Source organism: Pogona vitticeps, chromosome 3, assembly GCF_051106095.1.
Source record: "Pogona vitticeps strain Pit_001003342236 chromosome 3, PviZW2.1, whole genome shotgun sequence".
NCBI lineage: Eukaryota > Metazoa > Chordata > Lepidosauria > Squamata > Agamidae > Pogona > Pogona vitticeps.
Genome location: NC_135785.1, coordinates 179363553 through 179940268, shown reverse-complemented (window position 1 = coordinate 179940268; position 576716 = coordinate 179363553). Strand labels below are relative to the sequence as shown.

At 40.7% G+C, this 576716-nt stretch overlaps 1 protein-coding gene, 2 long non-coding RNA genes and 1 other non-coding gene across 13 annotated transcripts; 2 read left to right on the top strand and 2 right to left on the bottom strand.

Moving 5' to 3' along the window:
* Window positions 1-221092: 221092 nt before the first annotated feature.
* Window positions 221093-266787, bottom strand: LOC144588156 (uncharacterized). 4 transcript variants are annotated; one of them, XR_013543528.1, is made up of 6 exons: window positions 266674-266787; window positions 265562-265630; window positions 235991-236043; window positions 234578-234860; window positions 231299-231425; window positions 221093-221774 (listed from the first exon to the last, which is right to left on the bottom strand). It is a non-coding gene; the product is annotated as an uncharacterized LOC144588156 (long non-coding RNA). The 4 variants fall into 4 exon arrangements; XR_013543530.1 differs by lacking the exon at window positions 231299-231425; XR_013543529.1 differs by lacking the exons at window positions 221093-221774; window positions 231299-231425 and adding an exon at window positions 232016-232956.
* A 316-nt stretch (window positions 266788-267103) lies between these two features.
* Window positions 267104-491024, top strand: NLGN4X (neuroligin 4 X-linked). 7 transcript variants are annotated; one of them, XM_078390361.1, is made up of 7 exons: window positions 267104-267219; window positions 325399-326288; window positions 383583-383642; window positions 387274-387426; window positions 469870-470055; window positions 474850-475639; window positions 487388-491024. In XM_078390361.1, the coding sequence occupies exons 2-7, from the start codon at window positions 325817-325819 to the stop codon at window positions 488226-488228; spliced, it is 2502 nt and encodes an 833-aa protein (XP_078246487.1). In that variant the 5' UTR covers window positions 267104-267219; window positions 325399-325816; the 3' UTR covers window positions 488229-491024. The 7 variants fall into 7 exon arrangements, with proteins under 7 accessions (XP_078246487.1, XP_078246488.1, XP_020642637.1 ...); XM_020786978.3 differs by lacking the exon at window positions 267104-267219 and adding an exon at window positions 267572-267703; XM_078390360.1 differs by lacking the exon at window positions 267104-267219 and adding an exon at window positions 267610-267707.
* Window positions 410310-438414, bottom strand: LOC144588157 (uncharacterized). The gene is made up of 2 exons (XR_013543531.1): window positions 423587-438414; window positions 410310-412934 (listed from the first exon to the last, which is right to left on the bottom strand). It is a non-coding gene; the product is annotated as an uncharacterized LOC144588157 (long non-coding RNA).
* Window positions 448527-448690, top strand: LOC140706306 (U1 spliceosomal RNA). Its single transcript, XR_012085946.2, has one exon. It is a non-coding gene; the product is annotated as a U1 spliceosomal RNA (small nuclear RNA).
* Window positions 491025-576716: the final 85692 nt, after the last annotated feature.

Sequence of the window (576716 nt, the reverse complement as noted above, 5' to 3'; positions counted from 1 at the left end):
AGCCAATCTATAGGCCGACATTGATTCTGATAGTGATGAAAGGAATACAGTGTAACTGGACATGGTGTCATCGGCAAATTTTAATGAGCAAAGAAAACAATGTTCTTATTTGAGGACAATCCTCTGTTTCTTTTGTCCCTTGTGTGTTGGTTAAGAATACTGACAGCATCTTCTCTTATAATTCCCCATGCCTCTGTATATCTCCTAGTAAGCCTAGTCACCTTTACCACCATGTCACTGTGTGTAGCAGATGTGCCTGATAGAAAGCAGAGGGTAGCAATAGTAGGATGACAGTACAAGAGGTCACCTGCGACAGAAGGGAGGCTGCGGTAGCTGGGTGGCTGAGTGGTTTAGGTATTTAGCTGTGGAGCCAGAGATTGGGAGTTTGATTTACAACTGCACCTCTTGCAAGAAGAGCCACCCTGTGTAGCCATAGGCAAGCGACACAGTCCCAGGGAACTGTACGCTATTTCTGAGTATCCTCTATGTGGAAAACCCTGAAAGAGGTTGCCATAAGTCAGAATAGTCTTGATGACTTATTATTATTATTGGGAAGACTGCAAAAATTTCACTTAGGAAAACACTGAATTTCCCATAATTCCCACTAAGGGACACCTCATGTTACTTGTTGGGAATTATAGCTTCTTCCTGCTTTAGGGAGGCCTGCATTCCTTTGGGACATTGGCAATTTGCACTGTACATCTCACTCACCTTGCAGACCTAAGCTGATCAACTGCAGCCTTATTCATCCAGTCAAAGACTTTGAAGGGATTGCATGGACGGGTGCAATATCCAATCCCTTCATCAATCTTCCGACATGTGTAGTAAAGTCTTAAGAGACTTATACTAATAGCCCTACCCAGTTGTTATGGAATCCAGCATTGTGAACACTATTAAATGGAAAGCCTAGTCACACCAATTCCAGCATCAGTTTCTTCACATGAGTACTGATGAGACTGAAGAGAGGTTCCAGCACATGTTGAGTTTCTACAGGTTAGCAAGAAGCTTAGAAAATCTGAATTCTTGGTCACACATAGTGCCTACAGCTAAGCAGTGGTTTAAGTAGCTGTTGTGGCATGTGGGGAATGGGGCGCCATGTCCCATCCACTCTGCCCTGACGTATAGGATGGAGTAGGATAGGTTGTGAAGACAGAGCGATCCTATTGTATATGTGGGTAGACTGCCCACAAGTGTCAGTCTTTCGGGATCCTATAATATACCTAATTTCTAAGACTACAAACCAAAGCATAAAAAGATATAATCTTTGTTAATACTGTCTGCCTTTATTGACGATCACCAATAGCTACTACACAAGGATATTATCTCCTTGCTTGTTGCATCGACAATACAGGCAACAACAGTAAGATGGAAATCTTTGAATGGACTTAGTATTGAAGCCTGGGTCAGCAGAGTCTGGCAAACAAGCCCTCATGGGGAATCTGTCATAGAAACTCAGAAGACAAAAAAGGACTTGAATGAATGGGTAAATTTATGATCATTTGGACTCCTTTTGTCCAATTTCTAATATACAGACCCCAATCTATGCATTTAGATTTTTTTGCAAAAGGTTTTAAGACTAGAACAACCTATGTGATTATGAGATCTTTTTGTCACGCTATTCTTTTCTATTTTTATGATGAGCATTTTGATTACATTTGCATGTGGGTTTTTAGTAAATATGGTTGGGAAAAAAAGATATGAGCAACTGAACAGTGTTGATTGAGGTCCAAAAGGTGGCAGCTGACATTGGAGCGAAGATGAGGCATCAAGTAAGCAGGCCTCCAAATGCTTAACAGATGCAGGAGACAGGAAGCAAGAGAGGTAAAGAGGATGCAAAACCAGTTGGAAAGCATCAACAGAGCATGTACTCACCCACCTACTCATTTCAGATATATGTTTATGGCCATATTCTTGCATCCTTTCCCAGCTTTTTAATGGCCATCTGTCCAGTTACAAGCCAATTTCGAAGTTATCCAACCATAGTCTAAGTCTGATAAACGGTCTAGGGAGTCTGAATTTCACTGCTCCCTTTCCCCCTGAACAGGAGTGTTCATTTTGTTGGTGGATTCTTATACTCAACATTCCAAGTAGAAGTTCTCAGATGCAAAGCCACACATCACAGCTGCAAAGAAAAGAGCAACAAACACCCACAGGACTTTACACATGAAAGATCAAATTGTTAGCCTGTTTGCAATGTTGCAGTAAAGCAAAAAATATTTCCTGTTTCTGGTTGTTGTGGGTTTTTTGGGTTCTTTGGCCATGTTCTGAAGGTTGTTCTTCCTGACGTTTCGACTGTCTCCGTGGCCGGCATCTTCAGAGGACTTGGAGTAGGAACTCTGTCCATGCTCTGTTGACTGGTGAAACATCAGGAAGAACAACCTCCAGAACACGGCCAAAGAGCCTGAAAAACCCACAACAACCATCAAATCCCAGCCATGAAAGCCTTCGAGGATACATTTCCTGCTTCTACTTGAGAGCACCTCCGGTTCTAATCCCAGTAGCGCCAGCAGTCCTGGGATCTCCTGGTAATAATTCCATCGGCTCCAGATTGTAACGATAACCAAATACAGCCTTTATTTCCCCAGATGGGCCCGCAGGAGCAGAAACGGAGGCTTCAACTCACTCGAGGGGCTGCTTGGGAGGGGTGTTGTTCCCTGCATGAACTCCCCAAGACTGGCCCCTGTTAACATCCCAGGGGTCCCTGAGCCTCCTGGCATTGTAAAACAGGAAGGGAGGATAAGTCCCAAACCTGGTCTGAGTACTTTTATCAACAGCTGGTAGAGGCAGGTGGTAGGCACTGGGGTCCCCTCCTTTGCTTCTCCCAGAGCCTCCTCTGTGTCTTCTTTGGCCTGCAGAAGAGGTTAGTGCCTACTTCTAACACCCAATAGCCAATGAATTAGGATTTCATTGTAGTTTCCTAACAAGGATATGTGGAAGCCCTCCAGCCTGCTGTGTTCCCAAATAAAGGGCATAGAGATCAGGGCCAAGCCACTCAGTACCCTTTTAGAGACATTCTGACCCATTCTGTCTCCACGTCCATGACATTGTCTGTCCATTTCCAGATCTCCTTTAAAAATTCTTGCAATTAATGGGGAACTCACACAGCTATCATCTTAGGACACTATACAGCACTCAGATTGTGTTGCCTATCCACTCAAAGCCCAGACAATAATCATCCTTCTGCAACCATACACATATTCAGTGCTAACACTGTAGTAATAGTGAAGCTCAATGAGCTGGGTATCTGGTTGCAGAGCCAGAGAAGTTCAATTCCACACTGTGCTTCTCATGGGAGAAGCCAGTCTATATAGCCTTGGGCTAGCTGCGCAGTTCCTAGAAGAATGGAATGATCAACCTCTTGGAAAGGGTAACAAAAGTGGGAGCTAAATTAGCAACATGCCATTTTACTGTTAAAATTTAATAAACTAAGCTGAGTGAAGGGTGGGAAAGGAGAAGAATATTCCAGAATATAAAATGGCATTCTAAATAGCAACGCACAGTATGTTTTTCACTTTAACCCACAGTTCTGAAAAATGGCTAGCAGCTGGCATCAAGGTGACATAAGAGAAAGGTGGCATAAAAATGTGATACATACATACACAATACAAAGATATATATCTACATACCAATGATCTGAATCTCAGCCCTCCTTATCATGTCAGCCTCTGGATCCGGCTGCTCAGGTGAGCGTTCAGCTGCCACTCACTTTCTCCTTTGTTACTAGTAGCTATTCTATTGCTTAGTGTTTCCCCCCATTCTCGGTTGTAATAGCTGACCATCATTTTAAATCTAGAAACGCTGAGTGGGATACAAAGGATCTGCTGTGGTGTTGCTTTGCCCAAGGGTGAATAGCAACTCCTTGCACTGCCCTGTTCTGGAACTGCCCTGTTCTGAAACAAATGTGCTCTGTTTTTGCACATGGGTCCAAAGACAGTGTACATGCCTGGTTCTTAAATGTTATTTTACTGTAGATATACATAGGAAGGCACTTCATGGCAACATAGTGCCATTTCTGTGGATTGGGGGTGGGAATCAACTTCTGGTGACTGAAACAAACAATTCTATATCTTCAAGAATGACAGCAGACTGTCTGAGCCTTGAAATCAAGCAAATGTTCGAAAATGAAGGCACCAGGCGCAACAGAGAGAACAGATGATCACTGGGTGTTGTAATCTCATTGTGGTGCTTAAAAATGTGTCTGCCACCACTGACAAAATGAGAAGAGGAGCAGCAGGAGCAGGAACAGGAGACAATGGTTTCTGTAACTGATTCACATTTCATTCTTTATTAATGCACTGCTGAGCTTGAAAATGCTTTTTCCCCTCAGAATTGCATAAATGCCATAAATTCCATCCAAATCAAGTGGGGTTGGGTTGGAGATGGATACAGCTTATTATCAAAGGAATAAATGAACTGCTGTAGAACTCAGGATGAAGCTTCCCTCTATGGTGGATCCAATATACATTTTGTTTTCTGTGCAAGACCCTGTAGTAGTAGATTCATAATTAGCATCAGGCAAGGGATCTGAGCAGTGCAGGAACCCGAGCTGGAGTTATTCTTAAAGCATGGTTCATGATAAGGCATTAGGGATATGTAGTAAACACTATATATGTTTTGATTCAGTCCAACTTGTTGGCTTTATGAATTGCAATCAATTGGCTTTGATTTGGATCTGTAGTCTATCCACTTCAATTTCTATCTAGATAACCCAACGTATTTTTCTGTATTTGTATATGTTCACATTGCAGGGAGGGAGGATGAAAATGGAAACAATAAGGGATTCTGAGGTAGGATGGATCTGTATGAGAAACTGAGTGCCATCAACTACTATTGGAACCTACCACACAGACAAAGCTCCCACCATTTTCCCTCCAGCTCCCACTGCTCACATCAAAGCCATGCAGTTTAGATAGCTCAGGTCCTGTTCCTAATGCAACTGTGAGCTGCTCTGTTCTAATCCTCTAATATGCTGCTCTTACAAAAAGGCTGTTGATCACATGGGAATTACCTCCCTCTGTCTGGGGTTTCCAGGAGAGTCTGGACTTTTATTGGTGTTTGAGCTATCAATCTCTTTCTGCATTGAGGTTTCCGGTTCTGTTTTGTTATTAGTTTTATTTTCTGAGTGAGTGCTTTTTCAAAAAATTATTTTCATATTTTAAAATTTCCAAGAACCAAAGCAATATTTGGGGCATTACAAGACAAAAGGGCATGAGCAGCTGGCTGTTGCTGGGGATTTGTTTCCTCACCATCCCTCCATCTTTCATCTTTCCTGAATCTGATGCTGTGACCATAGCATTTGAAGATTCAATCAATGGCTTTCTAGCAATAATGGCATAATGGTTGTTGCTCTTTGGCTGTGTTCTGAAGGTTATTCTTCCTAACGTTTCGCCAGTCTCTGTGGCCAGCATCTTCAGAGGACAGGAGTCAGAACTCTGTCTGTGCTGTGGTGCAGTTTGTTTGGATAGTTGAGTATTTATAGCTGTGGGATCAGTTTTTGTCCTTTTCAGGAGATGGGTGATTGCAGTGATCAGCGTGTTTTTTGTTGTGGATGTATTGTTGTGATAAGAGGGAGAGATTATCTGTCACTGTGATTGATGGGTGTCATTAGCTGGTCTTTTGTGTGCAATGATCACCGGTCCTTGTAGCTGTGCAGAGTTCATTGACCTTTTGCAGGCTGTATTTTCAGTGCTGGGAGCCAGGCTTTGTTGAGTTTTAAACTTTCTTCTTTTTTGTTGAAGCTCTGCTAGTGTTTGTGGATTTCAATGGCTTCCCTATGCAGTCTAACATAATGATTGCTGGTGTTGTCCAGTACTTAAGTATTTTGAAATAGAATTTCATGTCCAGCTTGTTTTAAGGCATATTCAACTACTGCTGATTTTTTCTGTTGTTTTAGTCTGCAGTGTCTCTCATGTTCTTTGATTCTGATGTGGATGCTGCATTTTGTCATTCCAATATATACCTGGCCACAACTGCAGAGTATCCAGTATACTCCTGCAGTGGTGAGAGAGTCCCTTTTGTCCTTTGCTGACCGTAACATTTGTTGTATTTTTGGGGTGGGCCTGAATACTATTTGTAGGTTGTGTTTTTTCAAAGGTTTCCCCACGTGGTCCGTGACCCCTTTGGTGTATGGCAGAAATAATTTATTTGTGGGTGGCTGTTTTTCCTCTTCAGTTTGGTGTTTTCTTGGTTTAATGGGTCTTGTGATTTCATTCTTGGAGTAGCCATTTGCCTGTAGGACCCAATTCAGATGGCTGAGTTTGGTGCTGAGAAATGAATGAGCTTCACAGTTCTGATTTGCACGGTCTACCAGTGTTTTGATTATGCCTCTTTTTGGCTGTAGCTGGTGGTTGGAGTTTTTGTGTAGATACTGGTCTGTGTGGGTGGGTTTTTTGTAGACCTTTTGCCCCAATCAGAGGTCAATTTTGCGTATGACCATGACATCTAAGAAAGGGAGTTGGCCCTCTATTTCTTTTTCCATGGTGAATTTTATATTTGGGTGGATGCTGTTGAGATGGTTGAGAAATTCTTCCAATTTTTCTTCATCAGATCCCAGCTGTGAAAGCCTTTGAGGATACAAGAATGGCATTCTCTCTCTCTCTGTCTGTCTGTCTGTCTGTCTGTCTGTCGGTCGGTCTGTCTGTTTGTTTATTAGATTTATATACCACCCGTCTAGAACGTGTCTACTCAGGGCAGTTTACATATAATATAAAAATAACCTAAGATAAAATCCAGATTAATCCAAGATGGAAAAGGAAAAATGAAAGGGGGGGAAGGAAAAAGAAGGTGGAGGAGGAGAAAAAAGAAAAAGAAGAAAAGAGGAGATAGGCTACATAATGGCTGTAGGGAAGGTCTGCCTGTATAGCCATGTCTTCAAATTAGTCTTGAAGGCCCTCAGGAAGGGAGCCAAGTGGATCTCAACAGGTAAGCTGTTCCAAAGCCGAGGGACCACTGCTGAGAAGGCCTGATTTCTGTTTTTTTTCCCACCTGGCCTCTCTTGGTGTTAGGTCCCTCTGCCACCCAGCCTGACTGGAATGGGTGATATGGGTAGAATTGGGCAGAAGAAGGCACTCTGCCAGGTATCAAGGTCCTAAACTGTTAAGGGCCTTATATGTAATGGTTAACACCTTGAAATCAATGCAGAAATGAATAGTTAGCCAGTGTGAGGTGGCCAAGGTGGGGGAAATATGGTGAAATCTTTTCACTTTTGTTAATAGTCTGACTGCCGTGTTCTGGACCATCTGAAGCTTCCACATCAGTCTCAAAGGAAACCCCACGTAGAGAGTGTTACAGTAGTCTATTCTTGAGACTACGAGTGCATGGACCAGCGTGGTGAGCACCCCCGTGTCTAGATAGGGACGCAGCTGGGCGATCCGCTGAAGATGTAAGTGGGCAGACCGAACCTCGGATGCTACCTGGGTCTCCATGGTACTTTCCTTCTTAATTGCCACCAACTCAGCTCCTTCCTTAATTTCTCTTTCTTTACCTTTCTTCTAATAACAGATTTCATACAGGAGTTTTACTATCCCATCAAAACCCCATCATTCTTTGCTCCACTCTGATTTGGTTCATATTTATATTTTCATCCAAAGATGACACACATCTCTAACTTAAATAAATACATGCACTATTTTCTTAGAAACCAATGATATTTAGATGTCCCCTTTTTCGTAGATCTCTAAACATGCAAATAATCTTATTATGTCAAAAATCAATCAAGGGACTATCAATATTTGTATCATGCTTTAAATAGCCTTCTTCAACCATTTTCTCTTACTCTTGTCAGATTCTATGCCTTCCAACTATTGGGAAAGACTTCCTTTATCATAGCTTTATTCTAAGTATAGCTGCACAGGATTGCAGCCTCAGAATAAAATTATGCGTGGTTTGCATCTATGTCATGATATATTTATATTTATATTTATATGTTATAAGTATAAGGATCTCCAATTGTTGCAGAGAGAATAGTGTGTGAGAAGGCATAATTTAACACTTCCCAATTAAATTCTTTCTTCCAATTAAATTTTTTCCTTCTTCATTGCCATGAGCCTTAAATAAGATCATATAGTAGGATGGAAATAATGTTAGCTAGGTTCATCATTCTTGTCAATTTAAGGAATCTTGACATGATGGAAGAACTTGATAAGGAATCTGGAAGCTCTACAGGATTTTTCATTTTCATTTATAAGTTAGGAAAGATCCTCTCCCCACCCCAACTCTCAGGATATTTGTATTTTGCACAAAATTCTCTGAGAATGTCTCTATTATTCATTTCTTTTGAGAAGGGAAACATATAGAGATGAAAAAGAAACACAGAATAAAAGGGATGATAAGAAAAATGCAAACAACCCATCAGGGGCTTTAGTCTTAAAGCTGCAGTCATCTATGGGATGATTCACACCATTAGAACAATTCTTGTAATTCCCATAATTGCATTGATTACACAACTTTGCACTATTGTACCATGGGACAAATTTTGTTGACCATGCGACTGGAGAGAGAAGCATTGAAAGTCCTGTGCTCCACACTTTAAATAAAACTGAGGTTTCTCTGCAATTAATTTTGAACCATTTTACATTTCTTGTCATATTTGCTAATAGCACATCATCTATGCTTAGTCCACAGGATGATGAAGGTTCAAATTATTTCTTTCCAGGAGTGGCTGATGAGATTTCCCTGGGGAGTCTCAATTGGGACATGAACATGAGAATTGTCTCCTGTTGTTTATGTTCTGTGTTCAGTACTCGGAGGAATTCCATCTCTGAATTGGGGGGATCAGGGAGGGGAAGAATAATGTTTCATTACTTCATTCATTTTCATTACTAGACATGTCATTCATTTCATAACTCATTAGAATTACAATTGTTTCATTACTTGTTGGGAACTAGTTCATTAGTTTCTGTAACTCACATTAGTTTTTGTTTGCCACAGACATCCGTGAGAGATGCAGTCAGTCTTCTGCTAACTGTGCATTGTTGTTTCTGTTCAAATGATATGGAATATTCAGACATTGTAATGTTCCTCAAACGAATCAGACCTGCCAAATTCTGGAAAGATGTGACAAAATAGAATTTCTTTCTTAAAACTCAGACCCATCAAGAGAAGGAAAAGCCCCACAAACGAATAAACTAGCGATACTCAATGATCACTGCCCTAGTAAGGCCTGCCTCCCAGCGGGGGCTTTAAGAACATACAGGTGATTACGGGTAGAGGAACATACGACGTTGGTACAGAAGAATGGTGAACAGATACCTGAAAGCTGTCCATTGTTATGGAGCTGTTACCACCTGCCAAGCTCTAAGTAGCCAGCTTCATCATCCCTCCACTCTAACTTTGGTACTTTTGAATGCCAGGTCTGTATCCAATATCTGTATCCAATAAAGCCCAGCTAATACAAGATCTTATTCTGAAAAAGGATGTACATCTGGCTTGCATAACTGAGATGTGGAGGGGGTATGCCCCTCTCTTGCCTGCCCCCCTGATTCTGCTATCCAGCACCTGGGTAGACCTGAGGGTTGGGGGGAGTTGCCATTGTTATAAGGATACCCTTGAAGTTGTCAGTTTCTCTGCTGCGGTGATGCTGGGCCTAGAGGCCATCCACCTGTCAATTGGGGCCAGGAATGGTATAGGGATCTTGCTGGCGTACTGTGCTCCCCGCAATCCAGCCACCTCCCTACTGGAGATAACCGACTTTGTCTCTGTGGCTCTGTTGTGATCCCTGAGACTGATTGTCTTAGGTGATTTAAACATCCATGCAGTGGTAGATATTACCGTTCCAGCTCTTGAGTTTTTTGAAACCACGGCTTCCTTGGACATATCCCAACATGTTAAGAGCCCCATGCACGTGTGTGGCCACACTTTTGACCTGGTTTTCTCCACTGAGCAGAGAGTGTGTGGCCCGATGGTGACTGACCTTCAGTTGTGCCCTTGTCATGGTCAGACCACCACCTGATAAAGTGCAATCTTACAGTGACCCTCCCTCTCCGTAGGGAGCAGAGACCTATTTTCATGGTCTGCCCTCACAGGCTTTTGGATCTTATTGGATTCCAGAATGTCATGTGTGGGATTCCAACTGACCTGGCTGGTGCTCCTGTCAAGGCACTGGTGGATGGCTGGTATGCCGCCGCTGCCGCCAGGGCTGTAGACACTATCACTCCTAAACACACTCTCTGCCGCAGAGCCCAACCAGTGCCTTGGTTTAACCGGCAGCTGTGGGCTATGAAGCAGAATAGGAGAAGGCTAGAGAGTGTCTGGAGGCTGAACCCAATGGAAAACAACTTAAAAGCTGCCAAAACTGCTAAGGTAGAGGCTCTTACCTACTTTGCTGTCCAGATAAGTAAAGCATCCAGTCAGCAGGTGGAACTTTTCCATATAGTATGTGACCTATCTGGACTTGGCCACTATGATCGGCCTCCATCTAGCATTTATTGTGACAAATTTGCAACATTTTAAAAATCAAAAGTGGAGGCCATCCTCTGGGATCTCACACCCTATTTGAAAACAGTGGATCAAGCTGAGACATCCAGCACAGCGCCTTGTCTGTTGAGAATTATTCAGTTCAACCTGTGAGATCTGCAGAGATGGACAAGGTCCTTGATCACTGTCAAGCCACTACCTCCTCCCTTGACCCTTGCCCGGCCTGGCTAATCAAAGCTGCCAGGCCGGTGATAACTGATTGGGCCACCAAAATAATAAATGGGTCTCTTTTTGAGGAAACACTCCTAAACCCATTGGGAAGAAACTGAGCTTGGCAGCGGACAACATTGGCAATTAAACGCCCGTCCCCAATGTTTCTTTCCTTAGCAAGGTAATTGGGAGGGTGGTGGCCGACTAGCTTCAGGCTCTCATGGATAAAACCAATGCCCTTGATCCAATTCAGTCGGGCTTCAGGCCACACCATGGCATGGAAATGACATTGATCGCCCTGCTGGATGACCTTGTTAGGGAGGTTGACAGGGGCAAAATGTCCCTGCTTGTCCTACTTGATATCTCAGCCACCTTTGATACTGTCAACCACGGTATCCTCCTGGAGAGTCTCTCTGAGTTGGGGATTGGTGGACTTGCTCTCACTTGGCTCTGGTCCTTCTTGGAGAGCCTTCCCCAGAGAGTTCAGCTTGGGGATAATGTATCAGCCCTGTGGTCCCTCAGTTGTGGGGTCCCACAGGGTTCTATCATCTCCCCACTGCTGTTTAACATCTATATAAGGCCGTTGGGAGAGGTCATCATGGGATGTGGAGCTTTGTGTCACCAATATGCTGATGACACCCAGCTCTACACCCAGCTCTCCATCTGCAGTGAGTGCTGTTCCATGCCCTGGGTGTTGCCTGGGGGCCGTTATGCAATGGATGAAGTTGAAAGGACTAAGGTTGAATCCAGACAAGATGGAGCTTCTGTGGTTGGATGGCCCCAATGTCAGTGGTTTCGGGAACTCCCTCTCTTTTAGGGGGGTGACTCTCACCACAAAGAATTCAATTCACAGTCTGGGGAGTCCATATTGACCTGGTGCTTACTATGGAGACCCAGATAGCATCCGTGGTTTGGTCTGCCCATTTACATCTTTGGCGAATCACCCAGCTGTGTCCCTATCTAGATGCAGAGGCGCTCACCACACTGGTCCATGCACTCGTAGTCTCAAGATTAGAGTACTGTAACACTCTCTACATGGGGCTTCCTTTGAGACTGATGCGGAAGCTCCAGATGGTCCAGAACATGGTGGCCAGGCTATTAACAAAAGTGAAAAGATTTCACCATATTTCCCCCACCTTGACCACCTTACACTGGCTACCTATCCACTTTCACATTGATTTCAAGGTATTAACCCTTACATACAAAGACCTTAATGGTTTAGGCCCTCGATACCTGGCAGAGTGCCTTCTTCCACCCAGTTCTACTGGTATCACCTGTTCCAGTCAGGCTGGGTGACTGAGGGGCCTAATGCCAAGAGAGGTCCAGTGGGAAAACTAAGAATCAGGCCCTCTTGGTAATGGTCCCTTGGCTTTGGAACAACCTACCTGTAGAGATCTGCCTGGCTCCCTCGCTCAGGTCCTTCAAGACTCACCTGAAGGCATGGCTATAGAGGCAGGCCTTCCCTACAGCTATTACATAGCCTATCTCCCCTTTTCTTTTTCTCTCTTTCTTCTTCTTCTTCTTCTCTCCCTTTCCCCATCTTCGAATCTGTGATTAATTTGGATTTTACCTTAGTTTATTTTTATGTTATATGTAAACCTCCCAGAGTAGACATGTTCTAAATGAGTAGCATATAAAGCTAATAAATAAATGAAAATAAATATAAATAGTAGTGTGGGCAACTATGGCATTCCAGATGTTGATTACACCTTCCTCTAGCTCTAGACAGCAGAATCAACAGTGAGAGGGATGCTGGGAAGTGCAAGTCAAGAATATCTGGGAAGCCACAGTCACCCATCCCTTATCTCTGAGATACGATGTGTCAGTTGAAACAACAAAGGAAGAGAAATTAGCACTAGCATGAGGAAAATAAAATGGGTGGCTTGAGCTCCCAACATTTTAAAATGTTCTAGAGCAGTGGTTCCCAACCTTGGGTCCCCTGATATTCTTGGAGTAAAACTCCCAGAAGCTTTAATCACTAACTGTGCCGGCCAGGATTTCTGGGAGTTGCAGTCTGAGAACGTATGGGAACTCAACATTGGGAACCACTGATCTAGAGGAATTTTTAGGTCGCTGTTTGGAATAGTTGAAATAAATGTTTCCATTAACAGGTGAGAATATAGCACAGCTTTCATTGTAGGTCCCATATGTATTGTTTCAGAAACAACAGATTTCAATTGGGCATTAAGATCTAACTGAATACAGATCTGTGTTTACCATCACTCAGCCTTTCAACTAAACGTACAGCTAGTCCAGGTGGGCCCAGGGCAAAAGCTTATTTGTGAAGTGAGAAATAATTGTTCAAATTGACAAGAGGTCCAAGTGACTTAACAACTGTATTCAATGTCTGAAGGGCTCTTTCCAATCTTAGAGATAGGGAGGAAGAGATGAAATTCTCATATCTCTTCATGGTTTATGTCACATAAATGTGTAGTCCAAGATAACAGAAATGGCCATGGTCCCTTAGAAACACTGGCCCACAAATGTTTTTATACCTTCTTAGAATCCATTTACGGGAGTTGCTGAAAATAGATTTGCCCTTTTCCACTGACAGATATAAAAGTGGGGAACAGGATTTCATTGCACGGAAGGGAAATCTTACACTTTCCTTTGTTTGTCAGCTCCACATTGTGCCTGATGACTCGGAGACATGACAACTCTGCATTTTATATCTACAGGATATCTTCTCCGTGAAGGGTGATTATTATGTAGCTTTTGTGGTGCTCATGACTTACTGAAGTCTTTCTCCAGAGTGAAAGAGAAATAATCATTACCCGTCACTGGAGATATTTTATTTGTTCTGTGAATGACTGTGTCTTCATGGGGAGGGAAAAAAAAATAGGGAAGAAGCCCACATCCTAAGTTTGAATTAGTAAGCACATCAACTTCAATCAGTCAAGTTTGATTTCATACCAACTACATCTGAAATGTGAATTCTGCAGCCTTTTATAAGAAGATTTACTTCTTTTAAATATGGAAAAGCTCAGTCAGGAAGTGAGCTAAAAGGAGCAGCTGAATGATACTTAGAGAAATTGAAAAGGTTTTAGATATTCTTATAACTGGCTGGATAGCTCAGTGGTGTAGGTATCTGGCTGAAGAGCATGAGCTTGTGAGTTCAATCTTCCACTTTGCTTCCTGGAAGAAGAACCAGCTTGTGTAGCCTTGGGCAAATTGCAGAATCTCAGGCCACCCCTAGAAGAAGGGAATGGTAAACCACCTCTGAGTATTCTTTACCTAGGAAACTCTGGAAAGGGTTGCCATAAGTCAGAATCAACTTCACAGTATACAATTATTATTATATATTGGTATAGTTATCCTGTTGTGCATTCAAACTCCTTTATAATGATATATCCCGTGGTTCTGTTAATAACTGTAAAGCACGAATGGCTCACTCAATCCCTCTTCAAAGTGTTCTTCCTGAAATATTCCACATTAAAGGAAGAAACTGATGGAGTTTTATTTACAAACTCATCTGCTTTCTGTAGTTTGAGTGACTGGGAGGGACATTTTGGACTGGGGTGACTCTATCTATCCAGCTCTAACCAATTATTCCATCCAGGTTTTGAAATTTAAAGACAGTCCTGCCTCTCAGTGGGGTACTCTGTCCTTCTCTTTCATCAGTTCATGGCAGTTTGTTTGCTCTTCTTCTGTTTAGTTGTTTGCTGGTATGTGTGCAGTAAAGAATGCAGTATTCTTTCTGTAGCCTGTAATTTCAAGTAAGTGTAAGTACAGAAACATCTTTTATTCTGTTTCCTACAAATGTCTCAAAGTGAGTAATTAAGATGTTAAGTGCCAGTTTATGAAAAAGGAGTAACCGCTGAGGAGCTTATAGGTATCCTTCTCAGAGAAGGATACCTAGAAATTTTTTGAATTTTCCAGAATTCAAAACACACAAACACACACAAACAGGTGTGCCCGTTATGTGACATCAAGAATTCAATTTACCAGAAATTCAAAACACACAAACACACACAAACAGGCGTGCCCGTTATGTGACATCAAGTCACTTCTGATGTGCGGTGACTGTATGGGTTAATAACCTCCAATTTGCAGAGGTCAAAGGTGACCTCTTGTGCTGTTTTCTTATCATTGGCACCCTCTGCCTTCCATCAGACATGTCTGCTACATCCGTCAATGCTTAGGTATATGACTTTTGATACTCGAGAACAGCAAATAAGATTGCAGGAGGAAGAGGGTTGCTACTAGACCAGTCCCATGTCATGAATGAAAATGTTAGGGGTGAACTGTAGAAGGTTATGCAAGTGCAGAGAGTTAAGACTGATGAATCAGGCAGGTGTTGTAATATATGGAATGCCCTGCTTTTTATTTAGGTCTTCATCTCAGCTTCCGCTGTGACTGAAAACAGGAATAGGGAAAATGTGCAGTTTTTAAAAGTAGCTTGCTGCAGTCATAATCAATGCTAGTCAAGTGCTTTGGAATCAAAAAATAAACTTTGTACTATCCTACAGGTGCCCACACTAATCAAGATTGGCTAATATAATACCAATTTTGACCACTAAAATATCAGTGTGGTCCAGTGAATAGAGTGATGCACATCTTTGAAGTTTTACCCCCGCTCTCATTTTCTCTGTGTTACCAAGCAATTCTATTACAAGATAGGTGGGTTGGCTGAAGTACCCATTTAACAACTACAGACTCTGACAGGAAAAAAGCTCTGCTAACATAGTATAAGGCCATCCTTAGCCACAAAGCAAAACAAACAAACAAAAAACACAGTCATTTCCTGATTTAAATGGGTCAGCTTCTGAATATTTGCTATGCATTTTTAAATACCTATTGTTCGCATTTTTGCAACCAGACAGAATCTCCTAGCAAGCATGAATCCTAAAAAGCCTGATTGGCCAGGAAGGAGTTAAAATTATTCTCCTAAGAGTCAGCTTATCAGGTCCTGAGTGAAAAGTTCAGATTGCCCCAAATATAGAGCTGATTTCCTCTTTAAAAACTTATGTCAGGAGACTGTTTGGTCTGAGATATCCTGAATGAATCTTTACTGAATGTGCTAGGACAAAAAAAAATAACTGTTATGTGCTTTTATAAATTTATTAAAGGTTGCATCTGTAAAATTTCACTTTAATGGTAATATGTTGAATATCCCATACAAAACTATGCACTTCCTGAAGAGACATGGCAAAGTGTAACTCCATTTCTTACTTTAAAGCATACCTGGGTTCTATTCCCCAGTCTTTTTCATATTGGCTGTGAATGGTAGTTGACCTGCAGTTCTCCCTACCCAGTAAAATATACTGTACCAAATAATGCACGTCTGTGATCAATTCAAGGGTGAGTTTACTCATGTCTGTGACTGATCATCTGGATGTATATGCCGCTGTCAATTTTTCTCCACCCTGAAGTAGAGGTTTCATTACAACACTTGATGATCAACTGTATTCTCCAAGCAATACATATCTAGAAAACATGTTGAAAAACAGTTCTGACAATTGCTTTGGGCTTGGGTGAGAAATGGTTAACTGAAAAAAAAAGAAGTCAGTTTCTGATATTGCACCCAGCTTTGTGTCTCTTTGTAAATGGCAGTGAGCACAAGAGGGTGTCCTGCAGACCATCTTGACTGATGACATGGTCATCAGTCAACATTCAAACTACCCTTTGCTATGCTCAATGCTGTCCTCAGTGCTGTCCTGTCCCAATGCTTTTCCTGTCCTCAATGCTGGCATGATATTGTGCAGCAATACTAGGCCATTTCATGGCATTTTAAGTTGTGGATAGAGAAACACAATATCCCACATTCATAAACTGGAGTTTTTAAAAATTGAACCAATCTTTAAGATACTGTGAGAAGACACTTTGATGTTTGTCACATTTTTGACATTTCCCTGCATTTTGGGGGAAATTACAGCTGCTTCGCCAAGTTTTTGTCATGGCCCATGCCTCTCACCTGGCATCTCCTGCATATTTTGAACTGGTGGTTGTTGATGCAAGTGGGTTCAGCCCTCATGTCTCCAACTGAGAGATTCAGAAATTATCTCCTTCAGAAGCATGAAAATATTATTCAATACATGAGAGACCCGAATAATTATATCACCAACAAGTGAATAAGAGATTTCCTGCCCTGTCATTTCTTTGGGTATTCTTTTCACCAATATTCATCTAAATGTTGAAGTAAGGGCTGAAAACCCACTGCATCTCTATCAGTTCTTCATAATTGTGGGAATTGTGGGTTCTAAACATTTTTTTTAAAATTTTGAACAGTAATAGTATTCTGTTATTTTGCTATGCACACAAAATAACATGAACTAAGTTTTGAAAGTCTTACCTTATGTCAGTGTTTCAGGTTGTGTGTGTACTTAAAAGACAGAAAACACAAAGAATAATAGAAGACTTAGACCTCATATGTGAAATAAAGAAGAATTTACAGATAATACTAACTAGACATGGGCACATTGTATTACTATCTAGGGCAATGAAATATGAACCATTTCCCATCCCCAAAACTAGCCAGCCCACTCACCAGGCTCCGTGTGGTGCTGGGGTCCTCCTTCGCTGGTGGTATGCCAATCCCAGCAGGATTGGCATACCACCTTTGCTGGCCAACCCTTCCCCACCTTCCCGCACAACCAACCACTCATCAAGTGAGCAGTGAGACTTCTTGTCCTACCTCTGCACCAAAATGGTAAGCTGTGTGGGGAGGTCAGAAAGGGCCATCCAGGGTCCTGCTTTGTTGACTAGGGCATGTTTTCTTTCTTTGTTTCAAATGCATTGTGTTTGTTTAAAAGAGAACAGAGATACTTTTTACTCAGTATTTTGATGAAAGAAAAGCACCCTATATATTTGCTGCAATAGACAGACTGAAGATATAAACCCTCTCTTTTTCCATCCTTGTAAGTAAGCATGAATGACAAATGTTTCATCCGTCTTGTCATCAACAGGAACAGGAAGGAATTTGAAGGTACTCGTGATGCTGTTCATGAGAACAATATTTTGTGCCAAATTCTCATTTTTTCACACATAATTATGCAATTTATCTCAGTTGCATGGTTTGCATAAATTGAATGATATACATAAAACTAGGGCAACTGCTGCTTTGTTGCATGGAACAAAGAATCTGGAGGATTGGGTGGATTGATTGTTTCTTTCTGAACAATCAGTCAGTTCTTTAATGGTTTCTTTCTGTCTGTCTGCCTGCCTGCCAACCTCTCTCCCTCCCATCATGTCTCTCTACATGTGTTTTGCTTATCCAAGAGACTAGTTTTGCACAGGTATATTTTGCACAAAAATGGCAATATTTACCAAACATGAAAATGAAAACATAAAAGTAAACAGTAGATCTTCGCCTGCAGTTACAGCTGAAGAGTCTCATGGGGTTTTCAGAGTTTAAACTGAGATGTCCCACTAAGTCAAGCTGAGGACTACAAGGAGAAAGACAGAGCAGAAACAAAACAAAACAAATTATTGATTAGTAAGCATTGTTGCACCCTTAAACGGGAGTTGCCATAGTTTGCATTTCCTACAGCGCATTCTATAGTACTTGTTAAATGTTAGTTATGAAGTCCTGTCTTTTTAACATTCATTAAGATCCTGTGCAACAATGACAAATAAAAAAAGTGCCATCAGCTTCTGCAGCTTATAATTATACATGCTTATACAGGACTGCTCACTGCAACAACTGCACAAGCAGCTATTCTAATTGTCAGCATGGAAACATGACTTCCACTTCAACTGTAAGGTCTTGGATGTTTCCAAACATAAGCACCATCACTGTGACACGTTTCGTGCTATCCATTATCCAACACTGAATACAGGCCAATATATTCCTGCAGCCATCAAAGACACCAAGTGTTTGAGCTGTTCACAAAATAAGCATTGCTTTCAAATGTGCTATAAAACAAAACAAATTATTCAGATTGGAAGCCTCACTCTATTATATGGTGCTACTTGAAATTGTCTAAGACTGTGATAGCCAGCACAATATAGTGAAGCGAACTTTACCCGCAAAAATGGGGTTTCAAATCATTGCTGTGGTATGAAGCACACTGGATAGAACACAGCTCTATTTGTGCATTCTAAAGAATATATATTGCATATCAATGCAAAGTGCACCACCTCTTGTGCACACCCACCTGCCCGGCACTTCTGAAACCAATGCACAAATTGAAACAGGAGGCTTGTCTACATGGGCTATTTTGTAGCAAGCTGGTGAGAGCTAAATAGGGTTGCTTGGCATTGAGTAAATATGCTATTTGATGTGATCCTTGCATCCAAATGGTATATCAGTGCTGAAGTGACCCTTGGTTCACCGCTTTTCAATGGGAATTTCCCATGTTGTAAAGTAGCTTAATAAGAGAGTGCCTACTTTTCTGAGCCCCTTGCTCAGAGAGTTCCAGGTGGGAACTCTCTGGGGATGGTTTGGTTCACTCCAGAGTTTCCAGTGATTGCTGGAAAAAGGAGCATTCCTGCAGCACATCAAACATTGGGCTAAATGACCTCCTGATCACACCCAGAGCTGTTCTTCATAATTCAAATGCTCCAAATTTTACAATGTCGGTTTCTAGTTTTTTTTAAAAAAAGATACAAATTATGTTATTTAAGGCAGTGGTCCCTGACCTTGGGCCTCCAGATGTTCTTGGACTACAACTCCCAGAAGCCTTCACCACCACCTCTGCTGGCCAGGATTTCTGGGAGATGAAGTCCAAGAATATCTGGATGCCCAAGTTTGGGCCCCCCTGATTTAAGGGACATGTGCTCAAATGCACATATTAGCAAAACTAAGAAAAAGGACTATATTAGGAGATTATATTGGGATACTGGTCACTATGTGTATATTGGACAAAAATGCACATTGGGAGAAAATGTGCATTGGGAGAAAGGTACAGTGGTGCCCCACATAACGAGTGATTCGTTTAATGACGAATCCGCATAGCGATGCATTTTTTGCGATTGCAAAAGCGATCGCATAACGATGTTTTAGATGGCCAAAAATCAGTTTGTGATGATCGGTAAGCGTTTTGCTTACTGATTTTTGCATAGCGATGTTTTTTCTAACAGCTGATTGGCGGTTCCAAAATGGCCACCGGGTAAAGAAAAGGGCTGCCTGCAGTGTTTTCGCGCCCTTTCCTCACTTACCGGGCAGTGAAAATGGCGTCCGCATGGAGGATTTCCGGATAACGGTGAGTTTTTTGCCCATAAGAATGCATTAAATATGTTTTAATGCGTTCCTATGGGCTTTTTTGCCCCGCATAGTGACGAATCTGGATAGCGATGATTTTTTTGGAACAGATTATTGTCGCTATGCGGGGCACCACTGTATATGGAAAAACATCCTTGATTTTTTGTGGGCCCCATTCAAAAGAAGAGTTTGCAAAAAGACACAGAAATGAAACAATGCAAACTTTAAGGCTGGGAAACAGAGAAAAGGAGGAAACAAAACCGACTGCTTCATCCCCTGTTCTCTTGCTTTGATTCTGGCTATTTTGAACTTCATTCAGAATATTTCCCAATGGGTCAGAAGCTGAAGCTAAAGTGACTACAGTTTATATGAAGTTTGGTAGCACCATCTGTTGTTAAAACCACACATTTTCTGGATGCTTGAACAACCTTCTCATCTTGGTTTCCAGGTTGTTTAAGTAGTATTTGCTTTCTCTCTTATGTTCTGATACATATATCCTGGCGTTTCTTACAGTATATTTCACTCTGTAGCTCTATGCCTAAAGCTACCACAGCTTTTTCAAATAATTCTGAATCATATCTGTTGCAAAATGATGTCATGGGAAGTAATATAACAAAAATCATTGATTCCTTCAGGGCAACCCAGTATGTACAGTTTTTAATGTCCCTTCAGATCACCAAATATATTATGGAATACTTTATACTGAACAATAGTACTCGGTAGAGGACATGTTGCTCTTCCCTCAAGCTACAGTACTTGGGTCTTAGTTTGATGGAAACTGATATGTCAGATATTGGTATTTAAAGGGAAAGGAGATAGAATAGAGGATGTTTTTGAACCCAATATCAATAAGCCCCGTTTGTCCATAAACAGAAGTGTAGCACCGTTTTCAAACTCAAATATAGAACAGATGTTTGCTCAGGATTGTGGTTTGGACAACACACTGATGTGTTTTCTGGAATGGTTCAGGCTCCAGTGTCCTCAGACTGCTTGGTTAATTAGGATTTACACAGCCTCAAGGTAAATTCTTGAATGCAGATTAATTTACACACACCCACACACACACATGCACACACCAGACACAATGCATACCAAGTTCAAAACATGGAGGGGGGAAAGCATGCATTTGAATTTATTATGGAAGGCATGCTCACAAGACTGCAATTGGAAACAAAGGTGGGCTGTTTTCTGTATGAAGGATGCCATCAAATGCCAATTTAGCTAAGATTTTGGATTCCTTTGGGCACAGTCAGAAGGAATTTATTATGTGGGACAATGAGACGTACAGGCAATTGTGAAGCAGCCTGACCCTTTTCTATGACTATCTGTACCTTTTTGGATCACTGACAGAGGCTACCGTTTTCTGTTTGTTTGTTTGTTTGTTTGTTTCAGCATGCGTAGGATTGCTTCTGTTCAGTTTCCAGCATGTGTGGTTGCTGACATAGAACCAAAGCAGCATTGGCAGATGGTTCATGTCACTGAGGTGGTAAGATCATCCATCCTTCATGAAGGTGGAGAGAGAACAGGATGCAGAGAGAGAGATAGGAGAGGATGCCAAGCATTATCTTTTAATCTCTTTTCTTTTTCTTTTTTCTTTTCTTTTTGAATCCAGCACTATGTTATTTGGGTGGCAAGTTAATGCAGTGATAGGCAGCTTCCCGAAAGAAGTGGAGGAGAAGGGCATATATAAAAATGCCATTTTCCTCCCCTTCTTTTGGGAAGCTGCATATCACTGCATTAGCTTGCCACCCAAATAACATAGTGCTCCTGTGGGAGGGAGTTCCAAAGTCTGGGAGCTGCAACAGAGAAGGCCCTCTCCTGTGTCCCCATCAGACACACCTGTAAGGGTGGTAGGGCTGAGAGAAAGGCCTCCCTGGTGCAATGTGGTTTCTTATACCAAAACCACCCAGGGCTTGCATGTGAAAACTAAGTTGAAGTGCTTCTGCAATAGCCAGAACAGATTAATGTCACTATTCTGGTTTTAGATAAAGCAGCATTTGGCAGGGGAGACAACAGAGAGATGTATCCAAAAGAGGTTGAGGAGTGAGATAACTTTGTTCTTATTTGAAGCTTATATTAGGGAGGTGGGAGTGTGTGCCACGATAGGCCTGCCCAACCTTTTAAATATTCTCCACATGCTGTTGTCACTGTCTTCATTATTTCAGCACCAAGTGTGAAGAGGAAAGGCCTCTGTTTCTGTCAGGTCTCTCCACACAAGCAAGATTAAGGAGCTTTTCCAGAGATTTTCCTTTGATTTAGAGCCCACACATGAGTAGGAACCTTTCCTCTCCGAACTTGTCATTCCATGCATAAGAAAAACCACAAGAGAAGAGAAGCAGCTAGCCTCAGACCAGTCGTGTCAGTTCTCTCTCTTGTAACCTGTGAGACTACACACCTTCTGTAGGGATTACAAAGATGGTTAACATGTGATAAAGGAGACAATGAGTGGGCTACAGGGGTATTTTAACATACAAACTAACCTCTCCATGGGTGATCAATCTGTATCACAATGCTGCCAGGTGTTTAACAATTACATGTGCTGACATCTTGGTGATGTGTTTGGGGTGGTGCAGGATGCTGTCCCATCAGGAAATCAGCAATTATGTTGGTTGTTCAAACTGTTTCCCTTTAAAAAAAAATGTGTAAATTGTTTGATTTTGGCGCTGCATCACATAGGCACTGGAGTCTTTCTGTCTGCAACATTGATGCAGTGCTGTGCCATTTAGAATAAAAAAGAGGAAAAAAATCAACTCCAGACAAGAGAGTTATGGAGAAGGACCAAGTCAGAACAGACCCATTAGTGGATCAAAGGCCATTTCAAGGGAAGTGTAGCCCCTGAACCGAATGAATTTGGTTTAATTGAGGCTGCCCCATGTCCTATGTCCTATGCTCTTTGTGTCACATGGGGGCAGTGACACAAAAAGCATAGGACATGAAATGATATAATAATACCCCGATCTAATTCTCAGATCATTTGGGCAATGCAGTCACACTCTTAAGTTTGTTTACTAGGATCTAGATGTTAAAGCTGTAGCTACAAAGCTTCTGCTCTCACCAATGTCTCTCCCCATTGCTGCCTCAAAGATAGGTTTTGTCTATCTTCAGGGAAAGCATTGGAGACTGATAGAGAGGATCAAGAGTGAGGTCACCTTTGCTTGGTATTTTTAACATGACTTCTAGAATAGAGCTCAGCAAAATTAACTCTTTTGAACTGCACCTCCCAAACTGCCCCAACAATGATGGCCAAAGATCGAAAGAATGACTTTTTGGAGTTCTGGTCCTCATGTACTCTGCACATAACTTGGGCAAGCAAAGGAAAAACAAGTTTGTTACACCAGAAGTTAGTGAGCTTTTTGATCTTTAGCTATAAATAATCAATATTTCTGGATAAAGAGCATATCCTGGTTTATCCTTGTGTGCTAAATGAGAAACCACACACACACACACACACACACACACACACACACACACACACACACAAACACACCTCATCATCATCATCATCATCATCTCAGTGGAAGGGTAATATTTTTTCCAGTGGTCCCAGAGAAAATTTGCAAGACCAAGATTTGCATAATTCCATAAAAATAAAATAAAACAACAATGTAGACCTTTTAAAAAGCAGAAACATTTGACAGATATTTTTCACCTTTGGGACTAATCTGATTGACCTTTTGTTCTTGCTGTGTCCGTTTGCCTAGTTTCAGAAAGAGAGAAAACAATGGAGACATTTTTAACAAATCTCACAAACTGTGATGGGAGGAGAGAAACATTTCCTGGGTATTTTGCTCCCAGCTAATGCACAAGAACACAAAATCACAGAAACATTTTCTTTTCTTTCTTCTGGTTTAGTCATAAGACAAGGGGAAACAATGTTAATAATTACTGGAAAGTTTGCTACATTGGAATATCATCACAAGTCAAGTAAAACAAAGTAGGTAGAGAACTAAAATATACTTGGGGATGTAGCTCTTTTCATATTTTCATGTACAAGAATGGATACAAGATGTTTATAAATTCTAAGTCCTTTAAATGTCCCTTATTAGTCGCTCACTCTATATTTTAGCTGAAAGTCTGCCGTACATTTTTGACACCTGGTATCTTCTTAAATATATTATGGGTCACCTTCTGGATGCTTATCTTACTTATCTAGTAAAAATTAATAGGAACAATGTACCAGAATTTGTCCAAGCATCAAAGAGAAAAGGTTAATAATCCAATCTGTCAGTTACTGTACTCCATGTACAAGCAATATATGCCATATTTTAAAGTCTCCTGGGGGGAACTCACAATTTTGATCTTCACTTTCCACGAAAGTAGTGGTAGATAGCACCACTGGTGATTTAAAGATGTTTAAACAACATTAACAAAAAATGAATGCATTGCTAATTCCAAAATTTGGAACTGGATCTGAGGAATCCAGTTGTGAAGGAGGAGACATTAGTGTGCCATCCTCACAGAAACATACCTCAGAGGAGAATCAAGGATGCGTGGAAGGCGTACTGGTAGAGATAGAGAGAGATGAGAGGGAGGAGAGGAAAGCTCTAGAAGTGTGCTTAGCCGATGACAAGGGGGAGGAGTTAGACCTCATAGAATGGGAGGAGGTTATAAAAGAGGAGAAAGAGGCGCAAGAATTCAGAATTATAACGGGCAAAACCGTGAGGCGTACAATGGATCATGCAGTACAGACCAGAGAAGGGGAAGTCTGATAGAGGAGTTCCCCAACCTAAAGACAGGTGGGGGTTTGCTCCCAGACCCTCCTTTAGCTAAGCCTAACGACGTAAAGACAGCACCGTTAGAATGGACTGTAGTGGTTTACCTGCGCAACCAGTATGGGGGGGGGAAGGTGATTCGCACCAGTCATTGTCTCAACAAGCCTCCACTCGAAGGGGACTGGCCGAGGCACCCTTGCTATGGAATGGTCTGTGCAATCAGGAGTACACCCTTGCGGGCGATGACTGATCGGGAGCATTTTGGCCCGGCCCTGATGTGAGGAGCGATATATTTACTCCAGAGGTGAAGGTGCAGAGTTATGACTTTACCGGAGTTGAGTTGCTTTGATCTGCTTGAGTTAGTTGGCGTTGCTGTTACTGAAAATAAAAAGGATTCTGTTCAATTTTTAAAATCGTCTCTGACTCTGACTCATTCCCACCCAAACAAGGGGACCGCCTCCGGTTTTAGAAGAACCTGATCACAGAGTTTCATGGTGAAAATTGTGACAGTGGCAAGCCAACTCAAACTTCCTTCTGAAATTTAGCTTCTCATTTGCTACACGGTGCAATCAGCTATCCAGACTTTCTTTCTGTTTCCCCTTTATGAAAACTGTGCAACTCAAGTTGCTGAAGAAGAGAAACTTGGATAACCATGAACAGGGAAAGTTTTGTCTTCCACTTCCCAATGTCAAAATGGAGGCTTCAGAGTATACTCCAGTTCTGGAGTTGCTTCTAAACATTCTCTGCAATGCCTCCATATTTCTAAAGCTAAAATAGCTAATTTTTAGCCATCTCTGGTTTAATGACAAAAGCTGTAATGGTTTATACTTGTGGCTGCTGCAGTTTTATAGTTTATGTATATATGTACAGTCGTACACTGCTTAACATTTACCCCACATTACGATGAATTCGCTTCATGACAATGTTTTTGCATCGCAATTGTGATCGCAAAACGATGATCTAAATGGAGTTTTTTCGCTTTGTGAAGATCGGTTCCCTGCTTCGGGAACCGACTCTTCTCATTACAGCGATCAAAAGAGCAGATCATCGGGTTTTCAAAATAGCCACCGGGTGCTCAAAATGGCTCCCTTAGAGCCATTAGAGACGGGTTCATCGCTATACAGGCACCGAAAATGGCCACCGTATGGAGGATCTTCGCTGGACAGTGAGTTTTTAGCCCATTGGAATGCATTAACCAGGTTTTAATACATTTCGATGGGTTTTTAATTTTCGCTTTACAAAGTTTTCTCTCTACAGTGATTTCGCTGGAACAAATTAATGTCGTTAAGCGAGGCACCACTGTATAAGGTTTTGACTGTTCAGAACTCAATAAAGGCTGCTTCTGCTGTGCTACTTTCTTGCTTTCTCAGGAAAAACCCAACCCCTATCCTATGACAACGCCCATAACATTCCTCAGAATTCTAGTTGGTTCTATGATTATGCCAAGTTCTGGGATCCCAGAAAGGGGACATTGTTATTTTTCAGAAGAATGGGATCAGCAACTCACAGGAGATGTCTTTTACCCCAAATTCTCCTTTGTAAGATAGAAAACTATGTCCCAGAAGTGAGTGCAGCTTAATTCTGGGCTAAAATTAATCATAGTCATCTGCATTTGACAAGCAGGTGCTCTAATTAGCTGCATTTGGAAGTAAGCCTTAGATAGGGAAGTTGAAGCTGATGGAATCTGCTGCATGTTATTTTTCAGTGAAAAGTGCTTTATAAGCAGACTTTGATGAGGAAATAGGTATACAAATGGAACATGTGGCAAAAAATTGAAAAAAAAATGGCAAACAGATTATTCTTACCCAGTCTTACTATTGGTTCTTCCAAGCATTATTCACAAGGTATCATCTCCTCAATAGATTATGTGTATTATTTTAACTGCTGGGTAGTTCAGTGGTATAGATCTCTGGCTGTGGAGCCAGAGGATGGAAGATTGATTCTCCACTGCGCTTCCTTGATAGGGGCTGGACTTGATTATCCATAGGACCCATTCCAGCTCTGCAGTTCTAAGATGACGATGACAATTAAATTACCAAGTGAAAGAAAGGTGCCGTGTTCCAATTTGGTTTTTAGTTTTTGGTTTTTAGTTCAGATCTAAAAGAAGTTTGGGCAAATATCAAATTGAATCAGGCTGATTTGGTTAGATACAGAAGATGTCTAAATCAAAGTAGGACTCCTCTCAAGCAGATCAAATCTAATTCTATGGAGTCCTGAAGATTTATTGGCAATTTGGTTTAGGACGGACACGGTTTGCCTCTGAAAATGAAAACACTTCAAAGTTGCGAGAATGGGAAAGGAGAAGAGGTATATGTTTGTAAGTCTGCCAGTGCCATCTTCTAATCCCTGGGAATGTTTTCCCCTCTCAAGATTTCTCCTATCATTGTGCTTTGCAGGAAAGACTTTGTAATAACATACCACAGCACTAATCCAGTATTCAGTGCACTTTGCTCTCAAAAGGAATGTTAAGTGTTTTGATGGCCTCTGTAGTCCAGGATAGCACTGAGTGTTCACTGTAATGTGCTCCACATCCATCATTCCCTCTTTTGTCCTACTGCACTCTTTGTGATTTCTGTGCCATTGGAGCAGAACAACATCTTGAGCTGCATTTTATTCATCATAATTCCCTTGCTCCATCACCATTACTTCTGAAGTTTCACAGGTTTCTATCCTCAGAATAAATCTAAATAAAATTGCTGGATAGCTCCCCCACTGAGGCAAATAAGGAAAAGTAAATAACTTCTTCCTAAATTGTATACAGTGGTGCCCCGCTAGACGATAACCTTGCTGAACGCCAAAACCGCAGGACAATGACTTTTTTGCAATCGCAAAATGATGTTTCCTATGGGGGATTTTTGCTTGACGTCGATTAGGTCCTTGCTTCGCGAACTGTTTGTTCGCAAAATGATGATTTTTCTGGCTCCGCAAAATGGCTTCCCTTCACAAAATGGATAGCTTCCCTTCGCAAAATGGGTGTTTTCCGGACAGAAGCTTTGCACGACAGCAATTTAAAACAGCTGATCGGCAGTTCTCTGTGGGCGATCTTTGCTGAACGACGAGGTATTTTCCCCATTGGAACACATTAAACGGTTTTCAATGCATTCCAATGGAATGGATTTTTTTTTCGCATGACGATGATTTCGCTGTACAGCAATTTTTCTGGAACGGATTATTGCTGTCATGTGGGGCACCACTGTATCTGATATTTCAAAGTTTTCTTAGTTACACAGCAGTTCTGTGGCAGAGTGGTAGACCAGTTTCCCAGCTGTGAATATAACTGGAACAGACAGAAGTAGTCCATGTACCTAACTAGCAAGCACATCGTACTTGGCACTATCACGCAGCTGAAGCTTCCAGACCATATTACAAGTATTAGTATACTCCACTTAGGTTGGTAAACTTGGAAGGGATCAGTTGCAAAAGTGAGCTGTTGGTTTGTAATTATAGCAACTAAAATGGGCAAGCCAGAAATCTAAAGTAATGTTCAACGTAATTGGTCCCATCATGTTGAGAATCCATGGTTTTCTATGTGTCAGAAAGCATTTCATAATAGCCTTCTTTGCATATTTTCCATGCTTGATTACATAGCCCTACATCTACAAAGAATATATTTTCTTCCTACTTACAATTTTCTTCAGACTTATAAAAGTTTCTTTGTTTTTACTTCTATGTAGGACACAATTTCATTTGAAGTACTTTATCTATAAAGACTAAATCATTGCTTCAGTTAAATGAGCTATAAATTGTAGCCTCAATTAAATAAAACCCTAGAACTGAAAACTTAATGTTGAATTATGTGCACCCATACATGGGTAGGCAATCGCTGAAGATATGATGAAAAGAAATTATATTTAAATCTCTGTGGAAACATTGCCGTGTATGACACTAATTTAACTAGCAGCCTAAAAGTAGACATTTTTCATTCTCTTTCCATCTCACTCTCTTCACCTCATGGTAAACTTGCCAGTCTGACATTTAAGAAAGGATATGGTTGAACAGCCCAGACATACACTTAACCTTCCGATTATCAGAATCACTCAGTGAACCCCACATTTTTAACAGTGCCTCCTATCCTATTGGGGAAGGTGTAATGATGACTTCCCATGACTTCAGAAAAAAACTAACTCAATATGCAGCTCTAAGTTAAAAGGCGATGAACTGCATAGGAGAGTGATGAATACTCATGAAATGCCTCATTTTCAACAATTTTCTACCTCTCCTGCTGAAATCTCACCTCCCCGTGCTCCAGTTATATCTTCCCCAGTTCTTCACGTTGGAAAAGCTAGTGTCTTTGCAAAGAGGGAGACCATCTCCCAATTACACCAAGCAGCAACTGCAGTGAGCAAGACAGAGGGAGCTACAGAGAAAGATCAGAAAGGGAATGAGCCCATAGCAGGAGGAAGGCCCCTCTCAGTTCGGGTGAGGAGTGGTGAAGCTTTCTGTTCTTCATATTGTCCTGTCCAAGCTGGCCACCAAACACTGTCTGCTAAAAAAGCATCATTGTTTCCATCCATCCATCCATCCATCCATCCATCCATCCATCCATCCATCCATCCATCCATCCATCCATCCATCCATCCATCCATCCATCCATCCATCCATCCATCCATCCATCCATCCATCCATTCGTTTGTTCAAAAAAAATGTTTGCACAGTGGGGCATAGTATAGCGCTCTTTGAACATTTCCATGAATGTCCAACTACCTGCACAACAGGAAACAGTGTGAGGACACAGTTAGAATTAGTTCTCTTTCTCTGGTATGCTTCAGAATCCCTGAACCATTATCAAAAGTTGTATTGCAGTATTATCAAAACACAGAACCCATACATCACCTAGAGAGAGTTCAGAAAACTTGAAGTACACTAACAATAGGCATTTTAACTAGACATGGGAATTAAAAAAAAAATAAAAACAAGGCTAGCCTTCCCTCTCTTCCTATGGTCGTCACTTTCTGCCCATGGGCCTGCTGATCAGCTGATCAGCAGGCAATAGGCAGCCAGCCAACCCCACAGCCGCCCACTCCCACAGCCTATCCCCACCCCCTTCCTCTCCCTACCTTAGCGCTGCCACCATCTGCCACTGTCCAACATCACCGTCATTCATCACCACCGCAGTCTCCAGCTGGCCTCTGCAGCCACAGCCTGCAGAAAGGGACACTGGCTGCCCTTTGCAAAGATGGTGGTTGTGGCTTCATTTAGGGTAGGGAAGCTGCAGCCCCCATCTTTCCAAAGGGCAGCCTGGATTCCCTTAGCCTGCCTTAAGAGCATCTGTACAATGTATGTACACAGAAGGGGCAGGATGACCGCCAAACTACCATCCAATGTTTCTATTTGTGTATGCCATCTTGAGGTGGAGATGGAAGCTACTTTGTTGAGGCTGATTGACAGTGATTCCTGCTATTTCAGCCACTTCTCCTATCATGGAATTGTTGCTTTTGAGATGGAAACTGATTGGTCTACTAGTTTCTTGTCCATGCTATGGTTTATATCCCTGAGCATCATCTTTACACTTGTACAGGGAAAAATGTAACCACCTGTTTCATGAAGCATATTTCCATTGGTGTGCACAAGACATCTTGGACTCAAATAACTTTGACACAACCTGGTTTCTCTTCATTACTTATATTAAGTTCCACAAAGACAAATATATCAATCTTCCTATCTCTCATGGAAATATATGAAAGGATATACTGGTCTGACTCCTCTTCAGACACTCCAGTTCTCATCATAACTGTAAAGTAAGATCTACGTAACATGGAAGGGTTTATACTCTCTAGAAATGTACATACATTGTGCAGTATTTGAACATAAAGTTATAGTTACCTCTCTCTTTCTCTCTCTCCTCCAAAACTCATTGTTATAATTTTATCCTAAAATTGTGTTTTGCATCAGGTGGTTAATATTCTAAATAAAACTATTTATTTAATTTTAAATAAAATTAAGATAAACACTTGGGTAACCTACACGGTTTCCAGAGAGCCCTCAAAAGAAAGGAATGTTGAACGATGCCTGAGAACTTCGTACAGTCGTGCCCCGCTGGACAATTACCCCGCTCTATGACGAATCCGCATTACGTTGACGTTTTTGCGATCGCTTTTGCGATCGCAAAATGATGGTTTAAATGGGGGAATTTTGCTTAGTGATGATTGATACCCTGCTTCGGGAACTGATTTTCGCTTTACGACGATCAGCAAACAACTGATTGTCGGGTTTCAAAATGGCCACCGGCTGAAGAAAATGGCCCCCCGCTGTTTTCTAGGATGGATTTCTCGCTTTACAGGCATCGGAAATGGCCACCGTATGGAGGATCTTTGCTGGACGAGCAGGTATTCAGCCCATTGGAACTCATTGAATGGTTTTCAATGCGTTTCAATTGGTTTTTTATTTCATTTGATGATGTTTTCGCTCTACAGCGATTTTGCTGGAACGAATTAACATTGTCAAGCGAGGCACCACTGTACCTAGAAAATACTGTAAAGGTCACCATATATCTGAATCAACTTGACAGAAAATTATTATTATTATACGTGCATGCCACTCATATGTCTTCTGTTCTACATGTTCAAATCCACCAGACTTGGAGCTCCACTGGTACTCCTTCAGCCTAAACCCCTCTTCATGCACAACAGCCAGATCCCATGTTTCCATATTGTCACAAAGGTCCGGCTTATAAACATGAAAGAATAACATTGCAACATCATTCATTACTTCAACGTGTGATTCCAATGTACAATGCATACAGCTGTATGAAATGCTAGGACAATTTGTGGCAGGAAGATAGCAGACTTGAAAAGCAGAAGTGCCTTGCACTCTGTATAGAATACCTTTCTATGTTATCTTTGTTTATCAATACCTTTTCTGCTGAGCTGTAGCCTTATAAACACAGCACAGACTTTTCTGGTTTTTCCTATTGATTCTCTTTAATTACTCTGCTGAGGGAAATAGGTTCCTTTTACATTTTCTACCCACGACCCCACAATTTGCAGCCATTTATTTGTACAAGAATAAGACCTGTTCAATTACATCCCATTTTTATGGACCATATCTTTCCTTGAAAAAGACAGCACAGATGTTTTTCAGATTCAAAATAATGTCAAGGAAAAATGTAAACACAACACGTCTTGTTATATTTGGTGCTGCTTTATGGCATAAAAGGATTTGTCCCCAAAGCAGCAAATCTATGCTACACGTTCTATTCAAGCAGATTATCTAATGTACATGATGGTGGAGGGGGAGCAATGTTAGGCTGCATTTTAGCGAAAACATCAAGGAGTCCTCTAGCAACTTAAAGACTAAGGCTAGAATCTTGCTGAAATATCTCTGCACACAATGATAATCATGCAAGCAATATCTGCCTTTCTTTAGGTTCTCTCTTGTGTTGAATTCTCTGCCAAACATAGACAGAGAAACATAAATACCCTTTAACCTCTCAGGTAAATTAATGTTGCCACGTGCTTTCTGCAGAATGCAAACTAGAAAGCTATCTTCCAATTTCCAAACCCATGCTCTACAAGCATGTTGCCAAAAAAATGACCTTTCTCCTTTTGAAATATAAAAGAGGGAGTGGGAGGAATGAGAATTAAAAAAGATTGGCACTTGAAACGAAGGCCAGAATCATCCATACTATGTAAAAGACGGACAGTGAAAAAGGACAAAGGGGGAGAAAAAAACCCAACTCATTTGAAATTTTGTGTTGGAGATGAGCCTTACAGATACCACAAACCACCAGAAGGGCAAATACGTTTGTGGTCACATCAAGTCTGAACTCTCACTAGAGCAGAAATGAGTAAACTGAAGCTATCCTGCCTTTTGCATATAATAAGAATACAGAACTGATTGGAAAAGGCCCCTGGTCTTAGAACTGACTGAAAGGGACCCTGCTCTCAGAAATCTTGAAAGAATGTTTACTGAAAGTGCTAGAATAAAACATAACTGCAATCCATTTTTCTAAGGGGAAATACTTTGAATATGCTTACAAAATTGTATGCTTATTCTCTGAAAATATATGGCAAAATGCCCCCCTTTCTTGAGAACCATCACACCATTACTTTCTTTAAAGTGAACTTTGTTTTACTATTTAAAGAAAATCTGTCATTTAACTGTTTCTGTAGACCTTTAGTTGCCCTAGAGCTCTCCAAATATCTCCCCTTTCCATCCATGAAGGTATATAATGTATCATTCTGAAAAGCTTTTGCTTGCAACTCTATACCACTCTTGATCACTGTTATAACAAACTCTCTTTTTCCCTTTTGAAAGACCATTTTTGAGGATCAATATTTCAGCCTCTGCAGCCTGGAGTCTTTCAAAATAAAAAAAGTGGATGAGACCAACAATTTATTTCAAGATAAGCAATCTTGATTTTTTTTCCAATTTATGTGATTAGTTTTATACCTGGGGTTATTTGAGGTTACCTATTTCAGAATGAGAGGTGTATGTAATAATTGTACTTTTAAAAAAACTTATAACTTGAAAGCTCTCTGTCCAAAGTTCCCCAATTTTATCATGGAGCAAGAACAGACCATCTGTTATACAGTAGCTGTGCCAAATTGGGTGCTGATCGGAAGCCCAGTTTCAAAATTATATTTTTGTATAAATATATTTTTCTGCTCTCATTTTTAGGATTGCCTTGTAGAATGTAGATTTGTTCTGCTGAAGAATTAGATGAGTTTTTGAGTTCTACAGAATTTTTCATCAGGCAAAGATTGTATAACATTTCAAATTAAGATTAACAATTCAAACATTGGGCTGGCCATAAACCATGATCGATAAACTCATAAAGCTAGCCTAGTAGCTTCAGGATGATGGAATCCTCACAGAAGTTCAGTTGCATGGCTAAACCTCTACTCATGGCAACACAATTCTTCCCAGATGGCCAATTCTCATCTTTTCTTGATTCATTTCTTGATTCAGTGTTTGAACTATTTGCCATAATCCTAAATTCTATACACCTTTGCCTGATGACAAGCACCAATGTTTATCTGTTTATTAAAGAAACAATGAGCAAGAGGAAGAGAGATGAGGAAATAGTTGCTTTTAAAATGAAATCAGTCATACAACCAACCACTAGTTAAGCAAGCATATCAAGGTTTAAGGAATAATTCACTGAAGCAGCTTTAAGAGAAGGAAGTGCTTGGGCCTCTGTAACAAATCTTTTAGACAGTCTTGCCTCTAGACTGTTTGTGAAATTTATGTAAACCCATTTTACAAACAAAGAGAAAACAACCTAATATGAAATTCTATTGATATGCAAGGTCTGAGCAGAGCTATTAATGACAGGATTTCTTTGAAGTCAGTAACTCATATAATAACTACACATCAGAAGTGACTTGATTGCACATAGCATTTTTGTAGGTTATTTTCCTTAATTACCAACAACTGTGTACTGATAAAATGGGTGAAATAACACCAAAGCTTTGCTAACATCTAATAAGACCATCTCTGGCCATAAAGCAAAACAAAAACAAAACAGTAATTTTGCAGCTTAAATGAATAAGTTTCTGAATATTTATCCTCTATTCTTGTTGAAGTATCTTTTTAAAATCCCTTTGTAATACATGTTCGGTCAGGAAGGAGTTAAAAAGTGTGCTTCTGAGAGTTACAGCTAATTGTGTCCTGATTGACAAGGTCAAAAATTCAGATCTCTCTTCTTGGCTCACAAGCTGCAACAATGTTTCTAACTTTGGAAGCTTTGCACTGGTAATCCTGATCCATTCAGTTTATAAGAAAGACACAGTGCTTTACCCTTTTGAAATAGCCTTTTTGTGGATCAGTATTTCACCACCTGCAGCCTCACCTCAATTAGTTCCAAATTTAAAAAAGTAGCTGGGACCAACAATTCTCTTTCAAGATAAGCAAGACTGGTCTTTTCAATTTATTTAATCTCCTTTAAACCTGCAAACAAAAAGTGTTGCCTGTTTCTGCACAGGCAGAAGTTTCACTCTTTTAAAAAATGATAACTCAAAAAGCCTTTGTCTAAACTTACCCAAATTTGGTGCAGTGCAAGAACAGACTATGTGCTACATTTCTTCCAAATTTGGTGCCCCAATTTTTAGAATTGCCTTGAACAATGCTGATTAGCTCTTCCACACAATATTGTTTGCTGCACTCCCATGCAACAGTAATTACTAATTGCCTATTCATAGCCATACAAATGTTTAATGCTTCTATCCTGTACAGATACTCACTTGTAGCTTCTATTGCATTAAATGACCCTAGTCCTGAGTAGACACATATAGGATTGCATCCTAAGTTGCTGGGTGTGTTTTGTATCTGTGCCTTTGCAAATAATGTTTCTGCTCATGAAAATTTTAAAGTCATTGTATTGCATTTTCTGCTCTGATTATAAATATGTTTTACATTGCAATGTTGTCTGTGGCTTTGAGGTACGGGTTGAAGATATTTTTTTAAGTGTGGGGGTAGGGTTAGTAGTTGGTGCCATAATTCAACTAACTTCTAATTGAAAACTGTTTTCCTTTTAGTTACTTGGTTCATTAAAAACTTCCAGGGTTGCCTCCTTTCGAGACTGATTTAGTGGTAATGAAATGTTCTACGCGTATATTTAGATATTTTTATAGGTTTTCATTTTTTATCTAAAAATTAAGTAAATGAAGCTCGGGCAGTGCATAAATTATACTATGAAAAGGATAAGAGCATGCTGCATGTTTTAAAAACAGAACCTAAGACATTAATTCTTTTTAAAATGTCATCTTTCACATTTAGATGTCTCTGTGGTGCAATGGAAAAGTAGTTGCATAAGGGTAGTATGGTTAAGGAAGGGAAACCACTTAGATGCGTATATTTTGTTTCTAGACCTTCATTACAAGTAGGTTCACAGATACCAGTGACCCAAACTACATTTTATATTAGCAGTATGGAACTCTGTGCTTATTCTTGATTAAAGGAAGCAATTGGAGGCCCAGTATATACCAGGACTATTGCAGATGGGTTCAGTCCTTCTCTCCTTCCAAGTGCTCCACTAAATCTCATCCTCCCAATATGGCAGAGAGAGAGAGAGATTGATGTTTCCCATACGATCTAGTGGTTAGGATTCCTAGTTTTCATCCAGGCAGCCAAGATTCAACTCCTGACATCAGAAAAATGGACATTTTAGGTAGCCTCCACTACATGTAACATGCAAATGGAGGCTTTTTTCTTTCTTTCTTTCTCTGCCATAGGAAGGCAATTGAGGGGTTGGAATGTAATTGGGAAAGGAAAGGGAAAGGATTATACTCTTCCTATCCACTCCAGATCTGATCTAAACTGGGACTCACAGTGACTTTTTTTTTTTACCATAAGCAGAAACGGAGTGCCATAGCACTTCAGTAACACAGCACAGGGGAACCTGAAGATCCCAAAATGTCCAGTTCCCAGCTACCCAGACAGCATGATCAATGACTGTTGTTGCTCAACATCATCAACCCTAACCTTATATTTATACCACCCGTTCTTTGACCCATGAGTAAAATTACAAATAAATGCTGAGTTCACAAGTCAGGGTCTTGCTACGTTACAAATACAACTCAATTATAAACTTATCAGCCAGAGATAAAGGTCACTTCTGTCTCTGTTTTTTTGTCCCTCAGATCTACTTTTCAAAAGTCTATATTCACAGAGAGACACTTCTTTACATGGACAGTTCTCTTTAGAGGTCTTGGCTAGTAACTGCTGATGTGTTAATCTTCTATTGATTCGTCTAAACCTCTTTTAAAACTTGTCTAAGCACACAGCCATCATCACAATGTGCCGGTAAATTATACAACAGGATTCTGTATAATGTAAAATTGTGCTTTCTTTTCTGTGACCAAATCTGGCAGCTCAAATGAAAGAGTGAAAAAAAATGGTCTATTCCCTCTAAGTTTTATAATCCCTTTCATATTTTTAACTGTTTTGTCCCCTTTGCCTTAGCTTTGCATGTCTCTCTTATGTGTGCAGGTTGGTACAATATGCCCATGTGTGAGTCTTTCTTTTCACTCACTCTTGCAAAATCATCATCATCATCATCATCATCATCATCATCATCATCATCATCATCATCATCATCATCATCATCATTCAAATAATTCAGGCTTTCCTTAATAGAAATGTGCCATAACCCTTTGAACTTTCCCTCCATGTGCAGGGAAAGCAGCTTTGAAGGTAGAAGCTTGTAAGCAGAGGAAGATTAGGACACATCCCTCTGCCTGTCAGCCATCCACCTCAAAACTCTAACTTCCTGCCATTGGCTTCCCTGGAATGGAGGGAGGGCTGACTCAGAAAAACAAGTTGAATGCAGCTATACTTTATTTCGTTGTGAAATTATATCAGACATCTCTAATACATATATATTACTTCAGATGACTTAGTCAACCGTCAAAACTACAACTTCATCCGTAGATAAAAATATCCAGAGCGGGCCACATGTATAATAGAAGAGACACAGACTCAGCAGGCAAAAGAAATGTGCCACCTCTGAGCTGATGCACATAAACTTATAGACAGAGATTTAATTCTACCCTTCTGGAGAAGGAAGCTGAACTATCAGTTATCTCACAACCTCCCTCATATAAAAAGGAGAACAAAATAGGGAGAGAACAAATGGTGTACTGAAGATGACAAGTGAGAAATAATGAGCTGTTACTGGTGAGTGGATGCAAGTGGACTACCTCATCAGGTTAGCTTTATAGCATACCTAGTGAACTGTTTTCCTTTTGTGTAACAAATGTGAATGTTAGCTACTCCTCTGCTCATTTTTGGGACATTTTAGGCTAGGGACAGTGTCAAGGAGCATGAAGCATTGGCTGAAATCCTGTTGAATAACTATGTTTCCACAGCTCAGTATTATACAAGCTGTAGTGTTCATTATGATAAGGTTGAAATGATACTAATAAACCACTTCTGCAGGTGAATTGCTCAATCAAACAAAACAGGAACTAAATAACCAATTGTACAGTTCAGTTGCACAATCCTCATTGTTCAGGTACGCATACAGAGGAGGGGTGGGATAGGTTCTCTCAATCATCCTAGAGTACAGGACACATAATAATGGGCTCAAGCTATAGGAAGACAGATTTAAGCTGAATATCAGGAAAAACTTCTTAACTGTTAGAGCAGTACAACAATGGAACCAAATACCTCGGTTAGTGGTAAGCACTCAACGCTGGAAGCATTCAAGGGAAAATTGGTCATTTGTCAGATCTGCTTTAATTTGGATTACTGCATTGAGCAGAGAGTTGGACATGATGGCCTTATAGGCCCCTTCCAACTGAATTATTCTATAATTCTATGTACACAGGTGTCACATTTTGTTGCTCCCAGACACTCAGGATTGCGACTATTGTTGCTCCAATGGCCTTCTTATCTTTTTCCGAAGGCAAAAAGCCAGCTAACACTTCGGCAAATTGCTGTGTCCCTTCAAGAATAACACCTGCAGCACTAGCATGACTCATTCAACACTGCTGAGGTGTGTGCAGATTTCTCTGTAACAATTGTCCGCACATCCCTATAACATATCCAGTATGTTTTATCACGGACGTGGGTGGGTGTTTAGCTTAGAGTCCTGATCCGGCAAACTATTTTAATTGAATAATTAAATAATTAAATTAAACACTTTTAATTTGATCATTGTTATCCATTGTAGTTTGTTAAAGACGTAGAAGTTGATAAACACAATAGGCATATGACACAAGAACCTTTTCTTTTGGATCCAGCCTTGTGATTACTGGGGCTCTGCACACAGGAGGAAATGAGCACGGCCTGAAACTCATCAGAACTACTTTGTTGTAAGCCGCCTAGAGTGTTCGAGACGAACAGATAGGCGGGGTATAAATGAATGAATGAATGAATGAATGAATGAATGAATGAATGAATGAATGAATGAATCAATCAATCAATCAATCAATCAATCAATCAATCAATCAATCAATCAATCAATCAATCAATCAATCAATTAATCAATCAATCAATCAATCAATCAATACTTTCCTCTGGCACTCTTGAAAAACTGTTCCAAAGTTCCACTCCATAAGAGTGTAGGCAGTGGCAGAAGGCATAGTGTGGGGCAGGAAGTGTGAGGTGGTGACATCCCCTATACTCATTCTTCTAACTTCTACTAGATTCAAGTTCTCTTCATGAATGGGAAGAGGAAAGCTTAGATCCAGCCTTGCATGAAAATGTGGTAAGTTTTTTTAAAAAATCTATATAAACGCAACCAAAATTTTGCTTTAAATTGCAAATCAGTGGATTAATGCAATTTCTTTTACCTGATGGAGAAATGAAAACTATGATATATATTCCTCAATATATTTATTGAGAATATGAACATATTGTGTAAATGGCAGGTTTTAAGTCATCTTTCACTTGCCTAATCGCTTCTCTTTCAGCTGTGTTTTTTCCTGATTTACAACACCAGTATAACCTAGCCTGGTTTCAGCATTGCTGTTTCTGTGTAACTTGTATTGTTAGGATATACAAGAAGGTCATAGACCACACTTTTGTAATTTATCACAGAAATTATATGTACACTTGGACAGGTGATGAATGAGCTGCAGAAAAGAATTGTCTGTGGATAATTCAAACACTTGTTTCAGCCGGATATCCAATCTAGTAATTATCTTCCTTAACAGTAAATTGATTACCCATACTTCCTATCTGACAAAGGTGAATAAGCTGACCTCTTACATAACCCCAGTATTATTGTGGATGAATCTGTCTTCAAGCAAGACAAAAGACACTAAAAAGCCAGTACAAAAGGATAGGTTATTGTTCTGTCTTCAGTTCAAAGTCCCAAATGACAAGGGATTGCAAAAGGAGAACAAAATGGCAAAATACAATGTAGCTTCTCTTCCCCAAAGACACACATTCTGAATCTAAAACATTTAATCATTACATTTGCCAGCATACTGAAAGATTAAAAATGTAAATGCCTGCACTGTAATCATGTTGGTAGTACAAGAAGAATAATCAGGAAAATATGACGGTAGAACAGATCTATAGCCCACATTTCTCAAGGAACACCATTCCAACTGTTTATCTCAAGAATCTGGATCCAGCAGGTATCATTTTACAGATGAGGACAATGTGTGTGAATTCCTACCCAAAGGAGAAAATTCTGCTCTTGACAGGGAAAGTAAAATTGGCTCAAAAATTAAAGAAACTCGAAAATGCCCCCAGGAAATTCCTCAAAGCCAATCCAGCACTAAGCCGATTACAAACGATTATACAAAGAAGTAACTGTTGTTTTTTTTCTTCTGCTTTTCTGTTTTTCTTGATGGGACTGGTCAAACTGTAATAAGAACAAGAAAAGGCAATATGTGAATTCTCATTGTCTCAAGTAATAGACCATCAGAACCACTAACTGTGTTGCTAAGATGTGATCTGGAAAACAGCTAACAGCAAGACACCATCAATCCCTATACAAAGCATAAGTCCAAACCTACAAATGCGTACTTAGAAGCATGTCCTACTGATTTCAAGAAGTCATAGGCAGTGTATGGGATTTTGTTTGTTTGTTTGTTTGTTTGTTTGTTTAACTTGTATTCTGCCCATCTAGACATAATCTACTCTGGGTGGCTCACAGAACACAAAGTAAAACAATAGAAATGAATTAGCAGTTAACAACACATAGATAGTAATTCAAGATGAAAGAGAATAAAAAGAGAATTAAATAGTGCCCGGAGGGAAGGCCTGTCTGAATAACCAGGTCTTAAGTTGGTTTTTAAAAATGACCAGCGAGGGGGCCAACTGGATCTCAGAGGGGAGTTTGTTCCAGAGACAGGGAGCCACAACTGAGAAGGCCCGGTGTCTCTTTCTTTCTTTCCGGATCTCCCTCGGCGTCAGGCTCCTCAGTCACCCCTCCTGACTAGAATGGGTGATACAAGTAGATCTAGGTGGGAGGAGGTGTTCCGCCAAGTATTGAGGTACTAAACCATTTAGGGCTTTGTATGTAATCATTAATACAGTACTTTGAAATCAACGCAGAACTGAACGGCCAGCCAGTGCAAGGCGGCCAGGATGGGAGTGATATGTTGGTGTTTCCTCACCCCACAAAAAAGCCTGGCTGCTGCATTCTGCACCATTTGCAGTTTTCACATCAATCTCAAAGGTAGCCCCACGTAGAGAGCATTACAGTGGTCTAATCTCGAGATTACGAGCGCATGGACCAGAGTGGTGAGTGACCCAACATCTAGATAGGGACACAGCTGGGCAATCCACCAAAGATGGAAATAGGCAGTGCGGACCACTGACGCCACCTGGGTTTACATGGTGAGTGCCTGGTCCAGCCTTAATATAACAGTTTAGCCTTAATATAACAAACAGCAACAACTTCTAGACCAGTGGTTACATGGCACATTTCAAAACCAGCTCCTCAGCATTTTCAGACAGCATTATCTCCAGGCACCAGTATAGAGATGTAGAATCCCTGTGAATAAAACATCACTAATTTTATATCATGGCCTTAATTTGCATTCCTCAGCCAATGGATCTGTCCCCAATTCCCACTTGCTTTACATTTGCTTTTAGGTTCTCATCTTACCTTCTCTAGTTTGAAGTGGCATTTGGGTCATTGTGACAGTGGGGAAGGGCTTCTAAATGAAATGATAAAACACATGCCTTCCATATAAATATGTTCTAGGTCGAGTACTGGGAAATAACTATGTTGTTTTATATCATTCCCATCTATTTCTCATTTTGTTCTCCCAGGAAACATGTGGATATATATGGGTGTTTGAGGGACTTCATTGTTCTGGATTCTTATATATATCAACCAAATCCACAGCTCTAAGACCAATGTGCAAATAAAAACATTTAATTTTTGGAGCTGAATTCCTTTTTTGCTGTGATTCATGACGGAATAAAGGTGCAGGGGGTTGTCATTTTTTAAGTCTTGTCTTTTTAAATGTAGATTGGTGTAGAAGTGCCTAAGGATGTCATTCCTTCCTTGTCTTATTCTTCCACAACAAAAATTACATTTGTTTCCTCCTTCCTTATGAACTAGTATTTCCACACTCAATCCTCACTGAAATGGCCAAAATATCACTGTATTCCTCCTGCCAGTACCGGTGCATTAGGAGAGGGCTTTCAGTGTTTTAGAGAGGGGAAAGCCCACACAATACTGGGTAACCACACAGCACTGTTATTCTGGGGAGAAAACATGGTCATCTGAGGCAGCTCAGAGGATTCAAATCAGGGACCAGCGGCTGTTGCCTTTCTCTTGGGCAAAAAGGCCTCACATCTGCCAAGCTCGCCTCATTGGCCAATGTCTCACTAGCATAGTGAGCTACGCATAGTGAGCTACAGCTGAAGAGGGTTCATAAATGCAAACTGAAACTTTGCATAGCAGAATTGAAACTTTGCATGGCATGATTATGTATTTTTGTGGTTCCATACTGTCTGTCCTCACATTCTGTTTGCTCTTTTCAAAAGTAGTGGTTTGTGGCATCAGAGGAACAGTTAACATTTTGCAAATCAACGGTGCTAGGCAACCTGCATTAATACTCCTTATTGCCTGGTAAAAAGCCACTTCTAAAATAAAACCATATTGATTTTGTTTACACATTAAAGAGCTGTGAGGGTATGTCTCTAGATTCCTGCAGATCTGGCAGTGTGAATTAGCAAAGAGGAACGAAAGACAGCTGTTGAAAAGACATGTGAGGCATTATAATACTTTTGAACAAGTGCGGAAGGAAGGAGTATATAGAAGTAAATAAGCAGAGTATTGGAACAAAATGAAGGTTTAAATAAGCAGAAACTTTTTAAAAATAGTATGTAAAATACTCATTTATGCATTCTTTATTGTATACGCAAATCTCATGACTAAACACACACTGTGGTGTTATTATTATTCTTGTGATCTATATATTTACCATGTAAGAAAGATATTACTGTGAAGCAGAGGGTGCATTTTTATATTTTTGCCTTGGGTGCAAAATTAAGCTAGTTTTATATTGCTGTGTACACCATATACATAACTCATGGAATCTTTTCTCTTTAATAATGTTTTTAATATTTTTTTCTTTCTTCTCTCCCTCTTCCTCTCCCTCTCCCTCTCCTTCTCCCTCTCCCTCTCCCTCTCTGTAACGGTCAGCCCTGCCCTCACCTGTCCGTCACAGCTGAGCAGTGGAAAAGGAGCCAATGAGGGAACGGAAGGTGGTGCTAAAGGGGGAGTGGCTGGGTTATAAAAGGGGTGTGTATGATGTATGAGTTCTGTGAGTTTGAGAGACAGTGTGCCAGAAAGTCAGTGAGAGTTAGAAGCTGTGTGTTCAGTGAGTGAGAGAAATTGATTATCAACTGGTGATTTACTTATTATATTTTACTAATCATATAAACAAGTTTAAGTTTTAAAGTAACACTGGTCTCTCTGAGTAATTGATATTGAAATTGAAATAGTGGTGGCAGCTACTAGAGAAGAGGAGTGAGCACTCTTAGAGGTCTGAGACAATAGAGGCTCAAGCGTGCTCGTTACACTCTCCCTCTCTCTCTCTCTCTCTCTCTCTCTCTTTTTTTTTTTTTTTTGTTAAAATGTTATATTTATAGGCAGCAACTGCTGGTCTGCATCCTCAAAGTCCATCTACTTTCCAAAAGACCAGTCATCAATGCCTGTGCATCAGGCCACAAAGTCTGGTGCAAGTAATTTGTCACCTTAAATGTAAGGGCCAGCCAGAAGCAGATCATCAGACAGTTCAGGATGCAAATCATTCTGAGGAGTCCAGGCAAGGCAAAGATGGGCATGACCAAGAGACTTTACTGTATGATCTCCCACAAACCAACTGTCAGCATTATGTCAATTTTTAGCTCTCCAGCTAGAGACCTCAAGACACTGACACCGCTTTGGCTTAAATCTTCTTAGCTGCTGCCTTTCTCTTGGGCACATGGACCCCATATCTGCCAAGCTCTCCTCATTATCCATGGTCTCACTGGCAAAACTGGCCTTAGCGCTTCTCTTCAAGGCTTCTCCGAGAATGCTGTTAATTGGTCTGCTGACTTCCTCTTCCTCGCTATTCTTCTCCAACTGCAAGATATCATCTTCCCCTTTGGATGATGACTCAGCAAGGTGTGGCATGGCATAAAAATGTATCATTTTATCATCGAACCAAAATATCAACAGTATACTTGACATGTCCCTGTTAGTACTTTCATCTACTTTTCAGATGCTGCACGAAACCTTGAGTTTGTTATTACTGGCCGCAGACAGACAAGGGATTAGCATAGTGTTAAATATGGTTTTCCCAAATGTGGACAACAGCAATAGAGGAACAGTTATTAGAATAATACAATTAATACAAAATCTGGGTCATGGAATTGTAATTTCCTCTCATAAGATATCTACTTCAGCCTTCCTGGGCCACTAATTAACAAGCTGAATTTCTGGAAGGGAATATTATCTTGTAGCTTGCAAAAACAATTCATTTATTGAGATGGCATCATGTTTGGAGAAATAACTTGAATAAAAGAGTTGTTTACTAAAACTTTGTTGTCACAAAAGGAGCAATTTACGATGCAAAGAAAAAGCAATTATTTATGGGCCCTTACTCCTTGTGTTAAAAAAAAAATCAGAACTACTGAATGGATGTGTGACCTATACAAAATGTTTGTTCCAAATGAGTCTAAAATATGTGTAGTATATTTGGCTCCATTTCAGGGTTCCGGATATCTAGGCATGTTAATTTAATATCAGTAATTGCCTGCTGAAGAGCAGAATCCTTTCCCCTGTCTCTTTGGAAATGGCACATGAGGCAAGATACATAGCAGGGGTCTTCTTGTTATCTCCTCAGGAAGAGAAACACTCTGCAAGCAGCCTTTTCCACCAACCGAAGAGAGTGAGAAAGCTCGTGTTCATGGGAGCTGTTGAATCAGGGCAGAGTGTGATAAGGATAGAAAAGATGGGATTGTGAAGGATTTTCCACACTGTGGAAAGAGCTGAAGACATAATAACATGAATAATAGCCATGAATAATAACAGGGTTTTACTGTACTTAACACATTATGGATATAGAACACTTCTCAAAACGCAGCCCTAATTGAATATACTTTGTACATATAAAATGCATTAGAATGGCATTATGTCTCATCCACTTTTGAAAAAGAAACAAATAAATACCACGTGAGGAAATACAGCCTACATTGCGATTTGCCTTGCCCGCTCAGCCCGGAATAAAGAGACGAGACACGTAACATGGGGTAACTGGGCCACAATTTTATTAACTTTTAAAACTTTAATTCCCCTTTCACAAGGGGGCCTACCGTAGTGCAATGCTGGTCTGTACCCATAGTCTAAAATGACTTTGGGTTCCAGACCTCTGTTCTGTGAGTTTCTAATCCGCAAGCGTGCTGTTCAACTGTGTAGCACGCCCTCGGGCATCAATTAGCAGGAGTACCCTGCTTCCCCTCCCCTCAGCTAACTTCTGCTAATTCCAACTTGAGAGGAGGAGTGGTCGGCACCCCCTAAATGCCCATTTTGAACTCACTTAAACCTATTCCCTTTGCACTACCTGGCACTGCAATGGGGTTACAACATATACCCCATGCCCCCCACCAAGCCGAAAATCTCAGCCCTAAGGCCCCCTTGCAGGCCCTCCAAGAAAATTTCTAATCTCATGTCAGACAAATGAACACCAGCAGGCTGATATAACTCTGGCCTAGATACTCTAATGTTCAAGTGTGATATAACTGAACCTAAACCTTGCCTAACTGCCCTATCAACTTCCCAGTTAACTCCTTTTCTTGCTTTATCTATAAGCTTAGGGTCACAACTACCCCGCCATACTAACTTAGGAATGATAGCTGATCAAACCCCTCAGGTTCCAGATCTTTGATTGAACTCATGACAATGTCTTTCCTCTGCAAAGAGGATAGGGAACGGTCTTTCCATGACATAGCCACTACAGTGGAACCTCTACTTATAAACGTCCCTACCTACGAACAATCCAACTTATGAACAGCTTCGGTCACAACTTTTTGCTTCGACTTGCGAATGGAACTTTCACTTATGAACACTTGTAGGGCTTGCATTTTCAGCCTCGCATGCTGAATAACTGAGGTAGTGGACACCATGAGTCCTAGTAACTTTTGCACCTGATGAGCTGTCATGTGGTGGAATGGGTGAAAGTGAAGAAATAGAGAGTGAATTATGAGAGTACGTTCCTGAGGGAGGAAGGCTCTTGCAGTATGGGAGTCCAGTATGGCACCTATGTAGCTTACTTTTTGTGAAAGTATCAGAATGGATTTCTTTAGATTGACTTTGAGTCCTAGATCTGCTAGAAGAGACAGAATAATGTCTGTATGTATGATTGCTTGATCCTTTGAATGGGATACTAGGAACCAGGCGTCAACATATGGCAATATTGAGATCCCACGTGTCCAAAGAAAGGCTGCCACTGGGGCCATGCATTTCGTAAAGACTCTTGCTGCCATTGAGAGACCAAATGGAAAAGTGTTGAATTCGAATGTGGTCCTTCAGAGAGAAAAACGGAGGAATTTGTGATGTCCAAATCTTATAGAGACGTGGAAATAGGCATCACTTATATCAATGAACGTAAACCAATCTCCATGCTGGATTAGTGGAAGGATGCGTTCCAATGTCACCATCTGAAAACGGTGCTGAATGATGAAAAAATGTAAGCCACACAGATCTAGAATGGGATGCAATGAATCATCTTTTTTGGGAACTAGAAAATAGCTGCAGAAAAACCCAGTGTTGAATGGATCTAGAGTTATGGATGAAATGGTTGATTTTCCCAACAAAATTCTTACTTTGGCTATGAGAGAGTCAGAAGAAGGAGTATAAACGATTCAAGGAGGTGGAGTAGAGATGAATTATATCACATACCCATGCATGATAATGGAGAGCACCCAGGTGTCTGTGGTGATATGGGCCCATATGGGGAAAAAGGGCACCAAACAGATAGTATGAGAGGTGGGTGGATGGAGGACGGGGGAGCCAGGAGAGTCAAAGACTCTCTTTGCTTTTCTTGTCAGGTTTCCTGTAGGACTGAGAAGAACGATGACACTGGTCTTGACGTCGCTGTTGATATGAGGTAGACTGCTGAGGAAAGTACCTTTGCCTTCCTACAAAGGGTTTGTATGATGGATACTGGTATTGACGCTTCCACTGATATCTCTATTGTTTGAAGTAAAGCTGCAGATTGTAAGAGCAAGCTATCTTTCTCATCTTCTGCAGGTTTTCCAAGATCTCATCCATTTTGGGGTCAAACAACCCAGAATCGACAAAAGGTAAGTCCTCAATCCTCCATTTTAGAGTTCTTGGAAATACTGGCAGATCATAACCAAGCATGCCTTCACACGGATATGCCTGTCATCAGATGTTTAGAAGCAGCCTCAATGATATGACAAGCAGTTACTCTTTCTTGTCTTATAAGAGCCATGGCCTCCTGATGAATGGAGAGACCACAGGGTTTAAGCTCTGCTGGAGCTGCCTGAAGAGATGGTAGTGCGCAGTTCCATAGATGTTTGTGGTAAGCTCCCATAGCTGCTATATAACTCGCAGGTCTGAGAATAAAGGAAGCGAGGGAATACACCCAACATCCAAGTATATCGAGTTTCCTGCCTTCCTTATTATTGGGAGTAGTGATGGATTTAGCATGGGATCGCATCTGAGTGGCATCAACCACAGCAGAGTTCGGAGGTGGGTGCTTCAGAAAAAACTCGGTATCAGCACTGTGAGTCTTGTAGAGGAATGGATGTGGACGATGGTTTGTCCCAGGCTTGCTTCAGAAGTCTAAACAATGATGGAATGAAAGCCATACGCATTGGGGGTATTTGGTCTTCTTCTATGTCCTGGTATACCTTGTCAGATTCAGCTTGCGCAGGTTGCTGAACAGTGAGATCTAAGGGGTAGGCAATTCTTTGAATCAGGTTGGAATATGAGGTGAAGTCCTCTGTCAGCGAAGGTGAATTTCTATCTTCGGTATCAGATTCTGGAGTAAGCATATTAGGTGGTGGCTCCTGAATTATAAAGACTTCTGAAGAATCGGAATCGAGAGACTGAGAAGAGGAGGATTCTGAAGTGTCAATTGAAGTGTCAGTTCAACATTTGACTTATAAGCCTTAGGTGTTTCAGCAGTGGATTCTGCAGTCCTTTTCCTGCTCTCAGTACCGTGCACAGTATCAGTAGTGCATTCAGTAACTGAGAGAGCCACTGTGCCTTTGGATGAAAGATTCCGATGCTTGGAATGTTTGTCTTTTGATTTTGAAGTAGGTACCAGAGGTGTCTTGTGAGTTGTTGGTACCGACCTGGCCACCTTCTTATGTTTCTTTGATACCGTGGGTAACTCTGTAGGTTCGTGATGTTGTATGGTACAGAGTAACGGTACCGGAGTGGAGGACGTATCGTCCTCAGAAGAGTCGGATTCAGAGCTTGAAGAGCATGTAGACTCAGAGGAATTCGGTGAAGATTGATACCCATAGAGCATCCTAGGATAATAAAGATGCTCTATACCATGTCATCGATATCGACGGTGGTGACGTTTTTGTCGGTACGTTACTCCATAAAATGGAGAGGGCTCATAGATCTTCATATGTTTGGGTCGATGCTTACAAACCCTGATCCCTTAGATATCTGAAGCCTCAAATGCTTCAGAGGCATATAAACCACAGTATCTGGCTACTCCGTATGATGGGTTTTTCTTTCTTCTTTCTGATTGTACTCGGGTCCAGAATGGAAGGGGACCACGAGATGGACAAAGACTGAGAGTCAGCCTTAGAGGTGAGGCTTAAAATGGCCGAATCATATACCATTTGTACCTCCGCCGAGGTATCTGCCCAGGGGACCGAACCTGTGGATAGGCTCTAAGCCATTGTTCCAGAACTGGAACCTTAATTGGACTAGGCCCCTTTGGTGCAGTAGCTGATACTGGGGGTGGCTTGTGACCACCCCCCAGCCTCTCTACCCACATTGCCACCTGGTCACCCTTTTGGACATTCTGAGGACACATGTGGGCCATTGCAGATAGAACATTGGTGCTTAAATCTACAAATCCCCTTTTGATCCAGGAAACTCCCCAATCAGCCAACGGGTAGAAACAAGCAGCTAGGAAGCTTGCTTGCAAGTCGTCGGCAGCCAGCAATAAGAGAAGCAACAATCAGCTATTCAGCGTTATTATCGGGTGAGATATATTTTTACAACTAATTGCTTATGATTACCCCTGGAAAAGACAATTCCTATATACAGAAAAAAGAATCTTCTATCAACCTCATCATTTGTAGAGCGGCAGAAAATTTGGAGAGAGGGATAGTTGATGCAAAGAAAATAAATTAAAGATTAATGGGACATTAATTACTCATTTAAATACATTTAAAATATATTTTAAGAATATTATAATTTGGCATTATAAATCTTAAGAAACTTTTCTCATAAGCTATTATCAGTCAAGCAGAAGTGTGGAGTTATCATCTTATGTTTTGTTTATTTGAAGTCTTTTGGCATAATGCCCAGAAAAGTGATCTTGAGCACTCTACTGCTGTTTAAAGCTTGGAAACCTGTTTTTTATTTCCTTTTGATTTTTTCATGCCTGGCTGGAACATAGACAAATTAACCATAAAGTGGATCTTTTAAAACTGTACTTTGGGAATCAGTATATTGGGCCAGAGTGAACTTTTTGGAACCACCTCCAGGGACTTGGAATTTCAGTTTTGGCCGGTGCAGAATTGCGGGAACTAGGCTACCAGTACATGGATACAAACACTGAATTCAACTGTGAAATTTGGGGGTTTGACCCTCGGTTTAAGCCTATTTGGCCAAAGTAGATCCTCTGAAACCACCCGGGGAGCTGGAAGTGTTTGTGTTTGACTGGCTGGCTGGTGTAAACCTGTGGAATTAGGCCATCAGGCCACGGATATAACCATTGCATTGTACCTTGGTACTTTGGGGGTTTAAATTTTGGTTCAGGTCTATTTAGCCAAAGCGGACTCTTTGAACTGCCTCTGGAGACTTGGAATATCTGTTTGGCTGGCATCAATTTGCCACAGATACAATCATCAAACTGGACTGTGATACTTGGGGGGTTACGAATCTTGGCTTAAGCCCTTGGGCAGCTGGAACAGAATGGCACAACAAGGACAATTTTGGGATGAAACAAAATCTACCCTTCAAACAATCTTATAAATAGTGAGATCCCACTACCAAGAGGCAAAATTATTCGATGAACATCTGAAGAAGTATAGTCAACAAGAGACAGGGAATAATGAAAAAAGAAATGAGAGTGTGCTGGATGATGTATGCCAATCAAAAGAGGAGCTGGATGAAATTAATAGGGAAAACCTAAGAGAAACAACTTCAATCTTGGATCCGAGGAGAGTATTAAGGGAAGACAAGGGGAGAAAATCAGCAAAATTGATTTTAAAAAGCCCGGAAGATCTATTGAAGATGGACCAAGTGCATAAAGATCTAGTGGAGATAAATCAGATGCACAAAATGGTTTCAGAGGGCATGAAAGATGGCAGAGTGCGTAGAGAGACAGAAACAAAAAGTGAAATAAGAGAAATAAGAGAGGGAATTACTTAGAAAGATGAAAAGGGGGAAAATAGGAAGGGGACCCTTAATGTTGAAAAGCATGTATATATCTAACTTCGGGAATTGTAAAGGAGCATATATTTTATATTAAAAAGGAGAATTAAATTGAAATAAGGGAGCACTAACCAGGGTAAAGACGTAATATGGTGGGTTTTCTTTTTAGGTAAATTAAACTAGATATAAGGTTGGGGCATGGATCTGGAACTACTTTTATTATGTTACTAGAAGATCTTGAGAATATTGTACACTATGAAAGTAATATTATGACAGTAGCCAATATTATATAGTAAAATACATACATTAATGGTTTGAATGTTTGAAAGATGTCTGGAATTTTGGGGGACAATTGGGAAGACACTGAGATGTAAAAAAACATAACTGTAAACAAATCATGTAACACGATGTTTGACAAGCACAAATTAAATGTAGATAGAGTGAAAAACTAATAAAATGTATTTTTTAAAAAAATCTACAAATCCTGTTACAAGATCCCTGGCATTGTATTCCCAGAAAAACAGGTGAGGTTGAACCACCTGACCCGCTGTCATGTGAGAATTGCTGACTTGTGCTTTTTGTACCAGATGACTGCTATCGAACCTATTGCCTAATACTGGGTGGGATGGGGTCATGAGCCAAAGCCACAGAGCACCATGCAGGATGTCCCAGCGCATACTGGGTGCAGTGCAGCCCACATATGGAACCCTTCATCATAAAGGAGCTAGGCGTGTCCCAGGAAATCCACATATGTCCTGTAGATCAGGTCCATATACGGGATTAACACCAGTGCTGACAGAGTTGCAGTATACCAGGTGTGCCAGGTGACACCAACAAGTAGAGTTTCCCAGACTTATGAAGTTACCAGGCAAGGAAACAGTATTGATAGCAGAAATAATTGTATTGAATCAAGTTATTTGCAGGATATATATACATACACATACAGCTTTGTCATTTCCAGTCCAGTGGTCTAACACTGCAATTCCAATAGAGTTCAGGCATAAATCACATCAAAGTCCTTGTAAATCAAATTCAGCAGTCAGAGTCCATACAATTCAGTCCAGCAGTCAGAGTCCTTCTCCGAGATTACTCTACGACAATACAGCACTTTTCACCATGACACCACAGAGTATGTGTGCTCGGTCTGCTTGCTTTATCCCAGGGTTAGCCAATCCTAGGTTTTCTTTCTCAGCTGATACGAGTCATGTATTACCCCAGCTGCATAAATTCTTACTTGGCTTACAATTCTTAGCGTGGATCCTTAGAATTACTTACAGTGTTTTTGCTCTTTTTACAATTGCTTAGCACAAAACTGTATTAACAATTCTTCCAGGTTTATGTCAAACCTGTCAAGTGCTCTCTGAGGATAAGCACGGACCATGGTTCCCGCGTATATGAAAAAGCCCAGTAGCCAATTGGCCCAACACCTGTCAGGTTAGCACCTGCGCAGATTCCCACGTTCCCTATCTTTTTCCTTATCCTTTTTCTTCTCTTCAATTTCTCTATTCAGTAAATCAAACATGTACACAAATTTTCCATTTCAATTTTTTTCTACCATGGCTGGCAGTAGGTGGTCCCCCAAAGGTAAGGACTGATCACCTTCAGGGAGGGCACACCTTGCAATTGAATTGTAACCTGTGTCTACCACCGCCGATACTACTGTCCCTCCTGTTCCAGTTCCCACACCAGCCATCTGTACATGAGGCTGGCTCGGGACTGCCCTTAAATTGAGACCCATGTGTGTGCAGTGTCCACACCCTGCTATCTGCATGGACAAGGCCAGAGAAACTGGCACCACCTGGCTCCCGGTTGCCCATGGCCAAACACACACAGACTGTGTCATGCCCAGTGTAATGGTACCCTCACCTGGTGACATCACTCCTGGCAGCACAGCGAGAGTGCTCATGGTTGCCAGTTCCTCCAGTACCACCAAGTCCGCCCTGTCTTCTCTGCTCTGCTCTGCTCCTGTTGTGTCATCAGGACCTCGGCCACTTCTGTCTGTCCTTCTTCCACCATCCCCTGTATCTGGGTACTGGAAGATGTAATCCGTGGCCCACTGCATTCAGCGCCACATGTTGTCTTTTGCTGCATCACCAGGGTACTGCCGGCTGAAGATGCACCTGATGGGCTGGAATGTTCTCCTTCTAAAATAGCAATGCGTGAAAGCATGAGCTCGCCCATGCTCTTAAATTCAGTCAATTTCTGAGATTTTGACTCCCTCCTGGACCTGCACACTGTTGGCCCACTGTCAGTAACACCCTTTTATTTATTATTTATTTATTTAACTTATATGCTGCCCATTCTACCCAAAGATCTCTGGGCGGCTTACAACAATTAAAATTCAATTAAAATACAATAAAAGATAATTTTTGCACCCGTTCCCTTTCTAACACACTAAGCTTTTCCCAAATCGTCCTATAATCGGGCTATTATGATATATTAATAATGTTGAAAAGACATATTGCTGAGGCATTTCAATTGAATAAATGGGAAATTTTCTTTGAAAGACTTTTAAAAACAATAGTGATTGAAATAAAATATTACTGATTCATCCTAGAGCAGAGCTGCTGTGTTGACATAGGTTTGGCCTGGAACTTTTGAAGAGTATGTTCTATTTCTTTTTGTCTGTTTCTCTGTTTTGACAATGGGGTAGAGCATCAGGACATCTTCTATGTGATATCAGAATAATAAGTGGCACCTGGGAAGCAATCAACATTTCCTCAGTGCACTCAAATATGTTAATAGTGGTGAGCCATAATTGACGGAAGAAGAAGAGATCCTGGAAGCCATCTGGATCTTGAAGAACCAACCCATCTCCCCTTTTCACCTTGTCTTATCAACATCCTATTCAAATATACAAGACAATTGCTATCCAGAAGACTAAAATGATTGAAATATCAGAATTTATATTGAGTTCCCATTGGTTCAATGGATTTTGTAGCAGGCCACTCTCAAGCCTTTACCCATCCAGGCCTCTAAGAGTGCTCACTACCTTTCACCAGAACTGCTGCCACCAACCTATCCTTAAAATCAAAAGGACAAGTGTTTCTTTCAAACAAATAAAAATGTTTATTGATTACACAAAAATAAAAGGAGTAAATCACATGTACGTATAAAATCAAGTTGTCAATCACTGTTTATAAGACACTAGCTCACACAGATTTTTTCCCTCACTGACAGGCTCTTTCTCACTCTCTCTATCAATCTCTCTAATCACTCATCTCTCAAACTGATCTGATCTCTTCTCACACATCACACACCTTATATAACCCAGCTCCTCCCACTTCTGCACCACCCTCCGTCCTCTCATTGGCTGAGGTTCCCCTGCCCAGCTATGACGGACAGGTGAGAGCAGAGCTGAACGCCACAGATGTATTCTAGTAAAGATTAAAAGTGGCATTTAGCTCTTAGATGTCTATGCCCTTGGTTAAAGCATTCCACTTTTTTTTGCCCAGGGAACTCCAAAATCTACCATTTACATTGGTGGAGCTCCTTGTACAAAGCCATGAAGGAGAGAGCACACTGAAAAAAGCTTCTGAATGACACAAAGCATTCTAAGTAGTTATAAATTAAAAGGTATGGAATTAGTTTTATCTCGCCATGAGACATTAGCGATGTTATATCTGGTCCTTCTGTGTCCAGCTGCAAAATTACAGTCAGTGCACCCTTCCCAACACCTCACACAGCAGGGCATGCTTCATCTTATTGCCATGCCTTCACGTGCTGCTCCCACTGCCCCTCCCTTTCTTCCCCACCCAGTCCCATCACCCTCCTCCCTCTGCAAAACAATGCTTTGTTCTGGAGCTTGCCACTGCAGGTGGGATCTCCACAGACATTTCCTGTACCACTGTGGAGGTGCTGTGATTCCAAAGAACAGCACACTGGCTGTTGCTCTATTGCTGCAGCAGGGAAGCAACTCATGTGTCTTGACAGAAACCACCAGATGCTCCACTCAGAACAACAAGGCTAACTGCTTCCTAGCCATGGCATTTACTCTGTTGAGAGCTAGGCCCTGCAGAGAGATGGCAGTGGGATCAAGGCTCTACAGAGTAGCAGTGTAGCTTGTGGCAGGTGGCTTCCTAGCAAAGGGGAGCTTTGACATCTTAATACTTCCCCACTGAGACATGTGTTCCACTCTACCTCCTGTAAAAGCCAATCTTGTGTTGCACGTACAGGCTTATTCAAAGCAGAACGGTTATGTGATTTTCCTTTGTTCCCTCCCTCCTGTCTGCTACTTTGCTTGACCATGATATCCCTGGCCAGATAAAGGATAATTTCCCCCACTGTTTCTCTTAGCGGGACCCAGCCTTCATTAATAGGAGAGTTGCCTTCTAAGGTCCTGTTTGTACACATTTAATCATGTGGAAGGGGAGCAAAGACACCTGCATGCTTAGCAGGGTGGATAAAAAATCAATGATTCTTTAAAAATCAAAATGATTTAAATCACAATTTAAAATTTTAAAACATTTAAATCATCAAAACAATACATTTTTAAAATTTACATCAATCAATCAAATTGATTTAAATCAAATCCACCCAGATGCCTAGCTTTGCCCAGAATCTCCATCCTTGTTGGCCCTATACATTTATAAATTTGCCATACAATTTGCAACAAAACAAATGAATGTTCAAAAATATCACACACAGAAAAAGGCCATTCAGGTACTGAGGCTGAAAGTCTGAAATAAAGAGAGAGACCATTTGGCTGAATGTACATAGAACCCATCCTGTGATCTTAATTCTTGATCAGGTAGAAGCAATTGGGATTCCCAATCTCATAGAGAATTATATACACACACAGCTGAACGCATGGAGGATCACTCATCGGACTCTCTGGCTTAGCATGCAAAGACTGCACATGGAACTAATGGAGGAAGAGCTGGAACAATCACCATGGAGCTGTTCCTCTTTCATGAATTATCTGAGCACAGGGAGCAAAACATCTGAAAGGATTGCAAACTTAGAAACCCTGTGTTTCCAAGAAAGAGCCTTCTTCCTTACACTCTAGTTTTCTATATGTATAGGTCACATTATTGATAGAGTACAGAACAGATCTGGAAATGAGGAATAGAAGGCATATGTTTGATTGATTCTCAGTTTGATTGAAAAACAAGAGAAAGAAGAAGCTGTGCACAGTGCAATAGTCATATCACACTTTGGAAATCGTTGGTTCTCTTATAGTGCTAACATCAGGATTGCTTAAGGCAGGGCAAATGCTTACCAGCAGTGATCAACCTGAGGTCCAACTTGTATAATCTCTTGCTTTAGCCTGACGTCACTGGACAGCTGACACATCAAATTTCTCCCACCAACTGGCCATTTGCCTGAAGCGACGCACACATACAAAATGCAGCTCATGAACAGACAGGCCATTTTTAAAAGTTTTTTCTCTCTCCTTTATTTTAAATCAGGTTTCCTTGGGTGACAGCAGTCTTTTAGAAGGCTGAAAATGAAAAACGGAGCACATCTTTTTCGGAGGCAGGTTGTACTTGCTTCCACTTTGCACTCTCAAGGAAACAAACAAACATCAAGGAAAAAGAAAACAGAAAACAAATGGTCACATTGACTTATTAAGGAACCTTGGCTTGAGCATGCATTGAATAAAATGAAAAACTGCCAAAATAATCCTAAACATTTTTGTAGGAATCTACAAATTATTTTGTTTGTGGACCTTTCACATTTTCTGCGTATAGTGTCACATTAACCATGGTTTCATTCTGCCATGGTTCCGTATTGATTTATGAAATTTTAAAAGCATTTCTCAAGATACAGTATGTACTTAGTATGTAAATTAGAGGTAGGTGTGACCTATTGAAGTTGGAGCTTCTGAGCTCTTGCAGTGTCTGTTGTTTGTTGTTTTGGCAACCAAACATTTATAATAGCTGAAATCCTGTTGCTTGGTGTAGTAAGTCACAATTAGTGTAGGCTTGTTAAATCTGTGAGGATTTGGTGAGTCAGCTCCTCCATTGATTCAAATGGGCCTACTCTAGTTGTGATTTATCACACTAAAGTTTGTTGCAACTAGAGTAGGCCCACCTGAATCAATTGAAGTCACAGAGAGGTTGACTCACCAAATCCTCATTGATTCAATGGACATATTCTAGCGCTTAGCGACAGGATTTCAGCCAATAATTATAACTGTATGCTGTTCAGTCGATTCTGACTTTCTATGGTTTTCTAGGAGTGAAATACTCAGAAGTGTACTTGACTTTTACTTCCTTCTTATGGGAGCCGCCCGAGGAATATAGAGGCTGCTCAAGACCATGCAGGCTGCCTACAAGGCACAGTAGGGATTTAAACCCGTAACCCCTGGCTCTTCAGCCACATGCTCCATCTCTCTGAGGGATGCAGCAGCACAACCAAAAACTTGGATACAGACTTAATTACACTCAGACACATTGACATCATTAGGACTTAACTTATTTATGACCAACAGAGGCTGAACTGATTAAATGGGGTTCTATGTCATGAGTTAAATTAGCTGCTACATTAAATGCACATGGTGAATCTGTAAACCATTTTCTTTTCTTTCCTCAGTAAGTGTGTGATTGCTCAATCTAGTTCAATCTCCCTACGCAGGGATACAGATATTTTAAACCTTCATCTAATGCTTTCTAACCCTTTCCCCTCCATAAGTGCCAATAACAAGCTATCAATGCTTTTCTTTTCAGTCTGGCTGTGGGCCTCTTTCCAAATATGCACATTCTTCTTTGTACATTTTGTGAACACGTGTCTTTTGTCTTGTAAAAAAAAACCACTGCAAATTCATAAATGTATGGATTTCCAGACACAAATGGGATTTCGGTCTATCTTCAAAAGGTGTGAATTGGGTAAACCCACGTTGTAATGGGAACTAAGCAGATTTCTCAACTGTCTCTAGCCCTAATCCAATCTTTTTTGGTCTTGTTCTTCCACACTGGTAGCAAATGACCAGGGTTGGCCTTGCCAAGCAGGTATGCTGCCATATTCAAGCAGCCCAACTTGTATCACCATCCACCTGTAAACAGAACTATTACAGTCTCACTGTCAAATATGAAGTGGGCAATCAAGTGGGCAATGCAATAGTAACTCAGATTCCAATTTTCTTTTCTTTTCTTTTTCTTGAGCTTGCAGAAGACCAATTCCAGCCCTCTACCTGTGTGGGTTTCCTCTGCCACCCAGTAGGTGACACATACACTCAAGTCAAGAAATTGGCATATCCTGTTTGTTTAAAATATGTAAAGCAGCACTGCGTTTGCTAGGGTATTATTGCATTTTCTGCAAATTGTATGAGAAACCCAGAAGCCACTGGTTTCCCACTGCCAATTAAAAATGAAGCATGAACCCATATTTCCTCTACCAAACATCTAGAGACGTCTACTGTTTTTTGTTAAACAGAAAATACATTTCGGTAAGCTCCTATCCTCCAGAGAGAAGGGGGAAAGCAGAATAAGTTTTACTTAATATATTAAACACAGTGAATCAGATTGTATATGACACCTATCCTGCGTGACAAATGGGTTTATAAAGTATTACTCACATAGCATAATGGTAATTTGTCTGCTAGGTAGCTGCAACATATGCATTACATTTTTTGCTTAACAGTTATAATTCATCATTCCAATACACAAAATATAGAGAAATTCCTTTTTTTCTCAACAGGGGATAAATAGGATGTCAACATGGAAGTTACAATGGTTTCCCAAAAGTGGCATCAGTAATTTATTCTTCCCCTTGCAAAAGAGATGGTAGCTGTGGGACTGCAATGTTTAGGAGTAATATATCAAGACCAGGATCTGAATCATCATTTTACAATATGGAGGCATCATGCTGATCGGAGCAGCTGTCACAGTTTGTGGAAATGTCATAAAATACACTCAACACACTTCTCGCAAAGGAAGAGGTAAACTTTTTGTCTAAATCTTGTCAATTAAAACAGATTACCAGTACTAGCAGCACGTTAAAACTAACATTATTAAAGTAGATATTTTGTCCCATTCCCTCCTCCACCCCAAATGATGGACCTTAAAAAAACCAACCTATTTTCCAAAAAGGTGATTTTACTTATCAACTTAAAGCTGATACCCAATCACACAAACAGGAAGTACAGTTTCAACAAGGTTAATGATCATACCACAAACCCAATATTGCCATAAGAGGCTATACAGATATATTGTAAGTAAAGACAAGGCATGAAAAGCTCTCCACTTAGTGCCTGTCATGACACAATCGAAGGGGGCACTACAGGAAGTGCCTTCTCATGGACAGCTATCCATCACATCTCAGTGTGTTTGGACACTCAAAGCAAGATATCAGATGATGATCATAAGGCACAGGCAGGAAAATACAGGAGGAGGGTGTCTTTCAGGTATTGTGACCCTATGTTATGAAAGGCTTCATAAGGTTAAACCAGTATGATTTAGAAAGTGAAGTGGAACTGAGACGAGATTATAACAATTCTGGAATAGTATGATCAAATGACTGGTTCCATTTGATACACTCAGTGCAACATTCTTCACTAAGTTAGCTGTTTAAAGTCTCTTCAAAGGCAGTCTCGCATACAAAGTATTACAACAATCTATTCAAAAGACTATCAGAACACAGTTCAATAGACACAACATTATCAACCTCTAGGCATGGTCAGTAGTAGATGGCAAGTCGTCCTAAGCTACTAGAAAGTACTTTGGATCACTGATGACTCTTGTGCCTCAAGTTACACTATATAAGCCACAAGCTATAAACCCGATCCTTCAGAGTGGTGAGTAGTCCTACCCAGAACTGTCTGAACATTATTGCCCATATATGAGACAGACACCAACATAACTTGTACTTTGTTTTCTTCAAGCCTCTATTTTTTTTTTTCAGATACACTTTATTGGCCCACATCATGCCTTGGAATTTATCAAGGACTTCCACCACTTCATTTGGCTCCAGTGAAAAAGAAGAGGAGATCTGACTGACATCACTATGCTGAAAAGACCACACTCTAAACCTCCAAATGACCTCATTCAGTGGTTTCAGGTGGATTCTTACCAAAGTGGTGTACAACATGGAAATCTGCAGAATCATAATCTTTAAATGAGAAGAATTCAAACAAAAAAGTAGTACTGCTGTTTGGAAGTTCTTCTCCAAATATTGTAATGTCATCCTACCCACTCTTGACTCAAATGATCCTCAGAAAGATACTATGAGAGATGGTTATGGATTATATTGAAATGCTCTCTGTTCAGAGCTGCAGTCCTTCTTCAGCGGTGATGCATCAACCATATCAATCCCGGCAGAAGCCCGACTGGCCCTTATCTGCCCCGGCCCCCATGCAGCTGAGAACTCATCAGTGGAAAGGGAAGACTCCCCATCCTGCCTCTGTATTAAAGTGGTTGGCTGAGTGAGGGTGGGTGGAGAAGGGCTGGACAGGCACCTGCCAGGATTGACACACCGCTGCTGAAGGAGCACCACAGTGTTATGTAGTGCCCAGTGAGTGGGCTGGCTGGTTCTGGGGATGGGAATTGGGCCCCCACAGCACCTGGTACTGCAGTTCATATTCATATCCCCAAGATGTGAATACAAAGTGCCCATCTCTATTCTGAAGCCTTAGAAAGAGATGCTATAGTCAGAGTGCAGCACTAATGAATAAAAAAATAAATAGATTGTGGAATTGTAAAATTATAGAATTGTACAACTGCAAAGGACTCCAGCTGTCACTGAATCAAAGACTCTGCAGAAGCAGGGTATTTACAGCTGACACACCCTTAATAAGTCACCATACAGCTTCAACAGAAGTCAAAGACAAATTCTATGATGATCTGGCGGGTAAAGGTAAAGGTTCCCTTGACATTTTAGTCAGTCATGTTCGACTCTAGGGGGCGGTACTCATCCCCGTTTCCAAGCCACAGAGCCAGCGTTTGTCCAAAGACAGTTTCCATTGTCACATGGCCAGCACAGCTATACATGGAACGCTGTTTACCTTCCCACCGAGGTGGTACCTATTTATCTACTCGCATTTACATGCTTTCAAACTGCTAGGTTGGCGAGGAGCTGGGACAAACCGACGGGAGGATTCGATCTTACGACTGCTGGTCTTCTGACCCTGCAGCACACAAAGGCTTCTGCGGTTAGCCCACAGCACCACCATGTCCCCTGGCAGCTGCTATCAAAAAAAAAAAAAAAATCCCTGAGAGCCACTGTTCATTCTCGGAAACGTTAACACTAGAGTTAGTGCTGATTACAATTCTTGGCCCACTTGTCTAGCCTGTTTTGGCATTGGGAAGATGAATGAAAATGGCCAACGCTTGCTGGAGTTTTGCTGTTACTATGGTCTTTGTGTCAGCAACATGTTCTTTAATACAAAGCTTCAACACAGAGTTTCCTGGAGACATCCAAGATTGAAGCATTTGCATAAGCTCGATTTGATCCTCACTAGACATTCTGGCCTTCCTAGTATTACGATCACATGCAGTTATCAGAGTGCTGATTGCGATACTGATCACTCCTGGTGTGTAGTAGAGTAAAACTGTGAACAAAGAGATTGTATCACACGAAAAAGGAAAGACCACGTATTGACATCAGCAAGACTCGCGATCAAAGAAAAGTAGAGGGATTTGTCCAAATGCTTGAGGAAATTCTTCCAAGCCCGGCTGATGCAAATGCACCTGAACGATGGGAACATTGAAAGAATGCTGTTTATAACACCGCCTTGTTCACATTTGGCACAAAGCCCCAAAAGACGGCAGACTGGTTTGAAGCCCATTAGGGGGAGCCGATGCCAGCCATCGAGCAAAAGAGGGGAGCTCTAGCAGCATACAAAGCCTGTCCTAGTGAGTAGAACTTGCAGGCTGTTCAGGTTGCTCGTAGCCAAGTCCAACAGGCTGCCAGGAGATGTTCTAATGATTATTGGCTTCAGCTCTGCTCTCAGATACAGATAGCAGTAGACATAGGTAACATCAAGGGAATGTAATATGATATAAAGTAGGCTTTAGGTCCAAAACAGATCTGCTACTTTGAAGTTTGCTATAAGCATGATCATCCAGGATCAAGCACAGCAAATGGAATGCTGGGTGCAGCACTACTCTGAGCTATATTCCAGAGAGAATGTAGTAACCAAAGATGCATTAAATAACATTGAATGCCTGCCTGTCTTGGAAGAGTTGGATAGCAAACCAACTTTAGGAGAAATAAAAGAGGCCTTGGAATCCCGCACCTCCAGCAAGGCACCTGGGAAGGATAACATCCCTGTTGAAGTGCTGTAAAGAGATCCTCACCACTGAGCTTTATGAAATCTTTTGTCTTTTCTGGAGGAAAGGGGGACATGAAGGATGCAAACATCATCACATTGTAGAAGAAAAAAGGAGACAGTGGCAACTGCAATAACTACCGTGGAATCTCTCTTCTCAGCTTTGTAGGGAAGCTGCTTGCTGGTGCTGTGCTGAAGAGACTCCAGATGCTTGCAGGCAGAGTCTATTCAGAATCACAGTGTGGATTTCAAGCTAATAGATCCACCACTGACATGGTATTTTCTCTCAGACAATTGCAAGAGAAATGTAGGGAACAGCGACAGCCAATCTTTGTGGCAGATCTTAGAAAGGCCTTTGAGTTGGTTAGCACGGACAGCCTTTTTAAAATACTTCTGAAGATTGGATGTCCAGATTGGCTCCTTAACATCATCAGGTCCTTTCATGAGGAAATGAAGGGCACTGTAGTTTTTGATGGCTCAATATCAAAACCCACTCAATGTCCGAAGCGGAGTGAAACAGGGCTGTGTCCTTGCACTGACCCTGTTTGGGATTTTTTTTTGCTGTCATGCTGGAGTAGGCCTTTAGAACTGCAACAGAAGGTGTCTATCTCCAGACTAGATCAGATGGAAAGCTCTTTAATCTCTCTAGCTTGAGAGCAAAGACCAAAGTCCATCTGAAATGCATGTGGGACTTCCTCTTCGCTGCTGATGCAGTTGTTGTTGCCCATTCTGCTCAAAACCTCCAACAACTGAATCATGAATCATTTTAGCAAGGCCTGCCAAGACTTTGGATTAACAATCCGCCTGAAGAAAACACAAGTCATGGGCCAGGGTGTGGACTCACCTCCCTCTATTACCATCTCTACACAAGAACTGGAAGTTGTTCATGATTTTGTGTACCTTGGCTCAATGATCTCTGACACACTCTCTCTAGATGTTGAGCTGGATAAATGCATTGGCCAAGCATCTACCATGTTCTGTAGACTCATAAAGAGAGTATGGCTTAATAAGAAGCTGACAGCATATAGCAAGATCCAGATCTATAGAGCCTGTGTCCTCAGCACACTCCTGTACTGCAGTGAGTCCTGGACCCTTTGTGCATGGCAGGAGAGGAAGCTGAACACCTTATGCATTGCCTCTGACACATTTTTGGTATCACCTGGCAGGACAACGTTCCAAATAAAGTAGTCCTAGAAGGAGCTGGAATTGTATTACTGAAACAGCGACATCTACATTGTCTCGGGCATGTCATGAGAATGGCTGGTGGTTGGATTCCAAAAGATCTCTTGTATAGAGAATTAGTGCAGGGAAATTGCTCCTGAGGGAGACCACAGCTGCGATACAAGGATATCTGCAAGCAGGATCTGAAGGCCTTAGGAATGGACCTCAACAGATTGGAAATGTTGACATCTGTGCATTCAGCCTGGAGGCAGGCAGTCCTTCATGGCCTCTCCAATTTTGAAGAGACACTTGTCCAGCAGGCTGAGGCAAAGAGGAAATCCGTTCCAGATTAACCCTCGCTGTGTGAAAGCATCGTTGAACAGGGCAGGAAAAGCCATTGGAACGCATTAAACATGGTTTAATGCGTTCCATTTGGGCTGAATACTCACCGTTTAGCAATGCTTCCCTATGGCCGGCAGCCATTTTCGCGCCCTCCCCTTGCTTAACGAGGGCGCGAAAACGCTGCACGTGGCCATTTTGGGGCTTCCGGCAGCCATTTTGTAGCCGCCAGACAGCTGATTGGCGGGTCGCAAAGCGAAGGTCGGTAAGCGAACTGCTTACCGACCTTCGCTCTGCGATTTTCGCCCAATGGGGGCCGTCGCTCTACGATCGCATTAGCGATTGAAAAAACATCCCCGTAGAGCGAATTCATCGCTCTACAGGGTGCTCGTTGTGTGAGGCACCACTGTATTACATTCTGTTGCATCCACCCAGTGTCCTTTGTTTATTTTCCCTTAAACACAAGTCCTCTGGATGTGTTTCCTCACTTCACGCTCCCACCAGGTATTATTCACTGAATACCAAATAGATATCTTAGACACGTGCTGCCAATACAACAGATTTATTGATATTACAGATGTTATGCAAATCACAGGAGAAAATCACAGATGTTTAGGAGTATTCATTAAATATCATTTGTTTTCACATTGGTTTGTATGTTTATATATGTTACAATATTCTTTGATGATCTATTTATTCTCTATACTTTTGAACTCTTTCCTATTCTCTCTAGCATTCCAACTTTCCAATCTCTGTCCTAACTTTCTCAATTCAATCTCCTAGCCCTCTCTCTTCAATTCCCTATCTCCAACCTCTTTTTTCCAACTCTCCTCTCTGTCTAACTGTCCTTTTTGTTCCGTCCCTCCTGTCCTCTCATAGGTTCCTGCCCTTGAGCTTCCCATGATGGACAGGCGTGGCGTGGGGGTTCCACCACACATTCCATTGCTGAATAGTTCTTATTTATTTATTTATTTATTTATTTTATTGGATTTTTACCCCGCCCCTCTAGACCATGTCTACTCGGGGCGGCTTACAAAATTATTGCCATAGAACTTCTTATTGCCTAGTCAAAATCTCTTTTTTCATAATTTGAAAAACCAGAGTATACTTTGAATCTATTGGTTTCAAGTCTTGCTCACAGAAGCAGCAAAAATCAAGTTATCTTACACGGTGATACACAGAACAGGGCACAGTATTCCATCTGAAGTCTAACAAAAGCAGAACAGTCTGGTACTATTGCTTCCCTTGATCTAGTCCTTCATTGCTCACCCAGCCATCTGCCAGTTTGACTCCATGGATGGAAGTCCCTGTTGTCTTTATCTGATGCAGCTACTGTTGCTGTGTCTCCTGCCTGTTTCTTGCTTCTTTGTGTCTTTTGCCTGGTACCCGGGCCTGTATATCACTGTCTCTTGATTCCCTATATTTATATTTTTCTCATTTGTTTATTTATTTATTTTTATTTATTTATTTGTTCGATTTATATCCCGCCCATCTGGTATATTCTACCACTCTGGGTGGTTTACTCTTTTCTTCAACTGTCAACAGCTGAGACCTGCTGGTGGAGCAGACATGAAGCTATGAAATCTCATGAAATTTCTATGAGAATTTACTCTGCAACCTTTTGCTCTCTCTTGTTAATTTGAAAAAGAAAGGTTGCCTCAATGCTTCCTGGGAATAAAAATTCTTTGGGAGGTGTCAAATTTATTTGGGTCATTCACATGATTGTCCAACCAGTGGGGGACCAGACCCTCCTCAAAGTCACTTGCAAAATGTTGAAGGCTGTGTCAAACAATACCATTTGTTCCCACATAGACCACAGGGAAGATATTATGATCATTAGCCAATGACTCTTGGCAAGCTCTATGTTATGTCCTGCATCTTCATATCTGGGTGAGAGAACACTTCCCAAGACAATCTGACAGAAACTGCCAACTCTGTTTTCCTTAGTAGGAAGTCTTCTGTCAGCACCACAGCTCTCTGACTCTAGCAGAGGCAGGAATTTGTCCATCTACAAAGCTTCCTCTATGCTTCTTGAAGCTTGTGACTGCTGTTGCTTTTCCAGTGGCCTAGAATCTTGTCTTTGTTGTGGTATCTAAGTCTCCTTGTCTATGGAGAAAGCATATCAATGGTATAGCTCCCAGGACACAGCATGTTGCCAGATAGGCTGCTTCTCTGCGCCACATTCTTCCAAGTGTTTGTTTCCTGCAGGGTCCACATCTTGGGGGTGCTCATGGATCCCAGTCTAACACTGGAAGCCCGAGTGGACTCGGTGGCCAGGGGCGCCTTCCTTCAGCTGTGGAAATTATACCAGCTACGGCCCTACCTGGATGAGTGGAGTCTCATGACACTTACACACACACTGCTAACATCTTGCATAGATTACTGCAATGCGCTCTATGTGGGGCTGCCTTTAAAGATGGTCCAGCAACTGCAGCTAGTCCAGAATCGAGCTGCGCGGCTGGTGAGTGGTGGGGCAGCCAGGGAACATATCAAGCCAATTCTGTTTAAGTTACATTGGCTACCAGTTGCTGCCTGAGCCCAATTCAAAGTGCTTGTTTTGACATACAAAGCCCTAAACGGCTTGGGCCATGGATACCTGAAGGACTGCCTCCTTCCATATGAACCGACCCAGCAGTTAAGATCTAGCCAGGGGGCCCTTTTGAAAGAGCCGTCCCTTAATGAGATAAGAGGGAGGGCTTGTAGAGAAAGGGCCTTTTCGGCAGCTGCTCCCAGACTATGGAATGCTTTCCCGACTGAGATTCGTCTGGCACCGACGCTGATGACGTTTCGGCACCAGGTCAAAACCTTCCTGTTCCAGAAGGCTTTTAATTGAAATAATATCAGCTGTGGGTCTGATGGCAATTTTTAGAGTATATATATTTAATTGCATTTTAATTATTTTGCCCTTTTATTTTGCCTTTTTATTATATTTTAAATGTTGCAAGCCACCCAGAGACCTTCGGGTAGTGTGGGCGGCATATAAGTTAAATAAAATAAAATAAAATAAAATAAATGTGCTCTCAGTGTTATTGCATTACAAGAGAAAGGGGTGTTTTTACTTGTTCAATTTTGATTATATAGCCACAGCAATAGACATGTTAGGGGGTGAAAAGCCTAAGTCTACTTATTCTTATCAGGGCATTCTTGATGGAAAACTGTTAGATCGGGGCAACTGGAAACTCTTATCCAAATTACTAAGCATAAATTTTGTTATATTTCCTATATCGGCTCATGACTTTGTAGTTATATCACCGCAGCTACAGGCACTGTAATGTTCTTATTAGAATTGTCTGTTTTGCAGGCTGAAATTTCTCTTTGTTCTACTCAGAGCTCCCAAGATACACACCATTTGTCTGTAATCTTGTGTTATGCCATCTCTATGTTGCAATTTTGGCATTTCACTTGCCACTGCAGTTTATTCCATAAAGCTTTCAAAGTCTTCTGCATTTTATTATTCTATCAGCTATAATCCTAGTTAAAATTAATAATTATAGAGACGCCTTTTAGCTGAAGGATGGCATTTACTGCACCTATTTCATCTATCCAAGCCTTTACTTATAAAACACAGGAGACCTTTCATTTACTGTGTAATCCTAACCCATAAATCTACATTTACTACTAAGAATGATGCTGATAACTCTCTGTATTACCCTGTAAACTACAAAGACAAACAGGTAAATCCTTAGCCATTATTTCCTTTCTTTAGAAGGTGTACTAATTAGTCGGCTGCAGGAAATTAATAACCTTTCCCTGTTCCCAGTCCTGTAACTAGCCATACATGAAAGATCTTTATAATTCTCTCACCCTAAGAGTCTGCTTAGTGGTAGCTTAATCTTTCCAAATTAGCCAAAAAATAAAATAAAACAAAATAAAACAATAATTTAGGGGCTGATGTGACTTAACAAGAATCTACTATTTAGTTGCCATATGTTTTAAAAGCAATATTTCAGCCATTACTTCCTAGAAGTTTAGGGTGAAATACATATTCCCAGGAACTAATAACAACTCGAGCAGAAGTACTTCAGAAAAGCTAGAGAAAGATAAAGATAAAAAGACATTTTATATACATATACATACACATATACATACATATGTTTGTTTGTTGTATTTACCACTCAAGGTGGCTCACAATATTAAAAGAGTAGAATATAAAACATAATAAGTTAAACAATGAAAGCAATTAAACTGTACACTAATTAAAATAAGACTGAATAATTAAAAGCAAGTAAACGTAAAAAATTAACTTTTAAAAGGTATTCATGGACTCGATCATGATGGTTAAAAGCCTGCCTGAAAAGACAATTGAAGCACAAAAGGGAGGAGGCAAGTCTGATCTCCTGATGGAGAGCATTCCATAACCTGAGAGCGGCCTACAGAAAAGGCCCTCTCTCGTGACCCCATCAGCCATGCCTGGGACCGATTGGAGGATCTCGTCCAATGATCTTAAGGACCAAAGAGGCTTATATGGGGAGATTGTTGCGAGCACGCTGAAGCCTCTACTAACTCAGGCCTCCAGGAGTGCTCACTCTTTTTCTTCGGTTGCTGCCACCAAATTTTATTCAATATTTTAAAAAAAGACAAGTGTTGTGTCAAAACAAAAACTTGTTTATTGGTTTAACAAAATAAAGTAAGTAAATCACAGGGTGTTAATCAAGGTCTCTCACTCACTGACACACACAGACTCTTCCCTCACTGACTATTTGGCTCACAGGCCCATAGACACACTCATCACCAACTCTCACAAAATCTCTCTCAAAATCCCCTCAAAATCTCCCTTCTCCCTCATCATACACCCCTTTTTATATTCCAGCTCCTCCCCCTTCTGCACCACCTTCCGTCCCCTCATTGGCTGATGTTGCACTGCCCCACTGTGACAGACAGGTGAGGGCAGGGCTGAATGCTACAGAGATAGCCTCACCAATTTTCTATCAGCCAGGGTTAAAATTCCAGGACTCCAACAACCAAACGACCTTCTCATACCCTTGTCATGTGGTTTTGGCAAAACAATGCCTCTTTCTCTCATTGCAGTGATAATTCATGGTGAAGGGGAGGTTACACTTTTCTATCAATCTCTTCTAAGAACATGAGAGTTGGAACTGGGATGCACGGCAAAAGGAAATGATGGGTAAGAATTGAGCAACATTAGGACCATATTGGAGAATACATATATATTGGAAAAATAAAGAAAAGGCTATCTATACATGTTCACAGGTCAATATGCCTTAAAGAGATGTGTATGGTACTTGGGGGGAGGGGAGACTTTCATTCCTGTCTCAATACCATAGTCTGTATTAACCTCAATAAATTAAACTAAATGCTGAACTGAATCTAAAAGGCAGAGTTCTGCTGTTACTTCCACATGTACATGTAATAAGTGGAGGGAGCTGAAATTAAACATATATTTGTGTGTCCTCAGCAGATTGTAAGCCCCATAGGCATCAGAATGCTTTATATCCTACTGTTTAGTTTGTTACGGTTGCAATCAGGACAAAGAATTGTTTTCAGTTTCAAATGTTTAATTTTTTTTCTATATTCAGAATGAAAGAAATTCAGACGGAAGGAAGGAAGGAAGGAAGGAAGGAAGGAAGGAAGGAAGGAAGGAAGGAAGGAAGGAAGGAAGGAAGGAAGGAAGGAAGGAAGGAAGGAAGGAAGGAAGGAAGGGCATGTTGTAGTAAGGGCAGGCAGGTACAACATGGTCATTTCCATGTTAGCAACAGCTGTGCCTATTGTTTGCATCAAATGGTAGCATGATTTTCTCATGTGGCTTGTGGCCATAGGTGTACTGATGAAATCCTTCCATCTTAGGGAGATGAATCTTTCATATTTTGCTTTTGGTGAGAAGTCAAGGAGGAGTGTTCTTTTCTCCTCACATCACAGTATGATTTCTTTGTGCAAGGTTTTGTTTTGTTTGGTTTGGTTTCTGTGAGAAATCTTGTAGAATTTCTCAGGTGTTTCATCATCTTTATTTTTTTCCCCCACTTTGCACAGAATTATTATAGTTTCTGTGGAAAATTGCATGTCTCCTGCACAGGTTTCTTGAGGAAGGGCATTGAGCTATGAAACAATGGCATTTTCTTGTGGCAGGTGAAAAGGGAAAGGGATAAGAAAAACAAGTGTGTGGTCTTGCTTTTGCAGGAAGTAAAAAAATCTTCTGTGTAGGAAGAATTATTGGCAAAAAGCCTCAGCCTGGCAATACTAGGAAAATAACCAAGAATGAGAACCTTTTTGAACATTCTTGAACACCCTACGCTACTCTCAAATCAACAGATAGAAGTGTCATAATTCTGTTCAGTCTCTGATGAAGCTCAGCTTACATAAGGAGGTAGACCATCATGTAGAAAGATTGCACTGACACCTCCCTTGGATATTCTTCTTCATCACACTGATGTGTGAGGCTCCCTATTTCCAGCAACATCCTGCCTGTCCTGCTGATTCTGTAACTGTGGCTAAATGAGGATAGAACCTGGTTAGGCGATTTAGCGCTGTGGGCTAAACCGCAGAAGCGTGTGCTGCAGGGTCAGAAGACCAAGCAGTCGTAAGATCGAATCCACGTGACGGATGAGTGCCCATGGCTTGTCCCAGCTCCCGCCAACCTAGCGGTTCGAAAGCATGCAAATGCGAGTAGATTAATAGGGACCATCTCGGTGGGAAGGTAACAGCGTTCCATGTCTAAGTCACACTGGCCATGTGACCACGGAAGATTGTCTTCGGACAAACGCTGGCTCTATGGCTTGGAAACAGGGATGAGCACCGCCCTCTACAGTCAAACACGACTGGACAAAAATTGTCAAGGGGAACCTTTACCTTTACCTTTAATATGCTGCACCCTTTGTACATCTCCTGAAGATGGTACATCCCAGATGGCCTCAGTCTTGTGGGGGTCTGCGTTTAGTCCGTTTGGTGCTAGTGTATGTCTAATACATGTTACCACTGTCAGTTTCAGTCACTTCTTTCCTGAGTTCAGTTTCCTAATTTTATCTCTACATTGCTGAGGACAGATCTGCAATTTCTTATCATGGCTTACCTCAGCCTCCACATCATCACATTCCTCACTGGTAAGGATTTCATCTGCTATTATTTTCACTCCAGGAAGCCCATTCAATGCCTAGGATAATCTCTTCTGAAACACTTCAGGAGCTGGACAAAGCCATATGTATTGACCAAAAGGTGTTGCAACTGTATTATTCACATCAAAAACTGTAAAAAGTATGGGTTTGGAAGTTTAGATACTGTTACCTAGGTGGTGGTTACCTTTTCTGCCCTTGCTTCAGCAGCTTTGTAATCAGCATGTGCAACTCTTTCCAAAGTTTTCTGGGTACAAAATACTAATAAGAGTTTGACATTCCCTTCTTTGGGAGGTGCTGTGAGAATGTGCAGCTTGCCCAAGGCTACAGCCAGTATAAATGCAAGGTTTGCCAGATGGCGGGGTGGCTAAAAATCAATGATTTCCTTTTTCTTTTTTTAATCTAATTATTTAAAATCACAATTTCAATTCAAATTGGATTTTTTATTTAAATTGTCAAAAAATCTAAGTTTTTAAAACTTAAATCATGATTTAAGTTAAATACACCCTGCCAGATGGGTTTAAAAAAAAAACACAACAACTAGCACAGTACCTACTCAGGAAGTACTGTTTTTCTGTTAGTGCCTGTTTCCTTGTATTTCCAGTTTTTCAAGTAAAGTTGGAAGCTGTTCCCTTAGAAACAGCTTCTGCTAGTGCCTAGAACATCACTTCAACTGATCAAGATAAATAGACAAGTGAAAATATCATTTCATTTTGTTTTTGAAGAAGCCACGAAAATTCTCAAACTAAAGATTTGGGAGAAAAAGACCTTGAGGTTTAAATAATTGAAGTGGAGGAGAAAGGAAATCTGTCTGAATTTCCCATTCCTACCTGCAAACGGTTTATGTACTATTTTCTGTCATTAAGCTCTACTGAACACAATAAGACTTATTGTTGTGTAAGTGTGCAAATAAGATCCTGCTGTAACTTGCTATCAGTTAAAGGCTTTCAGCAGATTCCAGAAAGAGCCTGTCTAAGAAAATGTTAGAGTGATCCTTACACAGTCACACACACACACACACAAACGTACAAACTAATTCCTTACACACATAGTTTATCCCCCTTTTCTACAACAAACAAGAGAACAATGATTTTAAGTATTTGAAAGAAGTGTCTGTAGCTGATTAAAACTCTATGGTGCTTTTCGTCTGCCCTTTTCCTTCTATGAAGTCTTCAGTTCAAAATAGACTATTCTAGCTGCATGTCCAGTGTGTTATAATTCACTGGGGAAAGGCCATCTCTGGCAGTATTTTATATATGCCCAAATTTCATGCTAAGTTACCAGTGGAAAATCAGCTTTCAGGATAAATGTTAGTCACCTGAACTGACTCTGGTTATGGGAACCAACATGCTCATGGTGTTTTGAATGAAACCCCTCAGCTCACTTGGTAACACTGAAACTTTTGCAATGAAAGGCGTTCTTTATTTATCCAGTACCTGAGATGAACAGTATATGCCTGGAAGAAGGATGGGGATAATGTACCTGTGCTGCCAGTTATTCTTCTTGTATTAGTCTGCTAATAAAAATAAGTATTTTGAGATATGCTAGGTCAGTGGTCCCCAACCTTGGGCCTCCTGATGTTCTTGGACTTCAACTCCCAGAAATCCTGGCCAGAAGAGGTGGTGGTGAAAACTTCTGAAAGCTGTATTTCAAGAACATCTGGAGACCCAAGGTTGGGGACCACTGTGCTAGGTGACTTTCATGTTTTATCACCACTTGTTCCGAGCAAGTGAGTTGGGGTGTGGGAGTGAGGAGAAGGAGAGAAGGTGCTACCACTTGTCTTACAATGCTGAAAGTTGTCCATGCAGACCCTTACTGCATGTCCAGTTTCATACTATCTCAATTGTAAATTCAAGATCATATTAAATCTCATCACAGATTACTAGCTAGGTATCTTTCTCTGCAGAACAGAATGACTCTTGAAACTATCATACATTGGCTCTAGGAGATGGCTGTAGGCATGCAGAGTTAGGTGTATTGCTACCTTTGCCGTCTTTTGTAATGTAATTTCTATAGTACTGACAGAGTTTTCAGTGTCATTAAAAAAGTTGTGCTAGGCAAAAAGACAGACAGATGCACAAACAAATTTGGGTAGACATATTTCTCTAAGAAAAAGAACAGGCAGGGGAGATTTGCAAATATCAGTCACACAAAGACACAGAGACAGAGAGACAGAAAGAGGTAGGCATATTTAAAATTACTCATGGCCAAATGTGTCAGCTGTTCTCAAGCCCCATTAAAAGGTAAGCAAGCAATAAACACCAACAAACTCAGTGAAGCTTGTTTCAAAAGAACAAAGCAAAACAGATGACGTTGGAAAGACAGAATCTCTATTTTTGGGATCAGAGATATGGCTTTATCTCCAGAATAGGAGATCTAGCCATGGATTCTACCCTCCCTGCACTGAAAAAAAAACTGTATTTGGGCTTATGTCCAATCTGGGAGGAGTGACTTGGAATGACATTGAACTATAAACCCTGTCACTGTTTTGTCTATGCTGAAAAGAAACAAAAGCGTTCTGACTTCCACATGCTGCATCTTTTCATGTTTTTCCATTGGTCTTTTCCCTCTCCAGATTAAAATAAAGATGGTTGTACATAGTAGAATCAGTTGACAGCCATATGCAAATTGGACACGTCCAGCTTCTCCTTTTGAATCAGATGACAGCACGAATTACTGGAGCAACCGAATGAGCAGCCTCAAGGTTCATAGGGAGGTTCACCTCCCAAACTGAAAATGAGATTGCATGCCTCCGTTTAGGCAATTGACCTCAGCTTCATGCCCAATCTGCTTCAAATTCCCCAAGCAATTGACTAATCAAGTGCCGGGCTGCATGCTGCTTTCTCCTTTCCCTCCGAAGAAATTCTCCCTCACCTTAAGGTGGTTGTACTCCTAGCTAAGCACACATTTTGCATTTCGCCAAAGGTTCTCTGTTCAGTGGTATCATCAAAAATCGGAGCCAGAACTGCTGCATCATAAAGAAAGGCAGTGAAATTGACTGAAGCCCAAGAGGTGCCAGCTTGTGCTTATAAAAACAGAGAGGGGCGTGGAGGAGGGATGTGAAGTACGTCCATATTATTTCTCTGCATGTGTGACATTCTCATCAATAACAATCAGCTGTTTTCCTCATGTGCAAGCTCTCCATGTAAGAAATGCAATGGGGACAAGCACACTAGCTCAGGTCTACTTTCTTAACACTGTGACAGAAGCAAAACACTCCTATTTATTCTTATTATTTTGCAGGCATTCTTTTACCATATTTATGGTACATTGATGGGCAGGAAGAATGGGTAATAAAACACTAAACATCAAAGGTCACCGTGAGAGCTCCTGAGGTGTAGTAGACCGAACTCACAACTAGGAACCAGGGGACCTTGGTTCAAATTCCTGCTTGGCATGAAAACTGACTGGGTGGGGTGGGGTGGCAACGGTATACAGTATTGGGGAAAATTGATAAAGAGGTTTTATATTAGGAATGTAACTATTTCTTTTGTCAGCAAAGCACAAGGCAGAGAAAACACAGAAGCACTGGGAGAGGTAAGCCCAGTCTCACAAGTCCACTCTTATCACACATGCTCAACTCTTTTGTAGTTTTTTTTTAAAAAATCAATAATCTGGATGAGTCTTGAGAAGAAAAAGTAACATTCACTCATAGTTATCTGCTATAGTTGCTATGAGAAGGATAAGGGTTAAAATGGTGTTTCTAGCTTGAAGGGAGCCCCTGGAGGCCAAGAAAGAAGAGAATAACGACTAAGGGAATCCAGATAAATAGGAAGAAGATGTTGACCCCAATGCTAGAAGTGGGGAAAAAAACCTTATCAACCAAATAAGTAGCAAAAGACAATCAGTTTGGCGGTGACCCCTCCCACTGATATACAGTATTATGCACGTAAGATCACTTTTTCCTCAACAAATCCCTTGCTGAACATTTCACATGTGTTGGAAACCCTACTAGGGTTGTCATAGATCACAAGTTGCTTGACAACACATAGCACCAGAAGTCATCACTAGCATGCCAAAAAGGCCACAGAAGGATAATCTATGACAGGTAGAGTCAGTAGGAGATGGCACATCATACTTGCAAGAGGACATGAGTAGTGAGGGATGCTAAATACTTAGTAATCATTATGAGGATCCTTCCTCTCATATTGACTACCTCAATGTCCTGTCAGTGGTGTACGTAGCTCTGGTTGAGAACTATTGCTTTAAACTATGTTCCCTCTTATATGAGCCATGCTAACCAGCTTTTCCTGTCTTAGAAGTAAAATGTACAGAACACAATGTTCTCTCTTGTTGCTATGCAATTACAGAATGCCCCACTGAAAGAACTCTATCTGAGGCCATCACTCTGTGGTTTTAATAGCATCATGAAAATATATTGATTTTGTCAGGTGGGGGACTGATATGTAGAATAGACTAGAGGTGTACAGGGTTCAATATATAGATTTGGGCTGTCCTGTGATCTGTTTTTACCTTGATTTGATTGTACTTCATTTTTAATTGCTGTGTGTTACGGGTTTCACCGCTTTAATTGTAAGCCACCTTAGATATTTGTTTGAAAAGTAGGTTATTGTTCAGATATTAGACTTTAAACATAAATCAATTGGTCTAAAGGAATATGCTAAAGTTTTTATCTGAATTTCCATTATTTCCCTGTCAAACCACTATTTCTTATCAATTACTGTCCTGTAAATTGTATCATGTAATGCTATCCCTTCTGGCAGTGTTTATCCTCAGATGAGAACTGAAAGTTGAAAATAATTACCACATTTTGAGTATCCTTCCTGGCCTATGACATCACAGTTTCCACACACCCTCATGACACTGTTGACTGCCATGGTGAGGGAGGGAACATGATGACTTCATGTTTGTATATTTCTCAATTAGGCATGAGGAAAATTGGAGGTGAAAGTGGCTCACCATGTACAGTGGCCACCATATGCTCATTGTCATATATAGTTCCAGACTTCGAGGATGTTCAATGTGATGAAATCCACATGGCTTCAACAAGTATATTTCTTCCAATTTGATCCTATGTATGTGATCTGAGGAGAGAGATTTGAGGGGAAAACATGAACAATATTCAAAAAGATGTCATCTTCATGTGTGAGAACTCTTGCATTTATGAAATAAACATAACACAATGGCAGGGGGTGGCATTGTAGCAGCAGGCTATGCTTCTATGGCTATGCATTTTGTTCCACATCTGTCACAATCCTTGATGCAGGTAGAGATCCAGGAAAGAATCTGCTAATCCTTGAATTACATAAAAGCTTTTGGAATGGTGGCAAGTTTTGCTCTAGACTCTGAAGTTTCCCATGGATTGTGAGAAAGCTTTCATTACCACTGAATAAAATAACGATTGGAAGGTAACACTTGATATACTACAAAGAAATTAACATTTTACATATGAAAATTATTTCCTACCACAGACAGCTGGGCACCCCTTTGAGAATTATTTGAAGTGAGCCATCTCCTTGCTTTACTTGATGTGAGGTGCCCATGAGCTGCCCTTGGTCCCTAATGTTAGTGATAAGAGACAGTACCCAGTGGGCTATATCATTGATGAGTTAGGGACAATCCTGTGGAAGCATAGTTCAGTCACTCTGAATGACCCTGGGGTGTTCTTCTTTGGAACTTGAGTCAGAAGATGAGTATCAAAACAAAGCAGAGATGGGGGGGGGAATACTTTTACACAGAGTTTTCCAGCCAGCTGACAGAAGGATCCTTGAAATTCTAGTCTGAAAAAGTAACTTCCCCAACTCTTGATTAAAAGGTACACTCTCAACACTCCTAGGTCTCACTTAAAGAAAAAGTGAGGAAAATGTGAGTCTCCATATATTGTTAGGCCATAAACCTCATGATGCCTCATCACTGGCTAGGACTGATGGGAATTCAAGTCTGTCCATGGGGGAATCACTCCAGCCCCAATCTAAAAAAGGAGTAACCATCCCATTGGTCCAGAAAGGTCCAGTTTGGCACAAACTGGGGCCAGGCTGGAGCACTATTGCCTGTATGTCATGTGATCACCAGGAAATAGCTTGAATCAGTGCAAAATGTGAGCCATATGCCTGTGTGAACACACCCTAACTTGGTACAGTATCTCAGTTGCAGCATCGCTGATACAGTCAGGTGTTGTCGTTTTTCTGAGTTTCTTCTTCCCTGTGCTTGCAAGCTAACATTAGTTCTTTAGAACCAAATGAGCTTTTGTTTCAGGATTTCTTGCTTAAGATTTCCCAATTTTTCAGTGGCAAGTCTGAAAAATCTCACAAGGAGCTCTTCCAAAGTGAACAAAGATTAGACATCACCCATGCAGATCTGCAGTGAGCGAGTCTCCTCTTACTCAGCTCTGATTAGCACTTATATTGTTTCACATCATTAGTTGCCTAGGATTTAGCGATCATTAGTCGGCCTGAAAATGGGCAAGACAAAGAGAAGCTTCTATTTTAGTTTTGAGAATGGTTTACTTGTTCTGGGCAGACAAAAGGATGTGTGATGTTGATCAAACTAGTTTACACATTATTTTGTTCTGGTATGAAGATTGCTGCAAGTTGACAGCAGATGTAGCTCTCGACGCTTGTCCTGTACTTCTTGCACTGCATGTTGTTGCAGTTTTGCAATTTTTAAAGATCAGTTATATCTTCCATACTAAAAAAAAAAAATTACCAGTAACTCAAGTTCTCATGGGAGACTGCATGTAAATTAGAATATATTAAGGATGCCACAGCTTTTGTAAAGAAGAGTGCAAAACTGGAAAGTAGTTGGGCATTAAGAAGACAAAAATAATGCCTACAGAAAAATAACATTAATGTTGACAATAAAAAAATGGAAATAGTTACAGGCTTGCAGTTGAATCATCAATCCAAATGGGGACTGCAGTGAAGAAATCAGAGCAAGATTGAGATAGAGACAGGGGCAGCTATGCAAGAACAGGAAATCATCTAAAGAGTCAGGATGTGTTCTTAAAGACTAAGAAAAAATTAACCCATAGAATGGTATTCCTCATAGCTATGTATGGATGTGAAAACTGGACAAGAATAAAAGCTGGCAGAGGAAAGGATCCATTTAAAATGTGATGTTGCAAGAAAGCTTTACAGATACCATGGACTGCTAGAAAGATGAACAAGTGGGTTCTAGATCAAAGCAAGCCTGAATTCTCTGTAGGGCCTAAAATGATTATACTAAGGTTGTCATAATTTGGACGTACTATGAAAAGAAAACATGTGTGCCCTGAAAACTAAACTTTGCCCAATTCTGGTGCAGAGAACAGGGACCTAGCTGGACCAATAGCAATGTCACTAGATAGGCAGAATATAAGTTGAATGAATGAATGAATGAATGAATGAATGAATGAATGAATGAATGAATGAATGAATGAATGAATGACCTGGCTCTGCACAAAGCAGTGCGGCAGGCAGCCTACACGTCACTCCTGTCAGTCAGTTTAGAGCTCTAGTGCAGGAGCCTATGACAGGACAGGAGGGGCGGAGTCAACAGAAATGTGTGTGACAGAGAGTCAGTTAGAGAGAAGACTGTGAAGTGTTTAGACAAGATATCGGACAGTTGGTTTGTTAGAGAATATTAAAAAGTAAAAAGGAATTAGAAATACATAGACAGAGAATATATTAAGACCTTGATTAAAGTAAATGAATACAAGCAAGCTTATAAGTAATCAAATACAAGTTTATTGAAGAAATGATAACAGAAAATCCATGATTTACTTACTACTCCATAAATAAACCTTGTTATATTTGGCGGGAAGAGTGTAAGATTCATAATTGATATAGTGAGGATAACATCCTCTGGTGGCAGCGAAAAAAGGGGTAAAGTACAAGTCGTGTCCAAAGGTGAACCTGGGTGAGGGGCAAAACACACAGGGGTCACTGGGGTGCGCAACAAGCAGCTTCTTAGTTTTCTAGGAAATACATTACATTCCTTCCTTGATCCCCAAGACAAATTTGTAAGAGGAAGAGGAAGAAGCAGCTTTAGCATTCTGCCACTAAGCCAAGGGTCAACAATAAGCAGCCCTCCAGACCTAAATGTAGCCCTTGGCACACCAGAGGCCCCACAGCACCCCCTTTTCCTGATTTTATTTTAAAAATACTGTTTCAAAAAACTCCTGGTGCCATCTTGAGCCATAGGAATTAAGTTTGCCATGGTAACCACCCGTGCCCCCCCCCAACCTGTATTTTTTTTACCATAACGAAGAATCCTAACCTCTGGCTCTACAGCCAGATACCTAAACCACTGACCTAGTCAGAATGAACCTGTAAATAATTTTTAAACTGAACGTTCATTCCTGCCAGGTTCCTTTTGCCTCCAAATTACAGACATGGTAAGTGCACAAAAACACAAACTTAGACAAACCTGCTTGGTTCATCCCATGTGACAGAACCTGGGAGGCCTATTTTGAATCACAGTTTAGCAGCTACTACCAGCTTGCTAAGATCCAGTCCTAAGTATGTTCCATTGAAACTGATATGACTAAGAGCACAGAAGCTGGTTACAGTGCAAGTAAATCTAAACACAGGCCAATGATTTTCTTTAGATATGGCTTCACAATGGGGATAGGTAAGTGTGACGATCGCCCTACGTCACTCCTGTTACTCATATTCAGGATCTCATTTGCATGAGCCTATGAGAGGAGTAGAGGGGCGGAATCAGCGGATATACAGTAAGAAGGTTTGGCAGAGAGAGATATAGAGGTTGCAGAGAGAGAGGAGAGAGAAGTTGCAGAGAGAGAGAGAGAGAGAGAGTCAGGGAGATAATGAGAGCATATACTAATAGAGATAAGCTGATCAAGGTTAATAGAAAGAGCAGGTGGTGATTGAGTATGTGAGAAAATCTATGATATTTTAATGATTTGATTGTATGCATTGAATAAAGCACATCTGTGATTCTGATTTAATTTAATACACTTTGATAAATAAGTTCTGTTGGCAGTAACCAGACAAGTGTCTGACTAAAGTCTTTTACATTGTGGATAAAGGAAATCCACTGGTGGCAGTGAGAAAAAGAGGGAACGTCACAATTGATATCTGCTGGTGGGGGGACATAGCGTGAGCTCCTTTGGTTTGGTGAAACTAGCAGGGGCCACGTGGTAAACGTCACAGTAAGAAATTCTTTTAGCTCATTTTTCCGCAAGACCTTTCCAAAAAACTACCTATTTCTTCATGGACCTGAGATTTTAAAAAGTCAGATGTGCATGAAGAGGAAACTGACAAGATTCACCCAGATTCACCCATCAGTTCAGAGTGGTTAACGTGCTGAACTTTCATCATGAACCCTAGGTATTTAACCATGTTGGTATAGATTAAATTACAGGTAGTTTTACCGTCTCTTTTTTTCCGCCTAACATCCTTTAGCAAATGCACCCAGGTCTTGTCCAGTCTGCAAATAGCTGTTTCTACTGAATGTGGCCAGTGCAGAATTTTGTTCAGTTTGTATTTAATGAGAACATAACAATACTTGTCTGTTATCAGGGAGGAAATAACTGCAGGTTATATATATCACAGCTGCAAGTCAGCCCTTTCCTAGGTTATCAGTGTTTTATTCCAATATATAGTATATATATATATATTGGAATAAAACACTGATAATGTAGGAAAGGGCTGACTTGCAGCTGTGAAGTTGCAGGAAATGAGAGGTGGAGAATCCATGCTTAACCCGACATTGCCTCTTGCAACTTTAGGTATTTTTTTTTAAAATTGATTTGCTTCCAGTTGCACTCCTGCACTGGCTGCTGTAGGTTAGCCTTTACATCTGCGTAAAGAAAAATCTGCTGTGGATTCCGTGTTATTGCTCATGAATAATGCATGCAAAAGACGAATATTTAAAACAGTAAAGCAAAAGGGAACTGACAAGCCTCGCTAGGCAACAGCACCCAAGCTTATCCTAATTAGAAGTAAAGCCTGATTGCACAAGATGAGGACAGGACTGTAGGGTGATTATATTCAACTGGTAGAGGATTGTAGCCTAACTGTTAATTCTCATCAGAAACCTGTACATCTTTGTCTACATTAGAGGGTTTGGGGGAGGAGTTAAGCAATTAAAAAAAAAATCTGGAAAGGCCACTTTGATTTCTTTTTCTTCACCTAGAGCTCCCTCAGTGCTGGCTGGGGGATTGTGGGGATTTTAGTCCCCAGAAGTTACTTTTCTGGTATAGATATTTATCTTTTTAAAATAATCTATTTATGGTACTTATATACTGTCCATCTAGCAGCAAGCCACTACTCTGGATGGTTTGCAACAGTTAAAACCTCTACTCATTCACCACAAGCAATAAATAAATAAAATTACATAAGACCTCCCCAGAGATGGCAGCAGACAAAATAAAATTTAAACATGATGGGTCTATCATGGGGGGAATCATAGTTTTAACCTGTTTCTTAAAGGACATTAGGGAGGATGCAAGACAGACATCAACAGTCAACATATTCCAAAGCATAATGACCAACACTGAAAAGGTCTGGTTCCTGATGGTTGATTTCTAGGCCTCCCGTGGACACAGCAATGTCTGAATAGAACAGGTGCCCCAGATAGACAATCTTAAGGAGAGATGCTCTCCTTCAGATTAACTGTCAAGGGCCTTATAAGTTAATATTAGTACTCTGAATTTGGCACAGAAGCAGACAGGAAGTTAATGCTAGCACATTAGATCATGGAGATACAAATGTATTTCAAGGCTCCCCAAACCAACCTGGCCACTACCCTGCTCACTGCTGTAGCTTCCATATTGCCTCCAAAGGCAGCCCCATGTACAGAACATTCCAGTAGCTGTTCCTTGAAATTACCAACCAGTGTAGTCAAATAGTGAGAGATGGACCATAAAGAAGGCTGACTGCCAGAGAATTGTTGCTTTTGAATTGTGGTGGTGGAGGAGACTCTTGAGAGTCCCCTGGACTGCAAAGAGATCAAACCTATCCATTTTGAAGGGAATCAACCCTGAGTGCTTACTGGAAGGACAGATCCTGAAGCTGAGGCTTCAATACAGTGGGGTCTCTACTTAAGAACGTCTCTACTTAAGAACAATCCAACTTAAGAACAGCTCCATTTGCTAAATTTTGCTTCTACTTGAGAACAGAAATCCAAGATAAGAACAGGAAAAAAAACCTTTCCTGCTCTTTTTTTAACCTTAGGTCATCTTAGGTTAAAAAAATTCTCCCCCTAGTGGTAGAGTACGTATTAACCAGCTTTGCATTAGTTCCTATGGGAACTAATGCTTCAATGTACGAACACACCTCTACATAACAAAAAAACAGCCAGAACGGATTAATTGGTTTTCAGTCCATTCCTATGGGAAATTTTGCTTCAACTTAAGAACGTTTCAACTTAAGAACACCATTCCAAAACGGATTAAGTTCTTAAGTAGAGGCTCCACTGTAGTTTCTATGGACGGAAAAGAGCAGATACAGATTAAATGGTTTTCAATGCATTCCTATGGGAAATGCAGATTCAACATAAGAACTTTTCAACTTGAGAACCACCTTCCAATACGGATTAAGTTCTTAAGTAGAGACCCCACTGTACTTTGGCCATCTGATGAGAAGAGAAGACTCCCTGGAAAAGACCCTGATGCTGGGAAAGTGTGAAGGAAAGAGGAGAAGGGGATGAAAGAGGATGAGATGGTTGGACAGTGTCATCAAAGCTACCAACATGAATTTGACTGAACTCTGGGAGGCAGTGGAAGACAGAAGGGCCTGGCGTGCTCTGGTCCATGGGATCACAAACAGTCAGACACGACTTAATGACTAAACAACAAGAAGTAGTCAAATATTTCTTGTCCACAACACTGCAGTCTGCCAAAAATGGAAAAAGACAGACCTGGCCATGGAAGAAATTTGCTTCTCCATAATGAGAAGCATATCCAAATTGGAGACTTGGTTCTTTATGGGAGGTGTAACCTGATAGGGGCCAGGCGAGGTCAAGAGTCCAACATGTTGAATATCATAGACTCTTGACACCATCCAAGCAGTACTGCATGCTGAAGAAAACATCCACTAGGTAATACTATTGATTTGACTTTGATCTCGCTAAAACTGAATATTGAACTAAATTTTAATCCCAACTCTCTGATGGAGGTTTGCCATATTGCTGCCTTACCTTCTCCCTGCCCCAGCCAACTAGAAACTTTCAATTTCAAAGGACAGTGAAGTGAGAGCAAGGTGGATGCAAATTGCTTGGTGGCTCTTTGTTTGAAGAGTTGGTTAATAAATTCCAAACTGCTGGTGAGCAGGAGTTTGAAACCACACCATCCACTCCCCCCCCCCATAAGATTGCAGACTGCATCTGAACACATATTAAGAAGGTAAGCCAGCCTGAAGAAAGGTCATGAAACTTTGGGACACTATATAATTTTCTGAATAACCACAAAATCCTGGCGCACAGCTTGAGGAAGATAAAATCATTGAAAGCCGGCTGTCGGCTCTTTGCTTGACTGTTTTAGTGGTCTAATAAAGGTATCATCTACTATTGCATTTGTATTGCTTTGGGGACCACACAGCCTTTTTCTGATTTTGTTTCTGAACTAGGAGAGATAGAGTTGCATATTATTAGCATATTGATGGCAGCAAACTCCAAATCTCAGAATGACTTCCATGAGCAGCCTCAAAACCATCTTAAAGAGCATTGGGGAGATGATCGACTCCTGTGGGACTCCGCAATGTAGAACCCAGGGAATCAAAACAGCATGCTCAATCTCCCTCCATCCAGACTTGCAAAAATCTCTGCAAATATGTCAAACAAATGTTGGAAATGCAAAAATCAGGAAGGAACTTATTACCATGCATGGTGGACATGTGACATAGCAAGAAAATATTGGATCAAAATTAATATGTGGATTAAGCAAATGTCCAAGCAAGAAATAGAATTCAAACCAGAAATGTTCCTGCTGGCATTATTACCAAATAATATAAATATGCAAAGCTACTACCTAATATCATACGTTCTGACAGCAGCCAGATTAGTATGGGCACAGGTCTGGAAGAAGGGAGATCCACCATAGGATGATATGATCATTTTAAAAAATATACTATAATGTGCTGAAATGGATAGACTAACAAAGAGATTAAAAGGACAAGAAAAATAAATTTGTTACCTTAACTGGAATTTATTATATGACTGGTAGAAAATAAAAGCTTTGTAATAAATAGAAAATAAAATGAACAATATGGAGAAGATCTTGCCGAAAGAAGTATATCAGTGAATAATATTGGTTGTAGGCTAAGCTTTATAATAAGTTATAATATGTCCCTCTCCTCCAATAAACCAGGAGACGTCTTTAAATCAGAACAAGTTTCTGTATTTATTAACTTCGGTAACTGTAAAGGAACATCATGAAGACTTGTGGTGAACTTCTCCTGAGGGAGCAACGGCTCAGACAGGGATAACAACATGTCAGTCTCAAACGGGTTCATAGATTTATGCTCCCACGGACCAGCCAGAATCCTTTCAGATTCTTGGAGCTCATCTTCACCCATCTCAGGTATTAGAAGGGGGAGGGTTTCCTCATCTCTGGACCACCCCCATATCGGCGATCCCTCCCCTGGATTGGAATCCCAAGGTCCAGGAAGCAGCCCAGTGTCTTCAGTTCCTCCAAATGCCATGCTCTTTTGGCTTTCTTTTCCCTCTCTGCTGTCTCCTTTTCTTCTCTCAGCCTCCGTCTCCACTCATGGATTTCGGACTCACCCCAGTAGGATGGACGCTGAGGGAGTTCCTTACTTCTCCGATTCTCTGGCTCATTTTTAGGAACCCAGACCTGCTCCCACCATCCGGTCCATGGATCTTGCATCCATATCTTCTCCCAGCCACCCAGGATGTTGTCCCCGTTCACCCTTATATCCCCCACTCCCGCCTCCACTACAGCCTGCCCCTTCTCCTCTTTTCCCGCCATTTCGGGGCTGGTCCGTGTGGCCACTGTTAACCCCTTCATTCCCTTTACTAAGTCCTGGGTGTCGACTCCTCGATGTGTCAGTCTAGGAGGAGTGGGTGGTGGAGTTGTCTGTGTCCCCCTTGATGCCTTGGGGAGAGACGGCACTCCTACTAGAACTTCCTGACTTGGGCTTCGGGCTCCACATACCCCCCCTTCCAAGAGTGCCGTCCTCTCTTCTTCGCTGGGGGACCAGGGTCCATGCCGAGAAAAATAATCAATATTAGCATGCTCAGGACCCTTTCTGTACCTAACTCTGAAGGAGAACGGCTGTAATGCTAAGTACCAGTGTGTAAGCCTAGGGTTGGTCTCTTTCATGCGTTCCAACCATTGTAAAGGGGCATGATCCGTTACCAGGCCAAAGGGAGCCCCTTGTAGATAGTATCGTAAGCTATGGGTGGCCTATTTTATGGCCAGAGCTTCTTTCTTGATCACTGCGTATTTCTGTTCTCTGGGGGTAAGTTTGTGGCTTAAGTATAGTACTGGGTATTCAACCCCTTCCTTTACCTGGGATAGTACTGCCCCTAACCCCCTATCCAAAGCATCCGTGAATAAGGTAAAGGGCACTTCAAAATCTGGTGTAAACCTGACCGGTAATTCACATATGATTGTTTTCAATGTGTTGAAGGTCTCCTCATGTTTCCTATTCCAGTCTACCTTAACGGGTGCTCGCTTTTTGGTTACATCAGTCGGGGGGGGGGTTATGGTGGCAAAGCGAGGTATAAACTGCCGATAATACTCCACCAAACCCAAGAACTGTTGGACTTCTCTTTTCATTCTTGGGCGATACCACTCTGAAATTTTGTTGACCTTCTCTTCCTGAGGTTGCATTTCTCCTTGCCCTACTTTAAAACCTAAGTACTCCACTTTTGGTAGTCCAATTCTACACTTTTTGGGGTTAACAGTTAATCCCGTGTTCTTTAGCTCTCCTAATACTTTCCTCAGGTGCTGCACATGTTCCTCCCAGGTATGACTAAACACTATGATGTCGTCAATATAGGCAGCAGCACATTCTTGTAATGGCTCTAATACCTGATCCACTAGGTGTTGGAACGTCGCTGCCACCCCAGGCAACCCAAGTGGCATTTTCACAAATTGATACAAGCCTTTTGGGGTTCAAAAAAATAATCTTTTCCCTATCTTGGGGTCTCACTGGAATTTGCCAGTAGCCCTTCATTAGGTTGATGAAACTAAGGTATTTGGCACTACCCAGTTTATCCAAGAGGGCCCCTATTCTGGGCATCGGGTATGCACTGAACTTAGAAACAGCATTCACTTTCCTAAAGTCCACGCAAAAACGTAAAGACCCATCGGGTTTGGGTACCATTACCGGGAAGCTTCTCCATAGCCCTTTTGCTGGTTCAATTACCCCCAAAGTAGCATCTCATCTACTTCTTGTTCAATTACTTTCATCAGATGTCTAGGCCAAATCCTACCACTGGCTCACACTACTACCCCTGGTAGGGTCTCAATTGCATGTTCTACCAGGTTAGTATGGCCAGGTATTTTAGAAAAACCTCTGGGAGCTCATTCTTAAGATTTAAGGCTTGCTCCTTCTGGACTGGGTTTAGCAATTCCCCAATAACCACATCCCCTCCTGCGGTTATCTCTTCACTCTCTGGATCCAAGTCTTCTTCGACTTCACTGCCATAAAGCCATTCTCTATCTACCCAGGCTTTTAATAAATTGACATGTAATATTTGTGTCTTTTTCTTTCTATCAGGGGTTTCAATTTCATAGTCTACATCATTCACCTTCTTCAATATTCTATAAGGCCCATGCCACTTGGCTAAGAATTTAGAGGTTTCAGTAGGCAGCAAAACCGACACTTTCTGCTCCAGTTCGAATTCTCTAGGGCACACTCTTTTATCGTAACCTGCTTTTTGTCTGACTTGTGCCTGTCCCAGGTTTTCTTTGGCCAGCTCCCATGCTACTTGTAGGTTGTTACGCATTTCTATTATTTGTTGCAATGCATTTTGAGAATGATCTTCACCTTCCTCCCACCTTTCTTTGATTAAGTCTAATATCTCCCTGGGATGTCTTCCATAGAGTACTGTAGTTCAAAAGGGGAAAACCCAGTAGATGATTGGGGAGCCTCCCTAATCGCAAACATAAGGGGGGATACATAGGTGTGCCACATTTTGGGCTATTCTAGTGCCAACTTCTGTAACATGCCCTTCAGGGTTCGGTTAAATCTTTCCACCAAGCCATTGGCTTGTGGATGATAGATGGACATCTTAAGTGGTTTGACCCCTAAAAGTTCCCACATTTATTTAAAAGTTAAACTCATAAAATTGGAACCCTGGTCCGTCAGCACTTCTCTGGGGAATCCTACCCTTGCAAAGACCCCCAATAGTTCCTTGGCTAAGACTCGGGCTGATGTGGACCTCAAGGGTATTGTTTCAGGGTAGCAGGTGGTGTAATCAATAATTGCCGGTATATACTGGTGACCACCCGCTGACTTTGTCAAGGACCCACTATATCCATAGCAATTCTATAAAAGGTTTGTCCACCAGAGGCATTGGGATAAGGTCAGCACTCTCTAGGTTGGAGGGTTTGTTCTTTACCACCCAGTTCCTTGGTCCACTGGTTAAAGCAGATATCAATTGCTCCATAATCACCATTTCTAACACCTGTTGTGCTTTTTTTCCCTTTGGCTGTATCCATCTGGTAGCATTAACCCTCATTTTCTGGGCTAGCATCCGTGGGTCTCAATTTCAGCTCTCTAAATCATCATCGGTATGCTTCTTTATTCCAGTTTAAGGTATTTAAGATGGCTGTCTTTACAGTCTTATAGCCTCCCACGTCTCCTCATAGATCATGGCACTATTTTTTCCCTCTTTGTAATTATTGCTACCTCTGGTTTGAACCTCAGATACCAGAGCCATTAGATATGCAAAATAAGGATGCTTCTATTTGCACAAGGGAGATGGGCGATTTAGGAATGTTCCAAGCATTAATTCATTTTAAAAGTGGCAATAAAGCTATAGGGTTTAATTTACAGGGAGATACCAGTTTCTTTACAGTGTGGTTGAATGAATGGTGGAGAGATCAACATTGTTGAGAATCTTCCATCAATGGATCATCCCTTTTTTCTCAGTATATCAGTTGTTTTGCTTAAGCACCATTGGAGATTCAACTAAATTGGGAAGTTTCTATGTGAAATCCACAAAGGACACCAATCCATTAGTACTTAGTTTAAAACTAAAAGGAAGCAAGAGTGTTGGCTTGCTTTGTTCAGGAGGTCTACAAATGATTGCTCAGTAATTGGAAGGCGTTACAGAAGAGTCTAGCATGCTGAGATTACTGTAGGGTACTTCTGTTTCTATATTAATATCATCAGTCTCCAGAGGTGAAACTGAAGCAGTTTGGGAGGCATGTTAATGTGCTGGCATTAATATATCTTTCCCCCCCTTGTCGTATAAGAAAGCATCTGCTTTAGATCTCAGTTGTCATGCAGTGTTTCCCCCTTTTCTTTTGCACTTCTGCAGTTGTATAATAAAAGGAAGATCCCAGGTACAGTTTTCTTTTTATAGGTGTCATCTTTCAGAATCTAACCGAGGTCAATTGCAGAAGTTTTAAGCTGATTATTCCCCTAAGCACTCAAAACGTTTCTTCTTATTACGAGGAATAAAACGTAAAAGATAATTCCGACCCTGATGAAACCTGTTAGCATGTAGCTTTGTCATTTGATCAATATGTGCGACTTGCTGAGAAGCAAGCTATTGAGGATTCACTGTGTAAGAGGGAAGGAGGGAGGGAAGTGAAGCTAATTATGAAAATGGATTGAATGAAATACGAATTTAGGCAGCTGAATGCTTCTTTGAGCTTTAGATCAAGAGCTACCCTGAACTTTACAGCTCACAATACCTAACTCGACTATTGGGGACGCACCAAAGCTTATAGCCCACTAGCAGTTCAATAAACCTCCATTTTTTGCTGTCAGCTTTCAGCTGTGCATATCAGGCAAAGGGAATTGTCAAGAAATAGCAGACCACCAGATCAGACCGGAAGGCTGCATCTCATTTGATGAGTCACAAGATGTGCAGGCCTGCTCTGTGGCATCATTGTGTATCCCTGTAAAAATGATTGCACATGGCTGCTAACTCAAATCAAATGGGAGGCAGGCATGAGGTAAGGACCTAAGAGGACTTTTCTGTTGCTGTGCAAAGGCTATAGAATACTTGGTTTAGAAGACCTGTGTGTCTCCCTCCTTGCCGAGGCTGGCTATTCCGGGGTGGTGGTGGTTTCTGACTGAATGTATGATTGCTGGATAGAGTTGGGAGAAGCAGATTGTTGGACTCCAGTGCTCAGAATCCCCCAGTTGACATAGTCATGCTGGCTGACGATTCTGGGAAATGTACTCCAACTTTCTAGCAAAACTTTTCTGCATTTACAATTCCCAGAATCCCACAAATGCTTTTGTCATTTTTCTAAATTAATGCTTTATTGACCTTATATCAGAGGAGGCTTTGTAGTGTTTAAAGTGAAGCAGAAAGCATTTGGTATACATTTTTATGCCACCAATAGCAGCAGCCTTCAAAGGAAATATTTTAATAGTCATGAGAATCATGAGAGTAATAGTCGTGATAATGATGATGGTAAACAACAGCAATAAATTTGCACTGTCTTGGGAGAACCCGAAAAACCCACAACAACCATTAGATCCCAGCTGTGATCCTTCGCGAATACATTGTTTATTTGTTTGTTTATTATTATTGTTATGGCACTTCTCAGTCCACGTATAGAAGGACACAAAAATGCTAGTTGAAATTTAATTCAATGATGATGATAGGAGAGCATCATCTGCCATGTTTGAGGTCAGTTAGCTAGTTCATGGCCAGCAGGGCATGCCATGCAGCACATAAAGCTCTCTCCTAGTGGTTCCCAACCATAGGTCCCAAATATTAATGGACTATATCTCACAGAAGTCCTGACCAGTATAGCTAGCGGTGAAGGCTTCTGGGAATTTTAGTCCAAGAACATCTGGGGACTGAAGGTTGAGAACTACTTCTTTAATCCCTATCAGTTCATTGTTGCTTCTTGCCACCATCAACTGCCACCTGAGGCACCAGCCTCGCTTTGACTAACATTACAGCCAGCCATGGCTATAGTTTCTTTCCAAACTTAGAATCCTAATACTTCATACTGATGTTTTATTATGCCAAAATCATTGAAGTTATTATTCACCAAGAGTAACTAGAGAATAAAGTTGATGAGTAGAAATGGTGTAATTAACATTTTAAGATCCAATGGAGTTTATGTGAACAAAAGCAAAATCATACTTCTTTCAGGATAGCAACCCTGAAATTACCACCTCTGATATGGGAAACAAGGAAAAGCAGTAGTAACAGAGCTGGTGACATGCCCTTTGAAGTAAGGGAGGCCAAAAATAACTTCTCTTAATTACTAGCCAGTATGATGTAATGATAAAATCCCTCTTATTTTTAACAGAATTTAGAAGACTTCTAGTCTTGGAGTTACATGGTGTAACTTCACACCATTGAGATGTATCCATGAAAGTTTAGTTTATAATTAATTCTTTAGCTTCATGAAAACTTAATTTGAGTTAAGGAGCAGAAGCCTGCCTGTGATAAAGGTTACCCACTTGTATTTAAGGACAATTTTCACTTCCTAATTTTACTTTGTACTGCATCATTATAATATGATATAGTGAGCAAAACCTTCTATTAAAGATCATGTTTGATGGGGACATATGCCACAATGCCTCTTCTGCAAATTTCCTTTCTAATTGTTGAGCAAGGTTCACTAATTAAATCCAAAGCACAGGATTCTGAATTTTTAATATGTTTATTAGAAGAAAAGGTTGGAAGATTGTACTATAGAATAGTTATCTATCGCCTTTTAATGTCAATTCGCCCTCTTTTTAAACAATCCAGAGGGCATCTAGGTGCTATTTTGAACCTGTAAGAAAGTTTGATTTGAGGATTCAATTGATTTTTTTTTGTCTTTGATTTTCTATAAATGACTACTAGTTGTGTGACCAGGAAAGTACCACTCATGTGAGGGCTTCCCAGTGCCTCAGCTTAGGAAGCCCTAGATAACTGCATCCTGGGCCAGTCTATCTGTTCCTGATCTGGGAGAGGGGAAGAGACACCCTTAACAGAAGATCTATTAATAATACTGTAGAAGTGGTTGGCATCTACCACTATATTCTTCATTCTTTCTGTCTGCTCTAGAACATCCACTGCATGGATCAGTGGCTGCTAGGCTTGCAGAGGGGTTATAGAATGTAAGCTGCAGGTGTGGAGCATTGTCCAATTTTCTTTTGAATGCCTCCAACTTTGGAGCACTCACCACCTCCCAAGGTAACTGGTCCCATTGTCATACTACTCTAAAAGTTAAGATGTTTTTCCTGATATTCAGTCTAAATCTTGGCTTCCTGTAGCTTGAGCCCATTGTTGTGTGTCCTGCATTCTGAGATGATTGAGTACAGATCCTGTCCCTCCTCTGTATGACTACCTATCAAGTATTTGAAAGGTGGTATTATATCTTCCCTCAGTCTTCTTTTCTCAAGACTAAACATGCCCAGTTCTTTCAGCCTTTACACACAGGGCTTGGTTTCCAGGCCCCTGATCATCTTTGCTTCCCTCCTCTGAACTTGCTCCAGTTTGTTGGCATCCTTCTTAAAGTGTGATGTCCAGAACAGGACACAGTACTCTAGATGAGGCTATTCTACCCAATAGTTTGATTTAAGTAGACGACTTCTGAGTAATCTGTACCAAGAAATCCCTGAAAAATGTGGCATAAGTCAGAACTGACATGATAGCACACTATTATTATTATTATTATTATTATTATTATTATTATTATTATTATTATTATTATTATTATTATTATTATTATTATTATTATTATTATTATTATTATTATTATTATTATTATTATTAAAAAATATCAAACGCATTCAATCAGAACCAAAGTTTTAACCTAAAACCTAAGGTTAAAACTTTGGCAGAGTCAACATTTGCTGTTAGCACTAACTCCTTGGATCTTAGCTTTCATCACATTGATTTGGAGTTCTTCTTCTTCTTCTTCTTCTTCTTCTTCTTCTTATTCTTATTCTTATTCTTATTCTTATTATTAAAAACACCAGGCACAGTCAATCAAAACTATAAAAAATTCACTAGTATTATATAACAGATACAAGCTTTAACAAAAAACCTAAGTATCTGCTAAATATTGGTGTAGTATGTATGCTGTTCCTAATATTGTCATTTTTTGTAGTTCTGCTTATAGTACTGTGTGAAATTTCTGGATATTGTTCCCAAAGCCCCTATGACTGAAGTGTGTTTCTTTCAGAGGTGAGATATTTCGATTGCCAGGTCTCTGTACTTTGTTAGTTTTTCTAATTCTTTATTTTCAATTCTGGCATCCCCCTAAATTGCTATGTCAATGATTCGTTCTCTTACTACTATGTCTGGTGTGTTATGTTCAAGGTGTCTGCCCATTTGGATCCAAAAATCCCACAAGATCTTGACTTCCTCATTTTCCGACACCTTCTCTACCTGATGTTCCCATAGGTTTTTGGATGCTGACAAGTTATAATTTTTTGCATAATGACCAATGCATTAACTTTGCCACTCTATCATGCCTAACTTTGTAATCTGTTTGTGCAACCTTTGGACATTCACAGATGAGGTGTGACACAGTTTCATCTTTTTCTTGGCAGAGTTGACATTTGCTGTTAGCACTAACTCCTTGGATCTTAGCTTTCATCACGTTGGTTTGGAGTGCTTGTTCTTGTGCAGCAAAAATCAAGCCTTCGGTTTCTTTCTTAAGGGTCCCCAGTTTTAGCCATGTTCATGTTGAATTATGATCATGCTTTCTCAGGTGTTGTCCATGTAGTGGTTTATTTTTCCAGCTGTTTTATTTTCAAATTGTTGTTTCTTACATTGAGCCCTTCTTTCTGTTGTTTTTAAAATATTCTCCATTTTCACTGCCTTAAGTAATTTTTCTCTACATACAGCACTGATGTTACCTGTCTGTCATGGGTTTGGAGGGAAAGTTCCATCCTATGGGGAGTGGAAGGCGGGACATCAGGAGGAGGGGCTGTACTGTATATATATGTGGAGCGTGTGTGGAGAGTTGAGGAGAAGAAGCAGCAGCTGGGAAGAAGAAGCTGGTGTGGGAGTCTGTGTGTCAGACAGGGTACTACTGTGTGTCAGTCAGTACCAACCTGATAGGTTCAGGTGTCTGTATGGTTAGCCAGAACTGATAGGTTCAGGGTCTGTGCTTCAAGTTAAGTGTTCTGTGTGAACCAAACTGTGTGCATGTATGAATGAGACTAAGCCACGTTACTATATCTTATTCAACTGATCATTTTATTTTCCCTGTGTGTTGTTTTAAATAAACCTTATTCTTTTATTTGTTTAAAAATCCATCCCTGGTCTGTGTGACTTCTTATAGGGAATGGTTGGTGGCAGCTTAGTGAAACTGTGGCATATCCCAGTAGGTCTGGGTATGTCACATTGATTGGTGTCCAGCGTGTGGGATACGACTGGTCCAGTTGTCCAGCGGTCCAGCAAAGCCTTGGCAAGTGTGCCCAGAGCAAGGGGGGTCTAGTCAGGGACAATCTGAGAGCGCATAGGTAATCTTCTAGGCTTACCTCACGGGGGGGTAAGCTAGTAGAAGAACGTGTAACCTCAGATTGGGGGCTAGATTAGGGAGCTCTGAGGCAGCCTGTTTTGGCGGGAAAAAGCTGAGGCAAAACTGTAAAGTAGAAGTGATTTAGCCTGCCTGCTGAGAGGCCTAGCAGAGGGGGGTAGACTCTAGCTCGCAACTGTTGCAAGTTAGTGCTGAAGGACAGCAGCAATCTATAGAGAAAGCTGGTTCTGAGGCAAAAAGAAAAAAAAAGTGGTCGCTTTATTTTGAGGCTTGACTTTTGAAAGCAGCCTGTTCTGGGGGGGGGATTATGCCCTTGACTCGAAGCCAAATGGCAGAAATGGGTGAAGTGAAAGACCCCCAGGTAGACCAAGGTTCTGAGGATGAATTTGGCTCAGTGCAGGGTGACAGCACGGGAGAACAGAACCCAGAACTCAGAAAATTGCTCATAGCCCAACAGCATGAACTGAGGGTGAGGGAAATGGAGGAAAGATTAGAGAGAGAGAGAATGGAAAAAGAAGAAAGATTAGAGAGACAGAGAATGGAAATGGAGAGGGAGAGAGAGAAAATTGCTCTGGAAAAAGAAAGAATGGCGTTTGAGTTAAGAAAACTAGAACTGATGAATCAGAACAATAATAACAATAGGGATTCTGAGGGAGGCCAATTGTCTAAAGCTGACCTGAAGAAATTCCCTGTGTACCACAAGGGAGATTGTCCTGAGGTGTTCTTTTCCTTAGTGGAAAGAGCGTTTGTGGACTTCTCAGTAAGGGAAACTGAGAAGATGACCATCATGCGATCTTTAATCAGTGGTAGCCTTGCTGAAGTTTATTCAGAGATGCCACAGGAACTGATGAAAGATTTCGCAGAGTTTAAAAAACTGGTGTTTGCCAGACATGGGATAAATGCGGAACAGCTGAGGCAAAGATTCAGGTCAATCACCAAGAAACCAGAGCAGACTTTTACCCAAGTGGGGGCCCAATTGGTGAGGCTGCTAGAGAAATGGCTATCTCAGGAGGGGACAGAGACCTTTCAGCAGCTCAAAGACTTGATAGCGCTGGAACAGTTCTATTCAGTCCTGCATGGGGAACTGAAATTCCAGGTGAGGGAAAGGAAACCGAAATCTGTGGCAGAAGCAGCCGAGATCGCAGATTATATTTCCCAAATAAGAAAGCCCTTGGGTGAGGGGAAAGCGATGGGGAAACCTAAAGAAACCTACAGCAAGTACTCTCAGGGACCAGGGAAAAGCCAGCAAGGGGGAGGGGCCCATGGTGAAGGGAAGCCCTCAGACATGAAACTAAGACCTCAGATTTTGGAGGGAAAACCAAATCAAAATGAGAAAGACTCAAAATATAGCAGAAAATGTTATTTCTGTCAGGGAAAGGGCCATCTAATCTCAGAGTGTGAGAAATTAAAGCAGCTAAAAGGAATTGTGCCTCAGGATTCGAGTGGAACCAAGCCAAAAGCTGTGTTCTGTGTCCAGAAAGAGCAAGGCTCATTGTCACTGAGGGAGCCTGTTGCCATGGCTACTCAATCTGGAACAGCTACATCTGCTGATCAGGCTGAGGAAAATGGTCCTCTTGTAGAGGTCAGGCGCTGCCTACTGGTGAGAACAGATTCTCAGTTGTTTGAAACAGCACTGGTGAGAACAGATTCTCAGTTGTTTGAAACAGCAGGGGTGGACGTAGGAATACTTGACCATCAGTATCGGGGGCTGCGGGACACTTGTTCTCAGGTGACCCTGTGCCATCCAGATATTATTCCTAGGGAGTATATAATCCCAAATGAGAGCATGAAGGTGGCAGGGATTGAGGGGCAGGTGATCTCACTGCCAGTAGCGGAGGTACCTGTGAACTTTCAAGGCTGGAGGGGAGTTTGGCGGCTAGCGATTTCATCGACTCTGCCAGCAGCCGTGCTCGTGGGAAATGACCTGGCTGAACATGTGAAACGGGTGCTAGTGATTACACGTTCACAAGCCACCACGGGGACAGTTCAGGGGGGTACTGATGAGCCAGAGACGGAAGCAGAGGGGAGTTCAGAAGCTGTGGTGGAAACCTTAACCACAGGCAGCCGATTTGGCCAAGAGCAAAAGGCAGACGCCACTCTCCAAAAGTGTTTTGAACAGGTGACTGACGCCCAGCTAACACCTGAAACCCCAGTGAGATTTCTAGAGAAAAAGGGGATTTTGTATAGAGAGACCCGGAGGAATATCTCAAAAGGGGGAGATGGGATCCGAAGTCAGCTAGTGGTACCTGCAAAGTATCGCCCCATGATCTTACAAAGGGGGCACTCTGACATGTTTGCTGCACACTTAGGGGTGAACAAAACACAGCAGAGAATCACACAGAATTTTTACTGGCCTGACATTGGGAAGCAGATCAGGGAGTTCTGTAAACAATGTGATGTGTGTCAAAGGCAGGGGAATAGCCGCGACAGGACCAAAGCAAAGTTGTGCCCTTTGCCTGTGATTGACACTCCGTTCAAATGCATAGGGGTGGATATTGTGGGACCTTTGCCCAAGGCCACAAAGAGGGGGAACAGGTTCATTCTCACCATTGTGGACCATGCCACGAGGTACCCTGAAGCCATACCCTTGACTAACATTGAAACTAACACAGTGGCAGATGCCTTGGTGGGGTATATGTCCAGGATGGGATTTGCCTCAGAAATAATCACAGATTTGGGCGCATCGTTCACATCAAAGCTCATGAAACGCTTATGGCAAATCTGTGGAATTAAGCACAAGGAAACCACTGCCTATCACCCTGAAAGTAATGGGTTAACTGAGAAGTTCAATGGGACTCTAATGCGCATGATTAGGGCTTACTTGGCAGAGAATCCAAACAATTGGGACCAGAAGCTGCAATCCCTTTTGTTTGCTTATCGATCAGTGCCACAAGCCAGTACCGGGTTCAGTCCATTTGAACTTTTATTTGGGAGAAGGGTGAAAGGGCCCCTTGATTTGATCAAACAAAATTGGGAGCAGATCACCCAGGATGACCCACAAGACGTGACATACATAGACACCTTGATGAATGACCTAAAGAGAAACCTAGAGCTGGCAGCAGAAAACCTGCAAGCTCAGAAGGTCAGACAGAAAACATGGTATGACCACAAAGCTAGAGAGAGGCACTTTGACCCAGGGGAGGAAGTGCTTTGGCTTAGGCCCTGCAGAGAGAACAAACTGCAGCTCAAATGGGCAGGACCATATAGGGTCATTTCCAAGATGTCAGACCTGAACTACCTTATAGAGCAGGAGGAGAACCAAGCAAGGAGGGTGGTTCATGTGAATGCCCTAAAACCCTACTACAGAGGGGAACAGAGGGTTTTATTTGCGATAAAAGCAGCTGAGAGTGAGGAAGCTGAATTACCCTTCTGGGAGGGTAGAGGGGAAGTAAAATACAACCCAGAGGAGGTAAAGATCAGTCCTGCACTCACCCAAGACCAGCAGCAAGACCTAAAAATGCTGCTCATTAAATATCAACAGGTGTTTTCCAACAAGCCGGGGATAGTGAAGGGAGTGATGCATCGGATCCACACAGGGGATGCACCCCCGCAGGCAGTATCCCCATACCGAGTGACGGGACCCTATAGGGACAAGGTGCGGAAGGAGCTGGACGAGATGCTTAGGGAGAACATAATCGTCCCCTCTTCTAGTCCTTGGTCCTCTCCGATAGTCCTAGTGGACAAGCCTGATGGGAGCATTAGGTTTTGTGTTGATTACAGGAAATTAAACCGCGTAACCACTCCTGATGCCTACCCAATGCCCAGGCTAGACAACCTGATTGAAACCATAGGGGGTTGTCGGTTCATCTCATCATTGGACCTGGTAAAAGGATATTGGCAATTAAGAATTGATCCCAGGGATCAAGAAAAGACCGCCTTTTGCAGCCCTTTTGGTCTCTATGAGTTTCGAGTCCTGAGCTTTGGTCTCAGAAATGCACCAGCCACATTCCAAAGGCTGATGGACCAGACCTTGGCAGGGCTCAGTGACTTTACAGTGGCCTACATTGACGACATAGGGATCTTCAGTAATACCTGGGAAGATCACCTGATACACCTGGAGTTAGTGCTGCAGAGGTTAAGTGCAGCAGGGCTAACAGTAAAGGCCAGCAAGTGTCAGCTGGGTAGCCCAGAAATAAAATACTTGGGTCACATGGTAGGGGGAGGAGTGATAAAACCCCTAGAGGCCAAAATAGAAGCAGTTCGTGATTGGCCTAGACCCAACACCAAGAAAAAGGTCAAATCATTTCTTGGGTTGGTGGGCTACTACAGAAAGTTCATACCGAGGTTTAGCGAGATTGCGGCTCCGCTGACCGATCTGACGAGGAAGAAGGCTGATGACCGCATCCCGTGGACCAGCGACTGTGAGGAGGCGTTCCAGAGGTTGAAGCAGGCGCTCATCAATTATCCAGTGCTGCGTGCTCCAGACTTCGACCGGGAGTTCATCATCTACACCGATGCGTCTAACAGCGGGGTAGGAGCAGTTCTTTGCCAGGAGGATGAGAATGGTGACCAGCATCCAGTGTCCTACCTGAGTAGGAAACTCCAGAAAGGTGAGAGACATTTGGCAACCGTGGAAAAGGAGTGCCTGGCCACAGTCTACGCGATCCAGAAGGCCAAGCCTTACATCTGGGGAAGACATTTTATTCTGTGCACTGACCATTCACCACTGCAATGGTTAAAGACAATGAAAACCCACAATAGCAAACTTATGAGGTGGGCTTTAAACTTACAAGACTATGACTTTGAAGTGAAGGTGGTCAGAGGGTCAGTGAACTGTGTTGCTGACGCCTTGTCAAGAAGACCTGAAGAATGAAGACGGCGAAAGAAACATGGACTATGTATATATTTTGGTGACCAAAGGTTAAATGTACCTGGTTTTTTTGAATTTGGTTTGTATGAATAAAGGTAAATTGATGTATTGAAAATGGTAAATGTTTAACTTAGAGTGTAAGTATAAGCAAGTATGATATTGTATGTATAACTGTTTTTGTGTGTTTTATCCAGGTTGTTTTTTGGTGAAAAGCACCTTAGCTTTCCCCCTACAAAACAACTTATAAAGAGGGGAGGTGTTACATACAGCACTGATGTTACCTGTCTGTCATGGGTTTGGAGGGAAAGTTCCATCCTATGGGGAGTGGAAGGCGGGACATCAGGAGGAGGGGCTGTACTGTATATATATGTGGAGCGTGTGTGGAGAGTTGAGGAGAAGAAGCAGCAGCTGGGAAGAAGAAGCTGGTGTGGGAGTCTGTGTGTCAGACAGGGTACTACTGTGTGTCAGTCAGTACCAACCTGATAGGTTCAGGTGTCTGTATGGTTAGCCAGAACTGATAGGTTCAGGGTCTGTGCTTCAAGTTAAGTGTTCTGTGTGAACCAAACTGTGTGCATGTATGAATGAGACTAAGCCACGTTACTATATCTTATTCAACTGATCATTTTATTTTCCCTGTGTGTTGTTTTAAATAAACCTTATTCTTTTATTTGTTTAAAAATCCATCCCTGGTCTGTGTGACTTCTTATAGGGAATGGTTGGTGGCAGCTTAGTGAAACTGTGGCATATCCCAGTAGGTCTGGGTATGTCACAGTACTGATATAATCATTTAGGCTTCTTTTTTCCTCCTCTACTACCTCCTGTATTTACAGTACTCCACAGCCACCAATTTTTGTGGTAAATTTAACCTGTCCACATTGATGACGATGATGATTACGCCTTAGATAATACTGCCAGCATCACTTTTAGAAACATTTTTAAAAATCACACTCCCCCCCCATATCTTCATGTTTCCTGAGCCATGGTCAAGTAGCTAGTTTGGGTGTTTTATATGGTCACTGCCTCCAGGAAATTAATTATACGTTTGTTATATAGATTAAGAAATGTTTGTTATATTTTACAAAAACACACATTGTTTGCTGAACATGATATGCGCAACCAATATCTTACACTGTTTTCTCAACCACCACGTATGTTCCATTTTAAGTTCTTTTTATAACAGATTACACAATAAAAGGGTTGGAATAATAATAATAAAAGCAGGTTAAAGATATTTTATGCAGCCTCTCAACTATGAAAGTCATCATCTAACTTTTCACAAACTTATCAAATTCCAGCTCTCTCTCTTTCCCCATTTCACTTTGTCATGATCTATTCGTCAGAGCTCTCATCTACCACAGCTCATATCATTTCATATCACATCTCCCCCTAACCAAAACCCTACCTCTAATCTTTTCTCATTGCCATCTATTCCTATCCAAGTCTTCAGAATCGTATTTGACATCCTAAACGCTCACAGAGTCTTATATGTACTCTTTCCCATCCCACTGCAATTGGGTGGAAATAGCTAATCAAAACAAAGTTCTATGGAAGCAGTTTCCTCTTCACCCCCAACTGTCATAACTGTCCTATCTGTCAATCATTCAGTGCACCTTTATGACTGTTGGATGACAATCTTCAGATTATTTACAAGGTCAATTTATGTGTGTGTATCTGTGTTTGCGTGTGTTGTTCATCTTCTTATGAAAACCACGGAGTAACACTTTCAGTGTTTCCTGTATGAAATCGATTTGTTTCTTCCCTATTTGCAATTAAAACTGTCAGGCCTCGGCAATATTTTATGTAGATTCATTAGCATAACGAACAGTCAGTTCCTGCCACTTTATGCTAACTAGACGAGGCACTTGTAAGTTGTACAAGCTGATCTGTTCTGCCTTTGATATTCACTGCAAGAAAGATGCTCTAACAGAATATATGCTCTGAACAAATGTTAAACATAATTGGAATTCAGCCAATTTTCAAATGAAAGAGAAAAGAATGCAACCAACAGAGGACTTTCTGGGGAAAATGTAAAGCTTTTTGTAATGTTTTACTATACTGGTATAGTTTCTGAATGATCTACTAGTTTCCATCCACCTATAAGTATGTTTTGTTATAGTGCTGGGCATGTGTTTTTCATGACATGTGCAGCCCATGTGACTTATCTTAACACCCTTCTCTCAACCACCATGTATGTTCCATTTCAAGTTCAATCTAGGACTACAAGTTCATGTTGCCATGAAGGCCTTCTGATTCCTTTTCTTCTTTCTTCAGCTTCCTTCTTCTTTCTCTCCCAACTGATTATGCAAATTTCTTCACCACCTCTGCTGGCTAAAATAGCTCAAGAAATCCCATTCCATGCAGTCAGTTCCCACCATTATGTACTTACTAGTAGCAAAATCTTATTTAGTAGGAATGCCATATCCACAGGGGATTGGCTCCATGATCTACCATGGATGCCTAAAACCACAAATATGAGGCAATCTTATATACCGTATTTTTCCATGTATAAGACTATACTTTTGTCTAAAATCTTTAGACTAAAAATTGGGTGTCATCTTATACACGGAAGTAAGCTGAGGCGCGAACAAAAACAAGTGGGAGGAAAGCAGGGATCAAAGCAATCCTGCGGCACTTTGATCCCTTTCCCCCTACACTTGCTAAGCCCCACTTATTTTTCTTAATTTTGGATTTAAAAAGTGGGGGGTGTCTCATACATGGGGATGTCTTATACATGGTACAATATACAGCAGGGAGGGACAAAGGCTACAAGGGGGCACCCTTGCATGTTATGTATAGGGTTGCCTTGTATCTGTGGTTAAACTGTGGATAAGTGAAACCGCAAATCCCGATCCCACAGATATCGGGGTCCTACTGTATTTTTTCTAGCTTGCAGTTTGTTCCTGCTTCCTGGAGAAGCCAAAGACAGAAGAGAATGAAACACCACCTGTTCCTCCCAAGGAGGACCCAGTCCCTCCAGGAGACAACAACTTGGTGGATGAAGAAGCTGTCACTAGTGAATCTGGATATTAGAACAAAGGAAAAATAAAGAAGGCAGTTTGGGTATTTTTTAGGCCAACTACTTGCACTAAATATGTGGAGCTAAGCAAAAGCAGGGATGGGGCCCCATGCCATAGCTATATAATTTCCAGACTGCCAGGTTGGGAGAAGGGAAGATATATAACAATTTTACTTTTTGCTGTATCTGTTCTTGCATTACATGCACAGCCTGAACCCCCTGTTTATCAATTTGGACTGTTGACAACCTGTTTCCGTTTGCACTCTCATAGCCCAGTTAATATGCAGAGGACTTTCGGTTCTGTGTCCATCCTTGCATGGGCTTGGAAACCCTGCTCTGACTTCTCTCTGGTTGACCTAGATTGGCTGAGAACTCACTATTGGTCCTGTTTATGGACCTTTGCTGCCTCTGAACATGACAGGTAAGCAAAAGAATGATCTTCTGAAATCCTTGTCTAAAGAAAACTTCATTTCTATTACACAGAGTGAGAAGGAACGAAACTAGGGATAGGATTTTTTTTAATTTGGGGGGTTCCTACTCCCAGCATCCACCTGAAATCCCCAAGGCAGAATTCTGTGATATGTCTTCTCAAACCAGAAAGCTATCTGGGAATTACGAGGCATAATGAGTGGGGTAGTGTCCATCCCAGTATAGGAGGCCTCCTATGCAACCACTCATGAAGCCTAGAGACCCCCAGGGAGTTTTTTTAAAAAAAAAACAACACAAAGATTCAGAAATGTACAGACAATTTGATGGGCACAGCGAAAAAGCAGATCAGAAGATCTAGGATGCAGGGTGGGTAGACATCTGCACATACTATATACTATCAGGAATATAGGTTAAATTCCCTTCCGTAGCTGTTGTCAGGTGACTAATAGAAGGGCTCCAAGCAAGGTGACCACCGAGACAGGTGTAATCTTTGAGGGATGTTTTTGCTTCATCCGTGCAGGAGCCCAAGCTTATTTCATGTTTCAATTATATTTGAGTTTCATCCAATTTTTTCCCCTTAGCATCCTTCAATCTCATTTCTAGCATATAGCTGGGACGTGAATCTGATAAAGAAAGAAGTGCAACACTTTTTCTTTCTCCACAGGCATTAGTCCATCTAGTAATCGCTTCAACATGTTTCTTGCTTTCGATGCCTCCAGCCACAGAGAGACTCAAGTTGGTGCTCAGCTTGAATAGCGCCACCTCCTTCTCAGCCTATCCTCATGTAGGTTTCTAGTTTTTATTCATACTAGACCACACCGAAGTATTTGGAATTAGTTTATATCTGTAGACAAATAATGACAATGGGTTTCATAAATCCTTGCTCAAAATGCCTGCACTGGAAATAGTGTATTCAAAACATCTATTTGTTGATCTTTATATTAACCAGGGTAGAAAAATCCCAGGAACTGTAAGATACACAGACCAGGACAACCTGGAATCATTTTATCTCTCTTGCATAATACTCAGATTATATCTAATGTCAGTTCTACTTAAGTAGACTTATTGACATAAATGGGACCAACAGATTCCAACACTCGTGGCTGTCAGGGCCTTCCTGAAGGCAAGCAAGCAAATGCTCCTGGTAGCTCCAGACCCTTGAATGAAAGCTATTATTTGAGATTAAACTATGAAAGAAAATGTAAGCCCTAAAAGGCCCCCAAAAGGCCCTAGGGGTTTTCAAGGCCAGCCCATATTATTTCATTGCCTGAGACAAATGACAAGAGGGCACATTTATTTCATGTACAGAAGCTGATTGGATGGGAGTTTAATCTGTAGCAAACTAGTGAAGTGGGCCTAGGGTGGGTCACATGGTTCTGTCTTCCAGTAAAGGGCTATAATGGATGGAGGAGACAAAGAGGAATGGATGCTGCCAGTGCTGCCACCATGCTGCATTCACAAGCACCTTTTGCCTCTGGCAGCTGCCTAACGGTATCCCCTCCCTTTCAGAAGATAACTGCAAATTACAGGAATATATAGCAATTCTGTGTTCTTTCTATTGTTTCTAAAGATGTAATTACACTAGCTTGATCTACAGCCTCTTTTGCAACTCCATTCAGTTTAGGTTACCACACGAAGACCCCATGTTGTTTCAGTACTAATGTCCACACTAGACCCTCAATCCTATGCAGTTTGATCTCCTACCACAACCCATCTTCCTTTGATACTACCTTCCTGCTGAACTCCAGGTCTCCTTTTATGGTCATGCCACCAGGACTGTTTAAAGGATGGCACAGTGGTAGAGAAAAGGGGATAGATTTCCAAATTCTCCATACATGGACCAACATACATACATACCCTGGAAACATTGCCGAAGGTCATCACACTTGTTTTGATTTTATATCAGTTTATATATCTATCTATCTCTTTTTTGCTTGTGTAGAGGTGATTTAGCATGAAACTGATGTAGAAATGCAGTGATAAGGTAATGTAGTGCTAGGCTCAATTGTTAGTTACAAAATTAAAAAAAATACTTCAGGGTGACTAGGGAGAAAGATTGTGGAGGGTGTTCCTGCTGTCCCAGATAATCCCACCCCAATGTACTGCATCACCAGGGAACCACCCCAAAGTCATGCCACCCAGTCCTTTTGTAGAACAAAACAGTCACACAAGCAAAACTCTGTTCAGATTTTTGCAGTCAGAAAAAAAGTAGAAGCCCTTACTGCAGGGAGAAAATGCATAGATTGAGAGGAAAAATGGATAGGCTGATTCACATTGAATCATTCATCATAGGCATCTTTCAATCTTGAGAAACTATAGCAACGTGCTCTGTATGGAGGACTTGGAACAGCGTCTGGTGTTTTGACGCGGTACACAAAGCTGGAGTGTCAAAACACTAGATATGGAGGATAGGCTGTTACCCAACCAGCAAATCCCCCCTCTCCACGTCACTGAAATAGTCCAATGGAGAGGCAAGAGCCAATACAACTGGTTTCAGCGACGTTGCAGGAGTTGACAGAATGACACAAACTGCGTCCGGGACTCCGGCTCCAGATTTTGCCTCGAGGTTAACTCCTGAAGCCTTTTCCATCAATGGATATAGCCACAAGGCAGTGGAGGTTTGAAATCAGAGTTTTCCTTCTCCTAGATGGGCTGCCTTCCAGGGCTGAATGAGTCCCACCTACCCGGCATTGAATAATTAAGAATACTTTAAATACACCCGTGTCAATCTGCAAAGTATTTCCAGTGTGGCCCCACACAAAATCAGTTTATAATGAATTTAGGGTGCAATCTAAACTGTTACATCTGTCAGATCCACATCTTGTTTGCCTATCTTCTTTTAACCAGGTTTAAAAGAGGACAATCATTTGGAGCTGGATTGCAACAATGAAAGTGGTCAGGATGGACTATAGACAAAAGATGGGCAGGGGGATAGGAATGCAGAAGTAAATCCATTCCCCCCACACACACAAATGTTTCCAGAATGAGCCATCACTTACTGATAAATGGAAGCCATCGATGTTCCATTGCAAGAGCATGTGATTGTATTGTCAGTTGCAAGACAAAACAACAAAAGCAATTTTAAAAAACAAAACAGCACCAAGAGCAAGAATAACAAGAACAAAGATATCTCGTGTGTGTGTGTGTGTGTGCAGTCTGTACAGCCAGAATAATTTTGCAGTACAAAATTGTTGTTGCAATTATTTACTTGATATATATATTGCACCTTTCTTCGTGTAGTCAAAGTGCTTTTAAGTCCTCAGAAAATTGCAGCAGGAGGGAAACTTGAGTCCATGCAGGCCTTTAAGGGAGCAGTCTGTTTAAGGTCTCGGATCCTACCAGGAAAAAGGAATAAATCCTGGAAATCCACATATCAGGACTTTCCACAGTATTTCATTATCAGTTTTTGAAACTTCCAAAGTAAAGTTGGTGATTGCTCTTATTTTATCATAAGAGCTGGTTCCTCCTTGCACTAATGCACACATCCTTTTTAGCTCCCACCAATTATTTGCAATATGTACCTGTCAGCTTGTATTTTTAGTGATAACCCAATTAAGGAACACATTGCTCTTCTTTAATTGCAGCCTTTTCCTTAGGAAATGCTGACTAGTGAATTTGGCGTCCATGGCTTGAACAGAAAAAAAAAGCCATAGTTGTCACTGTTGATTAGGGGGAGAAAACACAGGTAAGGCCTAATATACATTGCTGTGACTCTCACAGTAATGACCTAAATTCTTTCTAAAGTGATACATTAATCCAGTAATGCTGTTTTATACGCCCTCCTGTCATGAGGAAGACATTGCAAAGGAAGAAAAAAGGGTAAGTGTCGCACAGTGATCCAGCGAACTAATTGGATTACCGAGGATAAGGAAATCTAATACTTGTTCTTTCGGCTTATCCAACTGCACACAAGCAAGCACCTTGCCTGCTTGTACGGCTGGACATACTGCTGTGAGAAAATACTCTGGCTTTGAGACACAATTAAGAAAAGCAGCTCAAGAGCATAGGAATGTTCACCCACATGCAGATTAAGAACATTAGAGGAGCCTTACTTGTCTGTCTAGCCTAGTACTGCCTATATTGACAAACAATCGGTTCAACAGATCTCTCCCATTAACTGCAGTCTGATTTTTAATGGGAAGTACTAGCCAAAGGTGGAATCTGGGTCATCTGTAGGTAGACATGTAATTGCCTGCAGTTGATAGAGCAATACAGTAGTGAAGCTTGGGAAAGAAAGAAGGAAAACAAAATCTAAGTCAAGATTCTTAGTCAAGACAGTCCTGGAAGTCTGCATCATCCTTGGCTACAGATAACAGAAAAATATGTTGGAAGAGTGTTTCAGAAGTATGTTGATCAATCTTAGGAGATTCCTCCATGTGTCACTGGGACTATGACCAGCTATAAATGGTTGTTTGCTACCTTTTCCATCTGACAATAAGGATGGTGTCTCCCCGGGCAATGCAGGGCTGATCACACCTGGCTTTGTTGCTTCTTTTTCCATATCCTACACTGAGGGTACCTGCCTTACCCCCCCTTCATAGTAGGTCAGGCCTTGTTTGGGATGGCCGCGTAGTAGACATACTCTCCAGATTGTTGCTACGCCACTATGGTATCACTGGAAACTTTAAGAAAACAACCTATATTTTCATGATAGGCACAACATAAGAGATTTATCCAGCTAACATATGGTTGTTTGATGTGATCTCCACAGTATGTACTACAAGAGTTAATAAAAATTAGGATTGCTTTTAAAAAGGTATTGTATGGCTACTGGTTTTAATTTGCATGGAAATATATATATATATATTGAACAAAATGTGTGTTTCTATGAAATCTGGTAAAAAGTAGCTCTTGTACTTTGAATACAGAAGATCAACTGGTCTTATCCCTAGGCATATGTACCAAAGATGTCATACATTTATACCTCTTCCCAGGTGGCATCATCCTTGCGGCAACCACCATGGTGGTTGTGTTTCCTTTCATGTTACCATTTTGTGTTATCCCAGTATGCTTCTGAAATATTGTCAGTTTCAATTTACATAGGTAAGAAGGCAAAAATCTTTCAGATGAATGAAAACAACTGATTTAAATATGGCCCTTAAAAGGGTGGGTGAGGGAAATGCAAACAGCTCTACAGATTTGTATGTGTGTATACTATTGAGATACTGAGAAAAGTTATCTTAGGGCCCAAAGAAAGATAGCTTTGGCTGTTATTTTTCATCTTTTGCATGCAGAAGAATTCTGTAACACATATGCACAAACTAAAATTACTGAACTGTTCTTACACTGAACATGGATAATAGAATGAGTTTATTCATGCTTAGTTCTGAGATCTGCCTGAAAGGAAAATAATGGTAGTTACCACTACTTCTACAAAGAAGCGCTAAGTGTTCAGAACAGAGGGACAATTGGTTCCTTTGCCTTTTGCAATGAAAACACCTTGCTGCAATTCAACATCTATTCAAAGTTGTAATTACACCGTGGTACAAAGAATGCACTAGGAACTCATTCAGTTTGTCTATTTTCTGGTCCTCTGTATCTTCTCAGTCATTCTGCCCTTTCTCTTATGTTTTGTCAGCCACAGATTGAGAACTTGTGACCATCCAGATATTGATGAATTGTGCCTCCCACCCTTGACTCTCTCCCTTGACTCTGCTGGGTAAGGCTAATCAAAACTGCAATTTGGTGACATCTAGAGTGCCACATGCTTCACCTTGGACCACTTAATTAAAACCAGAATACTTATTTCTCCGTTCTTATGACCCTTCCTAAGTCTTGATGAAACCTTCACTGCCAAGGGGGCTTAGACATCCTAACTCAGCCATATCAGCCATCTTCACCACTGTTGACATTGCTATTAGTATTACTGAATATATATTTTTGGAATAAGCGGGTCTATAGCAAAATGATCTCATTTCAACCAAAGGACCCAAGTTATAGTAATTAAAGTGTATGTGTGCTGTCATCATTAAAGATCAATAGTGGCCTTAATTGCTTAATTTATAAACAGAAAACATTAAAAGATTTTAAATGAATGTTAAGTAACAGAAATCAATCTAAATTAGCTTTGCTCATTCAAGGCAAGTGAGGCCATTTTTAATTACAAGTTTCCATAAAATGAGGAATACGCCATAAAATACTTTCCCCTTGCTTTCTTCTGAGGGTTGCCACTATTTTCCTTTTTCCTTCTTCTGAGGCTATCAGTACAGTGGTGCCTCGACTTATGACCATCCTGACATACAACCATTTTGAGTTGTGACCAGCTCTGGCCTCAAAATTTTGCTTCAACTTGCGACTGGAGCTTCGATTTTCAAACAGAAAAGTGGCAAGGAAAAAAGACAGGGAATTCAAATTAGAGTACTAATTAATTGTTGTAAGCCGCCCAGAGACCTCCGGGTAGTGTGGGCGGCATATAAATAAATAAATAAATAAATAAATAAATAAATAAATAAATAAATAAATAATAACCATTGGTCAGTGAAGAGTTTCTTTGTAGCTTTTTCACCCCTACGGTTAGATTCTGTGAGTTTACAGAGAGGCTTCAGACTGCCTGGTGCTGCTTTCTGCTTGTGGACGAGTACATTTACAGAGTTTTACAGGGTGGGCTTGGGCTGGGGGGTATGTTTCTGTGCTGTGATGTTTTTTGGTGTGTTTGGTGTGTGTTTTTTGTCCAGCCCCATCACATTCCGATGGCGCTTGTTCTGTTTGTTTGGTTTGGTTGGTTGGTTGGTTGTTTTCGGCCCCATCGCATTCCAATAGGGCTTCCTGTGCTGTTTATTTTTGGGTGTTTTTTTTTCTTTCAACCCCATCGCATTCCAGTGGGGCTTCCTGTGCCATTTATTTTTTTCTTTCAGCGCCATCGTGTTCCGATGGGGCTTCCTGTGTTGTTGTTGTTGTTGTTGCTGTTGTTGTTGTTGCTGTTGTTGTTGTTGTTTTGAGTTTTTTTTTTCAGCCTCATCACGTTCTGATGGGGCTTGCTGTGTGGTATTTTGTGGGGGGTTTTTGGAGGGAGGGTTAATTTTCCCCCCGACCAGAACGGATTAATGGGGTTTAAATGTATTTCTATGGGAAATGGTGCTTCAACCTATGGCCATGTCGAGTTACGCCCATCTTCTGGAATGTATTATAAGTCGAGGCACCACTATATCTGTAATTTCAAGGGACTACCCTTCAGACTGACAACAAGCAACATGTCTGGGACTTGGAATTTCTGAACTAAGACCTACTACCATGCAGGCCATACACTTAGTTACTAGCTCACATCTCCATATGTAAATCTTCTTCCTTCTGTAGAATCCATAGTCTAGTTAACCTGCAGTCTGTTCTGGAAAAACTAAGCAACACTGTCCTGACACCTTCAAGACTAACAGGATTTATTTGGTATTACATTTTATGAACTGCAGCTTTCCTATGCAGTGGCTCTAGTCACTGTACAGTTATAGCTGATGAGAGTTCCCCCCCGTTTGCTCCCCCTTAGAAGTGAACAACAGAGACTGCTTTTTAAAATTGCTGTTTTCACTAGTTTTAAAACTACACCCATGATTCCCCATGCTGCAGTTCTTCCTCTTAGTCCTGTCATATATATTTGATGTCTGGTGAGGTAGAGAAGAGAGGTAGGGGATTGAAAGGACCGAAGGACCACCGGTTGGAGAGAAATAAAGACCACCAAGTGGAAAAAAAGAATTGGGTAGGGGAGAGATGAGGGAGAAAACACTGGGGTAAAAGAGGATTAATGATTTTAAAGTTAGGCCTAGCTGGATCCTTTTGCTAGAAGATGTCTGCATATAGATATTCTGTTACTGAACATTTCCTCTACCTAAAGTTGCTTGATAAAAGCAGACTCTTGTGTCCCAACACTGACGTATATGTCTTCCTACATTTCAAAGGGAGAGAGAAATAGATGTAAAAACCTTCCATTTAAAGCTAAATGGTATATACCCAAAGAAACAAAATGCATACCGCAAGTCAACCACTTTCCACACTAACTCAAAACATGAGAACATGGAGGGACCCTACTTGTACCATAACTTCTACCCTCGGTAAACACAAGAAGTGTTTTTCAGTGGTTGATTCTATTACGAGAAATCTAAACTAAACTAAAATGCCTTAAACTGTGCTGAAAAAAAAAAAAGAAAACACATCTCAATCACGTATCACACTCATTTGCAAATATGCTGCTGTACTCAGTTCCCTGAACTCAAAAGATGTATCCAAGTCTCTGGATCATTACAACCTGATGCCAAAGAATTACTGTTGCTTCAAAACTGGACAAAGTATGATGATCTACATTCCATTATGCTTGGGTAGCATAATATGTAGCTCAGATTTCAATAGCCTTGCTGAATATGTGACTGACTCTCTCCACAACTGATGGTGCAATTTATCTGTGAATTACACATGCCAAAATCCTCTTGCTCAGTTACACTGGTATAATGCAAAAACAAGCAAGCAAACAAACAAACAAAAATCAAATGTCATAATTTTTAGAAGTGGATACTATCAAATTGAGAAATCTCCCTAGACATTAGCTGCTTTATATTGAGTTGTGTGAAATCATTGTCTAGTCGTTTAGTCGTGTCCAACTCTTCGTGACCCCATGGACCAGAGCATGCCAGGCCATCCTATCTTCCACTGCCTCCCGTAGTTGGGTCAAATTCATCTTGGTTGCTTCAATGACACTGTCCAACCATCTCATCCTCTGTCGTCCCCTTCTCCTCTTGCCTTCACACTTTCCCAACATCAAGGTCTTTTCCAAGGAGTCTTCTCTTCCCATGAGATGGCCAAAGTACTGGAGCCTCAGCTTCAGGATCTGTCCTTCCAGTGACCACTTTGGTTTGATTTCCTTTAGAATTGATAGGTTTGTTCTCCTTGCAGTCCAGGGGACTCTCAAGAGCCTCCTCCAGCACCACAATTCAAAGGCATCAATTCTTCGCCGGTCTGCTTTCTTTATGGTCCAGCTCTCACTTCCATACATCACTACAGGAAAAACCATAGCTTTGACTATTTGGACTTTTGTTGGCAAGGTGATGTCTCTGCTTTTTAAGATGCTGTCAAGGTTTGTCATCACTTTCCTCCCAAGAAGCAGGCGTCTTTTAATTTCATGGAACAGATAATATCTAAAAATATTTCTTAACTTGAGGTAATTCATCTCATAGAAATTATGCCTTTTATGTAGGTATACAAGAGGATTTTGGCCATAGTATTTACATGTAAAACACTATCCAAACTTGCTTATATAGGACTAAGTATATTAAATCCATTGACAATTCCTTTCCCCAGAATTGGATCATTTGGACTAAATTCATAAAGATGGCTAAATTATTAACAGGACTACACTGTCAACCTGTTTCTGGCTGTTGACCCTATCAAATCCAGTGTATTCTTTCAGCACTTCCACAGCAGCGGAGATGGGCTATGTAAGAAGCAGGACGGCTAGAAGGATTAAGGGTTACAGTTTTTAATTAGCATGGGTAGGAGGTTGATTTGTGATCCAGATTTGCTTACTTTAAAGCCATAATTTTGCTTATTTTAAAGCCAGCACTTTATGCTTTAGTTAAAGTTGTTTGCTTCCCTGTTTTGGAAGAAATATTCTCAACTAGGCCATAATTTTCCCATCAATGGTAGAACTGTGGAGGTTTCATTTTAACAATGAAAAACAATAGGCAACTGAAGCAGTCAGCGCTGAGTCAAACTCCAGTCCTATCCATCTTTTAAATCTGGATCATTCACCATACTGACAGATGTTGAATTTGTTCAATTTTAAAGCAATTATCGTGTGTTACTATTATAGACAGTATTTCACATTTTCAAATTAAATGAGTGTTAAAATGGCTTCTCTTTTACTCATAAGTGGAGCTTTAAACTGAACATTTGAATGATGCTTTAGAAGAATTGCCCTTTTTTCTGAGTTCTTCAAGAAGACACCTTAACTAAAGCATTGAAATATGTAGATTTATTTAACTTAAATCCACTGAGCCATTAAAGTTTTCATTTTCTTCTTCCACGGAACCTTCTAATGTCTAGCAGTCTCTATTTAAATCAATTTCTGTTTTGTAACCCAGTAAGTATTGCTCTGCAGTTTACTTCTGGTAACAAATGTGTAAGATAAACATTTATTTCCTATTTTCAACCTGTTTTCTATATGAATAATAAGGAAAGGGAAATCAGTTTTTGTATGATACCAATATAATGTTTTCTTCCTAAATCAGCAGATGAAGAGTCACTTGTGGTTTGTAACACAACTACAAGGTGAAGTTGAGACACTTTGTGCCACATCACAAAGAAATGAAGCCACTATTGCAATCTATGTTTTCATTTTTGCTGTTCAGAATGCTCTGACAGTGTTCTAAATTAAAGGCTTTTGAGAATCCAAACTAATAAGTAAAGATGGCCATCTGTTAGAAATTCTTGTGTCTGTAGGGTTTTATACAGTACTGCTGGGCATGCACTGTATTTAATAATAGTGAAATAAATTTTGTCATCATACATAATACTAATCTTTACTGATCTTCTGCTCTCTAACTGCTGGAGCTTATGCAGTCAGAGGAGCAACATCCCCAAAGATCTGGCTTGGAGAAGAATATTGACAAGATTGTTTTTCCAGGGTGGAAGGCAAAGCTGCAAAGTGGTATATTTGCATAATTTATAAGTATATTGTGTGCCATAGCAACACAGTGCCTCTTATCTGTAAAATAATAATAAATAATAAATTTAAATAATATTTATTTTTAATTATAGAAACAGCATTGCTTTGAATAATAAATAATAATTAATAACCATTTAAAATGATAAAGAATAGGACCTCCTTCCCCATTCACTTATGTGGTTGTGGAGGGGCTGTTGTGTGTTTTCTCTGCTCCAGCAGACTCTCCTTTGGGTGCACAATATGATACTAGTTGCTAAGTCAGGAGTGTGACCGGTTATATAAAAGAAGGGAACAGAGAAAAAAGGAAAACATTTTTGTGATTTACCTTCCATTGATTTTTGGCCCAAAGGGTAATTGATAACCTCAGAATTGCACAATAACGGCTTACTATATAGTGACTACAGAATGCTGGAGGGAAAATTTGGGAAGGGACAGAATGGAATCGTGTATATTGGGCCATTTTCCTGGCATCATGGAAACAGAGTATAATTTCCCACATTCATAAATTTGTTTTTGTTTATTCTTTTAATAATTGAATTGTCAGTAGCATGGTGGGCAGGGTAGGCCCACGCTGGTGAGGAACTATCATTTCTGAAAGAAACAGGATTTTTAAAAACCCTGATGCTTCATCAAATGGTGAGCTCCCATTCCTAAAAAAAAAAAAAAAAATTAAAAAAAAATAGACTTTTGTGGTAACACCCTATGATGTCAAAATCCCATTTTGTGCTGGAAGGCAACACAAGATTTATGAACTTGTGGGCACAATCTTTTGCACTGAACAAGTGTAGCTTATGGGCAATACTTTTGTCTGTTTCCAATTCACTTCTTTGGCTTTTGATCCCATTTCTTTACTCCTGTGGGAAATGCATGGGTGACATCATAACACAGATTCTACTGCTTGCTCTGTGTGGCTTCATTTAGGGTAGGGAAGCTGCAGCTGCCATCTTTGCAAAGGGCAGCCTGGATTCCCTTAAGGCAGGCTAAGGGAATCTAGGATGTCCTTTGCAAAGATGGCAGCTGCAGCTTCCCCACCCTAAATGAAGCTGCAGCTGACATCTTTGCAAAGGGCAGCCAGTCTCCATTTTTACATGTGTGGCTCTGAGGCAAGAAGACCTCGACAGCAGCGATTAAAGTAAGAGGGTGTCGGAGGGGGTGGGGTGGGGTGGGGTGGGGCCTAAAGTAGGGAAAGGTAGGGGTGGGGTGTAGCCTGTGGTATTGGGTGGCTGTGCGGGGTGGTGGCTGCTTTTCTGCCACCAATCAGTTGATCAGTGGCCAGTAGGCAGATTGGTGTTTTTTTGTTTGTTTGTTTTTTAATACAAAGGACGAATAAAAATGGATAAATATTCATCCCTTCATATTTGTGGGGATATCTGGAACCCACAAATACGGATAAACAAATATTTAACGAATCGGCTATATTCGTTGGGAAAAAGCAATCCGTTTTTATATTCGTCCCCATCTCTAGTTGTGTCCAATTCTTCGTGACCTCATGGAGGATTTTGAGCATAACCTTGCTAGCGTGTGAAATGAGTGCAATAGTACAGTAGCTGCAGAATTCTTTGGCACTGCCCTTCTTTGGGATTGGGATGTAGAATGATTTTTTCCAAACATGCTGGCATATTGAATGTAGTACCTTAATAGCATTACCTTTTAAGATTTTGAATAGTTTAAGTGGAATGCCATCAGCCTTGTTGCTAGCCATGCTTTCTAAGGCCCACTTGACTTCACTCTCCAGGATGTCTGGCTCAAGGTCAGCAACCACACTATCTGGGTTGTCCAGGATATGTAAATCTTTCTGGTATAACTCCTCTGTGTTTTCTTGCCACTACTTTTATTGATGTCTTCTGCTTCTGTGAAGTTCCTACCATTTTTGTCCTTTATCATGTCCATCTTTGCACAAAATGTTCCTTTAATAAATCCAATTTTCCTGAACAGATCTCAGGTTTTTCCTTTTCTATTATTTTCCTCTATATATTTGCACTGTTCATTTAAGAAGGCCCTCTTGTCTCTCCTTGCTATTCTTTGGAAGTCTGCGTTCAATTTTCTGTAACCTTCCCCATCTCCTTTCCATTTTGTTTCCCTGCTCTTCTCTACTATTTATAAGGCCTTGTTGGACAGCCACTTTGCTTTCTTGCATTTCCTTTTCTTTGGGATGGTTTTTGTTGATGCCCATGTGTAGAGTCACCTCTTGTGTTACTGGAAAAGAGTGTTTGGGATGATCAGCTTGCTCTCTTGACAAAACTCTATTATCCTTTGCCCTTACCTGTTCCTTTTATCTCTTGACTCCCAACTTTAGCATTCCAGTCCCCTATAATAACAAGCACCATCTTTCTTTGGTGTCAGTTCTAGAAGGTGTTGTAAGTCTTCACAGAATTAGTTAATTTCAGCATTGGTGGTTGGTGCATAAGCCTGGATTACTGTGATGTTGAAAGGTCTGCCTTGGATTTGTATTGAAATCATTCTATCATTTTTGAGATTCTATCCCAATACAGCTTTTCCCACTCTTCTTTTGACTATGAGGGCTACTCCATTTCTTCTATGGGATTCTTGCCCACAATAGTAGAATTGAACTTGCCAATTCCCTTCTGTTTTAGTTCACTAATGCCCAGGATGTCAATGTTTATTCTTGCCATCTCCTGTTTGACCACATCCAGCTTCCCAAGGTTCATAGATCTTACATTCCAGGTTCCTATGCAGTATTTTTCTTTGCAGTATCAGAATTTCCTTTCACTTCCAGGCACATCGCAGCTGAGCATCCTTTCTGCTTTGGCCCAACCACTTCATTAGCTCTGGAGCTACTTGTACTTATCCTCCGCTCTTCCTCAGTAGCATGTTGGATGCCTTCCGACCTGAGGGTCTCATCTTCCAGTGTCATATCTTTTAGCCTTTTGTTTCTGTCCATGGAATTTTCTTGGCAAAGATGCTGAAGTGGCTTGCCAGTGCCTGCTCCAGGTGGATCACGTTTAGTCCGAACTCTCCACTATGACCTGCCCGTCTTGGGTGTCCCTGCATGGCATAGTTCATAGCTTCTTAGAATTACTGAAGCCCCTTCGCCACAACAAGGCAGCATTCTGTGAAGGGGAAGAAGTTGAATAAACAGTTGCAAATGTTACCATGAATAATCAGATTTCTATTACTTGTGGCTGTTTTTTCTGCTTTCCCAAATTTGAAATGATTGCATATTGGGATCAGTAATAGAGGGATTTTTCAAGTGGAAAATTAGCCAATTTTGTTTTCTGGTTTAAAAAAACAAAATAAAACGCCAAACCACCCAAGCACAATTGAAAGCAGAGCAGAATTATTAAATGCAAAGCAGTGATATTCAAATGGTGGCCCACAGACCACAATCTGCAAGAAGGAGTGAAAGCAGAATTAGTGATAGGTGAGCTGACCCATTAACAATTTCAAATCTTACAGCCAAAGGACAAAACCTATGTCATACACTTGGACAAAAGCAGTCCTTGTTAACAATTTTTTCAAGCTGTTCTAAAGCTCTGAAGTTTTGCACACAAATTGCAAAGTAGTGCGTCTCATATGGCATGCTCTTTTCACTCAGTGGCCAGAATCCTGTTACTTTTGCCTGCCAGCATAACTGCAATACCATAATTTAGAGAGGCTTTTAATAATATACTCCTGCAAGGTAATTCATGACCCCATAATTTACATGATAGCAAATGGTTCACCGAATTTTGATTTGGTTTATTTTGGAGTAGGAGGTGGGGAGTGGGTGTGATCAATGTCCTTATACAGTGGTGCCTCGCTTAACGAGCACACTGTTTAACGACAAATCCGCATAGCGATCTAATTTTTTAGATTGCTAATGCGATCGCATTGCAATGTTTTAATGGGTAAAACATCGCATAGCAATGATCGGTAAGCGTTTTGCTTACCGATCTTCGCATTGTGATGTTTTTTTTAACAGCTGATTGGCGGTTCCAAAATGGCCGCCGGGTGCCCAAAATGGCCACCGCAAGTGTTTTCGCACCCTGTCCTCACTTACCGAGGGCGCAAAAATGGCGGCGCTATGGAGGAACTTCGCTGAACGGTGAGTTTGGGCCCCAAAGGAATGCATTAAACCAAGTTTAATGCGTTCCTATGGGTTTTTCAATCCGTTTAGCAATGTTTTTGCATAGCGACGATTAATCTGGAACGGATTAACGGCACTATGCAGGGCACCACTGTATTTTTTTGTAAACTGATCAGAGTGGTGGCTTTTGCCAAGTCAAGTGGTATAGAATTCTCACAAACAAACAAACAAACAAACAGCTTTCAGTGGCAAATTGCTACCAGTTAAGGAGTTTGTGTTCATTATTCCTCTCATGCAACATTCAAGCTCAGTTATTTGGGGTGTGTGTGAAAATAACAAGACATTCTCCATGTACTGCATAGTCTTGAGATGAATTCTTCACGTCTGTTCAGCCTAGTGGCTTTCTTGTCCCATGTTGTGGAGGGAACAGGGCATGCAAAGGCTGATATTGCTGGGCCACATGGCTTCAAGAATACTCCTGAGGGCTTCATGGAGTGTGCTTCAGCCACCTTCATTGGTTGAAGATGTAGCTCCCCAACCAAAATGGAAGTCCAATTAGGTTCCACCGAAATGCTCCAATCAGCATTTTGGCTAGAAATCTTAATATGTCCTGGGTGGTCATCCTCTCTGATATGTCTCCCTTCTCCTTAAAAGGAGAACCAACTTTGTATGGGTCAGATCCAAACTTTTCTTCTGATTGTTCCGACTGATCATGCACTCATTAATGTGCCCACCATATTTTTTTTTCTAATGTGCTCTTTTTTGGAGGGAGAAAAGAGGGAGAGAGGGAGGGGGAGGGAGGGGGGAAAGTAAGTCTGGAGAACAATGTTGCAAAAATCTGTGAAAGTGTGAATTTGTCCGGGTATGTGCAGCTCCAGTTAGTAAGGCCACCTTAGCCATCAAAATGGCATTTCTGTAGTAGCTTCTGTTTCATGTACTGTAGGTTGGAGAGCCAGTGGTTGTCCCAGGGCTCCCTGTGCTGTAAGAAGTTTGCCATGAAGAAGTTAAAGGTGATGTGATTGATACATCATTAAAGATATTACGTTAGAGCTTAAATTAGTTATTGAGCTTCCTGCAGGCTAATGCCATTTATTTAAAGGTAAACAGACAGAGAATGACAATTGCATAAATCCAGATATCACACCATAGATTTGGGTCAATAGTCCAAGTATATAGATGTGAATAATAATTAAGATGTAGCAAAAGTGGAAAATGTTTCTATTCTTGCAACTGAAAACAAGTGCTTCTTGGTAGGAAACTGTAAAAGGGGCTCCTGATGTCTCAGCTATATAGGAAATATAAGATCTTCATTGCTCATTACGTTATGTAGCATAAAAAGTTCATTTAAATAGGGAACACAGATACCTACTTTCTACTTCCTGCACTGACAGTTCAACCAGCAGATTGCACTTTAAGCATGCATATCTATGTTAACTAAGTATTTTGCATATTTTTCCCCTCTCAAACTGCTGATGTAAGGATGTAACTGAAGTTAAGTCTTGGTTGCTTAACAGTTGTGATAAAATATTTCATTAACAAGATACTTCATTGTTAAGAAGGAAATAATAGTAATTTAGTGATAGTGATTCAATAACATCCATAAGAAAATGTTGAGCATGAAGTTTATGGCATTCTTTATTACAAACAAGAATTATGATGCAGATTTTATCATCTATTAAGTATTTATAGGGCTATTTCTTATTGAATCATTAAATAATCACCAAAATGAGAGATAATTATCAAGGTAGTACATTTTCCCAATAATTTTAATCATGCCAGTTTAAAATTAATTTTAAAGTACATTTTGCATGCAAAAGAAAATTTCTGTTCTATTATATCCAAATGTTATGAAATATATTGTTACTTATTATCTGAGCTCAAATTTTAGGGTCATGTTATGTTTGAACTCATGCTTACATTTTATTTAAACTCCTCATGGGTCAAAGGCGCCTTCTTCTTGGGAGGAAAGCGATGACAAATCTTGACAGCATCTTGAAAAGCAGAGACATCACCTTGCCAACAAAAGTCCGAATAGTCAAAGCTATGGTTTTTCCTGTCGTGATGTATGGAAGTGAGAGCTGGACCATAAAGAAAGCAGACCGCCGAAGAATTGATGCCTTTGAATTGTGGTGCTGGAGGAGGCTCTTGAGAATCCCCTGGACTGCAAGGAGAACAAACCTATCAGTTCTAAAGGAAATCAACCCTGAATGCTCACTTGAAGGACAGATCCTGAAGCTGAGACTCCAGTACTTTGGCCATCTCATGAGAAGAAAAGAGTCCTTGGAAAAAACCTTGATGTTAGGAAGGTGTGATGGCAAGAGGAGAAGGGGACGACCAAGGATGAGATGGCTGGACAGTGTCTGCGAAGCAACCAACATGAACCTGACACAACTCCGGGAGGCAGTAGAAGACAGGAGGGCCTGGCGTGCTCTGGTCCATGGGGTCACGAAGAGTCGGACACGACTAAACGACTAAACACACACACACAGAGAAGATATTTAGTTACAAGCCCTCTGATCTACAAAAGTCAGCTTTCAGACATTTTGGTTCTTGATATTTTCAATGCGGAGTTATGGAAGCAGGGCTATGGTTGTTATTCATAGAGTGGATTTGTAACCAGCAGTTTTGTTTTTTCCTCTTTGATTCTTTAGTTACACGAAGTAATGAGATATGGTTGGAAGAAAGCAAGTGACTGGGATTAATTCTCACTAGTAGAGAAGGGCACGAAGCTAAGTACAAACCAGGAAGTTTTTTTTTTAAATCACTAATTTGTTGATTTGCATAACTTTGGGTTCATCCAAACCAACGGGAACTTTCTGAATCAACAAACTTTTGGGTGATGTAACAAATTTCCTGGTTTATCGCCCCTCATAGCCTGCGACCCACCCTCGTCTTGTTGCCCCCGTCAACTCCCTACCTTTTCCTGTTGCTATCTCTGCCACTGCTGCTGTCGCCATCTTGAGAGGCAGCCAGCTCCCACGGTCCAGTGGCCTTTGAAAATGTTATTATTTTTTATTAATGTTTAGACATGTTATTTTTAAAAGCCTTAATATCTTTATTGTTTTTTTAAAAAAACTTTAATAGTTTTAATGATGTATCAAACACATTATTTCGTTTTTTAGGCCGCTGGCTGCCACAGGCCAGCAGCTTCTGTGCATGTCTGCACCTCTCAGATGCTTCATTATCATCATCATCATCATCATCATCATCATCATCATCATCATCATCATCATCATCATCATCATCATCATCATCACCTCATCATCTACTACTACTACTACTACTACAGTAGCTAAATGGTGGGGACATATGTAGAGACTGCCAGCCTATGGGAGCTGGCTGACTAAAAAATAAAAAATAAAAGGCAAAGAAGGTGGCAGCAGTGGTGGCAGTAGCAGAGGCAGCAGCAGAACAAGGTAGGGAGGCGACAGGGGCAATGGGCAGGGGGCAGATAATTTACAGACAGTATAATTATTTACAGTTTTGTTGTTATATGCCATCAAGTCGGACCGTCACATAGCATCCCTAATAGGGCCTTCAAGGTAAGTGAGATATTTAGGGAGGGGCTTTACCGATTCCACTCCCCCAGTGAGCTTCCATGGCTGGAAGAAGATCTTAGCCCAGGCGTCCTGAATCCTAGTCCATCCATTACTTACAGACAATTCAGAAGGAAATATATGAGGAATCCTTTTTCTGCCAAAGAAAACTATTTGGGTTCTGCTAAGGGCTGAAGTGAAATCTATTTGTTTAAAAAAGCAAGATTACTTTGGCTGCTTTCACGTTCTAAGTTAAAGATCCTGAATATGCCTTAAAGCCAGCTTCCCTATATACATCTCATAAAACAAGCAGAAGCAAAAGCTTGAGGGCTCAACATAATTTAGGGGCCAAAAGTTTAAAAAGAAGGAGGAGGAGGAGAGAGAAAAGAGAGAGAAGAATATATACCCTGTTTCCCTGAAAATAAAACCTAACCTGGGATGCTCATAATATAAGGCCTACCCCAAAAATAAGCCCCAGTTAAGTGAATCCCTGCCCTCCACCATTGTGCAACAACCAGAAGATGGCATGACTGTATTTGAATAAATGTAGATTGTTGTACATGGGTGGAAAAATCCCCTGAAAATAGGTCCTACTGCTTTTTTTGGAGCAAAAATTAATATAAGACCCTGTCTTGTTTTTAGGAAAACATGGTATATAGTGGTGCTTTCAAAATTTGTCTTTTGCGATAAAAGCAGTAGAACATGCAGGAATACAGATAGGATTCTACCAGAAACAATGAGGCTGCAATTGTACTATTCTTACATTGTCCTCGCTATATTTAAAAATCACGGTTACTCATTTGCAGTCACAGTGGAATAAATTTTGGTTACTGTTGATCCAATGGATAAATAGCTAAAAAGGAACTCTTTCATTAAAAGAACAGTTTATGATGAGTTTTTAAGTTCTTCGGCTTCAGGGATACAATGAGCTTAAAGTTCCTAATACATTTTTGCACAACTGTCTTAATGAGAATAATTTCCAGAACTTTGAGGAGAAAGGGTGCATCATTTTAGAGTTTGCAAGCATTTTCCATCGGTCTGAATTGGTGGAGGGGTTTTTTCTTTCCAACAGAGCAATTAGAGGCTTTCAGTCCTGTTCTGTGGCTCCATAGTTCTGGCTGGGGATGTAGCTGGAGGCTGTGTCAAGGCAGAAAGCTGAGAAGTTGTTGTTTTTTCCCCTCCCCTCTCCTCTTGGGATTTATTTACTTCTATGAAACATTTTCCAGGCTGCCCTTCACGCTGAAAGATTCCAGGTCAAGTCAGTGTCCAGGAATAAACATATGATATAATATTTTTTTTAAAAAAACCAAGATATATTATCTTTTAAACAAAGTTAAAGCTGAGAAACAACAACACTTCACATCTAAAAAGAATACAGAGGCATTTTCAAGCCAGTTGAAAAGAATTGGGTAAACAAAACAAGAGCCACTGTGGTATAATGGATACCGTGTTGGACCTGGGTTCAAATCGCTGCTCATCAATGGAACCTTCTAGGGGTGGACTTCACACACATGGAAGATGTTGTTAAGGTTACCACAAATTGGACATAACTTGACAAATGAAAATATCTTGCCTTGACAATAAAAAAGGTGCAATGTTGGTACTGGTTGAATGTCTTTGCATTGAATATTTAAAACTCATGGCACCCTCACAGAAAAGCTATCCCACTTTTTTTATTTTTTAGAAATTCACAGTTCTAGTTATTTTCCCAGTATTTTTCCTCCCTCATAATGTCAGTGCACACTCTCTGGAGCTAGTTACGTTGTGTTGTGCTGTGTTGTGATGTTTTATTTCTGTGCTGTCTTTTTCCCTGGTATAGGTATAGGAAAATTAGCGGCTTAAAAAAAAATCTCTAGATGCAGCATGAAATGTCCTGGGGACCTACAGAGCAGAATTAGCTTCAAGTCTCCCCAAAGTAAACTCTAGACAAAACTCTATCAGTGGTTTCATGTATACATTGAACAACATAGGAGACAGAACTGAACATGAGGCCATTGGTCAGAATGTTGAACAAGATTCTCGCTGCACCACCTTCTGAGTTTGTGCCTCCAAGAGGGACTGGAGCCATTGTAAAACAATGCCCCCAAATCTCATCCCAGAGAAATGGCCCAGAAGGATACTCTTTTGCATGACATTAAGGTCAGGAAAAGGTCCAGCAGGACCAATAAGGACAAATTCTGCCTACTTCGTTTCCAGCATAAGTCACCCATCAGGTCTACCAAAGCTCTCTCCATCTCCATCTCTAGAACAGTCCTGAAGCTAACATGACTGAGTATTTACTTTTCTGTCAACACTCTCTAGAATCATCCAGAAACAATGTCATTGTATCATCATAGAGAATCCTGCAGTCCTCTGTTATCTGCCTACATTCAACATTGCATTTGAACAGTGACCGTATGTACAGTATATCACAGAAGTGAGTACACCCCCTCACATTTCATAAATATTTTAGTATATCTTTTCATGTGACAACAATGAAGAAATGACACTTGGCTACAATGTAAAGCAGTGAGTATACAGCTTGTATAAAAGTGTAAATGTGCTGTCCCCTCAAAATAACGCAACACACAACTATTAATGTCTAAACCGCTGAAATGTGAGGGGGTGTACTCACTTCTGTGATATACTGTATATATACATACTTGAAGAACACACTCAAATGAATTTGTGAAAGACAAAGGAAAATGGGAGAGAAAGGTGGTATGGCAAGTAGAGTTAAGAACGGTAGTTAAAAGAGGGAACCGAAAGGAAGAATCAGAAGAGTTAACAGTGATAATGAAAAAGAAGCAAATGAAAATTTTAGCAACCAAACAGCCAGCAGTTAGGAACCTATTTAGATGTTTCTGGTAGAGTTAACTTGAACATGTAAATGAACAAACCAGCATATCCATCCTTCTACTTTCATGCTGTTTTCATGTGGAGAAAAGTAGTATGCAAAATACTATTTATGTTATGTGTGGAGACTTTTATGGGGTCTGGATTCTGGAACTCTGAGAAATCATAGTTTCTATACATGTGGAGTAGTTATGTGTAGGGCACACTGTATCGTTCAGACTATCACTATGTCCGTGAAAAGACTGAAAAGGGGTAGGGCAGACTAGGCAGTTTCCTTTCTGCACTCATTAAGGTTAACCCTGTTTTGCCCATCAGAATAGGGTTATTTGTCATGTGCCATCATGTTGCAACCAACTTATTTAAGGAATGGTTTTATCATTGGCAAACCACCACTACCAGCCCCAGTAATTCCAATGGCCAAGCAGGGATATGCATCCAGGTCTCCTGAGTTCTAATTTGTCACTCTGTGTCCAGTACTTTGGCCATCTCGTGAGAAGAGAAGACTCCTTGGAAAAGACCTTGATGTTGGGAAAGTGTGAAGGCAAGAGGAGAAGGGGACGACAGAGGATGAGATGGTTGGACAGGGTCATCGAAGCTACCAGAATGACTCTGACCAAACTCCGGGAGGCAGTGGAAGACAGGAGGGCCTGGCATGCTCTGGTCCATGGGGTCACGAAGAGTCGGACACGACTAAACGACTAAACGACGACAACGTGCAACACCACACTGAGATATTCTGAGATATAAATGTAATTGCTGCCCTATTTAGAGCAGATACATTGGAATGGATGAGACTTGTGTATCTGAACTAAGTCTCCTTGCCTGAAATCCAACAGTAAGTCACAACCAGAGTAGGCCCATTGAATAAATAGAACTTGCAGAGAAGCTGACACATTAAGTCCTCAGTGATTCAATGGACCTACTCTAGTTGCATCTTATTACTAGATTTCAGCAGTCTACTCAAGTAGGGCTAAGATTGGTTTTAAATCTGTGTCTGTATGTGAGGTAGAGAAAAAAACTTTCTTATCGTTTTTTGAATGGCTTTGCTTGTTTTATGTCTGGTGCCATCAAGGCTGAACTCATAGTAACCCTAAGAAGGCTTTCTAGATACTTGAAATATTTTAGGAGTGGTTTTATCAGTTCTACTGGTTCAGTAAGTTTCCATGGCTGAGCAGGCATTCAAACTAGATGGATGCAATAGTTGTTTCAAGTACTTGATGTATTCTGCTCTGGGTGATTTCCAGGATAGTATATTTCATGCCATGTTCTTGCTTTTATATGCCCAGCCAAGCATATTTAACAAGAGTCTCACTGCTCTCCAGTTCAGTAGGTTGTGACAGCAATTTTCTTTGGATAGGTTTATCATGATTTTAGCCCCAGTGTACCGGCTTGGCACCTATTTACTCTGGTTTAGCCTGTAAGCTATAGGGATCAGGAACTTAGGTGGAATCACAGGGAAGCCATGACAAATTGGGAGGGGGGCTCCAGCCTGGGAAATATGTAACATTTTGGGCAGAAATAGGAGGCATGGCTCTTCTGCTCCTTCCATGTGGTGGGTGCATGTGTGCTATAGGTTTTTAAGCACAGCAATCTTATTCACGAAGGCTTTCATGGCTGGGATCTAATGGTTGTTGTGGGTTTTTCAGGCTCTTTGGCCTTGTTCTGAAGGTTGTTCTTCCTAACGTTTCGCCAGTCTCTGTGGCTGGCATCTTCAGAGGACGGAGTGCTGTCCTCTGAAGATGTCGGCCACAGAGACTGGCGAAACGTTAGGAAGAACAACCTTCAGAACAAGGCCAAAGAGCCCGAAAAACCCACAACAACCATAGCAATCCTGTTACTCACACTTCTTTTGTCCAGACCCTAACTAACTCATCATCACTTTGCCATGCAGTGTTCACATTTCCTTAACTTTAATGAACAAATCATCAAAACATCTAGTTTCCTAACAATAAAGAATATTGCATTATCATGCCCATTCAAATGTGACCCCAGGGAGCTGATCTCTGAGGTAAATAGTGCCATACTATTCACTTTCTCCTTTGTTGCATGCAACAATTGTGACCCTGTTTATTTATATATTTAAGATGGTGATTTCTTCCAATAGACAATGCATAAAATGAGATCTAATGGTTGAAATCTTGTTCTGCAGTTACTCAAACAGCATAAATTTTAAACATGAATTGACATTAGCAAAGAATTCTCCATAGCCGTTATCTGTTGCACACCAAGCCATGTGAGTCAGTATGGAATAGATCATATTTATGGAGATTTCTTAAGTTACATCAACTCAACTTGCTTCCAAAAGTTGCACTATTTCTGCAACTGCAAAACATGATTTCAGCCAACGATTACCTGAAATGAGATGCCATAGGCTTCCACGGTAATCACCTAAATGAGACACAATCTTCTTGTACTCTGTCCCATTCTTCTTATTGCTGGCAAGTAAAGAATAAAAGATGCTAAAGAAATTTGTTTACAGAAAGTGGCAGATAGTGATGATGTTGGAGCGCGTACCCACTAAAATTTCAGGGGAAAAGTGCTGCCTTAACTTAGAATTCCACTGATTCACTTCAGAAGCTGCCTTTAAAAAATACTGACAGAACACAGGGAAAAAATAATAATGCTTCTCGCAGCCAGCTCTCCATACTTATGCTCCTGGAAGCAAGGTTAAAGATATAAATAGTGATCTTTGCAGAATGCCAGTTCTATAAATATAGGAAAGGCGAGACAACGTTACATTTTCTCCTGTCAAGAATAGTTCTTAAATGGATGACAGTATATTAGGCAGATTTTTAAAATGCAACAGCAATATGCTTGAATGGGCAACAATTTCCCTATTCTTGGGGAGATATTGAACCAAGACCCAATTATGTCATCGCACAGTTAATAGCACCAGTGTTCTCAGACTGATGGGGTATCTGGAATTATCTTAAATGGGACAGATGATTGGTTTATTGTCCCATGCAGAGTGGCGTATTGCAGCACAATAACCATTCCAAAGGCTGTATCACAGAAGCATTTTCATAGCCTCTCGAAAATGGAACAAAGACTCAGTCATAGGAATTTGACCAGCTCACTGGCTAAACAGAGAACAAATTAAAGCCGGACATTATCAGTAAGGCATGGAATCCCAAGTATCTGAGAGTAGTTTGGATATAGTTTGCATAGCCCCTCCCAATTCAGCCATACTAGAATAGATTATTTGTGCAGTGGGTAGGAAGGTTTGGTCAATTTTGGTTTGGGCAATTTGTCCCAGCTAAAGTGATGGGGATGCATTTCAGTACTATATAGGTTCTCATCATCCTCCTGGCTGGAGTTCAGAGACAGGATTCCCCACATGATGTTGCTTTACTCTAATGACACATCCTGGTATAACATCTGTGGAATTCCTTGAGGAACTGTGAATAATTGTGAGGAAATTCTATGAGGGACCATGTCATAAAAAAAAAAAACACCAACAAGATCTGTAATTAGAAAGCAACTGAAAATGTCTGAAGTATTTAGATAATAGCCACAGAAAGATGTGGGATAGCAGTCTATTGTGGCTGTGTTTTATTTTGTCACAAATAGGGGCAGTGACTGGTGTGTCCCTTGGTTCTACTGAGGCTGTATTTCTCCTTCAGCAGCAGAATACAAGTGTATTTCTGGTGCTCATTGCAGCTCAGAGGGAAACAAGGTGGGGTGTGCAAGTTATTGCATTATACAATTGTTGGATCCCCTGCCCCCCTGGAGACAAGGGGGTCTGCTCTATCCCCTCCAACAGACAAATCAGCTTGGTCTTAGTATCAAAATAGTTCCCCAAGAGTGTTATGGTGTAGACTATCCATAAAACCACAATCCCTACTGAATATATACCACCAGCCTCAGAGTGAGTGGAGAAAAGACAGTTACATGGTTATATGCACAGTTATCTAAGAGCCATTTGGCCTCACCAACTCTGTGGAAGTAAACAACAAAATTAACCATCCATCTTAGGGTGTTTGATCCAGTAAGTGAAGGATCCTCCAGAAATTCTACTCCTTAAACCACCATAGTGGGCTACTGAATCATTAATAAGGCTGAAGCAAGTGACTTTCATTTTTATTTTACATAATATAAGCAAAGATTTCGGAATTATCTGGGGAAAATGTTCGGCAACAGATAAAATAATTATGTTGCAATGAAGCTGAAATTGTTGGCATATGTCTTACTTTATTTTTAAAATCTCCTCCTTTGATCCCATTAGTATAATTGGTTTGCATAATTTAAAAGGCATGTGATGTTCCATTTGCTTTTTTTTAAAAAAAATACTATTAATGGAAGTGTGATTAACATTTGTTTAAAAAGCTTCGCTATATTTTCTCCTTCTTCTTTTGAGCTCAGAGAAATATCTACAGTGCAGGCTGTTAAGGCCTCTGCTATCCCAACAACTTTTGCAAATAGTGGGTCAAAGGATCTGACTCTTTGTAGACAACACTTCTATGCCTTTTGTGCAACTGGGATTATTAACATTATTAACTGCTATGACATTCACACCTTTTCTTTGGACGTGCACCTTAAGGTGGTGAGGGAGCTTTAGTAGGTCAAGGAACCTGAAAGCAATACTGCCAGAAGGCTAGATTCTCTTACAAGTCTAGACTCCAAGGTGTGTCAAAACTGAGACACCAGAGCATCCGCCTTCTTCAGGCATTAAGAGCTGATTATTAATTCAAAATCTTGGCAGGCCTTGCTAGAACGATTCATATGTTGTCGGAGGTCTTCGGCAGAATGGGCAACAACAACAGCTGCATCATCGGCGAAGAGGAAGTTCCACATGCATTTCAGCTGGACTTTGATCTTTGCTCTCAATCTAGAGAGATTAAAGAGCCCTGTTTCACTTCACTTCGAATGTCAAAGGGATCTGATGTTGAGCCATCAAAAACTACAGTGCCCTTCATTTCCTCATGAAAGGACTTGATTATGTTAAGGAGCTGAGGTGGACATCCAATCTTGGGAAGGGTTTTAAAAAGGCAATTCCTGCTAACCAAATCAAAGGTCTTTCTAAGGTCTAAGAAGGCCACAAAGAGCTGTCGTTGTTCCCTACATTTCTTCTGCAACTGTCTGAGTGAAAAGTACCATGTCAATGGTGGATCTATTAGCTCGAAATCCACACTGTGATTCTGAATAGACTCTGTCTGCAAGCACCAGGAGTTTCTTCAGCACGACACAGACAAGCAGCTTCCCTGCAACACTGAGAAGAGAGATGCCACCATAGTTATTCCAGTCTCCCATGTTGCCTTTGTTCTTATACAATGTGACAATGTTTGCATCCTTCATGTACTGTGGTACTCCACTTTCCCTCTAGCAAAGACAAAAGATTTCATAAAGCTCAGTGGTGAGGATCTCTTTATAGCACTTCAGCACTTCTACAGGGATGTTACCCTTCCCAGGTGCCTTGCCAGAGGTGAGAGAATCCAAGGCCACATTTATTTCTGCTAAAGTTGGTTCGCTGTCTAACTCTTCCAAGACAGGCAGGCACTCAATGCCTCTTCAGTTACTACATTCTCTCTGAAATATAGCTCAGAGTAGTGCTGCACCCAGTGTTCCATATATTGTGCTCGGTCCTGGGTGATCATGCCTGTAGCAAACTTCAAAGGAGTAGATCTGTTTTGGACCTAAAGCCTACCTTATATCATCATACATTCCCTTGATGTTACCGATGTCCGCTGCTGTCTGTATCTGAGAGCAGAGCTGAAGCCAATAATCATTAGAACATCTCCTGGTAGTCTGTTGAACTTTGCTGCAAGCAACTCAAAAAACTTGCAAGTTGTACTCACTAGGACATAGGTCGGAGAACAGGGGTTAATTACCCCAAATGGTGTAAAAGTGAAAATCCTGGGGGTAATGAGCAGGCTGCTACCCCCTCCCTTCCACCCACCCCCACCCTCTGCAGCCAAAGCTTTAATTGTAAACCACCTCGCCCTGTTACTTCCCTCGTTGTAGCAGGGCACTTCTAAATGCTCCGTTTGTACAGAGATCGGGGAGATAAGCTTCCCTAATTGGTTGCAGCTGGGGATTAGCCCTGGGCAATCAGCCAATCCGGGGCTTCTGAATGACTTCTTCCTCTGGAAAAGACTGCAAAGAAGCAGCAGGAGGGAAAGGAGCAAGCAAGGGAAGGAGGGAAGAAAGAAAGGTACGAGGGACCAAGGACTTCATCAAGCTTATTTATATGTATAAAATGGAGGGTGGGTGGGTGGATGTGTGTGTGTGTGTGTGTGTGTGTGTGTGTGTGAGAGAGAGAGAGAGAGAGAGAGAGAGAGAGAGAGAGAGAGAGACTACTCAGAACTGAAAATGAACAGGCAAAAGAGAAACTGAATTAAGGGGGGGCAAGGGGGCTTTTTAAGGTGCTGTCTAGGTTTATCATTGCTTTCCTCCCAAGAGGCAGGCATCTTTGAATTTCGTGGCTGCTGTCTCCATCTGCAGTGATCATGAAGCCCAAGAAAGTGAAATCTGTCACTGCCTCCATCTCTTCCCCTTCTATTTGCCAGGAGGTGATGGGACCAGTGGCCATGATCTTCCTTTTTTTGATGTTGAGCTTCAGACCATTTTTTGCACTCTCCTCTTTCACCCTCATTAAGAGGTTCTTTAATTCCTCCTCACTTTCTGCCATGCTTTTGCATAGTCAATGAAGCAGAAGTAGATGTTTTTCTGGAACTCTCTGGCTTTCTCCATAATCTAGCGCATGTTAGCAATTTGGTCTCTAGTTCCTCTGCCCCTTTGAAATCCAGCTTGTACTTGTGGGAGTTCTTGGTCTAAACATCTGGGATGACACTATTGACATGCTGTTTTGTAAAAATGCGAAAATATCACTGTCTTTTTTAAAAAGTGAAAACCTGCAAAACTAAAACTTATGTATTGTGTCATGGCAACATAGAACCAGGAACAGTCTGCATGTTACTGAAATCAATGGGGCAGGTTAAGCACGACTTCATTCAAATACTATAACTTTCCATGGAAACAAGGCACAACAAACTTATTTATTTATTTATTTATTTATTTATTTATTTATTTATTTATTTATTTATTTATTTATTTATTTATTTATTGATTTGATTTGATTTGATTTGATTTGATTTGATTTGATTTGATTTGATTTGATTTGATTTGATTTATATCCCGCTCATCTGGTAAATCTATACCACTCTGAGCGGCTTAGTCTAAGTCAGTAAGTCTGCATTCAGCCCAATGTTGTTAGCCATTAGCTGCACAGTGGAGATGGCTTTTATCCCTGGCATCATGCTGTACACCAACAGAGCAAAGACTTATAACAGGTAACTGCTACTTCCTGTGTTATTTTGAAGCTGTATGCGAAGCTGGAGTATCTTCTCCAGAGCATGTGGCCTGAGTAAAATAATATGGAGGATAGGCTGTTACCCAAGCAACAAATCCCTCTTCTCCACGTCACTGAAATAGTCCAATGGAAAGGCAGAAGCCAATACAACTGGTTCCAGTGACATCACAGGAGTTGCCAGAGCATCACAAACTGCATCCAGGACTCTGGCTCTGGATTTTGCTTCAGAGTTTACTCCCAAAGCCTTTTCCATCAATGGATATAGCCACAAGGCAGTGGAGGTTTGAAATCAGAGTTTTCCTTCTCCTAGATGGGCTGACTTCCAAGGCTAATAAGCCCCATCTACCTGGGGCAGGAGAACAACACATAGAATTCTGTGCAAGCAATCATTTGTTTAAGACAAATATATGCTTTAGGGCTTCCCCAGCTATAGCACCCAGACTGTGGAATGCCCTCCCATTGGAGGCTTGATTGGCACCAACTCTGACAACATTTTGTCACCAGGTGCTCATTTATGAGAGCCTTTGGGGGCTGAGGATTTCAGCCTGTACAGGTTTTAATGCAAAGGTTTTAAAATTTTAGTATTTAATTTTACATGTTTTAAACTGTTCAATTTTAAACTGGTTTTAAAAATATTATTATGTTTTTAAACTACCTAATATGGCTCTGTAACCCACCCTGAGATCCTGTGGTATAGGGCAAGCTATAAATGGAAGGAAGGAAGGAAGGAAGGAAGGAAGGAAGGAAGGAAGGAAGGAAGGAAGGAAGGAAGGAAGCGGAAGGCAACTGAACAGATGATATTATGTATGAATGTCACCAGGTACGAAATAGAGAGACAAAACAGGCTGCACAATGGAAGCAGAAGGTTCTACTCTTTCTGAAGAACTAAGACCTAGAATGAACTGTGGTGCACACCACAAAGTGTTAATATCAAAAATTAGAGAACAGCTTGAGAAGAAAACAACCATAGAGCTAAAATATAATTTAAACAATAGTTCCGAAGAATTAAAAATAACATAAAGAATAGTGTTGCTTTACTGACCACAAAGAAGAACTTCAAACAGGGTTTCTCTCAATGGTGCCTAAGATATATTTTTTAATTGGTCTGCTGTGTTTTGTTGCTTTTAGAAGTGTTTTTATCGACTAGTCTTACTATTATATATGTTTAATTGTTTTTTTAAGCTTTAACACTATTCTTTTTTCAGCTTTAATACTATTTAATACGATTAATACTAAATCCAGCTTTTAATACTGGATTTAGAAAATGAAGAAACCCTGAAGATCATACTGCAAATATATGCAAGCTATTTGACCTTACTTAAGCTATAGATTATAGTAAGGTCTTTAAACGTGTGGCTCATGAAAAGCTATGAATCATGGTAAACTAAATTGTGCCACAATATTTGATCATCCTGATGTGTAGCATACACTCTGGACAAGTATCTGTATGGAGAATCAGAATGCTTTCCAATAGGAAAAGATGTCAAAGAAGGGCACATTTATATACAGAAGGTATCATTCAGAGAGCTGAATTCAACTCAGATGAAAGAGTAGTGAAAAATACTAGAGAAATATCAGTAATTTAAGTTATACAGATGACACCTTACTCCTAGCAGAAAATAGCAAGGATTGTGAGGACTGCAGAGAAAGGTTAAAGAAGAAAAAAGAAAAGAAAACAGGATTATAGTTGAACGTTATCTAAAGAAGTAGTCATGCTAGCCTCTCTCAACATGTTACAATACTTAGATATATCTGCAGGCTTTGTTGTATCAAAACCCACTCCTTCAGACACAAGGAATGCAAACGCGATGTCTGCTTGTACATATCCCCATGGTAGTTGTCTTCACAACCAGGTAAAGACACAGATAATAGACAAAGAGACAGTGGGTCATTAACACAGGTATAGAACTATCAGGCTGTTAATTACTTGAAGTTATAGACCCTACCCCAGTGATAAGCATGGGGTGGTAGTAGGGGAGCCTGGGTAAGATAGACATCTGTGCCTCCAGACACAGAAATTGTTATCTCCAGAAAGTCTTGTTTCTTGGCGGAAGGACTGCAATGGTAGTGTGCTCCCCTCCTCATGTTTATTTTCATTAGATTTATAAGGCTTCCTTATAAATCTGAATGTGGCTTCCTACATCTATCTGCCTGTCTTTGTATCTATGGTAGTGACCTGAGTTACATTGTTTCTGGGGGGGGGTAGGTTCTAGAGGACATGAGATGGTCTAAACATCTGGGATGACACTATTGACATGCTGTTTTGTAGAAATGCGAAAATATCACTGTCTTTTTTAAAAGTGAAAACCTGCAAAAATAAAACTTATGTATTGTGTCATGGCAACATAGAACCAGGAATAGTCTACATGTTACTGAAATCAATGGGGCAGGTTAAGCACGACTTCATTCAAATACTATAACTTTCCATGGAAACAAGGCACAACAAACTTAGTCTAAGTCAGTAAGTCTGCATTCAACCCACAGAATTCCTATTATCTCTGGACAAAACTACTTGTAAATACTTCCATGTCACAATAGGAAATGGAAATCACATACAATCAACATGAGCAGAACAATGTTGTTAGCCATTAGCTGCACAGTGGAGATGGCTTTTATCTAGATTATAGTTTAGGCAACAAGCACACATTTAGAAATATCTTTTTCTGTATTTTTCTACACTTTAACAAAACAGTCACCAAAAAAAGAGGCCAGAATCCTATTGGAAATTCACATGGGTGTAAGTGAAATTATGTAATACATAGCAGTGAACTGCCGCTGATTAATGAGGTGTTGGTGCATGCCTGGGCCTGAACCTGGCTCCACTATTTCGTGTGCATCAAGGAATGCAACCAACACTTCATTAATTGGCAGCAATTTGCTGTTATGGTTTTATTTACCCACATGCAAATTACCAATAGGATTTTGGCTATTATCACTATTTTTCTGTCTCTTCACTCATTTTCTTTCACTGTTGGTATTCATTAGAACTCCTGCTGTAATAACAAAAGTAATAATACAAGTGTTCATACAATAAATGCAATTATTATATTTCTGTAATCTTTGTTCTTATGACATGCTTCAAATCCAGAGATGGGAACATGTGGCCTTTCAGGTACTGTATTTTGGATTACAATACCCAACTTTGCTTGCTGAGGGGAATGATAGAAACTGATAGAAACTATAGGTCATAGCTTTCAGAAGGCCAATATTCCCCCACTACAATATAGATCTTCCCTTCAAAGTCCCATCTTCTTTCACTTCTTCCTCGTATCTACTGGGTTTCTGTTTGTATCACTTAATGCTGGCAGTTCCCCCCTTCCCTCAGTGTCCCACATAGCAAGACCCTTTCATCCCTAACGATCTTAAGACTTTTAACATGCTTTTTGTATAGACTTTTTTTAATGGCCTCCTTCTTTCTCATTTTCAGTGTCCCTCAGTTTGATCCTTTTCATTACTTAAACATTGTCTACCCAATCCAGGCAATCTGGACACTGACTTGTGAGAGATTGAAGGTATCCTGCCATGATCTAAAAAAAAAGTTTTTCCAATACCTAATGATTTGCTTGCGATATCATACCACCACTTGTTTATGCTTTTTTTGTGAATAAATAAAGTGATTCACAACTAATTTCTAGATTATAAACCTACTGTTTATGAATGTGCTTGTTTAGTTATCCTGTGTTCAGTCTATTACTGTGCTTGCTTTATAAATATATTAAACAATACTGCTTTAGGCAATCATCATCATCATCATAATGGATTAAATGTGATAATGATGCCTGCTAATGACATAGACTCTTGAATCCATTTAGTTATATGCATTTCATCTGAGCATGAATTTACCTGTCTAGCTTCTCCAATGAATCAAATCTGTCACACAAGCATGGCTCCACCTGTCCAGAGTCCTCGTCCAACTATTTCTAGCAACATGCCAACTCACCATAGTAACAAACCATCTGTCATATTGCTGATCCAACATCTTGCTCACAAAATCAAAGGCAAAATAATCTCAAAATCAGTTCTGCTGATACCTACCGGCTATCCTTAGGCTGCAATCCTATAACCCCTTCCCTAGCAAGTAAGAGCCACTGGATGTATTTCTGGCGGACATTATATAGTAAGATCGCATTATTAGTAAGCATATGCTTCCTAAAGTACTACCCTGCTCAATGCTTTCTATTCTTTATATATGCATATATTTTACCATTTATTTCAGAAAAACAAAACACAGGATAACACAATTTCCTAAAGAGAATTTACAATAGAAATATTGAATCTGGCTTCAGGAACATTTGGCATTTTGCTTAGCAGAACAAGATATCACCATAAATACTTGAAATAGATAAATAGCAATATATATATTTAGATACAGTGCTATCTTTATTCATGTTTCATGCCCTATAATTCTGTACATAATGATGGCCATAAACTAGCATTCAGTTATGTGAGATTAATTCTATGAATTTAAGGGAAACCACATACAGGAAAAAAATGAGTGTTATACATCAGCCCCAAAGTCTATAACTTTCTGGTTTTCACAGCTGATTTAATACTGTGGGCTGCTTATGTTTGACACTGTTTCCCAACACTGTGGTGCAAAACTGTTTTCGATTCTAATTCCCAATATAAATGCGAAATGAAAGAATCAAATAAATTAAAACTTGTGAGTGTATTATCTTGTAGAGAATTAGATTTTGTCTAAATCTGTATTAATTTCTGTACCTATATCTCCATCTCCGTTGACATCTAAAGCAACAGCAACATCTACATCCATATTGGTATCTATATAGCTATATGTTATGTATGGCTAGTCTTTTCCAACATGTGTCATGGGTTGCTGCACATGTTATGCTTGCCTAATATCTGTGTGCAGAGTAATTGATAAAATATGCACACCTACAGGATATACAGCTGTTCAGGTGTTAAGTCTGAAAGAAGGGATTTGCAAGAGTGGGAAGATGCCATTAAGTGGACACCGAGGGAAGCGCTCCCTCCCCTTGGGCAACTAGCTAGATCCTGGACTTCAGAGACAGGACTTATCTGCCCTTCAGTTGGTTCAAAGGCTTGGTCCACCTCCAACAGAGCCCGTCAGCAGGCTTAGTTCCCCTTGGAGTCAATGAGTCTGTTTCCCTCTGCTCTTGACTCTGTGGGCTTTCTCAACTTCTCTTCCTTTTCCCTCTCTTTTCCCCATCTGTACTTCTTGCCCCTCTTTCAGTCTCCCACTCTCACCCATATGCTCTGTCTTCCATTCCTTTCAGCCTTTTTCATCTCCTCAATCCTGTCACCAGACTGGCTGGATGTCATTCCTTGGTGCCACAGACGCCTCACACTCTGCCCAGCCCTCTCTGCTTAAAGTTATAACAGAGATACGGGTTCCATATTGTTCCTTTGCTATACTGAGAGTACAGAACTCAAATGGGTATCAGAAAAAGGTGCTGTTAGATTAGGCTAGGCAATAGGCCAGTTCTTCATCTCACACAAACACTGCAACACTAAGTAGCTCACGCCCACCAAAGCCTCATGCTACAGACAACAAAAGTTTCCATCATAATTCTTCAGTTTCAGCAGTACCATGAGCACTGTTATTCTTTATTTCCAATGCACTCTTCAATTTTCTTTTTCTTTAAATTGTAATTTTGACTGGTCTCATCAACTTATTTTGATCCTTTCCTGATAGGCAATTTGCTCAAAACACTTATGAAAAGTAAGGGCTTATTAAAATAATATTCCTGCTGGTATTCACCTGATGACACGTTATGGTATAAGCACTTGAAACAGTGTTCACTGATCTATCCTCTCTCTGGAAAGTAACACCGCAATGCTCATACCTGTTGTAGAACATTTCTGCAAGTTGTTTTAGCCAACACAGTGAGGGGGGGGGAGAGAGAACCGTATTGTAGGCCACATGGTTCTTTCAGTATTTGATGACATCCTTGTTATTTTTTCTCAAAGACAATCATCTCTCCCTGCAAGTCCAAAGCTAGCACCTGCACAATTGCCTCTGCTGCTTCAAATATTTTCTACATCACAGATAAAATATGTGGATACCACATTTGTGCGGGGCTTCCTTTCCTATTCATGGTAGGGATGGGTGAACACTTCATTTCAGTTTCTGAAAGACAGGATTCCTGTACATTTATCCCTGTTTTTTATATCTTGGGAGTGTGTCTACACAGCATACTTATACCAGCCTGATGCCACTTTAACCAAGTTGGCTACATCCTACCAGATCCAGGGGTTCATAGTTTGGCAATGTATTTACAGCACTCTTTTAATTCCCCTGACCTACAGCTCTAGATCTCTCAGAGGGCGAATTCTAAGAACAAATACCACAGTCCCATAGGTTGGAGCTATGGCTGTGCTGGAAGTATTGAACAACTGTAACTACTGTAACTACTATGTAACTAGTGATTTCACTCCATAAGATGCACCTCTCCATAAGAGGCACCAAATTTTTAGGAGAAGAAAACAGGAAAAAATAATCTGGGAATTTCAGCCTGCTGGGCCAGCGGGGTTGATGGTGGGGGGAGCCTCCAAAGGGTCTGGGAGTGCCTTCCAGGAGAGATCTATCTTATGGAACACACTCTAGGACCCTTTGGAGGCTCACCCAGCCCCCCTGGGGGCCAGAGGGGGCAAAATCGCCACCTTCGGGACTCTTCTGAAGCTTCCCGAGCCTCAAAAGAGTCCCAGAAAGTGACGATTTGGCCCCTGCTGGCCCTGTGGGGAGGTGGGGGGAGCCTCCCAAGGGTCCTGGAAGGCAGACTCAGACCCTTGGGAGGCGCCTCCACCCCCATGGGACCAGTGGGAGCAAAATCTCCAGCTTCCAGGACCCTTTTGAGGCTTTCCAAGCCTCAAAAGGGTCCTGGAAGCTGGCAATTTCACCCCTGCTGGCCCCATGGGGGTGGGGGGAGCCTCCCAAGGGTCCTGGAAGGCAGACTCAGACCCTTGGGAGGCTCCCCCTCCCCCCTTCCCACGGGGCCAGTGGGATTGAACTCGCCAGCTTCACTCCATAAGACGCACAGACTCCCCCCCTCACTTTTTTTGGGGAGAAGTGCATCTTATAGAGCGAAAATATGGTAAACCATTACTTTCTTTGCCCCCTTCTCCTGGCACAGGTCACTGGTAGCTGTTCAAAACCTTTGGACTGAACCCTACTGGTGATTCCTCCTTTGATGAAATTTCCTTCTCAATAAAATTTACAAAAGTGTTGCTAATAAGTTTTTAGCATTCATCAGTTGATTAGTTAGGTTTGTTATAGTTCAGACTGCTGCCTACATTTAGACCTTTAAGTTTATCCATCACTGACATTTATTATAGCATGGTGTGTGTGCAGGTTTCATGCCCGAAAAAACCAACCCCAAAATGCTTTGTATCCCTGCTTTAAATAAATTAGATGCTTTGTTCCCTCCATGTTGTATTTGTGTAGATCAATACCTGTCTTAATTTTAGAGAGCTTAGATAAAGATAACAGCTATACTTTGGATCCTTCTCATTTCATCGCTGCTCATCATTTCATGAAAGGTTCAGAGAATAAAACTTTCATTATACAAATTGTTCGAAATACAGAAAAAAATTCATGTTAGATTCAAATAGAAACATATTTACTATGTTGGAAAATAGGATGCAAATTAGTATCTTTAGCCTATAGCAAAAACATCTGATGGCAAAGAACTGTGGTGTGTGAAGGCAAGGAAATGAAGATTGAATTCTAAATTCTTCAAGCATGTAGAAAGCTATAATCAGACTGCAGTCTTATATGAATTTCCCTGCTAGTAAGTTTGGCTGAACTTAATCAGTGTTGTTTCAGAATAGATATGACAAGGGCTGCACTGTCAGTAACTTTAGCAGTGTGTTTCAATGGGTATTTCAGATGCAGGTCACATTTTCAGAGCCTGTCTTGACAATTTTTAATGTGCAACCACAGTTAATTCATAGAAGCTAAACTTAATCAGAGCTTTCACAACAAGTATAAGCATTTCTCAAATCAGCAGAAGGAACTTTTCCATATAGTCCGTGATCTATCTGGAATTGTCTAAGTGACAGGCCTCCTACTAGTATTTTACCTGACCAATTTGCAGCATTTTTTAAATCTAAAGTGGAGGACATCCGCCGGGAGCTCTCTCCTTTTTTGAACACAGTAGATTGAGCAGAGACGTCCAACACTCTGCCTTGCCTGATGAGACTCAATATCTTTCAGTCTGTGATGCCAGATATGGTGGACAAAGTGCTTGATCGCTGTCGTGCCACCACCTGCTCACCTGACCCTTGCCCGGCCTGGCTAATCAAAGCAGCCAGGCCTATAGCAACCAAATGGGCCACTGCAATAATTAATGGGTCTATCTGGGAGGCACTCATTAGGCCAATTAGGAAGAAACCAAGTCTGGCGGTGGACGACATTGGCAATTGTAGGGCCATTGCCAATGTTTCTTTCCTCAGCAAAGTGGTGGAGAGGGTGGTGGCTGACCAGCTCCCGGCCCTTTACGATGAAACCAATGCCCTGGTTCCATTTCAGTCAGGCTTCAGGCCGCACCACGGTATGGAAACAGCACTGGTCACACTGTTTGATGACCTGCTGAGGGAGGCGGACAGGGGCAAAATGTTTCTATTGGTCCTTCTTGATATCTCAGCCACCTTCAATACCGTCGACCATGGTATCCTCCTGGGGAAGCTCTCCTAGCTCAGAATAGGTGGTCTGGCACTAGCCTGGCTCCGATCCTTCTTGGAGAACCATTCCCAGAGAGTACAGCTTGGGGAGAGTGTATCGACTCTGTGCAATATTAATTGTGGGCTCCCTCAGGGCTCGATTATCTCCCCAATGCTGTTTAATATCTACATGAGGCCGCTGGGTCAGGTCATCAGGGGGTGTGGGGCTTTGTGTCATCAGTATGCTGATGATACCCAGCTCTACATCTCCTTTTCACCATCAACAGTGGATGCTGTTTCGTCCCTTCAGTGCTGTCTGGAAGCTGTACTGGGGTGGATGCAGGTGAATGGTCTGAGGCTGAACCCAGATAAGACGGAGGTCCTGAGGGTGGGTGGCCCTGACATCAGTGGTTTCGGGAACTCCCTCTCTTTTGGGGGGGGGGGTTATTCTCACCACAAAGAATTTGGTTCACAGTCTGGGGGTCCATCTTGACTCCGCGCTCACAATGGAGACACAGGTAGCGTCAGTGGTCCATACCACCTATTTTCATTTTTAGTGGATTGCCCAGCTGCATCCCTATCTTGATGTCGGGGCCCTTACCACTCTGGTCCATGTGCTTGTAGTCTCAAGATTAGACTACTGTAATGCGCTCTACTTGGGGCTACCTTTGAGAATGATGTGGAAGTTTCAAATGGTGCCAAACGCGCCAGTCAGACTTCTTACTGGGGTAAGAAAACACCAACATATCTCCCCTACTCTGGCTACTCTGCATTGGCTGCCTGTTCGTTTCCACATTGATTTGAAAGTACTAATGTTGACATGTAAAGCCCTAAATTGTTTAGGACCTCAATATCTGGTGGGACACCTCCTCCCACTTAGATCTACCCGAATCACTCGCTTTAGTCAAGATGGGCGGCTGAGGGAGGGCCAAAGAGAAAGAACAAGAAAATGGGCCTTTTCAGCAGTGGCCCCTCAACTCTGGAACAATCTCCCCCACCCCAATATGTCTGGCTCCCTCTCTGGGTGTTTTTAAGAGCTAACTCAAGACCTGGCTGTTTAGGCAGGCCTTCCCTCCTGCCAGTACTTGATTTATTGTTATTCTTTTGGTTTAAATGTTGTTGTGGCAAAATGCCAACACATGACGTTACTCCTGTCTGTCCATCATGCCACTGATAGGACAGGAGGGGCAGGGTCAAAAGGGACAGTTGAGTGAAAAATGACAGCAGTTAGAGAGAAGCAGAAGATAGATAGTGATTTGGAGAGGGAGAGTTAGGAGAGGGAATTGAAATGGTTAATACATAGATTGAACAGTTGGAATGATAAAGAGAATAGAGCAAGAGTTGTAAGTAACAGAGAATAGATAATTAGTCAGTAAAAGTATATTGTTGTTCTGAATAAAAGTACCATCAAACCAATGCATCCTATTTAATGAACTATACCGAACATCTGTGATTTACCCATTGTGATTTACATGACAATAAAAGAACATCTGTAATCTAAACCTCTGATTCTCAAACTCAAAAGTTCAATAAACCCGTTATACTTGGCAGCACATGTGTCTGAAATACATAATTGGTATTAGGTGAATAATACCTGGTGGCAGCGTGTAAAGTGGAAATGCATCCAGAAGGTGAACCTATGTTTAAGGGAGATTAAATAGGGGCACTGGGTGAATGCCACAAGTGGTGACAGCGAGAAGATAAAACAACGTGAGCCTTTGTGAGGGCAAAAGAAGCAGAGGACACAAGGGCGAACGCCACAGTTGTTTATTTTATTTTATTATTATTGTATGTTGTTAGCCACCCAGAGTAGACTTCAGTCTAGATAGCCAGGATATAAAATAAATAAATAAATAAATGAGTGCTAGGCGCGTTGAGGGCAGCACCCTAGTTTAATGTGTTTTAGAGCCAGGACACAGAGAACTAAAAAAAACCCCCAAAACCACTGATGTGATAGGAAAGCGAACGGTGGGGAAGGCCACCCTACTAAAGGGACCAAGCCCACTTAAGATTGCCATACTGGAGGCATGGCTGCATGATTATCCAAGGCAGGCCAATGCAGTTTACCTTTTTGAAGGTTTTAAGGATGGCTCTAGGATCCTTGCTGTGTGGGAGCGTGAAGAGTTTTTGCCAACACATGAAGTCTTTAAAGGGACAGAAGGTATAGTCCTGGACAAAACTGAGAAGGAAGTCAGGGAGGGTAGAGTGCTGGGTCCTTTTTCCGCATGCCCAGAAGAATAATTTGTGTGTTCTCCCACTGGGAGTGGTGCCCCCCAAAAATCAAGGTGAGTTTAGACTCAAACACACCTGTCATCATACGGAGGGAGAATCAGTAAATGACACCATTCCCCCAGAATTATGCATAGTGCACTATACCTCATTTGACGAGGCGGTGTCTATGGTATGCAGGTGTGGCATGGGGTGGAGCTTGCGAAATGTGACATTACCTCAGCATTTCGTATTTTTCTGTCCATCCACAGGATTTTAATTTATTGGGTTCTTTTTTTTCAAGGATTTTATTTTATTGATTGGACCCTGCCTATGGGTTGTTCCATCTCACACACTGCATTCGAGCGTTTCTTTTTGGAATGGAAACTCAGGTTGAGTAGAACTCAAGAGCATGGCTCATTACTTCAAGGATTATCTTTTTGTGGGGAGAGCAACATTGGGAGATGCATACTGGGCTTGCCTTGAGCGGATGAAAAGACTGAGGGATCACCCACCTCTATCACATTTTGGGGGATAGAAATCGAAGATCCAGGCTTCCAGATTACCAGACAATAAATTGAATGACCTCAAGGTTTGGCTCAGTCAGCTATTTTTTTTTAAGTGTGTCACTCAAGGAGCTGCAGGAGATTGTAGGACACCTAAATTGTGCACGTAGGGTAATGGTGCCTGGTCATGCCTTTTTGAGAAGATTATGTGATGCTACAAAGGGGCCCTGTCGCCCATTGTGTAGGACTAAAGTGACATCAGACATGAAGCAGGATTTGCAGGTTGGTAGCCAGTTTTTGGATGGATTTAATGGAGATCCGAGGCGAACCTCGGGGCCGATTTCCAGGTCCAGATGGATACTGCAGGCTCATCGAGCTTTGGAATTATTTTAAAAGTAGGTGGTGCCAGAGGAATGGCACCAGCAGAGGATCATCTCGGACCTTGCATTCTTGGATTTTTCCCCCTATAGTAGGTTCTTTGAAGCTGTGGGTGTGTGATTGGGCTAATTCAGTGGTGTGCTTCTGGTGTGAAAGCTTGGCAGTGGTTTACATCATAAACAACCTCACTTAGCAATCTGAAGGTGTGACAATGCTAGTGTGCGCATTTACATTGTGCCACGTAAGATTCAACGTTCTCGTTGAAACAAAGCATATCCCTGGCCTCAACAGCTGCTTAACTGATGTCCTATAGCTCCAACAGTTCGATCACTTTAGGGAATTAGATACGGGAGCCAACGACTATCCAGAGATACTCCCCCCAGAGGTTTGGCTAATCACCAGGATGATTCAGGAAGAGCGATAGATTTGGCCTTGGTCTCGAGGATGTGAAAAGGGTATGCGGTGGTGAGTATAGAATTCCAGGAGTTCAGAAACCTAGTAGGCTTGGAGCTAATATGGCCTGCTCCAGTTGAACACCTGCAGCAGTTTATAGTTTATTTGTACAGGAAAGGTTTGTCACCTGGATCCATTCAGGGTAGGACGTCCACATTAGTTTTTATGCCAGGGTTCAGGGATATCAGGATCATACCTCTGACTTCCGCTTTTGGAAGATGATTGATGGCTGGAGTAAGGAACGGGAGCGGGTCAAGGACACAGGGGCACTCATCTCCCTGGCATTAGGAGAAAAATTTGCCAACAATGGCATTTTTTTCTTTGTAAAGATGAGTACGAGGCAACATTATTTAAGGCTGCATCATTGCCAACATTTTTGGAGTGTTGAGGGTAAGCAAAGTAGTGGCTACAGGAAAGGGTGACCTGACTAAGGTAGCCTTACAGAGGCACAACGTAAGACTGGAGGATAATAAGGTTCAGATTTATATTCATTGATCCAAGGCCGATCAATGTGACAGAGGAGCCGATCTTATATTAGCTCCATGCTCCATAGTGGAGTCATTACCAGTAAAGAGTGATGGACAGCTAATTGGGAGTTAGAGGACAGGGACAAGATTACTTTGTTGTGCATGAAAATGGTTTCCCTTTAACAAAATACCTGTTCTGGGAAATGACAGACCAGGCATTGAACAAGGTGGCAATTTAAGACTTGAGGTTTGGCACACATTCCTTTAGGATTGGTGTGGTTTCAACTGCAGCTGCCCTGGGCTACCATCCTGAGGATATTAAGAGTTTGGGGCTGTGGTCATCGAACAATCACCATAGATATGTACAAACCCTTCCTCATGTCTAGGCAGGTGCCTGGCTCTTTCGTTGTAGGTATGGTAGTGGCAAAGAGGTGGTTGCACGTTATAATAATCAGCCACAGTTACATATTTGGGGGGCACAATATGCTGCTAATCCATCTTGTGGAAGCAATTGGGCCTTGGAGCCAGAGCCCAGATTGAATGGAAAGGGCTTCGAAGAATGCTATGGAGCCAACTTTGCAGAGTGGCAGCATTTGGCTCGCTGCCCCCAGATGTGTTGCTAATACATTTTGGTGGAAATGATATAGACAAGCAAAGTGGCAAGGCTTTGATATCAGACGTGATCAGATGGCTGAGGGTAGCATATTCCAATACTCGGATTGTGTGGTCCATGATTGTCCCACGACTTCTGTTGAAATAGGACTGCCATGCACAGCAGGTTAACACTGTGTGCAGGAGTGTTAACAGAGAAGTGTATCGGGCAGTATGCAATGGCCTTGGATCGGTGAACAGTCACCAGGAGATCCACATGGATAGGCTTGATTTCTTTTGGCAGGATGGAGCGCACCCCTTGGATAGAGGCTTGGATATATTCCTTAAGGTCATCAAGGGGGGGGGTCTGCTTCTGGAGCTGGATGGGATGGATGATGGGCATGGGACTTAGCATCGCTAGTCCCTATGCTATGGCAGGTAGTGTAGATAGAACAAATTTTGGTGAGTCACCTCGCAATCACAGGTAATGTATAGCTCATCTGACCTCCTAGCGCTGTGGATAGTGTGATTTCAGTGCTTCAGGGAGGAAGATGTGCTGGGGCCATACCCAGACAGATGGTCACCAAGGGGAAGCTGGCTCGAGGTTCAGGGGTGGTCAAATTTGGGCTGGCCGGGCTCTTGCTGTCTTCAGAACCACGAGATCTTGGGGCTAGGGACTCACCCATTTGTTTGGTAAGGGGTCTGTTGAGGCCCCTGTGCAATACCTGATTCTGCACTACAGCAGGACCCCCCTTTTATGGTGGGCAATAATCAATGTTCAATAAAGTGTGGCCCATGTTTATCCCATAATACTTGTCTCATGTCATTATTCTGGGGTAGGGGGGCAATGTAACCCATGCTCCTCAGTAGAGCATGATTGACACAACTACACAGGTATATAATCACATTGGCCAGAATCTTGTTTACTAAAATGGCCATGGTGATTGTGTATGTTGTTCCTTTCCTCCAGCAGGCTTTCTGTTGTACACCTGGGAGAAGAACACCACACGATTGCTTTATCTGCACATTTTTCACCAGTGGTATTTTGGCCACTATGTCTTCTCAGGCAGGATATTCCTAAATCCAGAGTCAAACTAGCAACTGATCACTACCACAGCAGGCCATCTCTTCCCTCTCTCCTCCTCCTCAGAATGGCTTTCATCAGCAGAATGATCCCACTGGATCCATGGCCTATAATTAACCCACTGGGTTGGAGTTGCAAATTGAGGAAGGCTAACTGTGAATGGGATTCGTGTTGAAACCACAAATTAGATGCATTTATTCTTAATGTTGAAACATCTGATACTGGATTTCTGCTTTTCCCTTTTGACTGTAGGGTTGTCTCGCTTCGAACTGAGCCCTTGATTTCCTTTTAAATAACCTCTTCATATCTGACATAATAGAAGGAGTCAGTTTAATATACCACCTAAAATCTTGTTTTTTAGCATAAGAAAATGTATAACTTTCATTCTGTTCCTAATGAGTCCTCACAGTGGTTCGTAGGGGCATGCACACATGTGCCAAGCCAATATGTACAAGCACCCCTGAGAATCACAGCAGGGAATCTTTATTTGCTGGTAGGAACAAATTTTATTTATTTATTTATTTATTTATTTATTTGTTTGTTTGTTTGTTTGTTTGTTTGTTTGTTTGTTTGTTTGTTTGTTTTATATCCCACCTATCTAGTCAGCTCAGGACTACTCTAGGCGGCTAAAAATTAAAACTAAACTAAAAAAAAACAAACTAAAAATTCATTCCTACCAGCAAATAAAAACATATACTAAATAATGGGATTTCAGTCACTATGTTGTAGCCTTTATAATACATTCAGTCCAATATAAACAAGACTATTTAATTTTTAAAGAATTATATGTAATTATTAGGAATTCTAAGCCCTCTCCTCCAATTAAAGTGTTGGTTTGATATAATTTATAAATTACAGGGTAGCTGTAGCTGTCTTAAACTCAAGCCTTATCCCCATTGCCTTAGGATGGCCAATTAATATTTCCTTGAACAACTTCATGCTCCCATTCCCTTCTGCTCCGCATTAAGCAGAAGCAGTCTGTAATAAGAATTTACAAACTAAAGAAGACTCTTAATCATGACTTGTAATTACCTCAGGTATTCTGTTATAATACATTCCAAAAATTAAATAGAAATGGAAACATTGTATGCAGCATTGTTCTCATGGGAGTCAAATGTGAATTAAAATATGTTGATACAACCCAGTTGTTTACAACGTAGCTTGCTGCAGCGGATGTAAATGTTGGGAAATATAACTGCACCAAAATAATTGGAATAGGAGGAAGTGTTAATAGTAGACTTCCTTTCAACCATGCCAGGAGCGCATGGAGTTGTCCATCCGTAATGAATTCTCAATTTATTTCACTGAGGATCACATGCCCACAAAGAAATATGATATATGACCAGTTGTAGATCTTCTACAACTCCCATACACTACAGTCCCCATTGTCAGATGTAAGTGGCCATGGCTGCTGCAGTCGAACCTCTGAAAGGCATCTGTGTGCCTTTCCTTGACTAAGTAGCCACAGTTCCCCTCCAGAGCTCTCATACTACTGATGACTAGCAGCTGTTTTCCTTGTTGAGTCTGATGAAAATACTAATAGGTGGGACGTTTGAAAAATAAAGGAAGATTCACTCTAGGAGCATAAAGCAGATTCTGCTGCTGATATTGATGTTGTTGTTGATTATGTTGATTAAATTTGCTGTAGATCAGAGATAGGGAACCTAACAGAGATGGGGACTCGAGTTGCAGGACTCACTGTAAAGTTGGATTTAAGTCGCACTGGTGATTCAACTTGGTGTTTTTTTTTAATGACTCAGACTTGTGACTCGGAACTCGTCCACCCACTCCCTTTTTTGGGGGGGGGGCTCATTTTAAAAAGGAACTTGGGACTTGGTACCAAAGACTTGCTAACATCCCTAGAACCTAGTGCACTCCAGATATTCTGAACTACAATTCCCATCAGCCCTAATCAGCTTCCCCAGTGGAAAGGGTTTGTGGATGTTGATGGAGGGTAAGTGTGCTACAGTACGAAAGTAACCTTAATTTGTGGATTCACCCATTTAAAACTTGAATGATTACCTGAGCATGATCCCTCCCTTCCTGTTTGCAAAGGAACCATGTCCACAGTTCTTTCTAACAAAATATGAACGCTTGTTTTTATTAGATAAAAACACTTGGGATATCAAAGGTGATAGATGTTCTCATTTTAGCTATGTAAGTTGGAGATATCTGGAGGCATGGGTGCTCCTTTTATCCCTAAAGAACAAAGACAATATGTCTTATGCTTGGAGAGACAAGAGTGAGGCATAAGGAGGAAAAAAGGAAGTGAAATCCACAAACCTAAGGTGGAAGGAAGGTCAGCACAAGTCAGAACACATGCTCTCTCTAGGAAGCCTGAGGAGGTCCTCTGTCTTTGCTCTTCCCCATGTAAAGACATGCATCTTTATGAGTGCAAACTGAGTTGTACCCAATCATCTCCAAAAGGAACAGAAGCCTCAAACACCTGGAGGACCAAAGTCTCCCTACCCCCTTCTGGACTTTGATTATCAGAGCTATCTTTTTTTTCCCCTGTTACTTTTTAATCCTCTTGTCTCTAACTGCAAAGTCTTTATCTCCCTGTAGCTCTTCCAGCCCTTATAGTGCCCTAGTGACCCATGACCACAACCAATTCTATTCAATTGAGTTTTACTGTATTATATCCGCAGGAAACCATAACACAGAAAGCCATCAACTGTAACAGCCATAAAAATAGAGTTTGGATACCATGAAAACATTTGTCTTTGCAGTTAAGCCTCATTGATAATGCACAAGGGAAAAAAAACTTTCTAGGCATGTAGAGTGGCAGTATTTTAAATCCAAGTGTACTTAAATATTTTTACATGATAAAATTGAGTTGGATTTTAAAAAAAAGATCATTTAATACTTTTATAACAACAAGGAGACGTGGCAACGTGAAGCAAAGACAGGCAATTTCTGAAAATCCAGACACCATGTTTGTTCTCCCCTGGACTTCTAGGACCTCACTTCTAAGCATGGGGTTTTTTGACTATAAATCCCATAATTATTTATTCTAAGAGTTCCACCTGGCAGACCATACCTGCAGATATCTAAAAGTATCTTATCTGGAGAAAATGACTTTCTGGGATGACTTTGTAACCTCTCCTAGGCCTTTTTCTGTGCAGAAAAGAAGCTCTAGCTAGTAGTGGGACATAGGAAGCTAGGGCAGAGCTGGGCCACAAAGCCTTCCCAGCTAGAACTGTTTTCCATGTGGGCCACATTTAGGTGTCTGCAGGTGTGGGTCTGGTGGAACTCCCAGAATGAAGAATTATATCTGCCATCCAAAAACATCTGAAAAACCCAAGCCTCCTCATCCCTACTTCCAACCCTAACCAAACCTGTACATTCTAATATGAACAGAGATGAGTCTCACAGAAGAGTGTATGTAGGCAAAGTAAGTGAACAAGATGGCTTGTTCTACTGCTATAATAAAGAAAATACATGATTACTTGAAATCAGGAAATAGCTAAGTTTCTTCTTGTTGTTGCTTTTAAAACATTATTCTCCAAGGTGGTGAGTTCTACTGATTTCCACCAGCCTTAACAAAAATGGAATTCCAGAAAAGACCAAGTTGTGAACTTTTCATTTTGATTTCAGAGCTAAACAATGTATAATAAAACAATTATTTCTTTTTTAAAGGCCTTCAGTCAAATATTTTTGGTAGTAAGTACAGGAAGGGTTGTCTCCACATGATCAACACAATGGATCTGAAATAATGCTGCCTTCCAGAGGCACTGAAGATGAAATGGTCGTCTGTGATAATGCTCACGTGGTTATCTGTTATGACTAGAGGCAAAAGAGTAATAGATTATCTCCTTAAGGCAAAGATAATGTATTCACTACTGTTGTCACCAAGACTGAGTGTTGCCCCTCTGTGGAGTGAAACAGTCTGTAAGAATTGCGACCTTCACCTTTTATGAATAATTTCCCCCTTGCCTTATATTTTTGGCAAAAGGTTTCTGGAAAAATTTACTGATTTAACAGATTTTTTCATCTGGGCTTTCCTTAGATGATATGGCAGGTAATATAGCCTTCTGCAGAAAGCTAAAGGTTTCACATAAATATAGACATACACTTGCAGAGAGCCATAAGTAGAACCATTTGAACTGTATCCATAGAGCTGCTGACCCACATGTTAGGGGAGATATCTGGCAGAAGGAAACAGGTGTACAGTCCTCGACATATTTGGAATGTACGTAGCAGCCTCTTAATGTATAAAGCAGGCCTTGTTTAAGTAGAACCAGCCTCTCCATAAAACCACTGGTTCATTCCTGCACTTCCTATCATTCAGTGTAGACTGAGGTAGGCAGACCAGGCTTATTTTATCAAAATCTGAATCTGCTAGAACCACATCTTATATATTTGCACATGATCAGACTAAAGTTGTAATAAAGGCTCACAAATGTCCTCATCCTTCAAAAAGAAAGAGAAAAATTTTCAGGAACAAAAATGTGAAAAACGTAGACAAATACATAATTTTGTCCAGCACACAGATTTTTTGACACATTCATTCATGCACGTGGGAGCCAAACACACTTTTAAAAATACTTCCGTTTTCAAAATACCTATACCATAAAAAGTATCAGCAATCTTAATCATCATCATCATCAATTTAAAATCTACTCTAGCTGGCAGAGAAAACTTATGCCAGCCCCCTTGTTCTTGATTTCCTTTTAATCTCATACCTAATTTATAGATAAGAATACATTTTCTTGGTTTAAGGATTGAGAAGGCAAGGGCTTTTGCAACTTAAACACCTCTTTGAAGCTTTTACTTTTAAATCAGAAATGTGAACTCATATACAAGTAGACTCAGCTGCAGTCTCTTGGATGCAAATATATCAGGTTATTTACCTAGCTCTCCATCTTGCTGTCAAAACCCAAATAGCATTCCCTCTGTCAACCTTTGAAAATCTTATTACACAAACTGAAGAAGAGAGCAAAGGGCTAACCACCAAGATTTATGCTTTATTAGTCAGTACCATATGTAAAAGCATTTTGGGTGCAAAACTAGTCTGGGGGGAAAAATCTTGGCTTTTTGATTGATAATGATAGTTGGTGTTCAGTTGCCTACGAGACTACCATCTCCTCAAACATCAGACAGCATAAGCTTAAATTGGTTGACATTGATATTTAACCCCTCTCAAATTTAGTTACATCAACCTAGAAGCAACGTTCTGGAGAGGTTATAGTATGCTTGGCTTTTAATTTACATGCAAGGTGCAATTGCTCATCAGTTTCCAAATTCAGAGTACAAGACTTTAAGGAAATGGAAAAGATCACTGAACAATTTATCTGTCTGTCCCCTTCCTTAGGTCTTCTCTCTCTTTCAGTCTCTCTCTGTCTCTGTCTTAGGATAATAGTCATTTAAATCAGAAACAGCTGATTCTGTTTACGTGCCTGGAAGCATGTCTAGAAATAGTTCACAATTGGAAGAGTGGCAAAAATCTGTCACCAAAGAAACAGAGAGGATATCTCTGGACTGTAGCACTGATGGAAAAATTAACATAATGAATCAAATACTCAAGAAATCCTCAAGCTTATGACTCATTCCTTTCTGCATGGTCCCCCTTAATAAGTTTTGTAAATGCTCACTTATACTTTCCACCCTCCTCTCAGGCATTTCTATGGAACAGTATGCTAATATCTTTCCTAATATGCTTTCATACACATTATTGGTTTTTGGAGTTTTTTTAAAATCTAACTCTTCTTTCTCTCCATAATTGGTAATCCAGTATCTGGAAATTTATTGTATATTTTTAAACAGACATGATAGTAGGGCTTTGCTAGATGGCCAATTTGGAGCAGGCCGGGTTGGGCTAAATAGGGTTGCTTAAAGTGGCATGAAGGCATGGTATGCTGATCAATGAGATCCTTGCATTCATGTGCTAGGATTGCACCAAATGGCTTATGCACCTCAAGTGAGCCTATTTGGCCCACATCCTTTTAAAAGGAAAGAAAAAGAAAGTAAAAAGAAACAAACCTCCTTATCCCCTCCTGTCTCCTCCCCGTTACAGGAGGAAGCTTTCAATATACTGTATTTTTCACTCCATAAGACACACTTCCCCCCCCCAAAAAAGTGGGGGGGAGTGTCTGAGCCTTATGGAGCGAATACTGTAAAAATGGTGCAAAACGTTCAAATTTCCTGCTTTCCCCGCCTTCCCCACGGTTCTTTTTCTGTTCGTAAGTCAAAGCTCCGTTCACAAGTCGAAGCAAAATTTTGTGACCAGAGCTGTTCGTAACTCGAAATGTTTGTAGATAGGGCTGTTTGTAAGTCAAGGCACCACTGTATTAATTGTTGTTGTTGTTGTTGGTAGTAGTAGTAGTAGTAGTAGTAGTAGTAGTAGTAGCAGCAGCAGCAGCAGCAGCAGCAGTAGTAGTAAACACCAGGCACAGTCAATCAAAAGTATAAAAACATTGACCTAAGTATAAAAACCATAAACCTAAGTATCTGTTAAATGTTGGTGTAGTATGTATGCTGTTCCTAATATTGTAGTTCTTTGTAACTCTGCTTACAGTACTGTGTGAAATTTCTTGATATTGTTCCCAAAGCCCCTATGACTATTGGCATCACTGAAGTGTGTTTCATCCATAAATGAAATGTTTCGATTGCCAGGTCTCTGTACTTTGTTAGTTTTTCTAATTCTTTATTTTCAACTTTGGAATCCCCTGGAATTGCAATGTCAATAATCCGGACATTTCTTTGTTCTATTACTACTGTGTCTGTTGTGTTATGTTCAAGGTCTCTATCCATTTGGATCCAGAAATCCCATAAGATGTTGACTTCCTCATTTTCTGACACCTTCTCTATCTGATGTTCCCATGGGTTTTTGGGGGCTGACAAGTTATACTTTTTGCATAATGACCAATGCATTAACTTTGCCACTCTATCATATCTAACTTTAATCTGTTTGTGCAGTCTTTGGACATTCACAAATAAGGTGTGACACAGTTTCATCTTTTTCTTGACAGATTTGACATTTGCTGTTAGCACTAACTCCTTTGATCTTAGCTTTCATTACATTGGTTTGGAGTGCTTGTTCTTGTGCAGCAAAAATCAACCCTTCAGTTTCTTTCTTAAGGGTCTCCAGGTTTAGCCATGCCCATGTTGAATTATGATCATGTTTTCCTTCAATATTTTTCAGGTGTTGTCCATGTAGTGGTTTATTTTTCCAGCTGTTTAATTTATGTTCAAATTGTTTTTTCTTATATTGAGCCTTTGTTCATGTTCTTTTCAAAATATTCCCCATTTTCATTGTCTTAAGTAATTTTTCTCTGCTTTTACTTATATAATAATCTAGGCTTCTGTTTTCCTCCTCTATTGCCTGCTGTATTTGCAGTAATCCATGGGCTCTGATTTTTTTTGTGATAAATATAATCTGTCATTTCAGATGGATGCTGGGAGGAGGTGTGAAACTTCTTTTGCCTTCCCAAAATTTTTGAGGAGAGGCCTAAAATTTATTGCATTTAAAGGAAAGCTTAAAAAGATGGCTTAGTTATGCTGATAGTAGGATACTATGCTCATTTCCTTTGCTGCTCTTTGGAAATGATCTGATCTATGCAGCCCTTTGTGTTGAAATATTAGATCTAGAAGTTAGCTTCCTTGTTTTTTGTGTATGTGTGGCCTCCTGCTTTTTCTCAGACTTGTCTCAAACTGCTTTTTGCCATTTTTTAAAATATATTTTGAATTGTTTTGTCTTAATAAAGAAATATAAGAAATCTTCTCCACAGTAAGGCCAGGTCATTGAGATGGGGATTTGTGGAGATTTGTGTCAAGAGCTTTACTCTTGACAACCTACAGGGAAAATTTTGCTTTGAAGTATGTGTGGTGGCAGTTACTACCTTGCAGGGCCAATATGCTAAGCAGAGTGTATGGTTTTGTGAGGTTTCTGGAAGAATGTAATGAATGTTACTGCCAGAATTCTCTGAGAAAGCTCATAAAACTATACACTCTGCTTAGCATATTGGCCCAGCAAGATAGAATATATACAGGTAGGCATCCTTCAGTCTCGAGAGACTATGGTATTGTGCCCTGTATGGAGGACTTGGAACAGCATCTAGTGTGGCTGAGAAGGCCAATTCGAGAGTGACAATCTCTTCCACACTGAAGACAAATCCAATCTGTCCCCTGTCCAGCTCCCTGGTTTTGCTGCTTTTGTGACTTCCTCTTTGCCTCGGCCTGCTGGACAAGGGTCTCTTCAAATTGGGAGAGGCCATGATGCAACGCCTGCCTCCAGGCTGAACGCTCAGATGCCAGAGTTTCCCATCTGTTGAGGTCTATTCCTTGCAATACAAGAACATCTGCAAGCGGGATCTGAAGGCCTTAGGAATAGAATATATACACACACATATGAACATATACATTTTCATATATTTGCTTGTTTGTGACCCAAGGTGGCTCACAAAAAATTAAAATTATAAAATTATCTCAATAAAAAACAGTATAAGAACTACAGTAAGATGGAAGTTGTGAATCTGGCTTCTTGAGGCAGCACATTCCAAAACCTGGGAGCAGCCAGTGGACCCTCGACTTACAGACTTTTCGAGTTACAGACTTCACTGGCCACAAAATTTAGGTTCAACTTGCAGCCGGAGAATCGACCTACAGACCAGAAAAAAACCAAAATGGAACCAAAATGGAACAAAAACGGCCGGTTACAGGATTAATTGGTTTTCGATGCATTGTTGGTCAATGGAGACTCGACCTACAGACTTTTCGACCTGCAGCCACCGTTCCAATATGGATTAATTCCGTAAGTAGGGGGTCCACTGTAACTTAGAATAACTCAGTGTAACAAAAGTTCTGTGTTTGTTATTACTTCTGGGAAGTCAAAGATGGAGAATCTTGGGAATTTAGTAATTATTTAACAACCAAAGAGGGGGGAAAAGGGAGAAGCCTTTTTTCTTCTGTTTGGGGGAGAAATTTTCCAAATTATGATTCCCACTGTTTGTGGTACCTGTAACTCAGCTTCCTTCCTTCCTCTCCTACATTTTTCATTTGCAAGGTGGCAGCAATAACTTTGTTCATATCGTGACTAGTAATTTGCTTGTTTGTTTTCTTCCATTTGTGTCACACCTCGCACTCTGGATTTTTAAAGTGTTGAAGAATGCTTTGGGTGTTTTGTTTTGGGTTTTTTTTAATTTTTAAAATTCTGCAAAGGAACCTCTTCTTTTTTGTTGTGGAGCTAGTGACAAACAGAAGAATATGTTTGGAACCCTAGTACGTACACAGAAGGATTCTGACATACGTAATTGCAATTTTATTTCTTTCAGTGGTATTATATTGAATGAAGTTATTTAAGAACAACAACTCACAATAAGTAATCAACCTAAAAGACATTTGTTCCATTTTCCCCCCTCTTTAATTTCTCTGCTGAGAGTACAGAGAAAGCTGTGTTCTGAATCATCTATGTGTTGTTGCTTGCTACCGAGAATAGAGACAATGGGAATATATTTGAAAACCCTTGAGAACTCTGGCGTGAAAAACTAATCCATGTCTGTACTTACATGCACATATTTTATAAAGTGCTGCTTTCCGTTGAGAGTTTTGGGTGCATTTTCATCTGAACAAATACCAGACCTTGGAAAAGTTACTCTTTTGGATGTCTTCTCCAAGAACTCCTGAGTCAGCACTGGCAATGGTTTGTAGTACAGTTTGTAATTTTTCTTAATTCTAATAGGTTTTACGTGACAATATGGTTATAAGTCTGCTCCCTGGGGCTGGACCTTCCACTCATATGTCCGGCAGCGGTGGTGGCCTCACTCATCCTTCCAATCCATTCCCAGAGCAATCACTCCCAATCACTCATCCTGCTCAACTAGACACTCCAGGCAAGAGGAGAGAGACAAGTGCCAAGCAGGAAGAGTGCGGGGCTCCAGGAGTGATTGGAAGAATGAGCGAACCTGCCACCAGATGCGCGAGTGGATGGTCCGGCCCCAGGGTGCAGGCCTTTGTTAGCTCCAGCTGCATGAGGATATTCATATTTGTATATTAATATGAATACCCCCATCTCTAGTCTGCATCTATGTTCCACTGGCACTCCATGGGTCCCTGTTAAGGATATTTGGTGGGCACAGGGTGGGTTCCTTCTCCAGGTTGTTGCCACAGAGTGAACTTTCCACTGGAACCAGGAGACTGGAGAGAGCCAGAGAAGCAGAAAAAAAAGAAATGCAAGAAGAAGCCTACCAAGAAAATCTGCTAGGAAATGGAGAATTTAAGACAAGTTGAAGAACTTAAAGCAGCTAGTGGGAAGGAGGAGGAAGAAAGCAAGGTGCATGAGAAGGTGGAGAGGGAAAGAGCCAGACTCCTCTATGTACATTAGCATTATGGCTTCAAAAGTTAGCCTTCCCTTGGATTCCTACTTTCTTGACTACCTGAAAGGACTCAGTGTGGAGGAGCATGAGGAGCCCAACAAAACTGAGATCAGACAGTGAGTCACCCCAGAGACCAAGAAAGATCCCGTCAAGTAGGACAACTTGAGCCCAACTCAGCAAAGTTGTTTCTGCCAGGAGTGGTAATTGGCGAAGGCCTGAAAGAAGAGTGAAAGTGACTGGACTGAACTACAGGCATTGACTGTAGTTTGGACTGTATGGGTGAGAGTGCAATGAAGTTAACCCTTCTCCCAGCCCTGAGAAGCAGACTATATCAACTATTACTAATTCCCTTTATGAATGCCTCATTAGACATAGTGTTCTTAGTCTGCAATAAATGTTAGTTTGTCATTTGACTCCTAACTCCTTCAATATGAAGGAGCTCTTCATATTGACCTCTTCAATATGATCAACACTAGGGGGGAATCATTATCTAAAGAAATAGGGGGAGATGATGATGATGATTTTACTTATGTAATGGCACAGTGTTTGAACTGAACCAGAAAGGTCCAAGGCAAAGTAGTGTATTTATAGATATAAATGAATGCAGTATCCACCCTCATGCCCCTTGCTTGACCGTCAAGCCTCAGAGCACACGAAGGCAAACAATCCCCTTTTTTACACTGCTGCCACCAGGTGATCACTAAATCACCATTGCTTCAGGAAGATTCAGGTCCACACTACAAGGTCTTTTAAATATAACTTTTATTTATTGATTACAGTTATTGATAGTGATTCATGGATGTCTTCTTTAAATCAATTTATTATTAACAACAGTCTTCTATCTGATAATACACTCCTAACTCTAATCACACCTCGGAATTCCCCAAACTCCACACTGTATCCCCTTCTCTCACATTCTACTCTTACTGACTCTGTTACGCTTACTGACTGACCCTGATTCTCTGACTCCGCCTCTTATAGCATCACTCTCAGCTCCACCTCTCAGCAACATGAATATGCATGAACCATTACATAACAAAACATGAACTATTGACCTAATAAATGGGGAAAGCTACAATGAATTCTGAGCATATACATCACAATGGGTACACATACATCAGAATGTGTAATCGATACAGTGAAACTTGATGGAACTGTATCTGGCAACTAAAAAAACCATCTTTCTTTCAACCGTTTACCAAAAATAGGAAGATGAGATGGTAGATAATGAGGGGAGGAGGAGTAACTTGTTAACAAATGGGCAGAGAAGATTCTAATTATGTACTATCTGTAGCCATTATCCATTTGCCATGAAGGCATTATCCTATGCTGCAAGAAAGTGCTGGCAATCACTGTGTTCTCAAAGAACATATGGTTGGTGCATTTCTCCTACAGTCTTCATGGCTCTCAGTCTCTACCAAAGCATGTCTTTCTGATCTGTATGTTAGCACAGCCTTACATATAAACTCAATAAAGTCCTCAGCCTGCAAAATGACTTATTAGTCCATTAAGAGCCTTAACACATAAACAGTTGTAGGGAAATGATTGCCTGCTTTTCCATGGACAACATGGAAATCGTTTTTATTTATTTGTTTATTTATTTGTTTTTAAAGAAAAAAATAATATTCTGTCAAATAGCCTAGTGGAGGAATGATAGAGTGATTCACCCCTCTTCACAGCCTCTTGTGTTTCCATCATCGTTAATGGCTGTACAGTCGTGCCCCGCTTTATGATTGCCCCGCATTACGACAAAACCGCATTATGACAATGCAAAAGCGATCGCAAAACAATGATCTGAATAGGCTTTTTTTGCTTTGCGATGATCGGTTCCCTGCTTCGGGAACCAATTCTTCGCAAAATGATGATTTTCCTACAGCTGATCGGCGGTTTCAAAATAGCCACCGGGTAAATAAAATGGCTCCCCGCTGTTTTCTGGGACGGATTCCTCGCAAGACAACCACTGAAAATGGCCGCCCTATGGAGAATCTTCGCTGGATGGTGAGTTTTTAGCCCACTGGAATGCATTAAATGGGTTTTAATGCGTCTCAATGGGTTTTTTTATTTTCGCATTACGACGTTTTCGTTCTACAGTGATTTTGCTGGAACGAATTAACGTCGTAATGCGAGGCACCACTGTACATCCTTTTCTTAGGCATATATTTCTGTGTACACTTTTGCATTCTCTAAAGCACTGGTTCTTAACCTTGGGTTACTCAGGAATTTTGGTCTGCAACTCCCAGAAGCCTTCACCACCAGCTGTCCTGACTGGGGTTTCTGGGAGTTTCAGTTCAAAAGCATCCGAGTAACAAAGGTTAAGAACCACTTCTCTAAAGCATGTATTTGTGAGCATCTTAAAATGTCTAAATTGTCTGGGGCACAGGTCTTTTCTCCACAACCCACTGCAAACCCTGCAGCTGTATGGAGTTTTCACGGCAAGATGCATTGCATGCCATTGGAAGTCATGGGCAGAGTGTGAAGGGTATAAGATTTGGTTATTCTAAATCTGAGTAACTTCTGCCTTATTGTCAGTTCTAGATGATACCTTCCTTAGTAACTGAAATACCATATGAGTTGTCCTATTTCACATATTTAGCTCCTGGCACAAAGGAAGTATCTTCCAGAATCAATAATAGAAACAATAAGTTGGCATGACTGATGCATCTCCAGCTGGTGACCCATTGTGAACCAGGGCCCTGATTCAACTTCTAGATCTTATGAATGATAATAAATATGCTAGCTGGATAATAAAAAGATTATCAGTGTGGGAGGATTAAAATTTCTCATGCTATCCATTTTATCTGATGAATATGCATGTTAATATGTAAAATATGTTTGTTATAGAACATATTTATGCAAAGATATCAGAATCAGGACTCAAATGTTCAGAGTTAGCTTCTACAAAGAAATCTGCCATGAACAATAAATCCTCGGTCCTTTCATTGCCGTATAATTTAAATATTATTGACACAGATGTTTGTATATATAATTGAAGCATTAATTTGGCTTTAGATTTCCCAGGAGAGTTTGTAGAAGGCTCAGACACTTGATAGAAGAAAAACTATTCTACAAAGTGATTACAAAGAAGCAGCACATGCAATTAAATGATCTGAAACTTTGTTAAATTGTTTGTGAGTTTTTTAGATCCTTAATTGATTCCTGGCTCATTTATTAAGCAGAGAAGTGTCGTTTTCATTTTGAACAGAGGTCCCCCAAAGATGTATCCGAATGGATCTCTCCTCACAAAAAAGGTGTACTTGAACTTGTGCTAACTTGACTGCCGTTCACTGTGTCTTCATAATCCTATTGGATTTATTGATATCGATTGGGTGTTGTTAGTCATGCACAACATTCTTTTGGTTTGCAACCACAGCCACGAATGCAAAACCAAGATCCCCTGCAAATTCATCCCTGGGTCATAGGAACAGTTCAAGCCATCTGAAGTAACTTTCATTACTTAAATTGTGTTCCTGTTTTACACAAGGAATGAACATATTGTATTGATGTTTTACAAAATGCACGCACAAAGGATAAGTACGTTCAGCTTCTCCATTTCAAACTACGTGGATTGGAATCAATCCATTTTCCCAATTAACTCCTTCATGGGGAGTGGGGAAATGAAGAAAGGAAAGAGAAAAATAGATCGAATTTTACTTGTGGAGGTTTATATGGTTCACATATTTCAACACATTTCCTGCAGAAAGAATTGAGCAGAGCTTCTCACTGCATGTCTAACTCCACAGGGTCCAGTACACCAATTAAACCGCTATACTGGATTAAGATGTCCAATGTACCATCTAGTCATGGTTTATTGAATCACTTTCAGTTCATCAGGCCTGAGGATATAGACAAGGCATTTGTACACTGTAAAGCTACTACCTCCTTTTCAATCCTTGCCCATCCTGGCTACTCAAATCTGCCAAGGATACGACAGTAGAAATGGCCAGCCATGTCATCAATACATCTCTTCAGGAAGACCATGTGCCCTCCTGTTCAAAAGAAATGGTAATAGGACCCATTCCTAAGCAAACTATTTGAGTGATGGATGATCTAAACAAATACAGACCTGTCACAAATATTCTGATTTTGGGCAACTTAATTGAGAAGGTGGTGGCTGCCTGGGAGTCTTTTTAAATAGAAAGGCAGGATAAAAAAACTTTAAATAAAATCAAGCAATCACTCAATCAGTCAATCAGTGGCTGGCATTCTTGGAATAAACTGATAGTCTGGATCCATTTAAATTGGGGTTTAGTTAGCAGGAGAGTACTGAACAGCACTGGTTGCCCTGCAAGACAATCTCCTAAGGGAGGGAGGCAGGGGGGTTGTAAATGTATTGATCCTCCTAGATCTTTTTTGTGGCCTTTGATGCCATCAACCGTGGTATCTTTATGAGAAATCAAGGACTCCATTCTCCACTAGTTCTGGTTCTTCACTGATAGCCAACCCCAGATAGTACATCTTGAGAAAGCTGTCTTCACCCCTGGAGACCTCTACTATGGAGTCCCGCAGGAGTCCACCATCTCCCCAATACCCTGTAACATCTATATGAAGCTATTGGGATATGTCATATGGAGCTCTGGAGTTCATTGTTACCAGTACACTGAGAATATGCAGGTCTATCTATCTTTCTTCTCATCTGTAGAGGATGCTGTACAGGTCCTTGAGCACTGCCTGGCATTGATAATGGACTGGACAAGGGCCAACAAATTGAAACTCAATTCAGATGACAGAGATCCTACTGTTAGGAGGATTTTCAGACTCATTAGAAGGAAACTTACCTGGCTTTGATGAGGTTACACTCCCCCCAAAGGAACGGGTCCACAGCTTGGGAGTACTCCTGGACCTGGCATTCCCTGAAGAGGCTCAAATATTATTCATGGTGCAGAGTGCCTTTTATCAACTTTGGTTTCTTGCCCATTTGTGCCGTTACCTGGATAAGAATTGCCTAGTAACAGTGGTTGATGCAATAAAAAAGCTGAATAGCTCAGCGGCTTAGGTCTCCGGCTGCAGAGCCAGAGGTTGGGAGTTCAGTTCCCCACTGTGCCTCCTTGACAAGGGCTGGACTTGATGATCCATAGGGTCCCTTCCAGCTGTGCAGTTCAAAGGTGGTTGTTGTTGTTTGGTTGTTTATTGGTAATCTTAAAAAAAATCATCTACTGTAATGCACTCTATGTAGCACTGCCCTTGAAAACTGTGCGAAAACTTCAGCACATCCAAAGTGTAATGGCCAGATTTATTTCTGGGATTGGTAAATTTGATCATCTATACCCAGGCTTCACTCACTTTCATTGGCTTCATGTCAGTTTCCATCCTCGATTCAAGGTGTTGGCTATGACCAGAAAGGCCTTAATGGTTTATGACTGTGACACTTGTTGGAACATCTCTCTCACAAACCAGCTATCTGATTCAATCCATGCTGCTAAAGCGGCTACATCAAGGGAGATCTAAAAAGGAGTGTGCTCAGCCTGCCCAAGACCACACACGCTGGTTCTTCTCCCAGGAATCAAACTCCCAACCTCTGGGTCTGTAGTCAGATCCCTAAACCACTGAGCTATTCGGCCAACTATTCAATATAAAGTGTTACATTTTTGAAAAGCCCAAATCAACCTGGTTAACATGTGACTATCTGTAGGACAGAAGAAAGGAGGATGGAAAGATGCTGTTGCACCTTGCCCCTGTAACTTAGAGTAAAAACACAGGACTTCTTTCCAAATTCACTGTGGTAGGAGATTTAGAGAAGATGCAGAGAACACACATCTTTTGCCCAATACACAACTGTATTAAATTTTACCCAGTTTCACAAAATTTTCAAAAAGTTGCTTGAGTTGCTAGATAATTCAGAATTTGACACTAAATTCTTTCTTCAGTACTAAATTGGATGCATGAGGGTGAGGGAGGGAAAAATACTTGAATACTTCCTCTACCTTTTAACTAGCTTGACAGTAAGTACGAAATGCTTATTTACACCATTTAATGCTAGAAATGAAGCCACACTTAAAATGACAAGGAGAATATCAAGATGTTTGCTTTACTTATTTTTGTTTTGATTGTGAATGTTTGTACTTCTCAAATACATTGTCTGCTTTAATTTTTACATAATGTATTCCCGAAAGATCTGCATTGGTTTGTAAGAATGACTGATGCTGAGGGAGAAGTGTTTTTATCAACTTTATTTGCCAGCCATTCAGGACTTTGCATGATGGAATTAATGAATTAATGAATCAGAAAGAACATTACCTTTCTGTGTCACGACTGGCATTTGAGTTTCTCAGGAGCAGAGCTTATTTTATTGTTCTCATCACACCCAATCAGGTAAGACTAAAGCATCTGAGCTTATTTTATTGTTCTCATCACAACCAATCAGGTAAGACTAAAGCATTCTTTAAAATGTTTATTTTTAAAAGGATAAAACCTCAGGTGCCAAGAACAGTATTTTAGCTAACTAGATGGCTGTTGCCATCCATGCATTTTGATGGGAAACTGGCAGCCTAGTCGCACATTTGACTAAATTCTGAACATCTCTCTCTCTCTCTCTCTCTGAATTTGGTTACATGAGGGGAAAAAAACAGGTTTAGCATGTTTTGAATTGATTTTTTAAAAAGTAACTTTGTGACACAAATAGAAACTTAGATTCCCCCCGCCCCCGGAATAATATATTTTACTAAGCGGCAAACGGGGAGGGTGGCAAAATGTTGCCTGGAGAGTGCTCTAAGCACTACCAGGTGGTATATGTCAAATCAGTCAATCAATCAATCAATCAATCAATCAATCAATCAATCAATCAATCAATCAATCAATCAATCCAAGGTTCCCAGAGACAGGGGTTTGGAAAGCAGCTTGTGGTCACAGATTTATATACGGACCTTTGGAGATTGGGAACAACAATGAAAGCTGGAAGCAGAGGTAGAACAACATGGCTGATGTTCACACAGTTTTCTGCTTCAAGCAGTGGGAGAACACAGGCCTCTCTGGTGAGAGGGTAAGATTAATATTAGTTCTGTGCTTGATTTCCACTTACTAAAACACTCATGACTTCCTTCTACCATCACCAAGTTCCTGTTGGTATTCTAGACTTCAGGTTTGCAGACCACCCTTAGATTCATTTATCCCTCTTTTCCTGATTTACACCCCTGAAAATAGGAAATCTAAGAAAAGCAGTAATCACATGTGTTAATTTGATCCTGCAGGGGAGCAGAGACTTGGCAGGGGAATTAAAATAATAGGATATTTTTGCAGAATAGGAAACTTAAGTATTTCTATCATGCCATGAGTAGAAAAAGAGAGAGAGAGAGAACGTTTCTGTAGTTACATTATTAATGTCAGCAATAAACCTGGTTGCAGTAGAAGAGGTTGTCAATATGGGCAGATGCTGCTTTTGTTTTAAAAAGTGATTCTTTTTTTAACCAGTTTCATTAAAAACATTAGTCGTTTAACTGCTACCTGTTTTGAATCGCATTGAGTGGTATAATGGACAGAGTGATGGACTCAGGAGAACAGGGTTCAAATTCCCATTTATTTTAAATTAGTAATTAAATAAATAAATACTGTAATAATAATTATAATTATAATAATATAATATAATATAATATAATATAATATAATATAATATAATATAATATAATATAATATAATATAAGGATCACATGTCTCTCTTTGTGTTTTTTTCAATAATTTTTTCAGGGACTCTGCCCTCAAGAGTAAGGCATTCAGGCACATAGAAAAGCAAGTCCCACTTCCCACACTACTTTTAAAGATGACCTTCAGTGTTGGTCACTTCAAAGAAAGATAACATTGCTGGTATTTTGAGTATGGTGGGCACCTTAAAAAAGGATAGATCTGTGCCTTTATTTGTTTGTTTGTTTGTTTATTTGTTTGTTTATTTCATTGTATGTGTATATACTTACAATGACAATACATTATTATTATTATTATTATTATTATTATTATTATTATTATTATTATTATTATTATTATTATTATTATTATTATTTATTTATTTATTTATTTATTTATTTATTTATTTATTTATTTATTTATTTATTTATTTATTTATTGGATGATACAGGTAGAATTTGGTGGGAGTAGGCATTCTGCCAAGTATCGAGGCCCTAAACCGTTTAGGTCTTTATACGTAAGCATTAAAACTTTGAAGTCAATGCAGAACCAAATGGGCAGCCAGTGCAAAGCGGCCAGAGTGGGAGAGATATGATGATATTTCCTCACTCCACTAAGGAGTCTGGCCACCGCATTCTGCACCATTTGGAGTTTCCGTATCAGCCTCAAAGGTAGCCCCACGTAGAGCACATTACATTCGTCTAATCTCAAGATTACAAGCGCATGTACCAAGGCGGTGAGTGCCCCGATATCAAGATAGGGACACAGCTGGGCTATCTGCCGAAGATGAAAAAAGGCGGTACGAACCACCAACATCACCTGAGTTTCCATGGTGAGCACCGGGTCCAGATGAATCCCCAAGCTGCCAACCTCACTCTTTGCAGTAAGAGTCACTTCCCCCCAATGAGAGAGAGTTTCCCAGATTGCTGATGATGGGGCCACCCACCCTCAGGACCTCCGTCTTGTCCGGCTTCAGCCTCAGCCCATTTTCCTGCATCCATTTCAGCACAGACTTCAAGCAGCGCTGAAGGGACAGAACGGCATCCACTGCAGTTGGGAAAAGGGAGATGTAGAGCTGAGTGTCATCACCCCACACAACCTGATGACCCCAACCAGCGGCCTCATGTAGATATTAAACAGCATTGGGGAGATGATCAAACCCTATGGAACCCCACAATTGAGGCTCCACGGGGCCGATACCCTCTCCCCAAGCTGTACTCTCTGAGGACGGTCCCCAAGGAAGGATCGGAGCCAGGCAAACACCTGGCCACCAATTCCCAACTCGGAGAGCCTCCTCAGGAGGATACCATGGTCGACGGTATCAAAGGCTGCCGAGATATCAAGGAGGACCAACAGAGACATCTTACCCTCGTCAGCCTCCCTCAATAGGTCATCATACAGGGCGACCAATGCCGTTTCTGTACCAGGGCGCGGTCTGAAACCCGACTGGGAAGGATCTAGGGCATCTGTTTCATCCAAATGAGCCTGAAGCTGATCGGCCACCATCCTCTCTACCACTTTGCTGATGAAAGAAACATTGGCAACGGGCCTATAATTGCCAGTTTCATCTGCAGCCAAACTAGTATTCTTCCTTATGGGCCTAATGAGTGTGTCCTTGAGGGCAGGAGATACCCTGCCCTCAATGAAAGACCCATTAAATTAAAAAATTTGCTGAAAAATGGTATATCTCCTCCTTGCCCGCTCATCTGCTACACCCTCAGACATTTTGCCACTGCATGCTAGGTGGTCACCAGGGACAGGGAGTCAAGTTGTGGGACTCACTGTCAAGTTGGATGTAAGTTGCACCAGTGACTCCACTCAGGTTCTCCCCCCCCCCAATAACTTGGGCTCAACTTGTTACTCAAAACTAGAGATGGGGATGACTCACCATTTTTGTGAGTCATCCTGCTTAGTGAGTCATCCCCATCTTTAGTTTTGAGTCATCAACTTTTGACGACTCACAAAACATGAAGCTGCCCCCATGAACCGACGAAGCACAAATTTATTCATTGCTTTGTGGGGGAATTACTAAAAGAAACCTGCCCCCCTGCCACTGCCCCACTGTGCTGCTGCCCCCCGTGCCCCCTGTGTCACCACTGCCCACAACCCCCCCAATGATGCCCCTCACCACCCCCACCGATGCCCCCCATCGTAATCGCTGACATTGCTGCTGTCTCCAGCTGGTATCCGCAGGCGCAGCCTGTAGAAAGGGACACTGGCTGCCCTTTGCAACGATGCCAGCTGCAGTTTCATTTAGAGTATGGAAGGTGCAGCTGCCATCGTTGCAAAGGGTAGCCTACACTCCCTTAAGGCAGACTAAAGGAATCTTAGGTGGTGGCTAAGGTAGGGAGAGGAAGGGGGCAGAGGATACACTGTGGGGGTGGCTGCCTGCTTATCGACCTGTCAAGCAGCTGATTGGTGGGCCGGTAGGCAGAATGGGAAAGCCATAGGAAGAGAGGAAAGGCTGGACTTCTTTTTCTTCATACGAGGGTTGAATAAAAATGGGTCAATATTCATCCTTTCGTATTCATCGGGGTCTCTGGAACCCACAAATATAAAGGTATGAATATTTAACAAATCAGCGATTTCTCACAAATATCACGATCCGTTTTTTAATTTGTCCGCATGTCTACTCAGAACCCATCCATTGCTTCCCATTTTTCTGGGGCGGGGGGGATCTTGTTTTCAATAGGGACTCAAACTTGGGGCTTAAGACTTGGGACTTGGTACCAATGACTCAGACTCAGACCCAAAAACTTGCTAACATCTTGAGTGGTAACCAAGAGCACCTAGTTTCTCTTCAGCAAGTAGATTTTGTTGCTGTTTCCAGCTCCAAAAATTGTGAAACATTACTTGTTGCTGATTCAGATGACAAGAGGTAAACCTGACTAGTAAGTTAGCTATCATCAAAGTGTTATCACTGCCCCAAGAGCATGCCAAAATCCCCTTTACCCTTAAAACTCTCATTTCCTGTATTTGTAGTCTTGCATAACGTCTTCACACTTAAAAGAAAGGCACCACACAGAGATCAGTGTCAAGCCCAGTTTCATTTAACATCTTTATTAATGAACTGGAAGGAAGGGTAACCAGCAGCATTTGCAAAGGATAATAAATTAGTATTCTGCAAAACACCAGTAAAGACAAATAACACTATTAAGATGAAGGGACCTAAAAGGTAATAAAAGCAGAAATTTAACCTGAAAAACAATGCCTGGTATCTAAATGGAGGGGGGGGGGACACATTTAGAAGGCAAATACCAAACCTACATCCTAACATATCAGTAACCAAAAACAACAACAAAAGGATCACTGACAATTTCAAATTATGTTGCCCTATCTCTGTCTATTTACTCAGAAGCAAGGGGCGCATCATTAATGGGACTGGTTTTTCTAAGAAGTTGGTTGTCTTAAGATACTTAAGAAAGGAAGATCCCCTGGGTGAATGACTGGCTATGAAGGTGGTGTCAATGAAATGGATTTGGTTTTTGGGACTACGGGCTAAGCTTCCTGGAAGAAGGACTGCTAGAAAGAGATGGCTTGCATCTAACAGGAACTGGGAAGAATGTGTTTGTCCACAGCATGAAGAACTTCATCAGGAGGGCTTTAAACTGAATTGGAAGGGGGAGGGAGATGCAAGCACAGAGTTAAAAGTAGATGAAGCCTTGCACACAATAAGAGGAATATACCAAACTGATCAAAGGGGCAACAATTATAACATTAACAATAATAATCATAATAATATTCATTAAAATGCACAAAGACAAACAGGCCACAAATCATGCAACCTCCAGTGTCTCTTTATGAATGCCAGGAAAATGGGAAACAAACAATAAGAACTGGAAATTTTAATTCAGGAGAATAAGTATGACTTGATAGGAATAACTGAAACTTGGTGGGATGACTCCCATGACTAAAATACAGCAATTGAGGGATATAAGCTGATCAAAAAGAACAGAGAGAATAAAAAGGGAGGTGTAGCAATATATGTCAGAAATACACATTCCTGCACAGAAATACAGGAGGAGAATATTGGCTGTCCCATTGAGAGCATCTGGATCAAGCTAGTTGGGTCAAAATAAATAAATAAATAAAAGGATCTTGGTAGTTGGAATCTACTACCAACCACCCAATCAAAGAGAGGAAGCGAACTAAACTTTTGTAAAACAAATTGCAGGGTTTTCGAAGAGACACAACATAAGAGTGATGGGAGATTTCAATTATCCAGATATATGTTGGGAGGCAAATTCTGCCACATATGGCCCTTCCATGAAATTCCTGGCTTGAGTGGGTGATAATTTTCTCCTACAAGAAGTGGAGAAAGAAACTTGAGGATTTGCTATCCCGACTTGATTCTGACCAACAGAGATGACTAGGTGGGGGAAGTGGCAGCAAGGGAAACGCTAGGCGACAGTGACCATGTCCTTCTTGATTTCCAAGAAAACAAAAGCAGAATGCAGCCACACACTTCTACTGGATTTTTTAAAAGGTAATTTTAATAATCTCAGAACAAGGATAAATAAGGTTCTATGGCAGGACATCCTAACAAGAAAAGGAGTCCAAGAAGGGTGGGAGCTTCTAAAAAAAGAGAAATTCTAAAGGCACAACTACAAATAATTTCAACAAGAAAAAAAATGGGGGAGGCGGCAAAAAAGGCCAGTGTGGCTTCACAAAAAGCTCATGGAGGACCTAAAAACCAAAAAGGATATGTACAAGAAGTGAAAAGAAGGCCAGGCCACCAAGAAAGAACACAGACAAGTAGTAAGGAAATGCAGGGATGGCATTAGGAGGGCAAAAGCTGAGAATGAGTGGAGGTTAGCTAGAGACACTAAAAGCAATAAAAAAAATCATTCTTCAAGTATGTGAGTAGCAAAAGACAAAAGACATAGTGGCGCAGCTCCGCAATAGAGATGGAAAAATGATAACAGGGAACAAAGAAAAGCAGAGGTGCTCAATTCTTTTGCCCAGCCAGCCCAGAAATAAAGAGATGACACAGTTTATTGGGTTAAAACTTGGACCACAACTTTACTAATTATTTAAACTACAGTAAATCCCCCATCCACAAGGGGGCCTAACATAGTGCAATATTTATCCAAATTCGGTGTAGCCTTTACCTCCAGACCATTCCAAAACAGGGCAAGTTCCTATTTCTGAATCATGCTGTCTTCTGTCAAGCACGTGTTCAAGTGCCCCATGATAAGGGTAGCCCCCACTGTCTCAGCCCACTGAGCCTCGTGACCCTAGTTGAACTGCTGCCCGGGAGGTCCCCTTAATAAAAGGCCACTTCCCCTCGGAGCCCCACTGGCACCACCAAACAGGGAGATGGGATGGTTTTTGCACCATATGTCCTCCAGGAACTCACCAAAGTCTTCCCCTCGCACTACCTGCCACAGCATGGGGCTATTTATATGCTCCAAGCCCACCACCACAGCCAAAATTTTGGACGCGAAGGCCACCTTTTACACTGAGGAGAAAATGTTCAGTCCTGCATAAGAGAAGTGAACTTTTGTCACTTCTGTTTAACTCTGGTTGGTGAACTCTTATGTCAGGATGCCTTATTACTGACCCCAGGCCAGCTCGCATTGCTCTGCTTACTTCCCAATTAACACCGCGATGTGCACTGTAAATGCACTTTGGGTCACAATCAGCCCACCATACCATCCTCGGTATAATGTTTAGCTTTGACACAGGAAACATGGCCTTAATGGCCTGCAAATCATTGATCGCCTGTAATATAATATAAGTGAGTTGCCCGTCCTTTGAGCTAAGTCATTTCCTCCCAGGTGAACAACCAATATATCAGGGAGTACATCTGGAGTACCCTGAGATGCCACTTCCAAGAACCCTCCCCAGAGCATACCTCTCCATCCCCTCCATTCCAACGTGGCCTGAGAGCCAAGGCCTAAATTATGGCCCCAGCTGGTCCACAAAGCATACTCCGCCGCCCAATGTATATAACTGTGACCGTACGAAACAACTCTCAACTGGGCTATAACCAACTTGACGCTTGAAAGAGAAAAACAAAAACCAGCATCTATTGTGGGAGAGAACATACGTAGGTCTTGAACCTGTAGGAAGACCACCTTCCCATCTTTTTTATCTGCTCCTCCCCATATCCTAAAGCTGTTGTGGATGCTGCACCTATGCGAAAGAGTGGGTGCCAAACTTCCACTCCACTATTCCCCCTTTTTGAGGCCCCCAGGGAGGTAACTGTCGAAAACTGATATTTAAATTCAATAAATAAATAAATAAATAAATTGTGAGGGGTGAGTAATCTCTGTGGCAAAATAGATCCCCTGCTGAGGTCTCACGTAATTCAGCCTATTTGGAAATGGCCCTAACTGGTTATAACTCCCCAACTGAACAACACCCCAAGCTTATAACTTGGCATTTTCCTAACTGATCTGTCTTAGACTGGCAAAGATGGAACAAAACCCTGTTTTCGGAGACCAATAAGTCATCCATCTGTAACGCCATCTTTGAATTGTCCACTTTTGATGCCCGTACTAACTCATTCACTCTAAACGGCCCAAAGAATGCACACAGGATTGCTGCCTTAAATAATTTGACCTTGTAATGGTTGCTGCACACAACAGCCCAAATATGACCCAATTGAACTAGGATTTTTGGGGACATATGAGTACGCCTATCTTCCTGGCGACCTCTTTTCTTGTTCCAACCCTTAATCATTTTTCTGATTTGGAAATCACTTGCTGGATCTGGACATACTTGCGCCTTGGCATAAAAAGCCAGAGCGGACATCCTCCCTTGAATCGTGCAAGGAGCTAAACCTTTGTGAAGACAACAAACTCTGAACTGTTGTAAATGATCCACTGTCCTAGGCCACGGTCTACCCAGACCTTCCTTGTTGCAAAATGTAAAACATTCTTCAGAAGCAGATGCATAGCTGCCCCTGGTGCTGGGAGTGATTGCTTAACTTCACTCTTCCAATGTTCCATAACTCCTGTGGCAATATCTCTGGTTGAGCCTGATCTCCTGGTTCCAACACCCTGAACCGGTCGATCTGTTGAAGGGACAGGGCAACAGCCAGCTCATTATTTACGCTATAGGCACATGGCGAGCTTGGGACACAATGTTACAACTGAAACAACACAGTGTGAATGCTCTCACCAATCTCATCACTCTCTGGAATGTTGGTGTAAGAGTATTTACCACATGGACCACTGCCATGTTGTCACACCAAAACGTGATGGCAGAATTGGCCCAAATGTCTGCCCATAGCCATAGTGCTCCAACTATTGAAAAAAACTCCAAGAGCGTTAGTCATGGATAACTTCAGAGTCACGCCATTCCATCAGCGATAGGCTGGCACTCCATCAGCATCTGAAGTAAATACCGTATCCTGTTGACACAGCAGCATCAGATTGGACTTGAAACTCTGCTCCTAGACGCACCTCATCCCTCCAAAATGGAATTCCGTTAAAACCATCTAAGAACTGTAATCAGATGTGCAAGTTCTCTTTCATCCCTGCTTAAAGTCACCATCTGTAGTGCGGTTTTGTTAACCCACTCATGGCTTCACACAGCCTCCTAAGAAAGGCCCTGCCTGGAGGAATCACTTTGATTGCAAATTTGAGGTGACCTATTACCTCTTGCACTGAGGAGGAATGTGGTGGCGCTGTGGGCTAAACCGCAGAAGCCTGTGCTGCAGAGTCAGAAGACCAGCAGTCGTAAGATCGAATCCACATGATGGAGTGAGTGCCCGTCACTTGTCCCAGCTCCCGCCAACCTAGCGGTTTGAAAGCATGCAAATGCAAGTAGATAAATAGGGACCACCTCAGTGGGAAGGTAACAGTGTTCCGTGTCTAAGTCGCACTGGCCATGTGACCACGGGAGATTGTCTTCGGACAAAACGTTGGCTCTATGGCTTGGAAACAGGGATGAGCACCGCCCCCTAGAGTCAAACACGACTGGACAAAAATTGTCAAGGGGAACTTTTACCTTTACCTTTTTATTACCTCTTACAGCTCCCTTAACGTAACTCTAGTTCATTGTAACAAGTCCTGAATTTCAATCCTGAGGTCCACTAACTTACTCTCTGGCTTGATTGCTGGATGGTATCTAATTCGATCCGTAAGAAAGTAATTACAGTACAGGGACCTTCTGTTTTTTCTTCAGCTAAAGGAACCCCGAGTTCTTTTGTTACTACCTGAAAAGTCCACATGAGGTGTTCACACTGGGTGGACCCTGGCTTCCCACAAAATAAAAAATCATCTAAATAGTGGACTGCCTGGGAAAGCCCTGCCCTGCTCTTAAGCATCCACTCCAAAAATGAGCTGAAGCTCTCAAACGCAACACAAGAAATGGAACACCCCATTGGCATTACCCTATCGATATAGTAAAACCCTTCGGATTGGAAACCTAGTAGCTCAAAGTCCTCTGGGTGAGCAAATAATAAACAAAATGCTGATTTAATGTCTCACTTTGTGAGTTCTGCCCCATTGCCACAGGATCTAACCAATCAAATGGCAGCATCAAATGAAGTATAACAGACCATGCATAGTTCCTGGGGGATCTTCTCGTTAACTGATTCCCCAGCTGGATAGGATAAATGATGGATGAGATGAAACTCACCCGGGACCTTTTAGGGGACCACTCCAAATGGAGAGACTCGCAAATTTGTTATAGTTGGCTCAGAAAAAGGTCCATCCACCAACCCTTCAGCAACCTCTTTCTTAATATTTTCTCTAACTACATTTTCCATACCATTCACTGATTTCAAATTGTTTGCTGTAGTAGCCACCCGAACACCCTGTACAGCAATCATAAGACCAAACATGAACCATGCTAACAAACTGAAACAAGTTCAGAGGAGGATGACAGGATGATCAGAGGGCTGGAAACCAAACATTATGAGGAAAGGCTGAAAGAACTGGGCAAAGAAGACTGAGGTATGATATGATAGCACTTTTCAAATATTTGAAAGGCTGTCATATAGAGGAGGGTCAGGATCTGTTCCCGATAATCCCAGAGTGCAGGACACACAAAAATGGGCTCAAGCTAAGGGAAGCCAGATTTTGGTTGAATGTCAAGTTGAATATCAAGAACAACTTCCTAACTGTTAGAGCAATATGATAGTGGAACCAGTTACCTAGGGAGTTGGTAAGTGCTCCAACAATGGAGGCATTCAAGAAAATCGGAATGAATCTCAGTTGCACAGTTGACTGAGAAGCGCCTCTGCATCAGAAGAGCACTATCCTATCTCCCCTCAGTCTTTTTTTCCCCTCAAGATTTCCCAGATCTGTCTGTCTTTCCTCAGAGGGCTTGGTTTCCAGCCCCGTAATTATCCTTGTTCTCCTCTGAATCTGTTCCTGTATATCAGACCTGGGCAAAGTGCAGTCCATGGGTCACATATGGCCCGAGAGCCACTCCAGTCCAGCCCGCCTGTCGCTGCTCCTGTCTGGCCCGCCCGTCACCACTGAGTGAGCCGGAGCTCTGGCTCCAGTCACCCAGCACGGCAATAAGCAAAAATCTCGAGATCCGATGCTGGGATCTCATGAGTTTTGACTGTTACTCTTGAACTGCAGGCTGCGTTGCCTGGGTCACAAGAAGCTGGAAGCGATCCTTGCACAGGCGACGTGATGATGCATCACGTCACCTGCGCGGGATAGAAGACAGTCAGAGAGGCACACTGCGGGGGAACGGAGGACAGGTGAGTTAGCTCAGTGTTGTTGTTGTTTTCTTCCCCCCCCCTGCGGTGAATGAATTACAACGCTCACATAGTAATCTCCCTAAAAAGTTTAGGGAGTTAACTATGTTAGCCTTGTAGTTCATTCACTGCAGGGCCTCACCCAATGGGGGCCTATTACTACCCACAAATTGGGGGCTTATTACTACCCACCCTTGAACACAGTTCAGATTTTTCATGTGGCCCCCTATAGAAATTAATTGCCCACCCCTGCTCTATATCTGCATTTTTCTAATAGTGCAGTGTTTAGAACTGGGCACAGTACTCAAGATGCAGCCTAATCACTGCTCCAAAATCATTGATAAATCGTCACTGCCAAAATTTTGTGATTCATTCTGTATTGTATTATCATAATCACAATAAATTCCAAGGCAATAGCATTTACCAACTGACTTTGGTCAGCCATGACAAAATCTAAGTAGGTGCACTGTCTCCTGAACTGTCAAGCTGAAGGTTCAATTTACATTTGCCGGTTAGGCCAAAAGAGAACAATTAATTTACAGGTTGGACCCCTTTCATTCACTGTTGACTGGAAAAATACAAGCTCTGTGTGTATTTGTGTGTGTGCGTGTGCATGCAAACATGTATGTTTATATCAGTATCCATTATCAGTAATCAGCACATGATAACTATAAGAATTTCTTTACTATTAGATTATACAGCCTCCTAGGTATTCAGTCCATTGATTAATATTTGGTTGTGATTCCTCAGAATTTCATGGCTCATGCACTGATATGGTCTGAAAGCCCTTAAGCCATTTGGAGAGGCTTGCACCGTTCTTCCCTTCCCTGTGCACTGCCTGAGGATGACAGCAAGACAAATGATATTTGTGTCATAAAGATGATAGTCTACTCCTGAGTGCTGAGTTGGTCATTAGGCAAAATGGGGACAGCATCTCAGCCAGGGAGTGTCAGGAGATGGCAACAAACTGTTGCTTGACTTTTAAAATCATTGTGTTTTTGTTGACAGCAAGAATGAGAGGCACTTTGGGGAGTTTCTGGCTCAGGTGCCAAAATAATGTTATTGACATTAGGTGCCATACACTTTGATAGGAGGGGCATTTGCTCCTCTGCCTCAGGCAGCAAATTCTTTTTGTGTGAATGTGAATGCTCAGATCTTCACTCAACGAGAAAGTATTTGAACTTACTAAATTGTTCTGATCTTCAAACCTTCAGCGGCATAGATTTCAGAGCCATAGACATAAGCAATATTATGTGCTAACCCAGCACATAAAAACTTATTCTTGAATATTTTTTGCTGTAGGCCAATAAAAATGCTAAACGTTTAGGTGTCACCCTGACAACTTGAGTTGCTTTGTTTAAGGATATGAACATCTGGAATGATAGCTTCTCCTCAGTATCTTTTGGTCACTTTCTCTAGCATGCATTGCCTTACATAAGTGATGTTGATTTGCTAGTCCTGACTTTAAATAATAACCTACTTAAAGCTATTTATTTTCAAATACCCAGAGACACATATGGCTTATAACATTGCAATGTATTTCTATTTTGCTGTGTTAGCATAATTAACATTTTAATAAAAGATCAATCAGAACAATCTGTCAGAGAAACACATGCTGATTTAATTTCAGCTAAATTCTCTTTGGTTTTCTAATGTGTGATTCTTGCAGTAAAGGACGTGTAGTAGGATACATGTTTGGGTTACAAGCTACATTACAGGGGAAACAAATACTATATGTTGTTTGATATAGCTGGCTGGAGAGTTCAGTGAGTTAGGTTTCTGGCTATGGAGCCAGAGGCATTGTATTCCCTACTCTTCATCACAGAAAAGCCTTCCTGTGTGACCTTGGGCAAGCTGCACAGCCCCAGGATGCCTGCCCCCAGAAGAAGGGAATGGTAAATCACTTCTGAGTACTCTCTACCAGAAAACCCTGAAAAGGGTCACCATAGTTCAGAAATCACTTGGTGGCACATTATTATTATTCATTAGAAAGTGCAATTGTGGGTATTATTAATGTTCACTTTCTTTATGTGGGCATGAGTCCCACAGAATTACCTAGATCTTCCTTCTGGATAAAGATGAATAGGCTGCAAAGAAAATCAACAAGTTTTTCTTCCAGGTAAAATGTCAGGACTAAGGCACCTTAGTCTATGTGGCATAATTCTTATGGTAGAGTACCTGCAACTTGATAGTTTCATATGTGTCACGGGACTCACCTCTACACAGCTTCAGGGGGTGGGATCATTGCATCAATATGGTGCAGAAGGTTCATGAAGAGAACATGGAGTATCCTTCACCAACCAAACATTTGGGTTGAGCCCCCCCCCCATACTGCCCATTATGTATTGGGATCAGTTGTACATTCATTGTATGAAAAGTGAGGATGCTGAGATGTTTAAAAGGCATTTCAAAGACTCAAATTAGTGGCCCTAAATTTGCTCAACTACCATCTTGCTTGCACATGAACTGAGAAACTGTCTGTAGAAATTGTCTGTAGATAGGCAATATGAGGCAATCCTGACAAGAACATGCCAACAAATAAAGAAAACAAAATAATTGCCCAAAGACTGGCAATGTTTGATATATCTTCCAGTTTCAAAGAAAGAAAAAAAATCCAAAGATGGTTGTTTCTATAGGACCACTGCATTCATTTTCCATGCAAGCAAAGTAAAACTCAGAATTTTGCAGCAAAGATTCGTTGAGTAAGTAGAGTAAGAAATTCTTGATATTCAAGCTGGATTCTAAAAAGGAACAGATACTAGAGGTCATATAGCAAATATACACTTGCTACTGTGGACATATATAAATTGCCACTAACTGTCTTCTAAAATTCTTTGGTGCAAACCAGTAGCCATTGTATATCTGGAATGCAATTTTTAGCATCCTCAAGAGTACACAAGTGTACATGACTTCACTTATATACCAACAAGATTCTGGCCATTATTATCCTAACCCAGTGTTCCCTTAACCCTGATATTTTGAACATCAGCTTCCATGATCACTTGCTACATCAGTTAAAATTACAGTCTAAAATATCTCCACAGCGTTATGTTGGAGAAAGATACAGTACATGTTCTCCTCAGATTCTAACAAACGTCACTTTTACAAATATAAAAGTTGACTCCTGACTCTTAGATTCACAAGTCTTAGCACTTGAAGATGCTGGCTAGCACCATTAATGATCCTGTGGGTGATTCCTCAAAAATGTAAATTCATTTAACTTAAAGTACACAGATTGCAGCTTAAAACAATGCCACCTTACCACAAAGACTGTTCTGTCTTTAATGATTAAGAGTCCAGGGGAAAAATTAGTAATGATATGCAGCCTTTGTTTTATTATCAGGAAGTCGGGCATGGGTTGGAGGTACATCCTACATTTTTCCATTTTTTTAAACCCTCGAAAATATTTTCCTCCATTTGACCAAAAAAAGAAAAAAGAAAAGAAAAGAAACCATGTATGGCCTTGCAATTATGAAACTACAAGTGCATTTGCTACAAGATATTTTGATTCATTAAACATGTCCAGTAATTAATGATTATTCTCTGAAGGGCTAACCTTTGAATGCATTCATTATTCCATTCTTCCATTCCAGTCTTTGCCCTTAGCTGCCCTAGCTTTTAGGGTTGGGCGTCCTTCAACTTTGGCTCTTCTGCTGCTTTCGCCCAAGAGGCTTTTCAGCAGTCATGCTTTGATTTCCTTCAGCTCTTTAAATCATCTGGTTTATAACCCATCTATCCTTCCCCTTTTGTTCATCTAAGAACTGATGGCCCTCTACCAAAGTGCTCAGTCCTGCAGAGAATTTTACTTCTGTTCCTCTGTAAATAAATTAATAAATACAATATACAACAGCAGGTGAGGTTTTCCTTTCTTTCTGAAGTAAGCTGGCAATGAATATTGCAAAAGGCTTGTAGGTTTGCATGCTCTTTCCTTTTGTAGTTTTTATTACAGATCTACAGATAATAGTTTTTGCGTGCTCTCTTGAAATACACCAAACCTCCACCCCCACTTTCATTTAATCTTCTCTGGAAGAAATGCCAATTGTTAAGAGGTTAAATTGTGTGGCTAAATTGTAACACAGCTGAAAAGGCTACAGTTCTGTTGTAATGTTTTATGGCTTTTGCCCCTTCTTATTGTACAAAATAATAAGTGAATTCTTCCCAGCTGACTTTTGGGTTTATTTGTTTTTTAAAAAAATAAATAGCATAAGTAGTAGTTGTAGTCAACTTTCCTCTTTCCCTCCAGGCATAAACTGATTAATGCTTAGAAACTTAGTCTTATGTGTGTGCAATGCTTCCAAAAAGTCTTTGTGTTTGTGTGTGTGTGTTTAGAGAGGTGCATTTGGTTTTCGAAATATTTGGAATTCACCAAATAAGGCCATATTTGGAAAGTACTGAATATATCTGAATCAGAATGTGATAGTTTCAGATGTCTGTAATTATAATTCCTAGTATTTGGAGTAATGTTTCCTCCCATGTGTATTTACAATCTCTACATCTCATTGTATATTGTTTATTTAATATAGCTAGGAATAAGATTTAGGATTACTAGATTAATAGATCATAAATCACCAGTGAAATATTGTATTAGGATTGGGCTCTTTGATGTATATCAGGCAGAGAGATAAATTTTTGTTATGTATAGACTGATTTATTAAGTTAATAGATCTTGTTCTCTGTGTGTGTGTGTGTCTGCCAAGATGGAGGCAAAATTGCCTCTGGTTCAAGGTGGGACAGATAGGTGTGACATATTCTAGCGACATCTTTGTGCAATCCAACCTGTGCAGCCACGGAAAGGGGCCAAAAAAGACTTTTTTTTCCCAAAGAGCTGATGTGCCAGAGAAGGGAAAGGCGTTCACTACTGATCCTGTTTTTCTACTATCTTTTTTATTCCACCTATCATCACCCCAATCTTTATGTTGCCTTTGTTGATTTTAAGGGCGCTTTCGATTCCATTAATTGAAGTCTATTATGGGAAAAGCTCTCCAAATGGGGAACAGACCCCCATCTTCTGTTTTTGCTTTGCCGTCTTCATACTTTAACTTCAGCCAAGTCCACCTCCCCAACGCAGATGTTCTATCTGATAGGATTCCTGTTTTAAATGGTGTACGCCAAGGATGTATCCTTGCCCCCTTGCTTTTCAACCTTTTTCTAGCTGATTTTCCTTCTTTTCTTTTAAACTCTGATAATTCTCCTCCAGCCCTTAACGGGGCTCCTTTTCCTGTCCTCCTTTATGCTGATGATATGGCCTTACTTTCTCTTACCAAATTAGGTTTACATTGTTCCCTTACCTATTTACAATACTGTTCGTTAAATAATCTTCAGACAAGACAAGAATTATGGTTTTCTCTAAACGTTGGTACCCCTTTCTCTGGTCAGTTGGCCCCCACTCCTACCATCAAGTACAAACCTTTAAATATTTAGGGATACTCCTACACTACAAATTAAACTGGTCTCTTCATAAAAAAGCTGTCATTTCATCCACATTTCAGAACCTGAAGGCAATTGCCAAGTTTCACTTTTCTGCCGGCAATCAATTTTTTCCAGCTGCTCTCCATATATTTCAAACTAAAATTCTCTCACAATTATTATATGGAGTTCCTGTTTGGATTGCATTGGCCCACTCTGACCTTGACCGCTTAGTGGCCTCCTTCTTTAGGGAGATACTTGGTCTCCCAAACTCCATCCAACTCACCTCTATTCTACTTGAATTAGGTACTCATCTCCCCTCAACTATGGCCTGGACTCTCACTTTTAAATATTGGCTTTACTTCTTTTTAACTAGATCCCCGGATTTGTTACTATATGCTATGTTAAAAGATCCCTACTCCATTAGATGGATACAACTTATCCATTCTAAATTGTTCTCTACTGATATCCCATTAGAATCACTCTTCGAATTATCTGTTGCCCACTCTCATATTATGGCCAAGCTATATCAATGGGAGTTTGAATACCTAAGAGATCTTCTTAATCCCTCTTGCTCTCCAAATTTTTTTGGTTTATCCCCTTCTTTAGAATATCCTTCAAATTATTTCAACCTACTGATTAATCCTATGCTATGGAGGGCTTTCATGCTAGCCCGGTTTAACATCTTTCTGTCGGCCATGCATTATGGCTGTTTCTCCAAAACCCCTAAAGGCAAAAAACTTTGCCTTTTTTGTGCCTTGCTGCCTGATACATTGGATCATATTCTATTCAGATGTCCAGCCTTTTAGATCATTGATTGATTCCCTTTTCGGACTTTTCCCCTTACCTTCTCCCAAAAAAATTTTTTTGAGTGATTGCTGTGCCCCCCCTCACCAAGGCAGTGGCAAATTATTTAGCTGTAATTATGAAACTCACTATTGTCTCATAATGTAGAACTTTTCTTTATCTCATTTCCCGGGTATTATGTCTTACCGCTTATTATTTTGTACTTCCTCATTTAATGTTGACTATGTTTATTTGCCTTGTGATTCTTCTCCCCTTGTGTATTACTTCCTTGTTCACACTGTTTTATGCCAATAAAGGTTTACTGTACTGTAAGTGCAAGGATTGCATCAGCACTCAGAGTGACACCATCAGCCTGGGCATCAGCAGTGCTTTTGTTTTTGTGGCTGGGAAAGAGATTGATGATGGGCAGCAGACATTGCCCTCCCTATCTATACCATGCAGCTCCTTCCTGTTCAAGGAAGGATTTACCCCCCCCCCCGGTCCCCATTCCAGCAAATCTCTCCTGCCCAAAGTAGCATTGTGGTCAGTGGGAGCTCCCCTTCAAGTACATGCACATCTGATCTGGGAGAGGAGGAGATTTAGGGGACTCGGGGGGCAGTGTTATTTCAGAAGCATGTGACCACAACATCACCCTTGTCCCTCCAGCTGCACTTGCCCCACCAACTGCTGAAACTAGTAGTGAGGACAAGCTAGCGATCCCTGTTAGGAGCAAGGAAGTTAATAATCTGGAAGCCTTTTCAACAGTGTGCAACAGCTGCTTGCATTGCTGAGTTCATACACTGCAAGAGGCATTCAAGTGTCAGCAGGACTTGGGCCACCTCTCCAACAGTAGCATGCTCAGCCACCCAAAGACTCTGCACAGGGCAATGCTGCTGGCAAATGAAGTGGGTACTGTGGGGGAAAGTGGCTTTCTTATTGTGAAGGATAAGAGTCATCAGAGGGCAGAGGTTAAGCCACCAGTCTAGGGAACCAGGGAAGTAGATGGGCAAATAGCAAGAGGTGGGAAGTAGCAAATGCCAGACTGACATGTCAAGAGCAAGTTCCAGGCTGCAGGACAAGACCTTCTGCAAACATAAAAATGTCAGGATTACTTGTTGCTATGGGGAGATGATGGCCACTCTCTTTGGGGAAGAAAACTGGTTTCTATAGCTTTGTCGCAGAACTGGCACTCCATTACCAATTGCTGTCCTGAATGATCCTTAACTGCAAAGTGATGCCAGATTTATATTGGGGTTCCAGGCCATTGGTACAGCAGCAGTTGGCCAGGGCTCCGGGGGCACATTAGACAAGTGACATCTGGAGCAGCCAAGGTACAACACATGCCTGTCTCTCCCTGCCAGGACATGGTGGGAGCTGGAGGCATCACATCTAGAGCAACACACAGGGGCAAGATACATGTGGGCCTTGTTGAATGGGGCTGTGATGGAGGGCAGCCACAAAGCTCACAACATTCAATAGCTTCTGAGGGACATACTGCACCAGTGGAGTCTAACTGCACAAAAGCAAGATCTGTTTGTTACAATGCCCTACTGCAGGATGGGAAGATGTGAGGGGTGTGGTGAATGGCCCACCCTCTCAACTAGTAGTTTGGGGTGCTTTGCAGGGTATGGAAGGCATAGGCATACCCACTATAATTGAGCTGGCCAGAAAGGTGGCAGGCAGTTTTCACCACAGTCTCTGGGCAGTGAGCTGTTCAAGAATGGGCAAGGAAAGATGGGATGACCACTGCACCAACTAATCCACCTAATGTGGCAAGTTAATAGAACTCCACTTTCTACCTGCTTTAATGAGTGCTGGAGCAGCAAAAGGGCACTCCATGATCTGGTACAGGAGACCTATTGACATAGTTGCTCTTCTGGGCAGAGAAGAATGGGATGTTATGGGTCAAGTGGTCTGTCCTCTGAAACTCTGAGGGCATCCCCTTAATGGGGAGACAGCCATCCAGGTGATCCCAATGTTCCAAGGCTTGGTTGGCATGATGGAGGGCATAATGAGGGGACAATGTAAGTGGACGAGTGATTTCATAGAGGGAGAACAGCATTTTTCTGGTCTGAAGTGATGGTTCAGGCCAGCAAGCTAAAGGACCTGCTCCGCTACAGATTTGACTCTTTGTGGAAGGAGTAGATTTTAGCAATTCTCTTAAATATCTGAATTAAACAGTGGACAATGGATATTAAGCAGGAGAAAGAGGGTGGGGGCAATGCCAACTAATGTTCCACCAGATGCTGCAGCAGCTAACAAAGAAGGTCCAGCTAACACTGAAGGGTTACACAGAGCAGGAAGAAACTAGCAATGTTCATAGCACCCCAAACAGCAGTACCAGCAATTATATTCTAGAGTCCAAGTCTTCACACCTGCAACAACAGGACAAGCTTTCTAGGATACTGTCTTGACAATTATGGCAAGGGCCTGTCCCTCAGAGATACCACTCCAGAGGAAATACATGGCAGTGATAGAAGCACACATGCTGGAGCCTTGCAAGCAAAAAGAGACCAATCCCTTGTTTTACTCAGCTGAGAAGGAGGTTATTTGGGGTGGTCTGGTAAAGGTAGCAATGGGACTACTGTCTTGCCCACCAGCCAGTTTGCCCAGTGAAAAAGCACTTACTCAGGCAGGGACACTGTCATTTCATACTGCTCACACCTGGAACCTGGATTTATAGAAAAAAATATTTTTCCTTAGGGTCAACCTACCATGGCAGGGCTTCCCTGACGTTCCCTCTAAGTAAGAGAGAATGGCATACTCTGCCCACACTACTGGGTATGCCATGCTTCAGTCTGCTGTCCCCTCCTTCTGCCACTTTTATTCTTCCAACTGCTACTCCAAGACTGTGCTCACTCTCTCAACTGTGCTGTGCACAATGTTTGTGTTTTTTAAAGGGGAAAATAATGAATAAATAGTGTTCATAGTGACTGTAATGGAGTTCTGAGTATCAAGAAATCCTGAATTTTTAGATTTCTGAATTCTGAATCTGAAGGGCTGATCACATTGCTAGTTTTTTTCTAAAAACCCCAATAAATTAAGTACTGGTTGTTGCTGATGATTATAATTTTCATGTATGGTTTATATTTTAAATGACTGGATAGCTGCTCCATCTGGGCTAACTAAATTCTCCCACAAGTGTTTCTCTCAGTCCAGAGCCAAGCGTGAAGAGTGACATTGCAGAAGAATGAATATGGTATGCTGAGTTATCCATAATTGAGCAGGTGTTGATTGATGCTCTGAGATCCAGAATATCATCATACCACTACTCTGGGGGTTTCAGCATGTCATTATAGTGTACCCATTCCTCTTAAAAGTCATTTCCCACATTCTGCTTTGAGGTGGAGCAGTAGAATCCTGCCAAGCAGCAGAGATGATTTTACCACATAGCTGGTTCTGTGGTAAATTGAAACGGTCATCTCTATCAACCCAAAGAATTTGTCTGTGGAGAGGGAGAAAATGGGCTACAATTCTGCTTTGTCCAAACTCTATTTTCTTACTGAATTTAGACTGCAATGAATCTTCACTACAGTCCTAATAGAAACTGTCCATCTCTATTCTTGCACACTGGCGTGCCCGTGATGCTACTCCAACATTGCATGTACTTCTGGAGTCATTTAAATTGGGAGGTTTCATTTTATTTTTGTTTCGAGGAAGCTTTTTTTTTTTCATTTTGTTTCTTTCCCCTCCCGTTCTTCCTCTCTTGACACCACTATGGGCATCTTCAAAAGGTAACTTTCCCTGTAGCAAATGGAATAATATCTCCCTCCCTCTCTCTCACTCTCTCTCACTCTCTCACTCACTCACTTTCTCTGTACTGTATGTCTCTTTCTCATTCTCTCAAGGTCAACTGGCTGTTGAAACTGCAAGACTAGCAGTGCACAGAGAGGAAGGCTTTAAATTTTCAAAGTGCTGGCTAAACCATAACTAATCCTTACCATGCCCAAGGGAAACAACTAAATTTTCTGGAGCAGATGGCATCTATTTCTCAGAGAAATATTAATTAATAAGGAGCAGGGCTTTTTTCTCCCTCCACCATCCTCCTTTTTAAAAAGAAGTACTAGACACTAATAAGCTTCCTGAAATTCAATGTTTGTGTACGCTTTCTAGGGAACTGCTGCTGTGGTGGGACTAGCCCTCTCATCCTCATGAGTGAAATCATGCTTGACTGAAGATATTCAAAAGACGGGGGAAAAGCAAAGGCGCAAATGCTTTGAAATGCTCTCGTAGCACAAACATGTGCTGGTTATTGAAGGAAGGAATCGCTCACTGTTGCAGATTGCTGCTACATTTTGTGTCAGGGCTTCTGAGCCTTAAATTAGGTGCCTTGGGGTATGGAACCACCAGAGTGAGCTACAGTGGACAGTATGCAGTGATGCCTTGTGGGTCCTCTTCAGGCAAAAAGGGACCAATGTTTTCCAATGTTAGCCTCTGTGACCAGTAGATATAATGACCAAAAGCACTTACAGCTCAGCATTTTGTTTCCCACAGTGACCAATTGAGTGCTCATAGGAAGTCTACAAGTGGGGCATGAAGACTGTAGCCATCTCCTTTCCCCCCCATTTTCCAGCAATTGCTAGCTGCTCAAGCTCCATGACAATGTAACAGCTTCCTGCTCCTTTTCTTCTGCATGGATTTCTTCCACCTGGAGACAAACAATCAGGCTGAGTCAGTACATACATGTTTTCATGTTCCCAGCAAAAAACTAAGACCCACCACCACAAACCTCTTAACATAATATTGTTATAAATGCAAAGGTGGCGAAAATCCTCTAATGAATATAAAAATTAAAACAAGCTAGCTGAAGAGGGAATGCAAATGAAAATAATTAAAGCCATGCCTTTGATATTATCATGTTGCTTCAGGGGATTCAAATTATCTGTGAATGCAAAACATGGAGCTTATTCCTTGGTGAAAACACATTTCCTTGTCCCCTCAGCTGCTATGAAAACATCAGTACATTTTTATTTGGTACTTGTGTGAGATGGCATTTCATAACATAGTTTTGTTGGAAATGGGGTCAATGCAGCCAGTAGCAAAGTAGAGATCCTCCCCTAACACTAAAGCAATGCACCAGTTCAGTTTGAAGTATGTACAACACCGCTATTCTCCTGAGTAATTAGAATTATTGTCTAATTACCTATTGTCCTTCTTTCTGCAGATTTATTAGCCTGACTCCTTAATAGAAGCTGCATGAATAATACTACTGAAATAGCCAAAAAAATTGGCATGCATACTTCTGACACGACACTGCTGTGCCAGAAATTATTCAAGAAGATGATTTATAGAATTATTCTACACATAGACACAGACACACATACACACACACACATCAACTTTCAGCAGGGTAAACATGGATATTGTTGGAAATGGGTTGTTCTAGAATCAACAATCAAAACACCAAACATTTTATGACCAGAGTAAAGGTTATCTCATGTTGACTCAAACTTCAAACAGCCAGGAAGCTGGAAGTTGTGGCTAAAGCCTTCACATGTGCCCTAGGTTTGGGAATGCTGAAATACAAGGTCACTAATGGTACAATTGTACAAGTTGCACAGATTGTTTGCAATCAACCCTTGGTGCACCCACACTTTTCCTTGGTCTTTCAAGCTGAAGTACAGAGAGGGGGCAGAAGATACCCCACATAGATTATGCCTTATGAACTGTCTAAGCAGCCATCTTAGACGTTCCAGGCCCAAATCCCAATGGGACAGCAAAGATGCCCCATTTAGTCCTAGCCTTGTATTGCCCTATGAAACATCTAAGTCTTGCCAGATGGCTTAGATTCTTCATGAGGCAATCCCCTAGCCTTTGCTGTAATGGTGGAAATTGATCCATGCCTATTTTTCATCTCTAAACAAAGTAAAAAAGGGAAAAGAAGAGGATGAAATCAGTAAATCAATTATTCATCTAGCCTCGTCTGTTGTTACACAAACTTTGGCTTGGATGCAGCTGTAGATCTCTCAGTCTGTCACTCTCCAACCTCAAAGCTGCTGCTGAATGACTGTCCTTTGACGACAGTTTGTTCCTCTACTAACTTCTCATACTCAGCAGCTCAGCATATGCTTTTCACTTATTTACTTCACTTCTCATATCTTCCACTCGTCTCTAGAACGACTTCATGTTTTTGTTTAATCGTTTAGTCGTGTCCGACTCTTCGTGACCCCATGGACCAGAGCATGCCAGGACGTCCTGTCTTCCACTGCCTCCCAGAGCTGGGCCAAATTCATGTTGGTCGCTTCAATGACACTGTCCAACCATCTCATCCTCTGTCGTCCCCTTCTCCTCTTGCCCTCACACTTTCCTAACATCAGGGTCTTTTCCAGGGAGTCTTCTCTTCCCATGAGATGGCCAAAGTATTGGAGACTCAGCTTCAGGATCTGTCCTTCCAGTGAGCACTCAGGCTTGATTTCCTTTAGAATGGATAGGTTTGTTCTCCTTGCAGTCCAGGGGACTCTCAAGAGTCTCCTCCAGGACCACAGTTCAAAAGCATCAATTCTTCGGCGGTCAGCCTTCTTTATGGTCCAGCTCTCACTTCCATACATCACTACAGGAAAAACCATAGCTTTGATTATTCAGACTTTTGTTGGCAAGGTGATGTCTCTGCTTTTTAAGATGCTGTCAAAGTTTGTAATTGCTTTCCTCCCAAGAAGAAGGTGTCTTTTAATTTCGGGGCTGCTGTCACCATCTGCAGTGATCATGGAGCCCAAGAAAGTGAAACGACTTCATATGTAAAAAATCTTCCTCAAAATCCTGTACAGGAACTCCCTGTGGATAAAAAAGGGTTGTGTTCCACACAATCTACAGGGGCTACATTTTACAGAGTTATATAAAATGATCGCAGCTGTATTCAAACATTTTAAAACTTAGTAGGAGGGAAAGGAGCATATTAAACCCATTTCTCTCCCTCAGAATTTCTGTCATCTTCCACATATGGAGAGAAACCGACAGACAGACCCTTCTGTGGCCATTACTTTAACCCTCCAAAGATAAAGGAGGTTTTGTCTTCCAACAGGTTGCCCTCCATGTGAGAAAGAGAACAGAACAGAGGGCGCTCCCCCCTCCTCATGTGTTTACAGGGCCAATTTTACAGTTCAAGGGGTTCATGTGGTTATCAATCCACACAGACTATAGTATGTTTGTTCATTCAGCCCAAGCATATCTGTATATTTGATTAAGAAGCACTCTTCCTTCTAGTACAAATCAGTTATAAACCCAGGCCGAGATATTCTCTCACCCAAAGTTTACATGCTGACTAGAGGATTCTGGAAGCTATAGTTCTAAGTGACTTTTGTAGGCACTGCTCACAACCATTTGAACAAGTGTACATACAATGTAGACAGATATGTACTTCACTATAGTGCTTGAAAATATTACATCCATGTCTTTCCATAGCAACTTCCTTCCCATCCATCTCTCCTATGCTTCCAGTGACCTTGATGCCAGAAGAGCAGGAAATAAGGATTCCTTATATGTACTATTGTTCATTCCTTGTAACTTCTTATTCCCTCTACTGTTCCAGAATTTAGTAGATATCTAGGACTGTGTCTATGTCACCCTATCATTTCAATAATTCCCCACCCATCCACCCATCCCAAATGGAGGAGAGAAAAGAATATCATTTTGTTACTGTTGCTGTTTTGAAGCCCCCAAAATTTTTAAGGTTTCTCTAAAGGGGTGGCTCAGAGTCTCAGCCATTTGGTGGGGTTGGAAGATGACAGTAAGAAGTTGAGCAGTAGCTGTCTTCTCTCTCCTTCATTGCCTTCAACTTTCTGTAACCCTGGCAGTCTTTTTTCAGTTTGCCATAGGGGATGACAGAGGATGAGATGGCTGGACAGTGTCTATGAAGCAACCAACATGAAATTGACACAACTACGGGAGGCAGTGGAAGATAGGAGGGCCTGGCGTGCTCTGGTCCATGGGGTCACGAAGAGTCGGACACGACTAAACGACAATGACCAAGTGGATCAAGAATGGTAGGTTTCAGGTTATTAACTGAAGATGTATGATTTTTAAAAGATACTGAATTTTAAGACTTCCACTGGTAGAACTTTTTTTTTGGCAGCTCAACTTAACTAGAGAAGCAATCCAATCCTTTCTTCTTTGCATTGCAAATACCAGTATTTCAACACTTTCTTATATATCACAGGCCTCATTCAGCTACCTATGAGCTAGCATTGCTATCTGCAGGGTGGCAGAGAAGATGTAAAGCTTGGTCTTCGATAGTCCTCCAGTGTGGTAAGATTTTTCTCCCTCTCTCCTATGTTCCCATGTGTATCTGTGATATCTGAACATCTTTTCTGGGAAAGGAACTACCATACTCCCTATTCAACACTCCAGCAGTGGGATGAAACTATTGGATTCAACCTAGTATGTGATGTGGGAAATTATGTAGGTATCTGTACATAGAACAGTTAAATGTCAGCTACTATCTGAGATCTGAACCAACCTTCCTTCCTTCCTTCTTATGACACATATTTCTAGCACAACCTGGTGCACACACCAGGTATTGAACATGCCCGAAGACAAGTACAGCAGACACAAGAATGTGTGATAGACGTATCAGTTGCATGAAGAAAGAGCTGTAAGTATAGTATCACTGGCTGTGATGGAACCATGATGATACGGGGGGGTGGATGATATGAACACAATACCATTTCCTCACAGGACAAGCTGGTAATGTCCTAGTAGCAGTATACCACTGGGATTTCAGCATATAACTCTCCAATTAATTCGGTTTAATACAAAGCACCGATTTACAAATTCTTAGTTGGTACTTAGAATAGAAGTGGCAGCTTTATCAATCAGGGCTGTGCTTTGATCTGCATTATAAATACTTAGCTAATTTAAGTAGGACTCCAAAACATCTCTTTCTCTAGTGGAGGAACACAAGGAGGTAGCTATTTAAAAAGACACTCGAACACCTGCTTTGAGACAAGCACTCTAAGATGACTCTGTATCTAGAAATCCAAACATAAAATAAGTACTTTTGAAAGTGATTTTCCCCCTCCTTCCCCTTTGCAGCAAACAGCAAAGTATGCTGTCATCCACAAACATTTCTATGGACTCTTTAATGTGTAGGTGTAGGGTACCAGCCAGCAGCACATCTCAACGCTCAGCAGTTGGTTTTGGTGAAGACAACTTTAGTAGCAATTATTTAGCCCTTGGGGCTATTTTTAAACCATGTTCTACTGAACTAATGTTTCAAAGGCTTCCTTTTAGGTCAGTTTATCATATACTACAGAGAGGGAGTAGCCCAGTTACCCAGCAGGATGTACATACCTGACCATTTGTCCTGCCTAACCTTCAAGGAAGAAACAACTACTTCATGGTGAATTCTTTCATTGAGCGTGATGAAAATGGTTCTTGGGATGAAATGCAAAAGCTACTGTAAGTTGAAGAGTGCTTGAAATTGTTTCATCTATATTAATTACCTTAATATCATAGATTACAGCTCTCCAGGTCTTGTTGGGCAGCACCTCTCAGCATTAATGATGCTGGTTAGGGCATGTGGTGGTTGCAATCCAACAACACAGGAAGACAGGAAATGCCTTATATTGAGTCAGATTCTTGAAACACCCGAACCAGTACAGTCTGCTTTGCCTGACACCAGCTGTCCTAGGTTTCAGGCTAATGACTTCCCAAGTCTTCTCAGGAAATGCCAGGGGACTGAACCTGGAGGCTTCTGCAGGCAAAACATGAGCTCTACAACTGAGGTGCAACCCTTCCCCAACCTCTGAAGGGGAGTACTTCCCCTCCCTAGTGTTATAAGCTCTGCATTGGACACAACTACATTTAGCATATCTGCTTTTCTGCTTCACATAGAAGTCTAATTATCTGACTCAAAAAGTAGATAAATTGTCCTGCAACATATGACAAAGATAGCCTTCTTGCCACCTGAAGGAGGGCTGGGCTCAGGGCCCTCATGACAGTCCACAGCCTATAGTGTTCCTCTCCTCTGTACACCCCGTAGATGTCTCCTGCCCAATGCTCCCAACGTTCAGGATTGAAAGTTGCAAGAGAATGCATGCATCCGTCAACACTTTGCTAAAGGGCTAACTGCCATTGCTCTGAGGAAAGCAAAAATCTGTACATTGGGTCAATTGTGCTTTCTGGGTAAAATTAAAGGGAAAGTAGCTCAAGACAATACACAAACAGAAAGAGGAAATGTGGCATGTTGGGCTATCTCATATTCTGACTTAAGGCCATGGCCCCTTGTTCCACCCTCCAGGGCAGCATATCCTCCAAAGCATCACACCCACAAGACTCTGTGTCCTCTGGACCTATTAATGGTCAGTCTGCCATGTTGTCCACCACCTATCAATGTCTTTTTCCATGTTTTGTTTTGTTTTTTGGTGGGAGAAGCAGGGACTCTTACATACAGCACTGATGTTACCTGTCTGTCATGGGTTTGGAGGGAAAGTTCCATCCTATGGGGAGTGGAAGGCGGGACATCAGGAGGAGGGGCTGTACTGTATATATATGTGGAGTTTGTGTGGAGAAGTTAGGAGAGCTGAAGGAAGAGCTGAGAGAAGAAGCTGGAGTGGGAGTCTGTGTGTCAGACAGGGTACTACTGTGTGTCAGTCAGTACCAACCTGATAGGTTCAGGTGTCTGTATGGTTAGCCAGAACTGATAGGTTCAGGGTCTGTGCTTTATTTAAAGGTGTTCTGTGTGAACCAAACTGGTGTATGGATGATTGAGACTAAGCCACGTTACTGTATCTTATTCACTTGATCATTTTATTTTCCCTGTGTGTTATTTAAATAAACCTTATTCCTTTGTTTGTTTAAAAATCCATTCCTGGTCTGTGTGACTGACTCCTTACAGGGAATGGTTGGTGGCAGCTTAGTGAAACTGTGGCATATCCCAGTAGGTCTGGGGTTGTTACATTGATTGGTGTCCAGCGTGTGGGATACGACTGGTCCAGTTGTCCAGCGATCCAGCAAAGCCTTGGCAAGTGTGCCCAGAGCAAGGGGGGTCTAGTCAGGGACAATCTGAGAGCGCGTAGGTAATCTTCTAGGCTTACCTCACGGGGAGGTAGGCTAGTGGAAGAACGTGTGACCTCAGATTGGTGGGACTAGATTAGGGAGCTCTGAGGCAACCCGTTTTGGCGGGAAAGGGCTGAGGCAAAGCTGAGGGAAGTAGCAGTGATCTAGCCTGTCTGCTGAGGGGCCTAGCAGAGGGGGGTAGACTCTGGCTGGCAACAGTTGCAAGTTAGTGCTGAAGAACAGCAGCAATCTATAGAAGGCTGGTTCTGAGGCAAAAGAAAAAAAAAGTGGTCGCTTTATTTTGAGGCTTGACTTTTGAAAGCAGCCTGTTCTGGGGGGGGATTATGCCCTTGACTCGAAGCCAAATGGCAGAAATGGGTGAAGTGAGGGAACCCCAGGTGGACCAAGGTTCTGAGGATGAATTTGGCTCAGTGCAGGATGAGAGCACGGGAGAACAGAACCCAGAACTCAGGAAAATGCTCATAGCCCAACAGCATGAACTGAGGATGAGGCAATTGGAAAGAGAAGAAAGAAGGGAGGAAAGGGAAAGGCAAAGACAATTCGAAATAGAGAGAATGGAAAGAGAAGAAAGATTGGAGAGAGAGAAAATGGCGTTTGAGTTAAGAAAATTGGAACTGATGAATCAGAACAATAATAACAATAGAGATTCTGAGGGGGGCCAATTGTCTAAGACTGACCTGAAGAAATTCCCTGTATACCACAAGGGAGATTGCCCTGAGGTGTTCTTTTCCCTCGTGGAAAGAGCGTTTGTGGACTTCTCAGTAAGGGAAACTGAGAAGATGACCATCATGCGATCTTTAATCAGTGGCAGCCTGGCAGAAGTCTATGCAGACATGCCAGAGGAGCTGTTAAAAGATTTTGCAGAGTTTAAAAAACTGGTGTTTGCCAGACATGGGATAAATGCGGAACAGCTGAGGCAGAGATTCAGGTCACTCACCAAGAAACCAGAGCAGACTTTTACCCAAGTGGGGGCCCAACTGGTGAGGCTGCTAGAGAAATGGCTGTCGCAGGAGGGAACAGAGACCTTCCAGCAGCTCAAAGACCTAATAGCGCTGGAACAGTTTTATTCAGTCCTGCATGGGGAACTGAAGTTCCAGGTGAGGGAAAGGAAACCGAAATCTGTGGCAGACGCGGCCGAGATCGCAGATTTTATTTACCAGATAAGAAAGCCCTTAGGTGAGGGGAAATCTGTAGGTAAACCTAAAGAAACCTACAGCAAGTACTCTCAGGGACCAGGGAAAAACCAGCAAGTGGGAGGGGCCCATGGTGAAGGGAAGCCCTCAGACATGAAACAAAGACCTCAGATTTTGGAGGGAAAACCAAAACCAGATGAGAAAGACTCCAAATACAGCAGAAAATGTTATTTCTGTCAAGGAAAGGGCCATCTAATCTCAGAGTGTGAGAAATTAAAGCAGCTAAAAGGAAATGTGCCTCATGATTTGAGTGGAACCAAGCCAAAAGCTGTGTTCTGTGTCCAGAAAGAGCAAAGCTCCTTGTCACTGAGGGAGCCTGTTGCCATGGCTACTCAATCTGGAACAGTTACATCTGCTGATCAGGCCGAGGAAAATGGTCCTCTTGTGGAGGTCAAGCGCTGCTTACTAGTGAGAACAGATTCGCAGTTGTTTGAAACCGCAGGGGTGGACGTAGGAATACTTGACCATCAGTATAGGGGGCTGAGGGATACTTGTTCCCAGGTGACCCTGTGCCATCCAGATATTATTCCTAGGGAGTATATAATCCCGAATGAGAGCATGAAGGTGGCAGGGATTGAGGGACAGGTGATCTCGCTACCAGTAGCTGAGGTACCTGTGAACTTTCAAGGCTGGAGGGGAGTTTGGCGGCTAGCGATTTCATCGACTCTGCCAGCAGCCGTGCTCGTGGGAAATGACCTGGCTGAACATGTGAAACGGGTGCTAGTGATTACACGCTCACAAGCTACCACGGGGACAGTTCAGGGGGGTACTGATGAGCCCGAGACGGAAGCAGAGGGGAGTTCAGAAGCTGTGGTGGAAACCTTAACCACAGACAGCCGATTTGGCCAAGAGCAAAAGGCCGACGCCACTCTCCAAAAGTGTTTTGAACAGGTGACAGACGCCCAGTTAACACCTGAAACCCCAGTGAGATTTCTAGAGAAAAAGGGGATTTTGTATAGAGAGACCCTGAGGAATATCTCAAAAGGGGGAGATGGGATCAGAAGTCAGCTGGTGGTACCTGAAAAGTATTGCCCCATGATCTTAAAAAGGGGGCACTCTGACATGTTTGCTGCGCACTTAGGGGTGAACAAAACACAACAGAGAATTACACAGAATTTTTACTGGCCTGAAATAGGGAAGCAGATCAAGGAGTTCTGTAAACAATGTGATGTGTGTCAGAGGCAGGGGAATAACCGTGACAGGACCAAAGCAAAGTTGTGCCCTTTGCCTGTGATTGACACTCCGTTCAAATGTATAGGGGTGGATATTGTGGGACCTTTGCCCAAGGCCACAAAGAGGGGGAACAGGTTCATTCTCACCATTGTGGACCATGCCACAAGGTACCCTGAAGCCATTCCCTTGTCTAACATTGAAACTAACACAGTTGCAGATGCCTTGGTGGGGTATATGTCCAGGATGGGATTTGCCTCAGAAATAATCACAGATTTGGGCGCATCGTTTACATCGAAGCTCATGAAACGGTTATGGCAAATCTGTGGAATTAGACACAAGGAAACCACTGCCTATCACCCTGAAAGTAATGGGTTAACGGAGAAGTTCAATGGGACTTTGATGCGCATGATTAGGGCTTACTTGGCAGAGAATCCAAACAATTGGGACCAGAAGCTGCAATCCCTTTTGTTTGCTTATCGATCAGTGCCACAAGCCAGTACCGGGTTCAGTCCATTTGAACTCTTGTTTGGGAGAAGGGTGAAAGGGCCACTTGATTTGATCAAACAAAATTGGGAGCAGATCACCCAGGATGACCCACAAGACGTTGTGACATATATAGACTCTTTAAGGAATGACCTAAAGAGAAACCTAGAGCTAGCAGCAGAGACCCTGCAAGCTCAAAAGGTCAGAAAGAAAGCTTGGGATGACCAGGAAGGCAGGGAGAGGCACTTTAACCCAGGGGAGGGAGTGCTTTGGCCCAGGCCCTGCAAAGAGAACAAACTGCAGCTGGGTAGCCCAGAAATAAAATATTTGGGTCACATAGTAGGGGGAGGAGTGATCAAACCCCTAGAGGCCAAAATAGAAGCAGTTCGTGATTGGCCTAGACCCAACACCAAGAAAAAGGTCAAATCATTTCTTGGGTTGGTGGGCTACTACAGAAAGTTCATCCCGAGGTTTAGCGAGATTGCGGCTCCGCTGACCGATTTGACGAGGAAGAAGACTGATGACCGCATCCCGTGGACCAGCGACTGTGAGGAGGCGTTCCAGAGGTTGAAGGAGGCCCTCATCAACTATCCAGTGCTGCGTGCTCCAGACTTCGACCGGGAGTTCATCATATACACCGATGCGTCTAACAGCGGGGTAGGAGCAGTTCTTTGCCAGGAGGATGAGAATGGTGACCAGCATCCAGTCTCCTACCTGAGTAGGAAACTCCAGAAAGGTGAGAGACATTTGGCAACCGTGGAAAAGGAGTGCCTGGCCATAGTCTACGCGATCCAGAAGGCCAAGCCTTACATCTGGGGAAGACATTTTGTTCTGTGCACTGACCATTCACCACTGCAATGGTTAAAGACAATGAAAACCCACAATAGTAAACTTATGAGGTGGGCTTTAAACCTGCAAGACTATGACTTTGAAGTGAAGGTGGTCAGAGGGTCAGTGAACTGTGTTGCTGACGCCTTGTCAAGAAGACCCGAAGAATGAAGACGGCGAAAGAAACATGGACTATGTATATATTTTGGTGACCAAAGGTTAAATGTACCTGTTGTTTATTAAATATGCCTGGTTTGTATGAATAAAGGTAACTTGATGTATTGTAAATGGTAAAAGTTTAAATGCCTAATTGATATGTTTATCCTAGAGTAAGTATGGTATTGTATGTTAATGTATAACTGTTTTTGTATGTTTTGGATCCAGGTTGTTTTTTGGTGAAAAGCACTTTAGCTTTTCCCCTACAAAACAACTTATAAAGAGGGGAGGTGTTACATACAGCACTGATGTTACCTGTCTGTCATGGGTTTGGAGGGAAAGTTCCATCCTATGGGGAGTGGAAGGCGGGACATCAGGAGGAGGGGCTGTACTGTATATATATGTGAAGCCTGTGTGGAGAAGTTAGGAGAGCTGAAGGAAGAGCTGAGAGAAGAAGCTGGAGTGGGAGTCTGTGTGTCAGACAGGGTACTACTGTGTGTCAGTCAGTACCAACCTGATAGGTTCAGGTGTCTGTATGGTTAGCCAGAACTGATAGGTTCAGGGTCTGTGCTTTATTTAAAGGTGTTCTGTGTGAACCAAACTGGTGTATGGATGATTGAGACTAAGCCACGTTACTGTATCTTATTCACTTGATCATTTTATTTTCCCTGTGTGTTATTTAAATAAACCTTATTCCTTTGTTTGTTTAAAAATCCATTCCTGGTCTGTGTGACTCCTTACAGGGAATGGTTGGTGGCAGCTTAGTGAAACTGTGGCATATCCCAGTAGGTCTGGGGTTGTTACAGGGACCACCCAGGTAAGTAGAACCCAAGGTTCCCAGACCTCTCCATCTCTTTGTTTCAGAAGTCATGTTTTGTCATTTTCTTGTCTTCTGATTAAATTAAATGACTTTCAAATATATGGGGGGGGGGGAGAGAAATCTACACACATACATATAGTGCCAAGCATTTCCCATCTGCTTGGTAAGTAACAAATTATTTCTAAGTCGTGAAGATAAACATAAAATTTCTGCAGTGCTTTGAGTTAACGTTTGTTCTAATCTCAGAATTAACCACTATCATTTTTAGTTGCTAATGCTATAAACCAAAAGATTATCTACAGTGTTATATTACAAAGTAAAAAACTGCCCTCAATTGCTCTAACAATGTTGGGAACAGATGCCAAATTTCACCTCACGCTAATTACAGAGTCAAAGGTACATAACTTTACATCATTTTCCTGCAAATATATTCAGGAAACTGAAGCTTTACCTTTTTAATAAAAATGATAAGAAAAATATGTCCTTATATTATTTAGAATAAGCAACAGTAATACAAAGTTGTCCAACCATGAACAGAAGAACTTCCTGCATTGGCTGACGGAACCGGGATTCAACCAGAAGTTCCTTGCTAAAGTAGGCCACGACAATTAATTTTGGATGATTCCTCTTTCCCTCAGCAATGCAAACTATCACCTTATATCTCTCTAGGAAGGTTCTATAGAAAACTGCAAAGAGGGAAAGGATTATTAAAAATATTCCATTCTGTTTCATCTGCAACATCATCTGCTGTGCATATCTAGTCCATGGTCTTCTCAATCCAGTTAGTCTACATATTCATGGAAGTGACTTTCCAACATATATCCCTAGGTTGCATAGTGAATTACTTACATATGAGATGAGTGGGGCCTTGCAGAGGCAGCTAGGTTGCTGTTTATGAAATAGAGCTCCATTTAGTCCCCAAGCCACTCCAATCTTCCTTCTCAACCATGCAGGATTTACAGGATCCCATATTTTAAACACAAATTTAGATGTACATTACATCAATTTAGTTCTTTATTAATGTAGTATTTACTTATTTACTATCCCACCTTTCTACTTTATAGTACCTGTGTTTCCCAATACGATTTTTTAAAAATTAAGTTTTACTTGTGTTTCCCAATATGATTTTTTAAAAATTAAGTTAAACACAATGGCTGAAATCCTGTAATGTAGAGTTATGCCATGTGACATCATCAGCCACAACTGTTGTTTTGGGGAATCAATATATTTCAATATATTACTTCCAACCACTTACCCAATGTTCTGAGGTTCCCTTGGGATCCCTTTCAACCTCAGGAAGTCTACGGAGTCTGTGAGATAGGGGAATGTATTTCATGTCTGACTGCTGGTCCTTGTCCTGGCATTTTTTTGAGCATTAAAGACACACACCCCCGGCATACCTTTCATCCTGGGGAAGCCTTTGGTGATCTTATAGTCACCAAAGGCCTCCCCAGGATGAAAGGTATGTCAAGGAAGCTTCACAACCTGTGCGGGGGAGGGTGGGACTGAAAACTTTAAATTCTCCAGAATGGACAGGCCTAATGATATATCATCAGAGTTGCCCTTGGAGGTTTCAAAGACTGGGAGCAGCCACCAAGAAGGCCTTTCTTGATGATTTCAAGACCTAGGCAAAGTTGTATGACATAAATAAAGGATAAAAGGAACACACTTTCTATACCCAGTTCCTAGCATAAGTCATCCCCCAAAGTGGCCAAAACTGCATCAGTCCACTAACTAGTTTTGGCGCCAGATTGAAATGGATTGAGTGATTTTCTTTCTGCAAAGTGGCATACAAATTGTTCACCACAAACTCTAGTCTCTTCTTATGGGCCTCAGCATGAAAGGCAGGGATAATGAATTAGACACCCCTGTTTAGCCCACAAAGGCCTTCAGCAAGGTTCATTTCCTAAAACGTCTGCCCCCTTCATTTGGGAGCCACATCTGAAGCTGAGATGTTGCTCAGCTCTCTCCTTTTTTGGCAGTGAAACCATTTCTCTCCCTCTAACTCTCTTTTTGTGTGTCTGTCTCTGTGTGTGATTAGCCTGAACAAACACTGCTTGCATGTTGCCCATAGCATACTTACCTGAAATACGTTTGTCCTTGGGAGTGAGAGAAGAGGAAAGAAAATTCTAGAATTCAGAACACACAGAGAGATCTTTATTCTTTCCTTCCTCTCTCTTGCACAAAATTGCCAATTCCTTTCTCTCTCGAGGAGCACAATAAGATCCAAGTGAAAAACTGCTGGGGATATCTATTGACTGATTTTTAAATTATATATCTGTTATACTTGCCCCAGTGTCAGTTCTTCCCATATCTTCTCAACCTTGATATCACCAATCTTTTTCATCTGAAGCCTGCTGATTTGCAACTCCCATATCTCAACAAATAATTCCTTTCTCTTTTCTCTCATGCACACAAATAACTGTTTGTAACACCACTTGGGTAATTCACTCATCGATACAAATCTATTTTAATTTTGAGAATCACTTATTGGAAAGCGAGAGAAATATTTATGTTTATTACTTTATAATAACATATCTTGGGCACAGTTAAAACAAACACCTGTCCACCAAACATGATGTAAGCAATTGCTGCAAACAGATTTGCTTTATTTTTAATAGTTGGGTGCTTTTGTAATAAATTACTTTGAGAAAATTCAGTAAATCATTTATAAGGCAATAAATAACCTTTAAAATATCAAATGAGTTTGTAGGGGGTTGTTAACTGGTGGTAGGTACTTAGTGAGCCATCCACAGTAAAAATAAATGTCAACATAAAAGTCGCATAAATATTAAATCTATGTTAATTTAGTAATCATTATAACAAATCAAATCCTGGAAACAAAACAGAAGACAAACAAACAGACTCAACAATTTATATAGACCTTTCTGCTGTTTAACTGACCTCTTAGTATTTCTCTATTGCTATTTCCACTCTATCTCCAATTTGTAAATATTGTTTCCTGCTGTTTGGGATCAGGGTTTTGCTATTAACAAGTGAGTTTTCCTGTCATTAAACAAAGATTTCTCCATAGCGAATGCACTTACTTGGGCAACAATGTTCTTTAGTGACACCAGTGCCTTTCCTAGCTGATTTGATTGAAAGAGTGGGGCTAGCTTGAGGTTGCTAATGAGTTGGTGAAAGGGGATGTGATTTTAACAACCCTGTAGTGTTCTTCCTAGGAAACAGCATTTTGTTGGATAAGTTTGCTGTTATTATCTCCCAGTCTGAAACACTCATTTTTTCAGACACTTAGCTCTCATCAGAGCTTGGAAATAACATGTTAGTTGTAACATGATACTTCACTAATGTATTACTTTTCATAATAAGGGAGTGGAACAGAATTACTTTGAGGACTATAACTGGTTGTAATTCACTTCTTGTTCAGTCTAATGAGAATATGTCTACCTCTGTTACTCATTACTTCCCTGGCTATACAGTGGAGGGCAGGCATTCTATAGGCAGGAATTTTATTTTGTTGGTGATGTTGTTTAATAATTTTCTTGACAATTTGACAATGTACAAACAGAACATAAAATAAAAAATGCACATGGCTTACTAAATAAACTTAACTAAATTTAGTGCACCCATCACTGGGACCAACAAAGGTATTTCCTTCAAACTGTTGATTATGATGACCCAAAAGGACATTATCTCTTGTTTGGATAAACAGCTTTCGCCTTTCAATAATAAAAAGTTCAAAAAGTCTTGCCATGTATCAACAAACTTATTATCCTTTAACAATCCCATTTTAAATTTTATATCACATGCCAACTTGTTGTTAACTGCTATTTCTCACACTTCATTATACCATTCATTTAACAGATACAGTATATTTATGTATTCTCGAAAGCTTTTATGGCCAGGATCCAATGGTTGTTGTAGGTTTTTTGGGCCGTCTGGCTGTGTTCTGGAGGTTTTTCTTCCTAAAGTTTCACCAGTCTTTGTGGCCAGCATCTTCAGAGGACAGGAGTTCCAACTCCTGTCCTCTGAAAATGCCAGCCACAGAGACTGGCAAAATGTTAGGAAGAAAAACCTCCAGAACACTGCCAAACAGCTCGAAAAACCTACAACAACCAACATATATTTATGTTTCCAATTTCTTGCACTCACCATCGATGAGTGAATTACCCAAGTGGCTACCATTACCAAATTCATAATTAGCTCTTTTTTTTTTTGCCCAATCCCACTGCTCTTCATCAAACATAAATAATAATGCTAGTTTTGGGGAAACAATGTTACCTTTACAATGTTTTCCATTTCTTTAAATATCACCTTCCAAAATTTCAATACTATTTCACACTCCCACCACATATGAAATGAGTACCTACATCCTATCCACATCTCTCACATACTCTGGAGTATTTAACAATCCTTTTTTTAAAAAAACCAGGTGTCAAATACTACCTCCAAATTAATTTGCAATAATTTTCTTTCATTCTCACTAACATGGATTTAATTTTTTCCCCATATACTCATTCACATGCTGGTCCTTATTTCCTTAGCCACAACTGTTTCTCATAACATTTTAAGAGCTTCTTGATGATATCCCCTCCCTGACAACATCTTATAATTTTTCCCACTGTCCCTTTCATTGCCTTGCCCTTTTCCTTCTCTCTTTGAATTATAATTTAGATACGAATTTTATAATGATTACAAATGGGCACCTGTTTACTGCCACAACAAGTATTCAGCAGTTTGGTGGTTTGGGGTCCCACCTCCATTGGTGGGTGCCCACTCAGAGGCAGTATTCTAGCTTCCCTGCCCCGCCTCCTTTGGGTGCTGCCTCTGAGTGGGCACCTGACAGTGGGGGTGTGACACTGAACCATTGAACATCTGTTGCAGTGATAAAGACCCAGGATGAACTGCCACATTGGTGGTCCATGCCCATTTCTAATTATGATTTTCAGTCATGTAATGGTGTGTGGTCGATCAAAAAGTGGGGGAATCCCTCCTGGGCCTAGAGGACACAGGGAGTCATAATCTTGTGTTAGCTATGCAGACAGTAGAGTGTGGTAAGTGTAATAACCTCTTCTTGGCCCAAAGTATTCAGTAAAAGAACAAGTGGCTTATACATTCCAAGCTCTGGGCCTCATGCATCAGGGACAATTTAGTTCCCCAAAAGTAGATCTATAACAAGTGCTCATCAGTTGTTGTTGTTCTGCTCCTGATGATTTTGACTTTACACCTGTCGGGATTTCAACCAATGATAGTTAATTAGATTGCCTGAGACCAGTAAGAATAGGTTAGACTTGCAACAACGAAGATGGGGGGGGGGGAACCGTTATTTTACATAGGCAAATCCAAGCACATTTTGCCTTCATTGTTGCTAGTCTAATCAATTCTTACTGGTCACACAATGGCCCGTATTGAGTAATGCGGAGGTAATCTGATTAACAATCATTGACTGAAATCCTGTTGCTTAGCATAGTAAGTGGCAGTAGAGGAGGCTGATTAAAACAGTGGGAAGTTGGTGAGTCAACTTCACTGTAAATTTCATTGATTCCAGTGGCTGTACTGTGAGTTACTTGGACATTTTACTGGCTGGGAAATCCTGGGGGTGGGGGTGCGGTAGAAAATCCAGTACCAAGAAGCATCTACTGTAGGTTCACATCTGTACTCCAGAGTCACACTTGCTGTAGAATTCATACGCAACTAGCCCTAGAGTGTAGGGATGCTGTAACATTGTCGGCTGGTATCTCATCTAACTTGTCAATCAGTGTAAGGATAGAAGAACCTGCTTGTTGCACTTCTCCCCATATTTGGATGTTTTAAGTCACAAATTCTTTCTATTTCAAATATACAGACATTTAAGAAATCCCTGCCAAAACCAAAGTGAAACACAATTCCCACCCACCCCTAGTGCAGCCCCTCCTTCTATTTTCAGCCCACAGTGAGGATCCAGATTGTCCATTCCTAAGGCCAACTCTGAACCTAGTACCAAAACCTGCTTTCTGTTTATTAGCATATATTGCATCCTGGAGTTCCCTCTCTAAAATGCCCTGTCTAGAGCTTTTGTTTTTTAGTTATGGAAATATATTTTCTTTAGAAAATATTCAGTCAATGATTGCTTGCCATTCACTTCAGAAAGAATATATTGCGAATTAGAAATTTGATAGTATTCTTCCATCATTTTTTTTTTTGCCATAAACACAGTGCTACATAGTCATTGTGTAAGCAAATGAACATGATTTAGGTTTTTCCTTCTGAGGGTAAAAATCATCAAGTAAAGATTTAGAAAACAAAGCACCATTAAGTGTGCTCATCTAAATGATAATAGAGCTGACTAGAACACATCCTTTCTTTTTAAGGGTTTGCCTCAAATTGGGTGCCAATTGTGACGAACCCAGACCTACTGGGATCTATCACACAGTTACTAAGCTGCCACCAACCATTCCCTATAATAAGTCACACAGACCAGGGATGGATTTTTAAACAACAAAAGAATAAGGTTTATTTTAAATACAAACAGGGTAAATAAAACAATCAGGTGAATAAAATAAAGTAACGTGGCTTATTCTCACACACACAAGCATACAGTTTGGTTCACCTAGAACCTTTAACTTAAAGCACAGACCCTGAACCCATCAGTTCTGGCTAACCCACAGACCCCTGAACCTTTCAGGTTGGTACTCCGACACACAGTAGTACCCTGTCAGACACCCAGACTCCCACAACAGCTTCTTCTTCCCCAGCTGCTGCTTCGTCCCTCCCAGTGTCTCACAGTCTGTCTCAGCATCTCCTCTTCACCACACAGGCATCACATATTTATACAGTACAGCCCCTCCTCCTGATGTCCCGCCTTCCACTCCCCATAGGATGGAACTTTCCCTCCAAACCCATGACAGACAGGTAACATCAGTGCTGTTATGTAACACCTCCCCTCTTTATAAGTTGTTTTGTAGGGGGAAAGCTAAGGTGCTTTTCACCAAAAAACAACCTGTATAAAACATACAACAACAGTTATACATACCCTATAATACTTACATATACTTACACTCCAAGTTAAACATAGCAAATAGGCATTTCAAACATTTACCATATGCATTACATCAATTTTACCTTTATTAATACAAACCAATTTAAAACCAGGTACATTTTAACTTTTTGTCTTCATTATATACATATAGTCCATGTTCTTTCGCCGTCTTCAGTCTTCAGGTCTTCTTGATAAGGCGTCAGCAACACAGTTCACTGACCCTCTGACCACCTTCACTTCATAGTCCTGTAAGTTCAAAGCCCACCTCATAAGTTTGCTATTGTGGGTTTTCATCGTCTTTAACCATTGCAATGGTGAATGGTCAGTACACAGAACAAAATGTCTTCCCCAGATGTAAGGCTTGGCCTTCTGGATCGCGTAGACTATGGCCAAACACTCCTTCTCCACGGTTGCCAAATGTCTCTCACCTTTTTGAAGTTTCCTACTCAGGTAGGACACTGGATGCTGGTCACCATTCTCATCCTCCTGGCACAGAACTGCTCCTACCCCGCTGTTAGACGCATCGGTGTAGATGATGAACTCCCGGTCGAAGTCTGGAGCACGCAGGACAGGATAGTTGATTAACGCCTCCTTCAACCTCTGGAACGCCGCCTCACAGTCGCTGGTCCACGGGATGCGGTCATCAGCCTTCTTCCTCGTCAGATCGGTCAGCGGAGCCGCAATCTCGCTAAACCTCGGGATGAACTTTCTGTAGTAGCCCACCAACCCAAGAAATGATTTGACTTTTCTCTTGGTGGTGGGTCTAGGCCAATCTCGAACAGCTTCTATTTTGGCCTCCAGGGGTTTTATCATTCCTCCCCCTACCATGTGACCTAAGTATTTTATTTCTGGGCTACCCAGCTGACACTTGCTGGCCTTTACTGTTAGCCCTGCTGCACTTAACCTCTGCAGCACTAACTCCAGGTGTATCAGGTGATCTTCCCAGGTATTACTGAAGATCCCTATGTCATCAATGTAGGCCACTGTAAAGTCACTGAGCCCTGCCAAGGTCTGGTCCATCAGCCTTTGGAATGTGGCTGGTGCATTTCTGAGACCAAAGCTCAGGACTCGAAACTCATAGAGACCAAAAGGGCTGCAAAAGGCAGTTTTTTCTTGATCCCTGGGATCAATTCTTAATTGCCAATTTCCCTTTACCAGGTCCAATGATGAGATGAACCGACAACCCCCTATGGTTTCAATCAGGTTGTCTAGCCTGGGCATTGGGTAGGCATCAGGAGTGGTTACACGGTTTAATTTCCTGTAATCAACACAAAACCTAATGCTCCCATCAGGCTTGTCCACAAGGACTATCGGAGAGGACCAAGGACTAGAAGAGGGGACGATTATGTTCTCCCTCAGCATCTCGTCCAGCTCCTTCCGCACCTTGTCCCTATAGGGTCCCGTTACTCGGTATGGGGATACTGCCTGCGGGGGTGCATCCCCTGTGTGGATCCGATGCATCACTCCCTTCACTATCCGCGGCTTGTTGGAAAACACCTGTTGATATTTGCTAAGCAGCATTTTTAGTTCTTGCTGCTGGTCTTGGGTGAGTGCAGGACTGATCTTTACCTCCTCTGGGTTGTATTTTACTTCCCCTCTACCCTCCCAGAAGGGTAATTCCGCTTCCTCACTCTCAGCTGCTTTTATCGCGAATAAAACCCTCTGTTCCCCTCTGTAGTAGGGTTTTATGGCATTCACATGAACCACCCTCCTTGCTTGGTTCTCCTCCTGCTCTATTAGGTAGTTCAGGTCTGACATCTTGGAAATGACCCTATATGGTCCTGCCCATTTGAGCTGCAGCTTATTCTCTCTGCAGGGCCTAAGCCAAAGCACTTCCTCCCCTGGGTCAAAGTGCCTCTCTCTAGCTTTGTGGTCATACCATGTTTTCTGTCTGACCTTCTGAGCTTGCAGGTTTTCTGCTGCCAGCTCTAGATTTCTCCTTAGGTCATTCATCAAGGTGTCTATGTATGTCACAACGTCTTGTGGGTCATCCTGGGTGATCTGCTCCCAATCTTGCTTGATCAAATCAAGGGGCCCTTTCACCCCTAAGTGTGCAGCAAACATGTCAGAGTGACCCCTTTGTAAGATCATGGGGCGATACTTTTCAGGTACCACCAGCTGACTTCGGATCCCATCTCCCCCTTTTGAGATATTCCTCAGGGTTTCTCTATATAAAATCCCCTTTTTCTCCAGAAATCTCACTGGGGTTTCAGGTGTTAGCTGGGCGTCAGTCACCTGTTCAAAACACCTTTGGAGAGTGGCGTCTGCCTTTTGCTCCTGTCCAAATCTGCTGTCTGTGGTTAAGGTTTCCACCACAGCTTCTGAACTCCCCTCTGCTTCCGTCTCTGGCTCATCATTACCCCCCTGAACTGTCCCTGTGGTGGCTTGTGAGCGTGTGGTCACTAGCACCCGTTTCACATGTTCAGCCAGGTCATTTCCCACGAGCACGGCTGCTGGCAGAGTCGATAAAATCGCTAGCCGCCAAACGCCCCTCCAGCCTCGAAAGTTGACAGGTACCTCTGCTACTGGCAGAGAGATTACCTGCCCCTCAATACCTGCTACCTTTATGCTCTCATTTGGGATTATAAACTCCCGGGGAATGATATCGGGATGGCACAGGGTTACCTGGGAACAAGTGTCCCGCAGCCCCCTATACTGACGGTCAAGTATTCCTACGTCCACCCCGGCTGTCTCAAACAACTGAGAATCTGTTTTTATCAGCAAGCAGCGCTTTACCTCCACAAGAGGACCATTTTCCTCAGCCTGCTCAGCATAGGTAGCTGTTCCAGACTGAGTAGCCATGGCAACAGGCTCCCTCTGTGACACTGAGCCTTGCTCTTGCTGGACACAGAACACAGCTTTTGGCTTGGTCCCACTAGAATTCTGAGGCACCATTCCTTTTAGCTGCTTCAATTTCTCACACTCTGAGATCAGATGACCCTTTCCCTGACAGAAATAGCATTTTCTGGTGTATTTTGATTCTCTCTCCTCTTGTTTGGGTTTTCCCTCCAAATTCTGAGGGCTTGGTTTCATGCCTGAGGGCTTCCCTTCACCATGGGCCCCTCCCCCTTGCTGGCTTTTCCCTGGTCCCTGAGAGTACTTGCTGTAGGTTTCTTTGGGTTTACCTACAGATTTCCCCTCACCCAAGGGCTTTCTTATTTGGGAGATAAAATCCGCGATTTCTGCGGCTGCTGCCACAGATTTCGGTTTCCTTTCCCTCACCTGGAATTTCAATTCCCCATGCAGAACTGAATAGAACTGTTCCAGGGCTATCAAGTCTTTAAGCTGTTCATAGGTCTCTGTTCCCTCCTGCGACAGCCATTTCTCAAGCAGCCTCACCAATTGGGCCCCCACTTGGGTAAAAGTCTGTTCTGGCTTCTTGGTGAGGGACCTGAACCTTTGTCTCAGCTGCTCTGCATTTATCCCATGTCTTGCAAACACCAGTTTTTTAAACTCTGCGAAATCTTTCATCCGTTCCTCAGGCATCTCGGCATAAACCTCAGCCAGGCTACCACTGATTAAAGACCGCATGATGGTCATCTTCTCAGTTTCCCTCACTGAGAAGTCCACCAACGCTCTTTCCACTAAGGAAAAGAACACCTCGGGACAATCTCCCTTGTGGTACACAGGGAATTTCTTCAGGTCAGCCTTAGACAGTTGGCCCCCCTCAGAATCCCTATTATTATTATTGTTCTGGTTCATCAGTTCCAATCTCTTTAATTCAAACGCCATTCTCTCTCTCTCTAATTCAAATTGCCGCTGTTTCTCTCTTTCCCTTTCCTCCATTTCCCTCACCCTCAGTTCATGCTGTTGGGCTATGAGTATTTTTCTGAGTTCTGGGTCTTGCTCTCCTGTGCTGTCACCTTGCACTGAGCCAAATTCATCCTCAGAACCTTGGTCAATCTGGGGGTCTTTCACTTCACTCATGTCTGCTATCTTGCTTCGAGTCAAGGGCATAATCCCCCCTCAGAACAGGCTGCTTTAAAAAGTCAAGCCTCAAAATAAAATGACCACTTTTTTCCTTCTTGCCTCAGAACCAGCTCTCCCTAGAGATTGCTGCTGTTCTTCAGCACTACTTGCAACAGTATCGAGTCAGAGCCTACCCCCCTCTGCTGGGCCTCTCAGCTGGCAAGCTAGCTCGCTGTTGCTACGCAGTTTTGCCTCAGCGTTTTCCCGCCAAAATCAGGCTGCCTCAGAGCACCTTAATCTAAGTCTCCCCAGTTGGCACGTTCTTCTACTAGCGCACCTCCCCGTGAGGTACACCTAGAAGATTACCTACGCGCCTCAGACTGTCCCTGACTAGACCCCCCTTGCTCTGGGCACACTTGCCAAGGCTTTGCTGGACCGCTGGACAACTGGACCAGACGTATCCCACACGCTGGACACCAATCAATGTGACAAACCCAGACCTACCGGGATATGTCACACTGTTACTAAGCTGCCACCAACCATTCCCTATAATAAGTCACACAGACCAGGGATGGATTTTTAAACAACAAAAGAATAAGGTTTATTTTAAATACAAACAGGGTAAATAAAACAATCAGGTGAATAAAATAAAGTAACGTGGCTTATTCTCACACACACAAGCATACAGTTTGGTTCACCTAGAACCTTTAACTTAAAGCACAGACCCTGAACCCATCAGTTCTGGCTAACCCACAGACCCCTGAACCTTTCAGGTTGGTACTCCGACACACAGTAGTACCCTGTCAGACACCCAGACTCCCACAACAGCTTCTTCTTCCCCAGCTGCTGCTTCGTCCCTCCCAGTGTCTCACAGTCTGTCTCAGCATCTCCTCTTCACCACACAGGCATCACATATTTATACAGTACAGCCCCTCCTCCTGATGTCCCGCCTTCCACTCCCCATAGGATGGAACTTTCCCTCCAAACCCATGACAGACAGGTAACATCAGTGCTGTTATGTAACACCAATTTCTCTGGATCTATAAATAAACCAATGGGAGATTTGAGAAAGAGAAGCAAATTTCAGATTGTATATTATTTTTAAAAGGAGAACCATGCAATTTATTTTCCATTTCCTTCTGAAAAATAGCCTGTGTGCTTTGGCCAAACCTTGTTCCTATCCTAAGGTCAGGTATTTAATAATAAATAAGTTGGCTAGATAGCTCAGTGAATTAGGTTTCTGGCTATGAAGCCTGAGGCTGGGAGTTCAGTTCCCCACTGGGCACCCCAGAAGAGCTAGTCTATGTGGCCTTGGGCAAGCTGCGCAGTACCTACAGTCAGATACTTAAGTGGGGAAAAAATAGCTTGGGTTTTCTGGACTGTCAGAATGTTGTACTTAGGCTAATTTAACACACCCAGAGGAGAATGGCTACAAAACAAGACGTCAAAGGACAAGATTCAGAAAAGTCCATAGATGACAAAATAAATTTTAAGAAACCTTTATATGATTGCTTTCCTTTTTTATATACCTCATAAGAACTATAATAACACTACCAGCTCACAGAAGGATGGTATGCATATCTACTACAGAGACCTATTTTATTGCTTATGACAATAAGTCACTGTTTATAGAAAGAAATGAATGGTGAATAAATATGAGAGGAGAAGGTAGCAGTAAATCAGTAATGAGATATCATCTCCTGATTTTCTTGCATGAGAAATAGGACTGCTGCAGCATAGTTCTGTATTTATTGGCTAAGAACTAAACCCTACTGTGTGTGAGGCATTCACTCTAGTATAGTTGTACGGGGATGATGGAAATTGTAATCCAATACATATGGAAAGTGGCAGCTACAATAGGGAAGGCTGCTGTAGCAACTGAGTATAGAGTTTCAGCCATGTAACACCATCCCAGCCTAGTCAGAATAAGTCCATTTCAGTAAACTGGGACTTATAAGCACTGCAACAGTAATATTTCTACTTCTTTTAAAAAATCAAAATCACAGTTGTTTCTTCCTTTAATCATCTGCTTTTCAAGGACTAAATTCAACTCTTACTCCCAAGAAATTCATGAGCGCTGTTACATCAATCCTTATGATAGATGCCATAGATTTTGTGCATTTACTCCAGTTGGGATCAACAAATGGACTGAGTCCTTTGTGTTTAATATAGTTTGTTTCTATTATTCCATTATTGTGGTAAACTACCTCTAGAGTTTTAAACCAAATAAAGGGTAGGATTTTAAACTTGCTTTAATTCTTTCCCTTACTTCTCAGAAACAGAGAGGTATGCAAAGGTTAAGACTTTATCGTATGTGAAACCCTTTCCCTCAAGCAGGCCCTGAATGCCTCATTTTACTGTCCATGAAACTAGTTTTTTTAAAAAGTAGTTTTTATTTTCTTAGGTATTTGATGGGAGATATGTTTTATACATCTAACCAGCCAACCAATCCCCCAGTCTTCTTTCACAATAGATCTCATTTATCATTACTTTTAAAAAATAAGATTATACAAGAGGAGGTCTACCAAGCCAATGGGATTTTAGTGAGTCAGCACTTACAGAAATTAAGTAGTTGATTCCCATTGTGGATAGAGTGATGGATGAGGACTCTGGCAATCAGAGTCTGAATCACCACTTGGCCATGGAAACTCACTGGCAGAGTTCAATTGGTAAACCACTCCTTAAATAGCTCACTTACCTTGAAAGCCCTATTTCAACTACAGTGGAACGTTGACTTATAAACTCCCTACTTATGAACATTTCAAGTTATGAACCTCCTTGTCCACAAAATTTTGCTTCGACTTGAGAATGGAGTTTCGACTTATGAACGAAAAAGTGCGGGGGAGGTGGGGAAAGCATGAAATCTGAACTTTCAGTTAACTGTTGGCCAGTCAAGAGGGTGCTTGTCTGCTTCCTTGCTCGTCCAAGCGGTTAGAGAGTAGATAGGGAGAGAGAGTCTTCAGACTGCCTGGTACTGTCTGGTATTGCCTGGTACTGTACTGTACCTACTGTATTTTTTTTGGCTTTTTTAAAAAATTAGATTTTTGGATTTTTGGATTTTGGATTTTTGGATTTTTTACTTTCTTTTTTAAAACAGAGAGACTGCCTATTCTGAGTGAGTACACTCTATTTGGTTGTTGTGGGTTTTTTGGGCTCTTTGGCCGCATTCTGGAGGTTGTTCTTCCTAACATTTCGCCAGTCTCTGTGGCCGGCATCTTCAGAGGACAGCACTCTGTATTTACTGTACATACAGGGTTTTTGCAGCTTGGTGGTGGGTAGGGCTAGATGGGGGGTTTATGTTTCTGTGATCTGATGGGTCTTGCAGTGTAAATTTTAGTTTTAAAATGTGTGTGGTTAAAATGTGGATCTAAAGTCTGTTTTAAAATCAGAAAATATTCTGTGAAGGGCTGTGGTGGTTGTTCAGGCAGGCAGGCCTTAAAGTGGAGTTTACTGTAGACTCAAGTCTCTACCCCCCTCCTCTCTCTCTGCTCTCTTTTTGTGATGAGGAGTTCTGTGCTGGAAGAATGGTTGCTGGTTGTTGGTGCAAGCAGGCTTTAAAATGCAGCTTAGACTCAAGTCTCTACCCCCCTCCCCGTATGCTCTCTTTTTGTGATGAGGAGTTCTATGCTGGAAAATGGTTGCTGTATTCTATGCCTTTTAGGGTTTGTGTACAGTGGTGTGCTGAACAGTACATAGTCATGGCTCCAAAGAAAGAACAAAGCAAAGGCAAAAAAGTCTCCATTGAAACAAAAAAGGACATCATCAAAAAACATGAAGATGGCGTGCGTGTCACTCAACTTGCTGCTGAATACAAGATGGCAATGTCAACCATTGACACCAAGAAGAAAGATGTTTTGAAACACATTGATGTAGCAAAAGGAGTCGCAATCCCAACAAAGAACAGGTTACCTCTGATGGAAGAAGTGGAAAAACTTTTACTGGTCTGGATCAATGAGAAACAGCTGGAAGGGGAGAGCATCAGTGAAGCCATGATCTGCGAAAAAGCGAGGAAGCTGCATTGTGATTTCCTGGAAAGAAAGCCCTCTGGAAGTGCAGCGCAAGAAGAATTCAGTGCCAGCAGGGGATGGTTTCAGAAGTTCCAAAAGAGAAGTGGCATCCACTGCATTACAAGACATGGGGAGGCTGCAAGTTCTGACCATGATGCTGCAGAAACCTTCAAGTTGGACATTGCCGAATTCATCAAGGAAGAAGACTACCTCCTCCAGCAAGTCTTCAACTGTGACGAGACAGGGCTGTTCTGGAATAAGATGCCCAGGAAAACCTACATCACTCAGGAGGAAGAGAAAATGCCAGGCCACAAACCCATGAAGGACAGATTGGCCCTTTTGTTCTGTGCCAACACCACTGGCAATCTGAAGATCAAGTCTCTGCTGGTGTACCACTCCCAGACTCCTCACCCATTCCAGCGAGAGAAAATTAACAAGGCCACACTGCCTGTCATCTGGAGGGCCAACTCAAGAGCCTGGATGACAAGGCAGCTGTTTATGGAATGGCTCTATGAAGTGTCTGCACCCGCTGTCAAGAAATATCTTTCTGACAACCAGCTTCCTGAGAGGTGCCTTCTTCTGATGGACAATGTCCCAGCACACCCCTCATCCTTGGTGGATTATATTGACAAGGATTTCATCAGGGTCAAGTTCCTTCCCCCCCCCCCAACAGAACACCTCTTCTGCAGCCCATGGACCAGCAAGTGATCAGCAACTTCAAGAAGCTGTACACAAAGGCACTCTTCATCAGGTGCTTCAATGTCACAGAGGAGACCTCCTTGACCCTGAGAGAGTTCTGGAAGACACATTTCAATGTCCTCTACAGCATCAGACTCATTGACAAAGCCTGGCAAGATGTCATAACTAGGATCTTGAACTCAGCCTGAAAGAAACAGTGGCCAGAATGTGTCACAGACAGTGGCACTGAGGGGACTGATTCACAGGTGGTGAAGGACATCATCTCCATGGGTGAAGGCATGCGTCTGGATGTCCACCAGTATGATGTAGAGGAGCTGATTGAAGAACACATAGAGGAGTTGACCACAGAAGAACTTGCAGAACTGCAAACCAAGTATCAGAAGGCTCTTGTGGAGGAGCTTTCCACTGAAGAAGAGGAAGAGGCACCGCAGATTAGCAGTGAGGAGATCAAATCCATCTGCAAGAAATGGACCGAATGCCAGGACTTCTTTGAGAGGCACCACCCAAACAGGACTGTGACAGGAAGAGTTTTGGACATGATGAATGACAACGTGGTCAGCCACGTCAGAAAGATTCTGCAGCGCAGGATGAAACAAACAAAACTGGACAGATTTTTCACCCAGATGGAGCCTGCAGCCAAGAGACAGTGACAGGGAACCCCTGGAGAAGATGACCCAGAGGAGGGAACCTCTACCTCACAGTGATGACCATCTCACCATCCTCCGTCCAGCCAGAAGTCACTGTGATGTCCTCCAGAAGACACCAAAAGCTAAGTGACCTCTCTTTTGTTTTAAAAGGTGTTGGTGGGTGGGTTTCCAAGTTGCTTGTTTCATGTTAAATGTTTTGTTTAAAAGTTGCTTAGTTTAAAAATGTTGTTGTTAGAATGGGTTAAAAATGTGTTTTAGCCTCCAAACTTTCTCTCCCCCCCCCCGTCTTCTCTCTCTCTGTCGTCTCTATTTTTGTGCTTAAAAGCACAAAGCTTTGTCTGAGGGGTCTGTGTGCCCCAGTGATGACCTTCTTTCTTTCCTCTTTCCCCTATTGTTCCCTCCCTTCCTCCTTTCCTGCCCTTTTTTAACCTAAAAAGTGCTTGGCTTGGTTGAAAAGGTGCTTTTCAAGGTATCCTGTTGTTTGAAAGGTGCTCTGTTTGAAAGGTGTTCCCATCCTTCCTCCCTCCTTTCCAGCTCTTTTTTATCCTAAAGGGTGCTTGGCTTGGTTTAAATGTGCTTGGTTTTAAAGGTGTTCTGTTTGGAAGGTCTTGGTTCCCCCCCTCTTTTCCTGCCATTTTTTGACCTAAGTTCATCTTAGGTTAAAAGAAAAGAAAAAGAAAAAAATCTCTCCCTAGTGGTAGAGTATGGATTAACCAGCTTTGCAATGCTTTGACATGCAAACGGTACTTCAACAAAAGGACAAAAAACAGCCAGAATGAATTAATCGATTTTCAATGCATTCCTATGGGAAATTTTGCTTCGATTTATGAACGTTTCGATGTATGAACACCATTCCAATATGGATTAAGTTCTTAAGCCGAGGTTCCACTGTATTAGGTTTATAAGTAGATTCTGACTTGACAGCACAGAACATACACAAAGAGAGTAGTTGTAATGAAACCTAAAACTAGATACATTGGATAATAAGTGTTTTGTAAGGCTAAGAAAGTAATATAGCACATAGGCTCAAAGTTACTTCATCATTGTAATGAGTACCATTTTCCCTGTTACATTCAAGGAACAGTTTAAGGCATTTTAAAATTGTTATTTTGATAGAACTTCTCTAAGTTTTATACCATTCCTTCGTCATCCCTTCAAGAATTTCCAAAACAACAAAAAGGTAATGGAAAGAAAGGAAATGTAGCAATCAGCACAATCAGCAACAGAATGTGTTATTTCTCCATCATTTAAAAAAGTAACAACAATAGTTTGCTTTTCAGACAAGGAATAACTGGGATGACTCATTTTTGAAAGTACATTTCCTAACTCTGCAGTTGGATTTAGAAGGAATGATCTAATCAAATGGTCCAGAAAGATACCACAGGAGTTGTCTCCTACTTATCCTTCTAATCATTTGATCAGCAGCCAACTGACAGATTTCACTCATAGTCGACCATGGTTTGTGTCAAGACGAGATCCCCCATATAAGCCTTCTTGCCCCAAAGATCTTCAGAGGAAAGAAGATTTCTGTTTTAGAACCTTTGAGACATTCAGCTTCCTGCTAGATGGATGGAGGCAGTCAATTTTGGGGGACCAGTATTTCCCATTTTCTTATCAGGAATTTTTAGGCCAAATTCAGCAGTGTCTTTTCAGTAAAAGTGATGGTATGAGACAGCTTGTAGTAATCACAGATTGGAGGGAGGGAGGAATGCTGATTCTTTCACCTCTGTGTGTATACAATAAATTAACATGCTTGATATTAAATGCTGGGCACTGAAAAAGAAATGAATAGAAAATTAATCCTCACAACAATAATCTTTGCTATAAGGACAGTAATTTTCTTTGGAAAGCATCAGCCTTGACAAGTGCAAAATATTTCACTGCAGTAGTTCATATACCACGTAAATGTAATTATGGCACAACCTATTCATTGTGGTAGCTGCTGTAAAATTCCTTTTATATCTATGTCTTTAATCAGTTCCTCTTTTGCTAGACATGACTTCCAGGAATACACGTAACTGTTCTAATTCTCTGAAGCCTCTACTGTTCTAATACTGGAGAGAGCAAAAAGAAATAAATTACTCATATATATATTCAATTACTGGTGCAGCTTTAATCTACAGCCAATATCCCTGCAGTTTAATGCTTAAAAGTCCTCATCTTTTCTTCATTATATTGCTGATATACAACATTATACCTGTTGAAATATTGTTTTCGAGCAGCAGAAGAGGGATTACTGATCTTTTCAATAGAAATGCTACCTTAGTTGCCCCTCTATTTCCTCAAATGCAGTTACTTTTATGAATAGCCATAGAGTTACTGCACATATTTCATGCTGTTGTGTGATCAGTAACTACTTCTTAGTTTTTAAAAGTTTTCAATGATAACTATTGCTGGGTCAAAATACTGGGCTGCTGAGTTACATGAGACAGTGCTGTTTCTGTAGGGACGCATCCATCATACAATTCCATCCCAAGGAAAGCCAGGTTGGCTCTGTGCCTGTGGATCTGCTGGGAATGGCCTTTGGTATTTAAAATAGAAGTGGCTGGATAGCTCAGTGTGTTAGGCACCTGACTGAGCAGCCAGAGGCTGGATGTTCAATTCCCCACTGTGCCTCCTGGGAGATCCAGCCTGTGTGGCCTTGGACAAACTGCACAGTCCCAGGGTGCATCAAGAAGAAGGGAATGGTAAATCACTTCTGAGTACGCTATACTTAGAAAACCCTGATAAAGGCTGTCATAAGTCAGAATTTACTTGATGGCATGTTGTTGTTGTTGTTGTTGTTGTTGTTGTTGTTGTTGTTGTTAAAAATTGACTTTTAAAATAAAGGTAAAGGTAAAGGTTCCCCTTGACAATTTTTGACCAGTCGTGTTCGATTCTAGGGGGCGGTGCTCATCCCCGTTTCCAAGCCATAGAGCCAGCATTTTGTCCGAAGACAATTTTCCGTGGTCACATGGCCAGTGCGACTTAGACACAGAATGCTGTTACCGTCCCACTGAGATGGTATCTCTTTATCTACTCGCATTTACAGTGATGCCTCGCTTAGCGATTGCCTCGTTTAACAATGTATTCGCTTAGCGATGAAGTTTTTGGAGTGATCTTGCACTCCGTTTAGTGATGTTTCCAATGGGGAAATTTCGTATAGCGATGTTCGGGACCTTGCTTCGCTTAGCGATGACAGTTTAGGTCCCCCTGTTTCACTTAGCGATGTCCGTTTTCACTATTTTAAGTGTGTCTTAAAATGTTCAAAAACTGTTTAAAATGCTTGTAATTGTTAGTGCACCCTGTAAAACCTTTGCAAACTTAATTTGGCTTTGTTCTGAGTCTTCGTTAATTTTTGGTGAATTCTTCCCCCCCCCATTGGAATGCATTGAACTGTAGGTTTGACAGTTCAATGCATTCCAATGGGGGGGGGGAAAGAATTTTAAACAGTTTTTGAACATTTTAAGACACTTTAAAAATAGTGAAAACGGACCTGTCAAAACCATTGAAATGCATTGAAACCTATTCAATGCATTCCAATGGGGGAACCGCGTTTCACTTAGCGATGTTTCCTATGGCGATTTTCACTTAAGGACAGTAATCCGTTCCCATTGGAACGGATTATCCGGTTTTCAATGCATTCCTATGGGAAATGGTTTTTCGCTTAGCAATGTTTTCCCATAGCGATGGTTTTTTTAACCAATTAACATTGTTAAGCGAGGCACCACTGTACATGCTTTCGAACCGCTAGGTTGGCGGGAGTTGGGACAAGCCATGGGCACTCACTCCGTCGCGTGGATTCAATCTTACGACCGCTGGTCTTCTGACCCTGCAGCACAGGCTTCTACGGTTTAGCCCGCAGCGCCACCACATCCCTGCTTTAAAATAAAACATACCTTTAAATAGATTTTTATCTGGTGAGCAATATATACACAAGACTTCTGTAATGAGTAAAACCACTGAGTTGTGCAGCCTGCCAATATAGTGATAGCCTGCTCAAAAATATAAGTCTAGGCACTGAAAATGTTAAAAAAAGAGGGCACTAAGAGCATAATAACTCTAGGAAAACAGAAAAAGATAATCAACAGAATTTGAGCAGTGTTTTGGAAGGGTTGTTAAATGCTGTATTTTCTGGGAAACTGATACATTGGCTCTGGGTTTGAATTCTGCATAGGACTGCTGCAATGTTGGTGCTTGCAGCATTTCTTTCCATTCTCTCAAATATTCTCCTTGGTGCTCTTGTTATAGTTCCATTTGATTCTGTTCAAGGAGACTGACAGTATTTATTGTGAAACCGGGTTACTTCTCTACAGATTTCTGAAAAAAAGTCTTTTCAAAAGCTTTTGTGCCTATTTTTGTGTTCGAGCCCTCGCCACTCCAGTTCTCCAGAGCTCCTGCTTGTTGGAGGTTTAGTGAGATTATTCTCGGGGGGGGGGAGGATTAAAATGAGAATAAAGCCATCACGTTCAGCAAACGGCAGCACAACATAGTGTTATGTAGTCTCCCCATACTGCCCTTTTCTGTCTCCACCCACCCCCAAATCCCAAAGACATTTTCTCCTGGAAACTGGGAAAGCTTCATCTCTGTGTTCTCTTCCTGTAATTTCATTTAAAACCAGAAGACTTCCATTCATTTGGTAATGTCTTGAAATCATTGGTTTACCTAATTGCTTATCTGGGGTTCCCTGCCATAGTTTAATTGCTTTATTGGTTTACAGTCCCAAAGGAGACTATTCCCCAGCTACTCAATACCAAATATGTGTTTGTACAGAGATTTAATTTAAACTGGTGTTAATTGTTATGCCTCTGAAGAGCTCTGCATATTCTAAGATAAAAATTGCCAGAGTATAAATATGTATCCATTTTGAATACTTTGCAAAAATGTGTATGTGCGTTTTGATAATAACCCCCATACACCTCCAAGAGATGAAGGCCTTGTGGAACAGGTTTGGGTTCAGAAAGGGAGATGTCCACTTTCACGATTAATTTGTTAAAAACAATTTTCTCTACCATGTTAAGAGTTCAGTTGTTTGGAAATGCACAATGGAAATGTAAGTTTAAAAGCTATGTTAAGACTGGGAAAAACATGCAACCTATTTGGAACGTTAATTATACAAGTAACGACAGGAATCCCAGTTTAGAGTGTGATCCAATAGTTGCAAAGATGTGGGCCTGCTTGCACCAGAAAAGGTTTTCCTTGCCAGCTGTAGAACAAGGAGGAGGCCAAGCTAGCCTCCCTTACAAAGGAGTTCCAGCTACCAAGAAAGCTCTTCCAAAGTTCATAGAATTATAAAATGATCAAGTTGGAGGGGGCCTATAAAACCATCAGTCCCATGCTCAGTGCAGGAATCCAAATCAAAGCAGATCTGACAAATGGTTGTCCAATTTTATCCTGAATGCCTGTAGTGTTGGACCACTCACCACCTCTCAAGAGAATTGGTTCCATTGCCGTACTCCTCTAACAGTTAAGAACTTTTTCCTGATATTGAGAAACACCATTTAACTACCTTTAGGGGGTAGTGTTCATTCTGTCGGTCTCATTTTCTGAGGTGGCTTTGGCACCATTAAAATGATTTTTATAGACCTAATCAGGCATTATGCCATGCTATGTGTAGTGCTAAATGGGTAGTAGTGTTGGGTAAGTACCCTTAAACCTCATTCATTAAATCTCACCTGGAAAGGTCTGTGAATGAGCTTTATAGGCATGTTAAAAACCTAAAGGTTACTTGATTTCCAATTATGGTGAGGCCATGGGTCTGGAGCTTACATGCATAGTCATATACCCATGCCCTATTCAGCCCTATATAATGCCTGAATATGGTTCTGATATATACTGTATGTGCATGGATCAAGATCATGACATAAACTCCATCTCATGAACTAGGTTCATGAACTGTCTGATCTTTTTGTGCCCACTTAGTGTATGTTGGACACTGATTTTGGAATCAGTACTTGCCCAGAACCTATAAAGACTAAAAGCCAAAGTATACATTATACAAAACCTGCTATTATTGCTGCAATCAGTTTAGTGTGCAAGAGACATGGCTGAGACAGTCTTATGTGTCAGAAATCAGACATACAAAGGAAGTACATGTTAGGAAGAACAACCTTCAGAACATGGCCAAAGAGCCCGAAAAACCCACAACAACCATCAAAGGAAGTACACACTTGTGGCCTGAAGACCAAACAGAAAACAAAGCAAAATCATTTTCAGATGACAAAAAGGGAGAAAAATGTCTGCTATGACTGTGACAATCATACACAATAATCTTTTAAAAGAATTTCTTCTTGACAGGTATAGGCACCCAGTGTGGTATATTGGATAGAGTGACAGAGTTGGATGCAGAGTAGAAACCTAGGTTCAGATTCTTGCCTGGCCATGAAAACTCTCTCTCTCTCTCTCTCTCTCTCTCTCTCTCTCTCTCTCTCTCTCTCTCTCTCTCTCTCTCTCTCTCTCTCTCGTGTGTGTGTGTGTGTGTGTGAGAGAGAGAGAGAGAGAGAGAACAACACAGAGAAGCATACATATTTAACAAACAAGAATGATTTAATAAGAAAAGAGTTCAAAACATTTGCACACATAATGAACATACAAATTTGCACACGTAAACTTTGTGCAACAGCACAAATTTATTTAACTTGTTAAAATTATATAGCTGAAAAAGTACATAAGGTTATATGTTTCCTTGATATTTTGTATTCTTATGGTTCATAAATAAACTCAGTTTCATCAATATATTGAGGATCCATCTTCACCTTTGGAGGAGAGACAACTTAATTTTAAAAAGCTATCACCCAGATAAGCTCTGATCTTTCCAGAACTAACTAACAAAGATTTAGAAGATTATCAGTTTAAAGCAATTAACTCTCTAATTGCTAGTTATGTGCAAGTAGCACATTTTAAATCTTCATTTATACTTTTTAAAAATTACCAATGTGAGTGCATTTGGAACCAAAGGAACATTGTAAGTAATCATGTCATGTTATTTCTTGCCAGAATAATGCTACCTGAGGGCAAGAACAAAAATCGTAGTCCAAGTCCTCTTAGTTACACCTACTGGTGCAACAAAATTGGCATATATCTCACTGGCAAATGCCAGAAGTTAGGAAGTCAGCCTAGACATTTTCTCATCAAAGAAGAATAAATGCCCACACTGAATTCTTTAAGGGCCTGTCCACACTATATAAAGGCCCTTATATATACATTTCTATATAGATTGAGCCATCCTTCCCCTTTAAGAGCTGTCATGCACCTTTCTGTCCAAGCAGTAGGGCATGCATTCTTTGTGACACACTCATTTAGTCTTGAGACAGCAGCCTCCAGTAGCCTCTGTCATCATGGCTGCAGATTCTTAGAAAGAGAAAGTGGCACATGTATAACATGCAGCAAGTGTGTGAGTGGGAAACTGAGTGTCAGTGATCTTTGCAGTAGTAACAGCAGTCAGGGACCATCTCTTCTGCCCTTTCCCTTTCCCTACCTGCCAGGTAGGTTCATATGGAAGGAGGCGGTCCTTCAGGTATCCAGATATGAAGCAAAATACCCAGTCTCTGTTTTGCCTCATTGATCTCTAAAGAAAGAACAATTCTGTGTGTTTAGCCAATGAGTGAATTCACCAGCAGTTTGATTGATAGGGTCTTTAAACAAATGGGGAGTTTGCAAGAGAACAAAAATACCTGTGCAAACCTGGATTTAAAAATCTATAATCTCAAGGTGCTATGGAGTATGCAATGGTTGCTGCAAGGAACTTGGTAGGGCAATATTATACAAAGTCTGAAGAAAATATCCTTTCTTATTGAGCAGCTATCATACTGACCATGAGATTCTGGGAGGTGTATAGCTGAACAAGAATATTTTCCGAGCTCTATTGTTATAAATCCTGCAGAAGCTGCATCCCCACACACCAAGTTGGATCTTATCTTCCATAAGCATCTAGGATCTTAGCTGGACACCAGCCTAAACAAAGGAAGAACAGGGAAAAACAATGCCACTTGTTTTTAACATAGATTCACCACAAACATGTGTGGCAACTTTACATGGTTCCCATCTCCCCTGAACTGTACAATCACCCTGGAAGGTAAGTTTTTGGTAGAAGATGCTGACTAGCCTAAGGGAACCAAATAGAGATTTGAACTGTGGTCTTCCTGTTCAAAATCCAGTTTTATGATGATTGCACTAAATTGACTCTCTCAAGCCAGTGCTTACTATAAAAAGGTACCAAGGATGAAGCCTACTGATAGAAATAAAACACCAACTATTAACGCATACATAGTCTGGTTTCCACTGAAATTTGGAATACCAGCCCCAAAGCATATGGCAGCTTGGGGGCTGTGAGACCTGCTTCCTTAGCAGATGATAAGGGGGCTATCCAATGGCTATAGCTTCGCTAAATACTATCAATCCATATAATTTCCCTTGTTTATGTATTGTGGGTGAGCACTTCATCTGGGCAATGAGCACCCACTTGCTGCACCTAGATACCTCAATTGCAACAAAAAAGTGTCTTTTTTTCTATCCCAGCTTTTTCTATGTGCATTTGCTTCTACTTTATCCATAGACTCTAGCACACCTTAGTATCAAGGCACAAACCATTATTTTCCAGATACCTCACTTTATTAATAACAAAAATCAAACAAAACCATTAATAAGCAAAACCATTAATAAGCAATATTATCATTCAGTACCCACGATGGAGTGCTGTCTTTCTAACAGCTTTTCAAGCCATGCATCCCTACATTGTGGGACTTTAATTAATGTTGGTTGGTTGTCATTTGCAATTCATAATACTGTTGGTTCTTTAAAGTTGTCAACTGCCATCTGATGAAGTGGAATTGTGCAACCACAGAAGTAGTTCTGAAGTTTAACTCTTTGACCCCTTGCTTTAGAAAATATATAATACCCCTTGATGATGCCCCACTGTCAACCAAGTTTTTAAATATTGTGCTGTGATATTTTGAATCAGCTTGACAGGGGAAATGATTGGCTCACTAGTACCTGCCTGTTTTGGAACTGGAATGGTAGCGACCTTTTTATAATCTCCAGAAAGTTCATGGCTGATACATAGCACACACACACACAATTCTTTTTCTCTGGCAGCAAAGGGAAAGGGGGATTAATAAGCACTGAAAACTAATATATTGTTGTGTCCATCACATGGAATCAAAACAGAATGATGGTATATGGAATCTATCATACTCCATGAGTGGGAAAGCACCTTCAAACATAGTAGAGGTGAAATATAAGCTTTGTCCTGATGTTCTCATTGTTTTGTTGATATTATCATAATTTTGATCACCAGGGAGAACATAATGCCACTTGACAGCATTTTAACTGATTATAAGCACACATGGTTCTAACACTAAATAGTGGTGACAGATACTGAGCATCAATAGGGATGCAGACACAAAGACAGCAATTAATGCAGTACTGGATGCCAGGAATTACTATATAATTTACTATTCTTTGCTTTTTCATTGTTGCTTTCATAAAATAAAATTTAAATTGCATCCGGCTTCTCTATTGATCCAAGATATGGGGGGCTGTTCTATTTTGCACTACTGAGGTATGCCAGGAATTGAGCATCTCTCTGATGTATCCACCTCGGTACATGAAACGACATCACACAAAGTGAAAGGGCAGGGTTGTTAGATTCTAGGGCTGCAAATCTTTGCTTGTTTAATTCCAGCAGTTGAGAAGGAAAATAAACAAACAAGGGATAAGACTATGACAAGTTTCTGAGAAAAAAGAATTGGAAGATTGTTTTGTGAAAATAGTTTTTGTACACACACATCCACATCCTTGATTTCTGACTTTAGTATTTTGCACAAAATATGCAGTGTGATATAGTGGATGGAGTGATGGCCTGGGTTCAAATCCCCACTGAGCCATGCAAGTTCACTGAGGAATAGAACTGGTGAAACCATTCCTTATGTATCACGGTTACCTCTACAGTTCTGATAGGGTTACTATACATCAGTTCCTACTTGACAGCACATTTTTCAAAAATGCATGTTTTTTAGTGAAAACTACAGGATCTTTTGTGCAAAATACAAGGGGTTTTCTTAGTGGAAAAACTCCCATCAGAAACAAGAAAAATTACCTCCTTATTGCAGTCTACAGGAATTCCATCTCTGTCTCCAGGTTATGTCAATCTGTTGAAAAACTTTGTCTGAATGGAAGTTGGTAAAGTCTGCACATAACTCAGCAAATTAGAAATACAAATGTGGATATGACTAGGGTCACATCACTGGAATGCAAATAAAAGCTGAAATGTGATGAGTAATTGACATGTGCAGGTGTATCTTGGGCAGGTATCTTAATACATAGGACACTGATCAAAAGCTAGATTTATAATTAGAGAGAAAAAAGAGCATCTCTCTCCACTATAGATTTGGATTATGAAATTTATGTGCCATCAAGTGGGAATCAACCTATGGCAACCTTAATAGGTTAAAGGTAAGTAATATATTTAATGAGTGTTTTTCCAATTCCACTCCCCCAGTAAGTTTCCATTGGCCGAGGAGGGAATTGAAACCTGAGTCCCTCACCCTATCTACTGGAACAGCCATTCTCAACAGGGGCATTGTGGCTCCCTGGGGTGCTGGCACATTTGAAGGGGACACAATTCTCAACACATACCGCCTTATAAGGTTTGTTATGAAACTTACACAATCCTGATTCAGCTTATACAGTATTTCTTTCATACTGTGTTTACAGTTGTGGCCAGAAAAAGTTTGAGAATGGCTGCACTACACCACACTTGTACTATGAAAATTGATGTGCATACTAAGGGGGCTCCTGAAGGTATGCATCTAGATGTTATTTTCAGATACATATTAATTAACTAAAATCTTGTTGTAACCTCTCAATATAGATTACCGAGTCACTAAGTGACAGACAACTCTCTCCTCAAGTATAGCGATCTCTCCAGGAGCAGGAAGGTACCAACTTCAGATTAAACATTTGCACGGAGTTTTAGGTGCGGCTAGAACTTGGCTGTTTAAGTTCTTCTTTCTCCCCTACTATGGCCACTTCCACAGGAATAATTCAGGGTCCTCTTCTTAGCTGCCTGATAAATCTTCCCTGTTCCTAATGCCAAGTATGGATGCATATATGTACCAATCAACCTGCCAATCTTTTTGTGATTTTTCATCTCTGCTTTAATTAGTCACTTATATCATGGATGTGCTGTTTCATATTTTTATTGTGGATTATTCTCATGTTGTTTACAGGTGCTTGACAAAAACCTAATAAAATTATTTTTGAGAGAGAGACAGAGACAGAGAAAAGTCTTGAGAGACTGGATGAGCAGAGGAGATGGAGAGACAGGAAAAACAGTGAGAAAGGTTCATTTTCCATACAGTACTGTCTGCCTGACTGAGTTTTACTTGAATGTTAGCCATACTCCGTTTATCTGACCCGCAGTCTTAGCTTTTATGTGAAAAGATGATAAAGGCATATGTATACTTTATATTCATATCACTTTCATGTCACTTCATTTACCAGGGCTCCATCCTTGGGGATCCTGGGTGCTGTAATTTGGTAAGCTGCATAGAAGGCACTGTGAAAAGATGGGGATAAATCAATTTAATTCTGTAATGCAGAGAGGCACCATGGTTATCTGAAGAATTCCATAAAATGGAGCCATGACAAATAAAGGAGAAGCTGTAGGGCACATACACCAGATGGCTTTTTCCTTTGCAGCCATCTGATTGCTGTTATGCCCAGTTGGTTTATGAGTTTGGCTTAGTCAAGGGTTTTTCCAGAGATTTAAATAACCAGGAGATGCAGATAGAGAAGGAAATCTGCTATTGCCTTTCAGTGTGTTTAGTCAATGAATAAAATCACAGTTGTGATTGACATCTTACTGTTGGACCTCATAGATATAAAACTGTAGAGTAACCCACTGATCTCGGCTAAATGTCATCATGTTTAAAATGACACCTGTCAGCTGTGAATTATAGAACAATATAATGAGTTACAGAAACGTGGCTTTTTAGCTTGAAACTGCATATTGCCTGGACTGTGAACAGGTAGAAGGTTAAAATTACTTTTCATAGTTACTTTGTCTCACAGGCTGCAATCCAGCCTGTATTTTCTTGCCAAGGAATAACTTAATGATATTTACTTCTGAATAGAAATCTATAGAATTGCAATATTAATTGATTTAAAAAGAGAGAGAGAGAGAGAGAACTTGGGTGGATATAGAACTGATGAGTTTTTAACCCCATTGAAACACAGTACATTTGCTTATTTTATCAAATCAATATTCAAAAATATGGGGTCAAGAAGTGAAAGGAGAAGTGGAATACATAAGGAGTTAATACGTGGCAACATGACTATCAAATCTCACATCAAGCTTTTTTCCGTATCTCTTCTTGATGTGAGTAAAGGAAGCAAAAATCATCAAGGTAAAGCCCTTGAGGAACAGCTTACATCATTCATCCTTCCTGTGAATCAGAGCATAGGCAGAATTTTAAGAAGGAAAACCCTGGTCTTAATAAACAACAAGAAAAGTGCATGGTTATCAAGTTACTTTTGCACTCATTATTATACCATAAGAATATAAAGGCCAGTGAAATGATGTAACATAAGAAAGCTATCTGTGGATGCAGGTCAGAAATCATAGCAAGGGACATCTGGAGGTCAGTTTTCACAGTGTCCTCTTTAGAGTACTTTAAACCAGCACCCACTTCAGCTTGATTATAGCCAACTGGTGCAGCGGACAGAGTGTCAGACTGAGGAGACCTGAGTCCAAATTCCTGTTCAGCTGTGGAAACCCACTAGGGGGTGACAATAAGAAAACCACTCCTTGAACATTTCACATATCTTGAACTTCTTACTTGGGTCCCCGTAGGTCAGGAGCAGCCTGATGGGACATAATAATGTATTAGCTTGAGTGAGATTGTGGCAGTATTATGGCAAACTGCCCAAGATTTGTTATGAGTAGAGAGGCATTAACGTGGTGGAAACTTGTTATAGATGAAACCAGTTTGCATCTGGGTTGTAAAGAGTATAGACGCAGTTCAGCTCAATCCAAAGATGGCAAGCATTGTAAAACAGGAAAGATCTTTCTACAAAGAAGTGAGACTGATATTATTTATATATCACTCTTATTTTAGGCTTCCGGGAAGTATTATTTGTTTTAATGAATAAAGCACATGCTAAATTAAGGCAAAACCTCTATAAACCACTAAATAAATAAATAAATAAATAAATAAATAAATAAATAAATAAATAAATAAATAAATAAAATAAAATAATGGTACTATATGCGAGCTTTTGTGGATCAGGACACTTTGTCTGGCATGTACTACCCTGTTTTCCCCAAAATAAGACCTAACGTGAAAATAAGTCCTAGTATGATTTTTTAGGATGCTCGTAATATAAGCCCTACCCCAAAAATAAGCTCCAGTTAAGTGAAACCCCGCCCCCCACCATTGTGCAGCATTGCACAACAACCAGAAGATGACATGATTATATTGAATGGATGTAGATGGTTGTATATGGAAAAAAATCCCCTGAAAATAAGCCCTAATGCGTTTTGTTTTGTTTTGTTTTGTTTTATGGAGCAAAACTTAATATAAGACCCTGTCTTATTTTTGAGAAAACACAGTACTGTAGTGTGAAGAACTTAAAGTCCAAAAGTTCATGTCAAGATGGATTTTGTCAGGAAAGGTACTCTTAGGTAAAAAGTCCAACAGTTCTTGTTGTTCTAAAATTACAGCTGAGGCTACTGTGGATTGGGTATCACACCCCAATGTGCCTCTTTGTTTGAAAAAAAGAGAGGCACAGGCTATGCACAAACACATCTTCCCATTTGGCTTTTCTCTCAGATGGACGTGGTGGCGCTGTGGGCTAAACCGCAGAAGCCTGTGCTGCAAGGACAGAAGACCAGCAGTCGTAAGATCGAATCCATGCAACGGAGTGAGCTCCCGTCGCTTTGTCCCAGCTCCTCGCCAACCTAGCAGTTCGAAAGCATGCAAATGTGAGTAGATAAATAGGTACCACCTCAGTGGGAAGGTAAAACAGCATTTCCCTAGTCGCACTGGCCACTTGACCATGGAAACTGTCTTCGGACAAGTGCTGGCTCTACGGCTTGAAAAACGGGATGAGCACCACCCCCTAAAGTCGGACACGACTGAACTGAAAATGTCAAGGGGAACCTTTACAGGAAAGATCTTTACCTTTACCTCAGATGGACATGTCCACAGCTGCTTCAGCTGTAACTTTAAACCAACAGCCCTAATTTAGCCTGCATCTTTCCTGATGTACATCAAAGACAGACGTTCTTGACGAAATCCATCTTGCCATGAACTTTTGAAGTTTTAGTCATTCACACTGGTACAAGACTGAAGTGGTCCTAATCCATGAAAGCTCACATACTGTATGGTTTTTTTTAGTGGTCTATAAAGGTATCACCTACTCTTGCATTTGTATTTTGTACTGACCACACAGTTCCCTTTTTATTTCAATTAAAAATAAGGGTTGCCATTAAAACAAACAAAGAAAAAGCAACTTACAGTGTGGTCAATACTGATTCAATTAATGGGAAAATATTGGATAATTCATGTTCATGTTATTTCATCTTTCATGACAGTGGAACCCGTTACCATACAAGAAAAACTTAAACAACCACCTAGCAGATGTCCTTTCATTTATATTCCTGCTCTGAGCAGGGGGTTGGACTGGATGGCCTTGTAGGCTCCTTCCAACTTCACTTTTCTATGATTCTATGATCTTTTAAAGACCAAAGCAGCTCTGTTCATGTCTTTCTCTCCACACAATTAAGATTGCATGGAGACAGACAGTATGGGAGCACCGTGACCCTGAAGTCCTAACCTGTAATGTTCCTTTAATGAAGGTGCCATTGAGCTGGGGAAAGGGCTCTTGCAGGGAGAAACCTACAAGTCATGCATAGGCTCTCCCTCTCAGTTGGAACACTGTGTGCCCAGAGTTCCAGCTGTATCCATGCTACAGGCTTTGCCTCTTTACATTTCCTTCTACCTGCTTTAAGAAATAAGTACCCATGCAATTTTTCACATCAGCTACTTTCTAATAGGAATGTATCAGGATCTCCAAATTTCTTCAGGTTCAAGGAACCCGAGATGAACCAAATGGAATATGAGAGAGGTCATCCATTGATGTCCATGGAGAAAATTAACAAGGTTCACAAATGTATTCATTATTTAGGAGGCAAAGGTTTAAAAACTTAGCATGCAGAAATACAAAGTAGACAGATTTCCCATTCGGGAAATACCTGCAGAATGCTCTTCTTAGCTTGCCGTATACACATGCTTAAGATTAAGTACCATTGAACACAGTGAGACTGCTGTGTAAGCATACAAAGGACTGTCCTGTTAATTATTTCCTGCCTTCCTGACCTAGGGATGGTTGATGGCTCTGGTTTTCCCATTGCTGATGCTTGTTTCAGCAGTAGTGAAAACCAAATCTCATTACAATGTTGCTTTATTCATTTTTAAATGCAAGGTTCCCCCCCCCCTCACATTTTCCTCTGTAACACATTTAGAACAAAAGGTCTGAACTGGATTTGGAATACATTTGTTTAGCAGGGTCATTGTTCTGGTAAAAAAAAAAAGGCAATGTTTTACTTGAGTCAACCTCAGAGGTATTTTCAGGGTCACCAGTGAATATCCCCTCAATGTAATGAGAATCTTAAAAAAGGAATGATTCACAGAGAAAAAACACTGCAACTTGTGGTGTTCTACTGTGATAGAAACATTGGAAATTTGAAATAAATCTAAAGGTTCTTTTTTTCCTAGAGGGTTTCAAGTAAATATATTCCATTTTATTCATTTATTTGAAGTACTGTATTTATAGGCTGGCTTTCAGGGGAAAGCCTTCACAAAGTGTTTCAATTACATAAACATAAAATAGCGAACCACAGCTTTACAAATATCTAAGTTTTTAGGAAGGACAGCATAAAAACCAGAATGGAGTCAATAATAACAAAATAGTTCTAAAGCAGCAAATACAGTTAAAAAGAATAGAAAAGAAATAAGTAAATAAATGCAACCAGTATGGTTTCATTAAAATCCTTAAAATAACTCAGCATCAAATCAACCAGCTGTAACATGCTACATTTCTAAAGAAAAAGTGACTCAGAATAAATGTTGTCTGGTAGGTCAATTTGAAAGCATAGTTGAGCCACTGATAAGCCAATCCTGCTCCCTCATGCCCAAGAAATCAAGTGACCACAGCAGCGGGCACAAGATAACCTTAAAACATGAACACATTGATATGGATACAGGCATGTAACATGGTCCCCTTTTGTTAGGTAGCTTTAAAGGGGGAATACATAGTATATGTCGAGGTCTATCTTAGGCCTCCCCAAGATTCAGCAACTTCAGGAACTTCCAGGAGAGGTTTTCTTCTTCACTGGACCTTCAACTATCAAGCTCCTTCTGTTCTGCCACTTTCTTCTTTTGTCACAGCAACTGGTACCAAGTATTTTTCCTCATATTTCCTCGTTTTTGATATGTGAAATACCAGAACAAAGATTAACAATTTGTAAGGGTTAAGGAATTGATCTGAAGATGATTTGAGGCTTCTTGAATTGCTCCGCATTTGCCCTGGTAAGATACAAATATCCTTCCTCCTCCTTGTTTTGATACCTTTTTTTCTGAAGCCAGTGCACATTTCTACTTTGAGGAAAAGAAGAGGACTGAACATGTGGTAGACAGGCTGCATAAAAGAAGCCACATTCTTTGGTTTCCAAGACCGGAGCAGGGCTGTTCAAAATAGAACCTTTTGGAGGTCACTAATTCATAAAGAAACAACTCAATGGCACATAACAAAAATAACATGCTGTCATGATACTGGCCACCACAGAGAGGATCCACTGACTACTGAGCCACACTACCCTTGTTTGTCCTGGAATGTGGGCACTTGTCAGAAGTGTCAATTACACTAGTAATTAGGAAAAACTTCCTGTTCAACCCTTCTCCCAACTGTACTGAATCTGTTTGCTCCTCTAGAGTTCCAGGGAGAGATAAAATATTCGAGGTTGTTGCTTGTAACTACAAACCAACTCTGCAAAGTAGGAATGCCAAAAACCCACAAAGTACTCAAAACCTCAGAGTGCAGGGTACTTTCTGCATTACCACCAAGTCCTTGATCTTTTGGAGTGATTGCACAGCTGTAAAATTTTATTATTGTGTTTCTAAAAGGCATACATGTTCAGAAGTAGATTTAGATCTTCTAAAAGTATCAAAATAATATGAAGCAGTTCCATAGTAAAAACAAATCAAAATAAAACTCATTCAGAGACACAGAAAATAATTAGCCACCTAGATCTATACTTACAAAGTAAGAAAGAAGTAGCATGTTTGCAGTACATAGGCAGAGTTCATCAGAGTGGTAGGCATAGATTATATTCTCCTGAGTGATGAAGTTAAGCAAGTATAGCTTGACATAAGCTTAACCTTGTATGTGCCATTCTTCTGCTCCTACTTGTACCCCATCATCCCCTCTCTGGATATTTCAAGTCTTTGGACCAATCAGAATGTGTTCTTTCTCAAACCTTCTAGTAAATAACTTCTGCAAAAGTAACTAATTGGACAAGGCAATTATCACTAATTAAGGTACCATGAGACACCAAGAAGAGGTGGGTCTCACAACATTCTTTCTGCCTTGAAATTTATAGATGAAACTCTTCACAGCCATGGTCAATACCTCCAATGGGAGATGCTCCCGCTTCTCCCATCCAGGCCAATTTCAGTTACCAAGCACATTCTCACAACTACGGAGAATGAATTAACCCTCTCCTTGCTAATTCCATGACACATGCAAATTTTCTGCATTTAACAATGAATGCATTTTGGCTTGTTGTTGTTGCTTGGTAATGCTTAAGCAGTTACTCCAAGTCTATTCTCACCACCATTGATGACCTCAGAACTTGCTAAGACACCTGTATGATTTGCTATTTGTGCTGTTAAGTTACAAAGCTCTGTTGAGGATTACTATTTTACCTCATATCTTTTTCCAGGTCCACAATTCATAGAAGAGGGTGGGTAGTTTTTAGATTTTTTAAAAAAACTTTTGAATATTTTGGTGGTGAATGCATAATATATAGAGATATATGATATTTACACAAAGCTCTGGTAATAGTGTGTTTATGAATCCCACTGGTCTGGTTTTTATTTTATTGTGTTTTTGGAAAGCCACTGAGAAAGACCAAAAGGTTCAAATGTGTGTGACATTCTTTCAAAACATATAGATGTAACTGTCAAATAGCATTGGCTGCCTCTTTTATCGCTGCATCTCATTCAAATTTCTTATTTGAGCTCATAATATACATGTCTACACATTGTGATTGTGTATTATAGTCATTATGCCATGCTTTAGATTTGGTTAACAAATGTAGAAGGTACTGGGATCAATCATTGGTTTGTAATTTATTTTTTATGTCAGGTTGGTGCAGATTCCAGATTGTGCATAATTTTTGTTTTGTTGGGGATTTATTTCCTTGTGGTTCCCTCACTGCCCACCTTTTGAAATCGATAGTTTAAAAGTTAATCTAGATTGGCAGGTTTTTCTTCTCTCCCCCTTCTCCACCCCCACCCCCCAGGATGGGATTGATACTCATAAAGAGGCTGACTAGAAGCGATTAAACAGGACCTTGACAGCAGGTGTTTGTTTTAAATTGTGCTCCCCTTTGCTGGGGAACACATGACAGCTGTGCCAATTGAGGGGGTCAATTCCTCATCTGAAGCCTCTGAAGCAAAAGTATTCTCTATCTCCAGAGGAGCAGTAGGAACTAATAGTTTCTCTTTTATGAGGTGTGTTGCATACCTACTGTGAGGTTTCTTCTGCAGAATAATCCGAGGCTATTATCTTTTGATACTTCTTCAACTACTGATCATGACCCGCCATTCTCAGATGTGTCATTATGAGAAATTGGAAAAAACAAAACACTGAAACTCCATCAACGACACACTATTTGGGATGTGTTGGTTATGAGAAAATTGGCGTATTACTTCCTAGATTAATGTAACAACTGCAGTGCCAGCTGGGCCCCTTCTATTTCCTTTTCTCTCCATTTTCTTTCTCTTATAGATACAGTCGTGCCTCCACTTACAAACCTCCCAATATATGACCATTTCAAGTTACAACCAGCTTCAGCCGCAAAATTTTGCTTCTACTTGCGACCAGAGCTTCAAGTTACAACCAGAAAAAGGCAGGGGGAAAAGGCGGGGAATTCAAATTGCTAACCATTGGTAGGCGAAGAAGCTGCTTCTTTGTAGCTCTTTCAACCCAGCGGTTAGAAAGTGTGCAAACAGAGGAGGCTTTGGACTGCCTGGTGAGGTGCTGCTTTCCAGATTTTAAAAACTATTCTGGGTGGGTTTTGCAGCGTGGTTTTGGGCTGGGTGGTGGGATTATGTTTCTATGCTGTGATGGGTCTTGCAGGGTCTGTTTGTTTTTTCGTTCCCCCCCCCCATTTCTGATGGGTCTTGCAGGGGTTGTTTGCTTTTTGCTTTGCTTTTTTGCATTTCCAAAGCGATTTGCACAGTTTGCTTTCTGTTTTGCTTTTTTTGCATTTCCAAAGGGTCATGCACGGTTTGTTTGTTTTTTGCTTTGCTTTTTGGCACTTCCAAAGGGTTTTATTTATTTTATTTTATTTATTTATTTATTTAATTTATATGCCGGCCACTCTACCCAAAGGTCTCTTTTGCATGGTTTGTTCACTTTTCTTCCCTCCCTTTGGCCCGAACGGATTAATCGTGTTTCCGATGGGTCTTGCAGGTTTTTTGAGGTGTGTGTGTGATTTTTTTCTTCAGCCAGAACGGATTCATTGTGTTTCAATGCATTCCTATGGGAAATGGTGCTTCAGCTTATGACCATTTTGAGTTATGACCAGAGTTCCGGAAACAATTAAGTTCCTAAGTTGAGGCACCACTGTATTTTCATTTCACAGCTTGTCATGTCGGCAACAATCCAAATCTTTAGAAATATGTTTGTAATGGAATATTCTTTGGGAATACGGCTGGAATGCATTACTATAAAAACAAAGCACCAGGTTGTCCGTGTGTATTGCAAGGGAAGATTTCCTCAGAATTCCACAATATTCAAGTTCTATGGCTTAGCATGAAGTTCTATATTACAAGAGACAAGGATCTGCCACTGATCAGAATTCCCTTTCATTTTCTTTCTTCTAACTTTTCTTGCTTGTTTTACATGTGAAAATTAGAAAGCTTTCCCCCCTTTCCCTTTCCCTTATAGCACCAATGAGTAGATGTGTGCCTTTTTTATATACTAGAAATGTCCAGGAGCTCCAATTCACAGGCCCACACCTGTAGACACCTTCATTTCACTCACCTGTGTGAGGCTGAGTCTTCCAAGGCTACATATTTTATTTATTATTATTTATTGGACTTATTTATTGGACTTATATACCGCCCCATAGCGCTACAAGCACTCTCCGGGCGGTTTACAATTTTTAATTATACAGGCTACACATTGCCCCCCCAGCAAGCATTCTAAACCTCATTTCCTGCTACACAATTAGTCTTGCTGTCCTTTAGACTATACAGAGGATACTTCCCAAAGAACAACTAAACCCAGGAAGTTTTGCAGCAGGAAGTTAGAAGTCTAAAGGAAAGAAAGGCAAGGAAGCAAGGAAAAGGTTGACACAAACCAAGGCAAACAACAGAAAACATTCCACCCCATTCTCTACCAAAATATACACCGTTATTAAAATGAACTCACAGTAATTTAACCAAATACAGTAATAAATTTATTATTAAAAAATCAAACCAAAAGAGAAAGCACTCCCCTCACACATACAAGGGGGAAATAGCAAAATGAAAACACACATATCCCAAACACCAGAAAAAGCAAGCAAATAAAGGCAAAAAAATACAACCAAAGCCCCACCTCAACCAAAGAAACTAGAAAAAGAGAATATTTCTCACCACCACCTTGATGCCTTTTCTAGTCATCTTTTCTTCGAGTCCAGCAGGTAGCAGCAGTAAGGTCATGCAGCGGCAGCAGAAAAATTATCTAAAGAAATGGAAAAAATACTTCTCCAAAATTTAAAAAATCGCAAAAATGGAAAGGATCCAGCACAGAGGTAGGCAAGCGACAGCCAGGCAGCACAATCCAAGATATATGATACTAGGAGTTCAGCAGCATACAGTAATCCCACCCACACTCCTTGTGGGTGGGATTACTGTGCACTCCTTGCGGGGTTCTAACCAATTCAGTCCCTTTTATCAATTCAAAATTGCTCCTTCTCCCTCATGATTTTTGACTGACTTGTAAAGAAGCCATTGCAATACATTTGGATGAAAAATCTCTTGGATGATTTGATAGAGACAGTGTAAAAGAAAAGTTAAATGAAAGAGGAAAACACAAAAGAATACTAAACTTTTATTTGCCCTTCTTTTGTTAATAGAAATCATTTGTGTTTTACAGGTTCTTTTTCAAGAAGCAGTGAAAGAACATGAAAATGCAAAAAACAAAAAACAAAAAAAGGCTCATGTGTGTGTGTGTTTCCTTTTCATGAAAATGTAAATGCTTGTGCCTACCTACACCAATTATAATTATTGACCACAACCCTATTGTGTTTGCATAATGTTTAACTTGCTGTGACTAATTGTTGCTAATTGATGAGGTACCAAGATATCTAAGTTGCACAATAGGACACATGACCAGACACATGACCGATTTGTACCCACACCCTCATTAGTTAGTCGCAGCAAGTTGGACAAAAGTGATATCTTTGCCCATTTTTGTTTGTTAAAAACATAAACATGAATTTTAAAACCAAATAATGCCAAAATGCATGTGTCCTATTAGTATGCAAGTTCTGCATGCATGAATTTCACAGTCTTGGACTAATAATGGATACATCCACAGATTTAGAAAGAGAAAAATAAAAAGAGAGATACTTTCACAACTCTTCTAGCCTTTTCCTTGCCAGTTAATTGCCACAGCAAGAGAAACATAGTATGTAAATCAATTTTGCTAGTACCTAAAATGCTACAACTGTCCTAGAGGTTTTTATATAAATCTCTCATAAGCTTGTCACTGGTTAAGTTAAAGCATTCAAATTAAGAGTGAAGACAGTCAAACACCTGTACTTGCTAGTACAGTATAACAAATTGTATTCAATTACCTTCACTGGTCTGCAATCGACAGCCTCTGTATTTTACCTTTTTCCCCACTCTGGACTTGGTTTAAAGCAGGTATATAATCACCATCACAGTCTCTTTTCACCATTCTTTAAAACTTGAAAGAATTACACTTAAGCACAGGCTTCGAGTAAACCACATTCAGACTGAAATTGATTTATTTTATCTAAACTATCCATTCTTCAGCAGGGAGCCTCTCTTATGTTCAGAAATGGCAGTACCAATGAACAATTTTTACCTGCATGGAGGTTACACAGATATGGGCATGGACAGCTGGAAGTCCAATAATCCAGTTGGTTCTTTGTGCTTATGAGTAAATTTGTTAGCAGCATGTACATCATCTCATGATAACTTTAGAATGTCATCTGTGAATGTGAATAATATTTCAATAGTGAACATGTGATATTTCTCTAATCCTTCCATCTACACACATGTTCTGGTGCAGTTAGCACTTCTCTTCCACAGGTATGTCTCCAGCAGAAATTCAACAGGCAAGCCTCCCTCATATCATAATGACAGGAAAGGTATGCCTGTTGCATTTCAGCTGTTTAAGGCAAAGGAATCCTAGGAGTTAAACTAAAAGTGCTGATCCCACTTTTTTGAAGGGCTAACAGCCCAATAAATAATTATTAGTTTCATTAAAGTCAGAACTGACTGGCTGGCACATTATTCTTATTCAGTTTAATTATTACATTGTATTCAGGTGCAGATCTTGTTGTTCAAGATTTCTAGAAGGTAGTAATCCCCTTTTCTTTCCTGGCCAACAGAATGGTAAAATCCTGAACTATTTCATTCATAAATAGGTGAGAGGAATTTACTACGAAGGAGACAAGAGGATAAACCATGAACTAGAAAATTATCTGTTTGTATTGTGACAACCCAAAACAGAACTGTTGTCCTTTCAGAGACTGTTATGAACTCCGTTCATCATGAATGTAGTAATACAGAAATGGTAATGGGATTGCAGAGTTAAAGAGATCTTTGAACTAGAGATGTGAAGTCAACTCCTTCAATTCTCCATTCTCATCACTTTAGGCTGTCTCAATGAGGTACCTTGATGAGGGGTTTTCAAGCTCTGTGAGATCTCATAGCTTCAGGCAAGAGGGAAAATTAGAAGAATCCCGCCCCCTCCCCGCCTCGTCAAGATCTCCATGATTTGCACAAACTCTCTGCAGTACACATGCTTTTTCCCCTCAAAAAGCAAAGTATGCTACTTATGTGCTGCCCCCCCCCCAAGCTGGATACTTAGTTTATCCTCCTTGGAAAGATGGAAGGCTGTCAAGCTTAAGCTGGCTATCTGAGTTTGGGATCACAAGCAAAGTTTTCACTACCATACTGCAGTTTAACCACTTTGCTGCAAGGCTCCATAGAAGCAGAGCACACACAAATAACTAGCATAGAATGACTGGCTGACTGTTTTAAAGACCATAAACAAGCCCTTTAGTGGTTCTGACTTCTGATCCTTAAAGGTCCATGCAGCAAGAGAAGCCATTGTAATGTTGAGTAATTTTTGTTATTTAAGCAGTCATTATTTATGCTGTTTGCACATGTGTGCTTAACATATGCAAAAAAATATATTTCTGCTCTCTTTTTCTTCAGAGCACCACAAAACACCTTTGGCCTCTTGTGAAGTACAGGGAGTAATTTTAGGGTTCCTCATCCTCACATGCACCGACTACAAAAATAAGAGTTCACATCCCTACTTTCAATAATCAAAAGACACAAAATACCAATGCTAAGCATTACTATTAAGGTTACACTTAACTTTCTCTCAGTTCAATAACTTGGAAGCTTGAAAGTCTTTCACATACAAGATGGGATGAATGTCAAAGTCTGTCTTTGGGGAAGCAAATTAGAATCCAGAGTAAAAAACAAACCATTGTTAGGTTCCAGAGGCTAGGAAAAAGGGATCAAAGGAAAGTGATTGTTGTAGGAAAAGCTTCATCTCCATTTCAGACCACCAGCTCAAGAAAGAAGTTCTGCAGCAGCATTAAGCTTACTTATTCTATACTTCTTACATTCATTGTTTCTTATTTCTTACAGTGTTTACTTCTTACCTCTTCACAAGGAAGCATGGGATGAGATACATGGTTTTACTTCAACAACAGCTTGTAAGGTACAGTAAATTAGACTCAGAGACAGCGACTGTTCTCATGGGTAAGTTCCAGGCTACTAGAAGTGATATGGGAAATTTAAATAAGATCTTCCATGCCATTGTTTTAAATCGATTAAAATCATGGACTTAGTCTGAATGAGACCAGTCTTGTGGTCCCACGGTCATATCCCTTACTGTTTTCCCAATTAAAATCACTCGCACGGTGAGGAGAATTTTTATGTATCTATTGTGTGACATCTGTGGTTTTGCTAAAAAAAAAAAAGTAGAGAAAGGATTTTAAAAAATTCTTCTCCTAATGTGTATGTGGGCACATAACCTACTAAGGCTAGGAAAAGTTACTTTTTGGTTTACAATTGCCAGAATTGTTCAGTCAGCATGCTCTCTCTTCCTACACATATGTATATGAAATATATTGGTCATGGATCTCATGTGTCTTGTCTAGTTTGGGAGGATACACACTGATAAAAGGTAACACTTGTATTCATTCAGATAATAGCTAGGAAAAGAAGTGCCCTTAAATTGTTTGCCCTTCCGAGAGGATAGCCCGATTAAGATAATAGCCAAGGTGCCCTTACTCTGTGCTATTTTCAATTACACATGAATTTAAAAAATGCTAAATCAATATGCCAATCTTGCTCTTCCAGCACCCTATAATAGTAAAAAGGGCTTTGAAGAATCCCCCCAAATGTCACCGATGCAGGAGATACACAGACTGTGCTAGGGCACACTCTGGCATCATCAGAGAGAGATGGTTGAGTCTCTTCACAGCCCTGGGATCATTTACAATGTTATTAAGACCTGTAGGGTCAATTCTGAGGGCCTTAGGAAGAAGACTGCTAATATATCTAGATGATATCTTAATAGCAGCTCCATCAGAGGAAGCTCCATTAGTTCACATAAAGGCCACAATTCATTTATTAAAAGCCTTGGGCTTTGTAATAAAGGAGTGGAAAAATCAATCTTTTCACTTCAAAAATCAATAGCCTACTTATGTGGGGAAGGGGAGGGGGTACACTCGAACCATGACAATAATGATACCTTGGAAAGGAAAAGAGTTAATAGGAATGGGGCTGGTGTGAGAGAAGTGTCTACAGAGGTAAAAGACATTCAGGCTGATTATGCAGTCAGACATGGTCTCACACCCATTTAAGGTATTTTCAGATTGAAGAAAGCAAAATCAGCTGGCCCTCAGAGGCCAGGGGAGGGATGATGTTTTAATGAGAGCCAAGGCTAGGTTCACTGTAAGCTGAGATATCTCACAATTATATGGTGGGTAATATAATAATCTAAAGATATGCATGTTTACACAGAAGTACATCCCGCTAAATTCAGTGATACTTATTCCTTGTAACTACATCTAGGACTGCAATCTGTGAACTGATTTGGCGTCTCTTGCCTTACCTTACTTGATGGATCCTGTATCCTTTCTGTTCAGTTTTGTTTATGAATTTAGTTGATTGGATGACATGATTCCAGGGGATGAATGGGAGCCCTTTCTTTCTTTCTTTCTTTCTTTCTTTCTTTCTTTCTTTCTTTCTTTCTTTCTTTCTTTCTTTCTTTCTTTCTTTCTTTCTTTCTTTCTTTCTTTCTTTCTTTCTTTCTTTCTTTCTTTTCTTTTCTTTTCTTTTCTTTTCTTTTCTTTATTTTCTTTCCTTCCTTCCTTCCTTTTTCAAATTTTAGATTCCTAGGAATGGGACATATGTAAGACAAGGTTGCCAACGTCTCAGGGCATTGACTTATATCTCAGGGAATTGCTAGGTTTCTCTGCGTCTCCAGATGAGGAGGCAAATATCATAATGGGTGGCACTGCAGGACAAAAAAGTCTGACTTTATTGTCTGTGGTGGCTTTAATGTGTGGACACCCAGGTTCCCCCAACTCCTAACTGGTGCCAGGACTTATTGGCGCAGCATGAATGTCTGTATGTCTGTTGTATGTATAATATTTGCTCAGAAGGTAGTGCAGGAAGTCCACCTTGTTTGCGCCACTCATGCTCCCGTGCATATGTATGTGCACATGTGTACACAGACACACATGGTTTTGCTACTGTTACAGAAGGACCCACATCCCATGATTTCTCACACACCCACACTTCTGCCTCTAATTTTGCTGCTGAATATTTGCAGAGTGGTTGTTACCAGTTCCATTCCCGCCCATGAGTTTCCATGGCCAGACAAGGATTTGAACCTCGGTCTCCTTGAGCCCTAGCCCATCACTCTGTTCACTACTCCACACTGTGTCCCAATCTAATTAAAGAATTAAGAAATAATTAACAAGAAACAGCCAAAAGCTAATCTAAATAGTTGAGTTAAATTCGTAAGAAATATTTAACGGGGTCAATGCAAGTGGTTTCTAAAATTTTCTTTGTGCTATATCAATTAGTTAGTGGTAGGATGCTAATTTGTACTTTTATCTATACCATTTGCATGCTAATGCTGTAAACCTGCTTCCAAATACTTACATGAAAGACACTGTCCAAATAGTATTTTTTTTCAAAAGTGATAAAAGTTAATTTTAATAATTTGAGAAACTGAGGGGAAAATAAAAGCCGTAGAGCCATTGCTAGTAGCAAAGTTATGGGTCAGATATTTCTTCCTCTCTCTTTTTCTAAGGAGATTAACAATTGGAAATGAAGGTATTCTATAATTCTTAATCACATGAACAAGTCAGACATTCCCTTCTTCCACCACCAATATAAAAGGTTATATCCTGAATTCCCAAGCATAAAATTCTAGTAATTTGTATGTTCCAACAGTATTTATCCCAGAGGCATGACCTTTTGAAGAAGTTGCTTCACTTCATGAGTCTTTACTTACGGTGATGTACGTGCGAGCACTTCATGATGCCAAGACTCTTGTTGACAGTGGCCCTGGGATAAGAACATAAGATTAGGCATTAAAAACCATTTATGGATGTTGTAATCCATTCTGCAAACTGGAAAGTCAATGCCTTATTTTTCACGAAGGCACAGAGCGATGCAGACCAAGAGTGTGTCTTCTGTTTGCTTTTCATTTCTGCACATTTAAAGCATTAAGAACATTCTTGTATATTTGATATAATAGAAAGGCATTGTAGGAAAGCAACCTACTGTTTGCTCACTGGAAACTCCTTCAGCTGTCAGGCCAGGTTTGAATGCAAACACTGACTTGGTGTATAAAATGTAAACACAGTGAGAGGTTTTCTTTCTCTTTCAGTTGAATGTGTTTCGGTAAAAGTGTCAGAGTGGATCATTGGGTACTATTCATGTCAAAATCAGAATGTGGCATTACGTGAAATTAACTGCAGAATGAGCTGAAAGTGATTTGTCCTCTTTCTTGAGTGTTAATAAAATACATGGAGCTTTTGTTTGGAATGCCAAAGCTATTACATAGATTGCAAAATATAACATATCCCCGTTGGAAAAGGTCATTCATATTTGCTAAGAATAGCCAATGAAAGATGTTTATTTGTCAAGCTAGAGTTCCCGAAACATTTAGCAGAGGATGTCATAAAAAGCCATTCAGAGTTGCCTAATTTTGCGATGGAGGATAGTTCAGCAATGACAGCTGAAAACATGCAACCAGTTAGTAGGATTCCACTAGTGACAATTGTGAATTTATCTCCATAAATGTGGCCTAGTTGATGCTTAAGATTAAGATACTAGTAGCCAATGCTAGAGCAAGAAAATAAGCAAATGCTATGATAATACCCCATGCAATAGATGAAAACGGCAGTTTATGGATACCTTTGTCATCAGGACGTTAGGCAGATGACAATGTGGTAAAATGTAGTGAACTAGCTATTAGTTCAAGGTGAACTAGCTATGAGTTCAGGATAAATGACAGGAAGTGATTCTAGATCCTTCTTCTGGAACCCTTTCTATAGTGTATTATGATGGCTGCTGACATAAACGGTACATTTATGGAGCACAAGACTAGCCCTGGACATTTTCCCAGAAAACTAGGAATAAAATTTCCATAATCAGGGACAGTATAATTTTGATTAGAGTCATTACATAGATATCAAGACATGAGTTTCACTGTACTGTTCTGCTGTTCAGTTTCAGGAGACCTAGAGAAATGTTTCAAAATAAATGCTGTACATTTCATGTACTTAATCAGGTACATGGGTGGGACAGATGATCCAACTTTAGCAGACTGTACAATTTAGTGTGGCCTAGGATGCATCCAGGTGGGCCTAGTCTAGGCCATGTCTCCCTTACTCTGAGATAAAAAAAATGATAAACCTATAGATCTTGCTTGAGACTATTAATAAATTTTTTTTAATGTACCTATGTATATCTTGCTGAGGTCTTGTGAGATATTCTGGAGCCAATCACATGCAGTGTTAGAGTAAATAACCCCCCTCACCAGGGAGCTGTTGGCTCAGGCCATTTTCTAGAACAGAGCCAGTGCTCCTTATGCAGTGAAACTTAAACCTGGAGCCTGAGAGAGCGATGTTCAGTTGTTAAGGAAGCATAAAGAGCCCATATATATTGAAGGGAACATGCTAGCTCTGCCCCTCTCTTCTCAAATTGAGCATAGAAATATGACTTTCTGAAGAATGGGATGTTTCTATATACAGGTGCCGTGCGTTGCCTTTCCCTGCCTTCCTGGTCAATGACCCACTCACCAGCTGGAGCATATGCCTGTCCTCCTCTCCAGCTGTTTGACCAGTCCCTGGTAGGGGCTTGGGGTTGCCACACATACGAACTGGCACAAACCTCTGAACTAAGGTCCATGCTCATCTCTAACCCGTTCTATGACCAGCCAGTTGTGTGAAGGACAGTCCTCCAGAGGAAGGAAAATTTTGTGCAATCGTCTTTGTATGCAGTTTTTTTTACAACAGGATTGGGACCTCAGATACTCAGTAGATTAAGAACAATTTTTAAAGCCAAAAATATTCAACATGACCCAAGGAAGATTTTTCAAATATAACGTGCCAGAAGACAGGATAAGGACAATCAGAAGAAACAAAAAGATTGGATATGAAAGGGAAAAATTAATTTCTATTTCAGGAGGGTAATAAGAAAGAGTTCATATTATTTATTATTTTTTTCTGGGCAAGAGAATATCCAATTGTCTCTCAGAGAAGGTCTGTGAAAGACTCAAGCAGGTAAGAAATACAGTCCAAATTGAAGTGCTGGTGATTATTTTTAAAACCCTAAATAACTTGGCATAAACTTATCTGAAGGACTACCTGTACCTATATGAATCTGCTCAGGCCAGAAGATGACTGCTAAGGGAGCGGTGCATATGTCCATCAAGTTCTATCAAGATGGTGGGCACAAAAAATACAGGCTTTTCCATGTTAGTTTTACCTTAACAAAATTCTCTCTTTGAAGGTATACCTGGTTCCTGACTTTCTTTCTTTTTTTTTTTAATAAATGGGCTTTAAAAAATCTGGCAGTTTCAGCTCACTTTTAAATTCTGTTGGCCCATATCCCACATATTTCATGTTGTCCTGAATCCCAAAAGGATTTAATCACTAAAACTGTACTGTTCTAGCATTGATTAACATAACATCAGCATTGAAATTTTAAAGCAAAACATTTCAGCTACAAACTTCTTCAGCTTCTCTGGTGAGATTCAAATCATACTGAAAAAAAATATGTTTAAGATACAAAATTCAATTTAAAAATAATTGGCTGAAATCTGTTGCTTAGCATAAGAAAAATCATTATTTTCAATTCACTCCTAGCTCACAAGAGTTCTTGCCATGATTCATAGAGGAGTGAATACACACTGGCTTAGTACATACCTGTAAGGTAAAGGTTCCCCTTGACAATTTTTGTCCAGTCGTATTCGACTCTAGGGGGGTGGTGCTCATCCCCGTTTCCAAGCCATAGAGCCAGCGTTTTTGTCCGAAGACAATCTTCCGTGGTCACATGGCCAGTGCGACTTAGACACAGAAGGCTGTTACTTTCCCACCGAGGTGGTCCCTATTTATCTACTTGCATTTGCATGCTTTCGAACCGCTAGGTTGGAGGGAGCTGGGACAAGTGACGAGCGCTCACTCCGTCGCGTGGATTCGATCTTACGACTGCTTGGTCTTCTGACCCTGCAGCACAGGCTTCTGTGGTTTAGCCTGCAGAGCCACCACGTCCCTGTAGGCTTCTGAAAATCATGAAAGGAACCTTTTATCTGCTAACTTGGAATAGACTGAAAGTTATGCCTTTTCTTATGCTGCACAACAGGATTTCAATCATATCCTCATCAGTAAGGTTTTTCATCACAGTGAAGTTGCATAGATTCACCTTTGTAATGGGAATGATGTCCATATCATTGGCAATTTGCCACTGATTTAAGTCCTCCTTTCTGATTTTTGGGGTGCACACAGCTTGCACACAATGAGACAAAGTAGTGCACACCCTGAAATAGAAAAAAGTACATATTTAATCAGTAGCAATCTGTTTTTAACAATGAAACCATACCCATTGCACAGTCAGAACCCACCCAACAGGATTTTAGCTAGGGTGCTGTAATCATTACAGTACTGGGCTAGATCCTGAGAGAACCAGGCTCAGATCCTTAATACACCATGAAATTCACTGGGTAACCTTAAACCAGTCGTTCCATCTCAGTCTGACCTATATCATAAGGTTGCTAGTATAAAGTAGGAAAGGGAAACCATGGATGCTATCTTGAGCTCACTGGAGAAAGGTAATAGATAAATATGACTAGAAAAAGTCAGAATAATGAGCTGCTTCATCCATGCATTGGACATTTAGGTTTTTCACAGTTTTTAGGTATAATAATATTTTAATAGTAACACTATAATTAATTGTGGTTTTAAATATGTATATTTTAGCTGTTGTACACCACCTTGAGGCTCTTCTACCTTGAGAGAAAAGTGGAATAAAGTAAGTAAGCAGTGAGCTTAAATCAATCCTTATACCTCTTCCATTCTCTTTGTCCCCACATGTATTTGTGCAGAACAGCCTTCCTGCTTTCTTATAGTTAAGAGCTCGAAAAACTTGCTTTTTTTTGAGAATAACTCCAAATGGAGCTGTAACTAGTCATATTGTTACCTAAAGTACCATTTCCCATGACCTCCCCTCCCTGAAGAAGGAGGGAGGGAAATGTGATGCTTCTCACAAAGGGAAAAAAACATTTATTTTCCTAACACTCACTAGTAGATTCATTTCATGATTTTGGTGCCCTTGGATAAAGTGCCATGCTCCACCTCAGATACAGCCCTCCTCCAAGAATCCTCTGTGATTCTTGCTATAGTTGGAAAATTAGCTTTTCCAAGCTGTTTTATCCCATAGTGTCCTTGATACTGGACGTGGAAAATAAGGGTCTGCAGGTCTGCAAGCCAGCACATTAAATCAGCCAAGTATGTGAATGAAGGGTAGAGTAAATTCTATTCTTTATGAACCATAGGAAGCACATATTTAAAGTTCTATGAGCTAGAAATATGGGTACTACAAATAAGGAATGGGGGTTTTAATTAAACAGTTTTCACCGTGCTCCTCCTTAAGAGGAACTCCATATAAGGTGATGTATAGATAATACATGAGCCCACAAATGACAGAGAATGTTTAAATACATTTTACATTATGGAACTCAGAGTTTTTGAAGATTTTAACACTTTGGTGATTTTAGGTATTTTTTGATATAATAATCTTAGCATGGATGCATTCTTTGGCTGAAATACGGTAGTTGCGTTGCAATTAAAGTAGGCCCATTGAATCAATGGAAGTTATGCTTAAGTTGGCAAACAAAATTCCCACTGATTCAGTGGGCCTACTCGTCACTTACTATACTATAGGATTTCAGTCATCATAGCTGCTTGTGGCTGTCCTTGTTAAATGCCTGAAATTAGCATTTTTACCTGTGATGAGATAACGGTGATTTAAAACTTCAGAAATTTCAAAGAAATTTCAAAAAACGCCAAAACAAAAACAAAACTACAACACACCAATACTATTTTATATTTTTTCCAGAAATGATTATTTGTATCACTGACTGAAATTTTAATCTTATAATAAAACTGAGTTAGGCTATATTCACCTAAAAAGCATTTTGAATTAAATTAAAATGACAGCAAACATCTCAGCACAACTCCAGCAGATTTGGGGTCTCAGAACCAAGGAAGAGAGAGACTATACATTTTCAACCTAATTCTTCAGATATATTAGAGAATTGACAAAGTGAGCTGAACAAACTCCAAGACACATATGGCTGGAACATTTCTGTGTCATTTGAAAAGATAAGTGAACATTTTGATATTTCATATAATACACGATAATGCTAGTGGCAATCTTGATAGTGTATCAATGTGGGTTTTCCCCCTCCCTTTAGAATTCTATTTGAGTGGAATTTATATCACATTATTCAAAGCAGTTATTCTCAAGTAGGCAGCACCTGGTGAAAATTAATAGTAAGCACCACTCACTTGGTATTAGCTAAATGTTTTTTTTTTTCAGATCTATTCTAATTTTAATTTTATTTTTAATACGGTTATTTCCCATTAAGCCTGCTTTGGTTGGCATTGTTACATCAAAAGCAATTTCACAGGTGTTTATGCATAATATATCTTTTCTGATTGAACTGTTGTTAATAGCGCAATTTCAAAATTCCTTTTGGTTCCTGTCTCAACTTTCTGCCCAGCACACTGCAAGTGAAACATAATGAACTACATTAATAAAAATTACTTTAAAATGAGGGGAACACATTAAAATTGAATTACAATAAGCACATAGGATTCACAGCCAGTCTATGAGCAAAAGATTCCCACAGGGATAAGCTTGCTTTCCTCATCTTGTATCTCTGTAATAATAATTGACCTTTATTTAATGAGGGTATATGTTTAGCCATTCTTTGTAATTTTTGTAACTGTACAGGCTCTGTGGGTTTTCTGAGGCATGACCTATGAACAGCAGTGTCCTTATTGCCTGGAAATCTAACATTTTCAAGCTGACTGCCCATTGCTGCATCACTGCCCCTTACTATACATTAACAAGAGAAGTATTGCAGATTCCCATATAGGAATATTTATCACCCCCACTGCCTCTTAAAGCTGTGCGTCCATGGACCGTAACTCCATTATTTCAAAGAACCAGAAAGGTGTAAGACGTAATTCAGAACTACAGAGGTTTAAATTTTAGAATAGCAGAATACAGGGAGCAGTTTGGGATGTCACAAAATAATAGGAAAATGTTAGTTGTTATTATTATTGTATCTTTATTGCCTAGGATGGACAGAGGTGATTTTGAGACCTGTTTTCCACATGTGCTAAAACAATGTACTTAGCTGCCTTTGGGACACCACAGACCTTGCCTTGAGTGGCTGGGAGATGTGATCTGGGGTGCCCACATATCTTGACCTGGCCCTGAATACAGGACGAACAGTTTTCAGGGTTTGGTCAGAGTTTCCTCCTGTTGTTTTGGAGGGAAGCTCCAAAGTTGTTATGAAAAGATGCTCAGAGACCACCAGATTGTGGAGAACAGGTCAATGAAGGAAGATTGTTTAGCAACTATGGCACTACTATACTGGCTGGCTGACCATTAAGCTGGCTATTGTTGTTCCATTTATTTCCCCACCTTTGTGAGCTTGCCTCTGCTCTCTTCCTCTCACATGTAAAAGCTGTACTAATGTGCACAGGGAAAATAAAAATAAAGGAAGCATTCCTGACACCACGGTTGATCTTTCAGTGGAAAGGGGTTTCTTTCTTTTTGAGGGAGAAAAGCAGACAGGAAAATTAACTAAGGGGGATGTGGGAAATTAATCTGAAAGACTCAATTGCTTGAAGGGAAATTGATTTAGGGGGTCTGAGTGGAAATTAATTGGGAGAAATAAACAGAAGGGGAACTGAACTGGAGTGAGAAATTAACTGGTTTGCTTTCTGCAACCTGGCTGCTTTGCTACAGCAGCAAATACGAGGCCGAAGCGATGGGTTGGTATTTTGGAATGCAGGCCGTCTCCCATTCTTGCCTTCAGTTTGTGGCCCTTCATCCAGCACAGCACTAATTGTGTCAACTTAAGATCCCCTGGGAAAATCATATTTGGGCAAGGGGGATGGGATGTTTCTTCCTGGCAAACCAGCAGTGTGTGACGGGAAGAAACGTTTTCTTCTTTCCTCATAACACAACTGAAGTGCTTACCACTGTCACATCTAGTTAAATATCGTATGTAGGGCACAGCTTGGAAAAGTTACTGTTTTGGAATGTAACCCCAAGAATCCTCTCTAAAGTAACTTTTTAAGGCTGTGGGAAGTGGGAATGGATTTGGAAGATCAGGGAGAGTACAGTGCAATTCTGTACTTGGATTGGTTCAGGAAAAAAATAGTCATGCTACTTTGGATTTTTTTTTTCAGAAGCAGAGTGGTATTCAAGACTCTGGTCACTGCATCTCACATGGCATTTCATAACCACTAGTCTTCAGATGAGACGACAACATCTGAACTGAGGTACTTCATCTTTTGACCACTGTACCACCATTTTGTTGGAAACCCTTGGTGCCTAAAAGAGACCTCATTCCTTGTCTCTATGGTGAGGAATCCTGCCTAATTCTCATAAGACATCTTGTCAGCCACCTTGCCTTAGATTCTTCAGCTTGGTAGGCAGCTGACATTGGTCTTGAAGACATATAAGCAGGTATTGAATGGATGAGTTGAGAGATAAGGTAGGGATGGGTTCTGCTTAGGTTTGCCCAGAACTCAGTTCAGGTTAATCCTTTGTTGGACAGCTAGTACATTGGACATTGCTCTTACACAGGCCTTGGTTGAGTCTGACCTAGGATGGCAAACACTTTGGCAGGATCAGGGTCTGAATAGCAATAGTCTAGAGTTGAATCATGCCCTTAGTTGTCACAAGCCTTGGCAGTATCAGAGCCTTGACTAAGCAAGATAGAGTTTATGATAGGCCCTGGTCCATTTCAAGATCTCTTGTCTTAATCTGGACTTGTCCATATTCTCAGAGAAGTCCAGCTGGAAGAACCCCCAAAATTAAATGTTCATTCTGCCTGGTTCAGGATTTAATTCCATAGGTACATTTTGCATGGTTTTCTACATATAGCTGCCAAAAGTTCATCCCCAGTTTTTCTGTTGGAAAATTGAACTGTAGCCCTACCTTTCTATCATCCCCCACCCCAACTCTCTGACTTCTTCTTCTCCTGCTTGATATCTGTGCTTTAAATAATTCTGACAACATCTCAGCTAGCTGCTCCACATTTGTATCTTCCACTAGAAGATACACTTTTCCAAGCCATCTTGAGTCAGGAAGAAATCACCCATATCTAGAAGAGACTGGTCCTCCAGGTTTCACTTTTTGACACACCAGGCTCTGTCTGGTAGATAGTCTCCATGACAGGGGGTGTTTTAGCTGGATATGTGGGACACGTAGCATCCCATTTTGGGAGGCACTAAGAACTGATGAATATGGTGTTTTAAATTGTGTTTTATACCCGTATTTTTCGCTCCATAAGACGCACCGGACGTTAAGACGCACTTAATTTTTAAATACCAAAAATTAAAATAAAATAAAAATATATAAACAGAGCAAGTCCCACACTGGGACTGCCAAAAAAAATCACCAAAAAACAAAGCAACATAGAAACATGCCCCCCAGCCCAAATCTACCCTCAAAAACCCACCCAGAACATTTTTTAAAAAGTAAAAAGCAGCAACTAATTTTTAAATACCAAAAAATAAAGTAAAAATAAATAAACAGAGCAAGTCCCACGCTGGGACTGCAAAAAAAAAAAATCACCAAAACACAAAGCAACATAGAAACATGCCCCCCAGCCCAAATCTACCCTCCAAAACCTACCCAGAACATTTTTTAAAAAGTAAAAAGCAGCAACTAATTTTTAAATACCAACAAATGAAGTAAAAATAAATAACAGAGCAAGTCCCATGCTGGGACTGCAAAAATATTAACAAAACACAAAGGAACATAGAAACATACCCCCAGCCCAAATCTACCCTCCAAAACCCACGCAGAACATTTTAAAAAAATTTTAAAAAGTAAAAAGCAGCACCTTATGGTCGAAAGCCTCCTGGAGGTCCTCAGAAGCCAGCGATGGTGGTGGTGGTGGACCCCCCACGGGGCCTGCTGAGGCCTCCGGAGGCCTGGGGAGCAAGCGATGGTCGCTGGGGGAGGCCCTCACGGGGCTTGCTGAGGCCTCCGGAGGCCTGGGCAGCAAGCGATGGTCGCTGGGGGAGGCCCTCACGGGGCCTGCTGAGGCCTCCGGAGGCCTGGGCAGCAAGCAATGGTCACTGGGGGAGGCCCCCACGGGGCCTGCTGACGACTCCGGAGGCCTGGGAAGCCAGCAATGGTGGCATGGAGGGGACAGTATTCGCTCCATAAGACGCATGCACGTTTCCCCCCAGTTTTTTTGGGAGAAAAAGTGCGTCTTATGGTGCAAAAAATACGGTAATTTTTCCAGTTATTTTGCTGCACACAAGTGCTTGAGATAGCTGTTAGGAACCATCCCCAGAAATCTTACAAGTAAGCAACTCTCATCTAATTTGTAGGAAGAATATGGGAGGAAGTGAGGCAGATTGAAGAAATCAGGGGAAAACACACACAATGTTTTCGCGAAGGCTTTCACGGCCAGGATCTAATGGTTGTTGTGGGTTTTTCGGGCTTCTTGGCCGTGTTCTAAAAGTGGTTCTTCCTAACGTTTCGCCAGTCTCTGTGGCCGGCATCTTCAGAGGAGCACAGTTTGCTGTCCTCTGAAGATGCCGGCCACAGAGACTGGCGAAACGTTAGGAAGAACCACTTTTAGAACACGGCCAAGAAGCCCGAAAAACCCACAACAACCAACACACAGTGTTATTTCCTTCACAGTACAGATTAAAGTACAGATCAGAAGACCAAGCAGTCATAAGATCGAATCCACACGACGGAGTGAGCGCCCGTCGCTTGTCCCAGCTCCCACCAACCCAGCGGTTCGAAAGCATGCAAATGCGAGTAGATAAATAGGGACCACCTCGGTGGGAAGGTAACAGCGTTCCGTGTCTAAGTCGCACTGGCCATGTGACCACGGAAGATTGTCTTCAGACAAAACGCTGGCTCTATGGCTTGGAAACGGGGATGAGCACCGCCTCCTAGAGTCGAACATGACTGGACAAAAATTGTCAAGGGGAACCTTTACCTTTACCTTTTACAGATTAAAGGTTTTATTATAAATAGAAAATAACCTAGATTAAATGTCTTTGTTATATTTGACTTTACCCAAACATGTGCATGTTCTACTGCCAATCTAATGTGTCACCGCCTTAATTTCCAGCCTCCATTATCTGCTGCAAATTGTTGTACTGCTATGGGCCTGTAAAGGGAGGGCTATGTTCCCTCTGTGCAAATGGAGATCCAAGAGGACACCCCAGGATCTTCCATCCTTTACTACAAGTCACAGAGTCAAAATTTAAGTAACAACCACAGCATTTACAGAGTAACAGTTTATATTATTATATCACTACAAAGCTATCCACATTAAGGCCATATTAGGGGAATTAGCTAAAGTCCAACACACTATTGGGGCTAACATACATTAAGCTTTCCTTCCCTGATGTCTTTTCCTTTCTTCCATAGTTATCAGAACTATAGCTCCCAGCACGAATGCCACAACTTTGTTTTGGGCAAAATCATCACAATCAATCTGATCCATCTGATCCCTTTCTTCAGTTCTTCTTGGGCAGCTCATAGCTTGTCCTTTTTTCTAAGGTCCTTGCAAACTCTTCCAAACTGAAGTTTTGGAGATAATCTGGGATGTAGTCATCCACTAAAGGAGGACCGCACTTGGACTCCACAAAACCAGCATAGATTTTAGAATCTGGCTCACCTCATCTCCACTCAGGGGCATCAGCTGAGTCTTCAGTACCACACTCCTGCTGATTGCTCCTAGCTTCTCCGGAGTCTCCTTTATATACTCTCCTCAACAAGAGCCTCTCTTGGTAAGCTTTTATCCCCTTTTCCTCCTTCCTTCAGGATACATGGGGATATTCTCTCCTTGGTAATGCCCAGCGGAAAGGAGCCACCCTCTCACAGCCGCATAGCTTTGACAGGGATCCCTGGAGGCCAGAGAGACATGAAGGTAGACCCCTCATGAGCTCCCAAACTCACCCCCAAGAAAGGAGTTTTATGGCAGAGCTTTTTGGATGATGCCCTCTGGATTTCCTCAGCCACAATACTTACTGACCATTTTAACTGAAGAATTCTTGGTGTTGTAGCCCACAAAATTCACTTGACCAATTTCTGATTCTGGAGAAGTACAAATATGTAAATTTCCTCTGTACATTTATTGAGGAGTAATAGCTTAGTGAGTTAGTTATCTGGCCGCTACCTCTGAGCAGAAAAGTCAACCTATATAGTCTTAGGCAAACTATTTCAGAATGCCTCCAGAGGGAGGGAATGGTAAACCACTTCTGAGTACTAAACCCCTGGAAAAGCTTTCCATAAGTTAGAACTGACTTGAAGGCACATAATTAGGCTTTGACGCCTAATTAGGCTTAGTTCCACTTAGCTTCTGCCCAGCTAGCATTAGGGCAGGAACAGGAAGCTTGAATGGAGCTAAGCCTCAAAGCCTTGCAGTTTAGGCCTTTCTCCCAGGTGAGCCATATGTAGGTGTTACTTCTGGAGCCCGGTATCTCAGCTTATTCTATTAAGTCAAGTCTTGAGCAATGATAATAAGCGGACAGTTTCTTGGAGGAAAAGGCAACAGGTTTAATCAGGTAAAACAAGTGCGCACTTGGTTGCCCAGCAGGGTGGGGACCCCAAGATCAACAGGGTTAAAGTTTTTATACAGTTCTAAAAAAGAAACTAAAGTATGCAGCAGTTCCTTGGTCCTTGAGGAATATAGTGGTGCCTCGCTTAACGAGCGATTCGTTTAACGACGAATCCGCATAGCAATTGAGTTTTTACGATTGCAAAAGCGACTGCATAACGATGTTTTAAATGGGAAAACATCGCTTTGCGGATTATCGCATAACGATGTTTTTCCAACAGCTGATCGGCGGTTCCAAAATGGCCACCGGGTAAAGAAAATGGCTGCCCGCTGTGTTTTCGTGCCCTTTCCTCGGTTACCGGGCAGCGAAAATGGCGGCCGCATGGAGGATTTCTGCATAACGGTGAGTTTTTTGCCCATAGGAATGCATTAAATGTGTTTTAATGCGTTTCTATGGGCTTTTTTGCCCTGCATAGCGACGAATCCACATAGTGACGATTTTTTCGGAATGGATTATCGTCGCTATGCAGGGCACCACTGTATATGCATTGGTTACAATTTCTCGCATCTCATCAGTTACCTATGCGAAGAGCAGCTTATCTCTAAGGGATGTTGAATCTTCCTTACAATGCATTTCTTCTTCTTCTTCTTTGGCATTTGCTCCCTTCTTACATAGGTGTCACCCAGAATGGAGATTTAAGGGATTTGGATTCCAAAAATCCAAACATTCCAGTACTATCATGGGCTACATATACCCACAATTGTGGCATACATTCATCAGTTTTGCATTTTATATCTCTAAGTTCTTGATAAACTGTAGATGGCTTCACTCATTGGCTAATCATTCAGAAAGCTTGTTTCTTGTAAAACAATTGGCTGAAGCAGTGACGGCATGTTTTGCTTTATATTTCTGGTTCTGTGAGCTGTAGAGACATACTTAAGATAAAAGTGAAAGTACAGAAGCCAGGCAAAAGGAAGGGATCACAGGGTATCAGTGGAATCTTTAAAGTCCAGGCAAAACTCAGGCAAATACGTAAAATGGGGGTCCTATCTTCATGCTACTGTCAATTTCCATAGCTTACTAAACTGGAGAGAAGAACTGCAGGGGAGATATTTTGAGAAATACTGCTTGGCAAGCACAGTGAGAGACATTGCTGCCAGGAATTAGTACATAAGAAAAACGAGAGAGGATGAACTCACAGACTATACATGGCTCGCAGAACCAGGACAAAAAGCCTGATCTGCTTTAAAGAATGTTGGGTTAAATATTTTTTTTCCATTTAAAAATTGGGTTTTAAAAAGTTTTATTTATCTAATAATGAGCAGCATTCTTATCTTTTTCTTATACATCACTTTCATGGCCCTCATGGGCTCAGAAGTTATAAATGCATGTTATCAATCAACTAATCGATACCAACTGTTGCAGGATTATGACATTTCTGCACCTACCCACCACGTGAAGCAACCCCCACAAATCCTATTCAAGATTGGGCTGGTGCTTTTATGATCTGTACAGCTGGTCTCATGGCCTGCCCTCTTTTTTTACCATTAAGTCCTGCAAACTTATAAAAAAAATCCCATTCAGTCTACCTTGTGCTTATAATGGATTGGAAGTAAAAACACAGGTAAACGTTATGATTCTGAGTGACACCATTTTGTTTTCTGCTCTTATGGCAGGAGATCTGTTATGCAAACAGTTTGAGGGATAGGGGCAACGAGAGCATAGGTAGAACGTAGGTAGAAATCCTGTTGATAAACCTCACAATTTATAAGATTTCTCTATTCTGCTAACAATGGAAGTGGTCTTAACTTAAAACGACGACGACGACGACGACGACGACGACAACAACAACAACAACAACAACAACAACAACAACAACAGGAAAGAATAGCCCTGAAACCTTCATGTAGTGCAGGTATATTGGTGGGGATCACAAAAATAAGACTTACATCACACCTAGTGAAACAATTTAGGTTTGAGTATGGTCAGTTTTATGCGAGTTTTCTTGAGGCCCAGAATTGAAAGATTAAATATGAAAAAACTGAACAAATGATTTTAAAAAATTACAAACAACGTCATTACAAAACCGCATTAGCATAAGTCTTACCACCCTAGTCCATTGAAAAGCCATAGATTTTCTGCACTGTAAAGGGATGTAATTTACGACTGTTAGCTGGTTTTGTTCATGAAATGATAAAACAAAATGGCAGATTCCTGCTCCCAGCCCCTCTCCCCTCCGGGGAAACTCGTCTTTCGCTGGCCTTTCCCAGTAGAGCCAAAGTCAGCAAACACATTCCATACCATCTATTTTTGGAATCAGGATAATGCCCAGTTAATATTTATTTATTTATTTTTATTTCAATTTGTATAGTGCCTCACAGTAAACACACACTCTGGGTAGTTCACAATACATTAAAAATCACATAAATGATACGAAATACTTAGATAGGAAACAACCATGAAATATTAGATCTATAGTTGGAACTAGAAAATAATCCTGTTTGAAGCTCTGAAGAGCCACTGCTCATTAGTGTTGATAATACTTGGATAGATGGGCCAAAGATGATGATTCATTTTAAAGCACCCTCTTATCTTTCTGTCGGAAAGGCCAATGTGAGGCATGCACGTTGTGTAGTGTTGTTGGTTCTGTGAGCAGTAGAGACCAGTTTTAAGCTACAGTCCTAACAAGTACTACAAACCCTACTACAGGGCATGGGTGCTCATTCCCAAGGAAAGGGCAATGGAAAGAGTGGCTACCTGAGAAGCATCACTTAATTTTCTATGAGTGCATTTGGTTAGAGGTTGGATTGGGCGTCACTAGTTTAGCCTTGCATAACCAGAGTTCTTTGGCTGCTCTGGCCACACACTCATACTCTAAGCCATCTTCTTAAATGATGGGGATGCTAGGGATCAGACACAGCTTCTGAGATGATCTTTAGTCATATATGAAGCTTCAGAGTTTGTGAGAAGACTGTTGAAAGTAGTTCGTATATGCTTGCTGTGGTGCTAGATTGTCCATTCTTTGGAGATTATTATATATCTACAATGCCAGACCCCTGAAGACCTTGTTCTGCATACTTCCTCATACATCCAGTCATAGAAAGGGCAGTTAAAAACCTCCAGTGTCAATGTAAGCATCCCAATATTTGTATCTGGGAAGAGAAGGACTTCGAAAACTTGGAGTCCCAGTTTGCATGTAGGGATGTAAAAGTATGGCTTATCACCTTGGACGGCACCCAGAAACCAAATGTCATCTGTTGAATGACTGGCAATGAGTGTCCTCTGTGGTAATAAGTGAAGATATTACAGTGTTTAATATGATCCAGTCACGACTCTTGACAGCCACATTCTGTATCAAGAATCTGTATCAGCTGCGAACCCATTCCAAAAGCAACACAACATATAAGAAGTATTGCAGTAATTCTTGTGACGGACACGGGTTCGAAAACACACGTGTACGCTTGGACAGAGAGCAATCAGGAGTTTGCACATGCTAAAATGAGCTGAAAGAGTCCAATTCAGCCAGCCATGCTACAACACTCCTTCTCACAAGTCTGCCCACATAAGAACACCCTGGTACTCTCAGATATTATTGTGAAAAGGTCAAGTGGGCTTTGTAGTCCTTAGACTTAACTTGCACCACTGACAGGACTCTAAGTAAGCTAGGCCGAGGCAGCACTCTCAGATGACCCTATGACAAGTGTACTGTTCAGGAAACCAAATGAGTTTTATAATCTTTATTTTATTAAAGAAAAAGCATGTTACTAGATATTCAAAGCCAAATTAAACCAAAACAAATAATCTAGCATTGTGCTGTTTAGTTACACAGATGTAGTGAGGCAAAGAAAACATGAAAAATAGAAAAATATTCAAAAAGCAAATAAGCCATTAAAATGAATAAAAACAATTCCAGTCCAGGAAATCATTAGTAAACAAAATAATCCAAGTTGGTTATAACAAGGCTATAGTCCTCAGTGATACTATAGAATAAAAATCCCTAAACAAAAGTAAAAATCCATTATATGTCCCATAGTCCTTAGAAAAGTAAAATCCAGTAAATATACCATAGTCCTTACAAAATTACAAGAGCATAGTCCATATGGAGTATTCCAAGAAAAGAAGTCCATAAAGAATATTTCATAGGTAACAGTCCATAGGAAATAGTTCATGCACAATCCTTAGGAAAATCCCATAAGTCCAAAAGTAATCCAGCAAAGCATAGAAACCAGTCCATGTAGGTAGGCCACCAAACTCTCTCTCAAGACATCAGGGTAAGTCCCATATGGCTGAAGTACAGGTCACGATACACTGAAAGGTCGGTCTTGGAAAGACAAAGTCCATAGGTAAAAAGTTCCTTTTTCAAGAGTAACTGGCAAGGGCCTAATGCACCTTCCCACGATGTCATCCAATCAGAGTTCGTTACTAGGCAAACAGTCCTGTTACATCACATGAATTCTTTCTCATACACACCAGATGTTATTTGGGTTACGGTGGTGTCTCAAAGAGTCACAACAAATTCCATCTATCTTATCACACAGAGTCCTTCTCAGGCCTTCAGAATAACATGCTCTCTGCTCGCCTAGAAAACAACTTGTCAGCATAGCACAGATATTATATACAAAGAAACAAAATGGAACCTCTCTGGCTTATTTCTTAATTACAAAACCCATATGCCTTTAAAAGATTTTAACTTAAAAACCCATCTCATCACAATTCTGTCTGGATGTTGCTAAGGCATAAACAACACTGGGTACACTATGTCTGAATTCTCCATGAAGGGATACAGTTGGTGGAGCCTAGCATGGTACAAAGCACTCTTAGCGACCATCTGTGACTCAAATGGCAAAGATGGGTACAGAAATATTACCAAGCATCTGATTCTTAAGAGTACATGCAACTTCATCCAAAACAGGTTGAATATTTAACTCATGATCAATATAGGAACAATAATTTAATTAATTTCCATTAAACTGATAATTAATGGCCAAAGTTGTGGAAAGAGATGGTATTCTCTTTTCCTTGGACATGGAAATATACAGTTGCAAAAGTATTGGATATATTATTCATTGCTGATTACCTGATACTTAAAATGTGGAGAAAATCTATCATGAAATGAACAGGTTAGAACAAGGACATGCATCCACTTTCTGAAATATTTCAGAATATGCTGGCCATATAAGGATGAGACAAAGGCAAAATGGAGCAGGCATCCCAGAGACCTTGGTGTTAAGAGTATCCCCTCCTCTTCCTCCTCTGCCATGTGGGACATTTTACTATGCAGCCAATTAAGGGTAAACAAAGAAATTCAAGGATTTTTTTTCCACAAAAGGGGCAACTGGTTCCCCTACAATACAGGACTCCGAGACTGGCCCATATCTGTTGGTTTCCTCTCTATACCTGACTGAAACAGACAGGCTACTTGGAGCCATGTCAATATTCTCAGATGAAGAAGAACCACCTTCCAAGAGCCCTGAGCAAAGCTACAGCGAATGAAGAGGCTCATTCTGATACTGATTATATTTGGGTGCGTAAATATACCGTACATTTATGCAATGGGTTCTAGAAAATGTAAATAGGTTGGCCACCGCCTATCATGTTTCCTTTATATCACTTCTTAGGGGGAAAAAACATTTCCCAACAGTCCTGAAATATGTGGTGGATTAAAATCATGCAAGCGTGCTTTAATGTCCTAAAAATCAGAAGATTTGGTAAGCCTATGGGACGTCTGTTTCACTTTGGATTGACTGAGCTTGTTGACTTAAATAGGAATATATCAATAAATAATCCTGCCTGAAACACTGATATGCCTCGTTTTCAGTTATATTTACGTAAGCTATCTTAGAAAAGCAGCAGGTGCAGCAAAGATTTGTCCCCCCCCCCCAATTTCTAGCTCTGTCATCGTCTGCAGTGCTTTTTATGGGTCTATTGACAAATGGTGTTTTTCAGTGGATTGACATTAAATAAGAATTTAATTTCATGCGGCTACTAGTCGACAGGAGTGCTGAGAATCCACCCGAAGGCCTGAGCTGATCTGGAATACTGTCATTTTTAGACAGGTGGGACAAGGAGGTGTTTCTTTTAAATATATAATTTATTGCAAATTGTATAATTGCTTCTCCACATGAGTGTAGCAAATACAGCTGTATAATGCACCATGCACCACTGTACTATGGTTACTTTGTCCTGATTAATAAATGTAGCTGAAGCAAAGCCCCCTCATACTGCCTCTGAACATCCTTCACTTGCACAGGGATCTTCCAGTAGCAATAGCAGTCTTCTTTCACAATTTCATAGAATCATGGAACAATTGGGTTGGACGGGGCCTAAAAGCCATTGAGTCAAACACCTTGCTCAAAGCAAAAATCCAAATCCAAATCAAAGAAGATCTGAGGAATGGTTTTCCAATTTTCTCTTTAAGGCTCACCACCTGCCAAGATAATTGGTTCCATTGTTGTACAGTGGTGCCTTGACTTACGAACTCCCCGACGTACGAACATTTTAAGAACAGCTCCATTCACAAAATTTTGCTTTGACTTGTGAACGGAGCTTTGATTTATGAACAAAAACATGGGGAAAGCAGGAAATGGGCTTTGGACTGCCTGGTACTGTAATTTTAAAATGTAAAAACTGGTTTAAAAGGTGTTGGGTTTGGTTTGAAGCTGCTTGGTTTTAAAGGTGTTCTGTTTAAAAGGTGTTCGTTCGCTCCCTCCCTCCTTTCCTGCCCTTTTTAAAAACCTAAGTCATCTCAAGTTAAAAAAATCTCCCCCTAGTGGTAGAGGATGGATTAACCGATTTTGACTTACAAATGGTGCCTCTACATACGAACAAAAAAACAGCCAGAATGGATTAATCGGTTTTCAGTGCATTCCTATGGGAAATGCTGATTTGACTTACAAACTTTTTGACTTATGAACATCTGGGACAGATTAAGTTCGTAAATTAAGGCACCACTGTACTGCTCTAACAGTTAAGACGTTTTCCCTGAGATGCAGTCCAAATCTGGCTTCCTGTAATCTGAGTCCATCACTCTGAGATGATCAAGAATAGATCCTGCCCCTGCTTTGTATGGTGCTTGGCTACCCTCCTATCTCCTCTACTCCACTGCCTCGGGGACTGAGGGGCTGAGTCACACTTTTGGCAGTTGGGCTGCTTTTAGGTTGTCAAGAAGTGTTGCTGCATTTTGGCTATAAAGTTAGAAAGCCTTTCTCAGAATGTCTGTGGTATGTTCCCCAGGTAGCCTAGCACCAGTTTCCTGTGCAAGTACTGTAGCATGACCATGAGGAAAATATACTTGAAATATGAGGTAAATGACGCAACAGTTCTGCTATGATCTGACAAGCTGTCACCAATGAAAACTGAGGATGAAATCACAGAATTGGAGGAAGAGATAAAAATCATAGAATTGTCGTAAGGTTGGAAGGGACCTTAAAGGTCTTCTAGTCCAACCCCCCTGCCTAAGGCAGGAAACCTCATACCTTCCTGGACCTCATACCATCCCGGAGAGATAGCTATCCAATTTTTTCTCGAAAACCTCCAGCAATGGAGCATGAGTCTCTAATCCTAAAATTTACAGATGGCTTTCATTTTTAATCTATTTTTGTCACTTTGCTCTAAGTTAGGGATGTCAAGATTTTCTCTCTCCTCATTCGTGAGAGGGTGAAATTTTCTCTTTCAGTCTTGAGAATGTCTGAATTTGTGGGAATGGATTTTTGACCAATTGTACAATGAAAACCCATAATAGCTGTTGCATGGACTTCTAAAAATCAGAAGCATGGATCAATCAGCTAGTCCAGTGGTTCCCAGCCTTTGGTAACCCAGGTATTCTTGGGCTGCCTCTCCTAATAGCCTTCACCAGCAGCTGTGCTGGCTGGGATTTTTGAGAGCGTCAGTCCAAAAACACCTGGTTTTACTCAAGGTTGGCAACAACCACTGAGCAAGTACTTCCGTATTTGCTGTGCATCTTTGCTGTGCTTCAGAAACAAAAAGTGACAAGTTTTGTTCAGACACATTTTGCACCAAATGCGTAAACCTTGACAAGGAGAAAAAGATTTTTTATTTTTTATTTTTGCACCAGAAAACTTTCTAGGGCTAGTGATTCTGATACAGTCTCCATGGGCTGAGATAGACAAGAACAAGAGATTTAGTCATTATTCTTTGCATCTCTACTCTCAGTTTGGTTCACACACACAAAAATTGTATGACTACAAAAAAAAAATGAACGCCCCCCAAAAAAGAAACCAAGCAACACATTTATAGCCTTGATAGTAATAATGGGAGTCCATCTGCACCCAACATGGTGCTAAAACTTATTCTTGGCAAGCGTCACGCTAACAAAAGGCATAGAAGCTACATCTGGCCTAGCAACATGCTCAGGATGTTAGAAGAGCTGAGAAGATAAATGGTTCACATTTTATCACTGGATTCTTTCGTCTCCAGAAGATTTGCCAATAAACATCCTCTCTCTGACTGAACGTTTTGATAAAGGTGGTGTTGGGTTATTCTCAAAGTGATGCTGTTATTTCACTTTCCGTTTTGTCCTCAACTCACCTGGGAGGAGATACGCAAACACTTCTGACACACAGAGTTCCTGATGGTTATCCTACACTCTGAACAAAAAGGAAAGGTGAGGAATTTTATACATCACTATCTTTATTTTAACCCCTTCTTGCCTCTGTTGCCATTATTTTTCATATGATGAGATATATTCATTTTTTTTTTGTAAATTCAGAGTATTCCTAGCCGTATAAAGTTATTCAATTCTTCAAATAAGCCTCTTGTTTATGAATGTGGGATATTCTGCTTCTGTCCACATGATTAAAAAAGTCAGGCAATAGCCCAATATTGCTACACATTACTCTTTTGTACCTGGGTTCCCAGCAGGAAAAAGGATGCCAAGCTTTCTATAGCAAATGGCAGCCTGAATGTTGACAACACCAATGGCAGCAGTCAAAATGGTCTACTACTCTATTGTACTCACTACCATTCAGAAAGTGATGTCACACAAGCCATAAATATACAGTATGAAGTATTTGGGACTGAGTGAAAAACTGATTTATTAGTCTGCTTATAATCTTTTTGGTAGCGAAGCATCTGTCTGATACCTTGGTGCATTACCAATATTAAGATAACATAATTCAATAACACATGATGTTTTAAAGCATATAGTATGACACGTTTAGTCGTTTAGTCGTGTCCGACTCTTCGTGACCCCATGGACCAGAGCACGCCAGGCCCTTCTATCTTCCACTGCCTCCCGGAGTTGTGTCAGATTCATGTTGGTTGCCTCGATGACACTGTCCAACCATCTCGTCCTCGGTCGTCCCCTTCTTCTCTTGCCTTCACATTTTCCCAACATCAAGGTCTTTTCCAGGGAGTCCTCTCTTCTCATGAGATGGCCAAAGTATTGGAGCTTCAGCTTCAGGATCTGTCCTTCCAGTGAGCACTCGGGGTTGATTTCCTTTACAATTGATAGGTTTGTTCTCTTTGCAGTCCAGGAGACTCTCAAGAGTCTCCTCCAGCACCACAATTCAAAGACATCAATTCTATGGCAGTCAGCTTTCTTTATGGTCTAGCTCTCACTTCCATACATCACTACAGGGAAAACCATAGCTTTGACTATTCGGACTTTTGTTGGCAAGGTGATATCTCTGCTTTTTAAGATGCTGTCAAGGTTTTTCATCACTTTCCTCCCAAGAAGCAGGCGTCTTTTAATTTTGTGGCTGCTGTCTCCATCTGCAGTGATTATGGAGCCCAAGAAAGTAAAATTTGTCACTGCCTCCATATCTTCCCCTTCTATTTCGCAGGAGGTGATGGGGCCAGTGGCCATGATCTTAGTTTTTTTGATGTTGAGTTTCAGACCGTTTTTTGCACTCTCCTCTTTCACCCTCATTACAAGGTTCTTTAGTTCCTCCTCACTTTCTGCCATCAGAGTGGTATCATCTGCATATCTGCAGATATGCAGATAGTATGACACACACACCCCCAATCTGCAGGATTAGTATCCACTTATTTATCTGCTGTCTGAAAATCCTAAATTAAAAAAACAAACAAACCAGAAATATTTACAGCGGTGCCTCCACTTTACAACACATTGACATTTACCATAAACTTTTACCAATAATTTCATGAACTTACACATGAATGTAGCACACAACAATGCAATTAATCCATTCCAGCTAAAGAAAAGAAATCAACCCCCCCCCAAAAAAAACCCAAAACAAAACACTGCAAGACTCATTAGAAACGTGATTAATTCATTCCGGCTGAAAGGAAAAAAAGAAAAGCAAACAAACCATGAAAGACCCATTGGAAATGCAAAAAAAAAAAACACAACAACAACAACCAAAGCAGAAAGCAAACAAACCATGCAAGACCCTTTGGAAATGTGAAAAAAGCAAAGCAGAAAGGAAACAAACTGTGCAAGACCCATTGGAAATGAGGAAAAACCCACAAAGAACAAACAAACCCTGCATGACCCATCAGAAATGGGGGGGAGGGAGAAGCAAAGCAGAAAGCAAACAAACCCTGCAAGACTCATCGGAAATGGGGGGGGACAAACAAACAAACAAACAAACAAACCCTGCAAGACCCATCAAAGCATAGAAACATAATCCCACCACCCAGCCCAAAATCACGCTGCAAAACCCATCCAGAACAATTTTTAAAAAGTAGAAAGCAGCACCTTACCTTGCCAGACAGTCCGAAGCCTCCTCCAATCGCACAATCTCTAACTGCTGAGGTGAAAGAGCTACAAAGAAGCAGCCTCTTCGCCACCAATGGTTAGCAATCTGAATTCCCCTCCTTTTTCCCCTGCCTTTTTCTGGTTGTAACTTGAAGCTCCGGTTGCAAGTCGAAGCAAAATTTTGCGGCTGGAGCTGGTCATAACTCGAAATGGTCCTATGTCGAGACATTTGTAAGTCGAGGCACCACTGTAGTTATACATATTTCCATGATGTATTTACTAGAACTGGCTACTAGATGGAGCCAGAGGCCACACAAGGTTTTTTTTTTTTTTTTTTTTTTTTTTTTTTTTTTGCGTCTGCAGGGAGGAAATTGGCTTGGGATTGATCTTACTGCATTTCAAAAGTGCTAACCACTTACCATGGTGAAAAAGATTATCATGGAAGGTAGTAGACTCCCCTTTGCTGGAGGTTTTTAAACAAAGGTAGCATGATCATCCACCAGAGATTCTTTATATATTTATTATTTATTCGGCTTTTATCCCACCCATCTAGATTCAAATGAATCTACTCTAGGTGGCTTAGAGTCCGAGCAATATAAAACAAGAATGCACTGTGCATTCTTGCTTTGGGGGCAAGGACTTGGACTACATGCAAACAAATGCAGAACTCTATACTTCACATTTGTTGCTGTACAATTGTAAATGTAGGGGAACAAGTGTGGTGTAGTGGATTGGGTGACCAATTAGGACTCAGGAAATATGTGTTCAAATCTCCGCTTGGCCATGAAAACTCATTGGCAGCGATGGCATTCTGTAAATATCTCACATGTCTGGAAAACCCTATAAAGCTTGTTAGAAGTCAGATATAACTTGATGGCATATACGAGGGGGTGGTGCTAGGTTTTGAGCCTTACCCACAAAAAATTGAGCTAGGAAGCTATAAATTGCAGGGTGTATTGGCCAATTTGTCTATACAGCGGTGCCTCGCATAACGAGTGCACCTTTTAATGACGAATCCGCATAGCGATCTATTTTTTGAGATCGCTAATGTGATCGCATTGTGATGTTTTAATGGGCAAAACATCGCATTGCGATGATTGGTAAGCGTTTCGCTTACCGATCTTCGTATTGTGATGTTTCTAAAACAGCTGATTGGCGGTTCCAAAATGGCCACCGGGTGCCCAAAATGGCCACCGCAACCATTTTCGCATGATTTCCTCACTTACCGAGGTGGCGAAAATGGCGGCGCTATGGAGGATCTTCGCATAATGGTGAGTTTTCGCCCCATAGGAACGCATGGTCTAGAGGGGCGGGGTAAAAATCAAATAAATAAAATAAAATAAAATAAAATAAAATAAAACGAAGTTTAATGTGTTTCTTTGGGGTTTTCCCACCCGCATTGCGATGTTTCTGGATAGCGATGATTAATCTGGAACGGATTAACGTCACTATGCGGGGCACCACTGTATTCAACCATGCAAAAATCAACTACCTATGATTTTAACTTAATTTTCATTTTCCAGTCCAAAGTGAACATGGCGGCACCTCCAGAAAAGTCCAGTGTGGAAGAGCTTAGGACCATAATTAAGTTCCTGTTTCTCCAAGGGACAGGTGGAAAGCAGATCCATGATGAAATGTCACAAACTATGGGTGACAGTGGCCCTTCATATGCAACAGTTAAACCTTGGATTGTCAATTTTTAAACTGGCCATTTTGGTGTTGAAAGTGAGAAACCCAGTGGAAGGCCTATTTCTGTCTCTGTGCCTGCAAATGTGAAAGCCATCCATGACATAATGGAGGACCGCCGAATATCAGCCAAAAGTATTGCTATATATCTGAGAATTTCACATGAGAGAGTTGGTGCTATTATCCACAATGACTTGGAAATGAGAAAGCTAGCAGCAAAGAGGATCCCCAAAACTTTGATAACCGAAGAAAAGAGGAAACGTGCGGAGTCATTGGTCGCTGTTTTGGAACATTTTGCAAGAAATGAGTCAGATTTCCTGGGCAAATTGCTAATTGGTGATGAGACATGGATCTACTGTTATGATCCGGAGACAAAGGAACTGTCTAAGGAGTGGAGGCACAGTGGTTCCCCAGGCCAAAGAAGTTCTGAGTGCAAAGGTTGGTGCAGAAGCAAATGGCAACAGGTTTTTTGTGTTTTTCTTTGTGTGGTTTTTTTTTTTATAAGAAGGGAGTCCTGCTGGTGGACTACCTCCAACAGGATTCAGCCATCAGTGCAAAATATTACTGTGCTTTATTGACGAAGTTGAGGCAAAACATCAAGAAAAACCATCGAGGAAACTCTCCAAAGGTGTCATCCTGTTGCATGACAACACCTTGTCACACACTGCAGATGAAACAATGACAAGACTGACCTCCTTACGCTTTCAAGTGATGCCCCATCCACCCTGTTCTCCTGACCTGGCTCCTTCTGACTATTACCTGTTCCCCAAACTCAAAAAACACCTAAAGGAGTGTAACGGGTAGCCATGACCTCACCTGTCCGTCACAGCTGGGCAGTGAATCATCAGCCAATGGTGTGACAGAGGGTGGAACTGAAGTGGAGGAGCTGGTATAAAAAGGGGGGTGAAGGTGTGTGTGAGGGAGTTTTGATAGAGTTAGAGAGTGAGATCTGGAGAGATCTAGTGTGTGGGAGAAAGAGGCCTGCGTGCCTGAGTGTCAGTGAGGGAAAGTCTGTGTGAGTTAGTGTTCTAGTAACAGTGATTGACAACTTGATTCTATACCAGTGATTTACTCCTTTTATTTTGTACAAATCAATAAACACTTTATTTTGTTTGAAGAAACACTTGTCCTTTTGATTTAAAGGAAAGGTTGGTGGCAGCAAGAGTGTGTAGTGGCGTGGTGGGCATTCTGAGAGGCCTGAGTAGGAGGTGACCTCAGAGTGGCTCAGCCACGTTACAAGGAGTGTTTTGATTTGGGAGTGTTCTGGAGGCAACTAATGCTGCAAATGAGTGGTTACACCAGCAGTCAGAAGAATTTTATTTGCAGGGACTTCAGAAGCTGCAGTACAGATGTCGCAAGTGCACTGACTTCCTGGGGAAATTTGTAGAATAGTGTGGCAGTTAGAGATTGCTAGCTCAATTTTTTCTGGGAAAGGCTCAATATCAGCACCCCCTCGTATATCGTAACAGAAATAATAAATATACACTTGAGGTCTCTTCTAATTGTACTCAGTGCTGGAATTCTATGAAATATTTTTAAAGGATGTTAGGACATATATTTGCAGAGCGATATAACAGTGTGGTGAATGGATATAACGCACCAAAATATATAGGAAAGTACATTTATAGTCACAATGACTGAAATCCTGTCACACAGCTTTTCTGTGCACACTGATGGTGATTAAAGGCTTCCTTTGCTGATTTCTGAGTGCATATAACTTCATTGCATTGTAAACAAGTCATGTGTGCCCTGAAATCACCTGTAATTGGCAGCACGTTGAAGAATTCTCTGGAAAACAGTAATGCAGATGTCAGGTGCATTTGGCTTATTGATTTTTATTTAAACAGTGACTCATTAACATGGTACTAACATAAAAAAGAAAAGACAATACAAAAATAGCCCCAAATCTCACAATATCTTCAAAATTACCTTCCCAAAGCAATAAATTTAGCAGTTGTCAGAAAAAGATTGCTTCTTACATACAAAAAGTGACAAAGTTGCTAGTTGCTCTGAAACAAGTAGCCAAGTTAGTCTGGCAACATCAAAAGGGCAAATAAAGCAGGGGGGGGAGGAGAAGGAGGACCAAATATTTCAGCATTTCAGAGAGTCACAAGTTTGTCTCAGTTAGCTGTTTTGAATCCAAACCCATCAGTTGATACATTATTATTAACTGGCTGTTATATTTCTTTAGCTGTTATTGCTATAATATTCTTTTAAAAAAGAGAATATTAATGTTACTATGCCTTTCATAAGTTAAAAAAAAAGCATGTTATAGATAACATCATTGCATGTAGCATCTTCTAAGTGGTGGTGCCTAACAAGCAAAAACTCAGCAGGTGACATTTTTACTATCAGTGGGTGTGCCTGATGGGGAAAGTTTCAGATCCAGACTTTCTCTTTTTCCTGCAGCTCTTACAAGCCTGACTATATGGTCCTGTTGGCAAAAAGAACAAAGACTCTTGAATTCAAGAACCACCATCAAAGTTAAGTGGGTATTGGCATCTCAGTATTGATGTCAAATATATTTGGGATGCTTGTATTCCATCTCCGATTTGCTGTTTCTTACGTTCTAGTTTGCTTCTGCAAGGCTCGTTTATTATTATTATTTGATCCCAAGACATACAGTATATCAAATTCAATTTCATACCCAACAGATTTGCCAGGTCAACAGCATCCCTTCCTCTAAGATTTCAGGGCCAAAACCTGTACCCAAAGGATGGAGCCCTTGTGATGTCGTAGCAGCAGAGCAGAAAGGACCAGAGAGTTCTTTCACTGCTGCTGCCAGGCCTTGGGAAACAAGAAGGCTCATGAGTCATGATACTGGTGGACCATTCCATGCTTTGGTCTAAAAGGTAGGAAGTGTTGAACATCTACACAACAAAAACCCAGGAGGGCCGGACACGGAATGCAACATGATGTTGACAGACATGTGCATTTGGGACTGTTGTGCCATTGTGAGCATCGTACAAACACACACATGCTGGCATCAACTGTGGATGGTTGGCAAGGGGTGCCCAGGTTTTAGAGACACAAGAATTTCTTAAGCCCCTGAGAACTGCCAACTGTAATTCACAACAGTCATGCTGTTGGATAATTAATTGTCTGCAATAAATAATAACTGGACAATGTTTGTAATCCGAGGGTGAACCATCCTGGCAAAAATAAAGCATGGAAAGAAAAGGAAAATTAAACTAAAAAGGCAAAATAATGTAGCACTTTAAAGACTAACAGATTTATTTCAGTGTGTGCTTTCAGGGATCAAAATCCTTTTCTTTAAACAGACAGTGGATTTTGATCCACGAGCATTCACATTGAAATAAATCTTTCATTAGTCTTTGAAGTCTTTAGAATTTCATTGTTGAAGTGTTGTAGTATTTTGCTTTTCCTTTTTGTTTTTTTCTTTCTTATCTTCACTAGCATGCCAAGACAGACTAACATGGCTACTTTAAAAATTGCAACCAAGGCAGACCAAACATGTTTCTCACATAAACCAGGTATTGACAGAAATCATAATTATGCTAATAAACCATGCCAAACCAAACAAAGAAGCCGACAAACAAAATAGGAGATGTTAAACAAACATAAAATAGCATTCCTTCTTAGTTTCATTATGTGTTGAGCTTCTAGTAACGGTCATAGAACAGAATTTGGGGCACAAAGGGACCATGAGGAGTGGCTTGGTCCAAATAAAACAAGAGTCAGCTCTCCCTCAACTGCATCGTCATCTGAAGTTGGTGGAAGAAGTATTATGTAGAGGAAAACACCGTGCCATTGAACTATTTCCACCACTAATTGCTGTTCTGTATCTTGGAGGGCTGCCCTTTCCTTTTTAATGTTTTACGACCCAGACAGATGGTCATGTATTCCAGCACCAAAAACTACAGAAGACTGTATGAAAGAGGGAAAATATATTGTTTTCTGATATTTATTCTGCTTATTTCTTTTCAGTTCCCAGTGAGTTGTCCAAATTGATGGGCAGTCCCAGACCTACCTTGGCAGAGTGGCAGGTAGGCCCAGCCTTTACTCGGAAAGAAATTGCTGCTGTATTTTTATTCTGCCTACGACCCCATGTTGTGCCACTGGTTATTTTTTACTACTGTTTTATTCTGTGTAATGTTGTGCAAGTTTATTTGTAATGAGACATTACAATTAAATCTTTTATTACCCTCCTTGAAGCATTTTCTGAAAAGGTAAGGTATAAATGTACTTAAATGAAGAAGAATATATAACACAGGCTAGAGTTTGGAAAGTTATATTTTGAACTAGGCAAGGGACTCTGGAAGCTACGGTAGGATTTTAAAAAGTAACTTTGTTGAGCATTTAGGCAGCTTTATGACCAACCCACACTATTTGTTTTTCTAGCCCAGTAATATTCCCTCTGACCGGCCCTGAGTTCATGGGATTTTCTACAAATATCAATCCAACCAAGTCTTCACCTTCTGCCTGACACGGGAACAGCAGACTCTGCTTTATGTTGGCCAAAATTCTCTTGCCTAGTTATGCTGGCATACACACATGGCATAAATTTTGGAGACAAATTGGCCCAAATAAAAAAAATACATCACCATGGATTTGAACTGTATGGCTCAGTGTGCAACTGATGATGTTTATGTTGATTTCGAAACCTGTGGCAGTTTGCCTCCCAAAGTTACGCCATTTGTGTAGCCATACAAGAGGATTTTGGCCACTGAGTCAAAACATCTAACCCAGTCCTCTCAATGCTGTATGGAAGCCCTCTCTAGGACTTCTTTTCTACCCTTAGCGGCAGACATTGGGGACAGAACTTCAGATCTTCTCGATCATGGAAGTGGCTCTCCTCTTGTTTCCCGACTGATTAGATGAAAGGTCCCTTTGGCCTTGCATTCCCACAGCAGCCAACCAAGATCCTTACTATAAGTCTACAAGCAGGATATCATGGAAGGAAGCACACTCTATGACATATATACATACTGTATGCCCACTTTCTGAGAGGAAGAGCATGTGGGTACAATTTGTATCATAACTTCAGAAATATGGGACATGATCTGTTCTTCCCCCATGGGCAATGTATCAAGATGGTCTGTGTACTGAATCAGTTGCACCTTTAAAAAAAAATCCTCACAGAGGGTCATCAACATCCTGTGCACTGGGGGCCTAGAAAGGAAGTAGAATGTCTTTATGTGAGACTCATAATGACCTTGTTTTCCTTGGCACTGCCAAGTGCAATGTGATGTGCTCTTAGCCACATGGAAGGTGATGCCAGCTACAGCTGCTTTTGCTCCCACACAAGGGAAAGAACATCCAAAGCCTTTCACTCAGGTGGTATTTTTGTAAGCAAACAAGATGAGCAACCACGCGAGCGGCAAACCTCTCAAGCAACCTGACGTACCTTGAGGGGCCATGAACCTCACAGCAAACTGCACAACCAGTTTCTGCCTTCCTCTTGTTAGCTCCCATCCTGTTCCAAGAAGAGTTGGTGTTGGAGGGGTTGGAGGGGAAAAAACAGAAGAGTTTCCAGACATCCAGGACTAAAGGACTCACCTACAGTAAAACCCATCTATTCAGAACAATATCAGACGGCTGCTTGATAAACTGGGGAAGACTAAGGGCCCTGTTTAGCCACCTTAGTCGCGGAAGCAGTACAGTATAAGTATATAACAGTATAACTGTATGAAGTATAACAGTAACAACAACTACACTTGTAACCCATTACCAGCCGAAGTGTTAAATAAGGGGAATTAATTAGTACAGTATAGGGCTTCTCCCCCCCTTAAAAGCGCACATGGAATCAGGATATTTTTCTGCATGAGAAAAGTATGGGGTAGAGTAGTGGATTCTAATCAATGGTCATATGAATAACTCCCCCCCCCACACACACATTATGATGATTCTTCTCCGACTCATGGTGACCCTATGAATGAGCACTCTCCAGCATGTCCTGTCTTCAAATGCTCTGCTCAGCTCTTGTAAACTCAAGCCTGTGGCTTCCTTTAGAGAGTTAGTCCACTTCGTATTTGGTCTTCCTCTTTTCTTGCCACCTTTCACCTTTCCCAGCATTATTGTTCAGGCTTGATAAGACCGGCCCACTTGTTTGTCTTTCTGATAGTCCGTCTCAGTCATATAAGGGGTGTGTGTCTATGAGTGAGTGAGTGAGTGAGTGAGTGAGAGAAATGGAGTGTCTGTGTGTGTGTGAGTGAGTGAGAGAGTGAATGAGTGAGTGAGTGACACAAAGAGAGAAATGGTGTGTGTGTGTGTACTTTACATATGGCCGACTTTATATATAAATTCCAGAAAGCTGACAGAAAAAAAGTTACTCCGTGGGGCTAAGTTTGTGAATCCCTGACAGCTACACCGGGATGCGATGGGAAAGGCGCTTGTCGAAAGAGCCGCGGGCGGGCAAGGTTTAATTCTCTCTCTCTCTCTCTCTCTCTCTGTGCGCGCGTGTGCGTGTGCGTGTGTCGAGGACGAGAGGCGCTAGATCCGAAAGAGGCAGGGACTTACCCGAGGTTGTGGCGAGGGGCGGAGGAAGGCGGGGGAGGCGGCTGGCGCGCGCGCGCGCCCCCGTCTTTCCTGCGCTGCCGCCTCTCGCATCCCTGCCGGTGTCCCGCGCCCACCACCTGTTCCCGCCCCCCCCCCCGCGCCCAGCCACCCGGGATCGCCCGCTTCCCGCGGGTTGGCCCTCGGCTGCGCGGCTCCTTCGCTCGGCTCGGCGGCGGCGGCGGCGGCGGAGACGCGGCTCCCGTAGCGATGGGACCGGCTGCGGAGATCTATTGGCTGCCGGCTTTGTAAATTCCATTCCGTTTGGTCCAATAGCAGGCGGAGAGCGAGAGCGAGAGAGCCTGGTAGAGCCCGGACGCCGCTGCCTCTTCAAGCTCGCCCCGGCTTGCCGATCAGTCGTCCGCCCGCCCGCCTGCCTGCCCGCGCTCGCCGTCGCTGTCACCCCGCAATAGGCAAATCCGAGCTTTTTCTCCCCCCCCACCCCCCCTCGCTCGATCGCCAACTCTCCGGCTTCTTCCCCTGGTCGTCGCGGTTTTTCTCCTCTTGAATGTAGGTCATTGATCACCGCAAGGCGCCGGGTTCGATCCCCACCGAGGGTGGCTGCCGGGGTGGGGTGTTTTCTCTCACCCTTTCTTCCCCCCCCCTCGTCATTTCGGTTTGTTTTGGTTGTTGGTGGTTTGGGGCGCTTGCCCGACAGGGCCCCCCTCCCCTTTTCCTCCTCCATTCCTGGCTGCTGGGTCAGTGTGTGATTTTTTTTATTACTATTATTTTTTTTGGAGGGGGGGGAGCTGTTGCATTCCTTTGGACCGGGAGCCGAACCGAACATTAAAAGAAGAATCGTGCTGGATTTCGCCCGACAAGAAGGCGAGGCGCTGGATTCTGGGAGACCTTGCTGTGTGATCGTGGTTTTTTTTCTGGGGGGGGCCCTCACCCCCGCCGCCCCTGCCGCCCCTTCTCCTCCTACATTTCGACGGGAAGACATCGGCTGGAAAGAAGCCCAGCCTGTCCCCAAGCTGCGGCTTGCCCAGCAAAGGTAGGTAAGGATCGAGAAGTCTTTCCTTCTCTCGTCCCCCAGCCCCCACCCCGCGGGGTTGGAGCTGGTACTCCGGAGAGGAACTGCTTTGCTGCAGTCATCCCTGCGCCGGGGGGGGGGGAGAGGGAGGAGGAGGAAGAAGAGATCGCTTCTCTTCCTCCCCCCCCCCCCACGCCGCGCAACATTACAGACTATTTCCCTTCCCATCAATAGATGTGCATAGAGACGCACAGAGGCAGGTCTCTCCTTCCCTCTCTCTTTGGACCAGTGCTGGAAATGGATTGAGGGGTGGCTTTTTTTTTGGGGAGGGGGGCGGGTGTGGGGGTAGTGGTGGAGACTTCGCTGCAGTCAGCTATTTCGAACAACTCCGGGGCTCTGTGTGAGATGTTTACAAAGTAGCTCTTTTGCCTGACGGACAAATAAACAGAAGAGTGTGGTGGATGGAGGGAGGGAGAGAGAGAGAGAGAGACCCTGGAGTTGTTTGGAGGGACGGAGGCCCGGGGGGGGGGGCTCTGAAATCTCTGCAGTAGTTTGGCGGGGGGGGGGGAGAAAGAGCGAGGGAGCGTTGCCATCGTTGCCCGCAAATCCGGCGGATCCGAATTTGGGCGAGAGGGCACGACCTCGTGGGCTGCGATTTTGGGAATTTGGGGGCGACGTGGAGAAAGGGTTGGCAAGATCGCGGCGCAGGCAGGTTCGAGGCGCCTGTCCCCCCTTCCTTTTCCCCTGGAAAGGAATTGTAAGGATCGAGTGGAGGGTTATTTATTTATTTATTTATTTATTTATTTATTTATTTATTTATTTATTTATTGTGGGAGCTCTCTGGAAGCACGACGCTTTTCTTCCCTGGCTTCTTTCCGGAGGCTGCCTGTTGTTGGGCGTTCAATCAAATTCATCATCGCCGGGTTAACGTGCGGGAGTGTTTTGAGAGGCGGGCGGGTTTGGATGGGAGCCGCTCTTGTTTATCCTCCTTTGCTCTGGGGGACCAAACGGCATCCAAGGGGGGAAAAGTGGGGTGGGCGAGTGGCGGGTAAGGCGATCGAGGCCGGACTCTGCTGGCCAGGGAAGGCAGCCGGATCCTGCCCTTTGGCAGGGGAGATGGGGCTGATCAGAGAAACCTCTACGCCTGTGTACGTCTCTCTGTGTGTGTGTGTGTGTGTGTGAGAGAGAGAGAGAGAGAGAGAGACTGTGTGTGTGTGTGTGTGTGTGTGTGTGTGTGTGTGAGAGAGAGAGAGAGAGAGAGAGAGAGAGAGGGAGTGAGTGTGTGTGTGTGTGTGTGTGTGTGTGTGAGAGAGAGAGAGAGATGGAAGATAGACCCCTCTGCTGCCTCGGGTGGCTTACCAAAGCTGCCAACATTTGGCTTCCCAGTGGAAAGTTAGGAAAGCGAGAACGGATCGTTTCTGGCCCCCTCGCAGCATCCCAGCATCCAGGGCTTGCCATGGATCCCTTCTTCCTCGCCCTCCGTCTCTGCACTGCAGCTGCCTTCATTTTCCTAGAACACCCCCCCCCCCTTTTACTCTGCAGGGCGTCGTGAATGATGATCTGTCCCTTCCGCAGCCACCCATGAAGGGGGTCACAAGCTCTGTGCCTAACTTGTTCGGCTCCTCTCTCCCACGTCTTTCTGCTTGCTGAGCTGCCGCCGCCGCCTTCTCCTCTTCCGCCTCTCCTCGCCCCCTCTTTACCAGCCTAGGGTGGGGTGGGGGGAGCTCTCTTTCTCTCTCACACACACACGTGTGAAATTTCAAGGAAAGAAGAGCCATGGGTGCATTGAAGTGGGGCGGGGGGGGGGGAGAGGGCGAAGGCAGATCTCCCTCCCTCTCCCCCATCACACCACTGCAGACGCTTGGAAGTTCTTGATGCAGACAGGTCTCCTCCACAGGCTTGCTCCTCCTTGGCAGGCACTCCAAGGGTTTTCGGCAGCAGCGACTCCCTCCCCCTTCCCAGGTCCAGCTTCTCGGATTAAACTCTCTGAGCTTCCCTTGTCAGCTGGCAAGCAATCCGGAACCTCCTTTGGCTGTTCTTTCAATGCCTCCACTTTGTGACCAAATGGTGGTGATGGTGGTTGAGCTCAGTTGCCTTTTCCAGTTGCTTCTTTCGACCCCCAGCCCCCTTTTGCCAGGTGATCAGGGCTGCCTCGACAGCAACTGTAACCCAGGAGTGTGGTGAAGTGGAGCCAGTAACTCCCCACTCCCCACCAGTTCCCTCTGCAGCAACAGTTAGTGGTCCTGTTAGATAGGCTATTGCCTCAGGGTTAAGTTGAGCCAGAAGACAAGAAGCCTGAGATGTAACCCTTATCCACTTCAGGCTGTTGGTTATCAGCTCAATATGGATAGTATGTTGAAAAGACCTGGATTTCTTATCCTTCACCATAATTTTTGTACCTAGCTTGTGGCCTGATTACTGGAGATTTACAGGCATTGGTTGGGTGGATTCCCTTGCGCTTGAAAGATCTTTTGGAGGGGAGAAGCAGTAGATCCTTAAGTCTGATCCTCTCTGTTCAGGACCATGAGAGTATTTTTTTTTAAAGGAGGGAAATAAATAAAGCCAAATCAGTCACCTCTCTTGCTGGCCTGTGTCGTGTTTTCATTCCGAAGACAAATAATAAACCAACTTTTCCTTTTCTGATGCTGTGGTAATTTTCATTCTACTAAATCAGGAAGCGGGGGTGGAATAACTTTTTTTTTATTTTAGTAGAAACAAGCAGGTGTTGTTCTTGCAAGAAGATTCCACAAGGTGGTACTGTGGACACTTCTTAATGATGTGTATTTTATTTATTTTGGGGGGGAGGTTTGGTCAATTGCTTGAATGGTTTTATTTCCATGTACTCCTCTCTGTATCTTAAAAGACCCATTGTATGCCTGTTTTGCAAATGACAAAAGCAGAATTGTTTTACAAATCATGGGGTATTCATGCGGGCCTGCTCTCCTACCCCTGACAGCATCTTTTTGAGAAGGAGAAGGGCTTATAGGAGATGACAAAGTTTATATCTGAGAAAAAGTGCAGGATTTGGCTTGTTTGAGACAAGCTAGAGGAGTGATGTCAAAGGACATACAAGAGAATAAAAAATGGAGCTTCAGCTCTTGCTTATATGAGAGAAATCAAGTGTTCCAGATTAAACTCTTGCAGGTCTGGTGATTCAATAACCAGAGGCAAAGACTGATGTAGCTTACACTGAGTGCATTACATTGGCTGGCTTAGATTTGGTTCTCAGTTCTTGCTTTATTGAATGTGTGTGTAGACAGGGTTGCAGACATATTGTCTGTAGTCATATTGTGCTGTAAAAGACCTTCTTCTGTCTGTGTCTGTGTGTGTTTGAAAATGCTTTCATGGTTTTATAAAAACTGTTAGAAATTAGTGAGGAGAGAGAATATTCTTGCTATAGCTTAACAGAAGGATGGCTGTTCCTGAAAACGGCATCGTTTGAACCTGTATACCGAAGGTATGGCATAAATATGGCAGCAGAGAGATTGCAGGATTTGAAAAGAGGGCAAAAGGGTATGTGATTGGCAGCAATTCCATATGGAAATCCCCTCAGATTGCTTCCTTCCTTTTTTTTTCAGGAATGATTACTACAAATCTGAAAAGCCAAAAAACAAAAAAAATAAAAATAAAAAAACCACTCATGAAAGGCCAGAAGTTTGTTTCTTGGTGATAGATGCAGAATTCTTGAGATGTATATTTCCTGTTTAGTAATGAAGCCCAAGATTAATTTTAAATGCACTTTTTTCTTTTTCCTTTCTGAATTTTTCACTGTACATATAGTTATTTCTCACAGAAGAGAAGCAGGGGCCCTGATCTCTTATACAGTATTAGTAAGAAGAATCATGTAACAATCATCATTGCTTGAAATACCTGTATAATTTATATATGTATCAATAATAAACATATACAGTCAGGTGTTATTATGACAACAATTGATAGCCTAGTATATTACAGTACAGCTAGAATGAATTCCGTTCAGATTTAGTTCTGGTTCAGTCCACTTCTCCTTTTCATTGCATCTGTGGGGTACAGATTAAAACTATTTTTTTAAATCATAATTTTGTCAAGGTTTTTTTTTGCTGCTGCTGCTGCTTCTTTCTAGTAGTTTCTCATTGCTTCTGGGATATTTGAAGCCCATCAAGTAATTTAGGCATATAAAGAAAATTGCTAGTCCATTGAGCTATAATAAATTCATGTTCTAAATATTATCTTTCAAAGTGAATCCTAAAAATAATTGGTAAATATAATGTAGTTGTTATTACTAATTTTTTTGCTGAAATTAGCTGCTTAATATTTAGGTTTGGCTATATCACTAAAAGATGCAGAAATCTCTACGTAATTAGCTTTGCTTCACAAATGCTCTCTTGAATCTGTCCAATAATTTCAGTGTTTTGAAATAACCTGTTTTGTCTTCAAAAGAGCAATGATAAGGGTTTGTCAAAAATTGCTGTTTTATTATGGACATGTTGGGCTAAATGTCATCAACAGACACTGAAACAAAGCTGAAAATCAGAAGGAAGAGCTGCTTGAAAGCCAATTCTAAACAGAAGTTGAATTTTAAATTAGTGACCATTCTTGCAACAGAGGGAGGGGGCAGGAAAGTGTGTGTTGCTGGTTTTGATAGGTTCTCAGTATGGCTTTTGAAGCAGAAGGTCTGGTTTTTGATGAGTTTGAATCACAAACTGTGTGGCACAGATCCATCTGTGTGGGACAACATATATATGCCTGTGCAGATGCTGCAGAAGGTTTTGTCATTTTGCCATTTTATAGTTTGCTGTGGAAAAAGAGGGAGATGATTCTTTCAGATGAGTAAAGTTCCTTATTGTTGGATACTCCTATATACCAAAGAAAGAAAGAAAGAGAGAGAGAGAGAAAGGAAGGAAGGAAGGAAGGAAGGAAGGAAGCTGACTGTAAACACAGAATTAATGTTCTCTTCAGGCATTCTGAGAAATACTGGGTCTCTTGCTTCAATAGTTTACTTTTTTTTGTTTTGTCACCATGCCTCACAGGTGCAGTTAAGCTATGTTTGTAAAGCATTTCTGTTGTGAGCCATTTTGATCCCTACATCTGACAGGGCTGTGTATTCAGCTCTCTTACCTTCTAATGGGCCTCATTCTGTTTGCTTTACTAGTCCCCTGACCTGAATTGCAATGGGAAAAATGCTTGTTGTCTGATGGAAATGAGATTTCATTGGCTGTGGTCCTGGAAATAATAGATAGTGGAAGCCTCCTCTGTATACCTGAAGATGAGGAAGAAAAAGAAGGGGCAGAACGTCAGCTGGGGAAATAGTGGGTGTGCAAGGTAATATTCATAGACGAACTTCTAAGATGATGTATATGCTTTGGAAATATTGAGGATAATAATCCTTGCATCCAGATGAATTTGTTTTGCAGGGGGGAGGGGTCTTCTTTCATTTCTGATCTTCACATCTATTCGTCTTTGTTTCTTTGATCACCTGTGCACAGCCACCTCTGATCTTTACCTCTGTATGGGCTAGGATATAAAAGAGGACTTACAAAGGAAGCATAGTGAGTCTCATGTGTGAGCAGGAATTTGAACTTACATTTTTTCCCTTTGGAGCCCAACATTTTGCCCAATGCATCACATGACACTAGAAGGGAAATTGTGAAGATTTTTTTTTTAAGCACCTAAGTGATGCTGGGAAGGTCAACAAAAATAAGATACATATTTTCACCTTTAAAATAATGTTTCAAAGAGTTGTTCATCCCTGAACTGAGCATTCCAGTTCCTGATTTGCATATCCAGAAGTCAAAAAAGGGGGAATTTTCAACTCCACAGCTTTGGATCTAAAAAGTTAAAAGGACAGTAGGTTGGAGAGAAAATAAAATAATACCCAGAGTGTTTTACCTAACTGGAGTTTGCAAAAATGCAATTTTTAAACATATAAGGAAAACATATGAGGTTTAGTATGATTCTTGATCTTTTGGGCCTTATCACATTATTTGATCAACATATGGCATAACGAAAACATAAACAGATGCCCTGTGGATATAACATTCACTGACATAAAATTCTTAGATATGTGATGAAACATTAAGGTGCACACCTATATACACATCACTTATAATTTACATTACTCAATAAACTGAAACATTATTCTTTTCTGTAAATACTATTGTATATAGCCTCTCTTTAGTGTGATTTAAAATGAATTGATAGATGCTTTAAGAGAGAGAAAAAAAGACCTAACCAAGTATATGGAATGCAATGTCTTCTTTATTGGTTTGGTTACTTCAAATTGATGTGGAATTCAGGTTCAGTACCAATATCTCTTCAACCTAATTGCAACTTTAGCCTTATTGCATTATATCTAAAGTTGCTGCTGCAATGGAACAGGCTAAGTTGGAGTTGGGAGACAGTGTGGAGCTGGTTTTGAGCAACACAAAGGAGGAAAGATAGGAGATGTGCTGTTGCATGAGTGATGTTGGGTGTAGCTTACCAGGCTCAGAGCTTCACAGTATTACTGTACATTTTTCTAAATGGTGATTTTTACAGTTTGTAATTTCTTTATTGAATTCCCACTGGCTCTGTTGTTTACAATCCCTGTCACAACAATGCATGTAAATCTGTTAGTCGAGGATAATATTTTATGTATCTAATGAAACAAGCTTTGTTCTTCAAAGTCCATGCCACGGTAAATGTACTAATCTTTGAGATACAGTACTTTAAGACTCTGTAACTTTCCTTCACTACTATCTCCCATTAGAAGTTTCATGGAAGGTGTGAGTACATAAGGTCCATGACCCCTCCAGTACTGTATTACGTAGTATGGAATAACATAAGCTGTAATATTAAAAGACACAGCTGATTCTGAAAGTATGCCCTGACAGTCCTCTGCCTTCTTGGAGGATTACAGCTTGGTTATATCATAATGCAGATAATAGGTTGTCTCTGACTGTGGTTTATGCCTCAAAGCCATGTATGTCTCTGCAAACCAGTGTTCTTGAATCATGTACTGATAAGACTGTTTACTCATAGGACTACAGGGACTATCCTATGGAATGCAGGGACTGCCCTATGTAAACATGATATAGTTCCAAAAAGTTGTTGACAAGTTCCTTACCATACATATAACTTGCAGTTGCCAGCAATTCCTATAGATTAGAAATTGGCTGAAGAACAGGAAGGAGAATGTGAATAAACTGCAAGTTCTCATCATAATGGAGAGAAGTACAGTTCCTCAAGGATCTCTATAGGGATGAAATGATGTGATGTCATATAACATATTTATTCATAATTTGAAATAAGGGCTGAATAGTGAGGTGACCATGTTTTTAGATGCATACATGTATTCAGAATGGTAAAATCTAAAGTCTGGAAGGATGTCTGCAAAGTGATGAACAGACAACGAAGTGGGAAATGAAATTCAGTGTAAGCAAAGTAACATCACTTGAAGCAAACATTTATTAAGTTCATAATTTGCTGACAGGATTGGTAGTTGTGGTAGACTGTTGATAAACATTATTGTGGCACTGTTCAGCTGTGGAAAAAGGTAAAATCAACAGGTTGGATCCAGTTGTATTATCTGGATTGTAATATCTCTGGGCAGAGAGAGATATTACAGATACCCTGTAATTTGAAGATGAAAATTTAAGGACTGATGGTCTGTGAGTGTGATTTCCTGGGGGGGGGGGAGGAGCTAGACTTCTGATAAATTTCATGTGAGTTTTCTCCCCTTTTCTTGTCCAGAAAAAAAAATGGACTTGACTTGGCAATGAATGAATCCATTACAAGGGGAAGAGTGCAGGGGGAGATGCTGGTATATAGGAGGGTTGAGCTGCAGGAACTTGCAGGGATGGAAAGTAAATATGAGGTCAGAAAAGGAGTCAGCAGAGTGACCTTTTGCCCATACAAAGACTATAGATTACTCTAGCATGATTTATATCCAGTGGGAACAGCGAAGCAGAATCACTTTCCTGAGAGAGACAGCTATGCCTCAGTATATCAGAGAACCTTCTTCTGAACCATACATGTGGTTACAAAGGAGTAACTGAATCTGTAGTTGCCTGCCAAAGAGTAAGGTGAGTGCTCTAGTGCCCCTGAGATTATGAGACATTTCTTTTATTTTCCTGTTACATCTTTGAGCAGTATCACATCCATTTTTACATGGCTTGTTCCATCCATAACAGCCAAGATCTTTCATGTGACTTATCTACAGTAATTTTTTAAAAAAAGACAACCCTTGAAATCATTGCAGTCTTTTCCTTAAACATTGTTTGGGGACATTCAGGAGAAAATCTGGACAGTGTTAACTTGTGTATTGACTTGAGAAGTGCAAATTAGGTTGTTTCACAACTTTATGGGAACCTTCTCTTTTCCAAAATTCTTTCCATTTATTTGTATAACTAGAGGGAGACAACACTGGCAGAATTGTACATGTGTACTCTGTATAATAGGAATGGGTAACTTGTACACCTTTAGTTGTTGGTAGCTGGTCTTCAGGGGACTGGGAACCTGACTGTGGACCCAGAGATTGGGAGTTTGATTCCCCACTGGAGAGGTCAGTGTAGCCTTGGGCAAGCTGCACAGTCCCAAAGCACCCCTAGAAGATAAGGGTAAAACACTTGAGAGTACTCTGCACATTGAAGGATCACTGAGCAGAGCCACTATAAGACAGAATCAACTGGATGTCACGTAATTATTAAGTTGTACTGCAACTCCAAGCTGGCCTAACTAGCACAGAAAATAGTAAGAGATAATGGGAGTTGTGTTCCACTAGCTGCCCATTCTTGTTATGAAAAACATCTCTTCTCCACAGTTGAGCTGGTCTATGCACTTTCGTTTTAATGCCTTAGAGTGCCGCTTCTGCTCTTAATGTAGCCAAATTAAGATGGCTTCATTTCAGTAATGTGGTAGCATGTTGAAAGTTCCTCTTCCTCTGCGTTATTTTGTGAACACCCTTCTGCTTGATGGAGGTGCTGAAACTTTTAAAGAGAGCCAGACCTTGAAAATTAATGGTGCTCTTATTAGAAACACATTATAGGAAATATCACAATGAAGTGATTAAATGACTAGGATGAGGGAAGAGGAAAAATGCACTCATTATTAAAATGACTTTAAAAAAAAAGAAGTGCCAATTTGTCTGTGGTTGGAATGGAACTATTTTGCTGGATTTTGGTAATAGCATAAGAAGGCCTTATTGGAGTGTGACTGACAGTAAATGGAAAATGGAGGATTTATAATGAGACTATCGGAAACTTGAGAAGTATAAAGCTACAGTATATATTACTAAATGTATGAGCCTGAGTGTGATATAAATGTGTAATTGTTCATTAGAAGTAATTTTATATCTTATCTAAAGTGGCTTCCATACTTTATTGCAGCAGTGTGTTAGCCTGTGGATAATTCTTCCATGTGGGCTCCTTATGAAGGAAAACTAATATAAAGGAATAATGTACATCCCTCAGTGGAAAAGCACACCATTTAATTGTGGTCACTTTTAGCTTACAAAACTCTGCCAGCAAATCTGGAAAATCTTCCTATTTAACGCCCCCTGATTGCTGTTGCCACCTAGAAGAGACATTCATCTAGGTAAATCAATGGCTCCATCCACGATGAAGTACAGTGGTGCCTCGACTTACGAACTTAATTGGTTCTGGAACTCCAGTCATAACTCAATATGGTCGCAACTCAAAGCACCATTTCCCATAGGAATGCATTGAAATGCAATTACCCAGTGGTGCCTCACTTAACGATTGCTTCGTACAACGAAAAATTCACTTAACGATGGCTTTTTTGGAGTGATCTTGTGCTTCACTTAACGATTTTCCCTATGGGCGATTTTCGCTTAACGATTTTGGGACCATGCTTCACTTAACGATGACAGTTTTAGGTCCCCTTGTTTCGATTAACGTTTTTTTTACAGCCCCGTTTTTGCTATTTTTAAAATATTCTAAAATGTTTAAAAATGTTTAAAATGCTTGGAATCGTTAGTGCACCTAATAAAACCTTCGTTAACTTAAGTCTTTTTGTATTTTTTGTGAATTTTTTTCCCCCATTGAAATAGGCTTCAATGCATTTCAATGGGTTTCGCTTAACGTTTTTTCCTATGGGGATTTTCACTTAAGGATGGTAATCCGTTCCAATTGGAACGGATTATCCGGTTTTCACTGCATCTCTATGGGAAATGGTGTTTCGCTTAACAATGTTTTCACATAGCGATGTTTTTTTTGGAACCAATTAAAATCATTAAGCGAGGCACCACTGTAATCTGTTCTGGCCGAAGGGGAAAATAATCACCAAAACACACACACACAATAACCCACTGCAATACCTATCGGAAACATGATTAATCCGTTCTGGCCGAAGGGAATAAAAGAAAAGAGAAAAGCAAACAAACCATGCAAGACTCTTCAGAAATGCAAAAAAAAAGCAAAGCAAAAAGCAAGCAAACCCTGCAAGACCCATCAAAGCATAGAAACATAATCCCACCACCCAGCCCATAACCATACTGCAATACCCACCCAGAAAAGTTTTTAAAAAGTAGAAAACAGCACCTTACCTTACCAGGCAGTCTGAAGCCTCTTCCGATTGCACAGTCTGTAACCGCTGGGGCGAAGGAGCTACAAAGAAGCAGACTCTTTGCCACAAACGGTTAGCAATTTGAATTCCTCGCCTTTTTCTGGTTGTATCTCGAAGCCCCGGTCGCAAGTAGAAGCAAAATTTTGCAGCCAGAGCTGGTCATAACTCGAAATGGTTGTATGTCAGGACGTTCGTAATGTATATTTTCTTCTACTGTATTGTTACATTTCTTTGTAGAGGAGGATTGATTAGTGGCAAAGTATGATAGACCTGTGGGTGGAGTGAATGATACGTATGTGGGAAAAGTCAATTAAGAAAGTTAAAAGAGAAGTCAAGAGTTGGGAGAGGGAAAAGTGGAGTAAAGGTTTGGTGGTTGCAATAGCTGTTAAGAAGATGAGTTTATGATTGTTAGAGTATTAAATGCTTGCTATCCTTTATTGTATGACTGTTGGCTTTGGCTGGCATTAATAAATATATTAATGCAGCACAATGTGATTTACTTCTCAGTAGAGCTGCATTTCGTTGTGCTTTAACTAATTTTTTTTAAACCCATAAATATAGTCTAGTCAGGGTGATAGTATGAGAGGGCCTTATTGGAGTGTGACTGACACTAAATGGAAAATAGAGGATGTGTAATGAGCCTAGATTTGCATATGTCACCTCACTTGCTGGCTTTGAATTACATAGCTAAATATGTAAATCAGTCAGAGATGGCAGCATGTTATTTTGAGAGGCCTCAAAGGAAGTCTAGATTCACTCGACAGGCTGCGTGATTTCCTTGATGATATAGGGGGCAGAGTCTTCTAGGGCAGTGGTTCTCAACCTTTGTTACTCGGATGCTTTTGAACTGCAACTCCCAGAAACCCCAGTCAGGACAGCTGGTGGTGAAGGCTTCTGGGAGTTGCAGTCCAAAACTCCTGAGTAACCCAAGGTTAAGAACCAGTGTTCTAGGGGACCCTGGAATGGCATGTAATAAGGCCTAATCAGCCCCCCAAAAAATCACCATGGATTACATTCTGTATATGGGGATGCAATAGTTTTTGGCCCTGGGGGAAGGTAGAGGGACTCATGCTAAAATGCTTCTCTCTAGCCATGAACCACCTGCATCTTCAGAGCCATATCCAGTTCGCATGTACATGCATATAGAAACTTATTCCACCACCTCCCCATCCCCGGGTGTACACTATTGCCACACAGGGCAGAGTGATCTGAACTCTTCTATGTGGTGAAATCTAAGGGATTAGTGGTAGTGAAGATAGGAAAAAAAGTAACATCCATCCTGCAGCAGCCACCACTGATTTTTTTCATCTACCATGACTAGCAATAGGGAAATAGCAACCTTGAAAGTGGAATTGGAAGAATTTGATGGAGGCTTTTTGTCTTTTTCAGCTTCCAGTGCTCTCTGTTAAGAGTGCTGTTTTCTGAATACTGCACTACAAACAGTGCACAGTTCAGTGGTTTTGGTCATGTCTTTTTTTTGGGGGGGGGCAAGAATAATGAATTAGTTGTCTGTCTGTCCCATCTTCTGTTGAGACTGCAATCATGACACTGAGCCTGCAAACCTATACCTGCTGAACTCTGTGAAACTTAACTTTTGAAAGAACATGTAAAGGATGTTGCTGCTTTTGTTGTTTTGTTTTAATTGAGACCTGGGGCGGAATGAAGGAACCTACTCAACAGGACTTAGAGTTAGCTACCTAATATATTTCTGTCCCACTTTAAATATATTCTGTCTTTGCATAAGATGCATTTTCATGAAATAACGTTTCCTAGGCCTGTCTCACAGTAAGATCTTCAGGGCTGCACAAGTTTATTTGCATCTTTATATCAGTGAGAGAATTCACTAGACATGGTGCAATCTGTGAAGTTTTGGATGTACTGTAATTTTTGCTGTTGGTCTCTTGTTGATGAATGCCAAAGATGAAACATACGATCTCCCTTGGAGTGCTGAATCAGTAGAACACGGTGTATATTACACACAGCTGGACAGAGAAGCTCCAGTGCTGGAGGTTGTAAATTAGAGAATTCAGCCTTCCCTGTGGTATGTCTGTTGCCCAAATTAGAAATGTTGGGTGGTGTATAGATGTTTATAGAGTAGGCAAGAAAACTAACAGGAGCTGCTGTTCTGCAGATCAGTAGTGACTTCATGTATGGGGCTTGATTTGCTGTTGAGGTAAAGGAATTTGTGCAAGAGAAGACAGTATAATTGTGGCATAGAGTTGAATAGGTGGTGTTGGTGAAATGTCAGATGGTAACATATACTATTATAAAACATTATTGTTGGATTTAATGGGTCTGTATTAACATCTTGTTGTATAATTTTATTGAATGCAAAGATGTGGCATCAGTGTAAATAAGATTGTTGAGTTTGATCTGGTTCAGACAAATAAAAACTTTCTCATGTAGTTAGTTGTGATATGTTAATATAAAGATGGTAGGGGCGGGAGTATGTCTGTATGTGGTATTTCAGTGACATAGGTAGTTGGGGCATGACGTTCAGGACCAGAGGAAAATAATTTCCTTTCCCCTAGTCATCCTCCATTATAAAAGTTTCTTACATATATGAGATTAGTGCTAAATAACCCTGTCACTTTATTGCTGGGTCATCAATATTACTATTTCCTATATTTACACCACTGTAAATTACCCATCAGATTGTTAGAGGTGGGGTCAGAGGGAGGAAGGAAAGAAAGAAGAGGAGGCTGTGGATTGGAATGCAAATCACATCACATTCAATATGAATAGTGAATTTCTAAATCAGTCCACAGCCCCTGCGTGACTACAAATCCAGACATAATGCAGGCTGCGAATCGAATTGCAGTAAAGCTGCACCCTCAGTTTGAGCAACAGAACTGAATAGAACTTCATGCCTGCACAAAAATCTATTTCTGCAGTCTGTCTTCACCTTAAGCAAGGTAATTTTGGACCAGGGAGTGCTTGCCTTTTTTTTTTTTTTTTTTTTTTTTTTGGCTATCATCATGTTGTCATTTGCAGTTGGAATCCAAAATCCTTGATGGTCTATTATAGCAAATCACCCCAAGACCTGCCAGTGGATAGAGAGTTTAGCATAGGACTTTCCTGTTTTGATGGAGTGATCTTAAACATGAAGGAGGCTGTCTTTCATGTACATTCATTTTCTTTTAGTAATTGCCAAAAGAGACCCTCTATGAATGGTTTGTTTTTATGAAAGAGGGATCTATGTAACTCTCTTGTTTTTTTCTGTGTTCCTTCTTTCCAAATGGTTCTTAACCTGCGGTTCGTGGGCCCCCAGGGGACTGTGATGTCCTCACAGGAGATCTGCGAAGGCTTGAAGAAATGTCATGATCTTTTGTAGTTAAGAAAGAAAGAAAGAAAGAAAAAGGAAACGTAGGACAAAATCTTTATTTCCCTTGCTTGTTTGTATAAAACATGGCTTTTCTAACCTACCACCAACATTAAAAACAAACACAAATAAAAATAAGTTGTGAAAATAATTGTTTGATAGCAAATAACTGATATTTCTGCACATGGTTGGAACATACAAGTGAATGATCCTGAATGACTGACAGACAGCATGTGACATTTCTTGCTGCTGAGCAGACAGTCAGAAGATGTGGGAAGAGAGAGTCAGTGTCTTCTTTGATTTCTGCTAATAAAACCATTTGGTTATTGTTGAGTAAAGTGACTTTTTGATATTATCACAATGAATTTCATAACAATATATTTTGGCTGAGCCTCAGAATGGATCACTGGCTGAATATGAAATGTAAAAGAATTGATGCTGTTGATGAGGGTGCATCTTCTTCAAAGCAAAGTGAAGCTTCTTCCAGTTATCTTAAAAAGCAAAAAATGTCTGTTGATGAGGCCCTTCATGAGAAATTTTAAATAAATATTTGATGCATTTTAGGGTTTTAAATCTTGAGTTAAGCCTTGGCAGTCTGTGGCAGCAAAAATACTTAAAGGGGGTCAGGGGTAAAGAAAAGATTAAGAACCACTGATCTACTGTTTTGTTTGCTTCTGTGGGTCGGTGTGGAACAAAGGGGTGGAAACAAGGAAGGAAAATCTAAAACGTTGTTTGTGCCTTGCTCGCATATAAACAAAAGACACCCACTGTATCATTATTAGGGAGCCCTTTGCAAAGAATTTGAATTTCTTCCTAGCTCAATTTCTGGATGTTATGATAATGAAGTGCCTCATCTTCTTTAGAGGGCAGTACCCATGCTTTAGTAATCTTCTGCTGGGTTTTGATTTTCAGATTTTTAAAGGTCACAGACATATGCAACTTATTGCAGCTTTGATTTCCTTTTACTTTTTCCTGTGTGTCTATGTTTGCCTTCCACTTGTAGATAATCTAGACAAGTGTACTCCGTAGTCTGGAATTTGCTGATTTATATGTATTTTACCATTTGCTGTTGGTGTTTTAGCCTTACAACAGTACAGTCAAGAGCGTTCAACTGGGTAACTGTGTCTTTCTCTAGGCAGGTGAGTGAAACACTTGAGAAGGCTCTGAATTAGGGAGAGGGAATAGATTCAGGCCTCAAGGGCAGGCATTTATCATCTGGGGGCAGCAGCTGAGGAATCCAGACATTATAGCTCAGTCTATCACTATTCAGCATTGAAGGCAGAAGCCCCATCAATCAAAAGAAGGTGACTACGTACTTGGTCTTCTGTAGCAGAGGGAGTTCCTTAGAATATACTGTACAGGCCTTTTGAAGCTGGCCAGGAACATTGGGTGGTTATTACTGAATCCGACCAGTGACTCTTCCAGGTCAGTAGTCTGCATTAAGTGGTTTGGACAGTATACTTTGGACATCGCTCACTCATAGGTTTGTCATAAGTCAAAAGTAACTTGACAGCACATAACAACAACAATCTAGGATTTCTGAAACAAGTTATTTCTATCTGTACAAGAGAAGGAGCCTGGAATCTTCTGTGTTTTCTCTCTCTCTCTCCACAGATTCTGATGAGTGTTGAACACTTAGTAATATTTATTTATTTAACATTTGGAAGTACATATTGAATTAAATAAGAAACATATTAAATTCTATAATCGTTTCTCCTTCTGGAGTAGGAATAATACACAGAAAGCCCTGCTTTAGGAAAATCATGATGCGTCATCAGCTACCACATTAATCTCGTTCAGTAAGGTGTAGGACACAGATAAAATTAACAGCTGTAAATAGTTTTATATCTCAGTTCTTCTCGTCCAGGATTTTTAAGATGGGGGATGATTTAATGTAGCAAGCAGAAGTAAACAGATACCAGTTTGGAGCCAGCCTCGTTAGTCTACAGGAAGATGTTGGGTACCTCACTTTACAAAATACAGACCTTCGTTTAAGGGTGATAGCAGGACATTGCTCTGTTTGAAGGTGTCCTCTGCTTGAAAGGATGCCTGGTCTGAGTCTGTTTAATGATGAAGGACGCTAAGAAAGGAAAGCAAGGGAATTTAACCCACCCCCATCAATAATTAGTTCCTGGACAAGAGATTGAGCAGGCCCAATGGTTAGTTCCCCACTTCCTTTTCTTTAATTGTATCAGAGCATTGCACAATTTAAAATTAGGGATGTATATGAATTATAGGTAAAATTTAAAACAAATTAAATTTTTAAAATGCTTAGATTATTTTTGATCACAATATACCATGACGTATTGTTATTTAAAGGTCGGACAAGCGCTGGCTCTATGGTTTGAAAACGGGATGAGCACCGCTCCCTAGAGTCGGACACGACTGGACTAAAAATGTCAAGGGGAACCTTTACCTTTACCTAATATATCTATATTTACATTCATTCATAGGGATGAGTATGCACAAATAATGCCAATCTTTTCCTCTTTTCATCGTTTGGGGATAGGTTCCTTTCCTTCACTTCTCCAAGATGATCAGTTACTTTCTCTTTCTTATGCACCTAGGAAGAGTCAGGCCACAGAGATCCTCCAGCCCTTTTCTTCAGATGTCCTAATTTGAAAGCTTCTAGCAGGATTGACCATGCTCCTGGGAAGCGTTCATATTTTACCTTGAAATCTGGGCACCAGGTGGGAGATGAAGCTTGTGTTTATACAGGTGTACATTACTTTTGGAAACTTTAATAACATGGGCTGTTTTTCCAGCAGTATTCCTGGGAGCTGCTGAACAAATATACCCAAACCAATCCCCTGGATCAACAAAGTTTGTATAACCTTTGACCGAGACACAATGGATTGATTAGGACAAATATTATTTTACTTCAAGCTATATAGTACCTAAATTATATAGTGAATAATATTTCATAAACGTTGCAGAGCATTTTCTAGCCATTGTTCTCTCAAGGTACATTTTCATTTTCACCAGAGTGAGAGTGAGAAGATTCTTATGAATTTTTCATCTTCAATTTCTGAGAATGATACTGATCTAATCTCTCCCATCAAAAAAATATCTGCCAACTATAACTTGCTGTCATTATTATAGTGTTATTTGGTGCAGCATAGCATTTTGCACTGAAGTTTCATGGTTATTTTAAAACTAAATAACCATGAAGCAGGTTAGTATTGAGAGTTCTGTAACAGAGATTAGATACGGACAGTGAATAGGTATGGCTATACTACTACGCCCATAAAAATGGGAGGAAGCCTAACTTTATATGAGCATGTAATGATTATGATGTGAAGCTGCACTACAAACTACACTTAAAACAAAGTAGTAAACATGTTTGTTCATGTGTAAGCCCCACTGAAACCATACAAATTCTGGAAACTGAATTTGGGTCATCTTACATGTAATCACTAACACTGCACCTGTATGAACACTGGTTGGAAAGAGGACACCTTGAACAACTTGGGAATTAAATCTGAATAAGCATGCATACAGTTTTGTCTTAAAATAGGCAGTATGATACTGTGGAGTTGTGATAGATAGATAGATAGATAGATAGATAGATAGATAGATAGATAGATAGATAGATAGATAGATAGATAGATAGATAGATAGATAGATAGATAGATAGATAGATAGATAGATAGATAGATAGATAGATAGATAGATATGAAATTAGAGATTTGAATTGCCGCTGTGAAAGCTTACTGTAGCAAATGAAAATCTTAGCTGTGACATATAGAAAAGAAACATACAGCTAGGAGAAAAATGTTATGACAATAGATGACTGGTCTAGAAAAAAAATCATAGCTAAACTAGCAGGAGAATCCCTCTAGGAATACAATAAGATTCAGATAGTAAATGCAAGCTAGGACAGTGTGGGGCTTCATTAGTGGTCCATGTTGTTCATCCCCAACCATCTGGATTTGGGCTTCAAAATCCACAGAATAGTAGGGATCCATGTATGGTAAGTAGGGGGCACACAGAGTCAATGATGTTGTGCACCATGATTATTGATCATGAGGAATATTAAAACTTCACTTTTTTCTATGAGGTTTCACAGGAATTTTTCTGCATTGTAGTATGTGAGAATGCAACACCCCATGCCTTTTGTGTTTAGGAGAACACACAGGTGCAAATGTGCATATACTGTATTGTTCCTTCAAGTCATTTTCAATTATATCTAGGGTCTTACCAGATGATGCAGATAGTATGTCAAAGAAACTGAGAGGGATCCCACAGAAATTTATGTGTGAGCAGTCAGACTTGCAAATGAATCCCAGGTTTGCCTCTCTGTTTATTTATTTATTTTTATTTATTAAATTTATACCTTGCCCATCTAGACACGTCTACTCTGGGCAGATAGACCACACAAAAGAAAGAAAGCTAATCTGTGTGATTCTGGGGGTTAGAATGCTCATGTTATAGCAAGCTATAATAAGTCACATTTTTCAGGATTAACAGTTTCCATTTCTCATAATATGCTATCTGTATTGTACAGTTTGAGACTTGGATGGCTACACAGAGTGTTTGCTAAAATATCATCCATCACACTGCCATGCTTCTTGTCTTTTATATGTTAAGCTTTTAATTGTAATTTATTGTACTGTATTTGTTTTTACTGCACTTTATGATATTTGATTTATGTCCCATTTGTATTATTATTATTTTGTATATGTATTATTTTGTTATTCTGTTGCTTGATTATCTGTTGTGAACTGCCCAGAGTGGCCCTGACTGCCAGATGGGCGGTATATAAATCAAATAAATAGTGATAATAATAACATAGCAAAAGAAAAACAAAACCTAGAATTTAACACCACCGATGCAGAACTCAACATACATACACAAATGTACACACATGCATCCTTGATCTTAGCTTCCAGTTTCTTGGCCTTGTGGAGCTTGAGGCATCATAATGTTTTTGGATCATTGAATCTGATTTTTGAAAGAAAAATGTATATTTATAAGGCTCTGGAAACTGACTCCCTCTGCGCCCATGCAATGTGAACACACATAAGTAATTAACTGGATAGATGTGTGCATATGAGGTAGGCTGTGGTCCGCACCGCCTATTTCCATCTTTGGCGGATTGCCCAGCTGTGTCCCTATCTAGATGTTGGGTCACTCACCACTCTGGTCCATGCGCTCGTAATCTCAAGATTAGACCACTGTAATGCTCTCCATGTGGGGCTACCTTTGAGATTGATGTGGAAACTCCAAATGGTGTAGAATGCAGCGGCCAGACTTCTTAGTGGGGTGAGGAAACATCAACATATCATTCCCACTCTGGCCACCTTACAGATAATTGGCATTAGATTTCTGTTAGAAGTTGAATAAGTATCATTCTTAGGGATGTGCCACTCAGATTTTCTGGATTTCAACTCTCAGAATTCTCCATTCTAGGAGTTCCACCTGACAGACTGACACCTAAATGTGGATCACCTGCAGAAAGGTCTAGTAGTTCGTGTCAGCTTCCCTTTTGAACGGGAAGCTTGTCCATGAATCCTTCCAGTTAGGGCTTTCTCCAGGTGATCCACATCTAGGTGTTTGTAGATTTCAATTTGTCAGGTGAAACAAACCCACACCTAAGTAAAAAAAATAAAAACCTCTGAATGACACATTCCTAGACAATAGGATTTGTGAAATGGGTTTTTGTTTATGTTTATGCAGTACATTACAACACAAATGGTACTACTCCCTGCCCTTTCAATAACAAAGCGTGATTATTTGGTTACTCATTTTAGTTTCACAAAGTACATCTGCACTTCTTATAAGAAACAGCTATGTATGGCAGAATATATCATTCACATGCTTTTATGACTACCCACATGTGGCTGAGGCACAGCAGTGTATGGCAAATAGTTATTTTGAGCTTGCTGAGTTAAGTGTTATGTCTAATGTGAAATAGTTGGGGAGCACATTGGTAAAACCAGGGTGAGGTCTATTAGAAATGGCTATAATGTATATGTTCTGGTACCATCACATTTCTTCATCTGCTAACAGGTTGTTTTTGGATGTGAAATGATAGGCAAAACCACCTGATTAGATTTAAAAATGGAATCTGATGTGTGTGTAGAGCTGCATGCTGTCCAGAAGGTAACAGACTGATGTAGTCATATCTGCTGTAAAGATTCAATACCCCAAGCAATTCCTGAGTCTCCACAATGGATTTTATCTCAGTAAGTTGGTAGAAAGCCCCTGTGGCTGAATTTTTAAAGGCATTTTAGGAAATAGTTCACACTGAAAATTAAATTTGAGCATATCCTTTCTCATATATCTTTAAAAAAAACTATTTTATGGGTTTTACAATACTTCAGTAACAATGTAATAATAACAATAATTACTTATAACAGCATACAAAAGGATGTAGCTTCTCTTGAAATGGCTGGAGGAGGAAGGCAATTGCCAACTCATGAGAAGAGCCTAGTGGAAATGCAATGAATTTGCCAGGAAAAGAGTACAGTAGAACCCCTGTATCAGTGGTATTGGTATCTCCAGTTTCACTTATCTGCAGTCTGAAAATATTAAAAGAAAAAAAAAAACCCTAGATATACACATTTTCGTGATTACCACAACTGGCCACTAGAAGGAGAAGAACTATGTGTTGAAGAACACATAGTATGGTCTCTGTTCCCTTCAGTGGCCAGTTCTGGTAATACATGGCAAAAATACTTTTTTTCCTGGATTTTGTTTTCTTTTACCATGCTATGTATAGCATTAACTATTATCCTTGGTTTTCAACATCCATGGGGTGGGGGTTGGAAGTAATCCCCTGTAGAGACACGGAGTCTGAGTGAAGCACTTTCAACAGCAATAGTAATTATAATGCTGTGCAGCTATGAAAGAAAGAGAAAACAAACCATATGCGTATCAAAATGTGCACTTCTGAGGCCTTTTTTTCTGTCTCCATGTAGGGATGAAATCATTCTGAACATTTAGGACTTGTGCTGAATTCACTGTTGGTTTTCTGAGCTGACTTATTAATTAATGGCATTCTGCTGGTTATGAGACATATTAAAATGTATGATTTGGGTTTTGTGGCTTTTTGATTTCTAGCACTGTAATCAAATGGATGATGGATTACATATTAATAAGCAGGAACCGCTGACAGCCAACATCCATGCTTGGTATTAGTCAAGCAATGTGTCCCAGCCAATGTACTAAATTGTTCAAATAATCTCTGAGTTGTTTTCCAACAACAGCACTAATTCTGAAAAGAGTCATGAGTTAGTTCTGTTAACGTACATTTGACATTCATTCAGCTAATACATAAGAATCTCCTCTGTCTGGTGTCAGTTTTGAGTCCTGTCACAGTCATATTTCCAAATTTTACAAAGATGGAAGAAACTGATGTGGAACTGATTTCAAAAGGAGCACTGAGTGTTGAATAATGGTTATAATAATGGTTATATTTCCTTTGGGTACCCAGTGTGGTGTAGTTGGAGGGAGTGATGGGCTAGGACTCAGGAGGCCTGGTTCAATTCCCCAACAATGCCATGGAAACTCAAGGGTGGTGGTAGAATGGAACTGGTAAAATAACCGCTTAAACAACTCAACTTGAAAACTGTTAGGGTCAGTGTAAGTTGTTTTTGACTTGAGGGCACATAACAACAAATATTTCCTACAACTTATTGTGGGAAAACATCATAAATTTGCTTCCTAGAGCTAAGAACTTCAATATGAAAACTTCTAAAGGGGTGCTTATATGGCTGCTTGAGACAGCTCCAGCAGTTATGTATCTGGCTCTGGAATCAAAGTTGGGATTTCAATTCTCCACTGTGCATTTCTGAAGAGCCAGCCTGTGTGGCTTTGGCCAGCTGCACAGCCCCAGGGTGCCCCCAGAAGAAGCAAATGAGTACTTCTGAGTACTCTACCGAGAAAACCCTGGAAAGGGTCACCATAAGTCAGCAGGGACTGGACGGTACACCACCACCACCACTTATTTTAAGCTCAAAAACTACAGTAGCATTCAGGTTTATGGGACATAAAATAACAGAAAAGACAGAGGATTCTTACATTGCAAAGGACGGTAATAGTGTGAGGGTTTTTCTTTTCCCCCAACTTACTTTTCAGTTGCTCTGCAGTGCTATAAGGTTGCAATATGTCACTGTCACTGTTCCCAAATGTAATCTCTGTTGAAGAAGAAAACATGGCCCCTAAGCTACTGGTTAGCTCAACTTTCTCTCAAGTTTTTCCCCCATAAAGGCTAAAAGACAAAATGTGTCTAACTAGCTTTGCCACTGAACTCAAGGTGAATTTGTAAGGTTTTATCCCAGGGAAACATGTTTAGAGGTAGTGAGAATTTTGGAACACAATAATGAGGACGGATGTTTTCCCAGGAGTCATTTCGAGGTTCCTACAGAGGCAAAACATCTGGAAATATATATTGTAGTAACCTCAAAATGACTCCTGGGAAAACGTCCGTCCGTCCGTCCGTCCCTCCCTCCCTCCATCTATCTATCTATCTATCTATCTATCTATCTATCTATCTATCTATCTATCTATCTATCTATCTATCTATCTATCTATCTATCTATCTATCTATCTATCTATCTATCTATCTATCTATCTATCTATCTATCTATCATCTATCTAAAAAATCATAAGAAGCAAACACAGTTTGAATGAGCCCAATGCAAATAATCAGGGCTTGTCTCCTCTCAAATCTACCTCTACATGTCACCCAAAGCACTGTTTCAAGCAGAGGTGGCTCATGGACTGAGGCAGAGGGTGTCTCCCCTGAAAATTGGTGTGGGCAGTACTCCCCTCATTAAAGTTCACAAATCACCCTTTATTTTAGATTATTTTGAAGAGGCATGTCTGAGTAAAGACTGGAAGACTGGGAGGCAAGTCTGGATGCTCCATTATCTAGCTTGTTTGCTAGGTGCTTCCATCAGGACCTGAGTATTTACGTTTGAGCTGGGAATACACTTTCAGTGTTGCATCCACTACTACTTTGGGTGCTTTGATGCTGCTAAGAGCAGAAATAGTGTTGGGTTGTGTGTGCACCATGAGCCCTGTTAAGTATGAACCTGGCCCCCATAAGGGGCAATAAGTGCCTCAGCCATACTGCCTGACCTGCTGCATTCATGCCTGAAAGGTCAGAGCCTCCAGAACAGGCTGCTGCTCTAGGCCAGATGAAAGTAAACAATGCATTGAATCTAGTCCTTGGTGAGGGGACTCTCATCCCAACCTTGAAATTACTGTACAACTCCTCTGTTTCTGTGTGGTTGGGTTATCCATAACTCTATTCCAGTGACTGAGTTGGGAATTGTACAGTGGGGTCTTGACTTAAGAACGGCTTGAGTTAAGAACATTTTGACTTAAGAACCACTCTCATAGGAAAATATTGACTTGACTTAAGTACTTCGATTTGAGTTAAGAACTGAAAAAAACCACGTGGGAGGCAGGGAAAGTGCAAAATTTGAACTTTCAGTTAACTGTTGGCCAGTGAAAAGGGTGCCTGTCTGCTTCCTCACTCCTCCCAGCGTTTAGAGAGTGGATTGGGAGACAGTCTTCAGACTGCCTGGTACTGTACTGCCTGGACTGTATTTTCCCTGCCTTCCCTGAACCTTTCTTGACCTAAGAAAAAAAGAAACAAAATATCCCCCTCTAGTGGTCGAAGACAGAATAGCAGCTTCCCATTAGTTTCTATGGATGGAAAAGAGCAGATACGGATCAAATGGTTTTCAATGCATTCCTATGGGAAATGCAGATTTGACTTCAGAACTTTTTGACTTGAGAACCGCCTTCCAATACGGATTAAGTTCTCAAGTCAAGACCCCACTGTAATGCTCTTGTATTTTACTGCAAAGACATCATATGACTGATTTATGGGAAAGGCAGAATAATGGTCACAGTCTGTTTACAAGGAGTAGAGATGAGGGTATTCATATACGAGTATCTCTGCACAGCTGGAGTTAAGAAGGGTCTGGCCCATGGGGCTGGACCGTCCACTCATTCTTCCAACAGCAGTGGTGGCCTCCTCATCCTTCCAATCACTCCCGGAGTGCCGCTGTCTTTTTGCTCGGATGGCTACTCCAGGCAAGGCTGCTGAGTAGTCAGACGAGCAGGAAGAGAGTGACACTCCAGGAGTGATTGGAAAGATGAGTGAGGCTGCAGCCATCGCTGGATACATGAGTGGATGGTCTGGCCCTAGGGGCCAAACCTTCATTAGTTCCAGCTGCGTGGGAATATTCGTATATGAATACAAATACCCCTATCTCTAACAAGGAGTCTCATGGGTAGTAGACATTACTGGTGAATAGTTGTGTTTCAGATAAATACATAATAGTTGAAGTACATTGTAGGTAATACTAACTTACATCTGACTTTTCATCTTTACTCCCTAAGTTTGGTCAATTAAAGGGATAATAAATTTCAGTCATTCTCTTCCTCCTCCTTTTTCTTCTTTTGGTAACTTGGGATTGAATAAATTGTTTAAATTCAACTGTTCCTTGGTTATTATTTGTTCACCATCTGTGTTAAAAACACTTTGCCATGTGAATGACGTTGTCATATTGGCCCTGTCCCAGGGATCGGGAAAGTCTGGGCCACAGGCCATTTTTGTCCTTCCAGCTTCTCTTTTCAGACAACCAAGTCTCTTATGCTCAGTCAATACATCACTGAAAAAAGGAGAAAGCCTAATTATAGTCTAGTCAAAGTTGAACACTCTGGAAATCCCATTAATAGGTGAAGTATTCTCACTGAGCATTGTTTGAACCCAACCCATGTTATACTTCATGTATCTTGTTGACATTGCTAGTGAGTGGACAAGATCGTGTTGCTTAGTTAAGCCTGCAGAAGGCAAATGACTTCTAATTGGCAGTTGACAATTGGTAAGGTGTGGATAAAGATCCACTGGTGGCAGTTGGTGAAAGGAGAAATAAGAAAGTCGTCTCCAAAGGTGGGCTTGGGTTTGAGAGAAAACAAACTAGGAACACTGGGGGTGCAGGACATGAATCAATAAATTTGAAGATTAGCCTTTTTCAGGAAAACAGCTTGGTCTCTTTAAAAATGTTAACAATGATCTCTTACCTGTAGGTATAAGATACCTTGTTATTTGTGTACTATTTAAAAAATTGATGAAGGTGAGTAAGGTAGCACACAACTGATGTTCTTTCTGATGACAGATGATCAAAGTTATATTTAATAGTGAAAAACAATAATCAAAGAGTACTTAATCTACCTATGTGTAAGCCACCATACATGAGTGGTTGGTTATGCTTTGCAACTCATGTCGATACCTAGATGCATACCTTGTAAAGTCAGTTTTAAATATTGAATATTTTAGATTGATTTTTTGCATCTGTTATTTAGCAAAATGGTGGTACTCTTCCCATCTGTTTGGTCATACTTGAAAGAATAGCATGGTAGTCTAAATAGGCCTTTGGTCAGTTCTGGCACAGTTCTTTTTATGTTCTTAGTGTACCTCCCTCTGTTCTCAAAATGCCAGTGTTAACTTATTAGATTCATCTTTTTTTATTAAATTATTGTTTCTTTGTCTGAAAAGCAGCATGTTACATGGTACTATTGATCTGCAGTCTAATGCCGATTATGGCTTTTTCTTAAAGGATTGTGTGCTGCAGCTGTTAATGTATATATAATAAAGCTGATGTGTAGGCAGGGAGCTGTCCAGTGTAGTACTGTAAGTCCTAGATACAGAAGAGGATTTTTCAATTTTTTTTTCTGGGTTGACTCTTCATTTGACCTTTGTAAAAGCAGACTTAGGTTAAAGTTCATTATCTTTCCAGAATCCCTGTGGTGACATATTTAGACTATTTTTGGAGGCTGGTGTGGACTTTTAAGTACTGTACTGTTTAAGCACTTTGTAATATCTTAAGCATGAAAAGTGTCTGACAAAATGGTCAGGATATTGCCAGTGCTTTTCAAGTACTTCAGGGCTGAAAAGTCTACCTCGTGTTGTGCACAGAATAGGTTCTTATGCATGTTTTTCTTGTTTGAGAGATGATTGAGATGATAGAAGTTAAAACTCATGCAGATTAAATCTAAAGAAGTACTGCAAATGGGCAGCACAGGTCAGTGGAGTTAAGGATGTATGAAAGCTAAAGAAAAGTAATGCTTTAAAAATACAAGCAAATAAACAAGAAGAGCTGGATAGACTCAGAAATAAGTAGAATGAGTATTGCAAACAGCAATAAACATTTTCATAATGTATCAGAAATGCTTCTCAAGTTATGGATGATGGATGGTGGATCTATAAAACTTGCTTGAAAAAAAGATGATAAATGTCATATAACACTATTGTTTGGTTGTTGTCCATGGCATTTTTTAAGATTAAGCAATATTCTGTAAGCAGATTAGCTTTGGAAATTTTGAAGCATAGAAGAGATGACAGCACTGAGTTATGGATAAATGACTTGCTGAAAATTGATACAAAGAGAAAAGAAGTCCAGTTTCAAAGTTCTAAATTTTTTTTGTTTTATATATATTCTTTTAGAACTGCTTTGTGAAAGGTGGTTTTCTCTGATGCACGATATGTATTGCTACACTCCAATGCAGCAATAGTGATTTAGAAGCCAGATTTTTCCAGTGGTATGGTTGAGCCTTGCCTGTCTTCCATCCTCTGTTATAAAGGCTGCATTCTGGGTTGTTCATGGTACAGTATTTAGATCATGCCACTCACTATCCAGTTTATCACTTAGAATTGCAATCAAATGGCTGAAATCCAGTAGTAAGTTGCAGCTAGAGTATGCCCATTGAATCAGTGAGCATTTGGTAAGTCAACACCTATGGAATTTGCATTGATTCAGCAAGCCTACTCGAGTTGCAGTTTACTACTGGATTTTAATCCATATTTCCTAATTCCAGACTAATGGGTAAACCTGCCCATTGACCCTGCAGCTGCCTTGTGGCACAGTAAGGGCAACAGATTGGTGTCTAGCTACACTGTGCCCTTTTCAAAACACCCCAACCTAATCTCTTCCTAGGTCTATGCTACTGCTTTCGCTTCCTGATCTCTGAGGAAGGAAAACCTTTTTCCTGAATGGGAAATGACAAATGGCTATAACTTGGGGGGAAGATACTTGCTATCATCAGATTTACGTCTGGCATACTTAATTTTGCACCTTTAGTTCAAAGAACGCAAACAAAAGAGAAGCTGGACACAGTTATTATGAACTTTAGCAGTGACAAAGAGAAAGATGAGACTAAAGTGGGGAGGTGCGAAGACGCTCTAGTGTCCTAAGATGACCCACACAAGAATGCAGGCATTCCTCTGCACACATGTGCACACTCAGTCCTAGTAGTGTAATTGTTGTTGTTGTTACGTGCCGTCAAGTCACCTCTCACTATGAATGAGCATTCTCTGAAAAGTCCTGCCCTCAACAGTGACTGGAGTGTTCAGGAGAGGTCTTGGGTTTCATTGCGGAGTGCAGATGTTTCTCTCTTCCTTTAATGCTGGCTCAGAATCTTCCTTGTAAGTTACTGGTCATTTTGCTTCCCCTTTCTCCACTTTTAATCTTATGGCATCTTGTTTATTTGAATATCTTTAGAAAACCACAAATGCTGAATGTAACAGGTGGATCTTCTTGTGTCCCTGCTGCTGTGTTCCATGAGTGTCCTAGTCTTTTTGTTTTACTCTGTGGTTGCTTCAGAAATGCATAAATGAACCTGATTTGGTTTGTACTTACACACTTGTCCAAAGTCATCCCTAGTGCTGGGCTGTATAGCTGAACTTCATAAGGAATACAGGAAAGTCTGTTTAATTAATATATTTGTCATCAACACTCTTTTTCTTTGTTTTCTCTCCTTTCTATTTTCCGTCTTTTCTGAAGTTTTACTTCTATACAGAGAGGTATTGAGAGAGAGAGAGAGAGAGACTGAAAATAAACCACACTTTAATCTCAGCTGCACAATATTTATAACTGCTTTCATCCTTAATCTTTTCCCCAGTGTTGTTTCAGTTTTTGCTTGTGCCTTCCTCTGACGGTTGACTCATGGTTCTGGATAGTTCCTTGACATTTATTTATTATGCGTTAAATTTTTAGATCTTGCTTTTATTTTAAAGCAGGGTCTCGGAGCGGGTTGCAGACATGACAACACTTACAGTAATAATTTAGAGGTGACATTTGACCTTCCTTGCTTGCCTTCTGGTCTGCCTTTTGAAGCAGTATCCTCTGATACGGATGCTGCTGCACTTGATTCTAATGCCCAGAAAACTGGAGAACAGAGCACAAACAGAATTCTCTTTATGCAGTATGCAAGAATAGCCCAAATTTAAAATATGTAACACCCATGGTGTTGAGATGAAGTTCAATGGGTTTAAACACATTTATTTGGATCCTGGGGGTGGGGGAAGCATTTATGGTAGGCCTGGTGAGGGCTAATGTTTCTGCTTCCTCACTATATCCAAAGCCTTCCTGTAAACATGTTATTCTTAATTGGGAAGAGGGGTCCACTTTCCACCCAGCCATCTTTTTTATAGTCTTTGACAATCAGCGTGGCCTTCCAACTTGGAGGACTACTTAGTCTGAAGTGCTTTTAATTCTGTGCTGCAGTCTGCCTGCCTCTGATGCCTAGCTGGAAAGCTAGAAGGTTAAAACAAAGCAAAGCAAAAATACCAGAGATGAATAGTGCCACCAAAGCTGAAAACTCTGAGGGTTCTAAATTAATTACATGCCGTCACATTGATTCTAGCCACTTCCAGGGCTGCAGAAGCTCTCCACTTTCGTATTCACTTTGTCTGGTAGAAGCCAGTTGGAAGTAGGGCTGGGGAGTGGAAAAAGACTGCAGAGGTTAAAATATAGAAGGACGTCTGTGACTGAGGATGCAACTGTATGATCATGGGATTTGACCGAGGATGCAGCTGCATGGTCAAATACCACAGGATTTGCTCTGTTTATAAAATGGGTGAATTTGATGTATTTTTTTACTGACCACATGACACCACGTCTGAATCAAATTGAGCCGGCCCTTTTGCACCCAGAGTGGCGTGTTTTTTTTTTAAAAAAACTTTGCTGCTGGGTGCTCTTTTACGCTTTCAAGACGGAATGACTTGAATGGCCTTTTTTCCCACGTGGTGAGTTTGTGATAAGTTCTTATAGAAAATGTTTCTGTCATATTTCAGCGATTTATGCACTTGAGGCATGTTGTTCAGAACTGGGGAATACATTTCCCACATTCTTTCCTCTCCCCAGATCATCATCTGAATTTTTATTTTTAAAAACTTAACATATATGAGAATAATGCTAGATCACCCTATCACTCTATCACTGGGTCATCCTTATTATTGTTTTCAATATTTACTTCCCTGATAGTTCTCTGTCAGATCTGCAGAGGTGGGACCAGAGGAAGGAATGATTGGTTGAAATAGTTCCAGAGGAAGGAAGGAAAAAAGTGGCCTGTGGACTGGAATGTGAATCCCATTGTGTCCAGTATCAATGGTGAATTGAATCAATCCCTGACTATGATTCCAAACATAATGCAGATTACAATTTGCAGCAAACCTGAATAGCTCTGATTCAGCGTTCCAGTGTAGTTGCACCCTGAGCTTTGAATAGGATTGCTCAGTCAATCAAATGCAAACAACAGTTCCTCATTCTTTTTTTTTTAATCTAAAGAGAATGAAACAGCATACAGTCTTGTTGTTGACTGGGAAGTATTTGGAAGGAGTGCATTTCTAAAAGGCCATGAAAGCTGATGCTGCAATAGTTTTTAGCTATTAGTGAGTCTGAGCAGGAGGATAGTGCTCGGGAAGTAAGGAAAAAGAGAGTATATGTGGGATGCACTTTTGTATATGGACAGAGAGAGAAATGAACTGAGCAGCAAAATAAGGGAGACCCTGAAAATGCTGTGGTGAACCTTCACCCCTCTTATTTTCAGTATTCTTGGGAAAGAAATAGAAAGTACCATTGCTGATACTACTGTATTCAGAATTAGAGAACAGATGTTCTCTTCAAAAACTGCTTTTCCTTGCCCTCTAATTTAGCTGCTGTGATTCAGTCTGTCTTTCAGATCTACAGTATGTTGTACATTCTTTTCGGTCTTGATATATACATATTGGTATACCAGACAGTGCCATAAAGGTAAGATTTGGAGGTACAGTGGGGTCTTGACTTGAGAACTTAATCCGTATTGGAAGGCGGTTCTCAAGTCAAAAAGTTCTCAGGTCAAATCTGCATTTCCCATAGGAATGCATTGAAAACCATTTGATTCGTATCTGCTCTTTTGGGAAGAAACTAATAGGAAGCTGCTATTTTGCCTTCGACCACTAGAGGGGGATATTTTGTTTCTTTTTTTCTTAGGTCAAGAAAGGTTCAGGGAAGGCAGGGAAAATACAGTCCAGGCAGTACAGTACCAGGCAGTCCGAAGACTGTCTCCCAATCCACTCTCTAAACGCTGGGAGGAGTGAGAAAGCAGACAGGCACCATTTTCACTGGCCAACAGTTAACTGAAAGTTCAAATTTTGCACTTTCCCTGCCTCCCACGTGGTTTTTTTCAGTTCTTAACTCAAATCTAAGTATGTAAGTCAAGTCAATATTTTCCTATGAGAGTGGTTCTTAAGTCAAAATGTTCTTAACTCAAGCCGTTCTTAAGTCAAGACCCCACTGTACAGTATATGTCCTGGGTTGTACTCAGCTAATTGCACAGGAGAGATCCTCCAGTCATACCAGGCCCAGCTTAGTGCAGTCCTGAAGATTACCATATAAAGAGACAGCCTATACAAGACTATTAAGACCAAAATCTAAATTTGCTTAACTGAATCACTTTGGTGGGGCCTACTGCTGTATAGTACAGTGCCATAAAGCTTGGCTCAAGTATATGTTGGTTTGTTGATGTGAGAGAAACTCTCAGTCTTTTAAAAATGCCTTTCATTTGTTCGTATTTCTGCCGAAAAGGAAAGGTTTTTAGTGGCTTTTAATAACCAGCTGTGCTTCCCTCAGAGATAAAAGTAAACAACATGTTAGCTTAGTTGAAGATATGCCCAGTTACAAAATGATCACTGACTGATTTTGGGGATGAAAATAAAAACAGCAGCTGGGGAATAAATCAATTTGATTTAATTTTTTTGTGCTGGCAGCCCCACAGCTGGAATAGGTCACAGTTGCTGCAATACCTAGGATTGTGTGGATCTTTCTCTCTTTTGACATTTTTGCTAATTTTATCAAAAATGGTTGTGAGTCATCATTCTCTATTCTTCTCTGCCAGTCTTGGAATCCGCCATTTGTTCGTTCCTTTTTGAAGCATCTTTCCGGAGGGTGGGATTAGCCTTCAGGAAGGAGATCCATTAGGCATTTATTATTTCATAAAATCATTTCCTCTGTTCATCTATGCTGCACATATACATGAATATCCTGTGAAACCAATCCACCTCCTTCAGGCTCTAGACTAAAGGGAAGTAAGCCACTGGCCACTTTTGTCACACCAAAATATCACATACTCTTATTTATACAGAGCATTATTTTAGTAGCAATTCTGACCTGCAAGTGACTGTAGGCAGCTCCTTTTTAAAACTGGGTAGTGGGGAAATGGCAGTTGTTCACAACATGGTTTGTGGAAATATCGGGGAAACATTAAATGAGCTTATTTCCAGAAATCTTGCTAGGGACTATCAGCACCTGAAGGATGCTTGGGCTGTCCTCACATTGGATCCAGCCTTTTATGAATAGCATATGGATCTGATAATACACTTCTTGAATTGCATGGGTCTGAGGGGCACAGTTTTGCTTATCCCTTACTTTTTTTATTATAAATAAGTGAATATTTTAATAAACAAATAAATACTCAATAAATACTGTGCCGCTATTCATCTCCAGGAAGTGGCCTAAGAAAGGTGGGTCTCAGCCCCTGTTGTTAGCAGTGTGATGGGCGCAGCCTGGCTAGCCTCCTCTTCTGGCAAGGTGACTCCATGTGGCAACTGGGCAGGGTTCTGGGGCCTGCCAGGAGACTGAGGCAGGTTGGAGTTCTGTAAGTTTGTGTATGAATCAACTATTTATGCTTTGCAGTTATGTTTTTGGGGGGCATAAATGTTATATACATATTTTGAACTACATCAGGTTCTAATGCCCCTAACCCCCAGCATTGTTGAAGGGAGAAGTGTATTGAGAGATCATATTCAGTAGCTGACAAAGTGTGTTTGATCTGCATACTAGATGGTGAAATGCAAGAGAACTGGATTCCTATTGCCTTCTTACTGGTGTGGACGTACAGGAGACAATCCCTTCTAGCTTTCAAGTGTGGCTTGTGTAAGGAGAGAGGTGTCATACCTTTATTGTTTTCTAATGGCTTCAGGGCTGTAAATTGTACCTGTATCTGAGAATTCCCAGGTGAACAAGAATTTCTAGGTAAACTTTGGTGTTCTTAATGTGTAATTTATGTGTGAGGAGAGGAGACTGTTAGCTTCACCAGCAATTCTGAATATGAGAACTTCTAAACCCATGGAGGCTCTTAACCGCAAGCAGAACTTGGGACAGTTAAGCTTCTTTCTCTTATGGAGAGCTTGCATGCATCAAGAAGTCTCTCCACTTTTTAATGTGAAAAGGTGATGTCATAAGGGTATCTAGTTGAAGTTTGTTTTTACAAAAATTGTACTACATCTAAAATGGCATCATGTTGCCTTCCACAGGTGTACAGTTTGAAGGCTTCTAAAACCACAACACTCTTGGTAAGTGGTTTCACAGGAGACTTCAGAGTAGACCCTATAATTTCGGTCTTAATCATATTTATTGCTTATGAGTTTAGACTGGGCAAGAGAATAGAGATCCATGCTCAGATTTATTGTCTGTTTAAATTTTGGTAAAAGGCAGCTATGCATGGAGGAAAAGTTGTCAGAATCTTGGTGTAGAGGAAGGGGATTTCTTGACATGTTTTGAAAAGAGAAAGACACCACTTTCTACAATTGTCATTGTATATTACATTGAAGATATTCTCATATACTATAGCACAGAAAGGTGAATATTATATGCATCTCTGGACTTGTATTGTTGATTCTGTCTGCCTCTACCAAGGATCCCTCTAAGGTGTGCGGGTGTACATGTGTGCGACTGCACCTCCATCCCTGCAGTTTTCCTCCTCCTCTGCACAGCCCCTTTGGCTCAGAACCCCGCGTGTGCGTAGAGGGGCAGAGTCACTCACACTGGAGAAAAGTCACACATGAGAGAGGTGTAGTGCTAAAATGAAAGGTACATTATTCTGTACCTTTAGATTGTAGCTGTCCACTTAGACATGTTTTTCAAGGACCATCCTGTCTCCTTGAATCAAACATTAGCTGAAATCTTGTTGCTTAGTGTAATACAGTGGATCTGAACTTTGGGTCCCCAGATGTCCTAGGACTACAACTCCCAGAAGTCCTGGCCAGCACAGCTAGTGGTGAAGGCTTCTGGGAGTTTTAATCCAAGAATATCTGGGGACCCAAGGTTGTGAACCCTTGCAATGTGCAATCAAAGTAGGCCCATTTGAATCAATGAGAAGTACAGAGAGGCAGACATACTAAATCCCCACTGATTCAGTGGATGTACTCTAGTGTGACTTACTATCCTAAGCAATAGGATTTCAGCCATAGTATTATGGAAGCAATGTAGTAATTGCAGGCTGGAATGCTGTATTGTTCCATGTCTGAATATCTACCAGACCTACTCCACACTTCAGAGTTTTTGCCTTATTTAAAGCATGACAATTATCAATTTTTGTTTTTTACCCCTCTTCTATTCCACTTCTGTTTTTTGATGTTATGTTTTTATTGATTATAAGATGCTACACATTGCTTTGGTCTTTCTATAAAGGAAAGATAATGCTGAAGTCCTATGCCTAACCTACTCAAAGCCAAACAAACTAAAAATAATAACTACGAGAATATTGGGAGTTAACATTTGGACATGATAGCCGTGGATAAAGCTTTTGATTTTGATAGGTCTCTGTGCTGATGACACAGATGGGAGTGATCTTTTGTGAGATGCTTCTGCTTTCATTGTAAGTGACAGGGTTTCCATTAATAGATGCAGTTGCTCAGAGGCTGTGAACATGAAATGCACTGATCCAAGCAGAAAAGAGAGTGGTGCAGTCTCAGGTGTCTGTTAAAAAATGTACAGTGGGTCAGTGGAATTCAAATAAATTGATTTTTAAAAAATATCACTGAATAAGTATAGGACAATGAATTCCTTAGGGCAAATTGCAACTATGAACTGAATGCTTCTGATTTGATGTTGACTCTGGTTGGTGTTGCTTCCTTAGGTTGTCAGTTAATGGCTGCCCAAGAGAACTTAAATGTAGTGAAAGTATGATGGGATCATCCACAGGAGGTGGGATGGATCTTTTACACTTTGTGAACTTGGTAGTGCTTTATCACCCTTTGTCCTGACAGTCTAAAACGTAGCATAAAATTGTCATGCCACCTAGTGGAATCTGAGACATTTAAGCTGAACCTCATCCTCCACTCCTTTTTACGCTCTGACCAAGGATGAGAAAGGTTGTGACTTTGGGGAGCAAATCACAAACAGAATAGGTCCATTTGAATCAGTTGAACTTCTGATAGACTTGTATTCGCGCAGGCTTTCATGGCCGGGATCTAATGATTGTTCTGGGTTTTTTGTGCTCTTTGGCCGTGTTCTGAAGGTTGGTCTTCCTAACGTTTGGCCAGTCTCTCTGGCCGGCATCTTCAGCGGACAGCACTCTGTGCTCTGGTGTAAGTTGGCTTGGGAGTTCCACTTCAAAGCCAACTACACCAGAGCACAGAGTGCTGTCCTCTGAAGATGCCGGCCACAGAGACTGGTGAAACGTCAGGAAGAACGACCTTCAGAACATGGCCAAAGAGCCTGAAAAACCCACAACAACCATTCTAATGGACTCCTCAGATCCCCACTGATTAAATGGGGCTACTCTACTGTGACTTACTATGCTAAGCAACAGGACATATTGAAATTGTGTATACAGTTATGTGGGTCCTATTTAATGTTACAGGTCTCAGAATGTTGGCTAAATTCTCAAGATATTGCAGTATTTCTCTGGCTCTCCAATTGGGAAGATAAATCTCATGGTGAGCATCAATAGAAAGGGAGATTTTTTGGGGGAGTCTTTAAAGCTCAAAAGAGCCCAAAATGCTGCAGCCATATTGTTAACTGGGGCGAGTTACATGGAACTGTTACAGCAGCTCCACTGGCTGTCAATCTGTTTCCAGGGACAGTTCAAGTCCAAATTCCAGAATGCACCAAGTAGCTTTTATATGTGGTAACAGAAAGCATCATAAATATGTAATTAATATTGGTCTTCCTTTCAGGTTCTTTTTCTGACATACAGTAACCATTTCCTGCATTTAGCCTGTCCAAAATGAAAATGACGGATAGAGTTTATCCGTGTCCTTAGCCTGTTTATTCAAAGGATAGGATGCCTGTGTTAATTGTACCCTGAGGTTACTTTATTACCCGCATGTCTTCACACTTCATAAGGAATGTCTGTTTTCCATAATACATTTAGCTAGCTATGCTAAAAGGTATAAGAAAGTACATTGGCTATTTTAATACTTTTATATAATTGCTAAATTTTAACATATAAGGTTATATCTCAAAAAGTTACAATGAAGAGGAATCTCCTCAACTCCAACCCTTGCCTACCTCCCTTCTGTGACATCACAGAAGTCTCCTCAGGAAATGGGACACGCTGACCTGTCAACCCTACTATTCATAAATGAGTGTGGACTTTGGCAGACCATCCAAATGGACCTTAAAGATCATCTGTTTGGGACTTATAGATGACCCCTGTTGGGGACTTGGATTATCCTCCAAGATCAGACAATGGTTAGGTAGCATCTATATGAGGACCTAGCAATAATACACAAAAGTCCACAGTTCAGGGTACAAGATGACTATAGGAATACTGAGGAATATTACCTCCATGTTGTAATACTACTGGCCAAACAGTTGCAAGTCAGTTACATATAATTAAAAATGATTCTTTCCACGTTTCACCACCCCCAGCCACAGTACGATGTTCAATTTTCAAAACAACACATTTGTCTTCTCTGAGGGTGGTGATGGTTGGAGGGGTAATGTGAGTAATCTGAAAATTGTTCAGTTTACTCCCGTTAAGTTCATAAACATTGATTTGTTACATCATGTATGACAAATTGTTCTTTGATCTCCAAACTTTGAGTGCTGCTAGAACAAAGTGGTGCAATAAAAGGATTTTAACTGATGAGACATAACTGCATCAGTCTATTTCCATGCCAAGTGTAAGCAATCCACCTCAATTATGCTAATCGGTGCCCTAAAAGAAAATGATACAGCTGTTGAGTGAATCAAGAAGGTAGATATAATTTCTTTTTCAGCAGAAAAGATTCCACAGTGTTCTTACCCGAAGGCAGGCATACTGCTGTATAAACATTTTAAAAAATCATATAATTTGGTAGTTTGACATCACAGTTCTCTGTGTTTGCTTGGTTAGATGTGTTTTCTCTTTCTGGTTAATCTGAAGGTCTTTATTCAGCCTTCTTGAAAGATTGTCCATCATCTATTTTGTCTCATTTGCCATAAGATGCTATATAGAAGGAAAAGATGGAAACTGTACTCAACACCAAGTTTCTTAACGTTGTTGTTGTTTACTGCTGTTATTATGATTCTTCCTGTTGTAGTTCTTCTAATGGAATTTTAGGTGGCTCTTTAGCCTAGGTTCTGAGACCACAAACAGATTATACAATAAAATGGAGAAAGGGGAACTAAAAATTAATGGAATCAGTGGTACAACATCAGTTGCCTGACATTAACAGAAGCAGGACTCAGTCCAGTTTAGTTAATAGGACTGCACCGTTATGCTTTTAAATAAATAAATGCAACAGAGCAATTAACCTATCTTAAAAAAAACCCATCACATCAGTGGATATTGACAAAAAGGACACTGTTGAGTTCTGTTAGCAGTGGTCTGACACAGTGGACCCAAGCTGTCTCTGGGGAGGCGAGGAATCACATCATTGGCCCTAGAGCAGTACATTGGCAGTAGAGCACAGTATTTTCATTGAGGCATCTTAGTTCCATTTTTTCCCATCCCAGTCTTTCAAACATGGGGTATAGAAATGTGATGTCTTATTTCTTCAAATAATACAGTGATATTCCTTATGGTTAATATACATTATCCATGATCTATCAGACAAACAAACCATTACATAGATACTGTATAAAGATATACAGTAAATTATATGTAAACTGTTTTCCTTTAAAAAAAGGTCTGACAATGGGATTATCATGGTATAATGATCACCCTTGATATGAATGCACCCTCAAGAAACTTAAGAGGAGACCTAACCAACAAAGGGTCCATGTGAGGATAAAAATGACTACAGAGACTATTTAAAAAAAAAAACAAACAGCCAAAGATGAGGATGGAATTTGGAAATTATCTAGCCTCCTTCCTGAATATAGGCTGGATGCAGCTTCAGCATCCCTGATGGATACTTGATCTTCAGTGAAAAATATCCCATCACCTTATGAAAGTCTGTCTTACTTTTGAACAGTTCTCACTATTAGAAAGTTTTCCTCACTGTTTATCCGAAATCTGCCCCTCCCCCGCTGTTTCCATGTCTTGGCTCTAATCTGCTTCCTGTAGCAACGGAGGGCAAATCTGCTCCCTCTTCTTTGTAACCGTTTTCAAGACAGAAGAACGCGGCCATCCATTCTGTTATTCTTTTCCTTTCCAGGGGATACATACACAGCTTTTTCATCTGTTCCTTAGGTTCTTCACTTATGATGGCTTGCTTGCGTTATTTAGATAGTGGACTTCATTTTTTTCCCCTAACCTTAAATTGTATAGGGAAGGCACACCCTCTGTGCCCAGCTCTGATGCCTTTGTGTTCCTGTGTTTCAGAAATGAGGGAAAGTCTACAAGGACACAATTTAAAGCAAGAACTTATAGTGAAAGCTATTTAAAGCTATACTTCCAAGAGCTGGCTGGATAGCTCAGTGGTTTAGCTATGTGGGTGCAGAGGCAAGGGCTGTGAGTTTTGAGTCCCCACTGTTCTCCTAGAGGAAGAACCAGTCAGTGTAGCCATGGGCAAGCTACACAATCCCAGGGTGCCCCAGAAGGAGGGAATGGTAAACCAATATATTCCTGGAAAACCCCGGAAAGGGTCCCCATAAGTCAGAATTGACTGGACAGTTTGCAGTTTTTACTTTATACTCACAAAACAAAGGACCACACATTTGACTTGTTGTCTTCATTCAAAACCTGCTTACGTTGATGCATCCTGCTTGGATTTTACTTTCTACCTTAGTGAACACTTAGAGAGCTCCACATTTTGATTCCAGGAAGAGAATACTCTACTTGATTTAGGACAAAGCTCATGAAACACAGTGGAACATTCCTCCTCCAAACACTGATCAACTGGACTGGACTAATAGGTTATGCAACTGTGGATAGGGGGTCTTCACTGTGGGTGGACAGAGGGTATGCACAGAGTGGAGTGGGTTGGTGTGGCTATGCTGTAGTGTTTACTTGCAGTGAAATATAAGAAAGACACTCAGGTTTTGTGAGAGTAGGGTCTTTGCTCTGTGCTCTGAATTTCTTTGCTTTTTGTGGATATAACTTCAACTACTCCTAGTTACTTAAGTGAGGGTCTTCTTCTTCTTCTTTGGGGATATTCTGCTTTATATTTATATACTTTAGAATATTTATATCCTGCTTTATAGCTTCCAGAGTTGCTCAAAGCATCTTACAGGGGATTCTAAAAATCGTTACCACTCTACAAACTGCTACGAGGGAAATGGATTATGTGGCATCCAGGTGAGGGCATGATTTCCTTCCCTTGTGTTTTTTCTTCTCCAAGTGGGTACGGACAGAAGCTCCATTAAAATCTTCTGAGGCAAGAGTTCTTGACTGAGCAACAGGAATTCACTTATACTATGCTGGAAACCATCTTTTTGTTGATGTTTCATTACATGAGTTATAAAGTGTGAGTGTGCACCCATACATGTATTAGTGAATTGAAGTACTTATTTCAGGGAATGTGTGTCATGGCCCATTTTATTTTTCCTGTCTTTTTCCCCTCTGTAATTGATGTGAATTATGCTGGGAGCTAAATCTGTCTCCCCCCCCCCCCCAAGTGCAGGACGTGAAAGAATGGGTAAAATGAAAAGGTCCCGGCTACTCAGAAGCTAAAATCTGAAGTGGAACTGGCTTTTCAGAAATTACATTTTATGGTTTTTCTATATAATTTAAGTTAGGTTGCACCTTAAGAATAGTTAATAGCTTTTCTTCATGCCTTGACAAAGAAAAACCCTATCTATTTTTGTAAAAAAAAAAGACAGTGGCTGAAATCCAATAATAAATTGCAATAAGAGTAGGCCCATTGGATCAGTGAGGACTTTATCAGTCAACAGCTCTGTAAGCCTTTTCTAGTTGCAACCTATTACTGGCTTTCATTTGACATTTTTCAATTCAAGGCCTTTTACAATATTATTTGCTAACCACACCTTTATTGACTGATTAAATATACTGTACTGGCATATCTGTTTATGGTTATTAAGTATATTTAATTTCTTTGTCTCTAATTTGCTTTGATTGTACCATAAAAAATATTGCCTTGGCATTCTGAGGATGGTAATTTGGGGAAAAGCTATCAGAACAATCAGTCTTTATTGCACTTATCTCTGTGGCTATATTGCTTTTATGAAATTGATTTGCATTCTGAATGAGTGATGCTTGACATCCCTGGTTTCTATCAGTTTCAGACAGGGATTGTTTTCAATCAGTTGTGTCTGGCACACAGCTGTCCCTCATAGATGTTTAATGGCATACTGTTAACATTAATGTACACATCATAATTTGTGCAAGTATTATAAATTGGACAGCCTTGGACTTAGGGGCTCTGAGTTCAAATTCACACAGCCTATTGAGTACCCGTGGACTAGTCTCAGTAAGTTTACAGTAAAGTAGTAATTGCCTTTCTTGAGGCACTGAACAACTTGGAAAACCTGTGATAAACATTCGAAACAAATTACCCACAAATAAAATATGAATACACACACTGAGCTCTTCTGCATAACATTTACCTTTTCTCTATCCAGGGCACATCTCTGTAATAACAACATATTTGCTGTAAATGATAATATAGGAAAGCTTGCACACATGGGGCTTCTTTATGTACATTTGCCCTCTTTGTATCAGAGCCATATTGTACCATTCATGCTCCTATGAGTCATGCACTTTGTTCATATCGGCTTTGGAGATTAATGTAAGTATTATTTTTGTCCAGTGCCTCATTTCAGCCAACTGCTACGGGCTAAAGGATTTTGTGACACTGAGCAATGAAGAAAATAAATACGATTGCCTACAGCACCTTGTTGGGGAGGGGGCAAGCTAAAGAAAAAGAAATGGGCAAACCTTTGTTAGATTGTAAACAATCCTGAAAGATACAGGGAAACTGTCAAGAAATAAAAACAGTATAGTATAAGAACAATGATCACAGATGCACACTGTGTAATTTATCTGTGACTCTGTGTGCATCTGCAAAATCTGTGGCCCTTCCAGTGAATGTCAGCACCAACCAGATTTTTTGGCAGACACCTTATTTGTGCTGGGCCAGGCAGACAATTAATGCAATATTGAATTGAGTCTCTAGTAAAATCTGACATAGATTCTGTCTGGTTTATTAGGTCTCAAAGTGGATGAAAAGACTTCTTAACAGTTCTATAAAGCTGGGATACCTGAGTCTTCATTTGTCCGGTTTAATGACTATAGATGGTGGTGTTGATTCCCAGGTGATTTTTTTTTAATTTTTTGATTTTTTTTCAAAATAAATAAATAAATAAAATTCATCCATAGTATGACAATGCAAGTTAGAATTGTGGTACAATACTATCAGATTACTTACACAGTCTATCAGCACATTATCTTTCTTTACACATCCAATAGTTCATATTTTAATATACTTAATTAATTCTTTTAAAATATTACATGCCAGCAATCCAAACCACTTCCCATTTCACATTCTTCTTTTCTTGAGCTAATTCCATATGTCAATAATGGTTGCCAGGTTTTACTTCCCCTCTATATATTTTAATTTGATTAGTCAACTGTTCCATCAGGACCATTTGCCAGATTCTGTTCTCAAATTTTTGTACTGAAAGATCTTGAACATTTATCCAATTTTGTGCAATTTCAGCTCTTGCTGCACCAATAAGATGTGCAATTAGGTCTTTATTATTTAATTTTTCATTTGCATATTGAAAATAATAATAGAGCTTCATTTTTAATTACTGTATTTTTATTCAACAATACTTCTATCCATGTAATTATTTCTCGCCGATATGCTTCCATTTTGAGGCAAGAGATCCACATGTGTTCTAGTGTGCCTTTACTCCCACAGTTTCTCCAGCATCTGTCTGAAATTTCTACATTAATTTTGTGGGGTGCCAGTAGCATCTGTGAACTATGTACCTTCAAAACATTTCTTTCGTTTTAACTGATATTGATTTATATGGATGTGTGGTCCATATTTCCATTCCCAGATGAAAAATGAGGGGCATAACTGTTTTAAAAAAGTAGGTATTACTGTATTTATTTAGGTTTTTATTTTTAAGTCATTATTTATGTAGGAATATGAAGACTACAGTTCCTTGTTTTTGTGGCTATCTAGACATTGTGGTGAGCTTGTTCCTGAATCTATGAGATCTCTTACTCCAAAAATGAAAGTGAATCAAGCTGCGCTTTTTTCTTCAGCAAGCTTTCTGCCATTTGTACATGAGATCTCTATGTAGTAGCATTCTTTGAGTATTCTTTCTCTTTAAGAAGGAAAATTCATGATAGTTAAAAAGATGTAAACAACCCATCCAGTGCTTCTGGTTCTTAAAAGGGAACACAGTAAAACAGCAGCAATTGCAGTTTTGATTAAATTGCACAAGCTGGGAAAATTACCGTAGATGCTTTGCAAAGATATTCAGTGTGGATTAAAAAATGTTGATTGTTCCAGAAAATAGCTTTTGTAGGGTGAGTGGGGGAAAAATCATAATTCCTCAGCCTTGCCTACAGGGTTGAGAGACACAAGGATTGACATTTCTATTTCCGTGATGTTTAAGTGCAAGAGAAATAAAATATTTCCAAAATAGCAAAAACTGGGACACGTAGACAAATTCTTTTCTTCACCCCACGGCCAATATGTTCAGTGTTTCAAAAATACAGCTGGTTCCAGAAAACTTTTGTTCTCAAATAATTTCAAAAGGGAGACAATTAGAGATTACTTTGGTTTTGGGATATTCCAGAAAGCCATATGTTCGTATCTGAAATTGGGTGACAGGGTGGGGGAAGCAACAAACTAATTGTCTCCTTTCAATTAGTTTCTCAGAATTAGTGAATGGGGCTGTTTGACTAATAAGAAGTACAAATGAGTATAGCTAATAATAGAAATATAGACAGATAGTGTTTCCCAGATACTTGCCTGACTGAAAAATAAAAGTACTTTGAAGTCTAAATAAACTTTTATTGCTAAAAAGAGCAGGCCCACTGAAATGAATGGAATTCATTTGTGAACACCCACCAGTAGACCCACTGAAACTTTAGTTGGGACTAAAAACTAGATATTATGCTAAACACTCTTTCCATATAGTAACATGAGTTTTGAGAACCGGGTGGTGGAGGTTGTGCCCATTGCATGAAATAGTTCTACCATTTTGTCAGGCCACAAAATTCATTCAGATATGTGTATCTAGAGGAGCATGTGGTTGCACCCAGAAGAGGCTCTTTTGCTAACCAGAGTGTGAATTAGCTTGTGTACTGTGCCGAGAATGATAACCCTAGATTTAGCTCATGGTTACAGATGAACACTTCTTTCTATGTTATGTGGTACTCTTTGAACTTCAGTGATGGCCTCTCATAGTCACCAGCTGTAAGTAAGTTGGTGTGGAGGTGATTATAGTTCCTCTTTCAAACAATGGTGAAACATATTCCCCTTGAAGCTACTGCCTAGGCAAAAAAACAACCTGGCCCTACATTCCTAGCGTAATAATGTTGTGCTGTGCTAGAAGTTGTGCTTGAGCAAAGATTAAAGTTAGAGATGGTGAAAGTGAAAGGATAACCCTGTGAAGTGAAAAATGACTTTGCTTCAGGGGAAATAGAATATAAAGTAAAGCTTTGAAAATAATACAAAGGTCTGACAGAGTCAGGGAAGTTAGCACCGAACATGAAAAATTGTAGCCTGCAGAGATTATTTAAAGGTCACAGGAAAAGATAGATTTTAGGGTGATCATTTTTCTGACCTGATCATTGGCTGCATTGTTTGGAGTACAATTTAGTGATCAAAGCATGTCCTGGTTTAAGACCAGGGTGAAGGCTTGTTCAAGCCCCATAAAGGCAGGAAATGGGAACCTATTGGAAGCTGAGGCCTTAACAGAAATGCCCTGCAATCAATAATGATGTCGTGCAACATCACACCTTGTGCTTATTTACAACTTATCCATCATGCACCCACACTTTTCCTCTGTCCCTCAGGCCCAGTTCTTGTTGGGAGACAAACAATAGGCATGGATCAGCTCACATATTTTCTTAAGACAACTCTGAACCAGGACGATGTGGGCCAATAGATGTTTCTTTCTCTGTCTATATTCAAATTGTCTTCTGAATAAGCCTGGACATGATTCTTTTTCCCCTGTCACTTTCATTAATTTGATAAGTAAAATGACACCTTTAGCTCTAAAAATATTTTTGTCTCCAAGACAGCATCCTGCTATCCCACCCCTATTAGGGTTGCCAGATACATGGGTACCAAAAGGAGGACATCGAGAGACAAAAAGAGGACAGAGGAGGATGTACTGAATGTTTCATTTGAATCATTCCGGATTAAACCCCAAATCAATACCATTTTATTACAATAGTTGCCATTAAATGTCTGTTCATGAACAAACCAAGAAACAGTCATGTTAAAAAATAAAAATAAATTCAATGGAGGCTTTTTTTCAAAATATCAAAAAAATTTATTTAAACAGCCAATTGTACCCAAACCCACTCTGGCCTGGCTGCGGGATCCCCTGGCTGCTTGCACTCTGCACAGGCTTAGAGGCAACCTTGCCAATCCGGATGCCCAAACAAGGCTCCGGCGCAGGCAGGGGGAAAGCGGCACTGGGCAAAACCGAATGAGGCAGCCTCCCCTCCCTCGAGGGTCATAAGTTCAAGGCTGGGGATTGTGGGAGTTGGAGTTCCTGAAAGGGACTTTGAACACACACAGTCCAGGCGCTTGCCTTCTCATTGATGCGCTTGGGCGCTGCTTGCTCCTGCCTGGCTCGGCAGGTGGCACTCCACTCGCGCTGCCTTTCTGGGCTCCATGTGTGCTGGGCGGGCATGGCGGATTGCCGAGCAGCCGCCGCCGGCACGGGAGGGGGCAAGGAAAGACATGGGGAGGGGGAGGTCCTTCCACCTGTCCCCTCCCATCCAAAATTATAACATAAAATATACAAAAGCCTGACATTTTAAAGGTTTTTATCTTTGCCTGATGGATGAAGGACATTAAGCTGAAAAGGAGGACATGTCCTCCTTTTGCCCGACATCTGGCAAACCTAACCCCAATGGGGTAGAGGACAGGGTTAATTTTATAGGTGTATGAAAATTGTCCACTTTATAGGCACTGTAGTGCCACAGAAATTCTAGACAGTACTGCTGCTGAGAAGAACAGTCCTCCATTTTTTGCAATCTCCTGGCAAATGTTATGAAGTGAGAGATTGTAAATCAGACCTGTCTTCCCATTAGGCTCCATGTTTAAAAAGGAGGTTGGTTTATGGAAAATTTCCATGTTTTACAACTGAAATCTTTACTGTTTTCTTTTTCAGATTTCCTTTCCTTGCTGGATATCCCCCTTCCCTCCTGACTTGACCTCTTGTCTGACTTCTTTGCCCCACCCCCCTCTCTTTAGTTTGCTTGGTTGCTTGCTGGTATCTCCCTTCTGACCTCTGCCATCTTTTGTCTTCTTTCTCCTACCTGTCCTGCTGTCAGCCTTGGTGCCAGTTACAATGGTTGTAGCAGTATGCCCTGGACACTGGGAGGGGGCATTAGATAAAACTGGAAAAGAAAAGGTTATGAAGTGAACTCTTGTAAGTTGGGAGTTCCTTGTAAATACAACAGGACACTTTCTGACTTAGTTCAGAGACCAGAATGTTCTGTTTCTATGATTCTCTTATCCTGAATAACAGATGTAATTCAAAGTTTCTTTTGCAGATGAGTGCGAGAATTTGTCTACACAATGCAAATGTTGGCACCAATGCGCTCAATGGGTGTACTTCCTACTTGGTTTGTAATTTTAGTCTTCTCGTTAGCCTGCCTCATCCAAGATTTCGAATCAGGGCATTTTACAGTGTGTATTCAATTAGCACTCACTGAAAACTTTTACCAAATGGAACAGTGTGGGTGTATACCATTCTAGAGGTGCTATATCCTTCTGAATCTTGTTTCCTGATTCCTCCTTCATCTTGAACAAAGATGCTGAATTGAGTTAAAATTGTGAAAGCCCATTGATGTGCAAAAATATAATTAAGCAGTGGATGACATTTTTAAATTTTACGTCTTTGGCTGGATGATAAGGGCTGTCAAGCAGATCATTTTAGCAGGTTTCGTTCTGTTATTACAGAAAAGCACTGAAACAGCACGTTTTCTTACCAGGGACTTGCCATGAATAATAAAATTCTGTCATCTTCTCTTATTATCTGTTTTCCTCTCCTGTGGGGAAATAAGACAGGATTTTAAGCCTCTGCTCATCTAATTAAATTGCATTTCTACTGTGTCCTCTTTTCTTCTATTTTGTATGGGAATGCCGTGTGTGTGTGTGTTTGTGTGTGTGTGTATGAGAAAGAAATATATTACTACTACTACTACTACCACAACTACTACTTCTACTACTACCACTACTACTACTACTACCACTACTCTCACCACCACCACCACCACCACCACCACCACCACCCCTTTTGCAATATTGGATTTCATTCAATGTTTGATCATTTTTTAAAAAATTATGTAGTCAAAATTTAAAAGGACAAATAATTGGATGTTGTACCAGTGCCTGAACAGACAATATAGTAAACTGTTTTTCTATTTTTATTTGAATAATAATATAGGAGCTGGGAAATCTGTCAACCTGTTTAATTTATTAATCTGAATCTACTGCTCAGATGGTACCGCAGTAGCAGATTACACAGAATCATGTAGTGTATAGGAAATTAATACCTGTAGCAAGAACCAATCAATTCCAATACTTTAGACCTCAAGAATATTTTCATCACAGAGATTACTGGACTTTCACTTTTATGAGCACTATTAGTTGTGGACCTCCTTAAGAAATTTAATGTGAATGCTTAGAATGTAGAAATCTCAGGTGCAGTTTCAGAATGTTGCCTTTTGTGAGCAGATGCAAAAAGAACAGTCTAACCCTTTGGTTTATACAGAATTTGGTATCTGCAAAATAATCCCAGTGATTATAGGATTATTACTTCACAGGAAATAATAATAATGACATTGTCTAGTCAGTTCTGACTAATGGCAACCTTTCCCAAGGTTTTCTAGGTATGAAGTACAGTATTTAGGAATGGTTTACTATTCCCTTCTTCTAGTGGCACTCTGGTGCCATGCAGTTTGCCCAAGGTCACATTGGCAGGTTCTTCTCCCAGGAGGCACAAACTGAAATAGGTTCACTGACTTGTACAGTATAGTGAAGATACCTTACCCTGGACTTCGACAGATGAAGGAAAGGGCAACAATCCAATACAGTTAGTGTCAGAGAGACTTGTGCATAGTAGTATATGATTTAGGTGGGAATTAATATTGGCACTTCAGTTTTGCATCTTTTACTTCAATTGGTATATGAGTAAATAGATAAAATTATACAAATAAAAATAAACCAAAGTGTGCTGCTTATATAGTACCCCGTAATGCTTAAAGCACTCTCTGGCACTCTTACTGACCTTGGAAGGATGGAAGGCTGAGTCAACCTTCAGCCCGCTACCTGAGCCCATTAAGTTCGAACTCAGATCATCAGCAGACTTTTGCCTGCTGCACTGCAGTTTTAACCGCAGTGCCACAAGGCTCTTCATGTAAGATAGAAGCAAATAGCAAGAGCAAGAATGGACTGATTTTTGTCAGAAATTATGGATGTGTAAAGCCCCCTGTAATTAAAAAAAAAAGGTATACAGATCAGGACAAACCAACTCTTTATCCTTCAGGAGACATTGTACCAATTTGGTCCATGGGTCTGTGACATTATCTGTATGTTTCTAGAAATGGTGGGGCAGAAGAAATATTCCCATTAATGGATGGGGAAATACAAATGGCTGTGACTGACAGGCTATGCAGTGCCCGAGGTTTGTGATCTATCCTGTTATATCTCATAGAACAGTACGTAATGCCTTCCAAATTACAAGCACATCCGCTATTGTTGTTATTTGCCCCAGGTTTGCCTCTGACTTACTAATAGGGTTTTTGAAGTATGTGAGATGTTTGAGGAGTGTGTTACCCCTGTTACCCTCCAGTGAGGTTCTGTTGCCAAGCAGGAGTTTGAACCCAGGTCTCCAAAGGCTTAATTGGACACTTCATACAATTTTAATAAAGAAAGCTGATTGAGAGAACAAAAAAAAATGATATTCCAGAATGCAAAAAGGCTGTCTAAACAGTCATCAAATTGTAGGGAACTGACACATCCAATAAAAAACCAAAGGATACAGGGAGAAACAGTCTCAGGATGTCTGAGGTAAATAACAATATATTGTGTCTTTATTAAATGGTGAAAAGCTTTGAAAACTTTCTTGCTTAACGCATTTCGGCAGGGCCTTCATCAGAAGCAAAATCTTTACATTTCTCTGATCTGTATCAGCTCCAAAGCTGATACAGATTCCTGATTAGCTTCGGAGCTGATACAGACCAGAGAAATATAAAGATTTTGCTTCTGATGAAGGCTGTGCCGAAACACGTTAGAAAGCAAGAAAGTTTTCAAAGCTTTTCATCACTTAATAAAGGCAAAACATATTGTTATTTACCTCAGACATCCTGAGACTGTTTCTCCCTGTATCCTTTGTCTAAATAGTCTAGCAAGTTTTTTCCCGTTTCCTTACAGCTCTGCAAAATGGCTGGCAGTGTCACATGATGTCTGATCACTCCCTACTGCCTTACTGGTTGGAGTATCAAGTGAAACACTTGGGATACCACTCCACATCTCATTTGGTGCCAACAGCTCTGTCTACTATATTTCTTCTGGTTTCCTCTTTCGTCAGTTCAAAGCACTGACCAGTTTTTAAACTCTGTGGCTGAAATTCAGTAGTCATTTGCAACCAGAGTAGCCCACTGAATCAGTGGGGATTTGGTGAGTCAACAGTTATTTAAATTGCATTGATTCAAGGGCCCTACTTTAGTTGTGACTTACTGGCAGATTTTAGCCTACGATTGCCAGATGGAATATAGAAATTTATTGCTCTACCTGTCCCTCCCACCACCCCAGTTAAACAGGAGCTCCTTCTTCCACTCCACATTTGCTTGGGAATTGCATAAATATCTCCGCTTTGCTCTGTTTTTGTACATTTGTCCAAAGACAGTGCCCATCCCTGGCAGACATTTTAAATGCACTATTAGTGTACAGGCAGATCACATGTTCAGAATGAGATGGAAAGACTTACTTCCAGACAGACTCCTAAAGGTTTGTAGCCTCGGCCACAAATTCTTGGCAGAAAGGGGGTGCCCTCTGCTCCAAATCCTATTTGTGGCATTCTCCAGACCAGTGGAGAATTCTGCAAAATTTATCGTAATTCTCTGCCAGCTCTGACTCTGCTTTCATCTGCAAGGTAATGACCTAATTTGTCCTTCAAAGTGGAAAGGAGGTAGCAGCTGGTAAAACACTGCTTGTGTGGGTAGAATTGCATCAGGGGCCTGCTTGAGGATGACTGCACCTGCCTTGATTCTGTTTGCAATAGCTTAAACAAAGGTGTGCACACAGCTGAGTAGCTCTGCTCAGATTCTTGTTGTTTTCCTCTGTTGACAGCATATCCATCCCAGCCAAATTCTTCATTCAAAACTAAGTGGAAACTGGCCATTTCCCTAGTGTAAAGAACACAGTGGGCTACATTTACAATTTGTAGGTGTTGCCTTTTTTCCTCTTCTGTTGCTTCTCAAGGAGTGAGGGTAGCAAGGACAAGCATAGGAGGCAAGATGGGTCCTAGCGATGTGAAAAATCTCTCACTAAAATCCTTGTGTTTGTTGATTTAGGCTCACTTGACACAACAAGACATCTCAGTGAAGAACATACAATTCCTGCAGGTTTCATTGCCTCCAGTGCAGGAATGAGACAATGAATGCTTTTTCCCTTGAGGTTCCTGCAGTAATGTACAAAATGTTTCTGCTTCTCCTGTCCACTAGTTTTTGCCAAATGTTGAATTCAAAAGCTTTTTTTTTTCCTGACTCAGGTATGTCCCAGATCAAATTGCTAACCTGCTGGGGACAGTCTCGGGATCTACCACAAAGATTCAGCATTCAAAAAGGACACTCACATAACATGTACAAGAAGTTCAGAAGGACTGGCTGATTAATCAAAAAGACCCAGACAACCCATTGGATGCTTCTGACTTTTAAAAGTTGATGCAACAATATAGCAGCTAGCACAGTTTTATTCTGTTTGCATTATTTGAAATGAATAAGGCTTGCTGGTTGATTTCAGTGGGTCTACTATTGGTGAAACTAACGCTAAATGCAATTTTCTAACTTCTAACCATGTGCCATCAACACAATTCTGATTTAGGGCAACCCTTTTCAGGGTTTCCTGGGCAGAATGTCCTCAGAACTGGTTCCCCATTCCCTTCTTCTGGGGACACTGGGAGTGTTCAGCTTGCCTATGGCCGCACAGGATGACTCTTCTCCCTGGAGGCACAGTGGGGATTCAAAATCTCAACCTTTGACTCCGCAGTCAGATACCTAAACCACTGAGCCTTCCTAGTTTTATTCATGAGAGGAACTTGTGTATAAGAATATGCTGCATTTTTTCACTAAGGTTAGACCTGCACTGAGAGTGACTGTAACTGACACCATGATTCTCACAAAGAGGCTCTAGTGTTTCTGTTTTCCTCTGAGTAAAAACAAAATTAAAAAAAATCCTTCAGTTACATACGCCATTGTTTCTTTCTTGTCAGCATACATAAAAATCATGGAGGAATTCCACACATTGGTCTGAGTCTCATTTTTGTGGAGAACTAAGTTAACGATGTAAGCAGTGTCCCATGATAAAAATAGGACATTTCCTCAGGGCAAACAAAGGATCTAGATCAACAGCGCTGGGTATTTATTTTCTTCAAAGAAATTTACAGAGATATCTCCATTTGGTTGAATATTTGAGACCTGATGTGGAAAATAATTTCATGATCAGGAACTTGCATGGGTGCTTCTGTGTTGTTGCCGGAATAATGTAGCCATGACAACATTATCTGATGTATCCCTCGCCATCAAGCAAATAATAAATCATATTGTTTTGCTTTGTTTTTAATGTAAGTGTTACATACAGCACTGATGTTACCTGTCTGTCATGGGTTTGGAGGGAAAGTTCCATCCTATGGGGAGTGGAAGGCGGGACATCAGGAGGAGGGGCTGTACTGTATAAATATGTGATGCCTGTGTGGTGAGAGGAGATGCTGGAGGAGACACTGAGAGATGCTGAGAGACACTGGGTTGTGACGAAGCAGCAGCTGGGAAGAAGAAGCTGTTGTGGGAGTCTGTGTGTCAGACAGGGTACTACTGTGTGTCAGAGTACCAACCTGATAGGTTCAGGTGTCTGTTGGTTAGCCAGAACTGATAGGTTCAGGGTCTGTGCTTTAAGTTAAGGTTCTGTGTGAACCAAACTGTATGCTTGTATGGGTGAAACCAAGCCACGTTACTTTATCTATTCACCTGATTGTTTTATTTACCCTGTTTGTATTTAAAATAAACCTTATTCTTTTTATTGTTTAAAAATCCATCCCTGGTCTGTGTGACTTCTTACAGGGAATGGTTGGTGGCAGCTTAGTGTAACTGTGTGACATATCCCGGTAGGTCTGGGTTTGTCACATTGATTGGTGTCCAGCGTGTGGGATACGACTGGTCCAGTTGTCCAGCGGTCCAGCAAAGCCTTGGCAAGTGTGCCCAGAGCAAGGGGGGTCTAGTCAGGGACAGTCTGAGGCGCGTAGGTAATCTTCTAGGTGTACCTCACGGGGAGGTGCGCTAGTAGAAGAACGTGCCAACTGGGGAGACTTAGATTAAGGTGCTCTGAGGCAGCCTAGTTTTGGCGGGAAAAAGCTGAGGCAAAACTGCGTAGTAACAGTGAGCTAGCTTGCCAGCTGAGAGGCCCAGCAGAGGGGGGTAGGCTCTGACTCGATACTGTTGCAAGTAGTGCTGAAGAACAGCAGCAATCTCTAGGGAGAGCTGGTTCTGAGGCAAGAAGGAAAAAAGTGGTCGTTTTATTTTGAGGCTTGACTTTTTAAAGCAGCCTGTTCTGAGGGGGGATTATGCCCTTGACTCGAAGCCAGATGGCCGATATGAGTGAAGTGAAAGACCCCCAGATTGACCAAGGTTCTGAGGATGAATTTGGCTCAGTGCAGGGTGACAGCACAGGAGAGCAGAACCCAGAACTTAGAAAATTGCTCATAGCCCAACAGCATGAACTGAGGATGAGGCAATTTGAAATGGAGGAAAGGGAAAGAGAGGAAAGGGAAAGAGAGAAACAGCGGCAATTTGAATTGGCATTGGAGAGAGAGAAAATGGCGTTTGAATTAAAAAAACTGGAGCTGATGAATCAGAACAATAATAATAATAGGGATTCTGAGGGAGGCCAACTGTCTAAGGCTGACCTGAAGAAATTCCCTGTGTACCACAAGGGAGATTGTCCTGAGGTGTTCTTTTCCTTAGTGGAAAGAGCGTTTGTGGACTTCTCAGTGAGGGAAACTGAGAAGATGACCATCATGCGATCTTTAATCAGTGGTAGCCTGGCTGAGGTTTATGCCGAGATGCCTGAGGAACTGATGAAAGATTTTGCAGAGTTTAAAAAACTGGTGTTTGCCAGACATGGGATAAATGCAGAGCAGCTGAGACAAAGATTCAGGTCCCTAACCAAGAAGCCAGAGCAGACTTTTACCCAAGTGGGGGCCCAATTGGTGAGGCTGCTTGAGAAATGGCTATCGCAGGAGGGGACAGAGACCTATGAACAGCTTAAAGATTTGATAGCGCTGGAACAGTTCTATTCAGTCCTGCATGGGGAATTGAAATTCCAGGTGAGGGAGAGGAAACCGAAATCTGTGGCAGCAGCCGCAGAGATCGCAGATTTTATTTCCCAAATAAGAAAGCCCTTGGGTGAGGGGAAATCTGTGGGTAAACCCAAAGAAACCTACAGCAAGTACTCTCAGGGACCAGGGAAAAACCAGCAAGGGGGAGGGGCCCATGGTGAAGGGAAGCCCTCAGACATGAAACAAAGACCTCAGATTTTGGAGGGAAAACCAAAACAAGATGAGAGAGAATCAAAATACACCAGAAAATGTTATTTCTGTCAGGGAAAGGGTCATCTAATCTCAGAGTGTGAGAAATTGAAGCAGCTAAAAGGAATGGTGCCTCAGGAGTCTAGTGGGACCAAGCCAAAAGCTGTGTTCTGTGTCCAGAAAGAGCAAGGCTCAGTGTCACAGAGGGAGCCTGTTGCCATGACTACTCAGTCTGGAACAGCTACCTCTGCTGATCAGGCTGAGGAAAATGGTCCTCTTATAGAGGTAAAGCGCTGCTTGCTGATAAAAACAGATTCTCAGTTGTTTGAGACAGCAGGAGTGGACGTAGGAATACTTGACCGTCAGTATAGGGGGCTGCGGGACACTTGTTCCCAGGTAACCCTGTGCCATCCAGATATTATTCCTCGGGAGTTTATAATCCCAAATGAGACCATGAAGGTGGCAGGGATTGAGGGGCAGGTAATCTCTCTGCCAGTAGCTGAGGTACCTGTCAATTTTCAAGGCTGGAGGGGCGTTTGGCGGCTAGCGATTTCATCGACTCTGCCAGCAGCCGTGCTCGTGGGAAATGACCTGGCTGAACATGTGAAACGGGTGCTAGTGATTACACGTTCACAAGCCACCACGGGGACAGTTCAGGGGGGTAATGATGAGCCAGAGACGGAAGCAGAGGGGAGTTCAGAAGCTGTGGTGGAAACCTTAACCACAGACAGCAGATTTGGACAGGAGCAAAAGGCAGACGCCACTCTCCAAAAGTGTTTTGAACAGGTGACTGACGCCCAGCTAACACCTGAAACCCCAGTGAAATTTCTGGAGAAAAAGGGGATTTTATATAGAGAGACCCTGAGGAATATCTCAAAAGGGGGAGATGGGATCAGAAGTCAGCTGGTGGTGCCTGAAAAGTATCGCCCCATGATCTTACAAAGGGGTCACTCTGACATGTCTGCTGCACACTTAGGGGTGAAAGGGCCCCTTGACTTGATCAAACAAAATTGGGAGCAGATCACCCAGGATGACCCACAAGACGTTGTGACTTACATAGACACCTTGATGAATGACCTAAGGAGAAATCTAGAGCTGGCAGCAGAAAACCTGCAAGCTCAGAAGGTCAGACAGAAAACATGGTATGACCACAAAGCTAGAGAGAGGCACTTTGACCCAGGGGAGGAAGTGCTTTGGCTTAGGCCCTGCAGAGAGAATAAACTGCAGCTCAAATGGGCAGGACCATATAGGGTCATTTCCAAGATGTCAGACCTGAACTACCTAATAGAGCAGGAGGAGAACCACGCAAGGAGGGTGGTTCATGTGAATGCCCTAAAACCCTACTACAGAGGGGAACAGAGGGTTTTATTCGCGATAAAAGCAGCTGAGAGTGAGGAAGCTGAATTACCCTTCTGGGAGGGTAGAGGGGAAGTAAAATACAACCCAGAGGAGGTAAAGATCAGTCCTGCACTCACCCAAGACCAGCAGCAAGAACTAAAAATGCTGCTTAGTAAATATCAACAGGTGTTTTCCAACAAGCCGGGGATAGTGAAGGGAGTGATGCATCGGATCCACACAGGGGATGCACCCCCGCAGGCAGTATCCCCATACCGAGTAACGGGACCCTATAGGGACAAGGTGCGGAAGGAGCTGGACGAAATGCTGAGGGAGAACATAATCGTCCCCTCTTCTAGTCCTTGGTCCTCTCCGATAGTCCTTGTGGACAAGCCTGATGGGAGCATTAGGTTTTGTGTCGATTACAGGAAATTAAACCGTGTAACCACTCCTGATGCCTACCCAATGCCCAGGCTAGACAACCTGATTGAAACCATAGGGGGTTGTCGGTTCATCTCATCATTGGACCTGGTAAAGGGATATTGGCAATTAAGAATTGATCCCAGGGATCAAGAAAAAACTGCCTTTTGCAGCCCTTTTGGTCTCTATGAGTTTCGAGTCCTGAGCTTTGGTCTCAGAAATGCACCAGCCACATTCCAAAGGCTGATGGACCAGACCTTGGCAGGGCTCAGTGACTTTACAGTGGCCTACATTGACGACATAGGGATCTTCAGTAATACCTGGGAAGATCACCTGATACACCTGGAGTTAGTGCTGCAGAGGTTAAGTGCAGCAGGGCTAACAGTAAAGGCCAGCAAGTGTCAGCTGGGTAGCCCAGAAATAAAATACTTGGGTCACATGGTAGGGGGAGGAATGATAAAACCCCTGGAGGCCAAAATAGAAGCTGTTCGTGATTGGCCTAGACCCAACACCAAGAAAAAGGTCAAATCATTTCTTGGGTTGGTGGGCTACTACAGAAAATTCATCCCGAGGTTTAGCGAGATTGCGGCTCCGCTGACCGATCTGACGAGGAAGAAGGCTGATGACCGCATCCCGTGGACCAGCGACTGTGAGGCGGCGTTCCAGAGGTTGAAGGAGGCGTTAATCAACTATCCTGTCCTGCGTGCTCCAGACTTCGACCGGGAGTTCATCATCTACACCGATGCGTCTAACAGCGGGGTAGGAGCAGTTCTGTGCCAGGAGGATGAGAATGGTGACCAGCATCCAGTGTCCTACCTGAGTAGGAAACTTCAAAAAGGTGAGAGACATTTGGCAACCGTGGAGAAGGAGTGTTTGGCCATAGTCTACGCGATCCAGAAGGCCAAGCCTTACATCTGGGGAAGACATTTTATTCTGTGTACTGACCATTCACCATTGCAATGGTTAAAGACAATGAAAACCCACAATAGCAAACTTATGAGGTGGGCTTTAAACCTACAGGACTATGACTTTGAAGTGAAGGTGGTCAGAGGGTCAGTGAACTGTGTTGCTGACGCCTTATCAAGAAGACCTGAAGATTGAAGACGGCGAAAGAACATGGACTATGTGTATATAATGATGAAAAAGTTAAATGTACCTGGTTTTGAATTTGGTTTGTATGAATAAAGGTAAATTGATGTAATGTATATGGTAAATGTTTAAATGCCTATTTGCTATGGTTTAACTTAGAATGTAAGTATAAGTAAGTATAATATGGTATGTATAACTGTTGTTGTGTAATTTTATTCAGGTTGTTTTTTGGTGAAAAGCACCTTAGCTTTCCCCCTACAAAACAACTTATAAAGAGGGGAGGTGTTACATACAGCACTGATGTTACCTGTCTGTCATGGGTTTGGAGGGAAAGTTCCATCCTATGGGGAGTGGAAGGCGGGACATCAGGAGGAGGGGCTGTACTGTATAAATATGTGATGCCTGTGTGGTGAGAGGAGATGCTGGAGGAGACACTGAGAGATGCTGAGAGACACTGGGTTGTGACGAAGCAGCAGCTGGGAAGAAGAAGCTGTTGTGGGAGTCTGTGTGTCAGACAGGGTACTACTGTGTGTCAGAGTACCAACCTGATAGGTTCAGGTGTCTGTTGGTTAGCCAGAACTGATAGGTTCAGGGTCTGTGCTTTAAGTTAAGGTTCTGTGTGAACCAAACTGTATGCTTGTATGGGTGAAACCAAGCCACGTTACTTTATCTATTCACCTGATTGTTTTATTTACCCTGTTTGTATTTAAAATAAACCTTATTCTTTTTATTGTTTAAAAATCCATCCCTGGTCTGTGTGACTTCTTACAGGGAATGGTTGGTGGCAGCTTAGTGTAACTGTGTGACATATCCCGGTAGGTCTGGGTTTGTCACAGTAAGTATCCATACTTTCCATTCCAAAAGGAAGTATATTGAAACATAACCCGTAAGAGAAGTCACTAGATGTTGGCTGAGGCTGTATTGGAGAACCGAAGATGTCTGTGTAAAAGGTCCTTGCAGTGTAAAAGAGCTCTGGCCAGTGTTAGCCTAGAATTCCCAACCAGATCTTTTTGATTTATGCCAGACTACAATTCCTATCACCCTATAGAAGTATTTCCAGTGGATAATAGGAAGTTCAGACATAGTTAGATAACAATGTAAGCAATGTTGTAATTAAAAATAGGATGCTTCTTGGAATGACAAATTGTGTTGGGTAACATCCAGATGGACGGATTTTAACTTGTGGTCTTTGACGTCTGGAGAATGTCAGATTGAAGAAGGGTGGTGTAAACCAAGGTCCCCAACCCCTGGTCTGTGGCCCGGTGCTGGTCCATGGGCTTTGCAGGACCGGATCGTGGAGACAGATCTCCCGCCATCCCCGCACACACACATGGTGGGTGTGGCGTGCTCACACACATGCACGTTTGCGGGTGGGCAGGTTGCATTCATGGGCAGGCGTGGTGTACTCGTGCACCTCACTCACCCACTAATGTTCCACACCCACCCATGAACATGCCATGCACCTCCCTGCACATGGACCCTACCCACCAAACGGTCCATGGTTCTGAAAAGGTTGGGGACCACCGGTGTAAACGATAGCAAATTAAATTATCCAGTGGGGGGGTGAAGTATAAGGCAGTTTTATGTGCTTGAGTTAACAAAAAAGACAGCAGGTAAGCTTTAGGAATGTATGCACTCTTTTTCCAGAAATACCCACTCTTCATTTAATTTTATTAGTTTAAAATATTTTTCACTCATTTTTGTCCTTAAAAGGACCCAAGTCAGGTAAACCTTCTAAACTCTTGAAAGAGAAACAAGCATGAGCTTGATGAATCATGGCAAGAAAGATGTAGTACATTTTCACCTATATCCATGTAACTACAAATGACCCAATAATATGCTGAAGAAAGCTTGTTTCAATATGTACAGTCTAACCAATGAGAGCCTTCTGTTTGCATGACACAGGCAGAAGAGAGAAGCATAGTGAACATGAGAGACAAAAGCAAGAAAAAGTCCAAGTGTGATGAAACAGGGAGATGAACAGGCATCAGGAGTAACTTGGATTCAGATTCTCCCTCAGCCATGAAACTACTTGACTAACCTTGTGTTAATTTTGTATAATTTAGACTACCTCAGAGTGTTGTGAATTTAAGTTGTGTGTGTGTGTCTGTGTGTGTCTGTGTTTGTGTCTGTGTGTGTTTGCGCGCGTGCATACATGCACATCTTTTCCCGAGCTTCTTACAGGCAGTGGTATAAATAAATAACACATTAGTGATCCTTCCGCTCAATTTCTTTGCAATTTTTCTTCAAGCAACTGAGTTTTTGAATTTTATTCCACACATGCACAGATGGCAGTCAGTTCTGAAGGAAATGTAAAGGTGCTGAGAAATGAAATATGCTGTGCTGCTGCCTGGTGAAGAGAGTAATTTCCATTTAGTGCCGTCTTACTGGAGCATGTTGTCTCTCCAGCATATCTGACACACTGATCGGTACGCGTGGCAGTTTTCTCTAACCTTATATGGATATACACTGTGCACCCTGCACTGTGATATTAATCTCACAGAAATGAAAAAATAATCATATTATTAATAATAAAAACAAGTTGGAAAACACGTTGAGAATGTAATCAGGTAGCACATGTGTGCTAAATCTCTTACTTTCTTTCACAGGTTTATCCACCATGTTGGAGCTAACTGGAAGGAGTCACCGTGCCAATATAGAAGTGTAAACACCAACCATCTTGCCATATCTTCTTCTTGGATATCGACAACAGTGTTAAAAGAGCAGCAGAGTTGAGGGATGGGCTTCATGCACAAGGACTCTCTTGCTTTTCGCATCTCTGGGATTGGTCTCTGGTCAGGCTGCTGAGGCACAAACCGCACTATTCGGGGCTTTTTCCCACCTGAGCAAGATCACCTTGTGCCCCTAATTCAATTCTACTTGGCAAATTACTCCTTTTCCCCTTCCCCTCTTTGCACCCACTTTCTCTTCGTGTCTGTGTGTGCATTTTCCTCACCTTCTTTCCCAGCTAATTTGATTTGGTATCTGAGTGGGGAAGACAGAGGCCTCCTAATGTCGATGTAAACCATGTCAAGGCCAATGGGACTCTTATGGCTGCCTTTGATCTTTACACCTGTTTGTGTCATGTTGAATTCTAATTTCCTCCTGTGGATAACTGCTCTAGCGATTCGGTTCACGCTGATCGATGGGCAAGCACAATATCCCGTTGTCACCACGAATTATGGCAAAATCCGTGGGGTTCGAACACCCTTGCCTAACGAAATCCTGGGTCCTGTGGAACAATACTTGGGAGTCCCTTATGCCTCTCCTCCAACAGGAGAGCGACGTTTCCAGCCTCCAGAGCCTCCTTCTTCTTGGACTGGAATACGGAATGCCACACAGTTTGCTGCTGTCTGCCCTCAATATCTGGATGAGAGATCGCTGCTCAATGACATGCTACCCGTTTGGTTTACTGCCAACTTGGATACTGTGATGACATATGTGCAAGATCAAAATGAAGACTGCCTTTACCTGAATATCTACGTGCCCACTGAGGATGGTAAGTATATTATTTGGCCTTGAGCTGGCCAACTAGCCTGCTTGCCAGAACGTAGTGAGACTAGGTATCTACTGTAGGCAATGGGACATCACCTTGTGTCAGGGTAGAGCAGTAAAAATTCTTCTTGGTTCTCAGTGATTAAAATGTGATTTAAAACAATATGGTTTTTGCATTAGGGCTATTGTGTAGCAGGAGATTTGCTACCAGAATCCATTTCTCTTTTCAGAGGGAGGCCATATTCACATTAATTCCCATTACAAGGATTGTTCATAGAGGAAAAGTCAACCAAACAGTCAACAAGGGAACAAACAACCCAAAGCTTTGAAACACCCAAATAATGAGAAACAATTTCATTTTACCATATTCAATTGTTCCAAATATGGGTGGACTTTATAGATCTTCCAACAGGAGTATGTATATATAATCTTATTCAGTGGAAGGTTTTCAAAAATTAATTAATTTTGTCAGAACCAGCTGTACTTTAACTTGCTTTTTAGATCTTTTAATATGCATTTTTGCAGCGCAAAAATCTTATGCTTTTTGGAATGGTCACTATTTAATTAATATTGTATGCCATTCTTCATCCTGGTGGTTAATTAATAGCAGTGACAAAGTAAACAAAAATTACCATCATTTGATTCCAATACAAATGTTCCCCTGTAATAGTTGCTCTGGCGATCTGTTCACACATTTTATTGCAATTTCTTGTTCTAGCAGCATGCCTTTTTCCAGTGTCCATAACATTTTAAATTATCTTTTTTCTGTAATATATTCATCTGGTGTTTTGCTCTGTTTTTCTCCATTGAGATATTGATTTCTGAACTGAAGATAATGTCTAATAAGGTAAATAACTTGATGGCTGTACTTCACAGAATAATGGAGAATTATACCCTGAATGATATTGGTGAATGACTCACAGCAGACTATTTTTGGTTAGCTTCTGATTAATAGAACATTCTAATCTGTCTCAGTCCAGATATATTATGTAGGCAAGCAAGACTGATGATCAGAAGTGCTTCGTTTTAAATGGCTAGGTGCTGAAATGTGGGGTAATCTGATTGCTTTTCCTTTTTGGGTTCAAGATACCATTGTTTACCATCTGCATTGTTGTTGGTTTACTAATTTCTCATTCCACATGTGGAAATTTAGTGTGGAAATTTAATAAATTAATAACAGCAGCAGTAACAACATAAAAGATATATACAAGACAGGTTGTGCTCCCTCACCATGCTGAAGTGGACAGTGCCATAATCTCCTCTGGGCTACCACCTCCTGTTTCTCCTGATGCACTGGAGAAACAGTTACAGTATTTGCTTAAAGAGGAGATCCTCCTTTAATTCATACACTCAATGGCTTACTCTTCCACAGCCCTTCTGCTTGCTCAGTTTCATTCTTTTTCTGGGAGCAACTTGTGTGCTAGGGAGCTTGTGATACCTGGACCACTGGTAACTTCAGGGCAATGTCAAGGAAAACTTTGGTTTAAAGTGAATGATCTGGCCATATTGGAGCAAGCCTCTCCAGATGTTGGACTGCATCTTCCATCAGACCTAGCCAACATGTCCAGTGGTGAAGGGTTACTGAAGTTGCAGTCCCAAAACAAGAGCAGGAGCCCCTGTTGTCCACAAATGCTGCACCATACTGAGTGCTGAAAGAGGTTTAGATATATAAATATTATTTTTAGAAAGGGTATCAACATATTTGGTCCTGTAGATTTTATTCTGAACTTAATACACCACAACTTCAAAACATTTTCTGTTTGGAAACCACATGATTTAGGTAAATGCCTTGTTATAACTCATAGCTGGCTCATCTCTATAGTGGTGTGTATGTGATGCTCTCCTTCAATTTAGGGGTGAGGTAACCACTGATTCAATATGTCTCATCGTGCCTATTTACAAAACAAGTGGTTTCTACTTGAATAGGAGCAAACATTAAGCCAGGAGAAGGAAAGATTTAAAAAGTGGTATTGAAAGTGATAAAACTGATATTTGGATACTTCTTCTTTTTTTCCATTTATTTGCCTTGCAATGGGTTGGTGAGAGATTTATTCATTCTTAGTAACTTGAGATCTCTGAGCTAAGCTCTTTTGAAAGGTAATAAACATGGCCTGCTATGCTTCCATTTTAAAGAGCTGCATGCTAATTCAAGAGATTAATTCAAATAACTACGGCATCAGTATACTGAAAGCATACAGTATAACACCAACCGCTTCTCTTTTTTGTGTGTACACCTATTCCTGATGAAAATGCCCTGAATTGCATAATTGCATAATGCTCTTCTAACTGAGTTAATAAAAATCTTTCCCCCCTCCCTTCCATATCATACTTTGAATGATGACTACATTGTTGGAATAATTGCATTTACTTAAGTAACCAACAGAGGGCTCTTAAAACGTGGATGTTCAGATAGTGCCTGGGAAATGTGGAAGGCTTTCTATGCCAATGATTTCCCAAATTGCAGTAGAAATCCCTTTCTTGTAGTTTGAGGTTGTAGTTCTCTTTCTTTGGCTAGGGCATGACAGAGACATTAATGGAAGGGGGGCTGCTGGCTATTTGCTTTGTGAGTTTCTTTGAACTGCTGACTAAGTTGTAATTCATTCTGTACCACATTCAGCACATATAGGGGGACAAGTGCTACTGGAGAAGCCTTAAGAATAAGACTTGTAGGAAGAGGATGAACTGCTGATAAGCAGATAAATGATGTAAAAGCTTTCAGTCTGGGCGTGTTTTGGACTAGGAACATGTCTTATGTACAGTACGCTACAGTTTAATTGCCTTTCTGCTGTGATTTATGCTTCCATGTCTTGCAATATTCTTGGAACACAAACGATATCCAATTTATTTCCTCCTTTATTTATTTATTAGCAGTGAAAATTTCTTTTGTTTCAGTCTGGGTAGATTAATATGAGATCAGTATGATTTTGGTTTTGATGTCCTTCTTGGCCTGTCTTGCCTAATTAAGTCTGATCTTTTAAGCCAGTGGTTCTCAAACATTTCGGACTCATGGCTCCCTTGATCAGCTGGCCACTGGCCACGGCTCCCATTGCTTGGAGGGGCCATCAGGGGTCTCACTTCCACCAGGGGGAGGATCTTGATACCCCTCCCCAGCCATGCCATCTTCCTGCTCTTGAATATCACTGAGGGGCCACCTCCTTCCAGGTTCTGACACAGGAAACTCATAAGCCCATATGCAAGCACCTCCACCAGGAACCATAGAGATGGGGCAAGGAGAGGCAGGCATATGGCCTTCACTTCTGGATCCTGTTTAACATAGAGTTATGACCAGTTCCTTTATATAGAGCTATGAACAGCTCATCTATCGCCTTCATGGGTCTATGTTGTGTCCCTTTCCCTGGCTCAGATCCCTGTTTTAAGCAATATCTGTGCATCTAGAAGCTATGATAGTCACATTCAGCTGGAATGCCCTCTTGAGAAGGATCTTTGAGATGTGGGGGAAGCCCATAAACAGAAGGGATAGTTAAGTACCTGGCATCAGATAATACATCCAAGACTTTGTGGCTCACGTTCAAGACCTTGCTCTACTATTTCTCTAAAATGAGAAATTAGGGAACTTCTGAGGAAGTAAACATGAAAAACAATTGCATCTCTTTCCAAATATACCACACGGGTACATCCAGCTAATAGCAAGAAATCAAACAACTTCTTAGCCTCATCAAAGTGAATGTGGAAGTTTCAGTGGAGTCATCTCTTCTTCAGCTGGTCTCAGACTATACTCTCTTCATCCTCTTTGTATATATATATTGTATTTAACAATAAAATGAAAACACACAAACACCCAAATCTGGTCTTTTGAACCAGCAGATTAAGAGCAAAGGTGACATTTGTGGGAGAAGACACTGGCATTGTTTTGTTCTTTATGTAGTCTACGTCTTTTGATTTTTGACATCTTCAGTTATTTTGGAATGTGTATCTCTTTTATCTTGCAATTAAGCACACAAAAACAGCAGATGTCTTTTCTGGGGATCAGTCATTCTGTATTGAAATGACATGGCCAGTTTTCCATTTCTATTTACAGTGTCTTGCTTTGGAGACTTGCCTGAGTTTCAGTTTATAAGGTGATGTCCTCTATATGTCACAGCTCAGTAGAACCCCCTCCCCTACTGTCATAATCTACTTTATCATTTTCACCTCAGTTGACTCAGGATTTAGTGTCCCTCTATGCCTAATTCTAGGCACCAAATGCTTAGTCACTGTACCCTGAAGCAGAATACAAGACAAATCATTTATGTTAACAATCTGGAGTATAAAAATACTAATAAAGTTCAAAATGGATTTTTTTTTTTTAAAAAAAAAAGAATAATACAAATAATTAACACATTTAGGATGCCCTGTCAAAAAGGTTGAGGGTTTGAAAGTGGAATGCATCAGCCATCAGCTTGTTAGGTTTATTTTGGTTTTTGGCTCTCGTGTTGCTAATGATTTCAGAGTAGTAGCTCATGTACTCTTCCTGTGACTTCAACCTTACTGCAGCTTGTGATAGGAAGTAACAACTTTGTGTTTGGAAGACCTGAGCCAGGAGTCTTTATGACAGGAATTTGTTCTGGAAGTCATCAGTTCATAGGGTCACGATGTCAGAAAGAACTTGATGGCCCATATGAGCGATAACAGATTGTAAGGTTTGTTGGGCTGAAAGATGGTTGTTCAGTTTCATGACATTGATGTAAAACTCGGAGGTGGGAGTGATCCCAACCTCCCCTCCTTTATTTTGCTGCAGTTCTGAGCAAGAAATCATAAGCTTTGTTTCTACTTTTAAACAAACCATGGTTCACATTATGAAAACACTTGTTGTTGTTGTTGTTGTTTAGTTGTTTAGTTGTGTCCGACTCTTCGTGACCCCATGGACCAGAGCACGCCAAGCCCTCCTGTCTTCCACTGCCTCCCGGAGTTGGGTCAAATTCATGTTGGTAGCTTTGATGACACTGTCCAACCATCCCATCCTCTGTCGTCCCCTTCTCCTCTTTCCGCCACATTTTCCCAACATCAGGGTCTTTTCCAGGGATTCTTCTCTTCTCATGAGATGGCCCAAGTATTGGAGCTTCAGCTTCAGGATTTCTCCTTCCAGTGAGCACTCAGGGTTGATTTCCTTTAGAATGGATAGGTTTGTTCTCTTTGCAGTCCAGGGGACTCTTGAGAGTCTCCTCCAGCACCACAATTGAAAAGCATCAATTCTTCAGCGGTCAGCCTTCTTTATGGTCCAGCTCTCACTTCCATATATCGCTACCGGAAAAACCACAGCTTTGACTATGTGGACCTTTGTCGGCAAGGTGATGTCTCTGCTTTTTAAGGTGCTGTCTAGGTTTGTCATTACTTTCCTCCCAAGAAGCAGGGATCTTTTAATTTTGTGGCTGATGTCACCATCTGCAGTGATCATGGAGCCCCAAAAAGTAAAATCTGCTTGTTCTGGGTTTTTCAGGCTCTTTGGCCGTGTTCTGAAGGTTGTTCTTCCTGACGTTTTGCCAGTCTCTGTGGCCGGCATCTTCAGAGGACAGCAACCTGTACTCTGGTGTAGTTGGCTTGGGAGTGCAGTATTTATTTATTTTATTTATTCATTAGATATATACCCCGCCAATCTAGACCAATTTATACCCCGCCAATCTAGACCCCTGTCCTTGTGGGTGGGATCCCCTTGTGACAGGGGATCACTACATACAAAACACCAGCTAATGACACCCGTCAACCACAGGAACAGATAATCTCTTCCCCTTAGCACAACAATACACCCACAACAATACACACTAATCACCCATCTACAGGAAAAGACAAAAGCCTATCTCACAGCCATAAATACTGCACTCCCAAGCCAACTACACCAGAGTACAGGTTGCTGTCCTCTGAAGATGCCGGCCACAGAGACTGGTGAAACATCAGGAAGAACAACCTTCAGAACACGGCCAAAGAGCCTGAAAAACCCAGAACAACCATTAGATCCCGGCCATGAAAGCCTTCGCGAATATAAAGTAAAATCTGTCATTGCCTCCATATCTTCCCCTTCTATTTGCTGGGAGGCGATGGTACCAGTGGCCATGATCTTAGTGTTTTTGATGCTGAGCTTCAGACCAATTTTTTGCACTATCCTCTTTCACCCTTATTAAGAGGTTCTTTAATTTCTCCTCACTTTCTGCCATCAGACTGGTATCATTTGCATATCTGAGGTTGTTGATATTTCTTCCGGCAATCTTAATTCCAGCTTGGCATTCCTCCAGTCCGGCCTTTCACATGATGTATTCTGCATATAAGTTAAATAAGCCGGGGGACAATATACAGCCTTGTCGTACTCCTTTCCCAATTTTGAACCAATCAGTTGTTCCATATCCAATTTTAACTGTTGCTTCCTGTCCCACGTATAAATTTCTCAGGAGATAGATAAGGTGGTCAGGCACTCCTGTTCCTTTAAGGGCTTGCCATAGTTTGAGGTGGTCCACACAGTCAATGCACAGTTTTGCATAGTCAATGAAGCAGAAGTAGATGTTTTTCTGGAACTCTCTGGCTTTCTCTATAATCCAGTGCATGTTAGCAATTTGGTCTCGAGTTCCTCTGACCCTTCAAAATCCAGCTTGTACTTCTGGGAGTTCTCGATTCACATACTGCTGAAGCCTGCCTTGGAGGATTTTGAGCATAACCTTGCTACCATGTGAAATGAGTGAAATTGTACAGTAGTTGGAGCATTCTTTGGCACTGCCCTTCTTTGGGACTGGGGTGTAGACTGATCTTTTCCAATCCTCTGGCCACTGTTGAGTTTTCCAAACTTTCTGGCGTATTGAATGTAGCACCTTAACAGCATCATCTTTTAAGATTTTAAATAGTTCCACTGGAATGCCATCACCTCCACTTGTTGTTAGACAAGCTTTCTAACGCCCACTTGGCTTCACTCTCCTGGACGTCTGGCTCAAAGTCAGCAACCACATTAGCTGGGTTGTCTGGGATATCCACATCTTTCTGATATAATTCCTTTGTGTATTCTTGCCACCTCTTCTTGAGGTCTTCTGCTTCTGTGAGGTCCCTACCATTTTTGTCCTTTATCATGTCCATCTTTGCACAAAATGTTCCTTTAATATTTCCAATTTTCCTGAAAACCAGATCTTTGGTTTTTCCTTTTCTATTATTTTCCTCAATTTCTTTGCATTGTTCATTTAAGAAGGCCCTCTTGTTTCTCCTTTGGAAGTCTGCATTCATTTTTTTGTAACTTTCCCTATCTCCCTTGCATTTCGTTTTCCTTCTCTGTTATTTGTAAGGCCTTGTTGGACAGCCATTTTGCTTTCTTGCATTTCCTTTTCTTTGGGATGGTTTTTGCTGCTGTCTCATGTACAATGTTACGAGCCTGTATCCAAAGTTCTTCAGGCACTCTGTCCACCAAATCAAGTTCCTTAAATCTGTTCTTTACTTCCACTGTGTATTCATAAGGGATTTGGTTTAGATTATGCCTGACTAGCCCAGTGGTTTTTCCTACTCTTTTCAGTCTACGCTTGAATTTTGCTATGAGAAGCTGATGATCAGAGCCACAATCAGCTCCAGGTCTTGTTTTTGCTGACTGTATAGAGCTTCTCCATCTTTGGCTGCAGAGAATATAATCAATCTGATTTCATCATTGCCCATCTGGTGATTTCCATGTGTAGAGTCTCCTCTTGTGCTGTTGGAAAAGAGTATTTGTAATTACCAGCTTGTTCTCTTGACAAAACTCTATTAGCCTTTGCCTTGCTTCACTTTGAACTCCAAGGCCAAACTTTCCTGTTGTTCCTTTTATCTCTCAACTTCCTACTTTAGCATTCCAATCCCCTAGAATGAGAAGAACATCTTGCTTTGGTGTCAGTTTGTAAAGCTTGTATATCTATGTAAATCTGTGGCATTAAAAAGATGTCACAAATTACATCTATAGTTTAGCTCCTTGATTAGCATTATCAGTAATATTTTCCTTGTTGTATTTTATTTGCAAGACTCCTACTGTATCACAAAGGTATACAGTACATAGTTTTAAAAGGTGATTCATTTCCCCAAGGCTCACAATATAGAATCAGCCAAAACAGATATATTAGTGAGTGTTGAACAAGAACAGTAGCATCAAGAATAATAAGAAAAGAAAGAAAGAAAGAAAGAAAAAGAAAAGGTAAATCGGGGGAAAAGAAAAGGAAATAAACAAAAGGAAAACATTTCGGGGGAGAGGGTTGGCGTTCTAAACCAAAACCTAGAAAAGTTCAGAACTGTATGGAAGATGCTATGCAGAATAGGCATGTTTTAAAAGCTTTGGGAGTTGGTAGGTAACGATCAGAAGAAAGATGGAATTTACATGAAGAAAGTTGTAAGGATAACAAATTACTATGATGAGACAGTTCCAAGAAACAAGAGGCCAAACAAGAAAATTAACATCAATAACATTACGAATAGCACACTTTTATCTTGCCTATATCAGTTTTTTAGTTTCAATCTTATGGGACACCAATATGCTTTCAGCTCCATGGGTCCTTTGTAATGTTTATTTATACCTTGTGTCATACCTCTGGAAGATGCATTAAAATAAGATTAACCGAAGTCAAATTTATTTCGGTATTCCTACTTGTGGTGTGGATGCAATGCAGAGATTTCATATTTGAAGGAGATAGTTCTGTGCAAGCTTTCAGGGATCCTAGATGAGAGTTGCTGGCATTCTGGTAAAGGCGGAGGAACATCTATCTTCTGCCCCACAGAGCCACCATACAGTAATCTTAAGTGCACTGCTTCTCTCCCTACTCTAGTTACGGCATATCCTGACTGTGAGAAGTAATTAAGATGAGCTTTGTCTGCCCTTATCCTTTAATACAAGGGTTAAAGCACAGGGTGGGGAATTCAGAGTTGTGAGTTATAATCCTGCTTTAGGTGAGCTTTTGCCATTTATTCTTTGTGGCTGGTAGACTTTCGAGGATTTGTGCATATATGCGTGTGCTTAAACTAAAATTGGCTGTATCCATTTATAATCATGGCTCAGTTTTGCTCTTCAGAAAAGGCTCCCAGTGAGAGACCTCTCAAAATTACTTGCATGACGGCAAAGCTAGTTCTGCAGCAAGCGCTGCCTAATTTGAAAATCTCCTAGAAATCCAAAATTAATTTCTGTGGCATCTCTTAACAGGCCTGGGAATACTACATTCTCGTTACTCTCCTTCTGGGTTTGGTAGCCATGTGCTTTTTCAGATGTGTGTAGGTGTAAGAAGGAGTGGGGTGTGTGAGAGAGGATATACTGTGCTTGCATGTAGTTGTGTATGTGTGCTCTACATTGGTCTTATCAAAGCAGTGCTTGCATACTAGGTCTATGTGGAGAAGGGCATGATGGAAGCCAAGGTTTCTTGTGTGTCGGCTCTGGAAAACTTTGCTACAAAGAATCCTACAGATTCTGTAAATAAATAAATAGATGCCGAGGAATCTAAAACAACCAATAATGCAGTAAAGAAAGGTCAACCAAGAAGATTGAGACCAATATATTTAAAAAATAGGATCCATCTACCATTTCTCAGTCTGTATGATGCAGTGGAAAGCAAGACTTCTCTCAGGCATCATCTCTCTTTTGCCCAGCTTGGTGATCCCTGTGGAGTACTTCATTGACCTCTATCCTACCATTTAAATCTGAGTGTTCACATGGGCCTTGTAGCAAATGTTCCCTCTAATTTTCAGCCCATTTCCATGGGAGCCTCACCCCATGCATACGTGGGGGGGGGGCATCCAAACCAGAACTAAATGGGCATCAACACTGGCTGCCAGTACACAGCCCCCAGCAGAGCTCTGCACACACATTCATGCATGTAACTTAGAGGGAACGTTGCTTGTGACAACTATTCTAGATCTCTGAGTGTCCAGTCTCAGCATCACGAACATTCTTGTGTTAAAGAAAGCATCCTTTTTGTCACTTTTTTCATTGGCAATATGAGATTAATAAGATATTTTACTGAGTTGCTTTAAGAAGAGACAGCAAAATAACATAACAACATCTACATCTAGGTATCCAAGATTTCAATCGTGTAATACTGTAATGGTGGGACGTGGCGGCACTGTGGGTTAAACTGCAAAACCCTCTGGTGGAAAGATCAGCAGTTCAAATCCATGCGATGGAGTGCGCTCCCATCGCTTGTCCCAGCTCCCGCCAACCTAGCAGTTCGAAAGCATGTAAAAATGCAAGTAGATAAATAGGTACCACTATGGTGGGAAGGTAATGGCGTTCCATCTCTAGTTGTGCCGGCCACGTGACCACGGAAAATGTCTATGGACAAACGCTGGCTTTATGGCTTGGAAACAGGGATGAGCACTGCCCCCTAGAGCTAGACACGACTGGACAAATTGCCAAGGGGAACCTTTACCTTTACTAATGCTTATTTGGGAATATGTCCCATGGAGCTGAATGGGATTTACTGGTCTGTACAAATGTATATGATTGCACTGTAAAACACTTCTCTTAAAACTATTCCCTTCTCTGGACTAAAACCATAATATATTTTGCTTTATAATTTCTATAAATGCAACTATACCGCTTCAGTTGTAACAGTTGCTTCAAAGAATGTTTTACTTCTATAACCCTCAATCTTTCTCTTATTAACCTTTCTTATGATAACTAAAAATTGATTTTTCCCTCAGCTGCCTCCTGTTTCACTATAACAATGTTAAGATACTTCTTAGTTACTTTGCAATTTAATGTATAGCAGAAGTGAGAATCACATAGTCCACAACCCATTTTTGCTCCCCCACATCCCTTTAGAATCCAACCTGCCAGTTTTTCTTTATTGTTCTATAATTTGGGCCTAAAAGGAAAGGTGATGACCCTAGATGCGGACCATTCTCTAAAAGACACCTGTCACTGATAACAAAATTCAGGGCTCTATTTCTGGAAGTCAGTTACAGGTTTCTAACAGTCTTTTCAACAAGTTCAACTTACAACCTGAACCAACAGAATTCTGGTATGTTTTTACATCATAACATAGTTATTGCACCATTCCAAAAAGCTGAACAATTTTAACTAACATACTAATTTATAATTCAACCAAAATTTTGTTGTAGCTTTCAGTGTGGGATCTCGATGTGAATGGGCATTCTGCTTCTAAGCAAATTAATTCTTCATGTGACTAGAAATGAACATAAATGACATTCACAGAGTGTTTACTTGCCACAGAGGACTGAAAAAACATAGAGTAAATTATATGGTTACCTGTCAGCATCACTTATCCATATCAAGAGGAAAATTTTATCTCAGGTACACGTGTGTGCTAACATTCTGTGCATGTTTGAGGGCACAGATTACATGGTCTCGGTATGATGGCAGGCCCACTGTTCTATTTTGCAACTCGGTTGTCTATATTCTTCCATTGGTTTCTCCTGCTTCTGACCTTGAGGTCCTTTTCTCTCACGTATCATTTATCTCATGACAAATGAGAACGTTGTTCAGTTTACACAAATGCCGAAATGCATTCTTCCACTATCTGTGTCCTATATGCACTTTTGATCAATTCTGTAGAAACCAAATAAATAAATAAATAAATAAATAAATAAATAAATAAATAAATAAATAAATAAATAAATAAATAAATAAATGTGCATGGGGATTTCCTTCAAAAACAATAATGGTAACAGTTATCTTCCTAGGAAGGTATGTTTAAATGGCCACTTTGCTGCTTCCCTTATCGTTGCTAGGCAGTATCTGATTTCCTCTTTCAGATGCAATAGTTTCTTGAATCTCACTTTGAACTGTGATGGAAGGAGAAACTATCTGGATGCCATGTTAAGATCTTTCCTCTGTGAGCGCTGCATTAATTTGCTAAGTTCTACATTACAGTGCCACCTAGTGACATATTACAGGCATTTCTGACTATAAGAGAAGCCAAAAAACCAGGGGCCAACCCATCTGTTCCCATTCAGAAATAAAGTACATCTAAAAATAGAATTTACAGATGCCTGCTCAGGTAATTAACCAAATTACATAACCCACATTGATTGTATAAACTCTTATAGACTAAAATTCATTTATGTCTCATATCTAATTCAGTTGTGGGTTTCCTCCTACCCCATGTATGCTCTATCAGTAAATAAAATCGTTTCAATAATCTTATATGAAAGATGTGTAAGATTATATGTAAGATTTTTCTTATAGCTTATATGTAACATTATTGCATATAAGACTGATTCTCCGTGTGGATGGATGAATTTATTTTTGGTAGCACTATTCCATTGTGCCTATTTAGCTCATACCCTAAGATATACCAGACTGTTCTTAAATAGCATTCTGTTGAATATTATAATATAGATTATACATGGACTCCTCTGTATTAGAATCATAGAACAATAGAGTTGGAAGGGGTCTATAAGACCATTGAGTCCAACCCTCTGGTCAATGCAGGAATCCAAGTCAAAATGTATCAGGCACATGGTTGTCTAATTTTCTCTTGTATGCCTCCAGCATGAGAGCACTCACCCCTCCTGAGGTAATTGGCCCCATTGTCTTACTGCTCTAACAGTTCCAACATTTTTTTCATGACATTCAATTGAAATCAGGCTTCTTGTAATTTGAGCCAATTATTTTGTACCCTACACTCTGGGCTGATTGAGAACAGGTTACAAAATATAGGAAGAAAGCTATGTGTATGTGTTTGTTTGTGTGTGTGTAAGAGACAGAGATATTTATCTCTATGATCTGGTGCTTGTAAATAAACTTTATTAAGATATTGTTTAACCATGATGAGGAGAGGGAGGTTCTACCCATGGTGACTGAATTATCCCCAAGTGATTTAAGGTCATTGGGTATCAGAATTGTCATAATACTTGGTAATTTAACCCTTTCTTTTTGTCCATTAGTAAATGTATGGACTGCTAAAACATGATAAATACAAAAATACATTACATTTTTTTTTAACCTGGTGTGTTGTCAGATCATGCCAAAGGTAAAATGCTGCGCATGTGTGTCCATGGAATCAGATTAAATACATTATGCTATATCATTTGACTCCTGGTTGGCAGCAATAAGTAATGTTGTTATGGAGACAGACCATGAAATTAGATTTGAAAGCGAGGTCTCTAAATGAGCAACTTTGTGTGAGCGAAATTCCCATTTGCCATTTCTATTCAAATACAGACCTCTTTTGCAATGTCTCTGAGTGAAAAAATGACTGTCACTCAATAATATAATGATATAACTTTGGAATCTCTGTCTCTCTCACACACACATTTTATGATGTTTTTCTCCATGGTCCCTAAGAAAACACTAACAGCCTTTCTTTGGTTTTGAATACTACATCGGCTTTCAGCTGTTTGCTTTAAAATGAACTGCCAAGAAGCTAATCAATTGTTGTGGAGCATTTCAGTCATATGTCATTGCCAATGCCTTTTCTCCTAGCTATAATTCTAGACTATCATTGGTACTGGTCTGGAACCTTAGCTGTGGATGGGAGCAGGGGGAACTGGACCGACCACATCTCATCTGAAAATGCACACATGCACCATAGGAGGCTACTCGTTTTCTTGCTTCTGTAATTCCAAAAATAAATTACATTTTCCACACATTATCTCTTTGCAACTGACTTCTGAGATGCCTGCTGATATTTATTATTATTCAAAGTGTTGTAAGAAACAAATAACTTATAAAGTGCATTTAATTTTATTTTTAAAATCCTGATTTAAAAATGTCACCCAGTCCAACTTGTTAATTCACATAAGGCCACATACTGCTGCATGTTCAGAAGCTCTCTCTCTCTCTCTCTCTCTCTCTCTGTGTGTGTGTGTGTGTGTGTGTGTGTGATTTCACAGTGACATGATGCATGAGCAGAGAACCAGTGGCCTTCTTCATTCCTTCATCTTTTCCATGAAGCCTGCTTGTGTGTGATGTAAAGAATTGACATTCAATGGCATCTAGAGGGCCACAGGTTTCCCACCCCTCTTCTAATGGGAAGTCTTATTGAATCTGGTCCACTTGTTCACATACACATCAATTCTCAGAAAGAAAACATAGGGAGTTTGGTAAGATTGGCTATTTGGCTTCTGCTGTCTAACACCGTGGGTCATAACCTTGGGTTCCCAAATATTCTTGGACTAAAATTCCCAGATGTTTTTACCACTATCTGTGCTGGCCAGGACTTCTGGGAATAGTAGTTCAAGTACATCTGAGGTTTTAGAAGTTTGCTAACATCTGCTATCGGAGATGGTTGCCTCCCTCTGTCTTATGATAGGAATGACTTTTTGTGTGGCTTTTCTTATCTGCATGATAAGATGCACCTTCAAATGTCTGTTCTTCCACAACAATACTGTGGAAGGGTTTTGATTTATCCCTGATTAATAATTATTCACTCCCTACTCTAATTTTCCAATTAGGAATTGTGGAACTCAGTGCTTCCAGGGTTATTTTTGAAAGGATGTATGGCAATTAATTCATTATGCTTGTGTTTGACACCTGATAACTCAAAGCCTGAGTATGATGCTATGGGAACTGATGCTTCTTGTCATCATCTTGATGGATGAATGGATTATTTTGCCCCACTTTTATCCCAATGACATGATTTTAAAAAGCACATAACATTGAAAACACAAATGAGTTACAACAGTAAAATATAATTAAACTGACTGTTAAGTTAAAAAGAAATTACCAATCCTCATGCTTCTATTCCAGATTTTAGAAAAACAATTTGCATTTCTTGCCAATTTTTGTTAAGGAGGCATGGACATTCATGTGTAAAATGGAATACAAGATTAAAGTAGCCTTTCATAAATACATTTCAGAGGAAATAAAAGCCAGGCACCTGGGCCAAAAACACCAGACCAAACACCTGAACAAACTCTAGCTGATTGGACTATGCATTATTTAATCTGAATGCCCTAAATTTACACAAAACCCACATAAAACTGGCCTGAAATGTACGAAGATACTAGTGCGCAAGTCGAACAATTTTGCTTTATTTACAGTATGTTGCTTAGTATAAAAAGTTTGGCATCATTATGAAGAAGTACATTGAGTAAGTCTATAATGCTATTAAGTCCTTACTTCAACATTCTGCCCCCCCCCCCAATTTACCAATCAAACAACTGTGCATTTAGCATGATGGTCTAAAGAGTAGCCTATACTGTACATACATTTGGTTGAACATGCACCACACATCCATGATGGAGGCCCTGCCTTATCAGGGCTCCTGTTCATGGTAGTGCTGCAGGCATGTTCAGCTGAATGTACTACAAGTGCCTCCTCAGAGCTGCACACTGAGTATGCAAAGTTCTAATTAACATCCAGGTGGAGGGGGCATTGGGGAACATGATTGCATGAGTCTCTACATCCCTATGATTGTCCTTCTTGCTTACAAGGCATATTTCCTGAATAGGGCTTTTTGACTTAAGAATATATAGGAATACAGCTTGGATAAGGTGTTTTATTTCCAGTCAGAGTTCCCAGAATCCTTCAGGCAGCACAGCCAGGGGAGCAATTCTAGGAATAGTAGCTTAAAGAAAGAACTTTCTAAATCTTTCTAAGAGATATTCTTACCCCACGCCATTTAGTCAACAGAGGAACAATTGCTTATTATAATGTGTGAGAGCCTGTGAATTAACAAAAGACCAAAGTCTACTTTATATCTTGACTAAAAAGCAGTAGCCCACAAATAGGGAAGACTATCAAGGAGAGAGTACAATGCATCTAAAATTATTCTGTTAGCCTATGTTACCAATAATAATTTCAAGGAAATATCAAGAGAATATAAGGACCTACTGAGGATACAGTTCTTTGCCATCCTGCCTAGAACTGTATGATTGCATCCGTGTGTCTCTTCCTCAGTGCGGACTTCCTTATAATATGTATAGAAACACCAAATTATTTCCATACTGATCACATCTAAAAACAAGAACACACTATATGGTGATTTTCTACAAGTAATTGGCAAAATCATTCCTAAGAATATGTGTTCTGTTTAAATCTTTTGAAATATAGTTCGGAAAAGAAACTGAAGTATTAAGTCTAGATTAGAGTTGTCATTAACAAACGTTTATTTTTAACTGCCTTTAGTCCATTCTTCAATTGCCTTGAAAAAAAATATAAAGAATAATCTGCATATGCCTTTGACTAAAGATACATATCCATAAAACAGATGACACCATCAAGGGAAAGTTATTTGCAAGTTGACTCCTGTGGAACTCAGTAGAACTTGGCAGTTACAACTCAGATTCAGCCTTCATGTTACATAAATGTATATTTACTTTCCGTGCACATTTGTGTATTTTTTTTTAAATTGGCAGTGGGATTGTAGTGAAGTAAAAGGGAGGTTTATTCTAAGGACTCATAATTCTTTTGTTTTTCTTTTTCTGATAAGAACTTTCTAAAATTCTCACACTTCTTCCTGTAGTTAAGGGGGAAAAACCGTCAAGGTTTGAACTAATAATAATAATACCTTAAATATTAAAAAAAAATATAAAATAGTTTATCAAACTTTCTTCTTGAATGCCTGACTTGGAAACCCTGTAGGTTTAATGGTGTTGTGGTGCCATCCTTTTTTTTGCTTTGCCCTTCACAGCTACATGGGAAGCAGGCATAACAGGATTCCTTTTGTATCAAGAATTCCTGTAGCAACAATTGAATTTGGACAGTACAGATGGGTGAGAGTTTTGTTTGGTCCATTTTGGATTAAGAATCTGCCAAATTCTCATTTGTTGTTGTTGTTTTAATGTGGTAGCAAGGACATAAGAATGTTCTAAAAAGTAAATGTGGAAAGAAATGAAACAGCAGAATCATCCCTCCCTATTTTAATCTCCAGCTTCACTCCATGATCCTAAGGATGATTTTCATTGTAACTGAGGTATGGTGGTTAAGGGCATATACCTGTACAGTGGTGCCTCGCTTGATGTTAATTCGTTCCAGCGAAATCGCTGTAGAGCAAAAACATCATCAAACGAAATTAAAAAACCATTGAAATGCATTGAAAACCGTTCAATGCATTCCAATGGGCTGAATACCTGTTCATCCAGTGAAGATCCTCCATGGGGCAGTCATTTTTGGTGCCTGTAGTGCAAAAAATCAGTCCTAAAACAGAGGGGGGGCATTTTCTTCAGCTGGTGGCCATTTTGAAACCGACAATCAGCTGTTTGCTGATCGTCCTAAAGCGAAAATCGGTTCCTGAAGCAGGGAACCGATCATCGCACAGTGAAAAACCCCATTTAAACCATAATTCTGCGATCGCAAAAACGTCAGCGTTAAGCGGATTCATCGTTAAATGGGGTAATCGTCCAGCGGGGCACAACTGTATCTTCTTTCCATCATTATTGCAGTTCTGAGCTGGACTGGGTATCTCGAATGCCTACAGTTTAAAAGTGTGGCCCTGCACATATGTATATGCAGACACACACACATACCATCAAATGGGAATGCACAATTGCTATAATATATCGTGTGCTTCAAAGGCCCATTTAATTGTGTTCAAAAGTAGCAATTATCATGCTTTGCCCATAAATTCCTTGTCTGTTGCACAAATGTATAAAAAAATGTACATCGTAATATACACAGTGTACATGAATGTAAGGCCTCATTAACACCTATGGCAGCTCTAGTTTCTGCGGAAGATGAGAGGCCTCCTATGGGAGACAACTCTTTCTCTGGAAGGTGCACATGAATGACACAGAAGGATGCTTCAAGGATGGCATGCTTATGGCCAGAAGATCCTGTGGCTGCAGCTGCAGTCCTCAGTATGTCCAGTTATAGCTTAACAAAATAATTCTGGATGAACTCGGAAGAGCTGCTGCCAGTTAAAGCTTGCCATCTAGTATAGGACTAGATGGACCACGAGTCTTGCTTCAGTAAGTGACTGCTTTCTGTCTCTTTTTGTTTCTACCTACCAAAAATAACATAGGTCTTACGCAAATCTACATCTGAATTATTGCCTTGTATAATTTAAGAAGAGGAAAATGTTTTACTGTTGCTATAGTTACACATAGTCAGAAACTCTTGCCTGTCAACTGCAAATTACCTATTAATCTACACAAATATCCTGATCTGTATTCTGCCACCCACCCCAGCACTGCATAACTGTAATGTACAGGCCAGTGCTTTATTTATGACCTTGTATGGGAGGCAGAGATTTAATGATACAGATTTGTTTTCTAAGATTGTGCATTTCTCTCTCCCTATTCTGTTTTCTCAAAAAGAATTATAATACTGCAAAGAGATCAGCTCTTGTGTATTCGTGTGTTATTTCAAAATGTGCCTTTCAATAATTTTTTTTTACCAATGGTCCTTTGTCTCCATAATTTGGTGAGCCATCACCTGTTGTGGTCTCGATAGGTACTACTACTTCTTTTTTCCTAACTTATTTTCCCTGTCAATTTTCTTCAGGGATCAACATAGTCTGTTTCATTTGTATTACTTTGCTCCTGGGCAGCAAGGCAGCACTGATACATTTATGTTCTTGATATTTCTTCTACTCTCTTTCCCAAACACCTTTATGATGATACATTCTAAGCATCTTTAACTAGTTTTCACAACTGAATTTCTATACTGCCCCCTTCTCCATATTTATGCCTGTACTGTTGCCGCTTTATTATTTTTTGGAATATCTTATTTATGCAGGCCATTATTATGTTCTGAAAGCACAAGGTTTTATTTATAGTTATTTTTGCATTCCTTCAGTGGGCCCTTTCTGACTCAGTTTCCTGTTGAGGAATCTTTTGAGTTGTTCCACAGAACTTCTCTGTCTGATAGTAAATAGGTCACAGCAGCAGGACTATACAAATATGATAAAAATTTCAGTAGCGGGTCCCCAAATGCATTTGTAGGTTAAAGATGAGTCCCAGTTCTTAAAAATTTAAGAGTAAGGTTCCAGTGTGTGTAGTCAGCGGCAGCGTTCAGAGCACTGACCAACCTTATGACACAGTTTCAAGCAGACGTGAAGAATGCATGGTTAAATAACACCAAACATTCTTGAAGTTATATGTAGCAGACATTGATCAGCGGTGAAGGCAGACTTTTCTTAAGAAAAGTTTGACTTCCATTACTCATATATTTGTGGTTCTTCGTGTCCCTGTTTGTGTCTTCCCTTAAATCTGAAAAAATGGAATATGGTTGCTATTTCTTTTCCAAATTCTAAAAGGAACCTGTTTACTTCATAAGACCACAAAAGAACAATTGGTAGTCCACACAAATAGTTATGATGCTCTGCAGTTTCAGAATGTGTTGAAATCTTCACTTGTTTCGTTCCTGAGAAGCAAATATTTCAAACATGTTCTTGCTGCTAAGTGAGATTATAATAGTTTTCGGGTTGTTTTACATTTCACATCTTTTCCGAAACATTCACAAAAGATGTATTTGTGCAATACCCCCCCCCATAGTTTTCTTCTTCAAACTCTGCATTTTATGCAAGATACATTTTCTATGCAAAGCAGAGGTTTTCTATACAGAATACAAGATTTGTTGTGCACAAAACTTTCTTCTTGTTCTTGATCCCAAAAATGATGTACAGGGTGTGAAAAATTGCACAGCAGATCTACTTTCAGTGAGTTGGCTTAATGAGCTGAGATGCTCTTTTTGTCAACAATAAGAAATATTGTGACTTATCATTATATCCTTGAAATGGTTAAGGGCCTCTGTTTGCCCACTCATTCTCTATATAATTTGATGAAGAGATGGTACACACACACACACACACACACACACACACACACACACACACACACACACACACACACACACACACACACACACACACACACACACACACACACACACTGCTCCATCAGTGCCGAGGCACTATTCTGAGTAGTTTACAAGTGTAGTTAAAACCAAACTCAACAAACAATAAATTACAACATAAATAGAAATAACATGACATAAAGATGTAAAACTCCGTGGCACCAAAACAGATTTCCATGATAAAGCAGAACAGCAGACTAGGCATTCATGCAGGGTCAAAGTGGAAGTCCTCTCTGAAAAGTAATGTTTTTAACTGGGTCCAAAATGAGTACAGTGAGGGGAAGGCAGACATAGCTCCTCTGGGAACTGGTTCCATAACCTTGGTGCCACCACAGAGAAGGCCATACCTCTAGCAGATGACTTTCAGGTGTTTCTTGGAGGGGCCACATGGAGGAGCTTGGCCTGAGAAGATCTGGTGGGTCGGGCACATGACACTGGGGAAAGACTCTCCGACAAGTAATGTGGTCGCAAACTGTGATGGGGCATTAGATCATTGAGACTGCTGAGATGAAAAAGTTACAAGGTTTTCTAGACTGACCTAGAATAAGTCAAACATGTTAACTGGTTGTCCCCTCTTTTTTTTGGACAAATGTTTTACAAGTAAACATAACAAAACAATGGCCTGAATCCAGTTGGTAGTCCCAGCTGGATTAAAAACCCCAGTGGGATTTGAAAAAATGTTGATTCACCACCCAGCAACTGATTCAATGACTCTACAACTCTTACTTGAGAGTTTCCATTGGATTTGGGCCAGTATCCTTCTTCTTCTTCTTCTTCTTCTTCTTCTTCTTCTTCTTCTTCTTCTTCTTCTTCTTCTTCTTCTTCTTCTTCTTCTTCTTCTTCTTCTTCTTCTTCTTCTTCTTCTTATTATTATTATTATTATTATTATTATTATTATTATTATTATTATTATTATTATTATTATTTTCCAACATAACATTTCCAGTATCCTTCTGTTTGCTGCTTAGGAAAATTGCAAATGCAGGAATCATGGATGGGTCTAGGCCTCCATTCAGCGGAGGATGTCTCCACCCCACAATGGTTGGGAACTTTCATCTATCTTTCCCCACAATTCATGTTGCTTCATTGCACATTTGTCAAGATTAGAACAGAATGAATGCAATCCTAATAACTTCATGGTTTCCTTATTTTTATTTTCTTATTTTTTTACATCATTAAATATTGTTCATAAAATTAGTTTGCAATATATCTGAATTCCAACCCCAAACATGCATAATTAATGCCTGGTAATTGAACAATGTTTACAATTTATAACATTTCTTTTTCATTCAGTGAAAGACTGACTGAATGAATGCATTCCTTCAGATTAATTGATTAAAGAATAGCTCAGTATGTAAATAATAATCCATCACATAAAATTCATTCATCAATTTGTGCTTCTAAATATTTATTCAACCTTCTTTTAATAAGGCAGCACCGCCAGAGAATCACAGGTGCATGATTCTCTGGTAGTTAAGAGTCCCTAAAACATAAGCCCTTCAATTAACAATTAAGACTTAAGAAAAGATTTAATCCTCTACAGTCGACATTCAAGATTTCTGGAGGAGAAATGCTGAAGAAACACCTGGAGATAAGGTGGTTGTTGAATTTTTCTTGCTTAAATTAACACTGGTAACAAACACATGCCAGGGATACTCACACCCTTTTATAGTTCAAGGAAATGGATCTGAATATCAACAGAGGCTAACACTTCAGTGCTCACACATTCCGCAAATTTCTAACCAACCACAGTCTCTGTATTTTGATGCAGTGTACAGTGGGGTCTTGACTTGAGAACTTAATCCGTATTGGAAGGCGGTTCTCAAGTCAAAAAGTCTGTAAGTCAAGTCTCCATTGACCTACAGTGCATTGAAAACCGATTAATCCCGTAACAGGCCGTTTTTGTTCCATTTTGGGTTTTTTTTGGTCTGTAAGTCAAAACTCAGTCAGCAAGTCAAACCTAAATTTTGTGGCCAGAGAAGTCTGTAACTCAAAAAGTCTGTAAGTCAAGCCGTTTGTAAGTCAAGGGTCCACTGTATACATATAGAAGGGACATGGTGCCACTGCAGGCTAAACCACAGAAGCCTGTGCTGCAGGGTCAGAAGACCAGCAGTCGTAAGATCGAATTCACACAACGGAGTGAGCTCCCGTCGCTTTGTCCCAGCTCCTTGCCAACCTAGCAGTTCGAAAGCATGTAAATGCGAGTAGATAAATAGGTACCACCTTGGTGGGAAGGTAAAATGGCATTCCCTAGTCACGCTGGCCATGTGACAACGGAAACTGCTTTTGGACAAGCGCTGGCTCTACGGCTGAAAAACGGGATGAGCACCGCCCCCTAGAGTTGGACACAACTGGACTAAAAATGTCAAGGGAAACCTTTACCTTTTATACATATGTAACAATTTGCCATGTTCTCTCTCTCCCTCCCTCCCTCCCTCTCTCTCTCTCTCTCTCTCTCTCTCTCTCTCTCTCTCTCTCTCTAATGTCTGAGGAAGTGGACTTGTCCATAAAAGCTGACATTAAAATATAAAAGTTAGTCTTTAAGGTGCCACAATGTTTTTTTCTTTTTATTTGTTCTTTTGTTGTTATTTTTCTTTTGTTTCTCCCTGTAATACTAGAGACAGAATTTTCTTACCGATATCTTGAGGCTTCTGTTCAGGGGCTTGCCAGATAACTTCTATAGCAAACTATATCTTCCTAAAGTTTATTTTTCTGTGGAGTAGTGGGATATAGGAAACCAGCAAAAAGAAAAAAAAAAGAAAAAGAAAGGAAAAAAGGAAAAAAGGAAAAGGAAAAGAAAGAAAGAAAAAGGGAAGGGCTTGAGAGACTGCATTGTCCAGAAGACCATATTTTGTTTTCTGGACATGTTTTGTTATAGTAAAGGAATGCAGTTGCAGCAGTAGTTTATAAAATCATGTCTTATCCATAATTGTGCTTTTTTGCATGATTTATTTGGGTGACAAATTGGAAAATTAATTTTGTTTACTTAATAGGCACAGTCCTTAAAACAGGTAATAGTCTTCAGAAGATATACAATTCTTCATATTTCCTTTGGTTAAACTTAATTTCCTTCCCTGTGACATTTTTCTTATTTCTGGCTTTTTCTAAGTGGATAACAAAAATGAGCATATATTTATAGGAATACAGTGGTACCTCGCAGGGTGATGACCCCGTTAAACGACAAATCCGCATAATGATGACTTTTTGTGATCACTATCGTGATTCGCAAAACAGTCATTCCAATGGGGAGTTTTCGCTTGATGACGATTTGGTCTGTGCTTCGCAAACTGTTTGTTCGCAAGACGACGATTTTTACAGCTGATCGTCAGCTTCGCAAAATGGCTGCCCTGTGTTTTCCGGACCCATGCTTCACAGGACAGCCATTTTTACAGTTGATTGGCACTCACAAAACGGCTTCCCTATGGGCGATCTTCCCTGGACGATGAGGTATTTTCCCCATTGGAATGCATTAAACTGATTTCAGTGCATTCCAATGGGGAAACGGATTTTGCATGACGACATTTCGCTAAACAGCGATTTCAATGAGACGGATTATCGTTGCCATGTGGCTCACCACTGTAGTCTTGTTCTTGAGAACAATGGATTTATAAGACTTGGCTCCAAGGTATCGGAAAGACCATTTTCTCCCATACAAGCCAACCTGAGCATTGAGATCTGCTAGAGCAGTGGTCCCCAACCTTGGGCCTCCAGATGTTCTTGGACTCCAACTCCCAGAAATCCTAGCCATCAGAGGTGGTGGTGAAGGCTTCTAGGAGTTGTAGTCCAAGAAAATCTGGAGGCCCAAGGTTGGGAACCGCTGTGCTAGAGAGTCCCTTTTCAGAGTCCCACCATTTTCAAAAGCCTGTTTGGTAGGGGATCTAAGGAGGGGGCCCTCTTGGTGGTCACATCCAGGCTGTGGAATTTTTCTCCCAAATAGTCTAAGTTTGCCCTCACCTGTACCACCCTGCTAGTGGCAGGCAAAGGCCTTTTTATTTAGTTAAAAGGTAAGGGTAAAGGTTCCCCTTGACAATTTTTGTCCAGTCGTGTTCGACTCTAGGGGGCGGTGCTCATCCCCGTTTCCAAGCCATAGAGCCAGCGTTTGTCCGAAGACAATCTTCCGTGGTCACATGGCCAGTGCGACTTAGACACGGAATGCTGTTACCTTCCCACCGAAGTGGTCCCTATTTATCTACTTGCATTTGCATGCTTTCAAACCGCTAGCTGGGACAAGCAACGGGAGCTCACTCCATTGCGTGGATTCGATCTTACGACTGCTTGGTCTTCTGACCCTGCAGCACAGGCTTCTGCGATTTAGCCAACAGCGCCACCACGTCCCTTTTTTATTTAGGTAGGCCTTCAGCAATTCAGCCAATGTTTCATGTTTTTCTTTTTTTAAAGCAAACCAGCATTAGTGTTTTTAATGAAATGATTTTAATTCTTATTTCATTTTAATAACATAATAGAATGGAGGTTTAGAAGAGGTAGCTGTGTTAGTCTGTGCAAGCCTATTAGGCAAAACTCAAAGAACAAGAATAAAGGGGAAACTGCTGAGATAAAATTTATTTGCATGATGGACATCCATATAAATGGACTGAATATAAGTCAAGGTTTCTTAAGTCATTACTAAATATAAGACATGTTCATTCCCGCTGAGGTGTCTTGTAAACAACTGATTGATGAGAACATTACTCAGTGAGTATTTTTCATATCCCTGTTACAATCTGTTTTCAGTCCCTTACAGTTCTGTCTGTTTTCAGTCATTTAGCCTTTTCCATCCAATTTCCTATTGGTCTGCAACTGTTTTAAAATGCACAAAGATTCACTTTCAGTCTCATATACTTTTTCAACTAAAATAAGCATCTTTCCCCTAATAAACATTTTCTGTATATTACATCTTTGGACACATTTGTAACCAAAAACTGCACAGCAAAATTCAGAGATATGTATATTCTGAAGGATAACTGTGTTGCATATCAGTCTGGAAAAGGTAAGATCATTATAATCATGATCACTTTAGAACTGCAGAGCTGGAAGGGACCCTATGGATCACCAGGTCTAGTCTCTGTCAGGGAGGCACAGTGGGGAAACAAACTCCCAATCTCTGGTTACGTAGTCAGATACCTAACCAATGAGCTATCCAGCAGTTCAATACTTTGCTTGAAAACAGACCAAACAAAACTCTCCTGCCTCCTTTTTGCTTGATCACATTCTAACTTTTGCCTGAGAAGAAGACATACATATCAATGTTTCATCGACTGTGTTCTTATTATCTCCCAATCGTTGCCTCCTATCTTGCTTGCACTGCAGTATAGACTCTTCTTTTAGTCCCCCAAATCTTTCTTTCTCTTCTGTCACTTCAGGATATTTGGTTTAAATCCAGCATGATGCTGGTGGTGCCTCCTGTAGGCCTTCAAGCTGCCTGAAAACCAGTGCTGCATATTTTGTAACTCTGAGGTGCTCCAGAGGGAAGAGGGTATTTGTACTACCTACACTTAAGCTGATTTCTGTTTTTTGTGTGAACAGAAGTCCAGCATGGGTTTGTTTGTTTGTTTGTCTGGTAAAATGGCTTCTCCAAGGCCCAGCCTGATAGATGCGATGAAACCTTAACATGACTTCTGCTTGCTAGGGAAGCTTTTGTTTTCATGCTTTCCTGACAAGTTGCATCCATAGATCTCCTGGACTATGGTACTCCTAAATAAACAGGGTTCTAAGTCAGATCCTGGTCATTCCATTAGCAGCAATCCACTTCGCGTTGTCTTCAAATTGTGACTGTGTGCTACCTCACCGTTATTCCCTTTTAGCCTTAATTATAGCCAACATCATCTTTTGTTCGCACTCTGCCATCATCTTCCCACTTGGAGTCTTGCTTACTCATCATGACAACTCAGTTTTTTTTTAACTGTCTGTTTGATCTTTCCTGGTTCCTAACCCCTACCTTTCCACCAATCATCCTCTCTTGGTTCTCCTATCTCCTTCCATGTCTTTGGCTTTGCTCACCTCCTGAAATTCTAATCAGAGGAGGTTTTTAGTCTGTTCCAGAGAAACAGCCATCAATCTTATGGCATGTTTTATGACGCCGGACACGACTTAACGACTAAACAACAACAATATGAGCTTTTTTGGACCATTAACCATTTTCTCAGATGCATGGAGTACAATATTTGCTATGCGTGTGCATGTGTGCATGTGACATATGTGAGTATATTCCCCATATTGCCTCTCTGCTCAAGCTCCATTTTTCATTCTCAAAAAAATCTATTTTCTATTAGAATTAGACTGAACTTTTTTAAAAGTTGCAATATGAATACTTGTGCTCGTTGCATTTCAGCATAGTGTACCAATTGTGTTTATGATTCCAGGTGAAATTTCATTCATGACCTATATTAATATCAGGGTTCACCGCAGTAGTAGTAGTAGTAGAAGAAAAAAAAAGCAAGGACTTTGCCTCTAGGTAAGGGCAGAAGTTGGTAGCTATAAATGGAGACACACATTGCCTTCACTCTTATGATAGATTAAATGAAAAACTTCAGTCAAAAGAGCTGTCAATGTGACATGTTTTAATGAGTTCTAAATACACTTAAAGCATTTTAAATCAGAAGAGCAGTTACCATAGCAGCCACTGTGTCATAGGAGAATTAAGGCACCTGTTAAGACTTTCTTTTCTTTGGCTAATTTGAGATGGGGAACATTTAACACAAAAAGCAATTTTCTTGGCTTGTCATTTTCCACAGACTCTTTACTTTGTAAGCTATCAAGGAGTGAATATTTGTTTCATTTCTTCCACATTCTGGTCTGTTTTATTAACAAATTGCACATAATGCTTTAAAAGCATAATAATAAGCGGATTGTCTAAATTTAGTTTCACTAGGAAGGGGGGAAAAGTAGAATCATCTGGGGGTGAGGGACGGTTGACTACTTTTCAGTGTAGGGACAATTGGCAAAGGTATTACAAAACTGCAGAACTATGATAGTTTTGCAGGCAAAGGTATTTATTACCCATGCAGATTTCTAAGTCTCCAGGCTGTTGGCTCAATTTAACAATAAATTTCATTCTCTCTACATAAATACCAGAGAGAGAGAGAAAAAAGTCCAAAGAAGTAAAATAAAATTCCATTTCCCCTTCTAATTATTTCTGGGTGTCCCCCCCAATATGTACCTTTTCACAAATAGATAAGGAATATATATTCTTCCCATTGAATATTTGAGGGAAAGGAGCAGGTGACGAAGTGGGATATAAGTCCACAAAAGCTTATGACAGATAAAATTTGTGGGTCTTTGAGGTACAGCATGACTCTTTAATGCTTTTGCAGACTAACAGGCTAACACAACTTTCTCCCTTTGAAATTGTGAGATTCAACCCCTTTGTTCCACTTTAAATCTCTTCAGCTCACAGATTTTTATCCCACTTTCCTTAATCTTTCAGACTTTTAAAAACCAGTCTTTCCCCATTTTTGAAGGCCGAGATCACCCTCTTTCTTAGACCCACCCACTTTGTCTAGTTATTTCCCTCTTATTTGCTTTTAAAAGACCCAGAATTGCCATCTAGAAAAAATGTCCCTGAAGTGCCTGTGTAACTGCAGAAGGCATCTCCCTGCAACACTGGAGTGGGGTGGGGTCCATCCATCGAGAGATGGATGAATCTTTCAATCTTAACTTTGTTGTATTTCTTGGAAATCCAGTTGCATTTTCTTTCTGTTCTTATTTTAGTACTGTGTTTTCAGACTGTTTTTAATTCCACATAGAAATTCACACGTATTTTGGGTTGCCATTTTTATTAATGTAGACCCTTTCCTGCATTTCTCCTTAATATACACATTTCTGTATGTATTTCCCCAATGAGTGAAGCATGTTTATGGGTATTTTTCAGAGGGATTAGATGGATATTCATCTCACTATGCAATGTTCTTCACTGTACTTTTTGATATTTATTGTGTTGACTATACAACATGAGTGTTAATTGTGAGTAGAACTGATCTTTTGGCATGAATATGTGGTATACCTTGTTTGGCTGGCAGGGCATATCTGTGTGTATATTAATTTTTGTTTTGTTTTGTAATGTTTCTGTTAGCTTTTTTTTGTTTTTGTTGGACTTGTTCAATCGCCTATATCAGTTATTTGGAGCAGTAGCTGGATATGGCCAACTGCTGTTACTTATTACGTACAGAATGGGACATAATGTTGGACGTCATATGCCTTTTACCTGACTTCTGCTTACAAAGGTAACACAATTTGTGACGTGTATTTTTTTAAAAACTCAGGTTTTGTGCTATAGCACAATGCTGGTGCAGCCGTATTTTGCATGCTTGTCATGTCTTGTTAGTTCAACACCATTTCACTTGCTAAAGATAAAAAAAATGAAGGGATATGAATACCAGAGAAAGGGTGGAGCAAAAAGATGGTGACAATTGCAGAGAAGAGTGTGAGGGAAGAAATCTTATGTGATATGTGGACATTTGAAATGCTCCTTCCTAAGATTATTAAACATTTCTGTGTGAAACACAGAAGCAGTTTAAATATCAAGGTGTGGTACAGAGAAATCTGCTTTAACTCAGGACGTAAGTCTGTGTTGTCATGAGCAAAGAAAAGCATTTTGAATAGGGTGTTCCTATTTATAATTCAAAAAGGGAAAAGAACAACAAGTGTATGCCATTTCCATCTAGCAACAGGAAAGCAAAAGATATACTGTATGTACAAGTTTGGGCAATAGCCTTTTAAAATAAATGCATGTTAAAAAGTTGTTAATATGATTTTTTTTTCATCTCAAGGATACACAGAGGAAAAAAAGTTAGCTCATTCAGAAAAGGGTCATAGCTTCCTACCCTTACTCCATAGGCATGGATGCCTATACAAGTTTTGCTTTGTGCCATGTTCAGATTATTAAAATCTTGGTTTCTTTCCGTCCTGTTTGTGAAGAAATTTGTCACTTTCAGTAAGTTAGCGATGATGATTGAAATTCCCAAGTATCTCCACTGGCTACATCTAAAGCTGTTCAGAGCACAAAGAGGACCATGTTGTACCAGCCTGCCATGTCATGTACCTGTCACCACAGAGAGGTGGCATGCCTTCACCACAACAAATTCACAAATATTCAAATTTGTGCTAAAACATACACAGACAAAGTTGTCTAGACAGTCAAATTGGTCCATTTTACTTTCTCCCATATGCTTAAAAAGAAAAGGGAAAAAAAGAGTTAATTATATTATGTATGAAAAAAAATGCAAACTGGGGAAAAAGTCTAATCAATGAGCTAAATAAATTCTTTCCAGAATCCTACTTTCTTTTGTTTTGCTTTGTGATGTCTAATTTGATGTCTCAATCTCTTTAGTTTTAGATATGTTTCCTCAAATACAAATATTATGTTGAAACGGTCCACTAGAAACGCTCAACACTGCTCTCATCTACAGATACATACTAGATTTTCCCCAGCCAAACTATCTCAGTTGCGTCTCAAGAGTAAATGCCTATACTTTCTATTCAGCAGTTATGTTTATTCCATAGTCCTGAAACTCTGCTGGTGGTTGTGGAGAACCATGGATAGTTGAACAGCACTGTCTTTTAGTTCCTTCCTTCCTTCCTTCCTTCCTTCCTTCCTTCCTTCCTTCCTTCCTTCCTTCCTTCCTTCCTTCCTTCCTTCCTTCCTTCCTTCCTTCCTTCCTTCCTTCCTTCCTCTTGCTCTCTCTCCCCCTCCCTCCCTCCCTTTTCTTTCTTTCTTTCTTTCTTTCTTTCTTTCTTTCTTTCTTTCTTTCTTTCTTTCTTTCTTTCTTTCTTTCTTTCTTTCTTTCTTTCTTTCTTTCTTTCTGTCTGTCTGTCTGTCTGGCTGGCTGGCTGGCTGGCTGGCTGGCTGGCTGGCTGGCTGGCTGGCTGGCTGGCTGGCTGGCTAGCTAGTTATCCATCCTGCCTTTCTCCTTAAAAAGGACCCAAGGTGGCTTACATCATTCAAAGACAATATTTAAAGTTAAAAACAACAAGTAAACAAATACTAAAAAGGTTTGAACAAATGCCGCAGTAAAAGATGGTAAACAGAAGCAACATGAAGACACGTTTGATGCAGTAAGGCATAAGAATCTATTTAAGAATCCCACTCAGGCAGCCAGTAATTACAGGAAAGCTTGCCTAGACAGAAAGATTTTTGCTTGGTTGTGGATGGACAACAAAGATGGGGCCATTCTGTGGGAGGGAGTTCCAGAGTCTGGGAGCAGCAGCAGAGAAATCTCTTTCCTGTGTCCCCAGCAAACACACCTGTGAAGGTGGTGGGACTGAAAGAAAAGCCTCTCCTAATGATCTTAACACCCAGGCAGGTTTACTGGGTGCTGATCTATTTCCAGACTAAATTCAAAGCACTGGTCCTAACTCGTAAAGCCTAAATTATCAAAATGATTATGATGGGAGATGTAGTCATTTAGATAATTTGGCCCATGTCATTTAGGGCTTTGTGAGTTAGGACCAGTACTTTGAATTCAGTCTGGAAATGGATCAGCAGCCAGTGGAACTGCCATAACAGGGGGGTTGTGTAATCCATATGACCAGCCCCAGTTAGCAAGCTGTCTTCCACATTTTGGACCCACTGATGTTTCCAAGCACAGTCCAGAGGCAACCCCACATACAGCTGTTCCAGTAATCCAACTGAGATGTAACTAAGACATATGTATCCATGGCCAGATCACACCACTCCAGGAATGCAGCTGGCACATTAGCTTTAATTGTGCCACAACACTCCTGGCCACTACTGCAACCTGGGCATTTGGTAGTTTTCAGTAGATATTCATTTAATACCATTTTGATCTTAATTTAGATTACAGTTTCAGTCAGTTAGCCTTCATGCAAGATAATATATATAATATAGAGATGAAGAAAGCATTATGAATGCTATTTTACCAGTGGAAAGATGAATATGGAAAGAGGAAAGTTAAGTGAGGCCAAATGTTTTTAAAGCCACAGGTGGAAAGGACCACAGGATTATCAACTGAAATTGCTTTTCTTGACTTCTATTCCCTTATGCTGTTAACTACACAGATAGCTTCTTCCTGTGCATTTTTATTTTCACACAAAATCACAGCAACTTCATTCTGATGAAGAAAAGTAATGACATTGTACTTAAGTCTGAAAAGAATTATTCATGCTGAAGATGCGTGCAGCATTTTTCAAATTTCTTTTTTTTTTTGTTTGTTTTAGAATTCTAAGTGTTCATTGCAAGAAAAAAAAAGACTTGTCTCCCCACAGCCAATCTCTCTGGTGAGGAGGCAGGAAGACACGTCTCTCCGCTTAGGTATTGAGTGGTCAGCTGAGGGGAGAGGTGGGGTAGCACCGGCGAGACGTCTACAGTTCGCTTCATGTCGCCACTGTCAGATGCATGTGCTGTGAGGAGCCCATTGAGTGGACCAGGCTGGCTGGGGGGGGGGCAGGAATGGACCACTGTGGCACCTCTGGTGCTGAGCTTCATGTTAATTTCCCTCAGGACACAAATACGAAGCTCCCATGTCCAGCCAGAATCATGATAGATACATAGATTTTATCTGGAGTGCTGAGTAAAGAATTTTGACCTGAGTGTGTGTAGTTTTGGTCAAATGTAGACACCAGCTCCTCAGTTTATATTAAGTTAAATCTGTAAGGATGCATCTAAACAAATTCTAAAGGAAGAGAGAGAAAAGAAGCCTGGCAAACACAGAGAGGAATTCTTCCATGGTGTGTGTGGGGGGGGAGGTTTCTCTGTGCTGGATGTACTTGGTATTTCCTAGGAATGATTAAAAATGCAGTGGGTGAGTTAGTACCACTACATTTTTCTTGCTTATACTAGAAGTTAATTACTAATAGATGCTGAGTTCATCTGTTTCATATATGAACAATGTAAGCAGCCTTGGACCTGATGATAATAAAGCATTATCTTTTCTTTTTATCTTTATCTAGCTTGGTCTTCAGACTTCTAAAGCTCCAAGAGCTTTAAAGAGCCTTGTGACGCAGTGGGTGAACGGCTGTGCTGCAGCCAAAACGGTGCTCATGACCTGGGGGTTCAATCCCAGGTAGCCGGTTTAAGGCTGACTCAGCCCTCTATCCTTCCAAGGCTAGTAAAATGAGTACCCAGCTCACTTGGGGGGGGGGGGGGCAATATGTAGCCTCTGTAATTAACTTGTAAACTATGCAGAGAGTGCTCGAAGCACTATGGGGCGATATATAAGCAGCACACTTTGCTTGGCTTTGCAAAGAGCATCTTTGAGTCTTTTGGGTTTGTTTGCAAACATAGGTCAGAGTGACAATCAAATGAGAAATCGAAAGTAGGAATTCTAACTTCTCAAGCAGCCCCCTTCTCTGAAAGTTCAGTGAACAGAAAAGATGGATTTTAAGCCAAACACAACCAAGCCCTGATGTATGACAGAGCCTTCAAAAGCAGACGCACATCTCCATGCGGTTTCTGGCCTATTTTGCCAGTGTTTCTAAGCAGAAGTACAACAAACCAATAGTTAAAATAAAAATATGGGCCACCTGGCTTGATGGACAGAAAGGTATTTCGAAGCACTGCATCATTCCACACCTCACTTTTGCACTCCTAGCTGTAAAGGTTATGGGAGTATCAGAGCTGAGGGGGGAAAATTCTGTAGAATTATAGTGATGCAGAAAAAAAAACCTTTCTTTTTGCGCACTGTGTTCTGTCTGCTACATTTTGACAGGCATGGGTGTTCTCTGTTAGTTAATGATCCTGTTGAACTGTGTGTGGAATTAATGCATTTTCTTCTCAAGAAGAAAAAAGAATCTACATCAAAAAAGTTGAAGTTAGTCAGTTATTTCCATCTTCTTCTCAGCACTTCCCCTCCTTCTTTCTCTAAGGACTCACCTTGATTGACATACGCTGCATTGTGTCTGATCTCTATGGTACAGCAACACTTATTCATATTCTGTACCTACTCTGTTCTGGCAATTCCAGAAGATGGCACAGTTTGTTCCTTCAGAGGCTTCTCATTTCCATGAGATAAAATGGGCTGAGGGAAAACCAGTTTCAAAATAACTAAATTTTGTGATATGATTGCTACCTCAAAGTGTGCACCAGGCCCTCTGCAAGCAATGTTTAACTGCAGCAAGGGTGAGAAGGTATACCTGTGAGAAAAAAACTTTAATGTTTATAAATAAACCATCTGATGTCCATTCAACCCTAGCATTGAGTTTATTTATTTATTTATTTATTTATTTATTTGATTTATTTGATTTATATCCCGCTCATCTGGTAAATCTATACCACTCTGAGCAGCTCCAATACTGGAGCATTCAAGATATATTTTGACAACTACCTGGCAGATATCCTTTGATTTGTATTCCTACATTGAGCAGGGGGTTGGACTCAATGTCCTTATAGGCCCCTTCCAACTTCATTATTCTTGGATTCTACGATTAGCAGAAGACCTCCTCACATTGATCCTTCCTACTTATCCACATTTCAGTTTCATCTGTTGAACTGTTTCCCAAGTATAAACCTATCCACCATGATGTTTGGGTATAATAGTGAGGTGATTTATCCAACCCAGCCTTAACATCTGGCCATTTTTGTGGCATCATAATTCTCTCCAAATACCTTACAGTCAACAATTGCCTGTGCTGCTTCATTTTAACTGCAAGTAGCTTTAGGGGGAATAAAACAGAATAAGGGAGGTTTGCTTGGTGTTTGAGTGTGGTGGCCATTCAAAATCTCCAATTTCAGTGTTCAGTCATTTACGGTACTTTTGGCTTCATCCCTTCTTTGCAGTCTTCTTCCATATCACGGCCCTATTTGGAATAATTTTCTTCCCATTTTTTTCAGCATGCCTGCTCAAGACACAAACAGATCTTTTGCACTCCCTCCCCCCCCCCCCGGAAGCTGATTAAGGAAAACCTGAACCAGGATGATGTGAAAGGGATTTCATGTTGAAAAAAGATATCTGTGGGGAAAAGAAAGAAATGCATGCAAGAATATTTTTTATTTTCATTTGAGCCTGACTTTGAAAACATTTATTTCCCATTCTGTGCTGGTTCTTACCAGGGTGGAGTGGGGGGAAAGACCCCGGGAGACTCAGGCTTATGGGGAATAGCGCTAGGCCAAAAGTCCTCCTCTGGGAAGGTGGGTACTGTTTAATGAGCATAAGAATGGTACTCTGTAAGTGTTCAGAGGTGCTACTACTATATTCTTGGCTAGACAAAACAAAACAAAGCTGATTACTAAGACATAAATTGTGAACACCCACATATCTGTTCTTAAATCATGACTCATGGGAAAAATGGATATGTATGTTTAAATGTGCAGCCATGTGTGGGTGGTGTAAGCCAAACTGCATTGACTTCCAATAGACTATGCTTTTGATGTGCCTTTACATTTAGATTGAGATGCTGTGAAGCACAAAGGGCTAGTGTGCCATCCTCAACAGAGGCAAGAAGAGACATCTGGATGTGTCGAGGGAGAACTCATAAAGATAGAGGAAGATGAAGTGAAGGGCGAGAGGGCGATAGAGGTATTCTTGGTGGAAGATAAGGAGGAAGACAAAGGGGAGGAGCAAGATCTGATATTATGAGAGGAGGTTATAAAAGGAGAGGGAGAAGAGCGGGAATTTAGAGTGGAAGTGGGCATGAAAGAAAGAAGCAGGAGAGACAGCGTGGTACAAACAGATAGTGCGGACGAACAAGATAGCAAGGTTTGTGATCTACTGAGGGAGTTTCCAAACTTCAAGATGGGAGGAGGATTGCTACCTCTCCCGGGGTAATGAGAATGCAGTGAAGTCATTAGAATGGATGGTCGTGGTCTACCCCCGCAACCAAAGTGGAGGGAGGAAGGTAATCCGTCCAGGTCACACATGCAAAACATCACCCCTAGAGGGGGATTGGGTGAGACATCTGTGCTGTGGGACGGTGTGTGCTGTGAGGAGCACCCTGATGTGATAGATGACAGACTGCGAGCGCTTTGGTCCAGCCCCAATGTGAGAGGTGGACTATGTACGTCACAGCCAAAGATACTGAGTTACGGAATGATTCCGGAGTTAAGCAGTTTTGGTCCGTTTAATCTTGCTAATCAAGAAGTTGATGAGAATAAAGTTAAGGTTGTTGAACAGTTCAAATCGCCTCCGTCTCTCATTCTCGCCCAAATGAAGGAACTGTCGCCAAACAATTTCAGAAGAACCCAATCACAGGTGCGCATTTGAAAGTTTGTCTGAATATACGACTCCATTAAAGCAATGCCACATAAATGTAACTTACCTGTAGTGGGATACGCATGCAGTCTATCCTTTGCTCCTCTGAACTGTACATAAAAAAGAGGACATGACAGTAAGTTATATTAGAAATAGTTATGTCAGACAGTAGGAAGGGACATCTAGGAAATAGAAATTGAGAAAGCTGATGTTGAATGATGTCACTGATATGAAAAAAAATGTGAACAAAGAGAAATCACAGATCAGCCTTGATGCTGTGGGTTAGGACTGGTGGAGAAAAGGGTGAGTAAATCAGATGTGATGCCTTTTTAATGTTCATAAATAACATATATATGAAAAAATAAGCATGGTGTAATTTCTGCGGATTCCTTCATTCAGTTTTATTCTAGCCATGCAAAGAAAGAGTCACGGTTTACTAGTATTTCTGTTCCAGCCACATGTGAATAACATGTTAAGTTTCATGATGCAGAAAAATGTGAGTGTGTGGTGTTTTGGAGTGGAAAAATCAGGTCATTCTATTGGCTTTGCTTTAATCATGCAGGACTAAATTCAGATGTTAATCCCAACTAGAGAAGATCCACTGAATGAATGGGACTTATTACAAAAGCACTTAGGGAAGTCACAATCAGTAGGCCTGCTTTAGTTGGAAGTAACAATTGGAGTTAGACCTTGATGTCTTTAATTTGAAAGTGAGCTGCTTTGGGGCCTCATATGGAGTTGAACAGCTTTATTCCAATTCCAGTTCTAGTCCTAATTCTAATAAATAATTATAAGTAGTATAAATAAATTGTCATTGCTTGTCTTTCCCATGTTTATCTTGAGATTTTGGTGAGATATCCAGCAGACATCAGGGAGAAACAGCCCACTGGTGATCAAGATTTTAAAATGTACAGGAGAGACTCCTCAGCAGGGAAATGACAGTGGGAGCCAGGAGGAAAAATAAATCATGTAGGAATGGGTGTGCAGAGGAAAGCAGAGAACCAAATACTCAGCCTTGTGGGGCTGCTAAAGGCAGATGGGAAGGCAAGGGCTGAGAAATCAAAAGAAAGCTTGTGCTTTGATGCAAGGCATTTGCCCAGACCAACAAATTATTGATAACTAAAGTATATATTTCTTTCTGCCTGATCCTATCTGTGCTTTTCTTTTAACTGCAAGTCCATTTACATCACATGCAGTACAAGAAAGCAATAGGTTCCCAGAATTTTAGCCATATATTTTTATTTTTATTTATTATTCGATTTCTACCCCGCCCCTCTAGACAGAGTCTGCTCGGGGCGGCTTACAAGCAGTTATAAAACATCATTAAAAGTCATCAAAGCAATCACATATACCATGTATATGCCATTTATATATAAATTTTAAAGTGTTGGGAGAATGTTGTATTAGATTTGTAATGAGGTATGTTTGAAATTTACAGAAATGATTTCCATTTTTAGAGAAACTAAATTTAAAATGGTGTAGTTTTTCAGTGATATGAAGAAGAAGAAGGAGAAGGAGAAGAAAGATGGTCAAAAATATATATATAAAAATTCTGATAAAAAGAAAATTGAGGAGTTGGGGCACTGACATGCCATCTTATTGATTGATGATTTGTAGCATTTATGTCTCATCTTTTTTCTAATGTGGAACTACTGAAAGATTTACTGAATGATACAAATGTAGTCATCAGAACAATCCCAACCAGCACACTAAAGGAAACAAGCCAGCTCATGTATAGCACAGCTACCATAATAACCATGGAACTTGGTTACAAGCTGCAAAAAGCCCATTTGGATTGCGTGGCAATCCAAAATGGAAAATTCCTCTGGAAAGAAAAATAAACAAATTATGTGCAGACATTAGCATCTTAAAACAGCTGAAAGGTTCAAAACTTAAAAATGAAACAGTAAAAGCCAGACTATGCAAAATAAATGGACTAGAAAGGAAAACAATAGTTGAAACTCTGGAAGAATTAAAACAGTGGGTAAAAGCTACAGCACAGATAACTGAAATATATGATGGATGCTTGAAACAATATAGAGAAAACACACAATTCTGAAATAACCAACGATCTGTACATCACTAGGAGAAAATGTAGAGCAAAAGAGATTAGGCCTATGTAAAGATGATGCTATAAAATTCTGGAAAGAAATATGGGAAAGCCCAACAGAACATAACAAAAACGCCTCATGAATTAAAGATATTTCTGTGCCCCTAGTAAAATGCTAGATTGCAACTTTCTAAGCAGTGACCAAACACAGTGTTTCTTCCTTCCTATAATCCAAACCTTCTACTAAAAAGTTTCTAGCACACCAAGATATAGCATTAGAAATTGAATTGTTGCTGTTCTGTGTTGTTGAGTATGGCAATGGTTTCTGAACTATGTGAGAGGTTCAAGAAGTGTTTTACCATTATAACTCTCAGTGAGTTTCCATGGCTGAGTGGGGGCAGTTGAAGCCAGGTCTCCTAATTTGTAGGCCAGCACTCCATGCTAGAGTTGGGAAAAACAGTTCTTCAGCTTTCAGCACTCAACATTTTAAAAACCTTCAGGTCTCTTTATACAGAATATGGAAAAATAGGGAAGTTTTGGTAAAGTCTTCAAAAACACTGCAACCACCTGCCCAGCACTGGATGGCCAAATTCAGTGTCATATATTGCCAACATGGAGAGGAACGCATTGCACATACTTGCCACATAGATATTAACAGTAATGAAACACTCAAAAAGTAGAGGTAGCTACGTACTCTCAGTCAGATCTACTGTTTCTTAATACATCGAGATTCAAATCCATACTTCCGGGAAGTGAATACTCTAGCTTCTAGATCTGGACAGACAGACCTTTACCATATATATATATATACACACACACTAAAAATAATAATAATCAGGATATTTTCATCCAAAATGTGATGAAATTTCCAAATTTTGGTAGTTTGCTTTTATTTTAATTTATTTTATTTTTGAAGAAAACAGTGCACTGAAGGGAAAATTCTAAACACCCCTAATCCAAAGTTCTAGTGATTTCTCCCCTACCAGGGACTCTTTTAGTACTATGCTTTAGTATCTTCAGTATCTCCTTTATGAACATTTTATGTTCACCTGAAGTGACTGAGTGCTCTGTTGAAAAGATTTTTAATGCTGCTAGTCTCTTGCGTGCTTCGCTGGTGCCACATGAGACTGATTCAGTTTTCCTGTGGTGACAATAATCTACGAAGACCTGCTTAAGCAGAGGAAATTACAAGCCTAGAGAATAATTCTTTCTGCTTCTTGAGGCACAAATGTAGTGGCATTGAGCTGTTTCTTTCTTTCTTATAAGGCAACAGTGGGTCATGCTCATTAAAAGTATATTATGTGCACACCTGAGGAGTGACCAGATACAGGCATTCAACATGTGCAACATTTGCAGTCTGGGCATTCAGAAATTTTCATCTTGGGCAAATTTCCAGTCCATGTATTTAGTGAATGAACATTGTTTTAAGGCAAAGATGAGCACTGCAGGCCATTGCTTTTGGCATATTGCCGCCCTAGAGAGTAAGATTTTGCTTTTCCAACTCGAAATACTTTTCCTGTCCGCTGCTCTAAGCTTCATTACAAATGTCTTTTGTGGGAGCTATGGGAACTCTGTTAAAAGTATGACACTGTTTGCCCTCCCACTTCAAGTTGTTTTAATCAGATGAAACTTTAGAATGGTCTTGGAGGCAAACAATCACCTTCTTTCTCCTTTGGTGCATTAACATTTTATTTTTAGCATTGACAATGGTTAGCATTGTGCCTTTACTAACATTCATGCTTATCGTGTTTAGGTACAGCAAAAGTTTGCAACCAGCTCCTAACTATGATAATCAAGTTGTGATTATGCAGGTATTGAATGCATGATACTGACCATGATTAACATTGAGAAGAAAATGTATACTAGATGAAACAGCAAGTACAGTATGTAGGTTTTAGCTTATGTATCTGCTTCCAGCCTCTTAGATATGGTTCAGAGCTCTGTTGTTTATAAGCTTCTTTGAAACTGCTGTTTGGAGGCATTCTTACATATTAATGGATGATCTCTGTATGTGCTTAATTATACAGATAGTAATAGTATGCTTATTCAACAAGTGTGTTTCTTTCTGTTGGTGGTAGAGTATCACTAGGATGGCAAAAGCAAATAAATATTTGGAGCTGTTATCTTATTATGAAAAAATAAACATTTTGTGTTGCTGTGGTTTAATAGCTGTTGACTGAAATCCTGTTGCAAAGTTATGAAAATAATGTAAGTTTGGGAAGCAAATTTCCGTAAAGTAAGAAAACTGCAGATATTATCAGATGCTTACTGAGTTGTGCAACTAAGGCGGATAAGGTCTATGGAATGGTCTTATAGTGATTCACCAATAATTGCAACAGGATTTCGATTGTTGCATTTTCCATTTTGATTGACCATTCTCTTATTGATGCAGGAGAGTTGTTTTAGGTATTCAAATAACACAATTAAAATTTTAAAGGATCTCATTTTCAATACTGAAATATCGTCTTCTTTCACTGACATAAATATACTTGTGAGAATACATTTCACTTTAAGAATGAATTCCCTAGGGACTGAACATTATTCCATCTTTCATTTGAAATTGCTTTATTCTGCTTTGTGATTATGGATGAATATGCAGCAGTGAAATAGTGTATATGAATGCATAAGTATTCATTTGCAATAACAAGTAGCTTTAGAGGGTAATGTTGATGTCCTTACTATTTTTTCGGGTGAACCTTTATAATTCCCAATGACCTCCTTCATTTTAATGCTTAAAATAGCTGACTAGGACAGCCACAGGCAGCCAACAACTGTAGCAACATTTTTCAAGCTGTCATGGCTGTGCCACTCATACTGGCCTCATAGACAACCTCCACATGGAGACTCCCATTCTCATAAGTAGTTGCAACCCCCCCCCCCCAACAACAAATAACTATGTGCATGTTTGGCATTGGAGTGGAAGGTTAGTGGATGGTAGAAGCCCATACGTGAATAACTTATCTACTTTTGTTGTTTAGTCGTTAAGTCGTGTCTGACTCTTTGTCACCCCATGGACCAGAGCACGAAAGACCCTCTTATCGTCCACTGCCTCCTGGAGTTGGGTCAAATTCATGTTGGTAGCTTTGATGACAGTGTCCAACCATCTCATCCTCTGTCGTCCCCTTCTCCTCTTGCCTTCACACTTTCCCATCATCAGGGTCTTTTCCAGGGAATCTTCTCTTCTCATGAGAGGGCCAAAATATTGGAGCTTCAGCTTCAGGATTTGTCCCTCCAGTGAGCACTCAGAGTTGATTTCCTTCAGAATGGAATCTACTAGCAAAACCATTTTTAAAGCTTGTTCCTAGCTGATTGGAAAACACAGGAGCTTGAAGGTTTCTTTTACCTCCCATTTGTCATAGGTAATTCACTTTTACTGTTTTATTAATATATGACTATTCTTCTTGCCAAAAGAAAGAAATCCTAGATGTATGACTGATGAAATTCTTAAAATTATAGACAGATAAGAAGCAAAAGTGAGAGATTACAGAAATAGGGTCAGAATCCTAAATGCAACTTTCCAGCCATGTAGAGACCAAAAAAGCTATTACAGTAAGTGCAAAGACATAGAAGAGAAACAGGAGAAACAGGATTTTTTCTTCTATAAACTCTAAGAAATCAAAGGGAAATTTAAACCTTAAATAGGGACGCTGAAAGAGCAAAAGGGGAATATATTATCTGACTAGGATGAAATAAAGAGAAGATGGAAACAATGTACTGAAAATATAAAGAGATGCAATTTTAATTCCTTTGAAAAACAGCCCTGTGATGGAGAACCTGCAGTTTTAGAAAGGTGCTCTCAAACACTCAAAGAACACCAGGATTAGATGGCATACCAATAGAATTATTGCAGACTATAGAGACTAAATATATCAAAATCCTAGCAAGGATATGCCAACAAATATGAAAGACAAAACAGTGCCCCACAGACTGGAAACACTCTGTGTATGTTCCTGTTCCTAAGAAAGGAGATGCCAAAATGTGCATTAGCCATTAATTTCTCAGGATATCAAAGGAATGCTCAAGTTTTTTTGCAGGAAAGACTTCTACCATACATGGAGCAAGAAATGCCAGTATGCAAGATGGATAAAAGCAGACCATATGGCAAATATACATAGAATACTACAATGTATCAAATAATTTCAAAAGATAATTACTTTGTGCTTCATAGATTATAGCAAAGTCTTTATGTGAATCACAAAATGCTTTGAAAGGAATGGGTGTGCCTCAACATTATAATGTATATCCTGGACAAGAAGCTACTGTTGGAAGAGAAAACGGAAACAGAATGGCAAAGGTGTCAGACAAGGGTATATTTAATCTCTCTTTCTGTTTGACCTATATGCAGAAAATACTTATGGAAAGTTGGACTGGATTTAGATGCATTTAGATCCCACCATTGTGGAAGAAATACTAATAAAGTATGCAGATGATACTATATTACTGGCAGAAAGCAGTAATTGCTTAAAGATGAAAGAAGAAAGTGCAAATTCCAAACAGTAGTTGAACATTAAGAAGATGAAAAAAAATAATTATGTCACTTGAAAATGCATGATTTGAAATTGTTAAAGATTTTTTCCATTTTAGTTCAACCGTCATTCTAACTGGAAAATGCAGCCAATAAATCGGAAGAAGACTGAGACCTGGTAGAGCATCTATAAAGGAACTAGAATACAGTCATGTGAAAAAGAAAGTAACCTGCTTAGAATACAGTCAAAGCCCAGACCTTCACCCGATAGAAATGCTGAGGCGGAACAAATGCTCACAAACATCAGTGACCTGAAGCACCATTGTAAAGAAGAGTGGGCCAAAATTCCTCCACAACAATGTGAGAGACTGATAAAATTCGTACAGAAAATGATTACTTCAAGTTATTTCTGCTAAAAGTGGTTCTACAAACTATTGAATCATTAGGTGTACAGTTTTTCACACATGACTTCACCATGTTGGCTTTATTTTTGCAAAATAAATGATGACACAGTGTAATATGTCACGTGTTGTTATCCATTTGGGACCTGCTAAGGACCAGATGATTTTTATTATGTCCTGATACATAAAAACCAGAATTCAAGAGTGTATATGTTCTTTTTCACGTGACTGTACATTCAAACCACCCAGCTGTACATACCTGTGTTTTATTATAAGAATGTTCTAGGAAGTGAGAAAGGGGCTAGTGATTATAGATGTTTTCAGGTTGAGGCTCAAATTTAATACTTAGTTTGCTGAGCCTTGCCTGCTCAACACTTTGGCCATTCTTGGGGCTGTAGTAACATAATATTCTGCTCAATTGAGAGTGCAATTGCACTGGAAACTACACTTTCCTGCAATTTTATTTGCAATCTATATCACATCAGGAATTGCAGTCAGCGCTCACAGAGGGGCTGCAGAATGATTCAGAAGTTCACAATTCATACTGGATGCAAATTGATCCACATTCCCAGTCCACAGCCTCCTTCCTTCCTTCCTTCCTTCCTTCCTTCCTTCCTTCCTTCCTTCCTTCCTTCCTTCCTTCCTTCCTTCCTTCCTTCCTTCCTTCCTTCCTTCCTTCCTTCCTTCCTTCCTTCCTTCGGTATTTGACTACACAGCGTATCCTGAATTGATGAAAGACCCAAATCAATAGCATTGCTACTATGTATTCAAGTCCATTTTACTAGTATCGATTTAATTCTACGTTGGCCCCAAAGAACTCAGACTGCATGCTTCCTCTCTTTTTATCTTCGTAACAACCCTGGAAAGGCTGACAGGAAGAGAGTTTTCCAACATTACGCAATGAGCTGTGCTGATGAGAGAGGATTTTGTCCTCCCTAACTTGTAGCACACTAGCCCTATGTATTAGATTTACCTTTTATAGTTAAACATGCAGTGGCTGATATTTTAAATCTGGGCAGATGAGAAAATGAGCTGCCCCATTGAAGGTAGAGATGTTGATTTGTAAGATCTCTGTGTTAGCTATACATAGAAGTGGGCAAAAGGGCATTTTGCTGTGTCTGTTAGTTTTCTTAATAATGTAATAACCTATAATCTGAGGAATATAATGGCTGCAATTAACTTTACAGTTTGTATTATCCCAGAGATTTGGATGAGTTGACAACAAAGTTGTTTGAACTCTTATCAAACTGTAAAGGGTGAACTGCATTGTGATGGATTCCATCACCTTCAATAACATGATGTAACCCAGTGCAGCATACTTTAAGCATTTATTTATTTATTTATTTATTTATTTATTTATTTATTTATTTATTTATTTATTTATTTATTTATTTATTTATTTATTTATTTAGTTATTTATTTATTTATATCCCGCCTATCTAGTCACTTAAGACCACTCTAGGCGGCTTACAACAAGCATGATACAATATAATTAAAACAATTTTTAAAAGGGGACAAACTTTGGACAAGATGGAACAGACACTAGGAGAGAGGGAAAAAGAGGGAAAATCAGGAATTGGTTGAGGGGAAGGCCTGCCGAAACATCAGTGTTTTTAATTGTTTTTTAAAAATACCCAGCGAGGGAGCCACGTGAATGTCAGGGGGAAGGTTATTCCAGAGGCGAGGAGCCACCGCCGAGAAGGCCCGATTTCTTGTCTTTTCTTTCCAGGCCTCCCTCGGCGTTAGGCTCCTCAGCCTCACCTCCTGACTCGTGCGAGTGACACGGGTAGAACTTGGTGGAAGTAGGCGTTCTGCCAAGTATCGAGGCCCAAAGCCGTTTAGGGCTTTATACGTGAGCATCAACACTTTGAAGTCGATGCGGAATCGGATGGGCAGCCAATGCAGTGCGGCCAGAGTGGGTGAAATATGTTGGAATTTTTTCACACCACTGAGGAGTCTGGCCGCAGCATTCTGCACCACCTGTAGTTTCCGCAGCAGCCTCAAAGGCAGCCCCACGTAGAGTGCATTACAGTGGTCTAATCTTGAGATTACGAACGCATGTACCAAGGTAGTGAGCCCCCCCACATCGAGATAGGGCCACAGCTGGGCTATCCGCCCAAGATGATAAAAGGTGGTTCGGACCACGGACGCCACCTGGGAATCCATAGTGAGCGCCGGGTCCAGATGGATCCCCAAACTGCGGACCCCATCCTTGGCGGGGAGGGTCACCCCCCAAAAGAGAGGGAGTTTCCCAAACCCCCCACTGTGGGGACACGCACCCTCAGCACCTCCGTTTTATCCAGGTTCAGCCTCAGCCCATTCTCCTGCATGCATTGCAGTACGGTCGTCAGGCAGCGCTGAAGGGACAGAACAGCATCTCCTGTAGTGGATGGAAAAGAGATGTAGAGCTGAGTATCATCAGCATACTGATGACATCGAGCTCCACACCCACACCCCTGGATGACCCCTCCCAGCGGCCTCATGTAGATGTTAAACAGCATTGGGGAGATAATCGACCCCTGTGGAACCCCACAATTGAGGCTCGACGGGGCCGAGAAACTCTCCCCAAGCTGTACTCTCTGGGGGCAAAGATGATGGGTGAGAATCGTATTTTTCCTATCTTTGCATATATTTTAATGGTTAGCTTGTGAGAGGAAGCTGGCATTTATTTATTTATTTATTTATTTATTTACTTACTTACTTACTTACTTACTTACTTACTTACTTACTTACTTACTTACTTACTTACTTACTTACTTACTGCCCATCTCGCCACCGCCACTCTGGACAGTTCACAACATGAAATAGTAAATAATAAGCAAAACATCTAACCCTACATAATAAACCAAAACATCAAAAAACCATCATAAAACAACAACAACAAAAAACCACAAATGCCACATAATAAAATACACAGCAGGTATGACACGCATAAGGCTGTAATCCGTTTGTAGCTCAGTCTGGTCTGCACAGTGGGGATTGTGGAAATACGTTCCTGCCCTCACATTCGGGGACTGAAGCAGGTGGAACTGATTTTGTTCTCATTTTGATAGCAGTGCCTCTAAATTAACAATTCATCATGCAGTCAAGTTAGCAGTGACTGCTTCTTACCAGTCAAAATGCCCTCTGGAGCACGTCCGACTGAGCTGAGCAAAATGCCCTCTGAAGCATGTCCGACTGAGCTGAGCAAAATGTGAGATCTGACATGACCATCTTAAACATGACCCGTATTATTTTTGATAGGATGCTGGACTGCAGCTTGGAAACGTTCCTTTTTGATAGCCCAGACCCCAGAATGTCTCAGTGAACATATTGGCCATATGGGCGGGGACTTTGGAGAACTGGAGATCCCTAACAACCTGTTTTCAGCTTCTGCTTTGGACATGTTAAAATTAACATGCATTCACTTTAAAAGCTGTTCATTTCTTGAATTAACTTTGTTTGGCCTCATTGCTGTATAGATTGTAGCCCTACTATTATTGCTCTTCTGTTTGAAGCCTTTTAAAATTTTGTGTGGGGTCTATCTAATGAGCCTATTCAGACCAGGGGGAAGTGAAACTGATGTGGAGGATATATCAGAGGCCTCCTACTGACTCTCCTCAGACTGAAGAAGCTACTTGGATGAGTAGTGAAATGTTTCAACCCAGTAAGAAGGAAGTCCAGTTGCCATGACTCAGCTTCCAGATATTTATATGGGGTTGTGCATATTTTCTATAGTGCTGCTGTTTGTCTGTTTAAACATCCTCGGTGCTGTGTCTGTAATGATTTTTTTAGCAGCATCTTTTTGTCTGTTGTAGAGAGAGTCAAAACAAGATAAGTGGAATCCACAGGGAAAAATTGCAGCAGTTAACACAGAGAATAATCAGATCATGACAAGAGGATTATGGTCAGAAGAATGTGTTTTAAATAGTAAAGATGAAACCTGTGACTTTGGCTTGTAGTCTCGTGTTGAGCATACCAAATTGAGTGCTGCAGTGAAATTGGAAACCTAGGACATAAAGGATAAAGAAATCACCAAGTGTGTAAAGCTGCTAGAAAATCAATAATGAGCAGGTAGAAGTATATTATGTAGTTATTTTTTTTCAATATTAGTATCTGTCTCAAAGACTCATCTAAAGTTAATAGCAGCAAAGCTATGTGGGATTAGAGATCTGACAGTTCATAATGAGATCTGGTTATTTGTTTCTGGTTATTTGTTTCTGTTACTATAAAACCATCACATAGTTTAACATAAGGAATTGTATGTATGTGCAAGAAGAACACAAATAGAATCTATGCAAATATAAAACATGCAGAAAAGTTTCCAAATTTCCTGGAGAAAATACAGCCTTCCATTTTTTTTAAAAAAAAAATCCCAGTTTTTAAGAAATGTATGCAAAACATGTAATTTATACAGAATTATATGAAACTTGAATACAAATGCCATCATCAACATTCTTAATCATTGTGAAAGAACACAGAAACTGCCTTCATATTTGTCCATCTGAAATCAATTATTGCAAACGGCAAATGTGCAGTCTTTGGAGAGATACACTTCTTTTCCCTACTAAGCTGATAGGTTACAACCTCATGGAAAAAAACTCCCTACCTACCCTGTTTCTCCTAATATAAGACCTAACCTGAAAATAAGCCCTAGTATGATTTTTCAGGATGCTCATAATATAAGCCCTACCCCAAACATAAGCCCTAGTTAAATGAAATCCCGTCTTCCGCCATTGTATGGCAATGACATGACTGTATTTGAATAAATGTAGATGGTTGTACATGAAAAATATAAAACATTCACTGAAAATAAGCCCTAATGCGTTTTTGGAACAAAAATTAATATAAGACCCTGTCTTATTTTCAGGGAAACATGGTATCTCTCAGCCAAGAGGTATGAGAAAGGATGAAAATTTGGGGTCCAACAGTGACACATTTCACTCTTTGAACAACAACAATGTAACATGTAAGATGGCTAATTCCATATTACGCCATGTCTTACCACACCTCAGCTTTTTGTGATGAAAAGAATGCTTTTTTTTATCCTGCAGCAAAAAAAGAGGGAAAGAATAAATTCCACACAGATCGTAATGAAAAACAAAACTTTTCTGTGTCAAATTAGTATTTAGTTTAGTTTTTGTCATTGTAGTTAACTGGGACATGCATTATAAACATTCCTTTCCAATGCAGTCCCAGTGCTAACATTTTATATCTTTATTTTTGTTGTTGTTAGTACACAGTTGTTTTATCTTTGCACTTTATTCACCATCCTTTTCTGCCCATTTCATGGGACTGTCAAAATAGGCTTTGCCTGGAAGTGGTTAAAGTCTGATTATTTCTTGCTAAGTTCCTAACATACATGAAAAAACGTTTTCCCCCACCAGGGATTGATTGCATGGAGCTTGATTGCATGCCGCCATTTGCAATGGTTTGATTGCTTCAAGGAACATTAATGTGGGTTGCTCTGTACACAATGCAACCTGCACAAGTCATCAGCCATTTTCATGAACAATACAATTTAAGAAAGTGTTGAAGTAGCTACTTCTTGCCTTGTCAACTGCAGATTAAGCTGGACAACAGGGAGCCTTGATATGGATGATGCCTTTAGGAAAGTCGTTTTTCAAAACATGGAAACAAAGACATGAAGGAAGTTACCATATTTTTCGCTCCATAAGACACATTTTTTCTCAATCTGCATTTATATATATAACACAGTGGTGCCTCGACTTACGAACTTAATCCATTCCAGAAGATGATTGTAACTTGAAATGGTCGTACGCTGAAGCAAAATTTCCCACTGAATTGCATTGAAACATGATTAATCCATTCCAGCTGTTTTTTGGTTGTACCCTGAGTCTCCAGTTGCAAGTCGAAGCATTCATTCCCATAGGAACGAATGCAAAAGTGGTTAATCCATCCACTACCACTAGGGGGAGAATTTTCTTCTTTTAACCTAAAATGATCTAGGTTAAAAAAGGGCAGGAAAGGAGGGAGGGAGAGAACAATGGGGAAAAGAGGGAAGAAAGATGGTCATCACTGGGGTACACAGACCCCTCAGACAACAGTTTGTGCTGTTAAGCACAAAAAGAGAGAAGACAGTTGGGGGGGCGGAGACTTCAGTCTAAACCACATTTTACATCATTCCAGCAACCAGAGCACCTCAGAGAAAATTTTCTGATTTGAAAACAAAAGACTTTGGAGTCTGAACCAGATTTTACACCATTCTAGCAACCAGAGCACCTCAGAGCAAGGTTTCTGATTTTAAAACAAAAAGTCTTTGGAGTCACACTTCAAACCCATACATTTTAAAACTAAAGAGAGGTCACAGTACAGGAGCCACAGAATGCAAAAATAAATCAGTCAATCCAGCAACTATTATTCTAGCAAACAGATCTCTCAGTCTAATTTTACATTTTTAAATTACAGTCTAATTTTCAAATTTTAAACCCACACTGCAAGACCCATCAGAGCACAGAAACATAACCCCCCCTGCCCAAAACCACACTGGAAAACCCACCCAGAATAGGCAGTTTTTAAAAAGCAGAAAGCAGCACTGTGATGCTCCATCCAGCGTTCCCTGTTTGTGTTCCCCAAACCAAGGTTCACTCTGGCAACATTTTCTCTTTCATTCACTGCCACCAGTGGATATCCCTTATCCACACTTGTCCAATATTTGAATCAGACACTTGCTGCCAACATAACTTGTTTATTTAGACTGAATTTGAATCACAGATGTTCTTTTTAATCATTGTATAGAATCACTCATTAAAACTTCTTATCTTTGGTTACATGTTCAATTCTTCATTTGTTTTACTGATTTATTCACTTTAACCAACATTAATAATATCAGTTCTCTCTAGTTCTCTGACTATCTATCTATCTTGACTATTCAATCTCTCTCCTCCACACTCTCATCCTCTCTTTTTCCTTCTTTCCTCCTAACTCCAGCTCTGTCTCTAACTCTCTGTCTCTCTGACTCTGCCCCTCCTGACCTCTTATAGGCTCCTGCACTTGAACAGCTATGATTGACAGGAGTGATGTGGGCATTCCGTCACAAGCACCTTACCTTTTCAGGCAATCTGAAGCCTCCCTGCAAACGCACACACTCTCACTCAGAAGCAGAATCCAGGCAGTCCAAAACCTCCTCCGATCCCACACTCTCTAACCACTGGGGCGAAAGAGCTACAAAGAATCAGCTTCTTCGCCACCAACAGTTAGCAGTTTGAATTCCCCACCTTTTTTCCTGCCTTTTTTCCAATCATAACTCAAAGCTCTGGTTGCAAGTCGAAGCAAAATTTTGCGGCCAGAGCTGGTCGTAACTCGAAATGGTTGTAAGTCGGGGTATTTGTAAGTCAAGGCACCACTGTTTTTGTATTTAAATAATGTTTCCGTAGCCTTTAATATGCCTTTCTTTCTCTAAGAGATGTAGGATGGGTCTTATAAAACATTTTCTGAGCTGAGAGCAGCATCATAACATTCAGGAAGTACAGAAACCAGTAGATAATTATGATATGGGCTCCATGTTGTCCAGGAGATACAGATCAAATTGATGTTCATCAGAGTATGCAGATTTCTTCTAGCATCTCCTGTAGTTAGGGAGGCAGCAATTCATGTTATAAGACATTAGAAATGGGCTGATGTATAGTTAGAAAGCCAAATAATGATGGGTCATATTGTAGATATTTTTTCTGGAATTTTTTTTAAAAAAAACTTTGCCCATCGTGTAGAAATTCTAAACTATAATCAACCCACTAAAGAAGCAAAAAACCTACAAAATGGAGACACAGATATCAGATGGCACTGTTACCCCCAAACTAAGATGGGGGGTCGGTACAGAAAAAGGAGAAAATAGATTTGGCAAGAAGTAAAGTGTCAAAAGTATATTAATAAAAGGATAACAAACTATTTTCAGGAAACATTTCTTTCCTTATAAAGTCAGCAACAGGTATCACAGCCTTTTATTTCAGTATTTGCCTTTATCAGAAGGCTGTGAAGACGACACTGTCAACCCAATAAACAGGTAGAATGTTCCTTAATAGGTTCAACACAGCCCCACAGTCGACACTCCCAGTACAGAATGGGGCACCCTTTCTACTGAGACCATGGACCATTATCGAATAGGGGTACTCCCCCATCTTTTATTTTTAAATTTAGTGCACTGCCCTATAGTAGAAATTCTCAGAGTTCTTCACATGAATGTTAGAAAAACCAGCAAGTCTTACCGTATTTGCCGCCGTACAAGGCGACTGGGAGTATTAGACGACCCCCCCAAAATCCACTCAAAATCCACTCTGCTGCAGTGCCGCCGGCGGCTGCCCGGGGCTTTGCCTAGGCCCACCCTAGAAGTTCATGGCCGGCGAGGATGAGGGCGAGAAGGAAAGGGCGAGAGGGCGGGTGGCAGAGGATGGGAAGGAGGAGCAACTCTCCAGTGGTGTGCAGGCAAGCGGGCGAGCTGGCTCAATTGCTAGGGCACAAGGAAAGGGAAGCAGGCAGCGGCGGCAGAAGGATGAGAAGGAGGAGCAGCTCTCCGGTGGCACGCAGGCGAGTGGGCGAGGTGGCTCAACTGCTAGGGCAGAAGGAAAGGGAAGCAGGTGGCGGCGGCAGAAGGAGGGGAAGGAGAAGCAGCTCTCTGGTGGTGCGTGGGCGAGCGGGCTCAGTGGCGCGGGGCGGTAGGCTCTGGCCACTCAGGCATGGCCGGCTCTGCTTCCCTCCATCCGGACCGACCGTCTGCCTGCCTGCCCGCCTGCCTGCCTGCCCGCCTGCCTTCCTGGCCCAAATGAAGTGCACCCGTCGTACAAGACGACCCCCCCACTTGGAGGCATGTTTTTGGGGCTAAAAAAGTCATCCTGTACGCCGGCAAATACGGTACTTGAGAATAATGCATTTTATTTGGCACGTCTTTATGTGAACACCGGCCTGTTTCATGAACACTTGTACCAAATAAAGCTTGTTAAGTCTCAAGATGCCATAAATATTTAAAGTTGCTTTTCCTGCAACAGATTAATACAGCTACCCCTTTAGAAACAAATGACTCAGTATTTTATATATATATTATTTCTACAGCAATTGTTATAAAAACAAGATCAACAATATTTTCATCCCTAATACTCATCTTTCATTCCTGAAACAGGACTGAAATGTGGGTGATGAATTCAACAGCTAAATACTTATAAATAGTAGTGCAGTCATAAATTTTGAAATGCAAGAAGTAATAATAACACCCCTGCAAAAGAGCAGCAGTATATATCACAGTGCTCAATTTTTTAGGATCAACTAAGGCTGTGAATCACTTGTTTTGCCTTCACACAAGAGAATGAGGAACCCATAATTTTATTTACTTTGTCCCAAATGAAGTGGTAGAATATACTAGATGGGCGGGATATAAATCAAATAAATAAATAAATAAATAAATAAATAAGGTGAGGTATTGTCACTGAGCCTAATTATGGTCCAGGGCTAAGATATCAAATACTGTACTCTCTCACACACACCCCCTATGTTGGGGAAAGAATGGCCACAGCTTTCTTGGTTGCATCTGTCAAGAGCTCCTGGCAGTAGCAGGAGCTACAGTTCCCCATCAGCCACCCCACCTGACAAGTGATGCTGACCAGGGAGACATGCTCAGGATCAATGTTCCCTCTAATTTTCTGTCCTGCTGCATGGGAGCCTCACTCTGTATGTGTGGGAGTGGCCAGGGCTTCATTCAGGAAGGGAGGTAAACAAACTGCCTGCCAGCTGTCCATGCATGGATCTGATGTAGCTCTGGGTGAGCACACATGTGCACAGCTTAGAGGAAATGTTGCTCAGGGTTAATCACTTGGCATAAGCAATTGCACAACAGCCTTCAAGCTGGGCATGTATGTGTTCCTTCGAGCCCGCCTCATAAATGGGTTCCCTTGGGAGGGAATCTCACACCTGTGGAGCCTCCCACTACCACCCAGATCTGTTATCTTGGTTCAAAAGCACTCTCAAACAAGAGCACTGACTGCAAAAATTGACAGAAGGTTGGGTGGGAGGAGCTCAAAAGCCAAATGAGCTCCAGAGCGGCTGGACACCATTTTTATGTTTCCCAGGTAGTACAGATTGGAGACTCTGGCCCTCTGTTCTGCCTGAGAACTGTTCTCATCAACCCGAGATGATAAACTTAGTCCATATGTGGAGAGGGGGTGGGCTGGCAAGCAGGAGCTGATCCTAAAACGGCACCCGCTACATCTTCTGGCCTAGGAGCCACTCTCCAAAAGATGTGTGGTTTTCTTTTCCCTTTTTTTGCACAAGTTAAACAAAGTTGCACAGATAATACTTTAAAGAAAATAATCTGAATTATCCAAAAAGACAGAATCTGTCAATCAAAGCACAATGTGAATTGCAGAATTCCTTTCGTCTAGATATCTGTGGATTGTTTGAGAACATATCTACTTAGTTACCAATGACTCTTACGTCTTCTACTACCTTCATTGTATTGTCACTGTGGAAAAAGTCAGGTGAGTGTTCTGTAAGTTACATTTGCTGCATGAGAAATGGTGCACACAAAAGTCAAAAGGCACCTTTATAAAGGTTCATAAAAAGGTTAAAAAGAATCACCTTTCACCTGTCTCATTTTTCCTCTTCTGAACTACTTTTTGTTCTTTAGAAATGTCAGAGCAAAGGAGAGCTGAAGGTCTTGGGGCAAGAACCATTTGATAACATCACAGAGTCTTGATCAGCAGGGTTCAAAGCATCTAGCTTAAATAGGACATTTTACTGCTTGTCAGAAAAGAATCTTCCATTTTGCTGTCCAAAATGACTTCTGTGTTTTAAACATATTTACTGTTATCAGACTTTAAGTCTCAGCTTCAGGAGGATAATGATAGACATGTGAAGCAATGTGTAACCTTGTTTGTGTTGTAGCAAAAGTGTGGGCATGACAGAAAAGGTTTAACACTGCATGATTAACATAAGCTGTGAAGCTGGCTCACGAGTCATCCCGTTGCCTCTATTTCAGATATGTTTGGATACTTATTTATTTGTTTGTTTTATTTATAGGCCCCCTTTCTCCTGATAAGGGGACCCAAGGCAGCTCATAATATTAAAGAATAGAATTAAAAACATAGTAAGTTAAACATTAAAAAACAAATAAACTATACACGAATTAAAATGCAATTGTATAATTAGAGGCAGTTAATATTAAAAGCTGTCTTCACTTAAAATGGCATTGAGGGACTTCAGTATGATTGTTAAAAGCCTTCCTGAAAAGATGGGTCTTCAGCTGAAGGGCAAACAGCAGAACCATCTAAAGGAGAACCTTCCAGAACCTTGGATCTGCCACAGAGAAGGCTCTCTCTTGTGTCCCCATCAGCTGGGCCTGTGCTGGCAATGAGAGCAAGAAAAGGTGAAGAAAGGTGATAGGGGAAATATGGTCCTTCAGATAGCCTGGATCCAGATCGTATAGGGCTTTATAGGTAATGACCAAAACTTTGAATTGGGCTCAGAAACAGACTGGCAGCCAGTTTAGTTGTTGTAGCAGGGGTGCTATATTCCATTATAACTGCCCTCAGTCAATAGTTTGGCTACTACATTTTGAATCAGCTGAAGTTTCTGAGCCATCTTCAAAGGCAGCCCCACATAAAGTAATCCAAGGAGGATGAAACTAAGGCATGCACCACTGTAGCCAAATCAGTCATCTCAGGGAACGGATGCAGCTAGTGCACCAATTTTAACTGTGAAAAAGCAGTCTTAGCCACCACTGAAATCTGGGCATCCAGGTTCAGAAATGAATCCAGGAGTACACCCAAGCTGTGAACCTGAGTTTTCAGTGGGAGTGTAACCCCATCCAGCACAGGATGTATCCCTTTTCTGTCATCTGCCTTCTGAATGATCAGAGCACTTCTGGCTTGCCTGGCTTAAGTTTCAGTTTTATTGCCCTCATTGGTTTAAACCAAGACAGCTTCCTTGGAATTAGATGGGAAGGAGAGAGAGAGAGAGAGTTGGGTGTTATGAGCATACTGGTAATGTGGAACGCCAACATTCCAAACAATCTCTCCGACCGGTTTCATGTAGATGTTAAAAAGTATGGGGGACAAAGCTAAACACTGATGGAGGTCACAGGCCAATGGCCAGGGCATTGAACAGACATTCCTCAGTGCCATGCTCAAGAGTTCTCTCTTACAAGAAGGACCAGAGTCACTGTTAAGCAGTGCCTTCAAGTCCCATCCTAGAGAAACAATACAGAAGGTGGTGATGATATTGAAAGTCACTGAAGGGTACAGCAGAAATAACAGGCACATGTGCCCCCCATCCAGTTCCTGGCATAGGCTACCACCAAGGCAACCAAAGCAGTCTCCGCCCCATAGCCAGGCCTAAAACCAGATTGGAATGGGTCTAGACAGCATTTCCTCCAGGAATCGTGGGAGCTGAGAAACCACCACATGTTCCAGTTCCTTGCCCATAAATGGAATATTTGAGACTGGCTGATAGTTATCCAATAAAATGGGATCCAAGGAGGACTAATAATGGTCTTATTACAGATATAAATACTGTTGCTTGTTGAGCCAAGTGAACATAAGACTGGATCACCCTGGCATTTGCTGAATTTATTGAGGAGGTAGACTGAGGAAAGGATGAATGGAATGGGATATTATGAAAAAAGGTAGTACTGACTTACAGGCATTATGAATGGAAGCCTGTCACACTGTCCAGCTGAAGTTCTCTCATACTGTATAGATTTCTATAAGGATATGGCTTCCAAGTCTCGGGGCACCAACCTAAGCCTCAGAGAACTGTTGTGTAGGAGACAAATCTCAAAAGCAGGTGACACTAGAGGAGAAAGGTTGACCTTTGTTTTTGAGATGGCTTTAAATCCAGGGTAATTCCTCTCAGATGGCACCAGCTTTCATCAGCTCAGTAGAAAGATGCTTATATGTGTGTTGTACATTCATTGACCTTCCCAAAAGGCAAGTGCAAGGGTTGGTACTAGAGGGACTGCAGGTGGGTGCATGTTCTTGAGCTCATTGTGTCTTATGGAGCAAGATAGAAACAAGAGTGGTAGCATCAGAACTTCTGATCCTTTTTTGTGCACACATTCTGGTAGCAGAGGCACCACAGGCTACCAGTGAGCCTGCTACAAGCCATTTGCAGCAGATTAGGCCCTGGGAAATCTCTCCATTTGTCATATGTTATGTAGGTAAAGCTATGGGAGATGGAAACCATTTGGAACATTAACAACCTTTGCATTCGTGGGTGCATTTTACTTCCTGCTTGGCCACCAAAATGCATTCCAACTCTTGGCTATCATATTGCCTGGTTAGTCATGTTTTACCCAGATTAGTTGGGTTGTACCCAGTTTTTTTTTTGTTTGTTTGTTTATTTATTAAATTTATACCCTGCCCCTCTAGACCATGTCTACTCGGGGCGGCTTACAACATAAAATATATCAATATAAAATATATATAATCATAAAAATACAATTACTATGTTAGATTCTGGGGCCATTTATGAGACTCCCTTTGCATCCATTTCCAAAGCTTGCAAAGAAATGTTCCTGGCTCCCTCTCCACTTTTGTGATCCTGCCTTGTGACATTGTAAGAACACATCTCCTGGTATCAGACTTTTTTGTCTTGAAATCTCAGAGAATGGGATCCTACTGATCTGGAAAATCTGAATAAAGGAGTTTACTAGGAAGAGGTACGCAGTGTGCAAGGAAGGTGCGGGAATTAGGAACTCATTAGGATTTGGAAAGGGGGCTTCAATCAAACCAGGAAACTGGAAGTATTGGAAATACATCTTCTACCCACTCTTTCTCTACCAGCATTCAAGCCTCTGCCATTTTAAAAAGACTTTCTTAAATGAAATCACACTGCAACATGAGGATGCCATAGATTTTCAGTGAGGAAAAACCTGGGCTTAGTTATGGTTTTCGTATAACACTGAGAAGTTTTAAAAGTATGTTTGAATAAATATGGTCCCTGTCATTTTGTAAGAGGAATGGAACAAAAGTAGCATAAATGTTCCCTGTGTTAGATAAGCATCACAGGCAAGCATTTTGTGTTAAAAACAGAAGGCAATTATTGACCCATCCACTCTCTCTGCTGTGTTCGTGGATATTCTGCTTTCTGTTTAGGAGACAGGCTTCCCCTTTTTTTTAAGGTAATGCCTCAACAGCCACCAGGCTCTTGACACACTTTTGGGATTGTGTTCTGATGTTTATTTTTGTATTAGTTTCATGTCTCCACCAATGGGGAAAAAAAGTTTCTAGTTCTGTTTTTGTTTCTTTTTCGGGGGCGGGGGTGTGATTTTCTTTTTCTTTTTTACATTTGCACAACAATCTCCGCATATAGAAAAATCACAACAACCTTCGAAGACTGTCGGAACCCACCCGCCCAGTGTGCAGAGAGCTGCATATGTGTTAGATAATTTTGATACTGGGGACCGCTACCTTTTGCCTCCCTCCCTGCTCAGGACTTGATTGCCCCGACAGATATTAGTGAATTAAGGTACACGCCTGTCTCAGTCCACAAAAGGCCCTACTTCTGTTTCAAGAATACAAGAGCTGTTTTGGTTTTGAGAAGAAAAAAATGTTTGAGAAGAAAAAGAAAAGAAAAAAAAACTTCCTTAATGCCCTCCCACCCCCATGGTAAGTAATATGCTGTGTATAATTACAGTTATGATCTTTTTGCAGTTGGATATATCATCTTTATGGAGGTCTGACTCTTTTATAACTCAGGTGGTCCTCAGTCTGAAAGTAGATACCTCAAGTACATTGTTAGATATAGTGGACATGTGGTTCTAACAAAGGCAAACGAAACCAAAATCACCCTCCCTTCTATTTAATGTTTAAAATGCTCATTATATGTTTGTGTTAATTATTTGCAATCATGAGAAATGAAATCTAAATATTGTAATGATTTTTTTTTCAAATAGCAGAAAGTAAGGAGTTATATGGGTGTACCTATTAGGTTTTTTTGACTTTTCCCCTTTGAACAAGCAAACTGAAATGCCATATCACAATCTACTGATGACATTTCCCTCAGTTCCAAAGGGAACAATCCTCTTGGGTCACACAGTAGGCATGGCATAATTCTGAGAAACAGAACGCCTATGGCTCTTTGGGATATGTAGAACTGGTTATAGTGATTTGTCAGGGTGGGAACACTCCATGCACACACTTCTGAAACTCTGTCTCTTCTGATTTTTTTAATCACTTGTTCCTAGTTTCTAGTGTCCTGCTGACAAAACCAAGGGGATCAATATTGTACTCAAAGAGTGCACCAGGTATTGAGCTATCACTGAATTTCACAAAATTGAAAAAATAATAATGTATACATGTTTTTTTCCCTTCCAATTTCAAATGCAATGTAAGCAACCATTTCTAATCAGATTAACTGCATTGTCACAACATTTTTTTTCCTACTGGATTTTTTTCCTTATTTGTTTTATTTATGTTAGCGTGCAGTTTGCATCCTTTATTTTTTAACAATTCGGATTTTGAATTTTTGTTCTTTTTCTCTTTTCAACTTTTTGGGAACGTTCTTTTTCTTTAAATTTTCGGGAACCTGCTGTTTTTGAATTCTCTTTTTTCCCTTTTATTCTCCTGCTCACTCTGACCACAGGAGCCAACACAAAGAAAAGCGCAGATGATATAACCAGTAATGATCGTGGGGAAGATGAAGGTATTTTTTGGTTTTTTCCCTCCCCCAAAGCTCAACCCTGGTTTGCATGAACATAAACTTTCCCCTCTTTCTTTATTTAATCACACACATTTCAGTGTGCTTCTTTATTTTCTTCTTACCTGGAATCAACTTTTCTTTCACCCCTTTTTAAAGAAACACACAAATTAGCATTTAGATGACTACAACCCCCTTTTGTGATAAAAGTACAGGTTATCTGTGAATCTATGTGAAGTGAATAACATGCATATTATTTACAACCAAGTGCTTCCTTATTCCCATCCCCAGCTATTGCCCAGGAAGAAATAAAAACGGAATTGAAACCTTGCATGTGTATCTTTTTCTTTGTCCTTCTAGTACCTTTTGTAACTTCACCTTCACATTATTTCCCTCGTTCTCTTCTCCATCTAGTGGATGCAGTTACTTCGTCTGCTGTCTTGTTTTTCTCTCCTCAGTGTTTGATTATTTCAAGAAAACTGAAGGAAGCTTTCCAGTTTGTTTGTTTTATACTTTCACACTTTCCTCCTTTGCATGTACCTGGGGCAATGTTTGCCACTATTTATTTTCCCTCCCCCAGTTCCCAGGAATATGTTTGTGTGTTTATATCACACATAACAGCAATACCTATTCCCTTGGGAGCTCCATTGCTTGCATGTTATTGTAAACATGCAAGGTAGTGTCACCACTTTTGGCCAAAGATATAAAAGAGGCATAGCTGTGTGTTTATAAGAAGCATTGACTGAAAATCCTGCTAATTACTCCTTGTTTGTTATCAAATGCAAGAGAATTGCAACTTTTCCTGTAAGGACAGTGAGGACCTGAAGGCAAGTACCTGATAATGTATCAGAGATATATTAGCTACTCTGATAATGTATCAAAGATTATCAATAAAACATTATCAGAGTACCTAATAAAGATCTAGCTCCTTTTCTGTTTTTGAACAGTCACAGAATTATATATGTATACAGTAAGAAGACACTACAGGGTTTTTTTTTTTTTGTTACATTAAAGTTAGTCTGCAGTCTCATCTGAACTGCCATGAAAATCTTAAATGACCCATGAAGTCCTTCTTTGATTCCACGTTCAGCAGCAGTTTTGAGGGCAATTTGTGTTCCAGAATGTCTGAAATAAAACTCAGCAGTCTCCAGATATTACCTGTCTTGCTGGCAAAGGTCAGCACAAGTCAACACCAGTGTGAAACTTTTCTCTGACTAAGGCTGCATGCCTTGTGGGGGATAGACTTTTGAGGGGTGCAGAGCAAACAGTGAGCCACAGCCAGAAATTAAAAGGGCTATGCTTGTTTGGTTTCTTTCTACCGTATCACTTCCCCCCCCCCCCGTTTCTCTCTCTTCCCACTCAGTATGGGACAAAAAAGGGACGAATCATTTTGGCCAGGCCTGTGAACTGCTCACTTGGAGAGGGGGGACCTTTTGATATGGTGGCCGAACCCCACGTGGAATTAGGACTTGTCGTGGCCTTACAGTAATGGGTTGTCCACCTCAGCATAGGATGATAAATTATTTGTTATGTTACTTTTTTGCAGTATAGATTTAGCCATATCTCTGTGGTGCTTGACCTTTCTTTAGCCTACTTCCCTTTCTCTTTTCTCTGTTTTGATGTCTGACACTATTTCAGCTAACAGAGTAACATTTGCCCCTTCCGTTCTTTTCGTAAATGTGAATAGTAATCTGAGGTCACCTCTTAATCTCCTTGTTTCTTCAGAGTTCAGAACGACTGTGGCTTTCTTGACCTTTCGGAGAACAGCTGCTAAGATCTCTGCTTCCTTGTTACTGCAGCCATTCAACCTTCCTCACCCCACCCCCGCAGTTCTCCACTGCCGGGATATTTCTCTCTAAATAAAGAAATTAGACTTACAGTATATTCTGCACTTACTATACAGATGCTATCACTTGATGACCCCAGTCAGAAACTAATTCCGCTGGAGGGCTACTTCGGGGGAAAAAAATCCCCATCCTCTTAAATGACAAGTTGTTTTTGTATATCAGTTGTTTCCCCCTTGCTGGAAAGTTATGTTTACATATCAAGAGCGAGAATACATTATCAGATGATCTATATTGCACAATTTATATGATTCCCACCCCTCTTCATTTTCCGCCTGGTTTCTGGGAAAAGAACTTATTGGAACAAGGCTACCAGTTGCCAACTGCGTGCTAGAACACAGCTTTTCAGTTTATGATAAGCAACCGATTAACTGATATTTTGGGTATTAGTACAAATGTGATACTATGAAATCTGGGTTTCCCCCCTCAACCAATGATATAAGAAAGTTCACCATTTGTTGTGATTTAAAAGCGTACAGTCAACAAGACAACAAAGCATAGCTCAGTGGTTTATGTATCTGCTCACAAAACCAAAGGTTGGGAGTTTGATTCCCCACTGTGCCTCCTTGACAGGGGCTGGATTCTATGACCCATTGGGTCTGTCCTAGCTCTGCAGTTCTGAAATGATGATGAAAGAGGAAACGGACCTTTTTACAACATAATGAACATGAACTACTCATATCATGTGCAAAGCAGCCATGGATGAGAACCTAAGAAAGATAGTGTTACATCATATGCTTCTATGCACGTATGTGCAAGAGAGGTTGTATTAGTTGGCCATAAATAGTAAGAAGTGAAGGAGACAAGACAAGTGTTATATTCCTGACATGTAGGTTACATGCTGGGATCGAAGCAGAGTACCTCAGCATCTGCCTGCCACACTATTAAGGTGCTGGAAACAAGAACAGAACAGCATGTTTTATGGCAGCGTGTTAGTATATTACCAAGTGTATCTTGTATCTCAGGTACTTAGTTGTGTTATACTCTCATTACAATTGTTGATTGCTGCCCAAAAGCCCTCCCTAGTGTCGGTGCTCTGAATGACTTCTTCAGTGCTTAAATGCTGGCAGAGTTTTGCAGTCCTAGTGTACAAATGATTTACAAGCCTGAATGAACTGATTGTGGATGGCAGCACATACAGGGAAGATTTTTTTAGGAGCAAAACAGCCAGCAAATCAAATTCCACCTGGCCCATGTTCAGTGTCACTACAAGCCTTAACAGCATATATAAATCATATATAAGCATATAAATACTTTCAGCTGGGTTTAGGTGAAGGTCAGCTGCAGGAATGTTTTTTTCTATGGAAATTCTATTTTCATCAAGGTCTGTGTATTCTGGAGAATGCTTTTGTTGTCAGTGGTCTGACAACGACATATCTTTGAGAACGGCTTTTTCCCCATTATGATTTAAAGCATACATTATACATTTCAAAAGACCTAATACTATGCCATGTTTTTCAAAGCAACATAGTTTTTATTCCATACTGTGAGACATGGTGATACTTGGCCAATGTTGCTTCTCACCCATTTCTATAAATTTTGTGGTCTTGCAGTAAGAAATACTCTGTGCCTAGGGCACTTTTGCCTCTTTCAGGGCATTTCTGGAAGCCCACTTTGCTTTTTTGCCCATGGTCATAACTGAGGAGAAACTAGTAAATAAGAAATCTAGATGAGCTGAGAAACTGGGCAGAGTCAGAAGTTTGATTTACACTTTGTGGAAACAAAATGCACAACAATTTTCCTTTAATATTTGTATTACTTTCATGTGTTTTCCTTACTTGTATTCTTTTCAGACATACATGATCAGAGCAGCAAGAAGCCAGTGATGGTCTATATCCATGGCGGATCATATATGGAAGGTACAGGGAATATAGTTGATGGCAGCATACTGGCAAGCTACGGAAATGTCATTGTTGTAACTATCAACTACAGGCTAGGGGTTCTAGGTAAGTTCTCTTCCTTTGTCTTCTTTGTCGTCTGTCTTGAATCAACAAGTTATAAATATGCTTCAAGAAACTTCTAATGGATATTTGTTCTACCCTGTCACTTGATTGATGCATTTTTGGTTCGGGAAACTTTACTATGTGATGGTTGGTGTGCTTTCTTATGGTGGAAACATGAAGCCTGATTTTGTGGGATACTTTCAGAGTGCATGACTCGAATCTGATGGAAGTATGCTTTATTATTAGCTATGCTCATCTCTTCAAAGAAGGAGATCTAACACCAAGCTTTTCATAGAACAAATTTGATTGCCTTTCTGTCAGCTCTTGTTAGGTTTGTTATTGTTTTCTGCATCTGCATGATAATGTCTCAGATCACCAGGGTAGCTTTCATTGGTGGTGATATTTTCTTCTTCCTTCTTGTGTCTGCTTGGATTGGCTGTGTTGTCATTATGGTACTGATTCATGTTGCTCAAAACAGGTGTTTTGTTTCTCACAGATGGAAATCTGTGGGGACTTCTTTTTTTTTTTTGTTACTTTTGAAGAACTCACACAATGTGAAGGAGAGCATAGATTAGTCTCCTGCAAGTCAATATAATTATAATTTTCTTCCATGTTTTTGACTGAATCGCATCTGATTCTAAAGTTTCTCATGAATGGTTCTGCTATGGAGACCAGGTTGTGTTTTTCTAGTCCTTTGCTGGCAGGCAAAGGTGTTTCTTTGCAGGGAAGCCTTTGGCATAGAATGTGGTCTGATGATGAGCAGGGTTTAAATTCCTTCCATTGCTTTTCTTGTTAGGTCTTTAATTGAATTTTAGTCAATTCATTTTCATATTAGAGGTTTAAAATATAGTTGTTTAAATTGCATTGTATTATTATGCACTGTGTGTGATTCCTGATGAAAGAAGAGATATCAGTTCAATTAATTAATCATGTGATGAAAACATACATAACAAAATTAGTTAGCCTTACTTACTTTACTCAGTATATCTATCTGTTGTCTGTCAATCTGTATTTCTTTCCATTAAAAATAAAATGCACAAGATTAGTTTCCTGAAGTTTATTTTCTTGCCCATTGACAGTACTGCTAAAGCACTGACCTTTATAGCAATAAATATATAAATATAAATATATATGTAACCTCCAGTTGCCTCTGGGAGTGGGAAGGCCTTGTTTTGTGTTGTCAGTGACTGTAAATTTATTGTAAATATGTGAAGATGGATCCTATTGCTGAAGCATTGATGTCAAAAGTTTAGATTCTGTATTTTAAACATGGTGTATCTTAGTAAGTAGGGGATGTGGTGGCGCTGTGGGTTAAACCGCAGAAGCCTCTGTGCTGCAAGGTCAGAAGACCAGCAGTCATAAGATCGAATCCACGTGACGGAGTGAGCTCCCGTCACTTGTCCCAGCTCCTGCCAACCTAGCAGTTAGAAAGCATGTAAAAATGTGAGTATATAAATAGGTACCACCATGGTAGGAAGGTAACAGCATTCCATGGCCATGTGACCACGCAAAACTGTCTTCGGACAAACGCTGGCGCTATGGCTTGGAAACGGGGATGAGCGTCACGTCGTAGAGTCGGATATGACTGGACTAGATGTCAAGGGGAACCTTTCCCTTTATCTTAGTAATGCTGCTGATCAGATGCAATTGGCTTGCCAGTTTTTGAAATTAAGCAGGCAAAAAATGCTGCCTCCAAACTTCCACTCATGCTGCCAGAGAAACAAGAGGGAGCAGTTACATAAGGGCAATGGTAGTGTCCAAGGATGCCTGCACTCTGAAACAGAGGACCTCAGAGGCTACCCTTCCCATCAACCCTTGGTTCTAGGTACGTTGCCCTGGAACCTACCTTCAAGAAAAGGAGCTAGTGCTGTGTAGATGGTAAAGCTCCCTGATCCAGGAAATGTGGCTGCTGTTTTTCCTGTTTCTCTGGCAGCACATGATGGAGGTTTGAATATATTTTTTTCTAGCCAATCAGGAAGTCAGGATGAGGAGTGGATAAGCAATGGGGGCATGGTGCTTTGCTTCCCACTATTAGTGATGAGTTAACATGAGTCAACATGGGCTGTATGGTTAGCGTTGCCTTGGGTCATGACCACAGGGCAGGACTGCCACCACACACTCTAAATTTGGTGCCTTGTAGCTTAACCCCCATTGACCTACAGTACTTGCAAAGCAGACACCAAAAGAAGTTATATGACTAACAAACTGTCTCCAAATTCACCCATATACGTTGTTTAAAGTAATTGTTTAATCAGATTTAGCTACCTGGCTGTGAAGCTAGAGGCTGGGAGTCCCAGCTCCTCACTATGGTTCCTGTGAGTAGAGCCAGCCTGTGCGGCCTTGAACCAGCTGTACAGTCCCAGGGCGCCCCCGGAAGAAGGGAAGGGTAAACCACTTCTGAGTACGCTGTACCTGGAAAAACCCTGAAAGGGTCGCCATGACTTGACAGCACATGATTATTATTTTTGCCACCATCTTTTTTAATTTTGGAAACAAACAGAATTTTGCTTTCATATTGCTGATTCACATGCAGTCCTATTTCTTCTATAGCCTTGGAATCTGACCAGTACCTGTCTGTCGCTTCTTTGTCTTTCTACTCCCAAAACCCTCTTTTATCCAGTAATGTGAGCAAGTCTACATTTAGCAAAAGAGATTGATGGAACTGCTTTAATTCTTAAGTAAAAAGGTGCAATCAATAACAGTCTAGATTCTCACAGCCTACACCTTTCTGGGAGGGAGGGGGGAAGCTTAGGCGGACTTCCCTTTTCAGAATCACAACACACGAGCAATGAAAGAAATAGCTTAAAGGCAAGAATCTAACTGGCTATCGGACTATCTGGGAATGAAAGAAAAAGATGACAGTAAACTGGATTTTAATTTCTCTTGCCTGGAAATGGAAAAAAAACCAAACGGAAAATGTTTGGGTTGTTTCTTTTTATTCCAGCTAATAACTGACAAGCCAGTAAGTTTGAAATCATATCCATGGCTTATTGGTTCGAAGCCCCGTTGTGGACACTGAAAAAACATGGATGTAGCAAATGCTATAGATAACATTGTCTTTAGCTCCCTCTAATGTCTACTTCTGGTAAATACACAGTGAAAATACGTATAAAGATAGATTTTTGTGGTTCTTTGCTTAATATTTTCAGGCAGCAAAAAAGTGAATCCACAGATGCTGATCAGTTAAGGAGATTCTCCTGTATTTTCTAAAAAATTTGAAGATCTAATGGCTTCTACATGATTCTATTCTTGTATGTAATTCTGAATATACAAACCATGTCATCATAATACAAAAGGAAATACACACACACACACACACACACATATCGCTTATTTATTTGCACATAGAGTGTAAATAAATAAGTGATACATGAATGTCTGTCATTCATACAGAAAGTAGAAGGTACTGTGTTTCCCCAAAAATAAGACAGGGTATTATATTATATTGCCCATGTGTTGTGAAAATAAGACAGGATCTTACATTAATTTTTGCTCCAAAAACACATTAGGGCTTATTTTCAGGGGATGTTTTAAATTTTTTCATGTACAGCAATCTACATTTATTTAAATACAGTCATGCCATCTTCTGGATGCTGCACAATGCTGCAAAATGGTAGGGGTGGGGTTTCACTGAACTGGGGCATATTTTTGGAGTAGGGCTTAAATTATGAGCATCCTGAAAAATCATACTAGGGCTTATTTTCAAGTTAGGTCTTATTTTGGGGGAAACAGGATATCTATCAGGATTTCTTGGCATAGTAAACCTGGATCCAGACAGTTCTTTGTTCACTTCCAGTTTATCATCCTGATTAACTTAAGTTCCACCTGTTGTACATGTCAGGCAAATAATAATGCTTTCTTGCTTTTATGGGTAGTAATTCTTGTTGATCAACTATAAAATCAGGTTTTATTTGCTAACTTGGTTGGGGTCCGTTTTAAAGAAAATTTAGACCGTGTTACGGTTCAGATGTTTGTGTTTGGAATTTAGGGATGTCAACCCAACTCCGAGGTTCTGTTTCCAAAACAGGAACTATAATTCCACGAATGCAGACAATTCTCCCTTCTTGTCCAATTTTCTCAGGTTGACTTCCCTTTGTATAGGGACGCTAGTTATTGAAAAACCCTTGTACCACCTGGCCTCGGGGATGAAAGTGTGTTTTTGTGTGCATGTTGAAAGAGAGCTTATTTTGTATCAGCATGAATATCTCACTTCAAGCAATGCATAGCACCCATTTGGGTAGATCAACAGATTCCCAACTAGTTTATATCTGCAAGTCTTAAATACAAGGTTGTCTTAGAAACTTTTGTGGATTTCTGTGGTTGTTCTAGATCATGGAATTGAAACCTAGGAAATGCTGCAGAAATAAATAAATAAGTTTCACACAAGCCTTTTCCAAAACACTACTAGGGAAACTTGCCTTTTGTTGCTTTCTGATTTCAGCATAATGAGCTGTACAGGCTTACTGAATGTGCCTTACTTTTAACTCCATGTTCTTAGAGCCGCACTCTTCTATTATGACCTCATCATACACTATTCCTATAAATTAGCTCATAACATACATTCCAATATCTATATTCCGGTATATATGTAATTGATTCTCTGCTTTGGATATTGAATGCCAAGGATGAAGGATGTATGCCATAAGAATGGAAGACTTACTGTATAAAAGGTAAGCGAAAGCTGCCCAAATCTCTCAGCATTTACAGTATATGCATATGCTTCATTGAGATGCTGCAACATTCAGCAGTTCTGACATGTATGAATTAATATCATAAAACTGCTGAGTGTCTGAAATAAGCAAGGGACTTACTAAAATATTAGTCTGCATTTGGCTATTTGACATTTTCTCTTTTCGTAGAATTATAGAATAATGGAGTTGGAAGGGGGCTATAAGGCCATCAAGTCTAACCCCCGGCTCAATTCAGGAATCAAAATCAAAGTATATCTGACAGATGGCTCTCATCTGTCATTTAACTTGAATGCCTCCAGTGTTGGAGTACTCACTACCTCTCAAGGTACAGTAATTGGTTCCATTGGCATACTGCTCTAACAGAGAAAAAGTTTTTTTGCTGATAATCAACCAAAACTTGGTTTCCTATAACGTGAGCCCATTATTATAACTTGTGCACAATGGGATGATTGAGAACAGATCCTGCCTCCTCTATGTGACAATCTGTCAAGTATTTTTAAAATGCCATTATATCTCAAGGCTAAACATGCCCAGTTCTTTCAGACTTTCCTCATAGGACTTGGCGCTCACTCATCTGATCATCCTTGTTGCCTCCTCTGAACTTGTTTCAGTTTGTCGGCATCCTTAAACTGTGGTGTCCAGAACTGGACACAGTACTCAAGATGAGGATGAGCCAGTGTTGAAAACTAGTACTTCATGGGATTTGGAGACTATACTTCTGTTAATGCAGCCTAAAATACCACTTGCCTTTCTGGCAGCCACATTGCACCAGGTTCATACTCAGCTTCTGATCTACAACGATTCTCAGCTCCTTCTCACCTGCAGTATTACTGAATCAGGTTTCCTCCATCTTGTAACTTTGTGTTTGGGTTTTTTTCCCCATTAGGTATAGAACTTTGCAGTTATCCCTGTTAAATTTCAGCCCAGTGTTCAAACTTGACAAAATCTTTTTGAATTTTCTTTCTGTTTCCAAGAGTAATAGCTATTCCACCCAATTTTGAGTTATCTGAGAATTTGATAAGCATTCCCTCCATCGCCTCATCCAAGTCATTAATAAAAATGTTGAAGAGTACTTGGCCCATGACTGAGCCTTGTGGAACCCCACTTTTACCTCCTCGTACTTTGAAAAGGAGCATTGATAAACACTATCTGAGCATGAGTCTGTACTCAATTGTGTATCCCCCTGACAGTTGTATTATCCAGCCAATATTTGTTAGTTTGCTAATCAGAATATCACGGGGCACTTTGTCAAAAGCTTTTCTGAAATCAATATATATCATATCCACAGCATTCCCACCAACTGCCAGGGAGTTTGTGAGCAGCCATAAACTATCATGAACCACCAGTTTTCCAGTTCATGCCAATGTCTAGTCTGTAGTTCCAGCTTCCTTTTTCCTTTTTTTTATTGCACTTTTTGAAGACAGGGACATTAGTCGTCCTTCAATCATCCGGCACTTTACCAAGCCTTCATGTTTTCCAGAAAATAATAGGCAGTGGTTCTGATTGTTATTCAGCCAGTTCCTTCAATATTCTTGGATACAATTCATTTGGCCCTCGACAATTGAACTTAAAGTAATAAGATACAGTGGTGCCTTGCTTAACTATTACCTCGTTAAACGACAAAACCGCTTGATGATGAAGTTTTTGCACTGAAAATGGCCGCCCCTATGGAGGATCTTCGCTGGACGCTGGGGTATTTAGCCCATTGGGATGCATTGAACCGGTTTTCAATGCATTTCAATGGGCATTTTCATTTCGCTTGACGAGGATTTTGCTTAACAGCGATTTCAATAGAACGAATTATCTTCGTCAAGCGAGGCACCACTGTATTACAATACTTGACTATTTGTTTCTCAATATCAAGCTGCAATCCTATCCCCTCTCTTTGTATTTCACATTTGGCTGGAGGAGTGTACACTTTCTTTCGGGAGAACAAGCTGAAGTAGGAATTGAGCATGTCTGCCTTTTCTTTGTCATTTCATATCATTTCTCCATCCTCATTAAGTAGCTGAGCCACTATTTCTTTTCTCTGTCTTTTGCTATGCATGTACATGAATAATGTTTTTTTGTTGTTGTTGCTTTTCATGTCTTTTGCTAATTTGAACTCATTCTCAGCTTTTGCCTTCCTAACACCAACCCTTCAATTCTTTGCTACTCATCTATACTCTTCCTTTTCGGCCTGGACTTCCTCCTACTTCCTATATGTGTCCTTTTGCTACATAACTGAAGAATGCTTTTTTGGTTGCGTTTGGCATCTCTTGCTCACCTTAGCTCATTCTCATTCAGGGGTTTGAGTGTATGTGTGTGCATGCGCGTGTGTATCTATGTGCGTATTTCCTCTCAGCACTTCCAGTTGCAAAAATCAACACACCCCAACCGTCCCCACTCATACAGTCCCCACATAGTCCAGAGACAGTTTAAATTCCTCTCCTGATAAATGTGCAAACTGCTAATAAAATTATCAGTAGAGTCATGCCTCATACATAAAGTGCTTCATGTTGTGAAAAGCAATTACCCAAAGCTCAAGACTCTACTTTGTTCTGCTTCCAGCCAAAGCTTTTCTGTGGAGACTCTAAATAGTAGTAGAACTTTAAATACAGTGGGAGAACTGTGGAAGGGATCTGTTGTGCTTGGGAGCCGAATCCTACACTCATTGCATGCATCAGTGATCTTCAGATGTTTGTGAAGCTTTTATCAGAGATAGAGGGAGGAAGCGTTGAAGAAGGTGAAGACTATGTGCTGAGAATAAAAGAGTCACCTCTAGCCTGGCTGTGCCCATTGGGAAATAATGCTTGCTCCAGTGGACAGTACAGATGAAAAGGGAATGTGCATTAACTTTTTTTGAAAAATTCATTTATTGATTATGTGGTCTGCAAACCTATTAACAAAATGTCTCCATAGCTTTCAGTTTCCCTTTGTCGGGAACTAACCAATACTATCACATTATTTTTTCCTTATTTTCTTTTTGAAGTGTATGGAGATAAATGCCTGGAAGTGAAAATGCATGTCTTTGGGACAATAAGAGACAAACATGTTTTGGTCAGTGCTAAAAATATATATAAAGGATAATGCTTTAAAAAGGCTTAGACATTCCAAAAAAAAGTATAATAAAATAAAATAAAAGGTAGTGAAATACAGTCAAATTTCATTTGGGACAAAATGATCAGTCTCACAACCTGAAAAGGACAGGGGGGGGAAATGGAAGTGGAATTCAGAAAAATGTGATAGCATCAAAACTGAGAGGTTTGCAAATGCCTAGTGAAAAATTTGAGGAATTGTAGATGTGGTCTTGAAATCTAGTACATGTTTCCTGCTTTTGGTGGGCTTTGGTTGGTAGAATGCAAGTTCAGTCTCATCCATATTAATGACTGTGAATACAAGACTGATTGGGTAATAGTTATTTTTTATTAAACCTTAATTTAGATTTATAATGTTCTCAGCATGTCAGGGATCCTTTCCTCCTCTATATAGAAAGTCATGCATTCTATAAAGGAAGCCACAGCCTTGAGTTTGCAAAAGCTGAGCTGGGCTGTTGAAGACAAGACAATCTGGAGATCGCTCATTCATAGGGTCACCATAAGCTAGAGATGACTTAACATCACACAAAAACAACAAAACATTCATTTAAAAAAATGCAACTCTGTATTTGCATTCAGTAGGTTTGTTTGTGAATAAGTGGGTTTAAGATTATATATTGTCTCGCTAATGTTTTGTTGACTGCTGGGATATCAGCTTTCTTCTCTGCCATCTGAAAAAGAAGAATCTTCATATTGTTGGTAAATCAGAAAATCAATGCTTTTGTTAGTTTCACCTTGAATTAATGCAGTTTTTAAATCCTTTTATACTAGGAACACGTAAAGTGGAAAAATCATTAAGTTATGGAGAATCGCTTCATTTAGCCCATTTAAAAACATTGGAATGTTGATCTTTCATTTGTCTCCCTGCTACTTCAACAAAGAGACATTAAGGAATACAAAACTGAACCATTTTCAGTGAAATAAGCTTACTGTCGTAAGGAAACACATGAGCTAAGAATAATGTGTGTGTGTGCGTGTGCGTGCGTGCGTGCACGCGTGTGTGTGTGTGCGTGTGTGTGTAACTTTACCGGTCCAAATTAATTTATATTTATATTTATATAAATTTATATATTTATATAAATTATATATTTATATTTATATTAAAAGGCAGCACCAGTTCATAGTGGGGATGTCAGCATTTCTTAGCGCAAATCGTGGTTTTAGCAGAGTGATTCGCAGTCCAGGCAGTCCAGAAATAACTCACACACAGCCCAGCAGCATTTCCTTCAGCAATGTGTACTTACAGCGGTATTTACAGCATTCTGGCAGCATAATGTGTAGAACTGATCTTCAAGCAGGAAGATACAACTGACTGTACAACTAACACTTATATACATATACAGAACCAATCAGAGTACATGTTGCATCATCCCTGAGTTGCATCATCCCTGAGTTGCATCAGCACTGCTGAGTCATCCTGACTCAGTTTTAACACACCTGATCATTATGGATTCTCATTAATACACTCCATTCTGCTCAGGCCTGTAATTTTCCTTGACAGGGGAGAACCTCATGGTCATAAATATCCATCATATGGAGAATGCAAATATATGTTTGCCTAGGTGAATATTCATTGTGATAACACAGTTGAAAATAAGCTTCCAGAGATCCCCCCTGAGCAAAACACACACTTTCGTTACTGTCACCGCTGTCAACATACCCTTAACATAACAGGGCTTCCTTCAACAGTGTATAGAATTACAGAGAACATATGGTATGAAAGAATGCGGTAGGAGTGTGTGGTGTACTGTATCTGAGATAACATTGGTTTCAATTTTAGCTCGAAATCATTCATGTCCTTGCTAATTATGTGTGTTTAAATCCTCCGGTAGTAATAGGTCAATATATTCTGCCCTGTATGGAATGCTATGCCATAATTAGGCATTTCCATGCATGGTTCTCATTGCGAATGTGGCATCAAAAGATAGGTGCAATTAACAATAGCTATCTGAAACCAAAATCCAGATAATTTATTTGCATGAATGCCTAGTCTGCATCTAACAAGAAGCTGTGAGGTTCAGACAATACTGAGTGATACCAAAATTGGCAGTTGGACTTCGTTTTTGCAACAGCGAAAGATCAAAACTCCTCACAGCTTTGTTTGCTGCCAGGAAAATTGTTGTGTACTACTGCAATTCAGCACCAGCAGTAGGTCACCTGAGAGAAACATATGAGTATCTGCTATCCTTCCATCTCCATCATCATTGGAGTAGGGTGGAGGCATGAAGGATTTAAGATTCGCTGCCCAGAAGCCACTGGTAATGGTGCGGCTAAAAATACTGTAAATAAATAAATAAACAAACTATATTCACATTAAGAGATATCTAGAGCCTCTTTAGTGAAGACGACAAAGGCAGTGATGTGAGTTACTTAGATTAACATCGGGAATCAACCTGGAGTGATCTGAAGACATAGCCTATTGAGGAGCACCATGTGATCAGCTTCAGAAGAAGAGGAGGTAACAAGCTGGAACTGAGAGCGCTGAGGGAAACATTCTGTTCGCTGACTCCTAACACAGCTCAGCAGAGGAATAAAACTAAAAGAAACCACATGGAGTGAGAGGCCAAAGCAAATGACTAGGGAAAGCAAACAGGGGTTTGGCAGGGGAGGCCAAGGGGCATGTTCCTAACAAATGTTTTGGTTTCTGTTTATAGGCATATATTAGTGTACAGCATCTTTCACGGCAGACAAGACAATGCAAAGGGCACTCATAGGCATAAAGAAGAAAATAAAAAGGTAATGGGAATTATGGAGGGAAGAGGCACTCCTGTTATGGTGACCTGCAAAGTGTGTGCAATCTTTGTAGTCATACCTGAGAACAACACAGCATACACATGCAGCAAGAGCACACTCTTTGCACTGCTGAAGGAAAAAGTGAGCGAACTGGAGTGGTGAGTGGCCACTCTTAAATAAGTAAGAGAAGGTGAGGAATGCATAGACAGAACTCTCAACAAGAAGCAGCCAAGAGAGGCATTAGAGGTGGAAGAACAGCAAAACAGAGCAGAGGAGGAGAATTCTTAGGAGAGAACAAACATAGTGAAGGAAGCGCTATGGAAAAAGAGTAACAGTTAGAAGGAAAAGACACTCTTCACCAGTAGAACTGCAAAACCGCTTTTAGTCTATTGAAGAACAATCTGACAGATAGCACTCAGAGGAAAACATAATGGAGACCCTGCAGGAGGGCATGAGAGAGGCTGAAGCTCAACCAAGCAGAATCACTGAACCCAAACCCTACCAGAGGAGGAAGAAGAAGAAGAAGAAGAAGAAGAAGAAGAAGAAGAAGAAGAAGAAGAAGAAGAAGAGCAGTTGTAGAAAGAGATTCCCTATTGAAACTGATATATGATAGGAAAATCCATGAACCTGCCAGATATGCTGTGTCTCTGGAGGATGGATGAGGGATGTGATAGAAGGATTGCCATCACTCATAAAACCCACAGATACATATCTCTTTTTTCTCATCCATGTGGGGGGAAAATGACACAGCCAAAGAAAGAAATCTCATTAGACTTGGAAGCTCTGGGAAGAAAAGGATTTGGGGCCCAGTAAGTCTTCTTGTCCATCCTATCAGTATTCAGGAGAAGAATAGAAAGAAAATGAAGAGTACTCTAGGTGAACAACTGGTTACAAAGCTCTTGTCAACATGGGAGATTTGGGTTTTCAGACTGTAAGCTACACTTCTTAGAAGATGCTGGCAAGTGATGGTTGCATTTCAGAAAGACTGGGAGGAGTGTGTTTAGCCTCAGCATGAAGAACTTTAAGAGGAGGGCTTTGAACTGAATTGAAAGGGGGAGGGACACACAAGCTCAGAGGTTAAGACAGATAAAGGGTTATGCATAACATGAGGACCAGAGCAAGCAGCTCTAATGAGACCCAATAATAATGTGTATAAAAGCATATGAAGGAAAGCAGGTCACAAATTAGACAATCTCCACTGTCTATATACAAAAGCCAGGAGTCTGAGAAACAAACAAGAACTGGAAATCTTAATTCAGGAGGGTAAATATGACTTGTTAGGGATAACTGAAACTTGATGGGATGAATATCCTCTACAAAAAGTAGAGGAAGAAGCTGGAGGATTCCTAGGTCCTAGACTTGATTCCAGTCAATAGAGATCATTTGATGGATAAAGTGGCAGTAAGGAGAACTGTGAGGAAAGTCACCATGTTACACCATGTTATATTTACTTATTTATTTATTTACTTACTTATTTGTTTGTTTGTTTGTTTATACCCCACACCATTTGGCAACCAGGCTACTCTGGGTGGCTAACAACAATATAAACAGTAATATTAAAACATGATAAAAAAATAAAATAATACACAGCCAACAGGATAAACAAAACAGATGGCAATGAAGGTGGTAAAAAGGGTGATGAAAAAGGATGGTAAAAGGGAGGTGGAGATCTTAATGCTCAAGGATAGCCTGGCAAAAGAGCGAAGTCTTCAATGCTTGTTATACCTGTGTGGAGTGTAGCCATATGTGTACACTGGGTTTTAGGAAAGCTAATTTTAATAAACTCTGAAAAATTATAAGTAAGTGTTCATGGCAGGAGATCTTAACATAAAAGGAGTCCAAGATGGGTGGGAATTTCCTAAAAGGGAAAGATGTACAACAAGGAAAAAATGAGTAACAGCAAAAAAGATTAATGTGACTTCACAAAATGCTACCTGAAAACGATAACAAAAAAAAGAGACACATATAAGAAGTGGAAGTAGGGCCAGATTAGAAAGAAAGAGTAAAGCAAGCAGCAAAGAAATGCAGGGATAGCATTAGGAAGGTAAGAGTGAGATAAAGTTAGGAAGAGATGCTACAAACAACAAAAAGCATTCTTTAGTTACATGTTCTTCTGATTAGCAAGCTAACTAGGTGTGTGCTGGACAGAACAACTGTCAGGTGCATACACAGCTGGTTACAGAATTTTACTCAGAGTGTGCTTGTCACTAGCTCCTTTTCATACTGGAAGGAGATAACAATTGAGCTGGACACCTCAGTTTAAGAAGGATGCTGACAAACTGGAACAGGTGCAGAGGAGGGCAACAAGAATGATCAGGGGACTGGAAGCCAAGCCCTATGAAGAAAGACTGAAAGAACTGGCCATGTTTAGCTTTGAGAATAGAAGATGAGAGGAGATATGATAACATTTTTCAAATATTTGAAAGATTGTCATAAAGAGGAAGCAGGATCTCTTCTCGATCATTCCATTGTGCGGGACATGTAATAATGGGCTCAAGTTATAGGAAACCAGGTCTGGGTTGACTACCAGGAACATCTTCCTATTTGTTAGAGCAGTACTACAATGGAACAAATTAGAAGGTAGTGAGTGCTCCAGTGCTGGAGGAATTCAAGAAAAAATATGACTATCTGTCCGATATACTGTACTTTGATTTGGATTCTTGCATTGAACAGGGAGTTGGACTTGATGTCCTTTTTAGGCCTTTTCCAGCTTCATTGTCCTATGATTCAAAGGTGAGCTGCAACAAACAAAGAAAGAAGTGAATGGCTCTGGCATTATAACCTCACAATTCTATCATGTGTAGAATTAATTCCTTTGGGACATTAGCCTAACAGATTGACATCCATGATTTACTTGATGAGGTCTGGAATTGCACCCAGTTTCAAACTGATAGGAGCAAACTTTGTTTGAGATAACCAAATCAACCTCACTTCTTCTTTGGCGATGTCTCTCTCCTTCCCACAGGATCCCCTACAAAGAGGTAGGTTCTGCTGGGAATGAATGAAATGACAAGAGACTAGAGCTAAACACATCTCTTCCTCAGTTCAGCCATTCCTGGACTGTGGTTGTCCAGTTCAAAAGGTCTGCCATTCCTCATTGTGTGGGTGAAAAATGGACCGGGGGCAATCTCGCAGTGAACTACATCAGTCCTATTCAGGCAATAGAAGATTTGTTGTCATGAACATACTTAAAGATAAGTGCCTAATCCCAAGCTCTCCATTACTTTCTTCGCATGATGACTTATGAGTCTGAAGAGGAAAGGTTCCTGCTCTCATAGAGACTGTATACACGAGCAAGAAGCCAGAAGTTGTGGAGTTTTGCTGTTTTGTAGAGCCTACACAAAAGTATGAAGTTTCTTCAGATGTCACTGCATACAGAAAGAGACCATGTAGGAGGCAGGGTTAGGTGCTTCCCTCCGAGCTTGGTGAAACCAAATTTTGTAATACCTGAATAAGGCTTCTAGGATAACTACTGACAAGTCCTGAAAAGCCCTTATCTGTACATCATCTTAGCCAACTAGCAATCCACTTTCTAGCCTTTTCTCTGCAGCATCAAAAATATGATGATTCCAACTGGGGAAAGAAAATTTAACATTTTTAATAACATTTAGCTCAGTTTTGAATATCTATCCAGTTTACTGTTGAGGCAGAAGCTGTTATTGCTGAACGTGAAATTATGGTACGTGTCATGAAGAACTTATTTTTGTTCTCTTATATTCTAATTATAAAACTTGCTTCTTGGAGAGAAATCCAGGGCTTTGCAGGGCAGCGGAGAGGATTAACTAGAAACCTGAGATGAAAAAGGGATTTGGGTACAATTGTTTTCTTTGAAGGGTTATGAGAAATTGGGTTTTCTTCCCAACTTGCAGCAATGAGTGAAATAATTATTTATCCAATTCCAACAGCTACTAAGTATTCTCAGATAAACCTTCTCTAAACTGCCAATAAGCCTGATAATGTGTATCAGTAATTCAGTATGAAATGTTGTTCAAAGCAGCTGTACTTATCACCTCCCAAAAGGCAGTGGATTAAATGCTGAAAATTTATACAGATAGGGAGTCATCCCTCTCTCAGCTTCAGTCTTTCTCTCTTTCTCTCTCCTCCACCTCTTCCAGGATCTAACAGTGTATTTTAGTTGGATTCTGTTACTTCTACCTGTGGAATGCAATGTTGTAAGCCACCCAGAGACCTTTGGGTAGCGTGGGCAGCGTATAAGTTAAATAAATTTTAAAAAGTGGGTGGGGATGGGCAAGACGGTATTCCTTCCTCCATTAGACCCCTTTGTTCTGTGAAAACCTGCTCCAAAAACCAGAATCTCTTCCAGAGCTAGGAGTTTGTTTGTTTGTTTATTTATTTATGTATTTATTGTGCCACAAGGGACTGCACTGAGGAGAGAAAATCAAAAGGTTAGATTCTGGCATACTTTCTCACTTCTCCATAGTGCTCTGTCGTTTAGGCGAGGGACGTAAAATGCAAAAATGAAGAGTTGCACTGTTTATTCCCCTCACCCCAGAAGAGGGTGAGATAATTTATGCTGCTGTTGATGTGACAAGGGAATAAGAGTGGATTTTTTTATAAGTTAAGAAAAAAAATGCAAATCACACATTTAACACAAATGATGCAGACTGTACAAAATCAGGTTGTTCCATCAACTTTTAAGGGTTAGACAAATCAGAGGGATAGTCTGTATTCTTTTAAATTATCAGCCAGTTCTGTGCTTGTTGTGTTTGTATAGGGGTGTGCTTTGCTTCTCAAAGAGAAGGGACACTAGTTCTGTGTAAAGACAATTTGTAGAAAGTAAGGAATTCTAAGGTTCTTCCTCATGCATCTTCAGATTCTCCTGTCACTGTGTGAACAAAGCAATAACAGCAGGAGGTAGAGCTAAATGTTTTGCTCTAACCATACTGATGAAATTCCTACACTTTGTGCAAATGTGGAGACTTTACACCTCCAGTCAAGAAGGTCAGAGGAAGAATACTAAACATTTCCACTGCTGCATCCCATATTACTTGGAGACTTAGCTAATATCCAGGTGTATTAAGTGGACATTAACTATATGAGTATGAGTTTTGGCAAGGCATAGTTCAGCTCACAAACCACACAGAAAAAAAATATTTTAGAATCGTGCAGTGTCTTTAACATGTATCTGTACACAGAAAATCTCAGCTGAGTTAACAGCCTTCTGCTTGCTTCCCAAAGCATATAGCTCAGGCACTAAAGCTGACAACTCAGAATATATTGGGAGGGACACCCAAGTATTTGATTTAATGATCCAAGGGCATAAATGTCTTCTGGCTGCAAACCCAACTGGCGTGTGATTGGCAAATGACATGTTATGCGCCATTTTCTATGGAGGAATCACAGCTTATATTTCAACCTGTGCTTCTTTGGTGGAGGCTGCTGTGTGTCCTTTGACAGGTTGTCCTTTGGGACCCTTTGATATTGGCTAGAGCATCTGCTGGCTTCTTGTCTATTTCCCTTGTACAATGCTGTGGGTCAGGGCATGGTCCTATCCATTAGGGTTGCAGATACAGAATAGATGCCTACTAGGAGTGTGGTGCAGCTTGACTAATACATTTTGCTTTAAGTTTTAATATTCATGACAAGATACACAAAAACTCTGTGCAATCCTGAGTTACAAACGTTAAAAGTTAAGGGGCCACAAGCAGGGCATGTGTCTATAGTTTTAGACCAAATGCACTTCAACCACCTATGCTTAGTCATCCTGAAGGTCAAGTACCATGTTGTCCGCACAAATCTATTTTCTAAAATACCTCCCAAGCTCAGTCATCATGTGGCTGTGTTTTGTACTTCTATTCACTTTGGTATTGGGGAAGCTTCCATCTTTTTCATTTGGCTCCGAAATGAGTGATGTAATCATTCAATTCTAAAATCTGAAGCTACTAGAACAGCTACATATGTAATGTCCCTTCTTTCTCTCCATTTGGTACATTGGACCAATAGTTGAGGAGACTTCTGTGATTCTCCTTTGCATGAATTCAGAGCAAATTACGGAAATTTTTTACCAGATACATCATTATCTTCAAAGGGCTTGCAGTCATAGTAAGACATACCATAATGCATGATGGCAGTGAATCAGTGAAGTACAAAGTGGAAATGATTATGATCGTGATCACAATGATGTAAATAAGGATGTAGAGTATCTAAGCTTTTTTTAAAATCCTATTTTAATCTTCCATATTGAGAAATAAATGAGAATTATGCTTGTCCTTTTCATCAGCATTTTTTTTAAAAAAAACTTGGAAGTGAAAATGTAGATACTGATTATTCATGCTTCCAAGAATGTTCTGGCCTGCTCTTCTGTGTCTCTCAAAAATGTAATCTTGCAGAAAAGAAAGACTTTATAAATTATCCAGCTGTCAATTTTCTTTTCACAGTTATCTAAGTCTGTGAAGACCAGAAGGCATTTAAGCAGGACTCTTGTAGCACAGGCACTTGTATTGACAATATTGCAGTGTGTGTGTGTGTGTGTGTGTGTGTGTGTTTCCTCCACAATATAATTATGACCTTGCTCTTCTTCAGAATATATCATAACCTAATTAAAGCATGAAGGATTGGAATTCTTCCCCTCTGCAATTTTAGCATGACTGGGAAAGCATAGCAGAGTACAAAGAAGATGGTGCATGCTACAAGGCATGTACAAGGAATTGCTTGTTGGAAGTGACAGGCAGCTCAAAGCAAATTTCATGTAAGCATATTTCCAGCTACAGTTTTTAAAGCCTAAGTGGCAGCTGTCAGTTTCTTAATAAACTTTTTTTTTTACTTTAATCAGAAGCTGCTGGAGGGGTACTGGGAATTTTCACTTTGCTGCACTGTGGCATGAAACGCGGTCAGCGAAAGGCATTTTGCTTGTTCCAAAAATAATTAAGGAGCTTTGAGGTTAGGTTTGCAAATGTCACCACCCAATCTGAGTTTGGAAAAATGTGACCTAGAATGAATGGTTTCTGCCCTAAAATCTGAAAGCAACTTGTATTGGCCTAGATTCAACATTGTACTGGCCCTGTATGATTGATCAACATGATCAAGCTCCCTTTCCCACCCCTCTCCTGATAGGCTTTTGTGCCACCTGCCACCCAAAGACTGCTTTGGTTGGTTTCATAGCTCTCTGGGGCAGATTTCTGGAACACAGGACAGGCTTCAGTGGGCAAATATTTGATGAACTGTTTCTTAATACTTTGTTTCATAGAACTGTCAGAGAAAGAGGCATGCTAGAGAAATATGGGAGTGGGTGAGAGAAAGAGTAATTTTCTATATAGGTTTCATTGGTATCAACGTGACCACAGGACGGCCTTCTTAATGGTGGCCTCTTACCTGTGGAATGTTCTCTCCAGGAAGGCTCACGAGAGGTGTAGTCTGGTAGAATTTCAATATTTGCTAAACACTTTCTGTTTTTCCAAGAATGTTATTTTGGGATTTTATGTAATGGTGGTATAGTGATATAATGCAAGTAGTGTGAACCACAAGCCAACATGTTTTAGTGGACTGGGGCTGGAGAAATCCTGACTCAGCCTTGAAGTTCTCTGCACATCTTTTGGATTCTTGCATATTTTTCATAGTCCTATTTTTCTAATTTACTTCAAAGATTTATTAGAAAAGGAGAAATAGGGAGATAGGCCAAGTTTACTCAGTTGAAATCCTTAGATGAAATACAAGAAATAGCGAATATAAGAATCAGGTTACCTTTGTGTCCAGTTGTGGAAGTGATGTGCTTATAGTCAAACACAATACTTAATCCTTTTTAGACTTCCATTAATCCAACAATACATGCATTGCATTCTTGGATGTTTGGCCCCAATCTTAATTTTAGCTGACATTTTACAATGAAAATTCAAATACAGCAAACTGTAGGAAAATGGTGTGACAATTTTTATCAACAAATAGAGATGTCCTACGTCTTCACTATAATGGTCCAGGATCTTGACCTCTTGTTCTTAGAAGCTGGGGTTCCTGAGTTAGCTGACAAGGGATAGGTTTCAATTACTGAGGGAGATTATATTTCCTTATCTTTAAAACCAAGCTCTCCAAGAAGACTGGAGCCCCCTGTGTCCCTGAGGAATCTTGTTTCTTGTATTGGATTTTGAAGTCTGGTGATGTGAAGGTACCATGTTTCTACAGCCCAGGTCCTTTAAAGAAGAAGGCGTTGACCCCCTCAGTCATTAGGGAGATGAAACTAATCATCTAGAAGAGGCCAAACTATATTTTAAACAGCCATCATACCTGCTGTTTGCTGGAGCAAGACGGGCAAATGTGTCTCACTTACAGCCTTTGTCTCTGGAGCTGTCCATGGTGCTGCCCTATTTTTTGTCAGTTTGGGAACAGTGATTCTTTCTTGGTCAGAATCCAATGAACTTGACATTCTCCAAGATCTTGGTGTGGGCCATATAATGGCTGATAATGTCACGCTCTCACAGCTTTAAGAGGGTTTTCAGACTGAAAGAAGCCACCGTAGTACTGATGCACATTGCATAAGTTGAGTAATACAATCTATATTCTGCAATACATATTCAGTTTGGCAGTTCATGCTGGTTCAGCTGATGGCTGCATAGCTGATCTACAGTTCAGAGGAAGCAGGGCAGGGAAGCCAGGGCACTGCTTTGGAAGGGGTGTCCATCAGAGGGGCTGGGACGCCAAAGTGTAGATCAGTTGTGCAGCTGTTGGCCAATCGGTCAGTTTCTGCATGACATGTTCCAGTGCTGGCAACAATTTAACATATGCCCTACTTTGCTTTTAAGATCAGAGATTCAGCACCTTGGCATAAGAGACTAGACAAGATCTATTTCCATAGGGATTGTGTTCTCTTGGGAGTCCTCAATGTCATGAAGAATATTGAATCCCATCTGTCTGGCCACGTACCAGTTGTGTCTTGCAGTAATCATTTCTGGCTTCCTCTGTTTCAGAAAGGGGTCTAGAAGGGGTCTTCAGCATATTCTCCCTGCCTATATTCCTTCAGTATTTAGCTACTGCTTTGGAAATAAGATTTAGGACTAAGGCCATTAAACTATCAAGTGACATATTATCCGATTCAGAGGAAAAATAGGACTTATAGGAATAATTCATCAGAAGGGCATACAGTCAAAGGAGGAGTCAGACAGTTAATTCCTAATTATTCCTGATCATGTGGTCATTTGATCCCAGGAGCTATAGAGGTTGGTATCTAAGACATAGCCTTCTTTAAAGAGAAAGTATTATTCAGGCCTAACAGTATTCATTGTTGGTCTCCAAGTATTGTTCAGGTATATTTACCTTAGTTTCTCCATCTGGTTGCAGCTGTATTAGGTTTGATCACAAGATGGTTTCACTTTGCTGCTCATTCTTTGTGTGTTCAAAAGAGAGGACCAGGTCCTCTCTGGAAATGAACACAGGGCAAAAAATCCTGTTGCCTAGAGTAGTAAATCTCCCTAAAGTAGGTGTATTGAATCAGTGGGGATTTTGTGGGTCAACCTCTTCATAAGTTCCATGGATTTTATTGGGCCGACTCTAACTTTCATGTAAGTAAATATGTAGCCGTTTGCTCCTTTAAATCTTGTTCCGAGTCTACAGGGCTCCAGCCTGCTTCAGGATAGCATGCCTGCCATACTTTCAAGTTTTAAGAGGGCTGATATGATTAGCGCTTGCTGAGGTGAGCCTGTCAGTTTTAACTTTGCCTCCATTAGGCAGGCTCTGATGCGGAATTGTTGGGCAGCAGCCTGGTTGCTCAGTGACTGGATATAGACTCTGTGCCAGGATCAAGCTGTACAGTATAAGCTGTAGTCAGTAAAGCTCTGTGGCCAATTTTACTGCAAAAGTTCTATGTGGTTATAGCATCCTCTGCCTCACTTCCCAATAAAATGAAATCCTCCATAGTTATTTAATAAGTAGCACAGAAGAGTATGTATTCAGGATATCTAGGTGGGACAGAAGGGAGACAGAAATGGGGATGCACATTCAAAGGTTTATCCTATTGAATGTGCAGTGAAGACACTTAGGAAACAGCCACACACCAATACGAATTGCAATGTGCATTTTATCTGGACATGTGTGCAATTTGCACTCATGGCTGCTGAAGCAGAAAGTTGTGCCCATGTGACAGGAAGCTCTTGGGTGTGGTTTTCCATAGCTACAGCACAGCAAATATAATTTGCAAGTTAACCTCCCTGCAGTTTCCCCAGTTTAATAGCTGAGAGGTCATATCTACTTCTAATTAAGATCACAGGATGAGGGAAAATGCTTAATATACAGGATACAATACACTCCTTACTGGATTATTGCTTGCATATTCCTATAGCAGAAGCTGACCTTGCAATTTCATCTGGAGAGCTGAGAAAGCCACAACTTGCCTAACAGAAGGCTGATTAGGTCTTCAATTTGGCGATGACACCCATGAGCGTAGTAACTTCCTGCTGAGCCTGCCTATTTAAATTACATTGTTTTATCAATGGCACATGCCACTAATCAATAGAATTAATCAAGAGTTTTCTCAGTAGAGTCATTCTCCTTATGGCCTAATGTCTGTTTGTGTTAGAACTAGAGTGCAGTTTCTCACTTCACCAAATGCAAGAGCATGATCAAGGACAGGAAAGAAGCAAAACAAGTGGAGCAGAGATAAGCCAGAGCTTCAAAAGTTGCTCTTAAAGAGCAGTTAGTTAGAAATATCTTTGAAGAACAGTCCTGAAAGTAGTTAGTTATCACCGTATTCACAATTTTTGAAAAACAGCAGTTTTATCTTCCCTCTCCCAAAAATAAGTAAAGGAGTTCCTTTAAAAACAAATGCCAGGATGGCACCAGCCACTGACATGTGTGAAAAACATACCTTGATGTCTTTATTCAAGGCAAAAGAAAAACACCCTGTTGAAATATGCACACATGGAGGACAGAATTGTGCATATGCAGTCACAGGACTGTATGTGGGAAGTTAGCACAGGAAGACATTTCACTAGAGCTGATTTCATAACAATGAATTCTTTGAAAATGAAAGAGTAGGCAGAGGCTTCTGCCTTGTTTCTTTGGGTTTTTTTAAAGTACAGTGGGAGGTGAACAACATTATACCTAACGCTGACTAGCCGTCCAGTGGAAATTTGGAACGAGGGGAGCAAGACTGATTTATTACATAGACCCCGCCTCTCTGATATCCACGACGTACAATCAAAATTAATATGCCAGTATATCCCTGTGGCCAGTGTTTTTCTTGACAGCATCTACGGAACTCTTTCTGAAGCAAAAGAGCGGTGACTAAGAATAGCCATGTCTTCTATTTCACAGTGGATAGTCCTCTGTTTGAAGAGCTGTCCAATTCAAGTCCAATTTAAACTAAAGACCACTATGAAGGAAGAGGACGTGTCTCAGAGTTACCAATCAGCAGTCAACAGCCAGATATCAGACTCAGCAAGCATACGAGGTTGTTTGGTCAAAGTCTTTCTTGCCTGGATGAGGAATGTGTTTCTATTTATATTATAATATTCCTTTGTAAAAGTGCATCCATGCAAATAAATTGCATACATGTTAAATATGCAAATATAATACAAAACTGGGTCCTCTTTTGTCATTCTTTCTGCTGATATCGACTCTTGCCTTCCCTTTCTTGGTGATGCTTAAGTGACCTTCCTAAATGCCGCATATATATGGAAAAGCTTTTCAGCTCAGTGTGTTATTAGCATAGTTCACTGGTGAGCTGAAATATTACTGCCACTTTACAGTTTACCGAGAGGAACGTTTAGAGGATTACAGCACAATCCTGTGCATGTCTGCTCATAAATAAGCCAAACTGAAGCCAAAAGTGCTTACTGCCAGGGAAGCATGTATCCCATAGGTCTAGTTTCCTGTGGCTTTCCTTGGGAGTCTTGGACATATGCCGTACCTGAAATATGGGACTGTTTAGTCTAAGGGTCTGAGAAATGTTGGCAAATAGAGACTTCAGTGTTGTGTGAAGTGTCATTAAGATATTGGTTGTTGTGGTTTTTTCGGGCTCTTTGGCCATGTTCTGAAGGTTGTTCTTCCTAATGTTTCACCAGTCTCTGTGGCCGGCATCTTCAGAGGACTGGAGTAGGAACTCTGAGCATGGACAGAGTTCCTACTCCAGTCCTCTGAAGATGCCGGCCACAGAGACTGGCGAAACGTCAGGAAGAACACGGCCAAAGAGCCCGAAAAACTCACAACAACCATTAGATCCTGGCTGTGAAAGCCTTCACGAATACATTGTTATTAAGATATTTTATTTTATTTATAGGCCGTCTTTCTCCCGATAAGGGGACCCAAGGCGAATATCCAGTATCTGTGGATACAATTCAGCATGGAATGCTGAGATACAAACATCATCATAAATTTCAAAATCACGCTGCAAAACAGCTACAAGATCTAAAGGAAGCAGTTCATTATGACAAAATAAGCCGAAGAGTTTTAAAAAACAATCACCCACCATACCTAACTGTGTATTTGTTGGGGAGCCCTTCCTAACTGAGGACATGATGTAGGACATAAACATTCATGAGCCTGGTGCTGTTGAGTTTCCTGACATGCCTTTTAAAATGTCTGCTATTTAGCCTACATTAGGTGAACCTCAGGGTGTCCTTGATTTCTCTTTCACTGAGTGCAGAACAACTCTGCTTCCTCACACAAGAAATAACCCAAACATGCTTCCCCCCACACACCCCCATATACTTGTATGTAGTGTGTGTTTCATATGCTGTCAAATAGCTTCTGTCTTACGGGATGCTACTAGGGTTTTCAAGCTATGTCAGATGTTCAAGGAGTAGTTTTATCATTGTTGCCCCACAGTAGGCTACCAAGGCATAGCCGGAATTTGAACCCAGGACCCATGAGTCCTAACCTGACATTCCATCCACTATATCACACTGGCTTTGATATCCTTGTATAGATTTTCTACAGTAGGTCTATAAACTCACCTCTCTGTATGGGCATGTAGGAGACTGGATGAAGACTAGAGTTCATTATGATGATGGTGGTAGTAAGAGTCATCATGAGTACTTCATGGTAACTGAGGCTATAACTAACCAACCCCCAGTCCCATAGGATGGCTTTTGGGGCAGGGGATTCCAGGCCATGTCAGCAAAGTGAGGGATGCAGACAGAGATCTTGACAGCTTTCTTTCTTTCTTTCTTTCTTTCTTTCTTTCTTTCTTTCTTTCTTTCTTTCTTTCTTTCTTTCTTTCTTTCTTTCTTTCTTTCTTTCTTTCTTTCTTTCTTTCTTTCTTTCTTTCTTTCTTTCTTTCTTTCTTTCTCTTGCCGATTCTCAAAACCAGCATTCATTGATCTCTATCTCCTGTGGTTTTTACTTAGTCACCAAGAGGCAATTATGTAGCTTTTTTCCTCCCTGAAGGAAAAGATATGATGAACCAGATTAACCAAATCAATATGGTAAATTAAGCCAAGTTAGACAATTGACACATTTCTGCACAACTGGCTGCCAGCTGTTCAAAACAAACAATGGATGAGACTGAGAGAAATGTTATCTCTTTTCTCTTTATTTGTAGGTGTTGTTGGGAAGTGTATTTCTGTGTTCAATGCTTGGCTATTGAGTTTTCACACAAGCCTTATTCAGGTGGCATATCTGATAGCTTGTATGGGGCTACAAGGGTGTTGGGGTCATGGAACACATAAAAATCCTATCCTGTATTCTCATCTAAAAGTCACTGGCATGTTTATATGAGGAACATGGGGCTCTGAAGCAGAGTGTATAAACACATTTTGCTAAATAGTCTCACAGTGCTCACATGATGGGGACTCTGCCTTACCAGAATTCCCAGTCACAATTCCCAGTCATAAGCACATTCAGCCAAACATAAATTCCATATTTTTCATGAGGGGGCCTCACATATCCAAGTGAGGATATGTCACATATCTAGTGAGGATATGAAGACTTTCTCCATCTCCACCGCTTTCTCCATCTCCACCACCATCTCACCTTAGCCTGAATATGGCTAAGGTGTCATAATTATTTCCAAAATACAGTAATGTGAGGGAATCCTATGGGCTATTTTGTACTTCTCCAGGCTGCTCTGGGTAGAGCATATTTACATTAGAAAGAAGACTTATTTTACTCTGTTCCAGGCTGCATCACAGACATGCCACATGGAGGCATGGATGTCTCATACCACTCTTCACTGTTTGTTAGCAGAGATTCTCATGCGAACCGAAAGGAAGGGGTTGAAAGAAGTTACATTTTGAGGGTGAAGTTACTGGACAAAGAACTTGAATCTGATTGGATCACATCATGTTGAGGGAACATGGATTTAAGATCTAGCAAGTAGCTGGGTACTAGCAAGCTGTTCATCTGTCTGTATGCTTCTGCTGATGGAATAGATGCAATAGGGTAGAGAATAGAGACGTCGAATTAGCTGAGCTATGATTCCTTAGATGTCAGTTAGTTGTTAGGCAGAATTAGTTGACTTTTATTATTTTATGGGGAATACTTTCATTTGGCTCATTTAATTATCTGAATATGCATTGCTTGTTGCCTTTGCATTGTTTTGAAATTCTACAACCTCCTTTTTGAATTCTTTATATTTTTAAAAATAATTTGAATAAACTTTTAAATATTTTACCCAAGTGTGATCCTTGGGAGAAAAAGGGATTTGAGTGTCTAAAGAAGATGCCATGGCCAGAGGCTGCATTCACTAATTTCATTGTTTTGGGTGGTTTGCCTTGTCTGGCTGGTGTGCTAAGTAGAAAGTGTCTTGGGTAAGGAGACGTGAAAATCTAGATTAGAAGTTTGCCCATAGTACTAATTCACTAACCCTCCAGATATCACCCAGCCTGGGGTTCAAAGGTTGGTATATATATAGTAACTAGAGTGGCTCCTTTGCCTAGTAAAATGCTCTGAGGGAGTTCCTTATAAATGTGAGCTAGAGCAGTGAGGAAGACTGGATCATATAGCCCTTACTTCCATGTTGTTAGAGCCCTATTCCGGTATTACTTACCTTGTTTTCTCTATCATGTGAGCAGCAAAGCACACTGGCCCTGTCTCCTTCTCCTTCAGTTTCTCCACATGGACGAGTCTGCAGAGAAGAGGTTTCTGTTCATGTGCAAGTTCTCCACATAAGAAATAGTCCTAACTCTTCAGAATTATTTTGAGGAGTCTGGAAGGTATTGCTGGGCCTTTGCAGTGACCTCAGAGTACTACATAAGTCGGACTGTCAACAAAATGGTAGATTGTTGTACTGCCTCTGGAACACCTAAAACAGATCTACCTCTATCTGTATCTCTGCCTCTGTCTCTTATCTTTACCAATACCTCTCTCTGCCTCTACCACTTCCCAACCTCTATCTCTATCATCTTATATTTTAAGCTCTTGAGCATACCATGGCAGCATCTCAAAAATTACATACTTCCCAGGGCTTTGCACAGTCCTGGAGTTTAGGGGATATAGTGTAGCACAATTTGATTAAAAAAATTAAAATGCAAATATGAACTCTCTGCACCAAATCTATTCCCATTTCCAAAGCCCAACATTTTATTAAAATTTTCCTCCATTACCCTCTCTGGATAACTCCTTTTTGTCACTCTTTGTGGCAAGTGATAAGTAAGTATACTGTAATTGGTTAAATTATTGTCATGCTGTTCCTTTGTATATAGTATTTATGATACTTGTTGACAGATAGCAGAAGACAAAGTGTTGATTTTGAACATCAGCTCACCTAAGGCCACCTGTGAGAACAAAACTGTATACAGTGGTGCCTCGCATAACGATTTTAATTGGTTCAAAAAAAAAACGTTATGTGAAACACCATTTCTCATAGGAATGCATTGGAAACTGGTTAATCCGTTCCAATAGGCACGGATTGCCATCCTTAAGCGAAAAAACCCATAGGAAACATCGTTAAACGATACAATGTTTCCTCCATTGGAATGTATTGAAGCTCACTCAATACATTTCAATGGCTTTGCGAAGTCAATTTTTGCAAATTTAAGTGTGTCATAAAAGGGTCAAAAATGGTTTTAAATGCTTGGATTAGCTTCTGCACCCTCTAAAATGGATGCAAAAGTTAATTTGGCTTTGATCTGACTTTTCGTTAATTTATGGTGAATTTTTTCCCCCCAACTTTTGACAGCTGTCAAAATCTGACAGCTCCATTGTTTCCTATGGGGGAAGAAAAAATTCACAAAAAATTAACGAAGACACAGCAACTGTTCTAAATGCTTGGGTTCATTAGAGGACCCCCTAAGTCATGTGCAAACCTGATTTGGCTTTGATCTGACCTTTCATTAATTTATGGTGAATTGTTTTCTCCCCCATAGGAAAGCATGGAGCTGTCAGATTTTGACAGGTCCATTGGTTCCTATGGGCCAAAAAGAAAAAATTCACCATAAATTAACGAAAAGTCAGATCAAAGCCAAATCAGGTTTGCACATGACTTAGGGGGTCCTCTAACGAATCCAAGCATTTAGAACCGTTTTTGACCCTTCTAAGAAACTTTTTAAATCGAAAAAAGAAACATCGTTAAGTGAAGCAGGGGACCTAAAATCGCATTCGTTATGCAAAGCATGGTCCCAAACTTCGCTAAGCGAAAATCGCCCATAGGAAACATCGTTATACGGTGCATATTATTTTCTAAAAAAACACATCGTTATGCGAATTCATCGCTAAATGAGGCACTCATTAAGCGAGGCACCACTGTATATACTTAATTTTGTCCGTAGTCTCATCATAATAATCTCTTCTGAACAAAACCTGTGGTAGGGAATCACCATCCTCATATGTAATACCGTAAATACTGTATAGCCACCAAGCACCTAATCAATTGATACAATATAAATCTCAGTCATATTTTTGACGTTTTTTAGGACGTGTGACAAATGTGTATTTTTGTAACAAACAAATGGGACAGGAGATTGGAATTAGCTATCCTTGACTAGATTCTAGTCAATAGTGATGATTTAGCAGATAATGTGGCAGTAAAAGAAACTCTGGGAGAACGTGACCATGCGATACTTTAGTTTTGTATTTCAAAGATGGCAACAGCTGAGCATAGCTGCACGTGTACTCTGGATTTTAGTTCTTGACACTGCACTTTGAAAAGGATGCTGACAAACTGAAACAAGTTCAATGCAGGGGAACAAGAATGATCAGAGGACTGGACACCAAGCCTCATGGGAAAAGACTGAAAGAACTGGGCATGCTTAGTCTTGAGAAAGGTAGACTGAGAAGAGCTATGATAACACTTTTCATATACTTGAAAGGTTGTCATATAAAGGCGAGGCAAGTTGTCAGTCATTCCAGAGTGCAGGACACATAATAATAGGCTTAAGTTAGAGGAAGCCAGATTTCAGTTGACTATCAGGAAAAACTTCTTAATTGTTAGATCAGTATAACAATTCACCCAAGTATCTCAGGAAATGGTGTGCTGTCCAAAACTGAAGGGATTCAAGAGAAAGATAGCCATCTGTGAGATATACTTTAACTTAGATTTTTGCATTGAGAATAGGGTTGGGCTCAATGACCTTATAGGTCCCTTCCAACTCCATTCGTCGTCGTTTAGTCGTGTCCGACTCTTCGTGACCCCATGGACCAGAGCACGCCAGGCCCTCCTATCTTCTACTGCCTCCCGGAGTTGTGTCAGGTTCATGTTGGTTGCTTTGCAGACACTGTCCAGCCATCTCATCCTCGGTCGTCCCCTTCTCCTCTTGCCATCACACTTTCCCAACATCAGGGTCTTTTCCAGGGAGTCTTTTCTTCTCATTAGATGGCCAAAGTACTGGAGCCTCAGCTTCAGGATCTGTCCTTCCAGTGAGCACTCAGGGTTGATTTCCTTTAGAATTGATAGGTTTGTTCTCCTTGCAGTCCAGGGGATTCTCAAGAGTCTCCTCCAGCACCACAATTCAAAGGCATCAATTCTTCGGCGGTCTGCTCTCCAACTCCATTATTCTATGCTATGATTCTATGATCACCATTCAAGGAGAAGCCAAAGGACACAATGATGGAACAATAGACTTCTGGCCCAGGATTTGGGGCTTGAACCACAGTCAACTTGTCATTTCAGATTCTTGGCCTATAGCAAATGCTGCAGGACAACAATATCCCCCAAACGATGCGAAAAAGGCACCAGTTGTTCCCCAAGGTACCCATGTCTGCAGCCTCATTCAATCTCAGACCCTGCCTATTCTAGTATCTCTGAAATTCTAATTGCCACTCTGTTCAACAGGGACTTTACTGATCTGTCAGTATTAGTCTTATTAGCTTACCTTTATATTGCACATTTACATTATTGATCATGATTTCCAATTTGTTAAACAAATCCTGTTATGTCTATAATTCTTGTAAAAATGGGGGAACTGATTAAGTGACTTACCCAGGCTTCCCTCCAGGGAACATACAGAAGTGTGTGAGCTGCTTCTGCACACAGCACGTGCTATCTTCTACAAAGGTACATTTGTGCATGTTATAGACATGTGTGCAGGGCAGATCATCAGAGGGGTTTGGTCCCTCACTGCAAGGTTTGCTTGTGGATTATCATTAGGGAAAGGTAACCGGCTTAGAGAGCATCTTAATGTAATTTTCCAGCAAATGTTATTGGACGTTTTTTGTCTTTTCTTTCTGTTGATTATATGCAGGGACCATCAGTGTGCTGTTTATGTGACAGATATGGTTATTTTCTTCAAACCAAACAAGTGGGGCCCTCAGGGTTAACTGCACACATATAGATCTTGATGCGAGAAAGAACTGGCTTTGCCCCCCCTCCTTCTCTCTGTCTTTGCTTCTCTTCAATGCCAGTGTATTTTGTTGTGTTTGAAGAAGTTTCTTGTGATTAAAAGTGTGTTAGGCCTCCCTTACTCCATATATGCTGCATATATGTTTTAGGGCTTAGTGTGTGGACTAAAGCATCTCAAGCAGAATGTAAAAAGTGTAACGATCATGCTTAATTATCTGGAATCCATTACTTGGCAAGGTACTTTAAATATTTCTTTTAGTTGGCAGTGCTGAGCACCAAAGAATAGTTCCGTCTACTTAATTTTGGGATTGCCAGCAGAGTGCATTTCCCCATTTGGCAGGTTTGGATGTTCATACTGGATTTTTGCTTTTTATTTAATGCGGAATGATCACAAGCAGCAACAATGTTTACATTTGCTTGCTTCCTTACCAAATGCAAAATTGTTTGTTCAAACGAATCAATTCAAATCCGATCCCCAAATTGGGGCAGAGTTGTGGAGTAGGGACCTGAAACATTACTCTATGCTACCTTTTTCTCCCCCCCATGTTTTTTTCCCCAGCACATAAATGCATTGGCAACAATATTTTCAACATATTGGTGTGAAACTGTTTTGTTTAGTGAGTTAGTTTCATTCCATTAAAACAAAACAAAAGCAGAGGTAAGTGAGGTTTGGGACCTTCCTGTTTTTCCCTGGCGGTGACAGGTGAAGAATGGAAACCACAGGCTGGGGAACAGGACCAAAATCAATCCAACGCCTCTGTAAGGCAGTAGCAATATAATGGGGGGGGGGGGGGAAGGGCCTTTCCTCCTTTGTCTTTTCCTCCCTTACCTCAGTCCCATCTGGATGATGGTGTGTGGCAGACTTTGAATGACTCCTGGAAGTGGGTGTTTCAAGATCCTGATCTTCAAAATATTTTCAGGCATCCGATGGTACCCATGTGATTTCAGCTATGTAAAGTCTGTGCCACTGAGTTCCGAACAAAAGCAGCAGATGTCCCCTCCTTCTAGTGAGAAATCTACCCACATCTGTTGCTCAGTGTGCATTCAGTTAAGTAACCATCTAAAATCCATCTAAGCCATTGTGCTGATTCAGCTCGCCTAGTATGCAGCACACAAGTTAACACAAAATTATCTCACCAGGAAACAATAGCTAAATCAGTTGAACCAGCTTTCAGAGAGGTAGCTGTTTCAGCAAAAACAAAAGCCTAAGTAATAGTGGCACCTTTAAAAGTTGTATGTATACAGTTATTTCAGTGTGGGCTTCCCTAGATCACTGGTTCCCTAGATCACTGGTTACTCTGCAACTCCCAGAAGCCTTCACCACCAACTGTGCTGGCTGAGGTTTCTGGGAGTTGCAGTTCAAAAACATCCGAGTAACAAAGGTTAAGAACCACTGCCCTAGATTGCAACCCACTTTTTGAACCCACTTCCCCAAAAGCCACAATTTATACTGCTTTATAAAGCAGCCTACATCATGTCAAGTTTCAAAAGTGTTTAAATTATTTAATATATTTCTGTCCTGTCTTTCTGACTAATTTTGGCTGTCAGTCATAAAATCACATAAAATGGTAGATGCAAGCCAGCAGAAAACTGCATGTTTAATCCCCAGACATAGGATGTAAGGGAATAGCTTTTGTCTGATGAGCATTTCTGTCTGTTGCCTTTATTAAAAATAGCTCTCTTATGGCAACCATAACAAATTGTACAGCAGCATCTTTGCCTGTGGAAGTTTCTCAATGCTCTTCAAGGGAAGTTTCATATACAGCACATTGCAGTAGTCTCATCTGGAAGTTCCTAAGCAAAGTGGTGGAGAGGGTGGTGTCAGACCAGCTACAGGCGCTTTTGGACGAAACCAGTGCCCTGGACCCGTGTCAGTAGGGCTTCAGGCCGCGCCATGGTACGGAAATAGCACTGGTCGCACTGTTGGATGACCTGTTGAGGGAGGCCGATAGGGGCAATATGTCCTTGTTGGTCCTCCTTGACATCTCAGCCGCCTTCGATACCGTCGACCACGGTATCCTCCTGGGGAGGCTCTCTGAGCTGGGAATCGGCGGCCTGGCGCTTGCCTGGCTCCGATCCTTCTTGGAGGACCGTCCCCAGAGAGTACAGCTTGAAGAGAATGTTTCGGCCCCATGGAGCCTCAATTGTGGGGTTCCGCAGGGTTTGATCATATCTCCAATGCTGTTTAACATCTACATGAGGCCACTGGGTGGGGTCATCAGGGGGGGTGGGGCATCGTGTCATCAGTATGCTGACGACACACAGCTCTACATCTCCTTTTCACCTACTTCAGTGGATGCCGTTCCATCCCTCCAGTGCACCCTGGAGACTGTACTGGAATGGATGCAGTCGAATGGGTTGAGGCTGAACCCAGACAAGACAGAGGTCTTGAGGGTGGGTGGTCCTTCCATCACCGGTTTGGGTGACTCCCTTTCTTTTGGGGAGTCGACCCTCGCCACAAAGAGCAAGGTTTGCAGCTTGAGGATACATCTGGACCCAGCGCTTACCATGGAAACCCAGGTGGTGTCCGTGGTCCGTTCCGCCTATTTTCACCTATGGCGGATTGCTCAGCTGCAACCATATCTTAATGGGAGGGCCCTCACTACTCTTGTCCATGCGCTCGTAATCTTGAGATAATACCATTGTAACACACTCTATGTGGGACTGCCTTTGGGATTGATGCAGAAACTTAAAATGGTGCAAAATGTGGCAGCCAGGCTCCTTAGTGGGGTGAGGAAATATCAGCATATCTCCCCCACCTTGGCTGGTTGCCCATTCGTTTCCACATTGGTTTCAAAGTTTTAATGATGACATATAAAGCCCTAAATGGTTTGGGACCTCGATACCTGGCAGATCGCCTTCTCCCACCCAGATCTACCCGAATCACTCGACAAAGCCAGCAGGGACGGTTGAGGGGCCTTACGCCAAGAGAGGCCCAGAAGGAAAGAACAAGAAACTAGGCCTTCTTGGCAGTGGCCCCTCGGTTGTGGAACACTCTCCCAATGGAAATCCGCCTGGCTCCCTCACTGGGCGTTTTTAAAAGCCATTAAAAAACATGGCTCTTTAGGCAGGCCTTCCCTCCAGTCAATTAATTGATCTTTGTTTCTCAATTATCTGATCTTGAAAATCTATATATGCATCTGTTAGTAGGTTTTATTATTATGTATATTATCGTATTGTATTTTATTGTATTTTATCACTCATGTAAGCTGCCCGAAGTAGACTTTGTCTAGAGGAGCGGGGTATAAGTCCAAATAAAGTAAAGTAAAAGTAAAGTTATATAGACCTATAATGTTATGGAGCTACCTTTCCCAGAGAGAGTAAAATCAAGGAACTGCATCAAGATCCAGATTGCAGTAAAACCGCTCTAAGATGATGCAGAGTAACAACCATCCCATTCTTTCTTCTTGAAGAAGTTCTCTGTGTATTAAACTGTGGTAGAATAAAACTGATTAATTATAACTTTTTCCTTTGGCTTGGTCACTTTCTCGAACAATAAAATAAATAGTGCCATGTAAAATTTTTATTTCTTCAATGATTGCTAACCCCACACCATATCCCTAGAAAAATTTCTTCCATGTGACGAATATGAACTGGATCATGACAATTGCTGAAAATTCTGGGAGAATGAGGATAGAACGACAAGCAAAACAGGCTTTCTCTAATGGAGGAAACATCCAAAGAATAGAAGAAAAGGCAGAGAAGGGGAGAGAAATCTCTAGACTCTGCATAGAATCCAGACAGATTGTGTTTGAAGGTCACTTCAAGCCAACAGCCAGTGGCTTGAAGTGGTCTTCCATTAGATGCCATCCGCGAACTTCATATTCCTCTACTGAGTCACAAGTAGTACACCACTGTTTGTTTAATGCACTGACGGGCTAACACAACGTTGCATGCAGCAAGCATCTTGTTTTGATTTAGCAATACTTCAGTAGATATAGTAGCTAAGTCTTATAGGTTTGTTTTGCTCCCATCTTCCTTTTCTGTCATGTTCTCTGTTGGTAGCTAAGTGCTGTAGTTCTAAAATGATTATGTTTTGTGAGTAACTTTGACTGCCATTGAGGTGATGCTAAAAAGACCTCTCTGCTGAGCCTCGTGGCACAGTGGAGAGCTTCATGGCACAGTGGTTAAACTGCTGTACTGCAGCCAAAACTCTGCTCATGACCTGGAGTTCTGTCCTAGCTAGCCACGTCAAGGTTCACTCAGCCCTCCATCTTTCTGAGCTTGGGAAATTGAGTAGCCAGCTTACTGGAGAGGCAATGTGTAGCCTGCATAATTAAACTGTATACCACCCAGAGGGTGCTTTAAGCGCTATGGGGCGGTATGTAAGCCACACACTTTGCTTTGCTTAACATGAGTTTAAAATAATTCAAGGCCAGCCCACAGATCAAAGGAACTTGGTTTTGCTACTCTTATATATTTAGGGTTAGAGATGGGCAATAATAGAAAAAAACCACAATTTGTCGTGATTCACAATTTGCCAAGGCCAATGAATCATGAATCAATTAATTTTTTTCTGATGAATGGATTTGTCTTGATTTTTAAAATCCTATATAAAGGCATCCCAGACACCTAGGTATACCAAAACCGCAGAGACACTTCTCCCTGACTCTTTTCTACAAGCCGTGAAAGTTTGGTGAAGTCTCAGATTTCTGAGGTACCCACAAAGAGGACACCCCAGGAAAGTTTCTCCCAGGCACCTAGAGACACCAACATTCAAGAGAAGCATCCCCTGACTCTTCTCTACAATGGTGAACATTGGGGTTTGGACATCCAAGGTGGGTCCCCTCTCAGGAAGGTGCCTTTTAGCACTTTGGAGAAAAATTAATCTTCACCAAACCTGGAGAGCTCATAGAGGAGAATCAGATATTGTGCTTACATACTCACAATTCAAATGCCAGGAAATGGTCTGATATCACTGCACAGTATGTGCCCACACTGCCAGCAGGAAAAAGGATGCCAAACTTTACATAGCAAAGGGCCGTCTGAGTGTTGACAACACCAATGGCAGCAGTCAAGATGGTCTACAGAACACCCTCTTGTACTCACTACCATTCACAAGGAGACACAAACAAGGGTAAATCCCAGGAGGTGATTCCCTTTTTCATCAGTTACTCATGTCTCATCCAAACACAAAGTAATTGTTGCAAGTAATTGAAGTTTCTCCCATTTAAAAGGCTTTTTAGGAGCAATAGTTCAGTCCCTACAACCTCATTTATTTTCAAATAAAAAAGTGGGTGAAGCTACAATGCTCTTTTAAGAAAACAAGACTTGTCCTTTCAATTTATATGAGCTATTTTAAATGTGGGGCAGCTTAGGATAGTCTATTTCTGAACTGTGGGGGCGGGTGTAAAATTGTTTTACTTTTTAAAAAAATTATAACTTGAAAACTCTTTATCCAAACTTCCCCATATTGGCACAGAGTAGGAGCTGGCAGTTTGCTACAACCATGCCAAATTTGGTGCTGATGCAAAGCCCAGTTTCAAAGTTATATTTTTTTGTTGGGGCTGCCTCCATTTTTAGAATTACCTTGTAGAAACTGCCTCACTCTGCTGCACAATATCAGAATTGCCATTTATCCATTATTAGCACCTCTGTTTTCCTGTAAGGTAAAGTTTAAAGGTTCCCCTTGACAATTTTTGTCCATTCGTGTTCAACTCTAAGGGGTGGTGCTCATCCCCGTTTTCCTGTGCACCAGTCTAATTTCCTACCTTTCTGGAAAAAACAAACCCCTGTCTCATTTTCTTAATTCCCCCTTCCCCCAGCTTCTTGCCTGTTTCTTTGTGTAAGAAACTGCTGAATAAAGTGCATCTCTAGGCACTTCCCAGAGAATCTTGCTCTGGAAAGATGTCATTTTGTACAGGAATTGTAATCCCACTGAGCAGATTTGCGTTTCTTCTGAAGACAAAAAAACAAAACATCCAAAAAATTGCATGAGGTATACTGTCAGAGTTCTTGGGGGAGGTGAACTCTTGCACACAGAGATTTTGTGGTGAGGAGAATGTTAGGATTCCCCTTTCTGCCAGGAGCAGGGTGTATAGTATTATATACTTTTTGTCAAACATGCATGGTATAGTGGATAGAGTGATGGACTAAGACTCTAGAGAATAGGGTTTGAGTCCCCACTCATCCATGGAAACTCACTAGAGGAGCAGAACTGGCAAAACCATTCATTTGAACCACTTACCTTGAAGGTTCTATTAAGGTTCCTATGAGATGGTTCTGATATGAGAGCACAGAACACACACACAGTCAACGGCACTCCGACATGGTGTGGGGCTGCCAGGGTGGTGATTCTTTGCCCAATCACCTGAACTCAGACAGGCAGGGAGGCTCACGAGAGGACGGGGAGGCCTGGCTCATTGTGAGCTTTTAAAGGAGCCCCCGTTGCCTGCTCCATCCTCTTCCCTGCCTGACGAGTGACCCACCATCCCACCCAGGGTAAGAATGAGAGCAGGTGGTCACTTTGGGGCTGGATGGGAATTTCTGACCTAAACCAAATAGGCTCTAGGCTGCAGGTGGGTTTTTGCCCGTCCCATTCTTATCCCTAGAGGGTGCCAGGGGACGCTGGGCTCTTGGAGTCTAGAGACCGGGGTAGAGGGCGGCCCCAGGTACTCCTGGGGTGTGTCGAGAGGGTGCTAGAAAGTACGGCAGTTCCCTCTCGGTGTAGGAACTCCCAGGGGTGTAGGTCTGGAATGGTTGGTCATGAATGAAGAGGGTCCCAGACTTGTTAGTACCATAGCTGGCCCCTTTGTAAAAAAGGGGTACTTTAAAATTTAAATAGTTAATAAAGTTGTGACCCTAGTTTTAACCCATATTCCTGTGTCTCGTCTCGTTATTTCGGGTTGTGCGGGCCAAGATGGCAAACTAGGTAATATGGCACCCCACAGAAAGGAAAATCTCAAATTGGGTGGGGGGGTTGTAGAGGTGGTAAAATGTGCCTTGCAACTGCAGAAGTAATACTGTCACATTATTATAAAATACACGGTACCAATTCGTACATTTTGTAGGTTCCGGCTTCATTGTTTCATGGATCTTCTTTTGCTGGTATGCACATACATGCACAGGCATATGCACACATACACCTTATCCATTAGCAGGAAATTTCCAGGGCAACAACTGCCTCATCTATTGGTCTGTAAAATTAAAAAAAAAAAAGATTTGAGATCTTGGGTGCTTTTTATAATATGAAGCAATTAAATGGTAAGTGTTTCTGAACAGATGGGACACAGGTGTGCATGGAGGCAGTGTTCCCATTTCAGACAGCATAAGCCACTAAAAACAACATATACCACCTCCTCACTCACTCTCCTGAAAAACAAATTGTTCATTAGTTCATAGTCCTGTTCATAGTTGCTGGAAAAAGAATAGAAGCGTCCCTAAAAACAGCTCTGAAATTCATTCTGAAGTCTGGCCATGCTCAAACTGGAGTGACTGGAGTCTTAATGGTAAATAATTAAAAAATGAAATAATTATGAATGCATAAATAGAAATATTAACAGCAATTTCTCACACATTTTCCTATAAATTCACCATTTTATAGTGCTCAGACAGTACAAGAACCTGACCACCTTGGGATATACTGTAGTCATGGAAGACACCTGGAACTGAGAGGTAAACATACCTGCTCCTTGGTTTCAAAAGTCCGGTGGCATTTGAAAGCCTAAAAAATTGTTCAGAATAATTCTTTCCAATCCGTTTCCTGATCCTATTAATTGGTGCCTTTTCTAAGGTTCATAATCATAGCTCTTCCATGATGTCCAAAAATGTGACAAGGAAATTATAATTCAGTATCAGTTTTGTTTTGTTTTTTCTACTAAGAAACCTTATAGAAGAAGAAGCTGGATTAGATTTAAGAGGAGTGCAAATTTGTGGAAGAAACAGCAGGTATTTAAGATACACAGATGCCACCATTCGTACTGGCAGAAAGCAAGAAGGACTTGAAACAATTGCTGAGAAGGTTACATTGCTACTGGGAAAAAAAACCATGGCTTTCACTTTGCGGACCTTTGTTGGCAAGGTGATGTTTCTGCTTTTTAGGATGCTGTCAAGGTTTGTCATCACTTTCCTCCCAAGAATCAGGAGTCTTTTAGTTTCGTGGCTGCTCTCACCATCTGCAGTGATCATGGAGCCCAGGAAAGTAAAATCTGTCACTGCCTCCATATCTTCCCCTTCTATTTGCCAGGAGGTGATGGGACCAGTGGCCATGATCTTAGTTTTTTTGATGTTGAGTTTCAGACTGTTTTTTGCACTCTCCTCTTTCACTCTCATTATGAGGTTCTTTAATTCCTCCTCACTTTCTGCCATCAGAGTGGTATTACCTGCATATCTGAAGTTGTTGATATTTCTTCCAGCAATCTTGATTCCGGCTCTTGATTCATCCAGTCCAGCCTTTCGCATGATGTATTCTGCATATAAGTTAAATAAGCAGGGAGACAACATACAGCCTTGTTGTACTCCTTTCCCAATTTTGAACCCATCAGTTGTTCCATATCAAGTTCTAACTATTGCTTCCTGTCTCACATATAGGTTTCTCAGGAGATAGATAAGGTGATCAGGCACTCCCATGTCTTTAAAAACTTGCCATAGTTTGCTGTGGTCCACACAGTCAAAGGCTTTTGTGTAGTCAGTGAAGCAGAAGTAGATGTTTTTCTGGAACTGTCTGGCTTTCTCCATAATCCAGCGCATGTTAGCAATTTGGTCTCTAGTTCCTCTTACCCTTCGAAATCCAGCTTGGACTTCTGGGATTTCTCAGTCCACATACTGCTGAAGCCTACCTTGAAGGATTTTGAGCATAACCTTGCTAGTGTGTGAAATGAGTGTGATAGTTGGAACATTCTTTGGCACTGCCGTTCTTTGGGATTGGGATGCAGACTGATCTTTCCAATCCTCTGGCCACTGCTGAGTTTTCCAAACTTTCTGGCATATTGAGTGTAGCACCTTAACAGCATCATCTTCTGGAGCTACTTGTACTTGTCCTCTGCTCTTCCTCAGTAACATGTTGGATGCCTTCTGACCTGAGGGGCTCATCTTCCAGTGCCATATCTTTTAGCCTTTTGTTTTTGTCCATGGAGTTTTCTTGGCAAAGATACTGGAGTGGCTTGCCAGTTCCTGCTCCAGGTGGATCGCGTTTAGTCAGAACTCTGCACTATGACCTGTCCGTCTTGGGTGTCCCTGCACGGCATAGCCCATAGCCTCTCTGAATTACTCAAGCCCCTTCGCCACGACAAGGCAGCAATCCCTGAAGGGACATTAAGATTTAGTTTTGTATATACTGTATATAGGGAATGTACCATATGTTCTGGATACCACAGTATCTATTCTTCCCAATAAAAGGTTGGATTTAAAGTTGGTCATACTTCAGTAATGAGTGGAACTTAAAGTTAGTCTGGATACAGCTCATAGCACTTGATAATTCTATGAGTTCTATTGCAGAGTAATAAGTGTGAAATGAAGATGACTTTCTCTATTTTATTTTGCGTGTGTTTATCATCTGTCCTTATACATATTCAGAAAGGAATTCATCTAACACTTATACATATTCAAATAGGAAGTGATTAATACATGATCTATACTGAGACCTTATTTCTATGCATAGTATTTTCATATCATAGAAGAGATTTAAAACAAGTTACTGATTGTCTGATTCATGACAATTACTCTTTGTCCTGATATGCATATTGAGTCTCTCCAAGCCTCCAGCAGGATGCAGGATGTTGTAGGCTTCTCTTCACTCTCTAATCATGGCATGGCTAGTTATCAAATATTTTTTTGTAATTGGGTCATCCAGTCTATTCAAGGATTTGGTTTTTTCCATAAAAGATTCTGCCCCCCAGTTTTAGTTGTTGTTGTTGTTGAGTTGTTAAGTCGTGTCTGACTCTTCGTGACCCTATGGACCAGCGCATGCCAAGCCCTCCTGTCTTGCACTCAGTTTTAGTACATGTACCTAATTCTGTTTTGAACAAAATACTAATGTATCAGGAAGCTGGTGTAAGCAGTGACATGAATCCACATGACCATGGCTAATTCAGAAGTAGCATGATCGCATTTTGAAACCCAATACAGATTTTAAACATTCAGTTGGGAAATACCAGGCATAAACCCAGAGGCTTGGGTTTGATTCACAGCTAAGGTGGCATCGTCTAATGAGAGGAATTTAGTTCATTTTCTTTACCTCAGTGCCTCTTCACTTGCTCCCCTACCCCATTATTTTTCCTTATTATTGCTTCTGTAAGGTTGCAACATCTTGGGACACATGGGAGTCTCTTAGCTCTGTCCTGACCGAAAGGACCTATGAAATACAGGAATCTCCAGGACCTGTTTATCAGAGATGGGAAATTTTGTCACTTTCACTTCCTATTGCATTTGAGTTTCAATCCTTTTAGTTCTTAATAGTGGTTCTGTGAATTTTGGTAAATTCTTCACAACCTAAATTTCTACCAATCACATTTTTACAGGTATGGTTTTTCCGTGGTACCTCAACTTGAGAATGTCCCTACATATGAATGATTCAAGTTAAGAACGGCTCCATTCGCAAAAAGTTGCTTCGACTTGAGAACAGAGCCTTGACTTAAGAACCAAAAAAGGGGGGGAAAACCCTTTCCTGCCCTTTTTATGACCTAAGTTCACCTTAGATCAAAAGAAGATTTAAAAAAAAAAAAAAAAAGTTCACCCCGTAGTGGTAGATATGTATTAACCATCTTTGCATTAGTTCCTATGGGAACTAATGCTTCGACTTAAGAACAGCGCCTCGACTTAAGAACGAAAAACAGCAGATACTGATTAAATGGTTTTCAGTGCATTCCTATGGAAAATGGTGCTTCAACTTAAGAACGTTTCAACTTAAGAATGCACATCCAATACGGATTAAGTTCTTAAGTCGAGGTACCACTGCATGCAGAGGACCGTGGTACAATTGCTTGCTTTCAACTGTTAACGCTGAGCCATCTCATCAACTGTTGTGGCAGCACTAATTCAGCACCACAAAAATGGCTTTTAGTCGTTAGGAGAATTGCTGAGGTAACAGAGATGACAACCCTAAATCTATGCTACTACAGCTGAATAAGGAGGATTCAAACCTAGACTTGGAAAAAGGAGGATGAATCTGATAAATTCATTGGTGGATCAATCTGTCAGTTTCAGTTGCTCCCACAAGTGAAAGTTTATATTTCACATTCTTTTAATCTTGAACATGGCTGTATAAACATTAGTACAGTCTTTGTTATTGCACAGGGAATGGAATTCTCACTCATTCCTAGGACTTGATACCAAAGTAGGAGTATATATGCTAAGTGGACTTGAGAATTTCAGATATTAAAGCAGATTTCTGGATTTTTTGGAACGTGTTCTTTTTAGGACCGGTACAAGTAATGTGCAGTAAAACTACTAACTATCATTCCCGTTTCTATTGTTCCTCATTTTCTATTTCAAGATCATGTACTTTCAACAAACACCACCATTTATTTTAAGCTAGAGACAGTTTTATTTAATGATGTGTTCAGAAGATAATTTGGTTCTGTTTCTCAAATCCAGGAAAAAAATAGAGCAATAAAAATGGTTGAGTCATAGGCAAAAGTAGGAGAGATAAAATCTTTTATAGAAACATGAATTAAAGGCAACATCTTACTGGTTGAAATTTAATGCTGTTGAGAAAAGAATGAATCTTATGCAGTAACCATATATTATTATGTGATGGATGTCCACATACAATCTTAAGATAAAGTAAGAACAGCTAAGAGCATTTTAAATTATTTTTGTCCTTTAGAACTGTGTGCTGCCTTTGATCCGTCAATTCAGTTTTCTCTACCTATACAATTGAAAAATTCCGCACAATTTAAGCAGGGAACAATTCTGTGTTTGTGTGTTTTTTAAATTATTTTTTTCCAATAAGGTTTGGCCTCAGTGAAGAAAAATGTACCTCAATTTAATTGTCTAAATTACCCCCTATGACACAAAACTGGATTAGACTGAGACAAGCCATTATTAAACGACCTAAAATGAATTTTAAGAACTGAAATTAAATTTAACCTAATCCCCAATGCCGCTTTCTTCTCTGTTCAGTGAAATCAACTTACACTGCCTGCCCCAACTCCATCTTGTTCAACCATGCCCTGACACAGAAATGGGATTGTACTGCCTGGTTTTAGGTTTAAATTGTCATGGAATCCCTCCCCCTTGTGAATTCAGGCATACATTGGTTCTCTTCACACATATATGTGTGATATATGAATTGGTTTGAATGAAAAATACCGTGAGGGAAATAAGGTGAGGGAATACCTGTTTCATTTTCTCAGATAACTGGTGACAACTAGTAGTCACTGAGTGCTGAATACAGTGGGGTCTTGACTTGAGAACTTAATCCGTATTGGAAGGCGGTTCTCAAGTCAAAAAGTCTGTAGGTCAAGTCTCCATTGACCTACAGTGCATTGAAAACCCATTAATCCCGTAACAGGCCGTTTTTGTTCCATTTTGGTTTTTTTCTGGTCTGTAAGTCAATTCTCAGGCTGCAAGTCAAACCTAAATTTTGTGGCCAGAGAAGTCTGTAACTCGAAAAGTCTGTAAGTCAAGCCGTCTGTAAGTCAAGGGTCCACTGTATGCCTATGTGGGCTCTTGGGATAGGCTCGCCATCAAGCAGCTCCACCACTCAGATACACACCACTTGAATGCCAAGAGGAATGTTATTTAAGGGCAGTTCATACATCTCAAAGATGACTTGAAATCTCAGAACATACACACAGAAAACCCTGCTGGTTCTGACAGACTCTTGTGTATCTCTTGGGGAATTTTGGTGCCAGCAAGTGACTGTGGGAAGTCTAGAATAGATGCTGGTCCCTCAGCAATTTATAGTTGCAGGTATGCATCCTCTGAAGTTTGTGGTTCTGATTAGACAGAATGGGTAAGCAGAAATGTATGCAGCTGCCTTACAGTGTATCCGATCCTTGATCTAATGCTATATTTTCCCCTTCCAAAATCATCTAAGACATTGTTGCACTATGTACAAGTCATGTACACCCCGAAATTGCAAAAGGAAGCCTGTTCAACTTGCATCAGTTGAAATCTGTTGCCACTGATTACATCATTCCCATTGAGTGGGTAGATCTGTATTACAGGGTTTCCAGCCAGCATATTTTAATTCCCCCAGACCTAATGGCGGTGTTTTGGTGCTTTATATTGAAAATCATTCTTTAACAAGAACTATGAACTGATGGACAATATGCTTAATGCTGAAAAAAGTATTACCTAGTAAGTGAGGAAACAGAAGGCTGTCCTGTCATTGTATGACTGATTTAATAAGTGACGTGTTTTCATCAAAGCAGTGGTCCACTCAGTTTAAACTATTCTGGTTGCATTGGAACACATTGCATGCGCACAGGATTCAAAGTTGTAGTGGTGCTCTAGAAATAAATGCCCTTTGTTTTCTCCATGCTGATTATCCACACGATTATTTTATTCCCATTGCAGTATGGTTTCTTCAAAGTGCGCATTATGAGATCTCTGTGAAAAGTGATTTTATGAATAAGTTCTGCTCTCCCCATTAATTACTGGGAAATCTGTTTTTTTTTTTTTTTAAATCATCCTGGTATTACACAGTGGAAAATAAAATTAGTCTAGTCTTTATATAGCACAGACTGAAGATTAGCTTGTTCCTATGTTATGGTGATCAAACTTTTCAGCAAGTGTATACAGTATGACCAGCGATTCCCAATCTTTTTGATGGGTGAACCCCTTTTATAATAGCCAGGTAATGTGAGACACTCCTGCCATGTTTCCATAAAAAGGCATTTTTAATGGTGTAAAGTTATCCTTTCTCAGAAAGTAGAGAGTTCTTTCTCTCCCCCAAAGAGCCTGTTTAATTAGGTCAAGGAAGAAACTATTTAACAAGGGTTACAATACAGCAGCAGGACTTATTAATTTTAATGTTTTAAGAATTATTTCAATATATGATATTTTATATTGTCTTTTAAAATGTTTTTAACTTTTAATGTTGTACGCCGCCCAGAAGCCACTGGTAATGGTGCGGCTAAAAAATATTGCAAATAAATAAATAAATATAAGGTGAGTCATGATCTCCCCCACCCCCCGGAAGACACTTCATGATTCCCTTGAGCATCAGGGACCCCCAGGTTGGGAATCATTGAGTTAGACAGAGTTTGCCTTGGGCAGTGGATAGTGTGGAGTGGAGGTGGAGGGAAATGAATTTTTTTAAAATATGTAATATATGGAAGAACAGATGTATCTCCTTTGGGGTGATGCCTGTGCCCCTTTACCCAGACTAGCACCTTTGAGAAGATACCATGCGATCAACTGAGATCCAACTGCTGAATTTGCTTCTGTACTTGAAATAGGAATGTGTCATTTTATCCCTTAGCTACAAAAGAAAAAGGCATTTGGTTATCCATGCAGGTGCATTACCGTGTACTTTGTGTTTTAGTTGGTGCTGCAAGTGTCACAGCATCAAGCAACATGACATATGCAGTGTAGTACAAATGCAGTGCAGCTGTTTTTCTTCACCTTTACAAAGATGAGGATCAGGCCTAGTGTTGCTGAGGAAAGTGGTAGTTCAAATGTGTTGGTGCCAGTCATTTTGGAGCACGTGTCCTCCTGCTCTTCTACAGTTTCGCACTTCCTATGCCACTTCAACCACCTGCTCCATAGTTTCAGTAATAACACTCGATATAGATCTTACTCTGAGTCACTCTGAAGAGAATGTTGAACTGGGTAGAGGCAGAGTCTCTTTCTTCCTGTGCCTGCATATCATGACACCGAAGGCTGAGCAAGTCTGAAACAAGCCTTGTGCTTTAGGACAAAAGATAAAACAATCAAACCTCAAATCCATCTGTGTGAACCAAAGTGGGAAAATGTCTGATAAGAAACTCAATTAAAGTACAAAGAATGACACACAGGTCCTGTTCATGGATTGTAAAAAATGTAAAGTAGGTCAATTTGAGTTAATTTTGTGGTGTAGATAAAGCAAACTTCCATTCACAAAAGCCTCAATCAAGAAAGGGGGAGAAGATATTGTAATGAGAATGTAAAATAAAAAAAGGAAAGAAAAAGAAAAAGGTGTAGAGATTGCTTGTTTCTATGTCACCAGTGTTGTTATATGTGCCAGAACATAGCTAAGCATGGAGCATTGCTGAAGACCTTCTTGACATTCTTTTCTTCCCTTGACCTCAGTCTTTCATCTCAGTGCTCATGAGCATGAGCTGATATATTTAATATTAAAAGCTGAGTACTGTATGATGGTGTAGCCTCAAGAGTTTGCAATTTTTTAGTTGTTATCTGCAGATGGAGTACAGGAAGAGTTAAACAGATATAACTATCAGATTAGAGTAGATTAGATTAGATTAATCTATACCATTATAGATTTAAATTGGGGTTCTGTTTGCTCTTTTGTTTAATTTCTTAATTTCTGTTGTTGATGCTCTTATTGTAAATTGCTCAGGGTAGTGGTCTGGCTATTAGAATGGTGGGATAAAAATTGAAACAAATAAATAAACAAATAAACAAACAAACAAACAAACAAATAATCAATCTAATTTGCCTCACCAACTGTAAAACAGATAGCAGGGTCCAGACCTACTGAGACAAAATCTCCACATGTTTTAAAATGGAAAATGTAACTGTTTCTGTATCCAGCCCTAATCAGAATGTACCATTCCCCTGAGAAGCAGAGAATAGACTTTAAAAAAAATAAATAAAAATAAACAACTTTAGAACAAGTTTCTTATTTCATAAATATTAGTGTTATCCACATTCACATTGAATCAGTGAGCAAACTAACACTTGTATGATGAAGAGATTAACTCCCCCCACCCCCAATTTCGTGGCTGCTGTGTTGCATAATATGTTGCTTGCATTCAAGACTGGAAGATTTCTTGTCTGGCCAAGAGGTTCTGTAAGATTTTCCCCAGGTAGGAAGAGAAAGAAGCATCCTCTGACAGGTCTACCAGGATTCTGTGGTTAGACAAGGTGTTGCTCATTGCAAGATAAGTCTACTCAGAGCTCATTAGGCATGCTTGCAGTTTCGATTGTGCTGCTGCTACCTTGTAAAAGAGGGGAGAAGCAGGCAAAGAATTCAGTGCTGCAATTATTTCCTCTTTTATGTTCACATTATCAATTACATTGCTTGCACCAGAAGCCAAAATTGCTAGTTCTGGCTTTTACTCATTATTCTATAAACAGTACATTTGAGGGAATATTTCAGGTATTTTAAGCATTGTTGAAGCTTGAGCATTTTAGGCAGTTTCTTTATGACTAGTAACAAATTGTATTACTCCAAAATATGACTGCTGCCACATCCAGTACTGCCATGATGACAAAAACCAATCCTCCCCCTCCTTTTTTATAACCCCAGCATAAGCCACATGGGGCACACACAGCGTCTTTGCAAGGAAACCTCTTGGAAGTGCTTATCAGGTTATCAATAAGTTGCATGAACTAGCTTTATGCCTTGTTCATAAACCTCCTAGGGTGTTATTAACTTCGTGAAAGAGCTACACATATCCTCTCTCCTAAAGAGGGTGATTTGTGAAAATTAAAAAAACAAACAAACAAAAAACAACCCAGTACAATACATTAATAATGTGTTAGTTTAGTCATTAGTCATTGGTAAACAGTAATGAGAAAAGGAACCAGCTACTGGCAAGCAATAAGTTCTTGTTGTGTGGTGTCATATCACCTCTGAACCTGTGAGCGATCTGCAAAATGTAGTTCCTTAACAGCACTGCTAACCTTCTATTAACGGCTTCCTCTGTGAATTCAATGTATCTCATACTTGGCCTTCCTCTCTAGTATTATTATACTCAACATGGGGGACGTGGTGGCACTGCGGGCTAAACCGCAGAAGCCTGTGCTGCAGGATCAAAAGACCAAGCAGTCATAAGATCGAATCCACGCGATGGAGTGAGCTCCCGTTGCTTGTCCCAGCTCCCGCCAACCTAGCGGTTCGAAAGCATGTAAATGCGAGTAGATCAATAGGAACCACTTCGGTGGGAAGGTAACAGCGTTCCGTGTCTAAGTTGCACTGGCCATGTGACCACGGAAGATTGTCTTGGGACAAAACGCTGGCTCTATGGCTTGGAAACGGAGATGAGCACTGCCCCCTAGAGTCGAACACGACTGGACAAAAATTGTCAAGGGGAACCTTTACCTATGATAATGGTACAAGTACAACATTTTTCATTCACACAGTTTCATCCTTTTTGCTTCTACATAGAGTTCAGACTTGATTTGATCTAGAACCTGTTCGTTTTCCTTGCAGTTGAGGGTGTCCATAACACTTCTCTAGCATCACATTTTAGACAAATCAGGGTTTATTTTTCCTGTCAGCTTTCTTCATTGTTCACCTTTTACACTCATACATAGTAAGAATACAATAACCTAGATAATCCTAGCCTTGGTTTCTGGTGATGTATCCTTACACTTAATGATAATTTCTAGTTCCTTCATTGCTACCCTTCCAAGTCTCAGTTGTTGTTTTTTTTGTTTGTTTGTTTTCTGATCTCTTAGCTGCAATCTCCATTTTGATTTATGCTTGAACCAGGGCATGCAAAGTCTTTAACAACTCCAGTTTCTTTATTGTCAACATTTTAGGTATGCAGTCTTTCTGTAATCATGATTTTTGCCTTCCAAATGTTTAGTTGCAGTCCTGCTTTTGCACTTTCTTCTTTCACCTTTATCAGGAGTGATTTCAAGTCATTGTTCTTTTTTCCAGGCACTGAATGAAGCACTGAATAACACATTGAAACTTCTAAGAAACATTTGCATGCTCTGACTGTCTCACCTCTCTGTCATGGCTTAAAGGTCTCCATTATTAGTATTAAGTAACATTCTACAAATTATGCAGAACAATTACAACTTTTTATGTATATTTCCCACATTTTGTTGATGGCAGAGATAAAAGAAAACATGCTGAATGCATATCACATTCACAAACTTTATGAAATTATGTCTCAGTTGTTTTTAAGCTTCCCAGCCACAAAATGTAATGTCATAACATGCCCTCTCCGTCCTTGATTGTTTCAAAGTTGATTCATGAACTTGAATGTACACTTTTAATTGTGTCCATGACTCCAGATATATAATCAAATCAGAGTAGATGAAGCTTTGAACTGCAATCACCACTGACATCAGCATTTATTTGTTTATTTGTTTATTTACACCATACCATACCATAACATACCATACTTATGGATGAGGACCACTCTGGGCAATTTACAACAAGCACAACAATACCATGATTAAAATACCAATTTGAAAGAACAGAAAATAAAAACAATAAAATAAAAATAAACAATCCAATCCAAAGCATTAAAATATATTTACAGATACTGGTCTTAATGCCACCAGAATTCCATTTATCTCACTATGGTGGAGTAATATTGGTGAATTCTGCAGTAATAATGATGCTACCTCTTTGTTGACAGTTCTGAATAATTTCCTTTTAATGAAACATCATAGAGCTCAGAAATCCAATAACGTGCACAGAATTGTACACTGTAGCCACTGCTCCTTCCAGTGTCAGTAGAAAAAGTCTCAGCTGGAAACATAATTGACTGTGGAAAGAATCAGAAGCCCTTGGAACATGTTAAGGATTATTTTGCCTATAAATATATGTTGCATTTTAATATACACAACTTATTTGCTGTGAATTTCCTAGTTTAGCTGACTTTGCATATCCAGGTCCTCCAGCTTATTTTCAAAGTTTTATTTCCTCTCTCCATTCCTTTAAAAAAATGGTTCTAAGAACTTGAAAAACCAAAAGATTGGAGCTGTCTCAAAAATAGTTGCTTTGCTATGCTGTTGTGTGGCAGCTTGACCTCTGTTGACAGAAGCAGATTTTGGACAGACATTTTCAGCTTAAAGAATCCCCCAACAGACTTGTCTCATTTAACCTCAAGTCTGGGGATTTGGGTAGGGAGTGCCCTTTTTCTTATATTATGAGAGAGACTCCTTACCTTTCCCAGGCTACAGATTTTTTTAAATAATCCTCTATGTTAGGTGCTGTAGCTCAGTAATTTTGCTGAGACTCACTTGCAGGCTTCTGAACCTTGCATCATTTCTCAAAGTAATTTCTCTGCTGTGAAAACAAAGAATGGCCATTAGAAGAATCTTCGCATGAAGCATTTCTGCATCATTTGTTGGATATCCGAAGGAGTGCTATAAGGGGTGTGTGTGTGTGTGTGTGTGTGTGTGTGTGTGTGTGTGTGTGTGTGTGTGTGTGTGTGTGTGTGTGTGTGTGTGTGTGTGTGTGTGTGTGTGTGTGTGAGAGAGAGAGAGAGAGAGAGAGAGAGAGTGTTTGTGTGTGTCTGTGTGTGTGTGTGAGAGAGAGAGAGAGAGAGAGGTGTGTGTGTGTGTGTGTGTGTGTGTGTGTGTGTGTGTGTGAGAGAGAGAGAGAGAGAGAGAGAGAACTTACCTGAAGAACCCAATTTATTATTTTAATGCACACCAGAATCATAACTAGCAATTTTGGCACTTGAGGCTTCATTGCTCTGATCTCACTAGAATCTTGGGTCACATGAGATCAGCATACAGTATGTGGGGAAAAGATGGGAAGAAAATCTGGGTCCAATGCATAATGGCATATAAATTCTGTGTTAAGCCCACCTCCTTTGTGTTTCTGTCTCTCTGGGAAGCAGCAGCTGGAGGTGGTAAGTGCACTAAAGGCAGGTGGCTTCACACCCTTCTATCAGCAAATATCTATGCCCATGAACTTGTTCCCCCAAGAACATTTTTCTGTACCTTCTACATTTGGACATCTGGAGTCAAAGCCCTGGTTTCATTACCCTACTTGCAGTTGTGATATATGTAGCTAGACAGTACTGTAGTGGCATATACTATGAGTTGAAATTAGACAAATGGACACAGCTTTTTCCCTCCTGCTCCCCTTACTGCAAACCATCCTTTTCAGCAGGATCCACCAACCTGCTATGGCGCATGTTCCATCAGGCAACCGAGAAGGTCCTCTCCCTTGTCTTCACCAGCTACACCTGTGAGGGAGATGGGACCGGGAGAAAGGGCTCCCTGATTACCTTAAAGCTCCTTTAGGGAGATGTGATCTATAGATGGCTTGGACCCAAGTTTTTTTTTTTAAGGCTTTATAGATTAAACCCTGCACTGTGGATTCTGGAAATAGAGCTGTTGTCACTGAAATTATATAATATCTATAACTAATCCGAGTTAGCACTCAGGCAACAACATTTTGTACCTGTTGAAATTTTTAAGCCCTTTCCAAAGGCATCCCCATGTACAGAATCTTATGGTAATCCAAATAAGATGTAACTAATGTAAGTCCCACTGTGGCCACAGCTTGAAGACCTTCTATGCATAGCAGTGGCTTTTCTCTTCATGCTGTCAGTCTCCATGACAACAGAAGGGATGGGATTGGCTACTACTACTATTCACATGCTCTGATTAATGTTTTTCTAGGTGCCTGAATGAGGTATTTTGTGTTTGATTTAGATTTATTAAAGTAAAGATAGAATACAAAACATTTTTTCATATCGAAATTGGACGGACGAAGTGTTCCAACTTGGCAACGTGCCAGTCACCTGCAAATGGACTATAGTTACTAAAGTTACTGATCTGTACCCTTAGAGCCACTCTGGAGTGCCAGAAATTATGTTTATTATTCGCAGGGTATTGAAAATACAATCAGTTGATCAGATTACCTTGAAAATAGTGTTGGAAGATGTGCTTGATGAGAATTCTTAAAACTCTCAATCAAAACTATAATTGAGGCAATTAATACCAAATGATTGGTGCCTGTTCTAAGGTGCAAATCTTGTGTACTGGAATAATCAAATAAAGAAGTACACCATCTGGATGTTCTTTCCATAAATACATTATACTGCAGTATTTGAAAGATTTTGTATTTAAGCTGTGTTCCGTGGAAAGTGCTGAGAAAGAGCCTGAATAAATACATTAAAACTGCTTTTATCTAAAAGAAACAAACTGTGCAATTACATCTCTCAGACAGTCAATTTCTACAGGAAGTCATAAATGCAAGTATAAGTGCATACCTTTGTATTTTAAATATGGGTATTCATACCAGAGATGTGAAGAATAAAAATTCCTCACTGGTTTTGGGTGGGTTGACTCACAAGGCACCTGAACACAAAACATTTAGAAAGCCTGTAAAATTCCTTGCTTTCAGCCAAGACCAAGTCAGAGAACTTTTGAGGGGTCCTCTTTAAGGTCTCCATAAGGAAACACACCAAGCACAGAAGGACAAACAGCCAAACGACCCACCCAAAACTTAAAACTGCCAAATCTTCATGAAGCAAAGCAGCCATTATCCCAGCTTGCTTTCTCTTACCACTCTACTGCTCTGTAGCATTGTCTGTTTCTTTTATTCTGCACAATAATAATCCTTTCAAAGCATTCTTTATATCAAATGTGTGTGTGGGGGATTTTAAGAATGGAATTAAATCTCACACCATCTTCACAATGAGATATATCAGAATTTATATCCTTACTATAGATACAGTGGTGCCTTGACTTACGAACTTAATACGTATCGGAATGATGTTTGTAAGTCAAAATGTTCATAGGTCAAAGCACCATTTCTCATTGAAATGCATGGGAACTGGATTAATCCATTCCAGCATTTCAAAAAAATACAAAAAATAAATAAATAAAAATAATAATAATAAAAAACAGAGCAAGTCCCACGCTGGGACTGGGGGAAAAACACAAATCCAAAAACAAAACAACAATAACGCCCCCCAGTCCAAACCCACCCTCCAAAACCTGTCCAGAACAGTTTTTTAAAAATGGAAAGGACCTTACCTCCTTTGTGTATTTATTGAGTATTTATTTGTGTATTTATTGAGGAAAATATGACAAAATTACAGTTGAATAGTTACAGTAACTATTGAAGAAAGCAGATATGGGGGGCAGTTTTTGTTTGTTTTTACACCTAGTAAGTGTTGTATCTCTTGTGGTATATAAGCAGGAAGAAACACCAATTTAAAACCAAAAATAACAAGAAATATTGTGGCACCACATTTGATTTGATATAAATTTTCATGGAGTATAATCCACTTAGGTGCAAGTGGGCCACAGTGCATTAAAGCTTATGCCAAATAAAGCTTGTTAGGCTTCCATCTTGGATCATTGTGTTTCTTAGTAATACATTTTCATTTTAAACTGTAAATTGCTATATGCTATGTTGTTACCTGCCCAGAGTAAGCTATATGACTAGATGGGTGGGCTATAAACATAATAAATAAAATAAATATAAATAATAAATAGAATCCTGTTGGGGGAAATGGCATGCACAAGGGAAATCTCACAAATGGTTACTCCTCCCCCCCATGGGCTGTTTTCACCTTATCAGTCAAATGACTGGTCACTCACTGAGTGCCCAACCAGTATGTGACTGGGAATGCAAAGGACAGCCCATCAGAAGGGAGCAATTCGTTGCATGGTTGCCCTTCCATTTTGCTTTTCCTCAGTAGAATCCTGGACTTAGTCCTTAAGATGCCACACGACTCCTTGTTGTTTCCGTTGTAGTAAAATTACAAGGTTACCCATCTGATTTTAACCTTCAGTTTAAATCATCAATAAGAATATATATTGGAAGAAGAAGGACTGCTACAGGGTGGGGGTCTCCTCAAGAACAAGAAACCTTGAAGTTTGATCCAAATTTTTGCAGTTCATTTCAGTTGGGGCTCTTCAGATCAGGCTACTTAAAGGTAAAGATTCCCCTTGACAATTTTTGTCCAGTCGTGTTCGACTCTAGGGGGCGGTGCTCATCCCCATTTCCAAACCACTAGGTTGGCGGGAGCTGGGACAAGCGACGGGCATTCACTCCGTCGCGTGGATTCGATCTTACGACTTCTGACCCTGCAGCACAGGCTTCTGTGGTTGAGCCCACAGCGCCACCACGTCCCTACTTACTTAACCTTTAAATTCTGGCCTGTCAGCCACCGGAACAACACAGCTTCTTCTGTGTAATCTTGTTGTCTGATTAATTTTCCTTCTCTCGTTGTGAAGCATGTGTGTATGTGTATTCAGGAAGAGATAATGAATTTGAAGTTCTGTTCCTTGTTTTGTGGTTGGCTGGAAATAGTGGGTGGAGGAATGTGATGAAAATGCATTTGAACATTGGGTGGAAGAGGAAAACCTATGGAAAGGAACGAAGTGTGATAGGTCCCATTGCCATATTAGCCATTTGGCTGGATTTTATCTGTATCCTAGCCATGGCATATGGTGCCCATTTACAATGTTTATGGCCCTGGTTTTCCAACAGTTATATTTTAACAAAAAATAATCTAAATCTGTAGAAACTGAGATAAAAGGCAAAACATGTAGTTATCGCTCTGTCCAATTGTTCTGCAAAACCCTCAAACCTTTTACACTGCCTCATTGTATTTAGCAATAACTAAAATGAGTGAAATTGTACCTGCAATTGATATCACACTGGGGGCGGGCATTAGAGTTTTAAAATTAAAGTGTTGTGCATTGATGCTGGGGTTGCCCTGCACTGCATGCCTACAGACTGTGTGTGCAGCCAAGCTAAGCACTATTGCTATTAAATGGATAAAGGGATGACTGTCAACCATGAATGCTAGGCAGTTCCATCTGAATGATTTAAGAGAAAATGATGAAATTCAGAGATTGGAAAAGTTTGTTTTAGGATTATGACTCCTGAGCACCTCCAGCCGCACAGTCTCTGGCCAAGCTTGCACTTATATTCTGAAAATTCTACTTGAATTAAAAAAGAGTTTGATCTCTGGCAAAACATGTTTACAATACTCTCATCCTTGGGTGGGCAGCAATTTTTCATATTTTGTAATTGCCTCTTTCATGTTCCTTGCACAGGCTGCAGGAAGGAGGCAGTTAAATGCTACTCATACAGTACAGGAAATTTGGAGGGGGAATGAGATATAGTTTGCAGGGTCACTTTGTCTTTTATGTCTATCTTATATCCACTACCCAACTGTAAGCCCCACAGAATTCAAAAAGTACTTTTGTGTGGGGAGGCAAAACTACAAAATCACTCTCTATGTCCCACAAGAGAGTGAGTTGTTTTGTGCGTTTCTGAGAAGAGAAGAGAATGAGAACCAACTTGTAAATGAAGAAAAATTCCATAAATTTTAATTGAAGTAGATAAATGCATTATTCGCCTTCAGACATTTTCAGTGAAACTCTCATTTCTGTCAATCAAGATTGAGAGGTTACATCTTTTATCCAGTGCACTCATGTAGTTTGATCTTTATAAAGAAGCTGATCTCACTAGAATATGTCATTTTTAAAAATAATCAGAAATTCGTTGCTGTCAAGTCACCCCTGACCTAACGCAATCCTGTGAATGAGCAATCTGCAAAATGTCATGTCCTCAACAGCCTTGCTCAGCCTCTGAAAACTTAAGCCTGTGTTTCCTTCAGAGTCAATTTATCTTATATTTGGTCTGCCTCTTTTCCTGCTGCCTTCCACCTTTCCCAGCACTACAGTCGTTTCCAGAGAATCCTATCTTCTCATGATGCACCCAAAGTAGAACAGAAATACTTATTCATAATATTTCAGGGAAGAGGGATTGGTTAGGTTCATTCAATGAGACAGCTCACATAAGTGAAAACTGGAGCTTAGTATTTATATTTTATTATTCCTCAGAGGGAATTCATGATGTTCCAGCCTAATGTCAAGCAACTTAGTCTAATATTTTCTGTGGATATTCTGTAATATTTTCTTAGTCTAATATGTTCTATGCACCAAGGATTAAAAATTGGTAGTTTTGTCACAAAGCTTCTTATTGAAAGTAAATCAGAGCAGAGGAAGTCTCGTTCCCCATTAAAAGGCAAGAGAAAGTAAAATCACTTCTTTTGAATATATTATTTTAAAAGCTTATAAAAATCTGGAAGTCAAATTACTGCAGCTAGGAATTACACTCAATTCAGCTCCACAAAGAACTCAAGTGGATTTTCGTGGTTCCACTTTAAGTGGTTTGATTACAGCCTACCAAGTTTTAGGAGGTTTAAACCTAGAAGACCCCTGGAATAGATTGCCATAAGTCTGAATTGACCTGACAACACACAATTAATTATTAAGTTCCAGTTTGGGATAGCCCATAAGCTGGCATTTAGGTAGGAAGTGACTTTTATATTCTCATGGTTCAAGAAGGCAGTAATAGCCGCCTAGAGTGGTCTTATAGGCCAGATGGGTGGGGTATAAATAAATAAATAAATAAATAAATAAATAAATAAATAAATAAATAAATAAATAAATAAATAAATAAATATTCACCAAACTGAAGTATCTCCTCTAGTTCAGATTAAGGGCTATAGGCATCTGTCCCATTTTTTTAAAAAAGGTGAGATTATTTTGTTATGAATGGGCAGTACAGTATTCCCCCCCCCCACAACAGTAGCAGTAAAAACAGGTATTATTTTTCTCAGGTTTTATTTTAAAATACTCCTCAAACTAAAGTGTGTGGGTGGTGCACACAAAAATCAGACATAAGGATGGATGAGTATTCATCTTCTTATGTGAAGCCTCTGAGACTTCCTCACTGCCAGCAAGATTTCCTGGTTTCTGCTGATAACAAGGCCCCATTCTCATTTTACCTACCTTTTATTTAGCTTCTCATCTGCTTATACTGCAGAGAAGACTGTCTAACCTTTTTTTTAGGGGAGAACCCCCTGTAGGATTCTGGGGAACTCTGTGCAGAAAAGAGGACATTTTGCACAGGTTTGACTTTAATTCTGCACAAATCGATGTCTCCTCTGAATATTTTTCCCCCAAAAAACTTTAGATAAATCCTGTGAGATTTTCAGCAACATTTCTCTGAGGGAAAAATCTCGCGGTGAGAAACCTTAGTGCTTGAAGAAAAGAGAGTTTTATTTTCTTTTTGACACCAAGAGTGAAAGGTTGTGAAATTCAGATCCCTGCCTCTTCAGAGCCTCATTTTCTATAGAATTACAATAATTATCGTGAAGACGATGAGCGTGAGGCCACCATCTTCATCCTCCTAACATCTGCATGTGGTGGGAAAAGTGTTAAGAATACAGCCTAATATATATAGATTCACAGATGATTTTGTTTCAGCTAATGTTTAGCTAATATTAAAACCACAGTAAATTCAGGTGCAGAGTATAGTTTTTAGTCACCATAGCTGACACCCTACTTAGCCCCATTCTAGTAGTCATAGTAGTCATCATAGTCATCCTTCAGTCTCGAGGGACTATGGTGACATGCTCTGCATCGAGGAATGTCCTCTCCAGAGCATGAAGCCTGGGTAAAGTAATATGGAGGATAGGCTGTTACCCAAGCAGCAGATCCCTCCTCTCCACTTTGCTGAAATGGTCCAATGGAAAGGCAAGAGCCAATATAACTGGTTCCAGCAACGTCGCAGGAGTTGGCAGAACAACACGAACTGCCTTCGGGACTCCAGCTCTAGTATTAATTATGTATGAAAATTGCACCAACCACCTTTGTCTGTTTGTAGTAAGCTACTCAAAGAAGCAGGGATGCTTCATGTCCAAGTCCCAAGTCCGAGACTTTGGTACCAAGCCCGAAGTCTGAATGCCTATTAAGTCTTTTCGTCCCAAGAAAAAAGGAAGAGGTGGGTAGGTTCCAAATTGTGAATCAAGTCCAAGTCATTTTTTTTTGGGGGGGGGAAGTCGAGTTGAGTCCAAATCAAGTTGCAACTTAAGTACGACTTGATTGCAGTTCCGGCAACTCAAGTCCCCATCCCTGCAAGGAAGGGACAAGTCAATCTACTTTCGATCCATGTCACCTTCAGCTTTCTTTACCCCAAAGCTATTGCACTCCCATTCCTGTATTAATATTAAAAAAAACATGCATCATGTGTTGCCCCCAGGTTCTCTTAGCGACAATTAAACCTCCTTCCTCCACCATTTCCATGCCTCAAATTGTCCCCGACCATAGTGGCTTTTCCCCAGTGTCTGAATTTAAATATGGGCATGTTTGTTAAGATGTGCTTACTCCTACAACACATTTTTCTGAACATATTTTTCTCCAAAAGTGTCAATTTAAAAACATTTTTTTAAAAAATCAGCAATTAAATCAAAACAACATTCAGGAAGGGGAAGTGCCACTGGGTGACTAAGTTTTAATTGACATTAATCCAAGAGGTACATCAGATCAGATCAGAATTTGCAGGACTTGAATTCCTCAGATATTCCTAGGTTACTTAAAGCCCAGCTTTTTTTTTAAGTCCAGGGAAATAGAACTAGCATTGATGATGGCTGGTCCATGGCCGGTAATCAAGATAGGTCAAACAAGGGGCAGGAGTGTTCCTGTGTAGGAGGAGACATGCGGGGAATGCCAAAGGCATCTCCAGTAGCGTGACAGAAGAGTGTTGTCTTGAATTCTGCTTAGCCATTGCCATCCAATGTAAAAATATTGATGTAAACTGTAGGAATAGCATGTGGCCTGGCACAGGGAAGCTCCTTACCAAAAATATCCCTGTCAAGATCACCTGGAAGATGTGTGGCTCTTGGGGTTACATCAGTGGTTCCCAACCTTGGGCCTCCAGATGTTCTTGGACGTCAACTCCCAGAAATATTGGCCAGCAGAGGTGGTGGTGAAGGTTTCTGGGAGTTGAAGTTCAAGAACATCTGGAGGCCGACTATTGAGGCGGGGCTTTGTTGCGGTGCTGCCAGCAACTCCAGAGAAGAGCTCTCTGGAAAAAACTGGAACCCTCCGGCCCGGGATCCCCCTTTTGAAATGGGGATCAAAGGAGAGTCTAGAAGAAGTCTCTCTGAAGCAGATGGTGAGCAGCAGAAGGAGAAGAAAGGGAGGCAGACCCGGACTTTTTTCTTCTGAAGAAATCACTGTGCACGGACTGGAGCAGCGCCATTTTTTGGCACTGAGCCATGAGGAACCCTTTACCGGGGGAGAGGAGAGCAATCAATATAAACTAATAATATATAACAAGTAAGTAAGCCGAAGCCTCTGATTTATGAAACAGCCTCATTAAGCTGAAATAAGAATGAAAATATTTGGCTGAAAGAATAAATGCAGCGGTGGGTTTATCTTATCAGTCTGACTCAAAAGCGAAACTAAGCTTCTCCAAGTGAACTCTTAAAACACCAGGCTGATTCTAAAGCCGAGAGTCTGAGATGGAAAAATAAATCTTATGTTTCTGGAGAAGGATCCCAGACAGCAACACCGTCTGACTGGATTTAAGAGACTTCGGTGGATGCAGTGTGGCTGGGATATGTTATTCTTTGCCTTCTCTGGACTTTGGGAACTATAAATAATAGAATCTGGTGGTTTTCGGGAGAAGGAGCTGATGTGGCCGACTGGACTAAGGAGCATTAAGGGGTTAATGAAGATCACAAGACGAGCTCCAAGGACAATCTACTGGACAGTTTGAGACTTTATGATTGTTGTTTTGTTTGTCGGACTGCAGACCACGTGTGTCTAATAACAGAAGTTTGCTGAACCCAGGAGAAGAAGAAATAACTGTGTCATGGTTCTATTTGATATTGTATTTGCTGGGCTAAAAGTTCATTTTTATATTACAATATTTGGATAAAGATTGGAGGGAGATCTAAGGGGAGGTTTATGATGAGGGGTTTGAATTGTTGATAAAATTGTGGAAACTGTGGAAGGATTTCTAGGGGGTGATTATTGTGGTATTTATACAAACCCCAAAGCCTGAGATGGACCCCAAAAATTCAAAAGAACAAATGAAGATTTGGTCTGTTCAATCCCAAAGTTCTGGAATAGTGGTGCAAGAAATAGAAAAGGAATGGCAGATTAATATACAAAGGCTAATATTAACAGGGTTCCAGCGAGTGAATGCAGGTCTTAGCAAAATAGAAGATTTGATGAAAGGGACGAAAGAGGGGACAGTAGATGCCAAACAAAACTTAAATGAAGTTGTACAAACTTTAGAATCGTCTGTATTAGACATGACACCAGGTAATATGAATGCAGTAGAGAGTTATCCAGTGACCCATGCAGCTTCCAAAATTAAAAAGCATTATGACAAAAATCTTAAGGAGGCAGAGATACTGAAACCAGACAATCTTATGGTGAAAATATGGGAAGTGAAAAAAATGGATATTCTGTCAGATGGGCTGAAAGACTGTTCAATTCAAAAAGAAACTGAACGATGGGATGTATTGTATAAATGGCAGCAGCTACCAGACAATGTTGGAATAACATAGAATAAAATTAAAATTAAATGATAAGATAAAAGCAGGAGGGTAATCAAGCTGTGAAAAAGCAAAAAGTTGATATGTATTAGTAATATGAATTGATTGGATGATGTTATACTTTATGCTCTCCTATCCTCCAAAACCATTTTTCCTTCTCTATCCCCTCTTTCTTTTTGTACCCTTTATCCCTGTTCCTAAATAAATATATAAAAAAATGGGGGAAAAAAATAAAAAAGAACATCTGGAGGCCCAAGGTTGGGGACCACTGGGTTACATAACCTGTCACCTGAGAGACCTTGGGCGAGCTATCACCAGCGAAAGAGATTGGAAAACCTCTTCTGAGTGTTTTATACCTATAATATGCTGGAAGGGATGTCATGCATCAGAATCAATGACATATAATCATTATCATAACAAGGAATACTGAACATATGACAAACCTGTAACCTAAAAAACTTGTGTGTGGCGTGTGTGTCTAATTTTCTTCAAATAATAATTTATTGTCATTGTAAGTATATACTGTACATGGTATACCATACAACGAAATTCACACAGGCACCCAGAGACCAGGCCCACATGCACACTGTGACGGCTGTGATGACGTCACCTGCCTATCATGGTTATGCTGGAACCCATCTGCCTATAGCAGAGCAGGAGGTGGGACTCCAGGAGGTGGAGCTGTGCATATAAGGGGGAGGGGAGTGAATGATGTGAGTCAGTTAGTTAAGAGTTTTGGAGTTAAGAGTCATGAAGAGTTAAGGTCTGAGTGATAGTGTGTATGAGGGGATACTTTATTATTACTGATTGCCTTTTTATTTTAATTATTAAAGAGCCTCGTGGCGCAGTGGTTAAAACGCTGTACTGCAGCTAAAACTGTGCTCACGACCTGGGGTTCAAATCCCAGGTAGCCGGCTCAAGGTTGACTCAGCCTTCCATCCTTCCGAGGTCGGTAAAATGAGTACCCAGCTTGCTGGGGGGGCAATGTGTAGCCTGTATAATTAAAATTGTAAACCGCCCGGAGAGTGCTTGTAGCGCTATAGGGCGGTATATAAGTCCAATAAATAAATAAATAAATAAATAGTGATTTACCATTCCTTTTGTTATTATCAATAAACTTAAGTTTTTATTTTAAAAATCATACTTTTGTCTGAAGAGTTTTATGAGGGAATGGTTGGTGGCAGCGTAAATAAAGTGTGAATGAGAGAGTGTCCTGACCATTGTGACGTGAAAGAGGAACGTCACACACACATATAAAAATCTTCCTCCTAAAATCAATTATGAGTTCTTTAGTTTTTTTATGTTAAGTGTAAGATTATTTTCTTTTCACCAGAGTATCAACCCTTGTACTTCCTTTCTATAAGCAGACTTCTTGTTTATGAGCCCCACCACTGTCATATCATCCACAAATTTAATAATTGTGTTGGTGTTATACAGTGGGGTGCAATCATGTGTGTACAGGCAATAGAGGAAGGGACTTAGCACACAGCCCTGGGGAGCTCCTGTACTTAGTACCAGGATAGAAGAATGGTGAGATCCCATCCTTATTGACTGTGGCCTATCTGTCAGAAAGTCCTTTACCCACATGCAAATCTTCTGAGGTAATCCCAGGTTGATCATTTCAAAAAACAACATATTGGGTAGAATGGTATTAAAAGCAGAACTATAACCCATAAACAACAGGCTCACATAAGTCTCCTGTTGTTCTAAGTGATTCGATACAGTATGTAGTAAAAAGGACATCATCATCAGTAGATCTGTTTCTCCTGTATGCAAATTGCCATGGGTCCAAAGAAAGTGGAAGACTAGCCTTAATGTAATCCAGCACCAATCTCTCAAAACATTTCATAATAACTTCTTCAGAGTCACATTAAAAATGGATGAACTGAGAACTTGGATGCAGCTGAAAATGTGTCTCCTTTAAGACTAGCTTTCATTTCCTTTCTTTGATGAACTGTAATGAAGTCTAGATATCCTTTAATCAAATGCCATATTATCAAAAACTGAGGGAGGATCTTAAACTGTTATATATTGTATATGCTAAATCTGTCAAAAACCTTTTTTTTTATTTTTTAGAAGAGCACCTAGAATTAGAAAAGAGGGGGTGGTGTTAAAGATGAAGCCTGTGAACCATTTACTTTAATTGGAATCCATTTATGCAGTAACTTCTTACAGGGGCTGTACCCCATTCCTATTAATCAGAATCATCACAAGAGGTCCCCAGAGAATGCGGCAAAAAGAAGAGACTGGTAACCGGCTCACTTTTAAGATCTATTTTTGGTTGCTCGTATTTTTTACCTGCAATTTTTTGACTTGCGATCATCAGTCTGACAAGATGGGGCTGACAACTGGTGTCAGTCAGCCCTTTCCATGAAGCCTCCTCAATGAGGCAAATGATGAAAATTGCACCATTTAAGCAATATGGCCCAGTTTGGGGATAAAGCAGGGCCATAATATGAAAGGATGGGCAGAAAGGGCTGAAAGGTGATATATAGGAAAAGGATTTCTGTATATGATCATGTACATTCTCATGAATAACAAGCAGCACATGGTCTCTTTTTGTGCATGTCTCTGTGTATATGGCAGCTCTGTTCTGCAGCCAGGGTGTGCACTAGAGGATTGTGGGAGGAACACCCAGCCCCTGATGGGAGTCCCGTGGGGCACCCCGAAACACTGAGGAGCTCTCTTGGCCTCTGGCAGGACTGGGGCTCTGCAGCCCTGCACTGAGCGGGAGGTGCAGCCAGGGGGCCACCATGCCTTGGGGGGCAGGGCACAGAAGAGGGCAGGAGGTGCAAGGGTCACTCCAACTCATACCTTTCAGGGGAAATACCATGGCCGTGGAAGTGGTTTTCCCAGGGTGAGGCTCATCCATTGCACTTCAGGTGTGCTGATCCCTGTGATTTCCCCAAATGTGGGGAACTCAACTGCATAATTTGTGGTAGTGGGGGATTGCATTTGTGCTTTCCCTGGTCTTTTAGAATCTCTTTACCCTTTGGTCCTTGGCTGTTTTCACCATCCCCTGCCATTTAAATTTGCAGCCATTGGCCTTGCTGGTTTTCTAGGAGGCAGATCCTGGAAAGCCAGCAGCTCAGATGGCAGAGCAGCAAGGTCCAATGCAGCTGCCACAGTGAGCAGCCTCTGGTGCTGGTTTGGAGGCCTTCTGGCACAGTGGTGGAACTGTGGGAGGCTTCTGGCTGGGGGTGGCTGAAGAGGTTTTGAACCAATTTTTCACAGTATTCACCCCATAAGACACTATGGAGTGAAAAATACGGTAATTATTGTGTTCCAAAGGGGGAAAAACCGTCTTGCGAAGCATCGGCCAAAAAAAAAAAAAAAAAAAGTCTTGGGAAGCATAGACCAAAAAATTGTCTTGCGAAAATCATCCATAGGAAAAACCGTCTTGCAAAGCGCCACAGCAATCGCAAAAAACCCATCATCTTTTGGATTAATCGTCCCCTGAGGCAATCGTCTTGCGAGGCACCACTGTATATGGAATGGTTGCAGTATTGTACAGATGCAGTATTGTATGTTCACATATTTCAGCCCAGTTTGGTGCCACTGCAGAAGAATGTTTTGATCAAGTTTTATTATGCTAAAAGTATAAGAAAGAACAAAACAGAGACGCACACACACATGAACTGGAAAGGACCCACAACAAACATAGAGGTACAATGAAATAACAGCAAGACTTATACATCTTCCAAAAGTCTGAAAATATATTCATACAAAGTTATTGTTTATACACTATGTATTGACAAAATTGCAAGGTTCATAATCCACTAAATCAAGGAGATGGGGGATATATCTTCCTAGTATTATGAGTGTTTTAGCCACTGTAAGAGTGTGGAGAAATCATTTTCGTTGACCAGTAGTTGAACACCAAGGACCAAGCAAATAATTTACAAGTGCATATGTATCAACAGAAGTCAGAGAATAGTCAAGTGCAGAATTAATGTAATTACTTTCCTGAGTCCAAAGAACATATGTCTCAATATAAACAGAGCATATATTTAAGAAATACATTAGATGAGTTGCAATGCCAGCAGTTACATTATTTACAGAGAGTGGTATCCAGTATATGCTAAACATGAATTTTAGCTGAATAAGATTCAGGTTAAGATTCAAGTATACAACCATTGTTGTTGTTTGATTGATTGTTTGTTTGTTTATTAATTATAACCCACTTTTCTCATTAAAAAGGGCCCAAGGCAGCTTACAGCAACTAAAAGGTAGCATTTAAATTAGCAACAATGGGTATACAATACTAAAAGGATCAATGGATACAATATCAAAACATACAAGCAACATCAAAATACATTCAATGCAATAAGGCACAACAATCCTTTAAAAAACATAAGCAAGACCAAAATATATTCAAAGCAATAAGGTATAACATTCTATGTTAAAATCCCCATTCAGCAGCCATTCACTCAGGGAAAGCTTGCCTGAAGAGAAAGGCATTTGCCTGCTTGTGAAAGGATAGTAAAGATGGGGCAATTCTAGCCTCCTGTAGGAGGGAGTTCCAGAGTCTGGGAGAAGCAACAGAGAAGGCCCTCTCCTGTGTCCCCATCAGAAACACCTGTGAAGGTGGTGGGACTAGGAGGAAGGCCTTTCCTGGTGATCTTAACACTTGAACAGGCTTGTAAAGGGAGAGGCGATCCTTGAGATAGCTTCGGCCTAAGTCATTTAGGGCTTTTTAGGTTAGAATCATTACTCAGAATTCTTCCCAGAAATGGACTGGCAGCCAGCGGAACTGCTGTAGCAGAGGGGTTATATGATCCCTGTGTACAGCCCCAGTTAGCAATCTAGCAGTATGGCCACCCTACGGCGTTTGAGTAGTGGGTGATTATAGCAATGGAATCCACTGCCCAGTGTCTAAACAAAATAGGGCAATCCAATTCCATCCATTCCTGAAACCCTTACTATCATATTTATAAATTGACAACAGATATATGTAAACAAATATTGTGGGTTCCTTTCCTGTATTGATTCAGTCAGTGAGCTTTTCTTAGAATGAGGGAGATTATGAGATATGTAATGCTGCAGGACCATATTTGAATACTAGCAAATCCTGCTGCAAGTGTAAATATTGCCGTTCTGCCAAGGCTGACAAATCATACCTATCCCTCGGTCTAGGAGATGACATAAATTCATCCTTCTAATGTATCAGAGTTATGGTTGAGCATTAGGTTTCATGCATGATCAGTGATGTGATGAGAGCTGGCCCAATGCCACAATACACACATCCATCGCTGGTTTTCCCCCCTCTGATAGGGAACAGCTGCAGTATGGATGTTATTTATGAATAATCACTTTAATAATATAAATAAACAGTTGCATATAAAATTGTTCTGATGTGATGCATGTTGGTTCAGACTTATGGCCATCCTAATAGGCCTTAGGGTTTGTGACAAGTGAGTAATTATGGCCAGCCCCCCCCAGTTGGGTTTCCATGGCTGAGTTGGGATATGAGCACAGGTCCTAAGTTCTGGTCTAACACTGTCCACCAACACCACACCCTCTACAAATGTAAAAATCATCAAGATAATCTTTTCACCTCTAGAACCTAAATGAGAAATCTGAGACCCCATCAGTGAGAACCAACATAAAATACATGGCCTTCACATGAACAATGTAAAGCACAAAGCAGTCAGAAGCGTATGTTCCTCCTACTCAGTTGTTATATGAGAAGACTTCATTTCCAATCGTATGCCAAAAGCCTTAGAACAGTGGTTCTTAACGTGGGCGATAATGCCCCCCAGGGGGCGATTTCATTTTTCAGGGGGGGGCGATAGAACGAAAAGGGGCGGCGTGGGGGCGCTGGAGCAGAAGGGGGGCGGTAGGGGGGCGCTAGAGCAAACCAAACCTGTGAAGATGGCTGCAGCCTTTTTACAGTGTGCATGAATATATATTTTCCTCCAATTTTAATTTAGTTTCAGAGTTTTTGTCTTGAAATTTTTAGTTCCTGCATTTGTTTTTATGCCCTTTTTATATTTCTTTTTGCGTCTTAAAATTCACTTGCAACTAAATCATTAAATGTTACTTTTTGGGGGGCATTTTATTTTCTTGGAATTTAATTTTGTTTTCAGGGGTCATTGGATTTAAGTGTCTTAAATAAATAAATAAATAAATAAATAAATAAATAAATAAATAAATAAATAAATAAATAAGATATCATCACCGCGGGGAGGGGGCGATGATAACTTCCTCAGTGGCTCAAGAGGTCGTTTCTTTCAAAAAGGTTAAGAACCACTGCCTTAGAAGATAAGCTATAGCAAGATATCCTTCATCTTTTGAAGCAACCAATGTTATTGTATAACATTCCACTACAGATATTTCCCTTTTATTTCTATATACTACAGATAATGTGATGCATGCTACTAATATCTGGTGATCTGAGCTGGCTTTGGCTGCACTGGAAGGCACGAGATTGTTCCTACAGAAAACAAGGAATTGGAGCACACAAATTACATTCTCCTTGTTGTGAAATGTGCAAAAATTAAAGACAAAAAGGACAATCTAGCCCGCAATCCTGTGCTTCAAATGAAACAAAGACACATCTGCATGTGATGAACAGCTCTTTCCCCTGGGTGATAAATGTCCAGGCAGAAAATTTCACTGCCCTCTTCCACACATTGTACAAATCCATACCCAACCTGCTCCATTCCTATGAATGTGGTTTTATGCAGCAATATAGCTAACAGTGCAATGTAAATACAAAGATGTTATAGGGAGTTAGGATTAGGTATGGAAATGTTTTGTTAAGCATAAATCACCGTAGAGATCTGCTGACGGGACAGTCTGCTACTACGTTGCCCCTCTGACTAAGACCTGTTGCCAGAAGATCCAGGGCGAGCACAAAGAAGAGGTGGCATGTTACAGCAAATCCAAATCTTCTCCAATCTAGAAGCACAAAGGACAAGGAACCACAGTAATTTCCAACATTCCTAAGCTAGGAGGCTTGGATTCAGCAATGTTATGCATTGGCCTTAAGGCTATTGTGCAATATAACTCAGCTGTTTACAAGACCGCAACAAGGGATAAAATTCCCAGCAGTGATAGCACTCTAGCGACCTGTAACCTTTGGTAAGGGGAGATGATCTTGAGCAGTTAAAGCAAGCCCCATGTGTTCTCTGGTTAATTCAGGGCAGATTCTCCTGGAGTCATTTGGCTGTGGGCCCTTCTTTTAAAAACAAAAACTTAATGCCTTACATTGCACACAACTGATACTAAGCATGTCAGATATTTCTTCCTTTCTTATTCACTTGATTTCCCTTTTTGCAATCCCAACTTTTACACTACTTAGCAATCCTAGTTGAGATAGGAGCCATTCCTTGTGCTGATCTTTGATATTGAGGTGTTCCAAATAGCATAGTACTGTCAGCAAACCAATCCTAAAATATTGTTCAGTTTATTTTTATACCATATTTTCTACAATACACAGTGTCCATAATGTTCACACAAGCATATAAATACAAAGTCAGTTATGGTACGTCGTAACATCACTACATCATAATACATAACGACATTACAATTTGTGTAAGCACTATGACACAAGAATAACACATACCAATAGGTCAATACTAACAATATCAAAAGTATATTGACATTAGCTCAGTGGTTTAGGCATCTGGCTACAGAGCCATGGATTAGGAGTTAGATTCCCCACTGTGCCTCTTTGACAGGGGCCAGGCTCAATGATCTATAGCAGTGGTCCCGAACCTTGGGCCTCCAGATGTTCTTGTACTTCAGCTCCCAGAAATCCTGGCCAGCAGAGTTGGTGGTGAAGCATTCTGGGAGTTGTAGTCCAAGGACATCTGGAGGCCCAAGGTTGGGGACCACTGACCTATAGGATCCCTTCCAGCTGTGCAGTTCTAGGATGATGATGAAATTCATTAAACAGTTCATATTAAGAGACTTGACAAAAAGAAAATACATACATAGGCATCCTTCAGTCTTGAGAGACTATGGTAACATGCTCTGCATTGAGGAGTGTCCTCTCCAGAGCATGAAGCCTGCGTAAAGTAATATGGAGGATAGGCTGTTACCCAAGCAGCAGATCCCCCTCTCCACGTTGCTGAAATGGTCCAGTGGAAAGGCAAGAGTCAATACGACTGGTTCCAGCAACATCGCAGGAGTTGGCAGAACAACACAAACTGCCTCCGTTACACCAGCTCCAGATTTTGGCTCTAGGTTAACTGCTGAAGCCTTTTCCATGAGTGGATATAGCCGCAAGGCAGTGGAGGTTTGAAATTGGAGTTTTCCTTCTAGATGGGCTGCCTTCCATGGCTGACGAGCCCCACCTACCCAGCCTGCTCTTTAATAGTGCGGAAGTAAGATCCAACCCTTAGAACTTTCCTGCCTCCCAGGTGTATGCAAATCTAATTGGCTTTCCTTTTTCCATATTAGGGCCAGAGATAGAATCAGAGAATTTGAGAATTTCGCGCGCCGTTATGAGAAAATATGCTCATTTTAAACAGCAACTCACCATGTATGAATGCTAACAGATAAATTCACAAAAGAACAATAAGTCATGTGACTACATTTATATGGAAATCATTTTTTTTCTCTTTCATTTTAACTAGTGTCTTCAGAACAGGTTTTCAAGTGACTGCAGAACAAGTAGACAGCTCTCCATCCTAGCAAGGTCACTGTACATAAACACTACACATCAAAAGGAATTATTTTAACAGCTGAAAGTCCAGCCATGAGAGAGAATTGAAGTCATTGAGGGCCTAATCATATAAACCATTTTAATAGTTTTTTTCTCCTCTGTTATATCGATATATTTGTACGTATAGTCACATATGTATACTGCTGGGCCTGTTCACATGGCTGTCAGTTCAATTGTTACATTTCTTGCTATTTGTACCACTTCTGTAGGCTACACATGCCCCCAGTGTGTACAAACTGATTCATCTTCCATCCTGCTTATGGGTCCCCGCTGCCCTAAAATTTTCTTTTAAAAAATCGTGATATATCGCTGTTTTCTTGTCACTTCCAACTCTTGGTTGATGTGCCACCTGGTGGGATGTGTCACTAGATAAATATAGGGCAGCATTTAAAGGGATTTAAGCCGTTGTTGAAAAGCTAGTGGGGAAAGTAACTATAAGCCACACAAACACAGGAACAAAAGTTGCAATAGGAAAAACGTTGGCTAAATGACACATAGGTAAACAGTTGTGCAGAAAAAAAATATAAAAGCAAAAATGAGTGATTTTTTCCCTAAGCATTTGTTAAAATGGTATAAGCACAGTGGCCATACAGTGGCCACAGCACCCAAAAACCTGACCTATTGCAAAGCAAATAAATTGACAGCAGTGTTCCCATGCACCAAAACGATAAGGATTGAAGTGATATAGAGACTGGATCATCTTAAAACACCATATCAGTGACGTGGGGAAAAACTGATTAGCCTGCCAAATGAATCAGTGTTACTCATGTGTCATGTGAATGGAACATTATAAAATTATTTTAATTACTGGCAGAATTGATATACCTGGATTTCCTTTGGCATATGTGATTGCACCCTGAAATAACTAGAATGTTCATTCAAGTGAGTCCAACAGTTCTAGCATGCAGAGCTCATATGATGTAATGGTTCCTTCAAAAATATTTTTTCCAAAATTTGGATGTCTTATCTGACCTTGCAATTATAATGAAACTGTAGCATGTAATTTTATGCAAACCTTAATTCAGTTGTACACTCTTAATGGACTCTTTCTCTCCTTCTTCATGGCTCATGTACCTGAGGCCCTTACTTCCTGCTCACATCTTCACCATCACAACTTGCTTATCAAATCAGCACCGTAGATTATTCCTGCATGTGTGTGTGTGTGAATGTGTGTAACATCAGCAGTTTCTGTTCCCATACAAGATAAGATTTACTAATGCTGCATATGTACTATCAACTAATCTTTTAACCTCAAAAAGAAAGCAGAGATGTTATTTGTGGGAGCAAATGTGCCAGACCAGAATGTCACAAACTGGGATCCGTATTGTTGTTTTAAGAATTCTAATTTGGATTAATTGATTGAGCAACATCTTTAAGAGCTTGAATTTTAGAGGAAAAAGGGTTATACTTGAAAGAGGAACTGTCCCATCAGAAGTCAGACCAATAATCAACTCTAGTTGAATGACAGCAGCTCTCCATGGGAGAGGAGTCTGCTTGGAGACTCTTTAGGTCGCACTAGAATCTTCCGCATGGAAAACATTGGTTCTGTCCTTGAGCACAGGCTGCAGCTGCTATTTTGCAGAAAGAGGTGTTCTTCTTGATAACATCTTTGGACTCTCCCCCAGAGTTAACTAAGAGTAATGTTTCCCTTAAATATAAAATTTGTTCTTTTGTTATTATCATGCTTCAACGAATGGTGACCCCAGTAGGGTTTTCCAGGTATGTGAGATGTTCAAGGAGCAGTTTAGCAATGCCGCACATAGAGTAGACATACACATCTCAGAGTTTCCATGGCCAGTCAAGGATTTGAACCTGAGCGTTCTAAATCCTAGTCTGACACTGACTACTACTCTACACTGGCTCTCAAATAAAATGCATACTTCAGCATTTTTTAAAAACCTGTTAAAAGAGTGAGGTTTCTGGTCAATTCTTGGTATCACAAGTTTTATTTTTCATTTTAAGCACCAGTTTTGCCAGCTGGCAGTCATTAATGTAATAACATTGCTTTTCTTCTACAATTAAGGTGCTTTTCACAAAAGAAACTTGCCATTTCGTAATATGATTAATCTTGCGTAATCCTTTAATTCAGAATACATTTTCCCTCCCTGAAGCTCATAATTAAACTTAAAACATTTTCACTGAGTTTTGAGCAATTGCTGCTTGTAGCAACTTAGTTATCTTCCTCAACCTTTCCTTTGACTCTTTTCCAAAGAAATTATTTACCAACAGTTTATTATATTACACCTGAGAAGTCTATTTAATCATATAAGGCTATCATTGCATGAATAGTTCCCCCCCCAAAAAAAAGTTGATAATACTGTACATATTTCTGCTTAAATGAATGGAACCTATATGTGCAGGGTGGCATGTCTGAAGATCACTGTGCTCTCTATAGGGACTCATCACATGAGTCATGATGCTTGCATATGGGAAGTTCAAACCAATATGGAGAGCCACCACGGTTGACTGTGCTCTCCATCTGCAGACTCATCACCCACCATAGATGCGGAAAGGACCCAAACACTTCCCTCTACTCATGTTTAACCTAAGCTACAGTCCCTGATAGGACTAGTTAACTGGGTAAGGATGTAATAAACGCTTACTAGTGTTCTTGTCTTCCATTTTAAAAAAAGAGTCTAAATTATCAACTGCTGCATTTTTTTAAAATCCTGTATGTAAACAAGATTCTCTCTCTCTCTCTCTCTCTGTGTGTGTGTGTGTGTGTGTGTGTGTGTGTGTGTCTTCCAAATGTGAAAAATGCACAAAAACCATCCTATCTAACTCAAGGGAGAGAAAGCAAACAAATAAAGCCATGTGATTCTTACACAATACAAAGCAAGGGCAGATGTTACCTTTAGTTAACCACTAAAAATGCTAGCTTTTGATATATGCCAGTCTTCATCAGGCTATGCAACAATATGTTTTGAATACTGTAGGGGGAAAATATATGAAAATCTACAGTAACTACCATATATTGGTGCACAGCATGATGAATATTGATGAGTGGAGAAAAAACTTGAAATCTTTCATTCTTACCCTAACAATGAAATACATGAAGATTTACATCCCTTGCTGTAGGGGACATAACACCCATAGTAAAACCATAAGGTTTATTTATTTGTTTTTCTTCTCTCCTAGTGCATATTTACATATACAGTATAATTAAAGAATTGATTCATGACTAGACAATTATATAAACAGGGAGGAGAGGAAAGAATGGATTGAAAAGGCTGGAAATAATAGAATTAATAATGGAGGTTGAAAATGCAGGTCAAGAGGAGCAGCCATGAAATGCATAAGAGGAATAGAGAATGAACTACCACAGGAGAAAATACTGTTATTAATACAAGTAGGAGATGTAAAAGGAGTGATAATATGGCATATTTAGTTTGTCAGGGTTCAGGACACTGGCTAAAGTCTCAGGGAACTGCTCTATTCCTGTTTCTATTGTCTATTCTACTACAGTATGTTGTGCTCTAGTCTATGACTCTACTATACTGGCTGAAAATGTAGATTGCCCCAGATCTAAAGCTGATTTTCCCTTTGAAGGCTTGTGCCAGGAGCCTAGTCTCAGATTTCCTGAGATAATGTTTACTGAAAGCCTTCAGGACTGGGATAAACACAATTGCTCTGTTATCTTGCAATGCAGAAATACTTTGAATATGCCTTTAAGAACTGTATGTTAATACTGTACCCTGGAGATAGATGGCAAAATATCCCTTTCTGGAGGACTGTCTCGGCATTGCTTTCAGTGATGCAAAACCTTCACTGCTTTTGACACTTCAGAGAAAATCAGCCTTTTGACTGTTTCTACGACCTTTCATTGCCCTCCAAACATCTCCCTTCCCAGGCCAGGAAGCTGCAAAAGTATATCTACTTTGGAATGCTCTTGCTGATAAGCCTGCTCCACACATGCTCAGTCTTTCAAAAACCTGGGTGTTTTGCCCTTTTGAAATGGCTTTTTCGAGGATCAATATTTCAGCCCCTGCAGCCTGGATTCTTTCCAAATTAAAAAATTGGGTGGGGCCAACCCTTCTGTTTCAAGATGAGCAAGATTTGTCTTTTCATTTTATTTGATCTGTTTTAAATTTGGGATGTTTAAGGTCACTTGTTTCTGGATGGGGGTTCAAATATTTTTACATAGCAGAACTCACAAGCCCCATGCCTAAATTTTTCCCTATTTGGCATAGTGCAGTAGCAGCCTGTCTGCTACATTTGTGACAAACTTGGTGCTGTAATGAAGTTCAGTTTCAAAATTAAATATTTTTGTTAAATTAAAATAAGGGCTGCCTTATCTTAAGAATTGCCTAGTAGAATTCCGATTTGATCTGCTTCACAATAACATAGATGCACTCTTGTGAAGTGATAATAGTAAAGAGCTGAATTCACCAATGAGAGAAGTGTTCCTGGTTTTGATTATGTGTTCTTGAGAGTAGAAAAACCAACACCTGCCATGTTTAATTTACCTGCTTTTAATACCAGCATATAGATTTTTTTGCTAACTTCTCTACTGTGACTCCAAAATCTGAATTTAAGAAACGGTGACATAAATGTCATTTTCTTTGAAGCACAGCTGCAATCTCAAGATTGAGATGGAGTGTTTGAACTACTGGGTCCTTTTGTTGATCCCCTTTTAGAACCATTTCCCTCCTCAAAACACTCACTCTTCACAGTCCTTCTTTTGACACTTTGATGTTTGCTAAATAGAATATTAAAATAGTTAAATATCTTCTGAGAGGACACTATGAAAGTTAGAAATCAATACTGCAAGAAAATGAAAACATACATACATGGATCCATTTGTGAGTCCTTGTTAGCTGTCTGTTGAATTGAATAGAAACAGAAAATCATTATACATTAGAATACAGTTATTTGCCCTAGTGAGAATGGATTAAAACGTTTTAAAATAAAAGTTCATATTTCAGAAGCTGCATCCTTACTGCATTCACAGCCATTGAATGTGGCTTGTACTTAGTGTAGGATGGTAGCATAAAAATGTTTGTATGAATCATTCCTGCTTCATTACAATATATGTCATTTAATCAAAATTCAGAGTCCAGGGGAATTTGGAGTATCGTTACAGCTGAAGGCCCCACTCATGTGTTCTCTTATATATTCTATTTGGAATCGCTGATCCTTCAATTATGTGTGTTCTCTCTCCCAGGACTCTACCACTTCCAGTCCTTTCGGGAAACTTTTGCTTAAAAAATAAAAGAAAATAACAGATGGCAACAAATTTCTGCAAATGTGGGAAGAGACATAAAAGCAGCAATACTCTGTCAGAAATATAGCAGTGAGTTTAAAGGAAGGCAAATTTAGACCAAAGCAAACTTGTTTATTTCTTCCTCGTCACTGATCAATATAACAGCAGGTTTTCTTAACTCTTTCACATGAGTTAATTCACATATTGCCTTCCTGTAAGGGACATATCCCAAACTTAATTCTAAAATGCTAATATTAGCTCAGAAGGATGATGATTTGGTGGGAGGCACAATTAAAAAATGAATTAGGTATGGCTTTAATGATTTACTATGAATAGGCAAGCTACAGGGACAGCTTTTCACAGTTTGGATTAGAGATGGGCATGGACTGAACTATGAACGGGGAGGGAAAATATGAACTTCATTTTGCCCTCCTCCTTCCCGCTGCCCCTGTTGCCTCCCTACCTGGTCCTGCCACCCTCTCCTTCTCCTCTTCCACTGCCGCTATCTTCAGAGACAGTGTTGTGTCACGGCAGGTGGGCCCCTCCACCACCAAGCATTAACCAAAAATTGAACAGTGAACGAGTTCAGTTTTCCAGCTGGTTTCTGGTGGTTCATGGTTCATGGACAACCACAAACCATCATTTTTCAGGTTCATGCCCATCTAGTTTTGATGTTATTATTTTTACTTCATAGATATTTTTACACCATGGATATTTTTACATATAGGTATTTTAGGTTCTTTAGGAGAAAATAAAATATATTTCAAATAATACTGTAAACATGAAGGGGATAAAACAAATATTGCACGGAAAGGGATTTTGTGTAGCTGTTGGAGGAGTTATGCTGCATTATATTTTAACTTTAGCCACTACATAGTTGTTACTGATTATTGTTATCTCCCCTTATAAAGTAATGGTTATCACATGTTCTCTTCCTTTCCTTTCCTTTCCTTTCCTTTCCTTCCCTCCCTCCCTCCCTCCCTTTTCAGAGGGGGTCAATCTTTTTGTTATAACTACAGTATTATTGTGCATTTCTGTCTCTCAATCCTGCCACTTTCTGAAAGCTTTAAGTCATTACTTTAAATGGACAATGTACCGTGAATTGCTTACTTGGGTAATTGTGGGTGAAATTTGTGCTTTTCTAGATCTCTTCTCCCAACTTGGGAGGGAAACTTTTGAGCATCACACCACCTTCTTATGAGGGTTGATTTGTAGGCAGAACCTTGTAGTATGCAGGACCTGTTTCTTTAAAAGAGAGGCTTAAATAGCAGCACCCTTTCCTTTGAAAGGGGGTGAGGTTTCCTTGAAGAGCCAATCTGACTTTTTTTGAGATAGAGGCTAGTAAGTCCAAAATACTAAAATACTAGCAGCTCTCATTTTGAGTTATTCGGAAGAGACAATTCGCTCTTTGGGATTTATGTAAATGTCCACTTACTGTTCAATAATTGAGCATTTGAATATTTCTGTTGGGAGTAGCAATAAGGATGCTGGCCAATATTTTTATCTTGGGTTTTTTTTTCCCCCAATGGCAGAGGTTCATTGGAATGGGTCTCTAAATATTTCAGAATTTATTCCCCAGATACCCCAGGCAGCATGGCCAATGCAAAGTCTGTTGTAGTAGTCTAAAAAATTGTGAGCAAAGTGGATAAAAATCTATGATTTAAAAAAAAGGACTGAAATCCTGATTTAAATTAAAATTGATTTTTATTTAAATCATAAAATAATCTGATTTATTTTAAAACAAATCAAATTAATCCATCAAATCAATTAGGGTGCATTTTGTTTAAATCAAATCCACCTTGATTGGGAGGATCAAAAATGTTGCATTGTTCTATAGGCTGGCTTTCCTTTCAATAATCAGTAGTTTAACTCATTTTCCTCTGTCTTCCAAAGTTTTATTTAATTTTTTCTTTCCAAAACTGTTCCTTGCTTTCACCTTTCCTGGAGGAAATTGTTCATTATGTTTAAGATATGTTTTTATCTGCATTAGAGGACAGGATCCTTTCAAAACCCAAATACTAGAAGTAAAGGACTGAAACAACCAAAATGTTAGCCAAGAGTAGGGTTGTCAGACATCTGGCAAAAGGAGGACATGTCCTACTTTTCAGGATCATGTCCTCTGTCCGGCAGGCAAGACTAAAAAACTTCAAAATGTCTGGCTTTTGTATCTCCACCCCCACCCCTCCCTCTCCTCCACCCCCTGCAGCCCAACCTCTCCCTGTTACTTCCTTGGTTGAGGCCCTTGTAAATCCTCCGTTCCTTCAGAGATCGGAGGGAGATAAGGTGGCTTGATTGTTTAGGGCTGACAGCCCTGGGTAATCAATCCCCGGCTTGTGGATGTCTTCTTCTGCCCGGGAGCTGAATAAGGCAGGAAGGTGCGGGAGAGATGGATGGATGGATGGAAATGGACAGGAGTGAAGTGAGTGTGCACTTGCTTGCCTGCTGGAGGGGAGGCTGGTCTGGGGTCTGGAGGGGGTGGCAGTTCAAAGCCAGGGAAATAGAGGCCAGTCTGGTCCCTCCTTCCTCCTAAAGCCGGGGAACAGGAGGCACTTTTATCCCCCCCTTCTGCCCTGACACACACACACACACACACACGACCCTGGGGCATGTGCAGAGTGTGTTTCCAGGTCCAGGAGCATATGCAGAGTGATCCCCTATGCTTGTGGGAGCTGGAACACACACATACACACACACAAGCGGATTTCTTTCAGCTTGAGAAATTGCAAAGGGTGGCGAAAATGGCTTTGTGTGTGTGTGTTTGTGTGTGTGTGTGTGTGTGTGCAAATCCATTTTCTCCACCCTTTGCATTTCTCAAGCTGAGAGAAATCTACACCTTCTGTTTTTTTCCTGGTTTTTATAAAGTGTTTCAAATCTGTCACACAGATTTTAAAACTTTTTATTTTACTTTCGTATACTTTTATTAAAATAAAAAAATCAATAAATAAAACAAGGGGGATGGGTCTCCATTAAAGGAAGGAATAGATTGTCTCCATTGGTCCTGGGAGCCCAGTAAGTGTATATGTAGATTTGTTTTGTTTTGTTTTTATTTTTAAACATTTTTAAAAGACAAAAACACAGTAGCCAGTGGATTCTGAGTTTTGTAGTCCAAAAAATGTAACATTCCCAGTCTTGACCTTTCAAGACTGAGTAGGTAGAATGGTTATGGTATTGCCCCATGATCAAAGAGCTATTCTCCCCAATACCTAATTCCAAAAGTGACATGCCCCCCACCCCATGCACAGAGCCCCCCCAATATGTCCTCCTTTGTCCTCCTTTTTGGCTTTCTATGTCCTCCTTTTCGTACACATGTATCTGGCAACCCTAGCCAAGAGGGGCTTCTTCTTGCCATTTTAGCAGGATGTGCTCCATAACCTCTGTTGGTCATCTCCACCAAACCATCTACCAACAGACATTTGCTGCTGAAAATCAGTGCCAGCATCACTGCAAGCCAGTGAGGGTTTGGGGGAATCTTCTCTTTCATTTCTGAGGGTGAAAGAGAAGCTCTGCCCTGCAGACTGGCGGCATTCTTTGATCTTACACTCTCCCGCTTTGTAAAGATCTGCCTCAGTTGTTAAAGAATTCTGGCAGCGGCTGCAGCTGTAGAAGGAACCATGTTTAGGAAACTTGACAAAAGTCACCAAATTTAGGCAGTGGTAACAAGTACATTGGAAGTATTTGGTAGATTCCTAGGGGTTCCAGGGGAGTTGTGAAGGGGAAGACCACATAAATGAGCTTATTCCTGCCCTAAGATGCAAACAGAAGCAGGTGCAGGTATATAGGTACATTGGGATAGTGCAGTGATGCTTGCCAGTAATCACCGAGGCTAAAGAACCTTTCCCAAAGGAGAATTGGCATTGTTAGAGAAGGTCTTCACATCACCATCAGTGCTGTGCAATCATGCCTTTATTGTCAAGAGATGCCGTCAGGCCTCCTATCTATTCCTTCAGCACCTGGAACATTTAACCTCAGAAGATGTATACGAAAATCATGATTCGGCAGGAGACTTTGAGTTTTTCCCCCTGCTAGAGGGGGGAAAGCATTGATTGTGTACTATAATGCTAAACTGGTTGCATTCTTTGTCATCATTTGGTATTCTAAAGGTTGAACTCATGGACGTTTTTGGCATCTTCTGTTCAATACAGGTTTTTGCTACTCTATTTTGTCTCTGTCTTGCTTTTAATGTTGAACTTTTGAAAGTGACTGTTAACACAGATAGCAGTGCTAACGGAAAGAACTGCAGATGGATTTGTGGCTTTTAACTCATTTGGGCTTCATAATATTATAAGGCAAAACTTGAGGGGGGAACACACACACACACCACAGAAAGCATGAGCATTGAAGAGTCAGAGCTGAATCTCTGCCAGACCTAAAATTGATTTGATAAAGAGTCAGCCCTTGGGCCAAAGTGTGAAGAAAAAGAATAGGTTCTTCTGCCATGATATAATTCTAGATAATTCTGTCTCAGAAATGGATAGCAGGATGGCCACAGTTCCTAGTTCCTGAAATAAATCATTTTAGAAAGAATGAGGATTAAAATGCATTCAGAAATGTTCCAGAAGTATTGGTTGCTGCTTTCAGAGAATGTGCTTTCTGCTTAGATTAAGGTTACCCTTGACACAAGCTTTCGTTTATCTTTTCCAGTGATTTCACAGCTTACACTTAAATTATCAATTCTGTCTTGCGTTAAGAAGTGATGGAAGGGATGAAAAATAGATTTAATAGTCCAGCACTTGCATCATGAGAAAACATGCCCACTGCCCTTCCTTTGAAGGGTTACCAGAGATCAATTCTCCTTTTGCACAAGAACAGTCCAAGTCTGATTTTAGGTTAAAGGAACCATCCGGAAGAAGTTGCGTAGGAGTCACAATATTCCCCATTCATAATATTCTGCACTCAAGTGAGATGCACTGGAATTGCTAACCTTGTCTCTGCAATATGTGCAAAATCATGCAAAGCAACATCCTCTCCCTCTCCCTCTCCCTCCCTTTCTCTCTCTCTCTCTCTCTTTTTATATAAATGGCCACCTTCATTATGTTGTGAGCAATGCTTAAAAGGACAGGTAAACAATGCGGACTGGAAAATATGACAGCTAAGTACTCATAGAAACAGGAAGCCAGATTTAGGCTGAATATCAGGGAAGACATCTTGACTGTTAAGAGCAGTATGACAATGAAATCAATTACAGTGGTGCCTCGCATTACGACGTTAATTCGTTGCAGCGAAATCGCAGTAAAACGAAAACATCGTAAAGCGATTTTAAAAAGCCCATAGAAACGCATTAAAACCCGATTAATGCGTTCCTAGGGGCTTGAAACTCACCGTCCAGCAAAGATCCTCCATAGCGTGGCCATTTTCACTGCCTGTGCAGCGAGGAATCCATGCCAGAAAAGAGCGGGCAGCCATTTTGTTTACTCAGTGGCCATTTTGAAACTGCCGATCAGCTGGCCGAAAATCATCACTTTGCGATGATTGGTTCCCGAAGTAGGGAACCGATCATCGCAAAGCGAAATTCCCCCATAGGGAACATCGTTTTGCGATCACAAAAACACTGATGTCTAGTGATTTCGGAGCGCCCGTTAAGCGAGGCACCACTGTATCTTGGGAGATGGTGAGCACTCCAACACTGGAGGCATTCCAGAGATATAGGCCCTTTCCAACTCGATTATTCTATGATTCTATGACACTTAGGTCTGACAGTTTCACAGTAGGGTATAACAAGAAAATAAACTTACAGTATATACATAGTTCCCCAGATTAAAATACATGTTTTAGAATCCTATGGCCTAGCATAAATAGTGTAGCTTGCAGCCAAACCTTGGTGCAAGTTATAAAGTCATTGTTCAAATTTGTTTTTGCCTACTGAATTGCACAATAAACAGTGCCTCCATAGACTTTGCAACTTGCAGCAATTTGTGGCCAAACATTACACCAATAGGATTTTGGTGAATATTTAAATTGTCCATGAAAAAAATGTTAGACTACAGATGGAAGTTTTAGGTAAGTTTCCAGTATATCATTATCAGTGCAATCCTAACTCAAAGATATGCAGATGTGTTATGTAGGGGGCCCCTACATAACACCCAGTTCAAATCTCCTGCAGCCCAAGATCACAAACACAATCCTGGCACAACATTAGGCCAAGAATTGGTAACCATAACCAATTTCTAATGTCCTTAGGAGTGGGTTTGAATTCAGCAAGCTTTGGCTGGATTTAAGCCATTCTGGTGACTTAGGACTGCACTCAAAAATGAAAAGTTATTGGAGCAGGTTGCATGCAGAGATTTAAGTTCTGTGTGTAACAAGTGCCACAGGATGCAGTGATCTCAGCTGAGCAACTTGCGGAACAGTTCTAGGGAATATGTGGCAAATTAAAAAAGACCTTAAAGCTAACCCACTGCATAGCCAGTGAAATTGCATTAAGAGCGGTGCAATGATAGGCCACCCCACTCCCAAGCAGCTCTGAAGGCCCAGTTGTAACCTGCAAATTCTAGGAAGTTAAAAATCTCAATATTCCATACTCTGAATGTTCACTCTCCCACTATTTTAAAGATACCTTATACTGCATTTTCTCTCTCTCTCTCTCTCTCTCTCTCTCTCTCTCTCTCTCTCTCACTCACTCACTCACTCACTCACTCACTCACTCTCTCTCTCTCTCTCTCACACACACACACACACACACACACACACACACACACACACACACACACACTTTCTATGGCATGGGAACATACTGCTGAAAGAAATTTAGTACGTAGCTAGTCACTTTCCCTCACCTGCCGCTAGTGCACTTTCAGTGGATTCATGCACTTTATAGAAATTATCGTTTTTTAAAGAACGAACAAAATGCTTATTCACCAATCAGATTTTTTAAAAATAGAAAACTTAGAAAAGCCACTGTGTATTGATACACCTGTGATTTTAATTGTATCCTTGTACCGTGTTTCCCCGAAAATAAGACAGGGTTTTATACTAATTTTTGCTCCAAAAAAAAACAAAAAACAAAAAAACACACACCACATATTAGGGCTTATTTTCAGGGGATGTTTTATTTACAGTCATATCATTTTTGGGTTGCTGCACAATGCTGCACAATGGTGGAGACACGGGGTTTCACTTAACTAGGGCTTATTTTTGGGGTAGGGCTTATATTATGAGCATCCTGAAAAATCATATTAGGGCTTATTTTCAAGTTAGGTCTTATTTTCGGGGAAATAGGGTAGTTGAGTCCTAAGCGGACTGGATAGTTTTGTGAATTAGGTATATTGGGGTGTTCGGTTCCAGACTATGTAGCACTGGGAATGTTGTGCAGTCCCAGTATGCCCCAAGAGGAAGGGAAAGACAAACCACTTCTGGTATTCTGTACCTAGAAAACCGTGGAAGGACTCACTATAAATCAGAATTAATCTAATGGCACATTGCTACTGTTGATCACTGTGTCCTGTTATTTCAAATCTTTTGCTCAACATATGAACACATCAGCTAACAACAAGGGGAGGGAAGCTTCCATCAGTCTGAGAGGAAAAAAATAAATGGCATATCAATGAATCCTCTGATTTTTTTTCTTCTTCTGTGATAAAAGACTCACTAGTGCATAATAATCCATATGTTGAAAATCTCAAGTGTTACATCTGTTACATACATTTTCTTCTCTTTTTTAACCTTAAAAAAATGACCATAACTCAGCACAGAAACAGACATGCAGAAATACATCTGCATTTGGTATTCAACTGGTTAATTATTCAGTGCAGACACTTGATGAATGGCACCGATACAGTGCAGGCACTTGATTTGTGGCACTCTGATAATAGTAAATATAGGAACTTCATTCCTTGAAGGATTGTGACTAATTCAAAAAATAAAGGAACTTCATTCCTTGAAGGATTGTGACTACCTGGAAAACCATTCAAAATGTCGCTATAACTCAGAATTTATTTGGCAGCACATGATTCCCAGTATGGTGTAGTGGATAGTGTGACAGACTAAGACTCTGGAGAACAGGGTTTGAATCCCCACTTGGCCATGGACGTTCATTGGGGGAGTGGAACTGGTAAAACCATTCCTTAAATATCTCACTTATCTTGAAAGCCTTTGTAGAGTTGCCATCAGTTGGTTCTGATTTCATGGCACAGAATACAAACAGTGAGACTACACGAGTGGAATAATTTTCAGACATTGGAAATGGTTGATGAACTTCTTTCCAATGATCTGTTATTTATGAATGTTGCTATTAAACTGCCATGAGCCCTTCGACAGGCATAAGCTTGCGCCCTCTCCCTGGTGTCCCTTCAAGAGACAACCAGTTCTTCTTTCTTTTTAGGCAGAATTTCAGTAATAACTAGAGAGAACAGCTGAGTTTTGCTGTGGAATGCTGTGCCTTTCATGTATTTGTGTGTTTTAAGTGTTTTTAAATTGCTTTTAAATTAGAAGTCTTTTAATATAGTTGTATGTTTAACTGCTGCTTAATGTTATACTTACTGTGTTTTTAATTGTGTGTTTGATTGTACCTGTAGTTTTAATCACCTGTGAATCACCTTAGTTCCTTTTGCTGCATAGGAATGAAATAAATAATAAAATGTTCAGGAGTTCAAGTAAATTCTTTCTATGGCATCCCCTGTTTTATCCCAATTGCTGGCAGCTTTGTAATTCAACGTCTCTAAAGAACAGTCAATTCAATAAATGACTAATCTCTATAGCTTCTGGCCGACAGCTTAATTTGCACTTGTCCTGATGATCATTTACAAATGGTAATGGCTGACACTTTTTCAACTTAGAACAGTTTGCTGCTTACAGATGTTTTAAGTGGGTGTTTTATATACTTAGATCTGCTTTCCTCCATTTCTTGTAAATACAACATCCCTAAGGGATTTGATAAGATAAGATCTGTACAGTAGAAAAAACTTGAAAGTGGACTTATCAAAGTGTTAAATTTGGGTGCGGTGTGGTATACAGAATCCAAATAGTTCTAGTCAATATAAAGTGATATAATGTTTCAGATGAACTGCTTATAGAAAGACAAATTGTATCAAGCTCAAATGTAGGGTGTTCCATTTCTAAAACGTGATCACCAAATAAAAGTACATAGGACAAAGAATGGAAATGGCAGTGCAGACTTTTGTACATCGTCAAAGAACTGAATCAGATTTGCCCTGTGAAGTCTTGATGTCCTGAACAAAATAGTTAAAGACTTTCCTTCTTTTCACAAAATTCCTTTGTACTGTTGAATTTAGTGTATTACCTTTGTGTGCCTGGGGGAATGAATTCATGATGCTTTCAAACACTGGTGCCACCAGGTTTCCTTTCTCAATAGACAAGTTTCCTTGCTTTTTTATAGGTACTTCTCAGCACATGTCTAGCAACAGAAGGAATTGCATCCAGTTTTACAATAAATGCTACAGGGAACTTGGACAAATTATTCTCTAGTTTCTCTATCCTTTATATTATTTAATCATATTAGAAAAAAATGAATTAATTAATTAATTAATTAACTTGATTAAAAAAATGCCAGTGGATCATAAACAAAAAATATGTGTAAAAATTAAATTAATGCGAAAAGATGACCGAGTTTCTAAATATATATCCATGCACAGTTGATACCTTTATGTCTCAGCCACATACCAACACTCTAGTTTTCATTCCAATAGGAAAACATTGTTCACAAATATTATGATTGCCTCATCTGCACATGTACAGACACACATAGAGAGAGTTTTGTATTGTGTGAGAAAATCATGTTAGTAAAAAAGAGGGAAAAGAAAAGATAGTAAATGTATGTATACTTTTTGTATCTGAAGTGCTGATTGGTGAATAACACAGCTTTGTGTCAGGTTAAATGACATCTGCATTATCATGGGAAAGATCTCCATGCTTTGAGGAAAATTGGTGTCCTCATTTTTTAAAAAGAACTTTTGCATGGGCATTCAAAATTCTATTACCTTTTTGCCTCTGATGTTTGCTTTTCAATGTTATTTGTAGCAAACCAAAGCACACTTTTAAAGGAATGCCTCAACTGCTTTTTAAAAATTGTGAGTTTATATGAAGACATAAGGTTCAGGATTCTCACATTTATCCCCCTATGACCTCCTACAAATGGAAAATAAAAGTTTATTTACAAAGATTTTGACACAGGGACTTAACTGGGGCCATCATCTTTCAAGCACTGGAAGAAAGGAGAAGGAAGAGTAAGAGTTTTGTGTATGTACATGCCGTTTGACATTAACAAATTATTTGACTGGTGAGCTAAAATTATCCTGTTCCATTCTTTCCACTTTTCAGGTTTTTTGAGTACTGGAGACCAAGCTGCAAAAGGCAACTACGGTTTGCTTGACCAAATCCAAGCTTTACGCTGGATTGAAGAAAACATTGGATCTTTTGGAGGAGACCCAAAAAGAGTCACCATTTTTGGATCAGGGGCAGGAGCATCCTGTGTTAGTCTACTGACACTGTCTCATTATTCAGAAGGTAATAATAGTCTTCTTAATTAACTGCAAGTAATTCTGAACATTAATAATGAATTGAAAAAGTCAGTGGCAGCTTCAAATAGCATACTTATGTCAAAATGGGCACCGTAAAGGCATATATTCTGCCTCATTATTGTTGTGCCATAATTGCCTCTCATTTAGACTACTATAACAGACTTTCCATGGGGCAGCCCTTGAATACTGTGTGGAAAGTGAATACAGTGAAAATTGCGATACTCTTTCATGATCTTTTGAGACCAGGTGATACCAGTGCCGCATAAATGTCATTGGCTTCCAGTTTGCTTCTGGTACCAGTTCAAAAGGCATACAGAGCTTCAAGCAAGGAGATCTGAAATACTGTACCAGCTGCTCCGAAATGAGCCTACAGGGAATTTTCAGTCTCTGATTACTTATTACAACATACATTCAATCATATAAATTGCAGCAGCGAATCACTGCTAGTTGACTGGTTGCGTGCCAGTCACTTAAGTTAGTGAGCAACAAGGAATGTAAGTGGATGCTGGTTAACAATAGCAACTCATGAGAAATATGTTTCCATTCATAGCTGGCATAATTAACCAATAGCATTCCAGCCAATATTGTTTAAGGCTATTTTGAATAATATTTTGTTTCTGTTTTTATTTGTTGTGACTTCACTTTATTTATTATTCCAAACTGCACATCTCTTTGGGGTGTGGGTAGAAAAACCATTTTATAAAGTGTGCTGCTTATATACCACCCCCTAGCACTTAAGGAACTCTCTGGGCAGTTTACAATTTAATTATGTAGGCTACACATTTCCCCTCCCCCCAGGAGCTGGGTACTCAATTTATCATCCTCAGAGGATGGAAGGCTGAGTGAACCTCAAGCTGGTTACCTAGGATTGAACCTAGGTTGCAAACAGAGTTTTGACTGCAGTATTGCAGGTTAAGCACTGCCCCATGAGGCTATTGAAAATACTGTTAGGCGTGGCAGTAGTATTAGTTTCAACTTAAATATTAATCTGCTGATTGCTGATTAAGATCTTGCTTTCAATGCAGCTAGGTATCTGGCAACCATGCCCATCTGAGAAGAGAACAAATAATTTGTAGATTATGGTCAAAAACAATTCAGAGCCAATTCTATTATGATTTGATTGCTAAGTTAAGAAAGGACTGATCTCAAGAGCTTAACTCCCTTCCTCCTCCCCATCTTTTCTGAAATGATGATGTAGCTTCTTCAAATGAGAAGTTACAAATTCATTTATTCATTCATTACATACATTTATATACTATCCAATTTCATGCAGGGTGGTTAACAACAAACATAAACAATGCATCCCGCAATTCCCAGCAACCAAAAAAAGCATTAACAGACACATAAATAAAAAAATAATAAGAAACCAGAATCTAAAAATAACCTGTATTATATTTATTACTCTTTCTTCTTGAATGGCTATGCTACACTTTAGTGAGGCAAACCCTCCTTAGACTGGTTCTGGGTTGCTTCACATCACTGGAGCATAGCAGAGACGTTTCACAGTGCCACTGAATCTGATCCCAAATTCCCATCTCCTGTAAGAGGATAAAAAGAGCGCAGTTACAGTCTAATTTATTGATCTAGTCAATGGTTGCCTGATCTATATAATGAGAAAGATATATATAATGAGATATATAATGAGCAAGATTTTACATAGGAAAAGTCCCAGAATTAGATTCCTTTTAGCCTAACATAGTTTTTTTGCAAATTAAATTATTCCCTCTTTCTGAGAAACAGGGAAAACAAATGTACGGTTTTCCTTTGGCAAGTCCTCCATACAAAGAGATGATTGTTTGCTGTTGTCATCCCTGTAAAGTCCTTGGTCACGAATCTCCAGACAGTGAAGTGACTTGTACATAGAGATGCTTGTGGAACTGACCAGTAAATGGCTTTAGTGCCTTGAAACACAGGTCTCTCTCTCTCTCTCTCTCTCTCTCTCTCCCTCTCTCTCTCTCTCTCTCTCTCTCCCTCTCTCTCTCTCTCTCTCTCTCTCTCCTTTTTTTAAAGTAACCATTCCTGGAAACAAATTCCTAGTTCTTCTCCCACACCCACAAACAACATCACCTGTCACCCAAAACAGACAATCAGCTTTTGAAAACCAAGGCAAGTTCCTTACACCAGCTGTGGGCATGCCGATCAGGCAAAGACAATGAGCAGTGAAGGAAATGAGAACTAGAGCAACTTCCAAAGAGCTGGGATGGAGAGGAAAGACTTGTCATTTTCTGCAAAAGGGCTTTGGTCCGATCAATGGTGGGGACAGTGTCAGATACCAGTAGTGTTTTTAAACCCATTTACTCCTCCATTCATGGAAACAGAATGATATGTTTTATCAACATGTCGATTAAAACAAGCTGTGGGAGGAAACAGTTCCTGCCAAAGTGAGTTTTTGCCCCAGCGTCATCTGCAGAGGGCCGCCTTTCTCACATGCTAACAATTGGGTGGAACCTGTCTACTCAGATGCTTTGACAGATCTTTACTGGCTTTCATACTAGCCACCGAACATCCAAAGATCATTGAGGACTGAAAATAAGTCTGGAGCATGGTTGGAAAATAGAAAGATTGGAGTTTTAGAAGAGGTAGCCGTGTTAGTCTGTGCAAGCTGATCAGGCAAAATGCAAAGAAACAAAACAAAAAGACAAAATCATGTGGCACCTTAAAGACTAACTATTATAACCCTTTTTGTGGGTTGAAATTACAGTTTTTACATAGACAGGACATAATTCAGTCAGCAGCACTAAGTCTGTTCTAGGTTTTGTTTTGTTTTCCCACCTAAGAACTAGACTCTTGGAATGGAAAGTGCTACAAATCATAGTGTCTGTGTTACAAGTTGTCACCTGGGGCCACCTTGTAAACAACAAAGATGGCTAGGAAATATGTTGATGACAAGCCGGAGGTCAACTTATAAGTGCAGTTTTCAGCAATGTGAAATGAAACAGAATTGTTCCCTCTTTCTAGTAGACTAGGGCTCATTAGGAAGGGCATGTGACTTGCTGGTTGATGCATTGTGGGGTGTATTGGTTTGTTATTTTTTCCAGTGACCACATGATGTAATCGCTAGAATGTACCAATTTGCCTCCAGAGTGCTCTAACCTTCACCTTTTTGAGTCCCTGAGAGGGGCTTTTGGTTTTTTGGTGTCAGTTGATGCATTCTAGTTTAGTTCATTCCCACTAGAAGTTATCAGAGCTAGCAAGCTTCTTCCACTGTCAGTTTCTAGTACTGTGAAGACTTAATAAATAAGTTGCTTCAAAATATCTGAAAAGTGAACACTTCCCATGCTCTTCTGTGGATAGGGTGGGAGAAGTGGTATTATTTTTTCATTTTGCAAGTTTATCACTGTTGCACTGAAGCACTTAGATTAAATTGGAAAAAAATCTTTGCCTTTGTTTGAAGTGCTGATATAAACCATGGCCGTGGGCAGTTTCTCAATTGACACTACACACAAAGCAAAATAATTGAATAAATCAAAGTGATTTAGTGCATCAACAATGATCTAGCACAGGCAATACTAATATTTTCACTTCCAATCTGATGGTTCTGTGAGGTATTGAACAATTGGATGCTTCTTCTTAGCATCTTCCTCCGACAGCTGTTGGAGCTGTTTGCCTGTTCCCACTTCGTGTATCACCTCACGGGCACAGACACACACAGGAGCACAGATAAGGAGGGGAGAATACACATGCCTCCTCTCACCTGAATGTTTTTATTCCCCTCCTCTCTCTCTCTCTCTCCTGTTGTCTCCCTCTCCTCCTTTTTCTGCTCACTTCTTCCTTTCCTGACACAGAAGGAAAGGGGGTGGCTCCTATTACAGGTCAAAACCTGTATCCTGATTTGGTCTCCAGGAAGGGATCAGGCAAGATGTAAACAGCTGAACCGAAGCCCAATTTTATTGAGAATAAGCAATGCAAGGTCAGCTGGGACTGCACTGTCTGGAGGAATGTGTGAGGAATGTGTATTCCATTTCCCTTATCTGTATGTTGCCTTCCTGGGCCTGCATGTATGGTCTTCAACCTCAGGCTCTCCTGCTGGTTTTATGTTGTGACTATCTCCTCCTGGCAACATTCCTAAGCCTGGCCTTCTGCTAATCAAAAATGAGTGTGCAGAAGGTGAGAAACAGGGAAACAAAAGGAACTTTATACTAGCAAAGCATACTTTTCTCTGGCTAAATTTGAGAGACCTATTTACCTCTAAAACTGTGTTTGAGCATATCCAGGTATCACTGCTTCACCGTGAGAATCATGTCAAATGGCATATTGCTCCACCCCCTGACCATGCCAGCCTGCACCAAAAAAAGCCTGTGAGGACAAGCCCTAAATTATTTTGATTATGTTTGAGAAAAATATGGACAGAAAATCCCAACCAATTGTAGGCCAATCTATAGATTTAATGCTGGCAGGGCTCGAAGTTCTGTCTCTTGTCTATATTGAAAACAGTGTTTAGTACAGTGTAGTGAATATTTGTGATGTCATGCTCAGTGCCGTTATGACGTACATTATAATGAATATTTGTGAAACATGTTCACACTTAGGCACTGGATTTTATGTATACCATATATATGAACATTACCTAGGAAGAATTTAGCTGGTAGATTAGCCAACAAGGAAAATCTAATGATGGGGGTAGGATCTGAAATTAAAACATTTTATTTTATTTTTGTACAAACAGCATTGCATTTACTTTTCACTAGAATGTACTTCCTCTGGAAAACATACAAAAGATTCTTCTTTTTAATCAATGCTACTTGTTCATGTATTTTAATTTTAACTTCTGCACCTGCAGGTCTGTTCCAAAAGGCAATCATACAGAGTGGAACAGCCCTGTCCAGCTGGGCAGTGAACTACCAGCCTGCCAAATATACTGCAATCTTGGCAGAAAAAGTGGGCTGCAACACGCTGGACACTACAGACTTAGTGGAATGTTTTCGGAACAAGAACTACAAAGAACTCATTCAACAAACGATCACGCCAGCTACATACCACATTGCCTTTGGGCCTGTGATTGACGGGGATGTAATTCCAGATGATCCTCAGATTCTGATGGAGCAGGGAGAATTCCTCAACTATGACATCATGCTAGGTGTAAACCAAGGGGAAGGATTAAAGTTTGTAGACGGCATTGTGGACAACGAAGAGGGTGTCTCTCCAAATGATTTTGATTTCTCCGTATCAAATTTTGTGGACAATCTCTACGGTTATCCAGAAGGGAAAGATACTCTGCGAGAAACCATTAAGTTTATGTACACGGACTGGGCAGACAAAGAGAATCCTGAAACTCGGAGAAAGACTCTGGTCGCTCTGTTCACTGATCACCAGTGGGTTGCGCCAGCTGTTGCCACTGCAGACCTGCATGCCCAGTATGGTTCTCCAACATATTTCTATGCATTTTATCACCACTGCCAGAGCGAAATGAAACCCAGCTGGGCTGACTCAGCCCATGGTGATGAAGTTCCTTATGTCTTCGGCATTCCTATGATTGGCCCTACGGAGCTGTTTAATTGCAACTTCTCAAAAAACGATGTCATGCTCAGTGCCGTTGTTATGACGTATTGGACAAACTTCGCCAAAACTGGGTAGGTTTGCCGCATAATGGCCTTTGCATGCACCATTCTTTAGAAATTCTGGAGCCGTCCCTTTGACCTTCTAATGATATGTGGCAAGTGCTGTTTCTGTGGGGGGAGGGGAGTGTCCTTGCTTCATAGAATATTTCTTGTGACAGAATTAAAACCATGTGTACACAATAATGTTACGCAAGGCCAAATTAAATGACTTTGTCGAGGGTGCTTGTCTGAGAGTGTAAGGAGGAATTTGTGAGCTGACATTCTCTGGTCCTGTAAATTCCTCTGGTATAAAACATATTTTATTGTTCTTTCCCTGGGCTGTCTATTTTCACTAGATGAGCCGACATGATGCTTGAAGGGCCTGGGGCAGCTCTGCCTGTGCTAAAGAAAGTTTTTTGAAGTCATCCATAGGAGGTGGTGATAGGGCAGTCAGCAACACTGAAGGGAGCAGTCAAAGAACCCCAGTGTCAGCTATGGTACAGGCTCATAAAGGAGGCTAAAACAGGCTAGCCCTCTCACTCTACTGAGAAGCTTGCCAGGAAGGGGAATCCTCATGCATTTGCGGGAAGCCCCGAGTGTCTGGGTTAATTAAAAAGATGGCCAAAAGGAACAGTGAATGCTCAGTAGTTAATGCCTGAAAAAGGCACCACTATGGACTTGAGCTCCAACCACTGACTATGCTGGCTGGAAAAGTCTGAGAACTGTAGCCCAGAAAAATAACTCACTGAAGGTCTTACTAAAGCATGATAGCCAGGAATAGTGATGGGCACAAACTGCGATTCAGTGATTCATCTGCATAGCTATTCTCTGGGTGGTCCGGCTTCCCTTGCCTCACCCCTCCAGTGGGCGCCCACTCAGAGGCAGTGGCAAGGCTTCCCAGCCCAACCTCCTCTGGTCACTGCCTCTGAAAGGGCACCTGCCAGAGGAAGAGGTGAGGAAAGGGAAGCTGGAGGTACCCGTAGAACAGCTAAACTGTATCAAACCACAGTTTGTGCACATCTCTAACCAGGAATCAATCTGGTGGACAGAGTGCCTGAAGAACTATAGATGGAGGCTTGTAACATTGTACAGGAGGCAGCAACAAAAACCATCCCGAAGAAAATGGAATGCAAGAAAGCAAAGTGGCTGTCCAACAAAGCCTTACAAATAGCAGAAAAGAGAAGGGAAACAAAAGGCAAGGGAGATAGGGAAAGTTACAGAAAATTGAATGCAGACTTCCAAAGAATAGCAAGGAGAGACAAGAGGGCTTTCTTAAATGAACAGTGGTAAAGAAATAGAGGAAAATAATAGAAAGGGGAAAACCAGAGATCTGTTCAAAAATAGGAGATATTAAAGGAACATTTGTGCAAAGATGGACATGATAAAGGACAAAAATGGTAGGGACCTCACAGAAGTCACCAAGAAGAGGTGGCAAGAATACACAGAGGTGGCAAGAATACAAGAATACACAAGAATACATGACCCCTCCAATTTGCTTTAGCCAATTAATGATTTAGTTCTTTCTTATGGCTATACTACACAACTACATTGCTATAAGTTGTCTGTGTACATAGAGGAAGTGACAGCAAAGATACAGTGATATCTAAGATTTATTTGTCATTTGGAAATTTCTTGGCACTGGGACCGTTTGGCAGATTTGGAGAGAATGAACATGAGTGGTCACATTGCCGTAGTAAATGAGCCACGTTGTACGAGCATTCAGCTAAGCAAAGTCTTTTTCTACACAATTAAAGCGTTTACTAAAGTTAACAGACAGTGCTTGTAAAATCAAGCATGTAGATATTAATATATGGGATATTAAAAACAAAAAACCTCCTGGGGTGTCGATAGTCTTCTATCTGCTTATTATTTATATTACTGCTGTTATTATTCCTGCAGAGTGCTAACAAGTCAGACTTCAGCATTTATCTAAGGATTACCAAAGCTCCCACATGATCCCATCTGTCAGTATTACTCATAATTTCAAGCTATTTTCCACGGCCTGGCTGCTCAAGTGCTAATTTCAGCAGGGTGTATATAGCCTCTTGGGTCTGGCTTTCTACCATACTTCCTAAAGACAGCACAAATGTTTAGGAAGGGTCATTAATCATTTTAGCATGCACCCAACTGATAAAATGATTACTTGGTAGAAATGAGATTGACTATAACAAATAGTCCTCTTCTGAATTCACCCTGATTTGACAATAAGTGCTTAGAGCTGTGTGACCTTGAAATCCCACCTGTTCAGAAGAAAACATCCAATTTTTTTGGTGAGCTCTCTCTCTCTCTCTTTCTCTCTCTCTCTCTCTCTCTGTGTGTGTGTGTGTGTGTGTGTGTGTGTGTGCGTGAGAGAGAGAGAGAGAGAGAGAGAGAGAGAGAGAGAGAGAGAGAGAGACTGTGATTATTAAAGGAAATTATTGCATGTATAGTTCCTGGGAAAATTAATTCAAAATTAGTACAATGTATGCCATGTTTCCTTTTTTTAAAAAAAGAAAGGGAAAATTACCTTCATGACAGAAAAAAATATGTCTGTATAAAATAAGGTCAAGGTCCTGCACCTACTGTTAGGGAAGTGAGGAGTTCTCATGTCTAAAATATATACCAACTAGAGAAAAGAATTCAGAAGAAAAGAACAGGCTATTTGTGGATTTCTGGGTCAGCTACAGGGTGATTCAGGAAGCCACAAGTCACCCTTGAGTTGTTTTTCAATCCCCTACAAATCCCAAAAATTTACTTCAGTAATTTCATGGGGTAAAATGCTGAAATTTGGGAAAGAACAAATCCAGAACAAATCTTAGTATTAGTTGTTGTAGAAAGAAGAAGACAAGACCAAAGCAGGAGATTGACAGCCAGGGCCTCAATCATCATCCCTGGATAGGATTAAGACAGAAAGTCCCACACTGGGTCCTTCACCAGAGTCTATGTATTTCCACACACCTGACTAAGCAGCCATTTCATATCCAGGCATAACAGAGGAACAGTTGTTTACATCAGTTACTAGACTGGTAATGTTCTAGATTTTCTTCACTACACTGTGTCTTTGCTATACAGTAATGCCCCGCTTAACAATTGCCTTGCTTAACGAGGAAATCACTTTACAATGAGGTTTTTGCGATCGCAAAACAATGTTTTAAATGGGTTTTTTTTTTTTTTGCTTTGCGATGATTGGTTCCCTGCTTCGGGAACCGATTCTTCACAAAATGATGTTTTTTGAACAGCTGATCGGTGGCTTCATAATGGCCGCCGGCTTTCAAAATGGCCCCCTGCTGTTTTCTAGGGATGGATTCCTTGCTTTACAGGCACCGAAAATGGCCGCCGTGTACATAGGACTGAATGCATGTGCAAGAATGTGGGGTGGATGACTAAGTAACTCTCTTGTGTGGGCTTTGATTGCATAAGTGAAAGTAGCAATAATACCCACCATCATGCATTGTTTCCCTCAAACCATCATCCTGCTATCACCCCCCCCTTTTAATTTTTTTTTTAAATGTTTTCTCTTTTCTGCACAGGAAACTGCCAAATGTTATGTGGCTTAATACCCTTCCCAGTGAATCCTTCACAGAAAAGAAGTAATTGTGCACAAGAATTGTTACAGTCCTGGCCAGCTGGGCATTTCTTCCAGAAAAAACTGACTTTAGAACATATGAGAACTCCCATGAAATTTCCCTTGAGATTTTTTTAGGCGTGTGGAGTTTTGCAGAGAGTGATTTTGTGTCTTGTTTCTCCCCCCCCCCCCGCCCCACTCCAAGAGCAGATTAGGAGAGTCACATGTATGCCTTTCAAACACAGAGAAGAGAAGAGATTTCATTTTAACCATTATGCTTGTTTGGCACATTGTCATTTGAGTATTCAAATCACAGAGGGCCTGTGTTGACTCTTCAGAGTCCACTATAGGTCACATCCCTGCCGAAAGCAGATTTATGCATCTAAGCAAAATTACAAATGATTGAAAGCTATCATTGCTCCGGACTAGACATGGGCTTTTCGTATTTGCATCTCTGGGTATGCAAATATGAATCGCGGTGCCACGGAGACCCATTTCTTCTGCCAAGAACTGGTCAGTCTACTCATTGGTTGCCACACGGCTCTCAGGAAGTAGCCCAACTGGCACTTCCCCACCTCCCCATGCAACTGACCACTTATCAGCTGAGTGGGGAGACTCCCTGTCCCACCTACTCGCTGGAGTGGTTGACTGCACAGGGAGGTGGGGAAGTGCCAGCTGGGTTCCTTCCCAGATTGGTGTGACAATGACAACAAAGGACCCAAGCACTGTGTTGCAACCAGTGAGCGGACAAGTTCTGGGGGGAGGGACTGGACCTCTGTGATCTACCCCTGACTATATTTTCTGCTGGAATGATGAAATACCATAGCCCTCTCCCTCTCTCACACACACACATCGGGTAAAGGTCTAATCCAATAACCTTACTGTTCCTACTGGCATTATTTATTTGCAGTCTTTTCCAGAACATCAAAGTCTCTTTAAGCCAGCAAGCAAGCAAAACTCTCACGCTGGATCCTCTCAACCACCTTCACGTAGGGCAGGAAAAGACCATTATTTGAGGCACTGGACAACTGCTGCCTAGTGAGAACAATGGACAACTGGTTGTGTAGTAGTCTGAGTATCTAAGGAACCAGATTCATATAATCATGTAGATCATGTTTCATTTTTTTAAAGCAAATCCTTCAGTAAGAATAAAGACTTGATATTAATGAAATTCTTCACCTATTCCTATTTTATAGAAATACCAACGAAAGTTCACCATGTTACAAGGGTTATTAACCCCTCAGCTCTCTCCCCTTACTTTTATTTCTGTTCTATCTCTTCTTTTCTCCCAACCCCCACATTTTCTTTCATACTGCTTTTTCACACATTTTCTTTCATACTGCTGTTTCTTAGAAGAAGGAAAACTCCGATTTCAAACCTCCACTGTCTTGTGGCTGTATCCACTCATGGAAAAGGCTTCAGGAGTTAACCTAGAAGCAAAATCCAGAGCCGGAGTCCCGAAGGCAGTTTATGTCGTTCTGCCAACTCCTGCAACATTGCTGGAACCAGTTGTATTGGCTCTTGCCTTTCCATTGGACCATTTCAGCAATGTGGAGAGGGGGGATCTGCTGCTTGGGTAACAGCCTATCCTCCATATTACTCTACCCAGGCTTCATGCTCTGGAGAGGACACTCCTAGATACAGAGCACATTACCATAGTCTCTCGAGACTGAAGGATGCCTATGCTATGCTGATTCTACCAGTGTTCATTCAGCCTTTTCCTCTGCTCACTTTCCTCCTCATCACCATCACCCAGCTGCAGAACCTATTTCCATCAAACTCTATGTTCACTGTTTGAAGAGTGGGAATAACCTGAAGAAGGAAGCAGTGTGGAACTCCCTAGAGGCCATTTGGAAATGAATATTGCAAGTCTGACACCAGCTTCCTCTCTACTGAGTAGGAAAAGTTAGAGATCTTTGCCATACACAAAATGGTACTAGAGGATTATTGCGATTTCTGTAGAGCAGTGTTTCCCAACCTGGGGTCATGACCCCCAAGGAGGTCACCTAATGCTATCTTTGGAGTCGGGGTCACCTTTTACATGTTGTAGCCCTTGTTAAATAATTTGTTCCTTGCTTTTCAGAGCCAGATATTAAAGTTAGTACAGTATGTGTTCTCCCTTTGGGGGAGAAAGAAGCCAGTACTTTTTGAGAAGGGATGGATTTATCCCATTAAAAATACCTTTGTATGCAAATATGGTGGGAGGGTCACAGTTTACAAAAGGGGGGGTATGACTCAAAAAAGGTTGAGAACCATTGCTGCAGAGTACAGTATGGTTTTCTTCCTGCACAGGGCAGAAGAAACACAAAACTGTACAGCATTTTTACACTTCCTATGCAGAACGGGACAGTTCCTGTTCAGGGTTCATGAGAAAGGGCATTACACTGCACATAATTTGACAGTTTCCTGCACTGAGTAGTGTGTGAGGAGAAAGGTAGGGAGATGAGACCAGTCTCCTTTTAACAAGAAGCTGGGAATCTCAGGGCCATGTTTGAAATCTCTGTGGGCAGTTTCAGCAAAGTGAAACTCAGAAAACTGGAAGAGGCAGAGGTTTTGCAAGTATTTGCCATATCCTCGGTGATAGCAAAACATGAAGGAATACAAATTGCTAAAAATTAAAAGCGGAGAAAACTGTCAGTTTCCATTCAGGTGCAAGTATCTTATCGTGTCCATTAAGAATTCACACTAATCAGTTAAGTAATAAATGAGAACAAACGAGCCCAATGAACAAACTGAATTCAGTGGAATTAAATTAACATTTAATCAGATAAAGTGAAGGCTTTGTGTGTCACCAGGGTCTGACTGTAGTACTTCAGAAAAGAGCTACAAGTTATAATACTTGCCTTATTTTCTTTCTGCAGTGCTGCACTTTGAATTTGTGTGGGTGGGCTCTTTGTTTATATTTTATAAATAGAAAATATTAAAAATGAAAAATCAACAGGACTCCCAAGCACTACATTGTACTGTACTCTAATACTCCAGGCCTTTAGTCCTTCCTTACTCAGATGTGCTAGCAAACATGTTCAACAATTACCTGTTGAGGAGGGTCAAAGTAACAAACATATACACAACAATCAATGATTTAAAAAAGGAAATGACAGCCGAGAAAAATACCTATTCACTAGAATCTATTTTTCTCATATGTCATGGCAGCATTTGGGCCCAAGATGACTAAGGTACAATAGGGACGGGTGAGAATTTCATTCACATATTTTTTAAAATAACTTCCCCAAATTGCCAAGTTTCTTCAAAATGTAGCAGAAAGAACCTGAGATTTTGAAGTGTTAGATGTGATGGAAAGCGAAGCAGACACATTCATCATACCAGCCATATGGCTGGGAAGCACATGGTCCTCGCTATGCTGAGAATCGTAGCTGTAGCTAGCAGATTATGCAACTATGATCTTCTCCTCAGTCCCTTGATGGGTAACTGTTGGCTTGGAATTCTGCAGGGTCTTCTGGCCACAGGATCTTGTCAAAATAACATCAGTTTGTTTGTTTGCTTTTTCAATCCAACCATGCTCTCTGAGATGCTCAGATCATTTTAAATGAAGAATATTCAGCTTGCCTCATTCGTTTTAGGTATGTGTCCTTACTTCCAGAGACAATAGATGCTTCTAACTGAACAGGGAGTAACCTCTTCAACAGGCTTGACTGATTTAAGATTTTCATAAATGAGCACAAACTGCAATTATCAGGGTTTTCTATTTTAAGTGTTCAGGTTGGAACTGAATTGTCACTAATTGCACTGAACTAATGATCTCACTGACCTTTCTTTGACACTGCCAAAGATTGCCTTGTAGTTGAAGTGCATTTGAAAAAGGTTTCTATTAGACTTCAAATCTCCCAATAATAACTGAGATGGCCATCTGTCTTAGAGAATAACAAACGACCATAGGATATTATCAGCATCTGTCAGCAACTTAAATAATAGTTTCTTCTTGTCTTTAGATCATTCCTCTTCTTATAGCCTTCTTTTGTATTTATATCCTTGCACACCTATATGCGTACACTTATATGGATCTGGAACAATTATTTATTTATTTATTTATTTATTTGTTTATTTATTTATTTATTTATTGGACTTATATACCACCCCATAGCGCTACAAGCACTCTCCGGGCGGTTTACAATTTTAATTATACAGGCTACACATTCCGCCCCCCCAGCAAGCTGGGTACTCATTTTACCGACCTCGGAAGGATGGAAGGCTGAGTCAACCTTGAGCTGGCTACCTGGGATTTGAACCCCAGGTCGTGAGCACAGTTTTAGCTGCAGTACAGTGTTTTAACCACTGCGCCAGGAGGCAGAATACAGTCTAAAGGAAATAAATTTCTTAGTCATGTTACTTCTGCATCTTCTACATGCCCTTTGTCTGCATGTTTTGACTCAACCTAAACTTGTTTGACCATCCACAGTACATAAGTTGGGCTCTGAAGATTTCGACCCTGTCACCAGAATTTAGCTTCTGAAATTCTGAAAATATTAATGTAAGCAGAATTCAGAATGGTTCTGAGAGAATGATTTTTTTAAAAAAATAGAGTAGAGTGGTACTACATATGCAAATATACTAGAACATTTCCTTTGTATTTTCTGTTGATGAGTCACTTAAATTAGAGTAATTTGATTAACAGGCTTTGGTTTGTTGGCATAGGCAAAGAACATGACTAGTCCTTGACCCTAAGAATGTAGTTTACAAGTTGCAGTAAGTGGTGTTGACCCTCCCACCAGGAATGAAGGCCCTGGAGACAGTGATGGGATTACAAATGGGCACAACTTGGTTGCATTCAATAATCCGCAGCAAGGAAGTTGGCCAAATGTACACAAACAGGGCAGGAGTCCTGAATTTCATGAAGAGGATTTTAACTGCAAGATCCAAATCATGATAGGCTGAGCACATCTGTAAAGCAGCTTGAAGCAAAGCCTTGATGTAACAGCTACCTGTGGGGTGGAACTGGCCATGCCTGGTTAGCCCCTAGACCCAATATACAGTCGCAAAGTGTGGTTTCATCATTTCAAACTGAAATGACTGACATGGCCGGTTGCTACGAGATGATGAGCCCGTTTTCTAACTCAGAGGAAGGCGTTCTAATCATCTTCATCCTTCCTCATCTGAAATCGGGAGGGCAGAAATGCTTCCTCTGCTGAGGCACATGAGTGTTAAACAGAGGTTCACTGTCTTCAAACTCCAATGAGAGTTTTAGGTGCTCATCTGCAATATAAGTTGTGCACTAAGCATCATAGCCTTCTAAGTCTCATTAGCTACCTGCAATTAGCTTTTAGATATTGATCCACTTTACATCCTCTGGTATGTTCATGGTGCAAACCTGGATGATCTGAACTGGAGAAAGGGTAGGAAACACATGGCTAGTATTATGTGTTAATAGGTTTGAGATGGTGTCTTAACTTCCTCCTCCATTTTCTTCTTCCAACAAGGCAAATATCATCTCTGCTTTTATTATGATGTTTCAATGGCCACCAGAAATCTAAACTTACGCTGATCAGAGAATCCTGCAAAATGCAGTCCAGATGTTTCCTATTTTTGATTGTGGAACAATCTGGCAGGATGTACACATCCCATATTTCATTGAAATAATGGAGTACAGAGATACTAGAGCATGGTCTGAAGGCATATGATGCAAACCCCTTGAGAAACCTAAATTGTAGTCACTCAATATCTGGATGGGACCAGTGACTACTTTACATGCATATATCATGTTTGTGTGTGTGTGAAATTATTACAATGGTTACCTTTCTGAATTTGTCAGATCTGCCTTGCCTTGCCTTAACTTGCCTCATCTTACCTTACTTTATATTCTTCATTTCTAAAACACCTAATATTATGGAATTATTCCCAAATGAAAATAAATACATTTTTAGCCAGTGTGTGTTGAGTTCCCACAAAATGATAACAGTCATGGATTCAAAATGCATAAAGCCACCTAAGATTTAGGTGAGTAGAAAAGCAATAATGGTATGAAATAAAATCATTTATTTAGAATTATGCTCACAGTTTTCACAAAATATAAAATTGCATGAGCTAATATTCTCACTATGGAAATCTAAAGAATTTAAATATATGTTGAATGGTAGTTTTTTTTTTAAATTTAAAAGGAACTGAAAATTTGGTGAACAGAAGGATGTTATTAAGGTTAAATAATAGTTTTACCTGATCTAACACGTAGCAGGCTTTTTGAACAGTGGAGAAATTTTAAGAGCATTTAAATGTGCCTATAGATATTTTAAAGGCTGCAGTGGGAGCAAAGACAAATGTTGGAACTAAAAAAAAATACTGGATCTCTGGCATCTAAATAATGAAAGAAATTTAAGAAGTGTAATTCAGCATTATGAATTATCTTCTTGGGTACAGTATTGAAAAGGAAGAAATGCATCAAAAGGAGCCAGAGGAAAAGCATGAAGTTCATAACAATAGAAAGAGTGCTGAGGAGAGACAGCTATTGCAATGCAACAACAATTCACACATTTGTCCTGAAGGAAGCCTTGATATTTTGTAAATACTATATTGTCGCCCTCCCTCCTCCACCACATTTTTTGGTTTTAAAAGCAGTGCGAGCATGAAGACATTTCTGCAGGCCTATACATAGTCATTTGATTAAACATAGGCCAGGATCCAGTTCATGGGACCATAAGATAAAGTTAAACTGGCATAACTTTTCCAGGTGTTACACCCAGGCAAGACAGATTGAAACATATGACTGTGCAGTCCATTGTGTGATTCCCTTTGCCACCAGTTGTGTAACGGGTCTGCAGAAGTGTTTTGATAGCAGTTACATGCTTAGCTCCAGGACATTGATGTGGCATATGTACCTTTGCCCTCCAACAAAGAGGGGAGCACATGAAGTACAATTGGGAGGTTCCTACTGTTATCTTCCAGCATCTACTGGCTAAGGCAGCTGCCTCACTTTGCCTAATGGTGGGGCCAGCCCTGTTTCAGATGCTCATGAAACTCCCACTGGTGGCTTTATCATTTCTACAGGCAATGGGCTGTTAGTGGGAATTGTATGTTCACCCTTAAATTTTCTTTGTAAAATCCACGCAACTCCCTTAAGGAAAACACTGGAATATTTTAATTCCCTACATTTATTAATGCCATTTGGTTGTAACTGAGGATAAACTCCCTGGCTTCCCCAAAAAATGAACTTTTCAAGTGCTAGCAGTGGATGCTTGAAAAATGCCTTTAGAATTTCCCCACTCCCTGTGGCATGTAATTTAAATAAATACTGGGGGTGGGGGTGGGGATCCAGTTTTCTCTCTTTTTTCCTATTGCCTTGCCCATCATAAGGCTTTTTGCAAAGAGAAATGGGTCAAGGGACTGCTTTCTAGAAAGAAATCTTTCTCCCAGGTCTTTTTGGCTGTTCAAAACTTTTCTGCTGTTATGAGCTGTCGGGTCACTTTCATAGGAAGTATCTTATGAATTAGTCCCCTCCAAAAGGTCCAGTCATTTACAGCTCTGCCCAGCTCTTGCAAACTCAAGGTCATGGCTTCCTTTATTGAGTCAATCAATCTTATGTCCATTTTTTCTCTTTTTCAGTTGCCATCAGCTTCTGTAGCTTTATTGTCTTTTCCAGTGTATCTTGTCTTCTCATGATGTGCCTAAAGCACAACAAATTCTGTTCCTTGTTTCCAGGGATTGTTTAGGCTTAATTTGATTCAGCATCCATAGCTGTCAAAACTCGGCCATCAAGGTCCATGATATTTGACAGGGAACTATGTTGTGCATGTAATTTGCTAGAGAGAATTCTCAGCTTTTTCCCCCCAGTGCAATGGAGGGCTATGCAATTTTTCTCTCCTCTTCCCTGAGTTAACATCTTTTTCTTTGACAGGGGTATGCGAGATGGACTGTAGAAAAGTTGCAGAAGTGTGGTATAAGAGTTGGTCTTAACTGTAAGAGGAATGGTTTGAAAGAAAATCATTATATGAAAGTGGGGGAAGGATTCCCCATACTTAGCAAGAACTCTTTATGTTGATGTACATCTCTCTGTGTGAACTAAGTTTTAGATTGAATCAAAATGATCTGTCATTTTGCCACCATATTTGTTGATAATAAAATACGTGGAACCCACGTTTTCCTTCTATTTCTAAACTTGCATTAACATTTAATTTTTATATCACCTAGGTTCTGACATGAGGCAAACATTGCTAGAGCTTGTTCTAGACTTGAACGTGTAATTCTTATGCAAATTTTTAACAGATACTATTTTGTTTGTCTATTTCCAGGGATCCCAACCAACCCGTTCCCCAGGATACAAAGTTTATCCATACAAAACCCAACCGTTTTGAAGAAGTGGCCTGGTCCAAATATAATCCAAAAGACCAACTTTATTTACACATTGGCTTGAAACCCAGAGTTCGAGATCATTACCGAGCAACAAAAGTCGCTTTCTGGCTAGAACTTGTACCACATCTGCACAACTTGAATGAAATATTTCAGTATGTCTCTACAACAACTAAGGTGCCACCTCCTGATATGACATCATTTCCCTATGGTACCAAGCGCTCTGGAAAATTTACCACCAAACGCCCATTAATGACACCAAGCAACAATCCGAAGCACTCAAAAGAAACACAGAAGACATCCCCAGAGGATACAAGTGTTCTGATAGAAAACAAGAGGGATTATTCCACAGAGTTGAGTGTTACCATTGCTGTGGGTGCATCATTATTGTTCCTCAACATCTTAGCATTTGCAGCACTGTATTATAAGAAAGATAAGCGTCGTCATGAGACGCACAGGCGCCCCAGTCCTCAACGGAACACAACCAATGATATCGCCCATATACAAAATGAAGAGATCATGTCACTGCAGATGAAACAGCTGGAGCACGACCATGAGTGTGAGTCCTTACAGGCACATGATACCCTGAGACTCACCTGCCCACCTGATTATACTCTCACTCTTCGAAGATCTCCAGATGACATTCCACTGATGACACCCAACACCATAACCATGATTCCAAATACATTAACAGGGATGCAGCCCTTGCATACTTTCAACACTTTCAGCGGAGGACAAAACAGTACTAATTTGCCCCATGGACATTCCACCACTAGGGTATAGCTCTATCATTTGCCCCACCCACCCCATGCCACCTGGAAGATTAAAAATAAGAAAAGGAAAGAAAATTATAAAAAAAAATTAAAATTAAAAAAAATCATGTTCTCCATCCAGCACTTGTCAAAATAGAAAGGTGAAAGAGAAAGGCAGATGTAATTTTCTTACAGCTCCTTTCCATAGGAACTCTGATATTCTAAACATCACCTTCTCAAACCCTGTGAAATGTGAAATGTGTACATTGCTATCAGGATACCGCTTTAATATCTCAACCACTTTGATTGAAAGTTAGTAGTTGAGGCCTGAGGAAAGTCACTTAGAAAAGGATATGTATTGAGTGTAACAAAAAAGGAGCAGAAACGTCTGAAATACAGAGCCAGTGACTGTACAGTTTTTTTAATAAATAAAATTTTAAAAAAATGTTCTATATGTGCCATACCGTGAATGGCCCTTGTTATACAAAAGACATCACCATGGGCTTTTACCCATCATAAGAAGCTGTAACCCAGAAGGGGGAAAATAAGATTTTATTATTAAAAAAAAAGTAGGACTGACTATGCAGTAAATACGTATAGTTCTGTGCAAAGAGATGACTTGCCAGCCTGAACTATATTTAAGAAACTTTGTAAAAAAAAAAAGTGTACATAGCTGTGAGTTTAAAAAGAAGAAGCTTTTATTGATGTTTTCAGTTTGAAAAGAGCTTTTAGAAAGATTGTGCTTTCAGTTGTGATCTATGTGTATAAACATTAGTCATATCACCTCTGTTTCCTGCCAGAACAAAAGGAGGACTTTCTTCTTAATTACTAGTGGTAAACCAAGACATGAGGTTTTTTTTCCTAATGTTTCATTTCTAGGAGGACGTGGTGTTCCATACAGAGGATACAGGTGACTGTGCGGCCTGCCAGCTTTTCCTTTACAGGTTACACATGTGCATGTTAAGGCATTCATAGGTAGGAAACAGGTTTCTTTTCTTGTGAGGGGAAAACACACACACCTCTTTTTCTCCCTTTTCTTTCAGATTTTTGTGTTAGCCTTCTTTGTATTGCTCCACAGAGACAAAATGGAAGAATTATAAAACGCTTATTCAATTGAGCTTAGAGTCCTACTTTGGCATTCCTGGTATTTGTTATGCCATGAAACATTGCTTCTGGATTGTGAGTTCCCTGATGCATTTTAAGAAACCCTGCCTTTTTTTGTAAATCTTTTTCTGAGGGAAATTAGTTCTGCCTGTACAAGGGATCTGCAGAAGAGGTTGAGTTAAAAAGACCATCGTGTGGAATAGGGGGAAGACACAGGTGGAAGATGAGCAAGAATTACTTCCAATTCCTATTGCCTCAATAAAGAGAAAGGAAAGATCTAGAATGACGGTTATATAACCCCTTTGACCCATCAGTTAGTTTTAACTGAGCCCACTATTTTTGGTGCTTAATTTTGTCACATCACAGAACAGATGGATGCCTCAGAGAACTAGGAAGAAACCATATCAAATGTACAATAGGTGAGTTGCCTTGAAGAAGCTGGATCATTCCACTGGTCTAAAACATTATTTATTTATTTTGGGGGCGTCCTCTAAACTTCATTCCCCTTAATAGGGAGTTTTGACATGAAATGCAGCTGGCCCAACAACACTGTTGGCCATTCTGTGTAATGTTTAAAAATGATTCCGCTACTATAAAGATAGAACCAAGTTATTGATAAGCAAAGAATGATCTATATTTTATCTTTAGTAAACTAAAGTTAAAGATGGTAACCAAAGATATTTGAACAGACTTGCTCTGCACAAGACCATATCTCTCCCAGGATGTATATTGCATTTTTCCTTCCTTGTGCTGAGAATGGCACAGCACTGCTGTCTTATCATCACCAGATATTCACATCTGACACAAGATGCCTTCTGCCTTTAAAATAGACAGCTTGTGACATTCTAGCTTATAGGTACCTTCACATCTCACTGGTTGTGTGTTACACACAGCTCTGTTGTGCTCCTTCTGGTAGAATAAGACGATCCTGACAGTAGCAAAACCTGGGTTAGCGACACAGTAAAATTGCTCATGTGACCCATACTGCAATCTTACTTGTTAGAAAATGAAATCAATATATGCTTCCCTTTTGCTTCCAGGTGAGATTTTTAAATGAGCTCCACTTTTCGCCCAATAATAAAAGGCAAACTTTTTGCCTTCACTGCTCTTTACCGTAACTATAATCTTGATTAAAGCTGGATCTATTCCGTGCCATCATCACAACCAACGCATTGCCTCCACTAAGACACAGCAATTCTTCATGACTCGGGGGGTTTAAAAAAAAAAAAGGAAAATGATGGCATCTTATTCAGTTGGGTATGTTTGTTATGTGAATTACAGTATTTGTTTAGTACTTCCAGTTGTCTACTGCTAGCAATATGTACAGTACTGTGTCAGGCTTGTGACATTTGGGTAAAACCGTTTCTGTAAGTGAATGATTTTAGCATTTAAAAAAGAAAAAAAAGACAATGATGTCACTTTAATAATTTAATACGTCTGGACAGATGTATGATTTATAAATGGAAATTTTTAGGCTCTTCATAGGATTCTATAATAATAACAACAACGTATACTTTGAAGAAAAGGGGGGACAAAAGGAACTATCCCAGACTTTTCTTCTTGACCTTAAGAGGCACGCAGGGTTTCTTTTGTTATTGTTTCTGCATTTTTCTTTCTTTTTGGTTTTGCCTTAAAGTAAGGACAGAAGATATATATGGCTGGACACATATGTATAAACTTTTCAGCAGCATTTTTAATAATAAAATATCACAGTATTTTCTAATGCTTTGTGCAAATAATTATGTGTTCATCTTTCTTTCAGTAAAGGGGGAAAATCATTTTAAACACCTTAAAATTTGCCTTAACTCTCAAGTCTACAAAGAGCCTGGCCATAAGACTACAAAGTGCTAAAACCGATTAACTGTGTGTGGGTTATTATTGTCATTTGCATTTCTATAAGTCTGTTGCTAATATGATGGAAGGAAGACCAGATGTTGACAATCTGAACTGCTAAACAGCAAGCATTATTTATTATTACCTACAAATTGTCACTTTTCTAAAATCTTAAGTGAACATTAAATGCTTGAAGCGTGTCACCAGCAAATTAAGATACTGTAGTAGTCTCTTACCTAAGTATTAGCATCTCAGTACTGTACTTTATATTACACTGTGTCAAGGAACATGTGAGGCATATTAAAAAATAGTGGGCTACCTAGCTGAATGCCATCTACCTCAGCTTTCCACAAGCTGGTGCCATCCAGATAAAATACAGCTCCTACCATCTTGGCCAGTAGTCATGAACTGTGGGAAATGTTATGCAAAATTTGTACTTTGGACAGGAACAGGTTGCAGAACCCTGATCTACAATGACTGACATTGGCTTTCTAGATTTCATGTTGTGGGTAGGTGGTCTATCTGAAAGTGCCAGCCAGTAAACGTGGAAGCTTCCTCTGATTTACAAGTCTGTGTTAGAAGCAATGGGACTCCATGCCAGGTACTGAAATCCTTGACTAGGATTCCCACAAAACAGACACTTGGTCCTAATTGCTAGGTTTTCAAATTAGAGACTATTCTGAGAAAGAAAAATTGTCCATTACTGTTACTGATAAATGCATAGAACTCTTAAAGTACAACTTTAATACATTCTTTGCAAGTTTTGATCAAAACTGGGTCCAGAGTAAATAGGTGACATTGATCCAGAGAACTGTTAAGAAAAAATAATCTATAAGTGAGTAATTAAATAAGTGAGAAAGCATTCTGTGTCCAACCCTTGTCTACGGAGTTCATCTATCCGCAGGTTTACAGTCCTCAGAGGTTAAGTGTGTGAATTAATGGTGCACACTTAATTTTTTTCCCCTGTGACTCAAGGTGTGAGTCCTATATTTTACATAGTTTCAGTATGAATTCCTTCAATAACTATGAAATGATGTTAAAGATATCTGATAGTAGATTCTGTGGTTGTAATCTATACATATTCACCTTTTGTGTAAACAGTAGTGTGACAAATACGTATACGTTGTCAGGAAGAAACACTCTTCTGTATGGTCTCAAGTATGAGGCTTCTGATGTTTAGGATATGCATGATTTAGTTTAGTTCAGATTTGATGCTTCCAAAAAGGGTCCATTTCAACTCAAAGTGATTCAGAAACAGCCTACTGTGACAGGTTCCAAACCTGAACTGAAATGAGGAAGCTGTATGCCTTCTGTTGACTGGAGCGGGAACAATCCAGAATTATCTTTTTTCATCCAGATCGGAAGAAATGATCTGGAATACACACAGTGGGTGCATGGTTTTTTTAATTTATTGTATGTCTTTCAATTTTGTTTTTTTTTTAAAGAACTAATAATAAACTGTTCTTTAATTTTTTATTTTTTATTTTTTTGCCAAAACTAGAAAAAATGATAGGACCATTATGAAGCAAACTTCTGATAAATAGGTGGTGAAATTTTTACACAAGAGCAGTCTTCATTTTATTTATTTTTTAAAAATAAAAAGGATGATGTTGCCTCCGTTTTATATCCTGGTTCTCGTTCTGAAAATGCCACCATCAAGAAGATTCTAACCATGATTCAGTTCTTCCAAAACTGGCATATTTCAGGTGACACTAGTCCCTTTTGGGGACTGTTTGTACAAAAAAGGGCACACAGGACAGGAAAGTCCTCAGATCAGAACGCTTCAGTTTCAGAATGAGAATTGAAGGTGCTAGAGAGTTATGATGCATGAAAAGGCATTTAAAATAGGGACATGGTAGATAATGGCAGTGTTGACTATCTCATTACCCCTTCTTTGCCCCCTGTAACATTCATTTATTCAAAAGCCCCCCATTAAAAGCATTCTAGATTCTGCCACACTCACTCACTCCCTATCTTTCCCATCCCACCCATTCTTACAGACTAGACGTACGAAACACAAACTCCAAATAAAGCTTCCACCAGGGTTCAATTTCAGTTCTTGTCATTTTGGAAGGAATACACAGAAATGGCGCAGACAGACTTCAGGCTTGCCTGAGCACAGTGAATATATCACTATGAGCAGCACTGGACTCCCTCTTTTATGTTTTTGTCTCACAGAGAAATATAAGCACTCTGTTATCAATAATACTTAGTCAGTTTTGTCCAGATTTTTCAGCTGAAAAATAACTGCTGGGTAGGTAGCCCAATGGTTTAAGTCTCTGACTATGGAACCAGAGACTGCAAGTTCAATTCCCCATTGTGCCTCGTCGACAGGCGCTGGACTCAGTGATCCATAGGGTCCCTTCCAGCTCTGCAGTTCTCAAAGGATGATGACAATGATAAAGACAAATTGAAAGCAAAAAATCATACTGCACATGTATTGCAATCAAAATATTACAAATTGCACTTGACACCATATTATCTAATAAAAAGACATATATGAGCTTGTGGAAGACAATAAAGTGCAAATATAATGTTCAGGAAATAAGCAGGAGGAAGAAACTTATTATGTGATGATGACCAAATGTTTTTAGATTAAATCAAAGTTTGAAAGTTGTGGCAACCCACTCCTAACAGTATGTTTTAAATTCAGTACTTTTGGGATAATATGCCTGTGAAAATAACAAAAATACTCTCCTTTTGCTTCTTATTTATTTATTGAATTTGTATCTCCGCACCATCTGGCAACCAGGCCACTCTGGGCGGCTAACAACAGTGTGAGCAACAATATTAAAAAGCGATAAAAAATAAATTAATACATAGCCAAATAGGGTAAATTAAAACAGATGGCAATGAAGGTGGTAAAAAGGATGATGGAGAGGATGGCAAAAAGGAGGGTGAAATTATGGATGTAACACAATAGACACGTGAAAGAAACACTGAAAACAAGCAAAACTAGAAAGATCTGTCTGTAGGTCAAGGTGAGGCTAATCAGGTCAAGTAATTACAGGCCTTTTGTTTTAAATATAATGTGAATATATAAGAAAAGAATATACTATTAAATAAAAAAAATCTGGCATGTAACTGGGCATTTCCACACCTGTAAATTTTCATCAAGTGTGGAATTCGGTGGGATTTCTCCTGACATCCAAACAGTGTTTTCCCCTGCTCTCACTATGCAGAGGTACGCACAGAGGTTTTTTTTGTTTGTGTTCCACACCTTTTCCCCTTTCTCCAACTCCTTGGTTTATTTTGCACCTCCTTGTGGCACTCTCCAATCTGAAGCTATTTATTTATTTATTTATTTATTTATTTATTTATTTATTTATTTATTTATTTATTTATTTATTTATTTTGTATTCACGAAGGCTTTCACGGCCGGGGTGTAATGGTTGTTGTGGGTTTTTTGGGCTCTTTGGCCATGTTCTGAAGGTTGTTCTTCCTAACGTTTCGCCACTCTCTGTGGCCGGCATCTTCAGAGGACAGCACTCTGTGCTCTGGTGTAGTTGGCTTGGGAGTGGGGATCACAACACACAAAAGACCAGCTAATGACACCCATTAACCACAGTGACAGATAATCTCTCCTTCTTATCACAACAATATACCCACAACAAGACACACTAATCGCCCATCTACAGAAAAAGACAAAAGCCCATCTCACAGCCATAAATACTCCACTCCCAAGCCATCTACCGGCCACAGAGACTGGCAAAATGTTAGGAAGAACAACCTTCAGAACACGGCCAAAGAGACCGAAAAACCCACAACTACTATTTATTTATTTATCTATCTATCCATCTGTTTTTCCCCTTTTAAAAGAAACCTACTGCCTACATCCAAAAGGTGAGAGAGAGTTTAGTGTGTGCTCAAGGTTGGAACTAGCAGCCCAAGAGAAATCCGATTTGTATTGAGAGAATGAGGGTCACACACAAGAGACTTTGAAGGATGTGCAGCTGCCCTTCCTGGCATGTTGTAATGGAGAAGCAGTTCACTGAAAGATCATCACAGGCAGGAGACATACCCAATAAATCCTGATAAAACCTATGAAGGTTTGTTTGCAAGTAACAGAGAAGGAAATGGAGGGGGGGGGGGAATAGCTCATTTGGAAGATGCTAAGCGTTCTGTCCTTATCATGAGAATTCATTTTGTATGGCAGAACATCTCCTAAGAGGCTGTTCCAGAAAAAAAAACACTCTCTACATTTATAGCCAATGTGCAATCGGAAAGTGTCAAGCTGTATTATTCACACTAGCAGCTTATGATATAATTGCTCCTAAAAGTCTGTCACAAAGAAAATATTGCATACATCTGACCTCTGTTTCTAGGAAGCACTAGGAATGACATTATAGTAAACTCTACAGTCCTTGCCCAGGTGCTCCGTTGCAGATTTGAGGACTTAAAGTGGGGTGAGGGACGGAAGGCCTGCAAATACTGCCACTGGCTGTTCTTAATGTTGTCTTAAACTACGATGTCCGAAGGGCAGTTCTGTTATTAGCATATCAGCAAGCAAGCTGCTTTATGGAGGAGGGTCTACCTTTGAGCATAAGTGGTAGTTCTGCTCCTGTTTAAGTGAACCCAAGCAGAAGCCTACTCTACAGCTTATTGCTTAATGTGGCAAGCTTGGTATGAGAGAGAGCAACTATAAACAAGTGGGGCTCTTATCCTCCTCCCCTGTTTAGCCCTTACATGTGCAGACCTAGCATCGAAACAGGGTTTGATTCCTATCAGCGAGAGGAAGCATGCACTGCTACTTTGATCAACTTAAGAGTGACAAGGAACTAGCCCCAATCAAGCAATGTTTAATATTTAAGGAAGGTTTTGGATAAAAGTAGGAAATCACACGGACAAACTGGGGTGGACAACATGTGGCCCCCAGTATGCCCATGCCACCCTCCAAAATATTATTTTAAAAATGAGGAGTTCAAAACTTCCCTTTGTGCTCCCTACGAAGTATGACAGCCAATTTTGCCATGTTTTGAGAAGTCCTCGTCCACCCCAATTGCAATGTTTTTTTAAAAAACATTTGGCCACTAGAAGACTGAAAAGGTCTCCCCCCCCCCTTAAAAATGATCATTTTTGTAAAAAGAGGGGAAACAACGAGGAGAAGGATTGATATGAGTGGATCAGAACACTGAATTGGAAAAACACTGAATTCGAAGAACACTGCTTATCTTTGTGAATCACAGGACAAGTAAGCTGCAGTTGGTCTGTGTATAGGTTAGAATCCAATGCTGTGGTTGCATGGAAATATTTCCTTCCATCAGTGCAATTGAGACAGGATGAGCCTTCTTCCTCATCCTCCCCTCACTAAACCACCCCAGAGGACTGGTAAACACTCTGCATGCAGTTCCCATGTGAAAAAGGAGACAGCATGGAGGGAGGTTCAAGCAGAAAGTTCAGCTATGCTTATCTAAAATAAGTGGTGCATGAACACAAAAAGAATGTTTTCATTGCTTTTGATAGAAAGATGAAGCTGAACCCAACTTTACAATGTGTCTGTGGGAACTGGGAACTTTAAATCCCTATTTACAGTCTGCAGTGCCTCTTCACATGGTCCAAATGGACCTCCTCTAATGCCAGGAAGACATTTGCAGTTGTTCCTTCCTCTGGTTATGATTACAAAATCCCAAAAGCAGTTAGCAGCACAAAGAACAGGGACATAAATCTTTAAATTAATTTTGTTTTCATTCAGGAGTTTTTTGTGAGTGATTGCATATATTTTTTTTTTGGAATTGACTAGCTGCAAATGTCTTTCTGAACACCTTGTGAATTATAAATCATGATGAGGTAAGATGTCACTTCTTGCAATACTCTGTGTGTGTGTGTGTGTGTGTGTGTGTGTGTGTGTGTGTAAAAAACAACACAAACACTGCATGACAGTTAAAAGGACCAAATGGTTAGTCACAAGAAAGACTTGACATATCAAGTATCTGAGGATTATTGCAAATATCAAAATATCAAAATTCTTCTCTGCAAAAGAATCATTGTTGTAGGATGCTAAGTTTATAAATACATGGGAATACAAATTATTGAATGATCCATAGCAATGGCCTACCTATTCCTGGGCTAAAAATTATTTCTAACCCTTGTTCTAAATTAAAGACTCACTGTCTGTGGGTCTCCTCTAGTAGTGTTTCTGAAATCTTCTGCCAGGTTTCTTCACAAATATTTGAATTCCATATCACTGGAAATTTTTACCCCAGCTCATGGTAGTTGCTGATATTCAGTGGCCAGAATCCCCTTTCTTAACTATGCTGGTACTAATCTCAGTGACAAATTGCTGCTAGTTATGGGATCGAGGCTTGTTTTCCTTGCTGCACACTAGTTAGTTGCATGACTTGGCATGCAATGAGGAATAAAAGTGGTTGATGCCTGATCTAGCAGCAATTCATCCACTGTGATTTACGCCATTGCACCTACATTGGCAGAGATAAATAATTGGGCTCTGGCCATAAAGTCAAAAGCCTGGAATAAAAAGAAGTTTTAGAAATGCAGAAAACAGAAAAATTCTCCTTTGCAAGAATGTTTGTTATGGGCTAATATGTGTGTGTGTTTGTGTATGTTGTTTTTATGCTGCATATTGGTGGATTCATAAGTGAGAGGGAAGATGAAAAAGGAGAAGGGAAATTGTATTTTTCAACTCCCTGAATGGGTTTTAATTTTTTGAAAATATTGCCTAAGAGTATTAGAAGAACTTTTTGATTAAATAATGTACAGTAAGACATCTCTGTCTTTGGCAGAGACCACTGGTAGCATAGTGAATAATTTTTAAAATGTCACAAACAAAAGCAGAAACCATTGTTTTGGCATAAAAACATTTCCACAATCCACAGTGAAGTGACAACTTTCTCATCCTTATCCTTTGGCATGCCATTAGGCCAACTAAAAAGGCATAGAAAAGTGTACAGGTTTTTGAGAACCCTGCTTCTTCATCAGGAAAGATGTTTACTTCACCATGTTGGTACAGTATTTTATTCTGTTCCCGGCAGCTTCTGTACATGAATGGGGGAAGAGGAATCATATTGAGGCAGCAGAATGCCACAGGCCTGTCCTGGCTGTAGAGGCCCTCTGTATGGTGCCAAAGTCTGAACTGGCATTTCTGTGATGTTCTTCAGAAACATAGCACTACCAGTAGGCTATGTGGAGGACAGTACAGCCCTGAAAGTACAGAAGGGGCTCTATCTGCTTCTGTGTCAAGACTGCTTCTTCAACCTTGTACAGTACCTCTCTTATCCACTATTCAGGACAGATTTCAGATCAATGCTTCAGAAGTGGTACTATGCTATCCTTGCTCCTATGTGTCATCATTCTCTTCACATAAACACTGACAGTCTAAAAAGAATATCTGGAATTGCACAGATCAGACCTCCTAATGACATGGAGAGGAGGATGCTCTCCTTTTTAGACAGTTACTCCCCAAATATGCAGAGTATTCCTGGAGCAGGTAAAACTAGTATGTTCTTCCTCAGGAATTGATTGTAACACTGTTCTGAACTGTTAAATGTATTTTTATGTACTATCAAATTGCTTCCGACGCAATGAACTAAGTGACCTCCTAAAGGCCCCAATTAACAACCATCCTCAGGTCTTTCAAAATAAAAGTCATAATATCCTTTACTGAGTCAATACGTTTTCATCCCCCACCCCCAAATCTTCCACTTTTACTAGCGTTACAGTGGTGCCTCGCAAGATGGGCACTCCGTTTAAAGACGAATCCGCATTACGACGAGGTTTTTGCAATCGCAAAAGCGATCACAAAATGACATTTTGAATGGGGGAATTTTGCTGCACGATGATCGGTTCCCTGTTTTGGGAACCGATTTTGGCTTCCCGACAATCAAAACAGCTGATCGTCGGATTTTCAAAATGGCCGCCGGGTGCTCAAAATGATTCCCCGCTGTGTTTAGGAGCCATTTTTCACTGCACAGGCACCCGAAAATGGCCACCCCTATGGGGGATCTTCACTGGATGGTGAGTTCTTAGCTGAATGGAACGCATTAACCGGGTTTTAATGCGTTTCAATGGCTTTTTTATTTTCGCTTTACGACATTTTCGTTCTACAGTGATTTCGCTGGAACGAATTAATGTCGTAATGCGAGGCACCACTGTATTGTCATTTCCAGTGACTCTTGCCTTCTCATGTCACATCCACAGCAAGGTAAGACTCAGTTCAGTCTTTCTTGCTTCCAATGAGAATTCAGACTTGATTTGGTCTAGAATCTATCTCTATATTTCTGGCAATCCATAGTAACTGTAAAGCAACCCCCCCCCATCATATTTCTAATGTGTTGTTGCTTTCCAGTCAGTCTTCTTCATTCTCCAGCTTTCATATCTGTATGTAGTAACTGAAAATACCACAGCGCAGATTATTTTGGTCATAGTCTCCAGTGACTATCCACAAACTTTTACTCCTCCTTCATGAGAGTCCAATACAGTATTGCATTCTGTATTTTATGTCCTATGCATAGATAACTAAATGGGGAGATAAAATGTGTCCTTGTCTTTCATCTTTTCCCTCTTGAGACCATTCTATTTCTCCATATTCAGTTATAACAATAGCCACTTGTCCATGAAAATCAAAGATTGCAGCACATCCATATATTATAGAATGATAGACAACTTTTCAAACTGTTTTCCAAACAGTCTAAGGCTTTATTGTAATCTATAAAGCAGAAACTGATTTTCTTCTGAAATTGTTCAGTGCATTCAAGCAGCCAGCACATATCTGCAATAGGTTCTCTAGTATCTCTTGCTTTTCTGAATCCAATCTGAACACCTGGTATTCCTTACTCCATATATGGTAAAAATCTTGGTTGTAAAATCTTAAGAATCATCTTACTTGAATTCCAGGTTAATATAATGGTCATATAGTTACAGCAGTCTTTCATTTCTTTTTTCTTGGGAACTGGGATGGACATTGGACCATGTCTGTGGGCCATTGTTTTGTTTTTGTCCGACTTTTCATGACCCCATGGACCATAGCACGCCAGGCCCTCCTGTCTTCCACTGCCTCCCGGAGTTGGGTCAAATTCATGTTGTTAGCTCAGATGACACTGTCCAACCATCTCATCTTCTGCTGTCCCCTTCTCCTCTTGCCTTCACACTTTCCCAACATCAGCATTTTTTCCAGGGAGTCTTCTCTTCTCATGAGATGGCCAAAGTACTGGAGCCTCAGCTTCAGGATCTGTCCTTCCAGTGAGCACTCAGGATTGATTTCCTTTAGAATTGATAGGTTTGTTCTTCTTGCAGTCCATGGGACTCTCAAGAGCCTCCTCCAACACCACAATTCAAAAGCATCAATTCTTCGGCGGTCAGTTTTCTTTATGGTCCAGCTCTCACTTCAGTACATCACTACAGAGAAAAACATAGTTTTGACTATTCGGACTTTTGTTGGCAAGGTGACGTCTCTGCTTTTTAAGATGCTATCAAGGTTTGTCATCACTTTCCTCCCAAGAGAAGACTGCTGTCACCATCAGCAGTGATCATGGAGTCCAAGAAAGTGAAATCTGTCACTACTTCCATATCTTCCACTTCGATTTGCCAGGAGGTGATGGGATCAGTGGCCATGATATTAGTTTTTTTGATGTTGAGCTTCAGACCATTTTTGCACTCTCCTCTTTCACCTTCATTACAAGGTTCTTTAATTCCTCCTCAGTTTCTGCCATCAGAGTGGTATCATCTGCATATTGGAGGTTGTTGATATTTCTTCCGGCAATTTTAATTCCGGCTTGGGATTCCTCCACTACGGCCTTTCGCATGATATATTCTGCATATAAGTTAAATAAGCAGGGGGACAATATATAGCCTTGTCGTATTCCTTTCCCAATATTGAACCTATCAGTGTTTACATATCCAGTTCTAACTGTTGCTTCCTGTCCCACATATAGGTTTCTCAGGAGGTAGATAAGGTGATCAGGCACTCCCATATCTTGAAGGACTTGTCATAGTTTGCTGTGGTCCACACAGTCAAAGGTTTTTGCATAGTCAATGAAGCAGAAGTAGATGTTTTTCTGGAACTCTCTGGCTTTCTCCATAATCCAGCGCATATTAGCAATTTGGTCCCTAGTTCCTCTGCCCCTTCGAAATCAAGGTTGTACTTCTGGGATTTCTCAGTCCACATACTGCTGAAGCCTACCTTGGAGGATTTTGAGCATAACCTCGCTAGTGTGGGAAATGAGTGTGATTGTACGGTAGTTGGAGCATTCTTTGATACTGCCCTTCTTTGGTATTGGGATGTAGAATGATCTTTTCCAGTCCTCTGGCCATTGTTGAGTTTTCCAAACTTGCTGGCATATTGAACGTAGCACTTTAATAGCATCATCTTTTAAGATTTTAAATAGTTCCACTGGAATGCCATCACCTCCACTGGCCGTGTTGTTAAACAATGTTTCTAAGACCCACTTGACTTCACTCTCCAGGATGTCTGGCTCTAGGTCAGCAACCACACTATCTGGGTTGTCCGGGATATCCAAATCTTTCTGGTATAGTTCCTCTGTGTATTATTGCCACCTCTTCTTGATGTCTTCTGCTTCTGTGAGGTCCCTACCATTTTTGTCCTTTGTCATGTTCATCTTTGCACAAAATGTTCCTTCAATATCTCCGATTTTCCTAAACAGATCTCTGGCTTTTCCTTTTCTATTCTTTTCCTCTATTTCTTTGCATTGTTCATTGAAGAATGCCCTCTTGTCTTTCCTTGCTATTCTTTGGAAGTTTGCATTTAATTTTCTGTAACTTTCCTTATCTCCCTTCCATTTTGTTTCCCTTCTCTGCTATTTGTAAGGGCTTGTTGGAGAGCCACTTTGCTTTCTTGCATTTCCTTTTCTTTCGGATGGTTTTTGTTGCTGCCTCCTGTACAATGTTACGAGCCTCTATCCAAAGTTCTTCTGGCACTCTGTCCACCAAATCTAGTTCCTTAAATCTGTTCTTCACTTCCACTGTGTATTCATAAGGGATTTGGTTTAGATTATGCCTGACTAGCCCAGTGGTTTTTCCTACTCTCTTCAGTTTAAGCTTGAATTTTGCTATGAGAAGCTGATGATCAGAGCCACAATCAGCTCCAGGTCTTGTTTTTGCTGACTGTATAGAGCTTCTCCATCTTTGGCTGCAGAGAATGTAGTCAATCTGATTACGGCATTGCCCGTCTGGTGATTTCCATATGTAGAGTCACTTCTTATACTGTTGGAAAAGAGTGTTTGTGATGACCAGCTTGTTCTCTTGACAAAACTCTATTAGCCTTTGCCCTGCTTCATTCTAAACTCCAAGGCCAAACTTTCCTGTTGTTCCTTTTATTTCTTGACTCCCTACTTTAGCATTCCAATCCCCTAGAATGAGAAGAACATCTTTCTTTGGTGTCAGTTTTAGAAGTTGTTGTAAGTCTTCATAGAATTGGTCAATTTCAGTCTCCTCAGCACTGGTGGTTGGTGCATAAACTTGGATTATTGTGATGTTGAAAGGTCTGCCTTGAATTTGTATTGACATCATTCTATCATTTTGAGATTATATCCCATTACAGTTTTTCCCACTCTTTTGTTGACTATGAGGGCTACTCCATTCCTTCTACGGGCTTCTTGCCCACAATAGTAGATATGATACTCATCTGAATTGCATTCGCCTATTCCTGTCCATTTTAGTTCACTGATGCCCAGGATGTCAATGTTTATTTTTGCAATCTCCTGTTTGACCACATCCAGCTTACCAAGGTTCATAGATCTTACATTCCAGGTTCCTATCTCTAACTGGAGTGTTTACATCATGCATCATGTCTGTGGGCAATTCAAATGATACCAACAATCCATAATAAAGCAAACAGTTATGGGGATCACCTCTTTTACTATCTAGAACAACATAGTATATAAGTCTTTGAGCCTGTTCTATGAATACAAACATTATATCAAAGTGGTGGCAAATGTTGTTGTTGTTGTTTAGTCGTTAAGTTGTGTCCGACTCTTTGTGACCCCATGGACCAGAGCACGTCAGGCCCTCCTGTCTTCCATTGCCTGCTGGCAGATTGGCAAATATACCTTATAGCAACCTGATAGCAGTTCCACAGTGCATATGGTCAAATATAGCAATTGTGGCCAAAGTCCTCTTAAGTAAAATCTGTGGACACCAGGGCAATCACACATTTTTTTCTGCCAGTTGGCTGCTCTTCACACATCACATTGCATATCTGTTTTTGCAACCAGTGCATGACAGATTGTGTGACACGCGACAGAGAGCCTGCTTGTGGGGCAGAATGTTTGCAAGGTAATATTTGCAACCACATAATCAATCAAATTCTGTCCATTGCAGTCAGTCATTCCAAGAATGAATCCTTTTTAAAAGGTACAATGACTTTTGGATATAACAACCATGTGCTGTCACATTGATTCCAATTTTAATGGCAAGCTTCCAAGGATTTTCTTGGGGTAAAGAACTCAGAAGTGGTTTGCCAGTCTGCCCTTCTGTTGGTGACCTGGGACTATGCAGCTTGCCCAAAATTAGAGAGGTGGCATGGCATGTAAACCCATCACACATGCTCTGGGTGAACACAGCTGGCACAGTGGGGCTTCAAGCCGCCAACTACTGGGACTTCAATTCACTGAGCTGTACCAACTCCTTCTTTGATATACACTTGTATTATCAGTGTCCTGAGACTCTCTTTCATGTTATGTCTTGTGTGCTTATATAACTTATCTCAAAATAGGTAGTCTTTTAGTCCTTTAGAACAAAAACAACATGATACTTGTGTGTACTTTTTAAGAAACAACAAGAACATGATCAAAAACTTGCTTTGCAGCCACTAGCAATTCTCTTGAGAGCCCTTGAAACGCTGAAAATATACATGAGGGTCTAAACTGCACCTGTGGCCTTTATGCTACACAGCAGTAGGTGTAGCAAAGTGTTTATTAACAAAATGCATGGAATTCTCTAAATGCAAAGTGTTTACAGAATGCATTTGACCAGGAGAATGTGATGAAGAACATCTTATCATTCATTTAGATTGGGAAATGTTTTATCTCAGTTTAATCCACACATGGAAATATGTACACTTATATGCTTTTTTCAAGAATTTCTACAATAAGAGAAAGAATTTTGGTAGCATGAAGGTACTCTTAATACAATGTCACCAAAGATGCCTCTAGGAATGAGATGCATCCATGCCTGTGATCTAATCAATCACCACCTTGGAAGGCAGAAAGATATTTCTTTGGATCAGTTTGAAATTATACTTTTCAATTTTGCATTCTCTGTCATCTGACAATAGCTCCTGTCTTGCTTTTTGCATCAACTTATTTGAAACAAGCACAGAGAGAGAAAGTGGGGGGGGGAGGATAGCAAAGACTTATTTTAGCTATTGGCAATGCTTTTCTTTAGTTTTATTTTCCTATTTGTTGATACCCATTGTCAATATTCAGTGGCATTGTGTTTGTTGTGGGATATCTGACTATATATTTTCCTTTTCTTAAGGCACATCCAGACAGGGGAAGTTGGAATGGTCTGGTTCATGCTCAGAAGGTTCTTATCTACTGGGTGATCTGATCTGCTCTCCCTTGAGCAATCTTTCTGTTCATACTGATGGACTTTTTTCTCCTGTAAGAAGGGTCTGGACAGACCTTGGATCATTCCAGTTTGGCCCCCTTTTGATTAATGACACTTCCTGTTTCACCTCTTTTCCCACCTTTTCCTGTAGCCATTATTCAGTGGGCTATGAACACTTCCCTTTTTGTTGTTGTTGTTGTTGTTAAATAAAGCAAGTATCATAGTGAAATAGCAATTTATCTATCTAGCATAGTTTACATAATATTGCCAATTTATCTTGCTTATCTAGAATTGTTGTTGTTGTTTAGTTGTGTGCAACTATTCATGACCCCATGGACCAGAGCACATCAGGCTCTCCTGTCTTCCACTGCCTCCCTCATCTAGAATAGTGCTGCATCAATAGGAAAATATTTTTTAAGATTTAAATGATAAAATAGACAAAATAGAAGGAAGTGGTTCTTCATTGTCTTCAGTGTCATAACCCACCAAATATTTCACAGGGTTGCCAGATCAAATAACACTCCCACAACTCTATTTTGGTGTGAACTAACCATCTGTATGGACTACAGAATGGAACAATTAGGAGCACTCCAAATTACACCCCCTCCCAAAAAAAACCCCACAAAAACCAACAACAACCCTGTAGCTATAGCATCGTGCCAGAAAGGAGCAAGACAGCTCTTAAAAGGGGCAGGATGGGTCACTCTAAGTCAAAACATATGTGTATACCATAATTAGATTCGAGCCAAACAGCACCACAAGTGGTCCAATCGGAAGCTATATGCTCACCTGGACATGCTCTTGTTTTTCTACATTGTGGTATATGTAATGCCATCTTCCCCTGAAATGTTTTCCCATTTTATGTGCATCTCAACTGCCTGAGCTACAGTATCTGTGATTATTTGCTTGTCAACTAGCCTTTGCAATGGGCCTCCTTCCGTTTGTGACACATGCTTAAGCATCATCTACAGAACAATCTACAGAATGCAGCAAGAAAACCTGACTCACCAGTTAGTAGCAAAAACGCAACCTGAGCAAGGATATGAAATATGAAGGGAAGTGGGGGAAGAGAAGGAGAACAGAAATCATTTTCAGCTAAGGTTTATGGATAAGCTGAATGGGCTACTGTCTTCTATGTAACTATCCAGGTTTTTTCCCTCCCCCCCCCTTCTAAGTGAGATGTTCAAGAGATGTTGTTCCTCAGACTGTGTTGCTCCAGGTATCTCTTGTTCCCCTTGCTATTTCTCACAGAAGCAGTTTCTCCCCTGTTCTTAACAATAGTCAAGGGAGGCAGAAATCAGTACCCAAGTCAGTGAAACAGCAGTCGTGGCACAGCATTTGACAGCTCCAGAACTGGTCTTTGGAAAGTCAATCACCTGTAGTCACTGAGTATATTTTTCAGCCCCTGCTGCAGTGCTTCTGGGGCTCCACCTAGCCTGTTAGTGTGACAGGTTTTGACTATTGGAGGGCTGTTATGCCACGGAGAGTCACCTGTGCAAGTTTCATGTCTTTCATCCTCTCTGTCTCTTCCTCCCTTTATCTTCTCCCCAAGGCCAGCAGTGACAGCATTGATCCACCTGCCTTTCCTCTTTAGATCCTGCCAGCCAGCAAACCTTATTAGCTGTCATCCCTGCCCCACTCCGTGCTACCTGTCCTTTGTCTTCTTTAGTGCCTTTAACTCCAAGATGCCCTGATGCACTTCCCCGGTGTCTCGCCTAGTGAACCCTGACCCCTTTCTTTATGGCAGTGAGTAACACTTGTAAATTTGTTCTTTTGTTACTCTTTGCTGGATGCCTCTGACACTTTGTGAATTCAGTTTGGAGTGAAATGAGGCTATACTAGAATAAGTAATTTCTGTTGGTGACAAAAGTTGAAAATGACACCCACTTGTTTTTAAGCTATTGCTTCATACATGGCAATCATGGCCAAGTACATCCTATAGAGAAAATAATTGCTAGCTCCTAAAGCTACTGCAGACTTTGGCTTTTGAACTCCCACAATATAAGGGGGAAAATGACAGTTCTCTGTTTTTATGGCAGGCTTTCATAGTCATGTTGCTTGTTGTTCTTTTTGTTGTCACTGTCCTAATTAAAAGGAAGATTCAAGGTACCCTGCTGAACCTGAGCGGACATTTACATGACATGTTGTCAGCACACAGGCATTTTGACATAAGGCTGCAAATGTCACACAACGGCACAAAAATAGCCTTATTCTTTGGATCCACATCCCCAGCATAATCATATTTCTCTCTCCTCAGAAGTAAAGGAGAATGCATTCCGTGAACTCAACCCTCAGGTAAGTGGGGTACAAGCTTACACTCTGTAGAATTTAATGAAAGCACTGAAAGAAAAGAAAAGCTGTTTGCATGAGAATTCTGATATAAATGGCTTCTGGTGGGATTCAAATGTGAAGAACACACAGAGGACAAGTGAAGTGTGTGTTTGTGTGTCCTATGGGCCATCAAGGCACATCTGACTCACAGTGGCCCTTAAGGTAAGTGAGATATTTAAGGAGTGGCTTTACCAGTGTCTCCACCACAATAAGACCTTCCCATAAATGTTCTGTTAAAGGGGTGGGGTGGGGGACCTGGCTTTCCTTGGTAACATAGAGTTATTATGTCTATCTTTTAGACCACTGGTTCTTAACCTTGGGTTACTCAGGAGTTTTGGACTGCAACTCCCAGAAGCCTTCACCACCAGCTGTGCTGACTGGGGTTTCTGGGAGTTGCAGTTCAAAAGCATCTGAGTAACAGAGGTTAAGAACCACTTTTTTAGACCTCTAATCTTAATTAATTTTCTGTCTTGTCAGAATTAATTAGGTTCTAATGAAATTCCTCTCACATTTTCACCTAAAGAGAAACATCCTCTTGAAGTGAAGAACATTATTTCAAAATTTCAGCATAGGAAAACCAGCAAACTGCAATCCCAGATCAGGTTTGTACAGAGGGTAGCCAACAGGCCGCAGGGTGCTCCTCTGAGGCATTTTTTTTCATCCTCCCCGAAGCCCCCTATACAAAAGTTTGAAAATGGATTTTAAAAAGGGTAGTTTGCTCCTCAAAGTCTACAAAAGTTACGGTATTTTACTTTAGAAGTTAAGAGATTCCTCCACCCACCCACCCCTAAAAACCCCAAAGTCAAAACTAGAAGTGGCTGTCTGTATTTCTGATTTTTTTTAAAAATCTGTTCCACTACATTTTTTGGTTACTTCCAAGTCTCAGGTCCATCAGCATTACCCTCCAATAAAGAAGAGAAGGAAGTACTATAGGTACCTGTCTCTACAGGGAATAAGAATACAGTATATTGATCTGAACACATTATCACAAGGGAAGAGTGCTGCAGGAGAAAAAGATCTGATGATTTCCTGTCTCAGGCTGTGACATTGACTCTGTTCAGTCATAGCTCTGTGATTTAGGTCTCTGGCTGCAGAGCCAAAGGTTGGGAGTTGGATTCCCCACTGTGCCTCCTTGACAGGGGCTGGCCTCGATGATCTAGAGGGTCACTTCCAGCTCTGCAGTTCTAAGGTTATTATTATTACCTGAGTATGTGAGGGGTCAGAATGATGGGACTGTGCACACAGCACCTGCTCCCAACATCACCTTGTATATCATTACCTTCCTCCTCAGTCTCTGATCTTATACCGTACCATACAAAGCAGAAAATTCTGAAGCAACATTTAGCTCATACTCACTTGAATGTGAGTAGAGCACACCACACATCTGGGAAACCTGGTTTATCTGATTCCCCTGCACAGGTTCAACTGAGCACGAGCAAAACACTATTTAAATCAGATCTCAATGCAACAAGAAACCACAGATGTGTCATGAACCTGTTATGCAGAACAACACTATTGGGACCATGGGTAATAGCAACAAAATTTTGGTTGACTTGTCTGTATTTCAGTCAACCACTTTGCTCAGTCATTTTGCTTGCCATTATGCCAGACAGACTAATAATACTCTATTTATGTAAATGCTTGCTACTCTGTCCAATAGGACTGGATTAATATGTCATGTCTAATCACTCAAGATGTAAGTTGGTCATGAATGATCCCTATACTGGCTGATGGAGCTGCAGGACTGATATCCCTAGATGTATTCTGTATTTGAAAGTAAAGTCCACTGGGAATGTATTGCATTAGGGGTATGCAGGTACCTCCCAACCCAATCAGTATCCAAATATTTGCCATAAAGATCAGGAGGTAGCTGCTCCAGGCTGTTTGGAAATCACAGGTTTCCATGAATAGATGCTTCTGAACTGGATCATCATTCAAACAAACAAACAAACCAACAAACAAAAAACACCAAAAACAAACCAGTGATGGGGGGGAAGAAGGAATATGACCTGGGATGGGGAGGAACACTATACAGCACCATCAGTTTGGGAATATGGTGAACCTCAAAGAGTTCAATGTGCTTTCAGTCATTAACTTTTTCAGGTATGGAGTAGAGCCAGGAAAGGCTAATTTACTAGACCATTGCAAATTGTACAAGCAGCAGCAGTGCTTAGCAGAGACTTCAGAGATAGACATGTTGTATAGATGAATCTCCCTATTAATAACCTATCTTCCAGAAATTATGCCCAACCAAGCCATCTAAAGGATTTTGTCCCCAGTGACAACTAATGCACCTAAGGTCTAAAATAAACAGAAAAAAATGAATACTCAACAGCAGCAGTGCATCAACAAAAAGAAAAAAAGAAGGGGAAAAGTAGAAAACAGAGGAGGTTTAATAATCTTTAACTCTATTATGGCCATCAAATCAAAGCTTGTGCAAGGAAGGAAATATTCATCTAACAACTTAATTTTTTTTTTGTTTGAGCTGCCCCCATTTGTAGAATTCCTTGTAGAATTTTGATTTGCTCTGCGGCATGATAACATAAAGCCATTATCATGCAGCTGTAGTACTACTAAAGTGTACTAGTGTGATCTGTTGTCGGGACCAAACCACACTGGGGACAGATAACAACATCCTGCTCCACCATGCCACTGGCCCCAAATGGAACAAATAGTCCTCATTAAGTCCATTTTGCCACCTTTCTCTAAAGACGGTGTGTGTCTCAATATTATATTGAGCTGAGATTATTCTGTTGCATAGTAGAAAATTAAAAAAAGAAATCATAATGCAGTAAAAATCAATTTATGATGGAAAGCATGTTTTTAAACCACATGAAACAGACTGTGAGAATATGAATAAAACCTGTCAATGGGGTGGGATGAAGCGGCATAGGGAAACACTATAACTCATTTTTATATTATGAATTGCCTAGAACTTGTTAATTTGGTTGTGAATGAAGCAAGATCAAAGGAATGTAATTAAGGAGTAAGTTCCATGTTTCATAGTCTTGTCATCTACCCAACCAAAATTTTATGATTAAAGTAATCAAAAGCACTATTTGCATAAATCTTTAGGGTTTCTTTTTAAAATGGCATTGGCAGCACTTAGACTGGCAGTGAACTGTCTGGTATATATGAGATATGAATTGTGTGACAACTGGATAAAGACTGGGTTATAATTCATGTATGGGATTTGTGCGTAAACAGAGCTGCATAAGCAAAAAAAATGTTAATGTTCAATTTATGCTGCATTATCATACTGGGAGCTACTTGTGACATATAAGGAAAAAAAGTACAACACTGTATGAAATCAAAGGACTATGTGACTACTTGGATGGTGGTTGCATTATAAAATGAATATTTCTTAATCCACTAACACTTTAATTGGAGGTTAGGCCACTGTAATTCCTTCTAAAAGGGGCTGATTTTGAAGACGGACTGAAAACTGCTGTGAATTCAAAACATGGCTGCTACACATCTTGTTGTTGTTGTTCTTCTTTACTCATTAAGTTGTGTCCAACTCTTCATGACCCCATGGACCAAAGCATGCCAGGCCCTCCTGTTTACCACTGTCTCCCGGAGTTTGGTCAAATTCCTGTTGGTAGCTTCGATGGCACTGTCCAAATATCTCGTCCTCTGTCGTCCCCTTCTCCTCTTGCCTTCACACTTGCTCAACATCAGGGGCTTTTCCAGGGAGTCTTCTCATGAGATGGCCAAAGTATTGGAGCCTTAGCTTCAGGGTCTTTCCTTCCAGTGAGCACTCAGGGTTGATTTCCTTCAGAATGGATACGTTTGATCTTCTTGCAGACCAGGGGACTCTCAAAAGTTTCCTCCAGCACCACAATTCCAAAGCATCAATTCTTCAGTGATCAGCCCCTCTTTATGATCCAGTTGTCACTTCCATACATCGCTACTGGAAGAACCATAGTTTTGACTATGCAGACCTTTGTCGGTAAGGTGATGCCCCTGCTTTTTAAGATGCTGCTCAGATTTGTCATCACTTTCCTTCCAAGAAGCAGGCATCTGTTGATTTCGTGGCTGCTCTCACCATCTGCAGTGATCATGGAGCCCAAGAAAGTAAAATCTGTCACTGCCTCTATATCTTCCACTTCAATTTGCCAGGAGGTGATGGGACCAGTGGCCATGTTCTTAGGGGGTTTTTTATGTTGAGCTTCAGACCATTTTGGTGCTCTCCTCTTTCACCCTCATTAAGAGGTTTTTTAAGTCCGCTTCAATTTCTGCCATCAGAGTGGTATCATCTGCATATTGGAGGTTGTTGATATTTCTTCCAGCAATTTTAATTCTGGCTTGGGATTCCTCCAGTCCTGCTCTTCGCATGATGTATTCTGCATATAAGTTAAATAAGCAGGGAGACAATATACAGCCTTGTCGTACTCCTTTCCCAATTTTGAAATAATCAGTTGTTCCATATCCAGTTCTAACTGTTGCTTCCTGTCCCACATATAGATTTTTCAGGAGATATATAAGGTAGTCAGGAACTCCCATTTCTTGAAGGACTTGCCATAGTTTGCTGTGGTCAACACAGTCAATGGCTTTTGTATAGTCAATGAAGCAGAAGTAGATGTTTTTCTGGAACTCTCTGGCTTTCTCCATAACCCAGCGCATGTTAGCAATTTTGTCTCTAGTTTCTCTGCCCCTTCGAAATTCAGCTTGTACTTCTGGGAGTTCTCGATCCACATACTGCTGAAGCCTACCATGGAGGATTTTGAGCATAACCTTGCTAGTGTGGGAAATGAGTGCAATTGTACGGTAGTTGAAGCATTCTTTGGCACTGCCCTTCTTTGGGATTGGGATGTAGATTGATCTTTTCCAGTCCTCTGGCCACTGTTGACTTTTCCCGACATTGCTCTGTATCCAGTTCTAACTGTTGCTTCCTGTCCCACATATAGATTTCTCAGGAGATAGATAACATGGTCAGGCACTTTATTTCTTTAAGAACTTGCCATAGCATCTTGCCAGTTCTTAAATAGATGCATTTCTGGGGGAAATTGAGGATATGGGTGCCTACCTTCAAATCCCATAAAATTTGCAATCAATGTAACCGAAAGATCCCCTAGCTATACATCAGGCTAGCTGTGCAACATCTTTAGGAAGCTCTACGCTTGTGTTCAGTTGAGAAGAAAATGAAGCAGGGGCGAGGAGGTCTAAATTTAATGGGAACCAGTCATATTTGTAGCTGGAAAAGTCTGGTAAAAGTGAACTCTTAATTCTTGTTCCAGACATTTGTCCATTTCACACATAAAAGGGTATCACACATAAAAAAAGGGTGGTGCAGCTAGATCTTTATTCTACCCAAGAGATGTGAAATTGTATGAGGTTTTTTTGTTTGTTTTTTTGGGTGCTCCCACTGATATTCACCTTAATAGGCATTGGGTAGATTGTTATTTCTTATGATTGCACATAAATCTTGAAGTCTCCCGAAGAGATTTTTGACTAGTCGGCAAAGCATGTTTTCCTTGTGACTTGCTGCCTCTCCTTCATTACCCAAGAAAGAGGTGCACCTTAAATTTTGTTTTCTTTTCAAGCCGAGTGTTTAGATTTGAATGAGATTATTTTGCTCCTGGGCATGCTGAAACAGGCCAACACATCTGTTGGGAACTGCCTTCTAGACCATGCTTGCCAGAACAGGTGACAAAACAGTACTTAATCCTTGAACGACATGCAGAGAAACAGCTTGCCCTACAACACCTCATGCTGTACCCATCCGAGGAGGCTAGACATCAATACCAGGTGCCTAGAAATGCTTGCCAGGCTCTCCTGCAATACCTTGAGTGAATAAACTGCCCCCCATAAATATTTTCTTCTGCAAAGGAAAAGGGAAGTGTACAGGCAGTAGCTAAGACTAATTTTATCATGTTTAAGGATACCTTTGCTATTGTACAGACATTATACAGGTGCCCAGTTCCCTGGGGGAAAGGACCATTGCTGGCACTGACTCAAGTCTTGGGAAGAGTCAAATAGTGAGGCAAACTCTGGCTGGGGAAAAAGTGGGGAATTGAGTGGCATTATTTGTAGGAGCTTGCAGGACTCAGTTAGCCAGGTAGCGCAGGAATGGTTGGTTACCTGTGTGGGTAGAAAGAGAAGTGCTTTGACCAACAGGCAGACATTTCTTTTCAAGAAGATCCAATGATGCTTGGCAGTCAGGAAAGGACTGCCCAACTCAGAAAGGGACATACCACCACCAGCAGCAGCTTTTGTTCCAGACAGTACCATGATGGGTGGGAGATGGCTCACTGGGACAGGGAAGGGAAGATGCTCTACCATTGAGACTGGTCAATACCCCTTGTGCCACCAAGATACAATAACTAGTAATACTTGGCTATCGATGGTGTTGGGGTATTGGCTTTGAGAGTTGCTATCCTTGCAGGAAATCTAATAATGAGTGCCAGCTGGGCATGCAAGGGGAAGATGAAAGGATAAAGAACTGGGCAACAGCTTGTAGTACCCAGCAGATGAGTGACAGGCAATATACCCTTGGATGTATCTTTCCTTTAGGAGGTCCTAGTGATGAGTGCCAAATGGGTAATCATGGACACAGAAGATCTGTGAAAAGGTGAGAGCTGGGCAATAGTTTTCAACAAGGGGGGGAGAGGGATAGCCTAGTATCACATTGCATGAGGGGGATCCATTCATGAGTGCTAGCTGGGCACTCGGTGAGGGAGGATTCAGGAAAGCATGACAGCTTCTGAGAAGGACTGCCCAGTTGCTCCTGGGTAAGTAAGTGGCACTGGCAGCAACTTTCCTAACACAGGTTCTTGGAAGTATGGGGGTCAGAGACGGGATACCCAATTCCTGTGTGGGTAAGGCCTTTGGAGGCTACCAGATTACTTACACAGAGGCCAGGGACTGAAGGAAACTGAGCACTAAAGCCACATCTCATTCTTCCTTTCCTGCTCCAAGAATGAATGTTACTTTGGAGATGGCTGGACTTCACATCTGCAAAAGTGTCTGCCTGTAATACAGGATACTAAACCCAGTATTTGAAGCATGCCATGTCCACAAAATTGATGGCCCTCGTGCTAGGTCTTATCCATTTCCATTCATGGGAACTTTTGTTTATTTGTTATTTTCCCCACAGAGATCTGGCAACACATAAATAACATCAATGACCCAGACAAGGATTGGGTTGGAGTGCTCCCCAAAGGACACAGGATAGGTCACCTCAATCTATGTGCCCTTTATTCAAGTAGAGAACAGGTCAGGGGCCCCAAGCACATAGTAGTCTGAATGAAATCTCAGGACTTTTTCTTCTGAAAAGCTTCATATTATTGATGATTTCCTGATAATGTTGCACATATACAGCGCAGCCAGGTTGATAAGGGAAAAAAAACCACATGCAATTCTTCATCCCTTATTTGTCCTTATATCTTTTAAAATCATCCTTGAGAGCCGTTTGCTGAATTCTTTCTGGTAAGAATTAAAATGCAACAGGAATTTATAATTTCATAGACTGACATCTTTCAAACAACACTGCTAGCAGTAATTGTTCCCTCCTCTTGGAATTTTGGGGGTCTGTTCCAGAACCTAGAAAGTTACATTTAAAAAGGAACTCATTGGTACTCATTACTTCCCAGCAGCTAAGTTGAAAACAGATTGCTGTTATTCTTGATGTTGCTGGTAATTCATTTCTTCATTCATTATTAATACATTGAGTGGTCCTTGCCAACAGGCCAGAAAAATATTCTCTAGTTTCCTCTCGTGGCCACTTTTGATATTACACTTCGGAAATTTAAAAGTCCAAGTTCCCTTGCCACTTTGGATTGATAAAAGAATGGCATAAAACCTGAAAAAGTCATCTCAAAATATCTCAGAATGTAATAAACTGCCATCAAATGTACCGTAACTTTTGAAACTGTTACTCCTTACACCTAAGTGCTCCTTGTTCCTAAAAAGTAGCCTGGTAACTACAAATCTCATTGCTCATTGCCCAAAAAATTAAGTAGCCACATAGGAAACTTGTAACTAGTTGTTTTCAAGCTCTGACCTGTGCCGGGACTGTCTGACTATAAAGACCTTTGGACAGGTTGCAGCAGAAACTTTTATTTTTGTTTGTTTGGGCATACATTATTGGTATCCCCACTCTTGCTGTGTTGCTTTTTGTGGTTTTACTTTTTTGAAATTGTTTTACCAATGCGCTTTAACTAAGATGCAATTGACAGCTTCAGCAGCTTTTAAGCAAAAGTAATAGGAACATTATAATCAACTAAAAAAAAAAACACCCCTAATTTGAACAGATGACATGTAGAATCAGAGTTTGGAAATGTGACTTTGGGGGACTACCAAAAAGTAACTTCCTCCACAAGGCTACAGAACTAAGGAACTTTGAGTTCCATCTCTCTATGGTGGCTTGTGATCTATGAAGCAGGAAGAAAATTTAAATGTATGTTATCATGTAAATGCATTTTTGTTTGTCCACACCCTAATTAAGTAAGATGTTTCAAGGCTGCACAAAGGTGATGCTGGCACATGTGTATAGGTAGAAAGTGGCAAATTAGTTTAAAATTAGGTGCCTGTTATTTATGTAGGAGAAAGTAATGCACTAGATCAGTGGTTCTTAACCTTTGTTACTCAGATGCTTTTGAACTGCAACTCCCAGAAACCCCAGTCAGGACAGCTGGTGGTGAAGGCTTCTGGGAGTTGCAGTTCAAAACTCCTGAGTAGCCCAAGGTTAAGAACCAGTGCACTAGACGAACTAGCCATCTGACTCAACAAAATAGTGATATTTGGATAGGACAGGAAGCATCACTGACCCATTGCAGGTGCTCACTTCTATCTCTTCAAAGCCAGGAAAAGCTGAAATGAAGTGATATCCCTTTTCAAGAGGAAAAGGAAAGGATTATTTCCTCTCTAAAGACAAATAAAAATCCCAAACATATGTGCAATGGACAACAGCATCTCTGTGTAATATGGAAAACAAAATCACGCTGGCCAGCCTCTCTTTTCTCTGTTAAAAAAAAGCATGTGCTAATTTCAGGTAGAAACGGAATTTCTTGCACAGGTTTTTCAAAAATTAGAAAGTTAACGAGGTGCTAATAGAGTTCCAATCAAGCACCTAAAGAGAAGTCTTTTCCCTGCTTAGGGAAGAAAATGCATAGGCGCTGTGCAGAGCCCGCATCTGTCAAAGAACCGAGCATCGTGCTGCCAGGACTACTACCAAAAAAAGGCAGCAGAGTGGAGTAGAAAAACCCTGCTCCTCACCTGCAAACAGCAGTAGCTGCAGCCTTTTATCAGATGCGTGAAGTGTACTGAGTTAAACATTAGAGCTCCAGGATGGTGACACAGAGGTAGTCTTTCAAAGGGGAAAAAAATGGCACTCGAGTTCTAACACACTGATTTTATCAATGCCCCAGAAAAAAAAAGTTCCTCCTTGGTGCTTCTTCTTCTTCTTCTTCTGTTCATAATTAGGCAAAGGTGCTGGCATTTTTGTTTCGCTCCCTTTCAGCTGCCGCTGTGAAATGAGCTGCCAAGTTCACATGCGTGGTGCCGTCTTCCTAAGGGATATGCACAATGAACCTCAGCTCTCTTTGTCTCCCTCCCCTTCCCCATGAATTTTCCATTTAAAAGGCAGCCAGTGGAAGCAAAAGAGGCAGGTGGACTTTGAAATTCTTCAGATGCTGAAGCTTGAGAGACTCTCCTGTGGAGAAATGTGCCGTCTCACTGGGCTCCTTGCTTTGGAAGAAGGGATCGCCTTTTCTCTTTCGCTTTTTTATTTTTATTTAAAGGCATCAAAAAGGGAAACCACCCAGAATCATCTCCTCAAACCAGTACGTATTTTGCTCCATCACCTGCTTATGGAGGAGAAGCTTCTCACTGAGTACTTGCTGCAGTGGTTACATCTTGCCTAGAGTATCACAGGCAATCCGGTCCCACTTGTGGGCTTTTGTCAAGGCTGACAGGAGCTTCTTTTGGATTTGGAGACAAAGAACAAACAAACGGAGGAGAGCCATAAAACCTCATTATAGGGAACAAGGCAGATCATATGAATGATAAAGCAGCAGAGTATTTAAAAAGATCAGCCTTACACACCTTCGGCTTGCTGGGAGCCCCTGAAAAGTAGGGATTGGGAGACCCCTGAACTCTATATTGTGTAGGAACTTTTGGTATCTTGTCCTGCAATGAGGCTCTCCAAGTTAAGTAACTTGACTAAAGATCACTTTCCTTGGAGGAGCTGCTTTTGGTGGTGGTGCTGGGGGCTATAACTCGGATGTCCCAAATTCAGTCTTTGCCAAACTTGGAGGGAGTTGGGAGGAGAGTCAGCTTAAGACTCATTGGGAGTTTGGCATCTCTAATTCATGAAGGGACCATTCTAACACTCCTGTAAGTCCTGAATCATACAACTCATGAAACAGTTTGTTTCATTGGAAAGTTCATGGTTCATGGTTCGTGAACAGTGATGAACCACAAACCATCATAAATTGTGGTTTTCCCAGTTCGTGCCCATCTCTAAGGGTTCAATTCCAGTTATATCAATTTGGTCATTATTTAGATTGTTTCATAATTTTCCATTCACACTATGCAGAGCCAACAGCAATTCATTTGCAATTGGTTTATTTCCACCTTGCTACGGAAGGTTGTTTTAAATTGTACTGACAATGTATCACTTCACTCCTTATCATTTTAGTATATGTGAATGTTGTTGTTGATTTATTTCCTTCATGGCCTCTGCACTTGTACCCTTAAAAAAAACAATTAAAGGGATATCGGCAAATTGCTGGTAGCAGCTTCTAGTGAAAACAGCATGAATACATTGCTCAGAAGGAGACAGCTTGAAGGAAACAGCCTTCCTCCCCCTCCCTTGGGTGAAAGAGGGCTTGAAAGAGAGACATTTCATGTTTTGAATTGTAAATAAAGGGGGTTAACATTAATTACAGTAATCTCTCTTTTTTAAAACCCTGCTCTTCACAATATCCTTCCTCCTCCCTATGCTGTGCAAAAGAGAAAATTAAAATGAAAGCCAAGAACTGTGTAGGGAAATAAAGAAAAGGGGACAATAAAGGAGGAAAAGAGAAAGGTTCATCCTGCTTTATTGCACTATCAATATTTGTTTGTTTGTTTGTTTGTTTGTTTATATCCCACCCATCTAGACTGGAGTCTACTCTGGGCGGCTAACAACACTGAAGAATAATAAAATAAAATAAAAGAACAACATTAATACAATGGAAAATAGTAAATAAATTAGTATTGACAGGAGGGAAGGCCTGCCTAAAGAGCCAGGTCTTGAGCTGGCTCTTAAAAACACCCAGCGAGGGAGCCAAACAAATTTCTGAGGGGAGATTGTTCCAGAGGCGAGGGGCCACTGCCGAGATGGTCCGCTTTCTTGTTCTTTTTCTTTGGGCCTCCCTCGGCATTAGGCCCTTCAGCCGCCCATCTTGACTAAAGCAAATGATCTGGGTAGATCTAGGTGGGAGAAGGTGTTCCGCTAGATGTTGAGGTCCTAAACCATTTAGGGCTTCATATGTCATCATTGGTACTTTGAAATCAATGCAAAAAAATGAAGGGGCAGCCAAAGCAGGGGAGCCAGAGTAGGGGAGATATGTTGATGTTTTCTCACCCCAGTAAGAAGTCTGGTTGCCACGTTCTGCACCATTTGAAGCTTCCACATCAATCTCAAAGGTAGCCCCACTTTGAGCGCATTACAGTAGTCTAATCTTGAGACTAAAAGCACATGGACCAGAGTGGTGAGGACACCCACATCAAGATAGGATTGCATCTCAGCAATCCACCAAAGAAGGAAATAGATGGAGTGGGCCACTGATGCTACCTGGGTCTCCATGGTAAGTGCCAGGTCAAGATGGACCTGCAGACTGCAAACTGAATTCTTTGTGGTGAGAGTCACCCCCCCAAGGGAGAGGGAGTTCCCCAAACCACTGACATTGGGGCCACCCACTCTCAGGATCTCTGTCTTGTCCGGGTTCAGCCTCAGACTGTTCACCTGCATCCATTTCAATACGGCCTCCAGACAGTGCTGAAGGGATGAAACGGCATCCACTGTTGTTGGAGAAAAGGAGATGTAGAGCTGGATGTCATCAACATACTGATGACATGAAGCCCCACACCCACTGATGACCTGGCCCAGTGGCTTCATGTAGATATTAAACAGCATTGAGGAGACAATAGAGCCCTATGGAACCTCACAATTAAGATTCCACAGAGCTGATACACTCTCCCCAAGCTGTACTCTCAGGTGACAGTCCTCTAAGAAGGATCGGAGCCAGGCTAATGCCAGACCACTGATTCCCAGTTTGGAGAGCCTCCCCAGGAGGATACCGTGGTTGACAGTATCGAAGGTGGCTGAGATATCGAGAAGGACCAACAGAGACATTTTGCCCCTGTCGGCCTTCCTCAAGAGGTCATTAGTCAGGGCGACTAATGCCAGTTCCATACTGTGGCACAGCCTGAAGCCTGACTGAAATGGATCCAGGGTGTTGGTTTCATCCAAAAGGGCCTGGAGCTGGTCAGCCACCACTCTCTCTACCACTTTGCTGAGGAAAGAAACATTGGCAATGCGCCTATAATTGCCAATGTTGTCTGCTGACAAACTTGCTTTCTTCCTAATGGGCCTAATGAGTGTCTCCTTGAGGAACCTTGCCCTCTCAGAGAGACCCATTAATTATTGCAGTGGCCCATTAAGTTCTTATAGGGCTGGCTGCTTTGATTAGCCAGGCTGGGCAAGGGTCAGGTGAGGAGGTGGTGGCATGACAGCAGTCAAACACTTTGCCCACCATATCTGGCATCACAGGCTGAAAGAGACTGAATCTCATTGGGCAAAGCGGAGCACTGGAAGTCTCTGCTCGATCTACTGTGTTCAAAAAAGGAGAGAGCTCCCAGCGGATGGTCTCCACTTTAGATTTTAAAAATATGCAATCTGGTAAGGTGAAATACTAGAAGAAGGCCTATCATTTAGACCAATTCCAATAGATCATGGCCTACATGGAAAAGATCTGCCTGCTGACTTGAAGCTTTGCTTATCCAGATAGCAAAGTAAGCTCAACTGGCAGCCCTCACCCTGGTAAGGTAAAGGTTAGTCATGATCCCAACAGCTTTTCAATTATAATCTGTTGGGTTACATCTCCACTTGCACTCTCGCCTTCTCCTACTTTGCTTCATAGCTCACAGCTGCTATTTCGACAGGAGCACCAGTCAGATCAGCTGAAATCCCTCTCATGAAGTCCTTGAATCCTGTAGGATCCATTAACCTTTGAGGGCAAACCATTAAAATAGTTCCTTGCTTCCTGTGGGGAGGGAGAGGCACTGAGAGGTTGCATTTAATTAGGCGGTGATTCGACCATGACAAGGGGACCGACACAAAGTCAGTCACCATTAGACCACACTCACTTCACTTGGGGGAAAACACCAAGTCTAACAGGTGACTGCCCATGTAGGTGGGGCCGTTGGCATGTTGGGACATGTCCAAGGAAGCCATGGTTTCCAAGAACTCAAGAGCCGGACTGGAAACCTCTGCCTCGACATGGATGTTGAAATCACTCAAGACCAAAAGCCTCGGAGATTCCAACAGTGCCACAGAGACGAAGTCCACCAGCTCTGGTAAGGAAATGGCTGAGTTGCAGGGAGCACGGTAACCCAGCAAGATCTCAATACTATTCCTGGCCCCAATCAACACGTGTAGGGCCTCAAGACTGGTGTCACTACCGTGGAGTGCCTAACAACCTCTAGAGTGGTTTTTATAGACAATGGCTACTCTCTCCCTGCCCCTCCAGTCTATCCTGGTGTTGGACTGCATTACCTGGAGGGCAGGCAAGGGTTAAGGGAATACCCCCTTCTCCACCCATCCAAGTCTCAGTTATGCACGCCAGGTCTGCATCCTCGTCTAGGATAAGTTTTTGGATAATCTGGGATTTGTTGGAGACAGACCTGGCATTCAGCAACACCAGATTTAGAGTGGAGGGATGGCTGGTCTGACTACCTCGAGTCTGATGGCTGGTCATAGTTCCAGAACAGTGAACAGCCTTCAAACATCTATTCACCTTTCTTCTGCAATGAGTAGGAACTGTGCCAACACCAAATCTCCCTCTACCTATGATGACCCTGATGTTCAGAGGACCCCTGCTGGGGGGGTAGGCCCTCCACTCCATGTCAAACAGAAAGAAGGAAAGAAAAGGGAAAGACCAAAAGATTACAAATTAATAAAACAAAAATACAAAAATAATCTAACAAAATTAATTAAACCATAACATAAAAATAGACATGTAATTTTAAATTAAACAATAACCAATAAAAAAATTTAAAAAATTAAAATATAGAAGAAAAAATAAAAATATATCACTTTTGTTTATTTAAAAGTACAAGAAACAGGAGAGAAAATGAATTGATACAAAATTAAAGACCAGTGTAGCCTGCTATAATGGTTCAAATAGAAAGAAATGGATGCAGTTAGAAACAATGCTGATATATGTATCACATGACTACTGGGGGGAATGTATTGGTACAACAGAGGGATGAAAAGAATCGGTATAACTGGGGTTCTTTCCTCACATGTGATTGAGCTCTGATATATATATATATATATATATATATATATATATATATATATATATATATATATATATATATATATATATATATATATATATATATATATATATATATATATATATATATATATATATATATATATATATATATATATATATATATATATATATATATATATATATATATATGTATGTATGTATATGTATATATATATATATGTATATATATATATATATATGTATATATATATATATATATATATATGTATATATATGTATATATATGTATATGTATGACATACAAGCAGTATGTACAACTTTACATTAAGTATCTCTAGATGCCAGCAATTCTTTTATAATAAAAAGATTTATTTAGCAAATCACAGTGCAAAATAAACAGTGCAAAATTATATGTGCAAAGTGCATTTGAGTAGCAAAAACAATAATAGCTATTGATAACATTTTTATTACCTAGAAAGGGGGAAAACTGAAATGAAATGAAATATTTTCAACCCAGGCTCTGTTTCTGGATGGAGGTAATAGTTGTTCCCTTGAAAATAATCATTTTCATACAACATCTTTCCAAATCTAAGCTGGTCTTGTAGGTGTCCCATGGAAGCAAGGTTTTTATTGATAAATATAAAAAAATCTATAAATTTGTTTCCTTTTTCTACTCTCATTTTGCAGACCTCCCCACCAAACAGGAATCTTTAATTTCACAAGCAGGTGTCATGGGGGTGGGCATATGCAGATTATTTAGCCTTTGTTTGAAAAGCAGTGGTTAAAACGCTGTACTGCAGCTAAAAACTGCTCACGACTGGGGTTCAAATCCCAGGTAGCTGGCTCAAGGTTGACTCAGCCTTCCATCCTTCCGAGGTCGGTAAAATGAGTACCCAGCTTGCTGGGGGGGGGCAATGTGTAGCCTGTATAATTAAAAATTGTAAACCGCCCGGAGAGTGCTTGTAGCGCTATGGCGCGGTATATAAGTCCAAATAAATAAATAAATAAATAAATAAATAAAAAATTCCAGCCAAATGCTACCAGAGATGAAGCTTGAAAGAACACTGCCCCCCCCCCAAGAAGGCTGTTTGCAGCCAGTGTTGAACTCACCTCTAAGAAGCAGACTGGATACAATCACTGGCCATGAAGTTTTGAGACTCTCATTTATAAATTTTTTCTGCACTATCCATAAGACATTGCTGAATGGCCTGAGGAAGTGGACCTGACCCACGAAAGCTCACTGTTTTTTCCACAGTTTTTTACTGGTCTAATAAAGGTACTGCTTGCTGTTGCATATGGACACACGTATATAGTAACAAAACTATTATTGATTGTTGTGGGTTTTTTGGGCTCTTTGGCCGTGTTCTGAAGGTTGTTCTTCCTGACGTTTTGCCAGTCTCTGTGGCTGGCGTCTTCAGAGGACTGTCAGATGCCAGCCACAGAGACTGGAGAAACGTCAGGAAGAACAACCTTCAGAACACGGCCAAAGAGCCCGAAAAACCCACAACAAACATTAGATCCGTGAAAGCCTTCGCAAAAACTATTATTGTTTTTGTGCTATGATTGCCGCAAAGATTTTAAGGTCCTGGTTAAGCAATGGGATAGGTCTATAGATAGAGTGTCAATTGGGTAGGATTCTCTCCTGGTTTCAGAATCTTCACAATCCTGGTTTGTTACCAACTGTTTGGTATAGGTCCCCCACACAGTATATCGTTGAATAAATATAGATGATGCAACATCAAATCAGTATTAAAGGTTTAATAGAATTCTGCTGGGATCCCGTCTCTTCCTGGAAATTTGTGTGTGTTTTTTTTAATTGCCTTCTTAATCTTTTCTGTTGTAACTATTGTGGAATTGTAGTTATCCCTTTTAGTTAGCAGAGTATGAGGTATTAAAAACAACACAGAAACGTGGAGAAATCAGTTCAGTCTCATCACTGGCCTCCTCCTTCTTGACCTCTGCCATTGGTGTTGTCAACATTCAGGTTGCCCTTTGCAGCCTAAAGCTGGCACTTTTTCCTTCTAGCAACATAGGCATGATATTGGGCAGCGATATTGGGCAATTTCCTGGGACTTTGAATTGTGAACACAGTAGCACAGTATCCCACATTCATAAAACATAGGGGTATTTTTGTTTTGTTTTTGGGAAGAATTGAATTGGTTTGTCAATATTTTGTGGCTATTGTTCAATGAATTTGAACTAACTGCTGATTGATTGCATTATTCTCCTGTCCACACATTTCTCATACTTCCAGTGTTGGATTGAGTAAGTGTTCCTCTTTTAGCTGCTTCTTCTGATCCTTATCCATGCTTCATATATCTTCGTTTAAGAGTTTAAATTGCAGATTTTGTAAGCTGACAATAAATGAGAGCTGCTCCTCTATTGGTATATCATCAAATACAGCTACTAAGGAATTTGCTTCTTCAGTTGTAACAAAGAACTCCTTTGTAGACACTGACAACTTCCTTGATGTTTTCATTTCGCAAATTATCAAAATGGTAACAGAGTGTCTCATTAGTTGGTAAAGTGGCAACAGAACCAAAGATCTAAGTGTAGATGCAATCCAGTGCTGTCCAGTTTTGAACTAGTTTCTACCATTTTCCAGTAGCTGGTTCTTTCCCAAGAAAGTAACCTCTGGTGGCTACCACTTTCTATCAATAGTCTAAGTCTGGGCACAGAGGGAATATTGATGTACCCCACATTAAACCTCTTCACCATGACAAAGGCCTTCTGCATGGACACTACAGTTTCTCAGGGGCAACTGTTGCGCACTGTGTAAATAGAATGCAGGACTAAATATGCCTTTGTTCTGATATGACATAATTTCATATGTAGTGCGATACAGTGTCATTATATAAAGATGGAGATGAACAATGTCAAGACAGTGCAATCTGCTTCTGTGTGGACACAGAGGGGACAATTAAGTATTGCTACAACAAAGTGTCAGAATTTAAGGAACATGAGCCTGGATGTCTGACACAAGGAATATCCATTATACACTCTGAATTAAATTGACTATTTCAAATAAAGCATTTAAGATAAGAGTGATGAAGAGGCTAGATAGCACACCCACAGTATATGATATCTCTCAGGGAATCTGAGTCAAGTCCTCCCCCTCCTCTTAAATGCTACACCTACATGGAACCAAACCCTTGTAACAGAAGGCTACTTCCCTCTCTGTAAACTCTAAGGCTACAGTCACACTAGAGAAATACCCTCCCCCCTTTTTCTCACGTCTCCTGCTTCCTGTATACACACATTATGGTCACAAGGCATATATCATGTGATAGTGGTTCATGTTTTTTAACTGTTCCACCTTTTTTTAAAAAGGGAAAATTAGATGTGGCACATTCATCTACACCCCTCAAGCAGAACATATCCCCTTCTTTTTCTGTGCATTTCTCTGCTTCCCTTCCCCATTTTTTTTTTAAAAAATATGTTGGTACATCAATGTTTCAGTAAATCGCCTGTGTTGCAAGAATACCTTGAAAGTGCATTATCTTCTTAACACCACCTGGTGGTAGCATGCTGTGGGTAACAGGTTAAGAAAACCATCCTCAAGTACTTCAAGCCATATTTGACTGAAGCATACCAATGAGCCAACATCCCCATTTGAAAATTATTTTTTTTTTAAAAAAACTGAGGGAGTCAAATGACAGCAGGTAGGGGAGGTGGGACCAAACACCAGATGCAAAAGAAATGAATTGATTCAGTACTACAGACTCAATGGAATGCTGGTTGAACTGTGTGATGAAATCTGGAACAAATATAGTAGTAGCCTCCCAGCCAGCTGGATTTGATGTGGAGATAGCACAGAGTGGAACAAAAGAATCGGTAATAACCATGTGTCATCTGAAACTGCTCCCCCTCCACAAAAATGCTCAACATTCACAAGGAGTAATTTGGAAACATTTTGCTGGTGTGACCACCGCCTAACAGAGTAAGACATACATGGATATACATGTAAAATATACATGTTATCCTTAATATTTCTTGAACTGTGAAATCTCAGGATTCTCTTCTGTTGCAAAGAGAAGTCATGGTGAACAGCCTTGTGCTTCTTTCCAATCAACACCAACACAATTATGTGCCATTAACCCCAGAACTGTTTCTATTGAGTACAATACCTGATAACATAGATAAGACAAAGGAGTATATAGTTATATACATAGTCACTGCAGCCAGAATTTTATATGCCAAAAATTGGAAAAGTCCGATGGTACCGAAACAAGAAGATCTTATAGAGAAGATTAGGGAAACAGCGGAAATGGACATTTTATCAGAAGTGATGAAGGACTGTCCTTTACAAAAGGCAACTGAAAGATGGGATTTATTCTATAAATGGTTTGGGTCAATAGACATCGTATGAAGAGCATACAGTGAAATGAGAACTTAAATCTGGAAGGCAGAAAAGAGTAAAAAGAGCAATTTGGAATTTTGATATGGCAATATGTATAGAATGGATGTTAGTATGTTATTGTTTCTCCCTTCCCCCCTTAACCTCAACTCCCTTTTTCCTTTCTGTCACACCTTGTTAAAAATAATTTTTTTAAAAAGGGAAAAAAAACCACCAACACAATTATGTGAGCTGATCTAAAGCTACGATTCCACTGTCCACACAAAATCCAACGTAATTTGGCCTCAGTGCTTTGTGACGGTAAAAGTGGAAGCAAAAGTCCAGGTCTGTAGCACAAGAAAGAAATCCCATGACACCAAATCACAAAATATTGTCAAGGCAACATGCAGCATCAGGTGAAGAAAGCTTGTATGTCGTGGATGTTGTGGATCCATATATAAATGGTTTATGCCATTACATTACAATATTCATGATACCTAACTAGCATACAGAGAGAGAGAGAGAGAGAGAGAGATGGTTACATGAGAAAAGGTAGACTTACACATACCGTATAACAGGATTTCAGTCAGGTATTTATTGTTTCGTTTTCTGCAGGTTCATTCAGAAGATCCTTAGCAGGAGCAGGAAACACATCCACTTGCATAAACTGGCACTCTCCTGACTTCCACCGGTTCCCCTCTCCCAAGGTTCTTTGGGCAACACCCCACATTATTTCAGAGGGCTCCCAGCCCTCAAGAGTGATTTTGAAGAATGTATAAGGGACTGATAGGGTAAACTGTGCGGTTGGGATATAAATCCTCATTTATTTCATTCATCCCAGATGTAGGCAAGGAATGGCTTATTTGAGAACAAGCCTGATGGAAGGCCATGGGACCTGCTTTTCAGCAGATACCTAAGATCTCAAATGTTAGCACCAAGTATGGAAAAGTTCTTTTCACTGTGATTGTTTTTGTTTCTTAGGCAAATTTGTAGGGTTCTGCATTCCACTTCTATCAGGTGAATGAACAGGTGTTGCTTCTGTTTCATTCCTTTCAGTTGCTTCAATTGCCGTTACATGATTTGTGAGGCACAAAATACAAAAGCCTTCTATTGTGAAAATATTGTTGTTCTGCAGTCTTTATAAGCCCAAGGGATGTCTGATACCTCAGTTCTTGCCTTGGAAGTGACATCTTTTGTGGTGGGGAATGACAGAAAAAGTCAAATGGCTGCTGGGCCCAAATGGTAGTTTCCAGAGCTATGGGATGACTCAAGCCCACCAGGAAGGCTCACTTCGGGCCTCTCCCCACTGAGAAATGTGGTGTGGCCCAGTCCATGCTTGAAAGGTGTGATCTGTTTTAACTCTTCCTTGAGCAATTCTTCCATCCACGCTGGAGATTGTGTTATGGGTCTACAGACAGCAAGGTTTACCCAGTTTACTAGCAAGCAACGCTTGCCTGGTTTACCCAGTTTACTCATGAGTAAGTTTATTCGGTTGGTTCACAAGTAAGGAGGTAACAGCAACAGCAGCCGAGGACAGCTGCAGTGTGAGGGGAAAATATTGGTGTGAAGGTTGGGGAGTCAGAAGGGAGGTAACCTCTTTCATCCCCTTTATCCTCAGTCAGGGCTCTGCTGGGGCTGCTATGCATTGGGCAGGTAGAACCCATGAAATCAACATAGCCAACTTCACCCTGCCTTTTCTCTTGGCCATCATTCAGGGGGCCGGAGTGACTTCCTTTTTTGTTGTTGTTATTTAAATAAAGTAAGTGGCATATCAAATTGGCAATTCATCAACTTAGCATGGTACAGTGGTGCCTCGACTTACAAACTTAATTGGTTCCGGAACTCAGGTCATAACTCGAAATGATTGTAAGTCGAAGTACAATTTCCTCACAGGAGTGCACTGAGATGCAATTGATCCATTCTGGCTGAAGGAAAGAAAAAACACACACACACAAAACACACACAAAACCACTGCAAGACCCATCGGAAATGTGATTAATCCATTCCGGCTGAAGGGGAAATAAAAGGAAAGCAAATAAACCATGCAATACCCATTGGAAATGAAAAAAAGCAAAGCAGAAAGCAAACAAACCATGCAAGACTCATTGGGAATGCAGAAAAAAGCAAAGCAGAAAGGAAACAAACCCTGCAAGACCCATCGGAAATGCAAAGAAAGCAAAGCAGAAAGCAAACAAACCCCACAAGACCCATCGGAAATGGGGGTGTGGCGAAATGCCAACAGGTGACGTCATTCCTGCCTGGCCATTACAGAAGCTCAAAAGGGAGGAGCCAAGGATAAGGCAGGAGGGGCAGAGTTAGGGAGACAGTTGGGGATGTGCAATGGCAGTTAGGGTTTAGGAGAGAGAAGAAGAGGGTTAGTGAATTGAGGTGAGAGAGAGTTAAGAGAGTGAATTGAGAAGGTTAAAAATATATTGAACAAGCAGGAATGAAATTATAAGTACTATAAGATAGATATTGATTGAAAGTACAGGAAAAAGTAGTTCGGAATAAAAGTACTTGCAACCCCATACATAATCAAATACTTGGTAATACCTGATACAATTCATACGTGATTTACCTTTGTGATTTACTTGACAATAAATGAATATTTGTTACTCAAACCTCTGATTCCTAAATTCAATAAGCCTTAGCTTTGGCAGCATACATGAATAACATACATAATTGGTATTAGGAGGATAATACCTGGTGACAGCTAGAAGAGAAAAGGGCGCGAGCCTTTGTGAGAGCCAAAATAAACAGGAACAACAAGGTCGAACGCCATGGGGGGGGGACCAAAAAGCAAACAAACCCTGCAAGACCCATCGGAAATGGGAAAAAAACCAAAATCAAATAAACCCTGCAAGACCCACCACAGCACAGAAGCATAATCCCACCACCCAGCCCATAACCATGCTGCAAAACCCACCAAGAACAGTTTTTAAAAAGTAGAAAGCAGCACCTTAGCTCACAGGCAGTCCAAAGCCTCCTCCAGTCACACACTCTCCAACTGCTAGGGTGAAAGAGCTACAAAGAAGCAGCCTCTTCGCCACCAATGGTTAGCAACTTGAATTCCCCATCTTATCCCCTGCCTTTTTTTGGTTGTAACCTGAAGCTGTGGCTGCAAGTTGAAGCAAATTTTTGCGGCCGGAGCTGGTCGTAACTTGAAATGGTCGTATGTCAGGGCGTTCGTATGTTGAGGCACCACTTTACTAGAATTTTGCTGTATCAGAGAAATATTGAAAAAGAGACAAAAACAGATGAGATTTTTCACCATCGCTCTCAAAACCACAACCCACCTAATACATCACAGGGTTGTCACCACAGGTAACGCTGTCCCCAATGCCCCTTTGATGAAAGGTACCTCCCTGTGGAGGGTAAGCAAAGAACTATTTTGGTTCACACTGAATCACGCCAAAAAGAATGTGTGCCCTAGCCTTGTGTCCAAAAGGTGTGCATCAGCTCTTAAGGGGAAAGAATAGATCATTCTAAAGAGGAACACATGCAGATGTGATATTTTTCTGATCCAAACCATGCTGTCAGCAATCCATATACAGGTCTGTGTATCAGTGTGGACACAGCCTTAGCTGTGCAAGCACATGAAGTTTGCAGAGGGAAACATTGTTCGGTTTCTTTAAAAAAAAAACCTTCAGTGTGGTGAGAAGGGCAGGGGAGAGAGGAAGTAATGCCTGAAGAGAATAAAATAAAGTCTCCAAGTCTCTCTAATTCAAACATTCCAGGAACAAATCTTCCAGTGCCTTTGCAGAAAAACTTGACTCTGAAAGAAAGTAGTTGTGGCAATATAATTTTCAAGGGCCTAAAATAAAATACAAGGACTGGTCCTAATATAGATCATCACTCCATGGATTTGCCCTTCCCTTGCCCCTTCTGCACACAGGCACCGACATTCTATTACTTGAATGAAAGAGAGAAGAGCCTAATTCCAGCTTCAAGGTAATAGAAGTGTCTGTGTTGTGCAGCTCGCTCGCTCGCTCTTTCCAACTTTACAATTATAGCTCCTGCCTAAGGATTTCCCCCTCCACTGGGCTGAACTATGCAGGTTACATCTCATTGTTGGGTTCACTTTGGTTTCCTGAGGCCAAAGCTGCAAACAGATCTAGCCGAAACCAAATCAAACCAAGCCCCTCTACCGTTGAGAAGTCAAAGCAGAATTGTACGAGGCTGTACTAGGAAAGCCACAATGTACTAAAAGAGTGCAATGATATTATGGATCTGCAGACAAGTACTATACATCTAAATTGAGCACTAAGCAGGAGATTGATTGCTTCTGCAGCAGCCAGCTAAAAAAAGAAGCAGAGATTTGAAAAGTGAAATATAGGAAGATTTATCTCATACTTATGCATCCCCCAGCTAAAGGGAAATGTACAGCATGGCAAGATGCTATAACCATCTGTAACTGGCCAGGCAGAATTAGAATTAAGGTGCACCAGAGAATAGGAGGAACAGAAAAAGAGAGAGACAGTTTGCTAAATCAATGATCATTGGAGAGGCTCAGAAGAACCACATTTCCTTTCTTACCTCTACTGTCAGCTTTCATCAAGCATCTTATGAATTTTATTTGGTGCTACCATCCCAAGCTAGGCAAGTTGTTGATTTCAGCACCTGGTTGGATGGACACACCTAGGCACATGCTGACATTGAGACAGGACAGATAATGAAAATAAAAATGCTTTGGTCAATATCATAATGCTAATTCCAGCTTGAGTAGACCTACCTAATTAATTCATTCACAGTAATTTAACACTTATCTAAATCCCATTCAGGGAATTGGTCTACTCAAATTGGGTCTAGGAGTTGCCTACAGGTAATAGTTACACATACAGTAGGACTGTGGTATCTGTGGTGGTTCAATTCTGAGCCTCCCTACAGATGCTGAAAAATATGCAAGTATCAAACACTGTACAGTAGGACTCCCATATTTGGGGTATCAGAATATACTGTTTCACTTATCCATGGTATGAAAATATTAAAAGGAAAAATCCAGAAAAAAACCCACTATTTTCACATGTACTATTACAGGAACCAATAGAGGGAGCCAGAGAATATGCTATGAATACTTGTTAGTGAATATACATACGTAGCATGGTCTCCCCCCCCCCCACCTTTTACCATGCTCTCTCTCTATAGCAGTGATGGTGAATCTATGGCACGGGTGCCACAGCTGGCATGCGGAGCCCTTTCTGAGCCATAAGCTGCTGGATCGCTTCTCTCTCCCTCCCCCCCACAGACAAACCTGAGCAGGTGGCTGCAATTGGTGTCCAGACAGGCAGTGGGTTAGGATGCAGAGCAGCTGGTGCTGGCAGCGGATCCAGAGTAGGGTCTCGAGGCACCTCTGTGTCCAGGATTCCCCCTTCTGCCACAACTTCTGATTCCACCACCACCACAGCACACCACCTGTTTTTCCCCCATTTTGGGCACGTGAGCCCAAAAAGGTTTGCCAACACTGCTCTATGGCATTCAGTACTATACTGTATGTGGTTTTCAGTATACGAGGGTGAGGGGCTTGGACTCAATCCCCAGTTGATATGGGGGTCCTACTGTACATTGCATGGTCTCTAGTGGCCACTTCTGGTAAATACATTCTGGAAATACGTACAAATAGGTATTTCAGTTTTTTTAAAGAATTCAGTACTTTCATAGAATCATAGAAAAATGAAGTTGGAAGGGGCCTACAAGGCCATCAAGTCCACCCCCCTGATCAATGCAGGAATACAATCAAAGCATATCTGCCAGGTGATTAAGTTTTTCTTGAACGCCTCCAGTGTTGGAACACTCACCAACTCCCGAGGTTAACTGGTTCCACTGGCTCCATTTTCAGATTAGAAAGCAGGAGGCCTGGAGTCAGTTCCCTATTTAATTCTAGAAACTCACTGAAGGGTGGCAATATTAAACTATTTCTTGGGTGTTTCATACCTTATGAGTCCTGTTAGAGTTACCATCAGATGAAAGCAACTTTATGGCACATAAAACTACATTGTATGTACACTGGCCATGATAACACATGCCTTAAGTACATGCTATAATCACTGCCTTTGGAGAAAGTTGGAAAATTGGATGCTGCACCTCAACTGCTGACTGGAACTACATACAGGGGTAATAGAAAGTCCTTGTTACAGCAAGTTTACGGTCTACCAGAACATTTCTGGGCACAATTAAAAAGTGCAAGTTCTGATCAATGAAACCCTAATTCATATGGTTTCTGACTTTGTAAACCTGCATGAACCTTTCTTTTTTCCTCACTTCCACCATCCTCTTAGGCAGCCACAGTGAGGACATGACCCAGTGCCTTTTCAGTGACGGCTCCCAGGCTGTGGAACTCCCTCCCAAAGGAAACACTTTGGCTAACCCCTGCTTTTCTTCCACCAATGGGGAAATACTTTTGTTTTCAGGCAGTCTTTCCATCAGTAACTTTTGAAACACAACTTTAAATTGTTTTAGCTGGTTATTTTATTTTATTGAAATAAGTTTAATTTTTTAAAATATGTGTTTTTTTGCATTTTGATTGTTTTAATATTTGTTTTTGTGATACTTAGGATTGCTTTTAGGACAGAAAAATTAGCAAGCAAATACATGAATAATGTCCTGTTCTATGCAGAGAGGGGGAGGAAAGCTCCTTCTGGGACTTGATACAATTGAAGAGGTGGTTTTGTTATATGCCACAAATGAAGATGGGACAGGAATGTCAGTGGAGTTTAGTAAAATCAAAACTGAGAGTTTTTCACATCCTTAGAGGAAGAAAAACACTTTCCCAAAACAAAATATAACAACAAATTTGTGCTGTACTAACTCAGCGCTTTGTCTTTATTCTAGCAATCCTAACCCCACCAAAGCTTTCTAAGTGGCGTAATTGCCAATTAAGACTATCTTTGCTGGATCAAAGGAAAATACTTTGCAGACAAATGAGTTCCTTGAAAGCTAATTAGCTTTGTGCAACATAAATGAGTTTGTTTGCAAGTTAGGTATTACTTTGTTAACACAGTTCAGGCCTTTTGGAAGATGATGTGCAAACCACATTGTTTTGATATGGTGTAGCACTGTATTCTCTACTCTCTCCTTGAAGTGAATCCACACATCCTTTTGGCCAAATGCACAGGGTACCAGAGCTCTGGAACTATTTGAAACAGTTGAAATGACAGGTAGAACTCACTGGCAAATTAAAATACTGTTCATCAGGTTTAACAATTGCAGAACAGCAGTATTTCTGCAGTATTAACTCAGACACAGTGCTGCCTTTGTAAAATCTAGGACAAATCAGTTACGTTTTTTATCACACCGTTCCTAGATGACACATTTATATACCATATATACCGTATGTTTTCATGTTTTCTTAGTGGCAATATTTACTTTCTTGTGTTTAATCCCAAGTTTTTTACATAGCTTTTCTTTTTAAAAATTCTCCTGCATCTAATTAACATTTTACAGCTCTTAATTTCTTTCCTGGATTTGATTAATTTAGTCCTGTTAACACTTCCCCTCAAAAAAGTGCAAACTCTGGGCAGATTGCTTAATTGCATAAGTAGTTAATTTGCTATTACAGAGAAGCTCATACATAGTGAGCAGCCTTTAACCTTTCAAAATTCCATCTGCAGGTATCTAAAGATTAGTACATGAAAGTATTGGAGATCAGTTATTTGTTGGGCTATGAGATGGATTTAAAGAAAGAGGTAACTCCAGTGTTCATGTACTTCAGTTGTGGCTTTGTGTAGTGCTAATACATGACAGCTCCCTAAAGGCAGTGTCTTTTCATCTAATATACTTTGAAACCATATCTATCTAGAAAAACTGGAGTTTGACGAAAAGAGCTACTCTGCATGGCCATTTATAGGCAATTCAGAAGTGCAGCAGCATCTGTTTGTACCTCCTGGGAAGAACCTTGTCAGATGTTTAATCTAATCTGTATAATTATGGGTTGCATTCTCTTTTTCTGTCTTCCCTTTTTCAAGCCTTTTTTTTTTCATTGTAATGGATCGATCTCAGCTTTACAGCACTGTGATAGAAATCTGCCAAAAGCCCCAGTTCCACTAAACCAATACAATCACAGAAACTCTGATCTCCTTGGCATTCCTTAGACAAACCTTTTATTAAAAGAGTAAGTTTCCCTTACTGACGGGTAACAGTTCTTTATTCTGCCCTGTAACTGAGGACCAAGTGAGATGTGCTAGGGATGGGATAGTGAAACCTCTAGAACAATGATTCCCAACCTTGGTTCCCTAGATGTTCTTGGACTCCCCAAAGCCTTCACTGCTAGCTGTGCTGGCCAGGATATCTGGTAGTTGTAGTCCAAGAACATCTGTAGACCCAAGGCTGGGAAGCATTCTTGTAGATCTTCCAGTCCCAGAATTTGCCTAGAATTCCCAAGGTAGATGTGCATCAGCTGGGAAGAATGGAACACCCTCACAGTCTTACTGCTTACTGGAAATCATCTCACTGCTGCATTGGGGAGTATTTCATTGAGAGGTTCCCACTATAGAATCTAATGAATAGCAAGACTTCCTTTCACATGTAGCAGAGGGGCAACTCCCAAGAAGCAGTGTGACTTTCCCTTCTCTCCATCTGAGCCATGTGCCCTGGAGCAGACAGTAATGGCTGGAAGACATCTGTTTTGCCTGCTGGTTTCTTGTTTCCCAGACCCAGGAGTCTGTCTGAGAGTATAAATGACTTTCGGGGCTGGAAGTCTTAGCTTTATGAAAGTCCCATCCCTGAGGTGTATTTAGCTACCCTTCTATTTTTCCCTCCACTAACAGGTAATCTTGTGAGACACTGCTATGGATCAGGAACATCAAGGATGTGAAGAGCATACCATGAGAGAACTCTTTCAGCTCAGTTCATTGTATTTTTAATGGTTTTAAACCACTACTTGTTGTTTTCTTCTTTATGTATAGATTTTGTAAAAAGCAAGGGTGGATATGGATATTATTTGAATACAGTTTGAATATGAATCCAGGTAGGATTACAATGCTAACCTTAACATGAAGCAAGCATTACAACCCAGATGTTCTTCTCCAGTTTGGATTAAAATCTGAGTTAAGCAAAACAAAAGTCACCCCTGTGCCCTGTCTCCATCCATCCATCCATCCATCCATCCATCCATCCATCCATCCATCCATCCATCCATCCATCCATCCTTCCTTCCTTCCTTCCTTCCTTCCTTCCTTCCTTCCTTCCTTCCTTCCTTCCTTCCTTCCTTCCTTCCTTCCTTCCTTCCTTCCTTCCTTCCTTCCTTCCTTCCTTCCTTCCTTCCTTCCTTTTTCCAAAACAAGGGAGTGATTCTCTATTCTCCCACTCCCCTAGTGCATTGTATGGTCACATTTCAGATTTCCCAAAATACAGTATGCAGTATGCAACTGCTCCATGCCAGCACATAACCATAGGTATACAGCAAAATTTAGAGAGATAGAAGGGGAAAAAAGACCTTCCTCTCTTCTTATGCCATAATTTCATTAAAAGATATGGATATGGAAGTGGAAAATTTGTTTACTGCCACTAAGATTTTGATAAGAGTACTTGATAGTGAGATAGCTAGCCTTCAGTGTAAGAACAAAATACCAAGCATTTTTGTATGTGTGTTTTCCATATTTTGCATGAAGTTTTCTCTGTGCAAAACAAGTTCCCCCCCCCCTTTGTGAAACAAATTACATGGACATAAACACACCAAGTTCAAAAGAACAAACTAATTGATTTTGTTGTTGTTCAGTTGTTAAGTCGTGTCTGACTCTTTGTGACCCCATGGACCAGAGCACGCCAGGCCCTCCTGTCTTCCACTGCCTCCCGGAGTTGGGTCAAATTCATGTTGGTAGCTTCAGTGACAGTCCAACTAATTGATTAGAAACACTCAAAGAACCCATCTACTGTAGTGTTGCTACTTTTACTAATCCATGCAATGAAGAAATTGTGCATCATGCTGAAATGTGCAAAAACCAGTCTCAACAATCTCTTTGAGACTAACACCCCTCAGATGGAGGAGAATTCTTGCATTTTCTCATTTACTTTGAAACAATGGACCAGGTGAGATCTACATTCTGATGTATACCACAATAATCCTCTAAGTGGTGGAAAACCTGGAGCCTAATTCCAATTGCTGACCTCAATTGCTGAATGAATGGTTAATGCTTACAAAAATCCCATTGATTCAATAAGTCTGTTATAGTTGGGACTAACAACTGGCTGTTGGGAGCTTGTTTATGTTAACAAAAGTTTGCCTTTCATTATGTTTGTTTCTTAACAATGATGATGTCACATGTAGGCAAGAGTGTGAGGCATGCAAGCTACAACTGATACTGAGACAGCTATCTTTGCTGGCTTCATAATTATAGCACTAAACACATACAAGATAGATCTCTTTTTTATCACTGAAATGATGCTGGAAACATTACTTAATACTTTAGGTGCATCAGTTCCAGCAGGATCCCCCAAATTGCTTCTAAATGTTAATTTCCCCAGAGAGAATAATCTACAATGCCTGCTCAATTGCCTTGTTGGCCTTTATTGCAAAATAAACTTTAGGAAATTGCTAACTGGGGTTGGCCACAGAGATCACATAACCACCCTGTTACTGCAGTTCCATTGGCTGCTGATCTATTTCCAGGCACAATTCAAAGTGCTGGTTCTAAACTATAAAGCCCTAAATGGCTTAGATCCAAGCTCTGTCAAAGAACTGTCTCTCCAATTATGAGCCTGCTCAAATGTTAAGATCATCATGACAGGTCATTCTTCCAGTCCCATGACCTTCACAGGTGTGCTTGGTGGGAAGACAGGAGAGGTTCTTCTCTGCCACTGCTCCCAGACTCTGGAGGTCCCTCCCACAGGAGGCCAGGTTTGCCTCATCTTTGCTGTCCTTCTGCAAACCTTCTCTTCAGGCAAACTTTCCCTTAGTGACTGGCCACTTGAGTGGGATTTTTAAATTGATTTTTGTGCCTTACTGCTTTGAATGCTTTTTTGCTGTTGCTTCTGTCTGCAATTTTTAGTGTGGTATTTGTTTGATCCTTTTAAGTATTCGTATACTTGTTTTTCATAGCTTAAAATATTATCTTTTAATGATGTAAGCCACCTTGGGTCCTTTTTAAACAGAAAAGTCTTGCAAAAATATTTTCAACCAACCAACCAACCAACCAACCAACCAACCAACCAACCAACCAACCAACCAACCAACCAACCAACCAACCAACCAACCAACCAACCAACCAACCAACCAACCAACCAACCAACCAACCAACCAAACTTTGAGAGATACACAAGGCATTCTGTTCCTATTGTGCTCCCTAAAATACCTTTTCATTAATTTTTAACGTTTATAATTTTTCCAGTTTTCTAAGAGTGATACCACTAGCCTTGACCTTGAAACTCTATATCATGTCATACAGCTGTAAGACTAGTTGCAATTCACATTTTATGAATTATTTTATCAAGGGTGTGCTAGCCTTATATCAGAGTCTCTGGGTTCACCAAAAATTCACAAGAAACATCACAGATGGCTTAAATGTGTAAGAGTATCTCAGTCACAGGAAACCATTCCTTGAAGGCCGGAATAAAAAGAGCCTTGTGGCTTCTGCTGGCCTTTAGGCAGCTTTTGAAGACTTAATTGCTATGCTATCTGTTCTTAGTATCCACCTCTAGCTTTGATTGTGCAGAAGGTTGTTTAGCTTTATATATTTTACCCTTTGCTCTTTTTGAGTGCAACATTGCCTTAAGTGTACATTGAGTGGAGGGGTAATGAGAAATATCAACATTGAACAAAATATGTTTGCCTCAGGGTAATTTTAATGGAAATTCTAATTTCAGACTTTGTCATTCTTTCCCAACAGTCCAGCATTCCTATCATCTCATGAATGCTGAGAGGCAAAACCTGACTTGGGGCAGCTTGGCCAAGAAAGAAATGATTTCGTTGATTTTTATTTTATTTTATTATTACTATTTTGAGAAATACCATTACTTTAAGGTTTGGCAATGTTCTTAGTAATGTTTGCATCTTTCCACATTCCTTAGATACTTCATTCCAGTTGGGTTGTTGGAATTTGCCTGAGAGAAATCTCTGAGATCCTTAATGTGATAGTGTTCATGAAATTTGCTGAACTTTGATAGGTCATGACTCATAACATTACTCTATTTGCATATACACAATTCTCAGTTGGCACTTAAATTCACCTAAAACAGTAAAATAAAATTCAGGGCCACTTTGAAGTCTATGATGCAAAACATTCTATGAATTTTGAGTAAAATCTTTAATAGAATTTGGAGAGATTTCTCTACTATTGAGAACTGAGGCTGTGGAAAACTGAATGATCACAGTACATATTGAATAAACAATACATTAATTAGCCAATGGACCTTAATTTTCAGCCTGCATGCAGAATAATTGAATAGATCTAGTACTTTTTCACTTTGTCATTCCTGCCTGGTCGCAAAACCAAGCCCTCAGGAAGACCATTTCTGAACAAACAGCTTAGACTGTTAGAAAGCTTAGTTTCAGACTAAAGAATCTATTTAACAAGCCAACAGAAAAGTAAAGGGCACTGAAAATATAGTCACAAAGAGAGTCACCAGCTGGGGAGGTGTTGTCAGTCACTGGCAGAGAATCTGATTTGTGTGTGGAAGGTTCCAGAGTTAATCCTTGGCATCTTCCATTCAAACCAATAATTTTGCATTCATGAATATAAAAGACTGTTAAAGTTTATGTTGCCTTTAATGTTGCACAGAACTTTGTGTTGCTTTTAGAGCAACTGGCTCTAACATAGCTACTCCTATGCAGAGGCTAGGATTACTCATTGTATAACTATGTCGCATTTACCTGATCTTCTAACCATGGCAGTTCAATCTCCCTTCATCTTCAGTTTTCCTGTCCTCTCAGGTACAATTTCCCTTTCCCTTCTTCTTCTTCCTTCATTTCAGGGAAAGTCGTGCAGCCTACCTGACCTCAATAGTACTAGCACATTCAGGATATCAGAAATTTCACCAAGCCAAAGACACATCGGAACTGCATTTATTAAAAGCCGTATAGTCTAAGGTTAGGCAATACTTTTATTGGATCACTAAAAAGTTGCAAATCGAATAAGCGTTTGAGTTCTCTAGAATTCTTTCTTAGGCAAAAATAGTATAAGATTTGAGATTACAGAAAATAGTAGAAACCTTCATTTCCAATGGGATGCCTTTTCCATCCATTGGTTTAGCAACATTGTGCCAGTTATATAGCACGGTTGAGTGCAGTTTCACAATTCATCACTACTATTTCTGCATATTTCAAGAAACGCTATGCTCTGCCACAGTTAAAGGTAAAGATGATTTATTTTTTTTTCTGGCAAGATCAGACAGATCTTTGGCAACAGCTTTTATTCCTCCTCCCTCTGTCTTATTGTCACTCAGCCCTTTTAATTTACTTCTGGAATTAATGGTTTTCTTTTCTTTTATTTATTTATTTTAGCAAATGTTTGATCTCCCATTCTTCTCAGATGTCGTCTGATTTTTATCCACCACATGGGAAGAGGAAAAAGTACATTCAAACAAAGCGGTGACCAAATTTCATGCGAAGAGGATGATACTTTGTGTTAGCCAGCAGGTTTCCAAGGACTGGCTCTTAAAATCCTAGAAGTAACAACTCTTGGCTAAACATAAATACAGTCCCCGAGGTGGGGGAGCCCTTTTCTATAATTATTTCTAAGACCTTTTTGGCTCTTCTGGGTAAAAGCCAGGACTACAACTTGGTGCAAAAACACCGACCTTCTGAAAATGTTGTAAAAATTTCACAGAGTCCCTCTTCCAGTGAATTAATTGCTTGGATGGCTTCCCATTTCAACATGACTCATGTTTTCTAATAACTTCTCTGGCTTGAAAGGAACAAAGAAACAAGCTAGATTGTCCCTAAGGTTTATTGTGCTGGAGCTCCGTAGACTAATTTGAGCCGGAACTCAGAAAGGATTGGCCTTGGACTGTATCACTCCCCTGTGCAACATGGCAACAAATAATGCACGCTTGAGATTGTGCAGAGTGCTGTTTTCTTTTTAACAGTACAGGCACCTATATCTATTCCCTACAGCAGTGGTCCCCAACCTTGGGCCTCCAGATGTTCTTGGACTTCAATTCCCAGAAATCCTGGCCAGCAGGGATGGTGGTGAAGGCTTCTGGGAGTTGTAGTCCAAGAACATCTGGAGGCCCATGTGACAAACCCAGTCCTACTGGGATATGCCACAGTTTCACTAAGCTGCCACCAACCATTCCCTATAAGAAGTCACACAGACCAGGGATGGATTTTTAACAAATAAAAGAACAAGGTTTATTAAATAACACACAGGGAAAAATAAAAGGATCAAGTGAATAAGATACAGTAACGTGGCTTAGTCTCAATCATACATACACACAGTTTGGTTCACACAGAACACTTAACTTGAAGCACAGACCCTGAACCTATCAGTTCTGGCTAACCATACAGACACCTGAACCTATCAGGTTGGTACTGACTGACACACAGTAGTACCCTGTCTGACACACAGACTCCCACTCAAGCTTCTTCTCTCAGCTTTTCTCCAGCTTCTCCTACCTCCCTCACACACGCTCCACATATATATACAGTACAGCCCCTCCTCCTGATGTCCCGCCTTCCACTCCCCATAGGATGGAACTTTCCCTCCAAACCCATGACAGACAGGTAACATCAGTGCTGTATGTAACACCTCCCCTCTTTATAAGTTGTTTTGTAGGGGGAAAGCTAAGGTGCTTTTCACCAAAAAACAACCTGGTTAAGACACACAAAAACAGTTATACATACAATATCATACTTACTTATACTTACACTCTAAGTTAAACATTTACCATTTACAATACATCAAGTTACCTTTATTCATACAAACCAACATGTTTAATAACCAGACACATTTGACTTTTTGTCATCAAAATATATACATAGTCCATGTTTCTTCTGCCGTCTTCATTCTTCAGGTCTTCTTGACAAGGCGTCAGCAACACAGTTCACTGACCCTCTGACCACCTTCACTTCAAAGTCATAGTCTTGCAGGTTTAAAGCCCACCTCATAAGTTTACTATTGTGGGTTTTCATTGTCTTTAACCATTGCAGTGGTGAATGGTCAGTGCACAGAATAAAATGTCTTCCCCAGATGTAAGGCTTGGCCTTCTGGATCGCGTAGACTATGGCCAGGCACTCCTTTTCCACGGTTGCCAAATGTCTCTCACCTTTCTGGAGTTTCCTACTCAGGTAGGACATTGGATGCTGGTCACCATTCTCATCCTCCTGGCAAAGAACTGCTCCTACCCCGCTGTTAGACGCATCGGTGTAGATAATGAACTCCCGGTCGAAGTCTGGAGCACGCAGCACTGGATAGTTGATGAGCGCCTCCTTCAACCTCCGGAACGCCTCCTCACAGTCGCTGGTCCACGGGATGCGGTCATCAGCCTTCTTCCTCGTCAGATCGGTCAGCGGAGCCGCCATCTCGCTAAACCTCGGGATGAACTTTCTGTAGTAGCCCACCAACCCAAGAAATGATTTGACTTTTTTCTTGGTGTTGGGTCTGGGCCAATCACGAACTGCTTCTATCTTGGCCTCTAGGGGTTTTATCACTCCTCCCCCTACTATGTGACCCAAGTATTTTATTTCTGGGCTACCCAGCTGACACTTGCTCTCTTTGCAGAGCCTAGGCCAAAGCACTTCCTCCCCTGGGTTTAAGTGCCTCTCCCTGGCTTCCTGGTCATCCCAAGCTTTCTTTCTGACCTTTTGAGCTTGCAGGGTCTCTGCTGCTAGCTCTAGGTTTCTCTTTAGGTCATTCCTCAAGGTGTCTATGTATGTCACAACGTCTTGTGGGTCATCCTGGGTGATCTGCTCCCAATTTTGTTTGATCAAATCAAGGGGCCCTTTCACCCTTCTCCCAAATAAAAGTTCAAACGGACTGAACCTGGTACTGGCTTGTGGCACTGATCGATACGCAAACAAAAGGGATTGCAGCTTCTGGTCCCAATTGTTTGGATTCTCTGCCAAGTAAGCTCTAATCATGCGCATTAGAGTCCCATTGAACTTCTCAGTTAACCCATTACTTTCAGGGTGATAGGCAGTGGTTTCCTTGTGCTTAATTCCACAGATTTGCCATAAGTGTTTCATGAGCTTCGATGTGAACGATGCGCCCAAATCTGTGATTATTTCTGAGGCAAATCCCATCCTGGACATATATCCCACCAAGGCATCTGCCACTGTGTTAGTTTCAATGTTAGTCAAGGGTATGGCTTCAGGGTACCTCGTGGCATGGTCCACAATGGTGAGAATGAACCTGTTCCCCCTCTTTGTGGCCTTGGGCAAAGGTCCCACAATATCCACCCCTATGCATTTGAACGGAGTGTCAATCACAGGCAAAGGGCACAACTTTGCTTTGGTCCTGTCGTGGTTATTCCCCTGCCTTTGACACACATCACATTGTTTACAGAACTCCTTGATCTGCTTCCCTATTTCAGGCCAGTAAAAATTCTGTGTGATTCTCTGCTGTGTTTTGTTCACCCCTAAGTGCGCAGCAAACATGTCAGAGTGCCCCCTTTGTAAGATCATGGGGCGATACTTTTCAGGTACCACTAGCTGACTTCGGATCCCATCTCCCCCTTTTGAGATATTCCTCAGGGTCTCTCTATACAAAATTCCCTTTTTCTCTAGAAATCTCACTGGGGTTTCAGGTGTTAGCTGGGCGTCAGTCACCTGTTCAAAACACTTTTGGAGAGTGGCGTCTGCCTTTTGCTCTTGGCCAAATCGGCTGTCTGTGGTTAAGGTTTCCACCACAGCTTCTGAACTCCCCTCTGCTTCCGTCTCTGGCTCATCATTACCCCCCTGAACTGTCCCCGTGGTGGCTTGTGAACGTGTAATCACTAGCACCCGTTTCACATGTTCAGCCAGGTCATTTCCCACGAGCACGGCTGCTGGCAGAGTCGATGAAATCGCTAGCCGCCAAACTCCCCTCCAGCCTTGAAAGTTCACAGGTACCTCCGCTACTGGCAGTGAGATCACCTGCCCCTCAATCCCTGCCACCTTCATGCTCTCATTTGGGATTACATATTCCCTAGGAATAATATCTGGATGGCACAGGGTCACCTGGGAACAAGTGTCCCGCAGCCCCCGATACTGATGGTCAAGTATTCCTACGTCCACCCCTGCGGTTTCAAACAACTGAGAATCTGTTCTCACGAGCAAGCATCGCTTGACCTCCACAAGAGGACCATTTTCCTCAGCCTGATCAGCAGATGTACTTGTTCCAGATTGAGTAGCCATGGCAACAGGCTCCCTCAGTGACAAGGAGCTTTGCTCTTTCTGGACACAGAACACAGCTTTTGGCTTGGTTCCACTCAAATCCTGAGGCACAATTCCTTTTAGCTGCTTTAATTTCTCACACTCTGAGATTAGATGGCCCTTTCCCTGACAGAAATAACATTTTCTGCTATATTTTGAGTCTTTCTCATCTTGTTTTGGTTTTCCCTCCAAAATCTGAGGTCTTGGTTTCATGTCTGAGGGCTTCCCTTCACCATGGGCCCCTCCCCCTTGCTGGTTTTTCCCTGGTCCCTGAGAGTACTTGCTGTAGGTTTCTTTGGGTTTACCTACAGATTTCCCCTCACCCAAGGGCTTTCTTATTTGGGAAATAAAATCTGCGATCTCGGCTGCTTCTGCCACAGATTTCGGTTTCCTTTCCCTCACCTGGAATTTCAGTTCCCCATGCAGGACTGAATAGAACTGTTCCAGCGCTATCAAGTCTTTGAGCTGCTGAAAGGTCTCTGTCCCCTCCTGAGATAGCCATTTCTCTAGCAGCCTCACCAATTGGGCCCCCACTTGGGTAAAAGTCTGCTCTGGTTTCTTGGTGATTGACCTGAATCTTTGCCTCAGCTGTTCCGCATTTATCCCATGTCTGGCAAACACCAGTTTTTTAAACTCTGCAAAATCTTTCATCAGTTCCTCTGGCATCTCTGCATAGACTTCTGCAAGGCTGCCACTGATTAAAGATCGCATGATGGTCATCTTCTCAGTTTCCCTTACTGAGAAGTCCACAAACGCTCTTTCCACTAGGGAAAAGAACACTTCAGGACAATCTCCCTTGTGGTACACAGGGAATTTCTTCAGGTCAGCTTTAGACAATTGGCCTCCCTCAGAATCCCTATTGTTATTATTGTTCTGATTCATCAGTTCCAATTTTCTTAACTCAAACGCCATTTTCTCTCTCTGCAATTCCAATTCAAATTGTCTTTGTTTCTCTCTTTCCCTTTGCTCCATTTCAAATTGCCTTTCCCTTTCCTCCCTTCTTTCTCTCTCTAATCTTTCCTCCATTTCCCTCACCCTCAGTTCATGCTGTTGGGCTAGGAGTATTTTTCTGAGCTCTGGGTTCTGTTCTCCCGTGCTGTCACCCTGCACTGAGCCAAATTCATCCTCAGAACCTTGGTCAACCCGGGGGTCTTTCACTTCACCCATTTCTGCCATTTGGCTTCGAGTCAAGGGCATAATCCCCCCCCAGAACAGGCTGCTTTCAAAAGTCAAGCCTCAAAATAAAGCGACCACTTTTTTTTTTCTTTTGCCTCAGAACCAGCTTTCTATAGATTACTGCTGTTCTTCAGCCCTAACTTGCAACAGTTGCGAGCCAGAGTCTACCCCCCTCTGCTAGGCCTCTCAGCAGGCAGGCCAGATCACTGTTACTTTACAGTTTTGCCTCAGCTTTTTTCCCGCCAAAACAGGCTGCCTCAGAGCTCCCTAATCTAGTCCCCAATCTGAGGTTACACGTTCTTCTACTAGCGCACCTCCCCGTGAGGTACACCTAGAAGATTACCTACGTGCTCTCAGATTGTCCCTGACTAGACCCCCCTTGCTCTGGGCACACTTGCCAAGGCTTTGCTGTACCACTGGACAACTGGACCAGTCGTATCCCACACGCTGGACACCAATCAATGTGACAAACCCAGTCCTACTGGGATATGCCACAGTTTCACTAAGCTGCCACCAACCATTCCCTATAAGAAGTCACACAGACCAGGGATGGATTTTTAACAAATAAAAGAACAAGGTTTATTAAATAACACACAGGGAAAAATAAAAGGATCAAGTGAATAAGATACAGTAACGTGGCTTAGTCTCAATCATACATACACACAGTTTGGTTCACACAGAACACTTAACTTGAAGCACAGACCCTGAACCTATCAGTTCTGGCTAACCATACAGACACCTGAACCTATCAGGTTGGTACTGACTGACACACAGTAGTACCCTGTCTGACACACAGACTCCCACTCAAGCTTCTTCTCTCAGCTTTTCTCCAGCTTCTCCTACCTCCCTCACACACGCTCCACATATATATACAGTACAGCCCCTCCTCCTGATGTCCCGCCTTCCACTCCCCATAGGATGGAACTTTCCCTCCAAACCCATGACAGACAGGTAACATCAGTGCTGTATGTAACAGCCCAAGGTTGGGGACCACTGCCCTACAGCATCTGTGATAAGGAATATGGGCCTTTAGGACTGACGATATGAATTCCAGGCAGTTGTTACACCTGCTGTCTCTTATATACTGATACCACTACTCTATCCTTACATTGTTCGATGGTTTTACTTACTCACATTTGCCTCCACCATATTGTACATATTTACTATTCCTCCCCCCCCTTTTTTTTGTTCAAGTTTTTGTAGTGGAAAATGGCACAATACTGGGGCTGGACAAGTAGTGCTGCCCTTCCCCCTCTTCAATGTGTGGAGCTTTCTTCATGTCAATAATACATAACGGACATTTGTACTAAAGGATAAATGACTCGAGGCTCACAAAAACATCTAAAGGTAGACCAACACTCCCCTCATTGTTGTTGTTGTTGTTGTTGTTGTTGTTAGAAGAACTTTTTCAGGTTTTGAAGGAAGAAAAATTATTCCACACCCCTGCTCCAGTTACCATCACAAACATTCTGTTGAAATTAAGAAGATGTGAGAATTTGGTTAGCATTTAAAAAAAACAAAAACAAAAACCAAGCAAAGAAAATTACCAAAATGCACAAATATCTTTATACATTCAGTGGAAAGACTTAGACCTTTAACCCCCTACTTCTCCCAATGAAAGAAAAGTAAACTGACAGATGCACTGGAAATGCTGGCTTTCACACACACGTGTACATGTCCACATGTGCTTGCATGCACGCACACACTAGTCAACAATGTTTGTAATCCTAAACAAGAGATGACAGTTCTCCTTCTTGGCAGACTCTTCACATTTCATGTGCAAGGCAGCTAACATGTGGCCCTCTCTTGGACAGGAGCTGAATCTAATGAATTTGCACTGTTGGCTGAGGAAAGCAAGGAAAACAAAGTTATACTGACAGACTAGCCCAACCCTCCCTGAAACATCATAAGACAAAAGCTGTCTGGAGGGAAACTTGGCAACCCCCCCATTCTTTTAACTTTTAGGGGTTTATACAAAGCATGTGTGGAGCTATAAGTAAGACTAAACCCCCTATATCTTGCTATGGGGGATATTTAGCAGTTTTGAAAACTCACTTACTGGACAAAAGGCACCTTTTTACTTGAATGTTAAATTTCAGAATGTAATGTTCGGCATCATTCTTTCAAACTCTTGGTCACAGTGATTTCTGATTCTCCATGTTTAATAACCGTCACACCATGCTTTCAGACCGATTCCCAGCTCATAGTTTTACATTTCACACTGTGTAAACAGGCAAAGCAACGCAATCCACTCTTTCCTCTTTTGCTATTGATTTTCTCTAAGCTCACAACTAGAAACATTTTCATTACGTATTTCTTAAGCATCTCCTTCCACAACACACCACATCAAAGTGAATGTTTCATACTGTAGCTCCGCACGTGCAGGGCTCTGGGAATGTAAGCAAGATTTGGTTCTTTCCTACTTTCTTATTTTACTTTGGGGAATTTCCTGGATGGGAGCTGCTCTTGCACAGATTTCCCTTTCCTGTCCCAGACTCCACAAACTTTACAGAATTTGTGGACGATGTAAGAGGGTCTGTGAAACAAAAGCACCCTTGACCTGGTCCTTGGTTTCTCACTTCACATCTGCAGCCCTTATTGCTCCGGAGCAATGCCACCAAAATGAATGGATTCTTATCAGTTGTTTAGTTAATGTTTTGTGCCCAAATGAGACACCTGTCATCTCACAGAGGACATTCCTTTAGAGTTTGCACTTATGATTTGGAATAACCCAAAGTGACAGAAAAATGCACACAGATACTCATATGCAAACATATGTACATTAACCATTATTACCATACTAATTAAGCTTTTGCAGAACTTAGTTTCCTGATCACGCATAGAGGTGAACAACTAGCCCCCTTCACAATGCCTTTATTTTCATGTGGGATGGTCAGTCTGAAGGAGACCCGTTCCTGCTTAAGTCTATAGAGTTGTTTTCTTCCACCTAAACAAAATATCAGGCCAAATATGAATCTATGTTGTCTTGTACAAAGGAGTCCATCCAGATGGGAGTAGAAGCATTAAAGCTGGTTGTGGATGTATACCCTAAATTGATTGTTTATTCCCGAATACACTGGCCAATATCCTATTTACTTCAGGTAGAGAAAAACACTTCACTCACGTAGCTGCTGTTACTTTTTTGATCTGGTGTTAGGCAAGCTGAAGATTTCCCCTGTTGATTCCACTGAGGTTTAGGCTAGCACAAGCAAATACCAGTTCCCTCTGCTATTAATATTTTTCTCTTGAAAAGCCCTGCCCTGCTGCATGCCGACTGCTGACAAAAAGGATTTTCTTCAAAGTGTGAAATATAATCTACGTATTGGGCATGTGTTTCCAGAGACAGACTCAGGATGTAGTCGGTCTGACACCCTCTTGGAATGGAGGCATGAGAACATTCTAAAATGGAAATTACAAATTAAACAAATTTTTCACAGTAGTTTTTTTTTAAAAAAAATCATACCCACTACAGAACAGTATTGATTGATGTCAGATGGCTGAGTAGATCTGACAAAGAATCGGTCAGTGCTGGGTGTTTGGAACTGGATCACTTATGCTCCTAATGCATTGTTGAGGTATAGGCTCAGTAACAGAATTTAGATCTGGATTGTAGCCTCTCTGCCACCTGCCACTGTTAAATAAACTGGGTAGTTTAGGATCACGTATAAGGCACATTGAATGGGATTCCATTCATTTTATAACAGCTTCACCATTTCTGTCATCATGTCCATAGCCCCAAATGTTGCTATGGTTGTTGAAATATTCAACTAGAAATTGAATGTCTTGGTTTTACATATTAGACAGCTACTTAAAGCAGGTGATTTATAAATTGATGTTACTATACACAGAGCTGGTTCAACCATCAAGATTTCTGTTGTCCTCTCCAGTATAGTCCACTGAGAGAACTATAATATCTCTTCTTACAAAAATGAAACTTCCATATTGTTTGTGGGGCCCTCGTTCACTAGACACATCCAAGGAACTGTTGGACAATACTGATCAGTTCCTCCGTGATTCTCTTGGACACAAAGGATGTCACATTTCTGTTTGTGACAAAGTGAAGCTAAGAGTTCCTCTTTAGAATTTTTTGTCATTTGTGATTTTAAAAAGGATTGCCAGGTAATTTGGCTCCTCAGCAAGTTTACAGTGCAAATTTAGTGTTATTCTTTTCACTCCTTGGAGAGGCTCCTTCCATGTCTCCCCCTTTTGACACCCAATACTTAGATTATACTTCTTCCTTTTTAAAAATCTTTTATTAAAATACAATAGGAGCTGGGAGAAATTTGACCCCTACTTTTGCAGATACAAAAATAACTTGCCGGAAAGATATTATAATAGAGCTTGACATGGCAGGAAGCAACCGGAAAGTTTGGAGATTACTGAAAGAACAGAAAGATGATCCAAATAAAAGGACAGTGTATGCAAAGAGAAGCACAAACCCAATAGCACACCAGCTGCTCCTGGCAGGGAAGACCAAACAGAGCATAATCAAAATGAAATACTGTATCACAGGGATATTCAGAGTGAATCTGGTGCAACTCAGCTTACATTGAAGAAGACATAGAGAAGAGCTCCACCATTTCCTACACAGTCCTTCACCTGTTCTGACCTGTGCTGACCATCCTTCAACCTTAGATTGCTACTTAGGGCTGCTGATATATATCATGATTTTCCTTCTCATAGCTCTCTCTGATGCCTCTAAAGAGGAGCCATCTTACCTTTCTTCTCTAGAGATGAAAAGGGCAGCCAAGGCTCCTAGCATCTCCAATGTAGTTAGCTAGAGCTAGGGCTTCTCTCATCTTTCCTCTCTCAAGTGTAACAAATGTGGACATGATTCCTTTAAAAGTGGGGAAATGTGGTCAGATAATTATTCTGGGTTTCAACGGCCTGAATCTGAAGGTAAATGTTGCTCTAGTACCACAGCATGTATACTCTCCAACAGTACCAGCCAACAAACATTCATAGGAGTGGACCATTATGAGATATTTATTCACACTCCAAATATGAGAAAGGAAATGCAAGATTTCAATATTCTCAAGCTTTGTTCTAATGTTAAAAAAAAGTTTAAGAACCTTGACAAACAAACAAACAAACAAACAAACAAAAATAATTTATCGCGAGAAGAAAAAGTGAAATAAAAGCATTTTGGAAACTATCAAAAGCATTTGATAGTTTCCAAACTAATATGAGGAACTGTAAGAAAGAATGTTGGAATGATGAGCAATGGAAACTCATCCACAAGGAACAGTCTCCTAATGAGACATACCCACAAATATCACTAGACTCCACATGTGCAGCTCATGTACCAGTGCAAATTGGACTGATGTAGTATTGGTGGTGCAACGCTTCTGTATGTGGATAAAATTAATTAAAACTGGGTTACTTGGATACAGGACATTTTTTGTGAATGTGGAGAAATTCAATCTATGCAGCACTCACGTGCAGCTAATTTATATGCCACCAAAAGAAGAGCTAGCAAATGACCAAGATAACGCTATTGAAGTAGCCTGCTTCTGGTGAAAAAAAAATAGCCTAATTATCTCAACATTCTAATTTACCTATATTTCATCTACATCCATAATTTTGAATTGTGCAATGCTCTGATATGAATAAAGCCCCTACTGGTTGTGTAGCCCTCCCCCATCCCTGAAAATTAGGCTATTTTTCCTGCTTTTGCACTGCTGGTAATAGTTTCAGCAATGTATCATGCTGACACTGGGATGCAAAAGAAACTGAACAACATTTCCATGTGGATGGGCCTTGTATAGGTATGCAAAAATCCCTCTGTTTCCATTTTCTTGTATGTTTTTGAATGTCACCTGCATTTTCTTCTTTCTCTTGTTTGACCTTCATGCATGGAAATTTGTGCAGGCCACTCTTTCCTATTTTAACTGTGTGCAAGAATAAACTGCAGCACATTGTTGCTTCTCATAATTAACTTAGCTCATTTCTCTACCAACGCTCTAGGAGAAGAGAGAGACCGGTCTGTTCCCCATATTGAAGCTATTCCATTTAGCCACCGGATTTGTCTTCAACATGAGTAATAGGACCGCACTCCCCAATGTCCTTTAGGGTAAGAGGCTAGATTTAGTGACATAGAGCAGGTTGCCCTTGGGGCCTACTTGCTCTCTGTTCAAACAAATTATTGTTCAAGACAGTGGTGTCAGCATGGATCATACTTTAGAGTGGCACAAGAGGCATGGCTACTTCTCTGATAGCTCACTTGGTCAGAGAGGTAGCCATTGTTATGGTCTGTGAGGCTCTGGGAGCAGATCACTAGGTAAAGAGAGACAGGCAGTCGAGGCCACCAGGATTTGACAGGGTGGCTTTGAAGTACTAGCTGGCAAGGACAATAACCCCTGCCCTCCACATGGGATCTGTGGTCTGAAAAAAAGATGTTTCATACTAATAGTAGGGCTAGTCCTCTTAAACTTCATCAAATTAGAGTTAGCAAATGAAGAAGGGATTCATTCTTTCTCATTTTGCTGTTTTCCCAGTCAAAACCTGACTTATCCCCAAAGTTAAGAAGATGTTAAATGTATAACTGGTGCACATGCACATTTCCCTAATAAGCCAAAGCAACTTCTGAGATGAAGGAAAGATAACTTCAATTGGGAAAATGTTGCTAGGAGAAATGTATGGACTCACCCATCTAAGTTAAGAGTAGCAGACGACTCTGTTCGATCAGACTGAAGGACATTGTAATGCAACATTCTGTTCACCCAAAAGTAACCAGTTTCTCCTGTGAAGCCAGAGAGCAGGATATAAGTGCCACTGCACCCTCTGCCTTACATTCTGCAGTGACATAAGCATGATGTCTCTGATAATGAAGGTGACATATAACCAGCCCAAGTAGTTATGGCCCAAATTGCTGAAAATCTATCAAATTGACTTCTACATCTTTTAAATTTGCAGCTGTTGCTACATCTTGTTGCAATAAACCTCACAGTTCAAGCACTCTTTGGATGAAGATGTATTGCTTTGTTTGCCCCACATCTCTCATAATTTCACCTCAGTGGGAACTTGAGATGTTAGTAGAGGTGTGAAAGAGACCGCCCCCCAGCATGTCAGCATACAGCCAACATGCTCTGTACATTTTACGAGACATTACAAAACCTACTCCATCTCATGGTCCATGGGATTATCCAGATAACCATTAAGACACACACACACACACACACACACACACACACACACACACACACACACACACACACACCACAATAATCTTTCCACAGTCAGACACAAATTCAGTCCTGATAATGTGCAATATAATTTAAATAAAGTAGCCTTAATTTTGTTGTTTTGTCATTAAGTCGTGTCCAACTCTTCATGATCCCATGGACCAGAGCATGCCAGGCACTCCTGTCATACACTGCCTCCCAGAGTTTGGTCAAAGTCACGTTGGTAGCTTCGATGACACAGTCCAACCAACTCATCCTCTGTCGTCCCCTTCTTCTCTTTCCTTCACACTTTCCCAACATCAGGGTCTTTTCCAGGGAGTTTTCTCTTCTCATGAAATGGCCAAAGTATTGGAGCCTCAGTTAGGATGCGTGAAAAACTGAAGAGGGGGAAAAAGAGAGAACATTCTAGAAAACAGTGATTTTAATCTTTCTCTTTGTGTGCAACTTTGGGAAATCACTGGTGGAGAAGATGGAAGGGGATCTATCTATCTATCTATCTATCTATCTATCTATCTATCTATCTATCTATCTATCTATCTATCTATCTATCTATCTATCTATCTATCTATCTATCTATCTATCTATCTATCTATCTATCTATCTATCTATCTATCTATCTATCTATCTATCTATCTATCTATCTATCTATCTATCTATCTATCTATCTATCTATCTATCTATCTATCTATCGTGTCCTCCCTAGTACTTGGATGTTTGGTGTGTTAATTACTTTCTTCTTTGGCACCATCAGTTCAGTAGATTTTCACTCTCTTTCTGACTGAGCAGGAAAAAAAAAGTTGTGGGATGTAGAAATCTCAGCAAATACTCTTTCCCCACCCCCCTCAGTGCTTACTTGTTTGCACAGAAATTGGAGGGGGAAATAAAAGAAAACACTCTTCTGTGCTGCGTAGACAGAGATCTCTCCAGCCATGCTTAGCACTTGTGGCTACTTTGCTCTAAAGTCTTGTCATTTGTGGGAGGCTTAAATTCAATGTTTAAATTCAAGATCAAATAAAAAAGTTTATGAGAATAACTTTTTTTGCTGCTTGAAGAATATCAATGGATATTGCCCAATCTTTCATACTCCTGCTGACAGATGCACCACAGCCCTCCTTGTATTCTTTCAATTGGATTTTTCTTCCCCATGATTTCTACAGTGCTGCATGAACTGCAGTTGAACTCAGCTAAAGTGCTACTGTATGACCAACATAATAAGAACGAAGCCCCTGGTGCCTTCCTTACTCTCTGCAATACCATATTTTATCTCTGAATCAAATAATGTTTTGTTCAATTTCATATCCCCCCTCCTCCAGTTTGGAGATTTGCTCCATATGCCATGGTGTTAGTGATTTGTAGCATGAAATACTGAATTTTGTTCTTTAGTTCTGTACAGACACAGTGTACAGCACGGTACTTAGCTATCATTGTTGTTGATGTTAGAAATGCATCTTGTTACAGAGAACAATTACTGATATTGGAATAAGAGTGATAAGCTTTTTTCATTAGAGGTCACAGCTAGACTCCCAGTTGTGCTTTCATGGACAAGCGAAGCCAATAGGGGTGTAGGTATTTGTCTTGAGCCCTTCTCCAATATTGTATGACATCCTGCAATTCCATGCTTGCCATCCACACAGGTCCATGGGTGTCTGAAACTAGAGGGAGTTTTTGCCCAGAGACCTCTATAGTTGAAGTTTCATCCTGGAGCCCTACCTGATTCCACAGTGTTGGAAAACCTCTATGTGCAATAGTCTATAAGTGAAGTCTTTCTTGCTTTGGATTGATGGATCCCAACCTGGATTCCACAAAAGTTCTCAGACTACAACTCCCAAAATCCTGGCCAGCACAGCTAGTGGTGAAGGCTTCTGGGAGTTTTAGTCCAAGAACATTTGGGGAACCAAATCTGAGAACCATTGCTTTAGATGCTCATCCTAACACATGGGTGGTGGGGCAGAGGCTTGAAGGAGTTGTGCAATATTAGGGAGGTGCTAATATTTTCAGTGCACTTTACCCCCTCATCGGAATAAGTCAGGAAATGGGATTAGTTCAATTTCCAATACTGTGTGATGTAAAAGACCAAGAATCTTTGATATTTTTTGACGTTTAAAAGTATTGCACTTATGCTTTTAATTCATTTCCTAATCCTTTTACACCTCAAAGATAAAATGGTACATGAGTATTTCAAAATTCAGTGTTTTGTCTGGTCCTGCATGTGATTGTGCTTTTGTTAAGAAGTTTTTACAAATGTCAGTCATGCTCAGTTCCACAAAGGAACTGTGCCTATCCATGTTCCCCCTTCTGCTACTCATGATAAGTATCTCATAGGCACTTTTGGTAAGTATCTCATCGGTACTTTTTTCACCTTCTTTCCTGACAATTATCGTAAGGAGGTATGCTTTATCTGTTTTCTTAAGACTTCATTTCCATAGAATCATGGAATATTTGAGCTGGGAGGAGGCTATAAGGCAATTGATTCCAATCCCCCTGCTCCATGCAGGAATACAAATCAAACTAGATCTGGCCGATGACTGTCCAATTTTCTCTTGAATGCCACCAGTGCTGAAGCTTGGTGCCCATGTTCTAATGCTTTAGTCAAAGCTCAGAAAAGACTGAAACCCAATTTCAGGAGGAAAAATACTTGTTTTTCCCAATTAAAAATATTTACGTCAGCAATTACCTATCTTCATTCTGAGCAAATGAATATGTTGATGCAACAAGGACAGAGCATCCCAGTAAAAGATAGACTTTGCATATATGGAGCAGCTGAAGTGGAAGATCTTGCTCACTATTTATTGTATTGCCAGCTAAATTCAAGCATTAGAGAACATTATTTAGTCCCATTCCTTGAATTAGTGAGAGAATGACAAAAAAACAGAACTTGTTTTTGCAAGGGTCCGGTCAGTTGTGACACAGCTCTGTTGTAGTGAAAGCAGCCACTCTCAAAAAAAGGGAGATAAATTGTGTGTTAAATGATCCCCGTACATTCGTTTATATTTTTTGTGGGGTTTTACTGGAATGATAGATATTTATTTTATTATGACTAATGGATTAACTATACAATATACACAATTTTGGTATTTTGGAATGTTAACCTTTGGTGAGTTTAATGTATATTGTTGCTTTTGTTATTAGTTCATGTTTATTGTATTTGAATTTGGAATGGCCTGAAAGTTTATGCAATAAAGTATCTGTCAAAGTGAAGTGAAGGGGAAGGACGTGCCAGTTGAGTCAGAGGCCCTTCAGCTGAAGAAAAGAAACAAGTTACTGAAACTGAATCCAAGGCTGACATAACAAGCCAAGCACCTCCATTTCCCCAAGCTCTGCACAATGCCCAAGGAAGCCCAGGAAAGTAGCGAGAGAGTGGAGGAGATGTGTTGATTGTCTACTGGTAGATTTAAGAAGCTGCATTTCTCAGCCAGTGGATAAAAGAGCCCTAATGGGATAATCATTCAGTCTTCAGCATTAGTGCGTTTAGAAGTATCTGAGGTGCTGTGACTTTCCTGATGCCTTATGGGTAGGGTTGCCAGACGTCCGGCAAAAGGAGATCATGTCCTACTTTTCACGATCATGTCCTCCGTCCAGCAGGCAAGACTAAAAAACTTCAAAATGTCCAGCTTTTGGGGTTTGGAGGGGGTGGCAGTTCAAAGCCAGGGAAATAGAGGCCAGTCTGGTCCCTCCTTCCTCCTAAAGCCGGGGAACAGGAGGCACTTTTATCCCCCCCTTCTGCCCTGACACACACACACACACACACACACACACACACACACACACACACACACACACACACACACACACACACACACACGACCCTGGGGCATGTGCAGAGTGTGTTTCCAGGTCCAGGAGCATATGCACAGTTATCCCCTATGCTTGTGGGAGCTGGAACACACACACACACACACACACACACACACACACACACAAGCGGATTTCTATCAGCTTGAAAAATTGCAAAGGGTGGCGAAAATGGCTTTGTGTGTGTGTGTGTGTGTGTGTGTGTGTGCAAATCCATTTTCTCCGCCCTTTGCATTTCTCAAGCTGAGAGAAACCCACGCCTTCTGTTTTATTCCTGGTTTTTATAAAGTGTTTCAAATCTGTCACACAAATTTCAAAACTTTTTATTTTATTTTCTTATGCTTTTATTAAAATAAAAAAAATCAATAAATAAAACAAGGGGGATGGGTCTCCATTAAAGGAAGGAATAGATTGTCTCCATTGGTCCTGGGAGCCCAGTAAGTGTATATGTAGATTTGTTTTGTTTTGTTTTTATTTTTAAACATTTTTAAAACACAAAAACACAATGGCCAGTGGATTCTGAGTTTTGTAGGCCAAAAAATGTAACATTCCCAGTCTTGACCTTTCAAGACTGAGTAGGTTGAATGGTTATGGTATTGCCCCATGATCAAAGAGCTATTCTCCCCAGTACCTAATTCCAAAAGTGACATGCCTCCCACCCCATGCACAGAGCCCCCCAATATGTCCTCCTTTGTCCTCCTTTTTCGCTTTCTATGTCCTCCTTTTCGTACACATGTATCTGGCAATCCTACTTATGGGTTCCTTTTGAATACAGAGAGAACACTTGCACTAGAGCCTCGTGGCGCAGTGGTTAAACCGCTGTACTGCAGCCAAAACTGTGCTCACAACCTGGGGTTCAAATCCCAGGTAGCCGGCTCAAGGTTGACTCCGCCTTCTATCCTTCCGAGGTTGGTAAAATGAGTACCCAGCTTGCTGGGGGGGGGGGAATGTTTAACCTGCATAATTAACTTGTAAACTGCCCAGAGAGTGCTTGAAGCACTATGGGGCGGTATATAAGCAGCACACTTTGCTTAAAGCAGCAAAACAGTGGAACCTTTGGCCCAGTATACCTTCCCTTCTGGTTCTAGCACAACTAAGCCTCTACAGTGGAAATGTTTGTGGAAGCATATCAAGCAAAAACAAAAGAAAATAAATAATAATAATAAAAAGGAGACAAAAACAATGAAGCACCTTAAAGATTAACTGCTGTATTTTAATGCGAGTGTTTGCGGATCAAATCCACTTGCTCAGACATACGACTGAGATTGTATGACAAATTTGTGCACATTTATACTTGACCTGCAGTTAGACAGTAGTTGGTTAATAGACACAAGCTGCAAATTCTGTGAGTCATTGTGGTATTTCATACCTATTAATATTTTGGGGCCACGTATAAATGTATAAATATTTGCCATGGAATCCCACACTTAGGTCTGAAGTGGACTTGATCCATGAAAGCTCACATTAAAATATAGCAGTTTGTTTTTGAGATGTCACAATGTTGTTGTCGTTTCTACTTTATTTTTTGCTTTGGCCTGACTTAATTTCCAGCCCTAGAAAAAGCAAACATTACTGGGTGAGGGAGCATTTAGGACTTTAAAAAAAGCAAACAGAACAAACATCCACAGTTCTCATTCACTGGCTTAACACACCATGCTGTTACCTACTTACCTGACTGTTTTGTTTTTTATGTTATTATTAGTTGTGACCTCGTCTAAGATCGCTGGCAAACCACGTCTGGAAAGGTCATGTTGACCCTGATTCAGTAGCCAGAAAACAATTAGATCATCTTGCCTTTATCTGGAGCCAAGGCCTTGCATGAAGACAAAACATTGATAACACACCTGCTTGTTAGCATTACTCATTAGCGCGCGGATGTACTCCATCACTATGAAGCTTACTAGCTGTTAGTATTGTTTGACTCTGTACTATAAAATAAACCTCTCACTTGGGTGAGGGGAGCTTTTGGTTCATGACACTTGTCTCCGTGTCTTAATTGCTGGATCCTGGCCTAGGATCCCTCATCAGCTGGTGACCCCGACGTGATCATCCAGCTCCCAGCAGCCGAACCTCTTCTGATGTAGGTTCAGCTCCCATTCACCCTGCTTCCCTCGACTGGAATAGTCTTCGTGCACCCAGCCCACGGGCTCCCCGGGTAAGTATGGGTTGCTTATCTACTAAAGAGCAGCATCAGAATGCTGAAGAGTTAATTGTGAGGCAAAATGACGGATGGCAAGTATCAGGCAAAGAATTAATGGAACAGGAGCAACACGCTCGAGAGCTAAGTAGGCTCGTTCAGCAGAATTGCAAGAGGCAAGTGTCAGATAAAGAAATATTGGAATTGTTAAGTGAGATAGATCAGAGTTGTGCTTGGTATCCTATGCATGGAAGTTTGAAGTTAGAAGTTTGGCAAAGGATAGGGAAAGAATTGCAGTCAGAGCCAAGAGCAAGTATTACATGTTTGTTAACTTGGAAAGTTATTTATGAGGCACTCTCTGTATTTCATGGAAACTACAATTTGCTTTTAAAAGGAGCAGAGGAAAAACTTTCATCTCCGCAGTTTGTGTTAGCCCCCCCTGCTGCTTCTACAGCGCTGCCTCCACCGGCCCCCCTTGCTGCTGCTTCTTCAGCATTGCCTCCACCAAATTTAGATCCTTTACCGTCTGCTCCTGTAGAGGAAAAAACTGAAACTTTAAATGAGAGTTCTCGAGAGGGTTGTGTAGTATCTGGCATACGAGAGACCCCAGTGAGCCAACGTAACATTCTTTTTGCTCCAGAAGGTGAAAGTAATTTGTTTAAACAACTCCCTCAAATTCTTCTTCCCCTCCCTTTGGCCTCCCTGCTAATTGTGGAATCGCCTGGGATGCCTTGCAGTCCTCCTGTGTTGGACCCTGCCTGTGTGATTTTAGCTCAGAGAGATGAGGCCGCTGTTTCTGCTTGCTGTGACTTGTTCCCATCTCAAGGGGTCTGTGAACTGCAACTCAGTCTTACAGACAAAGGGACAGAGGCTCTCCCCAAATGCTCATCTGTCCAACAGCCAGTCCCTAGTGACTGGAACAGGGGTCTCCTGCCACAAGAGGAAGGAATCATTTGCCCTAAGCAAATGAAAATTAACCTTGCATCAGCCACTGATGGTCTTCAAAGACCAGAGATAGCCAAGACAGGGGAAACAGCTGACTGCTTGCATCCTTTCTGGCCAGGTCTGGACGCACCAGCCACATTGCTGATGGGGTCACATTACAGCACAGAGAAATGGGATTCAGGGCACCCCCCAGGGCAGCCCCCAGGGGATTTGCAAGAGTTATTTCAGGTCATGTTTGCAAGGGAAGCTTGCTGTGTGTCTTCTGTGCAGGTAGTTTGCTACGTCTCTGAGTAAGGGGGCAGCTGTTACACCTCCAGAGGAGTTGATCTCATGGTTGCTAAATGCAGTTTGCTATATCTCCGAGTAAATGATTGCTTGTGTCAGGAACTGTTTATGTTCTTTTCTGTGGAATGCTGTCGTTAAGGAGCACTTTCTTCTGTCTTATCAGCTGGCCAGATATTAAAGGGTAATAGGTTTAAAGGGTAATAAGTATTGAATTTCAGAGAAACAATTCTTAGTTTAAAGCTCAGAAAATCCGAAAGCTTTGTCCCTATTTCTTACAGTAATAAGAGGCAAAATAAATTCAACAGATGTAAAAGTTTTTTTGAGATTACTGTCAAAGAGCCATTATTGCATAGGGTTAAATTTGCTCCGAGTCTATGGCTGTTCAAGTCTGTATACTGTAGGACTGTGTTATGGTCACAGCTCCATGATGCCACCTAAGCATTTTTATAGGTAATTTTTATTATGAGGCCAGTCATTCATCAATAGGTAATTTAATTAGTGACCCAGCAGTAAAAATACTGGGACATGTATGGAAGCTAGTGTTCACTTCATATTTATTATAACATGAAAGCATTGTTCCTCTATCATACCTTGCATTGCTTAGTAGTTTCCTAAATATCTCAGCGTGATGGGTCTAATCTCATCCACGGATACAGTGCAGCCTGCTAGGACATAAAGTCTGTATTGTTTTCCTTGCTCTGTGAAGTAGAAAACTCTAGGTCATAGCCTGGCGTAAAGCCTAGACTTCTTATCAGCGCTTCTGGGCGCTCTGCAAGAGAATGCTATTCATCTCGGACAGTCTAAGGGAGCATCATTTGTTAACACTTAACTCCTGCACAATGCTTGACTTAACTCCTTTAAAAATGCTTGTGCAGCTTCAGGGAAATAAACAGACTGAGCATAAAAATTTTGCATCTTTAACACATCTATTGCATGTCAGTTTTAGCACTGTATACACATGATCTCTCAACAGCTTCATCTGTGAATGGTCTGTCAATCTTAGCTATGCCACGGCTGTCAATTACAGTTCTCTTCTTCATCCCTAACTAGAAGGATAGGATTACAATTAGTGAAAGATGCACTTATCAGACACTCCTTTGAACTTGTACTCCCGCGTTAAAGCAGTTACAGATTTGTGTTGCCAAAGCTTGTTCCAGATAGTGCCGTAATCAACTTTTGCTAATTTTTTTGTTGTCTGCAGGTAATGATGAATTCTCCAAAGGACAAGCGCCTGCTTCTCTGTGTTTTCTGTCAATTAACCATTTGTTTTCTTCCCAGCATCTTGTATTCTCTTCACAGACAGTTCATCTTCTCGAGGTTTTGTTACGTGACAGCTTTTGAATTTTTTTCTATGACTTTAATTGTTACTTGCTTTAAGACATGTGATCCAACACTGTATTTGAATATCTTGTGTGCTCAATAAGGAATCACCCTGAAGCATAGGATTTCTTTTTAAGTCTACAGGGCAAGAAATTGTGGAAAGTGCACATTTAACATTTAGTTCTCCAGATATTTCTATGCAACAGTTCTGTATAACTTAACATTTTCTGCCTTTTTCCTTGTAGCAGTCTGCTGTGTTCATGCACTCCTAGCAATGGAAACAAGGTGATGCTTATGACTCACTGATTGCGCAGAGATGGATTTTGCGATGGTTCTGCTGATGGTAAAACATAGAGCTTATTAGCTAATTCTGGTTATGTATCTTTCCATATTTAGGTCCTATAGGGGTATATAAGCTAAGCCCAGTAGATAGGTTGAAGAAATGCTGTAGTGTTTCTGTTCACACACCACACTCATGTTTTTTGTGCTTAAAGCTTTAAGGAGTTATACTATATGTGACAATGTTTGAATACCTCCCTAATTAGAACATTCCACATTGGGAGAGATCTATCTAAATTTTCTTTCCATGCCAGCTAACTGTACAATTACAAGATCAGGTTTTATCTGTGTTCACATGTTTCTGAAAGATCCAAGTTTACAGGACTGCAAACAACAACTCAAAGAGCAAAGTTGGCTGCTGCTATCTTAGTCTTTCTTAATTCACTAGACAAGAATTCAATATCATTGTAAATAGTCTTTAATATTGCTAATCAAATTGAACTTACGTATCTATCCCAATCCACATGGTTTAGAGCCAACTCACTTATGGCCCATGGATACTTTTGGTATTAAGTCAGCCTTAGCAAAATTAAAAGAAAAGGGGGAATTATCCCTGGACTATCCCTAAGGATGGGTCTCATGAATAAAGAATCCATGGTCTCATGTATAAAGAATTCACTCTTGCATCAATTCTCTTCACTTCCTTCTAAGAATCATTTCAATAGTTACTGCATTAATAATTGTTCATACTCAAAGTTTTAAAGGTCTCCTTATCTATATATCATCATTCTTTATTACAGTCACAGACCTACAAAGTCCAATAAAGACCTACAAAGTCCAATAAAGGCTCCCACGTTCGTTTAACGTTCATCAATGCTTTGTCCTTTATCTTTTTATTAAATCCTTTGTTTCTTTTTCTTCCAAACTAACCACTTGTGTTCATAGACACTCTAGGTGTCCAACCCTTAGTTCGCTATCGGAAGCCTCCAGGTCCAGGTTGGCTGATTACGTGGCAGTTGACACTCCAGACGGTCCTTTGAGGGTGCCAGCTCAGTGCGACCACATCATGTTGTGGCCTCGACATCTGACCACTCCAATCCCAGACTTCAGCTCACGCCAGAGCAGTCCCAGGATGACACCAAGGGAACAGAGGTGGCAACAGCAGGAGCCTCAGCCGCCACCTGTGACATGGGGTGCTCTTAAGAACTTATTGGCACAGGCCACAGGACTTTTAGAATCCATTCAGGCAGAACCATCACCTGAGAATTACATGGCGGCCGTTGTCACTGCATTGAATTTTAATTCCTATGTAACTGAATTTTAATTACTATGTAACCATTTTTAATATGTATTATTTGTATCTTTCTACTTACACTGTATACACTGCTTTTGTACAATCGCTTGTATTAAGTACTTGTCTTGTTCCAGTCTGTAAAGCCCCTGGCAATATTGGTACTGACTCAGGCTTAAGTAAATTCATGAATGAGTCACAGATACAATATTCCTCTCTACCGAATTGGGGACCTATTCAACAACAGCTGCCTGCAGAAGCATTTCAGGTACTTACACCTCATGTTGCTAATGCTATCAATAACACATGTGCCCGCATAATAAACTGTACCCACTCAAAGGTTTTTGGGGGTTCTGAACCCTGGCAATCTCCAATGGAATTGTACCAGAAACATCACTCATATTACAATGTAATCTTATACTCAAAAGCTGAATATTCTGCTCTTATTTTAAGTTTTGTAGGCTTACCAGCTATGGTAAAAGTAAATGCTCGCAACACTGCACGATTTGCCTGCTTATCAGCAAAAACCATTAACACTACTTCCACTGCTATCAGTTTATTGGCAACTGAACAGCAGGAACTGCGACAAGCCATTTTGGACAATCGGGCTGCTATTGATTATCTATTATTACAACAGCATTTGGGCTGTGAAGCCATAAAGGAAATGTGTTGCTTTAATCTAACAGACAACAGTCATAGAATTCAACAACAGATCAACACTCTAAAAAGTTATGCAGCCTCTATCAAAGAGCAAATCGGTCCAGCATGGTGGGATGCTCTCTGGAGCTGGTTACCTGTGGGCTGGATTCGAAAGGTAGTGCAATGGCTTATCATGTCTGGGTTCATTTTAATTGCCTTTTGCTGCTTCTTGCAATGCCTGCCAAATTTACTCAATCTTTTCATGTCTTCATGCTCCAAAACAAAACCATTATCACCTCGACAGGTTTATTATCAACGGCTAAAGAAAAGGGGGAGATGTGACCTCGTCTAAGATCGCTGGCAAACCACGTCTGGAAAGGTCATGTTGACCCTGATTCAGTAGCCAGAAAACAATTAGATCATCTTGCCTTTATCTGGAGCCAAGGCCTTGCATGAAGACAAAACATTGATAACACACCTGCTTGTTAGCATTACTCATTAGCGCGCGGATGTACTCCATCACTATGAAGCTTACTAGCTGTTAGTATTGTTTGACTCTGTACTATAAAATAAACCTCTCACTTGGGTGAGGGGAGCTTTTGGTTCATGACACTTGTCTCCGTGTCTTAATTGCTGGATCCTGGCCTAGGATCCCTCATCAATTAGTGATTCCTAAATCCATTGCCATCTGCCATGTAGTGAACTACAACAGATATTTTCCAGCATGTTTTCCTCCGTTAGATGAATAAGTTTAAACAGTTCTAAGAGGAAACTATTGTAGTGTTTATACTAGCAAAAATAACTATGTAACCGTCTATCCATTTCAGACTTCATTTAAAATGGCAAATATTATTTAATTTGTGTTTTTTCCCTGTGTGTCAAAAGAAAACGTTAGCATTAGTGAAGCTAGAAAGATCCATGTTTTATTATATTGGATCAATTATTTTTAATGCAAAAAGCTCCATTTATTGATCAGTGCTTGCTAGCTTTGATTAAAATAATAAATCTAGCCAATAATACAACATCTAAATGCTAGAGCTCAACAAACAAGGGTAGAGTTGCTGGAAGAAAACCAAATTTAAATCTGACTTGATAGTCCCCATAGCAGTGAGTTGTTTCGACATGTGGGGCATTTGTGTTTTTATTTTAAATCGGACTGTTATGGGAATAAATACATTATTTGTCTTTTATTTTAAAATGGACTGATGGGATTAAATATACGTGTTACATTATTTGTCTTTTGAATTCTCATTCCCAACACTGCCTCTCTCTCTCTCTCTTTCTCAACGGGGTGGTTTCATATGCTTAAGTAGCTTTCACAGAATCATAGGGTCATAGAATCATGAAGTTGGGACTGTCACAAACCCATTTCCCTGTTTGCTTCTCCACACAACCCAGGTTCACTTTCAGGCGTGACATTTATATTTCAACCTTTTCCCACTGCCACCAGAGGATTTCTCCTCACTCTATCAAATATAACTCTTCAATCAGTGTGATTCAATTAAACAATGTTTATTAAAGTGTTACACAAATCATGTAAAGTAAATCATGGATGGTCTTATTTTATTCATTTAATCAACTGTGCTTTGATAACATTTATATTTGCTTAGATAGAATCATTTTAATCAAGGTATTTATTCATTTCTTTTCTCATTCCCTATCTCTCTATTATTCTTCACTAACACAAGGCTGGTCCTAACTGCCTAAACTGCTTTTCTCTAACACCAGTCCCTAACTCATCCCTGCTTCTTCCCTAACTGCTTCAAACTCAGACTCTAACTAATTGCTCTTTAACTGTCATCCATTCTCTTATATATTCCTCGTCCCGCCTTTTCTGTACAGTCATTGGCTCCTGAATCAGGGTTCCATTGTGATGGACAGGAGTGGTTCCTGACCTGTCCGTCACAGGGACTATAAGGCCATTGGATCCAATCACCTGCACTATGCAAGAATACAAATCAAAGGATATCTGCCACATGTTTGTCGAAGTTGCTTTTGGATGTCTGCAGGGTTGCAGCATCTAGCAACACAACATTCAAACCTATGTACAAAAAAAGGGAGCCATGCTTAGTGAGATTCATGATGGAATGGAAAGGTTTCTGAATGCATATAAAGGCCTTTCTCTCTATTTTGCCTTTTTTCTAAATGCAAACCCATTACACCTGCAGGGGACATTGAAAAGTGCTTTAGGCACAGCAAGGGGAACTTGGGAGATAAAAAACTAAGGCACATGGAGTATGGTTGCACACCTAAGAAGATCTTTTGATTATGCCCTGGAAAAGAAGAATTTAATTGTGTTGAAGGATACGGTAAGGGACTTGTGGTGGCAAAGTCATTTCCTCCTGCTTTGAGAATAATAGTGGTAGAAAATGCAACCTAAGAATACAGCCACTGCTGGTAAGCTTAAGACAAAAGAATAAAAACCAGCACTGAATGCTAAACTGAGAGTGGGTGAGAACATCCGAAACTGCTGGGCATTTCACTGTGTTTGTTGAAACTCCGTTGTTTCAACACAGTTACTGAACTTCCAGTAGTGCCCAGCAAAGAGCAGTGAACTCATTGGTCCACACACAGTTACCATGGTGATGTTCGTATATGGAAACCACTTGTACATTGAACTCTTTATCAATAATTTCACAGATTTAACCCAGTAGTTCTCAAACTGAGGTCCCCAAATGTTCTTGGACTGCAATTCCCAGAAGCCTTCACTTTTTGCAGTGCTAGCCAGGATTTCTTGGAGTTGCAGTCCAAGAACATCTGCGGACCAAAGTTTGAGAACCATTGATTTAACCTATTTAACACAGTCCCTTGGAAACTATATACTTTAAATTAGAATGCACAGTTTCATTGTTCTTCTCTGGAAAATGCTATCAGTGTTTATGTAAAATTAAACTGCTATTACAGTGCTTTACTGTACTGGAACTATATTGCTCAGTGAATCTAAAAAGACGATGAAAAATATCTGGCTCTCTGCATGGAAATTCTATAAAAGAAAACTGCTTTTAGATGATTGAATTATGCAAATATGAATCATTCTCCACACAGCTGATTTTCAAATTTATCACCAGAATAGCAATTTATTTATCAGCATTAGTATCCAAAATGGGACAAAAGCGACACCTTCGTATCTATAACTCAGCATTAGAATCATGTGAAGTAGCTTCCTGTTTGGCAGTGAAACTACTGAATCAAGCAACATGGCACTCTGGCCCACTCATTTACAGCAGAGAGCTCTTCTAATTTCAGAAGTGATGATCATGTGCAAGAGAGTGCCATTATCTTATCTAAATCTGAAGAGTTTAAGACAAGGCGTGAAGTTTGAATTATTCATGTATTTCATGGGCCGCTGCAAATTGCAAGACATTGATTATTCAAATTATTTCAGGATGCTTTGCACTCCAGTAATTAAGATTATTTTAATCATTCACCATATAAGAAAGAGGTGCATGCGTGCAGCCAAGGACCGTGGAAAGGTTAATACATTGCATCTGTTGAAGTCATATTTGTACAGTTCACAACAAAGTGGGAAGAAAGGGACTGTAGTAATAACTGTGACATTCTAAAATACATCCCTTCACATAAGGGGTGGTGCTAAGTGACAGATCAAGAAAAGAAATGAGTTGAAGGATGTAAAGGGGAAAAAACCCAAGGTAGGACAATACTGTATTGCCACAAGAACTGCTTACAACCATCTTCTTATCTATATTAAAATAATGGGCAAACAGTTTTGAGATGGTCAACAATTTGCCCTTTTAGTGTCAGTCTGATCTGAGACTTGAATGAATCTGTGACAGTGTTTCTCTATCTCCAGTTCTCTGTGAAGACCTCATTAACCACGAGACTTCCAATTTTTTTTTTGGATGGCCACTCCCAGAATTCACCTGGAATCTCCCCAAGGCAGAGTTCCGGTGGATGCTTCCAAAGCCAGAACCTCACATTACTGACAGGGGGCTTCTCCTCCATTACTCAGCTTTTAGGACGAAGTAGGAAATTGCCCCAAAGGGACGTGGTGGCGCTGAGGGCTAAACTGCAGAAGCCTTTGTGTGCTGCAGGGTCAGAAGACCAGCAGTCGTAAGATCGAATCCACATGACGGAGTGAGCTCCCGTCACTTTGTCCCAGCTCCTCACCAACCTAGCAGTTCAAAAGCATGTAAAAATGCAAGTAGATAAATAGGTACCACCTCGGTGGGAAGGTAAACAGCGTTCCGTGTATAGCCACGCTGGCCACATGACAACGGAAACTGTCTTCGGACAAATGCTGGCTCTACGGCTTGGAAATGGGGATGAGCACCGCCCCCTAGAGTCGAACACAACTGACTAAAATGTCAAGGGGAACCTTTACCTTTACTAGGAAATTGACCCAGGAGAGGCTGAAAATGGCAAACCTGCTAGGATTACCAATGAGTCATGGGGTGGGTAATTCCTTGAGAGACACCCTCAAGACAACTAGATACCTGTCTCCTGATACCCCTCGCCTGCATGTGGCATTTTGAGGTACCTTCCTTTTAAGCCTGGAGATTATACATCCCCATCATGGCTTGTAACCTGTGATGGAATTTTCCTCCAGAAATCTGTCCAATCCCCTTTTAAAGGCATCTAGGTCAGATGCCATCACCACGTCCTGTGGCAAGGAGTTCCAGACTAAAAACATGTTGGGTCAAGAAATATTTTCTTTTGACTGTTCTCACTCTCCCAACACTCAGTTTGAGTGGATGTCTCCTGGTTCTGGTATTGTGTGAGAGGGGAAATAGCTTCCCTTTGTCCACTTTATTCATCCCCTGCATAATTTTATATGTCTCAATCATGTCCCTCCTCAGGTAACTTTTCTCTAGACTAAAGAGCCCCAAATGCTGTAGCCTTTCCTCATAAGGGAGGTGCCCCAGCCCAGTCATCATTTTGGTCACTCTTTTCCAGCTCTGCTGTCTTTTTTGAGGTGTGGCAACCAGAACTGTATGCAATACTCCAGGTGCGGCCTTACCAGCATTTTATACAATGGTATTATATGTTGGCTGTTTTAGTTTCAATCCCCCTTTCAATGATCCTGAGCATGAAATTGGCCTTCTTCACTGCTGTCGCACACTGGGTTGACATTTTCATTGAGCTGTCCACCAGCACTCCAAGATCTCTTTCCTGATCCATCACAGACAGCTCAGAACCCATTAGCTGATTTTAAAAAGATTTGATTTTATTCCCCAGTGTGCATTACTTTACATTTTCTTACATTGAAAAACATTTGCCATTTTACTCCCCATTCTCCCAGTTTTGGGAGATCCTTCTGGAGCTCTTCACAATCTCTTTTGGTCTTCGCCGCTCAGAAATGTTTCATGTCATCTGCAAACATGGCCACCTTATTGCTTATTTCTATCTCCAGGTCATTTATGAACAGGTTGAAAAGCACCAGACAATTTGTTTTTTTCTTTTCCTCCATCTAAAATCAGTGATCCTGCAATGACAGGCTTTGATAATTTAATCAATTACTTTGAAACAGGAAAAGGCAAGAAAAGTTTATTTCTAAGGCAAACAACTTATTCTCCTTCTCTGTTACCACCAGCTTGCCACCTTGCTTAGTTTTTCTTCTTTCCTTATTTCTAATTTTTAAGCTTATATGCATGATTTAAGATGATGGGGGTCCTGCTCCATACAGTTAATTTCTCTGGACTCTGAACTCTGTCCCTTGATCACCCAGAAATGCATAAACAGCGGAATTCAATGTCCAAAAATTCAGGCAATCATTGATTAATTGATTTCTTCCCCACTTTTCACCTGAAAAGTGAACATTGTAAAAGATATTATTCCACATCAAGAAAAATCCAGTTCTAACAACTTTCATTTTTACCTGTACAGTATTTTTTCCATTAGTTATTTTATATTTAGAGATTTGGTTTTTCTTTGTGTTATGTTTTATGAGGTTATTATTGTAATTGCATTGTATGTTTATGCTATATTTATATAAGTTGTCCAGAGTAGTGGCCTGGCTACTAGATGGGTGAAAGAAAGAAAGAAAGAAAGAAAGAAAGAAAGAAAGAAAGAAAGAAAGAAAGAAAGAAAGAAAGAAAGAAGCAAGCAAGCAAGCAAGCAAGCAAGCAAACAAACAAACAAAAATCAAGAACAGGTGTTCAACTGACCATTTAAGCCACTGTACCTCAAAAGGGATGTGGTGGCACTGCAGGTTAAACTGCAGAAGGCTCTGTGCTGTAAGATCAAAAGACCAGCAGTCATAAGATCGAATCCATGTGACAGAGTGAACTACCCTCACTTGTTCCAGCTCCTGCCAACCTAGCAGTTCAAAAGCATGTAAAAATGCAAGTAGATAAATAGGTACCATCACAGTGGGAAGGCAATGGCATTCCGTGTCTAGTCACATAACCACAGAAACCATCTTTGGACAAACACTGGCTCTATGGCTTGGAAACAGGAATGAGCACTGTGCCTTAGAGTCGGACACAACTGGACTAAATGTTCTTTCTTTCTTTCTTTCTTTCTTTCTTTCTTTCTTTCTTTCTTTCTTTCTTTCTTTCTTTCTTTCTTTCTTTCTTTCTTTCTTTCTTTCTTTCATAATTTAATAATAAACAAAACTATATCAAATGATTCTTAATAACAAGAACAAAAATGACATATACAATCCACACAATAAATACATTGCAAATTTATTTATTTATTATTTATTTAAAATATTTTTATCCTGCCTTGCTCCTTAAAAAGAACCCAAGGCAGCTTACATCATTAAAAAGACAATATTTAAAAGCTAAAAATGGTAGGCATACAAATATTTAAAAAGAATTAAACAAGTTTCACATCAAAACAGTAATAAAATCAATACTAAAAGACATTTAAAACAACAGAGCACAGCAATCCCTTTAAAAAGCACTCTCACAGAAATGCATAAACAGCGGAATTCAGAAAGGAAAGCCTTTCTGAAGAGAAAGGTCTTTGCCTGCTTGCCCAGGGACAATTATGGGGCCAGCCTAGCTTCCTGTGGGAGGGACCTCCAAAGTTTGGGTGCAGCAACAGAGAAGGCCCTGCCCCGTGTCTCCACCAAGCACACCTGCGAGGGTGATGGAATTGAGAGAAAGGCCTCTCCTGATGATCTTAAAGCCCAGGCAGGCTTATAGAGGGAGACCCGGTATTTTAGATAGCTTGGACCCAAGCTGTTTAGAGCTTTTAAAGTTAAAAACAACACTTTGAATTGTGCCCAGAAACGGATTGGCAGCCAGTGGAGCTGCTGTAATGGGGTTTGTGTGTGTCACATGATCTCTGTAACCAGCTCCAGTCAGCAATCTGGCTGCTGTATTTTGGACCCTCTGGAGTTTTTGAACACTTTCTAAAGGCAGCCCTACGTAGAGCTTGTTACAATGATCCAGTCAAGATGTAACTAGGGCATGTGCCACCATGGCCAGATCAGTGCTCTCACGTAACACGCACAGCTGACACACTAGTTATAACTGTGCAAAGTCAGTCCTGGCCACCTCCCAAACCTGAGCATCCAGGCTCAGAGATGAATCCACGAGCAGCCCCAAGCTACACACCTGTGTTTTCAGAGGGAGCTTAACCCCATCCAGCACAGGCTGCAACCTATTCCAGGGCTGACCAGGAGCACCTCTGTCTTGTCTGGATTAAGTTTCAGTTTATTTGCCCTCATTCAGTTCATTACTGACACACTGATTTAGAAACAAAACAGCTTCCTTGGATTTAGATGGAAAAGAGAGATAGAATTGGGTGTCCTCAGCATACTGGTGACACTGAACCCCAAAACTCCATACAACCTCTCTCATTAAACTCTTTTCTTTCAAAAATCCTTTTCTAACTTTCAATTCACAATTTAATTTATAATTAATAGCTAGATTCCACATCCCATTATTGCTTTCTTCCAAACTCAATTGATTTTCCAGTTCTTTACTAATACCATTCTTTCTGCTGTTAAAACAATATATTTCCAAATATATTTAACAAAGCTATCTTTGGACATCTTTGTATATGTATATTTAACAAAGCTATCCTTGGACATCTTTTAACCTCACTGAAATAAGGAGATTGAAACGTTCTGAAACAAGGAGTTCTGAAGGGTACATCAAGCCGATGATGTACTTTGTCTCCAAAAGCCCTGATGCATCAATCTTGTGTTCTCTGGCTCCATTCTTCCACTGACTGCACATCTAGCAACACTCCCTCGATGAATTGAGAGGACTGTGTTGATTATACTGAAGACTATTTAATACACTGAACTATGGAATAAGAATATAATTGGGAAAGGACATGTAAAATGGCAGCAAATCTTTATAAATTTTACATGCTACGAAAGCAGAAAGGAACAGCTCTGAAGAGATTTTCCATGCTTTATAGAAGATCTAATTCAACCATCAGGGACGTGGTAGGGCTGCGGGTTAAACCATAGAAAACTCTGTGCTGCAAGGTCAGAAGATCAGCAGCCGTAAGATCGAATCCACACGATGGAGTGAGCTCGCATTGCTTGTCCCAGCTCCTGCCAACCTAGCAGTTTGAAAGCATGTAAAAATGCAAGTAGAAAAATAGGTACCACCACGGTGGGAAGGTAACAGCATTGCGTGTCTAATGGTGCTGGCTATGTGACCACAAAAACTGTCTTTGGACAAACGCTGGCTCTACGGCTTGGAAACGGGGATGAGCACCACACCCTAGAGTCAAACACGACTGGACTAAATGTCATGGGGAACCTCTACCTTTACCTAATTCTATCATCATAAAATCCTCTGTGTCTAGGCAATTCTATTACAGGTTTACCTGGGACAATGCCAGCAGGTTTCTCTAGACTGTCAGCAGAACTTGCTTATGCAGTTTGACAGAGAAAGGTACCTATTCTATAGAAGAGAAAGATATCTTTTCTTTCAGCCAGCCTGAGGAGTTTAACAATGGAGAGACTACAGAGAGCTCATTGTTCAGTTCTGTAAGATTTCTTGGCAGAGATTTCCCAGAAGAAATCTTATCTTCCATAAAAGTCAATGTTATATAATGATTTGTCATACCCATTTTTAAAAAAGAAAGATGAATAGGCCTTCATCCTCAATCATGAGGCGTGCCTAAACGTATCCAGATATAATAGATATATACAGCACATTTATAGCATAATTGTCTACTCAAAAGGATGTCCTGTTGAACTCACTCATGGCTAAGTGGGTTTAGGATTGCAGATTAATAATAAAATTCTGTATATATTTACCTGCAGGTAATCTTAATTGTAACAGCAAGATCAAGAAATTAAAGAACAAAATCTGAATCTGTCTGTGTTTATTGTTCAACAGTGCCCAGCATATTTCCAAGCAAAGCAAAACAAAGCAAAATGTGCTGCTTATATACTTCCCCACAGAGATGAAATCACTCTCTGGGTGGTTTATAACTTAATTATGAAGTCTACACATTCCCACCCACCCCCAATGAGCTGGGGACTATGACCAACCTTGGAAGGATGGAAGGCTGAGTCAACTTCAAGCCAGCTACCTGAACCTGTTGAGATTGAACTCAGGTTGTGAGCAGAGGCTTGGCTGCAGTACTGCAGTTGAACCACTGTTCCACAAGGCTCTTTCAGAAAGTAGTTTCCATGATCAGGGCAAGATACAGCATTTATGCATTCTGTATGCTCAAATACCAAACGAATGCACAAAAGCAATGTCATTTTCCCAGATAAAAGGAGCAAATTGTGGTGGCTGAGCAGCTCCAGGCTCTCTTGGATGACATGGATTATCTAGATCCATTTCAATTGGGTTTCAGGCCAGGTTATGGGATGGAGACTGCCTTGGTCGCCCTGTTTGATGACCTTTGCTGGGAGAGAGACAGGGGGAATGCATCTCTGTTGATTCTCCTGGACCTCTCAGTGGCTTTCGACACCATTGATCGTTGTGTGTCCTTCTGGACAGATTGGCTGGAATGGGAATGGGAGGCACCGTTTTACGATGATTCTGCTCCTACCTGGCTGATCAAGTCCAGAAGGGGTTGCTGGGGGACAGTAGCTCTGATCCATGGTGGTTGCATCATGGATCAGAGCCCTCAGGGCTCTATACTGTTCCCCATGCTATTCAATATCTACACGAAACTGCTCGGGGAGGTCGTTAGGAGGTTTGGACTGAGGGGTCAGCAATATGCTTATGAAACCCAGCTCTACCTCTCATTCTCTACCAATCTAGGTGTGGCAGTTGCCATTCTGAACTCATACCTGGACTCAATAATGGACTGGATGAGGGTCAATAAACTGAGGCTCAATCCAGACAAGTTGGAAGTGCTGCTGGTAGGTGCTCTGCCAGATAGGGCCATTTCCCAGCCTTAGACGGGGTTACACTCCCCCTAAAGGACAGGGTCTGCAGCTTGGGGGTGCTCCTTGGCCCGGGTCTGACCTTGGAAGCCCAGGTGGACTTGGTGTCCAGGGGTGCCTTCTTTCAGCTGTGGAGAATATATCAACTTTGCCCTTACCTGGATGAGTGGAGCCTGGCAATAGTCACACATGCACTGGTAACAACCAGACTGGACTAGTGCAATGTGATATACATGGGGCAGCCTTTGAAGATGGTCTGGCGACTGCAACTGGCACAGAACCGGGCTGTGTGGCTGGTATGTGGTGCCACAGCACAAACTCATATCAACCCGGTTCTGAAAAATTTACACTGGCTGCTGGTTGCTGCTCGGGCCCAATTCAAAGTGCTTACTTTGAGATATAAAGCCCTAAACAGCCTAGGACCTGGTTACCTTTTTCCATATGAGCCTGCCCGTCCTCTAAAATCAGGCCAGGAGGCCCTTCTGAAGGTTCCATCCCTGAAAGAAGTGAGGGGGATGGCATGCCGAAATAGGGCCTTCCCGGCTGTTGCCCCCCAACTTTGGAACACCCTCCCTATAGAGATCCGCCTGGCTCCAACACTTTTGGCTTTTTGGCACCAGGCAAAGACCCTTCTGTATAGCCAGTATTTTAATCAAATAATGTTCTTTAGCTGGCCATATGAGCAGCAGGGGTTATTAATATTAATGTTTTAATGGCTGTTTTTAATATAGGGTATTATTAGAATATTACCTACTTTTAACGGTTTTAATGTTTTTAAAGTTTTAATATTGTTGTACGCTGCTCAGAAACCACGGGTAATGGCGTGGCTAAAAAATCTTGTAAATACAAATAAATTTAATTTTTTTTTAATGAAAACGTTAGACTCTGAACTGCAAATAGGGCCAGTTCAAGAAATATTTTTCTCTCTTGATTTTGCTCTTTCTCTTCAGTGCCTATGGGTCATTGTGCCCAGTGGAACTCACATGTGAGTAATTATGTGTAGGACAGTACTATTAGCATCCTTTTCTCAGGGCTATAAACCTACTATTTTCTAATACAAGGACTAGTTTTTCTTGACTTCAGCAAGCATCTGTAATAAGTGCAATTGATATATGCCCAGTCCCAATTCCCTGTGTCTGTTTTTGTCCTGCTCTATTTCTTGTTCAACTCAGGGGTTAGAAACAACAGAACTCTCTGACCACATCAATTATCTCATCAGATGTTACTACAAAGCAGCCAATGGAAGATTCAGTTCAGGGTGGAGTGAAACAACACTTTCTCTTATAATATTTGAAGCTAAGCATGTGAACTATTGTTAGAAAAAAAGCAGAGGAAAGGAGAAAGTTAGGGTTATTTGTGCAGTTCTATAGTGACTATGGGCGAGAGCAAGGTCCCGATATTCAGCCGTGGGGTGAAGCAACAACACAACAGGTCCTTTATCAGCAGCTTTAACTGAGAAAAAGCCAAGCAATACACAATTGTGTCTCCAAGCTGTCCTATTTTCTCAGCCTAATAGCTGACTGAACCCTGCAAAATGAAAATTGGCTTCAGAAGTCCCTGTTTCTCCTCACATAGTTGTATGTATGACTCATTTTATTGGATTTATATCTTGCTTTTCTTCCAAAAATGATCTTCAAGGTAGATCACAATAAGATACAATAAAATGCTAAAGACAAAGCAAGTTAATACAGTATATTAAAATAAATAAAACTAAAAACACAGTTTAAAACATATAAAGAAAATGAAGGAAATTAAATGGCACTTCCTCAGAAAGTAGTGAGCAGCAAGTGCCTGAGTGAATAAAAAGGTCTCTGTGTGCTAATAGGAAGACAACATAGAGTTGAGTCGCCTCTTTGCAAGGTAAGAGGTTCTGTTGCATGAACATACACAGATACTGTATAGCATAATACCTAACAGTTATTTCTCATTTGTTTACATATAATTGCAAACTTATATGCAGAATACATCATGTGAAAGGCTGGACTGGAGGAATCCCAAGCTGGAATTAAGACTGCCAGAAGAAATATCAACAACCTCCGATATGCAGATGATACCACTCTGATGGCAGAAAGTGAGGAGGAATTAAACACTTAAAGAAGAGATGGAGGTAGTGACAGATTTTACTTTCTTGGGTTCCATGATCACTGCAGATGGTGACAGCAGCCACGAAATTAAAAGACACCTGCTTCTTGGGAGGAAAGCAATGACAAACCTTGACAGCATCTTAAAAAGCAGAGACATCACCTTGCCAACAAAAGTCCACCTAGTCAAAGCTATGGTTTTTCCTGTAGTGATGTATGGAAGCGAGAGCTGGACCATAAAGAAGGCTGACCACTGAAGAATTGATGCTTTTCAATTATGGTGGTGGAGGAGACTCTTGAGAGTCCCCTGGACTACAAGGAGAACAGACCTATCCATTCTAAAGGAAATCAACCATGCGTGCTCACTGGAAGGACAGATTCTGAAGCTGAGGCTCCTATACTTTGGCCATCTCATGAGAAGAGAAGACCCCCTGGAAAAGACCCTGATGTTAGGAAAGTGTGAGGGCAAGAGGAGAAGGGGACGACAGAGGATGAGATGGCTGGACAGTGTCATTGAAGTGACCAACATAAATTTGACCCAACTCCGGGAGGCAGTGGAAGACAGGAGGGCCTGGCATGCTCTGGTCCATGGGGTCACAAAGAATTGGACATGACTAAATGACTAAACAACAACAACAACAACTTATGCCAAACCACCAACAATCCAGAGACATAACCTATCTTTTCATTGCCCAATTCTGATTTTTGCAGACATTAATTAGGTTTGTGCATATCTATGGACTGAAATTGGCTGAATTTGGCTCTTGTGCTGTATGTATTTCAGACATCATCTGAGATTTTGAACTGATGGTAGTAAATCAAAGAAGCATCATATGCATGGGATGGCTCATTTCACTGCTGATCTCTGCTTGGCGCATGGCAATTAGGATAAGTTGGGCTTGTCTGCTGCAGGACTGATATGTTTCAATCAATGCACACAGGAGTCTGCTTTTGCAACAGGATGTAAGACCAGAAACCCATCTTCCTTTTTAGGATATGGTCTGAATAGGTGATATGCCAAGCTATTAGCTCCATTCACCAATGACTGTAAAATTCTTAATCATGCATAACTATTTGGTCTACAATAATGTACTTTTGATTTTCTTCCTTATCTGATATTATGCTGTTCAAGTATAATTTGGATGCTCTAGTGCTGGACCATAAAGAAAGCAGACCGCCGAAGAATTGATGCCTTTGAATTGTGGTGCTGGAGGAGGCTCTTGAGAATCCCCTGGACTGCAAGGAGAACAAACCTATCAGTTCTAAAGGAAATCAACCCTGAATGCTCACTTGAAGGACAGATCCTGAAGCTGAGGCTCCAGTACTTTGGCCATCTCATGAGAAGAAAAGAGTCCTTGGAAAAAACCTTGATGTTAGGAAGGTGTGATGGCAAGAGGAGAAGGGGACGACCAAGGATGAGATGGCTGGACAGTGTCTGTGAAGCAACCAACATGAACCTGACACAACTCCGGGAGGCAGTAGAAGACAGGAGGGCCTGGCGTGCTCTGGTCCATGGGGTCACGAAGAGTCGGACACGACTAAACGACTAAACACACACACACAGTGCTATTCAGCACACATCAAAAATTACACTATCAGTGCTCCTGGAAGGCTTCCTAGAATGCTCTCAGCCTTTCCGAGATGTTATTAGTATGTTCTGCAAGGAGTAATGTTGGGGCTCTCATTCTTTTCATGGTATGAAAGGGCATTTCCATACCCTATGGCATTAGTTGGGCAAAATGTATTTGGCAGTTGCTACTACCAAAACATACTCAATGTAAGTAATATGATTCATCTTAATTCCCACTCCCAAACTTTGCACTCCATAGGCACGATGGAACAAGGCAATTTCCTTGAAATCTATATATCATCAGAGACCAACCAAATTTGCCAGAGCAAATAATAATGTAATCCATCAACATACATAAATAATTGAGAATTAAAAAGGTAAAGGTTCCCCTTGACAATTTTTGTCCAGTCGTGTTCGACTCTAGGGGGCGGTGCTCATCCCCATTTCCAAGCCATAGAGCCAGCGTTTTGTCCGAAGACAATCTTCCGTGGTCACATGGCCAGTGCGACTTAGACACAGAACGCTGTTACCTTCCCACCGAGGTGGTCCCTATTTATCTACTTGCATTTGCATGCTTTTGAACCGCTAGGTTGGCGGGAGCTGGGACAAGCGATGGGCGCTC

Bases quoted from the DNA above. Each gene is read 5' to 3' on its own strand.
- NLGN4X (XM_078390361.1), top strand. From the start codon at position 325,817: ATGTCAAGGCCAATGGGACTCTTATGGCTGCCTTTGATCTTTACACCT. The intron at 387,427-469,869 runs GTAAGTTCTCTT...TCCACTTTTCAG, and splicing joins CTACAGGCTAGGGGTTCTAG to GTTTTTTGAGTACTGGAGAC. The intron at 470,056-474,849 runs GTAATAATAGTC...CTGCACCTGCAG, and splicing joins ACTGTCTCATTATTCAGAAG to GTCTGTTCCAAAAGGCAATC.